General features: G+C 38.4%; 6 protein-coding genes and 2 pseudogenes across 18 annotated transcripts; 4 read left to right on the top strand and 4 right to left on the bottom strand.

The window, feature by feature from the left end:
• The first annotated feature begins 29,764 nt into the window (after positions 1-29,764).
• On the top strand, positions 29,765-34,224 carry ZBTB42 (zinc finger and BTB domain containing 42). 2 transcript variants are annotated; one of them, XM_012550005.3, is made up of 2 exons: positions 29,765-29,976; positions 31,295-34,224. In XM_012550005.3, exon 2 carries the CDS (start codon positions 31,309-31,311, stop codon positions 32,680-32,682), a length of 1,374 nt encoding a protein of 457 aa, XP_012405459.1. In that variant the 5' UTR covers positions 29,765-29,976; positions 31,295-31,308; the 3' UTR covers positions 32,683-34,224. The 2 variants fall into 2 exon arrangements, with proteins under 2 accessions (XP_012405459.1, XP_023359756.1); XM_023503988.2 differs by lacking the exon at positions 29,765-29,976 and adding an exon at positions 29,992-30,281.
• Positions 34,225-75,232: 41,008 nt separating this feature from the next.
• LOC111720919 lies at positions 75,233-76,367 on the bottom strand (annotated as a pseudogene).
• Positions 76,368-112,590: 36,223 nt separating this feature from the next.
• Positions 112,591-219,378, top strand: CEP170B (centrosomal protein 170B). Of its 5 annotated transcripts, none has more exons than XM_031953132.1 (20): positions 112,591-112,923; positions 118,857-118,943; positions 119,947-120,082; positions 153,597-153,686; positions 158,248-158,326; positions 166,175-166,233; positions 169,532-169,670; positions 176,916-177,029; positions 181,128-181,613; positions 184,849-185,609; positions 185,893-186,087; positions 188,308-188,443; positions 190,145-191,944; positions 194,780-195,023; positions 198,899-199,058; positions 201,121-201,264; positions 207,755-207,843; positions 210,011-210,104; positions 214,076-214,127; positions 215,500-219,378. In XM_031953132.1, the coding sequence occupies exons 3-20, from the start codon at positions 119,978-119,980 to the stop codon at positions 215,742-215,744; spliced, it is 4,992 nt and encodes a 1,663-aa protein (XP_031808992.1). In that variant the 5' UTR covers positions 112,591-112,923; positions 118,857-118,943; positions 119,947-119,977; the 3' UTR covers positions 215,745-219,378. The 5 variants fall into 5 exon arrangements, with proteins under 5 accessions (XP_031808992.1, XP_031808995.1, XP_031808991.1 ...); XM_031953134.1 differs by lacking the exon at positions 112,591-112,923 and adding an exon at positions 113,253-113,416; XM_031953135.1 differs by lacking the exon at positions 118,857-118,943 and having other exon boundaries at positions 194,885-195,023.
• Positions 219,379-221,781: 2,403 nt separating this feature from the next.
• Positions 221,782-269,190, top strand: PLD4 (phospholipase D family member 4). 2 transcript variants are annotated; one of them, XM_031953130.1, is made up of 10 exons: positions 221,782-222,012; positions 250,425-250,657; positions 251,848-252,031; positions 253,523-253,643; positions 255,155-255,282; positions 256,491-256,691; positions 259,652-259,791; positions 263,031-263,196; positions 265,446-265,542; positions 268,800-269,190. In XM_031953130.1, the coding sequence occupies exons 2-10, from the start codon at positions 250,449-250,451 to the stop codon at positions 269,000-269,002; spliced, it is 1,449 nt and encodes a 482-aa protein (XP_031808990.1). In that variant the 5' UTR covers positions 221,782-222,012; positions 250,425-250,448; the 3' UTR covers positions 269,003-269,190. The 2 variants fall into 2 exon arrangements, with proteins under 2 accessions (XP_031808990.1, XP_012405475.1); XM_012550021.3 differs by lacking the exon at positions 221,782-222,012 and adding an exon at positions 238,279-238,577.
• Positions 269,191-278,981: 9,791 nt separating this feature from the next.
• Positions 278,982-398,757, bottom strand: AHNAK2 (AHNAK nucleoprotein 2). Of its 6 annotated transcripts, XM_031953125.1 has the most exons (10): positions 398,560-398,757; positions 315,245-315,303; positions 314,710-314,808; positions 313,204-313,305; positions 310,771-310,912; positions 308,476-308,660; positions 299,768-303,014; positions 291,317-292,017; positions 289,918-290,634; positions 278,982-289,038 (listed from the first exon to the last, which is right to left on the bottom strand). In XM_031953125.1, the coding sequence occupies exons 1-10, from the start codon at positions 398,612-398,614 to the stop codon at positions 279,244-279,246; spliced, it is 15,102 nt and encodes a 5,033-aa protein (XP_031808985.1). In that variant the 5' UTR covers positions 398,615-398,757; the 3' UTR covers positions 278,982-279,243. The 6 variants fall into 6 exon arrangements, with proteins under 6 accessions (XP_031808985.1, XP_031808984.1, XP_031808988.1 ...); XM_031953124.1 differs by having other exon boundaries at positions 278,982-290,634; XM_031953128.1 differs by lacking the exons at positions 299,768-303,014; positions 308,476-308,660; positions 310,771-310,912; ... (2 more) ...; positions 315,245-315,303; positions 398,560-398,757 and adding exons at positions 292,774-293,292; positions 296,829-298,132; positions 298,969-298,979 and having other exon boundaries at positions 278,982-290,634; positions 291,317-291,904.
• LOC116421616 lies at positions 319,277-322,316 on the bottom strand (annotated as a pseudogene).
• Positions 398,758-452,389: 53,632 nt separating the features above from the next.
• Positions 452,390-468,275, top strand: CLBA1 (clathrin binding box of aftiphilin containing 1). Of its 2 annotated transcripts, XM_031953123.1 has the most exons (7): positions 452,390-452,680; positions 453,090-453,772; positions 455,190-455,338; positions 457,068-457,197; positions 460,107-460,223; positions 463,636-463,672; positions 466,967-467,050. In XM_031953123.1, the coding sequence occupies exons 2-6, from the start codon at positions 453,311-453,313 to the stop codon at positions 463,648-463,650; spliced, it is 873 nt and encodes a 290-aa protein (XP_031808983.1). In that variant the 5' UTR covers positions 452,390-452,680; positions 453,090-453,310; the 3' UTR covers positions 463,651-463,672; positions 466,967-467,050. The 2 variants fall into 2 exon arrangements, with proteins under 2 accessions (XP_031808983.1, XP_031808982.1); XM_031953122.1 differs by lacking the exon at positions 463,636-463,672 and having other exon boundaries at positions 452,392-452,680; positions 466,967-468,275.
• Positions 468,276-490,639: 22,364 nt separating this feature from the next.
• On the bottom strand, positions 490,640-528,335 carry HSPA4 (heat shock protein family A (Hsp70) member 4). Its single transcript, XM_023503952.2, has 19 exons — positions 527,971-528,335; positions 519,110-519,167; positions 518,430-518,570; positions 516,100-516,222; positions 515,314-515,413; positions 512,946-513,079; positions 508,080-508,324; positions 506,960-507,036; positions 505,272-505,423; positions 504,465-504,571; positions 503,952-504,085; positions 502,570-502,751; positions 499,536-499,625; positions 498,269-498,421; positions 497,470-497,595; positions 494,890-494,997; positions 493,707-493,826; positions 492,492-492,653; positions 490,640-492,129 (listed from the first exon to the last, which is right to left on the bottom strand). Exons 1-19 carry the CDS (start codon positions 528,075-528,077, stop codon positions 491,926-491,928), a joined length of 2,523 nt encoding a protein of 840 aa, XP_023359720.1. The 5' UTR covers positions 528,078-528,335; the 3' UTR covers positions 490,640-491,925.
• Between the last annotated feature and the right edge of the window lie 11,489 nt (positions 528,336-539,824).

The following is a 539,824-nucleotide window of genomic DNA, read 5'->3' as shown; positions in this document are numbered from 1 at the left end:
TATTCTATTACGTTCATGTATCATAATTTATTCAGCCATTTCCCAATAGGTGGGCATCCACTCCATTTTCAATTCCTTGCCACTACAAAAAAAAAGCTGTTACATTTTTTGTACATGTGGGTCCTTTCCCTCTTTTATGATTTCTTTGAGATACAGATCCCATAGTAGCACTGCTGAATCAAAGGGTATGCACAGTTTTATAGCTCTTTGGGCATAGTTCCAAATCAAGCAGGGTTTCTTATCCTGAGGTGCATAAACTTGTTTGATTTTTTTGTTTTTTGTTTTTTTTCTGTAACTAAATAATCATGACTTTAAAAGAAGGAAGAGGGAGAGACTCATCATGAAAGAAAACAATGCATGATAATTTCTAACTGGGTGGTACTAACTAAAAGCAATGAAAAATCTGACAAGGACCAATCAAATGGGAGGAGAACCAGGAAAGAGTTTTCTTATGAAAACCTAGAGAGGGGAGAGTATCTAGGAGAAGAGAGTAAAAGACAGTGTCAAAGGCTTGACAAGTCAAGAAGGATGAAGGTTGTTACATTTGTCAGGTAAGAGATCATTGGTAACTTTGGAGAAAGGCATTTTGGTTGAATGATAAGGTTGAAATTGAAGAAGAGGAGGAGAAGGAGGAGGAAAGGAAATGAAGACATCAATTGTAGAGAACTTTCTCAAGAAGGTTAACCAGGAAAGAGAAGAGCACAATAGAAAATGATTACTAATTTGTAGGGATGGACAATATGAGAGTTTTTTTGAGAATGGAGGAGAGATGGGTGTGTTTGTAGGCATTAGGAAATTGTTAAAGATTGAACATTAGATAAGAGTGTGGATTATAGAGGGGAAAATCTGTTGAAGAAGAAAGAATAGGATGGAAAGGGAGAAAAAGCCACTTCTTCATGTGTGACAGAGGTAAAAAAAAGAGAGAGAGAGAGAGAGAGAGAGAGAGAGAGAGAGAGAGAGAGAGAGAGAGAGAGAGAGTGAGTTGGGGAAGAAGTCTGGAGAAATAGCTCTTGATGAATGGTTCATTTCTTATCTTATTTAACCAAAGTATAACCTTGCAATGAATCAAATGCTGGGCCTGGAGTCAGGCAAACACTATGTGATCCTGGGAAAGTCACTTTATTTCTGTTTGCCTCAGTTTCCTCAGGATTGTTGTATGGATCAAATGAAATGACAATTGTAAATTACTCACCACAGTGCCTGGTATATAATCAATGTTGTATGAGTTCAATCAAGTCCAGCTCTTCATGACCTTGTTTGAGATTTTCTTGTTAAAGATACTAGAATAATTTTTTTTTCCAGTTTATTTCACCGATAAGGAAACTGAAGCAAACCAGGTGAAGTGACTTGCCCTGTGTCATACTGCTAGTAAGTGTCTAAAGTCAGATTGAACTCGGGAAGAGAAGTCTTCCTAACTTATCTATTGGGACACTTAGCTGCCCAAGCATTATATAAATGTCAGTTTATTATTATTATTTCATTATCCCTGGAATGCAGTCCTACTTCATCTCTTATAATCCTTAACTTCCTTTGAAGTTCAGGTCATGTGGCACCTCTTACATGAGACCTTTCCTATAACCCCAGCTGCTATTTTGTATTTACTTGAATGTTTACATGCTATTTTCCCAATAGACTATAAATTCCATGAGAATAATGACTGTTGCCTTTTCTACTATATGTCCCTGCACTTGATACACAGTAAGTTTCTGATATATGCTTCATTTACTGTAATCAGTAGACACAGAATATGTTTGTTGAATCTATACATTCTTAATAGATGGAGTATGAACTGAATTGCTTTAAATGGAAATCTATTTTCTCACTGATCTACAGGATTCTCCCAATAAACAATGGTTTCTTAGTTTTAGGTTTTTCCACCAATTTTCCACCTCAAATGATACTTTCTCTATGAAGTCTTTTTTGATGCCTCCAGACAAAAGTAATATCATTCTCCATTAAAACCTTAGAGTCAAATGGTTATAGTGCTCTTATGAGAAAGCATCACTTATAGTTTGAAGGAAGACCTTTCACCTCTGAATGTCAGTGTCCTTATCTGTAAAATCTTTGAATGAAGGTTGAACAATAGTAACAAAAAAGGTATGATACTGGTATAACCTATTTCACAAGTAGGTGGTAAGGAAAATGCTTTGTAAACATTGAAGCACTATAAAAACATGTCATTAAGAAAAACTCATACTATTTTAATATTTGTATTTTTATAATTATTTTTAAAACTTTGAGTTCCAGATTCTCTCTCTTCCTCCCCACCCCCAATCCCTTTAAAAAGCACATATGAAGTTATGTAAAACATTTCCATAAAAGTCATGTTGTGGGAAAAAAAAACATAGATCTATACTCCCCCCCCCCAAAAAAAAACTCTCAAGAAAAATAAAGCTTAAAAAAAGAGTATGCTTCAATCTGTATTCAAATAAAATCATCTTTCTCTGGGTATGGATAGCATTTTTCATCATAAGTCTTTCAGAGTAGTCTTGGATCACTGTATTACTGAGAATAACAAAGTCATTCATAAATGATCATCCCATAATATTGCTATTATTTTGTATGTAGTACATTTCATTTTGCTTGAGTTCATGGAGGACTTTCCAGGTTTGTCTGAGAGCATCCTGCTCATCGTTTCCCACAACAATAATATTCCATCATAATCATGTACCATAATTTATTCAACCATTCCCCAACTGATAGGCATCTTTCAATTTTCGGTTCTTTGCACTGAGAAGAGAACTGCTATAAATATTTTTGTATATATAGGTCCTTTTTCTTTTAAAAAAAAAATCTCTTTTGGGATTCATGCCTAGTAGTGGTATTGTTATAGCAAAGAATAAGCATGATTTTATAGTCCTTTGGGCATACATACATCATATCTTCTGATCATTTATCAACTGGGAAATGGCTTTTTTTTTAATATAAATTTGACTCAGTTCAAACTGGAAATTAAAGGAATGCCCACAAATTGGAGAATGACTAAATAAATTGTGGTATATGAATGTTATAGAATATTATTGTTCTATAAGAAATGACCAGCAAGATGAATACAGAGAGGTTTGGAGAGACATACATGAACTGATGCTAAGTGAAATGAACAGAACCAGGAGATCATTATACATTTCAACAACAATACTACATGATGATCAATTCTGATGGATGTGGCTCTCTTCAACAATGAGAGGATCCAAATCAGTTCCAGTTGTAATGAACAGAACCACCTACACCCAGAGAAAGAAAACTGAGAAATGAGTATGGACCACAACATAACATTTCCACTCTTTCTGTTATTGTTTTGCTTGTATTTTTGTTTTTTCTTCTCAGGTAATTTTTACCTTCTTTCTAAATCTGATCTTTCTTGTGCAACAAGATAACTGTATAAATATGTATACATATATTGTATTTATCATATACTTTAATATATTTAACATGTATTGGTCAACCTGCCAACTAGGGGAGGGGGTGAAGGGAAGGAGGGGAAAAGTTGAAATAGAAGTTTTTGCAAGAGTCAGTGCTGAAAAATTACCCATGCATATGTTTTGTATATAAAAAGCTATAATAAAATAAATTTGACTCAGTTCCCCCAAGTTCTCATTTGAGAAATGAGCCTTTCATCAAAGAAACTTATTCAAAATTCTATTCCCAATTACTATTGCTAACTGTATTTTCCCTCTATTCACTCTATTCTCTCTCTTCACCCTGACCCTCCTCAAAAGTGTTTTGCTACTGACCACTCCTAACATGCCCTCTATTCTATCACCTTCCCTCCTTCCAATATCTCCTTTCTCTCCTACTTTTCTGCAGGGTAAGATAGATTTCAAGTCTGAAGAGAGTTAGGTTCACTAACTCTCCCTCTCTTCCCCTCTTCTCCACTGTAAAAGCTTTTTCTTTTTCTGCCTTTTTATGGCAGATAATTTTTGCCATTTCACCTCTCCTTTTCCCATTACCCTAGCACATTCCCCTCTCATCCCTTAATTTTATTTTTTTAGATATTATCCCTTCATATTCAACTCACACCTTTGTCCTCTGGCTATATATACTCATTCTCACTGCCATAATAGTGAGAAAGTTCTTATGAGTTACTAGTATCATCCTCCCATGCATGAATGTAAATAGATAAATCTTACTAAGTCCCTTATGATATTCCTTTCCTACTTATCTCCTTATGCTTCTCCTGAATGCTGTATTTTGAAATCAAATTTTCTACTCTGCTCAACTCTTCATCAATAATGCTTGAAAGTGCTTTATTTTATTGAATGTTCATCTTTTCTCCTTAAAGATTATATTCAGTTTTGCTAGGTAGATGATTCTTGGTTGTAAGCCTAGCTCCAGTTCTCTCTAGAATATAATATTCCAAATCTTCTGGTCCTTTAATGTAGAAGCTACTAAATCTTCTGTTATCCTTACTGTGGCTCCACTATACTTGGGTTGTTTTTTTCTGGATGTTTGCAACATTTTCTCCTTGACCTGGGAGTTCCAGAATTTGGCTACAATATTCCTTGGAGTTTTCCTTTTGGGGTTTCTTTCAGGAGGTCATCAGTAGATTCTTTCAATTTCTATTTTACCCTCTGGTTCTAAAATATCAGGACAGTCTTCCTTGAAAATTTCTTGGAAGATGATGTCTAATTTTTTTTTTGATCATGGTTTTCAGGTAGATCAATACTTTAAAAATTATCTCTCTCATCTATTTTCCAATGAGGTATTTCACATTGTTTTTCCAATGAGATATTTTCATATTTTCATTCTTTTGGTTTTGTTTTATTATTTCTTGATTTTCAAAAAGTCATTAACTTGCATTTGCTCAATTCTAATTTTCAAGGAATAATTTTCCTCAGTGAGTTTTTGTACCGCCTTTTCCATTTGATCAATTTTACTTTTTATGGCATTCTTTTCCTCATCAGTTTTTTGCATTTCCTTTTGTACCACTCTCAATTCTCTTCCTAATTTTTCCTTTATCTCTGTTATTTGATTTTCAAAATCCTTTTGAGCTTTTCTATGGCTCAAGACCAATTCTTATTTTTCTTGGAGGCTTTGGATGTAAGATCATTGACTCTATTATCTTCTGAGTATGTGGTTTGATCTTCCTTGTCATCACAATTACTTTCTATGGTCAAAATCTTTTTCTGTTGTTTGTTCATATTCCCAGCCTATGACACTTGACTTTTAGTTCTTCGTTAAAATCAGGCTCAGTTTCCAAGGTGGGAGTGCAGGGGGAAGGAGATGCACAGTCCCAAGTTTCAGGAATTTTGTACAGCTATATTCAAAAATCCTTCTAGGGACCTGACCACAAGCATTTTGTGAACAATTTTACCATTCCACTGTGTCAGTAAGTTCTAGTGTGCTAAAGTAATAAAATTCAGTGCTAGTAAAGAGACCTCCTGTGAGCTGAGGCCTCCAGAAGCTGCTGCTGCTATTACCACCCATAACTACTGATTTGCTAATTTCTCAAGGCCCTTTCACTCTACTGACAAACCTTTCCTGCTGACCTTCCAAGTCATCTTTGGTGTCTCTGAGCTGAAAGTTCTAGAATTGCCAATATGTTCCTGATTCAGAGACCCCAAGGCCTGTCTCTCCCTTGATAGCAGCCTGCCTGGGCTGGGATGCTGGGGCCAATGGCTGGACTCCCACCAGGGTGCCATAGACCTTACCTACTAACCTAAGTTGTCCTTGGCTAGAAAATTATTCTACTCTGTCTTTCTGTGTGATCTGATGCTCTAAAATTTGTTTAGTCACTATTTAAAGAAATTTGGAGGGGCTTGGGAAAGAATTTGACTAGTCCCTTTACTCTGTCATCTTGGCTCCACCTCCTCATGTTATCATTTTATATGGCTCTACTCAGAATCGGCCTTGGTTTGAAGTTATAGTGCTCAGATCCTACCCATCCTTCTAAATTGTTAGTTCCTGAGGGCAAATTTTATTTATCTCTGCCTCTGCACCCATTGTGAGCTTCCTGAGAGCAGAGCCAGATTTTGCCCTTCTTCTTAACTTCCTAGTAAGCAGAATACAGGGATGAGAACATAAGGAATTGGACAAGAGAGATTCAGTTGATGTTTGTTGAACACATGAAAGAAGCAAGCTTTAATGGGATAGCAGGTAGATGGGAAAAATATTTTAGAGCAAGTAGGTAAGGATAGGGTTAGGGGTCAGTAGTCCCCCCAAATACTCTAATAGACCAGAACTTTCCACATACTCATAGACCTATTAGACAGGGACCTTAAGCTATAGATTCTTAGAGCTGGAAGGGTCCTTAAACTAAAGAAATGCAATACTGAGTAGATTACAATAATATAAAATAGTAGCTGAAAAAGATACTTAGTTAAATCCCATTATTTTTCAAATGGGGAAACCCAGAGAGGGACAGTGACATGATGGAGACCACACTGTGATTTAAGGACAAAGTCAGGACTAAAATCCCAGTTTCCTGGTCAATATTTCTACTTTACTTCCTGAATTGATACATTCCCTTTTCTAATCCTGAGGATGCCAAACACAGCAATGAGGTGGGAGTTGGGGAGAATGGGAGGGTGTGTGAAGTTGCATTTGCCAAGAATTACAGGAAAAATTCAAAAGCAGTTTTGGCAAGAATGATACTTAGACTGGTATCCTTCACCATACAGCCATTCCAAGCCTAAAGTCCTGAGAGATTAGCGTGCATTTTTGAGAATGAAATTGACAACTTGCCACTTCCTTCTTGTTTCTTTCAGTCTGATTTGAGTTGTCTAAAATAATACCTTACACCAATATCTGGCGACCCCTCCCAGCTGGACCCTGATACTTGAGGCCCAAACCTGACTTATACCTTTGTTCAGGATATGTGACTATCAACCTTCCTGAGTAAACAATCAGCCAATAGCTTCCCACAGCCCCACACCAAAGACAGGACAGAGTCGAGGCCTTGACCATGGTGGGGGGATAGGGAGGTGGGGACAATACTTGGGAAAACTCTGTTTCTGGGACCCAGAAGGAATTTGTGAACATCTTGAGTTCTAACAAAATTAATTTTTTTTAATTACCTCCAATCCCCATAAAAAGAAATAAACAAGATAAAATGTATTTGTAATTCAGTAGCTATACTTGGATGAAGTCCAACAATTAAACACTAGAAATCAAATAGTGACAGTCATAAGTTACAGGATTTAAAGCTGGAAAGAACTGTAGAGACAAACTCCTCATTTTACAGATGGGGAAATAGATTTGGAGAAGCCCATGGATTTGCCCAAAGTCACACTAGTTTCCAAATCTAGCACTTCCCATAACATATTTTTATATATCACCATCTCTTTTAAGCTTCCCAATAATCTTGTAAGGTAGATCAGACTACAGATCCTGTTTTATAGAGGAAGAAATTGAGATCCAGAGAGATTTACTCAAGTTCACAAAAAGACAAGAACTGGGATTAGAATCCAGCCTCTGACTTCAAATCCAATAATATTTCCATATCTCCACAATCCCTGTAGCCTTCTTTCCTGTAAATAGAGGTTCAGAATGGACTTTGGGCATATTGAGCCAGGTTGCCTGAAGGAGTTGGCTCTTTTTACCCCACTCCTCTGCAAATCCCACAGTCCACCCAGTCTTTCTTTCCACTGCTCACTCGACAGTACATAATCCCCTCACTCTCTCTGATTGGTCAGATATGCATGTGGGCTCCTTCCCACACAATTAAAGGCAGAAGGAAAGGGCCATGCTAATTATACCACCTCCTCCTTTTTGTTTGTTATTGTTAGGGTCTTCACATCCCCATTTGGAGTTTTCTTGGAAGAGATCCTGGAGTGGTTTGCCTTTTCCAGCTAATTTGACAAAGGAGGAAAGTTAGATAAATATGGTTAAGTGACTTGCCCAGGGTCAACCCGCTAGTTCTGAGGTCAGATTTGAACTCAGGAAGATGAGTTTTCCTGACTGCAAGCTTAGCACTCTTATCTACTGCATCACTTAGCTACCCTCACCTCCTCGTACAATAAGCCATTGGGGATCTCTCTATTGTGATAGTGTTCTGTCTCTCTTCAAATTATGTCCTATTTACTTAACCTATTTGCAGATTATAGCCTTCAGTAGAATGTAAACTCCTTTAAGGGGATAGTGTTCACTATTTTTTGTTCTATACATCCTCATCAACAACCTTTCCCATAGTAGGGATTAGTCAGTGTTTACTGAATTAAGTTTGGCCACTGGACCTAAATGACTCCAGAGGAGAAAGTAAGGATGGTAATCTTGTACAGCCCTCTCTTACTCAAATCTAATCTACTTGCATGTCATGGTATCCACCTCCCTGATGTCATGATTGTCTTTCAGAATGAAGGGCAAAGTATAAGAGATGATGGTGAATTTCAGGTCCTTTAACAGTAATAGAAGAGAAATTTTCTAATGCTGAAATCTTCCCTGTGTCCCTCACAGCCTTTTCCTTAGACAATATCATGCTAATAAGGCAAGCACCATAAACCAATAAATGAAATCCAACTATTTCTAGGAGTATATCCCTGAATCAATTCATCAGTCCTTCACTTGCAGCAAGAGTTAAAAACTCAATTCTTAGGTTCCACATTGGAGACTTGTAGAATTCAATCCATCAATACCACTACTTAATCTATTTCCAAAGATAATTAGGGAAAAAGGAAAAGAACCTATATATTCTAGAATGTTTATAAGAGCTTTCTTTGGGGTGGCAAGAACTGAAAAGTATAAGGATGCCCCACTAGGCAACTGGGGAATGGCTGAACAAATTGTGTTAAATATTTATGATAAAATATTATGCTGCTATAAGAAATGATGAATTCAGTGATTTTAGAAAAACATGGAAAAACATAGAATAATGAACAGCAAAACAAACAGAACCAAGAAAACATTGTATACAGCAACAGCAATATTGTTTTAAGAATGACTTTGAATGCTGATAGCATCCAGAGAGACAACTATGGAGTCTGAATGTTAATCAAAGCATAGTATTTTCACTTTTTTTGTTTGCTTGATTTTTTTTTTCCTTCTCATGTTTTTTTTTCCCTTTTGGTCTGATTTTTCTTGTACAACATGACAAATATAGAAATATGTTTAAAAGTATTGCACATATTTAACCTTTATTAGATTGCTTGCTGTTTTGGGGAAGGGGAAAGTAAGGGGATAAAGGAGAAAAATTTAGAATTCAAAAAAATGAATGTTAAAAAGTATTTTTACATGTATCTGGGAAAATAAAATACTATTGGGGGAAAATATTATAAAACAGAAGTTATGCTAACAAAAAAAGAACAACTTTGACAAATTATTTTGACTAAGTACCTAAAGTACATATGAAGAAAGAAGGTATCTGCATGCAGAGAAAGAATTTATAAATAGAAGAATGCATGGAATAATTTTATATACATTTATATTTGTGTCTAATGTTTGCCATCTCTAAGGTGGAATGGGGAAGGAATTTACATGAAAAATTGTGGTGTTTTCTTCTTTTTCTAAAATATATGATGGGTTCTCTGTGGAGCAGGTTTCTTGGGGAGGTTTTCTGGAGGCAGCCTTAGTTTCAGTTAAAAGTAATAATCACTTCAAATGCAGCCAGCTGATAAAATCCAAACATTTATTTTCTCCTTCCAAGTCTTATCTCTTTCCTTGGGCCTGGTTAGCTTTCTTAGAGACCTCTCTCCCTCCTTGGTTCCAAGAGCTCTTGCAGCTTGTTTTTTAGCTCTTCCAGCTTCTGCCTCTAGCTCAACTCCAACTCATAGCTTCTCAATCTCCAACTGATGCTCCCCTCTCAATCTTTTCAACTGAACTCTCCTGACTGAGCTCAGATATTTTTATGCTCCTTTAGAGGTGTAAACTTAAAGGTTGACTCCTCCTCTGAGAGTGTGGGATTATGGGTTTCTGACTTGAGAATTTCCCGAACTTGTGAACTCCAATGTGTGAGCTAATTGTGAACTCTCAAAGGTGTTAATTTAAGCATTGTTTCTATCAATGTTAGTCACTTAACACCTTGTAAGGATTTGCTCTAATGTGTGAACCAATAAGCATTGTATCAATTCCATTGAGTTAACACTAGGATTCTAACAAAAAAACTTTGTTGTATATTTGAAAGAATAGCAAGTTGCACATAGTAGATTTACAATTTCATATGCAATCATCTTTTTATTATACTGTGTTATAAAGATGCTTGTTTTATTCCATAGATTTAAAAAATCAAATAAATTCAATACAGGAAAACATTTATTATCTTTTTAAAAACAGTATTTTATTTTTCCAAATACATGTAAAGATAGTTTTCAACATTCACCTTTGCAAAACTTTGTGCTTCAAATAACATATATTAAGTATCTCTTGCGTGTGAGGCACTGCACAATCGTGCAATCTTGGGACTTGGATGGCATCCATGCTGCTGTCCCTTGGGGAGATTGTCCCACTTAGTTCACTGATTGAAACAATGCTCAGTTGCTTGACGCGGCTCAGTTCAATTCCTTTTGGCTCAAGTCAGCAAGTATTTATTTTTTTAAAGTTATTTATTTATTTTATAATAATAGCTTTATATTTTTCAAAATACATTCAAAGATAATTTTCAGCATTCACCCTTGAAAAATCTTCTGTTCCAAATTTGTCTCCTTACATCCACATCTCCCTCCTTCTCTAGACAGTAATCCAACCTAGGTTAAACGTGCAATTCTTCCAAACATATTTCCACATTTAACATACTGCACAAGAAAAATCAGATCAAAATGGGGGGAAATAAAAAAAGCAAGCAAACAACAACAACAAAAATGGTAAAGATACTGTGTTGTGATCCACATTCAGTCTCCATAATCCTCTCTCTGGATGCAGATATCTCTGTCCATCATAAATCTATTAGAATTGGCCTGAATCACCTCATTGTTGAAAAGAGCCACTTCCATCAGAGTTGATCATCACATAATCTTGATATCACCAAGCATTTATTAAGTACCTCCTGCATGCTAGAAACCATGCTAGGCATTGGGATTATAAAACATACTAAGAAACAAAAAACTTGTGAATAGTCCCTGCTCTCAGGGAGTTTACATTTTACCAGGTAAAGGAAACAAATGTACATGAATAAGTAAATACAAACTATATACAGAGTAAATAGAAAGCAATTTCCAGGGAGAAACACAATTACAGGATAGGTCTCATGGAGGAGATGGCACTTGGACTGAACCTTGAAGGGATATAAGGATTCCAAAATGAGGAGGGAGGACATTCCACATAAACATAACAGTCAGAATAGCGAGTAGACTCAGTTTGGCAAAAAAGTAGAGTGTGGAAATAAGTAATAAGAATTTCTGGAAAGAAAATTGAGTCAGATTAGCACTGCAATTTAGCACTGCACTAAGACTTTTGGATACCCTCTATTTTTTTTTTATCCCAGAGACAATAGAGAGTCTCTGAATCTTCTTAAGCAGGTAAGTTACAAGGTCAAAATTATTGACTTTTTTTATTGCACTTGCAGAACATGAGCACTATATCTATGGTCCACTTTCCCTTTTATCTCTCAAATTCTAGCCCTCTTGAGTAAGAAAAGCTTACAAACATATATAAAATGATGATACAAAAAGTGGCTTTCAAATACAAGACAAATCTAGAAATCAGGGAGAAAACTCCCTGTCAGCTCCTTAACTTAACTCAGTAGTTGTCCCTGTCTATGAAAGCACTATTCTTCCTAGAGAATAATAGAAGAGTAGAAAAGTCTTGGACATGAAGTCAGAAGACCTAGATTTGAATTAAAGCTTTACCCTATACCATTTATGTGACTCTAATCAGGTTGTTTCCCCTTCTAAACCTCAATTTTCTCATTTATAAAATAGGGTTAATAATACTTGCCCTCCTTCCTTTACCAGGCCTTTCTAAGGACCAAATAAGATACTATCCATAAAATCTTTTGTAAATCTTATTATATAAGCCAAATAAATGTAAGCTATTCTGAGCCTAAGAGAGTCCCCATTTTACAAAAGAGGAAACTTAATTTGGTCTTTTCTTTTTTTTCAACCTGTGTTAATTATCCGAAGTTACACAGGACCTCCTGACTGCAGGGCCGGTACTCTACGGTGACACTACGTCACCTATCGGCCACAAACTAATTTAATCTCAGAAGACTAAGAAAGTTTTAGTTTGAGCTCCATTTGGTATTCAGACCTGGTGACTCAAACAAAACAATGTAGGCAAGATTAGAAGAAAAGCAGAAAGCTGGGGGAAAATTATATCACCAGAATTTCTGATAAATGGCTCATTTCTAAAATATATAGAGAACTGAGTCAAATTTATAAGAATACAAGTCATTCCCCAATTGATAAATGGTCAAAGGACATGAAGAGACAATTTTCAGATAAAGAAATTAAAGCCAACTATAGTCATGAGAAATAATGCTCGAATCACTATTGACCAGAGATTAAAACAAATTAAAACAACTCTGAGATACTACCTCACATCTATCAGATTGGCTAAGATGACAGGAAAAAATAATAATAAATATTGGAGGGGATGTGAGGAAATTGCAACACTAATGCATTGCTGGTGGAGTTGTGTAAGCTGATCCAGCCATTCTGGAGGGTAACTTAGAACTATTCCCAAAAGATTATCAAACTGTGCATATGCTTTGTTATGCACACTATGGTGTATGCCATTCAATAGTGTCCCTACTGGTTTTGTACCCCAAAGAGATCATAAAAGAGGGAAAAGAACCTACATGTGCAAAAATGTCTGTAGCAGTTCTTTTTGTGGTGGTAAGATATTGGAAACTGAGTGGATGCCCATCATTTGGGTAATGGCTGAAAAAGTTGTATGTGAATGTATTGGAATATTATTGTTCTGTAAGAAATGATGAGCAACTACTGGGTCTGTATCCCAAAGAGATCATGGAAAGGGAAAAGGATCCACATATGCAAAAATGTTTGTAGCCCTTTTATTGTTTTATAAGAAATGATCAGCAGGATGATTTCAGAAAGACCTGGAGAGACTTATATGAACTGATGTTAAGTGAAATGAGTAGAACCAAGAGAACATTGTACACAGCAACAATAAGATTATACAATGATCAACTCAGATGAACTTAGCTCTTTTCAACAGTGAGGTGATTCGGGCCAATTCCAACAGACTTGTAACAGAGAGAGCCATCTGCATGCAGAAAGAGGACAGGAGACTGAATGTGGATCACAACATAGTACTTTCACCTTTTTTACTGTTGTTTGATTGTTTTTTCTCTCTCTCTTTTCTTTTTGATCTGATTTTTCTTGTGCAATATGATAAATGTGGAAATATGTTTAGAAGAATTGCACTGTTTAACTTATATTGGATTGCTTGCTGTTTAAAGAAGGGGAGAGGGGGATGGAGGGAGAAAATTTTGAATTAAAAGGTTTGGCAAGGGTGAGTATTGAAAACTATCTTTTCATGTATTTGGAAAATAAACGTCTGTTATTAAAAAAAAAAAAAAAGAAAAAGAAAACAGGAGATGATGAGCAGGCTGATTTCAGAAAAGCCTGGAGAGAGTTGCATGGACTGATGCTGAATAAGGTGAGTAGAACCAAGAGAACACTGTGCAAAGTAACGGCAAGATTATGTGATGATCAACCATGGAGGACTTGGCTCTTCTCAACAATGCTTTGATCCAAGACAATTCCAATAGAATTGGGATGGAAAATGCCATTCTCATCTAGAGGGAAAACGATGTAGACTGCAGATGGAGGCATACTATTTTCATCTTTCTTTCTTTCTTTCTTTCTTTTTTCTTTCTTCCTTCCTTCCCGCCTTTCTTCCTTCCCTCTCTCCATACTATTTTCATCTTTCCTTCCTTCCTTCTTTCTTTCCTTCTTTCTTTCTTTCTTCCTTCCTTCCTTCCTTTCCTTCTTCCTTCCTTCCTTCCTTCCCTCCTTCCTTCCTTCCTTCCTTCCTTCCTTCCTTCCTTCCTTCCTTCCTTCCTTCCTTTCTTTCTTTCTTTCTTTCTTTCTTTCTTTCTTTCTTTCTTTCTTTCTTTCTTTCTTTCTTTCTTTCTTGTTTTTCCCCTCATGTTTTTTCCCCTTTGTTCTGATTTTTCTTTCACAACTCAACTAATTTGGAAATATGTTTAGAATAATTGTACATGCTTAATCTATATTGGTTTGCTTGCTGTTTTGGGGGGGAGCAAGGAAGTAAGGAAGAAAAAAATTGGGGACTCAAAATCTTACAGAAATGAATGCTGAGGGCTATCTTTGTATATATCTTTGAGGTTGGAAAAACAAAATACTATTGAAATTATTTAAAAAAATATTCCTGGTATTCATGAAATCAGGATGTTATCTTTAACTGAAAGAGATGCCCCACAGGTTTCTTTCTTTCTTTAACTTATGCTTGCCTCCTTCCTCTTGAGCTCTACCCACCTTTAGGTTTGTCTAACCTAGATCAGTGTAAGACCTCAATCATATTAGAAATTAGAATTACAATTCAGTAGAGGCAACTGGATCAGGGAATCCCCTGAAAAATTTTATGAGTTCCTTCAATATACCTGATAAGATTACAGAATGTGGGCTTTTTTTAGATGCATCCAAGGGGACCTTCCCCTTGGAATGATGTCATGCCCTATGGCATTTGTTCAGAATACACAAGGAACTACTGATGATGGGATGACTGGAACTCAGGGGAAGAGATTCTTATCAGAGGTCTCATCCTCTTCTTCCATGGTAAGACCAATTCAAAATTTTTTTTCTCTCTGTTGGACTTAAGTTTTCTCCTTCCAAAGACAGATTGACATAGAAGATATCTGTCAGTGTGGCACAGACACACTGTGTCAATGCACATTTTTTTTCTCCCCAGGAAAAGTCAATGGTAGCTTGCAGTAAAAGTACATGGCAGAAATGGACATGTGCTTGCATGGGATCTAAGAGGATAACTCATGGACAGTAATCCAGAAGTCTCATCTCTTGTGTAGAAAAGAGGCAATTTTGAATTTCCTGGCAGCATGTTTCCAGAATCTAGTCTTCTAACTAAAGAAATGAGATTTCCTGGAGAGTGTCAGCTTTAGGGTTTACTTCATAGGTTATTCCAAATTGAAAAGTTTCCAAGTTTTAGAGTTCAGGGAATGGAACTTATAGAGAAAGAGGGAGTTTCCTGTTGTAGCTTGCTCCTTGTAAATAGATTGAGTGGGGTAGTCCACATAATTCCTACTCAGTTTCTTTTAAGCAAAACTATTGATTTACTTGTATAGTATAAGTCCAGTGGGAAGGAGATTCCTTATTTAACAACCCTGAAAGTCTGCTCACCATCCAGGGGAATTAAATAAGAGTGATAATACTCATTTTCTTTTCTTTTTTTGCATCTTTATCTTCTTATAATAGTTTTTTATTTACAAGAAATATGCATGGATAATTTTTCAGCATTGACAATTGCAAAATCTTTTGTTCCAACTTTTCCCCTCCTTCCCAACTCTTCCCCGCAATGGCAGATTAACCAATACATGTTAAATATGTTAAAGTATAAGTTAAATACAATATATGTACATATGTCCATACAATTATTTTGCTGCACAAGAAGAATCGGACTTTGAAATAGTCTACAATTAGCCTATGAAGGAAATAAAAAATGCAGGCGGACAAAAATAGAGGGATTGGGAATTCTATGTAGTGGTTCATAGTCATCTCCCAGAGTTCTTTTGCTGGGTGAAGCTGGTTTATTACTGCTCTATTGGAAATGATTTGGTTCATCTCATTGCTGGAGATGGCCACGTCCATCAGAATTGATCATCAGATAGTATTGTTGTTGAAGTATACAATGATCTCCTGGTCCTGCTCATTTCACTCAGCATCAGCTCATGTAAGTCTCTCCAGGCCATTCTGAAATCATCCTGCTGGTCATTTCTTACAGAGCAATAATATTCCATAATATTAAAATACCACAATTTATTCAGCCATTCTCCAATTGATAGGCATCCACTCAGTTTCCAGTTTCTTGCCACTACAAAGAGGGCTGCCACAAACATTTTTCCACATGTGGGTCCCTTTCCCTTCTTTAAAATCTCTTTGGGATATAAGCCCAGTAGTAACACTGCTGGATCAAAGGGTATACACAGTTTGATAACTTTTTGAGCATAGTTCCAAACTGCATTCCAGAATGGCTGGATGCATTCACAATTCCACCAACAATGTATCAGTGTCCCAGTTTTCCCACATCCCTTCAAACATTCTGCATTATCTTTCCCTGTCATTCTAGCCAATCTGACAGGTATGTAGTGGTATCTCAGAGTTGTCTTAATTTGCATTTCTCTGATTAATAGTGACTTGGAGCATCTTTTCATATGGCTAGAAATAGCTTCAATTTCTTTGTCTGAGAATTGTTTGTTCATATCCTTTGACCATTTATCAATTGGAGAATGGCTTGATTTCTTATAAATTAGAGTCAATTCTCTATATATTTTGGAAATGAGTCCTCTATCAGAACCTTTGACTGTAAAAATGTTTTCCCACTTTATTGCTTCCCTTCTAATCTTGTTTGCCGATAATACTCATTTTCAATGGAACTGTGGGAAAAAATTCACTATAATGTCAAAGGCTTGCTCTCCTGTATTATACTACCTTCAGGTTCAATTCTCTTCTAAAAGGAACTAATGGATTATATGAATGCCTTAATATTTTATCCTCATTTGAATCCTGCAAAAACCTGCTGCAAATCTCTTCCCACTCCAATCAATTCTCCAATAAGCCACCAAAATGATTTTCCTAAACTATGAGGCCAACCCAGTCATTCTCTCCCTGTACGCAATTAACTCTAGTGGCTCCCTTTTGCTTTCAAGGTCAAATACAATATCTTCTTTTGGACATTCAAGGCCCTTCATAACCTAGCTCCCTCCTATCTTTTTAGTCTACTTATACTTTACGTTTCAATCTAATTACACTGGCTTCCTTGCTGTTCCCAGACAATATATTCCATCTCTCAGCTCTTAAGCATTTTCTTTGGCTGTACTCTACACTTAAAACATTCTCACTTCTCATTGGCACCTGAAGATTTCCCTGGCTTGCTTCAAGTCCCAACTAACATCCTCTACAAGAAGTCCTTTCCCAACTCCTCTTATTCTTAGCACCTTCCTTTGTCTTTCCTATTTGTAGAGGGCCAGTATTGAACAAGTCCATGTATAGAAAGAATCTGGTCCATGTATTACTTGAGACCTGATCTTCCTATACATGAACTTATTTGATAATGCTCCTCTATACCTATTTAGAAATTTCCTATTTATTCGGTGTATAATTTGTATATATTTATTTGTTTGCTATCTCTCATATTAGATTTTTAAGTTCCTTTCTTTCTTTCTTTTCTTAATAGTATTTTATTTTTCAAAATACATGCAAAGATAGTTTTCAACATTCACTTTTGTAAAACCTTGTGTTTCAAACTTTTCTCCCTTTCTCTCCTCTGCCCCGTCCTCAAGCTAACAAACAATCAGATATAGCTTAAACATGGTGGCAAACCTTTTTTCAAGGCCTCTCATCCATCTTTGGAGTCCACCTTTCATCCAGCTGTCACCTGTAACTCCAATGCTGCATGAATAGCAGCGTCATCGTAATAAAACAGCAGACAGTCTAGATCAGATTGAAAGTAACTAGATGATCTCAAACCTATCTGTGTCCCAAGCATTTGAAGACTCCCCCCTACAAAATGGATAGATGAGATCAACTTACTCCAGTGTCCATGAAGGCAATTGAAGCTGGCACTGTGGAGCACTTAGAGCTTGGTCCAACCTCAAAGATACTGTCATCCACCGCATCCTTAACATTTGTCCTGCCACAGGACTTACAGTAACACTGGAAGTGAGCCTGATGAATTTATGCAACTCTGCCTTAATCTAATTTAAGTCAAAACATCATCTCATGATGTCATTGGTCCTCTTCTAAAATGAAGGATAAACAACAATCTTGTAATTATTATTGTTTTTGCATTGCAGGTATCTGTTTGGGCACTTATTATTATTATTAATATACCATTGGGCTCTTATTATTATTATAAATATACCATTATCTAATGAGACTTATTATCTCAATTTTATACCAGCCCCAGCCCCAAGCATACATAGTGCTTTGAATACAGCAGGCAATTCCTATTTATTATTTATTAATTATATTTATTAAATAAATCAATGAAGAAATGAATAAATTAATGGAAAATGGCTGCTCCTCCCCATAAAATCACTTTAACCATAATTCTATCACTGCAACCTGCCCCCAGCATCCACCAGGAAGATGTCACAAAGGCATGCTTATCCCATAACATTTTTTTTGTTTTCGTTTTAAAATTTTTAATGGTATTTTATTTTTTCAAATAAATGTAAAGATAGTTTTCAAACATTCATTTTTGTAAGGTTTTAAGTTCCAATTTTTTGTCCCTCCCTTTCTTACCTCCTCCCTTCCCAAGACAGCAAACAATCTGATACAGGTTAAATATGTCTTGCTTATTCTTATAGATGAGGTTCATTAACAAATCTCCCTACAGTGTGCAAAAGAGACCTACTTTCTTTATACACCCTTTAGGGTATGCTAGAATCCTGAGTCAAGCTTCACTGATTTGGTCATCTTTCAGAATACCAGTTTTCTCTCAGATCAATTCTGGGGCCTTTGCCTTCATTTTCCAGCCCTTTCACCTTTCATCTCTTAGTAAACTTGTTTGATCCCTGAAGCTTAGCTCAAAATTCCAAGCCTTCTAACCTCTGAGCCTACTTGGCACCTAGGACTTAGAGAGAGGTTGCATGTAACAGTGGAAAGATAGCTAGGTTTGAAATGTGAAGCTCTAGGTTAAAGTTCTGCTTCTGACACTGTTTATGTAATCTTAAGCTAGTCTGTCCCCCTCTCTGGACCTTGATTTCTTTCTCTGAAAATATTAATATTGAAGTAGATAGACATTTAGGTTCCTCCCATCTATGACATACTATTATGGATATTATGATTTATTGTAAAATTTGGGTTAAGTATTTGGTCAAAGGCTCTCTGTCATCCTGCTGGTCTTTGCTTGTCATCTTTGGCTTTCATAAAATTCCCAGAAATTCCCATTTAATTTATGCCAATCCATGATATATGGAAACTGAGATGGGAGAAAGTCTTGATGTGGTAGGGATAACTGTATTCTTCCAATCTTAGATTCACTATTGACCAATGAATAGTCAAAAGAATACTAGATTTGGTACCACAAGGTCTGTCTTGAAATCTTGGTTCTCCTTTTTATTACATATGTAAACTTGGGCAATCACTGCAGTACTAATATCCTTCTGCATATCTTCATGTGGATATCCTGTAGACTTTTCAACTTCAACATGGTCACGATAGAATTAATTATATTGTCTCCCAAATCTATCCTTCCTCCAAACTTGCCTCTTTCCATTGAGTATACTACCATTCTTCCAGTGGTACATGTTTGCAATATTGAAACCAAACTTAACTCTTCCTTCTCCCTTCATCCTGTTGCATCTCCATATTTAATCAGTTGCCAAGTCTTGCCAATTTTAATCCCAATAGAATTCCATTCTCTCCACTAATCTAGACACTACTCTGAAGCCTTCATCATCTCTGATCTGTAGTACTACGATATCCAAATTAGTCTCCCTACTTCCAATTTCTCCTCCATTTCATTCATCAAGAAAAGATGCAAGAGCCTTAGAAATGGCAGTACGACCACCCCACCCCTGACTATCAGCCCTACCTCTAGTCTGATGGCTATCATCTGGAAAAGCATTTCCTGTGAAGAAGGGGCCAGTCATCTTGACCAACCAACAGACTAAGCTGAAGCAGGAAGACCCTTTCAGAAAGACTTGAAGCAATATATATACCAGGCAAGTCAAACCATCCCTATAATCTTGGACACAATCTTCCTTCAGATCTTGATGGAAAAATCCTTAAACTCTGAACCCAAGAGCCTTTAGAATAGAAAGGCTTTCAGCCCAGTGCCTTCAGACATCACCTGAGAACATATGGCCTGACCATTTTCCTACAGGTATTGCAGTCACAGTTACCAAAGATTAGAAAGAGAAGTTCTTGCCACCAAAGTTCATGGCACTGTCAAATGGTTCAACATTAGAAACATATGATTTATTAGTGGAAATGCCCAACAGGAAGAATTAACATCTGCTTTGTGACTGCATCCTGAGGACTAAAAAACTTTTCTATGTTGTTGAAATCTGTCTCCTTTACTGGAATGGAAGCTTCTTGAGAATAGGGATTACTTTGCTTCTCTATTTGTAATATCATTACTTTACACAATATTTTGCATATGGCAAGTGCTTTATTCATTTACATAAATCCTCAATGGAGCTGTGATCTCATTGGTGATATTTGGTTCAGAAAAGTATCAAAAGCAAAGCAAATTGTTAAATTTTTTTGGGACATGGCTAATACAGGAATTTGTTTTACTTGACTGTTATTTGTAAAATAGGGGATTTGTTTTTCTTTTTTCTTTTTCTCAGTGGGGGTAGCTGGTATAAAGAGAGGTAAAAGGAAGAGAAGGCAGATTTTTCATTGATTGAAAAAATGAAGTTAAAAAAAAAAACCCAAGGAAGCAAAGTTCTCTAGGAATACACAGTCATGTGGGTAGTTCCTTGAGATGTACAGATCACAACTCATGAATTACTGCCAGTCCTATGTGAATCTTGTCCAGGTAGGTCCTCTTATCTAGTTGACAGTAAGGATACAGCCAATATCCAGGGAGCCTTCTTTACTTTGTCTTCACATTGAGAGTACAGTTTACTAGAGAACATAGTATAGTGTCCATCAGTCAGTTCTTACTAATTGCAGATACGACCATGCTATCTTTGGTTTCTTTTCATACATTTTTTATGTCATTGTTCACATTGCTTCTCTCTTCTTTATATTGAAGTTAGCTCTTGTTCACCATGTACTCTTCCAATACCCTTTGGGTTAATAGTAACTTCCGGTCCTCCCAGAGTATAATGTTTCATGCCTCACAGTTAGACAACATTAACATTACTATTTAAATGATAAGCCTTTGACCTGATTTGTGCTATAGAGTGTTTTAATAATAATCTATAGCTATACTGTTTTCTTCTCTTAAGAACACATAATCATCTCTTTTATTTTTTCATTACAAGGGACGACAGACTGATAGAAGGTAAGAAAGGTATAGCTTTTGGGGAAAATAACATAAAATTTTAAATATTAATAATAATTTAAAGTATAAAAACAACACAGAAAAAGTTAGGTCTTTATCTCGGGTGGCTATTTTGCTGATTAAAAGAAATACAATTTCCCAAAGTTAACCTAACCCACATTCCTATTCTTATCTAATTTTGGGACTATCTTACTACATCTTTCTAAGTGTCTCCTCAAGATGCCTACATATATACACACTAAATATATTAGCATATATATGGTACACATATACATATACACATATAGATACATACAAGTTACTTGGCTCTATCTGCGTGTACACATGCACACATATATACAAGATACACAAACACAGATAGATACATAATGGTTACTTGGCTATTTAGCTATGTGGAGTCTTGATAATAAGCATTTCTCCACACTGTTGTCAAATTGATATTTTTAAAACAAAGATCTGGCCATGTCACACCCCTATTCAAAAATCTTCAGAGGATTCCTAATGCCTCTAAAATAAAACACAAAATTCTCAGTTGGCATTTAAAGCTCTCTAAAACACTGCATAAACTATGAGAGTCAGGTGATATGTTGGTCAATATAATGAGAGTCCCATTCATGGTCACTAGTTCTCCAAGTGGGAGGATGTTAGGGAGCTGCTTCTGGGAGAGCAGTGATCACATGTAAGGGAAATGCCTTGGAGAAACTAGAAGGTGCGTGGATTTGGTTTTCATTTTTTTCAGGTAACAAGTACTTTTTTTTTCTCAACAGAGAGAATGAAGATACCAACATGAGAAGAAGAGATATCTATAATATGACTACCACTTACCTTTCCAATTTGTTTGTTTACATTACTCCCTATCATTTATTCTACAGTCCAGTCAAACTAATCTGGTAGCTCTTCCCAGGGCACAATCTTCCATCTCCTCACTCCTGCATGTGTCTTTGCAAAAGTATTCCCCTATGCCAAGAAACCCCTTCCTCCTCACTTCCAGTTCTATGTGGATCTTGTCCAGGTCCTCTTATCCAGTTGACAGTAAGGGTACATCCAATATCCCGGGAGCCTTCTTTACTTTGTCTTCACATTGAAAGTACAGTTTACAAGAGAACATATTGTAGTGTCCATCAGTCAGTCCTCACTAATTGCAGATACGGCCAGGCTATCTGATTTCTTTTCATACATTTTAGCATCCTTAGCTTGCTTTAAGGCACAACTTAGATACCATCTCCAATACAAGGACTCTTCAAATTCCTCCAGCTATTCATATTTACTCTTTCCCTCCCTCTCTCTCATTCTTCCTTTTCTATTTCCTCCTTTTCCTTCTCTTTCTCTTTTTTTCTGTCTCTTTTTTTGTCTTTGTCTTTATATTTCTCTTTCTCCGTTTCTCTCTCTCTCTCTTTCTTCCTTTTCTATTTCCTCCTTTTCCTTCTCTTTCTCTTTTTTTCTGTCTCTTTTTTTGTCTTTGTCTTTATATTTCCCTTTCTCCGTTTCTCTCTCTCTCTCATTTTTCCTTTTCTATTTCCTCCTTTTCCTTCTCTTTCTCTTTTTTTCTGTCTCTTTTTTTGTCTTTGTCTTTATATTTCCCTTTCTCTGTCTCTCTCTCTCTCTCTCTCTCTCTCTCTCTCTCTCTCTTTCTTTCTGTCTCTCTCTCTTCCTCTGCTTCTCTTTTTTTGTCTTTTTGTCTCTGTGTCTCTGTCTCTGTCTTTATATCTCTCTTTTTGTCTTTGTCTCTGTCTTTATATCTCTCTTTTTGTCTTTAGGTCTCTCTGTGTAGACACACACTCTTTTTCTCTAGCTCTCTGAGTCTTTCCCTGTCTCTCTATGTCTCTCCTTTGTGCTGGGGTCTGTTTCTCCCTTTTTTCTCTGCCTCTGTCTCTTTCTCTCTGTCCCTTTCCCTCTGTCTCTCTCTCTCTCCCCTTCTCTCTCCATCTCAATATCTCTGTGTCTCTGCCTGTCTCTCTTTCTCACTCTTCCCCTTCCCCCCAGCTGTATATACTTAACATTGGCATATTTGAATACATTTTGTGTTCTCCCCTACCATGTAAGTTCCATAAAGCCAGGGACTATTCTGTTTTTCTTTACGTGGCAAGTATAGAGTTACATTTGAAATCCCAGAGCTTAGCACAGGTGTTTGATAAATGTTTGTTGAACTGTTCTGTGAATCTTAGTTTTCTGGTCTGTAAAATGAGGACTTCTGAGCAGATGATCTCCAAAACCTGTTGGAGATCTAAATCCTAGGATTGGCATTTGTGTTTATATAGGATTTAGGGATGGATACAAAGGACTTCTTGGCAATAAACCTGGAAGATAGGAAGACACTGAGGTTTCAGAGGATCAAATGGCTTTTCTTAAAGTCACATGGCTAATAAGAGTTCCAGAGCCAGCATGAAGTAGTGAACAGAGCAGGGGGCTGGGAATCAAGAGAAGCTGGGTCTGAATCCTGCCTCAGACACTTACTAGTTGTGTAACCCTAGTCAAGTCCCTTGACCCTTCAGAACTCTGTTACTTTATCTCTAAAATGAAAGGGGTGGACTCCATGACCTCTACAATCTCTTTCAGCTAAGCCTATGATCCCATAATCCTACCTCTAAAGCCAGAGTTCTTTGCACTATGCTAATTTGTTTCTCCAAGATGACCAGACCACCTCCCTGAAGTGGAATTCTGTTCTTAGCAATTCCCTGGTCATGCAGTATATAAGTAGAAGGCAGTCTTCTGATTCTAAATTCAGAATTTTTTCCTACTAATCTATTTTGTCTATTAGGCCAGCTAGGGGGCAAAAGATAGAGTGTACTAGGTCTAGAGGCAGAAGACTCATCTTTCTGAGTTCAAATCTGGCCCGAGATACTTACTAGATGTGTAACTTGGGCAAGTCGCTTGACCCTGTTTGCTTCAGTTCCCTCATCTGTAAAATAAGCTGGAGGAGGAAATAAATTATTCTAGTATCTTTGCCAAGAAAACCCTAAATGGGGTCATGATGAGTCTGGGGAACTGAAAATGACTAAACAACAAAAATGTTGTTTATCATCCTTACCTCCTTATCTTTGATTACACTCTTCCCCCTTCTTAGCATCCTTTCCTTCTCTCTTCCCCTCTTTTCGGCCTGTCTAAATTCCTACTTGTAGATACTACTCAATCTTATTATGATATAGAGGAGTTAGGTATATTTGGGTTCAAATTTCATTTCAGACTCTTACTAGCTGTATAAGCAAAGCTTTGTCATCAGTAAAATGAGGGGGTTGGATTCTATGACCTTCCATGTCCCTTCTAGTTCTAAATCTATGAGCTGGGATCCCTCCAGAAGCCTTCCCAGCCTTCTGAGAACCCCTTGATTTCTCAGTGCACTAATTGCAAAAAGTTCATCTGTTGGACCAACTACTGCTCTTTCTGCCTTATATTCTTTTTCCAAATACATGCAAAGATAGTTTTCAACATTCACCTTTACAGAACTTTGTGTGCCAAATTTCCCCCCTCTTACTTCCCCTACCCAAGACAGAAAGCAATCCAACATAGATTAAATGTGTAATTCTTCTAAACATATTTCCATATTTGTCCTGCTGCAGAAAAAAAAAATCAGATCAAAAGAAAAAAAAAAAAAACATGAGAAAGAAAAACAAACAGCAACAACAAAAAAGCAAAAATACTATGCTTTGATCCACATTCAGTTTCCATAGTTCTTTCTCTGGATGCAGATAGCATTTTCTGTCCCAAGTCTATTGGAATTTCCTTGAATCATCTCATTGTTGCAAAGAGCCAAGTCCATCACAGTTGATCATCATATAATCTTGTTATTGTGTATCATGTTCTCTTGGTTCTGCTCACTTCAATCAGCATCAGTTCATGTAAGACTTTCCAGGTTTTTCTGAATTCAGCCTACTTGTCATTTCTTATAGAACATTAATATTCCATAACATTCATATACCATAACTTATTCAGCCATTCTGATGGGCTTTTCATCACTTTCCAGTTCCTTGCCAGTACAAAAAGGACTACTACAAATATTTTTATACATGTGGGTTCTTTTCCCTCTCTTTTATGATCTCTTTGGGTTACAGAGCCAGTAGAGACACTGCTTCTGTCTTATCTCCCGAACTTAAATGCTTGTTGATCTATCGATTTTTGGTTCCCCTTCACCAAATCATGATCTCTCAGGGGCTGGATCCTAAATTTACTCCTCCTTCCCCTTATTGTTCAGTCATTTTTCGGTCATGTCTGACTCCTTATCAGAAAACTGAATTTAGAGTTTTCTTGGAAAAAAAAATACTGGAGTGGTTTGTCCTTTTCCAGCTCATTTGACAGATGAGGAAACTGAGGTAAACAGAATGAAGTGACTTATCTAGGATCACACAGCTAGTAAGAGTCTGAGGCCAGATTTGAATGCAGGCAGATGAGTCTTCCTGATGCCAGGTTGGGGAGGTGAGAATGGAGTGGGAGTAATGCTATCTATTGCACTGAGTAGCTGCCCTCCTATTCCCACTGAGTTTAATGAGACAGGAGCCGGGAGAGGGGGGGGGGGGGGGGGGGGGGGGGGGAAGAAGAGGTTCTATGGAAAGGTATGAATTGAATGGAATTAGGACATCTCATTTATGTTTCTTCTTTCATTTCTCTGATTGCCCTCTGGGGAAGAGGAAATAAGGGAAATTCAGCATTGACTTCAAGAGGTAGGAAAGGGGAGGGGAGGATAACAGACAAGGGGGATCATCATCAGTCCCAGGGTAAATTACTGGCGCTGAAGAATCACAGGAACTACTGTAGAGCTAAAAGTAAACACAGAGATCATCTTTCACAAATGACTTGCCCAAGGTGACCTAGGCAGTGAGAAATAGAGGAAGGATTCATTGCCTAGCACTTGTCTAGAGCCAGAGAGGCTGGGTTCAAATCTTGGATGATGCTTACTGCTCGAGGGACTTGAAATAAGTTATTTCACTTCTACAGCCCTGTTTCCCCCTTCTCCCCCCCCTTTTCTATTTTTTTTTTTAATGGCAACCAGGATTAAGTGAATTGCCCAGGATTACACGGCCAGTAAGTGTCTGAAGTCACATTTGAATTCCTGACTCTAGGGGTCGTGCTCTAATCACTGCACCATCTTATTGTCCTCTCAGTTTCCTTTTCTGTAAAATGAGGGGGTTGGAATGTCCTTTGAAGTCCATTCCAGCTCTAAATTTATGATTTGTTCCATAAGTGGTCTTTCTATTTGAACTAAGAAATCTCTTGGCCCCTGCTACTTCCTGAAGTGCCAGCTATCTAGGAGTCCACTAAAATGCTGCCTAGGCTTTGCTGGGAATCTATTTTTCCTCTGGCTGCAACTGAATCTCACTATTCTCCCCTCCTCTTTTCCCCCATTACCCAACAAATATTCCCAGCTGAAACTGAGAGACAATGTAAGTGAGGCAGTGGGAATGGGACCCAATCTCTTCTTTTTCTATCCTTGCCCTTGAGTCCCTTGTAAGTCTGCAGCTGTTGACTATCATTATCCTAGCCAGGAGGTCCTGGGACCTGGCAGCCCTTAGGGGCTGCAATGAATTCTCTGCAGCATCTGTGGGATGGACATGGACTCATCTGGAGCAGCAGTCCCTGGTCATATTGCCATTCCAAATGTGGGCCACAGACAGGTGAGAGAGGAGGGGTGAACAAATAAAGAGAATGCTCTGGTCAGGCAGAAGGGGTAAGAGGAGGATAGACACAGGAGATGCTCTGGCAGGTCAAAGGAGAGAGAGAGAGAAATAGACACATAGGGGAAACTCTGGGCAAGCTAGGAAGAGGGGAGATGTAGCTACAGTAGAAAAAGATGTTACATTGGAAACAAAGTTACAGTGGAAAGATGGGCTTGCTGTGGGGCCTGAGAAAAAAAGGCATTATTATTATGCTTCAAAATGAAGAGACTTGAAAAATCTTGCCTGGGATAATTCACAAAATAGAGAACAGAAAAAGGACAATTTCATTAAATTTGGGGACATCGCATATGTGTATATCTTATTTCTATAGTGTCTTAACTATACAAATCATGTTTCTCTTTGGAAGGCAGGAAATACAACCATTATTGCTCCCATTTTATAGATAGGGAAAATAAGGACAAAAAAATTATGTGATTTGCCACTAAGTGGCCAAGGCAGGACCAAAAAACACTGGCCCTTCAATCCCTAGATCCAGGGATCTTTTCATTAATTCCTTTCCTTTGTCATGATTTTTTTAATCCCATCATTCAAAAATAAAGCCTGGCCTTGAGCTTCCTGAAAACAGTCTTTAAAGACAGTACGCAGAATAGTTTAGTGTGAGAGGGCCCCATGTATAAAATAGGAAAAAGGTGATGGGAACCAGAAGTCCAGAGTCTGAGTACTGGTTCAGGCACTGTGTGTGACCTTGAACAAGTTTGCCTCAGTTTCTCTGTCTCTGTGAATCTCTATATCTCCATTGCCCGATCTCTCTCCCTCAGTTTCTCTTTCTGTAAAATGAGATTGAACTGGGTAGCTCCTTCCTACCACTGTTAATTTATGGACTGGTTTATGTACATCTCTGATGTGGTGTGAATATGAATGTAAAGGTGCCAAATAATAATTACCTGCATTTACATATTTATGTTCACAATCATTTAGTGAAGTAGGGGCCATTATTATTCCCATTTCACTGATGAGAAAACCGAGGCAGAGAGCAACTGAGTGTCTAATCTGAGATCACACAAATAGTAAAGTGTCTAAGATTGGATTTGAATTCAACTCATTGTATGGGATTTGAGTTGGAAGTATTGTGTACGACAACACTCTTGGATGAGTATTTCAGGGAATATGTGACCAAGCTGAGTATAAATGAGTATATCTGATAAAGTGTATGCCGGTTTTGGAGACGAGGGCTTCTGTGAGTGGTGCCTGATATGTAAATATGCAGAGGTAAGTCTGTGTATGGAAGAGATTAACTGTGAGTCTGAGTTATGTCTGGGGAAAGTCTGAGTGTGAATCTCTGAATGTGAAGAAAGAGAAACAGGAACAAGATTTTGTGATCATGCTTGGGAGGAATGTGTCTGAGGGAGTGTGAGTGTGGATCTGTGCCTATTCCTGAGTGAATCAAAGGTTAAGCTTTTCCCATGGGTGGAAACGCAGCTAATTAAAATGTTAAATCCAATCTTTGCAGTTGGCACACAGTAGGGACTTAGCAAATGTTTCTTGATTCACAAAAGGAGAGAAATTGAACCTCAGGAAAGGATCTCCAGCTTGAAGGGCTCGGAAACGGGGAAGGTAGTTCAGACTTCCAAATCACTTCGGGTTAAATGCCTTTATTAAGGATCCGCTATGTGTGAGGAAGGCGTGTGAGCGGCTCTTGGGAGGAAGGGAGCAGACTCTCAATAAACGCCTACGAAGTGCCCACACACAGGGCTAAGCCCTTCCATGAGCTTGCACTTTCTAATGTTGCAGTATGGGTAGGGTGTAAATACGAAAAGGGCACGGTGAGTGGGAGAGACATGGGCCGGTGAGGGCAGAGGCTTTCCAAGAGCAGGTGACGCCCGTTCTGCTTCTAGAGGCAAACGTCAAATGATCACCAAAAGACCTCAGAGACTCCGTAGTAAAACGCCCTAATTTTACAGATCAGGAAACTGGGGACCAGGAAAGTTTAAGTGAACAGTCCAGATTCTTGCAGGTGGTGGGAGTCAGGGGTGAGACTTGAACCCAGATCCTCGGACTTCGGGGGCGGGTGGGCTGCCGACTCAGAACACCTAGTGACATCCTCCCACGCCCTGTTTTACGGTTCCTCGCTTCGTGAGGCTGTTATATTTAGAAGGGATATCAGGGATCATCTAGTGCAATCCCGTTTCACGGACGGGGAGACCGAGGCTCGGGATGCAGAGGGGACTTGTGACGTCACAGGGGCCAAGCTCCAAGCCCACGGCGCTTTCTCTCTCTCCTGGGGCGCCCCCAGTCTCGGGGGCACCAGGTCAGGGAAGCCCCGAATCAGACTCGGCGGTGTTTCCCAGCCCCGACCCGCGAGCGCAGGGCTCTTCCCCGCTCCCGCACCCCGAAGCCCACCCAGGGCAGGAGAGGAGCGCAGGAGCGCCGTCGCGCCCCGGGCTGGGTCCGCAGGGCCTCGGCGAGCTGGGGGAGGGGGCGCTCGGGCTCGACACGACAGCCGGCCCCCCGGGAGGGGGGGGGCGGTGGCCGGAGTGGGAGAAGTATCGCGAGAGCGGCCGGTCACCAACCTGCTCGGCGCGCGCACACATCCCTATGAAAGCTCACTCCCAGACGGGGGCCGAGCCCCGCGGGGCGGGGGGGGGGGAGGGGGGGGGCGGGCGCCGCAGCTGGCGGGGCGCGCGGGGGGGGGGGGGGGGGCGCGCGCCGCTGGAGCCGCGGAACCTCCCACTTGTCCGTCCGTCCCTCCTCCCTCTCTCTCCCCCTTACCCCGCCTTCCAGGGGCCGCCCGGGGCCGGGACAGCCCGCCCCAGGCGGAGGTGGAGAAGGGGGTGTGTGAGGTGACCTCATTCCTGCCCCGCTCCTGGAAGTCCCCGGCATCTCCGCCCCTCGGTGCGCCCCTCCCTCCCTCAGTCCCTGGGTCCGTCCCGCCCTCCCTCCCGGCTCCGAAGTTTGGCTCCCGGCTGCGGTGCCGCAGCCCTGGGTGCGGCTTGCCTCCCCTGGGCGCCCTGCAGCTCCCGAGCCCCTGCGGGCGGGCCGCCGCGACGCGCACTTCCTGAAACTTTTTCTCGTTCTTTTTTGCGTCGGGGCCTGGGACTGGCGCGGGGGAGAAAGGGAGCAGGAAACTTCGGGACCGCGGCTCGGGCCGGCCGGACCGGGGCCCGGGGCCCGGCGGCTCGGGCAGGGCAGGGAGCGCCGGGGCCGCCGCCGCGCGGCTCCCAACGGGGCTGGAGAAACTTTAAAAGGCGGCCCCGCTGTGGTTGGCTGGTAGCGAGATTCCGAGCAACATATGGCATTAAAAGGAGCGCAGCTGGAGGTAACATTTCTATCGCTGGGAAGTCGGAGCAGCTGACTCTCCAGCTTGCCTTGTAATTAGCAAACCGAGCACTCCTCTCCCCGCCCCCCTCGCTCCCTCTCCCCCTCGCAGCAGCCTTCCCTCCCTCCCTCGCTCCCTCCCTCGCTCCTTCTTGCACACTCTCACACCCTCACTCTCCTTCTCCCTGGCCCGGCAGCGGCGGCTGCTCCCGGCCCCGGGTGCTGGCGCCCGCCCAGGCGGAGGGTGGGAAGGAGGCGGGAGGGGGGTCCATGCTCGGCTTGTCGCCCGGGGGGCACCCGGGGAAGGTAAGGGGGCTCTGGGGAACTTGGGAGCTGAAAAGACCTCCCTCCTCCTCCTTCTCCTGGCTGTCCTCCCCACGCCAGCCTTGGGTCTGGTTCTGGCCCCGGCTCTGGATCTGGTTCTGGCTTGGGCTGTGGCTGTGAATCTGGCTCTGAGATCTGCCTCTGGCTGGGTCAGGGAGTCCAGGGTTTCGATGTAGCAAAGAAAAGTGAAGTTCATTCTCGGGGCGGGGGAAGTTTGGCTCCCATGGAGCTGGAGGAGGGGGAGGGAGGGAATAAAGGAGGGGGGGATCTGGGGGGCTCTGCAAGGGCCTGGGAAGGGGTGGGGGAGGAGGAGGAGGGCAGCTTCTGTGACCACAGTAACTTGTACTTGTGGGATTTATCTCTTCTGAGTGAGACAGACAAAGGTTAGACTGCTTCTCTTCTTCTCTTCATTTTTCTCTTTTTCCTTCTCTTTCCTCCTCTGGATTTCTGTGTCTTTCCCTTTCTATGTCTCTCATCTTCTCGTCTCTGACTCTTCCCAACTCGGTGTCTCTTTCTTTTCTCCTATCTCTTTCTCCCTCCTCACCTCCCTCTTCCTGTCTCCCCTTCTCACCCAAGCTCTGGATTATTCTTCTATGTCTCACCCTTTCTTATCCTCACCCCTCTCCTCTTTCTCTTTCTCCCTCTATCCTAGGTCTTTTTTTCCTTCGGGTCTCTTGCCGGTTATCTTCCCCCCCACTGTGTTTCTGAAGCTAGCTCTTGTTTACTTATGATCAAGTTTTTCCTGCTCTCTAGCAGGTGCCGAGGGATGGGAGAGTTAGTTTAATACAAACCAAACTCCAGCGAACAATTATTCCTGACTGGCCCTTTGCTACCTAGGCAGGGAGAGGGAGGGAGGCAGGCAGGCAGACAGGCAGGCGAGCAAGGAGGGAGGGAGAGCGAGCCAGCTAGCGAAGAGAAGAGCCGACTTGTTTGGTTACAGCTGCTAGGAGGTTTGAGTTTCCAGGCGCATTCAAGTTTTTCCTGTTTGTGCCCAGGTTATGAAGGCAGAATGGAGTTCCCGGACCACAGCCGGCAGCTGCTGCAGTGCCTGAGTCAGCAGAGACACCAAGGATTCCTGTGCGACTCCACTGTGCTCGTCGGGGAAGCTCGGTTCCAGGCTCATAGAGCTGTGCTCGCTTCCTGCAGCATGTACTTCTACCTCTTCTACAGGGACCAGTTAGACAAAAGGGAGATTGTGCATCTGAACAGTGACATTGTCACGGCCCCAGCCTTCAGCCTGCTGCTTGAATTCATGTATGAGGGCAAGCTGGAGTTGAGCAGCCTGCCTATTGAGGACATCCTAGCTGCTGCCAGCTACCTCCACATGTATGACATTGTCAAAGTCTGCAAGGGTAAACTAAAGGAAAAAGAACTAGTGATTGAGGAAGAGAAGGACAGACCTTTCCTGGGCCCTAGCATATCCCTGGACCATGAGTTAGAATTGCCTGGCCAGCCAAGATTCAGTCCCCTTGAGTACGATCGGTCTGGGGCTCACCCCACCTGGTCCAACAACCTCTTGGGGCCTGCCTCGTTGTCCAAAAAAGCAGAGCTTAGTCCAGGTCCTGGGAAGGCCAAACCCTTGGATAATGGTGTGGGGGTCTCTCTGTCTCAGAGGACTGAGCTCCCAATACCCACTCCGGCTCCTGGTGACTCAGAGTGTGCTCTGGATCTGTCTCTGAAGCCCATTTCAGGGAGGGATGCCCTCCATACCTCCTACGTCTTCAGACAGCTGGCTTCTGATCATCGGCAGCAGGAAGCAGAGCTGATGGTGAAAGATGAGCAGGACTCGTTGTCAGACCAGGAGGATGGCAAGGCAAGGAGTCCAGAGGGCCAACCATTTGGGCCTGTGGCTAAAAGCCTGGTCACAGGCCTGGGTCACATGTTTCATGGCCAAGAAGATGAGCTAGATCCGGAGCGGGATGAGAGTGAAGATGACCTGGATGCATCAGATCTCTCTGCTTCAGAGGTTCTGGGGCCCCCCGGCCACATCTGCATCTGCCCCCTCTGCAGCAAGGTATTCCCCAATCCCCACGTCCTGCAGCTGCACCTGAGTTCTCACTTTCGGGACAAAGACGGTGGCTCCAGGGCTCGATTGTCACCAGAGGGGTCAGTCCCCACCTGCACTCTCTGTGGAAAGACCTTCTCGTGCATGTACACCCTTAAGAGGCATGAGCGGACCCACTCAGGCGAGAAGCCGTACACTTGTGTGCAGTGTGGCAAGAGCTTCCAGTACTCGCACAATCTTAGCCGGCACGCGGTGGTGCACACTCGGGAAAAGCCTCATGCCTGCAAGTGGTGTGAGCGCCGTTTTACACAGTCTGGGGATTTGTACCGGCACATCCGAAAGTTCCACTGTGGCCTTGTCAAGTCCCTGGTGGTGTGAAGGGTGCTGAAGGAGTTGGGGTTGAGCTGAAGTGTGTGCATGTGTATGTGTGCGTGCGTGTGTGTGTGTGTGTGATTTGGAGAATGGTTGTAGCTGCGGCACCCAGCCCGAGGGGCTTTGGGGTGTAAAGCTGGGCGGTCCTACTGCAGGACAGGGACATGCAGAAACCGTTGTGGAGAGGTGGTCTTGCATCACCACTCCCTGGAATGCCTGATCTAACCTCTGAGTTGAATTCTGAAGCTGCCTCTAGAAAAGCCTTTTTTCCAGGGATATGATTAGAGGCCGAGAGGACCTGTCTTTTGAAGTTCTTACCTCGTGATGTTTTTTTTTCCCTTATTTGTTTTTTTTCTTAGCTCAGAAAGAAGAGAATGTGCTTCTTAGAAACTAAAATGCTTTCTATGCTGACTTCCCTATTTCTGCCAACTGGGCTCTGCGCAGCAAGCATTCGGAGACAGAGAGATAGAGAGACCCCTTTAAGTTCCACTTAACATTCTCTTCTTGATCGTTTCTCAGGAGGTTTTACGTAGTTGTTTCTCATTTCCACTATTCACTTTCTAGATTTCCTTTGAGTAAATGTCATTTTCAAGACTTCTTTTATTGATCTTATGGATTGTTTGTCTTCCTTCCCTGGGCCTTTTGGAATGTAAAGGGAATAATTATAGGACTTGCCTTTTTCCTTTTGCCCTTTCCCAATGAAGAACATGTATGTCATGCAGAATGATGTCTTTGGGAATTAGTGAGTTCTATTAGAGGCTTGGGATCAGGATAGAAATGGAAGCTCTTTGATATACTGGGAATAGTGGGGGCAGAATTTGGTGTTGGATGAGCCACAGAACAAACAAGACATTCCAAGTTCCTGGTTCTGAGTTGGAAAGATTGGGACTGGAGGGCTGGGGAATGGTAGCCATGGGAGAAGACCAGGAAAGTGACAAGTAGAGTAATAGGTATGCCCTTGGAAAGGTAGGAACAGTTGTTATTCAAGTATGTATATTGAGGCAAGTAGTGGAAAGAACATTTGAGGTCCCCATATTCTGTCAAATGTAGGATTTAAGGCAGGAAGATCCAGTAGTTCAAAACTGTTTTAAAGACAGATTTAACATGGGATCAGAAATAAATGGGTCCTTTGGAGTTATTAAAGAATCTGAGAGTTCACCCAAGTTGGAGCTACCTTCTCTATGCAAAGTCTCAAGTGAATGGCCAGCCTCTCTTTAGGGCATGGGAATTGAATGTACCTCTTAGAAGGCTTGCTGGTGGAGTCTGAGAAGGAGGTCAGATTTAACTTTGTCAATTATTTTTCCTCTTTGAGTCTGAGTCCCTGAGTGTGTCTGAGCAAATGATGTTGGGTGTGTTTGTGGATCTGAGTGTTGCTCAGCTGGCTGGTCTCCTAACTGAGGTGGGGCTGAGAGGGATTGACCACTGACCACTGCTTCCTCATCATCCACTCCCCCACTAACCTGGAATTTCCATAAGGTTGCTTGTTATTAATAGCACTGAGCTTACTTTCTGAAACACTTCAGATTTTTCTAGGGGGGGTGGGGTGGGATGAGGATTTCTTTTCTTTCTTTTTTTTTTTTTTTTTTTTTTTTTTTTTTTTTTTTTTTGCACATTTGTCTGTTTGCCCTCCCTGATCATGAGCACTGACTGTGGCAAGGAGATGTATGGTTTCAGGAGGGCCATATGGGAGTTGTTTAGCTGCAACCTGTGGGAAGGCTCAGTTTCTTTGAGGAACTTTGGCTTGTTCTCCTCCTTCCCCACCTACCCTAGCACCAGCCCCTTTTGAACTCTGAATGTAATGTGAAAATTCATTTTATTTATGGCATGTGTCTCATTTCATTACCTGACTGTATCTATTTCTGCTGAAACTGTTACATGGCTTTGGAAAATGTGGTGACCTGCATTGTCGTCCTGTGGACGTGTGACTCCGTATCGTGGTCTTAGCCTACTGAATAATATATCAATACATACTTTACGCATATAGATAGGCGTACATATATATATATATTTTGCTGTGATTGGAAATAGCACTGAGGACGAAGTCTACTAAAATTAAGTTATTTTCCTTTTCTCCTGATGAAACTTGATGTAGTATTTATTAGAAGTTTTAATTTGAAGTGATACTGTAACTGCTAGAAACCTTTTTTTTTTTTTTTTTTTTTAAAATGATGAGTTTATCTCCACTGTAATGCTTCCCAAAGTTTCTTTGTTTGGTAAAGGAACGAGTAACTAATATATATTAGTATTGATGAGAAGGGTAGCTGAAGTTTTTCTAAGTTTTTATTTTTTTACTTTAAAATTTTGCATAATGTTTTTTGTGATCTCTGTGAATAAAAGCAAATTGCAGACTCACATATTCCATACCAAGCCCAGTCCATACCCAAGTAGTAGTGAGACAGGAGACTGCAGGTAGGGCCATCTATAACTGAAGCTTCCCTTCAGTGGATGCCCTTCAAGCAGAGGGCTGATTACCACTCACTGGTGATCACAGGGTCTGGAGCCAAAAAAGACTTTACAAGTCATGTCTAATTCCCTCCTTTTACAAATGGGGAAACAGGCTCAAGGGGAGAAAGGACTTGTCTAAATTTATCTAGAGAATCATCAGCAAAGCCAGATTTGGAACCTACATCCCCAGCCTTGACATGACAAAGGTACCCGAGACCACAGAAAAGCTTTTTGCCTTTGTGCAGATTGGACCTAGATGATCCTTAAAGTTCTTTCCAACTTTGTGATGCTGTGAGCTTAGGTCTTTTAGTTTAGAAAAACCTACAGATCTAGCTAGGGAAGACAAGTGGGTGTCAGGGGCTCCAAGGTGTGGTAATTGTGGGGAAAAATAAGAAAATACTTGAACTCTCGCTGTAGAGATGTTGTCTTCCTGGCTTCTGCCATTGGACAGCTCTAACAAGGACTTTTGCACTTGTGTCTGTATTCTGCTGAAGTGTGTGCCTGTGTGTGATGTGTGTGATTATGTGTGATTGTGTATATATGTGTGTGAGTGTTTGAAGACCATAGGTCTGAGCACAGCTCTTCCCACAGTGGGTCACTTCCTGGTGGAACAGTTGGGAGATGCTGCTGCACACTCTCTCCCATGTGGGTGATTCCAGTCCTGGAGAGTTTATTTTCTTGGAGAGCGGTCCTGCCTTGACTCGTTAACACTGGGTTTGTCGTCATCTGCAAACAAATACTGTGAAGTTAATGTAAAAAAAAATCATCAATTTTTAATTTTTTAATCAATGCAGTTCAGATTAAATATGTATATTTAAAAACTAATTTTTGTGGGAGAGTTTTATAGCAAACAAACTTACAGCCTGTAGTAAAGCTAATCGAATGAAATCTATTTTATCAAATGGTTCAATCCCTCTTTTCTAGTGAATTTCTTTCCTTCTGTAAATGGTGATTGGTTAGTCCAAAGGAGACGATCACAGAGCCTGTAGGCCTTTTTGGGGAAAGTGATGATTTTCAAGATGGTCATCTTCATCTGCAGCTGTATCCATGTGTGCTGTCAAACTGTGACAATCTTGACTGGAAATTGCTGTCTCTCCATTTTTTGCAAAAATAATAAAAACAACCCACCCTCCTCCTAGTATTTACTGTTGGAGTCATCCTTGAAGCTGGGCCTTGCTTCTGGGAGATGTGGAGGCTAGGGTTGTTGGCCTTATTGGCCCAAAGAATAGTCCTTGGGATGAGAAATTGAGGGTATAGGGCTCAAAGTTTTTGGACAAAGCTGTTCTTTGTGTGGGGGGGGGGGTGTTAATTAGATTCCAATTAAAGAAATTAGCCAAAGTTGATTATTCTAGGGTGAGTGAGCAGAGTGTTGCTGGAATGGATGCATTAATAGGAGCTTTCCATTCTTCCTTTTGGGAAGAAAATGGCTCATTCTAATCTTGCAAATTAAATTGAAAATTCTACCAGCTCATGTTGACTCTTCCCCTAATTTGCACTCCTCCCCCAATACCCATTGTTTTAAGCACTTTGACAATTTTCTCATTTGATCCTCACAACAACCCTGGACATAAGTGCTATTATCCCCCATTTTACAGTTGACAGACAGAGACAAATAGGTTAAGTGACTTTGCCAGAGTGGTACAACTAGTAAGTGCCTGTAAGTAAAAGAGCCAAGACTTAGTTCTCTATCGACTTTGCCACCTACCTGGACCATATCATGTTTTGATCAAAAATACAGGGTACCACTCCTGACTTGAACTATCTGTGTGACATTGGGCAAGTCATACTCCCATTTGGTCCTCAGTTGTTACCTAGACCTAGAGTAGAAATGTCTGCCTTGCTGACCTCGCTGAGCCATTATAAAGATTTCTATAGGTAATAATTATGAAGCTCTCAATCAAGACATCAGTTTTTGTTCTGCAGACCCCTAAGGTGCTTTGAGGGGACAGAGACTGGTCCATCTCTAAAACCTAGAGATGGCATCCTGGTTGGTCCTGCTGAGGAGGGTTAAAGGGCCTGGGATCAGATACAGAAGGGAGAGATTTTGTCACAAGTGGAATCTCAACAAAGGGAACTTGAGTGGTTGAAGGACTTGGACTGGGGCCTTCTGAAGTCCCTTGCAGTTCTGAGAAGCTAGGGATATGGAAGATTTTGCTTATGGGCTGTTATTTTGAAGTACTGATTGGATTCTATGATTCCAAGAATCCTTTTTGCCAATAACATTGTCAAGCACCTAATGTGCTAGAGGCTGGTGGTGAAGTATATAGACATCAGGAAGACTGGAATTCATATCTTACCTTCAACAGTAGCATAGTCACCCTATGTAAGACACTTAATCTGTTTGCCTCAGTTTCCTTATCAGTTACATGGGGATAAAAACAGCACCTACCTCCCAAAGTTGTTGTGAAGATCAAAAGAGAATTATAAAGTGTTTAGCACAATACCTGGTACATAGTATTGTTTGTTATTTGGTCAATAAGTAATTGTCCAACTTTTGAGTTTTCTTGGTAAAGATACTGGAATGGGTTGCCATTTCCTTCTCCAGTGGTTAAACAAACTGAGGTTAAATTACTTGCTTTAGAGTCACACAACTAGTAAATTTTTGAGGTCCCAATTAAACTGTTCTTCTTGATTCTAGACCCAATACTCTATACACCAAACTACCTAGCTACCCTAGCACTTAGTAGGTACTATAAAAGTGCATATTCTCTTGCCCTGGTACAACTTCACGCTTATGAAACACCATGTGTGAAACTGAATCTAGGATTCCAGCTCTTTATTTTCTTTTAAATATATTCCATTGATTTCTTTTGTCTTTACTCATTACAGCATTTCCCCACTTCCCCTCCAGATTGAACCCTTCCTTGTGACAAAGAAAAACATTTAAGCAAAAACACACACTAGAAGTTACAATTGAAATATATTCATTATATTGCTATAAAGTTACCCATACATATAACCTGTAAATAAAAGGCTATTAAAAAAAATAATAATAAATAATAAAAAAAAAAAGAAATATATTCATTATTAACCTCTGGTTGTCCCCCACCTCCCGGCCCCGAGGGAGAAAGTATTGTTGCATTATCTTTATCCAGGGATCTTCCTTGGTCCAGTTGGTTCTAATGATATGGAAGCCACACTGATGAACCATGGTCTTCCTCCTCCACTCCTGTTCTGTTGCTGCCTTGTGTCGTCTAGGCCATCTTTCTCTCTCCTTCAAATCCCAAAACAAACGTCACTGCCTTAAGGGCTTCCCAGATTACACAATTTGTTTGTATTAGGACCTCTCTCAACACTTAAAGGCTTGTTTCTTTTTTTTCAATTTTATTTTCAGTTCCAAATTCCCTCCCCTTCCCCTACCCACTGAGAAGGCAAGAAAAACAAAGCCTATTGCAAATATCTCATGCAAAACAAATTCCTACTTTAGTGGGAATTTGGAGGAAGAATAAAAGAAATTAAGAAGGAATAAACAAGTTGAATTGGTACTCTGAGGCTAGTCCTTCTCTTTCTGGAGATGGATGGAGGGTTTCATGATGAATCCTTTGGAATGGTGGTTGGTCATTGTGTTGATCTGAGTTACCACAGCTTTCAAAGTTAAATCATCTCTACAGTATTGTCATTGCATACATTATTCTGGTTCTATACTCACTTCATGTTGCATCTCTTCATACAGACCTTTCTGAAATCATAGATATGTGTGAACATCTTTTTTTTGCTTGTCTAGTTTTTGTCTAGCCCTCTTAAGCTACTGCTTGGTGATTTATCATTACAACCAACTTGTATCATATTCCATAGGACCACTGAAAAGGTACTTTAGGAATTATCAATATTTGTTTTGGAGGCAACTGGAGCTAAAGTGACTTGCCCAGAGTCACACAGCAAGTAGGTATCTGAGGCCAAGTCCAACTGACTCCAGGGCTGGTGATCTAACCACTGCCGGACCTGGCTGCCCCTCACAAATTATCTAATACAATAATGTCAGATTCATGTAGAAATGAGACCACTTTACCATATATAAGGAAACTTTCTGTACATATTGACTTAGAAAACAAATCTATGTTTAGTTTATATGTTGTATTTTTTGTTAAATATTTCCAAATTATATTTATATTAATATATATTTAATATATAAATATATTTATATTATACATAATATAAATATATTTGTATTTTAGATTTTTATTATATGTTAAATTATATATGTTGTGTTTTTGTATCTGACTTGATATTATTCAGCCTCCACCAAGTAAAGAAATCCTCTTTCCCACCTCTGACTATTTAATTGAGGTTTGGCCACATCTTCTAGCCATAGTTTTTCATGAATGGGTGATGTGATCAGAAATTCCTGTGTGTGGGCCCCATGAATTTAATTATATAATTAATTACATTCAGCTTCAATTACAATTACTAATTGATCTAAGCCTGCTAACATGACACCTGGCAGCAGGCAGTTATAGTGGGGAAGTGGCAGGCAGGTGGGCAAGCCTTACTAGCCAGTTCTCTCATAAATGCTAATTAATTAGTTTAAATATCTCTATTAAAAAAAACAAAAACAAAAAAAAATCATGATAAGCCTTCACCCAGAATTGGAAAGATTGTATGTTGTATGTGCAGGTAAGAGAATGTTATTCTGGGAGAATCTTATCTGTCACCTCTATAACACCGTATGGTGAGATTATATAAATCAACAGCTGGAAGCATCCTCAAGAATTTAGTACCAACCCCTGATTTTACTGAAGATGAACCTGGGACCCCGAGCGTAAATGACTTGCATAAGGGAGTAGACTGAGAATAGGTATTAAGAATCTTTTCGTTGAACCATACTACTTTATAGATGGAGAAATAACCGAAAGAGAAGATGAGACTTACCTCCTTTCTTTCCAGTCTCATATCTACTCAGCCCCTCATATTCTCTCACCCTGTGATACTGGCCTGTCAGAATGAGATCCTTTGTCTCCAGACTCAGGCATTTTTATTCGCTGGAATTTTGTCCTTCATCTCCCTTGCCTGACTTTTTTTGAAATCCCATTTGATTCTGAAAGCCTTTCCCGATGCCCCTTAATTTTAATATTGTCTCTCCGTAAGTTCTCTCCACTTGATCCTGGCTTGTACATAGTTGTTTGCATGCTGTCTCTTATCAAAGAAGTCTTCTCCCACACTTTGCTTCCTCAGAGTTCTTGTTCCTGGCACACACTACACAGTTATTGAATGCTTATTGACAGCTTGATGGGCATCACACAAATCAGTAACAGACTCAGGACTAAGCCACAGGTCACATGACTTCCAGGCCAAAGTCATCTAATATATCTCCTTATAATAGCGAATAATGGTTAGCACTTCTGTAGCTCTTTAGGATTAGTCTTTTTTTTAATTAAAGCTTTTTATTTTCAAAACATATGCATGGATAATTTTTCAACATTGATCCTTGCAAAACTTTGTACTCCAAATTTCCCCTCTTCCTCCCATCCTCCCCTAAATGGAAAGTAATCCAATATATGTTAAACATGTGCAATTCTTCTACACACATTTCTACAATTATACTTCACAAGAAAAATCAGATCAAAAAGGAAAAAAAAATGAGAAAGAAAACAAAATGTGAGCAAACAACAACAATAAATGAAAATCTACATTCAGTTTTACAGTCCTCTCTCTGGGTGTAGATGGTTCTCTTCATTACAAGACCATTGGAACTGAACTGAATCATCTCATTATTGAAAAGAGCCATGTCCATCAGAATAATGGAATAATAATATTCCATAACATTCATATACCACAATTTATTCAGCCATTCTCCAACTGATAGGCATCCACTCAGTTTTCAGTTTCTTGCCACTACAAAAAGGGCTGCCACAAATAGGGTCAGGGTTAAATCAAAATATATCTGTTAAAACTCAGTTAATCCTCACAACATCTCTGAAGATAAGAATTATTATTCCATTTTACACATGAAGAAATTGAAACACAAAATTTAAGTCATTTAATAAATGGCTGAAGTGGAATTTAAAGGAAGGTCTTTCTGATTTTAGGTACTGTTCTTGTATCGACTGCATCAAATGATTATGATGAATATTATATTCATGTTATAAGGAATGTTTAGAGCTATATGGGGACACATCTGTACCTTAATTGTAAGTCTTCAAGGGGCGACTAGTTAATAACTTAATGGGGAGGTTGCAAATACTGTGTGTTTGTATATAGGTTGGAGTGAATGACCTCTGGTTTTCTGGACAATCTTTCAGGCTTGTTCAGAAATGGATGTGAATAGATGAGACTAATGTTCTGGCCAGCCAGCTAAGTGGTGCAATGAATAGAGCAACAGTCCAGGAGTCATCTCTCCCAGTTCAAAGTTGGCCTAGGATACATAATAGCTGGGCAAATCACTTAATCCTATTTGCCTTAGTTTCCTCATCTGTAAAATAAACTGGAGAAGGAAATAGCAAACCACTCCAGTATCTTTGCCAAGAAGACTCTAATGAGGTCACTAAGAATTGAATGCAACTAAAAAAAATGACTGACCAACAAGTGAACAATGTTCTATCTAGGACTGCCAAAGGCCAAACCCTTACCCAACCTGCATCTATTCTCTTTTTTTTTTTTTTTTTTAATTTAATAGCCTTTCATTTACAGGATATATACATGGGTAACTTTACAGCATTAACAATTGCCAAACCTCTTGTTCCAATTTTTCACCTCTTACCCCATCCCCACCCCCTCCCCTAGATGGCAGGATGACCAGTAGATGTTAAATATATTAAAATATAAATTAGATACACAATAAGTATACCTGACCAAAACGTTATTTTGCTGTACAAAAAGAATCAGACTCTGAAATATTGTACAATTAGCTTGTGAAGGAAATCAAAAATTGCAGGTGTGCATAAATATAGGGATTGGGAATTCAATGTAATGGTTTTTAGTCATCTCCCAGAGTTCTTTTTCTGGGCATAGCTAGTTCAGTTCATTACTGCTCCATTAGAAATGATTTGGTTGATCTCGTTGCTGAGGATGGCCTGGTCCATCAGAACTGGTCATCATATAGTATTGTTGTTGAAGTATATAATGATCTCCTGGTCCTGCTCATTTCACTCAGCATCAGTTCGTGTAAGTCTCTCCAGGCCTTTCTGAAATTATCCTGTTGGTCATTTCTTACAGAACAGTAATATTCCATAATTTTCATATACCACAATTTATTCAGCCATTCTCCAACTGATGGACATCCATTCAGTTTCCAGTTTCTAGCCACTACAAAAAGGGCTGCCACAAACATTTGTGCACATACAGGTCCCTTTCCCTTCTTTATAATCTCTTTGGGATATAATCCCAGTAGTAACACTGCTGGATCAAAGGGTATGCACAGTTTGATAACTTTTTGAGCATAGTTCCAAACTACTCTCCAAAATGCCAACCTGCATCTATTCTCAATCCCTTAGTCCTACCTCTGACTTTCTATGCATCTTTGAAGATCTTCTGCCCTCTTCATTTGATGAAATCTAACATCTCATTTAAAGCTCAACTTTCTGAACCCCTTCTGCCCCTGGAAGACTGGACTCATGTAATATTGTTTATTATTAATATTTCTAAAAATAGTGATAGCTAACAGTTATGTGGTATGCGAAGTGTTCTTCATATATTATGTCATTTGGCTAAATGCTATAGTTATTTGCGTCTAATTAGACTGTGAGCTCCAAGATAAGGCATGGAATGGCAGGAAATCTGGAATTTGTAGTTAGCATTTGTAGGTTTAGATATTTGTTGGCTTATTACCTGAAGGACCCTGATCAGAATTATGTATTTCTCTGATTCTCAGTTTCCCATGACTGTAGGATAAAGGGATTGAACTAGATAAAATCTCAATTTCTTTCCAGTTCCAAATTCTATGGATTAAAAATTCACTAGGGTAGAAACTCTTGTCTTCCTTAGTTCCTCCAGCATCAAGTAGATGTTATACTCTGTAGGAACTTAATGAATATTTGTCCAATTAGATTAAATTAATCAATCTCCATTCACATAAGAGAAAACAGAGGTCCTAAGAAATGTCATGTTGGTGTGGGATTACCTGAGCCAAGTTCAAATCACAGCTCTGCTAATTGGTATCTATTATCTTGAATAAGTCATTACTCAACATTTCCTTTTATAATAGATTATACTTCAGCTGGACTACAGAAGAGGACCAGTAGGTGGCAGCAATGGGAATAGCCCAGTTATGAGAAGCCAAATAAAAGCTATTGGCTATGCAGGGGTCCTCAAACTTTTCAAATAGGGGGCCCCTCAGACTGTTGGAGGGCTGGACTATAGTAAAAACAAAAACTTTGTTTTGTTGGCCTTTAAATAAAGAAACTTCATAGCCCTGGGTGAGGGGGATAAACGTCCTCAGCTGCTGCATCTGGCCCATGGGCCGTAGTTTGAGGACCCCTGCAAGGCTTTGGGGAACAAGTGGGGTTGGGGAGGTGGTGGGAAGAAGGGAAGGCGAGGGCATTTAAGAACATTATGAGGATATCACCTGCAGATAGCAGTGGCCCTGATGCCTTGGAAATATGAGTGAAAGGATGAGTTGCTCTTCCCTCTGCATGTGGACTGTACTAACATGATCCTTACATATATGGCCTGTGATCTCTATGAATATCCATTCTTCTTAATGATGACTAAGGGGAAAGTTCTACTGTCACTTTTCTTATGATAGTTCATTAAAAACTTTTATTTTGAAGTAATGGTTTCTTCTGGTTGACTAGTAAAAGAGGGGTTTGTTACAAGTTTGCTTCTAAGTGGCCCTGAAGGTAGCTTTTTTAAGGGCTCCAGGTATGTGATTCTCTGAACTTCTGATCTGAGTCTTCTAACTCCAAATCAACCCTGCTTTACTCTCTGCCTGGTGTTTGTCTTCTCAGGATCTGCCTGGGGTTGTGTCTGCCTTGGCGCATTTCCTTTACTCCACAATTTCTGCCCACTCTGCCCTTCCTGCCTCTCAGTTGAATGGAGATACTTTCCCCTTTGCATCTTCCTCTAACCTAATCAAGTGTTTTATTTATAATTTTTACATACAAGATTTTTAAAACTGGGTAATTGAGACAGAAATGAACAAAACAAAATAAGACAAGACTTAGAAGTAACAACCTGGTAAGATCTCTTTCTGGACCATCAAACCTCTAGAAAACTATAATTTAGTTGTGGACTGGGTGGGACAGAGAAGCCCATTCTCTGGTCTCTGTTGCTGACTCACTTTAGTCAAGTCCCTTTTCCTCCTGGGCCTCAGTTTTCCAACTATAAAATGAAGAGTTAGACTGGACAGTATCAAAGGATTCAGAAAAAGAATAGTTGGGATACAATAGTTTAATATTTTGATGAGAACTTTGGCCCAAGAGGATCGAGAAGCAATCAACCATGGAATTCTGAAGACCCATGAAAAAATGAATATAATGAGAAAAAAAAGAAAAGCTGCCCAAAGAGACCGGTATGTATGCACAGGGTCTTATTAACAAACTCTGATTATAAAAGGATATGTATAGAAGATGTAACCAAGAAAAAGTAATTAAGTATGAATAAGAAAAAGCAGTATGGCTGTATGGGAATAGTTAACATTATGAGAATTGTGTGGAATCTTAAAACCCAGAACAAACTGAGATTGGCAACAAATGATAAAGACAATGAAAGTTATGAGTGTGTGTGTGTGTGTGTGTTTTAAAGTGGCATCAAGGGTGACAGATAATGAATATTGGCAAGAAGGCTCATACTACTTAAATCTTATTTTGTTTCTGTTTTATTTCCCAGGGAAAAAAAGATTGTTTAGCAGGTACAAAAAAACCTTAAATAAGTGATATTTATTAGCAATTAACTATCCTCAATGAATTCAAAAAGAGATCTCATCTGGTCTGTGGAACTGAGATTTTGCTCCAGGACACTGAAATTAAGAAGGCCTTCCCAATTTAAAAAGAATAATCTGTAAAGAAGATAATGTTGAAAATAGTTACATTTACATTTTGAGAGTGCTCATTCTTTTTCCATAGCATGGAAAAATTTTGAGCCTACCATCTCATTAACAAGAGTAGTTAAAATAGGAAGTTACTGTGGGCCAATGATTGTGCTCCATCCACATGGCTGAGTTGTACCCCAGTAAGCCATTCCTTGACCCAGTCCCTCTCTCCTATGTTACCTCTGTAAATAATGGCCTTCATTTGTTCCCTTCTACTCAGTTGAATCTGTTCCACTTGCTTCTTGTATTATTTTAACTTTATAAATTGTAAAACTGATTTGAAGGGATGTCCTAGAATGTCTAGGGCACTCGAACTGCTATTTATGGTTCTGAATCCAAGTCATCATTTTGGAATGGAGAGATTACATTATAGGTTGCTGGTAAAATATGATTGCTGAGTTACTGTTGATCTTTAAAAAGATTTTAGAGAATTAGGGATAGCTAGATAGCACAGTAAATAGAGTGCTAGACAAATCCATTCTCAATACTTATTATCTTTGTGATCATAGACAGGTCACTTATCCTGTTTGCTCAGTTTCCTCAATTATAAAATGGAAATGATAATAACATCTACCTCTTAGGGTTTGAGATAATTATTCCAAGAGTACCTGACACATAGTAAGAACTATATAAATGTTAATTATTATTATTATTCATTAGGAAAGATACCACAAGTTTGGAAAAGAGCAAATTTTCCAATTTAAAAAAAGGGGGGGGGGGAAGAGTTTTCAAACTATAGACTAGTAAACTTGTTCCTGGCAAAATTCTAGGTCATTTTGTAGGGGGAAGTTTTTTCAAAATTTAGTAAAGGGCATTGGAATCCCTAAGAGCTTCATGAAGAACAAATTGTGCCAAGCTAATGTCCTCTCTTTCTTGACCAGAGGAATGTTGTTGAAATAGTATAATTAGATTAAACTAAAGCATTTGCAAAGCCTTCTGTGTACAGAGCCTTCATACAAAGCTTTGCTTGTGTATGAGATGGAAAGATACTGGTAGGTGATAATGCAGTTGGATAGATTATATCTAGCTGAATGACTGTCCCCAAAGAGTTGTCATTAATAGGTTGATGTCAGCTTGGAGGGTGGTCTCTAGTATAATGCTCCTAGGATGCATTACTGAGCTTCTTTGGCACAACATTTTTTATCAGTGACTTGAATGAAGGCAAACTTGTCAAATTTATGGGTGACACAAAGTTTAAAGGAATAGTTAATGTGTTGGATGACAGAGTTCAAAAAGATCTCTCTGAGCCATGACTGATGGGTCAGATAGAATATGATGGAAGTTAATAGAGTTAAATATAAAGTCCTCCATTTCAGATAGAATATGATGGAAGTTAATAGAGTTAAATATGAAGTCCTCCATTTGGATTCCATATACATAAATGACTACACAACAGTTCCTGTGAAAAAGGCCATCACAACAGTTAATACTATCTTATAAACTTCATTGAAAGGCATAGTGTCTAAAACAAAGGAAGTAATGTTCCCATTATACTCTGCTCTAGTCAGACAACTTTTAGAGTAGTTTGTGCCTTAGGAAAGATATTAAGCTAGAGATCATCCAGAGGAAACTGACCAAGATGGTGAAGGGCTTTGGGATGGTAGCATGTAAGAATCTTTTAGAAACATAACTAGCAATTCTTGTACTAAGAGCAATTTCAGTTAAGGGAGGAGGAGAGGAGCAGTGCTTTGTAAACTATGTGGTAGTATCCCCCCACCCCAATTTCTTAGTCAACACATTAGTATGTTTTCCACTCTTTTCATAAAACAATTTATACAAAAAATTTTTTTCTTAGTTGATATTCTTTTTTCAACCAGGCGTGTAATTTCATTGGTGTAGGGAACTTCCAACGAGGAAACTCTTTCTATTGTTACTTATTGCAGCCTTAGTCATAGAGGATTGTCTGAACCAGTAAAAAGGTAAGTAATTTGCTCATATCACATAGCCAGAATGTGTCAAAGACAAGATCCTCTGAGTAAGACTTGAACTGGTCCAATGGTTTTAGATTTTGGAGTCGAATTAAATGAGACAATTGTAGACTAAATAATCCGCAATACAAGGAAGTTTTACTGAACAATAACATAGAAGGGATAGTCATTAAAGATAATAGTGTTGATTCAGTTCAGCACAGCTCATTTCATTTCTGCATTTGCCATGATGGTATACTTATTTAGACAGATGACTTTGCTAGCTGTTAAACTAGCAGTGGAACTTTAAAAAATATATATTTTATTAACTTGATTAAATATTTTGCAGTTACATGTAAAAAACTATTTTAACTTTCATTTAAAAAAAATTCTCTTCCTTGGGCAAACAAGGAGATAAAGCCATATAAAATATATTTCCAAATTAGCCATGTAGCAAAAGAAAAGAGACAAAAAAACTTCAAGAAAAATAAGAAAGTAAAAAAGTATACTTCAGTCAATCACTGGGATTTTCATCCAAACCTCAGAAGTGCCAACTTCTCACAACCCAGAATTTTATACCTGTGATGTCCAAGATGTTGCACCAATGAGTTTGAGCAGTTGGGTTTTAAGAATGTTTTCATTGCCTAAAAACATTTTTTTAACTTTAATTGTTTTGTTTTGTTCTACAACTGGTTGGTATAGTGGATAGAGTACCAGCCCTGAAGTCAGGAGGACCTGAGTTCAAATCTGCCCTAGACATGTCTGTGTGATCCTGGAAACTGGGGAAAGACATATGGTAGTGTTATAAGGTGTCATGAAGAGTATAAAATTGTTATTGCTCTGATGAATCAGAGAACTCTTTATTTACCTGTAGGCAAAATATATAATTCAGATTTTCAGGTTCAAATTCTTGTTTCAGCAAACTATCACAAGCCAAATTTATTAACCATACTAATTCAAGGCAAAGCAATTCCAAATGTTTTATATTTGTCCATGACCAATGGGATCCTTTTCCATTCATATTTTTGTAAAAGATTTTGATAACTGCCTAGCATTTAGATATTAATTCAGAAGGATAGACATTCCATTTTAGTCCTAATCTCAATTTGGATTATTATAATCTTTTAGCCAAAAGGTAGATTTGAGTCATGAATGTTGGGGAGTTTGGAAAAAGATGCTATACAGAAAAGAAAAAAGACTGAAAGAAAGGAGCTGGGAATGCTTGAGCTGAGCATTAGTGACAATGTGGGAGATATTATCCTCAGTCTTTGCTGGGATTTATTTGAGCTGAGCTAGAGAGAAGCATTATATAAAGGAGCAATGAAGAGGAATAGGGGTCGAGAAAGGAAGGAGTTGAGAGAAGAGAGTGGGCTAGAGGGAGGGGGGAAATAAGAGAGATATCTAGGTGGACCATTAGACTTTGAACTTGAAAACAAGGATTATTTTTCTTTCCTTCCCCTTCCCCCCCCCTTTTTTTTTGGTTGGCTAACCACCAAATCCCAAAATGGAATAATAATTTGGACCAAAACTTCTGCTTATAAACACCTCTTCATGGAGGAGGAGTTCCCAAACTGCTTTCTACAAGTTCTCTTCCCCGTGCCATTATAAATTCTTCTTGCTTCTTTTATTTAAGCATTTCCTGTTTCCTGATTTTACTTTATAGATGAAGAAACATGGATTTAGTTCTGAAGACTTGTATTATATATTTAGTCTAAGCTGAAAGAGAGAAATACAGGGGCAAGCTCAAAATACACAAAAATAAATTAAGGCAGTGAACTGATGGGTCTTTGAATATTAGGAATTTTTATTAACTATGGGCTCTGAGCTATTGTAATTGTATTAGTAACTTTTATGTATATAAACTTCATAAAATAAAGGATCATATGAACCTAAGCAATTGCATTGCTCCAATACTATCAAGAGCTAATTGTTGTAACTGGGTATTGCAGATTAAATCAATAGGAAGGAGAAGGGAGAGAGAAAGAAGAGGGAAATAAAGAAGAAAAGATCACACCATAAATCACCTCCCAGGGGGAAGATAGACAAGGCCAGGAAAGGATTTAGCTTTTTTTATTCCAAAAGGGAAGAGGGAATAGAAAGAATTGAGTACCAGCCTGCCAACTTCACCATCCACAGCAACACCCACCAGAGTTATATTTAGAAATAGCTAGATTTTTAAAATGATAATTGCTTCTGTAGCTCAGGGAGATGATAATCTAATGGGTTATAACTTGTATACAAGTATACTACAAGAGAGAATTTGATTTATTTATTTGAATACATGTATCCCCCTATTAGGAATGGATAAAGGCCAGTACAATAGAGATCATATGAAGAGTAAGGGTGAAGAGTAAGGGTGAAGGGGATGAGGAAATATCTGACCTGGAGCACAGTTCAGTGATATGGATGGAAAGTCTCTTGAAGATGGGGGCTATTTTCTTGTTTTTCTCTGCATCTTTCACTTCTTAAATAATTGAATTAAAATTTAAAATCCAGACAAAGTATTCCAAGAAAAATTAAGTGAAGAATCACTTTTAGGTTGGAGGTGACCTGAGGAATTAAGGAAGACCACAAGGAGAAAGGATTACCTGAGTTGAGCCTTGAAGGCAGAGAAAGATTTCAACAAGATAACTTCTTTGCTCGGCAAATCATTATTTATTCATTCAAGTCAGCCCCCTAAGGACATTTCTTGGCAAGATTTAGTTTGCCTAGTGCCAGTTACTGTAGATACTTGAAAGCAACAGGACTTTGGTTCTTTTATGCTGCTTATCCCCAGAAAGCAGTGGATGGAAGTTATAAAAAGGCAGACTTCAGCTAGCCATAAGGAAAAACTTATTAATGATGGATGTCCCAAAGCAGAATGGGTTAACCAAGTCAGCACTGAGTTTCCCATCTTGGGAAATCTTCAGGCAAAGAGATCTCACTTTTTTGAGCTGTTCTATTGATGACTGAACCATATACATATACAATTTCAATACGTTTCAATTACATACATTGGACTAAAGGACTCCTTCCTAACTGATACTCTTCGAGCAGGAGTCTTTTCACTTTCCTTCTTCCCCATGACAGAGGAACACATGTCTGGGCACTTAGGCAATTAGAAAAGAGGTGCTGAATTGATAAATTGATCTTCTGAGGGACTTTAATTATCCAACAATATTTATTAAATGCCTACTGTCTAGAGAGCTCTGTGATTTGCATTAGGAAAAAGAGTTCAGATTACATAGTCTCTGTTTTCATGACATTTACAGGGGAATGTATCAACAGATGACTAAAATCCAAAAATGATACATGATAACTACACAAGAGAAGTTCAGCCAAGTGGCTTGAAGATTCAGAGGGGGGAGAATTCATATCTATTTAGGGAGAGCAGGGAAGGGTTCATGGAGGAAGTGGTACCTGGCATGGGTCCTGAAGGAAAAAGGAATAAACGGTGATAGATAGTAAAGGATATTCTAGGAACAGGAAACAATGTGAGCAAAAGGCATTGGGAGCACACAAGGAATAGATCATAGATTTATATCTAGAAAGCACCTTAGAGATGACATAGAGGTCATCTAGTAAAGTTTTTTCTTTTTACAGACAAGGAAACAGACCCAGAGAAATTAGGTGATTTGCCCGGTCACACAGTAGTGAGTAGCAGAAGCCTTCTGATTGCAAGACTAGTGGACATCCTGATGGGCAACATCTGAGGAGCAGGGCTGGGGCCAAGAGAAAGCCAGAATCCCAGACGGGATCGGTCTGGTGGGGGTGGGGAGGGGAGGGAGGAGTTAGCTCAGAAAGGGCGAGTGAACAAAGACTCTGGGATGCCTGGGAGGCAGGGAATTAGAATCACAAACAGCAGCGGGCTCAGCAAACCTCGACGGGCTCGGAAAACGGCTAAAGCAGCTGCCAATTTGTGCTAATAATTTGTGACTGGGAGAAGAGGGAGCAGGGGAAAGAGGCCAAGGTCAAACCCATTTCAGTCTCAGTTCCACCACAGAGTTCTGTCCTTGGAGGCCTTCATATTCCCTAGTTCCCCATTAGGTCTCCCTCCCCCTAAACCCATTTTGGGCAGCAGCTGTTATTTCAGGAAGACCCTGGGAGCCAGGAGAAAGGGCTGTAAGATCAATGGACACAAGACCAACAGAGAAAGAGAGATACAGGGACAGAAAGAAAGACAGAGGAGAGAGGGAGAGACAGAACAGAGACAGAGAGAGAAAGACAGACACACACAGAGAAAAAAGAAACAGGGGGAAAGAAATAAAGGGAGAGAGAGAAAGGGGAAAGAGAGAGAGACAGAGAGACAGAAAGAGAGACAGAGAGAGAGAAAAAGACAGAGGCAGAGGGAGAGAAAGATATAGAAAGGGGGAAACACATGGGAGACAGAAAGAGAATCACAAAGAGAGAGAGAAGAGAGCTAGAGAGAGAAAGAAACAGACAGAGAAAAAAGAAACAGGGAAAGAAAGAAAGGGAGAGAGAAAGACAGATATAGAGAAAAAGGCAGAGACAGAGGGAGAGAAAGAAAGAGAGACAAAAAGAGGGAAACAGGGAGACAGAAAGAGAGAATCACAAAGAGAGAAAGAGAGACAAAGACAAAATAGAGTGATAGAGAGAGAAATATGCAAGAACATAGAAATAGACTGAAACTGAGACAGAAACTGAGAGAAAATAGATTCATAGATAAAAGAAAAATCTAAAATAAGATAGGTACACAGTCAGAAAAGTACAGAGAGGGCCAGCATGAGAAAAAAAAAAAAGCAAGCAAGAGTCAGGGGCAGAGAAGGCTGGACAGTCAAAGCAAAACCGCCATGAGACCAAGCAGACAGACACAGACAGGTGCAGGGACAGAGAAAGAGAAGTCTGGACAAAATGAATCAGGGAGAGCCGAGTTGGTGGCTTATTCCTAAATGACTTCAGTGTGACCTTTGGCCCCACTGACCTCTCCAAGGCCTCTGGGGTTGGGGGCAGGGGAAAGGCATCTGAAGGAGGCTATGAGTGCGCCTTCCAGGTCCTCAGGTCCCGGGCTTGTGAAGCAAGAGTTGTGGCCGTCTCATGTCTGTGAAGCTGGGGGAGGGGTGGACAATTCCCTCATTGTGCTGGGGGGTCAGTCATGTGGAAGTGAGTGAGCGTGAGCTTCTCCTAGGGCCAGCTGCTAGTTCCTGGCAGGCCGGTTAGCTGTCTTCCCCATCCCAGGGGTCTGTGCCAGCCCAGCTCCTAGCACAGCAGGGCGGGGATGCCTCTGGGCTCAGCCCTCTGGCAGCCCCCAGGGCCTGGGCGAGGGGTGGTAATCCTACCCTTAGGGAGCACCCGCAGGTGGGTTCTGGTCGCCCCAGCAGGAATGGTCCCCTCAGCTTCACAGGGAGCACAGGATGGATTTGTCTCAAGAGAGAGGATAGAACTTTTCTGTAACTCTTAGGACCTACTCACAGGGTAGGAAAGTCTTCCACAAGAATTCATTTCCAAGGATGCTCAGGGACCAATCCCTTTTTTATACAGCCTCCAGGCGCAGGGAGCAATCAGGAGCTCCATCAGCTCAGCCAAGGGTAGCACCAACAAAAAGCCAAAGAGCAGGCTTTTGGAGCCAGGGAACCCATTCCACAGAATCATCCCTAATCCAAAATCAGTCACAGAACTTCAGAGCTGCAAAAGGCCCGCTCAGTCTTCAGTCCAACACAATATCCCTGATAAAGCCATCCTTCAGAATGTGGGAAGGTCCCTCCCGAATAGAGAAAACCCTCCTTTCTTGCAGGTAACACTGTCAGGAGTCCTAATCAATAGGAAGTTTTATCTTACATAGAGCTGAAATGTGAACCTTCTTAACTTCATTCAATGCTTACTCTCAGGGGCCCAGCAAAGCAAAGAGTAATATGAAGTATGTGTAAATTTTTGAAGTTACATTTTAAGGATATTATTAGGAAAAAAAATCTCTTCTTCCTTAAAGGTTTATTGCTTGACTTAGGCCTATGTATTGGTAGTTTATATTTGATATTGCAACAAATAACACACTGTAGATTATTCAATAGTTAACAAAAGAAGGTACTTCACCATAGCCCCCAAAGAGGCTAAGCATTGATATTCTGAGTTGATTGAGCTAGGCAAAGCTCCCTTTCCTAAATTTCCCACCGTTTTCCACCAGTTAAGCATCAGAGGAGGTGCCGGGAATTCTTTGTGGCTATTTGGAACTCAGTGAATGAGGAAGTGATATCATCAGTGTGAGCTTTTGGTTCCCTGAACCAGCAAAGTCTTGGAGACAGTTTTAATACCTTTTAAGGAAAAACCAACCTAACTTGCATGAGGGATCCCCATCCCTCTGATATTGCTCCTACCACATTGATAAAATTAGATAAATTCATAACAAAATTCACATGGAAAAATAAATGGGCACGTATATTCAGAACTATTTATCTCATCTGATTTGGGGGACCTTCTCACAAGCTCCAGAAGTCCAGTTTTTCCCCCTTCATTTCCCCTGAAATGCCAAAAAGATAAAAAGGAATGGATTCATTAAGTTATTGGAAAGGACAACTGTCAAGGTCATGGCACATCATAAACTGTAGAGGAATCTTCAATGGATCACCCAGCATTTTCCCTTGCTGGCTCATTCTCATTCCACAGAGAGGAACACTAAATGTCAGGTATTCAGAGGTCAGATGTGACAATGTTGTGTCCTGTTATGACTTTGAAAGCCTTGCTAGTAGAGAAAGATATGCCAGAAACTGTGGAAGGAGATGTAAGCTGCTTCAGAACTATATTTTAGCTTAAGAATGGTCCTCAAACTACGGCCTGCAGGCCAGATGCAGCAGCTGAGGACATTTATCCCCCTCACCCAGGGCTATGAAGTTTCTTTATTTAAAGGTCCACAAAACAAAGTTTTTGTTTTTACTATAGTCCAGCCCTCCAACAGTCTGAGGGACAGTGAACTGGCCCCCTATTTAAAAAGTTTGAGGACCCCTGAATGATTAGCAGTAGAGAAAACACTATAGATCAGAAGGAAAGAGCCTGATTTATTGGCCAGAGCAGAATGCCAGTGAGATAATCTCCACCTCTTTCAATGAGACTTTATGGGCTGGATAAAAAGTTATCCAGATGAGAAAACCAAGCACAAAAGATGAGATACCTTTTATAAGCAGGAGTGTCTGAGTCACTGGAAAGTTTTAAATCTGTACCTTTCGTTTTTTATTTTACTCAGTGAATATTTTTTTCTAATCTACACATCCTTGAGTAATTCTTTTGGATAATAGTGGAAAAGGAGATTCAAATTTCAACAGGACTGGGGTGAACATAACCCTAATAAATTATGAGCATTTGAAGGAGATTTATTCATAATCTTAGATTTGGCTTAAACTAAGCTAATCCCATCCATATATGCACAGAATTGTAAAGGTCCTGGGTCGGCAAGGTCCTGCTCAAGCCTCTGCAGAGCAAGGAAGTTGGAAAAACTTGAGCTTGGAATATCATCTGGTATTTTAAACAGAGATTGTACCCTGAGTACAATTCCAAGCCCTATCCCCACTTCTAATGTGAAAAAAGTGGCCTTGTTGATGGGAGCACCCTCCTTTTAAGTATGAAAAAGAAAACCAGCAGAAGGGAAATAGCTATCAAATATTAAAATATGCCATAGAGTAACAATTTTAAAGTAAAACTCATAAAATAAAACAAAGAACTAGATCGATAGAACAAATTTTAAAATTCAATGAATATAGATGAATATTTGATAATTTGAACTTAAAAACTGGTAGAGAATGGAATTGCTATTCCATTAAAAACTGCTGAAAAAAATGGATTGGTGTATGTCCCCTCAAAAAAATATTTAGAACTACATCTCACAATATATATCACAATAAATCCTTACTCAATCAGTAATCAAAATATTTTTAAAATAATAGAAAAGGAATAAAACATTTGTTTTTACTATGGAGAAGGGCATTATTATTATCAATCAAACAAATAAACTCATTGAAAGCAAAATAAATTTAATTACATAAGGATAAAACCATTTTTCCCAACAAAATGTGTTTGAAATTAAATATGAAAATATTTAATTTGAAAATGTTTGAAATTAAAATAAAAAATAGTTGGAGAAAATATCTGTAGAACTTAATAGTGCCTTCTTTTGTATTTGGGCCTCCTGGAAAGGCTACTGGATCTTGATTCAGCCCAAATTATAGCTCACAAATAATATTAATAGCTACATATAAATATATAAATATAAATAGCTCTTTAAGGTTTACAAAGCACTTTACATATTTTTTTATTTGATCCTCAAAACAACCCTGGTCAAGTAGGTACTATTATTATCATCATTTTACAGATAAGGAAACTGAGGAAGAAAGAAATCAAGTAATTTTCCCAGAGTCACACAGCTAATAAATATTTTTAAAAGAATATGAATTCAGGTCTGACTCTCTGCTGCTCTAATATTTGATCCCAGCTGCCTCCCCAGTAAGCCCTTATCAATGTGTTTATTATTTTTAATAATAGCTTTTCATTTTCAAAACATATACAAATATGGTTTTCAACATTCATCCTTGTAAAACCTTGTATTCCAAATTTTTCTCCCTACCTTTCCCTCAGACAGCAAGTGTTAACATGTGCAATTTTTCTATACATATTTCTACATTTATCATGCTGCACAAGAAAAATCAGATTACAAAGGAAAAAAGATGAGAAAGAAAACAAAAAACAAACAACAAAAAAGGTGAAAATACTATATTGTGATTTATACTCAGTCCCACAGTCATCATTCTGGATACAGATGGCTCTCTCCATCACAAGTCTATTGGAAGTGGCCTGAATCACTTCATTGTTGAAAAGAGCCACATCTAACAGAATTGATCAATATGTTTACTTTTACTAGTCAATCAGAAGACACAATTATTTCAAAGCAAAGACTTTTAATAAACTAGCATATTAAGAAGAGAAATTATAGAATATTTCTCCATAAAACTGAGACATACCCTTCCAAAAATAGATAGATCATATATACGAAAAGAGACCATTCACAAGGTAAAAAATTTGTCTGGACAGGCTACATGTGTGAAAGGGCAAACTCCTGTCCCTGATGTTTCAAGCTTACCAAAATCACCTGGTTTCTATGGGGAACCATAGAACTGGAACTGGTGTCTTTAAAATTTCTTAGTCTAGAATCTTGTCTTTACTGTTCCCACCTCTACTACTATCATCTTAGAGCCCAGAGTCTGAACCTCAGCCCTTTTTAGAAAAGCAGAGCCCTCACATACCCAATCATCATCAGACAAGTGAAAAGCAGTCTTCTCTTAAGAAGGCAGATGTCTATCAGTTCCCATAGTCTTCCCTCCAGAGACCAACCTCTTTTGAAATATAGACTAGCCAGTTAGCTAATTAGATTCTATATACATTTAATCTGTTTTTTGAATACCTTCTTCCTGCCAACATCACCCATGTCTTGCCCCTAATATCTATTTTACTTGAGTTAAAAAGTCTCTTTTCACTTACAGTAATTCTTGATTGCTAATTTCTACTCCTCCCCTCCCCTCTGCCCCAACAAAGTAGGTCTCTGCCAAAAAACAAGGAAGAGTGATTGTGTGGATCTGAGATATTGCAAGTTCCTTCAGTACCTTAGTATCTTTCAGATCACTGGAGTCTTGAGAGTTAGATAAATGACTTTGAGAAAGCAATAATTAAAAAGGATTGATGGGGCAATTGTGAAATTACTGCTTTACACCTCTGGCTTTCACATAAAGGTGATTGGAAATAAACCTCCCAGGCTTTGAGTTGCCCTATGTATCTCACATCCAAAATATATAAAGAATTTATGCACATTTATAAAGTTAATAATATATACTCTTCAGTGAATCAAGGGTCAAAAGACATGAAAAGACAATTTGCAAAGAAAGAAATGCAAAACCATGAAAAGATGTTCAAAGTTCACTAGTAAGATGAATATAAATCAAGCCAACATTAGGATGTCACTTTACACCCAGTAGAATGACAACAAATATTTTTCAAAAGTTTAAGTCTAGGGTTGATAGAACTGTGGGAAAATAGGCACTCTAATACATTATTGTTGTTACTGCATATTAATTTAATGGCAATGTGTAAAAAGAGTAAAAACTGATCATACTTTTTGACATAATAGCATTGTTAGGAGTCATTCTCAAAAAAAAAATCACAAAAAGGAAGAAAGGAACTACTTCTACAAAGATATTCTTAGTAGCTCTATTTATAATAGCAACAAAATTGTAATCAAAAATTGGAGAATAACTGAATAAATTATAGGCAGTCGAAAATTGTGATGTCATGATACTAAAATATGAAACATATCAGAAAATGTGAAAGGATGCAGAGTAAAACCAACAGAACCAGAATTGCATTTATGTAGTAAGTAAAAGAAGATATGGAACTATCTCCTGCCCCTCCCTCTACCTCTCTATGGAATGGCTTGTTCCTAATCTGTATACTTGTTGGCAGTTCTGAGGAGTTTTTTTTTAAGAAGGGATCTTGGCCAGGTAACTATGTTGCTATAACTAAACTCTGAAGATCCTGAAGATAACCCTTTTTTTTGAGAAAATACACATATACATTCATAATTGTAGCTCTTGAGTCCTCCCCAATGTGTTTCCAATTTGTATATATCAGTCATAATAACACTATTGATTTTTTTTTTGATGAGGCATTTGAGGTTAAATGACTTGCCCATGCTTACAGAGCTAGGAAGTTAAATGTCTGAGAACAGATTTGAACTCAGGCTATCCTGTTTTCAGAACTGGTGCTCTATCAAGTGCAGCATCTAGCTGCCCCAATACCACTGATTCTTAAAAATGAAACATTTACTCAATGAGAAGGCAAAGACAAGAAAAATCATAACATAAATATAGTTAGTAGCAGGTAAAAGAAAAGTAATCAAAATATAAATATCTACCCAGAAATCCAAGTCACACTATTCTACCAATGCGCACAATGTCAAAGGTGGAAGATAATAGGTATAAACTTATAGAAACTTAACAACGAAGCACACAAACAGGAACTCATGTTTCTAGAGCAACTTATGATTCTGAACTACAGACCTTGAGGCTGTTGGACTCTTTATGAGACAATCTGTACCATATATCATCTATTAAATAAGACCTTTTTTGGATCTCTCCAATATTCTGTTGAGCAAAGCTGTTTCTTTGCTTGGACCATTGAAGTTATATTAAGCTCTATAAAGGCAGAAATATTATATATATCTTAAAATAATAAGTAATTACCTGGAATCTTTAGGGCAATACAGGTCTATTTTCTGGGCTTTAAATGTTTTCATCTCTAACCAAAGAGTTCGATAGAGGGCAATGCAGTCAAAGAGTCTCCTCCTTCAAGGTATAGATAATGCTAAAAAGCAAACCTCAAAGAATTCTACTTTTATTCATTAACCAGGATCTTTCAAGAAAATTAGTTTATAGAACAGTTAGAGTTTATCTTCATTCAGTTCTCAAACTCTATAGATGGTGCTAAAGAGCAAGGCAGACCAGATTCAACAGTTTTTTAAATAGAAATAAATGATTTCTCCAATCATCTCCCTACATCAGATGTTTCCTTTAGTCAGCTCCTAGCAGCAACAGCTGTCTTTCCCACTCTCAGCTTATAGAGGAATTGGGAGAAGTGTGTATGTGTGTGTTTATGTGTGTGAGGGTGCTGTTTAGTCTTCCACATCCCTGTCTCAGTTTTTGCCCACTTATTTGGGCTTATGTGTGTGTGTGTGTGTGTGTGTTTTTTTTTTTTTTGCATGTGATTTTTATCCTCAGCTGATTGCTACTGACTTAATGCTTCACAGAAGTGCTGAATTATGTAATAATGAGAAGAAATCCATATTTCTATTAAGTATGACATGAATGGTTATTATACAAAGTTCCCAACAGTTCTTTTATGTAGAGTCTCCAAAGAGTAAATTCCAAATTCTTGAAAATAATTATATTCAAATCATTCTGGGAAAGAATGTACTTCAGTCATCTTTATGTTCTGTCAATACTTTTGCTTTTGAATTAGCAAAGTACTTCTTAGTACTTTTATCTGAGACATTCCCCACCCCCAACCTGTTCAGAACTATTTGTATTTCTTCAAATTGCTTTTCTCTGTTTCACACAAAATGTCTTTTTCTGACCCTTTAATAAATAAAATGTCCACACGAGGAAGGGAAAGTAACTTACTTTTTTTTTTTTAAAGAAGGAAATCAAAACCAAAAGTGGTGTTTTAGGAAGATCTGGAGAACCAAGATTCAGAGAGAGCTGGAGGCTGAAGCTAGCAGACAAGCTGCAAAAGTTCTTGGAACCAAGGAGAGAGATAGGCCGCTAAGAAAACTAACTGGGCTATTTTGAAGGAGACAATAGAGGATTTAAACTTTTAACACCTGGCTGCATTTGAGGTGATTATTGATCTGAACTGAAACTAAGGCTGCCTCCAGAAGCTCCCCAGGAAACCTGCTCCCAGAGAACCATCATATTTTAGAAAAGAAGAACATTTCATATTCAAAAGATTTTTCCTTGTTGTTTGTTAATTCATTTGGGTTCTGACTTTTAAAAGTTATGGATTTAAGTTAATCATTTGTTCTTCGTTTGGATATTCATTTGATGAATTTTTGCTGAGAGTTATTAAGATTTGAGGTTTTTTGTGTTTTGTTTTTGGCAGACCTAGAGTTATCATTTGGGAGTTCCTATTTTAGAAATTTCTACCATCAATGTTGAACAATTACTCAGTAACATAAGACTCCTATAATTATCTGAGACACCAACACCTTTTAATAACTTGCTACAGCTAGAAGGCAGGTTGATTGATTGATAGGAAATTTTTCCTTATATTGAGCTGACATTGTCTCTGTAACTTTGATATATTCCATCCAGTTCTGGTACACAGGGCCATTTGCAACTAATCTTTTTCACATTATTCTGATGTTTCCATGATTATCTGTGGGTACTGGAAGATCCAAAGAGAAATTGTTCATCTGATTGTATACTTTATTATTATACTATAATTGTATAATTTAAGACAATAAGTATTCTGTCTGCTTATTTTTCCTGAGTAAGATAGATTGTATTCTTTTGAATGATTATGAATTTAATCTAGGATTTTCTGCATTGGTCTAGAACTTAAAGCAATCAGAATTATGTTATCTCCAAATAGGAGCATAAAGGACTCACTATCTGTAGGGAATTTCTCTTTGATTTTAACTCTCTATAAGGAATCCTCCTTGACAAATATCCTTATTGATCATACTTCTGCCCGTGCTACACCCACAGTTTTTGAAAATCCCCCTGAAAAAAAGTTTTCACCAAAGTCCTTGGCATTGTCAAATGATTCAACATCAGAAACTAATATTGTTTTAATGGTGGAAATGACACTAAAGAAGAAGTAATACCATATGCTTCCATCTGATTTGCTGGGAAAATATTCCATATATATTGTCTCCCCAATAGAATATAAGCTTCTCGAGAACAGAGACTGTCTAACTCTTCTCTTATCTCCCCAGCACACTGTTTTTCACATGGTAAATGTGTTATCCATTAATCTAGCCACTCATGCATGCATTTCTCTTTTTTATCTGGCTGATTAGGTATTTATAATCAGAGGATCATCTAACTAAGTTATCATCTTTTAAGGACTCTTGTATGACATACCAGAGACATCTTTTTGGAGGAGATCCTGCTAAGTTCTGTTTTTCTCTAGTAAATCAAATGCTTCTTTATATCAATCAATCAGTCAATAAGTTTTTATTAAGCAACTAAAATGTATAGGTATTGAAATAAGAATAGTGGGATCTGATATTTTGTTTATCTTTCAGGCAATAATACTATGGCCTACAGCTGGTAAAGCCCACTGGTTCTCTTTTTATATCTTCATTAAGGATGCCTTCAAATTTGTATGTATATATTTCTCATGAAAGTTTTTTTGTGTAGATGAGAAATTGATCACTTGCACTGGTGGTTATTTATACTTTTTTAGTTACTTTTTTATATTAAAAGGCTTCTCTCTGCCCCCACTTTGTCTTAGTATTTTGGTATTTTCCTCTCCTTCAGATACCTTTGGAATCAACCCCTCAATGTCTTCAGAATTATATTGCTTATATCACAGACATTGGGTGTATATTCACGTTTTAGCCTAGCTGTTCCCCATCCAGTGCCATATCCATTTTCTCACATAGCACATTTGGCATTGTGATGGTAGAGTCAGAAGTGGCAACTACATTGTCCTGATGTAAAGAGTTTATTAAAATCTTTATAGATTTTTTCTTTTCTTTTTCATATTTTTGCTATTCTTCTACTCTCATCATTAAATGACTTTGGCATGATTTTGCTTAGTTGGCTCTTTTATCAACTTTTCTTTAAACTTGTTTGTGTTTCCATTGCACCTTGCTATTTTAGTAGGGATTCTACATGTAGTGTTTTGTCATATTCCTACAGAGGTTTTTTTAAAAATGAGCTTAAATTCTATACTGATGATGGCTGTTATATCTTTGTGCTTGGCAAGAAGATTAAATGTTGGCTTGTTGAAATAATTTCTAGGCACTTTAGGGCTATTCATTGGGGGCAACTGATTTATATCAATTAAACATCTTTAGGAAATTATTATGATCTATGTTGAAGGTTATTCTTTCCATTTTTTGGCATCAATGACTTGTTTCATAGAGTTGTTCTGGCAGGAGTTGTTTTTATTGAATATCCAATCTTTTTAGCCCATTTTAATTTTTTCTTCTAGTTTTTCTATTGGTTTTGATTTTTCATTTAACAAGTCAATGATCTAACATAGACAGCTGATTTGAGAATTACATCAGTAATAAGTTATAGGGTCTATCTGTTGAAATATCAATTTCATTTCTTTTTCATGAGGTTCAATGTTTGTGTCATTTTCACTGTGTCCATTTTTTTGGAGAATATAATTATAGCATATCAACATAAAGTTTCTTTGGGGTTTCTAAGACTTTGAGCTTTTTCCCCCATTACTCCTGAATAACACTTTCCAATATGTTTTCTGCAATCATCCCTTAACCTACCTTTGCAGTGTAGTTATCAAATATCAGAGTACACATTGATTCAATTTATAGGGTATTATTAAATTATTCATGGAATTTCTCTATTTCCACATCCTCTGTAACAGATGTGGACACAGAAGATGCAATTTTCCATTATGATATCTTTGCTAATGTTTATTATGAGCACTGCAATAAGAGATGACAAAATGACCCATGGAATGATGTTTCTTATTTTCTTAGTCACACCATAAAACCAATTACCTCAATTTACTCCTTTATTTTCCCTCAAAGGAAAATCTGTGAGCTATTTTTTCCATTTAGCAACAACTTCCTTCATTCTTCTGGATCTATTTATAACAAGAATGTCAAGATGAATACAATCTGACTCCTCCAGCATTTATACATCTGTCTACTTGTTGACTGTGGTTGACAAGGAATTCTCATTTAGAGTAACAACAGTTAAGTTGATGCTTAGAGTTGGTCTGCATGATCCTTAGTACTCTCTGTGTCCTTTTCTACCACAGTGCACAAGTGCAAGGGACTCCATTGGTATGGAGGGTATTTTGCATTTTTATTTGTTTCCTGTGTTCCCATGAAAAAAAGAATACTTAGCAAGAGGTGAACCTATTGTGAATGATCCTCTCTATACTACTTCTAGTTTTGTTCTAAGAGAGATGATTTGTTTATTCCCTGGACTCTACTCAAAGCCTTTCCTGCAGGATTATTTAAACTGGGCCTTGAAGGAAAAGAAAGATTTCAATAGAAAGAAATGAACCTTAAATTTATATATATATATATAAATTTAAGGTTCATTCATATATATAACTTTGTGGTTTCAATTAATGGCATTTCTATCTTCCTAGGTACTTAACAAAATCCTCCCTCACCTAATACACTTTCCTTGCTCTAATTTCACATAGCCAATCAATTGCTAGCTTAATTCCTACTGATTCTATTCACAACTTCTTCCAAATCCATTTACTATTCTCTATTTATACTATCACCACTTTAGTTCAAAGACAGTTATCCCTTCCATATCTCAGAGGTTAGGGGCATGGCACCCTCATGATCTGGAAAATTTGGGGGTCCTTCCTTTGTACCAGAGAAGTCTGAATAATTATGGTATTTTTTAATAGATAAAATATGTTGATATTACATAAAACTATACATATATTTTATGCATTTCTGAGTTTTTAAATTTTTTCTGTGTTGTCTACTGGCCTTTCTCATATTGTTTATGGCTTCTGCAAAACTCTCAAAAAATTCCCACTTAATATTTTTATGCTGATCCATGATATGTCAAAATCTTGATGGGGAAAATCACTCTGTGGAAGGGATAACTGTACTTTGATTATCTCATTTCAGTTATTCTGGTAATAGCCCGCCTAATTGGTCTCCCTGATTTCATTCTTTCTCCCCTCTCTAACTTATCCCTCACAGGGCTGCCACAATAATCTCCCTAAGGTGCAACTTTTTAGCAGTGTCATTTCCCTGCTCATCCCCCCAAAAAAAGAAAACCCTCCAAAACTTTAGTGACTCCCTATGCCAAATAGAAACTTCTTAGTCTGCATTTAAATTTCTATATAATCTGGCTTGAATCTACCTTTCCAGTCTTATATTTAACATTAACTGCACTTGACAAACAACGTTCCAGTTAAATTGGATCTACTTGTTCCCTTAACTGACTATACATCCATAGAGATTGTCCAGGTTGTCCTCCATGCTTAGACTACCCTTCCTCTTCACATCCTTATTTTCCTATAAAGCTCCACTTGGTCGCTATTTCCTCTGTGGAGATCTTCCTGATCCACTGCTTGAAAATATTCTCTCTCACATCAGTTTTGCTAATGTTCTTTTTTATCTGGCATCAGATTAAACCATGATACAGATTTAGAATTCAATGAAAGTCAAAATTCTACATACTAAAATTTCTTTGTGATCTTTAAAAGCAACCTCAAAAATTACTTTTTGTAGAGGGCTAAAATTCTGGAGAAGTATACTTAAAACAAGGTGTTAACTCAGTGGAATTGATGAGATGATGGTTCTCTAGTTTACATATATACTTAGTACTTAGTATGGTGATGTAATGGTTCTCTAGTTCACACATACATAGTATACTGTAATGATGTAATTATAATAGGGTATATATGAGCTAAGAAGGATTGGAAGACAGATATTCCATTGTTGACCAGCCTTGTGGTGGCTGTCCTGACTTCATCACTTCTCTACTAAGACCAAGGACTTGGGTCCTTGGATCCTGAGGTCCTCCAGAAAGCTAGTCTGAGCATTACAACTTTTGGTTTATAATTACAAAAAACTTTCCAAATATTTGAAGGAAAACTAGTCTGCCTTTTATAGAGAGTCAGCTAAGTTGTACAGTGGATAGATTTGAACCTGGAGTCAGGAAAACCTGAGTTCAGATCCAGCTTAAGATACTTCTTAGCTATGAAATCATGGGCAAATTTGGAATTACATCCAAAGATTTATAAAACTGTGCATACCCTTTGATTCAGCAGTGTCACTACTGCATCTATATTTCAAAGAGATCATAAAAGAAGAGAAAAAAACAAAAGATGTTTATAGTAGCTCTTTTTGTAGAGGCAAGGAAAAGAAAACTGAGTGGATGCCCATCAATTGGGGAATGGCTGAATAAGTTATGGTATACGAATATAATGGAATACTATTATTCTATAAGAAATAATGAGCAAGTTGCTTTCAGAAAAGCCTGGAAAGACCTATATGAACTGATGCTTAGTGAAGTGAGCAGAACCCAGAGAACATTGTACACAGCAACAGCAAGATAATGTGATCATCAGCTGTGATGGATTTGATTCTTCTCAGCAATGCAGTGATTTAAGACAATTCCAATAGACTTGGGATATCATCCACAGGAGAGAACTATGGAGACTGAATGTTGATTGAAACATACTGTTTTCATCTTTCTTTGTTTTTCTTTCTCATGGTTTTCCTTTCTTATTCTGATTTTTCTTTCATAACATGACAAATATGGAAATATTTTTTAAATGATTGTACATGTTTAATATGTTTAAATTATTTGCTGTCATGGGAAAGGGGAGTAAAGAAGGGAAAAAATTTAGAACTCAAAATCTTACAAAAATGAATGTTGAAAATATCTTTACATGTATTTGGAAAAACAAAATGAGAAAAAAAAGAAATCATAGGCGAATGGTTTAACCCTTGTCTACCTCAGTTTCTTCATCTGTTACATGGAGATAATAGCACCTACCCCTAGAATTGTTGAGAGGATAAAATAAAATAATAGCTTTGTAAAGAGCTTTGTAAACCTTAAAACATTATCTAAAATGCTAGTTATTAGAGGCAGAAATCTTGTTATAGCCCATATGGTATTATTATAATAAAAATTCTCTTTAAAAGAAGAGATTCATTGTCTATTTTTCCCATTTAAAAATTTTATTGCCTTGTTTTTAAACATCACAATTAGTTCCTGTCATATTCCCCTTCTCTAACAATGAACTAGGGAAGCTAGATGGCACAATGAATAGAGCGCTAAGCCTAGAGCAAGGAAGACTCATTTTCCTGAGTTCAAATCGGGCCTTGGACAAAAATAGCTGTGTGACCTTAGGCAAGTCACTTAACCCAGTTTGCCTCAGCTTCCTCATCTGTAAAACGAGCTGGAGAAAGAAATGGCAAATCACTTCAGTATCTTTGCCAAGAAAATCTAAAATGGGATCACAAAGAGATGGACAAAACTGAAAAATGACTGCACAACCACAAAAATATTGAATCATCCTTCACAATTAAAAAAAAAGACTTGAGGATAACTGGCAGATAAAAAAAAAAACCCAAGTCTGACAATGGATTCAAGACAAAGATCTTTCCTTTGCCCCCATAACACCCTACCTGATGATATGTTTATCTGTTTATATCCTAGTAAGGGGCAGAGTCAAGATGGTAGAAAGTAGACAGTTGTTGCCTGAGCTCTCCCCAGCTTCCCTCAAAATCAACACTACTAGATCAAGCTTATGAATAGATTTTGAAATGACAGAACCTACAAATATTTGGAGTAAAATAATTCTCCATCTTAAGATATCTTGGAAGGAGTTCAGAACTCTGGGCAGGGGGGAACGCTGTCTAACACAGGTGCTACACAGTGCAGGAAGGCTTGCAGGGGAATCTCATGGGAGGCTCTTAGCCAAAATACAGCAGCATTGTCTACTTTGTTCTGGTTCAGAATGCCAGAGGATCAGTATACCAGCTGTGAGAACTTTAACACAACTACAGAAGGCAAATTGCTAGCCTCTGAACCTTATCATATTTTGACAGAACATGCCAGACTCCACCCAACCAATGTGAAAGCCTGAAGCACCACTGATCCCAGCAGTGAGAAATCCCTGAACCCCTGCAGAGGAATCTCAAGAAAATCTTCCCTGTGCCCAAGGAGCCGAACTCAACCTATAAAAATAAGCAAAAAAGCAGAAAGAGCTCTGACCATAGAGAGCTACTATGGAGACAGGAAAGATCAGAACACAAACACAGAAGAGGACAGCAAAGGCAAAATGCCTTCAGATGAAGTCTCAAAGGATATGAACTGATCTCCATATCAAAAGACTCTCTTGGAGAAGTTCAAAAGGGATTTAAAAAGAGAGACAGAAGAAAACTGGGGAAAAGAAATGAGAGCTTTGCAGGAGAGTTATGAAAATGGATAAAAAAAGTCAATGCCTTGGAAAAGGAAGCATAGAAATTGATTGAAGAAAACAACTCCTTAAAAACTAAATTTTACAAAATGGAAAAATATATATATTGAAGAAAACTTCTTAAAAAATAAATTTGACAAAATGTTTATACCTTAGTAGACCATAAGCTCCTTGAGGACAGGAATTATAGCATTAAAAAACAATTTATACCATCAGACCTATGATAGGGCACTGCACATAGCCAATGCTTAGAGAGGGTTTATTGTTATTTGTATTAGATGATCCCTAGGGGAAACAGACAGCTAGACTTGGAAACCAAAGATCTATACTCAAATCTTTTTTACCCTGAAGGAAGAGAAAATGAATAGAAAGAGGCCCAAACTTAAGGCAAATGTGACAATGGAAGTTTTCAGTGTCTGAACCTTTTGCTTGGGTTATAAAGTTGCCCTTGGAGTTGATCGATCATATGAAGCACCAAATATGTTTTTATTTTAACACTGGAATCATAGACTTGAAACTGGAAGGAATTTCAGAAGGCATTCCATTCAAATTTTACCTCTTAGATCCCTATCCCCTCCCCCCCATTTTATCTTTTTCCCACTGCCCTGTGCAGAGGGGCAATATGCATAATGGGAAGAATCTAGATCTCGACCCCAGAACTCCTGGATCTAGATTTTTGGGGGGGTGAGGGGAAAGGAGAGGCAATCAGAGTTAAGTGACTCACAGGGACACATAGCTCAGTCACTATCAAGTGTTTAAAGTCAGATTTGAACTTGACTCACCTTTACTCCAGACCTAGTGCTCTAACCACTTCACCACTTAGCTGAACCCAAGTCTTAGATGTATCAACATTCTGTTCCTTGGATAAGACATTTCCCCTCTCTGCATCTTTTTTTCCCCTCATGCATAAAATGAGTGGTTAGTTTAGATGCTGTTTAAAGACCTTCACATTCTAACTCCTTTGATATCCATGACTCCTCTCTGATATCCCCACATTTGAAAGACAGTCATGTGAAATAAAGATCAGACTCTCTATTTGGCCCCTGAGGGCAGAAGTAGCTCCAATCAGCAGAAGCCATAAAAAGACAAATTTTAGTTTACTCTAAGAAAGAGCTTCCCAACAATTCAAATTATCTATTCCACAGGGATATGGGCTGCCTTGGGAGAAAATGAACTCCCAGTTTCTGGAAGTGTTTGAATTCACCCTCAGGACTCAAGATGCTCCAATTTGAGAGTACCCAGTACTGTTTCTGAAGTCCTTTTGTTCATTTCTCACAGTAGTCTAGTCTTGAAAGTTAAATGTTGTCCTTGCCATTTTCCTCTCCCTTACCCCAAAACTTGGTTCCTATCTTATCATCTCTTTGTGGGGGACCTTCATTGCTGAATATTTTTAAAGGAGGTAATTGGGATTAAGTGACTTGTTCAGGATCACACAGCTAGTAAATATTTGAAGCTTTATTTCATAACTGATATTCTATCCATGGTGCCACTCAGCTGCCCCAATTCCTGACTAAATTTTTGAATATGTTAGTGAACACTTAGGAAAGAAAACAGTAATGACAAAGGCTTTATCAAGAATTGGATGTGCAATGTTTCAAGACAGTGCTGAAAGACTGACAATGAAAAGAACTGTCTGATAAATAGAAATATGATAAATAGAATAATTTTCCATATATATAACTATTTGTATCTAATGGTGGCCATCTCTAGAGTGGGGTAGAAAAAGAGAAGAAATAAAAGAAGTTTGCATAGCTTTGTTGTATATTTTAAAGAAATAACAAATTATACATAGTAGATTTGCCGTTTTATGTACAATCATGTTTTTTCATTATACTGTTATGTTAGTTTGTTTTATTCCATAAATTAAAAATAAAATGAATTTTAAAAAATGAATCAGTCATGAAAGACTATCCTTAAATACTTCTGTGACAGGGGTACCAGACTTTTAGACCAAGGAATAATAATTTGCCTATGTGTTAGAAAAACATTTTACAAAGTCTTTCATGTTATTCTTGTGAGTAAGTTGGAGATTTTTGATAGTATATTTAGGATTTAAGACCGGTTGAATGATAGACCTCAAGGAATAATCAACAATTGTTCAATATTATCTTGAAAGGAGATCTCTAATACAGTAACTGAGGAAGCTGTGCTTAACTTAGTGCTGGGTAACATTTTAAATAAATGTTAAAATGATGTAAAATAAAAGTATAGAAAAATAAATGTTAAAGAAAATATAGGAAATAGCTTATAAAAATTATAGATGAGAAAAAGCTAGGAGGAAGAATTGGATGACAAATATTTTTATAAGCTGGAAGTTTGTATTGAATCTAAAAAAATAAATTAGCAGGTACAAATATTAAATTATTTAATAGACTAATTGCTAAATATTACTAATTATTCTAACTAGTATTTATGTGATACTGAAGGATTCCAAAATACTTTATGAATATTATCTCATTTCATTTTCACAACAGTTCTGGGAAGTAGGTACCCCATTTTACAGATGAGGAAACAGATTTTAAAACTTGCCCATAGTAAATGCCTGACGTGGGATTTCAGTTCAGATCTTCTTGCCTCCAATTTCAGGGATCTATCCACTGTACCATTTGCCTGACTAATGAGGGCCAACAATAAAATGAAGAAGAAAAGATATGACAAGTATTTTCAAGTAATTGAAAAGCAGTATTAAGGGGAAGGAATTTATTTTGTTTAGCCCCAAAGGACAGAACCAATAGCAAAAAGTGGAAATCTGCAAAGAGGCGGGTTTAGATTTGATGTCAGGAAAAGTTTTCTAACCACCAAAGCTTTCAGAAGTACAGCAAGTGGCAGGGAAAGTCGTCATTTTCTCATTGGAAGTCTTTAACAACTAATGATGAAGGAAGGAGGAAAGAAAAAGAGAGGAAGAGGGAGAGGAGGAAAGGAAGGCGCCGCCTACCGCCCATTCCCCATCTCTCCCTAGCTCCCTGGCTTAGAGTGCGGTCAGCCAGACGCGATCGCAGTGATGCAGGCCTTCTCGCTATAGCTGGTATATGACTGCCCTCCTCTGGCTTTTGGCGACCTTATAGCACTCCCCGCTGCCAGCAGCACCAAGTGGACACCTCCACTCTGGGACTCTGTTGCTGTTTCTGGCTCAGGCTCTTGTTTTATAAAATGTTCTGACGATATTTGTCTGCAGGATTTGGAAGTGGGGTATGATAAACGGATAGACAGAGGAATAGATTGATACAGAGATGAACATAGGAAAAGACACAGAGAGATAATGACAGTGGTAGGGACTGATAGAGGGATAGATAGGAACAATAACAGAGAAGAATAAGGACAGAGACAGATGGAAGGATGGAGAAAAGCAGAGGGAGGTAAGGAGGAAAAATGAGGAGTGTATGTGTGGGGAAAGATACATACACTGATGGAAGGACAAATGCAGGGAAAAAAGCATAGGGAGGCATCCAGGGAAACAGACTAAGACTATTCAGGGACAGATTGTAATTTCTGAGGTTCTTTCCTGCTCAGTTTTGGAGATGGGGCTAAGCCAAAGGATTTATGGATAGAGTTAGGGGACAGAATTCCAAAGTTAAAAGGCACAGGAGATACCAATTGGTTGGGATGACTTCCCATGAGCCTCCCTTTGCTCCACAACAAGCCAAACAATCAATCAGCATACACTCAGTTTGCCCTTAATGCCTAGGAAGAGTGGACCAAGTCCAGCCCAGAGTAGGCTAAAGTAGCCGTTTGCGGCTGTCGGTAGAAGGCGCTGTGGAATCACTGAAGACTGTGTAAATGTCTCTTTCCTAAATCCTACATAAAGGAGAGAGGGTGTGGAGGACCATGTTGCCAATGTTCAAGTATTTGAAAAATTATGGAGCTATTATGGGGAAGTGGGAGCAGATTGTTGCTTAGCCTCAGAAGGTGGAACTAGGAACCAGATGTATAGTTAGGTGGCTTTGGAAGTGGTTGAATGTCAGAACCCAACAAGTAGTCAATAATTGTTCAATATCAACTTGAAAATAAGTCTTTAATACAGGATAATAACTCAGGAAGCTGTGCTAAGTAACGCTTTAATAAATGATCTGGATAGAGGCAGAGAGGAAGCTGACAAGAAACATTAAAATTAATAATAATAATAGCATTGATATGGTTCTTTTAAGGTTTGCAAAGCATTTCAAAAACATACCATTTGATTCTTGCAAAAGCCCTGCAAGGTATGTGCTCTTATTATCATCCTCATTTTACAGATGAGGAAACTGAGGCAGACAAAAATTAAATAACTTATCCAGAGTCACTAGTATGAGGCTGAATTTGAATTCAGGTATTACTGGCTCAAGGTCCTGTGCTCTACTCACTGAGGCAGCTAAATGTTTACAAAGAAATAAACTTCCTGGGGCAGCTAGGTGGCATAGTGGATAGAGCACCAGCCCTGAAGTTAGGAGGACCTGAGTTCAAATTTGACCTCAGACCCCTAGCTGTGTGAGCCTGAGCAAGTCACTTAATTCTAATTGCCTCAGGGAAAAAAAATAAAAAACTTCCTATAGAGTTATTAAAAGATGAAATCCATCATTCTATACAAATAAGACTGACTGGGCTTGTTTTCTGATAACTGGGACAATGAACTCAGTTAAAATATCTGTCTTGCTCAATCTTTTTCTTTTCCCCTTCCCTTCCTCCAGTTCTCCCATCCTCCCAAATATTTTTTATTCCCTGATCTGTTTGTGATCTGATTTGGGGAAAGGGACACAATCAATTCTTTGGGGTTTGTCCTGTATTTGTTTCTTTTGAATATTTCATATCCCTTTAGTAGAATGTAAACTCACAGAGGGCAGGATCTGTCTCACTTTCACACTTGTATTAACAACACCAAGTATGGTTCCTGACCCATAATCTTTAATAAATGCATACTAATTTTTTAAAAAGGTGAAATTAACTAAATTAAACAATGTTAAGTAATAACAACAACAATAAAGGTAATAATTGACATTTTGTATAGAACTTTAAGGTTTGTAATGCACCTTATATACTGTCATCTGATTTTCACAGCAACTCTGTGAGGTAGGTGGTATGTAAATAATAATGCATAGGACCACAGAACTAGAACTGGAAAAGACCTCAGAAGTCATCTAGTCCAACTCTTCATTTTACAAATGAGGAAACTGAGACCCAGAGATTTGTCCAATGCCATATAGGTAACAAGTGATAGAGTCAAGATTCAAACTCAGATCCCTTCTAAATGAAGGAAATAAAATGCTATAGGAGTGCTATGAGTAGACTCTTAGGGTAATGAACTCTCTGTCACTGAAATGTTCAAGCAGAAGTTGAGTAATAGTGGTGTTGAGGTCAGGAACCAAATGTTGAGGTGTAGACCATGTGTTGAGGTCTACATTTGGGGTACCTAAATGAAATTAGGGTTTAGTTAAGGTCTAGTGGCAGGTTTGGGGTACAGGGAGTCAAACAGAGTTCCCCTGCAACCCCCTTGGATTCGGCGCAAGGATACGGCGGTATATGAGGTCTAGTAGAGGCGCGGATTCCCAATAAAAGCATTTATTGGCCCAGAGAGCTAGATTAATAAAAGAGGTTTATTACTGAGTTTAGAAGTAGGAGATAGGTGAAGGTAGAGATAAGGAGGGCACTGGACAGAGGGTCCAGTAGACAGAGGGTCCTCACATGGCGACCATGTTTGGAATCTCTGCAAAGAGGGGTTCCCAGTGTGGTCCTTTTAAGTCGGAGACTTAGCTCGAGGGGCTTTGGGGTGTAGCCCCAAAGTTGGCTCAGATCCGGGTGGGGCTGGGACAGGTCGGGACCTTCTATTGGAATTCAAAGGGACCAGGATTTGTGAGTCAAAGGGTAATTTACATTAGCTAGGGGGTTTGGGAATCAAAGATTGGAATCTTTCCCGCATCATTGGGGAATATATAGGTGTGATTTGTGAGCTTAAATTAGAGGAGGGGATGGTATAAAGGAAACTGGATTCATAAAATTCCTTTCAGATCTGCAAGTCTGAAATCTCTGTCCCAAGGACGTCTCTTTCTTTCCCTCCTTTCTTCCTTGCTCACCATATTGGTTCCATATTGGTACCTGTAGCCTTAATGAAATTACATTGTAAGAGATTACTGGAATTTTTAGAGGGTATATTTTCTGAGGAAGCATCCTACTAAAGGGACAGAAATAGCAATGGCAAGACATGTCACCCCAAAATGGGAGGACTGCTACTTTTTTCTCTCTCTACTCTGGTCCTAAGTCCTAGGCCTATATTCAGGGGAGGCTTCTGTCCCTCCAAACAGTTGGAAAGGGAGTATCACATTCCTCCTCCACTCTAACCTGTCCCTCCTCTAGGTCATGGGGCAGGGAGGCATTCTTAAATTTGCTCTTGATCTCCTCCTAAGGAAACTATGGCTCTTGATTTCGTGCTAAGTTTCACAACCTGTGCCTCTGGCCCTTCCTGAATCACTCATTCCCCACTTTCTGGGTCCCTTTGGTCTTCTGATCTGAATGAAGATGAAAGACCATCTGTGATCCTATGATCTTTCTTCCCTGACTTCCCCTGAGACTGTCAAGTTTTTTTTTTTCTTTCAAAGTAAAAGGTTTTATTTATTTCAGTTTAAGTGAAATGAGGAAGTGAGGAAAAAACGGGATAAACACAAATGTTTAGTGTGTCTAGCATGGTAAAAATGTAGTCTTTTATTTTTTTTATTTATTATAATAACTTTTTATTGACAGAAGCCATGTCAGGGTAATTTTTTTACAACATTATCCCTTGCACTCACTTCTGTTCCGATTTTTCCCCTCCCTCCCTCCACCCCTCCCCTAGATGGCCTCAGTCCTATATATGTTGAATATGTCACAGTATATCCTAGATACAATATATGTGTGCAGAACCAAACAGTTTTCTTGTTGCACAGGGAGAATTGGATTCAGAAGGTAAAAATAACCCGGGAAGAAAAACAAAAATGCAAACAGTTTACATTCATTTCCCAGTGTTTTTTCTTTGGGTGTAGGTGCTTCTGTCCATCATTGATCAATTGAAACTGGATTAGGTCTCTTTGTCAAAGAAATCCACTTCAATCAGAATACATCTTCATACAGTATCGTTGTTGACATATAGTCTTTTAAAAGAAGTTGTTCAAATAGACCAGGAAAATTTGAATGTTCACAGGATTCTGGTGAACTAAATATAAGCATCTTTGAAAGATTTTGAAAAAAATTGTTCTCTTTCCACTTATAGTTATTAAAATAGAGGCTTCCTCGTGATAAAATGTAGGCAAATGAACAAGTATTGGTTCATTATGTAGCAGGGTAAAGGAAATAGCCAAATCAGGGCAAGTCTAGCCCATTGACATAGGCCCTAAGCAGAGGATTGCTCATTTAAGTTTTAGGGAAAGGAAGTAGGGTAGAGGTAGGACAAGTGAAATGAAGGATTTTTTTTTTCTGAATCGAGTTGTTTTTAACATTGCAAGAGAAAATTTGAGCTTAGTGCATCGCCTCCTGAAGAGTCCGAATTGTTACCTTTCTGACTTTCTATGTTAAAACATTTATTCACGAAAACCATTCATAGGGCTCAAGGAAATCTTCACCAAGAGGCTATTCCAACCTATGCAAGCTGATCCAGGGAGTTCTTTGTGACCATTTGAGACCACATGTCCACAAAGTTATTTTGGACATGCTCCTGATGCTTTTAATTTGGACAAGATCCACCTGTTCAAAATACAAATTACTCTTTAGGGGAATCCAGAAGTTTTTGGATTTCATGACAATCCACCAAGCCTCACCAAGCTTTGGGGTAGGAAAGGTGATGCATACTAATTTTTTTTAATAATAACCTTTTATTTTCAAAATACAAGCAAAGATAGTTTTCAACATTCACCTTTGCAAAACTTTGAGTTTCAAAATTTTCTCCCTCCTCTCCCCTCCTCCCCTAGACAGCAAGTAATCCAATACATGTTAAACATGTGCAATTCTTCTATAGGTATTTCCACATTTATCATGCTGCACGCAAAAAAAAATCAGATTAAAAAGGAAAAAAGTGAGAAAAAAAAGCAAGCAAGCAAAAATTAAAAAGGTGAAAATACTATGCTGTGATCCACATTCAGTCCCCATATATCCTCTTTCTGGATGCAGATGGCTCTCTCCATCAGAAGTCTATTGGAATTAGCCTGAATCACTTCATTGTTGAAAAGAGCCACGTCCATCAGAGTTGATCATCACATAATTTTATTGTAGCTGATGTATGCTGGTCTTTATCAGAGACCTCACTAGCTAAAAGTTACAGAGAGAATATATGAAACAGTTTGATGTGCTTAAGCTGATTCCCAGCACATGAATATGTCTCTATCCTCCCATTCTTACTGAACTGGGAACATGAACTCAAATCACAGGAACCATCATGAGATCCAGGACCTTCTTCCAGTAACTATTCTGAATACTCACAGATAAGCCCTGCTACTTGATGAGACTCCTAAACCTGCTCCCCTAGACCAGGGCTTCTTAAACTTTTTCCATTTGTGAATCCTTTACACCCAAGAAATTTTTATGTGACCCAGGTATATAGGTATATAAAATAAGCATAAAAATAAAAGATTTACTGATATTAAATCATAATTTTGCAACCCCTACATTCAGTTTACCTACTTTTATATGGGGGATTTAAGAAGCTGGGCCCTAAAAGGTGCTGATGGAGGTGGTAAGAAATCTTCCAACAGAAATTCCCAATCTAACAATGAAGAAATGAGATAGCAGCTGGGATGAAAGAAAAACCTTCCAAAATTCAGAACAGCACATGCCTCCCTTTTTTGTGATACTTGTGTTTCTCATGCTGAGGGTAGCTGAATGTTAAATTTTTTTTTAATCCTTCAGGGGTTATTTTTGGGGCTTCCTTGACCAGCCCCAGATTGAAAGACTGTTTTCTTCAAGATGCTTTTCATTTCTTTCTGTTTTCTTTCCCCACTCTATTATCTGCTTTAGATTGCAAGCTGTTCTTTTCTCCAGTGCTCTGAATATCTATTTCAGAAGTTCTTTTAATATCTTGGGGTATCTGTGAACTAAGCAGGGCTATCACAGTGTGAACTCTTGGAGCTGCTCCATCCAGGCTCAAGATCTTTTCCCTAGTGCCATTACAGATCATGAATGAAGCTAGCAGGCTTGTTGCCATTGCTTGTACTGTTGGAGTGTAGCTCCTCTTAAGATCCTGGCAGGTTCTCCTTGGGTGGTGGCAATGGCAGTAGCCAGCTCTGAATCAGGGGCCTGGACAGCTGATTCTTGGAGAGGGAGGAGGAGTCTACCTTGGTCTGGCTATAAAAGGCAAGGGCTAGAGGTTGATGGGGACTACCAGGCCCCTGTTGAATAGCACTCCCTTCCTGCATTCTTCATTCCAGCCAAACTGGCTTCCTCTGTTTCTCACATACAAATACTTCATCTTCTGCCTCTGTGTTTTTTCACTGGTTGCTTCCCAAAGCCTGGTATATATCAACTCCAGAGTCCCTTTGTTTCTTTATGATGCACCATCTTCTTCATAAACTTCTAATCCACTCCTCGACTGCCAGAGCTCTCTTTCTCAAACTACCTTGTTTTAAACTACTTTACAACAGACACACCTGTAGGTATTATGGATAGAATACTGGGCCTGGAGAAAGAAAGACCTGAGTTTAAGTTTAGCCTCAGACACTAGCTAGATAACTTTGGGTATATAATTAAATGTTTGTTTGTCTTGGTTTCTTTATCTGTAAAATGGGAATAATAGTAGCACCTACCTCATAGAACTATTGTGAGGAACAAATGAAATAATATTTGTAAAGCGCTTAGCACAGTTCTTAGTGCATAATACAGTAAAAATGATAGGGAGGGAGGAAAGAAGGAAGGGAAGAAAAAAGGAAGGGGAAAGGAAGAATATAGGATATGATTTGGGAAAAGAGGGGAACACATTCCAGGCTAAGAAACAGCAGCATAGTCATCTGTGAAACAAAGCCAATTATATATACTTCAGAGACACATCACAGAAAATGACAGGAAGAATAATGATGATGTTTTTGATGGGGTAGCAAATCCTCTGTTACATACCTTCTAAATTAATCTTATGTCACCATCCAAACAATTGTAATAATACTTTGTATTCATTTGTAACCTTTTATCTTCAATCCTTAAAATACTTTCTAGACCCTGCTCCCTCAGTACCATGCCTGAGTCCAAGCAATGTACTATTATCCCATTCTAGAGGAAGAGTAATTGAGGTCCATTAAGGTTAAATGACTGGGTTGAAATCTCACAGTGATTCAGCCGAGGAGCCAAGAATAGGTGCAAGACATTCTCCTCTTTTTGTCATTGCCAATGTCACCTAGAAGAGTGTGTGTGTGTGTGTGTGTGTGTGTGTGTGTGTGTGTGTGAAGCCACAGGAGTCCTTAGTTTGGAGCCATGGAAGGGCTGAGAGCTTATCCTTCCTGATCTGAGGGTCAGAGAAGCTAGTGGAGGGAGGGGGAAAGGGAAGGGAGAAATCCTTATAAAAAATGTGGAGTTTCATCTAAGGAGAGTATTAGGGTACTCCACAGGTGACTATGCTTCTGTTCCTTAGCCTGAAATGTTCTTTCCCCAGATCCATCTTATATTCTTTATCTCTTCTTCCCTCTCTCCCTCCCAGCTTTCTTCAACCTCCCAACCTCCTTCATCTCCCTCCTTCTTTCCCTCCTTTTCTTTGCTTCTTCTTCTCCTTCCTTCCTTCCTTCCTTTCTTCCTCAACCTTGGTCAGACTACATCTATAATATTATTTTCAATGCTGTGTACAATGTTTTAAGTAAGACATTGACAACTTGAAGCACATTCAGAACCACTAGGGTGATCCTAGGACTCTAGGGAGCTCTGCCACTTACTTGGTTTTGGATAAGTCACTTTCCTTGTCTTGGGCTTAGTGGAAACTGAAATGGAAAGTTCCTACCTTGGACATTAGCTATGGCTGTGTGCTTCTGAGTGAGAAGAAAACAGTTTTGTTTTTACTATAAATTTTTATCTTAGTTTCCATTGACAAGTATAGCTATTCAAATAGACAAACAAGAAGGTAAAAATAGAAAATCAGATGTAAGGGGTGTGTTTTCACTCTATTCGCTTAGGCTCAAGTTGCTACATCTTCCCCTCAGCTTGTAGAGGTATCTCTTCTCTATCATTAACTAAAGCCCTCACCAGACATATTCTCCTAATTTGATGGGCCAGTAGCTATCACTCCCAATTTCATTAACTCTCATTTAACACTAGATGGCTTTTACAGAGGAATATTTCCTTCACATACAAATATTTCTTCTGATACTTTGAAGCTTTACTCTATCCTATACCAGTCTTTAAGGGAATAGGTTATAAACAGCATTAATCTCATCTAGTTCATGTCCAAAGATAGTATCACTGACAAATAAAATGTTTAATTGGGCCTAAAGAGGTCCTGAAGATTATTCCCAAAGATTGTTCCTTGTTCCTTGAGTTACCATTGCTGAACTGACAGAAACATCTGGCTAGCATTCTGATTCCCACATTCCTATGACTCATCTTTTTAAAAAAATCTTTTAATTTAATAATGATGGGAATTAATGAAAAGTGATTTTGTGATTATCAAAAAGTCCTAACTTTGAGTGTAAGTAAAGAATCATATATAAAGTGACTTCGATGTGCCAGGTACTATGCTAAATACTTTACAAATATCTCCCTGAATCACAGCATCCCTGAGTGGTAGTTGCTATCATTATCCTCATTTTATAGTTGAGGAAGCTGAAGCAAGATGGAGGTTAAGTGACTTGCTTAGGGTTATACAACTAAAAAGTATCTGAGGCAAGATTTAAACTCAGGTCTTCCTTACTCTAGGCCCTTCCATGGCTATGGATCATCATTTTTTTAAAAATAGCATTTTATTTTTCCAAATACATGCAAGGATAGTTTTCAACATTCACCTTTGCAAAACCCTGTGTTCCAAAATTTTCTCCCTCCTTCCTCTCCCCAAGATAGCAAGCAATCCACTATAGGTTAAACATGTGCAATTCTTCTAAATATATTTCTATATTTGTCATGCTGGGCAAGAAAAATCAGATCAAAAAGAAAAAAAACCATGAGAAAGAAAAAAAACACTCAGCAAACAAACAACAGTAATAAAAAGGTGAAAATATTATGAATACACATTCAGTCTCCAAATTCTGTCTCTGGATGGGGATGGCTCTTTCCATCACAATCTATTGGAATTGCCTTGAATCACCTCATTGTTGAAAAGATACAAGTCCATCACAGTTGAGCATCACATAATCTTGTTGTTGCTGCGTATAATATTTTCTTGGTTCTACTCACTTCATTTAGTATCAATTCATGTAAGTCTTTCCATCTTTTCTGACATCAGCCTGCTCATCATTTCTTATAGAACAATAATATTCTGTTACATTCATACACCACAAGTTATTCAGCCATTCCCCAACTAATGGATATATACTCAGTTTCCAGTTCCTTGCCACTACAAAAAGGATTGCTACAAACTTTTTTGCATATGTGGGTCCTTTTTCCCCTTTCATGATCTCTTTGAGACACAGACCCAGTAGACACTCTAATGGATCAAAGGATGTGCAGTTTTATAGTTCTTTGAGTATAGTTTCAAATTTCTCTCTAGAATGGTTGGTTCAGTTCACTACTCCACCAACAATGCATTAGTGTCCTAATTTTTCTGTATCCCCTCCAACACTTATCATTCTCTTCCCATCATCTTAGCCAATGATTCAGAACATTTTTTTTCAGATGACTAGAAACAGCTGTAATTTCTTTATTTGAAAATTGTTTATATCCTTTGACCATTTACCAATTAGGGAATGGCTTGCATTCTTATAAATTTAAGTCAATTCTCTTTATATTTTAGAAATGAGGCCTTTATCAGAAACACAGGCTGTAAAAAATGTTTCCCAGTTTTCTGCTAATCTTGGCTGCAGTGGTTTTGTTTGTGCAAAACCTTTAAAATTTAACATAATCAATATTATCCATAAGCATTTTATAATGATCTCTAGTTCTTTTGGCCACAAATTCCTTCCTTTTCCATAGATCCTCTGGAGAGTTGGATTATCACTTGTTCTCCTAGTTTGCTAATAGTAACACTCTTTATGTCTAAATCATGAACCCATTTTGACCTTATCTTGGCATAGGGTGTTAGATGCTGGTCAGTGTCAACTTTCTGCTATACTATTTTCCAGTTTTTCCAGAAATTTTTATTAAATAATAAGTTCACATCCCAGAAGCTGAGATCTTTGAGTTTGTCAAACAATAGATTATTATAGTCATTAACTGTTGCTTTTTGTGAATTTAACTCATTTCACTGATCCACTACTTTATTTCTTAGCCAAGTATCAAATGGTTTTGATGCTTTATTATATAGTTTTTAGGTTGGGTACAGTGAGGTGTGACTCATCTTGACCAATGTAAAAGGCTCCACACTCCTTTTACTCAGAACAGAGAAACAAAAAACAAAAAGGTCAAAGAAGAGATCAAATACTTATCTGTGTACTATGTGTCAGACAGTATGCTATCTTAACAGATATTATTTTATTTTCTCCTGACCATAAGCTTGTGAGACAGGTACTATTATTATCCCTATTTAAAACTGAGGAATCTGAACTTGCTTAGGGTCACACAGCTAAGTGTTTGAGACTTCATTTGAATTGAAGTTTTTTCTGACTCAACTCTCTAGTTGCTTGTGTGTGGAAAGATCAGGATTTGGAGTCAGAACACAAAGATTTGAGTCCTGGTTCTGCCACTTACTTGATTTTGTGACCTTGGACAAATAATTTACCTGAAAGAGGAAATAAGGTCCTAAGGATTTTGAAGATACCAATAATTCCAACTATGCAGAACAATGGAAAAAAGCTAGCTAATGAACCAGTTACAGTGTCCACACATGCTACTTCCATACTACTTCTCATTCTTGTAGAAATAGCTTCCCAGCACTTTTCAGTTCGCAGAGATTTACCATTTGTACAGGTACACACCACCATTTCAAACAAAAATGAATGTTCAAAAATGAAACAAACCAAAAGCTTCCAAAAGTTCGTAAATAGATACATATGTATAGCATTCTTTTTGAAACTCTGGAGTTCTCATGAATTCAATACAATGTTGCTACTACATTGTACTACAGTACAATGTTCCCCTGGCTCTGCTCACTTCACTTTGCTTCAATTCCTATGTCTTTCCAGGGTTTTCTGAAACCATTCTAATCGTCATTCCCAGAAGTCTCTTTAATCAGGGACAGAACCTTTTCACTCAATCTCCCTGAATCTAGGCACATATTTCTCTGACTCTGATGGGGGGAAGCAAGGAGAGAAGATAAAATCTTTGGGATTAGGAAGTGTAGGTGGATAGATACGTCCCAAATGCACATCTGTAAATTTCCAGTATTTACTGAATGTTAATACCACCCTAAATGATATATATATTAACTTTTACATAGTAATATCCACATCATCCATGTAATCTCTTTTCATCTTTATATATATATATATATATATAAAGTTAATTTTATTACTAGCATCGATATCTTTAACTCTATAATTGTGTTCAATGTGAATATTATTTTCATTTTGATTTCTTTATCCTCTCTTCCTTCTTGAATTCATCATATTCATATAGAATTTCTATATTCTAATTTGGCAATTTCCCAATAAATAGATCTTGTTGATTTCTGGGAAGATTTTTTTTTGTTATTATTGTGCCTAGGAATATATTTGTACAGTTAGGTCTCTTTTCTTGTCAATTGCATCTTTTGAGTATAGGCTCAGAAGTGACATCTTTTGACTAGGTCAAAAGAAAGGCACATTTTTAACTCATAAAATTCCACATGGCCAAAAATATTGGATCATGCTACAATTTTACCAACAGTGGAATATAGTATATTTTTACATGGGAATATAGTATATTTTTTAAAAAATATTTATTTTTAATATACATTGCTTTATGAATCATGTTGGGAGAGGAAAATCAGAGCAAAAGGGAAAAAACCATGGGAGAGATTAAAAAAAACCCAGAAAAACAAAGTGAACATAGCATGTGTGGATTTACATTCAGTCTCCATAGTTCTTTTTCTGGATGCAGATGGCATTTTCTGTCTAAAGTCTATTGGGATTGCTTTGAATCACTGAACTACTGGGGAAAAAAAAAACAAGTCTTGATCATTGAACATCCTTGATGTTATTGTATACAATATATTCCTGATTCTGCTGTTTTGCTAGGCATTAGTTTGTGTAAATCTTTCCAGGCCTTTGTAACATCAGCCTGTTCTTCATTTCTGATAGAACAATAATATTCCATTACTATTATATATCACAACTTGTCCAGCTGTTGCCCAATTGATAAACATCTTCTCATTTTCCAGTTCCTTGCCACCACAAAAAGAGCTGCTACAAACATTCCTGCACATGTGGGTCCCTTTCCCTTCTCTATGATTTCCTTGGGATACAGATCCAATAATGGCACTGCTAGTTAAAGGGTATACGCAGTTTTATAGCTCTTTGGGCCTAGTTTCAAATTGCTCTCCAGAATGGTTGGATCTAGTGTGTTTATTTTATCAGAGTTGTCACTAGACCATATTTTGTCTTCTTTTTATTTGTTCTTAACAATTTCTTGGGGTTAAATGCGGGAATGGAGAGGGATTGCTTTTATTTGCTTTTCTCTGGTTTTGAGAAAATTTGAACATTTTTTCCCATATGAATATTGACTATCAATTTTTCTTCTTTTAAGAAATATCTTTTAAAAAAATTAACTTTTAATCACTTATCTATTGGAGAATGGAGCTTAGTTTTAGTTTGTCTTGGTATCATATAAATTTTGGATGTCTGAGTTATATCAGAAATGTTTCACACAAAGATTTCCTCCTCCCCTAAACTATTTTGTTCCTTTTAATTCTGTATTCTAACTGTACAGTTTATTTTATTTTTGTAAGGGGGAAGATTTGATTGAGGATGCCTCCATGATTAATCTTGAACTTCTATCTCCTTGAAGACTAGTCCTAGTTAAGGGGCAAAAACAAAGGACTAGCATGGCCACAGATAAGGGAACTGAAAGTTATAAGGAAAAGATGATATTGAGAAGTCAGATTTCTAATATGATACTACAAGAAAAAGCTAGGAACTCCATGCTGCTTCTGCAGTGAGAAGCCAGCCATTAAGAGCCAGTGTGGCAGAAGTGATCATATAGACTAGAACAGGGTGGTACGAAGACAGAGGTAGCAGCTGAAGCCAGTCTGCTGGGATATTCCCTAGCACTTTCCACTAGTGACTAATATACTTACTGTTTTGAAAGACCAAGGGTTTAATATGAGCAAAACTATTGTTCTATGAGAGACAGATTTAGAGGAATATACGACAGTTATTTGTGAATCGCTACTAGAGAATTAATATTTAATTTAATTCCATATTATTGCCCATTCAGTTTCATTAAATATTTTAATTTTGAATTTATAGTCATCTGGTTTGGCTTAAAAAAGAAACACCAATGGGGGTTCATAAAATTACTGTATTCACTAGTATTAGGATCTGATAGGCATTTGGGAAAGGAAAGGAATAATTAAGAGGGATCATAAAACTTTTTCTTAATATAATGAAAATTATAAATTTTGTCTTTTTTCTAAACCAAGATTTGTTAGGAATTTATTTCTTTTCATTCATGATGAAACATATTATCTGCCTCTCATTTAGAGAAGTAAACTCAGATTGAAACATACATTTATTTTTTGACATGATTAATTGTAGGAATTTGGTTTGCTTGATGATAAGTATTCGTAATGTGTTTTGTTGTCTTGATTTCTCAATGAGTAAGGTAGGAGGAGATAGAAAGGAGAAAATTTGGGACTGAAAATAAAATTAAGTAGAAAAAAACATATAAGTACATATACATATATATTATTCCATTTCTACAAGTGAGAAATAGATAATAATCCCTTGTCCTTTAAATTTTATGGTTTAAAAAATATTGTGATCATAAATTCATTTGTGTTCATTTTGAGATCTGGAGTTGTTTCCATTTTTCATCAAATGGTAATCTTTTTTCCACAGCAATTTTTGTAGGATAAATAATTTCCCTAATGTTTTGTGATTCCAGGTTTATATAACAGACTACAATAAGCAACTTGTTATAGCTTGTTATGATTAATCTATTCCACTGGCCCATTTTTCTGTATTTTTCTATAGCCAGGTAGTTTTGATTCTTATTTCTTTGTTGTATAATTTAAAGAAGAAGGAGGGAATAAGCATTTATACAGCACTAACATGTATTAGACATTGTGCTAAGAGCTTTTTACAAATTTGCCTCATTTAATCTTTATAACAACACTGTGAGGTAGGTGCTATCACCCCCCATTTTGCAATTGAAAAAAATCCTGAGGTAAACAGGTTAAGTGATTTATCCAGGATCACACAGTTAGTAAGTCTAGAATTAGATTTGAACTCATCTTTCTGATTCCAGGTCCAGCACTCTATCCCTGTGCCATCAGATGCCTCATATTTGAGAGCTAAAAGTTCAAGCCTCCTTTTTTCCTTTTCCTTTTAAAAAAATTTCCTTTGGTATTCCTGACCTTTTATTTGTCTCTATGAATTCTATACTTATTTTGTCTAATTATTATACAATGTGATATTAGTATTTTGATCAGCATAGCTTTAAATGTATAAATTCATTCGGAAATTATTATTACTCATTTATCCTAATTATGAACACTGAACATCTTTTCAAATATTCAGTTCTTTATTTCTATAAAAATTGTTTCATACATGATTAAAGCAAGTAACTCCATTATAACTATATATATATGTATATATATATATATATATATATATATATATAAAGAAGAACCACTATATATAAGGTTATATATGTATATAACCATTATATATATTAGATCTTATAAATACTATGATATACTATTTAAAGAATCCTAAAGATTCAATAAAAAATGAATTGAAACAATAACTTCAGCAAAGTTGCAGATATTAAAATAAACCTATATTAATTATTAGTTTTTCTGTAAACTGCCAACAAAATTCAGTAGGAAGAGATAGAGAAATTGCATTCAAAATAATGACCATATAGAAAACAATATTTTGGAGTCCATTTAGCAATATACATAAAAGAACTATATGAATATAATATCAAAATAAAGACATACCTAAATAATTGGAGGAAAATTATTTTTCATGATTAGACTGCACCAGTGTAATAAAATGACAACACTATTTAATTAGCTTACTTAGCCAGTTCTAAACCAATCAAATTTTCATGGGATTGTTTTATAGAACTAGAAAAAACTTTTCTTTTGGAGGAACAAAAGGTTAAGAATCTCAAAGAAGAGGAGGAAAAACAGATGAGGAAGAAGTGTTGAGAGATGGGGCAGCTAGTACAGATAGCCTTAAACTATACAACAAAGGAATAATCATCGAATCTATTAGGTACAGTTTAAAAAAATTGAAAAGTTGATCAGAGCAATATATGAGTATGACAGTCTACAGAAACAGATTAACATAATGGCATAGCTTGCTCAACAGACTGGGACTACTTTGTTGTACTAATATTTCAATCCCCACAATTAACCTCTATTGATTAGAGAAATGCAAATTAAAACAACACTAAGATACCATCTCACACATCAGATTGGCTAAGATGACAGGAAAAGATAATGAAAAATGTTGGAGAAAGTATGGAAAAACTAGGACACTAATGCAGTGTTGGAGGAGTTGTGAACTGATCTATTTTGGATCATTTTGGAAATTATTTTTGGAACTATACTCTCTAATCCAGCAGTCTCACTACTGGGTCTGTGTCCCAAAGAGATCATCAAATAGGGGAACGGATCTACATGTACAAAAATGTTTTTAGCAGTTCTTTTTGTAGTGGCAAGGAATTAGAAATTGAGAGGATTCCCATCATTTGGGGAATGGTTGAATAAGTTATGGTTTATGAATGTAATGGAATATTATTGTTCTATAAGAAATGATGAGCAGGCTGTTTTCAGAAAAGCCTTGAAAATTTACATGAACTGATGCTGTGAAGGGAGCAGGACCAGAAAAACAGTGTACACAGAAAGATTGTGTGATAATCAACTATGAAATTCTTACCTCTTCTTAGCAAGGCAGTGATCCAAGACAATTTCAAAAGACTTGGGTTGGAAAATGCCATTTGAATCCAGAGAGAAAACTATGGAAACTAAATGTGGATTGAAGCATACTATTTTCACCTTTATTTATTTGTTTGCTTATTTCTTCTTTCTTGTGTTTCTTACCTTTTGTTCAGATTTTTTTTCATAACATGACAAATATGGAAATGAGTTTAAAATGATTAACATGTATAACATATCAGATTGCTTGCTATCTTGGGGAGGGGAAAGGTGGGAGAAAGAGGGAGAGAAAATTTGCAACTTGAAATCTTGCAAAAAGGAATGTTGCAAATTATCTTTACATGTAATTGGAAAAATAAAAATTGGGGAAAAGGATAAGATAGTCCTAATACTAAAGAGTTTGAGAATACCTGGTATAAATATTCAGGAATCATCTTCCTTTAAAAGACCTTATGTGTTACTACACTTTTGGGGGCAATGACTCTGAAATATTTAATTTATAGCACATTTTAGTGTTGGGAGTTGTTGGGACAGACTGAAGCCCATTGAAGTTGCAGATTCTGAAAAGTTCAATGCTTGAATACCTGCAGCTCCATTTGCTTGTTGCAGGTACAACCAGGAAAGTCTTTATGGTACTCTCTATGACAGCAATGAGTTAAATATATATATCAAAGCTTTATTTTTTTCCTGAGAGGTGGAAAATTTAGCAACAAGTACTTTCCCAAGACTCAGACTGTGGATGAAGATGCTGGTTGGCGGTGGTGGAGAAATAGATATCAACTTTAACAGGATTTTTCCCCTTACTTGGGATGGAATTTTAGATTGAACAAGTCTCAGTATATGATACTTGCTATTATTTCTTTGGTATTAATATACTTATACTTATGTTCCCACTTTGTTAAAGTGTTGTTGTTGTTGTTGTTTAGTAATGATCTTAGGAAAGAATCCCGGAAAGATGGCAGAGTAGATCAGAAAACTCTATTCTCCAATTTTTTTTCACAGAAAAACACAGAAATTGCCTAAGAGTCAATGAAGAACAGTAAAAGTAAACAAAAATAAGGGTGAAGCAATTCTTCTCTTATGACAACCTAAGAAATCCCCAGGAAAGACCTAACCTTCATCAGGGCAGAGGTTCACCTGAGTAAAATGCAAATACCTCTAGGCTAAAAACACTTCTGCAGAATCAATAAATAAGTCTGGGTGCATTTGAAGGTGGGAGGCAGCCTCAGCCTTAGAAACTTTCTTTTTCCACAGTTTGGGGTCTGACCTCTGAGTAGAAAAAGAAGGATCTTCCATTGTTGAAGGATGCCTGGCATAGCATAGACATGTTTCAGGCTGAGCTGATGCTATGGGGGGAAAGGCACACACACCTATTGAGTAGCAGAAGGATAGAGACCCTGCTCGCAGTTGCAAGAAAAGCAGAATGCCTAGTTTTAGTTTAGGGCAGAAAGGACAGCTATAATTTGCAGCCACCAAAATTACAAAGGGAGTAAGATTATTGTGGAACAGCAGAGGGAAGAGGAAGGATGGTACTCTAGCCTTGGCTTAGAAGTGAAGAGGAAGGCCCAAAATTGAGCCCTAGAACAGACCTCAGAAAATAACAATAAGGACTCAAGCCTTGGATCATCATTCCCCATACCTTAGAACTAGAACTTGATCACACTGACGGCAAGTTCTGTTAACTTGCCTGAAAGGGTTCACTAATTAGGTTAGGTTAGAAGGTAAGTATGTTACCTTCTAAAATATATCAGGTAATTTGTTAACATTGTAAAAGTTATGCTTTAAATCCAGCTTTGCTGGACATGTGGGTTTTATGGAATCATTTAGCTATCCACTGTATTGTGAATCTTAATAGTTTTGAAGGCGATTTAGGAGAGACAAGAAGGAAAATTTGCATGTGGAAAAAGGTTGGGTGAGGTAGGGAGAAACGGGATATTTTGTCTTCAAAGGTGAAGATTAAATTCACCTTCTTCTCCCCCCCTTCTTTCTGCTATTTTAGCAACGGAACATGTTTAAGGCATGTAGATGAGGGAAAGAGAAGAGCTAGATTGGAAAAGAAAGAAGAAAAGTTTTTAATGGAAAGATTTCTGTGTGGGAAAATTGAGTGGGGAACATGAGGGAATATTTTATTCAGGGGTGCAGTTTAGCTGACCTTCCCTCCCCCCTGCCTCATTGTAGGTAGAGTGGGGAGAAGGATGGCCACGTGGAATCCTCTCTCCCCTCTCACCCTACCACCACTAAGTGTGTTCCAGCTGTTCTTTTTTTTTTATCAAGTTATAACTACCTGGAAGAGTAAACTGTTGATTTAAGTCAATTGAATATTTGTTTCTTTTGATGCATAATGGTTTCCTTGGTTAAGGAATATAGTCATAAATGTGATCCATACTTTGGTAGGATTATTTCTAAAAGCTTAATATTTTTAAGAACTTCTTGGATTCTTTTATGTGGTATTAGGATATTCTGTATAGGATATTCTATCTAAGTTTTAAATGATTGTATTGGGTCATCCTGAGGTCATTTAAAGGGCCTCTGAAAATAATAGTTTTTTTCTTCGTCCTTTTGAAAATGTTTCTGTTAAGGACAATATGCAATTTGGAATATTTGTCTATGTATTGGGTATTTTAAAAGCAAAATGATTTGTATGTATAATGTTCACTTGTGAAACTGTCTACTTAGATATGAAAGAAGTGAACTTACTGAGACAAATTCTTATTGTTATAAATATAAGGTTATGGTAAATATCTGTTTAGGATTTATCTGAAATTTTGCTTAATGGGATTTGTTATTGGAAGTAAAATTTCTTGGGCTTATAAGTTAATGCTTTTTGGGAGTTTTAAAGTGGGACAATTAACTGGAGTAAAAATGAATTGAAGCTATTTTATCCTGTATGTCCTGGAGGTTGAGTTTTAACTGCTTATGTTATGTTATAATTATATCCCTGCATTTTTTCCTCCTGTGACTGATTTCTATGATCTAGCAATGGTCAACAGAAACTGTTAATACAATTCAATTATGTCATACCTTGCTGTTTCCAATCTGGTTATCTGTAATCATTATACCCTAAATACTTAGGCAAATGAGTATTTAGCCTGGTCATCTATCTATTACTGGATATCGTGTCTGGATATTCAAGTTTTTTTAAGGTTTCTAAATGATAAGAGGACAATTAACAGTGATCTGTGAAAACTAACTGCTATTGGGACTATCGCTGACAGGCTTTTGCCTGTCCTGTGAAGAAAATCTGTTAAGCTGCTGGCCAATCTATTTTGGCCTTTCCACATCTGGTCCTTGGGGACCAGTCTTTCTATCTCAGACTGTTCTAACCTTTATTTGCTAGATTTGTAGGTTTTTTTTTAAGATTTTGGTCAAATTACAGATATTAACTTGCTTCTGGGACATGGATCGGCCCACCTGAAGCTTTGGTAGCTGTCAGCACACCATACCCACCCTCTGCATGGACTAAGAGCCTCTGCCTGTGCTCAGCCTGAAGCAGTTTTGAATGAGGCTTTGAATGGACTGATATGGGGAAATTTGGGAACCTGATTGAGTCATCTATTACTGTATGTTTAAGATTTGGGATGGAATTTGTTAAAACTGTACTAGTCTGTTATATATAGGAATTTTGATTAACTCTTGGGATTTATATGTGAAATGGTTATTTGATAATTCCTTCCCATGAGAAAAAAAAGGGGGAGGAAGAAATAGGAAACTGGGGAAACTGGTGTATTTTTCTCAAAATACTTGAAAGAATGGGAATCCTATTCACTTTGCTTTAGGCACTCCTGCCCCTAGGTAGTGACCTATCTCACTAGTTCAGATTGAGTTGGAAATCCTTTAAACAGTCCTTTTCGTTTTTACTCCTTGCTTAAATTTACTGAACTATGATTTGTTAGTTATGCTTTAACTTTGAAATCCCTTATTCTGCTGGAATTGCCCTGACAGATTGTTTTGGGGACTATTTTTCAGAAACAATCAGAAATCAGATACTTGTCTTGGCACTGGCAGTCTCTCTGATCTGTTTCTCCATTCCTGTAACCCCAGTTCCTTAATTAGTAATTCAGCATTCTCAAAGGACCTTGCAGTTTGGTATCAGGCCTCTAAAAGTTCGGGGATACCTGCCTTGGTCTAACTGTGCATAATCTGCTCAGAAATCGGAATCCTAGTAACAGCTCCTGTTCTATTGAGAGGGGACAGGTGGAGCTACTCCAAGCCTCACCCTTCTCCCCAGGAGAGGGTTGCCCCTCTGAAATGAGCCTTGAGCCCTTGAATCCTGCTGCTCTACAAGCAGAAGCTGAGCTAAGTGCACAAACGACTGCAGACCACTTAAGTCACAGTGAACTGTCCATCTCAAACTGGATTCTCTGGTTGAGATGCTCTGGAACAGCAGAGGACCTGACATGCTTGCAACAGGGAGTTTTTGTATTGCTGATTAATTCTGGGGTTATCAGGAAGGGACTTGTCCTTGCCATAAGTCCTTGCATTTTTCTAGTTTTATTTTGGTTTACTTGCTTTACATAGGGTTGGTTGAAATTATGGTGCAAGACCTTCCAGGTACCTAGAGGAAAGTAATTCAAAGATTTGAACATTCAAAAGAAAGATAGTATGGAATGTTGTGGCACAGTTCTCTTTTATTATCCTGACTCAGTTTCCCTAATTGTCCTGCCTCAATTCCTAATTATTCTGGTCAATCCTGCAACACCATCCCTTCCTCCTAATCATGATGATCCAGATAAGGAGAAAGATCTTCTATCTTAGGCATCATCAGACCATTGAGTGCCTCTCCCCATTCTGTAGTCCCAGAATGTTTGGTGCCTCCCCCTACCCTGTCAGAGTCCTGTTCCCAATCTCAGCATTCTGACTCCGCCCCTGCCTTGGTCTACCCCCTGTATCTGAGCCACGTGTATATATGTCATTGAGAACTCACATTGTTGGCTGGATTCATGGAAATGATAGTCTCATTCAGCCCTGGGACCAAACCATGGATCCATTTGGTTCCAGTAAATCTCTCCCTTTCAAATAAAATAATAAAAACTCTCTAATCTCTATCTTGCCTCAGTTTCTCTGGCATTACACAATAACCTAAAATAATTCCAAAAAACCTGTTATGAGCCAGAACTTGAAACAAGGTGTTAAGTCACTAGAAATGATAGAAACAATGCTTAAGTTTACACCTTTGAGAGTTCACACATTAGCTCACACATTAGAGTTCACAAGAGTTCAGGAGATTCACAAGTCAGAAGCCCACAATCCTACTCTCTCAGAGGAGGAGTTAACCTTTGGGTTCACATCTTTAAGAGATCATATATAAGGAGCTCCTGGAATCAGAAGTAAGAGACTTGAAGAGATTGAGAAGTGAGTCACTCAGTTGAGGGGATTGAAAAACCAGGAGTCGGAGTTGAGCTAGAGGCAAAAGCTGGCAGAGGCAAAAGACTAGCAACGAGAGCTCTCAGAACCAAAGAAAGCTAACTGGGCTATTTTGGAAGAGACAATAAAGAACTCCTTTAATAGCTGGCTGCATTTGAGGTGATTATTACTTTGAACTGAAACTAAGGCTGCCTCCAGAAACCTCCCCAAGAAACCTCCTCCCAGAAAGAACCATTATAATTTTGAAAAGAAGAGAACACCACAAAAACCCATGCTGGAAAATGCTACTATATACATCCGGAAAATGTCTGAATGTAGATCAAAGCATACTATTTTAATTTTTTGGTTATTTTTTCTTTCTTGAAGTTTATTTTATTCTGAACCTTTTTTTTTTTTACAACGTGACTCATATGGAAATATGGTTAATATTATTGTGTGTGTAATCTATAGCAGACTGATTGCCATCTTGGAGGGGGGGAGGGAAGGATAGAAGGAAAAATGGAAACCAAAATCTTATAAAGTATATGTCAAAAACTAATAAATAACTTTTAAAGGAAAAATTAATGAGGTTGTAAAACACAAAGAAATAATAAAACAAAATCAAAAGAATGAAAAAATAGAAAAGTGAAGCATCTCATAAGAAAAATAACTGATCTGGAGAACAAATCAAGGAAAAATAATATAAGAATTGTCAGGTTGCTGACAATTATGATTTTTAAAAAAAGAATCTTGATTCAAAAGTATGAGAAATTATCCCTGAAATTGCCCTGAAGTTCTAGAACAAGAAGGCAAAGCAGTAATAGAAAAAACGCATAAATGGCCACCTGAAACAGATTCCAGGAGGAAATTTTACAGGATTTTCACAGCCAAGTTTCAAAGCTCTCAATTAAGGAGAAAACATTGGGAATTACAAGAAAAAAATTTAAATATCATGGAAGTACAAGAAGGATTACACAGGATCTAGCAGCCATTACTTTGAAGCAATGTAAGTCTTGGAATAGTATATTTTGTAGAGCAAAAGAGTGGGGGTTATGATCAGGGATAACTTACCTAGCCAAGTTAAGTAAAATTCTGAATGAAAAAAAAAAAAAAAAAAAAGACACAATGAATCAAAAGACTTTCAGATGTATGTGACAAAAACAGCACAAATTAAAGGAAAATTCTGCATACACCAAGTAGGAGGAATATAAAGGAAACATGAAGGACCAATGCAAAGAAATAAAATCATTTTTTTACATATGGAAAATGTCAGTTCCTTTATGACTGTCATTTTCATTTGCATAGTTTGAAAGAAAAGTTTGGGTTGAACTGAGTATAAGATTCTTAAAAAAAAACTAAGGAGAGATAAAAAGGAGCAATTATCTAATATAAATGGGGCAAACCAGGAAAAACTGATAAGAGAGAAAGTTAATAGGGGAGAGGGCAGTAGTGTGGAATCTCTACTCTCAGTGGGAATAAGTTAAAGGGGGAATAACACATATGTCTAAAAATTTGTCTTCTAAATTCAGAAAGGAATAAGAGGGCAAAGGGATAAGGTGAAGGGAGAGGCTGAAGGAAGAATTATTGGAAAATTGGGTAAATTAAGGAATAAGAAAGCAAAATAGTAGATAGAAGTAAAGTAGAGAAATAGGAATAGTATGAAGATAGTAAGGAAAAACAGAAGGAAAATAAACAAACAAGTATAGTTTAGAATGTGAATGAGATGAATTTATGGGTAGCAATTAAAAGTTTGAATTCAACAATATGTTTGCTGCTTTAAGAAAATGCTATGAAAATGAGTGATATACACAAACATAAAATAAAGGTCAGGAGTAGAATTTATTATGTAAAAGAAACAGTGGTAGTAATCGTGATCCCAGCCAAAGTTAAAGCTGAAATATATTTAATTAAAAGAGAAAAATAGGGAAACTACTTATGTTTCAACAATACTATTCAATATTGTTTCAGACCATTTAAAATAACTAGGCAGTATAAAATACTGGAGAGGATATGTGCCAAAACACAGGAACTATGCAAATATAAACATTTTTATTAAAAAATTAGATTTAAATAATTAAAATAATTTATTGTTCATGATTAGATAAAGTGAATATAGTTTAAAAATGATAATTTTACCTAACATATTTATATAATGCTATCCCAATTAAATTAATAAAATTTTATTTTTACTGTTAGGAAAAAATAACAAAGTTCATTTGGAAGAACAAAAGAACGAGGGCAAAAGAGATAAGAAAACAAATTCAGTAGTGTCAGACCTTAAACCATTATAATTTAAGAGCATTGTTGAGGTATAAAATGGCTAATTTTGATTATTTTAAGTTAAACTTAAAATGTATAAATAAAAGTGTGTATAAGTAAAAGTATGTATATTTATGCAGACAAGAAAAGAAGGAATAAAGAAAATGGCTTTACATTGAATCTTTTCTCAAGTTCTGTTGTGATATGGCACTTTTTTTCTCTCATTTTGTATTTGTTTAAAATAAAATTTAAAAACTTAAAGAATTCAAGCATTTAAAGAATTTAAATTTTATTAGTAATCTTTTGTAACAACTATAATAAATATAGTAACATCTTAAAAATAATGTTCTTGGTAGAAATGATTCAATGAGGCACAGCTTGAAGGTAGGAGTGGGGCAAAGTTAGTAAGTGGGGACCACTAGCCAGGTGATTTGATTATTAGAGACACAAACACATCCCTAAATCAAGAATTTGTACAGTACCACTCATAAGGGGACAGAGCTATAGAGTGTCATTGGCTACTAGCTTTCCTGAGCTCTTGAAGGCAGTTGATTAATATAGTATCTTTTGGTGCTAGGTATATCTATTACAAATACAATATCTTCTAAAACTGGCAGGAAGTGAAGTAAAATTTATTAACCTATAGTTTGCAGAATATATCCTCTTAATTTTTTGACAACTTTTTTCAGTCTTGTTGCACCTCTTCTACTCTTTATCAGTCTTTCCAGTAAGACTGAGAGTGGCTCACTAAAGACATTTGCCAGCTCTTTCAGGACTCTGAGATTTTGTTCACCAGGGCTTGGGTAACAAGGAACTTTTTCTTGGACAGCTAGATGCTTTCTTATCTCCTTATTTAAGTATTAGATTTTTCAACTATTTCAGACACATTTGATTAAAAGATTTCCCTCCCCCCTCCCCATTATTAGCTTCTTTACTTGTTCTATCTACATTGATCTTATTCATACAACCCCTTTTTGATTTTAGAATTAAAGCTACCTTTTATGATTCCCTTTATCCCTTGTTTGTCTATACTTAAATATAGGCCTGAAACATACTTTCTTCCATTAAAAACAATTTTTTTACGATGGTATTCTTTTATATTTGGGTTGCTTATTTACTTTTGCCTTACATGGTATAAGATAGTACTGTGGCTCTCAATATCTTTATGCTATTAAAAATTATTGAGGCTCTGTCCAAAAAATATTTGTTTATGTGGGTTATATTTACAGATATTTACTATGTTAGAAATAAAAACTCATTTTGAATTTTTAGACGCTCTAAAAGGGTTTCAAAAACCCCCAAGATTTAAACTTTAGAGTCTAAAGCAAATTTCTGCTAAGCTACCTTTCCATTTTTCCAACAGCTCTTGTCTAACAGAGAGTCCTTCCCTCAGTATTTTGTGTTCTTTCATTTATCAAACATTGGGCTACTGTTTTTGAATGCTTCTGGGTCTTGCTTATCTAATCTGTTCCACTGATCTGCTTTTCTATTTTTAACTAGAACCAAGTAGCATTGATAATTACTGCTTTGAAATGAGTTTGAGATCTGGTAATACTAGACCTCCTTACTTCCTACTTCCTTCATAATTCTTAGTCTCTTATTCCTCTGAATGAATTTTATTATTATTTTCATTAATTTTATAAAGTAACTCCTTGGTAGTTCTATTTATATAGCACTAAATTTTTAAATTAATTTAAATAGTATGATTATTTTTATTAATTCAGCCTAGACATGGACAATGATCTTTATTTTACTAACTTATGTGTTATGTGGCTATGTGTTATGGCTATATTTATATGTCTTGATCATATTTTAGTAGGTTAATGCCCAGATATGTTATGCATTTTAGTTTGAATGAATCTTTCCAAGTTTTGTAGAAAATTTGGATTCATGTTTTGGCAAAATATTATATATTCTGTTAGTTTCCTGAAGTCATTAATTTTTTAAATTGAATTTTTCATTGATTCTCTGGGCTTCTCTTAAGTAAGTTATCATAGTGTCTGAAAATAAAAATAATTTTGCCTATTCTCAATTTTTTTTGTTTTAGTGTCATGAGGAAAATATACCTTAAAATGATATTTAAGTTGAGTAATTACCATTATTATGATTTAGTCCAACCCCAATCAGATACATGTATTCCCTATCATATGGGAATTGTGTTAGTACAGTGAATTATTAGGGGATACTTTCCCCATTTTAGGATGGACTCAGTCTGGAATTTTTCCTTTCTACACAATAACTCTTAGGTTACTTATCTTGTGTCCATAACTTTATGGGACCCCTTACGTATTATTTTTTAAAATTAAATTAAATTTTAAAAAAGAAAGTTAAGGATAAAATGTTAATAATATAGATTAAATTTTAGAGTATGTCATGCATATACATTTTCCCACAAAGCTGACTGTTAAAACCTTTAATATCACCAATAGACATTCATCCCTTCTTCCTATCAACAATGATAAAGAGTTCATTTCCTTCCCAGGCAACTCATTTAATTATGGAATCACTGTAAATATTAGGACATTCTTTCTTATATGAAACTGAAATCTGTCTCCTTGTGATTTCTGCTGCCCTCAGGGGAAAGTAGAATAAGTCTTACTATTTAGTTTAGTATATGTAGTTTAATGGGTGTGTGTGTGTATGTGATACACATATATGTAACAATATATATCTATACATACATATTTAATGTTTCTACTAATTTATATGCCAGTCCTTCAAAGCTATAGTATTTAAAGCTATCCAATACTCTCTGTTTTACCAATTAAAAAATACTGGATCCAGCAAAGGGACAAAACTTGCCCAAGATTATAAATATTGTTAATGAAATATCTAAGAGTAGATCAGAGCTTTTTACAATACCATACTGCCTCTCAGTTCATAGAGCAAGACTGGTTGGGAAGAACTCTGAAGGTATACTCACCTCTAAGAAAACAGAATTCTGTGGATAAAAAGAAAATAGTTTTGGTGTATCCTGAGATGAACCATCAATTCCTAGGAAAATTCAATGACTAAAGCAAGTGTTTTTACTATATTAGATTGGCCTAAGGCTGGACCCACTTGACTTACTTTCTAACCTCCTGCCTCTTGAGTAAAGCAATCAGGACTCAGTGTTCCCATGAGTCTACTTTGAGCTTCCTCTGCCCAAAGACACCTATGGCAGACAGCAGGATGTTTCTGGGCCAGCTAGGTGCTGCTGGGCTGTGAGTCAGGAAGAACAGATCTAAATTAAAATCTGAAATACTTAGTAGCTGTATGATTCTGGACCAGTCAATTAATCTGCCTGCATTAGTTTTCTCAACTGTAAAATGGGGATAGGGTAGCCAGGTGGTATAGAGGTTGGAATACTGGACTTGTAGTCATCAAGACTCATTTTCCTGAGTTTAAATCTGACCTCAGACACTAGCTGTGTGACTCGAAGTAAATCACTTAATCCTGTTTACCTCAATTACTCATCTGTAAAACAACTTGAGAAGCAAATGGGAAATCACTCTAATATCTTTGCCAATAAAATCCCATATGAGGTTATGAAGAGTCAGACATGACTAAACAACAACAACAGAATGGATTTAATAATAGCATCTCTCTCCTAGGGTTGTTGTAAGGATGAGATAATATTTGCGATATTTACAAAAAGCTTAGCACTGTGCCTGGCATATAGAAGGTGGTCAGTAAATGCTGTTTTGTTTTTCTCCTTTCTTCTATCCCATAGCATCATAGGATATTAAAGCTGAAAAGATCTTGCATAACAACACTGGCTCCCTGGCTCCCTAACACACTGAAACTCACTCAATAATTGCTGAGACCAGCTACCCCTAAAGTCTACCCCAACATTGGTCTGGCCCTCTGGGTATGATATTCTACTTGAATTGAGTCTTCTTCTCTTTATCCCAATGATTCTGCACCTTAGGCTGTCATTGTATAAACCTCATCCCATTTCCCCAGCTCAAGCTTTATGGGCTACAGCAAGGAGTGGGACCAGTTCATACCAATGTGGACCAAACCACAAGGAAGGCATGTCCTCAGACTAAATATAGGGAGTTTTAATTGCATTCCCAGCAAACTAGTCAAATTGGGAAGTTCTAGCATGTTTGGGTGTGGCTTTACTTAAAGCAAACATTCATTGTTCTATAGGCAGGAAAGTCCAGGGATGAACCACCTCCACATACAATCTCCACATACGACCTATGGCTACTCAACTCCCAGAATTTATAACCCCATTTGAGATTTTCTAGGTAAAAACACTGGAGTGATTTACTATTTCCTTCTCATGTTCATTTTACAGAAGAAAAAACTGAGGCAAACAGGGTTAAATAACATACCTAAGGTCATATATCTAGTGTCTGAGGACAGAGATGAGCCTGGCATCGGGCCTGGCACTTTCTCTACTTCCTTGCCTAGTTGCCCTTGTTTGGGATATAAAGAAAGGCCCATTACAATTAGCATATTTAAAATACACATTTAAGGGAAATTTATATTATAGAAAGAATTTACTTCACCTTTATTATTATCATTGAGAAAAAATGTCAATGTTTTCTTTTTGCATATACACCTTTTGAAATACATTGGCACTAGAAAGTAAACGTGTTTTGAAATTACATAGGCATGCCCTTTGCCTTGTTTCCATATTATCACATAATTTGGAATGTTTTAAAAAGATACTTACTCTTATAGATTTTAAAATCTATATGCAGGGGCAGCTAGTTGGTGTAATGGATAGAGCACCAGCTCTGGCCTCAGTTCAAATCTGGCCTCAGATACTTAACACTTCTTGGCTATGTGACTCTGGGCAAATCACTTAACCCCAATTGCCTCAGCAATCCCCCCCACAAAAAAAACAAAAAAAACCCACTATATGCAGCTCTTCACTCATATTTTCTTAGTGTAAATGATAAATTACATTATTTCTATTTCAGTTAACTAACATTTATTGTCTAAAGGTACTTGAATATATTATTAATATCAAACCATAACAAAAGAAAATTTTAATAATTATTTCTTAAGTTCACTTGGCACAAGAAAAAAAAAATTTCCCCAAGCAACAGATACATGCAAAACCTTCACAGAGCAGATACAAGGTAAGTTTGGGAAGAAGACACTCATGGTCAGGATAAATTCCTCACATGAAAGTGATGCTTATGCTGAGTCTTGGAAATTAGGGATTTCAAGGACAGCTAGGTGCAATCAATAGAGTACCTGGCTTGGAATCAAAAAGATTCATCTTCCTGAGTTCAAATCTGGCCTCAGACACATACTAGCTGTGTGACCCCGGACTAGCTACTTAACTCTGCTTTAGTTTCCTCAGCTGTAAAATGAGCTGGAGAGGGAAATGGTAAACCACTCCACTATCTTTGCCAAGAAAATCCTAAATGAGGTTACAAAGAATCAGGTACAACTGAACAACAATAGGGATTTCAAGGTATGGAGATGAGAAAGGAGTGCATTCTAGGTGTGGAGTTCTGCCAATATATGGAGATAGAGTTAGAGATGAAGTGTCCTGTCTGAGAATCAACAAGAAGGCTAGTTTTGATGTGCTGCAGAATGCACCGAGGGGAATAATGTATGGTAAGGCTGTGGTTGATAAATAGGATTGGGTCAGGTTGTGAAGGACTTAAAATACCAGAGTTGATATTTGATCCTGAACTTACAGAGAGACATTGAAGTTTATTTTGAATCTGTGGGAAAAGGCAAATTTATTTCAATTGTTCAGGCAAGATAGACTTAAGTATTATATAATAGGGGAGGCATTAAATTAGGATTAGATGAGGAAAGATTTATACAATCTGATGCACATTGAAGTAGATTGAGCCAAGAAGACAATGTACAACAATATAAATGAAAAGAACAAACACAAAACAATAAAAGTTGAATTATTTTGTTGTTCAATCATGTCAAATATTTTTTCAGACTGTGACCTCATTTGAAAACTTACGGTGGATGTGGAGTGAGTAAGCATAAGAGGTAGAGAATGATACCAAATTTATGGGTTTGAGTGACTGGAAGGATGATGATGGTCTTTAAAAAAAAATTATTTCTCTCCAACCCATTTCCTTTCATTACTGAAAAATAAAAGGAAAACAAAATTGTTGTAAGATATGCATTATCAAACAAAAGAATTCCCACAAGGGCCATAATCATAAATATGTGTCTTAAATTGCATTTTAAGTCTATTAACTCTCTGAAGATGATGCCTTTGACAGAAAAAAGGAAGTCTGGAAGAATAGATTTTGAGGAAAGAAAACATGTTCTGTTTTGGACTTGTTGATTTTGATATGCCTACACATCACACACACACGCACACAGCAGCATAGACATTTTATGGTTTCCTATCTACTGGTTAATTTGTTTGAAATGTCTAGTAGGCATTTAATGATGTGAGATGGGAACTTGGGAGAAGACTATACCAAATATTTAGATCTGGGAGTTACCTGCAAAAGAATGAAAATTGAACCCAAGAAAATTGATATGGTCATAAAGTGAAAGAGTGTAGCCAAAAAAAATTTTTTTTTAAAGAGAGAAGAGGGCCCAAAATTCTTTAAGGAACACCCATGGGGACATGCTATGGAGAACATTCAGCAAAAAAGACAGAAATAGTGAGACAGGCAATGGAAAATCAAATGAGAGTTATGAAAACCCAAAGAGAATATCCAGGAGATGATGACAAATAGTATTAAATGTGACAAAGAAATCTATAAGGATGAATAATAATCAAAGGCTATGGCATATACATAATTGCCATATATACATATGGCAATTAAGAGATCATAGATAACTCATTTGAATGCTAATTCAGAAGCCAGATTGAGAAGAGTTTAGAAAAGAGTGAGAATCAGCCAACAGAGATGTCCTGAACTCAGAGTATAGTATAAGTAAGACATGATTTTTGGACATGACAAGTGCAGGAATTTATTTTTCTTGATTATTCTTGTTTGCATTAAGGATTTTGTTGTACTTATTCTCTCAATGGTGGAAGGTGAAGTGGGGGTGGAAGATGAAGAGAAGGGAAAGGAAGCAGATCTTTGACAAAAATTAAAGAAAAGAGAGTGAGAAGTTAGGACAATGAGCATAGACAATTTTTTTTCAAAGAGCTTAACTGAGAAAGAGAGAAAAGATATAGGTGGCCAGGCAGCATGTTGTTGTAGAAAGAACACTAGTTCTGGAATCAGAGGAGAATTTGGGTTCAAATCCAAACTCTGAGATTTACTACCTATATGAGCTCAGGAAAGCAATCCTTAGGTCTCAGTTTCCTTATCTGTAAAATGATGGGGTTGGATTAGATGGTTGATGAGATCCTTTCCAGCTGTAAATATATACTCATCATTAAGTGAAGGTTTTGTTTTATTTTTTAAAGGATGCAGGAGACCTGCCTATTTATAGGCAGCAGGGAAGAAATTAGTAGGTAGGAAAATAAGAAATTATTAAGTGTGTGTGTGTGTGTGTGTGTGTGTGTGTGTGTGTGTGTGTGTGTGTGTGTGTGTGTGTGTGTGTGTGTGTGTGTGTGTGTGTGTGTGTTGTGTGGGATGACCGCATTAATTGAGAAGGGGGGGAGAGGGAGGGAGAGGAGAAAGGGAAAGGAGAGAGGGGGAGGGGGAGAAGGGGAGATGATGATGATGATGATGAGAATTGGCTGGAGAAAACTGAGGGGTTGGGGGATGGGACCATTTGTTCTTAAGTTAGAAGGCACACCTCCTCATCACAAAAATAGTTTAAAACACCTGCTGTGATGAGTGACACAGAAAATCAATTAGGGAAAAGTAAAAGGACTGATTGCCTTGCTTCAATGAGATCCCCATTGAGATTAGATTATATGACATAAATTTGCACTAGATCCAGTGAACATGGTCATATCACTTCCTTCACTTCCATTAAGAGGTGAATGATGGAAGTAATCTAGGGGGAAGATATGATTTATGATAAGAAAAAGAAGCATGAAACTGAAGAGCAGAAGATAATATAAAATTAAACTAACTAAATGTTTGAGATTAGGACAGGAAGAAAGTGAAACCAAAGCATTTAAAGATGAAAATAGCATAATGTGGGGAAATTGCATTGGACTGTGTAATGATAAATACCATAATAAAACATAGGTCTATAAACACTGGTTGCCACCATGAAGTGCCTTCTCTTTTGAAGTTAACTTTTCTAAATTTATCACTCTACACAGAAGCAGTTGACTATAATAAACCAGTCTCCAGAATATGTTTTTGGTTTTTTTTTTTTTTTGGTGAATGAGTTCAAGTCCTAACTCAAAATCTCCTCCACCCAAACTTGTACCCTCATATTAAAGGATGTCCTCATTAATGCTGATAATCCTTCAAACACCCTAAACCACACACTCTCAATTTCTCTATCTACTCAAACTCCCATCACTTACTTTTATATTCCATCTCAGCTGTACACAAGGGTCATTGGACTATTACTCATAATCAATTTCTATGACCAAGAACTCGTTTATCTGATCACAATCTCCTATCATTTCATATATCCCTATTCTTAGCCATCATATATCTTATTCAATTATATTGAAATTTTCTCTTTCTGTAGTATTGCTATCAAGAGGTTTATAAAATAATTTATCTTTGCTACCATTAGTTTCAATAACATATTGTACATGTGTAATCAAATGAATGTCTTTAACTATATCTGTTGCTTCGACCACTTTAAAAAAAATCCAAAATAGGAAGATTTTAGTTCCTCAAATAATCGGTTAGAAATATCTTTAAGCATATGGTCAATTTTCATTTCCCCAGAATATTGCAAATGAAACCACTGAAGTTACTTTGCATATGATTTGCATCATTTCTAACATATTTATAGCTACAAGGAATATCAAAGTTTCTCTTATCCAATGACAGATTTTACATTGAATGATTCTGTAAGCAACTTATGATGTAAACAATCTTTTGATGTCAATGTTTTTTGTTAAAAAGTTTTTTCTTCTTATTAAGACACCTAATTTTCTCAGGAAAAAGTCAACATATGCTACAATACATTTTTTTTTCTTTTTTGATGAGGCAATTGGGGGTAAGTGATTTGCCCAGGGTAACACACATAGGCAATGTTAAGTATTTGAGACCAAATTTGAACTCAGGTCCTCCTGACTTCAGGGCTGGTGCTCTGCCTACTTTGCCACCTAGCTGCTCCTACACTTTAAGATGTCATTTTAATTTATTAGATTTCAAAATATCTTAAATTTAAGCACTCATAATCTGAAGTTAAAGCACAGTAATAATAATGATAAATATGGTGAATTATATTTCTGGATTTGTTTTTTTAAATTTTGTATTCCTGTATTTCTATTATCTAAACTGTCAGAGTTGCTTATATTAGCTTCAGCTGATCCAATTGATTTTTCTCTTTAAACCAGTTACATTTTATCCATTACCAAAGAATAGTATTTCAATTTAAATTAGAAACAAAAATTTATTTATTAAATTTAATTACTGAAAATTTCAAATTCTCTATAACTCATTCTCAATTGCATTTTGTAAAACTCATTACATTTTGTGGAAACTGTAAGTTTTTTTAAATGATTTATTATTTATTATACGTACTAAAACAAAAAGTATTGAGGAATATAACAAATATTATAGTACTTTTAACTTGTACAGGAAAATCATTTATTAATTGCCCACTCTTCCAGGCCCTGTGCAAGGTGCTGAGGAATACAAAGAAAAATAAAAGATTATTCTTGCCCTCAAACACCTCATAGTCTAATGAGAGAGATAATATACAAGCAGCTATGTACAAACAAGTTATATACAAATTAAATTGAAAATAATCAACAAAGAGAGGAGCTGGAATTAATACGGTATACCTTAAGAGTTTACACATATCACATTTAAATGCTGTGAATAGCACAAGGCAACTTAATTTGCCTCAGACAGAATGAAGTGTTTTTTCAAGACCTGAAGAAATGCTTTAAAATAAAAATAAAGAAGAAAAAGGATCTAAAAAGAAAAAAAGGAGTCTTAAACTCTGTCAAAAGACTGAAGAATGGGAGGAGACAAAGAGAAGATTTTTGAACACTTAGATTTTTCTACAGATTGTTGGAGACATTAGTGTGATCAGCCCAGAAAGGATCATGGAAATCTGAAAAGCACTTTTTTTTTTAACCACCAGGTGGCACTGACATCTATTATCCTAATTCTATTCAACAGAAAGGATCTAAAGTTGTGTGGTCCCCTCACTGGGCTGAGTCCCTGAGGAATTCCTGAGCTCTTTGTTATTCTCAGAGTAGATGACTTCTATCTCTCAGCTTCATCTTTTTCGGTGCAGTCATGCTATTCCATATGCATAGGTTTTGGATTATTGTGGATTTACCCAATCAGAATTTGCTTTTGAATGTCTCCACCCGGCAAACCCCATTCTTCCCTGTATTTGCTGTTTCACAGAGTTCCAGACTTGTAACTACAACTCATATGAATAGACAAAATATTCTGTAACTGTTTGATTGCTGGGATGCCATCTTGAGAATGCTGCCACAGGGAAAAGAAATTCTGCAGATGTTGAGTGGAGTCTGTCCAAGGAGACACTAATTTGATATCTTTTTTAAAAGATACTTTTTACACCAGTAAAATAAAAGTATCTATTTTTTTTTAATCACCAGAATTTCTCTTCCTATCTTTCCTACTTCCCCCTCCCTAATAATTATCCCACATAACAAATAATATTTTTAAAAGAAGAGGAGAAATAGTATAACCAATGAATACACAATCTGAAGTTACACAAAAAGTGCTAAGTGCATGGAGCGCTATCATTTCAAAGAAGTGAAGTGCAGGAACCTCTTATATCTCTTCTTTGAAGCCTTGCTTGGTTTTTATAATTTTGTATCATTCATTTTTAAGGGCAGCTAGATGGTGCAGTGAACAGGAGGCAAGGCCTGGAACCAAGAAATTCTTCCCAAGTTCAAATCTGGCCTTAGAACCTTACTGACCATGTGACTCTGAGCAAGTCATTTAATCCTATCGATTACTCACCTGTAAAAAGAGCTGAAGAAGGAAATGTCAAACCACTCTAGTATCTTTGACAAGAAAACCCCAAATGGGGTTTTCATGAAGAATCTGACACAACTGAAGAACAAAATAAATCAATTTTTATTGTTTTGTGTTTGTTCTTTCCATCTACATTGTTGTATGTTGTTTTTTTATTGGCTCAGTTTACTTCAATTTGGATCAGACTGCATAAATCTTTCCACATTTCTCTATATTCATCTTATTCATTATTTCTTACAGCATAGTAATATTCCATTACATTCATGTAATAATTTGTTTAGTCATTTTCCAATCAATAGGTGTCAATTTCACTTCCCTTTCCTTCCTATCACAAAAATTGCTGTTATAAATATTTTAGTGTATATGGGCACTTTCTTCTTATCAGCGACTTTCTTGAAGTAAAAATAAGTCTAGTAGTGGAACCCCATAGACAAATATAAACTACAATTGGGCTATAGTCAGAAAATAAATAATGTGAGTCCTCTGGTTGCTTTTTGCTAGAAATCATGAAGGACATACCTTGGTCTCTCCTGCTGTCTCTTCCTTCTCTGACTGATTCTTCAATCATGATAGGATTGATGAGGAACAACCTGTTAGTTCTAAGGACCACCACTAACCTGTAGTCAAAGCCTACTAGAGTCTTGGAGGAATCATGAGGGATGGGGTTGGGAGCAGGGGAAGGTGAAAGCTGGTGGGTGGGAAACAAAAATGCAGCTTGACTCTACCTGCTGAACTCGAATAAACAAGAAAAACAATTTTGATGTTTCTTACCCACAAGACTTCAAAAACCACTTGATAAAGACATCACCAAACTGGTAAACTCTGGGACAGAATCCATGTACTATTTCTGGAGTCTGTCTCTGTGGCAATGTTCTCTAGGTGGTAACCTGGAAGCCAAGGGTTTATATTCCTTAGCTGCATTTTACTTTTGGGCATAGAGTCAGTAAAATCAAATAAATTATCTGTAACAAAGAATAATAAAACATCTTCTAATCAGCCTTGTACCACTGTCTAAAACTTTCTGTGTTACCAGACTGTAACTCAGACTAAGGAACTCAAAGAAACACATTGTTTGAGTTTGTGCTCCTGTTATAAGTGGACAAGAGAGTCCCAAAGCAACCCAGCACAATTCTCAACTGATGCTCAATTTACATATTTATCAAGAAGAGTTAGATTTCAGTTAAGAACTCTCCCAGATACCTCTCTCCTCATAGCCTGGGATCTGATGTGAAGAAGGAGTCCTGAAGGCTAGTGATTCCTCAATCAACATTCTATCTCAAGAATCTGTGATTCCCCTGTGGCTAGTTCATTGAGATTCAAGTGAGTGGGCCTAAGGGTTGGCCCCACTAAAGAAGTCTGCTCCCACCAGGCATCTCTCTGACCACATAATTTTACTTAAGGAACCTCTCTCGAAGTCACATCATTTTCTGAGATACTCCCTCTCACACACTCCCCAATCCACTAAGGCAGCCCTAGTGAGAAAATTGCTACACATTAAAAGGTGTCCCTTTAGTCAACTGACCTCAATTCACAAGGCTTAAAGTGGAGTGGTGGTGATGATGAAACCTGGATATTTCACAGGTCCCAATTTATCTTTTATTAGAATGAAATAAGCACTTAATAAGTTCCTACTATGTGACAAAACACTGTGCTAAGTACTTTACAAGTCTTATTTCATTTAATCCCCACAAAACACCTCTAGATAGGGACTATGATTATCTGCATTTTACAGTTGAAGAAACTGAGGCAGAAAGCAGTTAAGTGGCTTACTCAGAGTTATACGGTAGATAAATGTCTGAGCCTGGATTTAACTTAAGTATTCCTGATTTTAGATTCAGTGCTTTATCTATTGCATCATCTAGATCCCTTGATTTTAAACTACTCCCCAAAAAGATTCTTTTCCTTTAATTAGGCTGATATTCTTATGGCATATAGTAGGTTCCTATATAGTTTATAGTATATAGCTTTAGCTCCTTTGAACAGTCTCACTGGGATATTCTCCTAGCTTGCTTCCTTCTTTCAAAATGCTATTATTTTTTATTATAATAATTTTTTTTATTTTCAAAATGTGTACAAAGATAGTTTTCAACATTCAAGCTTGCAAAACCTTGTGTTACACATTTGTCTCTCTTCTTTCTCCCCACCTCCTCCCTTAGACAGCAAGTAATCCAATATATGTTAAACATATGCAATTCTTCTATACATATTTCCATATTTATCACGTTGCAGAAGAAAAATCAGATCAAAAAGAGAAAAAAGAAAGAAAACAAAAAGCAAGAAAACAACAACAAAAAAATGTGAAAATACTATCTTGTAATTCACATTCAGTTCTCTTAGACATTATCTAATAAAAACTTCCCTTTTGATAGATGAAGGAAATGATACCCAGATAGAAGGATCTTGCCTTGCTTCCATCTAGATAATAATTGGCAGACCTGAGAGTTGAACCCAGATCACGTGGGACAACTAAATGACACAGTGAATAGAATCAGACCAGGCCTGAAATCAGGAAGACACCTTCCTGAATTTGAATCTGGCCTCAGATACTTACGAGCTATGTGACTGGGCAAAATCACTTAACTCTATCCCAGTTCCTCATATGTAAAATGAGCTGGAGAAGAAAATAGCAAAGCATTTCAGTATCTTAATCAAGAAAGCCCCAAAATGGGTCAAAAAGGGTTAAGCATGACTGGAAAACAATTGAATAATAACCTCTGACTTTAAATTTATTACTCTTTCTACTAGGACCCAGATTGGCATCTGTTTTGTTTTCCCTGGTGCTTCGCCTCTCATATGACTAAGCACAAGACTGGCCACTTAGGGGACCTAAGGAAAAATGAGCTTGAATGAAAAGCAGGCAAGATCCATGAAGACTACACAAGCATAAATTAAGAAACTTGGGTATCAGGGTAGCATTTGCTCATTCTTGTATAGAAACAAATCCTCGGGTCCCTATCCCTTTAAAAATCAGAGATGCAAATATTAATCTGGGTAGCACAGAATTAGCTCCCTCATCTTTCTCCTGGGGTAGCCCCAGGCCTTTGATGTGGCTGCTCTCGGTCCTGTCCCTGGGAATGAAGCCTCTCCTCCCCAGAGGTCCTTTTAAGATGCTGATCAGGTCTTGGAACAATGCCTCATCTGGGATAAATAATTAAAGATCTCAAAGCTGGGTCTGGGCAGACTAGTTTTTCCAAGTAAGAATAACCCTACAGTGTTCTATAGATTGCCTTCTTTTCTCCCCCTAAAAATGAGGTAGTCATACTATTGTGGTAAGAATTTGAAGTTGTAGGAATCCTCTATTAGGGACTGGAGGTGACCTTAGTGATCTGCTCAGAGAACCTGAGTTCAAGTCTTAACTCTGCTTGGCACTTTGTGTCACTTCCTCATCTGTAAAAGAGGTGATATCTAAGGCTCCTTCCAGCTCTAAACCCTGCGATCCTGGGCGGAGATGCATCAAGGGCATCATGATACAAAATAAAGAGCCTTGGAGGTGGAGCCAAGAGTCTTCTTTCTTGTCCTGGCTCCAGCACTGACTAGTTCTATGATGTGGGCAAGTGACATCATCTCTCAAAGACGCAGTTACCTCTTCTCTAAAATGCTACTTAACACAAAGGCTTGTTGGATGGGAAGTATTTTGTGAACCTTAATGTGCTCTAGAAATGAGAGGTATTATTATAATTCAGCCAGCAAAACAAATCTAACCCAATCAAGAACAAGGGTCCAGGCTTTTTAAAAAATATTTTTTTTTTTTAGGCAATTACACACTAATAAGTGTCTGAGGCCAGCTTTGAACTCAGGTCCTCTTGATTCCAGGGGCTGTGTTCGATCCTGCACTGTGTTCTATCACTGTACCACCTAGCTGTCCTAGTCCTATCCTCTTCTTGCAAAATGAAAATAAATTTAGATATAAAATTTTAATGTTTACTTTCCTACAGATTGAGTTTTCAGGTGTTCTTGGTGATTTCAGACTTGCATGGAGAGAAGTAGAACAATAAATTATTCTTTCCTTTTCCCAACGGTCACAGCATGATAGAGGACTGGGTTTCAAATCCTGCCTGTGACAGGTGGTCTTGACCAAATACCTTAATTTTTCTGGTCTGCATTTTCTTCATTTGAAAAATGAGATGTTGGGGAAGAAATGGACTAAATGCATAACCTTTGAGGTTCCAGAGTTACAATGCTATGACCCTGATCTCACTTGGTCAGAATTGCTGCCATTCTTAGATGCCATTCTCCTTCTGAGGATGTCAGCATTGAAATGGTTGGTTTGGAAATGTGAAAGGAACTAATAAGAATACAGTAGAAAAAACTAGAAGGTTCAGAACTTGTTCCCTAGTTTTAGTCCCAGTTTCTGTCCCTGCACTGATATAATTTGTGGAAGAAGGCCAGGTCTTGAATTCTAAGCCAAGGATAGAAAACTCGTAGACCATTTGGACAGAAATCAAAGGCATCTGGCCCTTTGAATCTGTTCACCATTTTTGCTGGCCAGACAATAAAATCAGGAGTAAATTCAACAAATACCTATCAATCAATTAATAAGCATTTATAATGAACTTATATGTCAGAAGCTAGGTTTATAAACATCAAAGTTAAAATGGTCCCTTCTCTTAAGGAACTTATATTCTATTGGAGGAGACATCTCATGCATGGTAATTTTTTAGGAGAAGGCAAAGGTGAACTTTGAAGGAAATTAGGGATTCTTGAGAGGTTGAGAGATGAGGAGAATATATATATATATATATATATATATATATATATATATATATATATATATATATATATATTCTCAGAAAGAGGGACTTATGTGTAGGGTCCTATGTTAAGCCTGATAGAAACAATTGGATAAGCATAGATGGGGAACTTTGAGTGTCAGGGCTCATAGACATTGTGATATGGTGGAAAGACTTCTAAACCCCCAAAACGGTAGCCTTGTATTGTCATTTGGGGTTTGCCCTATTTAACTGTGTGATGATTTTAGGAAAATTTTTTTCACACTTTAAATCTGTTTCTCATCTTCAAAATGAGGTGTTTGGATTAGATAATCTGCAGTTTTAAATATTCTGGAATTCAATTCTATTGGACAACATTTCTTCCTATATTAAATTTCTTATCTATTTTTATTGCTTTTTTCTTTTATTAATTTAAAATTTCCCCCCAGTGATTCAAAGCAATTCCAATAGACTTGGAGTTCATCCATATTCAGAGAGAGAACCATGGAGACTGAATATAGATCAAAACATAGTATTTTCATCTCTTTTTTGTTGGTGGTGGTATTTGTTTGCTTGTTGCTGTTTTGTTTTTTTCTCATGTTTTCCCCCTTTTAATCTGATTTTTCTTATATAATGTGATAATATGGAAATATGTTTAGAAAATATATTTCTTCTAAATATGGATTGCACATATTTAAATCTTTATCAAATTGCTTGCTGTCTTGGGGAGGGGAGAGGCAAGGGAGGAAGGCAGAAAAATTTGAAACAAAGTTTTACAAAAATGAATGTTGAAAATTATCTTTACATATATTTGGGGAAATAAAATACTATTGGAAAATTTCCCCCCAATTAACAAGCAATTATTTTATCTCCCTCTGACCTTTTCCCACTGAGAAAAAAAAAAGAAAAAGAAAACTTTTGCACAAAAATCCCCATTGTCTACGTGGGGAGAAAGAACATTTCTCATCCTGCATCTGAAATCCATTACTTTTACATTTTAATATATAGAACATTGATTGAAGCTTTAGCTTTACCCCAACTGCCTTGCTCAAACAACATATATGTATATGTTATACATATTTATCATTTTGTTCAGTATTTGAAGCTTTGACTAAATAAAACTTTACATTACATATATGTGTTTTCTGAGTGGCAAAGAAAAATAATTTGTTTACTTGACAGAAAATCCATGATAACTATGTTATCTGGTGTTCAAGTAGGAGGTAGTGCAAAAGACCTTTAGATTATAATAATAATTATGAGATAATGGTGATAATTCACCTTTCTATACTATTCTAAGCTTTCCAAAGTGCTTTTCCCACAAGACCCCTCTGAAATAGAAAGTATTTTTAAATCTTAATTTACAAACGAAGAAGTTAAACCTGAGAGAGTTTAAATGACTGGATTATGATCATAGTCTAGAGCTGGAAGGGGATTTAGAAGATATCTAATCCATGCTTTCCCCTTCTCACCATAGATTTTTTGCAGATTAAAAAAAGAAGGCTAGGGAACCCACGCTCTTAAGAGAGACCCAATAAGTGCTAGGGCCAGGACAAAACGAAACACAGAATTTGGAGTTTGTGCTTCTGAGTCATTAATTTACTGTGTGATCTTTGGTAAATAATTTCTCCCTGGGCCTCAGTTTTCTTATTTATAAATTGGGTTTATTCTAGATGACTTCTAAAGTCCTCTCCAGCTCCAAATTCTGTGACTCTAAGCTTTCCACTATCTTGCCATCTCTCTCTCTCTCTCTTTTTTTTTTTTTAATCAATGATTTATTTCAGATTTCAAATTTAAACTCATGATCACCTGATGGGAATTCATTGTTTGATGATAATATATGTGGGTTATGTGTTTATGGGTTATTTTCTCTGATTGTGGGACTTTTCCCTTGTCCCACTTCAATAAATGATTCAGGACTGCTGAGAATAAAGCCAAATCAGTCAGTTTAGGATTGTTGAGAAAGGGAAATGTGTTATAACTTGTCCTGTCACCTCTTTCTTGAAGTCCTCTCTGACTACTCCAGCTAAGTCTCCTTTCAACTCCTCTGATACTTAAGAATATGAATTATACAGTTTAGCACTGATTCCATTTAGTCTGACTATTCTCGGACTATTCTGTGAGTCAGATTTATCAGTCATTTGAGAGCAGAGCCTGTATTTTATACACATCTTGTCTCCCTCCAGGGCCTGCCAACCAGCCAAGTACCCAACTCACTGAAGGGACTCAGTGTAAATACCTGCTTGATGATTGATCATCCTTTTCTAGTCATTTCCTCCAGGAGCTCAAAGAACATCAATATGGGAAAGACTACACTGTCTTTCAAAGCCCTGCTGGGTCCTGGCCTAGCCAGGAGAGTTTTTTAGGAGGTGTCATAATGGGTGTGTTAGGTCTTTCTGGGTCCTAGCAAGATTAGAAATAAAGGAGGGGCGGGGCTTTGGGCTCTGCCACTCTTAAGAAATGGCTAGGTTTGCAGCCAGTTATGGACCTACTTTGAGCAGAGTCCAGAGAGCAAATAGAGTTAATAATAACCAGTCAGAGCTGGCCCCACAGAAGTCTCCAACGTCAGAGCTGGCAGGGTCCCTCGGAGATGATCTAGTCTAATCCCTTCATTTTATAAGTGGGAAAAACGTGAATCTAAAATCTGTGAGAAATGAGGACACTTGTCCAAGGTCACACAGAGCTTCAGAGCTAGGGTTCAACCCAAGGTTTTCCGAGTTCAAATTCAACATTCCTTGTTCTCTGCCACACTGGCTCTGCCCCATGTTTTGTGCCTTCCTCCATTAGGAGACTGGGAGTGGAGAGAAGGGAAGGGCCAAATGCCTCAGGACACCTCTGCATTGAGCAGAACACAGCTGGCACCTCGCCAGGCCCTGGGCCAAAGCTGGGGCTGAAGTATTGGGTGGAGGGGCCTGGTTAAGCATTAACCTCCTTCCATTGGACAGGAGCCAGGGATACATCTGAGCCCTATTTTAAATGGGGAGCCCTAACTGAACCTCCGTTCTGAGCCTACTGAGAGGGTTCATAGAGGGAGTGCACTGCCCTCTCCCGGAGAAGGTGAGGCAGAGATGGGGCGACCGGTTATCCAATCTCTACTCCGTTCCATCTCGTTCCCTTTGAGACTTACTAGGATTCCCGGAGTTAGCGCAGGTCCTCTTTCTTGGAAAGAGAGTTGGGCTGTGGAGGGAGCGGGCTGTCGTGAGATCTCATTTCACCTCTGCCACGGGTCCTAGGTTCCTCACTGTGTCCCTTTAACCCTCTGCATTCCAGATTTGTGCGTTTGAGATGACTAGCATTCGGAGGTGGGTCTGGGTTGCAGACTGCGGAATAGAAAAAGGGGGCAGCTCCGGCCTTCATCTGACGGTCCTGAGTCAGAGCCCAGACTTTCCCCATCCTCATCCCTATCCTCATTCTTAGTCTCATTCCCGATCTCATCCCCTTGGGCGCGCAGCGCACACCTGGTTCCCAGTTCCCTCGGCTCTAACCTGGATTTCCTGCTGGGGAAGAGGCGGGGGCGGAGAGAGGGAGGGGGGAGGAGGGGCTGGAGAGGGAGCCTGGAAGGGGCCGGGCCGCAGACAGAGGGAGGGGCGGGCCGGGCCGGAGCCTCCCGCAGACGTCAGTAACCTGCTTGGCTAGGGCCGCCAGCGGCGCTGCTGCTGCTGCTCCCCTGGCCGCTGAGGTTGAGCCAGGGCCGGGGCCGGGGCGGGCTGGCGAGCCGGCCTCGCTCAGCCGGGGCCATGTCCTAGCCTCCGAGCCGCGCCTCCGCGCCGCGCCGCGCCGAGCCGGGCGGGCCGGGCCGGGCCCGGGCTGCGCGGCTGCCGCGCCCGGAGGACAGGGAGGAGGAGGTGGCGGCTGAGCTGCTGGCAGGAGCCCGGGCCCTGGACTGGGGGACCCGAGGCCGGAGCAGGTGAGTGAGCAACTCCCATACCCCAACCCCCGCGTCGGTTCTCCTTCTCCCGCTGCGGGCCCTGGCCCGCCCCGCCCCTCACCTGCGTGGGCACCGGAGAGAACCTGGACTAGGGAAGCCGCTCTCTGCGGGGGGGGGGGGGGCCGGTCCACCTGGGCGCGCGCTCCACCCTCTCCCTAGCCAGACAAAGGCGCGCGTCCCTGGTGTCCCCAGGTGCGGGGCCCGGGCCAGACTCCTCCACCCCACCCCCCCACTTGGACTGTCAGCGCAGCGCGGGCGCGGCGGAGCGGGGGGAGGGGAGTGTGTCATCCTGTCGCACTATCCCACTGTCCCACTTTCAGGCTTGGCCTGGGGTGGGGAGGCCATGTCCCCGAGGATTGAAAAGAGGGACTGGGGTTGATGGCTGGGGGGGAGTGAGTGTCTCTGGCTGTCGCCTCTGATTATCTGCGGGGCGGAGATGGCTCCTAAGGCCGCAGCCATTGCTGCGAGAGGGGTGAGAGCTGATTCAGGATAAGGCCTCTTTTCCTCCCCTCCTCCCTCCTTCCCGGTCCCTGCCTCTTCCTTCTTTTTTCCTCCTTCCCCGTTCCTGTTCTCCTCCATTCTTTTTTTCTCCCTGCTTCTCTCTTTTCCCATGCTCTTCCCTTCTTTCTTCTCTACCTCCTCCTTTCACTGTTTCTCTTCTTTTCTCCCTATCTTTTCCTTTCTTGTTCTTGGTCTCATCCCTTCTTTCTTCCCTGCTTCTCTCTTTCCCTATCCCTGTTCTCTTCTCTTCTTTTCTCCCTGCCTCTCCCTTTTCCTTTGCTTGTTTTTTTGCCTTCTTTCCTCCCTGCCCCCCTTCTTATTTTCCTATTCTCTCTTTCCTTCCTGCCTCCTCCTTTCCCTTTCCCTATGTTCTCTCCTTCTTTCCTCCCTGCCTCTCTCTATCCCTATCTCTATTTTCTTCCCTTTCTTCCCTGACTCCTCCTTTCGCCGTCCCTTTTCTTTTCCCTTCTTTTCTCCTTGTCTCTTCCCTTCTTTCCTCCCTGCTTTTCTCTTTCCTTGTCCCTATTCTCTTCCCTTCTTTCCTTCCCTTTCTCGTTATTTTCCTTTCATGTCCTCTTTTTTTCTTTTCCCTTTTTCCCTATTCTTCTTTCTCTTCTCTATCTTTTTCTTCAGCACTTGTCTCTGTCTTCCTCATTCTGTTCCTGTCTCTGCTTCCCACCCTTCTGTTTCTCTGACTCTTCAGCTCCTTATCTCTCTCCATCCCTCTCTCCTGGCTGTGTCTGTCTCTCTTTTCTCCCCTCTGTCTGCCTTCCCCTTCTTTTTTTCTCTCTCTTCCTTCCCTATTGTCTCTATCTTCCTCTTTCTTATCTATTTCCTCTGTCTCTCTTTCCTTTTCTCTTTCCCTTCCCAATCCCTCTTTCCTTGCCTCTATCAATTCTTGAATTTAGGGTTTCTGTAGTTTCTTTCATTGGAGGCTCAGTTTTCTTTGAGGGGAGGAATTCATAATGTGGATTACTTTTCCTTCTACTAGCCAATGCCAGTAAAGATTTGAAACCACAAGTGGGTGGGATGGGACTGGACAGGACAGGATTGCCTGCTGGGTAGTGAAAAGTAGTTCCAGGCTTTGGGTCAGGATTTATGTGTGTTGGGATAGGGAACACTCCTTCATCCTTTCCCCTCTCGAGCACCCCTGTCATCTCAGGAGTTTGGCATTAGATTTATCATCTTGGGCAAATCACTTTATTTTTCTCAACTTTAGTGTCCTTAGCTATATGGGAATAATAACACTCAGATTACTTACCTCACTGGATTGTTGTGTGGAATGTTCTTTAAAGTTTAAAAAGTTTTACAGGAATATAAATTAGTATAATTATCTAAATTTTATTTGAATACTTTCAGGAACAGGGTGCTCACTACCTTATAAGGCAGTCCATTCTGTTTTTCTGCTGATTGTTAGGAAATTCTTCTTTATTTTAAGCTAATGTTTTTCAGCAATTTGTCTGAGGGATTCTAGTTCTTTTTTGTTTTCCATTGTCTGAATTCTTTTTTTAAAACCAGATTTGATGTGTCTGAGAAGACTCCAATCACAGGAGCAGTAATGCTTGAAAAGACCTTCCTGTTCAGGAAGAGCTCTTGGGTTAGACATTTCTATACCTTTGCATTCCAGATTCTCAATGTGAAGGTAATAAGAGAAAGGAAATAAAGTCCTGAATGAAAGGCAGAATCCAGAACAAAACTGGAAGGGATCTTAGGAATCATCTCCTCTAGTAGTTTTATTTGACAGATTTAACTTTCGCTCCCAGAAAGAAGGGATTTGTCCAAGACCACAAAATAAATTGGTATCAGGTCAAGTTTTTTTTTTTTCCTCCTACACCTCACTGGAAGAATTAAATGGAAGAATGTCCCCAGAGGAATAGGTCTGTCTATGCAATATGCAAACATATTTTAAGGAGCTACCTGAGAGTAAGAGCCTTTGAAAGAGGTATGTGAAGAGGATAAGGAGGAGATCCACATATTTTCCCCTGGTTTTCCAGATATCCAGAGGACAGCACCAGGGTCATCTAGAAAAATCCTTCCTCTAACACTCATGTGAACAATGAAAGTTTGGACTAGGTATCCTCTAAAGTCCTTTTAGCATTAAGCTTCAGAAACTAAATTACAGGAAAGTGTAGAAGGAATAAATCTCCTAACCATGAAAACAGCACAAGAGTAGAAAGATTGCCTCATGAATTTTTGAGAAAGATCCTAGATGATTTTATGGAGTGAAGAAGAGATTCCTGCTCAAAGAAGAGGTGTAGAGTAAGGCTGGCCATTTTGAAATGCTATGCTTCAATGGCCTCCATACCCCTATCATGTGAATAGATCCATGCTGAGCAGTATAATAAAATCTGAGTATTATTGTTAAGCACCTAAATGTGTATTAGATACTGGGTATAGCAAGACAAAAACAAAACAGTCTTGCCTACTTTCCAAGAGATTACATGCTGGAGTGGGATGCTTAAGATGCCTTTAATCATATATATGCTTTGCAACAGTACTAACAACTAAATAGGAATTCAGTTATTTTTCAGCTGTGACCTCATTTGGTGTTTTCTTGGCAAAAATATTTGAGGGGTTTGAAATTCTCATTTTACAGATGAGAAAACTGAGGGAAAGCTAAGCGACTTGCTCAGGATCACACAGCTGGGGAATGTCTGAGGCTGCATTTGAATTCAAGTCTTCCTGATTGCAAGCCTGGCTTGCTATCCACTGTTCTTCCCCTCCCCCTCTCAGCTGCCCCTTCCTATAAGAGGTAAAAAATAAATTGATCCTTGAAGTCAGTACTAAAAAGTAGAAACAAAGCCTGGGGTACTTGCCTGGGTTATAGCAAGAGAATAGCAAATTGGCCAGTTTGTCTGGAACATGCAGTGTATAAAGGGATGGAATATGTAAGAATGTATTACAAAGGTAGCCTAGAGACATATTGTAAAGGAAAAGGAAACCCAAGCTATGTCTTCTGAAAATTCGCAGTCCAGAGGGAATGGAAAAACCTGGGCTTTCTCTGAGACCACTGGTCTGATTAAGGCCCAATCTGAGTCTCCCTCTGATTAGACTGAAATTTCAAAGACACTTTGTAAATCTAGCCTTTAAGCTAACATGCTTAGATTTACTAAATCTGTCACATGGTATATTTTCCCATGGAGCATAATGCTTGGCATTTCTGCAATGCAATGTAAATCACAAAGAATCTAGCTTCACAGTGAAGCCTCATGGAATAGTGAATATCGATTCAATCAAGTCTGTAAGCATTTATTAAGCATCCACTGTGGCCAGGTACTGTATTTAGTATTGGGGATACAAAAAAAGGCAAAAGATGGTCCCTTCTTCCAAGAAGGGCACAAACAAGCTATAACAAGAATGAATAGGAAATAATTAACAGAGGAAGGCACTTAGAATTAAGAGGCTTCTTGTAGGAGGTAGGATTTCAGAAAATTGGAGCAAAAATGTGAGAGTAAGGAGGAAGAGCATTGAATTCTTGGGGGAGAACCAGAGAAAATGCTGGGAGATGGAGTGTCTTTGTTTTTGTTTGGCTGAATAGCCAAGTTCCACTTCAGACACATAGTTACTATATGACTCTGGACAATTCACTGAGGACACACTCTAAGACTGAATTTGAAAGCTGGTGCTTCATAGTAGAGGGTATTTCCTCACTAAGGTCAATGGAATTATAAATTCAATCCTTCTTTATAAATTTTTATAAATCATAAAGAGCTGTAAAAGTATCAGTAATTCTCATGATATAGTCAAGTGATCTCTGAGTTCTAGTTGGACTGGAGTCAGGGATCAGGAAGCAGTCATGTTAATTTAAGCCAGATTCATTGTCCTAATGATAGAAGAGCAGCATTGCACTCAGGACCAGGGTATTCGCCCCTAAGAAGCTTGGAGTAGAGTGGGAATTTTCTTGGTCCTCAGGTGATCAGGCAGCTGAATTGGCAAGCATCACAAGTCTGTGGTGATAACTTCAGTGCTTGCTACTGTGTCTCTCCTGCCCTTTCCTGGAGTGAATTATCAGATGGTATTAGTACAGGACCGCTCATGTTTAATAGGGATGCTTGTATTCAATGAAGCTGTATTCTTGATAACCTCCCCCTCTCCTGGACAACAGGCCTGACCACGCTTATCAGCTGATGTTCTGTGGCAGGAGCTAGTGTTACCCCAGCCGTTGGCTGGCTCATGATGCTGGGTATCTCTGAGGCTTGAGGCCTTTGCCCAGGGTGTGTGGAGGGGAGAACCAAGTGATTCAGGGACCTTGGGAAGTAACACACCCCTCCTCAGTGCAGGAGAGCAGAATTAGAAGTAGATGATTCCTTTGGCCAAAAGGAAGATAAGAGTTCTACCTGAGGCTAATGAAAGAGTGGTATTTGGTTTTAAGCAAGATTTTAAGACAACTCTTTTCCTACTGATCACTTAAAAAAAGTTTTTATTGATTTTTGTTTGTTTCTTACACTACTGTATATTGTGTATCTTGCTGAATCATTTTTTAATATGCCTGAGTGAGAGAGAAGAAAGGGAAAAGCCATGACCCATAATCCAGTCTGGTGTGTTGAGGTCCAGATTGAACCTGGAGTCAAGGCTAATGATCTTATAAATAGCAGAGTAGGAGAAAAACCCTGGGTTTGAATCTCTCTCTGCTATTTCCTGTGTGACCTAGGGCAATTATTCTTCTACTTGGACCTCAATTTACCTACATAGTAAAGGAGGGGGAAAGCAAGAAATTATGGAAAAAATACTAAATTTTGGACTATTCTGGACCTTTGTTTCCTCATCTGTAAAATTAGGAAGTGGATAAGCAAATTACAATCCAAAGGAACTTTATTTAAAAATGTTAAAAAAAAAAAAAAAAACCCAAAAAACATTCTAAGCTTAAGTGCTATATAACAACAAATAGTGAAATATGACCTGTTGATTGTAGCTTACTCATCCCTATTCTAGATGGCTTTAAAAGTCTCTCCCAGTTCTAAATCCTATGATTAGTTAATTTCTAAGGCCCTTTCCAGCTTTAAATTCCCGCTATGTATGATCCTATTACTGAATTAAGATTGCTTGGTTTCTTTACAATCCTCAAAATTAGGGGGCCTTTCCTACCATCATTCAAGTCATACACTGGGCTAGAAATGTGGTTTTCTCTGCCTCCAAATGCTGACCTTCCTTCAAATGGCTTGTCTCATTTCCTTTCAGAATCATCCCCTGCTTATCCCTAGCCTCAATGAGCTTTCCTCTAACCTTCCTTACAGTTAGACTTACAAGGCATACTTGCTGCTCTCCTCTTATCATTAATTGGGGTGTTTCCTGAGAGCAAAATGTGAGTCCTTCCCCTACTGGGACCACACTCTCCAAGGGCAGAGTTTGTCTTATGCTTTTTCTCCCCCTCCTCCCCCCAAATTCTGAATTCTCTTCTTCTCTCATTGCAGACTAGAGAACAGGGTAAAACATGTCTGAGGGTCCTTGGCTTCTACTCTTTGGTCTCATTTGGGGACTGGCAGTCCCTGAAACAGTAGGTAAGCCCCAGACAGTAGTTCTACATGAGTTTGTCTTGGCCATCTAGAACAGTGAGCTACAACAAAAAGGCCATATCCTATCATTTATTATTGTATAGCACTTATGGTAAGAATGTTACTAGTGATTCTCATCTTTCCTGCTACCCTCAAGTATAAATCTTCTATCTATGAGCAGAAATCCCACTCATTTCTGTCTCTATACTGGCCCTATTCCCTTCCTAGCAGGAAGCCTTCCTGGATTATAGGAATCATATAAGATCACTATAAAACATTTATCATGTAAGATTGTGTATTGTAGTAATCAGGGTTTGTTCTTTATGTCCTTACTGGATGGTGAGCTCTGTGAGGAAGGGAGCCTTCCTTATTTAAACATTCAACAAGAAGGATACAGTTTTATATACAATAAGTACTTGCTAAATATTTATTGAATGAATGAATTATAAGGTTTTGAATTGGAGGGAACTTTAGCCATCATTTAGGCTAAAGATGTCAAATATAGGGACCTTTCAGGACTGCCAAATAGCCCAATCTTCAGCAACCAGATGAAAATGTAATTGTGAATTTAAAAAATAAATAAATAAAAATATGATATGTTATTGCTGTTATGCCTGACTCTTTGTGTCCCCTTCTGGTGTTTTCTTAGCTTATTGGAATGGTTTTGCCATTTCCTTGTCAAGATCCAGATGAGTAAACTGAGGCAGATAATACTAAATGACTTGCCCAGGTTCAAACAGTATCATATTTGAACTCATGAAGAAGAATCTTCCTAACTCCAGGCCCAGCACTTTATCTACTTTGCCATCTAGCTAATGTTATTTGTGTTTTTCTACTTCAGTATGCAGTCTGCAAGGATCCATTTCTATTTGAGGCTAATCTCATTTTGCAGATGAGAAAACTGAGACTCAGGATAAGTGATTTTTCACATGCTTTCAGATATTAAATGAAACAACCAGGATTTGAACCTATGTCTTAAGGTCTAATAACTCTCTTTTTTTTCTCCCAGGAAACTCGAAGAGGAAGTGACAGCTAACAAGATGAGTGTGACATCATGGTTTCTGGTGAGCAGCAGTGGCACCCGCCACCGGCTGCCAAGAGAAATGATATTTGTTGGCCGAGATGATTGTGAATTGATGCTTCAGGTGAGTGTGATTTGAGGAAAGAGCTGGTTTCCTTGACTGGAATAGATATTTCATTGAAACTTCAACCTTCAGATAGATGCCTCTTGTATCAGCTGCCCCTTGAAAGTACTGATCAATGGGTTCCCATGTCTAAGAGTAGAGTAGAGTGCTTCAGAAAATGGAGATTTCCTCATCACTTGGAGGACTTTATGCATAAGGTTTAAATCCATTTATCTAGTATGTCATGGTGGGAATTTTTGATGTAATGTTAGTTTGGAGTTAAATCTCTGAGAATCCCTTCCTAGCCTGAGATTTTATGATTTGGTATTTGTTGATGAGTCAAAGTGAGCAGTTACATACTGGCAATGGGGACAACTGTAATTGACCACACAGAATAGGATGCAGATACATTTTCTGGAGAGAACTGGGTTAGAGACTAGGGCAAGAGAGATACTGAATAATTTCCTTATTATCTCATTCCTATTAGATTATGAGGCTCAATGAGAATGGGTTCTATAAGGGACCATCCTTCTAGTTCCTTTAAAGACAATCAAGCTCAATTCCCTCATTTTATAGAGGAGGGAGGGGGTCAAAATGTCAGCTCAAAAAGATCTTGGAACAAAGATCATGGAATATTAAAATTGGAAGGATCTTTAGAAAATATAGGATACATATATAATATATTGGATTTATATATAATATATATAGGATATGTGTAACATATCCACACACTGAATATATATGGAGAGAGAGAGAGGAGAGAGAGAGAATGAATATGAATATATAGGATATCGAAAGTGGGAAGGCCCTAAAAATGTAAAAAAAAATGTCAGAGCTAGAAGAAAATTTAGATCTCACAACCTAGACTTTTAAGGTTATAATAAACTTAGAATGCAGAATGTTGATGGTGGAAAGGATGTTTAGAACACAGAAGGTTGAATATTAAAATAAAGAAGGACCTTAAAAACATTTGGTGTATGCAGCCTGACCCCTTCATTTATAGATGTAGGAATTGTCATACAGAGGTAGTGGCAGATATGAGATTAGAACACTGAATATGAGGCAGAATCAATTAGAACTTGATTCCCAAACACTCTCTTTTCACCTAATTTCTGCCAGTCCCTGACTTTGGGCCTGGGTTAGATTTGCACAGTATTGACACAGCTCATGATTTCCCATCATGTTTTACCTTGGCAGGTCATCCTTGTTTGGGGTTGGGAGTCTGTGTTTGTGTTTTTCATAATGAGTCATGCCATGGTACTGGCCTGCCCAGCCTAGCTCAGTCTGCCTGGGGAATGGGTGAAACTCAGTGTGCTGTTGCTGATGGTTGAGACTTGGGCATCAGTTCAGTTCTGTTCAAAACAATGAATATTTATTAATTGCATATTATGTGCAGGGAATACAAATATGGAAAAAAAAAAAAGTACAAACTTACATTCCCTGCCTTCAGGAAGCTTATAATCTCCTGGGAAAAGAGGAGTGATACAGTGATACAAAAGAGAATAAAGACAGTGGTGAGATCCAAGCAAAAGGTTCTGAGAAATTTTGAGAAGGATGAGCTCATTTTTGGCACTTGAACTGGGCCTTGAAGGAAGAAAAGAATTTTGAAAAGATTGCATTCTAGATAGTGGGGAGGGGGTGACATAAACAAATGCATGGAGGTGGGGAAAGGTAGGCTGAATTAAGAGTGGTGAGTAGGCTAGTTTGTCCAGAACGTAGGGTGTGTGTAGGTGAGGAATGTGATAGAAAGCTGGAAAGGTATGTTGGAGTCAGATGTAGAGGACCTTGAATAGCAGGCTTAAGAAGTTTTTCTTTAGTTCTGGAGGTAATAGGGAGCCACTGAAAGTTGGCTTTAGTTTTTTTCTTAAATTTTTTATAGGAGAATGATATGATTAGTGCAGGGGGTTAGGAAGATTGTTTTGTCAGCTATGTGAATAATATCCAGGAGAGGGGAGAGACTAGAGGCAGGGAAACCAAGTAGGAAGTGATGATAATGATAATAATACAAGTCTGAACGAGAATGAGTTCAAATGATCTGTTATCCTATAGAATGTGTTCATTTAAAGATGTTTTAAGTGCCTGTGGTTTGCTCATTGTCACTGACAGGAAATCCAGTCCCCTGTCCCCATGGATGCAATCATAGTCATAGATTGAGACTAGAAGGGACTCCTGATTTTATAGATAAGACTTAATTACAGTCACATAACCAAAATCTTCATTTATAGGGTGATGATCCAAACTTGGGTTCTTTGATGTCAAGTTCGGTTCTTTCTCTATCATGAGATAGGCAATATGCATATAGCATAAGAAGATCTGAGTTCAGACTCCACTTTGGATACTTATTAGCTAGGGTGATAGTAGATAAGTCACTTTATTTTTGTGAAACCTAAGTTTTTCTTCAATTGCAGAATGGGGATAATAATAGCACCTATCTCCCATGATTGTTGTGAAAATCAAATGAGATACTGCAAGCAAACACGAAATCAAATAGCATTTGCTAATTTCCAAGATTTCAGTGTTTCCAGTAAAAATGTAATGAGCTAGTCACAGTCTCCCCTTGAATAAGGGATGATCAAACATAGATGTGACACACATGTGCATGAGTGTTTTAAATGCCATTGAGATCAGAGGAGGGAGATGTCAAGTCTCACTGGTTAGGATGAGTTCTTACCATTCTGTGTGGCCTGAGAATGGAAGGAGTCACCATTTTTTCATAAAACATTTAGGTCCTGTCTGAGGAGATGGCCTAACACACATAACAGGACACGCCAGGTATACAGTGTAGGACACAAACACAGGTACACAGCATGTCTTCTAGTATTTTGGAATAAAGAACCCCAGAACTGGAAAAGACCTCAGGGGATTCAACCCCTACTTTGTTACAACATCCTTCACAGTGATGGGAAAATCACCCTTCTGAGTCAGCCCATTCCACAGTTGGTTATCTCTAGTTGTAAGGAGATTTTTCTTATATTTAGCTGACACCATCTCCTTGTAAGTTCTCCCCTCCCACATGCAACATTATTTCTAGTTGTGCCTTGTGAAGCCCAACCTAGCAAGTCTAACCCTTCTCTGATACTGTAGCCCTTCCTGTGCTAGAAAACAGATATTTTGTCTAAGATTGAATACCAAATGTCCCTAGTTTCTTTAATTGATCCTCATTTGGGATAGTCTTCAGGTCTCTGCTATCCTTTTGTGGATGCAATATAAATGTCATTCATTTAGCTTTCAGTTTACATTTATCAAGCATTTGAGGCAGCAGACAATGCACTAGGTCTAGAGTCAGAAAGATCCAAATTCAAATATCAACTCAGACACTTTTAACAGCTGTGTGAGCCTGGGCAAATCATTGACATTATTTTTCCTCATTTTCTTCATCTGTAAAATGGGGAACAGTAACATGTTCTTTTAGACAAGGTCGTTGTGAGGACCAAATGAGATAATAATTGCTTAAGTGCTTAGTGCACTATATAAATGTTAGTTGTTATTATTTTTATTTTTAAAAATGCTGCCTCTCTAGGTAGATGAGATAGTCATAATAGGTAACCACAGATGAAGATAATAAAAGGATCTATAGTTTCATTGACATAGGGAATTCTCAGATAAGGAAGCTCCCTCTGCTCCTGAGGGTCCTCTTCTCTGTCTCATTGTAGTTTTAGGGAATTGCTTAGAGCATTGCAAGGTTAAATGATCTTTCTGGATTTGAGGCCAGCTCTATTGTTTCTGTTCTTTGTGTAAAGGAAAATGACTTTTCTTTGGAAAAGACAGAACAGAAATGTGCAATAAGGAATTGAAATCTTCAAAGAATAGGAAAATAGCTGTTTGCTAAGTTCCAAAAATCAGACTCTAAAGGAGAACCCCAGAAATCTGTCCTTAGCCCAGTAGTGTTTGACACTTTTATCTGTGACTTTAGGTAAAGGGAATATAGTAGAATATAAGATCCTGGAGGTCAGAGACTGATTAGATTTTGTCTTTGTAGCATTACAATCTAGCTTGGTGCCTCACGTAGCATAAGCACTTAATGAATATTTGTTGAATTAAATTGGATCACATTTGCAGATGACATAAGCAAGGAGAGTTTAGCTAACATGCTAGATTATAGGGTACAAAAAGAGCTCAACAGGATGGAACACTGGACTGAGTCCAGTAAAATGAAATTTAAAGGGAAATAAAGGTAAAGGCATATTTAGAATAAAAACATCCAAGTTATAGTTACAAGCTGGGGAGGTGAAATAATACATGCATGTAAGAATGTACAAAATTTATGAAAAAACAAATATAAGATGATTTGTGGGGATACTATTAGCTTACTTGAGAATTAAGAAAAGCTTCATGATGAAGATGCTGCTTGAGCTGAACTTTTAAAGAAAGCTCACAGCAATAATAATAATTAATATTTTAGACTTCTTTGCATATATTATTTCACTATATCCTCACAATAACCCTGTGAAGTGGTATTTTTGTCCCCATACTACAAATGAAGAAATTGAGGCTGAGAGATATTAAATGAGGGTCACACAACTGGTTAGTGTCCTATTTAATCTCAGATCTTCTATACTCCATATGCCTTTTACAAATATTATCTCATTTAATCCTCACAAGATCCCCCATTTTACAATTGAGGAAACTGAGGCAGGCAGAAATGACTAGCCCATGATCACCTAACAAATAAATGTCCAAGGGAGGATTTGAATTTAGGACTTCCTGACTTTAGGTCCAGGACTCTAGTCACTTTACCAGGTAAATGCAGCTGTTCTCAAGAAGTTTGGTGCTTTGTGCTTCAAATAACTAGATTTAAGTTTGGGGATCACTTCTAGTGTCTGGCAGGTTCCCAGTTGGTTTTAGGCAAATCCTCTTCTGAGATCTGGCTGAGGTTTTGTTTCAGGATAACCTGACATAGTAGGACAAGGACTGTCCCCCAAGATACTCATAGCAACAAAATATCAGTACTAGAAGGACAGTCAGAGCTCATCAAATATTGGTCAAGGCCACATTTTGAATTAGTGGCAGATCCTAGCCAAAGGCCCAAGGCTTCTGACTTCTGGTTCTGGGCTCTGCCCACTGTCCCTCTTTGAACTTCTACTTCTTCTGGATAGGACTGTTAATCCCTGTTAAGTAATCAAAGCATCTATTTGTTCTCTCAGGTGTGCCTTATAATAGGTCAGAAGCCTCTCTAGATATCTCTCCCCTTTTGATAAAAAGCCAAAACAAAACCCAAACTCAACAAACTCAAATTGATTATTAATTCAAAATAGGCATGACTAAAAAAAGCATTCCATTCCTAACTTAATCTTGATGTTCAAAGGATGGTAATTGTTTAATATTGGTGTCACATATGAGAGGCCATATATTAAGCATGACTGGGTGGCACAAATATCAATGAACCCTCCAATATTCTCTTTTTCTAGAAATGTAAAATATGTGCCATTTTCCAGATAAAACAATAAAAAAAAAGGAAATACATAATTTTCTATTTATTTAGATCTAAAATATTTAGATCTAAAATTTAGAGGATATTTAGATCTAAAATATCTTTTATAGAGGAGAGGATCAAAATCCCTTGCTTCCCCACCTTGACAAAAATGGCTAGTAAAAATGTATGGTAGTATAGTCTGTTCCTTAAAAGTGACCCAAATCTCAATGTTATCACTAGTGCCACTACTGATAATATAAGATAATACATAGTGTGGGAGACATTTCCTGGGATAGTTTTAAGGAAGCATGGGAATGATATTGTGGATATTCTGAAGCTTCCTCTGAAGGGCTGTATACTTTGGTGAAGGAGAGCTGTGTTGACTTTGGCTGGTGTGGATTTGCTTCTCCATAGAGAATCCAACTTGTGGGGACCACTGATTCTTCATGGAAAACTCACAGCTCAGGCCAAAGCCACTAGCAAGGCTGGGTTTGGGAAAAGGCCTTAGGCTTCCCAGGTGAGGCTTGAAGGAGTTGGCAGGAACAGGAGGAAGGGGTGCTACAGGGTTTGGGGAATTCACACCCCATCATAAGAAGAGCCAGTATTTCTTGTTTCATGGTGAATTTGTGGTGGGGGAGACCGAAGGAGCCAACATGTTGGCTCCAGTGGTGGGCGAGATCTCCTCCTCTTTTTCCACACCCTTTAAGAGAACAGAACGACTATTTTCATCACAGACACAAACACAGTCAGCCTAATGGAAAAATCTCCTTTGTTCATTCTTTTACTTGGCAATCATTTATTAAGCACCTACTGTGTGGTATTATGGATTGGGAATTTAGGATAATAGTTTTGTCACTGTGAGAAACCTCAGCGATTATGCAGCACCAGCCTCTCATTTTACAAATGAGAAAATTGAGACCCAGATTTAAATGACTTTCTCAGGATCACACAGATAAGTAAGTGGCAGTCAGGATTTGAACTAAAGCCTAATGAGGAAACAAAGATTTAAGTCCTCAGATATCTACTAGGGATAACCAGACTTGTCTACAGATTTGATCCACCTGGAGGTCAGGAAGGGATTGTCATTTAGAGGAAGGATCAAATACTCCAGGCTTAAAGGATCAGGTTTCTTTGAGGGTCTTGTTTGCACTAAGTGGGAAAGGAAGAGGAGAAATTGAATAGGAGAAATTCAAAGAAGGGAGGCAGAACTTTCCCAGGAAGGTGAATTATGAAGTTGGGAAAGCACAATGTGTAGATAGAGGTTCAGGATATCCATTTGGCTGGAGTTAGAATTTGGAGGGGCAATAGTAAGAAAAAATTGGGAAGTTCAGTGAGACCCAGAATCTTGAAATGGAGCCTTGATTGTCAATTCATTTGGACCTTATATTAATAATACTAACAATAATAATAATAATTTAAATTTCTACAATTTTCCAATGCTTTCTTCACCACAGGCCTGTTAAATGTATGGTATAAATATTGCTATCCCCATTTTGCAAATGAGGAAGATGAGACTTAGTAAAAGTTTCCCACAGGCAGTAACTTTTAGAGCTGGAAATTGAGAGCAAGCCTTCTAATCTCCAAAGTCGGGGCTTTTCTCTTGCCTTAACCTTGTAGCTTCTGTATACAGGCAATAGAGAACAGATCTTTGCCTAGAGGAATGACTGCATCAGCATTGCATGTGATATATTGAAGATGCTGGAAAGCATGCTGGGTCTAGAATCAGAAGATTTAGTTTTCAAACTTGCCAGAATATGATTTCATAAAATGCTATCAGGTTTAGCCTTGTGAAGTAGAGGGCTACTTGCCTCACCTTCCAAACCAGGAAGACAGCTCTGCATTTCTGCCTTGCAATTGTTCATTGATCTTTAAAGAATATGGTTGTTCAGTGGGAGCTATGTCCTGGCTCCTTGGTCTGCCAATGAGCAGACCTCCGGTGGATTGGGGGCGAGGGGCACTGCCCCTCCTGTCCTCTTGGGCATGAGAGAGTTGCCTGGGTGGTGGTATTCATTCTTTCTCTATGAGACCATCCCTGTTGTCAGCCATCTGGCTGGCTGAGAAGTAGCCTCTGCCAAAGTGCATGCTGAGGGGTGTAATTTAATCTGCCCGGAAATCCTCAACATCTCTTTAGGAGATTAGCCACAGTGAAGGAGCTTAGGTGCTTCCTAAACAGGAGAAAGAGGTGCTGTTTCCACCAAGGCTCATGGGTCAACTGTTTATCACAGCACACAAATACAAAAGGCCTGGACAAAGAGCTCTCAGTCTATGCTTATAGTATAGAATCCTAGAGATCATGGAACATAGACTGTGAAAACCAGAAGATACCCTAGGATGCAGCATGGCAGAGCCACGTGGGACCTTAAGGAACTACAGAAACCACCTCATTTTACAGACAAGGAAACTGAGACCCCGAGAGGCTAAGATTTGGCCAACGTCACACAACTAGAAGTATCAGAGTTAGGATTTGAAACCAGGTCCTCTGACTTCAAATTCAGATCCCATTCTATTGAACCATCCTACTTCTAATATAGACTATCAGAGCAAAAAGTAACTTTAGAGTTTGTTTCAACTTCTTTATTTTACAGAAGGGAAAAGAAATAAAATAAAGAAGGCACAAAAACTTTAAGTACTATAGAAATGAGAAGTTTTTCTTAATGAATAGTTTGTGCTTATTTATTATCCTTAATTTAAAAAAGCATCTATGTGTCAAAGTGGATAGAAAGCCTACCTTGAAGTCAGGAGGACCCAAGTTCAAATCTGGCCAGAGACACTTATTAGCTGTGTGACCTTGGGCAAGTCACTTACGCCTCTTTGCCTCAATTTCTTCATCTGTAAAATGAACTAGAGAAGAAAATGTATTTTTGCCAAGAAAACCTCAAAACAGGTCAGAATCAGATACAATTGGAAAATGACAACTTGGGCAAATTCCTTCTCTCTAGGCCTTAGGTTATCATTTTGCCAAATGAGAGAGTTGGACTAAAGGGTCTCTAAGCTCTGTTACACTCATGTTTCTCCATTCAGCATCAAAATGATCTATGTTTCTAAAGTCTAGGTCTGACCATCTCATTCCCGTACTTGATAAAATTCAGTGATTCCCTATCATATCCAGGATCAAATACAAAATCCTCTGGACAGCATTCAAATCCTTCATAACCTAGTCTCTATTGTCTTTCTGGTGGTCTTACATTTTATACCTTCCCTCTTCCTCCATTGTATTGTGTGATTAAATGACACTGTCCTCCTTTCTGTTTGTTCCTTACACACAACATGCCATGTCCTGACTCTGGGCATTTTCTCTGGTTGTGCCCCTTGCCTGGTTTGGTGTCAAGTGCCTCTCTGTCCTCATCCCTTCCTCCCTTTTCTCTAAGTCCCAGCTAAAATTCTACCTTGTGTAGGTAGTGGGCTTCCTCTATTGAATACCTCCACTCTATCCTGTTGGTAGCTTGTTTGTACATAGTAGTTTATATGTTGTTTCCCCCCATTAAAGTGTAAGCTCCTTGGGAGTACGGATTGTCAGTGAGGTAATCAAAGAAAACCAAATTTATAGATGCTAGCTCTACTCATCTCTAAGTGATTAGAGCTAATAACAGTTCACATGAAAAAGATCTGAGGGTTTTAATAATAATACAGACATGGGCCTATGCTTTCAGTGGTATAAGGACTCCCAGGTGAAGATACTCTTCTGCCAAGGCAGGTATGTACCTTTGTAATTTATAATCCTAGAAAGTTAGCCAGGGAGGAAAGGTAAGGAATATTCATTTTTTAGTGGCTATACTGTGCCAGGAATGGAACCAACCACTTTATAACACAACAACCTTGAGATATAAGGGCTATTATTATCCCCATTTTGTAGTTAAGGAAACTAAGGCAGGCAGGTATCAAATGACTTCTCCAGGGTCTGTCAGGTAGTATCTAAGACTGCATTTGAACTCATCTTTCTAGCACTATCCACCTGTGCAACACTTACCTGTTTCACGAAAGCTTCAGCTTCTTTTAGCCAGAAGTAGAGAGGCCAGGAGGAGAAAAGAAAAAAATCCTCCTACCTTCTATCCTAGTGGAAATCATGAATTAAGAATGGTCAATGAGATACTACTCCCAGAGAAAATGAGAGAGATTCATGGAAGGAACTAAGGTTGTTGATTTTGAAGAAGATATGAAGGGACACGATTGCCATTTTCAGGGTTTTGAAGGACTGTCAGGAGAGGGATTCGAATTCTGTTTGCTCCCAGAAAGGCAAATTAAGAGCAATGGAGAGAGTTGGGAGGAGAAAGATTTCAGTTCATCTAAGGCAAAAAAGCCTCCTTGAAGCTGTCCAACCCTGAAATGAGCTGTTTGAGGAGGCGTATGATCTAATACCACTGGGGGACTTCAGGCATAATAGGATAGCCTCTTTGGGTGAATATTGTTGAGGAAATTTCTGATCTTCTTCACATTAAATGAATGCTCTCTCACATTTAGCCAACACAGTGAGATTTGGTGGTTCTGTGAGTATTCTTAGTCTCAGTGAGGCTTAGGTGTGATGATCATGTTCTTGGTCTGCATCTTCCTTACAGGGAGGATGGAAATGGGTGGGTGTTCATACCAGACTGTTTCTACAGACAATTACAGCATAATCATGTAGCCTCACAGTTAGAAGAATCTCATCTAGGCCATCTGTTCTCAAAGAACAATAGCAACTATAGCAATAATAATAATAGCTCACATTTATATACCACTTTAAGGTTTGAAAAAGTGCTTTATATATATTATCTTTTTGTCTTCTCATACCCATACTTTGAGGTAAGTGCTATTACCAGCCTTTTTTTTTTAAACAGATGGGGACAACTCAGAGATGCTAAGTAACTTAACTGGGTCACATAATAAATATCCAAGATGGAATTTGAACCTAGTTCATACACATTCCAAGTCCAGTGTTCTCTGCACTCTTTTTTTTTATTGTTTCTAGGTTTCTTTAAATCTTTCTCATGGGTTTGCTTCCTATGAATAAGAAGGACATGTGAACCAGAATCCTTTGGCCATGGATCCACTCACCTGTTAGCATCTTTGGGATTGTGATTTCCTGACTCTCTTTTGATTGGGCTCCCTTGAGTGTGGCAGTGGCTGATCTAAAAGATCTTGTTAGAGTTTCCAGTAACTGGGTGGTGATGGCAGCTTTGGTTGTTCCAGACCCTGGGGCATCCTTGGTGATTGTGGAAATACCTGCTTGTTTTGTCTCCTGCCCTGCAAGATAGGCAAAGGGACCCTATGAGGGACAAGGCAGAACTAGTGGCAAGTGAGTTATGTTGTGGGAAGAGAATAATGGAAATCTAGGGGTGTGCTCCTGCTTTCTTATGATTTAAGTTTAGTTTTCTCCATATCTGCCTTAGACCTTCGGCCTTCAAGGTAAATGCTGCCACTCCAACACACTTTCTCTTTCTGTCTCTCTCACTCTCTGACTCTCCCTTTCCCTCTCCCTTATCTTTCCTCCTCTCCCTTCTCTTCCTTCTCTCCCTACTTCCCCTTCTTCTTTTCTTTTCCTTTCTTTTCTTGCCTCCTTCCCTTCCCTATTTACTCCCTCTTTTCTGCAACTTATACTCACACCCACCTCCTAAACATACACATGAAATGGGAGAGACATTCACTCAAAGCCTTTGGGATATCTAATATGTTTGTTTTTCTGAGTAATACTGGATCCCTTTTAAATAGAGTAGTTAGATGGAAAACTTCCTGAATTGAGTTCTCTGTGGACAGAGTTTTGATGTAGGCTAAGTTGATTTAAAAATTGTTCTTTCATTATGTTCTAGGAGAATAAAGAAGAGGATATAATATTTTTCAACTTAGAGAGATCCTGGTCTGAGGTGGAGCCAATTTTCTGCCATAACAATAATAATAATAAATAATGATAATGATAACTGATGTTAGCATTTATATAGATTAAGATTTGCAAAGTGCTCTACAAATAGTTTTTTCATATGATTCTTAACAACACCCTTGCTAGGAAGCCTCATTTTACAGATGTGGCAGACAGAGGTTTAAATGACTTGTCCAGAGTCATACAACAAGTAAGTGAACTTGGATCTTCTTGTCTCCAGTCCCAGCACTCTGTTCACTGAGCCACAGTGCCCAGTGTACTAGGAAAAGCCAGAATATGGATAATATAAAATATACTGGAAGCATGCCATCAAACATAAAGCATACAAACATATATAATATACATATATGCATATGTCTGTGTGTAGGAGCATAGATTTAGATAGAAGGGATCTCAGAAGCCGCCTAGTCCAGCCCTTTCCTTTCAGAGATGAGAAAACTGAAGCCCCGGTAGGTCAAATGATTCTTGATGACATAGATACACATCAAAGCAGGACTCTGATCTCAAGACCTCTGAGGCTTTTTTCTGCTGTAGCTCAGTATATGCTATTGGTGTGTATTGTGTGTATGTGTGCGTGAGAACATCTACCTGTACATGTATTCATTGCTACTCAGTGATCTGTGATACCGTTGGTGTGATGCTTTTTCCACCAACCCAGTTTACACCCTCTCTGTCGTTGGAGAAGTGGGCTTTGAGATGTTCTGTGACTAATCTGCCACTCTGAGAATGACCCAGCCTGGTAAGGAGCCACTTCATACAGGCACACAATCCTCAAGACCTGCCTAGCTAGGTCAGACTGCTGAACGCTGGTTTTTTGTTTTTTTGTTTTTTATTGAAGCAATTGGGGTTAAGTGACTTGCCCCGGGTCACACAGCCAGAAAGTGTTAAGTGTCTGAGACCAGATTTAAATTCAGGACCTCCTGACTTCAGGGCTGGTGCTCTATCCACTGCACCATCTAGCTGCCCCTACGCTAGATGAGCCCTGTTTGTGTCTTCAATGAGCCTTTGAAAATCCAGGCTATGGTGGGTGTCAGTACATACATACATATGCATGCATGGGTATACAGAGATGTATGAGTGGATAAGTGCATAGAAGTAAAGACACTTACAGAATATAGTGAGATAAAGGAGCCTGGGCTCTAGAGCCAGAGGCATGAGATCAGATCAGCTCTTTGATGCATTCCTACTGATCTGATAGAGGATAAATATTTTCCATATAACAATACATGTATATGCATATATGCATATTACACACAAATAAATATTTTATATATAACAATACATGGATATGTATGTGTGCATATTATACACACATGCACATGTATGTGTGTGTAATTAATTCGTTTTCAGTCAGGTGTGAATCTTTATGATCTCATTTGAGATTTTCTTGGCAGAGATACTGCAGTGTTTGCCATTTTCTTCTCCAATTCATTTTACAGATGAAGAAACTGAGGCAAAGAGTGGCTTTGCTCAGGGTCATACAGCTAATAAGTGTCTGAGACCAGATTTGAATTTAGGAAGGTGAGTTTTCCTGACTCCAGAGCTGTCACTCTATTTACCATTTCAGTTAGCTGTATACATGTGCACACACACACACACACACACACACATACACACACACACACGTACATGAAAGAGACCAGACTGATGATTCCCTTCTTGTCTGAGGAGCCCAGTTCTCTTCACTGAAGAAGAAAAAGACTGAGCTCACATCCGTCCTGCAAATCTTCCAAATCCCAGTTTCTCTCTTTGCCTCCCAAACCCTAGCTAGTGACTTCGCTCTGAGATGACCTCTCATTACACTGTATGTCTTTCCCCTTGGTCTGTGAACTTCTCAAGGGCAGGGACTGTGTTTCTGCCTTTCTTTGTATCTTTGGTTCTTACTAAAGAGTCTGGATGCATAATATACACTTAATAAATGCTGACTGACTGACTGTAAAGGTTTGAAAGACACCATGAGGAATGAGAGGGATGGTAGGATTACATATTGCACAATATGGAGAACCTAGTTAATGTCTTCTATGATAAATTTATAGTAAGTGAAATTGGTGTGGTCCTGGGACATTTTGTAATGAGCCTCAGCTTCCCTGGAACAGGATCTGGAAGGTTATGATGCAGAGATGAGACTTCTGAGATCAGGAATAAAAGAAGAGGGATGGAGTTTGGAAAGGAATTCTAGAATAATACCTAGGGATTCATTGGGATAAGGTTGAATATAGAGAGAAGCTGTGTTGGGGAAGCTAGATTATTTATGTTATTTAGTTTTTTGAGTTGTGGCTGACTTTATGTGATCTCATTTGGGGTTTTCTTGGCAAATATACTGGAATGGTTTTCCATTTCCTTTTCCAGCTCATTTTGCAGATGAGAAAACTGAGGCCAACAGAATTAAGTGACTTGCCTAGGACTACATAACTAATAAGTGTCTGAGGCCAGATTTGAGCTCAGGAAGTAATTCCTTCTGATTCCAAGCTTAGTGCTTTATAAAGGCAAACAGTAGGTTTACTATGAGGGAGTAAAAGAGGTAGTATGGGACATTGGAATGAATGCTAGATTTGGAATCATGGATTCAAATCCTACCTTTGTCATTTACTATCATTTGGTTGAGGTACTTAAGCTCTGTTGATCTCAGTTTTCTCATATGTAAAATGAGGGCTAGAGTTAGTTCTCTTCCAGCTCTGGCTCTTTAATCCTATGATGAGAGGTGATTGAAGACTAGAAAGTAGTGGTCAGAGATAATTTCAAAAGTTTGAGACCTTGGAGGTAGTGTAGTTCTGCTGCTCAAACAACTGCATATGTGTACGTGTATAATATATAGCTATATATCTATGTAGATATATATGTATAGACATATATTTGTACCTATATTTATGTGTGTGTATATGTTTGTGTAACTTACCCACCTCTATATATCAGGATAAGTACTTGTATTTATCTCTCTTATATGTATGCATAGATATATGCCAGGTGGAAGGATGGGGGTTAAACCAGAAAAGCCTCCTTAAAGGAGGTAAGTTAGAAGTTTGAAAGGTGGATAGAGAGATCTTTTGGCAGGGAAAAACAGAGAAGACATTTCTGTTTGGGTCCTATATGAGAGAAGTGGAAACTGAAGTTAGGACTATGTATAATGGAGAGAGTTGGTCAAAACAACAAATTGTCCATATTGGGATTTATGAGAAAAGATGTTTAGATGGAGGAAGTGAATCTTTCCTAGCTATGAACTCCAAAAGGGCAATCACTGGGTCTTATTTATCTCTGATTTTCCTGCAGCATACTCCAGAACAGGTCCTGTATATGCATAGAATTTATATGCATAGTAGGATTGTAGTGGGGAAAAAAGAGTATTGTTAGACTTTGGATCATAGGATTTAAAGCTGTTAAATAATCCAGTTCAACCCCTTATTTCACAGAGGAAGTAATTGAAGCTTTGGGAAGTTAAATAACTTACCTAAAGACATGCTACACATTAGTGGCAGAACTGGAATTAGTAATCAGGTCTTTAGTTCTAAGTCCTTTTCACTATACTATGCTATTTGTTTATCCATCTTCATCTGGTCTACCAGGGGATTTTGAGAGGGCCCTGTGGGGAAACAAGGCTGTACATGGATATGTGATGATAGTGTCTTTAAGGCAAACTGGACTTTGAGAATATAGAGATTTGTGAAAGGAAAGATGAGGACTTGTGATTAAAGAAATTTAAAGAACACACAAAATTAGAGAACTCTTATTTTTGAATAGGGAGATACCTATTTAAATGGAAATGATTGAACCTATATAGATTTATCTGGAGAATAAATTATTTGCTGAGGTTTATTTAGTTACTGGAGGAGTTGAATTTGTCTAGTGACTGGATTATTTTGGAGGTATATGGTTGTGTTGGTGTGTAATTTAGACTTTTATACAGTATATTTCACTACAGAGGAACGATTTGACCTTACTATAGAGGTTATCTTTCATGGTCAACTCTTATTTTTGACCATCAAAAATGAACAAATGATAAAGTATTTATTCAGCACTTGCCATGTCCCAGGTACTGTGTTAAGCACAAATACAAACAAGCCATTTACTCCCCTCAAGTAGCTTATAATCTAATGTGGAGGACCACACATAAAGGGAACCTGGAAAGAGATGGGGGTATTGTGTAAGATCATGGTGTGAAAAGGATAAGGAAATGACATAGAAGTCTGCTTCTGGGCCAGATAAGGCCAAAGTTTGCCTTTCAGAGTCCAGCATCCCAAGGGCAGAGTTCACAGTTTCAGTGGAAAGGGAATGAAGAAGATCCAGAATTGAGAGAATCTCACTTTCAACAATTATGGAAGGTGAAGGGAGTTCTAGTGACCTGTAGAAAGTATGATCTTTTTGTGTTTCTGCCAAGGAATTGGGTATCCAAGAGCATTTTTGTTTCTCTACTAGAGAAGAAGTTAAAAGGATTGCAGAATTGCATCTCTATTCTCCCATTTTTTAGGAAAGTTCAATTATAATTTCAAATAATAGAAGGTTAAAAACAAAAAAGAAAGGGGAACTAAGGAAGCTCTAGGGAATCTTGACCCATGTCAGGAGGTTAGGGGATGGAAAAAATGTGACATGGAAAAGTAAAGAATAAGTACCTATTAGTCACCTACTATTTGCCAGGTACTATGCTAAGCATTTTATGAATGTTACCTCATTTGGTACTCGTAACTACCCTGAGGAGGTAGGTGGTGTTATCCCCATTTTATGAGTAAGGAACTGTGACATCTTAAACTCAATATGTTGAAAATAGAATTCATTATCTTTCTTTCTAAACTCTTCCTGCCTCCTATCTTCCCTATTACTATAGATGATCATAACATTTTCAGTCCTTCAGGCTCACAACTAAGGAGTGATCCTGGATTCCTCACTATCTCTCAACCTACTCTTCCCCCCATAGTCAAGCTGGTACCAAGGTCAATTGCAGTGGTTCTCAAACTTTTGTTTTCAGTATCTTTGTCCTATTAAAAATTATTGAAGATCTCTCCAAAGCGTTTTTGTTTATCTGGGTTATATTTATAGACATTGACCATATTGGAAATAAAAACTATTTTTGAATTTGTAGACCCTCTAAAAGGGTTTCAGAGATCCCCAAGATTCTCTAGACCATACTTTGAGAACCACTGGTCTATTGATTTCACTTTTTTAGTATCTCTCAAATATACTCCCCATTCTTTCCTCTGATGTTGCTACCACTCTAATGCAGCCCTTCATCACCTCAAACCCTGATTATTACAATAGCCTGATGGTGGATCTGTCTGTCTCCAGTTTCTCCCCACTATAATCCATCTTTCATTCAGCCACTAAAATGATTTTCTTAAAATACTGGTTTATCATGTCACCCACTTCCTGTCATCTTCAAGATCAAATAAAAATGTGCTATATTGGGCCTTCAGAGCCCTTAACTTAGCCCCTTCCTACCTTCCTAGTTTTTCAATACCTTATTCCCCAAGATGTATTCCTAGATCCTGAGATCCATTTTTGAAACAGTCTCTTTTCCTTTCTGACTACTGACCTTTTTGGCTTCTTTTAAAGTCCCAACTAAAATACCACCTTCTAAAGGAAGTGTTCCTCAACTCCTCTTAATTCCAGTGTCTTCTCTGTGTTGTTTATTTCCTATTTATAGCTTGCTATCTCTTTGCATATTTGTATATGTAATTTATATGTGTAGGTTTGCATGCTTGTATATTTGTTTGCGTCCCCCATTAGATTGTAAGCTCCTTAAGGCAGGGATTGTTTTTTACCTAGACTATCTTTTGCCTAGCACTTACCACAGTGCCTGACACATAGTAGTGCTTAATAAATGTTTATTGATTGTTTGAGGTAGAGATTAAGTGACTTGCCCAGGGTCACATAGCTAGTACATATCTGAGCCCAAGTTTGAACCCGAGTTTTTCTGACTCCAGGTTCCTCTTAACAGATTTGAAGAAAAACATTGCTTCTATATCGTCCATCCCCACAGATAATTGTGAGAGTAAGGACCATGAAATTTACTAACAAAGAAAATGGGTTGTCTGAAGCTAAAAGACCCTTTTGTCACTTCAGCTGCTTTCCTCAATAGTTGTCCTGGACAGGATTACCAAACACTCATTTCCTCTTCATCCCCAGCCACGTCCTCTTAATTAGTAATATAGTCTGATGAATTGATATTTCTCTTCCTCTGCCTTTTTTCCAGTCTCTGAGAAAGGGGTGGTCCTCTGCTTTCCCAAGGCTAACATGCTATTTGTGCTTGGTTACATCTTGAGGCAATAACTTCTTGTGCTCTAGGAGGTGCATCCTTATGTAGTGGAAAGTGTCTTGGCTTTGGAATCAGAAGGCTTTCAAACCAAGCTTTAAGTACTTATTGTGTGACCATGGAAAAACAACTTCATTCTTCTGGGCTTCAGTTTTTTCATTTTTAAAAAGAGGGTTGGATTAGAATCTCTATGAGATCCCTTTCATTTCTCTATATCCAGATATATGATCCTGTTCTCTTACTATGAATAATCATATTATAATATTATATTATAATATAATATAATAAGTATTAGGAGATATTAAGAGATGAGGAGTGATGGTTGATTTCTGGCTTCCTGCAAAGCATACTGATGTCATTGTTTGTCAACTTGATGCTAATATTGAAGAGCCTTATATATCTAGACTATGAGAGGGAGTCTCTCAAGAACTGAAAAATTGGACAAATATCACCCACTTTTGGTGATGTATTTGAGACCAAACAATAATAGCAAAATAACATGAAAATCATCACTAGGAATGATAAAATTCTGAGCAATAAATTGAAGAGCTTAAGAATCCAAGTGATAACTTGGATCTTTGTTTCCAATTGAAAGTGGGGGCTTTAGAAGAGTGATTAAGGTCTTGGAAGCAAAGAGCTGGTTAAGAAGATATTGTCTATGAATGATGAAACCTATATTGAGGTCAAGAGGAAGATTACAGACAAAAGATTGCTGCTTGGGATAGAGACATGGTTGACTAGTGGATGTCAGAGAAAACAGAATTACTCAGCTTAATGGGGAAAAAAATGCCTAGTAGTTGAAACTCAAGAGTTATAAGAAAATTGTAAGAAAGCTTTCAGCAATTTAGTTTTCAAGCACATACATTACAGCTTACTGAAAAAATGAACAAATAAACTGGCAAATGTGATTGTTAAGAGACTGCTGGTGATTTTGGAAAGATTAAGAAGAATGGAGGAGTTGAAGAAATGGACAAAGTCCAAATTTTCAAAAAACTAAAAAGTCAACTAGTGAGCTTGACTTTTTTTTCTGACACAATTCTATTACATTGTAAAGAGAATTTGAGTACATCTAGAAAGGGAATCAATCATCATTAAGAGCTAATATGACTTCATTTCCTTTTTTTGGGGGGGGAATAGGGTTGCTAGATGAATATATCAGAAAAAAAGGTGGTAGAAATTACTTATGTTTTAAAAAGCCTTGACAAAGTTTTTTTGTGCCATTTTTGTATCAAAGTGGAGAAATGTAGACTAAGATAGTTTCCATAGGAGATTTGGAAGCAGTTGAAGGATCAGATCCAAAGAAGAATCATTAATAATTCACTGTTAACTTGGAGAGAGGGCACCAGTGAAGTATCTATCCTTAGCCTTATGCTATTTAACATTCTTATAAGTCACTTGATTAAAGTGCAGGTTGTATACATATATTTCTAGACAGTATGATGTTGGAAGGAAAAGCTAATCTATATCTCCTAAAAGATATTGATGGACTAAAGCAATGGGTCAAATCTAATAAGATAAAATTTATTAGCAGTTGTGGTAGGAGCAATATCTCTGCAGGTGTTAGGCTAGTTTGTCCTTAAAATGTATTAGAACATACCTGGAGATTTGGTTGGGTCAAGCGTCTAAGAGCTCATATTCTTGATGTCGCTTCATAGTCTAAATATAAAGCAGCTCTGAGGATTTGAGGTGGGGGCTGGGGAGTGTCTCAGAATGTTTTTCCTGGTTGGTGGATGTAGATAAAGCAAACCAGGAAGTTTCAGCTGAATATACTGGAGATGTCCTCAATGCCTTTCCTCATTGCATATTCTCCAGCCTTGACTAAGAAAATCTTTTTTTTTTTTTTTTTTTTTTTTTTTTGTTAACTGATCTATAAGTGTCTCATTTTGTTCCAGGATTGTACATATAAACTGTGAGGAATCTGGCCAGAGTCAAGTTCAGTACAGGATAATTGGCATAGTCTTGCTAGATTGGAATATGAGGAGGAAATTTTCTTGGAAAATAATGTTTAGGCTTTTTCTGATTATGACTTTCATGTAGTCCAATAATTTTTAAATTATTTCTTCTGGATCCTATGTCAGTTGTTTTTCCAATGAAATGTTTCATATTGTCTTCTTTTTTTTTTTTCATTCTTGTGGTTTTGTTTTATTGTTCCTTGATTTCTCATAGTTATTAGCTTTTCTTTAGAGAACTTTTGTATCTCTTTTCCATCTGGCCAATTGTATTTTTAGTAATGTCTAACAACTGTGCTCACAAGAGTGTTAGAGTTTTGTCCATTGTGCTTTTAAAATCTGGAATTTGAGAGATTGACCATAATTTAGCCACAAGGGGTTGTGATTCTTTGGTGCAAGCCATCAAGGGTTGACAGGACAATGCTAAATTCTCTCCAGGAGCCCAGAGACATTTATATGGTATGGACATTTGTACCCCATTAATTAGCTGCAGATGAGCAGGGGTTCTTCATCAGTTGAAGAATGTGCATTCTCATCACTAAGCTGTCAACTGTGAAGTTCAAATTCTAATTCTTTTTCAGGAACTTTCAATTAGGGGTCCTTCAAGAGCAGAGAACTTAGATCCCAGGTGCATTTCCCTAACCCCAACATAAAGAACTGCAGTTTCCACTTGGGTACTGGCCTGGAGGAAGCTGTGACTTTTTGCTTTTTGTACCATGTTGTATCAATCCCCCAGTATAGGAGGACAATCAGGTGCCACTAGTACTAGCACCTAAGCCCCTGCTAAATATGAGAGGGCAATAGCAGTCATGGCCTGAAACAACAGAACTGCCATAGTGGGGCAGAGTTAGAAGGGCCATCCAGCAGGGGCAGGGCAATGGTGCTCAGGCCCATAACAACCCCCTGTCTCAGACAAGGCTGAAGAGATCAGGTCTCAGTAGTAGCAGTTGTCCTTTTCTGGAGCTGGGAGTAGCAGTTGACAGAGCTAGTGGTAGAGACATGGGTCCTGGGACACTGACTGAGGCCAGGGGACAATGGGCACTATCTGCAGTGGCTATCAGATCAGCTCTCAGAAAGCAGGGGTAACCAGAGTGCTTACTGGAATATATAGAAAAAACAAAAGACAAGCCCTTTGATTATTATAATGTAAAACTGATGAGCTCTACATTTCTGTTAGTACAATACTCAATGATATCTTAAGATTATTACCTAGGATAGGCTTAAAGGTGACCAAAGGTTGGGAGGGAGATGGTTTCATGGCATCAAGAGAGAAGAAAGGGCAATCACTTTTTAGAAGTCTCTCATGGGACAAAGATTTAATATTTTTAACTTCTAGGGAAGGGGGGGTGGGTCACCTAGTGGTCCAGGGAACACTAAGTGGTTAGTGATATGTTTGTTAACTAACTCACTGATTGGTACAGGACAATTGTCCTTGACCTTCAAAAAGGATTGATGACTGCAGGAAAGGTCATCTTTCCTGTAGGTGCTACTCCTGTTTTTAGTCACTTTTTAAAAATCCATATTTTTTGAGAGACCCCCTTTGAACTGCAAAGATTTAGTATCACTCACCATGTGGATCTGCTCATTTAGATCTAGGACTCAGTCCTTCCGGAGACTTTCATATTCAATTACTCTTTCAGGGAATTCTTATATTATTTCATTAGTTTGAATAAGCATTTATTTGATAAGCAAGTACTACTTGAATGTACTGTGTTAAGTTTTGAGGATATCAAGAAAAGCAAAACAAAACAAAATGACTCCAAAACCCAGTTCCTAGTTTTAAGGAGTTCACAGTCTAGTAGGAGAGGTAGTAAGCAAATAAAACTTTTACAAACAAGATAGAGACAGAATATAAATTGGAAATAAACATTGTGGAAGGCACTTAGGAGGATCAGAAAAGGCTCCTTGAAGAAGGTGAGATTATAGCTGAGAGTTGAAGGAAGCAGGGAAGGCAAGAGGTGGAGATGAGGTAATAAGAGTATTCCAGAAATGAGGAATGGCAAAGTCTGGAGATATAGGGTATCTTGTATAAGAGAAAGAGCAGAGTCCACTATCTCTGGATCATAAACTATGTGTCCGTAAGTAAGGTGCAGGAAGATTGGAAGAGGAAGGAGCAGCCAGGATTTTATATCTGGACCTGAGGATAACAGGGAGGCACTGAAGTTTATTAAATAGGGAGATAACATGGTCAAAGCTGCACTTTAGGAAGATTGTTTTGACTGGAATAGAGTGGGGAGAGACTGGAGCCAGAGAGACCAACCAGATCACCACACTTAACAATCTAATTACCAGAGCCTGGACTGAAGTGATGGCAGTTAACAAGGGAAAGAAAGCTTTAAAAAAAAAAAAAAAAAAAGGCAAACTAGAGAAGTTCTGAAGATAAGTCAGGACCTGACAACTGATGAGATTTGGGAGTCAGAGATGTCAATGTCGAAGATGACATCTAGATTAAGACAGCTTATATGACAGAGAGGGTTTGGGGGAAAGATGAGTTTTCCTCCAGATCGGGGTCTTCTAGCTTACCTCCGTCTTTTACCTCTCTTTTGTGTGTCATCCTTCCATTAGACTATAAACTCCTTGTGGACCCAGACTATCTTACTTTTTCTTTGCATTCCTACTTCATGTGTTTAGCATCCTGCCTAGCACTTGGTAAGTACTTGATAAATTCTTGTTTCCTTCCTTTACAATCTTAGTTGCCTGAGATTGAATTGAGAAATACTTACATTATACCTATCAGAGATAGGATTTGAACTCTTCTTCCTGACCTCAGGGCTTCTACTGTTTGTAATATGTCATACTGCCTATAATTATAGTTATTCTAGAGTACAATGGACTGTTTTGGAAACTAGTGCTCTTTCAAGAGAAAGATAGATAGTTACAGGGTTTCCTGATTCACCCAAAGGGCTTTTGAAGTGCCTTTACTTTTAGGATTGTATGCTACTTTACAAAACTCTAGACCATTGGAAACTTATCCCACCTAGCTTTGTGTAAGACATCCCTTTAGTGCTCCCTTTGGTGCAATGGGGATTGTAGGCCAGGAAAGGCCAGAGATTCACAGTTCCTGTGAAAACCAGCTTAGAATTAGATTTCAGCCTTGGGCCTAGGCTCTTTCTGAATCAATCAATTAGTCATCATTGCGCATTACTGAAAGCCTGGGCTGTGCTACCCTCTAGGGATAGAAAAAGAAGCCCTCAAGGAGCTTATTCTGTGGACATAGGGATGGACTTGGTAATCTCTTCTATACCTTCTACTTTTAATATTCCATGAAGTTTATGAGTAGTAGCCTTATTATGGAAACTGGATGTAGTGATAAGAGACCTGGTCTGAGAGTTCAGATATTGGATTTGGATCCTGCCACATATGTGATCTTGGACAAATCGTTTCTCTCCTTTGTAAAATAAAAGAATCAAGCTAATTGACCTTTGAGGACATATGATGCTCTAAATCTATGATTTTGTGATTTATATTTATGCAGGTTCATAGAATTGTAGATTTAGGACCGGAAGACATCCAAGTTACAAAACTGAGGTTCAAACCTAAGGCCTCTCTATCACAAATTCATCCCTATTTCACTATTAGAAATGATGATTTCCTCTTGATTTATCAATTGCCCTATTGGGGAAAATACAAGGGAAAAAATGTGTCATTAATTTATTCAGCTTGTCTTTCCTAAACTCCCATGTACATTGACCCCTATTCTTAGCTTTGGTCTGGGTAAAATTGTGAAGGAACAGATGAGGTCCAGTCTTCAATGAGCACAGATTTTGGGGAGGCAAAAGGAATGGAACAAATGAGACCTATGCTCTTGGAGCTCATCTGGGAGCTGGGAAGATGGGAGGGAACACACTCACAATATAGAAAAAGAAGAGAGGTATCAGACCCTGAATCTGCTTGTCCTTAGGAGCTCATTGGGAACCTCTTTGGGAAATTGGAAGGAGAATAGATCCCAGCCCTGACCTCAGGGACCTTATATTACCTACATTAGACACAGACAAGGAATTCAGTATATGATACAAATAAAAAAGTGGAAACTAAAGTGATGATAAGGATTCAGAGGATTGGTACCAATTATGCTCAAGGAGGGCTTCTGGAAGAAGATGAATTTGTAGCAGGATTTCCAAATATGTTCATAATGGTATGGAAAATTCAGGGTATCTGAACTATATGTTCTAATTTTGTAGCAAAGGACTGGACTCTGAGTTTGCCACATCCTCTTATTTCCTGTTTCCCTGATTGTAGTAGAGTAGAAAGCCTTGAATTTGCATTCTGAGGACCAGTTTGAATTCTGTGATCTATGGCACATTTCTTAGCTTTACAAGCCACTGGGTTCTCATCTATAAAAATAGGTTGAACTAGATGATCCTTTCCAGAATTGAATCCCATAACATAATTCTCATTTATATATAGCACTTTAAAGTTTATAAAATGCTTTTCTTGAAAGTTCAAAGAAATAATAGTGGAAGTATTATTATCCCCATTATATGGATGAAGTTGAAGCTTGTGAAAGAAAATGATTTGCCAGTGGTTATATAACATGGAAATGGAAGAGTCAGAATTTCTGTGTTCTTGAAATTTTGGACTTGCTTTCCCTAAAGCTCACCAGCTGTAGAGTACAAATGAGTTACAATCAGTAACAAGATGTGCATGCAGATTCTTTTACTAAATTGTACCCGTGGCATCAATGTTTGCTGGAATTTACAATGTGGCTCTTTATACTGTGGTATGATAAGCGGCTTTGCTTATCGGGAATGGGTCATGTGAACTCAACTTATCACACCATGGTTGAAGACTCAGAAATTTCAAATAGTGCAAGTAGATTTTCTTTTCTTTTTTTTAAAATGTCTTTTTTAAAAATAATAGCTTTTTATTTCCAAAATACATGCAAAGGTAGTTTTTAACATTCACCCTTGCAAAAGCTTGTGTTCCAAATTTTTCTCCTTTCCTTCCCCCCACCCTCTTCCCTTAGACAGCAAATAAAGATGTTAAAGATGTGCAATTTTTCTATACATATTTCCACATTTATAATGGTATATAAGAAAAATCAGATCAAAAAGGGGAAAAAAATGAGAGAAAAAAATCAAGCAAATATCAACAAAAAAGGTGAAAATAGTGTATTGTGATCCACATTCAGTACCCACAGTCCTCTTTCTGGATGCAGATGGCTCTCTCTATCACAAGTCTATTTGAATTGGCCATGTAGTAGATCTTCAAGGGTTGGAATAATAAGAACCTCAGAAGCATAAATTCAGAACTGAACAGAACAGAGCTTGGACCAAGAAGTCAGAAGATCTGAATTCCAGTTCTAGTTCTGCCATTTATTCCCGTTATGATGTTATTAAGGCACTCCCCTTCTCTGGGTCTTAAATTAACCCCTTAAAAGGTGAGTGGAGAAAGAGGGAGGAAGACTAGATCTGATGGTCCATAGGGGACTCCTTAGCACTCACATTCTATGAGTCTGTGAACAGTGAGTCAAGATTGTTAGTAACTCAGGGGTACATCATTCAACAATAATAATAGCTAATATTCATTCACTTACTATGTGTCAAGCATTGTGCTAAGCTCTTTACAGATAACTCATTCGATCTTTACATCAATCCTTCATAGTAGGTGTTGTTATTATCCCCATTTTACAGATGCAAACAACCTGCCCAGAGTCACAAGTAAATGAGACTGAACTTGAACTCAGGTCTTCCTGTTATAGGCTCAGAACCACATTTATCTTTCCCCTACCACGAGTGTGTATATTAAATGTTTGTTCCCTGGCTTAAACTATAGTTGCCCATTTTCATTTAAAGTAAATGTGTGCCACATTTTAGGAAGGACAGAAACAAACTACATATATCTGTAATAAATAACCACATTTATTTTGTAAAATCTGGACAAAATGGGATATATCCCTATTGTAGGAGCAATCTTGCCACTGTAGAGTTTAGGGGGCTTCCTTATGTAGACATTCTATACAGTATCATAGAACCATAGCATTTTAGAGCTGGAAGGGAGCTTGTAGGTCTCTTGTTCAAACACATACCCACCCCCTCCCTTGCTTCCCTATTATACTCCACTCTACCTCCCTCGGCATACTCAGTAAAGCTTATTCAGCTGCTGAAAGATTCCCACCTCTGAGATAGCCACAGGTCTGACCCTGTTCCTCCATTTTTCCCCATTCAGTAAACTCCAGTGGCCCCCTATTAATTTCAGAGTCAAATATAAAATTCTCTCATTTGCATTATAGCCCTTCATAATCAGTTCTTCCCAACCTTTCCTATCAGATCATAAATTTTTCCTGATGTTGAGTTCCATCCAAAATGGTTGCCTGGCTGACTGCAAATGTACATAAGTATATATACAAATGCTCATATAGCAGATAGCTGAGCCTGGAATCAGGAAAATCTGAGTTCAAATCTGGCCTTAGACATTTACTAAACTTCCTGTGTAACCCTCAGCAAGTCACTTTATGCCTCAGTTTCCTCATCTGCAAAATGATCTAGAGAAGGCAATGTCAAACCACTCTAATATCTTTGTCCAAAAAGCTCCAAGATGGGTCACAAAGAGTCATGGCTGAAAAACAACTAAACAACAAAACAAATGCAATGAGAAAAAGAGCAGGAGATTTGGAATCGGAAGATCTGGTTCACATCCTGACTTGTTTCTTCCTTTCCTTCCTTTCCTTTTCTTCCTTCCTTTCCTTCCTTCCTTTCCTTCCTTTCTTTCCTTCCTTCCTTTCCTTCCTTCCTTTCCTTCCTTTCCTTCCTTCCATTTTTATTTACAAGTTATATGCATGGGTAATTTTACAGCATTAACAATTGCCAAACCTTTTGTTTCAATTTTTCCCCTCCTTCCCCTCCTCCCCTCCCCCAGATGGCAGGTTGACCAATATATGTTAAATATGTTAAAGTATAAATTAAATACAATATATGTATATATGTCCAAACAGTTATTTTGCTATACAAAAAGAATCGGACTTTGAAATAGTATACTATTAGCCTGTGAAGGAAATCAAAAATGCAGGCAGACAAAAATATAGGTTTCAGTTTTCTGATACAAAAATATGAGGGTCCAGATCAGGTGAACTCTGAGGCAGTGAATCTGTGCTCTTATGGGGAAAATAACAACAATAACAGAATCATTTTTATTTTTATCTGTGCCAAGTCCTGGATGGGCCTTTTTAAGTGGAACTTATTAACAAGTTTCTGGGCTCCTTCCTCTAACTAGTCTTTTCTGACAAGGCAGATTCCTTTGATGACCAGTCAAAACAAACAGAATTAGAAGAGAGTGGCTAGAACCAACAAGCCAGCGAGCTTTTTAAAATTCAAACAGTCCTACCTTTAAGAGGGTAACCATTGTTTAGCTTTACCTGTTACCTGGGTGAGGAAACCCAAACTGTGGTTGGAGAAGACAGTTTATATAATAAAGACCTTGGGTGAATAAATAGCCCAATATGAGTCAACAGTGTTGACATGGCAACCAAGTAAACTGATGTGATTTTGATTGAATTCAATTTGCTTGGAGCACCTATTAATCTTGCAGAGCAGTCACTGATCTGTACTGAAGCCTCCTATACTGATGAAACCACTGGTCTGGTCTGAAAAACAAGATGTCTTGCCATGATGCAAAATATAATAGTAGATACAGATAGAGGGCCTGCCTCAATCAGAAAAATCACTGGCTGTTTGACTTTCAAACCCCTTTTTTCTCTGAGGGTGTGAAGCAGTTGCTAATCTTGAGTTGGTAGTAGGGATTTTTTTACTGAGATTTCTTCCTCTTAATGAAATCACAGTTTAGCCTCTGCATCTACTTGTCTTCCAAGCAGGAAGGTGGAGCAGTGTATAGAACATTGGGAGCAGGCCCTGAGTTCAAAGCCAGCATCAGACACTAACTGTGTGAACCTGAACAGGTCATTCAATCTGTTTAATTCAGTTTCCTCAATTGTGAAATGGACATAATAATAGCATCTATTTATATGAATGTTATGGAATATTATTGTTCTATAAGAAATGATCATCAGGATGATGTCAGAAAGGCCTGGAGAGACTTACAGAAACTGATGCTGAGTGAAATGAGCAGAACCAAGAGATCTTTATACATGGCAACAAGAAGATTATACAATGATCAATTCTAATGGACCAAGGAGTGACCAAAGGTTGAACTGATATCATCTTAGTTGTACTTTAGGAAGATGATTTTGGTAGGTCTTTGGAGGCTAGATTGGAGAAGGAAGAGGCTGGAAACTGGGAGTCCAATTAGGGAAATTGTTGCAAGAAACATGTGATGAGAATCTGGACTAGGTCTGGCCTCAAGTAGACCATGTAAGTGGAATGAAAGGAACCAATATGTCGTGACAGTTTTAGACTTAAAAGAGATCTTAGAGGCCAATTAGTCCAACTATCTTATTTTACAGATAGTGAAACAGAGTCCCAGAAAGGGTGACCTATCAAAGATCATATGTGTAATAAGTGACAGAACCCAGGACTGAATCTGGATCTTTTGCCACAGTCAGTACTTTTCTCATGGTACTATGTTGCTGAAAGAGACAGATTAGACAAAACATGGCCATCGATTGGATATTGAGAAGTGGGAGTGAGAGAAGAGGAAGAATAGAAGAAATCAAAATTACAAGCCTAATGTTGGAAACTTGGGTCAAAGATGGTTGTTCCCAAAACAGAATTAGGGAAATTTGGAGAAGGGGTAGTTGAAGGGAGAGAAAATTAAACAGGAGTATCACTTTTTCCATTTTATAGACTTGTTTTCTCAATGGAACTTAGGTAATTTCAGATCATATGAAGAGAATGAATTCTATTTTAGAGAATGATGTTCCTATAAACATTTATGTAATTGGAGATGTACAGCAGGTAATTGGTGATGTGAGACTGGAATTTAGATAGAGATTAGGGCTAGATAGAAATATTTTTGAGTCAACTGCATAGATAATAATTAGACCCTTAGAAACTGAGGACATGAAAAAGGAGCCTAGGACAGAAGGTTGGGGAACATTTAACAGTTAGTAGAATGGAAGACAGATGATGATTCAACAAAGCGAGAGAGCACTCAGATAGGAAGAGGGCCAGGAAAAAAATGTTACAAAAAGCAAGGGAAGAGAGAATATCTTGGTGGAGGGGCTATTCAACAGTGTTAAAAACTTCAGAGAGATCAGGAAGGAGAAGGACTAATTTGGGAATCATCACTGATAGAGTGATAGAGTGATTTCAGTCAAGAGGTGGAGTTGGAAGCAAAAATTTCAAGAGATTGAGAAATGAGTAGGATATGATGAAATATAATGTCATCTGGCTTTGTCCCAGGAGTTAGGCTGTAGACAAAAGAAGAGATATGAGGAGATCTTGAGGGGATGAAGTTGAAGAGAGTCAAATGAAACTTTTGAAAATAGCAGTGACTGGGTTGTGGTTTTATGGTATGGGAATCAGAAAAGAAGTAGCAGAAAAGGAGAGCTCTAATAGTCACTTTCTTATATTCAAAGGGACAGACTTCTCGTGGGAGACTGAGGGGAATACAAGAATATGAGTTGGATTGGCAAGAAGAATAATCCTCTTTCTGATAACTAGAGCAAATGTGGGGAGATTGAGTGATAATGTTCTGAAGAGTATAAAATAATCTTAAAAATAAGAAGGGAAAGGGTTTTAAGGACTCCATCTTTGAGCATCCTTGTGAGTCTCCTGTCTTCATCACTCCTCTACTAAGATCTAGGACTTGGGCTAGTCCTGAGGTCCTCCAGAGAGCTAGTCTGGATGGTATATTTTAATCACCCCAGTGTGGGGGCTCTAGAAAGCAATGGTAAGTTTTATCACCCCAACTTGGGGGCTCTATAAAGCACACTACATTTTGGCACCTAAATAGAGGATTCTCCTCATCAAAATAGCTGACATTTACAAAGGGCTTTAAGATTTGCAAAGTGCTATACATATAAATACACACAAATATACATATGTATCTGTATTATATATATATATATATATATATATATATATATATATATATATACACACACACACACACATAGACATGTATATGAATAATTACACACACAAATGCAAGTTGATTCTTACAATAACTTTGAGAAGCACAATTTTATTATTATCCTTATTTTATAGAAGAGGAAACTGAGGCTGGCAGTGACTTGCCTAGGATCACACAACTAGTAAATATCTGAAACAAGATTCAAATTCACCATACTGACCCCAAGCCCAACACTATCTACCAAGCCACCTAGCCTCTACTTTTTTTCCTTTAAAAAAAAAAGTCAATAGTATTGTATTTTTCTAAATGCATGTTGAAAGATAGTTTTCAACATTCTTTTTGTAAGACTTTGTGTTCTGAATTTTTCTCCCTCCTTCACTTATCCTCCCTAAGACAGCAAGTAATCTGATATAGTCTTTTATTTCTTTTCTTTTTTGTTTTTTTTATATAAAGCTTTATTTTCAAAACACATGCATACATAGTTTTCAACATTCACCCTTGCAAAACCTTATGTTCCAATTTTTTTTCTCCCTTCTTTTCTCTCACGCCCTCTCCTAGATGGCAAGTAATCCAACATATGTTAAACATGTGATTCTTCTACACATATTTCCACAGTTATCTTGTTGCATAAGAAAAATCAGATCAAAAAGGGAAAAAAATGAGAAAGAAAACAAAATGCAAGCAAACAATAACAATAAAAAGTGAAAGTACTATGTTGTGACTCACATTCAGTCCCCATAATCCTCTCTCTGGGTCCAGATGGCTCTCTTCATCAGAAAACCATTGCTACTGACCCGAGTCACCTCACTGTTGAAAAGTAGCTTTTTATTTTTCAAAACACATGCAAAGATAGTTTTCAACATTCACTCCTGTAAAACCTTGTGTTCCAAATTTTTCTCCCTCCCTCCCCATCTGCCTCCTCTTCTATATAGCAAGTAATCCAATATAGATTAAACATGTGCAGTTCTTCTAAATATATTTCCATATTTGTCATGTTGTACAAAAAAATCTGAACAAAAGTGGAAAAAACCATGAAAAAGAAAAAACAAACCAACAACAATCACAAAAAGTGATCCATATACAGTCTATATAGTTCTCTGATTGGATACAGATGGCATTTTCCATAATAAGTCTACTGAAAATTGTAGCCTCTTCTTTCTCAGTAAAGTGAGAATTAAGACTATGCTAAGAAGGAAGGGGAAATGTAGGAAGCTTGAGAAGAAATTTGGAACAGTCACCACTAGGAAGGGTGTAATAGAGAATCAGTCATTGAACAATGAAAACTACGGGGCAACAGTGAAGACCTATATCAGTCTATAGTGGACCCAGTCAGCAAAGTCGTGTGACTTTCTCTAACAGCCTTCAAAAGCTATAGACTAGGAGCAGAGAAGATAGGTTGGTGGAGGTAACCATTACTGGCACTTAGCAAGCCCTGAGTAGTGATAGGACAAGGGGAAAAGGAGTAGAGGAGATTGTATAATAGGATTGGTCAATTATAGAGTCTGGATGGCAAAGGGAAGGAAGTGAAGTTCAAGCAGAATGGCATGTACTGGGAGGAGTTGAATACCTGAAAGTGGCAAAGGAGACTCCATTGACTTAGAAAGTGTTGATAGAGAGAGATGGACAGATAGAAGGCAGTCAATTCCAAAGAGGAATTTCAGATTTTTGACTCACAGAGATAGAATTGTTTATAAATGATGGTGAGATGAAAGTGTATGCTTGAGCTGCAGTGAAGTTGTAGGACAAGAAACTGAGGAGGAGTAGGAACTGGGTGTGTAGGGAAATCTTCAAGGTGGGGACAGGATAGAGAGCAAGACTGTGTGTAAATAAGGCACTGAATTCCAGGAGAGGCAGCATGGTGTGTCAGAGCACCGCCAAGTACCTGATATATACAAACACTTTAAAATATTTATTGATGGTTCAAATTCTGCTTTGGGTATTTACTAGCTATATGACAAGTCATTTGACCTCTGAACACCACCTTTTTCAGCTTTAAAACTGGAAATAATAGCATCTATACTATGGAAGCAGTTGGCTGGCACAGTGATTAATGTGCTGGTCCTGGAGTCAGGAAGACCTGAATTCAAATCTGACCTCAGGTGTTTATTATCTATGTAAACCCTGGGCAAATCACTTAACCCTGTTTGACTTAATCTACTATTGAAGGAAAGGGCAAAGCACTCCAGTAGCTTTGCTGTGGACAATATTAGTGTGCTATGGGCCATAGAGTCGCAAAGAGTCAGATTAATTGAATGACTGAAGCATCTATCTTATAGGGTTGTTGTGAAAATAATTGAGATTGTATGTAAAGTGCTTTTTTTGACCTTAAGTAGTTATATAAATATAAGCTAATCTTATTGAGACATGAGGAAGATCTGAATAGGATGATCCATAGGAGTGAACTTCAGAGGAAAAGAAGGATCTGAATAGTGGTGGCAAATGGATGGATGGTCTGGAAATGGCAGTGAGGAACAAGGAATATATATGCCCTGACCTATTATTTTGGGCTTCTGAGAGAAGTTATACCTAATGCTAAAATGGGTGACTAGGGATATAGGAGAGAAACTGCACAAATTCCAGGGAGAAACCAAGTTTCCAGAATGGGGAAGGTGATACTCCAGCTCTCTTTTGATCTTGTCACCAATTTTGAACCTACATATTGAGAATGAAGGATTTCGGTCACCCTAGGGACACAGCCAAAAGATGGTTGCCAGGACATTGAGAGGACTAGAGGCTATGTGTTATGAAGAGCAGGTGAAGTAATGCTTTCTGTAGGGAGGAAGAGACCCCCTAGGCTGATACCCAAATTAGAGAGGTCTGGAGTGGGAAAAGATGGTGGATTATAGCCATATCTGGCTGGCCAGCATAGAGGGTTGATGATGGAGCTGTTCTGAAATGCTTTTTCTTAGCTCAAACTTGGAGGTTCCTCACTCAGCCTTGGTTTAAGGTCCCTCTGTGCAATCAGCCCAGGGAAAGTATTTTGGATTGAGTCTGATTTAGAGTAAGGGGGAAACACTAGGAAATAAATGGTTTTGAGCATGGCCAGATTGGGAGCAAGGTTTCTGCTGCAGATTTTAAAATCTCCCTTAGCAGGAGTAGCATTTTATCTTCTATGGGAATTTATAGGGCAAACACCACCTAGCCCCGCCTGAGGCTTAGACCTCCTGGAAACTCTGAGGTTTATCAGGCAAAGGGGCAGAGCTTTGAGAGGCTTCAAGCAGATATTGGTGTGACCTCAATTTATACAGCTACACAGTTATCTGTGGTTTAGTGGATAGAGCCAGTTTTGCAATCAGTTTGGCTTGAATTCAAGTTCTGTGGGGGACTTGGAGAAATCAATTCTCCTTTCACAGTCCTAGGCAAATCTCCAAGATCCTGCATTGCTGAGCAGTTGATGATCCAAATTCCTAATAGTAGCCAGCATTTATAGAGCACTTTAAAGTTTGCACAGTGTTTTCCAAATATTAGTCCATTTGTTCCTTGCAACCACCTTCTGAGGTAGGTGGTATTATCATTCCTATTTTACAGGTGAGGAAACTGAGGCTGAGATAAGTTAAGAGACTTGGCCAGGGTTACACAGATAGTGTCTGAGGCTGGCATCTTCCTAAATCCAATTCAGCACTATTGAGCTCCACTGTATCACCAGCTGTGTCACCTCATGGAGCTGGAGTTTCCTCTCAGGAAGTTCATCATGCCAGTGAAATTACAGGAGTGATTGAGGGGAGAAAACACCTAAATATCTGTGAAAAGAGTTCCGGTCTGGAGGTAGAACACATGGGTTTTAGTTCTGTTTCTTCTACCAGAATGATGTGTGATGTTAAGTAAATCACTTGTCCTGTCCTGTCTGTGCCTCAGTTTCTTCCTGTATAAATTGAAGAATTCTTGGTCATGTTGACACTTTAGCTCCCTCTGCACCATTTTTAGAGATGATGGAGAAAGAATGCTGCAGGGTTTTTGGTGTAATGTATTAAGAGCAATTTTCAGAGCAGAAAGGCAGGGCTACTCAGTCGTTTCAGGCAAGTTGGGAGGCAGAATGGGAAGGGTCTTGAATTGGGGAAATAAATAGGGGAATAAATGGGTCTGACTCTCTCTTTTCCTCCCTCCTTCCTCAGTCTCGAAGTGTGGACAAGCAGCATGCAGTCATCAACTATAACCAGGACAAGGATGAACACTGGGTGAAGGATCTTGGCAGCTTAAATGGGGTGAGTTGGCCTCTGGGGTCTCCACCTTCCCTGAGGACTGAAGTCAGTTTTATCTCCTTTGCCTCCAGGCCCTTGTTACCCATTGCTGAAGATGGGGGGAAGGGATATTTTTTCAAATAGTTCTATCTTCAGGCAAGACTAATTCTATGAAGAAAATGGGCTTATTCTTTTTCCTCTCTCCCCCTCCTTCCCTTCTTCTCTCCCTTCTTCCCTTCCTTCTTCCTCCCTCCCTCCCTCCCTCCTTTCTTTCTTTTTAAAATTAAGAGGCAAAGATTTTATTATGTTGCTAAGGTCAGGTACAATCTATAAGGTTTTTACAAAGGAAAGGTGGGTTTTTGTTGTGGTGGTGGCTGTTTGTTTGTTTTTATCAATTAATAAGGGTCTTCATTTAAGGGGGGAGCCTCCATTAAGGCAGGACAAATGGGAGATTAAGCCATTGACTGGAAGTTAACCCTAAAAGGAATTTAGCACCCTAATAAGAGTTGGGGGGTGTCTATGAGCAGGTCTTTTATAAAGGAAATATCACCTCAGAGGTGATATTACAAGTTGGCTTTTTGATTGGATACAGTAACTGTAGGGTTATGATGATTTTGTCAATGTAAAGAATTCAGCTAAGAATTCTATTAGAGACCTCCACTTGGAGTGGAGCTGTAATAAAAGTCCACTTTAACAAAAAGGTAAAGGGAAATTTCTTGAGGGCATATCATTAGGCCAAGGAATCAGTCAATAGAAAGAGCTCTGGGACTACAAGCCTTTAAAGAGTGACCTGTGATTCCTTTTGAGTTGAGATGGGAAAAGGGTGTTCCACTATTCTACAGGTAGCAGAGGAAAAGGTGTTTAATCTGAAGCAGGAACTATTTGGGCTAGATTTAAGAACTTTTGTCCATAGATGAGATTGAAATGGGGAGAATGAGAAGGTGGATTATAAGTGACTTTTTCCTTCTCTTGCCTGGGAGTTTTCTGGATCTATGTCCCTCTCAGACTTTCCCTAATAGTTTATCAGTGACTTGAATGAAAATGAATTAGATTTGCAGATGACACTAAACTGAGAGGAATAACTAACCAGTACACTAGATGATAAGAAGTCTGTATTCAAAAGGATTAGACCACATGGTTAAATCTCTGAACTGGATCTAATAAAATGAAATTCAATAGGAATAAATATAAAAATCTTGCACCTGGGTACAAAAAAACCTCATTTTGCAAATAGAAGATAGACAGGAGCTGTTTTGAAAAAATATCTGATTTTTTTAGAGACCTGCAAGCCCAACATGAGTCTGCATGAGACCACCAAAATGGCATTTGGAGCCTGCACTAGGGAAGCCTTCCTAGACTTACTGAGAGAGCTTATGCTCCCACTGTACTCTGCCCTCCTGAGACCTCACCTGGTCTACCATGCTCACTTCTGGGTGTTATTGTTTAAGAAAAACATTGACAAGCTGGAGAATATCAAAGCAACAAAGATAAAAAAGTCCATTATATGTCTTTCTTTTTCTTTTTTTTATTAAAGTCTTTTTATTTTCAAAATGTATGCATAATTTGCATATTTGAGTCCATTGTATATGAGGATTGGTTCAAGAAACTGGGTGTGTTTAACATGATGGCAATAAGATTCAGGAAGAATTTGGTAGCTACCTTCAAATATTGAGAGGGCTGTTATATGAAAGAGGTGACTCTTCAAATACTATCCTTATTTCAGAGATGAGGAAACTGAGGCAAAGGAAAAAGAAAGTGACTTGCACACAATTATATTTCAATAAATGTCAAAGCTTTACCTTTTTAATGCTTTTCTTGAACCTTAAATAAAAATAAATGTCAAAGTCACTTGCCCCCTATTTTATGGGAGCAACCTGCTAGTGGCTGCTGGATGTTATGGGAACCACCTGCAAGTGGCTTCGGGGATCCAACTCAGACCAGCAGAATGGATCCCTTCATGTGAGAGGATGATAATGATACAAGGAGACTGAGAAGCAGTTGCCTTGTCTGACCTCTCTCCTCTTCCCTCTTGCCTCCAATTTATTTTATTCCCAAGCACAAGCAACATCTGTGTCAGTAAAGGCTGATTTGCAAATCCTTCAAGTGTGTTATGATTCACAGCTATGGGGGCTTTTGGAGAATCAACCTACCCTTTCACACTTAAATGTGAATGAAAACTTCACACTTGTCCTTAACAGCCCTCATCTTCCTACCATCCCAGTTTCTTTTCTAAAGATTATGAACAAATACATATAATATCCCCTAGCCAGGGCAGCAAGTGGTACAGTGGACTGAATGCTGGGTCTGGAAATAGGAAGACCTGAGTTCAAACACTAGCTGTGTAACTCTGGGCAAGTCATATAACCGTTGCCTCAGTTTCCTAATCTGGAGGAGCTGCTAGGTGGTGCAGTGGATAGAGCACCAGCCCTGAAGTCAGGAGTACAAATCTGGTCTCAGACACTTAACATTTCCTAGCTGTGTGACCTTGAGCAAGTCACTTAACCTCAATTGCCTCAGGGGGGAAAAAGAGCTAGAGAAGGAAATGGCAAACTATTCTAGTACCTTTGCCAAGAAAACCCCAAATAGGATCATGAAAAGTCAGACATGACTAAACGATAACCACAATAACTAGATCAGGGGTAATTGAATGAATATCTTGTAGCCTTTAACTTATTATTTCTGAATTTTTACAGAATCAGAATATGTTCAAGGAAGTAGTGGAGTATAGAGAAAAGGATGCCAGAGTCAGAAGACCCAAGTTCCAGATCGGGTTCTGTGACAATGTGGATCTCACTATGCATTATACAGGATGTCCCCAAAATCTTAGTGACTTGTAAAGCTTGAATAGCTTAGTTGTATTGTATATAAGCTCAAAGTTGGAAGGTTGCTTCCTTTATGGTTTATCTAGTCCAAGGATTTTTCATCTTTTTGTGTGTTATAGACATCTCTCACAGCCTGGTAAAGTCTATGGATGGACTCCTTTCTCACAAAAATGCTTTTAAATGTATAAAATAAAATACTTAGGATTATAAAGGAAACCAAGTCTACTGAAAAATAATTATCTGAATGTTAAGAAAGCAAATGTGGTTAAGAACCTCTCATCTAGACCAAACCACTTATTTTACAGATGAATTTACAGATACAGTTAAGTGACTTGTCCAATATCATACCGATAGTAAGAGAATTGCAACTTGAATCCAGGTTCTTAAACTCTAAAGCCAATTTTCTTTTCCCTGTACCTCATCTTTAAAAGGGATGGTATTAACAATTATATTCAACTTGCTGGGTAGTTATGAGGATGAAGAGCTAAATATATGTGAATTTTAAAAAGGATGATAAAATATATACCTATAATTTTATGCCTATAAATTTATGTCTGTAATTTCTGAGGAGGCTGAGCCTGGTACATCCTTTGAGTTTAGGAGCTCTTAGTTTCAGTAGGCTAAGTTGAAATAGTGTCTAAGCTGAGTTAGGCATCAGTATGAGTCTGCAAAATGGGGACAGGCCTCTCAGCTATCCAAGAAAGGGCAAACTGCAGGGGTTGGAAACAGAGAAGATCAAAGCTCCCATGCTGATAGCTAGTAAAATCTGAGTAATCATGGTACTTCCTGCCTGCTTGAGATATAAATTCTAAATGAGTTATCATTTTTCCCCCCAAAGAGAGACAATCCATCTGTCTGGGGCCATTTGGTGCAGGGACAAGCAGGAACAAATCTCAGTCACCTCAGAAAGCATCACTGTGTCCTTCTCTGAGTTTAATGCTTTACACAAAGCTAAGTGCCCTTCCTCATAATAGTCCCTTGTCACCATTTTTATATATGGAGACCCTGAGGCTCAGAGAGAGGAAGTGACATTTCAAAGATAATAGTTGTTTTATATTTTTATTGATGACCTCATGTCAATAAGGAAAAAAATTAGACATTGTCCAGTGACCTTTCTTTAAGGTTGTCAGGGACATGTAAGGTATATTTTTGAAAGTTTTTCGTTCTGAGTAATTTAAAATAATTTTAAATGTCTTGTTGCTTAGAAAGAATAGTCTTCAGACTGGGAAATTTTCACTGTGGCTCATAGCCCAAGGTTTCTGGAGATCCTAGAGTGTTACTGTATAAATTTTTGGCAACAATTCTTTATGTGGAATTTTCCAAAAGAATTCTGAGGCCAATCTGAATTTGAATTAGCAAAGACCTGGGTTTGATTTCTGATTGGCATATTTAAAACCTATATATCCTTGGGCAAATCACAAATCACTTTCTGTCTTTGGGCTTCAGTTTTCTCATCATTTAAACGGGGCCCCTTATACTTTGTTCTGTCATTCAGGACCATTGTGAAAAAGCACTTTGTAAACCTCTAGTTACTGGAGAATTCCAGTCATTATTCACACAATTTCTCCTGTTTGCTGTGAGCTTGCCAACCAGCTTTGACATGTTTTTATTCCAGGAGATCAGGAATGATAAGGAGAGAGAGGTGGAAAGAAAGTTCAGCATGGTCTTGAGAGGCATTATCTGCCTACAATTGAACATTAGCCTACCTGGGATAATTCTTTATGGGGTAAAAGTCTAATCCTATATCTCCTTTCTCCACACAGACATTTGTGAATGATGTGCGCATTCCTGACCAGAAATATGTCACTCTGAAACTCAACGATGTTATCCGCTTTGGCTACGATATCCTTTTTTTGGTGTGGTTTGGGTCTTCCTGGGGTTTCCCTATTTTTTCCCACCCCGTCTGTTTCTTCCTGTCTCTCATTTCCCTGAGAGCCAGACTTTTTCTGGTTTTGCAGAGTTGCACTTGGAAGTCTGTCAGGTGACATCCACTGATGTAGCAGTGTGATGGTGTGCTTATAACTCATTCTATAGAGGGAAGTGATAATTAGGCCAAGGTCATGTGTTCTTCTCTACCCAGACCACTCAGTCTCCAAGAGAGAAGACCTATTTCTGGGTTCCTGACATCTAAATAAACATCTTTCATTGACTGTTGGTCCCAAGAGGGACAAGGTGAAGAAAGTATAAGTGGTTTAGTGTATATACCCCTCGGGCTAGAAACTGTGGTTGATAAGTGGAAAGTCAGGAAGATCATCACTATGTGAAGGTGCTATCTAACTACTTTTCTGTCCTTTAGGAGGAGGAGTATTTTGTTTGCATTGGGATCACAGCTAGATTTTTTTCCACCCATCATTTCTCTCAATGTCCTTATTGTATCAATTTATTTACATAAATAGTGAATACATTAACAATTTATTGATTCTCATTCAGCCTTGTGTTTGGTAGTTACTCTGTGGGAGAGTCAGGTGAGGAGATTGAGGTCTTGCCTTCGTCATCTGGGAGATTAATAGAAGAGGAGCAGACCAAAACCTGGGAGTGGGGGGAGTAAAGCATTGGAGATGTGAAATAGCTCAAATTTAATAAAGTTAAATGTTTTCTTCTATAGGTCTAGGGTCCTCAATGTAGTCTCCCCAGCAGATGCAGATCACAACCAACCCATGTTCCTCATCCTTTGTGAATTTTGTCAGTATTGTCTCATAGTTGTTGAATGAATGGATGAATAAAAAAGCACTTATTTAAGTATTATGATATGTAAAACCCCATGTGAAGCAATGAACATACACAAAGAAAGGTAAGTCAGGCTAGAAGTAAGGCTAATGGCAGTGAGAAGGATTTGGGAGGATTCCAGTGGGGCAGATGGAAAGATTTCTAATGCTTGAGGATAGTGGATGGGGGGGGGGGGGTGATGATGGGTTTCATCTATATAAGCATGACTCCCCTTTATGATAGCTGTGGGAAAGATTGAAGGGAAAGGGAAAGGGGGAAGCAAAGGATGAGATGGATAAATAGTGTCATGGAAACCATGAACAATTTTGAGAAACAGTGGAAGATAGAAGAATCTAGCGTGCTATGGAATCATGAAGAGTTGAATGTGACTGAATTACTGAACAGCAACAATAACAAATGGTAGCTATGGCTGACAGCAAGGTTAGTAATCTGGAGGACACTGTAGTTCTCAAGGCATTTGAACGCAGGGGAGGATCATCAGAGTTCCAGGGAAGGGAGAGGTTGAGGTGCTGGTGATGATGGGAGCTGCCTGGTACATGCCTCCTCTTGTCTTACTCTCACGGTTCCTTGCTGCCATAATGACACTGGCCTACCAGCCCTAAAAGTGGAAGTTATTTGATAACTGGTCTTGATAGTGGCCAGGTGTCAGGTCCCCTCTTCACAGGGGTTGCTGCTTCCCTCCATCTCTTCTGCAGAAAAAATTGACATGCTTGGAAGACTTTCTTTAAGTCTGCTTGCTCACCTTTGTGGTTCTTGGGCTACCCCTTGTTCTCATGACCTGGCCAGCACACCTCCTGGGATCCATATACCTAGGGAGCCTACCTCAATCTTCTGAAGAAAGCATTTCACATTATTAGATTTGGCCCATTATTTTAACCTTTTAAGTTTTTCATGGCAAATTGAACATTATGCAATAAATTAACTATCTTTTGATTCACATCTCTGCCACCTCCCTACTCTCAGGCTATGAGCTCTCTGAAAACGAGGTCATGGTATGTTCCTTGGGAACTTTTTTGAGATCACCAATTATACTTCCTCAGTTGTATGTGGTTGGGGCAGCCAGATGGCACAGTGGGTGGCACTCTGGCCCTGAATTCAGGAGGACCTGAGTGCAGACACTTAAATGCTTCCTAGCTGTGTGACCCCGGGCAAGTCACTTAACCCCAACTGCCTCAAAAACAAACACAAACTACTTGCATGTGATTACCATTAGAAATATGCAGAATCCTACTTGAACTAATCATGTGTTTCTTCATTGCCATCTGGGGCACTGGTAGCTTTGATTATTTAGAAATAAGAGATTTTTGAAGATTTGTAGCCATGCAGCATTTCTAGAAATAAAAATTTGAGTTAAAAAGTTAGGGATTTATGCCATAGAACACTTTGGGATTGCCTTCCAAAACTACTCAATTTTTCAAACGCAGTCTGGGGTCATGGAACAGAGACACCTTTGTGATGATATTTATCAAACAAGAAATTTTGTTTGATTATAGATCCTGAAGTGAAAGGGACTATTGAGGCCGTCTAGTCCAACTCCCTAATTTTATATGTAAGGAAACTGAAGTCCAGGGAGGTTGTGAAGCTCAGGCATACCAGATAGTAAAGGCTAGATTTAAATCCATGACCTCTGACTCCAGAACCAATGTTTTTCCCCTAACATATTCTGATCTTAATTGGAGGAGAATTTTTAATGTGATGTTTTATATTACCTAGTCAAATGCTTTTTTGGCAATCAGCAATTAATAAAGACAATGGAATCTTGTATTCTTTGCACCTTTTAGTCAATGAACACATGATCTTTAGGACAAAACAGTCTTCCTAATTTCATTCTTATATTTTTATCTGCTTTGATCAAAATGAGAAAAGGGTTGGTAGTTATTGATATTTTCTCAATCGCATTTTTGGGATAATAAAATCATGGGCTAATAATAATATTTGGCTTATTCCTGTGCCACCATTTTTTGGTTATCTTCTCCTTCCTAGTCTGTCTATAAAATGCTTCTTCCATGCTTTCAGAATTGTGTTAACATGAACACATATATTCTCTTGGTTTGTACTTGCTGGGGCCTACCCATTGTTTCAGACTTTGTCCTCAAAGGTCATTTCGACTTCCCAAGATAACATATCAGGGACTGAAATTTCAGGGTCCAAATGTAGTGTTTCCTCTGTCATTCATGATGAAAATAGAAACATTGGCAAATTGGTTTCCTTTCTATCTTTCTATTCTGCCGATTTCAGCTAAGCAGGCTCATGGGATGATGTGCATCAGTTATGTTTCAAACTAAGTTCCATTTCTCTTTTATTTTATGAGGTGAGAGTGCCCAAAACCTTTCCATGTCTTTTTGTGGTTTTTTTTTAATTAAAAATTTTTGTGTTATTTTGCAGATGAGTTTATATTTTATATATTTTAAACTGATGGTGCCATTGGCTACTACATCACTCAGATGAAGTGGTGTCTAGGTATTGTAGGTCTACTTATTCTGAAGATTGCTTTATATTATTTAAAACTTTTCCAGATAATAGTGATAATTAAAGGTGACACCTTTGCCTTTTTTCATTTAGCATTTTTTCTAGCATCAGTGGCTTCTTTTAAATAGGTCATGTTGAAATTATCACATTTATCTTCAGCATTTCCTTGTCTTTGTCTTTCTAATTTGATGCTGACTTTGATTTTTGTTTTAACTAGTCAATGGTCTGACATGATTCTCATAGAAGATCATAGATTGGAGTCATTCTTATGAACAAATGGTAGCATAAGATCATAGGTTTCATTTTTTTTTTTTTGGGAGGAGGGGTTGCTGATCTTTGTTGCTTACTATATCCTGAACTTTCTAGTCCTTTTTTAGATCATCTATAAATTTTTGACCTCTTCATTCTCAAATCTGAACCATGTTTTTCAGCATACTGTTCACATTTCTTCCTTGTGCTTCCTGCCACATTGAAATCATGAATATCAAAATATCTGCAAACTTGATATGTGTCAGATGTTTAAAGATTTTCTGTACCTCTTCAGCCACTACAACAGATGCTATCACATCAGCTTCAGCTATCTTTAGTGGCGGTCTTTTTGTTTGTATTCATTACAAGCACAATAAGACAAGTTGACCAAATGTTCCAGGGGACTATGATTCTTGACTTTGGGCAGACAGCAGAACCCCTTCAGTCAATTATTTTGTTTTCCTTTTCAAGGAAAACCTGTTAGTCATCATTCCTTGTAGCTGAAATTTCCTTCTGACTTTTGCTTTGTTTTATTTCTGAGACTATGGATGTTGAGGTAATTTGAGTTTTCTGATCATATGTCAATCTGTTGATCTTTGGATAAAGATCTTGCATTTAGAGGACCAACAGTTTTTTTTTTAATAAGCAGTTTAAAAACTGGGGTTCTTAGGATCTTCTGCCTTTCTTTTTTCATTACTTTACCTCTGCAGAAAGGGGCTATATAAAACTGAGGGCTTGAGCAAGTCAGTTGATCTCCATTTTGCCTGAATTTCTTCATTTGTAAAATGGGGATAATGATAGTATCTACTTCCCAAGGTTGTTGTGATGAAGAAATGAGATAATAAATTATAAAGTATTTGAGTGCCTGACACATAGTAAATTCTATATAAATGTTAACTATAATTATTATTATTATTTTGTATTTTTCTTTTTGTCATGAATTGCCATTGCCAAATAATTTATTAATCAGAAGCTAACTTCCTTGTCAGGAGGTTCTTGAATAAAAGATAAACTTTTTTGCTGAGACTATATTCAAAATCTTTTCAGTCTGGTTAGAACATCACAGAACATAAATCCTGCTGACATAGCCCCAAAGGGTCTGGTATCACCTTCATGCTATGGTGAGGTTTCACAGGAAGATTTGGTAGAGGAAGATGAAATGTAATTAGAATAAATATAAAGTCTTTCACTTGGGTTCAAACAATAAACTTTACAGATATAGGATGAGGGAAGAATATTTAGGCAAATTTGTGACAAGAAGATCTTCTAAATGGAAAGCAAATGAGTCTATATGACATATTATCTAAGAAAGACAATTCTTTCCTTGATTCTATAAAAAAGGCATTATAGATAGCATGAGAAAAGTGTCCTTTAAAGTTATTGAAGTAGGATGTTCAGTTCTGGGTACCATGTTTTAGGAAGGGCTTTACCAATTTTTAACATGTCTAAAGGACACTGTTCTGAATATTGAGGAGACTAAAGAATATGTAATATAAATATCTATTAAAGGAACTGGGAGTGTTTCAGTATTTGAAGGGGTGTGATGGAGGAGGAGGAATTAATTTTGTTCTTTTTGGCTCTAAGGAGCAAAGCCTGGAGCTAGGAAAAAAGCAAAAAATTCAGAGAGTTTGATGTAAAGGAAAAATTCTTGATTGTAACTGTCCACAAGTAGAATGGGCTGCCTGAGGAAGTGAGGCTCCTCTGCTTCTGGAAATTTTCAACTGTAGAATGGATCACTACTTGTTTGTTAAAGATTTTGAGAGGAGATTCTCCATGCTTTAAATGTTCTCCCTTCTCATTATTCCTCTTAAAGCCCTTTGTTTCATTTAGCACTCACCCAAGATGCTCCCTCCTGTGAGAAGCTTTTTCTGATTCTCTATTTGCCCCTCCAAAAAAATTTTTCACCTTTTGTATTTATTTCAATATGTTTTTGCATATATTGCTTCTGCCTATGGAACATAAGCTCCTTGAGATAGCTTTGAGCTGAGATGCCTGGAATACACTAGAAGCTTATTAAACATTTCATTTTTTCAGGAATGGTGTAAACTAATGGACTTGTGAAGTCCCTTCCAAATCTGAGAGTCTGATTCTATGGGAAGGGAGAAAGAGTAGACTCAGTCTTTGCATTGCTTATAGTCTGGAAGAAGAAGGACTCATGATTAAGATATAGGTTGGGAACTATTAAGTACTACCTGGACTCTAGGTCCAGAAAGTGAGAAGATAAGGGAAAAATATCAACATGGGTGATGGGGCTAGAGTGGTGTAAAAATGCTTGGGAACCATCCCCATCGAACTAAGTTCCTTCCCTTCACCTCTTCTCCTCAGCCTCAGTCTTGCTTTGGTCAGTCAGAAACTGAGAAAGCAGTGGCTACAGAAATAAGACTCTGCATATAGGGCCTTTAAAGTAGCAGGATGAAATCTCAAAGGTCATAGATTTAGGGTTCAAAGTGACCTATAAGTCCACTAAGTCCAGCTGACCCAGGAAACTGTGCTCCATTGAGTTAAGTGACTTGCCCAGAATCATAGCTAACAATAATTAACTCATGTTGTGAGATGTAGTGGAATATTATTATTCTATAAGAAATGATAAGAAGGCTGATTTTAGAGAAGACAGGAAAGACTTATATGAACTAATGTTAAATGAAATGAGCAGAACCAAGAGAACATAATGCACAGTGACAACAAGATTATGTGATAATAACTGTGATGGACATGGTTCCTATCAACAATGTGATGATTCAAGGCAATTTTAATAAATTTGGGATGCAAAATACCATCTGCATCCAGAGATAGAACTATGGAGACTGAATATGGATTGAAGCATAGTATCTTCACCTTTTTTTTTTTTTTTTCATGTTCTTTTCCCTTTTGGTCTGATTTTTCATGCCCAAAATGACAAATATAAAAATATGTTTAAAAGAATTGTATATATTTAATCTATATCAGATTATTTTACAGTTTTGGGGAGGGAAGAAGTAGGGGGGAGAGAGAAAAAAATTGTGATGCAGTTTTACAAAAACGAATGTTGAAAACTGTCTTTACATGTATTTGGAAAAATAAATATAAAAAAATAAAAATAAAATACTATAGAAAATTTTTAAAAATTTTCTAATTTTAAGGGTAGGGGGCAATAGGATGACCCCTAAGGTCTACTCGGTTTCCTCTTTTCCAGCTTTGGGGAATTGGTTTTAGAGAAAAATCCCTCTTGAGCTCCCAACATCTGAGCAGAAGTTGAGGTATTGGCTTCTATTTGTATGCATCTCTAGTTAAGTTCAGTTAACTAGAATTTGTAAAAGGAAGGATTTGGACTAGACTCTTTCTGAAGTCTCCTAGCTTTAGATCTATTATTCTGCCACCTAACAATTCAATTTAAAAACATGTTAAGTACTATTATTTGGCAAAACTCTATGCTTCCTTCAGGGATCCAAATATGAAAAATACCAAAATACCTATCTCACTCCTCTAGGATCTTACTGTTGAATAGAGGACTGGGGAAGTGAATATAATGTAAAGAGAAATCCAGAGATATGCTCTTGGAAAATTTGAGAAAGAGAAAGTTGTTTTTACTAGGTAGAGAATGGAGGGAGAAACAGGGAAGGCTTCAGAGATGAAATGGCATCTGAGCTGAGCTTTAAAGGTGATGATTCCAGGAAATGGGGATGGATTTGATTGAATGGAAGTAGGAGAGGTCAAGATGAGACTGAGAAATGGAGGCGAGTATTTGGCTGAATCAGAATCTGTGAGAATTTGTATGAAATAATGCTGGAAATGGGGGTTAAAGTCAGGTTTGGAAAACCTTGAAAGGCAAACTAAGGAATATGTATTTTATTTTGTTGGTAATAGGAAATTACTGCTGTGAGGAGATGGGTGAGGACTATTGGGTCTGAGTTGTTTACCCCAATAAGACCCCGAGCTAATGCTGCTTTTTTTTGATAAAAGAGTTTATTGGCAGATTTGGTGAGGTAATAGAACTCAGTCCTGGTTGTGTGACTGTGTGGTTTTGGGCAGACTCTCTGAGTCCGTAAAAACAAGAAACAACAATTTGTGCTCTTTACTTCCTAGGATAGCTAGGATGTGAAGAACGTACTTTGCAAACCTTGATGGTTCCATAAATCTAATTTGTCTTTTTTCCTTTGCACCCTCAGGGTGAATAAAATCCAGTCCTCCAGGTGCTTTGGCTTTGTGTTTGTAGGTCTTCCCCTGGACAGGCCCCCTCACTGTACTTTCCTTAATGCTTTTGTCTACATTCTAACCTGTACGTGTTAGAACACGTCCAACACAAGGTCCCTGAAGAGGCTCTGAAGGTAAGTCACCTTCTGGAGGGATGGACAGTGCCTTGTGGCACAGGACCAACATTCACCTTTCTTTTAGTCCTTCACAAGGCAATCAGCAAAGTCTATCTTCTCAGACATAGAGTTCTTGTTTCTGCCACTGACTCACTCTTGACCTCGGGCAAATTTCTCTTTGTAAATGGGTCTGTCTCTCCATCTGTAAAATAAGGATAATAATTCCTGTCCTGTTTTTCTCCCAGGCTTGTAAGCCTCTGTTGAGACTAGAGGTAAGGAAGATAGTGTAGGCTGTAAAGCCCTTTCCTCATGCTCCATTTATTTTAATATATAGGATTTAGATTTGAAAGGAACCTTAGCAATCATGTAATCCAATCCCCTTATTAATGGGTACATAATTGAGTTGGAAAAGGGATTTTCCCAAGCTCCTCCTTCTAGTAAGTGGCTACAAACATTTGTATAAGATAATGGGATTTTGAGCTGAAAGAAATTTCAGAGATCATCTAGTTCAACCCCTTTTTGCCCCATTATACAGAGTAGGAAACCAAAACTGAGATGGGGAATGTGACTTGTCCAAAGTCATAAGAGTAGTTTACAACTGAGATCCAGAGCTGACTTCAAATCCAATGGTCTTTCTCCTACACTGGCAGGAAGGTATTTATTCTGGACCTCAGTTTCACTAGCTGTAAAATGGAGATTGGACCAGATGGTTTCTTCTAATTTCTAAATTCTAATTTCCTTGGAAATTCCTGGCTCTCTTGCCCCTCCTCTTTCTGGAGTCAGATTCTAAAATGTGACTTTTTGAATGAATGATGATGCATCTTTGAATTCTAAACTCTCCTCTCACCAATAACTATATGGTATGTTTTCACTTCTGTTATTTTAATCCTGACAAAATGCCAAGTGTTATAGTAGGGGAAATAATTCCCCCTTCAATGATTATAGGATTGAGATTTGGAAAGGGACTTTAGATATCATATATAAAATTTCCTAATTTTATGAAGGAAGAAATTTAGGTAGAATGAGAGGGAATAAGCTTGCTTAAGGCCACACATCTGATAAATAGCATTTCCTCTCTCAAGTATCAGGCTGCATGTATTGATAGATTATAAAACTGAGAAATGCTTTTTTTCTTCTTTTTTCTTTCTCATTTTTTTCCTTTTTGATTTGATTTTTTTTTTTTGCACAGCATGATAAATATGGAAATATGTTTAAAAGAATTGCACGTTTAATTATATTGGATGGCTTGCTGTCTAGAGGGGTAGGGAGAAGGAAGGATAAAAATTTGGAACACAAACATTTACAAGAATGAATGTTGAAAACTATATTTGCATTTATTTTGAAAATAAAAAGCTTTTATAAAAAAACCAAAAATGCTATTATTAAAAATTAATATCTTGTTTCTAAAGCATAAATAAACATAAGAAAGCAGCAGTGTGTTGTAGTTGAAAATGTACTAAATGGGGTGTGGCTTTACACACCTTGACCCCATTTTACAGAAAGAGAAGCTGCTTTTCCTCCTCTGAACCTAGCTTCCCCCTCTGTAAAAATGAGGTCAAGGTGGGATTTGGACTAGACAGTTGCTAAGGTCTCTGCCAGCTCTTCATTAATTGATTGGCTAAGTGATTGACTAAAAATCACTCATCCATTCTTCATTCACTCCAGTTATAAAACAGCCTATTTCTCCTGTGCTCCCTGCCCCTCTGTTTGACAAAGGGCTCAGGACAAGATTTAAAGGCTGGCCTTCCAGGAGATCATTATATACTTCAACAACAGTACTATATGATCAATTCTGATGGACCTGGCCCTCTCCAGCAATGAGATGAACCAAATCAGTTCCAATAGAGCAGTAATGAATTAAACCAGCTACACCCAGCTAAAGAACTCTGAGAAATGAGTATGAACCACTACATAGAATTCCCAATCCCTCTATTTATGTCCACCTGCATTTTTGATTTCCTTCACAGATTAATTGTACCTTATTTCGAAGTCAGATTTTTCTTGTGCAGCAAAATCACTGTATGGACATGTATACATATATTGTATTTAACATGTATTGGTCTACCTGCCTTCTGGAGGAGGGGGTAGGGGGAAGGAGGGGAAAAATTGGACCAAAAAGTTTTGCAGTTGTCACTGCTGAATTGCCCATGCATATAGGGCAGGATACTTAAGGCTCAGCATGATTGATTTAAACAAGGTGTCTCAGTGGAATTAATAATATAATGGTTATCTAGTTTAGCATGTGATTTCTCTAGTTCAGTATGACTTCCCTAGTGATATAATGATTGGTTTATACTCAGTATAAGGTAATGAGCATATAAACTAGGACAAACTCAGCCAAGTGGAGGACTAGAACAAACTGGGAGAAGTCAGGATTGGCGGCTAGAGCTCAAGATCTCGAACAGAGACATTCCATCTTCATCAGCCTCGTGGTGGCTAGCCTGTCCTCCTGCTTCCCCCACTGAGACCAAGGAAGGTCTGAAGGGCCTCCAGAAAGCTAACTGGGCCCCAGGCAAGGAGACCGACTGTGAAGGAGACAATAGAGAATTTGGACTTTATCCCTGGCTATTCTCTGGTGATTACTCAGCAGAAATAAAAGCTGGTCCCAAGACCTCCAGAAAGCAAAGCAGAACATTACACTCTGCTGATTGCTATCGGTACTGACTGACAAGTCATATTACCACTATGGTCCTTGGTTTTCTCAAAACTGGAAGAGCCCTGCAATTAGGAGATCAGCTTCTGCCATTTATTGTTGTGTGGACTTAGACAAGCCTCTTTCTGAGTCTCAATTGCCTCATCTGTAAAATGGGGATAAGGATTTTTGCCCTTTTGACACTAGGATTGTGGTCAGAAAAGGGCTTTATTCTTTTGAGGGAAGTGCTTTGTAAAATTTAAAGCATTAGAGTGGGAATGCTTAAACCACAGGGGTCCTCAAACTACGGCCCTCGGGCCAGATGCAGCAGCTGAGGACGATTATCCCCCTCACCCAGGGATATGAAATTTCTTTATTTAAAGGCCCACAAAACAAAGTTTTTGTTTTTACTATAGTTAAAGTCCCGGCCCTCCAACAGTCTGAGGGACAGTGAACTGGCCCCCTATTTAAAAAGTTTGAGGACTCCTGGTTAAGATGTTGGTGTTTCCTCCTCTCCCCTTCTCCACTGCCCCTAGCATTTCATAAATCGCAAAATCCTAAATATAAAATTAATATTTATTAATAAGTAATAAAATTAATATTTAATAATTAATATTTTTCATCATATCGGGGTGAACTGAAGCTCATTTTCCTAACTTTTGCTTTCTGACCTTTGCCTTTCAGCATGAGAAATACACCAGCCAGCTCCAGATGAATTTTAAGGGCACAACCGTGAAGCGAGGGGATCCCCCACCAGACCTTGGTTCTTATTCTGAATCTCCACAGGCCAAACCAGAGAAGGGAGACCGGAGACCCATCACAGGTAAAATACTCGGGGATGTGGCATGAGGCAGAGCAGGGAGGAGCACACATCTCAGACATAGACACATTTTTATCCAGAAGCATGCTTTGCTCAGAGACACATACAAGGCTGTTTCTGCCCACATGGATTTGTATCCGAGTCAGGTTTGTGAAAGATCCTTGGTATGGTCTCTAATGTGGCTCTGGAGGGAATGGGGTGAATGAGAGAGAAGAGGGTCTCTCCCCTATATATCTCCTCCTTTCTCTTGAGGGGAGTTGAGCTAGCCTGGGACAAGGATCAACTAGTAAATATTACTTAAGCATCAGCCACTGTGCTAGGCTAGAGGTACAGACAAAAATGAAATTGGAATTTATATTCTCTAGGGGAAGACAATATGTACACATAGCAACATGTATAAAATATATACTAGTAACTACTAGGTAATCTTTTGGATGGGAGAGACATTAGCAATTGAAGGGGGATCAAAACAGGCTTTATGGGAAGTACTCAGCTTGAACTGAGCTTGGAAGAAAGTTAGGAATTCTAAGAGGTAGAGGGGAAGAGGGAGCATATTGGAAATATGAGAAATAGGTCTTATGCCTCTGCAAAAGCTTAGAGATGAGAGATGGAAAGTCAATGTGAGGGAAAGCATGAAGACTCTAACATACTTTACAGAATAGGTGAAGGGCAATGCTGAATGATAACCTCAGAAAGGTAGGTAAGAGTGAAGTGATAAAGGGCTTTACATGTCAAGCAAAGGAATTTGTGTTTGATCCTAGAAATAATAGAAATAATAATCTTGAACCAGAAAGTGAATGGAAAAGTTGGAATGGAATGAAACAGTTGAATCTGATACAACTGCAATTCCACAAATATTTATTAAATCACCTACTTGGTGTAGGGGTCCTGTTCTTGGTGTTGCAGTAGGTCATAAAATGAGTAAAGTATGCTTGGTTTACAGGGTTTTTAGTCTAGAAGAGGCAGAGGAGGAGAAGATCCAAATCCTGCCCTTCTAGTAGTTCATAGACTTGTAGAAACTTGTTACAAAGAACCACATACCAGCAAAAAGTTTATAAAAACTAAAATAACATTAATATCTAAAATTTATATAACTCTTTAAATTTTAACCTCTCAGTTTCTCCAAGAAAGTAAAAGCCATTCAGCTCCTAGCCCCTGCTCCTTAGTTCAGTTGTGTTGTCTGATTGCAGGCTTCTGGGTAGCTTACTAGAACAGTTAGCGGCATTAAATTACAAGTTATGGGCCCCATTGTGTGTTATTCATCACTTAACCTCAATCTCCTCATCTGTAAGAAAAAGATTATAATGCTTCTGGTACCTATTGTGAGAACTGTGCTTTGTAAATCTGTTAATTTCCACTAGAAGCTGTTAGACTGTTGTGTCAGCTTTGGAGGGTGACAAGAATATATTCTTTGAAAACATTTATTAAGTACCTACCAAGAATACCAAGCTAAATTCCAGGGATACAAAAATGCAGAAGATAGTCCTTGTCCTCATGGAACTTGCCTGGGAGATAGTGTTATTATTATCCCCATTTTACAGATGAGAAAACAAGGCAAATTGGTTAAATGACACCCAAGGTTGCAGAGCAAATAAGTATTTAAGGTGTTGCATTCAGGGCTTCCTTATCTCTAGAGTTAATGTTCTATACATGGTCCCATCTCAGTGCCATAATTAATAGCTTTTATTTCTATAGTGGAGAACTTTTGTTGTTGTTTAGTTTTGGTTGTTTAATTGTTTTCAATCATGTCCAATCTTTGTGACCTCATTTGTGACTCATTCTAAGTAAATTCCTTTCCCAACTCATTTTCCAGATGAGGAAACTGAGGCAAGCAGGATTAAGTAATTTGCTCAGAGTCACACAACTAGTTAATGTCTGAAGCCAGATTTGAACTCGGGAAGAGTGTTCCTGTTTCCAGGCCTGGAACTTTATCCTTGGCTGTCCCTAAGATTTGGGGCCAGATGAAGTCTTGAAGATAATCTACTTCACTTTCCCCTTATTTTACTTTTTTGACATTACATGTATTTTGTATATTTCCCCCCATTTTTTTCAATTAACAAGTACTTATTTTTTCCCTTACATTCTTCCATCCACACTTGAAAAGAAAATAAAAAAAAACAATTCTTGTAACAAATACACATAATCAAGATAGAAATTTTCCCCAATTGACCACATCTAAAAATGACTGTTTTATTCTGTATTTTGAGTCCATCACCTATCTGTCAGGAGGTGGGTAGCTTCATTATTGGTCCTCTGGCATTGTGGTTGGTCACTGTGTTGATCAGAGTTCTTAAATTGTTCAGAGTTCTTAAATTTAAGTTGTTTGACTTTAGTGTTGTTGTTTTATAAATTGCTCTCTTGGTTTTGCTCACTTCACTCTGTATCGGTTTATACAAATTTTCTCAGGTTTCTCTGGGAAGATTTTCTCCTCTTCATCATTTCATCAGTTTGGTACAATAGTATTCGATTACGTTTATGTAACAAAATTTTTCAGCCATTCTTCTATTGATGGTCTCCGGTCCTTTGCTTCACAAAAAGCTGCTATAAATATTTTTGCACATATGGCTTCCCTTTATTTTGTAGATGGGGAAGCTGAAGTTAGCTAGTAAGTAGCAAAGTCAAAATTTTTCTGATTGCCGATAAATTACTTGTTCTTTTCACTATCTCTTTCTGTTCATGGTTTTCCACTTCCAAGGCTCTATTCAGTATCTTGAGTATTGGACCTTCTTATAATCCCTGTGGTAGCTTTTTCCTTTTCTAGTTTTTCTCAGAAATATTTTGGGTTTGAGGTGAAACTGAGCCTAGCCTTGGCTCTGACACATGTTCCTGCAGCCTGGTCATTTGAGGATGCCTGAGGAGGATAGTAGAGAAGGCAAGCTAGGTTTGTGGTTCTCCTGCCTCTACTTTTTTTTGGTAGTACTTTTTTCTAGTTATATGTAAAAATAATTTTCAGCATTCATTTGTCCCTTGCCTCTTCCCTCCCCAAGATAGCAAGCAATTGTATATAGGTTAAATATGTGCAGTTCTTTTAAATGTATTTCCTTATTTGTCATGTTGTACAAGAAAAATCAGACCAAAAAGGGAAAAAACATGGGAAAGAGAGCAAACAAACATCAATAAAAGTGAAAATACCATGCTTCAATCAGCATTCAGTCTCCATAGTTCTCTCTCTGGATGTGATGGCATTTTCCATCCCAAGTCTATTGGAATTGCCTTGAATCACTGTAGTGGTGAGAAGAACCAAGGCCATCACAGTTGATCATCATATAATCTTGTTGTTGCTATGTACAATGTTCTCTTGGTTCTGTTCACTTCACTCGGCATCAGTCATGTAAGTTTGTCTCCACTTTTGTGCCTGATTTCCCTGATAGCCTCAAATTTCTTTGACCCTATGGACTGGGTCCAACCTAAGGGAAAGGAGAGACCTGGGAAAAAGCCTTCTTGTTCACTGTGTATAAACTGACATAGGATTCTTTTCTAAGGAATTACTGTTTAAAGAGGGAGATACTGAAGTTCCTTCTCATTGCAAGAAAATGTTTCTAGCTGGAGAGACAAATATTCCCAAGAACCGTTACCATCTATGAAGAACAGTTGATATATTATAGAATCCTTTACATCATTATAGGTATTCAAAAATGTTGTTGAATATGATCTTGGGCTAGTCCGTCTCCTGTTCTCTCTGGGTCTCCATTTCTTCTATTGAAAATGAGTGGGTTGGACTTATGTGGATTCTTGGGACCCTTCTGATACTGATCTTCTGTGTTTTTTTCTTTTTGTCCCAAATCATGATTTCATTGATGAAGGGATTGGCTAGGAATCTATAATGTAGTCCTAGAGAACTTATGGAACTAAAATATTTTAGATAAAGTCTACCACAGTTCAGCTTGGCTGGCTTTCATGTGGCAGGGTATGTGTTCCCTCAGCTTAAGGATTATAAAATACGAATAATTGCTAGCTAGCATTTATATAGTCCTTTAAGGTTTGCAAAAGGACTTTACAAATATTGTATTTGATACTAACAACTCTGGGAAATAGATGCTATTATTATTCCCATTTTACAGGTGAGGAAAGAAAGGCAGACAGAAGTTAAATGATGTACACAATATCACACAGCTTATAAATTTCTGACTTTTTGAGCTCACTTATTACTGATTTCGTATTTAAGTGCTGTATCCACTGTACCACATAGCTGCCAAAATTAATGATGAGTACCTCCAATTTCTGTAGTATTTAAACCTGAAAAACTCTTTTTCTCACAATAACCTTATGAGTTAATACAAATAATATTGACTCCATTTTACAGGTAAGAAAAGCTGAGGCAGGTAAAGAAAGTAACTTTGACTTACCCATAGTCAGTAGACTTGAATTCATGGCTTGTGCCTCTAAGCCCAGTTCTCTTATTACTGCACCTGATTTTGCCAGTCTACATGTGTTCATGAGCAGAATGTAAACCGGTATTTCAGTGTTGAAGTGTGGTGATTTGGGGAGTGACTTATTAGGGGGTGATGGATAAGGGAGGATGTTATGGTAGAGTAGAAAAAGGACAAGATTAGGAGTCCACTGAAATCCCAGCTCTGACACTAATTATTTATGTGACTTTTGAATAAATCACTTTTTAGATCTCTATTTCCTCTTTTGTGAAATGAGTGAGTTCAGCTATATCCTCTCTAAGATTCCTCTCTAGCTGTTAAATCCTATGAACCCTGTAAGTGCGTCCAGGTTTCTGGGTCAGTTTTAAGGTAGATATTGAAAGGCAGGGCATGAATTTGTTACCTTAATATATGGGTTCACAGTGCCCTCTAGTGGAGAATATAAGCGCATCTAAGTACATCTGAAAGGCAGCTCATTCATTTATTTTATCACCAATTTAATTTTCTACTTTAAATAAACATTGTTATGAGATCATCTGAGGCAATAAAACCAGTCAGCAGAAAGTGGTTGAATGATTTTCAACTGATTTTTACCAGATACATCTTTAAAATACTCAATATTTATTGAAATTAAAATACACAAATTTATTCTGAATTTAGCAAATAGAAAATAAAATAGGAATTTCTATATACATACTAGTACGGGGAAAGAGGAATATGCATGAAACTTCTAATATCTATTATATGCAGCTTGGTTTTGTCTTTTATGAGAAAAGTTAAAGCTTTCAAAGCCATCCTATTCCTTTTGGCCAAGAAAGTGCTATTTTTAGATGCTGCTGTGGCTTTCTCTCGCTCTCTTACTCTCTCTGTATGTGTTGATGTGAGTCTGTTGGTCTGTCTCTCTCTTTTTTTTCTTTCCATATTTCCTTCCTTCTTTTATTTTCTCCTTCCCTTCCTTCTTTTAATTTTCTTTTTTCAATTTTCAATTTCTTCAATTTCCTTTTTTCTTTCTTCTCCTTTCCTCCATTCTCTTTCCTCTTTTCCTTTCTTCCTTTCTTTTGTCTTCCTTCCTTTCATTTTCTCTTCCTTCCCTTCCTCCCTCTTTTCCTCTCTCCCTTCCTTTCTTTTCTTTATTCCTTTTCTCTTTTCCTTCTCTTCCTCACTTTCTCCCTTCCCTATCTTAATTCTTTTCTCTCACCCCATTAAAATGTTTTAATTTTTATTTGTGGAATGCTTCTGGTCATTGATTTCCACTAGTGTGTTACAGCATATATCAACTTTTAAATAATCAGATATTTAAAGATCACATGAAATAGGTGGCAGGAGACAGATTAGTACAGTAGAAAGATCACTGCATCAGAAAATCTTAGTTTGAGATGAGTTTTCAGTATTTTTTAGCTATATTGGGGTTCATTCCACCTCTCAGCATTTATCTATTCCTACAAGATGAGAGGATAGAGAACCAGCTTTGAAATCAGGCTGACATGAGGTCAAATCCCTCCTCTGTCATAGGTCATGGGACCTTGTGAAAGTCTCAGTGCCCCAAGGAAATTCTGTAGGACCAGAGGGCTCAGAGAGTATTGCTGATTTGCTTTAATATAAAAAGAGTGTCCTCACTAGGTATATCTAAACCAATGAAATCAGGTTCAAACGCCCCAAAAAGTGCAGAAGAAATAAGGGTTATAGAAGGAAGGAAGGAAGCAAGTATTTATTAAGTGCCTATCATCCACTGTGTCACCCTTGGAAAAATACTACATTTAGAAAGGTTTAATAATGGGATGATAAAAGAGGAATGAGCTTGGACTTGGAGGTGATAAGTCTGAATCCTAACTGCTACTTACTATGTAAACTTGGGCAGTCTATAAATGAGGGATTTGGGATAGATGGGTCTCTTCCAGCTTTAGATGTATAGTCCTAATTTGGTTTATAGTAGTCAGGAGGACTTCATGGAGGAGGTGAGAATCCCATTTATCTGGGAGATTTTCTGGTATGAAAGTGCACTGGAAAATCTGGTATTTTGGTTAAAAGACAATGATCTAATCCCTGGGTTTAATTAATGTTCACAGAATGAGAATGAAATGAAATATAATGCACCATCATGGAAAGAGAGCCTTGAACTTGCAGTAGGAAAGACCAGAATTTAGAATCTTAAGTGTGTGTATCTGGGGAAATGTTTTAACCTATTGGAGCCTCTGTAAAATGGGGAAAATGATACTACTTATTTCTTAATGCACAGATTTGTTATGTTCAAAGTACTTGGCAAATTTTCAAGTGCTCTAATTTTTTGTAGTTTTATTTTTAATTGGTATCAACGCTAAGACCTTGCAGTTGACATTATCACTGCCCTTGGATTGGGGTGGAGGTGGGGGTTCCTTGTATAATTTACAGAGCTCTGGGTTTCCCAATATGGACTTTAGGGCTCAAGCAACTATGTTGTAAGGGAGAAGGTACCAGGATTTGGAGTCAGAAAATTGGGGTTACCTTCCTGGTTTGTTATTCCCTATATAACTTTAAGAAGTTTTTGTCATTTCTCTGGGGTTCCACTTCCTTTAATTGTAAGATTAATGGGTTGAACTAAATTACTTTTTTTCCCCCTGAGGCAATTGGGGTTAAGTGACTTGCCCAGGGTCACACAGCTAGGACATGTTAAGTGTCTCAGACCAGATTTGAACTCCTGACTTCAGGGTTAGTGCTTTACCCACTGCACCTAGCTGCCCCAGAGCTAAATGACTTCTAAAGTCCCTTTTGAATATATATATCCAGGATTCATGAATAGGATTTCTTTCAGGAAATGTCATTGTCCATATTGGGGAGGATGTTGACCTTTCTTTTGGAACTCAGCTATTAATGTGATGGAAATTTCTTTTTCTCTTTCCAGACCCATTGACCTACCGCACGCCACTATATGGGCAGCCTTCGTGGTGGGGGGAAGATGATGGCAGCAACAAATTGGACAGGCCAGATGACCAGAACCAGGAGGACCATTATCCAGGTAAAAGTCTAGACCAGGAACCAGTGCCTAGGACTGGCCTCATGTCCCCAGGTCTGAGGCCAGCTCTAGACCAAGTCAACAGAACTGATGCTGGGGCACCAAGCACCCTTGGCTCTATGTTTGATTCTGCTTATATGGGAAGACAGACCCCTGACCTCAGGAATCTCAAAAGTCTGAAATAGGCATAAGAAGAAACAAATTTCCTATTCTTAACAAACTCATAGACTCAGACACAAAAGAGGAGAAATGACATGTGATACAAAAATTGAAGATAATTTAAAATTCTTGAAACTGAGCCACACATCTCAGCCTTTGTTAATAGAGCCTTAGTGTTCAGGACGAGTGAGGTGATAGTCCCACTGTTCTCTGTCCGGCTCAGACCCAGCTGGGGTATTGTATTTAGTTCGGGGACCATATTTAGGGCAAATATTTTCAGGCTGGAGTGCATCCAGGACACAGGAGAATTGTTTAAATAACTGAGCCTTTTGTACAGAGCATAGGAGACATGGCAGGGAGGTGGGTGTGATAGCTGTCTTCAAGAATTTGGCTATCCCATGAAGAGAGTTTGGATTTGGTGCTGTTTTGTTCTATAGATTCTAAGATTATCACATGAAAGTGTCACTCATAATAATATGGAAATATGTTAAAAATGATTATTCATGTTCATGTCAGATTGCTTGCACTTTTGGGGTAGGGGGAAGAAAAAGAGGAAGGGGGGGAAAATTTTGGAACTCCAGATCTTGTAAGAATAAATATTGTAAACTATACATGTAATTAGATAATAAAATACTATTGAAAAGAAAAATATAAGAAAGTAAAAGTCATACCCACTGATAGAGGGTTCACGAAAGAGAAAGCCTTCTGACTATTAGAGCTGTCTAGCAGCAAAGTGAGCTGTCTTGATAGAGTGGAGACAGGTGGCGATTTCCCTGTTTCTGAAGCCGAAAAGCAGAGGCTATAGGAGCACTCATTGAGGACAATGTAGATAGGATTCCTGCCAAGATTTAGGCTGGATTAGGTTGCTACTAAGGTCCCTTTCCAAGCCTGAAATTCTGTGGTTCTTATTAGGTGGTGTGATGGATAGAGCTTGGAAGATCCAAGTTTGAATCTTGCTGTAGATTCTTAGTAGCTTTGTAATCCCTAAATAGCCTCTTAAAGCCTCAGGTTCTTCATCTTTAAAATGATGGGAATGGATGCTAATTTGACTAATAGCAATAACAAAAATAATAGTCCCCATTTCTTAAACATAGAAAACTTATAAAGCACATAGAAATCAGGTTGTGAATGTCCTTGGATGCCAAGCAGAAGAGGTTGAAGTTGATGCATTCTGCTAGATAAGAATGGTAACACATGATTGTAGATAATTTAAAATTCTTGAAATTGCACCACATATCTCAGCCTATGTTAATAGAGTCTTATAGTTCAGGACTAGTTCACAACACCCCCATGAAGTGCTGTCAAATGTTAAGCCCATTTTACAAATGAGGAAACTGAGGGCTAGACAAAATTATTTGTTCAGGGTCATAGAGCTAGTAACTGGCTGGGCCAGAAATCAAACTCTGGAATTTTACTGCAGTACTAGTATTCTTTTTACTATACTGCTATGAAAAGACCATTTAGTTTTAAGGTTCATTGGATGATTTTTGGGGGGGAGATGGCATTTACTTTCAGGGTTATGTTTGACTCATACTCTTGCTTAAAGTAATTTACTTTGCCCTAATGAACACCTACTGACTGGTGAATTGGATAGGAGAATTGGATAGATGTCCCAGAGTTGAAAGGCATGTCCCAAAGGAAATACACCCAGGAAGAAAAATTTATTGCGGATGACATGCACTTGGGCAGCAGAGACAAGACTGCTTGTGATAAATGGGCTTCAGAGATGGATTCCATTCTAGTTCTGTGGCTTTGTGTGATTTTGAGGACATTCATATTCTTTAAGCCTCAGTTTCTTTTTCTGGAAAAGAAGGGGGCTTTGTTATGTGCTCGGCCTTTTTCACAGAATCCTTCTCAGAATCTGTCATGAGACTTAAATGAGGGGTTGTTATTAAAACTGCTTTCAAAGCTATAAAATGGCATACAAATTTGAAGGTAGAATATCTGGTGGGAAAATGGATGGATACAGATGATTCCAAACACTCACTAGGGCTAGTGCTGACTGGGAACTGAGAATGATTGCAGTATGAGAGGTTCAGCAAAGCTGTGTGGTATCGAGCTAGTCCTTGCTAGTATGAGTACTAGATGAATGATTCTGGGTAAGTAACTTTATTTATTTGACCTTTAGTTTATTGATCTGTAAAGTAGAGATAATAGTCACATTACTTACTTAACATCTACTTTTCTTTCTTTAATATCTAATCATCGTATGGAGATGACTCTGGATGTGCAAAGACTATACCATGGGGAGCATAAGTGTCAGCTAGCTGTCTTACCAAATCAGAAAAGCTTTGGGTACTGGCCTGTTTCCCTGTAAACCGAAGACCAACTTAGCTAAATTAGGAGAAAGCCATTCCCAGTTTGGTCTGAAAGGTAGTGAGTTTTTCAGATCCCAACAGATTCTAGAGACTATTTGCTGTATTCCAGAAATCTGTGCTGAACCTACTTATCTACTTGCTTCATTGTCTTAGTAAACCCTCAACATCATTTATCCAATAATTTTCCTTCTAAACAGAAAACCTTCATGTTCTAGGACCTACAGAAGGTGTCAGCAAACAATAGCCTATGGGTAAAATCCTGGTTTTTGTACAGTCTACAAAAACATTTTTTAAAACTTTGCAAAATTGTGTTTCAAATTTTTCTCCCCCACCCAAGACAGCAAGCAATTTGATATAGGTTAAATATGTACAATTCTTTTAAACATTTTTCCATATTCCTCATTCTGCACAAGAAAAACCACTACTACAAAAAGGTGAAAATACTATGCTTGGATACACCTTTCGTCTCCATAATTCTCTCTCTGGATGATCTCTTTCTATCACAAGTCTTTTGGAATTGCCTTGAATCACTTCACTGATGAAAAAAGCCAAGTCCATCACAGTTAATCATCACATCTTGTTGCTATGTACGATGTTCCCTTTTGGTTATGCTCACTTCACTTGGTATCAATTCATTTAATCAAGTCTTTCCAAGCTTTTCTGAAACTAACCTGCTCATCATTTCTTAGAACATTCATTACATTCATATACCATAAGTTATTCAGCCATTTCCCAACTGATGGACAGCCATTCAATTTCTAGTTTCTTACTGCTACAAACATTTTTGCACATGTGAGTCCTTTCCCCTCTTTTATCATGATCTTTTTGGGATACAGACCCAGTAGTACAGACCCAGTGCTGAATCAAAGGGTATATACAGTTTCAAATTGCTATCCAGAATGTCACCTTACAATTTAAAAACCCAAAGTAGTATTTTTAAATAAGATTTTGAGTTTCAAATTTTCTCCCTTCCCTCTATCCTTCCCTTCCCCCTTGCCCAATACAGCAAACAATATTGATATAGATTGTACATGTGCAATTATTTAAACATTTCCACATTAGTCATGTTGTGAAAGAAGAAATAGAAGAAAAAGGAAAACACACACACACACACACACACGCACGCACACACACCCCAAACCCACAATCCAAAGAAAGTAAAACTAGTATACTTTGATCTGCATTCAGATTCCGTAGTGGATGTGGATAGCAGTTTTCATCATGAACCTTTTTTTGAATTGTCTTAGATCATTTGTAGACTTCACAATTTCTTTCTTTCTTATTTTTCTTTCCAGTAAAGAATAGATATTTATTTCCTAAACACAGAGGCTTGATTTAGTGTTTCTGAAGGAATCGGGAGAACTTGGGGAACTTGGATTTTCTCTGCCATCTTAGGCCTTTCAATTTCTAAAGTACTGTACACATAATTCCTCACCAGGGCCTCAGATTAGAATCTGACTCTCATTGAGTAAAAAATAGGTCCTCAAAATATGGAAGTAGGTTCCTACCTCACAAAGTTGTTGTGAACCTTAATTCTGGGTAGACATGAAAGTTGCTGTTATCTTTATTATTACCACTATTATTACTGTTATCACTATAACAGTCCTTTTTTTTTTTCTCCAAGAGAGGACCAAGGAGATTCCCCAGCATGAGGAGGTCAATGGGAATATACCAAACTACCGGGATGGCCAAGAATCATCAGCATTCACCTTCCGGAGGGAGCCGAGCTATTTTGAGATACCCACAAAAGAGTTTCAGCCCATCTCCAAGTCCGTGGAGGAACAGGTTCATGAAGTCCCCACAAAGGATGTGGAGCCAGGAGGAGGGGGTGGGGCTCCCCCAGTGGTACAAAGCCATGCCTCCTTCACCATTGAATTTGATGACTGTAGCCCTGGCAAGGTGAAGATCAAAGATCATGTCACCAAATTCTCCATGAGACCTCGGCGGCCTCTTGTGAAGGACCCAACACCTACTGATATGGTGTCAGCCCAGAGCAAGGTAGTGAATTGGTTGGTACAGAATGATCCTAGCCTGATACGAAGGCCAGGACCTGGGGAAGATGGATACAGCACCAAGAGTGACCTGCCTGTCCACGTACGGACGCTAAAGGGTGAGTAGGACAAACAAGACAGTGTGATTTTGGGGAAGGGAAAGGGAAGGTTTACGTGACTATATAGGACTCTCTGTGAGACTGTCAGTCCCCATGACTGCAGAAACAGGACACCAGGGTAGGACTGACACTGACCCTTTTAGTTTACTTATGATCCTGAACTTGTCTTTCCCTTATGTGCCACTTTTCATGCTTGACCCTCAGAGCTTTGGGGGTCAACCCCCTCCCAGAGCTGGAAGGGATCTCAGATGGCATTGTCCAAGCTATACTTAAAAGTCCAGAGAAGTCAGCCAGCCTGAGCCCTCCAGTAATGAGAAACTCACTGTTCCTTGAGGTAAGACAGTAACTTTTGATGAGATGCAATGGATAGAATGTTTCTCTTAAGTAAAACGGAAACCAACTTTGTGATTCCACCTCAGTGCTCCTAGTCCTAGCTCTTCCAGATCAAGAAGAACAAATTCTATCCAATCTTTGTCCCATAAGAGCGTTTCGCAGACTTGAAGGTAGCCATGATGTCCTTTCTAAGTGTTCTTTGCCTAAGCAAATGTCTTTACCAACTTAGTCACCCTTCTCTGGACATCCTTGAGCTTGTCAATCGTCTTTCTGAAATATGACCTCTAGAACTGAGCACTACTTTATATGTGGTCTGGGCGGAGAAAGGACACTGCTCTTCTTCATTGCGTGCAGCCTAAGACTCCATATGGAGTGGTGGTGGACAGCCCATGTGAGATTGGTAAAGACTTCCTGGATGAAGAAATAGCATTTTGGCAGAATCAAACTTTTGACTGATGTTGAGACTGCAATTTGGTAAAATCTCTAGATTTTCACTATATAAACTCTTATTTTGCTCACTAATCCCATCCTATACTTTAAAATAATAATTATTTTTATTTTCTTAATTAGTTAATTTCTTTTTCTCCATCCTATACTTGTACAGATGGTTTCTGAGCCTAATTATGTTAAGAATTTTATATTTAACCCTGTTTTCATCATGATATAGTTTTTCTCAAAAGAGTTTTTACTAGAATTTGAAAGAAGGATCTTAAAATATAAACTTACAGAGTGTGAAATTCTCAGGATGGAACAAAAGAATTTTGTTCCAAAATCCTAAGATTTATAATCCAATCTTTGACCAGTCAGATTGTCTTCTATTCAATAGCCTCCTTTCCCTTTGATCTAGTGATTGGCCTGACTGCCATATTGACCCTTGAGAGAAGGTCCTTCCCAGTGCCACCAACTTCTGCTTCCTCTTCTCATTCAGAGCTGGTGTTCTTTCCACTCACATCACGGCCATTTCATCCTTGCTACTATCAACCAATCACATTAATAAAGTTCTGTCCAGATTGATTAAATCACAGCATCTCAGAGCTAGAAGGGATCCAAGAAATCTCTAACCTTGACATCTCTGACAAATAAATATTCAGCTTATACCTGAAGACATTTACTAACAGGAAACTCACTACCTGCCAAGTCAGTCCATTCAGTTATTGAACAGGTCTAAAATATTGTTTTTCCCAGTATTGCCTGTAGGAACATATAGTCATCTAATTTCCACCAACATTCTTTTGAGATAGGATATGTGGTAAGACTCTGTGGTTATGTGTGTGTATGACTGTATGAGTGTCTGAGTATGTGTGAATTCCTCCTTTCTCTTCTCTATTCTCATTGGAATGCTGAGGGCTATAATCCAGAAAAAAATTTCAAATTCAGTAAACATTTCCTCAGTAACTACCATATGAAAAGGCCTGTGCTAGGTGATGGGGAAAACAAAAATATTTATATATGATGTGGGTTTTCCTACCCACTAGTACCCACTAGTAGGAGAATGAGAAACAAGATAGACAATTAAAATACAAAATATGATGAGGTTTAAGGTGGTGGTGGGCAGTAGGAGTGTAGTTGTCAAAGATTTGCTGGAGGAAGTAGCATATGTTTTGGGCTTTAAAAAGGTACATAAGAATTCAAATGGTGAAGAGGAGAAACAACATGAATAAAGACAATAGGAAAAGCACAGAGGGTATTTGGGAACAATGAGATATCTAGAGCGACTGTAGTGCAGAATATATGGGAGAGAGTGGTAGGAAATAAGGCTGGAAAGGCAGAGAGGCACCAGATTGTAGAGAGCTTTGAATGCCAAGTATAAGAATTTGATTTTTAGTAACTACTAAAGATTTTTGTCCAGAGCACTGCCATAACCAGATCTTTTCTTTGGGGATCCATAGTATTAATTCTCTGATTTTATAGAGTAAAAAAAAGATTTAGGGAGGTAGGATGATTTGCCCATGTTACAGATAACATGTATCAATCATGGTTTAACTCAGTCCCCCTTTAGGCTTTTTGGTTTCTCTTGAACTATAATGCACCCTTAATTAGGAAGATTAGTTAGGTAACTATATAAAGAATAGAATAGATAGAGGGCCATGGGGAAAGTGAGGAGAGCGGAGGTGGGAAGAATTGTTAGAAGTCTATGATAAAAAGTCCTGGAGGGCTGGGACAGTGCCATACATGAAACAAAAATATAATCCCACCAGCGTCCTGCATCTAAGGTTATATGATTTCAGTTCTGCCGGTTGTATTTCTCCCCAAGTGCAGAGTTCTATACTGGGGACAAAACTTCTCCACTCTTTTTGTTTTCTCCACTGAGAAAGACAGGGAAAATAATGCATGCCAAGCCTTTCTTCCCAGAACTCGGACTCTTGGAGTTTTTAGGTAGGAAAGGTAGGTAAGAAAAACTAAAGAAACATTAACAAGTATCCAAATAATGATGCAAATCTATCTCCAGATCGATTGGAATAATCTATGCAAGATATTTTAAGCAAGAAAGGGTAGATGAGGGTAAACTCTAAAAGTTTTGACAGGATCCAGGGTTTGGGACAAAAGAAATGATGTCCAGAAGCTGTAGGAATAGGAAAGCAATATAGAATTGCTTGGATTTGAAATTAGAGACCAGGAGTTGGGATTAAATCCCAGCTCGACATCTATTATCTGTGTTCTGTAGTCAGTATTCCAGGTCCTCAGTTTTTCCTTCTGTAAAGTGAGGAAATTGGACTAAATCATCCAAGTACTCTTGCAGCTCTAAATTTTATGACCTTTTGCTTAACACAATGCTTGGCACATGGTATGCAATCAGTGAGTTCTTACCAGCTGATTGATTGATCCTATGAGTCAGCTTCTGATTGGGTGAGACTTTTTTGGTGACGGGGCTGTTCTCACTGCCCACTTCCCTAACTCTTAGGCCACCGACATGAGGATGGTACACAGAGTGACACAGAGGATCCAGCAGTAGCATCTTCTCTAAAGGCAGAAAAAGAGACTGCTCCAGTACCAGTGGCAGAACCCCCCACTGGGGAACAGGTCCGGTTACAGCGGCAGATCAAGCGGGACCCCCAGGAAATGCTACACAACCAACAGGCCTTTGTCATTGAATTCTTTGATGATGATACACCCCGTAAAAAACGTTCCCAGTCCTTCACCCATGTGCCAGCTGACCCCAAAGCAGACAAGCGCAGAGTGCCAGGACCCCCTGGTGTTTGTGGTGGAATGGCTGCTGTCCCAGGTCCTGCTTCAGGCCGAGCATCTGGAAGCACTTCAGGCCCCCAGAGGGCCAGTTCGCTCAAGCGAGAGAAGACGGAGGATCGTATAGCTTCATCTTCAACAGCTGCCCGCCCAACACATCGACTCTATGGCAGTGTGGGGCGCAGGTCCCGGATGGCTCAGGATTTTGCTGCTGAATACCTGCGGGAGAGCACTACAGCAGGGCGGCCTGGCCCAGAAAAACAGCCACCGGGCTTGCCCACACCCTTAGCTCCCCGTGTGGTCATCTCAGCAGCTCCCCCAGCTCCCCCATCCTCCCCAGCCCCAGTGTCTGCTGACCCTCAGCTGACCAAGTCTCGGAAACAGGAGGAGGATGATAGTTTAAGTGATGCTGGCACCTACACCATTGAGACAGAAACACAAGACAAGGAAGTTGAGGAGGCACGGAAAATGATTGACCAGGTAGGGACCAGGTAGGGGAGATGGTATGCTGTGATGGAAGGACTTGGAATAAGGAGCCTGAGAAGACATGTTTTAGTCCTGACTCTACCACTTACCAGTTGTGTGAGTCTGAGTCAGTTACTTCCCCTTTGAGGGATGGTGGATATGTCACTGGAAGGTCTGGGGCAGGGGGCAGGGGGGTGAAATAGGAGTAAAAGGTCCTTGTCATTATCAACAGTTGTTCTAGGTGGGGTGTGGGGTTAATAGGGAATCCCTCTTAAATCTGTTTCTATCTCCCTTCCAGGTTTTTGGGGTGTTTGAGTCCCCTGAATTTTCTAAGATGACCTCCACTACCTTCCGCCCCATTATCCGTGGAGAGAAGGATGAAGCAAGCTCCTCCCCACCCCCTGTGGCAGAGGCAGGGGTGGCTCAGCGGCTGGCTCTGCTGCAAGAATTTGCTTCCAGGACCTCAGGCCTGTCTCCTCCAGGCGAGAGCCAGGTACAGTACAGTGTCCGAGGGAGGAGGACAGGAGTAGGTGCACATATGCTCCTCTCCACTGCCCCCTGCCCCATGTCTGTCTGTCCCTCTTTTCTCTCTTTCTCTCTCTGTCTTTCTTTGTCTGCTGTTTTTTTTTTTCCTCTCTCTCCCCTTTCCCAAGTGGCAAGTCAGGATCCCAGGCCTAGAGGAATAGGGCACTATAGTCAGGAATGGGAACTTGATAGGAGAGGACTCCAGTGTGGCAGAGGGGTCAGAACTAGATCAATAGTGAAATCATATGATTTAGAAGTGGAAGACATTTAGCTGATCATCTTATCCACTTATTTCATTTTTTCAGATTAAAAAGAAATGAGGACCAGAGAAAGGAAGTAACTTGTTGAGGATCACCCAAGAGGTAGAAAGTCTCCATTTTGAGATTTGAACTTGGATCCTCTGATACTTTTAGGTTTTATGATTTTATCTTTGTGGGTACTTTTCTGCACACACACCCCACCCCTTCTTGGTTGTCTCTTTGAATGTAAATTCATCAAGAGCAAAGGTGATTTTTTTTTTTCTTTTGGCTTTGGATCCCTAATATCCAGTATAAGCCTTGTATTTGTTGTTCAGCCATTTCAATCATGTCTGACTCTTTGTGACTGTGGATCTCTGTCCAAAGGCTTTTTTTTGCGGCAAAAATAGTGGAATGAGTAGTTTACTATTCCTTTTTCCAGTGACAAGCAGAGATTAAGTGACTTGCTTAAGGTCACATAGGTAGGAAGATTCTGAAGCTGAATTTGAATTTGGGTCTTCCTGGCTCCAAGCCTAATGCTATGTCCACTGAGCCACCTAACTGCTTAAGTGTCTTGCTCTTATTAAATTCTTAATAAAATTTTCTAGAATTGAACACTAGATCTCAGCCTTTCTCTTCCTCAGTAGGTAACCTTGAATAAATGAATGAGTAAGGAGTTAAAAAAATTGATCTCTCTATGGCCAAATTGAGCCTCTGAGCTTAGAAAGACTGGACTGATTCTTGTAAAACAGATATATCAGTTGTCATGTACTGCTAGAAGTTAAAGGACAAAGCATTTCAAGCTTGGGTTTCCAAACTCATGCTCCATTTGCATAGTATTCTGAGACTCCAGGACCACTTCCAAGACAAAATGAGTCATTAGAGTGGGACTTGAGTAGAGGAAATGAAATAATGATAGTAATTTTAATGCTATTAGCAATAGGGACTAACCCTTTGGTTTCATTAGCATAGGAGCTTCCCAGATGAGGAAACTATTTTACCAATACAAAAACTTAAATAAAAGTCTTAAATTGAAATCTTAAATTCTGTCTTAAATTCTGTTTGTTTGTTTTTTTAACCTGCAGCAAAAATTCCAAATTCTTTAGCTTGGCATTCAAGGCCCTCCACAATTCAGCCCTATCTCAGCTCTCCAACATTTTCCTTCCTTTCTCCCAAACATGCTTTTTCCCCTCGCTCTCTATCCAAAAGTAGGTCAGTTTCCTAGGCATCCAGGCAGGATCACCCAGGCAAGATTTGAACTCAGGTCTTACTGGCTCCAAAGCCAATTTTCCATTCACTAGACTATAATGCTTTTCAATAATATTGCTATTATTAATAATGATAATGGCAATTCTGTAGCACTTAAAGTTCACAAAACCCTTTCCTCACAACAACCCTGTGATGTGTCAGATAGCACACAAGTTGTTACCTTCCAGCATTGCTCCTCACTCCCCCTACATCCCAGAGTTAGTCCCTTTCCTTTGCCAAGTTTTAGACTTCACGTATATACAACGATGAGGTTGAGTAGATGTCCTATAAGGAGCCTTCTTGCTTTCTATTTATGATTCTGTGAGCTACAAAATGAGGGAGTTAGGCTGAGAGGCACAAAATTCTCTTCCAGCTCTAAATCCTGTGATCATGAGATCACTTTTACAGATGAGAAAACTGAGGTTCATACTTATAGTCATACAGCTAGTAAGTCTCCTAACTCCAAATCAATTGTTCTTTCTAAGTCAGGGATGGGTGGTAAATGATCTAGATGATTTTAGAGGGAGGCAGGAACACAAGGAACTGAGAGACCATTGTGTTTAGGGGCCTGTTGGGTATATAGATTTCATTTGCCCAAATGATTGAATACAATGAGTTAACCAGTGTCCCTACCCCTCAGTGGTCTCCATCTACAGTCACACCAAAGGTCACCTTGGCTCACAAATGGGCATTTCTCTTTGCAGGTCCTGCCAGTGTCAGGCTCTCCAGGGAGTCAGAAATGGGTATCCCGTTGGGCCAGTCTGGCTGATAGCTACTTGGATCCGGGACCAGGGACTTTGCTCTCTGAGTCAACCCCCTCTGGCCTGGACTCTGAGACTGGTAAGTCTCTATTTGACTGGAGACTGAGATAACAATTATAGCTGATATTTCTGTATTGATTTAAAGTTTACAAAGTCCTTCATCACAACAACCTTGTGAGGTAAGTATTGAATTATGGCCATTTTCCAGATGAACAACTGAGGCTGAGAAAGCAAAGAACTTGGCTACAGCCACATACTTAGAAAGCTACCTAGAACCTCTGACAGCAAATTCAACTCTTTCTCCAAAACCATGCTACCTTAACCCTTTAATTTTGTGCTAGGGCCAAGTGGATCTTAGGTCTAGAGGAATTATCAGACCCAGATTAGGTGGTCAGGTTTTGGGGAGATGCCAGATGTTTAGAAATGCAGATATTGTCTCCTCCAGTGTTGATCGGTTCAACTCAGTTCAGTTCAGCATGCACTTATTAAGTGCCTAGATGTTTACTAAGTGTTGGATGTTGAGCTTCCAAAGATAAAGTTAAATCAGGTGCTGCCTCCAGGAAGCTTACATTCTAATAGAGGATGAGGGTGAGAAAATGGCTTCTGGTTCCCTTTTCTAGCCTTGCATTTTCCTCAGATTCACAACCCTCAGCAGCTCTACTGCTAAAACTTTTCCTCTTTCCATCCTCCCAAGGAAGTCCCATGCAAAAGGGAGTGGAGACAGAGAAGTTTCAGGCTATTATTAGAACATCTTGGTTTCTCTGTGGCATATGACAACATTTTCACATTTTTATATCTTAGATCATAAAATCCTGAATAACCAAGTAGACAATTGTAGGGGCAGCATTCAGTAATCCCTTTACCAGAACTTCAGCCTGGGGAAGCGGCTGGTTCTCATGGTCTTACCTAAGTTCAGTCTTACTGTGGTTTGTAGAGCTCACCTTCATTGCCCTTTGACTCTGACAAATGGAGTGGAGGGTTAAAAAAGGAACTTTATCCATTTAAAGCAAGGAAGTAAAAGAAAACTTAACAGCATCAAATGGTCCTGTCATATGGCAAGAAGTCTTATTCTTAATGTCCCTTACTTGTCCATAGACAATAGAAGATTCAGGCACTAGTGTCAGAGAGCTCAAAGCCTGGAAGAGAGCTTGGCATTCTATCCTAGAGGTTCCTGGTCAGACTGTGGGAAGATTTGAAGTGAGACAGAGCACAACATAGGACCATTTGTGACCTTGCGTTAAAGTATAGAGGCTGGTTTCTCAGGGAATTAATGCAGGCTGGAATAGTCAGAGAGAACTTTCTAGAGGAGGTAGGTTTTGAGCTTGAAGGATAGATAAGGTTTTGATAATAGAGCAGTTAAGAGGAGAGAGATTGGTGAAGAGGCAACTTGCCTGAGATGGAAAGAGAAAGAAAAAAAGAACATGTTTGGGAGGAGTGAAGAAAAGTTTAGAGTGTTGAAGGTAGATGTTGAAGAAGAAGATGCAGGAGAAGATGCAGCAGAGAATTAAGATCTTCTTTGGGGTCTTCAAACTGGTCCCTAATTTAGGAAATGAACCCTGTGTGGTTCATTAATTTATGAGTGGCTATTAATTTATCCTCAGACATAGGAGAAGGCTCTACTAGAGAATTGCTTTTGGGGGAGGAAAAGTTGGTGTTTTAGTGGGGGCATGATAAAACCCTGCAGTATTGCCATAATTTGGTGTGTTCCTGGTGGGAAGGGAGGCAGGAGGTAAATAGGGCAAATTTTCCTTTAATGGATCTGTTATTTTTGCCCTCACAGATGTCACCAACCATAAAGTTGGGGAGTTGGAGCCAACCTTGCCTTCTAGAACACGGAGACTACTCCCCCAACTACCCCCAAGTGACAAAGCAGAAAGTCCTGTGCTGACTGGATTAATGGGGACAGAACCCTACCCTGAAGTCACCAAGAGAAATGCAGCCAAGCCACCAGCCCCAGAGTCTTATGAGAACCCGGTAGACCACTTGTTCATCCAAGAAGATCTAGACCCAGACAGTCTCAGTGATGGAAGCCAATCAGATGACGGTCTTGGGTCTGGGCAGAGAAAGAACGATCGTTCCCAGAGGTCAGAGTGGCCTCGGGGCCAGCAGCATTCCCCAGGGGCAGAGCTTCAGCATTCCAACCCCAAGACAGCAGGGGAGCCAGTCCCCTTGTCCTTCTATATTGGGGATGAGAACAAAGAGCCCAGCTTTCCCTCCAAACTCTCCCCGAGTCCCCCATCATCCCGAGCCAACAAGGAACCTATGGATCGGGAGTCATCGCCCTTGCGGCCAATCAGCAGCTCCCCTTCCTTGAGATCCAGAGCCAAGGAGGAGAATGGCACATACATCAGCATGACAGGAAAGATGACCATTTCCCTGCAGTCCAACCCGTCCCCAGAACAAGATAGTTCAGCAGCAGTGCCAAAGGAAGCCCTATCCTTTGTCCGACAAGAGAGCTTTACCAAAGAGCGGGCAAGCAGCGGCATTGCCCCCAACAGGCTCCCCCACATATCCAGCCATCCCCTTCTGAAGGACTTGGAGGCTACTCGGGCCACCCGCATGGACTACCACGCTCAGGACACGCACTTAATCCTGAAGGAGACAGAGACGGCTCTTGCAGCTTTGGAAGCCAAGATCCTTGCCAAGTCTCCCGAGGATGCCAGGAACGCCCCCACGCAGCCAGAGGATTCCTTATCGGGTGACTCTGATGTGGACACATCGAGCACGGTTAGCCTTCTCAGTGGGAAGAATGGGTCCAGTCAGACTCAGAAGGGCAAGGTGGTGGTGGGCAATGGCCCCCAGAAAGAGCGGCCGTCATCGGCTCCTTCAATCCAGGATTCCAGCAATGGCGGTCTCATGCCCAGTGCCCGCGAGCGGCTCTCAGAGAAGCAGCGTCGCCCAGGACCAGCTCCAGAAGGAACTCGGCGCTTCCAGGTTAAGCGCAACAATGGGACCCGGGCATCTCTGGACTTTACGGATGATGAGCGGGGCTCCGGTCACCCCTGCACACCCGGTCCGGATGCTGTCACTTCAGAACCTGAACATCAGCCAGCAGCAACAGTCAGACCCACAGCCCGGAGGAAGCCCTCGGCCCCACCTCCTTCCCCTTCAGCCGCCAAGGAGGAACACAGCCGGGTTTCTGCCAACGTGCAGAAGGTACAACAGATTCTCACCAGGTCTAACAGCCTGTCCACCCCAAGACCTACTCGGGCCTCCAGGCTTAGGCGGGCCCGGCTTGGGGATACCTCGGACAATGAGGGTGCTGACAGCGAAAGGGCCACTGCTTCCAATCCCGAGGCCACAACCAAGCAGGCCACAGAGGTCAAGAAGCTGTCCCGCTTGGATATTCTCGCCATGCCCCGGAAAAGGGCTGGTTCATTTACAGTGCCCAGTGATGCGGAGTCCGCTCCAACCCGGACAGGCTTCTCTGGAAGGAGCGTCGAGTCCTACTACTCGAGCCGAAAGCCAACCATGTCAGAAGCGCGAGCAGCAGCCAGGAAGACGGCAGCAGCAGTGGCTGCCACAAAGCAGCCTTTCAACAGGGCTCGCTCGGGCAGTGCTCGCTATTCTTCCTCCTCTAGTAAGTCTTTGGCTCTGGTGGGCCAACAGTGTCCCATTCTTCTGCAGACACCAAATCAAGAGGGTGGACATTAGGAAAGAAGGGTTGGGGTGCATTTAGGGGCTCCCTAGATCAAGGTTTCTTAATGTGGGGTCCGTGAACTTATTTTTAAATATTTTGATAAATGTGTTTAAATATAATGGACTTCCATTGTAAATATAATGTATTTTATGTATGAAAAAACATTATTCTAAGAGTGAGTTCATGGGCTTTGCCAGACTGTCAGAAAAACCCATGATACAAAAATGGGTTCTAGAAGTAATGGTGGTGATGTTACCTACTAGGGGCTTAGGGCTTGGCAGAGGAAGGGAGAAGAAGTGTGAGGGGTGGCCATATTCTTCGAGAGCTCAGCTGTGAGGAAGATGTGGTCTTGCCTTCAAAGCTCCTTGTCTGATCAAAGTGGGAGAAACACAAGTTATAGGGATATGTATATACTGATATACAAAAATAAAGGCAATGGCTTTTATAATGGGATCCACAAAATACTGGAGTCTCCTGGGGGTTGGAAGGAAGGAAGATTCCAGGTACTTGGAGTCAGTTGTCTTATTCTGGTTCCTTTGAGATGAGCAATATCTCTCATTTGTGCGGGCCTCATCTTGGTTTGGTTGGTTCCTCCCATAGCACATACAATCTTTGATTCAGGGCTGTGTTTCTTTTATGACTCACTGGAGGACAAACGGGTATTTTTTTTCCTTGAGGGTGTCCTAAAAATCAGAGGGGCTTCTTAGATGGAGAGAGGGAAGGAACATAAGAAATGGGTATGGGTTCCAAGCACAGAAGGAAAGAAGAGGGAGCAGTATCAGAGGTGGTGTGGGGAGGGGAATCAGAAATGGTCCAGTGCCCTGGTTGTGTGTCTGTTCTCCTGCATCACTTTTGCTGTTTTATTTGTGAAAAAAGGCCATGTGTTTGCCACGTTACAATCCTCCTTTGAAGATGCTAAGTATTATAAATTCCATGGGGCTGCCTTCACCCTCCCTAAAGGGAAAATCTAGGGTGCCCTCGAAGGCAGACACCCCTTGCTTTTATTTTTAAATTGTTAATGAAGTTGGTCACTACTAATGACATATAGAGGCCACCCCTGGGATATCCAAGCTCAAAACATGTTTCTGACTCTTAATGATAGCTAGGGCTCAATTTCAGATCACTCTTTAAACTCTAGAGAAGAGCTAGAGCTTCAATCTTATTCTAAATGAATTGGTTTTTGGTTTATAAAACCTATAAGAGGCTTCAGGCAAGAATTTTTGTTTTTTTTATCTTTTCTCTTTTCCCTTCCCTACCAGCTGTTGGCAGCTCCTTGCTAACCAAACTCTCCTTCCTCCTAACAGTCAGCTTTTACTAACTACCTTCTCTGGTTGTGTCCATGCTGAATTGGCTTGGGACTTTCCCCTCTCCCTTCTCTGCACTTCCCTGAAGAAGATGGCCTTGCTTGGGGCGGGTGTTTTTAATCATATTCCAGCTGGAGGTTCTAACTAGAGAGAAAGGTTGCCAAAGTGCAGAAACTCGGACACTGGCTGGGCCAGGTTTGTCGTTACTTTGTGGGATAATTTCCTGTTTCAGTAGGAAAATTGTTCTTCAGGAGTTGCACGAGGGGCAGCTTCTCAGAGAGGAGAAGTGGCAGTAGGTGAGGCAGGCTGACTTTCTTGGGGGAAGGAGAGACCAAATGAGAAGAGTGCCTTCCCCCTCCTGGACTTCTGGGTGAGCACAGCCTCTCCTGTTGCTGCCATTACTGTTGGAATTAAAGTCTTTAAGAAATAGACAGTGCATGGAACCTTAGAGTCATAGAACTGATGCAACCTTAGTGACTGTCTAGTCTAGTTATTTGCAGAAGAGAAAATCTGAGCCTTGTCCTTTGTTGCACAGTATTTGGACATGAACAGGAAATAATTATCTAACGGTACAAAATGAAGCATTTTTCAACATACAGAGCCCTTCTAACTTGGATGGTTCCTCTATCTTCTTCTTGGCCCATTTTCAGTAGTCATATACTTGCCTTGTCCCACATGGAGTTAGTTCCTTCTACTGGATGGTCAGTAGACCAGGGCAGCAGCTTGGATGGGTTGGCCTGGCAGGGTCCAGCAGGTGGACCATAGGCAGCTCATACCTTCCTGCATGCAGCATGGGGGAGAATGTCACTTGTCCCTCCTTGGGAAGCCTAACTTTCTTCTATCTCTCCCAGGAAGGCCAACTTTCCCTCCCTGTCTGGATGGCGTGTGTCTAATTTCCTGGGCCTGGTTTGGTGTCCTTGGAACTTCCCTGGGAAGTTCCTACTGTAGACAAAAAGCTCCCTTACCTGATGACAATGACTTTGAGAATGTCTGAGGAGCTCCAATAGTAGCTTTGATGCTGCAAGTATTTCTGTAAAGAAGGACTGAAAAGGCAGAGTTCATAGTGTCCATCTCATAGGACTTTACCAGTCAGCTCTGCTTCCATTATATATATAATTTAGTTAATTGGTATGGGCAGATCATAGAATATTTTGGTTGAAAAGGACCTTCAATTTCAGTCTCCTCATTTCATTTCTGGAGAAATTGCAGAAGGCCACAAAGCTAATAAGCTGCATTTGAAGGGTATACTAACTCTGTGCCCATTCATTGCTATATCTACTCGGTCCAGAAAATTCATGACACTCAAACCTTTTTCTTTTTAGGACTCCTAAGAGGTTCTAAGGGGCTCCCTCCCCCACTTTGTTTTGCCCTGTTTGGTTTATTCCAGTTTGGTTTGATCTTGGCTGCCTGGGCTCTGAATTCCTTTCTGTTTTTGTTCTCCTTGTGTCTGAAACCAATTCATTTGTCTAAGACTCCCGGCGAAGGCAGCAGGGTTCAGATTGCACATCCACCTCGGAGGAGGAATACGGCTCCACCCACAGTTCTCCCAAACACAAACGCTCCCATGCCTCAACAGCCACTCAGACCCTGAGGGCCACTGGCCAGGGCCGGCCCAGACCCTATAATGGGCGAGACACAGATGAGGATGATGAGGATGAGGAACCTGAGCACTACAACTACATCGTACAGACGGCAGAGATCGCCGAGATTGCCAGGTGAGTATGAGAACTCTGGGAAAGTCTTGGAATCCTAGAATCTCAGAATTAAAATAAATCTCAGAAGAAATCTAGTTCAACTTACAATAAAGCAAAAAGTGTTTCCAAAGTAATCCTGATCATTGGATTTAAATCCCTCCTCTGCCACTTATTTGCTGTTATTATAGGCAAGTCACTGAACCTATGTGGTTAGAATTTTCTCCTCTCTAAACATAGTAGATGGCTAGATTACTTCTCAGGTCCTTTTCAGCTCGATTACATGTTCTTCTAATTTGTGCTTATAAGCTTGAATTGACAGGAAACTTAAACCCATATGAAAGGGGAAAATTTGAAGGGTTTGGGGGAGGGATCCTTTATTTAATGTTTTGTCAGAATTTGATGTGTTCATCTCCCCTCATTTCTCCATTTCTGCATGTGGAGTTTTACTCACTTAGTTAACTTCTACCAGTGGTGCTTCCTAGAAAATTTTCCCTTGCTCCTTAGACAGACCCAGATCTTTTCTCTTATATTTCATGTGATTCCTATGCATAGAGACTTATTACAACCACAGAGTAATGAATAGTCAGAGAGAGGTTGTCTTCCCCCCCCCATAATTTCCCTCCTCTTGTCGACTTCTAATAGTCGACCTTAAAAGACCTTAAATTTTGGATTCTTTGCCTAGATAATGTAAAGTTACATTGAGAACATATCTGAGCTTTCATGGAAAGTCAGGATAGGATTTATGTGGTGGAAAAACCTCTTGGTTTAGAGTTGAGACCTTACACTGCCCACTTCACTTCTATGAACCTCAGTTTCCTCATCTATAGAAAGAAGAGAATAATTCACCTACTCTTGATACTTTTACATAGTGCTTTGTAAAACTCTAATGCTATTGCTGTGTTTAATAATAAGCAGACATAGTGGAGAGGAGGTAGTCCAGAAATAGGAAACTGTAAAACATGTTTATGGAAGCAAAGAAAGTGAGTTATCCAAACTGATCAGTGTTTAAACACGTGCAAAGAAGTGGAATTCAGGTTTTCCTCATTCCAAATTCTGATTATTTTCATTACACCAAGAATCAGAGTCTCATCAATGCAGTGTTTCTCTTCACCAATGCAGATCACACTCCCTCTTTTGCTTAGGATATGGGTTTCAAGAATTATGGAGGGGGGGCAAAGTTCATCAAAGCCAGCTCTGAAACCAAGCCTACATTTTCCTTCATGGCAGAACCATCCAATGACATTGTGACTCCAGTGACATAGCTTTCAAGAACCAAAGCTCTCCACCAAATAGCAGTGAGACACTGCAGTTCATGTTTCATATAAGGCAAAATGGCATTTATTCTTTGGTAGAAGAAGGGAGAAAGGAGGATAGATTTTTTTAGTGTAGGGAATTTTCTGCTTTTTCCACTTATGCACATTGATCTGTAGCAATTAGTCACTGAAAGCTGCTGGATCCCACAGAGGTTATGACTTGCCTATGGTCATACAGCTAGTTAGGTGTCAGAGATGGGATATAATACCCTTGGTATTCCTCACTTGCTTCCTTTCTTCTCGTGATAGTCATGTAGACTCTCCAGTGGAGAACTGTTCTTGATTTAACTTTAATTATTTTAAATTAACAATAATCTATTTTTCTCTCTCACCACTCTCCCCTTTTCATTTAAGCAAAACAAATTACTGCATTGGCCATTTTCAAAAAATATGTGTCAATCTGCACCCCAATTCATCACCTCTGTGTCAAGAGGTAGGTAACACATTTCATCATCTGGAATCATTGGAGAGCTGTTCTTGTTTTAAATTTATAAGACTATCTTTGCTTGTGGCATCATAGAAAGAATTAAGTGGAAGGGACCTAACCCATTCATTTTACAAGTGAGGAAATTGAGACCTAAAAATGTTAAGTAACTTGTCTGAAATCACAAATGATAGTAAGAACAACTGGATGTAAGGCCTTCCTACTCCCAAACCAGAGGCCTTTCTATACATCATCACTGTTATTTCTTCTGTTCTTTAGATGGAAAATTGGAATTCAGATTTCCTCTTTGGACATCTTAATTATTGGCAAACTTGGGAAAACAAAACAAAACATTTAAGGAAGCATTTATTAAAAGTTTAATACTGGAGTCCTGAGCATGGAGACAATAAGATGGGAGACAACATTTAGATATAGAAATGGCATAAATAAAGAAACTACATCGTTATTAGGAAAGGCCCTGGCAATTTGAAGTGGGGGCTGAGGGAAATTGGGAAAGACCTCATATGAAAAGTGACAGTTAAACTGAACTTTTCAACTAGGAAGCTAACAATAAAGGAATTGAAACTAAAACTAGGCATTCTAAAAGGTGGATGAAAAAAGGGATCAGAATCCAGATATAAGAGACAACCTATTCAAAAACACAGAAATGAAAGATTGGAAAGGGTCAGTTTGCCTAGATCAAAAAGTGTGTAAAGAGAAATAATGAATGATAATCTTGGAAAAGGAGGTTGAAACCTGCTTGTGAAGATCTTTAGATGCTACCTCCCTCTCATATACAATCAGTCAAGGCCAATTGTAGAAGGCCTTGAATCTCATACATTGGATTAGATAAAATAAAGAGAGGTATTAGGAAGCTCCTGAACTTTATTGGGCAAAGAGTGATACAGTAAGACATGTGCCTCGGCAGTCTCACTCTGGCAACTATAGGGAGGATGGATTACAGAGGGTACAAGGAAGGGAGATAAATGAAGCTATTGCAATAGTCCAGATAAGGAGGTGATGGCTCTGGGATGGGAATAATGAATAGGTAGGAGAGATGTTATTGGACTAGAAATGACAACACTAGGGAAATTTATTGGAGTTGAGGATGACTTTGAGTTTGTGAATCTGGGTGACTGGAAAGACTGGAAAGAAATTGGGAAGTTCAGAAAATAGGGTGAGTTTTTGACATGTTAGACATTTTGAAACTGAGTAAAGGTTTGGAGCTCCAAAAGAAAACTGGGGTTGGATCTGTAGCTTGGCGAATCATCTATCTAGATAGTAATTGAACCATAGAAGTTGTTGAGATTATCGAAAGGGGAGTGTAAAGAAGAGAAGAAGATCTAGGATAGATAGGACCTTGAAGTACATTCAGTTAGAAGGTGGATGACAATACAGGAAAAGAGAATGGTGGTATGTTGATGTGTTGATGGAGAATCAAAATAAAGTGTGTCATAAAACCTAAAGAAAAAGAACTTCCAGGATGATAAAATGGTTAGCAGTATTAACTGCCCCAGAGAGATCAAAAAAAGGCTAAGGAATGAGAAAAGACTATCAGAGATAACTGATGTCAAGACAACAGTTCAGTTGATTGATATGGTCGGAAGCCAGATTACAAGGGGTTAAAAAATGAGTAAGGGGAGAGGAAGTGGTGACAAAAAGCATAAATAGTTTGAAGGTATGTTAGGATCACATGAAGATTTTTTAAGGAAGAGGAATATCCAGACATGTCTGTTTGTAGCAAGGAATCAGGTGGGTCTGTTTCAGAGACTGGTGTGCTGTGAATAGAAAAAAATTATCTCCTAGAGATTTGCCTTATGTAGAGAAGCATTGAACCCAAGTTTGAGATTGTGGCACATTAGGTCCAATAATAATACGTCTAGCTGGCACCTCTCAAATAGCCCACTTATTCTGTGAATAAGGTAAATAAGGAATAGTTCAAGCTGGTCCTGGTACCTGGTCAGGCCTTTGCTATGACTGTCCTTTCTACTAGCTCCTCCATACTCCCCACTGGAGGACAAACAGGGCAGTTTCTTTCCTGGTCAGGATTCTTTTCTAATGGAACCTGTCCTGTCCCCCTAAGTTGAATTGGGCTACTTTGGTTTTCTGGGAACTTGGGGATATTCTGAACTGGTTTTGTCTATCTTTTTTGGCTACAGGTTAAGCCAGACTCTGGTGAAAGATGTTGCCATCTTGGCAAGAGAGATCCAGGATGTGGCTGGGGATGGAGACTCCCAGAGCTCCTCAGGAACTGGCCGTGGTACCTCACTCAGTTCTGTCCCCACCACTCCAGCCTCCACTATCTCTGCCAGAGAGGAGGTGAGTTTCTTCAGTGGAAGTGGCTACCATTAATTAACAGAACTTCATATAATAGGAACTAACCTTGTCTGATAGGGAGGCCATGACCTGAAGTCCCTTTGTGCTTCTTGAGATTTCTGTGTACCTTTGGTTTAACAAAAGGTGTGAGTAGGGAAGTGGCTCAGTAGATTAATCTCTAGAGAAGACATGTTTCAATATTAGCGTAACTTAGCACTGACTTGCTATGTGATTTTAAACAAGTTCCTTCCTTTCTCTGGATCTAAGTTTTTCTAGACATAAAATGAGGCTGTTGAAAGATAAAATCTTTCATGTCCTATCCAGTTCTCAAAAGAACAAAATTCTATGATGCTATGCTAGTTTGTGCAAGCCACATTGAGCTCCAATCAGCTCATCCATAAAATGGGAGTAGCAATTAAATAGGCATTTCTATTTCAAAAAAAAAAAAATCTATTGTTATCTTTTTTAAAAATATCTCTTCCATTTCCAAATAAAATCCTCCTTATTCAGCTATCTAGCCATTCATCCATTGTAAGATAGAATAAAAAGCAATTCATCAAAAACAGTCAACACAACTATGTCCAATGACATGTGCAGTTCTCCATCTCCCACCTCTAAAAAGGGGATGGTTCTGTGACTGAGGGATGTTTGCTGTCTCAAAACCATTAATCTGGAGCCTGGGAGTAGATCCAGAGAAGGATAGCTTGTCCTTGAGGATTAGAGATTAGCTGTACAACTTTAATTTTATTTTTCTGGGCTACTCTGCTTCCTGGACTATTTTCATCTTCACTCTGGAAGAATGAAAGAACTAAGGTTCAGAGTCTGTTTTTCAGTTGTTTCAGTCATATCCGACTTTTCATGATTCCATTTGGAGTTTTCTTGGCAAAGATACTGGAGTGATTTGCCATTTCCTTCTCCAGTTCATTTTATAGATAAGAAAACTAAGGCAAACAGGTTTAAATGATTTTGCCCAGAGTCACACAGCTGTCTCTTTCTTTCTCAAATTTTTCTCTCCTCCTTCCTCCTCCCCCCTCCAAATCCACAGACATTTCCAGTTTCTGACATTTGTAGCACTTTTCAGGTTTTCCAATCAGAAAAGGTAGATTTGAACTCGGGTTTTTCTGATTCAAGATCTGGCACTTTATCCAGCGTGCTAACTTGCTGCTCTGGCACATACTAAGTGATCATTAAATACTCATTGATTGATCATTTGGATGGAAACTTTGCCCCACTTTCTTGGAAATGCAAAGCTTCCTCCTTCCGTGAGCCTCAAACCAATCGCAACATCTCTGGGGTGGGCTGTGGATGGAAATAGAATAAAACTCTGTTGTATGAATCTGTTATTTGTCTCTAGACATGTTCTAGCTTCTCAGTGTCTTTCTAAAGTATAGTACCTGAACTAGACATAACAGAGCCATAAAAAAGGTCTCTCTAGACCAGAATATGGCAGGACATCATCTTCCTTATTTTGAACTCTTTTTTCTCTCCTCTTCTTCATATGACCTAAGATAGCAATAGGGGTTTTTTGCCTCCCCAACTTTTTCATACAAAATGTAAAGTCATAGGATTATAGGATTTAAAGATTACAAGGGACCTGTAAGATCATCATTTTAGACCCATCATTTTATAAATAAGGAAACAGACTTTGAGAAAGGGAAGTGATTTTTCCCAAGGTCACATAAATAATAGCTAAGAGGACTGGGATTTGAATGCAGTCCAATTATCTTTTCGTTATTCCTCATGTCATTTAATCTCTCTGTATTTCTTTACTCATCTTCCTAATAGAAATAGTAATAGCAGCTCTGCCTGCCTCAGAGGGTGTTGGAGATGAGTGAGGCAATGTCTGGAAAGTTATTTTGGAAAACCTGAAGAGTGCTACAAATGTCAGAAATTGGAAATGTCTGTGGATTTGGAGAAGGGGGGGGAGAGAAAGAGGGAGGGGAGGCGGGGAGAGAGAGAGAAAGAGAGAGAAGGCTGTAAGTTCAGTGTTGTCAGGACAGGGTGTGGGCTGTTACTCATTTTTCTTGGCTTCCAGAGAACTTCTTTCTGCCCTTTCTATTTGCAGCTAGTACAGCACATCCCAGAAGCCAGCCTCAACTTCCAAAAGGTTCCACCTGGGGCCATGGGTTTGAAGGACTTTGATCAGAACATGAATGACAATCGGGATGACAATTATGCTTGGAGGACACGGCCCAGGAACCGAGAAGAGGCATGTTTCTTGATTTTTTAAAAAGTTTATTTAAATCTTTCCCATTTACATGTAAAATTTTCTTTAACATTTTGAGATCCTGTTTCTCTCTCCATCTCATTCCTCCTCCCACCTTGAAAAGGCAAGCAATTTTATATTTTTATACATGTAATCTCTTATAAAATATATTTCCGTATTAGCCATGTTGCAAAAGAAAACATAGCCAAAGAAATAGAAAGAAACAGAAAGTTTAAAAAGTTTTATCAGTTCTCCCCTCTAGAAGCAGATAGCTTTTTTCTTTTCTTTTTAACATGAATTCTTTGGAATTGTTTTGGATTGTTGAATTCATTTGAGTGACTAAGTCTTTCACAGTTGATCATCCTTGCAATATTGCTTTAACGATATACAATGTTCTCTTTGTTCTTCTCATTTCGTTTTGTATGAGCTCATATAAATTTTCCCAAGTTTTCCTGAAACCATTTTACTTATTTCTTATAGCAAAATAATATTGCATCATAAACTTACCATAACTTGTTCAGCTGTTCCCCAAATAATGAGTATCCCCTTGATGTCCAATTCTTTGCCATCAGAAAAAGAGTTGTTATGAATATTTTTGTACAATAGCTCCTTTTCCCTTTTTTTGAATCTATTTGGGATACAGATCATAGTATTGGTGGATCAAAGGGTATGTATAGTTTTGTAACTCTTTGGTCATAGTTTCAAATTTTTCTCCAAAATGGTTAGATCAATTCATAATTCCAAAATAGGGCATATGCCCTAATTTTTCCAGTGATCTATCACTCCATTTCTTAGCTAATACCAAAAACTGTTTTGATGATTACCATTAGCAATAGAGTTTGAAATGTGGTCCTGTTAGACACATTCCTTCAATATCGTTTTCCATTGATCCCCTTGATATTCTTGAGATTTTTTCTTCCAGATGAATTTTGTCATTATTTTTTCTAGTTCTATAAAATAATATTTTGATAATTTGATTGGTGTGGCTCTGAATATGTAAATTAACTTGCATAGAATTGTCATTTTTTATTACATTGGTATTAATCATTCCTTAAGAGTTTGGTAAAATTTTCTTGTAAATTCATCTGGTTATGGGGACTTTTTCTTAGGGAGCTCATTTATGAGTTATTTAATTTCTTTTTCTAAAATTGAGTTATTTAAATATACTGTTTCCTCTTCTGTCAATAAGGGCAGTTTCATATTTTTGTAATATTCATCCATTTCATTTAGATCATCAGTTTTACTGTCATGTAATTAGGTAAAATAAGTTATTTGATTCATTTTGATGCTTGATTTTCATCTTGTCACCCTTTTCATTTTTGATGCTGGTAATTTATTTTCTGCTTTCATTTTATTTTAAATCAAATTAACCAATGGTTTGTCTATTTTTTCCCATAAAACTAATTCCTAGTTTTATTTATTAGTTCAATTTTTTTATTTTTAATTTTATTATTTTCTCCTTTGATTTTCAGAATTTTCATTTTGATGTTTAATTTGAAAATTTTAATTTGTTGTTTTTTTGGGGGGGGGTTGCTTTTGTTGATCTGTTCTTTTTCCTTTTATTGATGTATGCATTTAAAGATATAAATTTTCCTCCAAACACCGGTTTGATTGCATCCCACAAATTTTGGAATATTGCTTCATTTTTGTCATTGTCTTTAATGAAATTATTTGTTATTTCTGTGATTTGTTCTTTGATCTACTTGTTCCTTAGGATTAGATTACTTAATTTATAATTAATATTTAATCTTTCACAATCCTTTATTGGATATAATTTTAATTGAATAATGGTCTTAAAAGGATACAGTTTTCTGTCAATAAAAAGTTACTATAATTAAAAAAAAAGGATACAATTAATATTTGTACTTGTCTGTATTTGGTTGTGAGGTGTTTGTCCTAATACATGATCAGTTTTTGTGTAGTTACCATGTACAAGTATATTCCTTTTTATTCCTATTCAGTTTTCTACAAAGATCTATTATATTAACTTTTATAAGATTCTATTCTCCTTAACTTCTTTTTTATTTTTGATTAGATTTGTCTGTCTTTGAGAGAGGAAAGTTGAAGTCCCCCCCACTACTATAGTTTTATTGTCCTGTAACTCATTTAACTTTTCTTTTAAGAATTCAGATGCTTACCATTTGGTTTAGTATTGATATTACTTCACTATCTATGATGCCTTTTAGCAAAATGTAGTTTCTCTTTTAATTGGGTCTATTTTTGTTTTTGCTTTGTCATGATTACTGGCCCTGTCTTTTTTTTTTTTTTTAACTTTAGCTGAAGCATAACAGATTCTGCTCTAAACCTCCCCCTTCCCTTTTTAAAACATTTTGTGTGTGTCTCAAGTTTCAAGTTGTTTCTTGTAAACAACATATTGTTGGATTCCATTTTCTAATCCATTCTGTCTGCTTCCATTTTATGGGTGAATTTATCCCATTCATATTCACAGTTATGATTATTAACTGTAAATTACTTCCATCTTATTTTCTTTATCTTCTCTGTCTTTTTGTCCTGTCCCTCCTATAAAGTCTCTTTTGTTTCTGATCACTGCCTAACCACCTTTATCATCCCCATCCCTTTTGTTTCTCTTATTCTCTTCTTCTTCTACTTCCCTCTTGGGTAAGATATATTTCTGTAATCATTTGAGTGTATATATGTATATTTTTTTCACCTCTTTGAACCAATTTAAATGTAAGATTCAGGTCCTGTCCACCCTCACTCCCATTTTCCCCATTCACTGGAAAAGCTCATCCTTGCATGCCTCTTTTATGTGAGATAATTTTTCCCATTTTTACTCTCCCTTTACTCTTGTCTCAGGGCATCCCTCTTTCTTACTTATCCTTTTTTTAGTTTTGCAAGGTAGGTGATTCTTGATTGTGTTCCCAGCTCTTTTGCCTACCAGAATATCATATTCCAAGTCTCTGCTTCTTTAATGTTTTAGCTACTACATCTCATGTAATCTTTACTAGGACTCTACAGTGTTTGAACAGTTTCTTTCTGGCTGCTTGAAACATTTTCTCTTTGATTTGGGGACTTTGGAATTGTACTTTGATATTCATTTTGAGATCTCTAGTCAGGTGATGATCAGTAGATTCTTTCAATTTCTATTTTATCCTCTGGTTCTAGGACATTGAAGTAGTTTTCCTTAATAAATTTCTCAACATGTGATGTCTAACCTTTTTTTTAATCATAGCTTTCTGGTAATAAAATGATTCCGAAATTATCTTTCCTATATGTTCCTGGTTGGTTGTTTTTCCAATGAGATAATTCACATTTTCTTTTTTTTCTTTTGAGTTTGTTTTCTTGTTTCTTGACGGTTCATGAAGTCATTAGCTTCTACTTGCCCAATTCTGATTTTTAAGGTATTCTTTTCTTCAGTGAGCTTGCTTTTTCCAGTTCTATTTTTCAAGTAGTTATTTTCATAAGTGAATTTTTGTGTCTCTTTTACCATTAGGCCAATTATTTGATTCTCACAACAATCGTAGGGAGAAGGTGCAATTATTAGCTTCATTTATAATTGAGGAAACTGAGGCAGACAGAGGTTCAGTGACTTGCCCAGTTTCACACAGCTAGTAAGTGTGTAAGGCAGAATTTGAACTCAGATTTTCTTGCCTCCAGGCAAGAATCTAATCACTGAGAAACTTAGCTCTTTCTGGAAATAAAAAAATCAGTAAACATTTATTAATCCCATATTCTGTGTCAGGAACTGTACTAACTTGTATTGTGACTATAAAGAAAGTCCTCCAGGAGTTCACAATCTAATTGGGAAAATAATATACACGCAACTATGTTCAAACAAAATATAAACAAGAAAAATTGGACATGATCTCAGAGGGAAGGCTAGTATTAAGGGTTAAATATTAAGGATGAATAAGAAATGCTTTTTGCAAAATATGGGATTTGAATTGAGATTTAAAGGAAGGTGAGAGAGGTAGAGATGAGGAGAGAGAACATTCCATTCCAGACATTGGCGGTAGAGGGAAACAGTTAGTGAAAATGCAGCATTGGGAGGGAGAGTATCATGTGCAGGAACAGCAAGGCAACCAGCGACACTGGATCATAGAATATAGAGATGGAAGGGAATAAAATGTAAGAAGGCTGGAAAAGTAGGAGGGGTCAGTTTATGAAGAACTTAAAAGCCAAACTAAGGATTTTATATTTGATCTTAAAGGTGATAGTGCAGTTAATTAATTGAATGGGGGTGGAGGGTCAGATCTGTGTTTTAGAAAGGTCACTTTGATAACTGAGTGTAAGATGGACTTGAGACAAGAAGACCAAAAGGTTATTGCAGTAGTCCAAGTGTGAGATGAGTTAGTCATAGCAGTTTCAGAGAAAAGAAAGGGGCATGTAGGAGAGATTTTAGAAAAGTAGAATGAATAGGACTTGGCAATTGATTGAATATAGAGGGATGAGAGGTAGTGAGGAATCAAGGATAACACCTAGATTGCAAGCCTAGTGGTACTTAAGACAATAAAATGGAAGTTAGGAAGAGAGGAGGGTTTGGGAAGGAAGATAATGAGCTAGAAATGAATAATTATTGAAAGTGGGGGATAATGCCCAAAGAGATCATAAAAAAAGAGAAAGGACCCATGTATGCAAAAATGTTTGTAGCAGCCCTTTTTGTAATAATAGCAAGGAACTGGAAATTGCCCATCAGTTAGGGAATGCTGAATAAATTATATTATATGAATGTAGTGGAATATTATTGTTCATGAGCAGACTGATTTCAGAAAAACTTACATGACAGAAACACTTACATGAGTTAATGCTGAATTAAGTGAGAAGAACCAGGAGAACATTGTACATAATAACAGCAATATTAGCATGATCAGTTATGATAAATATAACTTCTCAGCAATACAATGTTCCAAGACAATTCCAATAGACTTGGAGTACAAAATGCCATCCGCATTCAGAGAGAAAATATAGAGATTGAATGGATCAAAACATACTATTTTCACCTTTTTTGTTACTTGCTTTTTCTTTCTCATTTTCCCCATTTTTCTGATTTTTCTTTTATGATGTGATAAATATGGAAATATGTTAAAAAATGATTATACATATATAAGCTATATGACATTGCTTGCTGTCTTAAGATGGGGAGGTAAGGAACTCAATCTCACAAAAATGAATCCTGAAAACTATCTTTATGTGTAATTGGAAAAATGTGGGTAATTGAGGAAAAAAAGAAAGAAAGAAAAAAACTGCTGTGGTAAGTGGGGCATTAAATTGATTAAGGAGGTGTAAAAAAATTACTTTGTTACAATGAGGGAATCAATTGAGATTGACATAAAATTTAGTGGATCCCGTCAACATAGTTGCATGATTTCCCCCCTTCCTCATTTTTGTTCAGTAGTATGGCAACAAGCAAAAGCAGCAGTTGGTAGGTATAATTCAAGGGTGTGGTTTGGTAGGGCAAGATCAGAATAGAAAATAATATAAGCTATTGGTTGAATTGGTTCACCAAGAGGTCAGGATGGAGTAGGATAAGGAAGCCAAAGTAAAGGCAATGGCTTGGGAAAGGACTGAGGGATAGAGAGAATGGAAGGCACAGTTAAGTCAAAGAATAACATAGGGGATTAGATTAAAAAAAGATAGAATCATCACAGGTTAGGAGGAAATGAAGGATTTTCAGTTTATGGAAGTGGAACAGTTGTAGGTGATGGCAAGGTCGCAAGGTCAAGGATATGACCATGCTGATGTGCGATAAGGTGGAGGAAATAAGTAAATTGAGGAACTAGAAAATTAGGGTTTTTGAACTTAGTTTTTATCTCCCAAACCAAAATGTACCTTCTTTTAATTTTAGGAATATGGGCTTTATTATATACAGTAGTTACCTAATAGTTAATCAATAATTAATATACATTTGTTGACTGAATCTCAATATGGCAGCACCCCTCTAGTTTGAGGAGGGAGGGAAATGGGCCAAGGACAGGAAGGTTTTGTGGATGCAATACTACAGGAAGACCTGACTTTGAATCTTGCTTTGGTCATTTACTAGTTCTATGGCTTTGGGCAAATTATTTAACCTTTCTTAGTTTCAGTTCTCTCATGTATAAAGTGGGTATAATAAAATAATAGAATCCACCTGATAAGATTTTTGTAAGGAGCAAATGGGATAATATATGTAACTTAAGGCACTATGTAAATTCTAGTTATTATTTTTGTTATTGTTAGCAGTAGCAAACATTGTGTCTTATGAATACAAAGCATTGTGTTAGGTGCTGGGCCACGTGGGAGAAGGCAAAGACAAATGTACATCACATCCTTCTTATTACCTGGTAAGCTCTGTGAAGGCAAGTCTTTACCAAATTTCACCTTGATAGCATCTGGCATAGAGCCCTCTCTATAGTAAGTACTTAATAAATGTCTCTTGAATTACACTGCGGGGAGGGGGAATCACAGTCTATTCTGTAGGCTGATATAGACAGTTGGGCTAGAAGTTCACTACTTCTTTTTCATATTGATCATGTTCATGCTAACTTTCTTGCAGGTGATCTTTGATAACCTGATGCTGAATCCTGTTTCCCAGTTATCACACACCATCCGGGAGAACACAGAAAACCTTGCAGAGAAAATGAAGTGAGTTTTATGCTGTATACCCCCTGGGGGAGGGTCTGTTCTCACTTTTGTTTCACTTTTGGATGGGGGTAGGCAGACTAAAGAAGGAGAAGGGCATCTGGAGGTCAGGGTAGGGAGCAGTGTTCCAGATAGTTGAGTTTCTTATCCAGCAGAATGAGGGCTTTTCTTTGTGTCAGGAAGTGCAGTCTACTTTCCTTATGATAGGAAACTCTCAGTTCTGTGCTTTGGGATTATGGGTGGCCCTTGGAGATCAAACTTTTTGATTCTAAAACCATTTTATTTTCTTAAAAGTTTTTGAGGCCCCCAAGGAGCTTTTGGTTTATGCAGATTTTATTAATATTTACAGTATTAGAAATTAAAACATAAAATTTAAAATATTTATTAATTTAAAAATAATTCCATGATATTTTAATATAAATAATATATTTTATTGATGATACTATTTTCTAAAACAAATAAAATTAGTTAGAAGAGTGGCATTGTTTTATATATTTTTGCAAATCTCTTTACTGTCTGGCTTAATAAAAGATAGTTGTATTCTCCTATCTGCTTCTGCATTCAATCTGTAATGATCTTTTGTTTTGGTCAAAGCATATGAAGGAAATCTGGCTCATGAAAGATATATAATTGGAAGGTGGAGTATTTTAATAGGCAAATAACAAATTAGAATGACTATGAAAAGTAATTCTGACCTTATAGGTCGTCCAAAAGGATCTTGGGGACTCCTAAGAATCTGTAGATCATGCTTAAAGAACTGCTGATTGATTTAGTTTGATCCCTTCATTTTATGGAGGGGGAAGCTCAAACTTGGAGGTTGTGATTTGCCCAGGATTAAAGTTGGGGATTCAAACTCAGAACTCACGACTCTAAAACCCAGTACTTCTCTAAGAGCCCTTCTCAAGAATATACTAGAGCCATTGTAAATGAACTCAAAAGAACAAATTGTTAAATTTTCAGTGTGAGCATTTACTTCTTGGAAATAGACACTTCCAGTCAGGATTTACCTTGATTGATTGGCTATACTTAACAAAGTGGAGAAAGAAAGAAAGAAATGTTAATAATATAGATTAAATTTAAAAGTCTGTCATGCATACTTTGGTCTTTTTTTTCCTTGGAGAGCCAGTTGTTAAAGAGAACTGATTATTAAACATTTAGTAGCATACCCCTTGCTCTTCTCAGGAGAGGGAAGAAAATGTCAGGGTCTGGAGTCTCTGGGTCTTCACTTCAGATAAGACCTGCCGACATCCTTCTGGCCACTGCTAGGGCAATGAGAAGCTAAGGAGCTCATGGAAGTAGAAGCAACCTTAGTGATTATCTAATTTATCTCCTTCATTTTACAGAGGAGGAAAGAGAGAGAGATATCCCAAATTATCACAGGCAGAGCCAGGATTTAAACTCATATCTTCTGACATTCTTTCTGGGAACTTAGAACTTAAGGGTCTTAAGGCAATAAAAGGTGGGCTAAGAAGAGTTGGGAATTGTCTGGGGGTCCTGTAGGGCTGGATCTTGGAACTTTGGGACTCTGACTTAGTCTTCCACCCCATGTCTTTAACATGACACTGCAATATCTATGTGAATGTCCACTCATACACAAGTTCACAAGTTCTCTTACACATGTGCTCATAGATGCATACCCACAAACATCATATAATCACAAAGTCACACTTAGCTGCTACTTTTTATCATTTCAAAGCTTCATGAGGCAATGAAAGCAAATATGGCCCACATTGTACAGAGAAGGGAGGTCAGATTTGATAGAGATAGACTGACTTGTCTGGGGTTACACAACCATTTCAGGTCTGCTTCTAGATCCAGCACTTAAGTAGCCTCTAAAATATTTAAGCTTGTAGATTTTACACATCTCGTTGAGTGTCCCAGTCCGTGAGGGCTTTGTTGCCTTCAGTATAAGAAGGTTAAGTGTTGCCCAAGGAGACACAGCTAGGATATAATGAAGTCACGTCTTAAAGCCAGACCTTCTGTCTCCAAAGCCAGTAGGCGCTTATACTACCCTCCTAGGCATACATGCCGATAAAGCTCAGACCCAAGCTCATTTCTTGGTGTTCCACAATTGGAACATACCACAAAAAAGCAAAGCGGGGAGGGTTGTAGTGTGGGTTTTAGACCAGCCTTTGCCTTTTCTTAGAGCTAAGCAGCAATGTGTCCACAGGATTCTCTTCCAAAACACAGAGAGGACTTGGGAAGACATGGAGGCTAAGATCAACTCAGAAAATGAAGTGCCCATCCTGAAGACATCCAATAAGGTGAGTACCTGGGGCCTCCAATAGCGAAAGGAAAGGGGACAAACATTTATTAAGCATCTATTATGTGTTAGGCACTTTATAAAAACTGTCTCATTTGATCCTCATAACAAAGTCCCCATTTATCCCATTTTACAGTTGAGAAAATCAGAGATTAAGTGAGTTAGTATCACTCAACTAGTGAGTACCTGAGACTAGATTTGAACTTAGATCTTTCTATAGTAATAGAATCCAGTATTGCTGGTTTAGATTGTGATTTTTTTAAACTGAAAATTAATTTTAATAAGTAATTTAATAATTTAAATAATAACTTATTTTTGTAAAAAAAAATTATGGATACAATATTTTTCTACCAGTGAGGGAAAAAATTTACAAATACTGGTCTGATTTCACCATTCAGATAAAGTATTATATGACAAGATCTAGAAGCTATAGATACAAGAAAATCAGAAAAATCAGCAAATACATGTTTCTTTAATCAGAATTCTCATTGGCATTAGGAGGACTAATGACTTAGAAGTTATATATGTAAATTTAAAAAAATAGCTGTGATAGTAGAAACAACACATAATCAAAATATGGTGGAGTGAGAAGGAGCAATAGAATCTAGCCCTTTCTTAACAAAATCTAGAAAATGCACCAGATTGAATTTTAATCAAGAAAGTCAATAAGTCACAGTGATTCATTTTCTGGCCAGGGGTGGCTTAGGCAGACAGACATTTTATTATTATTTGACAACAAAGAGCTATTATAAAAGAGCTTAGGATATAAATACAGAAGACAATGCCTTGAAAACTACAAGAAAAAACCTTGAAGAAAAATGTAGAAGAGCTAAAACAAAAGTTAAAGGAGCTAAATAATGATTCAGAAAAACAATGGAAAGAAGTAAATAAAAAGAAGAGTCAAAAACTGGGGAAGAAATAGCTTTAAAAAGGAATGTGAAATATCTCAGGAAAAACAGTTGATCTGAAGAATACATCAGAGAGAGAATTTAAAAATCATTGGACTGTTTAAAAGCCAACAACAATACAATAAAGAATCTAAATGTCATAGTTCAAGAAACTGTAAAACTGCTGCTATCTTGGAACCTAAGGGCAAAATAGAAATCAAAAGGATCTATCATTCACCTTCTGAAAGAAAGTGTTATCACCTTCTGAAAGAAACCCCAAAATGAAAATTCTCAGAAATTGTATAACCAAAATCCAGAGCTCCCAGATCAAGGAAAAAATACTCCAAGTATCCAGAAAGAAATAATTTAAATACCAAGTATCCACAATCAGGATCACATAAGATTTAGCAGGCACCACTCTAAGGGACTAAAGGGCTTGGAGTATGATTTTTCCAGAAGGTAACTGATCTGGGTTTACAATCAGGAATAAAATAAAATAAAACAATATACTCCTACATAGGGAAATGGTTCCTTAACTATTAGAGTACTTCCAAGACATCCTCATGAAAAGACCAGAGCTGAAGTGCAAATCTGACATATAAATATAGGAATAAAAATAGGCATAAAAAGGTAAACATGAGTGAGACTCATAATAGGGGACTAAACAAAATTTACATTCTTATTTGGGGAGATGATACATGACCTTTCTCATCACTAAAGATCATGGGGGGGGAGTCTAATTAAATAGAGGGCCTAGGTGTAATTCTGCTGTGTTTTAATGATCTCAGTAATGGAAGGGGAGGTGCATTGGGACGAAAAAGGGACAAAAACAATGGGGAAAATTATTGTCCTATAAATGACATTTTTTTGTGTGGAGAAAAAAGTTTTTATAACAAGGAGGAGACTCGTGTGTATGTGAAGGGGAGTGTATTTGTGAGGGGCTAGAGCTATGAGTTTGCTTCAGCTAAAGTGAAAAGACAAGGGTAGTAATTTGATTATGATGTAGTAAGACAAGGGTAGTAATCTGACAAAACAAAGACAAAAATAGACTATTGAATGGATATAGGAAGAAATATCTGTGTCTCACCTGTACATGGCACCTTCACAAAAAATTTATTTTGTATTAGAGCACATAAATATCTTACAAATAGACATAATTCACAAAAACTTATTTTGTATTAGAGCACATAAATATCTTACAAATAGACATAAAAATGCAGAAATATTAAACGTATCTTTTACTGATCATAATGCAATAAAAATTACATTCAACGAAAGGCTTTTGAAATGTTAAAAATTAATTGGAAATGGAATAACAATTCTAAAGAATGTACGGTGTGAAAGAACAAATTATAGAAACAATTAGTATTATTTTATGAAAGATAATAATAGTGAGCTAACATACCAAAATTTCCCAGTTTAATAGAATAGAAAATAAAATATTAAAATAACCCTGACTTAGAAAAAGAAATCGAACAAGCCATAAATTAACTACCAAAGGAAAAAGCCCAGGACCAGATGGATTTATAAATGATTCCACCAAATAATCCCAAACAATCCCAGTGCTATAGAAAGTGTTTGAAAAATCAGGTAAAAGTAGAAAGTAGTCTGGTGGAAACAAGGCACAGATTAGCATCTCATATTGTAAACCAAAGATGTGGTAAAAGTACTATCATAAGTAAAAGGGGGGGAGCATGGAAGAGTTCATATCCAAACAAAAGATAAACATTCACAGGAGATAAAATGAAAAATTTTGATTATGAAATTAACTTTTTACATAAACAAATCCAATGTAGCTAAAATTAGAAGAGAAGCAGGAAACTGGGGGCAGGGGGGAGGAGTCTTCTTTCCTGGCAAATGAGATAAAGGTCTCATTTCTAAGGTGAGTTAAACTGAATTAAATTTACATTAGTAAGAATCATTCCCCAATTGATAACTGTCCAAGAGATATGAATAGACAGTTTATAGAGGAAGAAATCCAAGCTATTAATAGTCATATAAACATTCTCTAAATCACTAATTAGAAAAAAGGTAAATTAAAACAACTCATGAGAAACTGGAGAAAGGTGGAGTTACCACCTCATGCCCATCAGTTTCACTAAGATGATAAAAAAGAAAAGTGAGAGATGTCACAGAGAATATGGGAAAATAGCTAGGCACTATTGTTGGAGCTATGAACTATTGCAGTCATTTTGGAAAGCAATTTGAAACTATACCCTGAAAAAGTATACCCTGAGTATACTTTTTACCTATACCCTGAAAAGGATATACCTATACCCTGAAAACTTTGACCCAGTAATAACAAGATGTCTGTTCCTCTAAAGAGGTCAAAGACAAGAGAAGGATTCACATATACAAAAATTATTTGTAGCATCTTTCTCTGGAGACAAAGAATTAGAAACTTAGAAGATGCCTAGCAACTAGAGAATGAGCAAACAAATTATGATATAAGAATGTGATGGAATATTATTGTATTATAAGAAATGTAAGAAAAAGGGGATGGTTTCAGAAAAACCTGAGAAGATACATATGAATTTTTTCAAAATAAAGTTAGCAGAACCAATAGAACAATTTATGTAATAATGATAATTGCTGAGATAATAAAATTTGAAATACTTAGTAATACTGATCAACACAATGACCAACCACAGTCTGAAATTACTCATTAAAAAAAAAAATAGTGTGTGTGTATATATATATATATATAAAAAATAGTGTGTGTGTATATATATATATATATATATATATATATATATATATATATATATATACACACACTATCTACCTCCAAATAGAGAACTGATGGACTCAGAGAGCAAATTGAAACAATCTTTTTTCTTTCTTTTTACATATATGTATGTATACACATTGTATTTGATTAATGTGGGAATTTGTTTGGTATGACTACACATATTGTAAAGAGGTTTGCTTTTCTTGCTTTCCCCATGGGTGGAAGAAGAGGTACAGAACTTAGAGCTGAAATAAAATTGTACTAAAAAATCTTAGAAATAAAATAGATGAATTGTACTTGACCTTTGAGAGCTTTTCAACTTTAATATTCCTGACTTGTCTTTCTCTTTCCTAGGAGATCACCTCCATTCTGAAAGAATTAAGGAGAGTCCAGAAACAGTTAGAAGGTTAGTGACTTCAGATATTCTGCTCATGCAGATTGAGGGTTGGGAATCCTACCTAGGCTAATATGGACTGCATAGCTACTCACAACTCACCTGCAGTGGAATGGAATTTAGTGTAGTGAAAAAAGGATCTGTGGTTACAATTTTTTTTAATACTCTGAAAATTGCTTCTATCAGCAATATCAGTATTGTTCCTAGAGTTTATATAAAAAGAGGGCTTATTAAGAGAATCATTGATTTAAGAAATAGGGAGGTGATAGTCCTATTGGACCCTGCTTTGCCTAGTCCAAAAAATTCAATACAAAAAAGTATTGCATTTAGTTCTGTATTGGGAGTTGAAAAAGGACAGTGAGAGGGTTCAGAAGAAGACAGTGAGGATGTGAAGAGCCTTGAACCCATACTGTATGAGGATAAGTAGAAGAAAATGAGAGTGTGTAGAAGAGAAGACTTAGGAGAGACAAGATGGTGGTCTTCCCGTCTTCCTGTTACTTGGAAGAGGTCTAGATTTTTTTCTGGATCATCTCAGTAGCATTGACTAGAAGCTACAAAGAGGCAAACTGAGGCTTGAAATCAGGAAACACTTTCTGAAAATTAGAGCTGTCCGAAAGTGGAATGGGCTGCCTTTGAGAGGTAATGGACTCACCATCATTAGAGGTCTTCAAGCAGAGGCTAGATGACCACTTATAGCAAGGATTCCTTTTGGTTGCAAGTTGGGCTGGTTCACTGCTAAAATCCTTTGAAAGTCTCAAATTTTGCAATTTTTAAACTCTTCTGTTTAATTATAGAAATATCCCTTTAAGGTCCAATTTTTAACCTATCTGGTCTAACCTCTGCTATGAGGAAGACAGAAAGGGAAAGATATAGTAGCAGTAGACTAAGATCTGTATTCTTTTGAGAAGATGTGAAAAGATGGGACTCATATTTGGGAAGTAACTAATTAACCAATAGATGGTAAGCATTCAATGAGAGTTTTACAGAGGGCTAGAGGAATTCAAAGATGACAAAGATCAGAATACTCTGGGTTCTAGAAGTCTGATGTGCAGAACCTAGAAGGTTTAGATTAGATAGCAATATGATATCCTATTAAATATTGGATTGTTAACCTTGGCATTTAAACAATTAACACTATTTACTAAGCATTAATATGATTCCAGGCACTAGGAACACAGAGACAAGTATGAAGTAGTTCCTACTTACATGCTAATGGAATTCAGAATTTTGGCTTCTCGGGTAAGGAGGGCTAGGGCTGGAAACAGGAGGCTCGAGGAGATGACCTGTGAGGATGGGGTGAGCAGAAGATCCACTCTCTTGTGATTTATGAGTTCACCATTTCTGTCTGCATTTAATATCCCCTGTTTTCTGGTTCCCCTTTCAGTTATCAATGCAATCATTGATCCCACTGGGAACTTGGACATCATGACTGGCAACAGGCTGTCGTCAGCATCAACACTAAGGCTAACCAATAAGGCCAGGACTGCTCTTAGCCCTGCCCCTCCTACTGAGGAAGGAGTGAGCCCCCTGACACCATCCATGAAAAACCACCCCCAGAACTCCACCTGCAGCTCAGCCCGACTCCAGGATGCCACCTTCCTCCCTGAGGCAGAGAAGTTTGTGATATGAAGCTGTGTCCTGCGTCATTGCTGCTGGCCACTGGCCACCTGTGATTCCAGTGGTGTGGTAGTGTTGTGTGTGTGTGTGTATGTGTGGTTGTGGGCTGTCGTGTCAGTCACTGGCACTTTGTACAGAGAAATTGAGCCTACTGGGCCTAAGGCAGTTGTTAGACAACTAGCCACGTCAGATATCCCACATGTGCCAAAACTATTGCCCAGCTGTGCACCCCTTCTGGGCTCTTCTGCCCTGCCCTAGTCTAGTAATTACACCCTCTCTTTCACTCATCATCCATGGCTCTAAGGTCTTGGTCTTGATGGTGTGTTCTGTCCCTGCTGTGGACACCCTCTGATGTTGGGTCTGCATGGAGTGGGTCATGAACTTGTGGATCAGATCCAGTGGCTGGGGATGGGTGTCCCAATCTCTTGATAGACGTACCCAATATCTTGGCATTAGCACCAGGCTCTGAACTTCTTCCCAAAGCAGATACCAGATAAGCCTAGGTGGCTTTAAGGCTCTTAGACCTGTCTTTGGACTGACCTTGGCATTAGTTAAGGTCACTCTCTGGCCAAATAATTGTCTTTTTAGCCCGATTTGAGTCTTGTCTTGTCCATAGGTATTCATTCTTTAGCTTGTACAAAGAAGGGTGAAAGTTTGCTCTTAGGAAACCAGTGTCCCTTAGGGGCAGAGAGCCATCTGCAGGTGTTTTTTCAGGGAACAGGTGCTCTTCTCACAGGCTTCTGACAGATTACCCCAGGAATGAGCCCTCCTGGATCTAGCCTTTAGTAACTTAAAGGATACCAGCGCAATTGGTCAGTCAGTAGCTATTCAGTGAATTCCTACTCGGTGTGCCATGCCCTTTGCTCATGCTGACAAGGGAAAGACAGTAAAGGGAGACTCCTTTCACTCAAGAAACTTAGTCTGAAGGGAAACAGGAGATAGGAGTCCAGGCCTTGGGCTAAAGGAGTTTGATCTGTGGGAAAGACTGATGTGGGGGACCATTAGGAATTGCCCAGGATGGAGGTGGAATGCTGTCAGTAAGTGTGGGAGCTGTTCAATGAACGGAGAGATTTGGGAAGTGGGGGGTTGTCATGGAGCTCAGCCTCCTGGGAGATGTATACACACGGACACATGTGATCCTGCATTGTTTGGCCGCTAAAAACGGGTACTGCCCCCCACCCAGTCTCCCCCTAACAATCCTGTCTGGTAAGGGAGACCAGGCTAAGCAAGGGCTGTAAACATCATTCTCCTCTACAGCGCCCATGCTGGTCAAACAGGATTGATGCCTCCCCTGTGGGACCGGAGACCGGTCAGTTCCAGCACTAACAGATCAGGAGACTGGTGGCCATTCACCCTGCCACATGGCCAGGCTTTCAGAAGAGACCTAGTACCCCTTGCTCTGCACACTCCTTAGAGAGGCTTCTGGCAACTCTAAGATGAGCAAACAAGGTGACAAATAGCTACTTGTACAGAATACAGTCATGTGCACACCCAGGCATGCATATGTACTCACAAGGGCACAATGCACTTACATACAAGATATACAGCATGCACAAGTTTCCTGCACATGTGAGCACAGACGTGTGCATGTGTACGTACAAATGTGTACTTGTAGACACACACATCTGGTTTCTCCGAGTTCACTCCTCTCCAGTCTCTGCAGTGCTGGTTCTGCCTGGTTCCTCTGCCCTTGGTAAGAATGCTGGCAGGCAGACTGAGTATCTTGTTTGACCTGGGAAGAAAGGTCTCCACTGGAAGCCAAAGTGAGCCACTTTCCCAAGTTGAAGCTTCAATGGGAGTGTCAGACCCTGATTTTTGAGGCCAGAGCTGTAGCTTATCCCTGTAGTCTCCTGTACCCTAGGGAAAACAAAGCTGCCTGCTCCACTTATTTGCTGGCCACAGACAACCCTTTCCCTATAAGCTTGCCCCTAGAGTCTCTGACTGACATTGGGGAAATACCAACATTGGCCAAGAAGCATTATGGTCAGCCAAGGTCAGTCAGGACTCTCCATCTCTGGGGCTGAGGCATCTCTCAGTCAGGAGAGGATGAAGTGGAGGAGTTTTTTTAAATTATTATTGTTTTCATCTCTTCTCCCCTTGCCCTTCTCCATCCTCAAACAGCTTTCTTCCAATCCCCCCAGAGGGGCACAATGAGAGTCCTGTCCTGCCCCATCCTCTGCTGCTTTCTGAATTTTCAGGAATTATATACTGTCACTGCTGCCAAAACAACGATGGCATGGAAGTTTCAGTAGAGAGGACGGGAGGGTAGATTGTGTACCACCATCTTATTCTATGATTTCGGGCAGATTGCTTCAGGTCTCTGGGTTTGGATTGGATTCTGCACCTGTAGCATGGGAAGAATGACTCCTTCCCCTCCATTCACCCTCACAGCAGTCCTAGGAAGATGAACTACATATATGGGAGTGCTTGGGAAATCTCTATAAATGTGGAATGGGCCATTTAAATCTGAGCCCAAAAACTTTGAGTTTGGAGACATTTTTACAGCATGAATATTTCTATCATTTTTCCAGACTATTTCTGGATTCTTTGCCAACAGGGCACATGCTAACTTAACTGAGTCTGTTACATACCTCCTCTCCTTCAGTTTCCCAACCCAATAAGCCAAAGAGCTAGCTCAGACACATATTCTTTCTTAGCTTTCTTGCCCCCATCCAGACCCAGGTGAGACCAAGACCCTGAACTCCTGGGTAAGGGATTCCCCTCCTACATTCACCAGGCATCCTGAAGGTCAGTTTGCCAACAGAATCTTGGCCAGATGGTGTTAGATGGCCCCCTTCTCCGTCTTCTTCGCTCTTCTAGTCTAGGAAGGTTGGTTGTATTGATGAGTGCTTGAGGACAAAGTCCTCTTCATGGTGCAAATACTCTGAGAAGGTCCAAGTGGCCTGGTAGGGTGTGAGTCTGATGGTTGATTGGAGGGCTCTTGGACTTGTGGCCAGCTCAGGAGTGTGTCTATGTTTACATGCAGCTGTTTAAGAGCTCTGTTTTTAAGCTTTTTTTTAAAAAAAGGCTAAAAACAGAAGAAAGTGTAGACAGATAAGTGTATGGCTTCTCTTGGTTCCTTTCTCTGCTTCCTAATTCATCCTTGGTGGCATCCCTGGAGTATGCTTGCCTAAACTCATATTCCTCTGTGGTCCTCTGCAGGACTGGCTAGACTGAAGCATGTCTGTGGGAGGGAGGAGTCACGCTCTCTGCTGCCTGGTGCTTCCTCATTGCTGACCCAGCCATTGGGTGTATATATAATGAGAGATGGCTATACCCTCTGTCTTGGGCCAGCCATATGCATGAGTGTGTCCGTGTACCTTATAAATGATCAATGTCCATCTCTCCTCACTCATTGACTTGCTCTGCCACTGACTGATTCTCCGGTTTTCCACCCCACTCCTCCTCCATGATAGTTGTATAATTTTTTTTTTGGAGGGGAAGAATTCACAAGCTCACACCTTTCCTTACAGTTTGGTTTTTTCCCCTTTCCCTTTCCCACTGAGTGGTAATTTATTTTGTCTGGATTGGAGGCAGTATCTGTACATTTGATTCCCAGGTGATACTGTAGATGTCTTTAAGAAAATGGGTTATTTTATATAATTTTATCATAGATTGTTCAAATAAATCATTCTTTTGTCACATATCTATGTGTTGCCTCCTTGCTTTGTTAAAGGGTTGTATCTCGAAGCAGCCTGGGTCCTTCCAAGTTTGCGAAACTCGGTTCAATAAATATGGATATTTGCAAGTGATGGAAGAGACTCAGCATTTGAATGACTTCTGTCCTCATAGCTAGTCTAATAGGGAGTTATGACCCAAGGGAAGAACTGCTTTCTCAGGTAGTGATTACCTTAAGGCAGTGCTTATATGACTACTCGGTGGGAATATTAGTGGGAGGATTCCTGGAAAGCTGTGAATTGAACCAGAAGCCTGGTTCAATTGCTTTAACTTCATAAGGCCAAGATAAAAGAAGTACACAGATAACTAAAATCAAAATGTACATAAAATAACATTTGTGAGAGGCAGTGTTTAGTCATAGAGAGAGGGATGGCAGGGAAGTTGTTACAATATTGGTTCAAGTCTCACCCATTCTAGCCGAGGGTCCTTGAATAGCATTCATTTTCCAAATGCCCCAGGAGAAACTCTTCCTATGGGAATAAAACCACAGGTGAAATGAAATGAAATCATATATCCCTAGGTATATTTAAATGCTTGAGTTGCAAAGTATTCTGTGAAGTCTTGGGGAGAGTAAACATTGAATTTTGGTTATTATTGGATAATAATTACACTAGGATAGTGTGAAGTGAGACTCTGACAACACTTAGCAGAAGTAGTATTCTAGAATCAAAAGTGTGAAAAGTTATAGCCTAGCCCAATCTAGATCAGGTTTTCTTATGACACTGAACTTTGGATCTTCCCTAAATTTGGGGTTTGTAGAACAAACTTTCCAGTAATGGTTGTGCCTGAACTTGATCTTGGAATTGTGACAATCACTTGGCAAAGGGAAAGATAAAAGTTATTGAATAGGATCCTAGGAACATGACAGCAGGAGAAAGTCTTGCACTTTCACTGGATCTGAGTCCACTGATTGGCCAATACAGTCTTTATTGTATATTTAGTTTTTCTGATTTTTTAAAGGTTACAATTCTCTAGTTGCCATATGCACACGGAGAACAAAGACCATTCTCAGCATTTCTCTTAGGGGCCAAATGGGTTATTCTGAAACATCCAAGTAGAACCCTGCGAAAAGGTTTAAAATCATATCAGTATTGAAGTCAATATTAAATACATCAAAGTTTCTATTAGAGAGAAGCAAAAAAAGTTCCAGGTGGTCAAGTATTGTGGGGAAAGAGGGGATCCATATCAGTTTGTATACTGTGAATTATGACCAGACCTGATCTAAGGTGTTATCCCAGCATTTTAGTATAAGATAAAAGTTCTAAATTTATGAAATTCTCTATCACACTTAAGTTTTCAAAAGAACAGCTCCAGGGACTTCTGGTTAAGATAATGACATGAAAGGTCAGAAAGGAGTCCAGCTCACACACATTTACTGCTGCAAAGATCTAGTAAATCGTAAACTCCCAAAAGGTGAAAGTAACTTCAAGACCACACTAATTACAAGTCCAATGCCCAGAATGAGGAAATTAGGCATTCTAAGGAGGATGCTAAAAAAAATACATTGTATCCAGAAGTTAGACCAGTATTATGAAAGGACCAGAGACCATGTCACAAAAGGACTAACATAAAAATTGAGAATGATAAATTTGCACATGAAAAGATGGGTAGAGTTGTCTTCAAATATTTGAAGTTTTTGCTGTCCTATGAGTTAACAATTAAACATAGTCTGCTTTACCATATAACAACTAGAAGCATTGGATGCAAGTCTCAGGTAGGTATATTTCAGGTCAATATAAATTTTCCTGACAATCTGAGATGTCCCAAAGTGGGCAAAGGAGTTTGCCAGATGATTTCCAAGGTCTCTTCCAACACTGAACTAGACTGTGGTCTGATAAAGTTCTGATTGGGACACACTGCTGTCAGCTGCTCAGAGTGCCTCAGTAACAGAGTACAAATTGGCTGGCTGCCATTAAGAAAATGAAAGAGTTGCAGGGAGAGGTCAGGAAAGGAAGGAAGGAGTAGAGAGAAGAGAAAAGATGGGAAGAGAGGAAAAGAGGGGGAGGGAAAGAAGAAAAGAGAAGCAAAGGGAAAAGAAGAGGAGGAAAAAAGGAGGGGAGTGAGAAAAGGAAAAAAAAACAGAAGAAAGAAGAGAAAAGGAAGGGAGTAGGAGAGGGAGAGGACAAACAAGAGAAGGGAAGAGGAGCAAAAAAAAAAAAAAAAAGCAGAGGGTAATGAGAGAAGAGAAAGGCAGAAAGACACTCAAACAGAGACAGAGAAAAAGGAGGAAAAGGAGAAAGTAAAGAGTGAGACTTTCTTTAAAAAAAAAAAAAAAAAAAAACTGAAAGAACATTAACAGACACTGAGTAACCATTACTGTGACTAATCTTACTTTTCTCTGCCTGATTAGACTAGTGTTGTGCTCAGGACACTGATTGGAAAGCATTCTGAGAAGGCCAGCCAGGATAGCAAAGTGCTTGGAAACTATGCCATATTAAGATTGGTGGAAGGAACTGGGGCTATTTATCCTGGGGGAAAATAGATCTGAAACATGATCACCATCTTCAAGTATTTAAAGGGTTGTCATGAAGAAGAGGGATTAGAATTATTCTGCTTGACCCAGAGGCTGGAACTGAAAGCAATGAATAGAAGTTAAAAAGAGGTAAGTTTGAGGTATGGATAAACTTCCTAACTATCAGAAATATTCAAAAGTGGAATGCTTTGCCTAAGGCATTGGGCTTTCTCTTATTAGAAGGTATCAAGCAAAGACTAGGTGATTATTTTCAGGTATATTTGTTATGTATAAGAAAATTCTTGATCTAAAAATATGAAATTGCAGAATCTGAATCTAACCTTTTAATAATGCATAAAAACCAAGGTTTTAAAATAGACATGGGTATAGTTTTACAGCTTTCTCTCTATACTTTAATGATCTTTTTAAATGGATTTTTAATCAATCTTTTGCTTTTACCTCACCTATATTTTCCTCTGTATCTCTCTTCCTCCCCAGCCTCAGAGAGATAGTTTCCTTAGCACAAAGAATTTGGTTTAAAAGGAGAGGAAAGAGAAAGTCATAAAATTTAATCAAATGAAAAGAACGTTGTCATTAAGTCTACTGTTCCACACCCATTTAAGATGATTTTTAAAAAATTATCAAGGACTTCTCCTCTAGGAAAAAAAAAGAAAGCACTTACGATGAATAAACATAGTCAAAAGATTCCCATATCAGCTATATTCTACATATTTTGTCTCATCTTTTTCAGGAGGTGGGTACCATGCTTTATTACTGATTCTATAGGACCTTTGCTTTTGATCACTGTATTCATCAACATTCTTAAGTCTTTAAAAATTTTTCTTTTACAAGTAACAATGATTATTAATCACTAGGAGTAAAAATTCAATCTCTTTGCTTCCTTTTCAGGAAGTTATCTAAGAATCTGTAGTTTTAGCTACAAATTGAACCAATAGCCATTTAATTCCTTTGTGATTTTGGTTAAGCCATTTAGATTCCTTGAACCTCACTTCCATCAGTAGAACAAAGAACTAAATTAGATTATCTCCAAATTCTCTTCCAGATGTAAATAATGTGGTGTTGTCTGCTCACCCATTCTCTCAAGAAGTGGAAATACTAGTTATAGAAAGGAAAACATGAAGATTTTAGTGGACCAAAGCTGTGCCTTTCCCTAGAATATCATTGAAATCTCATCATCCAGGATATTGATGCTCAACACCTCAGAACCATCTCCCTTTATAAAGAGATCAGATTTTCCCAAGTAATTTAATTTCTCATCAACTGCTCCATTTGGTTTTCATCAGGCAGCAGAAACCCTCTGGAGCCCCTCTCCTTCACTTTTTAAAATATGATATCTTCTTCCATTAGATTGTAAGTTTCTTGAGGACAGGTACTGTCTTTTTCTTATTTGTATACCCAGTGTAAGCATTGTCTGTCCCAGTGCCTCTCACAGAAAAGTCTTCTTGTGGAAGAAAAGACAGATTTATTCTGCTTGGTCCCAGAGGGACCAAGGAACTGTGAAACATTGCAGGAAGACAGATTTAAGCTTTTAATAGAAGGGCAACTTCCTAGTAATTTTCTTCCTTGATGCAGATTGCAACTTGTTTAAAGTAGTCCAATAAAAGTTTGTGGACCACACTATCGGTTTTCTGTAGTTTGTCATTTCCTTTTCCAGTGAATTACGGCAAATGAGAGAGAAATGTCATTTACAATAGGGACTCAGTACAAATTTAAAGAATTGAATTGAAGATTTGGACTCGATCTAAGAAAAAACTTTTAATAAACAGAGTTGTCCAACAAATTAGCCCTCAAATTAGCAACTGTCCATCATGAGATGAATCTGTTAGATAAAAATAAAATATTATCAATAAAATATCATTAAGTTAAAAATCATTGAGCTTGATAGTTTGCCCTACTTGGGGACAATAGTAAGGTTTTCTGATGTCTAATGATATGTTGGCTCCCCAGGGCCTGATATAGAAATGACTAAATGAAAGGTCAGTGTTGGTAGCCAAAATGCTAGATAGGTTTAGACCATTCTGATTTTTTCTTCCATTTTAGATTCCTTTGAACTGGTTAAGGGGGGAAGCATATCAACTATATCATACTAGGCATAAAAGAGTATGCTTGTCAAAGACATTCACACTGTCTTTTTTTCTCCTCAAAATTAGTTTATTTTTCCAAATACACATAAAGATAGTTTTCAACATTCATTTTTGTAAGACTTTGTGTTCCAAATTTTTTTCTCATCATCCCTTACCTTTCCTCTCCCTAAAACAGCTAGCAAGCTGATATAGGATAAAGGTGTGCAATTTTTAAAAACATCTTTCCATATTTGTCATCTTTTACAAGAAAAAATGAAACCAAAAGAGAAAAAACCATGAGAGGGAAAAAAAGCAAACAAACAAAAAGGGTGAAAATATTATGCTTTGATCACATTCAGTCTTTACCGTACTCTCTCTGGATGTGGATGGCATTTTCTATCCCAAATCCACTTCCATCACAATTGATCATCACATAATTTTGCTGTTACTATGTACAATTTTCTCCTGATTCTGCTCACTTCACTCAATTCATATTTCTCCAGAATTTTCTGAAATCAGGCTGCTCATCATTTCTTATAGAATAATATTATTCTATTAGATTCATATACCATAATTTATTCAGCCAATCCCCCAACTGATGGGCATCCACTCAATTTCCTTGTTCCTAGTTCCTTGCCACTACAAAAAAATGCTGCTACAAACCTATTTACAAATGTAGGTCCTTTTCCCTCTTTTATGATCTCTTTGGGTTATATAGATCCAGAACTAAGACTGCTGGATCGAGGGTATGCACAATTTTATAGCTCTTTGAGCATAGTTCCAAATTGTTCTACAGAGACATTCACCACTGTCATGGAAGCCGTCCTATACAAGGCTCAGAGGAAATGTACCTCATGATATTTACAGGAAATACAAAATAGATGAAAAATGCATATTGTTGATCAAATCACATCTATTATGTGCTAGGCATTGTGCCAAGTGCTGGAGATATAAAGACAAAAATGAAAAGACACACACACACACACACACACACACTGCACTTTCAGGCATAAGCAAAATAGTTTTGGCAAAGGAACTAGTCCCTGGAGGGTCATGATCCTTATGTAGAAATGGATACTTGAACTGAGACTTGAAAAGGAGAAAGAATTCTTAGGGATAGAGATAAGGCATGAGATTTGGAGAAAAAGTGCCATATGAGGAATATCAAGAAATCAATTTAACTGATGATATTAATAGATTCTTTTCAAAAGAGGAAACACAACTAATAATTACTTTAAGTTTAGTCAAAGCAATACAAATTAAAATCAAGGTGGCAAAAAATAATTATAAAAAACAAAATTCTCTGTTGGCAAGCTTATGATAAACAGGTACCCTTATTCCTTGTTAGCAAAATTGAAAACCTGGAAAGCAATGGGGCAGAATGCAATAAAGTTTATACGTTCAAGTCCTTTGGCCCTATAGTTCCTTTACTAGAAAAATGTCTCTACACATGTAATTTTAAAAAGCAATCTATTAAGATATTTTCCTAATATCTGGCAAAGTAGAGTACCAGGCCTGGAGTCAGGAAAACTCTTCTTCCTAAGTTCAAATCTGGTCTCAGATATTTACTAGCTGTGTGATCCTGGAAAAGTAACTTAATCTTGTTTGACTCAGTTTCCTCATCTGTAAAATGAACTGGAGAAGAAAGGTAAATCACTCTAGTATCTCTGCTCAATTAGAGTCACAAAGAGTGACTGAAAAAAACTGAACCACAACATCGTGGGAATGGTTAAATGATTTATAGTTCATCAATGTAATTGAACATTATAAAATAATAAAAATGGACAATTGAGATTACAAGAAACTCTATGAATAATTTCACTAAATAATGCAGAGTAAAAAACAAAACAAAACTAGGAGAATGAAGTGAGCCTAATTATAATAATAGAGGGAAAGTGAATGAGAATGAATTGATAACTAATCTGATGTGGATTTAAAAGGAGAAAGCAAAAAGCTGTTATGATACTTAATTAAAATATAGTCATTGTGCAAGTATAATTGTCCCATTTCTATTTAGTGTTAAGTTTCTAATAAGACATTTAATTTTAAAAAGGAAAAAAAAAACCTCTATTTGACCCAGATTAAGACCTATCTATAGCAGCATGAGTTGTACTGAGTCCATTCAATACATACATCAAAGAAAAGCACCAAAGATAGATAATGAATTGAGTCCATAATTTTAGAGGAGGAACAGAGAAGTTGAGATCACATTTGGGAAATTACACAGTTTCTTCCAAGGGGCTCTCTAGATCCTCCAAACCCATCTTTTAATACATTTTCCCAGTGATTTTGAGATTGCATATTTTAGAACACCACAATCTTCAAAGAAACAAAATGTTAGGTAATCCCAAAGCAATGAAGTCTGTATACTATTCCTCTACTAATGCAACCTTAGACTATATTTGGTTTTTTGGCTGCCATATCACATTTGCCTCACATTCATCTTATGGCTCACCAAGACCTTCAGGTTATTTTCTCACCAACTATTAATAATGCCCCCTCTCACTTATTTTCAATTTCTTCCCGTCTACTGTTTGCTTTTCTGCTGCCTACATATATGCTCATGTCTCCCCCATTCTCAAAAAAACCCTGATTTGATCCATCTGTCTCCACTACTCTTGTCCCATGTCTCCTCGTTTTTGTGGCTAAATTCTTTGAGAAGGATATCTCTAATCATTACCTCTAAATCTTCTTTTCTCATTTTTTAAAACTCCATAGTCTGGCTTTTGAACTCATCATGCAGCTGAAAACTGCTCTCTTCAAAATTATTAATGATCTCTAATTGTTAAATCTAGTGACCATTTCTCAACCTTCAGCCTTCTTTGCAACCACTGACACTGTCAATCATCCTCTTCTTGATCCTACTTTCTCTCTAGGTTTTCCTAGTTCTTCCCCAATTTATCTGATATCTTCTTTTCAGTTTCCCTTGCTGGATAGTGATCTAGATCATATCCAATGATAAGGATATTCTCTAGTGATCTGTTGTTGGTCCTCCTTTCTTCTGTCTTGCATTTTCAGTTCCCTATGGAAACACTATAAACTGGATTCCTATAGCCATTTCACATTTTAACATGCCCCAAGCTGAACTCATTATTTCTTCCCCCATTTTTAAGTCCTTCCCCCTTCTTAATTTTCCTATCACTATCAAGGGTATCTCAAAGTAATCCTGACTTGCAAACTAAATGTCATCCTCAACTCTTTTTTTTTTTAACTTCCCAGATCCAATCTGTTGCTGAGTTCTATCTTTATAACATCTATACCCCACTTTTCTCTCTTCTGACACTGCATGCATCATTGGTACAGACCTTCACGAGCTTTTTTGCCTAATATCTCCTTAATCTAGTCCACCTTTCACTTAGCTATCAAAGTAATCTTCCTAGAAAAAAGGTCTGACTTTGTCACCCTCTATTCCCTCAACTCTGGTGGCTATTATCCAGGGTCAAATATAACATCCTATTTAGCCCATCATAACCCTCCTACATGTCCAGTTCTCTTAATCCTCACACCTCTCCATTCCATTTCTTTCTTTTTAAAGCATTTCTTTTTTTTATTAAAGCTTTTTATTTACAAAGCATATGCATGAGTAATTTTTCCAAATTGACCCTTGTATAACCTTTTGTTCCAAATTTTCCCCTTCTTCCCCTCATGTCTTCCCCTAGCTGACAGGTAGTCCAATACATGTTAAATATGTTGAAATACATGTTTGATATGTATACATATTTATACAGTTATCTTGTTGTACAAGAAAAATCAGATCAAGAAGGAAGAAAAACAAAAACTGAGAAAGAAAATAAAAATGCAAGCAAATAACAACAGAGAGAGTGAAAATGCTATGTTGTGTTCCATACTCTGTTCCCACGGTTCTCTCTCTGGGTGTAGACTCTTCATCACTGAACAAGTGGAACTGATTTGAATCATCCCAATGTTGAAGAGAGCCACGTCCATCAGAACTGATCATTGTATAGTCTTCTTGTTGCCATGTATCTCCTAGTTCTGCTCATTTCACTTAGCATCAGTTCATGTAGGCCTCTCCAAGCCTCTCTGAAATAATCCTGCTGGTTGTTTCTTATAGAACAATTCCATAGCATTCATATACCATAATTTATTCAGCTATTCTCCAATTGATGGGCATCCACTCAGTTTCCAGTTTCTTGCCATTATAAAAAGGGCTGCCACAAACATTTTTGCACATGTGGGTCCCTTTCCCTCCTTTAAGATCTCTTTGGGATATAATCCTAATAGAAACACTGCTGGATCAATGGGTATGCACAGTTTGATAACTTTTTGAGCATAGATCCAAAGTGTTCTCTAGAATGGTTGAATCCATTCACAATTGCACCAACAATGTATCAGTGTCCCAGTTTTCCCACATCTCCTCCAATATTGTCATTATCTTTTCCTGTCATCTTAGCCAATCTGAGAGGTGTGTAGTGATATCTCAGAGTCGTCTTAACATGCATTTTTCTGATCAATAGTGATTTGAACACCTGTTCATGTGGATACAAATAGTTTCAATTTCTTCAACTGAAAATTGTCTCTCCTTTCAATTGGAGAATGGCTTGAACTATTATAAATTTAGTCATTTCTCTATATATTTTAGAAATGAGGCCTTTATCAGATTCTTTGGATATAAAACTGTTTTTCCAGTTTATTGCTTCCCTTCTAATCTTGTCTTCATTAGTTTTGTTTGTGCAAAAACTTTTTAACTCAATATAATCAAAATTATCTATTTTGTGATCAATAATGATCTCTAGTTCTTCTTTGGACAAATCTGAGAGGTAAACTATCCTATGTTCTTCTAATTTGTTTATAATATAATTCTTTTTTCTTCTTTTTTATTATAACTTTTTATTTACAAGATATATGCATGGGTAATTTTTCAGCATTAACAATTGCAAAACCTTTTGTTCCAACTTTTCCCCTCCTTCCCCTCACCCATTCCCCCACATGGCAGGTTGACCAATACATGTTAAATATGTTAGAGTGTAAGTTAAATACAATATATGTGTACATGTCTATACAGTTATTTTGCTGTACAAAAAGAATCAGACTTATAATACAATTCTTTATGTCTAGATCACGAACCTATTTCGACCTTATCTTGTTATATGGTGTTAGGTATGGGTCAATGCCTACTTCTGCTCTACTAGTTTCCATTTTTCCCAGCAGTTTTTTGTCAAATAGTGAATTCTTATCCCAAAAACTGGGGCCTTTGGGTTTGTCAAATACTAGATTGTTATAGTCATTGGCTATTTTGTTCTGTGAACCTAACCTATTCCATTGATCAACTTCTCTATTTCTTAACCAGTACCAAATAGTTTTGATGACCACTGCTTTATAATATAGTTTTGGATCTGGTACGGCTAAGCCACCTTCATTTGCTTTTCTCTTCATTAATTCCTTTGAAATTCTTAACTTTTTGTTCTTCCAGATGAATTTTGTTATTTTTTTTCCTAATTCAGTAAAATAGTTTCTTGGGAGTTTGATTGTTATAGCATTAAATAAATAATTAGTTTAGGGAGTATTGTCATCTTTATTATATTCACTCAGCCTATCTACATGCACTTGATATTTTTCCAATTGCTTAGATATGACTTTATTTGTGTGGAAAGTGATTTGTAGTTTTGCTTATATAGTTCCTGACTTTCCCTTGGCCAATAAATTCTCAAATATTTTATAGTATCAACAGTTATTTTAAATGGGATTTCTATGTGTATCTCTTGCTGTTGGATTTTGTTAGTGATGTATAAGAATGCTGATGATTTATGTGGATTTATTTTGTATCCTGCAACTTTGCTGAAGTTGTGGATTGCTTGTAATAGATTTTTAGTTGATTTTTTAGGGTTCTCTATATATACCATCATATCATCTGCAAAGAGTGATAATTTGGTTTCCTCATTACCTACTCTAATCCCTTTAATCTCCTTTTCTTTTCTTATTGCCAAGGCTAGCATTTCTACATATGATGCTTGCTGATGGTTTTAAGAAGATGCTACCTGACTACTTTAAGGAAAAGTCCATTTATTCCTATACTCTCTAGTGTTTTTTTTTTAATAGGAATGGGTGTTGGATTTTATCAAATGCTTTTTCTACATTTATTGAGATAATTATGTGGTTTTTGTTAAAATGGTTATTGATATAGTCATTTATGCTAATAGTTTTCCTAATATTGAACCAGCCCTGCATTCCTGGTATAAATTCCACTTGGTCATGGTGTATTATCCGGGGGATGATTATCTATAATCTCTTTGCTAATATTTTATTTAAGATTTTTGCATCAATATTCATTAAGGAGATTGGTCTATAATTTTCTTTCTCTGTTTTCATCCTACCTAGTTTAGATATCAGTACCATGTTTGTGTCATAAAAGGAATTTGGTAGAAATTCTTTATTCCCCATTTTTTTCAAAGAGTTTTTATAGTATTTGAGTTAATTGTTCTTTAAATGTTTGGTAGAATTCACATGTAAATCCATCTGGTCCTGGGGATGTTTTCTTTTCTTTTCTTTTCTTTTTTTAATAACTTTTTATTGCTAGAACCCATGCCAGGGTAATTTTTTACAACATTATCCCTTGCACTCACTTCTGTTCTGATTTTTCCCCTCCCTCCCTCCACCCCCTCCCCCAGATGGCAAGCAGTCCTATATATGTTAAAGAGGTTACAGTATATCTTAGATACAATATATGTGTGCAGAACCGAACAGTTCTCTTGTTGCTTAGGGAGAATTGGATTCAGAAGATATAAATAACCCAGGAGGAAAAACAAAAATGCAAGCAGTTTACATTCATTTCCCAGTGTTCTTTCTTTGGGTGTTGCTGCTTCTAGCCATCCTTGATCAATAGAAACTGAATTAGATCTTCTCTTTGTCAAAGAAATCCACTTCCATCAGAATACATCCTCATACAGTATCGTTGTTGAGGTATATGATGATCTCCTGGTTCTGCTCATTTCACTTAGCATCAGTTCATGTAAGTCTCGCCAATCCTCTCTGTATTCATTCTGCTGGTCATTTCTTACAGAACAATAATATTTCATAACATTCATATACCACAATTTACTCAACCATTCTCCAATTGATGGACATCCATTTATTTTCCAGCTTCTAGCCACTACAAATAGGGCTGCCACAAACATTTTGGGACATACAGGTCCCTTTCCCTTCTTTAGTATCTCTTTGGGGTATAAGCCCAGTAGAAACACTGCTGGATCAAAGGGATGCACAGTTTGATAACTTTTGGGGCATAGTTCCAAATTGCTCTCCAGAATGGCTGGATGTGTTCACAATTCCACCAACAATGTATCAGTGTCCCTGTTTTCCCATATCTGAGGATGTTTTCTTAGGGAGTTGATTAATAGCTTATTCTATTTCTTTTTCTAAAATGGGACTATTTAAGTAATTTATTTCCTCTTTTGTTAATCTGGGCAGTCTATATTTTTGTAGGTATTCCTTCATTTCACTTAGGTTGTCAAATTTATTGGCATAAAGTTGGGCAAAGTAACTCCTGATAATTGCTCTAGTTTCCTCTTTATTGGTGGATAGTTCTCCCTTTTAATTTTTGACACTAACAATTTGATTTTCCTCTTTCCTTTTTCTAATCAAATTAAATTAATTATCTATTTTGTTGTTTTTTTTTCATAAAACCAACTCTTAGTTTCATTTATTAATTCAATAGGTTTTAAGTTTCAATTTTATTGATCTCTCATTTTATTTTTAGAATTTCAAGTTTGGTATTTCATTGGGGATTTTTAATTTGTTCTTTTTCTAGCTTTTTTAGTTGAAAGCCTAATTTATTGATCTTCTCTTTATTTTATGCAAGTAAGCATCTAGAGATATAAAATTTCCCCTTATTACCACTTTGGCTGCATCCCACAAATTTTGGTATGTTGTCTCATTGTCATTCTTTTGGATGAAATTATTGATTATATCTATGATTTGATGTTTCATGTATTCATTCTTTAGGATGAGATTATTTAGTTTCCAATTTCTTTTTGATCTATTTTTCTCTGGACTTTTATTGAATGTAATTTTTATTGCATCATGAGCTGAAAAAATGCATTTACTATTTATGCCTTTCTGCATTTTGATTTTGAGGACTTTTATGTCCAATATATGGTTAATTTTTGTATAGGTTCTATGAACTGCTGAGAAGAAAATGTACTCCTTTCTCCATTCTAATTTCTCTAAAGATCTACCATATCTAGTTTTTCTAGTATTCTATTTACCTCTTTAACTTCTTTTTTATTTATTTTGTGGTTTGATTTATCTAGTTCTGAGAGTGCAAGGTTGAGATCTCCTACTATTATAGTTTTGATGTCTATTTCTTCTTGCAACTCTCAAAGGAGAAGTCCTTTAGGAATTCAGATGCTATACCACTTGGTGCATATATGTTTAATATTGATATTGCTTCATTATCTATGGAAACCTTTAGCAAGATATAGTTTCCTTTCTTATCTCTTTTAATTAGATTAATTTTTGCTTTTGCTTGATTTGAGATTAGGATGACTATCTCTCAAGTAAAAAAAAATTCCATAGAACAAAACAATTCATTTACTTTGCCTGAAGCATAATAGATTCTGCTCTAGTCTTTTACCTTTACTCTTTAAATGTGTTTCTCATAAACAACATATTGTAGGATTCTGGCTTTTAATCCAGTCTGCTATCCACTTGCATTTTATGGGAGAGTTCTCATTTACAGTTAAAAGTACTAATTCTGTATATCCTGCCATCTTATTAACCCCAAATTATATTTTTCTCTTTCCTTTTCCCCTTTTCTTCTTCCCCGATATTTTACTCATGAGCACTACTTGCCTCAAGCAGTCCTCCCCTATTATTTCTCTTTTCTCTTCTATTTAGCCTACTCCTTCCTTTTTTCCCTTTCCCCTCCCACTTTTCTATAAGATGAAAGGTGTTTCTTGGTGAAACCAAATATATCTAAGAGGCTTTCTTTGGACCAAATCTGATGAGAGTAAGATTCATACAATATTCATCACCCTCTCTTCTTTCCCACAATTATACTATCTTTTCTTTGCCTCTTCCTGAGATGTAATTTCCTTCATTTTACCTCCACTTTGCCCTTTTTTTCTGTTACAAACATCTCTAGTTTCCATCTCTAGTTTCTTTTTTTATATTATAACAGTAAAATTGGATTATACATGTACTCTCAATGTATACCCATAACAGAAAATTAGTTCTCAAGAGTTTTTTTTTTCTTTTTACCTTTTTATGCTTCTCTTGAGTTCTGTATTTGGAGGTCAATTTTTTGTTTAGCTCTAGTCTTTTCATAAAAAAATAAAGGGAATTCACCAGTTTTATTGAATGTCCATCTTCTTCCCTGAAAGAACATGCTCAGGTTAGCAGGGTAATTTATTCTTGGCTGTATTCCAAGTTTTTTCACCTTTTGAAATATCAGATTCCAGGCCCTTAGTTCCTTTAAAGTGGAAGCTGCTAGTTCATAAGTAATCCTTATTGTGGCTCCTCGGTATTGGAATTGTTTCTTTCTGGCTGCTTGTAATATTTTTTCCTTGGTCCGATTGTTCTCAAATTTAGCCATGATATTCTTTACAGTTTTAATTTTGGGGGTTTCTTTCAGGAGGCATTCAGTAAATTATTTCAATGGTCATTTTATCTCCTGATTCTATGATATCCAGCAGTTCTCTTTGATGATTTCCTGAAAGATAATTTCTAGGCTCTTTTTTTCATCATATATTTCAGGGAGTCCAATAATCCTTAGATTGTCTCTCCTAGATCTATTTTCCAGGTCAGTTGTTTTCCCAGTTAGTCATTTGACATTTTTTTCCTTTTTTTTTTTTTGTTTTGCTTGACTGATTCTTGTCTCATTGAGTCATTCATTTCCATTTGTTCAATTCTGAATTTTAGTGAATTATTTTATTCATTTACTTTTTAAACTTCTTTTTGTATTTGTTCAATTTAATTTTTAAATGAGTTGTTTTGTTCTATGGAATTTTTTTTCCATTTCACAAATTCTGTTTTTAAGGAGTTATTTTCTTTTTCTGTTTCACAATTCTGTTTTTCTGGGAGTTGCTTTCTTTTTCCATTTTATCAAATTTATCTTTTAATGAGTTATATGCTTTTTCCATTTCACTAAGTCTATTTTGTAGTGAATTTTCTTCAGATAGTTTCTGTTGCCTTTTCCAAACCCTCTTGCAAATTTTTCATTTCCTTTTTCCATTTTTCTTCTAGCTCTCTTTTAAGATCCTTTTAAATTTCTTCTAGGAGAGCCTTGTGTGGTAGGGACCAGATTATATTGCCTTTTGGGGCTTCATCTGGAGACAATGTGCCTTTAATCTCCTCAGGGTTTGAAATTTGTTCTTCTCTTTCATCCCATAGAAGCTATCTATTGTCAGAGTCCTCTTTACTTTTTTTACTCATTTTTTAAAAAAGTTAAGGTCTGCCTTTAGGATAGGGGAGATGCTGCAGCTGAGCTGGGTCAGTGCTGATTCACTCCTAGTGCTGGGTGGGCGTGGCCAGGTCCCGTGAGATTCTGGTGCTTTGGGGTTCACTCTTTACCTTTTGGGTTTGTATTGGATGTTTTATAACTTCTCTGCTGATCTACTGGGTTGCAAACAGGGCAGAGTGGCCAACATTGCTGTAGATTCCTGTTGATTCCTCCCCTTGGAGATTCTCTGCCACATGGAGCTTGTACTGCCTGGCAGAGCCCACACTGTCCAGCAGAGTCCACGCCATCTGTGGAGTCTGCACTACCCAGTGGAGTCTGCATTGCCCTGGGACTCTGTGCTGTCTGTGCTGGCATTTGTACTCAGATGCTTTTGCTTCACTACCTCCCTCCCGTTCTCGATTGAAAGAGACCTTTCTGGTGATCTTTGAAATTATCTTCTGCTGATAATTTGTTGCACTCCCAATATTTGTGGGTTCTGCTGGTCCAGAGCTAATTCAGAGGCTGCATTTCATAATTAGTACGAGGGCTCTTGTACTAGAGAAGGTCAAAGAGAAATGTGTGTCATCTCTGCCATCTTGGCCCCACTCTCAGAAGTCCCCTTCCATTTCTTTAAGATCTAGTAATACTTATCTCTTTCCTGTTCCAAGACACTGTCTCCCATAGCATCTTGTAGCATGGGAGTCTGGCTGTATTCATACTTGGAATAATCTTCCTCCTCATTTCTTTTCTCATGTCTTATCTAAAATCTCACCTTCTACAGGAAACCTTTCTTATCTCTCTCAACTCTACAGCCTGTCCTCTGTGGATTATTTATACTTTATCTTGTATCTTGCTCATTTGTATATAACTATTTGTATGTTATGTCTCCTCTGTTAGAATGTGAACTCCTTGACAGCTCAAAAAACATAATCCCTCACTGATACATTTTTGGTGAAATTGTGAATTCATCCAGCCATTCTGGAGAAAAAATTGGAACTATGCCCAAAAAGTTATCAAATTGTGCATACCCTTTGATCCAGCAGTGTTTCTAATGGGCTTATACCCCAAAGAGATACTAAAGAAGGGAAAGGGACCTGTATGTGCCAAAATGTTTGTGACAGCCATGTTTGTAGTGGCTAGAAACTGGAAAATGAATGGATGCCCATCAATTGGAGAATGGTTGAGTAAACTGTGGTATATGAATGTTATGGAATATTATTGTTCTGTAAGAAATGACCAGCAGGATGAATACAGAAAGGATTGGCGAGACTTACATGAACTGATGCTGATTGAAATGAGGTCATTATACCAGGAGAACCAGGAGATCATTATATACTTCAACAACGATACTGTATGAGGATGTATTCTGATGGAAGTGGATTTCTTCAACAAAGAGATCTAACTCAGTTTCAATTGATCAAGGATGGACAGAAGCAGCTACACCCAAAGAAAGAACACTGGGAAATGAATGTAAACTGCTTGCATTTTTATTTTTCTTCCCAGGTTATTTTTACCTTCTGAATCCAATTCTTCCTGTGCAACAAGAGAACTGTTCGGTCCTGCACACATATATTGTATCTGGGATACACAGTGACATATTTAACTTGCATAGGACTATTTTGCCATCTGGGGGAGGGGGTGGAGGGAGGGAAGGGAAAAGTCAGAACAGAAGTGAGTGCAAGGGATAATGTTGTAAAAAAAATTACCCAGGTATGGGCTCTGTCAATAAAAAGTTATTAAAAAAAAACAAAAACAACATAATTCCTGTGTATCTTTGCATCCCCAGTTTTTAGCACACTCCTTGGCACATAGTAGTTATTGTTATAAATGCTTATTAAAGGGCAGCTAGATGGTGGCCCTAAAGTCAGAAGAAACAGAGTTCAAATTTGGCCTCAGATACTTAATATTTCCTAGCTGTGTGACCCTGGCAAATTACTTAACTCCAATTGCCTCAGCAAAAACAAAAAAAGTTTATCAAGTATTCTCAACTTCTCCCATCCTGGACTTGTGTGACTTTTTTTTTAACAAATGGAAGATTTTACATTTTTCCTTACTGTATTTGGCCTATTGTTTTACTCAGCCAGGATTTTTTGGACCCTAGCTCTGTCCTCCAATGTAACTGTTGGTCCATGCTTTGTGTCATCTATAAATTTAGCAAGAGTGCCATCTACTCCATAAAAGCCATTGTTAAAAAAAAAAAAAAACCAAAATAAAACATTGAACAGTGTAAGTCAAGGACTGATGCCTGGAGGACTCCTTAAAGACCACTCTTTGGGTTGTGACCCATGTAAAGAGTACAGTTTTTCCTTCTACATCATGGCAATTGGGACAAGGTGTCTCCCTACCCTCATCCATAGTCTGAAAAATTCACATAAAATTATTCAGCCCTTCCTTTATGACCAGAGAAGAAATCTGAATTATTATAATAATAAAAGATAAAATATGTTAATATCCTATAACTTTATACATATATTTTATGTATTTCTGACTTTTTAAACCTTTTCTGTGTCATCTGGTCTTAATGTATCATCTGTGATTCTGTAAAACTCCCCCCAGATTCCCATTTAACTTTTTATGGCATTTCACAATATATCTAAACTGCAAATGGGGAAAGTTGTGGTATAGAAGAGATAACTGTAGTTCCAAATTCAAATAATTGTGCTATCATGCAGTCCAGGTTTTCCATGTTCTATATACTATAACCCTCTATCATATTAATTAGATTGTTTTAAGCCTCCTCAATGGATACTTGGGAATTTATTTTGGACAAAAATTGTTATTTCAATTAACTTACAGTGTGAAAGGGAAGACACATAAAAGTAAGCTGAAAAGTTGGCAGAGGGGATATCCATTGGGGGCATGGTAGAGAATGTCTGGAGAGTCAGGAGTCTAGTCTGAGCAGGAATGAAGACCTGGACAGTTTTCCTGAAAATAAGTTCTCAGAGAATAATCCATAGCATCAGGAGTGCAGTATGGAGAGGAAATTACAATCACTTAAGCCTCCTAGGTAAACACTAAGTTATTCCAAGGAAAGTTTTTAACATTTAGGCAGAGGTTGGAGTTTCTATCTTAATTTACATCTCTAGTTATTGACATATAATTTACATCTCTAGCCTCTGGACTTCTTGTGGTTAAGACAAAATTCAGGTTTATGGGATGTTTAGGTAAAGAAATAAGAGTATATTATATATAATGTCTATATAGTGTCCGGCCCTAGAAGAGGAAGTTGGGAAAAAATGGGACCTTTTCTAGGGATTTCATTCAGTCTTTGAGGACACCTGTGCATGGATTGTTTGTTCCAAGATGGCTGTAACCCTATCACTGAGAAATCCTTCCTCTTCTTCTCCCACTTTCTTGTGGCTGGTTCTATCTGGCTTAGCACTCTATGTCTCAGCTCCTTCTCTGTTTAAGACCCTCAGAATTGCTAGATGGTTCTGAGACAACTTCTCCCTTTTCTACAAACTCTTCAGGGCCTGAGCAAGTGAAGCAAGTGTAGATTGATTTAAGGAACTGTATAAATCCTGTTTACAATCACCTCTGATTGATTAAGTCAAGCAATTTTCTTAATTAAGAAAGATGATTGCAGTTGGTGGGGGTGGGAATGGTCATGGATTGGAGATAATGGACATTCACTTCTGCAAGGAATTTGTGACTTTACTAGGGATACATTTTTAGAGGAGGCTGATTTGGAGCTATATTTTGAAGGCCAAGGTGTTGGAACTCCCTTCCCCTTCTCCATCCCATCTCTTCACTTTGAAGTTTTCCTGAAGTAGGCAGAGGTATCTGAGAGGAAGCTGCTTCTGAGACAGAAGGACTCTGGAACATTTTTTTAGGCTCCTGAGAAATATTGACCCTTTCCTCATTATCTGAAGCTGGAGCCCCAGATGGCCCCATGGGACTAGAAGCTAAGAGGAAACAACTGAAAAGAGGAAGTAATATGTGACTGAGTAAATAGGAGGAAGACTCTGAGTTGGAGCTGAGGCTGTAAATTGGCCACTCTGCAGTCCTGGCATAACAAGGTTCAAAGACGAAAGGACCCTTGGAGACCATCTGATCTAACCTTTTCATCCTATAAAAAAGGAAACAAAAGCTCTGATTTTTCCAAGTCACACAGCCAGGAAGGAGAAGAATTTGATTCACATCATCATCTTTTGAATTCGATTCCAGTGATCTTTCTTTCACACTTAAGCTGTGACTAAATGGGGACAAAAAAGACCATGCAGGTGACCTCAAAGGTAAGTAGCTACCGGAGATAAGAGTTAGGAAGTGCCTTAATCTCCTGAAGACAGTAGGGGAAAATTCCTAAACTGTGACCTCTCTAAGGAAGAGGCTGACCCATGGATAGTGGGACAGGGAACCCACCTAAGACTTGGTATTTCAGTGTTCTCAGAGATCCTGGTCCTGAGACAAGGAGGGTGTTAAAAGTCATATAGCACAAGCCCCATAGTTGACATTCTCATTATCCTCTGGTTCCAGGAAATCTGTGGTCAAAACAGGGATCTGAAAAAAATTCTAGAAACAAAAAATTATTATTTCTAAGCTGATAGTTTTAAATTTTATATATCCTGTTTCAATCTCTCTGCTGACCTCCAATCTTACATCTCTAACTTTCTTTTAAATATCTTGACATGGATGTGCAGTAGACATCCAAAACTTAATTATGTCCAAAGCAAAATTCATTATCTTTCCCTCCCCCTGACTTCTACCTTCAATATTCCATTACATTACCCTCCTGATTGCTCAGTCTAGAAACTAGTCTAGGATTCATGCTTGATTCCCTATTACCTCTCACATCCCACATCCAATCTGTTGCTAAGACCTTCTGATTCTACCTTTGCACCATTTCGTGTATAGATCCTTCTCAACTATTATCTACACTATTGGAATAGTCTTCTGGTGGATTTGCCTGCCTTTAGTCTCTCCCCACTTCAATCCAACCTCCATCTTGCCACTAAAGTGATTTTTCTAAAAGGCAGGTCCAGTAATATCACCCATACCCTCCAACACCCCACTCAGTCAACTCCAGCGATAATCCCTCAGACTCAAATAAAATCTGCTCTGTTTGGCATTCAAAGAAGCCCTTCATAACTTGGCCTCCTCCTATCTTTCAAGACTTCTTACAACTTATACACTACACCACATTCTCTTAGATCCAGGAACACCGGCCTCCTGGCTGTTCTGTGAACAATACTCTCCATCTCAGATGCGGGTATTTTTTCTGGATGTTCTTCCTGCCTGGATGTTCTCCCTCCTCTACTCTGCCTACTGATCTCTCTTGCTTGGAATTGTATTGTAATTGCTTGGACTTAAAGGAGTCCCGATTACAATTCCATCTTTTACTGAAAATCTATCCTGTCCCTTCTTAATTCTAATGTCTTCCCTCTGTTAACTATTTCCCATTTATCTTGTATATAGCTTTACTTTGTCTCTCCCATTGGATTGTAAGTTTCTTGAGGATAGGAATTGTCTTTTACCCTCCCTTTTTTTTTTTTGTATCCCTAATCCCTGCTACTTAATAAATGCTAAAGCATAATAACTTTAAAGATAACAGAATCATAGAACATAAAATGTTAAGTCTGAAAAATAACTTAGAACATAAAATATGATATCAAAACTGGAAGAGACATTAGAAGGATCACAGATTTAGAGATAGAGGGGATTTTAGTGGCTCAACACTCTCATTTTATAGATGAGGAAACTGAGATAATTAGCACTTATATAGCACTTTAAGGTTTAGAAAACTTCTTTTGGCTTTTGGCTCTCTTAGCCAATTTAATCTCATATGATCAATGCCTCAGAAAAGATAATACAGTGCTCCTCTCTAGAAAAATTTTTGCATTCTGAGACAAGGAGGTACTGGTTGAGGGCGGGGCTGAAAATATCTCAGAGAAAGTTGGCTGAGATGTGTAGCTGGGATGGTCAGAAGACAACCTCTAAGATCACAGTCCTGAAGACCACTGGCATCCTGATTCCCCATCTGCCACTTAGAGAAAAGTCAGGTGTTGGGGTAGAGGAGAGGAACAGGCTCCAGATGTTCTTGAGCTCTGGAAGAAGCAATCAATCATCAAGCATTTATTAAGTATCTCCTATGTGGTAGAGAGCTAAGAATACAAATATCAAGTGTGAAAAATCCCTTCTACATTTTAGTGAGGAAACCTCATAATGGGCAATAAAACTGTCTGAAGGGGGCCCAGAATCCTAAACTGGAGGGAATCTGAGGAACAGATTACGGGAAGAGCCAGGCTGCCTTAGAGTCCTGCAAGCTCCCCTTCCTCTAGGGGTCACAGAGAGGGAGGCTGATCCAAGGTGACACAGTCTGCATTTGAACCAGACCGAAACTTTCCAGCTCCTACACCAGAACTTGTCTCTTACAACCTTTGCTCTTATCTAGACAGATAATGGGATTGGGTTCTGCTTTTTTTCCCTTTTTCTAATGGGGCATAAGAATTGATTCCTGTTTTAAAGGGCGATGCTCTGAGAAGAGGGAACAAGGGTAAACTGTGAATCAGGGCTAATGGTCTGGAAGGCTCCATTTTCTTTGACTTTGGGGATATTGTACATACAATTTGTCAGTCTCTGTCTCCCCCTCACCCCCACCCCGTCTGTCTCTCCTTTATTTCTCTGTATCTCTGTCTCTCTGCATCTCTGAGTCTTCTCTTTCTCTGCTTCTCTATCTCTATCTCTGTCTCTTTCCTCTTTCTGTTTCTATCTCTCTGTCTTTGTCTTTCTCTGTTTCTCTCTGTTTCTGTCTCAATCTGTCTCTCTCTCTCTCTCTCTCTCTCTCTCTCTCTCTCTCTCTCTCTCTCTCTCTCTCTCTCTCTCTGTCAATCTCTATCTCTCTGCTCCCTGTCTGTTTGTGTCTTTATCTCTCTGTCTCTGTGTCTGTCTCTCTCTTCTGCTTTTCCCCCTTTCAAATGTTCCCAGGCCTAGAGTTACTCACAGTTCCCCCTCCTGTTTGGAAGGAACTGAGGGTGGCCCCATGGTAGAACTAAGCTCAGACAGTCACAACAAAACTGCAAGTGATTTTAAAAATAAAATGAGGAATCAAAAACTGGAAATGGTCCTTTTCAGGCCTATGGTATGGTGACAACTTAAAAACAACTGAAACACAGAGAGCATACTGCTAGTGACAGATATGAACAGGGTACAGTGTCACAGAAAGGTCCTGTTAGGCACAGAGAATCTCAGAATCAGAGAGCTGCAGTCCCATCTCTCTACCCAGGATTCATGTCCACAATAATCTCACTGATTGTGCTGAACTTGCTACATCTGAATGATTCAATTATGAGACATACCTGATGGTGATGCAGGTAAACTCTGTAAAAAACTGTCCCCTTTTGGTTTGTAAAATAAACACTCTGAAATTGTGTCCCCTTTGATCTGTAAAGAAGGGAGATTGGAGCTCAGGCCCTCCTGAGAAACATATCTTCCCAGACAAGTTAAGTGGTATCATCCGACTGGGCCTTTTTAAGGCAAATCACTCTCTCCCTCTTACCCCTCCCCCCAAATTGATAGCCGGATTCCCATTCAAATTCTCTTGGGAGATCTGGGCCTGATATTGAGTGACTGAAACTCCAAGATGAGTATCTAGGCCTGAGGGGGCATTGGCTTTCTTTTCAACCTGAAACCTGAGCCTCAGATTTCTATAAAGGATATTTCTAAACTCCTGATCCTTGCAGAAGTCTGGAGTAGGGCATAGCTGCCTGCCATGATTCCTGTCTTCTGTGAAGACATTCTCTTCTCAGTGAAAAACCTTTTGTTATTTCTCTGCCACTGAGGAAGTCGGTCTCCTAGCAAAGATGACATCTCATCCTACAATAAACGTCCCTTTTTGTCATTTAAACCTTATTCACAATGGACCTGCGCTGACCAGAAGGGGATTCTCACCACTCTAAACTGACACTAACTTCATCAATGGGGTCTGAAGACAACATCTAGCCAGATATGAGCAACGTCAGAGAATCACAGTATCTAGGAGACATCGACATCAATCTGCTCCAACACATGGACCAAAGAACTTCCCCTAGGTCCCCTACCACATACCAGATCAGGTTCTTTTTTTATTTTTCAATTAGGTTTAAATGACTTAACCATGGTCACATGGCTAGTAAGTGGAAGTCATATTTGAACTCAGGGCCTCCTCACTTCAGAGCCAGTGCTGCACCACCTAGCTGCCACATTTGGATCGTTCTTGAAGTCTTGCAGGAAGGGAGGATTCTACCTCCTGTCAAGATGACCTGGTCCACATTTGGACACTTTTGGATTGTTAGGAAGTTTTTCTTGACATTAAACCAAAATTAGCTTCTTAGAAATTTATATTTCTGTCCTTTGGAACCAGATGGAACAAATATAAATCCTTTTCCCCACAAGAGTCCCTCAAATAATTTTGATACAACTTAGATTGCTGTCCTAATTGTCTCTTGTTCAGGCTAATCATTGCCCACCCCCATATGATGCAGATCCAAAGCTTTTGCACCACTTTGGCTGCCCTTCTTTGAGCTCTTGCCAGCTTATTAATGTCTTTCTTGAGATATGGTTCCCAGAATCTTTGAAGTTTGCTGAGTTCCATAAGAACTCACTCCCCTATTCTGGAAAGTGGTACTTATTCTAACACAGCTTTAGGTTGCATTGTCATTATTATTTTTTTATCATTGTATCACATTTCTGACTTTCATTGAGTTTGTAGTCCGCTAAGAGTTTTTCAGACAAACTGCTGTCTAACATTGCATATAGTTGTGAAGCTGATTTTTTTGTACTTAAGTTTAAAATTTTATATTTATCCCTATTAAATTTTATCTTATTAGACTCTGGCCAATCAAGATCCCTTTGGATCCTGTCATCTAGTGTGTTCCAGTTTTGTATCCTCTGCAAATTGGATAAGCATGCTCTCTAGGCCTTTATGCAAATAATTTTTTTCAGGTGATCCCTATTTTATTATTTACCCATAAAATAAAATATCCAAGATACACAATCATAAATGAAGACATTTAAAACTTTCTCTCCTGACTCTCAATGATTATGAAATGCTACAGGCAAACAAATTAACGCCTTCATATCATTAACAATCAAATATGTCTTTCACTTTTCTACTTTCCCAGAAGAAAAAAAAATATATATATAGTAAATTTTTATATGTCTTTTTATAAGTTAAGAGAAAAAAAATTGAATCCATTATGATCATTAGTCCCTCTAGCAAAGTTTCCAATTTTTTACTTGAGAAACATTTTCAAATGATTTCATATAGTCATTTTGAATATGACCTGTAGTTAAAGACTCACATTCATAATGTGGAAAAATTATATAAAATTCTATTGTAGTTCAAATATTATGCAAATAATTTATAAAACTGTTATAAACACAAAGCCCAGAATAGATCTCTGCAGTACTTCAGAGAAGACTTCCTGTCATATTGACATTGAACCTTTAACAACTTCTCTGAGTCCAGCCATTCAATCATTTTTAAAATAAATGATTATATTAATGAACAATCCATTTCTCTATGAGAACAGTATGAAACACTTAATTGTAGGTTTTGCTAAAATCTAGGTAAATTACATAGGCAACATTTTCCTTACCTACTAGTTTAGTAATCCTGTCAAGAAAGGAAAAATGAGGTTAGTGTGGCCTGTGCTATGCTCGGTGAAGCCAAAGTTTAGCTCTTTGTGATTGTGGTTAACTCTTTCTAAATGTTCTGCCCATCTCTTTAATGATCTGTTCTGGAATTTCCCAGGAATTGAAGCCAAGTTCACTGGCCTATAGTTTGTAGATTCTGTTTCCTTCCCTACCTCCCCACCTTTTTTGAAAACCTGGACATTTGCCATTTTCTAATATTATAATACCTTTCTCATTTCCCATGCATGGTCTTTCAAATATCATTGAATTCAGGAAGGAAAGGGTTAACCTTGATCATAAGGGAAATCAGTGACTATCTCCCAGATATGACACGATAGCATAATAATGTACAAATTATAAAGTATATGTAAAACGTTTTGTAACCTTAAAGCCATGCATAAATATCAGTAATGAAGATGAAAGGCAACAGGAGTGTCCTTTGGACAGCCTGCACCAAGGCCTGGTACCAATAGTCAAGGCTCCCTGGATTCACTGGAAACTGAGATCTCCCTAATAACAAGAGTCTCAGTCCTATAGTCTGAGAATGGAGCTTATGAATCAAATGATCCCAACTGTAGGAAAGAGAAGAGTGTGGGCTGTTCTTGATCCTTACAATTTTGAAAGTGGCAGGTGAGAGTTTGAGCCCATCTGTCCTTCTGGGAAGCCTGGGGCATCTCTCTTTTTTGAGGGGGAGGGCAATCTCTTTCTATAAGAAATCTTTGCCTTAGAGTTCAGATCAGACTTCATCTGCCAAATAGAAGATAAGGAAGATGCTATGATTCCTATGATTTTTTTTTTTTTTTTGAAGCCAGATTTGTGCATGACTCAGTGGGACTGCCCAAAAAGTACATCCATATAGGATAGAGGCCTGCAGTTCTTGGGAGAGGGAAATGTGAATGCTAGCCAAGCTGGATAGCCTTACCTTCTGCTGGAGACTTATAGAGTATCCCTATGTTCATGTCTTGCCTTAAGGAAAGGGCTAAGAAGCAGGGAATCCTGGCTGAATTCTTAAAGGATTTCAAAGGGAAGAGAGGGAGCATTGATTGATCTGAGTTAGAATGATAGAATCCAAAAACATAGGATGACAGAACTAGAAGGGAGCTTTGGTTATAGGATTTAGAGTTAGGATGGCCTTTAGAGATTATCCAGCCCATCCCTCTCATTTTACAGATGAGGAAACTGAGGCCCAGGGAGCATAATGCCCCTGGTTACTTAATAAACTCATGGTAGAGCCAAACCTGAAACTCAGACATCATTTGGAAACATCCCCACTGATCAAGAATTAGATGAGGAAAAAAAGGTTGAGGTTTATCCACAGTTCCCTTATAGCTTCCTCATTTCCTCAGTTCTCCTTTTCTAGCTAGCCATCACAACTTGCTTATCATAAGTTATAATAAAATTATACTTTTTTTTTGTCTTTGTAAACGTAGTAGCTAGCCATCACAACTTGCTTATCATAAGTTATAATAAAATTATACTATTCTTTTTTTTGTCTTTGTAAACATAGAGCAGTGCCTTGAATGTAGCAAATAATAATTATTAATATTAAACATCTAGGAAATACTTAATAATTATTAATATTAAATAAAGCTTGTTGAATTTCTAACTGGAAAGAACTTTGAACAAGTCATACCTTGTCACTTTACATGTGAGAAAATTGAGGCTTACCTTATTTGCCTGCTGAGGTCTTCTCCAGACTATACAGTACAAAGTCTGCCCCCTTTTTATAAGCTTTTGGGTCTTCTCTTGGACCCTGGACCTTGGACCTTATCTTCACTTGGTCATCCCTCAGGAAATCTGCCTAACCCTGTTTCAGTGACTCAGGTCTCCTGCCATCCATGCTTCCTTTACAGAAAGACACCTGGTCTGGAAGATGCATTTCCCATTCAACACACAAATCAAGGTGGGACTCTTAAAGAGATGGTAGATAAAGACCTTTAGATGGTAGAAACAGACAAAATGTGGATGAATAAACAAACATAGAACACTTTCCTTACAATGTCAACTATGAGACAGAGGATGCCAATGTATTCTCCATTTAAAAGATCAGAAAACTAGAAAGTGACTCATCCAGGGTATAATAGCTAGTAATTTTCAGAGCTAATATTTGAATGTGACTCTAAATCCAGGATTCTTTCCCAAGGATGAGAGTTTTCCCCCATCAAACTGGAGTTGGCAACCCAAGACAAAACCACTTCCCTCTCCCTTCTCTTCCCTATTCTGAGTTTCAAAAGACCACCTAGGCTAAGGATCTTGTTCATCTCAGCAGCTCACCCTTGAATTCAACATTCAGGCCCCAATGCTTGGTATAAACTATGGAAAAATATTTGCAATATGTCCCCTCAAGACAGTCCTTGCTATGTTCTAAGAAGGACAGAAGAGTACATATGCAGCAAGGTAAAATGTCATAAGGACCAAGGAGAGATCCAGCAAAGTGATAGGAGAAATTTGAAGGAAAGATCAGTTACGGGGAAGTGAGGATTGAGAAAGCATTTTGTGAGTGTGTGTAAGGGCCTATCAGGGCCTATGGGAAAATACACTGTATATAAGTGGTTTCTTTCTTTTTTTTTTTCAATCAGATCTTATTCTAGTCACAATTTTCATTTATCATCCATCGTAACAAAGATTTAAAGAAGAATCAATTACATCTATCATGTTGGATAACGTATAAAATATTCCATAGCAACAATTCCTCACTTCTGTAAAGAGAAGAAAGGAGGTGCATTTTTTCACTTCTCTGGGGACTGAGCTTGGTCATAATCATGTGTGTGTGTGTGTGTGTGGGTGGGTGGGTGTGTATGTATGTGTCCTAAAGTTTGTCGTTGTTTTTGACACTGAGGAAAAAGCCCAATTCTTTTGAGTCCTTACCAATTAACCTCTTCATCTTTTGATGTCTTCAAGTCATTGTCCTGACACCTGAATGGTCCCTGCTGTACTCGGCCTGGAACATTTTTGGGAACAAGGATTTCCCTTGCAAACATCAAGTTCAAAGCTGAGGGGGTTCCCCATGGGTGGAGGGAAGAAAAGAAACACAACTGGGTGTGGTTGTAAAGGGCTAAGCTGGTGGTTGTCAAGCCCGAACTAGCTATGTTTTCTCAGCTGAATTAACTGTTACCCCACCCTTGCTCCAATAGCTCAATCCTGCCTCAGGTTTCCACCTCTTACAAAAGCCTGGGGTATAAGGCAGGAAGGTTTCCCAGGTAGCCAGAAAGCAGAGAAGTTTAGTGAAGAATTGGGGGAAAATAGATCAAAGTCAAATTGCTGTGGGATTTAAATACCAGATTAATTCCACTAATGTTTAGGCACTGGAGAGTCCCTAACAATTTTTGAGCTAGAAGAATGATTCAATTATTACAATTTAGGGAAGGTGGATTAGCAAGCCCCTTCCTCTGGGGAGTATTCAGGTCTCCTATCCATCACTTCCCTCTAATCCTCTGCCTCAAGCAGGATTCTTCTGAGCAGGGAGAGTGAAATATTGTCATCTCAGACCCCAAGGAGAGCAACTTTTCAAGACCCTGGCCCTTGGTCTTACAGTATTTGGCTGCTCAAATGAGCCTCTTCCTTAGCCAGGAGAGACTTCAGCCTCCTGGGAACTGGGAATGGGGAGCATGTTTGAGGCCTAGTTATGCCTTTTTTTTTTAGCTTTTAGCTTTTAGCAACCATATTTACTAAAATCATATAGTAAGAACAGTACTTATAAAAACATTTCCTGCCTCCCAAGTAATTTGATTGGACTCTCCTACTAATACATACAGATGAGAAATAGAAATCATGAAGGAACCAAGACAACTCATAATTCCACAACTGCCATCTCTTGAAATCCATTTTCTACTTCTTCATGCAGTCTTCTCTTCAGCTCAGGTCTTGAATACTAAGCCTAGATCTTTCTTGAATCTTATCTTCTTCTCTTCCTCCTCCTCCTCTTCTTCCTCTTCCCCTCCTTCTCCTGTCCTCTTCCTTTTCCTCCTCCTCTCCTTTTTCCTCCTCCTTCCCTGCAATTGGGATTAAATGACTTGCCTAAAGTCACACACCTAGTAAGTATTCCTTGTCTGAGACTGAATTTGAATTCAGGTCCTGCCTATGTCACTATCAAATATCAATAATATTCACCCAGCAATAACACTATTTGGTATATTTCCAAAGATAATTAGGGGAAAAGGCAAAGAATTTCTATGTTTCAAAATGTTTAAAGCAGCTTACTTGTGGTGGCAAAAACCTAGATATTTCAGGGATGCCCATTAATTGGAGAATGGCTAAACAAGTTGTGAAATATGATTGTAATGGAATACTACTGTGCTATAAGAAAGGATGAACTCAATGATGTTAAAAAATTGGAAAGATTTGCATGAAACATGAAGAGCAAAATGAACAGAACTGAAAGAACATCGTATACAGTAACAGCAATATTGTTTTAAGGGTGACTTTAAACTAATGTTCTTTTGACTATTATAAATAGCCAAATTAATTATTATAAAGGTCTATTTGCACTATCTGCAACCAGAGAAAGAACTGATAAGTAGAAATAGGTATAGAAAAAATTACATATACATAATATATTATATATATATATACACATATATATTATGCACCTAATTGTGTTTAATGGTAGATATCTTTGGAAGGGAAGGGAAGAATAAAAAGAAATTTACATAATAATTTTGTTGTGTATTTGAAAGGAATAGCTATCAGTTTATAATTTCATGTGCAATTCGCTTTTTAATTGTACTATGCTACAGAAATGCTTGTTTTATTTCATAAATTAGAAATAAAAATAATATAATCACAATGATTGTTACAGCAGAAATTTTTCTTTCTCAATCAGAACAAGGAGCCAAGTCAAGGATCCATTTTGCAGAAGACATTGAGGATCAGTTGGGAAGTGGCTTATCCACTATCCCAGGACCATTCACTTCAAAACCCATGTTATTCCCACAATTCACCATAGCACCAGTGGAGAGTAGTGAGTGGTAGTTTTAGGAGTATGGAACTATGAAGTATCTTGAATATGGTGGTATCTACCCCCTTGACAACCTAATCTAGGAGTTTGAGTTGGGGAGTGAATCAGATGGGGCCCTACATAAGTATGTGCAAAAGAAATGTAAATTCTAGAAGGGGAAAGACTTACATTTGGGGATATTGGGAAAGGTAGGAGGCTTTCTTCCAGCTTTGAAGGAAACTAGGAATTCTAAGAGGCAGGAGTAAGGAGTGGCTTCTACAAACAGTGGACAGTCTATGCACAGGATCAGTGAGGAGGTATCATGTTGTATGTGATGGACTGTGCAGTATATGAAAGGGAGAACTAGAAACAAGTAACTTTACCCTTACCTAGACTGAGCTTTGGATGTCAGACAAATAATTCATCAGCAAGCCTCAGATCTTTTCTAACCTGATAGGACATGAAATCAAGGAAAAAAATCCCTAGCTGGGATGCTGATATTAGAAGGACCTTAAAGGGCATTTGCACAACTGTACCTGAGCAGGGATGTCTCTTACAGTCATGTGATATAGTAGGGCTTAAAGTTAGAAGTCCTGCATTCAAATCTTGATGGTTCTATTTACTACCTTTGTGACCTTTGGCAAACCTACATTACCCTCAATTGCTTCATCTGTAATAAGAGAGTTCTGTGTCTGCTGAGATGGCCATAGGATGGGTCTCCCCTAAGACAGTACTCAGGTATTAGTATTTTCCAACCTTAGTTAGAGAACAGAAGGAAAAGGGACTTTTTTCTATACTTGTATGCTCTTGCCATCTTCAGCCCCATCCACTGGCTCTTAGATACTGGTCCAAGAATGGAGAGAAGAAGGTCAGGGGAGGGGGTAGAGGAGCAGGATGTAGAAAGAAATAGGAGGAGAATTTTTTTATGCTTAAACCTTTAAGCCTTGCATTACTGTGGAAAGAGTTCTGGATTAGGAGTCAAAATATCAAAATTCAAATTCCAGCTCTTTCACCTACTATCTTTTTTACCTTGGGCAAGCCAATTCTTTCTTCAGGGATAGAGTTTCCTTATCTGTAAAATAAAAGTTGAGCTTCTTAAACTGTGATTCACAATTCCATATGGGGTCTTGTATATGAAGGTGAGGGTTGTGAAATTATGATTTATTATCAGTAAATGTTTGATATGTATGTCTATTTTATAGACCTATACACTCAGAGTCACATAAAAATTTCTCAGGCAAATAGGGGTTGCTACTGAAAAAAGTTTAAGAAGTCCTGAACTAGATGATCTAGAGTTAGACTGTATGACCTCAAAAATTCCATAATCTAGGGTCCTCTAAATTCTATCCATAAAACCTCAGAAGTTTCTGTTCCTTCAGGGGGAAATCAAGGAACATTTTAAACTATTACCAAATATTGATATCTCAGCATCAAGGATTTATCAGATCATTCACTAACTTCTGGTTTCTCTATTATTTTCTTTGTATCTTCCCTTTCCTTCTTATCCCCTCCTCATTTTTAAATTTTTATCTAGTTCCATATTATTGGGACAATATCTATGATTTGGCTCCTGGCTGTAGCTTTCATGCTCTTCCTAAGGCCTGTCATTCTCCCTCCAGTCCTGAATTTGGGGTTAGAAAAGGAAGAGGTTGTAATATATGGACCATGGGATAATGAGAGGTTTGCTGAGGAGGGCCAGCCAAATGAAGGAGAGCTGGAAGAGGAAGCGGTAAAAGAAGAGGCCTGGAGCTACAATGACTCATGCAAGTAAGTGGTAATAGCTGACATTTATATAACAACTTAATGTTTACAAAGATCTTTACTACTTTACCTCTAACACTGACTCATTTGATCTTCACAACAAGCCTGTGAATTATTTGCTTCACATTATTATCCCCACTGTATAGGTACTAGGAAGTTAAAAAACTTGCCCAATATCAGGGGCAGAATTTGAATCCAAATCTCTGCTGATTCTAAGCCCAACATATTTTTCCATTATACCCTTCCACTACCCCAAGAACAGGAAAACTTAAAAAAAAATTGGCTCCACACTTCTCCCAGTCACCACAATGGAAACCAGAGAATGAGCTAGATTTCTGATTTGATATGGGAGGAGTTAGGAAGATCCATGTCCATACCTCTTGGTCTTAAAGAGCTGCTTCCCCATCTTCCTCAGTACTTAAAACACCACCTTTGTACCCCTTGGAGTCTGTTCCTCCTTTTCAGGTGATCATCCTAGAATATCAGAATCTGGAAGCCTAATGGGACCTTGGCAGTCTCAAGTTTTCAAAGGTCTATGGGTTTTAGAATCATACAAAACTTTAAACCTCATCAATTCCTGCCTCCTAATTTTCAGACTTGTCAAAGAAATCATAAGAAGCAGAGCTGAGACTGGATCTCCCTTTGACTCCACTTTATTATAAGGTTTCCCTAAGCAGCCTCTTCTATTTAGGAACACCTCTAATTGTTAGGATGTCTTTTTTACATAAATTTAAAATCTATTTTCTTGTAACTTTCTCTTAGTTTTACTCAAATAGAAATCTAATTTCATTTTCTTCATGATGGGCCTTCAAAAACTTGAAGATAATGACCATGTCTCCTCCTAAGTCTTCTCTTGCCCAGGGTTAGACATCCACAGTTTCTTCAATCACAGTTGAAGTCTCTAGTCTTCTTCCCATGTTGATACCCCTTCTCTGGTGGGCAACTAGTCAGTGTCTCTTCTAAAATTTGCTTAATTGTACATTCTACTTTATATGGTGTCTGATGAGGAAAGAAGTGGTCCCATCATCTTCTTCATTCATGATACTGTGGCTCTCATGTCTCCCTAGTGATTCTGGGCTCGGAAGAGAATAAAGATGTAGCTTCATAGTTCTATGAGGTCCTCCTGTGTGTCCTGGAATAAAACTTGGGGATGTGGGATTGAGGGTTTAATTTAACTTGGGCTGTTTCTGTTGCAGGTTTAACCTTGTGGAGAGCATTCCTCAGGATCTGCCTTACATATCTGTCCGCTCAGCAGCCCAGCCCCTGATTCAGTCCTGGATGGAGCTTCTGGATTCTGCACAGGAGAGTGTACATATCGCATCTTACTACTGGTCTCTCACGGGATCTGACATTGGGACCAACGATTCTTCTTCCCAGCCGGTATGTGCACTAGGCAGACTGAGTGGGTCAGAAATTGAAAGAAAGAATACATTCACTTCTGGGATCCTTCCCTCGAATCCACTTCCTAAATCCAGAAAAAGGCAAAGCTGGATGAGAGAGGAGGTTGTGGAATTATAATAATAGTTGTCATTTATATCTCTTTAGATTGGCAAAATTCTTTTGTATACATTGTCTCATTTGTCCTTTACCTATGAGGTAGATACAGACATTTTTAGTCTAGTTTATAGAAGTGAGGAAAATGAGGGTTAACAAGATAATGTAACATGGTCACAAAACTAGCATATATTAGAGGTGGGATGGGAACCCAACCCTTCCCCATTTTGAGGCCATTGTTAAGAATTAGAATCAAGAGCTGTCAGTGACTAAGAGGCAATTATGGCTACTGGGATGTTGAATGCACCCATTGTACATGGTTCCTGTTTTCTTGAGCACTCTGTAATCTGCCTCATCCCATCCTTCAGCCTTTCAACTTCATTCAAAGTCAGTTCAGTTTATACCAAATTCCCATGTAGCTGCTCTACTGTTGTAATACACAGTATGGACAAATCTAGGAGTTCCTACTCTGGGGGAGACAAAGAAGGAACAGAAGCAGGCCCTGCTTTTAGGGGCTTTGCAGACTGACTTTTGAACATGAGATTTACATGGCAGAATATCTCTCAGCTGAGGCTATTTTATATACAAGAATATATATTGATATATATTGACATATTATATATGAGTATATATTGCTTAATTGGCAATCTGATTAGTTGGGGGCATAATGTCCATCTGAACAAAGGAACAGAATGGAGGCACAATTGTACTGCTAAACCCGGAAACATTTATTGGGTGAATACAACATACACACACACACACACACACACACACACACACGAGAAACAGCAGAACCTTGTCTGATGTTTCAAAAGGCAGGGGAATAAGAAGAATACAGAGTACCCTTAACCAGGATGTTTGTGCAAGCTCCATCCATTTGGGGCTATTGTGAACTAGTTTGAGCTGACCCTGTGGTTGCTGGCACAGCAGAGAGATATTCTGGGTTAACCCAGTGAACAATGCAAAGGATTGCTGGTGTGTCAAACTTGAGCAGTACTCATTCTGCCTCCTGCTTGGTTGATTGTGATTTTCAGGACATTTCAGCCTCTCTTGGATAATAAGGGAACTCAAGCAAATCAAGGCGATTAGTAAAACTCATCATTTATTCCATTTCTACAATAAAAAAAAGTGCTTGGTTAATTATAACCTAGTGACTAAAAGCATGACTCATATGAGTTCCCTGAGGGAAACTTTTGTTGCTTATCAAGGGCTCTGAGACCCTAGAAGTTTAACAAGGGAAGAAGGAAGTAGAAGGCATTTTGAGCTCTGATTTTGGGTGGTCTAAGACTGCCTCACCGGCTTGCACCTGCAGAACTATCCTAGATTTGAAAGTAAGTCATTACTCCCACCTGCTTACACGTTGGTTCTGCTCTTCAGGGGGAAGAACTGTTGGCAAAATTGGAGACTCTGTTGGCCCGGAATGTCTCTTTGACTGTTGCAACAAGCGACCCAACACTGGCCGTGAATTCTACTGACTTGGAGGTTCTCATGAGCAAAGGTAGAGGTTCAAGGTGCCTTCCTCAGCCCCCAGCAACTTCCCTGAGTTAGAATTTTGTCTTAGTCCAGGCTTTACTATTAACTAATTGGGTGGTCCTGAGATGTCTTGTGTTTTCCAAAATGAAAAATGAGGGGTTTGGACTCAATAGTCTCTAAAGTTCCTTCCCAACATCTTGGTTCTGGTGTGATTTTTCACATTTTTACAAGGCATCATCACATGGTTTGTGTTAGGGTCAAGAATCTTATCAAAATTCTGGAAGGGACAAAAGCATTTTCTTACATTTTCATGATCCTGCTTTTTGTCAGCCTTAGACTTCATTGAAGACCAAAAACAGTTACTGCTTTGGATGTCACATCTCTCATTTCTCCTTTTTCAGACTAAGTCAAAAGTCCTATTAGAACCAAAGTCCAGCCCACCAGCTCACAGCTTGTTTACAGTCTGAGTCTTTCTTAGGATAAAGAGAAAATGCTGTTTCTCTGAACTGTAATTCCCAAATTTATTTAGACTTAGATTTAAATTCAGGTTTTAGATGTATTTATTTCTACTTCTGAATACTCAGTTACATTAATTTTGGGGGAGTGCCTTCATCTTTTTTTATATTGTTAAGTGCTATTTATTTATTTTTTAATTATTTTTAAAAACACATTCAAAGATAGTTTTCAGCACTCACCTTTGCAAAACCTTGGGTTCAAAATTTTTCTGCCTCCCTTTCACTGACAACAAGTAATCTTATATAGATAAAACATGTGCAGTTCTTGTAAACGTATTTCCATATTCATATCAAAAGGGAAAAATGAGGAAGAAAAAACAAGCAAACAAACTACAACAAAAAGGTGAAAATACTATATTTTGAACCACATTCAGTCTCTATAGTTTTCTCTCTGCATATGGAAGGCACTTTCCATAACAAGTCTATTTGAATTGCTTTGTATCACCTCATTATTGAGAAGAACCAAGTCCATCACAGTTGGTCATCACATAATCTTGTTACTGTTGTACCATGTTCTCCTGATTCTGTTCATTTCATTCAGCATCAATTTATGTAAGTCTTTTCTGAAATTAGTCTGCTGATCATTTCTTATAATAATATTCCATTACATTCATATGCTATAACTTATTCATAACCAACAAGTGATGGGCATCAGTTTCTAGTTCCTTGCCATTACAAAAAGGGCTGCTACAAATCTCTTTGCACATATGGGTCCTTTTCCTTCTTTTATCATCTCCTTAGGATACAGATGTAGTAGTAACACTGCTGGATCAAAGGGTATGCACAGTTTGATAACTTTTTGAGCATAGTTCCAAATTACTCTCCAGAATGGTTGGATCCGTTCACAACTCCACCAACAATGTATCAGTGTCCCAATGTCCCACATCCCCTCCAACATTCGTCATTATCTTTTCCTGTCATCTTAGCCAGTCTGAGAGGTGTGACATGAGTACTTCCATTTTAAGGGAGGAATTTGAGTGTGTTGGGGATCCTCAACCATGCCCCCTACATTCTTTAATAGGAGCACAAGTGAGGAAGATCCCAATGAAGTACTTGACCCATGGTGTCCTGCACTCCAAGTTCTGGATTGTGGACATGAAGCATGTGTACCTGGGCAGTGCCAACATGGACTGGCGGTCCCTGACTCAGGTGATTGGTTATCCACTGCAAACTTTATTAAGAATTAGAAGGAAAAGAAAAGAGGGTGGGGAACTGGGGTTCAGGTAGGGCCTTCCTCACACCCATAATAGATGGGGCATGTTCAATAGGTGTGTCCTGGAAAGCTTTTATGTGAGTTAGATTTAAAAGCAACTTTAGAAACAAAATAGCCCAATAGCTCATTTTATAGCTACTGAAATTTGTGAAAGGAGAGTGATTTGGAGTCAGAAGACCTGTAGCAGAATCCTGGATATACCATTTATTATATAATATATACTAGAATAATTATATTAATAATTGTGTAACAAATTTATTAATAATATTTTAATATTAGTATATGACAATAGAATATAAAATAATGTATTAATGTGTTATATATTATATAATAATTTTAATAATATAATAAATGGCATATCCAGAACTCTGCTATAGGTCTTCTGACTCCAAATCTAGTCTCTTTCTACTATGAAATTGTGGTCAAATTTTTGCCACTTGAATCTGATTTTAAATGAGATGGAAAGCTTATTCTTACAAGGAGCTCTGCAATGAAAGACAATTTGAAAGAGTCCATCATCTTCATCCTTATCCTCATTAAAAGCTAGATTTGTACTTAGAAGACCCAGATAAAGATGATATTCCTGTAACCACATAAACTTCTGTGCATCTTCTATAAAATGGGAAAAATAATTTTTTGCATTACTTATGAGGGTGGCTAGGTGGTGTAGTGAATAGAATGCTGCACTGCAGTCAGGAAGACAGTTCAAATCTGACCTCAGACATTTCCTAGCTGTGGGCAAGTCACTTAACATTTTGCTTCAGCTTCCTCAACTGTAAAATGAGCTGGAGAAAGAAATAGCAAATCTCTGCCAAGAAAACCTCAAATGGAGTAACAAAGAATCCAGCCTTGCTGGATTCATCCTGTGAGCCCAGATCTTTTCCCAGACAAGATGACCACAGTGATTCCCTATTCTGGGTCAGAAAGAGAATCTTGACCTAGAGGATCCAGAGCTAAGATTCAAGCACTTAAGGTTCTGAGCAATCTGAAAGAGAGAAAGGTTTCCAGGGGAGGTAGGACTGTTGTTGGGCCTTGAAGACTTGGCAGGGTTTCTGCATAGAACCAGATATTATCCTGGATCAGAAGCTCCAGACTCTCTAGATGTTCCCTACATCTCTTTCTGTCTATCTCTTGCTTTCTACAGGTGAAAGAACTTGGCGTTGTCATCTATAACTGCAGCTCCCTTGCATACGACCTTGAGAAGACATTTCAGACATATTGGGTCCTGGGGATCCCTGGGGCCACCATCCCAAAACCCTGGCCCCAGAACTACTCCACAAACATCAATTGGCATCATCCCCTACAGGAAACATTTGATAAGATGGTCACTACTGCCTATTTCTCTGTAAGTAGAAAGCTACAGGATTCAGTTGGAAGAAGGTGATTTCCCCTTAGACATTTTCCTTCTTTACTTGCTATCTGATTGCCCTGCACAAGGCCCAGCTGAGCAGGTATGGCAGGCAGAGTTTTGGGCTGGCACGGCAATGATCATCGAACCATTACGTGAGAGGAAAGGATCTCATCTATCCTCCAGTCATTTTCAGAGGAGAAATCTGAGGGCCAAAGAGGTTAAGACCACAGACTCTCAAAGTTGAAAGGAATCTCAGAAACTATACGGGGCAACCCTCATCAGACTGAGAATCTCCCCGACAGCATTGCCAACAAGTGATTATTCAGTCTTGGACTTGACCTTGGAGGTTAACAGTGAGGGGAATCCTTTATCTCTCAAGGCACTGAGAGTGTATACGTGTATGTGTGTAGATAGACAGATAGAGATTTATAAATATATATCTATTCAGGAAGTAAATATGTTTATATGTAAATATATAATGGGAAGTAAACAGTGTATACATACATATATACAAATATATATCAGGAAATAAATATATTTTTATATAAATATGTAAATATATAATGGGAAATAAACAGTGTATACATATATATACATACATATATATTTATATCAGGAAGTAAATAAGAGCAGGAAGGCACTAGAATGAGGAGGGATTAGGAAAGGCTTCCTGTAGAAAAAGAGATTTTTGTTGGGACTTAAAGGAAGCCAGGAAAGTCAGTAGGCAGATATGAATAAAGAGAACATTTCAGGTATAAAGGACAGACAGAGAAAATAACTAAAGTCAAAGGATGGAATGTCTTATGATATAGACATGCATTACTCAATCATGACCAATCATAGATATTTCATGTAATTCCACTATTGGATCCAATAATTAGTCAATATCATTTATTCAGTACTTACTGTGTGCTTATTATAAGCCTCTCTTTTTGCTTTGTTGTAATTGCATCCATTATTCCCATTTTAACCTCTGGGACCGCAATGAATAAGCCTAGTTTCTCTTCCATCTGACATCTTTGAAAAGGACTATAATACTCTTGGGTTGTCTTTCCTCACTGTTAGCCTCCAAGGTCAAGTTCAAGGCTGGATAATCACTTGTTGGCAATGCTGAAGGGGAGATTCTCAGTCAAATGAGGGTTACCCCATGTAGTTTCTGAGATTCCTTTCAACTTTTCTCCCATCTCTTTCAGAGATAACATATTCTCATAACACATTCTCTGGAGATCCACCACTATCTTGGTCACTTTCTCCTGGACATTTGCTAGTTTATGAATAACTTTCCTAAAATGTGACATCCAGAATTGAATGTGACACACCACATGTGGTTTGACTAAAGCAGTGTAGAAAAAGACTCTCCCCTTCCTAATACTGGATACTAGACTATCTTAATGGCACTTACGGTCTCATTAACTTTTGGGGACCACCCTTGACTCAAATTTAAAGTTTTCAGGCTGCTCAAACTTACTCATGAATTGATTTTTTTGAATCCAGCTTTACATTACTTTACATTGAAAATCTTTTTAAAAAACGAACCTTTATTATTATGATCCCTATTAAATTTCACTAGCCCAATTGAGATCCTAGATTATATCATTTAGAGTGTCAGCTTTGTCCCTTAAGCTTGGTTTCATATAAAAATCTGATGAGCACACCATCTGTGCTTTTATCTGTCACTGTCAAAATTGTTAAACGGCATGGGACCAAGCACAGATCCTTGCATGTGCCATTAGACATCTACTTCTAAAAAATCATTGACCTCTCTTTGCTTCATTTTAATTCTCTCCATTATTCCTACTTTAATGATAACTCTTTGGATCTGGTCAAGCAGTGAAGTGGCCTTCTCAAATTTCCACAGGGAGTGAGAGGCAGAACTGGGATGCTCACGTAGGTCCTCTCATTCCAAATTAATTGCCCACCACTAGAATAGAATATTTCAGTTCCTCTCTTTATGAATCACAATCTAATCGTGGAGCTCAAGTACACCCATCAAGGATTATAGAGTTAAGAGAAAGGATAGAAGCCATTTCTTTCTGAGGGATCGGAGAGGACTTGTTGGTAAGGCAACATTGGAGTTTGGCCTTTAAAGGGAAAATTTGCAATTCCCCAGAAATGGGGAAGGGAATGGACAACTTTCAAGAAATGAAAAACTATGCAAAGAATGGTGAGGAATCAGAAAAATGAAAAGTGTCTGTGACCAAATGTGTCTTCCAGTTTGACAAGTAGATGTAGATATAGATGAGAAACAGCTGTGGAATACTAGTCTAGAAGGTAATCTAGAAGGTCCAGCTAAAACTGTATCATGAAAGGTCTTGACTGACAAACTGCTTACCTATCAAATTTTGGTCCTGGTGTACCATATGTAAACTAGGGCTTGGATAGGGATTGCACAAAATGATTTCCAAGGATCAGTTCTAAATTTTTTAATTCTTTTTGATAAAAACAAATTTTGATGGAAATCTTTTGATGGCCATAGGAAGCCATGAAAGGTTTCTGAGGAGGGGAGAAGTATGATAAGACATGGGATTTGAGATCCCATGCAACATTTGGGAAGATTAATCTGGAACTTTCTAGCTGTAGAGCCCTGCGACTGACCAATCACCACCAGAAGATCTCTGTCCACATACTCAAGTCTATGCCAGGCAGTTATTACTGCCTATGACTAGAGCAAGAAATCTTAATTCAGGGGTCTGGGAATTTGGTTGGGGGGAAACTCTGTCTTACATCTTTATTTCATCTTTATATGTGCATTTTTATTATCTTTATACTCAGCTTCATTTGTAATTCTGTCTTTTATGCATTTAAAAGTATTATTCTGAGTAGTGTTTCATGGGCTTCACTAAACTGACATAAGTAAAGATTAAGCATTCCTATACCAGAGACCCTTGGGATTTGAATGTATCACTGGGTTCTAAGAGGGTGGGAGGCTCTCACATATTCTCTCTGTTATTCAGGCTTCACCACCTATACTCTGCCCTAGAGGCCGGACCAAGGACCTAGAGGCTCTGCTAAGTGTGATTTGGGGTGCTGAGAAGTTCCTTTATGTTTCAGTAATGGAATATTTCCCCACCAGTCGCTTCGAACACCCAGTCAAGTACGGATGGTCATCTTTTCAGAGTTATTTTAAGTGATGGGGGAAGGAGAATGAAACAGTCTTGAGATGGCAGAGTTGCAACTCTACAAGAGGATTGACTTGAGAAAGATTCTGTTCTGTATGAAGACTGAGGAGGAGAAGGATAGTTTTTGCCTTTGAAGAAATCATGATCTGGTTGGCAGGACCAGACTTGCCCACTTAAAGTCAGTAATACCAGGCATTGGGCATTCACATACCATTTGAGTAAATACTAATACTAATAGCTAGCATTTACAAAGCTCTTTTGGCAAAACACTTTAAGAATATCATGTTATTTGATTCTCACATCAACTTGGAAAGTAGGTGCTGTTATTATTCCCATTTTTCAAATGGGGAGGTTGAATGATCTGCCCAGTATGACACAACTAGCAAGTGTCAGAAACAGAATTTGATTCCAAGTTTGATTCTCTATACTGTGTCACTTAGTTGCCCAGACTTGCTGGAGGAAGTCAGAGACAGGAGAGCTTGATGTGAGTTGGGTAGATCAAGGGCGACTTCCTGGAGGAGAAGGGATTAGAATTCAGTTTAAGAAGACAGGTAGGATTTACATAAGTGAGAAAAAATGGATATCACAGGGATTTAGAATAGTAGAAGCAGAGGAACAGAGGCAACAAAATATAACGAATGATTTGGAGATAGTGAAAACTTCCTGACTGCAGTTTAAGGTTTGTTGTTATTCTGTCCTGTCTGACTCTGTGATTTCATTTGGGGTTTTCTTGGCAAGAATACTAGAGTGGTTTGCCATTTCCTTCTCCAGCTCATTTTTTACAGATAGGAAACTGAGGCAAAGAGGGTTTAAGTGACTTGCCCAGGATCACACAACTATTACGTATCTGAGGCCAGATTTGAACTCAAAAAGATGAACCTTCCTGTCTCCATGGCCAGTACTCTATCTACGAAACAACTTAGATAGTTGTAGGTTAGGGCATATCAGTGCTAATGTTGGAAAGGGTATTTGGGATTAGAGGTGGATTGTCTCGGGTGCCAGATTGAGGGATATGGATTTAGTTCTATAGGATTCTTAAATATAAAAAATGAGTTGAGGGAAATAATGCTTTTTTGATTTTGTCTGAACACATTTATGGTTTGGAACTCTGAAGCTATACATCTCCCAGCCAATTTGAGAGCACCAATCACCATCAGCCCCTTTCCTATTATCTTTAGGAGCACTCTTTCACACCTGTATACCTCAGTTTCCTCATTTGCAAAAGAGAGAGTTATATTGGATTACTTGATGTCTGGAGTGAGGAGGGGAGGGAGAAAAATTTGGAGCACAAGGTTTTGAAAAGGTGAATGTTGAAAACTATCTTTGCATGTATTCATAAAAATACAATACTACTAAAAAGACAAAATGATCTCTATGGTCCTTTCTTGGACCATCCATCTCATAAAGAAAGATACTATGGATACCAAACAGCCTTGCCTTCCTTCATCCATAAGTTCAGGGGGATCCATATGTTGATGGGATGGTTTTCTTTAAAGGGCCTCTGGCTGTTTATAAATCTTTTAGTGCGAATGACCAACAACCCATCATCCGCAGTTTCTATCCTGAGATCTGCAAGGCCCAAAAAGCAGAGCTTCTGCTATCACTGGAGTAGCTTCCCATGTTCTCCAGTAAAGGCGTCTACCCCAGCAGGCTGAGTAGGGTAAGATTGGGGTGGATGTACACTGATGCTTGGCCATTTTGACAAGAAGGCAGATGTAGACTATGAAGGAATCATTAACTCATAGTAACATAGAATTAGAATTAGTAGGGACTTTGAAGGTCATCTAATCCAATCTCCTCATTTTATAGATGAAGAAACGAATATTTGAGCTCAGGTCTTCTGACTTAAGTCAGTACTCTTTACACTGGTGCTCTTTACACTGTGTTATACTATCTCAGATTCTGTCCTTAATAACTCGACAAAATTTTCTCAGGCACTTATTCACTCATAGTATCACAGACTGAGAGTTGCAAGGTACTTTGAAGACTATCTAATCCAATCTTCTCATTTTGTAGATGAAGAAACTGAAATCTAAAGTGAGAGATGTAATATTTGAGCTCAGGTATTTTGACTAAAGTCAGTGCTCTTTGCATTGTATTATATCATCTCAAACTCCATTCTTAATAACTAAACAAATTTTTATCAGGAAACCTATTATGTGAAAGGTCCTTTGTTGTGTTCAGAGGATACTATTTTGAAAAATGATAGCACCTGTAAGTCTTATAAGAGCTTTTAATCTACCAGAGGCAATAAAGCATGTACACAGATAACTGAAACAAGGAAGAATGTGATAAAATCTGGGAAAATTGCTGTGAGAAATTTGAGCAGGGAAAGATTTTTTCCCCTAGTATGTTTAGATGAGAGGGTCTTGTGTAAGTGAAGGCTTCTTGGAGGACATGGCACCTGAGCTGGACCCTGAACAAATGAGAGATTTCAATAGATAAAGACAAAGAATGAGGGAGCCCAGTTTTGTCTGAGGATTTGTCTCACACAGAAAGGCATGAAGACAAGAGGGAGAAGGATAAGAATGAAGAATGGAACTTCAGATTAGCTGTTGAATGAAGAGAGTGTGTGTGTGTACATATATATATAGTGCAGCTAGGTGGCACCATAGCGTACAGAGCACCAGATCTGGAGTCAGGAAACCTGAGTGCAAATCCAACCTCAGATACTAGCTGAGGGAACCCTGGGCATGTCACTTCACCCATTTTGCCTCAGTTTCCTTATCTGTGAAATGAGCTTGAGAAGGAAATGGCAAACCGCTTCAGTATTTCTGCCAAAAAAAAAAAAAACAAAACCAAAACAACCTAACAAAATAGGGTCAAGAAGAATTTTGCATATGACTGAAACATCCAAACAACAACAATAATAAAGTATATGGAGAGTAGTATGAGATAAGAACTAGAAAAATGGGTTGAGACTAGACGGCATATCCATATCAGGATTTATACTTTATTTGGTAGGAAGTGGGGAGCCACTGAAGGTTTATGAGTGGAAGCATGAACAGATCCTTGTGGTGCCTTTAGGAAGGTAGCTGGGTTAGTGTGAGCAGGAAGGATTGGAAAGAAGAGGAGCAAATCAGGGGTCCAGTTAAGAGGATATTACAGTTGTTGAGGTGAGTCTGAGACCAAAGACCTGAGTCTTAGGGAGCAAAGAAAAGGGAATAAATGTGAGAGATGCCTCAGAATCGTGATTTCTCTTCTTCTCCCCCAGATATTGGCCAGTCATCGACAATGCTCTGAGGGAGGCAGCCTTCAACCGGCATGTGCTAATCCATCTTCTCATCAGCTGTGGGAAGAACTCGGACCCCTCCATGTTCCCATACCTGAAGTCACTACAGGCTCTCACTAACCCCCAGACCAATATTACTATAGAAGTGGTGAGTGAGGAATTGCTCCTAGGAGACTCATATTGACCCAGACCTAAGATTAGGTAGAGTCTTGTAGACTAGCTAATCCAATCTCCTCATTTTACACAGCCCTGAGGCCATCTGGGTAGAAAGTCAATGTGCTGGAGGGAAAAGTTTGATAGAACTTTAGTTGAATCCTGGCTGTGATATTTATTAATTGTGTGAGCTTAGTTAAAACACTACATCTGTCTGAGACTCAGTTCCTTCATTTGTAAACTGGGGATAATCAAATTTAAATGACTCAATTCACTGGGTTTTTGTAAGGAAAGTGGTTTGTAAACCTTTAGGTGTATTAGGATTGTAAATTGTCATTATGAAATTACATGCTTAGGGAGCTGAGATCACATCTTCAAGCCTAAGATCTTTAGAATAAATTAGCTGTTATTGAGGGTCTGTTGTGCTGTGCTGTTGCTCAACCCTTGAGGAGATAACAAATTTAGCTAAGCAATGGGTCTTGTCCTCATAGTGATTTATCCTTCTGTTACTCTGTGAGCCCTATGCCACTAATATTAAATTATTAATGTATCAGTTACAAAACAATAATATTGATAAAATTCAATAAAGTTGGACAGTACTTGATAGAGTACTGGGCCTTCAGTCAGGAAGACTTCATTCAAATTTGGTTTCAGCCATTTAATAGATGGATGACTCATTTAATCTCTGTTTGCCTGAATTGCCTTATCTATAAAATAGGGATTATAACAGCAGCTACCTCCCAGGGGTATTGTGAGGATCAAATAAGATAATATTTATAAAACTTATAAAGATTTATAAAACCAGGAGGCCGATTTATAAAATATCAAATAAGATAATATTATAAAACTTAGCACAGTACCTGGCACATATTACTATGTGTACTATAATAAATATTAGCTAGTAGTAGTAATAATAGTAATGGCTATAGTAATAATAGTAGTGGTGACAGGAGTAGTACTAATAACAGAAATGGTGTTTGTGATTATACTAGTAGTAGTGGTAGTAGAAGTAATGGTATGGCAGTGATGGTAGGGGTGAGAGTAGTAGTTTCAGTGGTGATAGTAGTATTACTAGTAGGAGTGGTAGTAAGCAATAGTAGTGATAATAGTGGTAACAGTGGTAATAGTAGCAGTAATGGATAGTAGTGTGGTGGTGGCAGTAATAGTAATAATAGTAGTAGTAATAATAGCAGTGATGGTGGTAGTAATAGTGGTGATGTCAATAGTACTAGTGATAATAGTAGTAACAGAAATAGTAATAGTGGTGGTAATGATGGTGTAGTAGTGGTAGTAATAGTAGTAATAGTAATAGTGGTAGTAGTGGTGCTGGTAGTGGTGGTAATAGTGGTAGTAGTAATAATAAGAGCAATAAGAATAATAGTGATGGTGGCAGTGGTGGTAATGGTGGTAATAGGAATAATAGGGATAGTAGGAGTGGTAGTAGTAATAAGAGCAATAATAATAGTAGTGGTGGCAGTGGTGGTAATGATGGTAATAGGAATAATAGTGATATAAGAGCAGTAGTAGTAATAAGAGCAATAATAATAATAGTGGTGGCAGTAGTGTTAGGAGTAATAGTGGTGGTGATGGTGTTATTGGTGGTAAAAGGAGTAAATAGTAGTAGCAGTAACAATAGTAGTAGTGTTACAGTAGGAATGGTAGTAACAGTAGTGACAGTGGTAGTAGTAGTAATAGGGGTGGTGGTGGTGGTGGTAGTGATAGTAGTAATAATAAAATGTTATAATCTATGTAGTACTTTTCCATGTATTCTCATTCAATCCAGGGAGGGAAGCAAGGCAGATATAGTTATATCCATTTTACAGATAGGGAAACTGAGGTCTAAAGAAGGGGAATTGTCTCATAGCCAGAAAATGGCAGAACTGAGATTCAAATCCTAGATCTCCTTCCTCTAAGCCCAGACCTCTTTTCATAGTCTCACGATGCTACTAAGATGCTAGCGGGTGTGTTGGTAGGTGTTTTAAAGAAACTAGCAACTTCCATTTTAGATTGCTGCAGTGGGGAAAGAACACCAGACTCAGAAAATAAATGCCAGCATTGCCACTTAATCACCCAATATAATCACCCAATCTATCTGGGCTTTGGTATCCTCCTCTATACAATGATGAAGTTGGACCTGACAATTTCTATGGTCCTTTGGGGTTCTATAATTGCCATTAATGAGCCCCTGCACCTGAGATTACTACCCAGCTCTGTGACAGCCTATTTATCTCTATTTCCTTAAAGAAAATATTCATCATCCCTGTGGGAAATCACTCCAACATCCCCTACAGCAGAGTGAGTCACAGCAAGTATGCAGTTACAGAGAAGAAGGCCTACCTGGGTAAGAGCACTCCAATTGGGAGAGGGTGATGAAGGAGGAAGGGAAGGAATCTTGGTGGGTCTGAGCTATCTGCCCAGGGTGGACTTATTTAGATGGTCCTGAGAACACAAGGAGTGACAAAGCTGCTGAGAGCCATGACAGTATCACCCTAACTCAAGATACTCTGAAATACCCAGGCCATAGTCAGGACTGACTGTCCTGCCCTTGGGCAGAAAGTGGTGTTAGTGGTGGTAATAGAAGTAATAATAATGGTAGTAGTACTGGTAGTGGTGGGGATATGCTCTCTACCATCCCAGACAAGGGGACATACAGTATCCAGTGATAACTGTTTACTTATTCCATTTTTAGACAGCTGACAATTTGTACGTTTTTTCTTTTTTCTTTATACTGACTTGAAGTCAGTTTTTCTTTCCAATTCCCCTTCAACATGAAAACTCTCCAGTCAGCTGTTCCCAAGTCTCCCTTTATCCAGACTAAACAATCCCAATTCCTTCAACCAGTCTTTCTCTGGCAGAGACACAAATTGGGATTTTAAAACTTGGGACAAATTCGGGTGAGTTGAGGGGAAAGGGAAGGTGGAGATATGGTCACTCTTGTGCCTGGCTGAGACAAGACTGGAAAACGAGGTCCTGGGAAATGAGGAGGGAGGAGAGTCACCTGGACATCCATACGAGGAGAGCAACCAAGATCTAAGGAAGAGGAAATGAACTTTAAAGAAAAATGGCAGAAGAGAAACAGAATCTGAAATTTGCAGTTGGGGGAGCAAGGTGGAAATTGAGTCTAAACCTGATCCAGGTACTCATTAGACCCTGGTTAACTAGTTATGTGTCTCTGGGCAAGTAATTTTATCTCTCAGGGTTTCAGTTTCTTTGTCTAGAAAATGGGGATGACAAAATTCCCACCTGATTCTTGAGATTGTTATGAGGAAGGCATCATAAGGTGTTAGAGAAATAGGATCATGGATCTAGGGCTGAAAGTCCAATCCTTTCATTTTGACAGATAAGAAAACTGAGGCATAAGATGTTTAGGTGAGATTATATGGGTATTAAGAATCAGAGGTAGGATCTGAATCTAAGTCCTTTGATGCCAGAGCCAGTGTTTGTGCACTCTACTATGCAGTTTTGTTATTATGGTCATAGGGATTGTGATAATGCCTGTTGAAAATAATGTCATTTATGTGACCTTCTAAAGCAGGGGTCCTCAAACTTTTTAAATAGGGGGCTAGTTCACTGTCCCTCAGATTGTTGGGGAGGCCGGACTATAGTAAAAACAAAAACTTTGTTTTGTGGGCCTTTAAATAAAGAAACTTCATAGCCCTGGGTGAGGGGGATAAACGTCCTCAGCTGCTGCATCTGGCCCATGGGCTGTAGTTTGAGGACCCCTGTTAAAGTTTGCAAAGCATGTTCCTCAAAACAATCCTGTGATATAAGAATTACTATCCCATTTTACAGAAAACTGAGGCATGGGAGAAGGGGAATGATTCGTTCATGATTGCCCAACTAAGTTTCAGAAATTCAAACACTGGTTTAATGTAGAAGCAGGAGGCAGCTAGGTAATGAGCCTGGACTTAGGAAGAACTGGATTCTTCCTAGCTGTGTGACCCTGGACAAAGTGTTTAATGAATTTTTGCCTTAGTTTCCTCACTTATAAAATGGAGAATAATAAAAACACCTATCTCTTAGGGTTGTAAAGATCAAATGAGGTCATATTTACAAAGCACCTAATAAATGGTTGTTTATTAGTAGTAGTAATAGTAGTATCAGTGGCCCAGTGGAAATGCCTAACTTTGGGCCCAACTCCAATTGTAACAAGGAAGAGGTCCCTTGTCAGCCCTTCCCAACCTCCACTGGGAATTTCCATTCTAAATGGAAAGACTGAATGTTTCTTGTGTTCCAGAGGGCCAGGATACCAATCGACACTTATCACATACCTCCTGTGTCATCTGCATTATCTGTTTGAGATTTATTCAATTTAATACTTGTGAAGGGCCAGCTGTGTGCAAAATCCCTTCCTGGGCAAAAAGAATACAAAAATGAAAAAGAACATAGTGCCTGTCCTCAAGAAGCTTACATTCAAATGGGAAGGGAAGGGTATGTCATCATAATAATAGCTAACATCTATATAATGCTTACTGTGCTGAGCACTTTAAAATCATTTTCTCATTTGATCTTCCCAACAACCCAGGGAAATAAGTGTTATTATGATCCCCATTTTACAGATTAAGTGACTTTTCCAGAGTCACACATAGCTAGTAAGTAGCTGAGGTCATATTTGAATTCAGGTCCTTCTGATACCAGAGATGGTCTATCCACAGCACTACCTAGCTGCCCTACACCAAGCTAATTAGCTGCCACAGATAAACTATGACACAAGTTAGAATGTGATAGGAAAAAAGTGATACAGGCAGTGTGCTTTAGGAAAATTTAAACAGAAAGAAATCTCAAAAAAGAAAGAAAGAAAGAAAAATCTCTTTTAGATGAGGCAGGGAGGTCAGAGAAAGCTTCATGCAAAGGATGCACCCTGAGTTGGGGCTTGAAGGGAAAAAAGAGTCAGATGATGGAGAAGGAAATATGCCTGTAAGAATTCTCAGAGGTGAGATAGGGCAGCATGAGCTCAATTAGAAAATACTAAAGTATAGCTGATACCAAAAAAAAAAAAAAAAAAAAAAAAGTCAGAGGAAGGGAGTAGAGTGAATAAGTCTGGAAATGGAGTATGGACTTAGATGGTGGAGGGCCTTCAATGGCAATGAAAGGAACCTGCATTCTATTCTAGAAGTAATAGAAAACCCTTGAAAATTGAGAAGTGATGGTCAGAAGTGTGCATTAAGAAGATTATTTTGTTAGCTTGTGAAGGGAGAAAACCAGGCAGAAGGAACAGCTAGTGTCCAGACTAGATGAGATGAGATTCAAAACTGCCCATGGGGAGAAGGACAAATACAAGCCATGTTCTGGTCCCATACACAATAGGACTTGATATCTGATTGGATGAAGGAAGAAGGGGAAAGGAAACGGCCAAGGAGGATTCTGAAGTTTCAAAGCTGGAGTAGTGATGCTTTTTGTAGAAATCAGGAAACTGAGAAAAGCAGTGGGATTGGGGGGAAAGATGATGAGTCTGTTTCAATACTTGTTGAATTTTAGGTGCCAATGGAACACCAATCTACCATAGTCATTGTTATGCTGGACCATTAGTGATTGATGGAGAACTAATCATATTTTTGAGTACTATAATAATAATGATAGGTTCTCTTCCTCCTATAGGAACATCTAATTGGTCTAAGGATTATTTCACCAACACAGCTGGTGTAGGACTGGTCATCAACCAAAGTTCCTCTGATCCCCAGCACTCAGTTCCCACCATTCAAGACAACCTGAAAAGTATCTTTGAGCGGGATTGGCAGTCCCCATATGCTGTCAGTCTGGAAGAACTTCCTGGCCAACAGGACTGTGTCTGGCATGCCTGAAACTAGAGTCTCCAGTCTCCCTCCTCTCTTCCCTTTTCTCTTTTCCTCTTTGTTTTCTCCCCTCCCTTCTGCCTCTCTAGGACTCAGGTTTCTAATTAATAAAATGAGATGATTGAATTAGATTATTTTAGGACCCTTCTAACTCTGAATTTTGTGATCATTCTCTCTTTCTTTTCTCCCTTTCCCTCTCCATGCACACCTCTTCCTCATTTCATTTTATTCATCCCCTTTCCCTTTATGCTTTCTTTTCTCACCTCTTTCCTTCCTCTCTCTCTTTCACCTCCTTTTTTCCTCTTTTTACCTTCTCCCTTTTCTCTCCTTTTTAATTAGACAGGGCAGCACAGGTGTGTATTCCTAATGCCCTTGTGTTCTGAAAACAATTCTTTCTACATGGGTCCAACTGTGTTTTTTCCTCATTACATGGGGAAAGAAATGTTTTGATAAATGTTTAGCTCCCAGCTCTTGGGCAGGGGGAGGCCCATGACATACATGTAAATTTAAATTACATTATCAATCTGAATTATTACTTAAATTTGCATTTTCTCTTTACTTTCTTAAGTTTAATCTACTGGTCATCTTGCCATCTGGGGGAGGGGGTGGCGGGAAGGAGGGGGGAAATTGGAACAAGAGGTTTGGCAGTTGTCAATGTTGTAAAGTTACCCATACATATAACCTGTAAATAAAAGGCTATAAAATTTTTTTAAAAAACTTTCTTAAGTTTAGACAATCAACAAAACAATAAATCAAGCCCAGATTGGAAGCCCTTGTGGATTTCTAGGATGTTTGTAATGAGGTAGCAATCTGACATTATTTAATCTCTTTGATTGCTTAAGCCAACCAAGTCTGGAAGATAGTCTTTTTAAAAGATGTTCTTTTTAAAGAGAAGAGCTATTAAGGACAAACTAGCCTGACATGCCTGGGAACAGGAGTTAGGATATCGCTCCTAACTAGATGACACTGAAAATTGAACAATTAGCTTTTAAGAGCTGCTTCTGCATGGAGAGCCTGAGCAATTCAGATCTGTTCCTTCCCAGATCATTTCTTCCCTCTGAACATTAAAAAAAAAAGTATTCTTTTCTTTTACTTCATTGAATCTTTCCCATTCTTTAAAGTCCAGCCTTACTCCCTTTATGAAGATAATTACAGGTCTGGATCATTCTATATCCTAAAACAACAACCAATTTAAAAAATATTTTTAAAAAGATGCAAGAAAATACTCAGCAAGGGAAGATCATTGGAAGTTGATATACAAGATGTCTTATCACAGTTTTGAAGGTTAAGAGAAATCTACCAAGGTAATAAAGTTTTCATCTTTTATTTGGGTTACTAATATACCCATCTTTATTCTCTATCAATCAAAGCCTCTAGCTCTCTCCCATGGCTCAGCTGACACACCAAACGCAATCATGTATGTACAGCTTTTGTGACCCACTGACCTAGGCAATTCAGCCCAGAGGGTTTATGTGATCACTAACCTAATTCCAGCAAAGAAAAACAAGGAAGTATAAACAGATATTCCCATCACCTCCAAATGATCACATCTGATTCTACTTCTTTAGAATAGGTGATAAACTTGGATCTTAAAGGTCTAGATCCAAATTCTGCCTAAGACCACTTACTAGTTGTGTGTCTGTGAAAGCTGTCATTTCACCACCCTGACTCGATTTCCTTATTTATCAGATAATACTGTTTATCTCAGTAACAAGTGCTTGATAATCTCTGAAGCCTTCTGGAACAGAGAAAAATTGTTAGAGACCCTCCAAATTGACAGAATTGAATTCCTTATATCCTCAGCTATGTTTGGGGGATATGGGAAATAATCAGGAAAATGGAGCAAATGCCAACACCCTCCATCCAGGTGGTGCTGTTATATTGTCCCTTTCTCAGATCAAGGGCCCAGGCCTACTCAGAGATTATCTCATTCCTCTCAGGGACAGGAAAAAGGGATTTTAAAATCTAATCCACTATGAAGTGCAAATGGTTGAAGTTTTTCCTAAAAATCTCCTCTTGGGTTTGGTCCTAGTGTCTAGCATTTCCTCCCTAGAAATCCTGCTTTTTCTTCTTTAAATTCCTCTTTTCATGTGCAAGTTTGTGACTCCCTAGCTATCCGGGGCAATCCAGGCCACTTCATTTCTCTAAGTTCCAATTTCCTTATCTATAAAATGGGGACTAATTCACTTCACTTCACAGTGTTCTTGTCAGTAACTGTTATTGCAAAGAAGCAGAGTGATGATTGACTCACTAGAGTCAAAAGATTTGGGTTAACAGACCTGTGATTAAAGACAAAGTGAGTTCTATAAGAAAGGAGGAGAGCAAAACTGAATTCATAGAAAAGAGATGTAAATGGACTTTCAGGAGCAAATAAAAAAGTGCAAAGGACTTTTGAACTGAAGACCTTTTCATTCATTCTTCTTGGACTGTTATGTATGTAGATCCTTCTCCTCATCATCAAATGAATATCTATTGAGACCTCCCTGTGTATACGTCATGGGCAGCTAAGTGGCCCAGTGAACAAAGTGCCAGTCTTGGAGTCAGGAAGAATTCAAATTTGGCCTCAGACACTTACTAACTGTATGAATCTGGGTGGGCAAGTCACTTAACCCTGTTTGCCTCAGTTTCCCATCTGTAAAGTGAGTTGGAGAAGAAAATGCCAAACCATTCCAGTATCTGCCAAGAAAACTCCAAATGGGATCATGAAGAGTTGGACATGACTAAAAATGGCTGAACAAGCAAACATTGTTTATTGGGCACTAAACTTGGCAGGAAGATGACAGGGAAACTCAAATGTTTGAGGGACTCCATCATGATCTCCCTGGCCTGAAGTAAGCCTGCTGTATGAGTAGTAACTTTACTGTAGGTTAGCACAGCAGAAGCTTAGGGGGCAAACTGTGACTATGGGGACCTGTTTCTGTAGGAATAATAGACTTGAGGATTAGGGGAAATGGAATGGGAAAGACAGAGACATAAGGTCTGGGAGATAGCACAGCCGAGTGGAAGCCTTGCAATCAAGTCAGAGCTGACATCTCTGACATTTATCAGCTGAGGTACAGAAGGTCCTTTTGTGCCTCCCAATTAAATTGCCTTAAAAGAGGCAATAACATTTTCACTTCCTATCTTACTGGGTGGTGTTAGCAAGTTATTCCTATTGGGCAGCATGATACATAGTAGAAAGAGTCTTGTTCTCCAAATCAGAAACCTTGAGTTCAAACCCTGATGCCATATTTGCAAAGTGTGTGACCATGGGGTAGTATAGAAGCAATAAGCTAATCCCTGCCTAAATGTGTGTTGAACTAGTTTCTCCTTAAGAAGTAGTGATGGGGGAGTTAAGTGGTGCAGTAGATAGAGCACTGGCCCTAGAGTCAGGAACACTGAGTTCAAATCCTGTCTTAGACCCTTACTAGCTATGTGACCCTGGGCAAGTCACTTAGCTCTGATTGCCTCCCCCACCCAAAAATAGTGACCATAAACTCCTGAATTGATCAACTTAGGTAACTAAAGAGGACCAAAGGTCATTTTCTGGTCACCTAAGTACTAAATAACTTCAGGGTCCATCTCAATAACAGGAAAGGGATCTTCATTCACCTGAATCATGTTTAATGCCTATGCTTGTTAAATATCTTTCTTCTTTGGCTAAGTAAATTCCTTGTTATTTATCTTTGGGGGAAAATTTGGCTTCAGATTAAATTTGTCTTTTTCTAGGGGATGGGAAATACTGTGTTATTTCCTAACACAGTCCCCTTTCCTGTCCCCTGGAATAAAGGTTGTGGGGAGAAAAAGGACTCTCTCAATAAAATAAGAAGTTGGTGAAACAAGAAAAAAAAGACTTATTTCCTAATGGCTGTGGGAATCTAGAATAAGAGAAGGGACAAATAAGCTTTGTCCAGATCCCAGATCTGGATCTATCCCAGAAGAAAGAAATTATTCCAATTTGGGATCACATAGGATAGTTCTGTTCTTAGGCTCTAGGGGGAAATTTTTTTAAAAGTTTGAATGCTACCTATTTGTACTGGGTAGGAAGTAGCAATAGCAATAGAAGTGGGTAACAGCAGCAGTAGTAGCAGCAGCCGCAGTAATAGTAGCAATAATAGTAGTGTCAGTAGTAGAAGAAACAGCAATAATAATAGTAGTAGTTAACAGCAGCAGCAGCAGCAGCAGCAGTAATAATAGTAACAGTACCAGCAATAATAACAGTAGTGGTAACAGAAGTAGCAGCAGTAATGATGGAAGAAGGAGAAGGAGGAGTAATAGTGGTAAATATAACTTTTCCTCTTTCTGTCATGTTTTGTTTTTTCATAGCTATCTGTAAGTTAGGTAGTATACAGATATCCTTAAACCCTTTTCATAAAGAAGTTTTACTGCAGCTCAGAGTAGGCAGTACGGCACACAGCTAATTAGAGTTGGAACACAAACTCAGGTTTTGTTATTTCAAGTACAATATTCTGTTTACTATACTTCATATTTCCTAATGATTTTAACTTTGTTTTATTTCTGAATTTATGTTCTTGGCTCCTTTGAATGGCGTCATTGGAAAAAAAAAACCCACCAAGAATCCTGATAGTTTTCCAGGCAGACTAGCAGATTTCTGAGCCCAGGACTGCCATCTGATTCAGTGGAGGACTGGAGGCATGGTGAAGTTCATGAATCAGGAATGGTTTAGATAGTTGGGAAAGCTAAAAGCCCTGAAGCTGGAGGTGGTCCAGCAAGTCCTAAAGCCCCTGCACACTCTGTCACTTATTGTATGATTCTGGACATAAGGTTCTCCTTCTCAGGGCCTCTCTGTGAAATAGGAAGAATCATTCCTCTCCAGCCTCCTTCCCAGGAGCTGTGGTGAAGATCAAATGAAAAAGTTCTTTGTAAATTGAGGCACCCCTTGGAAGTGATGAGTTATGATGATGATGATAATGATCATGGCACTTTCTAGAGATAGCATCTTTATATAGTACTTTAAGGTTTACAAAATGCTCTATATGTTATTTGCAATTTATCCTACATTGTTTGCATATAATGGTTTGCATGTTATGTCATCCATTAGATTGTGAACTCCTTAAGAGTAAGGGCTGTGTTTGCTTTTCTTTGCATTCCTGGCGCTTAGCACAGTGTCAGGTATATAGTGGGCACTTAATAAATGTGTGTTGATCTCACCCATCCTATCTGATCTTCACAACTCTGTGTGTTATTATTCCCGATGGATTAATGAGGAAACTTGAGGCAGATGTGAAGACTTGCTCAGTCACACAACAAATAAATGACTGAAGCAGAATCTAAATTCATGTCTTTCTGATTCAAATGATATAGAGGGAATGGAGGGTCCTTCTCAGACTCCTGTGAGGCAAATGTAGTGAGGATGTGACATGGATTGTGGTTAAAGACTGTAAGATCCTTCCTAAAATGGCATTTAGACTGGCAATGTCTGGGAGAGGCCTAGCAGGGCTAGGAAGTCAGACAACCAAGCTTTTAGTCTCAGCTTTTCAAAGTACACCAAACTCAGAAGGATCCATAGTGGAGAAGTCTGAGATGAAAAAAAAACCTATGGTGCTAGGGTGCACATACCCAAGAACGCTGCCTTACAACAAAGCTTAAAAGAAGGATGTGCAATGGGGAGAGGTCAAAAGAGCAATGGTTCTGAGTTCAAATCTCCCTTGTGATGATTTCTAAGGTCAAGGTCTCCTACAGCATCCAAGGCCATCTCCAGCCATCTTGATTTATATCTGGCAATTTGGGATCCAGTTGGCTCTGAAGGAGACTAGTACTGAGTTCTGAAGATACTTGTCTGAATTTGTTTCACCAAGAAAATGTCTATCTCCTTGGGCTTGCCTATGAAACACAAGGAAGATCAGTCAAAATGTTTCTTAATTTAAATCTTCTGCCCATACTATCTTCCTGAGTATTCATGGAGTCCTACACATTAGAGATAGGTCTTGCTAAATGCAACAGCTCCTCCAAGAAGCTCTATCCTTTTTACATACCATAACTTATGCAGCCATTCCCCAATTGATGTGCATCTACTCATTTTCCAATTCTTCGGCACCTCAGAAAAAGCTGCTGCAAACATTTTTGCATGTGTTAGTCCTTTTCCCTCCTTTATGATTTCTTTGAGATACAGACCCAGTAGTAGCTCTCTACGTTCTGACTCAGCCCATGAGACACCTGTTGGCTTCCCTCCCAGCTTCCCGTCCTGCTTGTTGCCATGGCTATTCTTCTCCCATGTTCCTTTTCACAGAGAGCCATATTTCCTGCTTCTTCCTCAGACAGATGTGTGACTTCTGGCTTTATCCCTTCCACTCTGAAGTGTTTTTCCCTATCTGGGAAGAGGGAATGATAAAGGAAAGAATACTGGCTTGAGAGGATGAACATCAAGGCTCTAATTCCAATTCCGTCACCAACTCACTGTATGATGTTTTTCACTGAGCCTCATCTTTTGCACCACTAAAGGGACAATGTCTAAGTTGTCTTCCATCTCTGTCGTTTTTTTTTAGGTTATCCATGTACAATCAATTTTTAATATATTTCCATATGAATTATGTTGGAAAAGAAAAATCAGGAAAAAAGAACAAAATCAAACACAAGAAAAAATAACAGTAAAAATAAAACAATAACACCCCCCAAAAAATTAGCATTTTCACCTTTTTTGGTTTACTTTTCTTCTTTTTCATGATTTTTTCCTTTTTGGTCTGATTTTTATTGCACAACATGATACATATGGAAATAAATTTTTAAAAATTGCACTTATTTAACCTACATCAGATTACTTGCTGCTTTGAGGAGGGAGGGAAATAAGGGAAGGAGGGAGAAAAATTTGGGACACATTCTTACAAAAATGAATGTCAAAAACATTCTTTACATACATTTGGAGAAATAAAATACTATTGAAAATTTAAAAAAAAGAAAATACTATGCTTCAATTCATATTTGCTCTCCATAGTTCTCTCTGGATAAGGATGGCTTTTTCCAGTCCAAGTCTATTGGAATTTCCTTAAATCACTGAATTGTTGAGATGAGCCAAGTCCATTCCAGTTGATCATCACATAATCTTGTTTTCTCATGTGTACAATGTTCTCTTGCTTCTGCTCACTTCACTTAGCATCAATTCATGTAAATCTTTCCAGGCCTTTCTGAAATAAGCCTGCTCATCAATTCTTCTAGCACAAAAGTATTCTATTCATTCATATACTATAACTGATTTAGCCATTCCCCAACTGAGGGGCATCCACACAAGTTCCAGTTCCTTGCCACCACAAAAAGCAGCTCTATCATTCTATAAGCTAAGATCCCTTTCAGGATCCAACATCCTCAATTTAGAGATTAGGAAATTGAGACCAACAGAAATTAAGTACCTTGTCTACAATCCCACAAATGGGATTTGAACTCATATCCTCTGACTCTATAGTCAATGCTTTTTTCCCCCCTGAATAATGCTGACTCCATATATTTTATAGCCTCTCCTCTAATGTCTCTGACACCCTGTTCTCTAAGATTCCTTCCAGCTCAGGATTTCTATGATTTCTGTTTTAAGATTCCTCTCAGCTCTAATCCTCTAATTCTAAATCCCACACCCTTTCAAGAATAAAGTTCCCAAAGAGTGTGTGAAGGCCCTTTAGGGGACACTTAGCCCTTGATCTCACCTCACTCTGACTCAGGAAAGAATCTGTGCTAGATTTGTACTGGTCATTAGCAGTTTCATGTTTGCAAATCCAAAATAAATGCTGCCATCCATTCGAGGGTGTGCCTACAATGCTGGGTGAATGCCAGGTACCAGCCTCATGGTCTGCAAACCTTTCCATCACCATTGGATACTGGGGACCCTTCTTTATGGTATGGCTTCACAAGAAGCATGGAACACAGAAGATCAACCTTGGAAAGGTTCTTTGAAACCATTAAGACCAACACTCTCATTTTACATGAATTGACTTCCATAAGATTTTCCTTCTGAGAATTTAAATGTACATTTTTTGTACCCATTTCTTTTTGTGGCATTGTTTCAGAGGAAACAATGACAAAGAAAATTCTCTTGAAAGTATATTTGACAAAACAATATTCTATATTTAGCAAGTAGGTGGCAGTGGATAGCATGTGAGATACTTAAGTTTGGATCCTGCCTCAGACACTTTCTAGCTGTGTGACTCTGGGTAAACTACTTAACATGTTTGCTTCAATTTCCTCAAATGTAAAAAAAACAACAACAAACAGAAATAATAATTGCAACTATCAGATGGGATTGTTGTGAGGGTCAAATGAATTAAAAATGTAAAGTGCTCTGCAAACTTTAAGTGCTATGCAAATGTTAGATGTTATCATAACCAAGCTTGACTTGGAAGATTTAATATATCTCCCTCCACTCTTTGTAAAAGTAAGGATCTGTGAGTCTTGTGAGTGCAAATGCTAGATGTTATCATAATCAAGCTTGACCTGGAAGATTTAATATATCTCTCTCCACTCTTTGTAAAAGTAAGGACCTGTGAGTACAGAATATTGCCTATGTTGTCAAACTCAATTGATGTGTCAGTTCTTTTGGTCTAAACTTCTACTTGTTCTTTTAAAAATTATAAGGGGTAAATAACTGGGTAGAAAAAAAGGCATACTTTGGAGAAATCAAAGTATATATAAACTATGCCTTTTAAAAATGTGTTTAGATTGTACACAGTAATAAGATTATGTGATAATCAACTGTGATGGACTTGGTTCTTCTCAACAATGTAATGATTCAAGGATCAATGATCAATGGATTTGGGATAGAAAATGCTAACTACATCCAGAGAGTGTGCTATGGAGACTGAATGTGGATCAAAGCATAATATTTTCAATTTTGTTTTCTTTTTCATGTTTCTTTTTCCCTTTTGGTTTGACTTTTCTTGCAGCCATGATAAATATGGAATGTGATAAATATGGAAATATGGTTAAAAGGATTATATGTATATAACTTTCATCACAGTGGGATAGGAAGAAGAGGGGAAAGAAAAAAATTTAGAACACAGTCTTACAAAAATGTATGTTGAAAACTATCTTTACTTGTATTTACCTGTATTTAGAAAAATTAAATATTGGGGGAAAATGTGTTTGAGTTGGACTCAAGTATACGGTGGCAAGGTAAAGAATAAGTACTTTGCATCCAAAGTTAAGTATAAACAGGACTTTGGGGAAAGGGATGATCACAACCGAACTCTGTGAAACCTATTGCTGACTTTTCAAAGGTTTGTTGTCCATCTCTTATCCAGAAAAAGCAGAGAGGAATGGGGAAGGGGATTGGAAGACTAGAAGAATGGGGATTTCAGTCTACCCGGCCCTCCCACCCGCTGAAACAGAAACAATCAGCAATTCCAATAATGGTGTTATAGCATTTATTTCTCTTGCAGAGGTTCTCATTCAGTGCCTCATACATGTTACAAGTAGCAAGAGTGTGAACCACAGTAATGGCCTGTGAAGATGAGATACAGCCAAAGGACCTTTCTAACTTGTCATCTGGATCAATTCCCAGATGTTTTAATATCCTCTCACCTGCCTCTTCTGCCCCCTAAAAGCCACTTAATGCTACATTCCACCCACATTGGTACCTGGCTTGATCCCTTCCCCTCCCTTTCATCACTGATATATATATATAGATATATATATATATATATATATATATATATATATATATATATATATATATATATATATATATATATATATCTTAGCCCTCTCAGTTTCCTGAAGCTTGACATAGAAAAGACTTCTAACAGAGAGAAAGGAGCTTTGTCCTGCAGGAAAGGTGATCCCATGGAATACATTTGGCTCTATCTAAAAGAAGGATAATAGATTTTCCACCATAAAGCAGTAGCAGCAGCAGGATAGAAACAAAACCAACAACTGGCCCTACCTATTCCCGAGTGACCATGACAGCCCTTTGCACAAAGAAGCTGTAACTTAATTTTTATTGGTAAGTTTCTGAGGACTGTACTTCACCAAGATCTTAGTGCTTCTCTATCCCTTTTTCAGGCACAACAAACACTGCTCAGGAAGGTGTTCAGAACAGCTGAAGGCCTTCCCTCCCTCAAGAATGTGAGATTTGCCTCTGGAAAAAGACACTCAAAAAAGACACTGTCATGTTCAGCAAAGGGATCCCCATATAAGCTTCTTATTGATTTCCACATTCAGTTTTCTGAGCTGATGTAGAAGGAAGTGTGGTCAGGATAGGTCTTTTTATTGGCTTAGCTTTTTGATTTGGTTTGTTATTCTCTTTGGATGGCTAAGAAAACCCTTGCCCTTCATTTGGCCACATGCCCAGAACCTGTTTTTCCTGCAGTTTTTCCTTCCTCCTCCAGTAAGATTAATTCAGTTCTTGCAGAAGATGTAACTAGGGCACCAGGTTCTTGAGCATCATCATTGGTGGTGCTAGTGATGCTCTCACCACCTTCTCTCTCCTCTGGAGATAACGTTTCCTGTGCATCAAAGAAAATTACTGTCTGCTCGGCTTCCTCCTGTGATCCTGATTTGGTGGGCTCTGTCACACTCTCTTCAGTACTCTTACTCTTCTTGGCTGGGGAAGAGGAGAACCCCAATTTGGGAAATCGAAACCAGCCTGTTTTCTCGGGTTTCTTAGGTTCAATATCTGACATGGCTTCTGGCTGGGTTTGTATTGGAACTGACTTTGATAGTTCAGTTTTGGAGTCGGAATTTGCCTCATCAACAGAAGAAGAAAACCCAATGCTTGGAAGCCAAAATCGAAATAGACCAGAAGACTTCTTACTTTCTGATTGAACTTTCTGCTCCTTTTCTTCATCTGGTGATATTTGGTCATGACTGTCTTCAGGGGGGAATTCCAGGATTTCTGCAGGTTCCTCATCAGAGTAGCTATCAACATATTGATGGGAAGAGTGAACTTCAAATGTAAATGTTTTCAGTTTTGGCAAACTGGCACTAGAAGAAATTATTTCATATGGTTCTCCTGTTTCAGGCTGGAGTTCACCCTCCAGTGATAGATCTGTGTCTACTCCCAATTCATCTTTTCTCAAACTCTCTTCTGAGATGTCTTGTGTCTCGAGTGTAGAACTTGTATACCCCAGGGTTTCTTGTTCCTTGCCTGTCACATCCAGATTAACATGTGACTCTGGGATTTTCACCTTCAGCAGGGAAAACCCGTAAGAAGGTGTCTGAATATCAGATGGAGGGATCTCAGAGCCTTTCACAATCTGAGTAGAAAAGGTCTCTCTTCTTGGGAGCTCACCATGTTCACAAGTCACTCGGCTTTCTATGGTGACCTCTTGGCTTTCTATGTGGGCACCCTGAATATGGACTTTGACCTTGGAAATAGGAGAGGCTACTGAAGAGAGGGCAAGATCCTTTGGAGGCCTTATTGGATCAGGGCTTGGCTGAGGGGGAATCTCAGAGACTGCTTTGAGGACTTTAGCACTCCATTCATCTGGGCTTTCCTTATGGATTGCTATCTCAATATCTGTCTCAGGGCACATTACTTCTCTCACTTTGGGGATGAAAATGTCAGCCTCTGTGTTGGGAGCTTGGAAGGTAAATTTAGGTATTTGTAATTTGGGAAATTTAACAGTCAATACAGAGCCTTCCCAGACTCGGCTTGTTTCAATCATGGAAACTTGAGATGGTATTTCAGTACTTGAGGTCTTGAGTTTAATGGGCCCTTCTGTTGGGAGAAGATACATTTCTGACTCAGGTAAACCTACATCTTTTTCACCTTTGGCAATGGCTTGTGGTCTAGGCATAGACATGTCATGTTGGGGAAGCACTGTCTCACCTGTTTCTTGTCTGGGATCTTTGATTTCACTAGTAGAAAACCCCAGGCTGGGCATCAGGAGGGACACTGTGTTTTCTCCAGAAGGGACACTGACTTCAGATATGGAAATTGTTGAATCCAACATCCCAGCTGTAGTCTGGCACAATTTTAAGCTTTTATCATCGATATTGCGTTTTAGCACATCTGCATATGTTTCTGTTTCCAGGGTTACTGTCTCTATATCTACTGTAGGAGATGGTTGGGACATATCTGTCTCCAGTTTGGGTACAGAAATATGGATGCTGTGACTCTTGACTTGGGAAACAGAAGAGCCAAGTTTGGGCACTTGAACAACTGGAAGGAAAAGTTGCTCTTTGCCACTCTCTTTATCACCTGATGGCTCCTGAGTAGTTGTCTTCCCTGGGGCAAGACCTTCAGTGACTTGTAATTCAGTCTGTCTAATGACAGTAGGGGCTACAATTTGAAATACTTTAGTATCAAGCACCGTTTTTTTACTAGATGTATCTATAACCTTCTTAGAGCCCTCCTCTATATGGGCATCATCAGAATGGGTGAGTTCTTCAGCTTCCTTCTGCAGGCCAATCCCTGCCTTAGAGCCCTTGGCTTTGGGAAGCCCAATCTTTGGCATCATAAAATGGGGCTTCTTAATCTTTTCTTTGGGGCTCTCTTTCTCAGTGGGCACATCCATGTCTGTTTCTACACTTGTGGTGTGAATTTCCGTATCAGCAGCTACTTGTTCTTTGTCTAAAATATCACTTGGCTTAGAACCTGGAGCTCCTTTTGAAGCTGCTTCTTTTTTAGGAGACCAACTAAATGAGGGAAGCTTGAACTTGGGCATTTTGAAGAAGCCTTCTTTCCCTTCTGATTCTGTACATTCAGGCTTGACTTCTTCTGCCTTCCCCGTCTGAGGAGCTATGTTTGAATCCTGGATGTCACTTACTGCCATTTGGTCAGAGCCCTCCAGAGAAGTCTGGACAGAGCTCAAATGCATGAATGATTTAACAGTCTCAGATGACATCATAAATTCTTTCTTGGGGAAAAGGATTGGTTCTTCCTGGGCTGTCATTTCTGCTGCCACATTGGGAGGTTCTTGAGGGTGAGAGATCTCTAATGGCTTGGAAACAGAAACTCCAAACTTTGGTTTGTAAAACTTGGGAAATTTAATCATTCCATCTGGGTCATAAGAAAGAGGCTCTACTCTTTCATCCCATGTGCCAGCAGAGATTTGTGACTCTTCTTCCTCTGACTTCAGATGAATAGAATGTCTGTCCAAAATAGGGATGGTATCAGAGTGAGGGAGGGAAGGAATATCATGGGATTTTGACATAGGAAGAGTGACTTCATACTTTGTGAGGGTGATGTCCTCTTTCACTCTGGTTTTACCAAATTCAGTGTGGGGACCACTGATATTAACCTTAGTAAAATTCAAACCTGGAAGCGAAACCCCAGAAAACTGTGAATATCCATCACGGGAATCAGATAAATGAGAGGATGCAATATCAACATGAAGTTCACCTTCCGGAAGCTCACCTTCACAAAGATTGACTGCACACTCAGATCTCTTTGAGGATATTTTCAAATCGGTTGGCTTAAGAGTCCCATCAAATTGGTGCCCTGGAAAGGCAATTTTAGGCAACTGGACTTTGAAGTCATATTTCTTTGTATCAGTTTCTGGGACAGGAATATCAGAACTGAAAATGTCACCAGAGGTACCACCGACTGTTGCAGGAAGATTGGGAAGAGATGTGTCAACAGAAGACATAATAGTCTCTCCTGAAGAACAAGTAACAGTTGCACTAGTCTTGGAAACTTTGCTGTCATCCTTAGAAAATCCAGTACTAGGAATATTCATTTTAGGCATGTGGAGTTTCATTCTGCTTCCTTCAACTTTTAAATTGGAATCACAAAGAAGAGGGTCATCCTGCAGAACTGAAGAGAATTCAGGTTCCTTATGTACAAAAGCAGGAGAAGACTTAGAAACATCTAGAGGTTCATGACAGGAAGGAGTATCAACTGATGATTTATGGAGCCTGCGATGAGAGGAACCAAAGGAAGGCATCTTAAATTTGGGCATCTTGAACTTGCTGTCCTTTATCTCCACCTCCTTCTCTCCTAGTTTAATGTCCCCTTCCACCTTGACTGCCTCCATGTCAACCTGAGGGCCCTGGATGTCAACTGTGCCCTTGGGCAGGGACACGTCCAGACTAGGCATGGTGATGTCCACTTTGGGCCCCTTAATGTCTGCTTTGGGCATTTGGGGCATTTTCATGCTGGGCATGTGGACTTTGGGTAAGTGACCTTTGAGACCTACACTACCACTCTGCTCCTTCCGGTCACCAACCTGGGCTTCTCCCTTTGGCAAGTGGCCCTCAATGTCTAGGCCTTTGACGTCCACATCCACTGAGGGCACTTCCACACTCAGGTCGCCAGGTTTGACCTCGACCTCGACAGAAGGAAGGGTGACATCCACTTCTGCCTGCGGCAGGGACACGTCCACTGAGACTTTCCTTTCTTTTCCTGGAGCAGACATTCCAAAGGATGGCATCTTAAATTTGGGCATCTTGAACTTGCTGTCCTTCACCTCCACCTCCTTATCTCCCAGTTTAATGTCCCCTTCGACCTCGATTTCGGGGCTCTTGATGTCGCCTTTGCCCTTGGGCAGGGACACGTCCAGATGGGGCATGGTGATATCGACTTGAGGAGCCTTAATGTCTGCTTTAGGCATTTGGGGCATTTTCATGCTGGGCATGTGGACTTTAGGCAAGTGATCTTTGAAATCTACACTGCCACTCTTCCCCTTCAGGTCACCAAGCTGAACTTCTTCCTCTGGCAACTTGGTCTCAATGTCTAGCCCTTTTACTTCCACATCCACTGAGGGCACCTCCACACTCAGGTCTCCGGCCTGGACAGAAGGAAGAGTCACATCCACCTCTGCCTTTGGCAAAGACATGTCGACTGAGACTGCCCCCTCTTTACCTCCACCAAAGGATGGCATCTTAAATTTGGGCATCTTAAACTTGCTGTCCTTTGCCTCGACCTCCTTGTCTCCCAGTTTAATGTCCCCTTCCACTTTGACTACCTCTACTTGCACTTCAGAGCTCTTGACATCACCTTTGCCCTTGGGCAGGGACACGTCCAGACTGGGCAGGGTGATGTCCACTTTGGGGCCCTTAATGTCTGCTTTGGGCATTTGGGGCATTTTCACACTGGGCATGTGGACTTTGGGCAAGTCACTTTTGAGACCTACACTCCCAGTCTTCCCCTTCAGGTCACCAAGCTGGACTTCTCCCTCTGGCAATTTGGTCTCAATGTCTAGTCCTTTCACATCCACATCCACTGAGGGCACCTCCACACTCAGGTCACCGGACTGGACAGAAGGAAGGGGGACATCCACCTCTGCCTTTGGCAGGGACACGTCCATGGAGGCTTTCCCTTCTTTGCTTGGGACAGATACTCCAAACGATGGCATCTTAAATTTGGGCATCTTGAATTTGCTGTCCTTCACCTCCACCTCCTTGTCTCCCAGTTTAATGTCCCCTTCCACCTCAACTTCTGGGCTCTTGATGTCGCCTTTGCCCTTGGGCAGGGACACGTCCAAACTGGGCATGGTGATGTCTACTTTGGGCCCCTTGAGGTCTGCTTTGGGCATTTGGGGCATTTTCATGCTGGGCATGTGGACTTTGGGCAAGTGACCTTTCAGATCTACAATGCCACTCTTCCCCTTCAGGTCACCAAGCTGAACTTCTTCCTCTAGCAACTTGGTCTCAATGTCTAGCCCTTTTACTTCCACATCCACTGAGGGCACCTCCACACTCAGGTCGCCGGACTGGACAGAAGGAAGGGTGACATCCACCTCTGCCTTTGGCAAAGACACGTTGACTGAGACTGCCCCCTCTTTGCCTCCACCAAAGGATGGCATCTTAAATTTGGGCATCTTAAACTTGCTGTCCTTTGCCTCTACCTCCTTGTCTCCCAGTTTAATTTCCCCTTCCACTTTGACTGCCTGTACTTGCACTTCGGGGCTCTTGACATCACCTTTGCCCTTGGGCAGGGACACGTCCAGATTGGGCAGGGTGATGTCCATTTTGGGGCCCTTAATGTCTGCTTTGGGCATTTGGGGCATTTTCACACTGGGCATGTGGACTTTGGGCAAGTGACCTTTGAGACCTACACTCCCAGTCTTCCCCTTCAGGTCACCAAGCTGAACTTCTCCCTCTGGCAACTTGGTCTCAATGTCTAGTCCTTTTACTTCCACATCCACTGAGGGCACCTCCACACTCAGGTCACCGGACTGGACAGAAGGAAGGAGGACATCCACCTCTGCCTTTGGCAGGGATGCGTCCACTGCGGCTTTTCCTTCTTTGCCTGGGGCAGATACTCCAAAGGATGGCATCTTAAATTTGGGCATCTTGAATTTGCTGTCCTTCACCTCCATCTCCTTATCTCCCAGTTTAATGTCCCCTTCCACCTCAACTTCTGGGCTCTTGATGTCGCCTTTGCCCTTGGGCAGGGACACGTCCAAACTGGGCATGGTGATGTCTACTTTGGACCCCTTGATGTCTACTTTGGGCATTTGGGGCATTTTCACGCTGGGCATGTGGACTTTGGGCAAGTGACCTTTGAGACTCACACTGCCACTCTTCCCCTTCAAGTCACCAAGCTGGACCTGTCCCTCTTGCAACTTGGTCTCAATGTCTAGTCCCTTGACTTCCACATCCAATGAGGGCACCTCAACATTCAGGTCGCCGGGCTTGACGTCGACCTCGACAGAAGCAAGGGTCACATCCCCGTCGGCCTGTGGCAGGGACACGTCCACTGAGACTTTCCCTTCTTTATCTGGAGCAGAAATTCCAAAGGATGGCATCTTAAATTTGGGTATCTTGAACTTGCTGTCCTTCGCCTCCACCTCCTTGTCTCCCAGTTTAATGTCCCCTTCCACCTCGACTTCTGGGCTCTTGATGTCGCCTTTGGCCTTGGGGAGGGACACGTCCAGACTAGGCATGGTGATGTCCACTTTGGGTGGCTTAATGTCTGCTTTGGGCATTTGGGGCATTTTCATGCTGGGCATGTGGACTTTGGGTAAGTGACCTTTAAGACTTATACCCTCAGTCTTTCCCTTCTGGTCACCAAGCTGAACTTCTCCCTCTGGCAACGTGGTCTCAATGTCCAGTCCTTTGACATCCACTGAGGACACCTCCACACTCAGGTCGCTGGGCTTGACCTCGACCTCGACAGAAGGAAGGGTGACATCCATCTCTGTCTTTGGCAGGGACACGTCCACCGAGGCCTCCCCCTTTTTGCCTGGAGCAGACGCTCCAAAGGCTGGCATCTTAAATTTGGGCATCTTGAACTTGCTGCTCTTCACCTCTACCTCCTTGTCTCCCAGTTTAATGTCCCCTTCCACCTCGACTTCGGGGCTCTTGATGTCGCCTTTGGCCTTGGGGAGGGACACGTCCAGACTAGGCATGGTGATGTCCACTTTGGGCCCTTTGATGTCTGCTTTGGGCATTTGGGGCATTTTCATGCTGGGCATGTGGACTTTGGGTAAGTGACCTTTAAGACTTATACCCTCAGTCTTTCCCTTCTGGTCACCAAGCTGAACTTCTCCCTCTGGCAACGTGGTCTCAATGTCCAGTCCTTTGACATCCACTGAGGACACCTCCACACTCAGGTCGCTGGGCTTGACCTCGACCTCGACAGAAGGAAGAGTGACATCCATCTCTGTCTTTGGCAGGGACACGTCCACTGAGGCCTCCCCCTTTTTGCCTGGAGCAGACACTCCAAAGGCTGGCATCTTAAATTTGGGCATCTTGAACTTGCTGCTCTTCACCTCTACCTCCTTGTCTCCCAGTTTAATGTCCCCTTCCACCTCGACTTCGGGGCTCTTGATGTCGCCTTTGGCCTTGGGGAGGGACACATCCAGACTAGGCATGGTGATGTCCACTTTGGGCCCCTTGATGTCTGCTTTGGGCATTTGGGGCATTTTCACACTGGGCATGTGGACTTTGGGTAAATGACCTTTGAGACTTATACCCTCGGTCTTTCCCTTCTGGTCACCAAGCTGAACTTCTCCCTCTGGCAACTTGGTCTCAATGTCCAGTCCTTTAACTTCCACATCCCCTGAGGGCACCTCCACACTCAGGTCACCGGACTGGACTGAATGAAGGGTCACATCCACCTCTGCCTTTGGCAGGGACACGTCCATACTGGGCATGGTGATGTCCACTTTGGGAGTCTTGATCTCTGCTTTGGGGATTTGGGGCATTTTCACGCTGGGCATGTGGACTTTGGGTAAGTGACCTTTGAGACTTATACCCTCAGTCTTTCCCTTCCGGTCACCAAGCTGAACTTCTCCCTCTGGCAAATAGGTCTGAATGTCCAGTCCTTTGACATCCACTGAAGGCACCTCCATACTCAGGTCGTCGGGCTTGACCTCAACCTCGACAGAAGGAAGGGTGACATCCACCTCTGTCTCTGGCAGGGACACGTCCACCAAGGACTCCCCCTTTTTGCCTGGAGCAGATACTCCAAAGGCTGACATCTTAAATTTGGGCATCTTGAACTTGCTGCCCTTCACCTCCACCTCCTTGTCTCCCAGTTTAATGTCCCCTTCCACCTGGACTTCGGGGCTCTTGATTTCGCCTTTGCCCTTGGGGAGGGACACGTCCAGACTGGGTATGTTGATGTCCATTTTGGGCCCCTTAATGTCTGCTTTGGGCATTTGGGGCATTTTCACACTGTGCATGTGGACTGTGGGCAAGTGACCTTTGAGACCTACACTCCCACTCTTCCCCTTCAGGTCACCAAACTGAACTTCTCCCTCTGGCGCCTGGCCCTCAATGTCTAGGCCTTTGACTTCCACATCCACTGAGGGTACCTCTACACTCAGGTCACCGGACTGGACAGAAGGAAGGGTCACATCTACCTCTGCCTTTGGCACAGACACATCCACTGCGGCTTTCCCTTCTTTGCCTGGGGCAAACACTCCAAAGGAGGGCATCTTAAATTTGGGCATCTTGAACTTGCTGTCCTTTGCCTCCACCTCTTTGTCTCCCAGTTTAATGTCCCCTTCCATCTCAACTTCAGGGCTCTTGATGTCACCTTTGCCCTTGGGAAGGGACACGTCCAGACTGGGCATAGTGATGTCCACTTTGGGTCCCTTAATGTCTGCTTTGGGCATTTGGGGCATTTTCATGCTGGGCATGTGGACTGTGGGCAAGTGACCTTTGAGACCTACACTCCCACTCTTCCCCTTCAGGTCACCAAGCTGAACTCCTTCTGGCAACTGGCCCTCAATGTCTAGGCCTTTGACTTCCACATCCACTGAGGGCATCTCCACACTCAGGTCGCTGGACTGGACAGAAGGAAGGGTCACATCCACCTCTGTTTTTGGCAGGGACACATCCACTGAAGCTGCTCCCTCTTTGCCTCCACCAAAGGATGGCATCTTAAATTTGGGCATCTTGAACTTGCTGTCTTTCACCTCCACCTCCTTGTCTCCAAGTTTAATGTCCCCTTCCACCTCGACTTTGGGGCTCTTGATGTTGCCTTTACCTGTGGGCAGGGACACCTCCAGACTGGGCATGGTAATGTCCACTTTGGGAGCCTTGATGTCTGCTTTGGGCATTTGGGGCATTTTCATGCTGGGCATGTGGACTGTGGGCAAGTGACCTTTGAGACTTATATCCCCATTCTTCACCTTCAGGTCACCAAGCTGAACTTCTCCCTCTGGCATTTTGGTCTCAATGTCCAGTCCTTTGACATCCACATCCACTGAGGGCACCTCCACACTCACTTCTCCAGGCTTGACCTTGACCTCGACAGAAGGAAGGGTGACATCCACTTCTGCCTTTGGCAGGGACACGTCCACTGCGGCTTTCCCTTCTTTGCCTGGCGCAGACACTCCAAAGGACGGCATCTTAAATTTGGGCATCTTGAACTTGCTGTCCTTTGCTTCCACCTCCTTGTCTCCCACTTTAATGTCCCCTTCTACCTCAACTTTGGGGCTCTTAATGTCGCCTTTGCCCTTGGGCAGGGACATGTCCAGACTGGGCATGGTGATATCTACTTTGGGCCCCTTGATGTCTGCTTTAGGCATTTGGGGAATTTTCACGCTGGGCAAGTGTCCTTTCAGGCCTACACCACCAGCCTTCCCCTTCAGGTCACCAAGCTGGACCTCTGGCAATTGGGCCTCAATGTCTAGCCCTTTGATGTCCACTTCTGCTGATGGAACTTCTACACTCAATTCGCCGGCCTGGACAGAAGGAAGGGTAACATCCACCTCTGCTTTTGGCAGAGACATGTCCAGACTGGGCATGGTGATGTCCACTTGTGGAGCCTTGATGTCTGTTTTGGGCATTTGGGGCAATTTCATGCTGGACATGTGGACTTTGGGCAAGTGACCTTTGAGACCTACACTCTCAGTCTTTCCCTTCAGGTCACCAAGCTGAACTTCTCCCTCTGGCAACTTGGTCTCAATGTCTAGCCCTTTGATTTCCACATCTACTGCAGGCACCTCTACACTCAGGTCACCGGACTGGACAGAAGGAAGGGTCACATCCACCTCTGCCTTTGGCAGGGACACATCCACTGAAGCTGCCCCCTCTTTTCCTCCACCAAAGGACGGCATCTTAAATTTGGGCATCTTGAACTTACTGTCCTTTACCTCCACCTCCTTCTCTCCCAGTTTAATGTCCCCTTCAACCTCGACTTTGGGGCTCCTGATGTCGCCTTTGCCTTTGGGCAAGGATATGTCCAGACTGGGCATGGTGACGTCCACTTTAGGAGCCTTGATATCTGCTTTGGGCATTTGGGGCATTTTCACGCTGGGCAAGTGTCCTTTCAGGCCTACACCACTAGTCTTCCCCTTCAGGTCACCAAGCTGGACCTCTGGCAACTGGGTCTCAATGTCTAGCCCTTTGATGTCCACTTCTGCTGATGGAACTTCTACACTCAATTCGCCGGCCTGGACAGAAGGAAGGGTAACATCCACCTCGGCCTTTGGCAGGGACACATCCACTGAATCTGCTAGCTCTTTGCCTCCACCAAAAGATGGCATCTTAAATTTGGGCATCTTGAACTTGCTGTCCTTTGCCTCCACTTCCTTGTCTCCCAGTTTAATGTCCCCTTCCACCTCGATTTCGGGGCTCTTGATATCACCTTCGCCCTTGGGCAGGGACACGTCCAGACTGGGCATGGTGATGTCCACTTTGGGGCCCTTAATGTCTGCTTTGGCCATTTGGGGCATTTTCATGCTGGCCATGTTGACTTTGGGCAAGTCACTTTTGAGAACTACACTCTCAATCTTTCCCTTCAGGTCACCAAGCTGGACTTCTCCCTCTGGCAACTTGGTCTCAGTGTCCAGTCCTTTGACTTCCACATCCACTGAGGGCACCTCCACACTCAGGTCACCAGACTGCACTGAAGGAAGGGTCACATCCACCTCTGCCTTTGGCAGGGACACATCCACTGAAGCTGCTAGCTCTTTGCCTCCACCAAAAGATGGCATCTTAAATTTGGGCATCTTGAACTTGCTGTCCTTTGCCTCCACCTCCTTGTCTCCCAGTTTAATGTCCCCTTCCACCTCGACTTCAGGGCTCTTGATATCACCTTCGCCCTTGGGCAGGGACACGTCCAGACTGGGCCTGGTGATGTCCACTTGGGGAGCCTTGATGTCTGCTTTGGGCATTTGGGGCAATTTCATGCTGGGCATGTGGACTTTGGGCAAGTGACCTTTGAGACTTATATCCCCACTCTTCCCCTTCAGGTCACCAAGCTGAACTTCTCCCTCTGGCAACTTGGTCTCAATGTCTAGCCCTTTGATTTCCACATCCACTGCGGGCACCTCTACACTCAGGTCACCGGACTGGACAGAAGGAAGGGTCACATCCACCTCTGCCTTTGGCAGGGACACATCCACTGAAGCTGCCCCCTCTTTTCCTCCACCAAAGGACGGCATCTTAAATTTGGGCATCTTGAACTTGCTGTCCTTTGCTTCCACCTCCTTGTCTCCCAGTTTAATGTCCCCTTCAACCTCAGCTTTGAGGCTTTTTTTGTCACCTTTGCCCTTGGGCAGAGACATGTCCAGACTGGGCATGGTGATGTCTACTTTGGGAGCCTTGATATCTGCTTTCGGCATTTGGGGCATTTTCGCGCTGGGCAAGTGTCCTTTCAGGCCTACACCACCAGTCTTCCCCTTCAGGTCACCAAGCTGGACCTCTGGCAACTGGGTCTCAATGTCTAGCCCTTTGATGTCCACTTCTGCTGATGGAACTTCTACACTCAATTCGCCGGCCTGGACAGAAGGAAGGGTAACATCCACCTCTGCTTTTGGCAGGGACACGTCAACTGGGCATGGTGATGTCCTTTGGGGTTAGTGTTGCTTTGGGCATTTGGGACATTTTCATGCTGGGCATTGGACTTTGGGCAAGTGACCTTTGGATCTACACTCCAGTCTTTCCCTTCAGGTTCCAAGCTAATTGCCCTCGCAACTTTCTCAATGTCCAGTCCTTTGACTTCCCTCCTGGGGCACCTCCACCTCAGGTGGGGTGGACAGAAGGAAGGGTCACATCCACCTCTGCCTTTGGCAGGGACCCATCCACTGCGGCTTGCCCTTCTTTGCCTGGGGCAGACACTCCAAAGGAGGGCATCTTAAATTTGGGCATCTTAAACTTGCTTTCCTTCACCTCCCCCTCCTTGTCTCCCAGTTTAATGTCCCCTTCCATCTTGACTTCGGGGCTCTTGATGTCGCCTTTGCCCTTGGGCAGGGACACGTCCAGACTGGGCATGGTGATGTCCACTTGGGGAGCCTTGATGTCTGCTTTGGGCATTTGGGGCATTTTCATGCTGGGCATGTGGACTTTGGGCAATTGACCTTTGAGACTTAAACCCTCAGTCTTTCCCTTCAGGTCACCAAGCTGAACTTCTCCCTCTGGCAATTTGGTCTCATTGTCTAGGCCTTTGACGTCCACATCCACTGAAGGCACCTCAACAGTCAGGTCTCTGGGCTTGACCTCGACCTCAACAGAAGGAAGGGTGACATCCACTTCTGCCTTTGGCAGGGATGCATCCACTGCAGCTGTCCCTTCTTTGCCTGGGGCAGACACTCCAAAGGATGGCATCTTAAATTTGGGCATCTTCAACTTGCTGTCCTTCACCTCCACCTCCTTCTCTCCCAGTTTAATGTCCCCTTCCATCTGGACTGCGGGGCTCTTGATGTCGCCTTTGCCCTTGGGCAGGGACACGTCCATAGTGGGCATGGTGATGTCCACTTTGGGTCCCTTAATGTCTGCTTTGGGCATTTGGGGCATTTTCACGCTGGGCATGTGGACTGTGGGCAAATGACCTTTGAGACTTATACCCCCACTCTTCCCCTTCAGGTCACCAAGCTGAACTTCTCCCTCTGGCAACTGGGCCTCAATGTCCAGTCCTTTGACTTCCACATCCACTGAGGGCACCTCCACACTCGGGTCACCGGACTGGACAGAAGGAAGGGTCACATCCACCTCTGCCTTTGGCAGGGACACATCTACTGAAGCTGCTCCCTCTTTGCCTCCACCAAAGGACGGCATCTTAAATTTTGGGCATCTTGAACTTGCTGTCCTTCACCTCAACCTCTTTGTCTCCCAGTTTAATGTCCCCTTCCACCTCGACTTCGGGGCTCTTGATTTCACCTTTTCCCTTGGGCAGGGATACGTCCAGACTGGGCATAGTGATGTCCACTTGGGGGCCCTTAATGTCTGCTTTGGGCATTTGGGGCATTTTCATGCTGGGCATGTGGACTTTGGGCAATTGACCTTTGAGACTTAAACCCCTCAGTCTTTCCTTCGGTCCCACAAGCTGAACTTCTCCCTCCTGAATTTGGTCTCAATCGCCTTTTGACTTCCCATCCACTCGGGCACCCTCCACTCCGGCACGGCTTGTACTGAAGGAGGCATCCACCTCTGCCTTTGGCAGAACCTCATAAACTGCCCGTCTTTTCCTCCACCAGATGACATCTTAATTTGGGCATCTTGAACTTCGTCCTGCCCACCTCCTTGTCTCCCAGTTTAATGTCCCCTTCAACCTCGACTTTGGGGCTCTTGATGTCACCTTTGCCCTTGGGCAGGGACACGTCCAGACTGGGCATGGTGATGTCCACTTGGGGAGCCTTGATGTCTGCTTTGGGCATTTGGGGCATTTTCACGCTGGGCAAGTGTCCTTTCAGGCCTATACCACCAGTCTTCCCCTTCAGGTCACCAAGCTGGACCTCTGGCAACTGGGCCTCAATGTCTGGCCCTTTGATGTCCACTTCTGCTGATGGAACTTCTACACTCAATTCGCCGGCCTGGACAGAAGGAAGGGTAACATCAACCTCTGCTTTTGGCAGGGACATGTCCAGACTGGGCATGGTGATGTCCATTTTGGGGCCCTTAATATCTGCTTTGGGCATTTGGGGCATTTTCATGCTGGGCATGTGGACTTTGGGCAAGTGACCTTTGAGACATACACTCTCAGTCTTTCCCTTCAGGTCACCAAGCTGGACTTCTCCCTCTGGCAACTTGGTCTCAATGTCAGTCCTTTGACTTCCACATCCACGGGACCTCACACTCAGGTCCGGGAATGGATAGGGAGGAAGGGTCCATCCACCTCTGCCTTTGGCAGGGACCCATCCACTGACTTTCCCTTCTTTGCCTGGGCGCTCCAAGGAGGGCATCTTAAATTTGGGCATCTTGAACTTCTGTCTGCCTCCACCTCCTTGTCTCCAGTTTAATACCCCTTCCACCTTGACTTTGGGGCTCAGTTCATCTTTGCCTTTTGGCAGGGACACTCCAGACTGGGCATGGTGATGTCCCTTGGGCCTTATGTCTGCTTTTGGTATTTGGGGATTTTCACGCTGGGCATGTGGACTGTGGGCAGATGACCTTTGAGACTTATTCCCATCTTCCCTTAGGTCACTAGCTGAACTTCCCTCGGCATTGGTCCTCAATATCTAGGCTTGATGTCCACATCCACTGAAGGCACCTCAACACTCAGGTCGCTGGGCTTGACCTCGACCTCGACACGGAAGGGTGACATCCACTTCTGCCTGGCAGGGGATGTGTCCACTGCGGCTTTCCTTCTTTGCCTGGGTAGATCTCCAAGGATGGCATCTTAAATTTGGGCATCTTGTTTGTGTCCCACCTCCACCTCCTTGTCTCCATTTAATGTCCCCTTCCATCTCTACTTCAGGGCTCTTGGGGCGTTGCCTTTGGCAGGACCGTCAGACTGGCATGGTGATTCCATTTTGGGTCCTAATGTCGCTTTGGCATTTGTGGGCATTTCACCTGGGCAGTGGACTGTGGGCAAGGTTTGGAGATACCTCTCCTTCAGGTCACCAAACTGACTTCTCCCTCGGCAACTGGGCCTCAATATCCAGTCCTTTGCTTCCACATCTACTAGGGAACTCCCCACTCAGGTCCCGGACTGGACTTAGGAAGGGGTCACTCCACTTGCCTTTGGCAGACACATCTACTGAAGCTGCTCCTCTTTGCCTCCACCAGGACGGCCTTAAATTTAGGGCATCTTGAACTTGCTCCTTCACCTCCACTCTTTGTCTCCCAGTTTAATGTCCCTTCCACTTTCGACTTCGGGCTCGATTTCACCTTTTCCTTGGGCAGGGACACGTCAGACTGGGCATGGTGATGTCCACAGGGGCCCTAATGTTCTTTGGGCATTTGGGGCATTTTCATGCTGGGCATGTGGACTTTGGGCAATTGACCTTTGAGGACTAACCCTCAGTCTTTCCTTCAGGTCCAGCTGGAACTTCTCCCTCTGGCCAACGTCTCAGTGTCAGCCTTTTGGTTCCCATCCACTGGGCACCTCCACACTCAGGTCACCGGCTTGTACTGAAGGAAGGGTAACATCCACCTCTGCCTTTGGCAGGGAAACCTCCACTAAAGCTGCCCCATCTTTTCCTCCACCAAAGGACGGCATCTTAAATTTGGGCATCTTGAACTTACTATCCTTTGCTTCCACCTCCTTGTCTCCCAGTTTTGTCCTTCAACTTCGACTTTGGGAACTCTTGATGTCCCTTTTGTTGGGCAGGGGACACGTCAGACTGGGCATGGTGATGTCACTTTGGGATATGATTCTGCTTTGGGCATTTGGGGCTTTTCACGCTGGAGCCATGTCCTTTCAGGCCTTACCACCAGTCTTCCCCTTGGGTCACCAAAGCTGGACCTCTGGCACTGGGCCTCAATGTGGCCAACCTTTGGTGTCACTTCTGCTGATGGAACTCCACTCAGTTCGAGCCTGGACAGAGGAGACATCAATCTCTTTGGCAGAGACATGTCCAGACTGGGCATGGTGATGTCTACTTTGGGAGCCTTGATATCTGCTTTCGGCATTTGGGGCATTTTCTATGGGCATGTGGACTTGGGCAAGTGACCTTTGAGGGACATACACCTCTCAGTCTTCCTTCAGGTCACCAAGCTGGACTTCTCCCTCTGGCAACTGGTCTCAATGTCCAGTCCTTTGACTTCCACATCCACTGAGGGCACCTCCACACTCAGGTCACCAGACTGCACTGAAGGAAGGGTCACATCCTCTGCTTGCAGGGACACATCCCTGGCTTTCCCTTCTGCCTGGGCGACCCCAAGGGGGCATCTTAAATTTGGGCATCTTGAACTTGCTGTCCTTTGCCTCCACCTCCTTGTCTCCAAGTTTAATGTCCCCTTCCACCTTGACTTCGGGACTCTTGATGTCATCTTTGCCTTTTGGCAGGGACACGTCCAGACTGGGCATAGTGATGTCCACTTGGGGGCCCTTAATGTCTGCTTTGGGCATTTGGGGCATTTTCATGCTGGGCATGTGGACTTTGGGCAATTGACCTTTGAGACTTAAACCCTCAGTCTTTCCCTTCAGGTCACCAAGCTGAAATTCTCCCTCTGGCAACTGGGCCTCAATGTCCAGTCCTTTGACTTCCACATCCACTGAGGGCACCTCCACACTCAGGTCACCAGACTGCACTGAAGGAAGGGTCACATCCACCTCTGCCTTTGGCAGGGACACATCCACTGAAGCTGCTCCCTCTTTGCCTCCACCAAAGGACGGCATCTTAAATTTGGGCATCTTGAACTTGCTGTCCTTCACCTCCACCTCCTTGTCTCCCAGTTTAATATCCCCTTCCACCTCGACTTCGGGGCTCTTGATTTCACCTTTTCCTTTGGGCAGGGACACGTCCAGACTGGGCATAGTAATGTCCACTTGGGGGCCCTTAATGTCTGCTTTGGGCATTTGGGGCATTTTCATGCTGGGCATGTGGACTTTGGGCAATTGACCTTTGAGACTTAAACCCTCAGTCTTTCCCTTCAGGTCACCAAGCTGAACTTCTCCCTCTGGCAACTTGGTCTCAGTGTCTAGCCTTTTGACTTCCACATCCACTGCGGGCACCTCCACACTCAGGTCACCGGCTTGTACTGAAGGAAGGGTAACATCCACCTCTGCCTTTGGCAGGGAAACCTCCACTAAAGCTGCCCCGTCTTTTCCTCCACCAAAGGACGGCATCTTAAATTTGGGCATCTTGAACTTGCTGTCCTTTGCTTCCACCTCCTTGTCTCCCAGTTTAATGTCCCCTTCAACCTCGACTTTTGGGCTCTTGATGTCACCTTTGCCCTTGGGCAGGGACACGTCCAGACTAGGCATGGTGATGTCCACTTTAGGAGCCTTGATATCTGCTCTGGGCATTTGGGGCATTTTCACGCTGGGCAAGTGTCCTTTCAGGCCTACACCACTAGTCTTCCCCTTCAGGTCACCAAGCTGGACCTCTGGCAACTGGGTCTCAATGTCTAGCCCTTTGATGTCCACTTCTGCTGATGGAACTTCTACACTCAATTCGCCGGCCTGGACACAAGGAAGGGTAACATCAACCTCTGCTTTTGGCAGGGACATGTCCAGACTGGGCATGGTGATGTCCACTTGGGGAGCTTTGATGTCTGCTTTGGGTATTTGGGGCATTTTCATGCTGGGCATGTGGACTTTGGGCAAGTGACCTTTGAGACCTACACTCTCAGTCTTTCCCTTCAGGTCACCAAGCTGGACTTCTCCCTCTGGCAACTTGGTCTCAATGTCCAGTCCTTTGACTTCCACATCCACTGAGGGCACCTCCACACTCAGGTTGCCGGAATGGATAGAAGGAAGGGTCACATCCACCTCTGCCTTTGGCAGGGACCCATCCACTGCGGCTTTCCCTTCTTTGCCTGGGGCAGACACTCCAAAGGAGGGCATCTTAAATTTGGGCATCTTGAACTTGCTGTCCTTTGCCTCCACCTCCTTGTCTCCGAGTTTAATGTCCCCTTCCACCTTGACTTTGGGGCTCTTGATGTCATCTTTGCCTTTTGGCAGGGACACATCCAGACTGGGCATGGTGATGTCCACTTTGGGAGCCTTGATGTCTGCTTTTGGTATTTGGGGTATTTTCACGCTGGGCATGTGGACTGTGGGCAAGTGACCTTTGAGACTTATATCCCCACTCTTCCCCTTCAGGTCACCAAGCTGAACTTCTCCCTCTGGCAATTTGGTCTCAATATCTAGGCCTTTGATGTCCACATCCACTGAAGGCACCTCAACACTCAGGTCGCTGGGCTTGACCTCGACCTCGACACAAGGAAGGGTGACATCCACTTCTGCCTTTGGCAGGGATGCGTCCACTGCGGCTTTTCCTTCTTTGCCTGGGGCAGATACTCCAAAGGATGGCATCTTAAATTTGGGCATCTTGAATTTGCTGTCCTTCACCTCCACCTCCTTGTCTCCCAGTTTAATGTCCCCTTCCATCTCTACTTCGGGGCTCTTGAGGTCGTCTTTGCCCTTTGGCAGGGACACGTCCAGACTGGGCATGGTGATGTCCATTTTGGGTCCCTTAATGTCTGCTTTGGGCATTTGTGGCATTTTCACGCTAGGCATGTGGACTGTGGGCAAATGACCTTTGAGACGTATACCCCTACTCTTCCCCTTCAGGTCACCAAGCTGAACTTCTCCCTCTGGCAACTGGGCCTCAATATCCAGTCCTTTGACTTCCACATCTACTGAGGGCACCTCCACACTCAGGTCGCCGGACTGGACAGAAGGAAGGGTCACATCCACCTCTGCCTTTGGCAGGGACACATCTACTGAAGCTGCTCCCTCTTTGCCTCCACCAAAGGACGGCATCTTAAATTTGGGCATCTTGAACTTGCTGTCCTTCACCTCCACCTCTTTGTCTCCCAGTTTAATGTCCCCTTCCACCTCGACTTCGGGGCTCTTGATTTCACCTTTGCCCTTGGGCAGGGACACGTCCAGACTGGGCATGGTGATGTCCACTTTGGGAGCCTTGATGTCTGCTTTGGGCATTTGGGGCATTTTCATGCTGGGCATGTGGACTTTGGGCAAGTGACCTTTGAGACTTATATCCCCACTCTTCCCCTTTAGGTCACCAAGCTGAACTTCTCCCTCTGGCAATTTGGTCTCAATGTCCAGTTCTTTGATGTCCACATCCACTGAAGGTGCCTCCACACTCAGGTCGCTGGGCTTGACCTCGACCTCGACACAAGGAAGGGTGACATCCACTTCTGCCTTTGGCAGGGATGCCTCCACTGTGGCTTTCCCTTCTTTGCCTGGGGCAGACACTCCAAAAGATGGCATCTTAAATTTGGGCATCTTGAACTTGCTGTCCTTCACCTCCACCTCTTTGTCTCCCAGTTTAATGTCCCCTTCCATCTCGACTGCGGGGCTCTTGATGTCGTCTTTGCCCTTGGGCAGGGACACGTCCAGACTGGGCATAGTGATGTCCAATTTGGGTCCCTTAATATCTGCTTTGGGCATTTTTGGCATTTTCACGCTGGGCATATGGACTGTGGGCAAATGACCTTTGACTATACCCCACCTCTTCAGTCCAAGCTGACTTCTCCCTCTGCATTGGGCCTCAATGTCAGTCCTTGACTTCCACATCCTGGGGCCCTCCCTCAATCGGGACTCGACAGAAGGAAGGGTCACATCCACCTCTGCCTTTGGCAGGGACACATCTACAGAAGGTGCTCCCTCTTTGCCTCCACCAAAGGACGGCATCTTAAATTTGGGCATCTTGAACTTGCTGACCTTCACCTCCACCTCCTTGTCTCCCAGTTTAATGTCCCCTTCAACCTGACTTGGGCTCAGGGCCTCCCTTTAGACTGGGCATTGTGTCACTTGGGCTGAGCTGCCACCTTTTACACTTGGACTTTGGGCAATTGACCTTTGAGACTTAAACCTCAGTCTTCCCTTCAGGTCTGTGACTTCTCCTCTGGCACTTGGTCTGTGTCTGCCCTTTGCTTCCAATCCACTCGGGCCCTCTCACTCAGGTCTGCCTGGACTGAAGGAAGGGTAACATCCACCTCTGCTTTTGGCAGGGACACATCTACTGAAGCTGCCCCGTCTTTTCCTCCACCAAAGGATGGCATCTTAAATTTGGGCATCTTAAACTTGCTGTCCTTTGCTTCTACCTCCTTGTCTCCCAATTTAATGTCCCCTTCTACCTCGACTTTGGGGCTCTTAATGTCGCCTTTTCCTTTGGGCAGGGACACGTCCAGACTGGGCATGGTGATGTCCATTTGGGGAGCCTTGATGTCTGCTTTGGGCATTTGGGGCATTTTCATGCTGGGCATGTGGACTTTGGGCAATTGACCTTTGAGACTTAAACCCTCAGTCTTTCCCTTCAGGTCACCAAGCTGAACTTCTCCCTCTGGCAATTTGGTCTCAGTGTCTAGCCCTTTGACTTCCACATCCACTGCAGGCACTGCCACACTCAGGTCACCGGCCTGGACTGAAGGAAGGGTAACCTCCACCTCTGCTTTTGTTAGGGACACATCCACTGAAGCTGCCCCCTCTTTTCCTCCACCAAAGGTTGGCATCTTAAATTTGGGCATCTTGAACTTGCTGTCCTTTGCTTCCACCTCCTTGTCTCCCACTTTAATGTCCCCTTCTACCTCGACTTTGGGGCTCTTAATGTCGCCTTTTCCCTTGGGCAGGGACATGTCCAGACTGGGCATGGTGATGCCCCTTGATATCTGCTTTGGGCATTTGGGGCATTTTCACACTGGGCAAGTGTCCTTTCAGGCCTACACCACCAGTCTTCCCCTTCAGGTCACCAAGCTGGACCTCTGGCAACTGGGCCTCAATGTCTAGCCCTTTGATGTCCACTTCTGCTGATGAAACTTCTACACTCAATTCGCCGGCCTGGACAGAAGGAAGAGTCACATCCACGTCTGTCTTTGGCAGGGACATATCCACTGAGGCTGCCTTCTCTTTGCCTCCACCAAAGGATGGCATTTTAAATTTAGGCATCTTAAACTTGCTGTCCTTCCCCTCAACTTCCTTGTCTCCCAGTTTAATGTTCCCTTCCACCATGACTGCCTCTTCCTCGACTTTGGGGCTCTTGATGTCAGCTTTGCCCTTGGGCAGGGACACTTCCATACTGGGCATGGTGATATCCACTTTGGTGCCCTTAATGTCTGCTTTGGGAATTTGTGGCATTTTCACGCTGGGCATGTGGACTGTGGGTAAGTGACCTTTGAGACCTACACTCCCCGTCTTCCCCTTCAGGTCACCAAACTGAATTTCTCCCTCTGGCAACTGGCCCTCAGTGTCTAGACCTTTGATGTTCACATCCACTGTGGGCACCTCCACACTCAGGTCACCGGCCTGAACTGAAGGAAGGGTAACATCCACCTCTGCCTTTGGCAGGGACACCTCCACCGAAGCTGCTCCCTCTTTGCCTCCACCAAAGGACGGCATCTTAAATTTGGGCATCTTGAACTTGCTGTCCTTCACCTCCACCTCCTTGTCTCCTATTTTCATGTCGTCTTCCATTTTGACTCTTTCAACTTGGACTTCAGTGGTTATGCCATTATCTTTTGCTTTTGGTATGGTTACATCTATATCAGGCATTGTTATGTTTACTTTTGGTCCTTTAATATCCCCTTTGGCTGTTTTTATACTGTATTTTGTCATGTGTTCTTTTACACCCTCTCTTTTAGTTTTTTCTTTCATTTCTTCAATTTCTACTTCTAACTCTGATATCTGAATTTCCTTTTCTATACCTTTTATTGTTGTCTTTTCTTTCTGCGAGATTTCTGCAATGCCCTCAATTTTTCCTTTCAGGTTTCTGTCTATACTTTCCACATCTTGCTTTTTTCCTTCTACATCTCGTTCTATCATCATCTTTTCTTCACTATCTGCTTTTTTGAGCACCTTTATACTTGGTATCTTTCCTGTCTTTGACTCTGTTTTGACTTTCTCACCTCCAGCAATCTGCACATTTACATCAAAACTTGGAACTTTTTTGTCTTTTGAGACCAGACCCGGTTCTTTGTCCATACTGTGTGATGGGATAGTTGTCTTGGGCTCTTTAATGTTGGTTTCTATATCCACTGATGATCCAATTTCCTTACCACTTCCCCAACTAAAACCTGGCATGGAGAATTTTGGAATTCTAAACTTACTTTCTTTGTGATCAATTTCCTTTTCTTTCAGTCTTACATCTCCTTTAACATCTCTTTCCACTTCTGCTTCAACATTTTCCTTATTTAATGTGACCTTGGGCACAGACACATCTACCCTAGGTATGATGATATCTATTTTTGTTTTTTCAATGTCTGCTTTAGATGTTTGTAGTATTTGGATATTTTCCATCTGATCTTTGGATTCTTTGAATCTCATTTCCTCCTTCTCTTTATGATCTTTTACAGTGGCTTCTCCCTTTTGTGATTTCATACTCAGATCTATACCCCTAATAGGAGTTTCTGCCGATATGAGTGATACAGTCAGATCTCCACCTTTGTCATCTCTCTTTAGTGAAGCTTTTGAGATGTCCACCTCTTCTTTTGGTAGAGACACCTCTCCTGATCCCTTTTTTTCTTTGCTTGGAGACCATCCAAATGATGGAATCTTAAATTTGGGCATTTTGAACTTGCTGTCCTTCCCCTCAATGTCCTTGTCCCCCATTTTGATTTCTCCCTCCATTTTCAATCCATCTTTTCCTATTTCTGGACCGTGGGTTTCAACCTTGGGCTGGGACACATCTGCACTAGAAATAACAATATCCATCTTGGGGCTGCTAACATCTGCTTTGGGCATTTGGGTCATTTTCTTGCTTGATATCTGGGCCTTCCCATCTGATATCACTGCACCTTTCTCAGGTATGTTAGGGACGGTGTGATCTAAGTCGGGAGTCTCTACAGAAATCTTTCCAACGGCTCCAGTCACATCTAGTGGAGGAACATTTCTTTCAGGTATGTGTTCCATAAGCATCTCCCCCCAATTCACTGTAACCTTCCCCAGAGATTGTTCCCTTTCATGCTCAGAGACATTTATTTTAGCCTCTGACACTTTTCCTTTGGAAAACCCAAACTTGGGTGTTTGTAAAGTTGGTATTTTCACTCTAATCTCTGGTGTTTCATAGCCTTTCTCCAAGTCTTCCTGTGATTCCTGAAGTGTTAACTTGGCAATTCCAATTTCCAGCCCTCGAACACCAAAAGAAGTATCATCTAATTTTTCTCTTGTTTCTTTTCCAGCCTGTAACCCATGTTTACTTCCACTAACTGTGTCTGTCACATCATCTGATTTTTTCCTCCTGCCTCTTACTGACACATGAGACCCAGTGAGTGTTCCAGAAACAGAAGCTGGGATCCCCATCACAGCCCCACTCATAGATTTAGCTTCTGATGTCAATTGTTCCTCTTTCTTTGTTCCAGGATCAACTTGGAGTTGTAGCTTCAATCTGTTTTCTTCATTTTCCAAGTGCTCTGGGATTATAGTTGCACTTTGAGATTCCAGCCTGCCTGATTCCATTTCTGGTTTCTGTAGATCCAAGGAGATCCTTTCGCCATCTTTTGCTGTTCCAGTTCTTGCTTCTGCTGTTGTCATGCCTGACTTTGATGTCTTGTCATCTATTTCGAACTTCCGGTGCATCCTAAATCCAATATTCAGGAATTTGCTCTTCCTCTCACTGCCTTTCTTCTCTCTCAGATGTGTCTCCTCTTTGGGGAAATGTAATTCAGTATCTGTGCTTGTTGGGGAGAGGTCAGGTGCTCTGCCCTCACAGGCATCCGACGTGCTATGTGATCGACGATGGCTCACAACCTTCTTGGTTTTCTTTGCCTGGAATTTGGGCCATGACAATCTCTCTTTCTTTGGCCGCTGGCTCCTCCCTGTCCTTGATTTGACTATTAACTTTTCTTTGTCTTCTTCCTCTTCAAGCATCTTTTCCATAGTCTCCATTGTTCCATCTGTCAGATCTTCCCCCTGAATGAGAAAAGATCACCTGGTTAGTTTATCACCTTCATTTCCTGGATGGACCTTTTATCTAATACTCTAAAGCTAAGATGATGTAGAGAATATTCCATCTCCATGATAAGGCCCATCATGGCATGTCATAAAAAGGATGGCATGTAATAGAAGGGGCTCAAGATTTAGAATAAAAAATTCTAGGTTTCAATTTTGCCTCAGGTGTTTAATACCTGTGGCACCATTAGCTCTCTGGGCTTCTGCAAAATGAGGAAATCATACTAGATGATCCCTAAAGCTTCTTCTGACTCCAACAAATCTTAATAATATCACATATAATGTAATAATACATATATAATAACATATAACATTATAATAATACATCATGTCATATATATGTTATATATAAACAAACCCTAATAATAACATTATTTATTACATAATACATATGTAATATATAATAACATCATATATATGTGTAATATATTATACATAAACAAATCCTAGTAACATTATATATTACATATATAAAATTATATATAGCATAATATGGGTATAATATATACATAAACAAATCCCAATATTATATATTACATAATACACATATAATACATAATATTATATATCATGCCCTAAAGTTTCCTAAGTACTTTGAACTTCATGGTAAAACTTACACCTGCTTCCCACACACTAAGTCCAACCATTACTTCTATTTCCTCTCTCTCTCTGTAGGTAGGCTCAGTGACATTGCAAATTTTCATGGTGATCTGGATGGAGACAACCTTTGAGGTTGGATTTTCTGAAAGTATTGAAAATGTCAAAGCTAAGATACAAGATAAGGGAGGTATTACTCCTGATCAACAGAGAATTATTTTTGCAGGCAAGCAACAGGAAGATGAATAATTTTGTCTGATTATAATATTAAGAAAGAATTCTCCCTTTCTCTTGTGCTGAGGATTCAAAGTGGTGCCAAGAAGGGAAAAAATAAATTTTACACCACACCCTGTAGCCTGAGCAAAAGAAAGATAAGTTTCCTTTTTGAACTACTACAGGGATAATGAAGATGGTGAGATTAGTCTCTTGCAAAACGAGACTTCACCATATTGACTAATATAATGCTGAAGTCTTTAATGACTACCCATTATGACAGATATTATTGTAGCAAGTGTTGTCTAACCCCCAGCTTCTTAAATGCTGGGTTGCAACTCATATGGGGTTTTGTAACTGAATGTGAGGATCATGCGATTATGTTTTATTATCAGTAAATGTTTGATTTTATATCTATTATATTTCTGAAACAGGGTCACAAGTGGAAAAAGTTGAAGCAGCTCTGGACACTAAGTGACTACATCAGCAAGCCAAAAGGGAAATAAACTTATATGTGTTACCTTTAAAAAAAAATTTAACTATTTGACTTGTGATAGAAAGAGCTATCCATATCCAGAGGAACTGTGGAGATTGTATGTTAATCAAAGCATAGTATTTTTACCTTTTTGCTGTTGGTATTGTTTGTTTTTTCTTTCTTGTGATTTTTTTTCCCTTTTGATCTGATTTTTTTGCATAGCATGATGAATATATAAATATGTTTAGAAGAACTGTATGTGTTTAACTTTTATTGGATTGCTTGGTGTCTAGGGAAGTGGGGGATAGAGGGAGAAAAATTTGGAACACAAGGTTTTGCAAAGGTGAATGTTGAAATCAACACCCCCATTTTATGAGTAAACTTTATGAGGTTCAAAGAGGTTAAATGACTCTGGATCATAAGATATGATTTTAAAAAGAGACATTTGAAATCATCTGGTCCAACTTGTCATCATATAGAGGAGAATGGGCTCCTCTTTCACATAAAGTCTCAATGGTCATTTGTCAAGTACATTATAGTTAGGGTTTCTTTTAGGTACAGTTTAAATTAGATGCAAAGATCCCTTCTGATCTTCAAATTTTGTGATTTTGGGAAACTAAGAGTTAGAAAAATTAAGTGGCTTGAGCAAAGTGATACAGGAAATGAACTAGAATTCAAACCCATCTCATTTAGATTCTGGTATACTTTTCATCTATTGGTTGGATTAGAGGCTGCTCTAAGGTTCTTCTGATTCTGAGACTGTTATGGGATTTAATACTAGAAGGTTATCTAATTAAACCCTTAAGTTACTGAGCAGGAGACTGAAGCACAGAGGTCAAAAGGGTCTTGGCTAAGGCCTCACAGCTAATAAGTAACAGAATCAGGATAATTAGGATCTGAAACCAGATTCTCTCAGTTCACGGCTGGTGATCTTTTGATTCCTCCTAATGTCAAATCAGCAGGGCCAGTTTGCATTCCAGCTGCGCGCATTTTTCAGGCTGAAATGGGCCTTAATCTTCTTTATTTTGTTTTTTTTTTAAATAATATTATTCTAACAACATTAATAATTTGTATTTAAATAATATTTTGGGTTGTTTTTTTTTTTTCCTGAGGCAATTGGGGTTTAGTGACTTGCCGAGGGTCACACAGTTAGGAAGTATGAAGTGTCTGAGGCCAGATTTGTACTCAGGTCCTCCTGACTTCATATTTATTTTCTCCCACTTACATGCAAAGACAAATTTGAAGGGGTGGGGATAGTGGTGAAGCAATCGGAGTTAATTGACTTGCCTAGGGTCACACAGGTAGTAAGTGGCTGAGGTTGGATTTGAACTCAAGCCCTTCTGACTGCTCTACACTGCCCTTAACATTCATTTTTTCCCTTCAATGGCATTTTATTTCTCCAAATACACACAGATAGTTTTCAACATTCATTTTTGTAAGATTATAAGTTCCAATTTTTTCTCCTTCCTTCCTCCATCTCCCCCATTCCTAAGACAGCAAGCAATCTGATATAGTTTAACATGAACATTCATTTTTCTAAAAAAAATTTTATATTCCAAATTCTCTCTCTCCCTCCTCTCACCACTCCCTGCCCTGAGGCAGTAGCAATTTGATATAGGAAAATACATGATCAATTTCATCTTCTTCAAGATTTTGGAATTCTCCCCCTCTTTCTGAACATCTCAGCACTTGTCCAAACCCCTTACTCTTCTATCTAAACTACTGAAGAGTCCAATCATTACTGAAATCTCATATGAAATTTCCCTGGCATATAAGTGCTATTCCCATTCTCAAACTGTGAGCTCCTAATGGGGAGGAAGAAGGAATGGAACTCAATAGTAACAGATCCCATGTTTGTATTTTTTAAAATTTTACTGAGTACTTCCTCTTCCCCACCTCAGCCTTACATGGTCCTGTCAAGTAGTGGAAAGAGTGCTACGTTTGGAATCAGAAGGGATGGGTTCAAATTTTGATTTTGCTATTTACTACATTCAGGACTTGGGACACTTAACATTTTGGGGTATCATGGCCCCTCCCTATAAAATGAGGACACTTGGCTACATATTCTCCCAATGTCAGTTTAGTCTTAAGGTGTGTTATCCTAAGGTAAGAATAAATGCCAGCCTATTCATTCCTCAGAAGAAGGATAGGAGTCCACCTTGGACCTATGATTTCATAGGTATAAGCATTTTAACTTTGGAATTGCCTAGAAAACTGAGAAGTAAAGTGATTTACTTAGAGTTACATAATATGTATTCCGAATTAGGATCTGAATCTATTAGTGGATAGAGGAGAGATCAGTTGGCTCAATAAGCAGCTGGATTCACAGTGGAGAGAGCACTGGACCCAAAGTCAAAAACCCCTGAGTTCAAATTTGACTTCAGACTAGCTGTGTAGTCTGCAGCAAACCACTAAACTTCAAATTGCCTCGGTTTCCTTATTTGTAAAATGAAGATCATAATAGCTTCTACTTCCAAGTGTTATTATGAGGATTAAATTATATTATAATTGTAAAATACAGTGCCTGATACATAGTAGATACTATATAAATGTTAACTATTGTTACTACTACTAATAATAATAATTCTCAGTTCCCTAAGAAGCTCTCTAAGACTCTAAGTCTCAGAGAAGGTACTGATCCTCATTCCAGATAGAATTTTATGACCTAGGAGATTCCAGGGACAGTGAAATCACCATCCCCATTCCCTCACAGAGGAGGAAAACAGGACTCTATGACCTCACAGCACTGAAGGATTTAGAGCTAGGGGAAGTTTGTAGATCGTAAGATCATAGTTTTAAAGCAGGAAAAGCACCCCTGTTATCCTTTTGTCCAACCTCCCCATCTCCTTGTTCAAGGAAAATTTAGGAGAAATTATTTGTTGGAAGTTATTCATTTAGTAAATGCAGGCCCAGTCTCAAACTGAAGTCTTTTGAGTGGTCCCCATATACACTTTGTTATTGCTGGGATTTGGACAAGTTCTGAGAAGTCCAGAAAGAGGAGAGTCCCAAAATCTTTCCACAAAGAAGATGAAATTGAACATGTATAACTTTTTATTGCTATGGAATAGATTTCACACACTCAGTCTGGAAGTGAACAGTTCTCTGGCAGGCATGTCAGATCTAATTCAACCAATGAAAGAAGGAAATTAAAGATGTTCAGGGGAAGGACACAGTTCTGGAGTAAGGTCAAGGATCCTCAATAAGTTCTTAATGAATTGAACTGGATAATTAAGCTAATTCTTTCTGACCTGGTTTGCTCAGGCAAAAATCAATTCTGAGCCACAATTAGGGCAGGATAACTGAGCCTTTTGACCCAGGATGATGAAATTTAAGAGATTGTGATAGTTCCTGCAGTGCTTCAGAAGGGCAGAAATACATGAGCCTAGATGGCAGATAATAGGATATAATAGGAATAAATAGTTTAACCAGGAAGTTGCCAGTTGTTGTGAGCCCTTCCATTCTCACCCTCTCTCTGTCTCTGTCTCTATCTTTCTCTTTCTCTCTCTCTCCCTCTCTCTTCCTCTCTTCCCTCTGTCTCTGTCTTTCCTCCACCCAGATCTGAGTTCTTCCCTAGCTTGTCTGCTTCCCTCTACTCCTGCCTTTCTACTCCTTAGATGGTTGATTCCATAGTAACAGCCTCACAGTATTCCAACCATGCCCAGAAACCAAATCATCTATTGTTACTTCAGTTGTGTTCAACTCCCTGTAATTCCATTTGTATTTTTTTTTTTTTTTTGGCAAAGATACTGGAGTGACTTCCCATTTCCTTCTCCAGCTCATTTTACAGATGAAGAACTGAGGCAAAGAGGGTTATGTGTCTTGTCTAGAGTTACACAGCTAGTAAGTATCTAAGACTGGATTTGAATTCATAAATATGAATTTTCCTGATTCCAAACTCAGTGCTCTATCCACTGCACCACCTAACAGCCCTTAACCTCATCTACCCTCAGTTTTAAGGACATTAAGGACCAATTGCTTGCCCTAGGCACAAAAATTGCTAGTTATAGCATTGTGAGTCATTAGGGGCCTCCAAGGGTCTCTTTCTTCCATCTTCCACTCCAATGCTGCCCGTATCAGATATCCTTGAATAGAGCAGCACATCTAGTGCCACAGTGGGAGAAGCATATGAGATTTTACCTGCTGGTCTGTTTCTCTAATGTCACTTGTGGCTGGATGATGAACTTTTTCTGTATCGTCTTTTGATGCTAGTTTTCGTTTGAGATTGAACTGCACCTTATATGGTTCAGAGTACTGTAGGATCTTGAGGGCATCCTCATATTTAATATTGTCAAAATAGATAGTTGCACTCAGCAACTGGTCACCTGCAGAAAAAGAAAAGGCATTGTAACACTGAGACTTCAACTTCCTGCTCAGTCTCTTGCTAAGGTTGGGAAGAGTGCAGACGTATCACAAATTATCTCCCTTTTATAGATGGAGAAGTCAAGATTCTGAGAGGAAAGGGGTAAAAAAACATGCATTTATTAAATACCACTATGTACCAAGCACTTGACATATATTTGATACTTGAGGTAAGCTTCCTGTCCCCTGCTCACAAGAGGCAAGTATCTTTAGACCTGCCAACTCTTAGGATCAGAGATTTTAAACTGGAAAGGAACTTGAAGAATTCCTGTAGCTCAATCCCTTTATATTACATATTAGAAAACTGAGGCACAGAGAAGGTAAGTGATTTGTCCAAGATCACACAAGTTCTAAGTGGCAGAGCCACCATTTGAATTCAAGTCCAAGGACTTTAAGTTCAAGTTTCTTTCTAATGCACCATGATACAAATAATGGTAGTTTTCATGTCTACAATCCTTTAATGTTTACAAAGCACTTAATGGAACCAAACTATTGTAGCTAGAATGGACTTTAGATATTATCTAGTTCAATTCCATCTTCTAGAAGAGGAAATAGAAATAAGTGATTTGACAGAGAACACTTGGAATTTAAGTGACAGAACTAGGATTGACTCCAGGTTCTCTAAGTCCAAATTTAGCCCCCAGACTTTCCTCACCATTCCCCTGAAATATAGAGAATATAAGGATTATTATCTTCATTTTACAAATGAGAAAAACAGGTCCCAGAGGATTGAAATGACAAATAACTATCAACAGTCAGAACTGGAATCCAAACTCAGATCTCTCCAAATTCCAAATTAGGATAGTCAGAGACTTTCTGCTACCTCCCATTGCTTCTGGCTATGATCCAGGATTGTGTGTGTGTGTGTGTGTGTGTGTGTGTGTGTGTTATAGTTTATATTTTAGAGGGGGGGGATTTTTTTAACCCCCTGCCCTTGTAGACAGAGGAAATGGAGACATATAATTTGCTGAACTATCATGTAGTAATATGATAGTAATATGAGTAGAATATCTCCAAACTTACATGCCATTAGAAAACTTCCTGATTGGCTGAGAGGCTACTTGGAATTGTAGAATGAACCAATGAGCTCAATTCCAAGTGTGCAGGTAAATAAATCCTAGACTATTATTAAGCTGGTCTTTCAAGAAAAATGTCATTCCAATCATGGGCATGAAAATTCACATATTCATTTCACGATTAGGAAGGGTAATGATTAGCTGATTTAGGTCTGGAGACTTTTAGCTTCATAGAATAACTTAGAAAGTAGGTAAATACCATCCAGTCTGGGTAGGGCTAGGTAGCTTTCTTTTATATACATTTTCCTCTTCTAGTGTATTATTTCTCAATCAGCATTGTTTTCCCCCATGTGAAAAACCAATAAAATGAAAAGTTTTATCTGGCAATGTACGATAAGGGACCAGAACAACAGATGCCAGGTCAGGGCAATGGTAAGGAGCAAGGCCCAAGTTGACCAGAGAATGGGGAAGAGGCAGATCCTTGAGCCCGGAAAGGCAAAGCAGGTTCAGAGGTCAGGTCATGAAACATATCTAAGACTGGAATTCAGAGATCAGAGAAAGTTGAGAAAATAAAGAGAGGAAGCCCTGCAGTCAACGCAACAAATCTGTATTCCTTTGAAAAACTCAAAAGGCTCTAGAATGAGGCTAGGTTTTAAGACCCAGGGCTGTCATAAGTAGGGAATCTATACGAGAAAAAGTGTCCTATAGATCATGCCAGAACCAGGACCCAATTCAAATCCTTTGACACCCAAATTCAACGTTCAAATTTTCACCGTATTATACTGGGTAAGTTGGGCTAAGGACATGGGTCAGGGGAAATAGAGAGGCAGAATTATTTAGGTGGAAATGGTTATACTGGACCTAGGCAGGAGGAAATGTAAGTCTGGAGTGTAAGGACAGAGATCAGGGATGAAGATGGCTACTTTTAAGGAGATTTTTTCTCTCTCCTCCCACCACCACCCCCTCCTCCCCCTCCCCCTCCCCCCCCCCCCCCCCCCCCCCCCCCCCCCCCCCCCCCCCCCCCCCCCCCCCCCCTGACCATAACACAGGATGGTACCTTCTCTCATGCTGAACAGCTTGGCGGCTGAAGAGTCCTTCAGTACTTGCTTGACAAAAATTCCCTCCTTCCCACCACCAGTGACACTGTAGCCACTGGCTCCAGCCTCCACATCTGTCTGCAGAGTGACCTCCATTGGTTCCTGCACAGCCAAGACAGAAGCAGACAGAGTTCTGAGAAAGAGCAGAGTAACCCTAGTTAACACGTGACATTGACAGAGACTGAATTATTAAACTGAGGAGAGCCACAGTGTCAGAGTTTCAGGCTGGATTCTGTTTTAAACTGAACCACCCTTTCATGTGGCAACATGAGTTGTCAGAGATCCAGAATAACCTTGACTTTTCTCAGGGTTCTGTAAGCATAGTTTCCCCACATCTCAGAATCCGAATTGAAAGGTCATCCTCAAAGTAATTCTCCAGCCTCCACTTGAAGAAGCCAGCACAGTTCACTGCCTTGAGAAGCAGCTCGTTCTATTTTTGGCCATGAGCTCTCTCTGCCTGGAAGTCTTCAAGTAGAGGCTGGGATGACTGCTTATGGAGGGGTAGGAGAGTAGGGCATGTGGGGATTATTCTTATTCCTGTTGGACCAGAGCCATCTGCAGTTCCTTCCAAATTGGAGATTCTGTGATTCTGTGAAATCAGGTCGACAACTGCAAAAGGCATTAAACTTCAAAGAATATTTTGATGTAAACAAAATAATGCTGTATAGATTTCAAACTTTTAGCTGCATTGCAAAGGACATTAGATTTAGAATAAGACAATCTCTTCCAGCTTTGAAATTCTATAAGCCATATTCTAAGATTTCTTTAAACTCTTCTTTAATTCCATGCCTTAGGGAGAAAACATACAGTTTCTCATCTTTCTCTCCTTAATACCTGGCACTCTGGGAATCAGGGAGGAATGTCTCTGATTTCCTAAGTGTAAAGAACTTCCTCCATCAGAAACCTTTAACTTTTCACTTGTACATTATAGTTTTTTACTTGTCTGTTTATATAAAGATGTTGAGACTTGCACATCGTAGCCATGTAGCTAGTGTTAGAAGCACAATTTGGGGGTCGGAAACACCCCCAAACTCCCTATATATCCACTCTCTTCTGCAGCCTATCACCCAGCTTAGACTCAGATACCTAAAGGGCTCTGTGAGCTCATCAATTTGGAGGTTCTTTACAGCCCTCATTCTTGCCTAAACATTTCCCAACCACATTTTAATCTGGCTCAGACCACACAAAGAGTTTGACATGGTGAATCTAGAATACTTGTCATTTTTTATTTCTATGGTCATTTTATACATTGGTGTTATCTATCCAAAGTATATGTGTTTATGTAGATATACATAATATGTCTGCACACATAGGTGCAAATTGATTGTGTATACTGGTAGTATGCATATATATATATAATATATGTATTGTGTATATATACATATACCTACATATGTATGTGTACATATACATGCACTATATGGTGCAGTGCCATTCCTGGAGTCAGAAAGATTCATTTTTCTGAATTCAAATATGGTCTCAGACATTTTCAAACTATGTGACCCCAGGCAAGTCATTTAACCCCATTTGCCTCAGTTACCTTATCTGTAAAATGAGCTGGAGAAGGAAATGGTAAATTGCTCCAGCACCTTCCCAAGAAAATTTCAAATAGGGTCACAAAGAGTCAAACATGTGTAGTGAACAATGATAACATCAAGGTACATGGTGATTTGACTTACAGGAAATTATCAAGTTGAAGACAAAAGTCTCTCTTTTCATGCTCTGCAGCAGGTATTGGCATGAATGTGGCAGTTATTTTCAAAATGTGAAAAAACCAGGATCATTTCCTTAATATGATGATTAATAGAGTTGGACTTGGTGTATTGTTCAATAATGGAACTCTGCTTTCTCAGGTGCTTCCATGCTCTGACATTCTGTGGTCTATGTTCTAATGTCTTGTTCAATTCACTTCAACAAGTATTTATTAAGTGCTTACTATGTACAAGTCAATAGGAAAGAGATAAAGAGCTCTTTTTGCAGTCATGAAGACCTGGTTTCAAATCTCAGCTCAGACAATCTTGACTGCAATTCTGGCCAAGTCACTTAACCTGTCATTGGGCCTAGACATCTGTCTGAAAACATAAATTGCATAAAGTTCTTAACCTGGAATTTTCTATACTAATAAGAAAGAAAATATATTCAAGGTACTACATGAAGGACTGGAAATACAATAACAAAAATGGAAGATAGCTCCTGCCCTCAAGGAAATTATATTTTCCTGGAGAGTTTATAGTCATCATTCTAAATCCTATAATCCTAAGAACAAATAAGAGTTCACTGAAGTCATTTGGACAAGAATGGTGTTTGCAGAAAGCCTTTTGTGCTAGGCTTGTGGGATCTAGTGATAGGTTTATACCTATCAATGAGTTCCCTAGTTTCTTTCTGGAACATACCTCAGATTGACTCCTCCCAGAAAAGCTTTGGGATTCACCTGAGTCACGTTTCCACCTGGATTTCCGTCTTCCTAAGGAAAATCGCCCAGTTTGGGTATCTTCCTACAAAGAGAGAAGTAATTAAAGTTGCCTATTGATCTCAAAGAATAAGGAAAGGTTCCCATGGAGCAAGGCTGAGCAAGACTCAGCCTCTATCTAAGGCTTCCATAACCTTTTAAATGAGATGATATGAGTTTTTTTTCTTTTTAAAAATATTTTTATATTTTTTCATTTGCAAAAAAATGCCTTTTCCCTCAATTGAGAATGAAAGAAAAACAAAATCCCTATTACAAACATGTATGGTGAAGATAAACAAATGTCTGCAGCGATCATATCCAAAAATATGTCTTATTCTACCCTCTGAATGTTTCACTTCTCTATGAAGAGGTGAGTAAAATGTTTTGTCATTAGTCCTCTGTAATTGTAGTTAGTAATTACACTGATCAAAGTTTCTAATTCTTCCAAAATAATTTATCCTACAATATTGTTGTCATTGTATAAATTGTTCATCTGGTACTGCTCATTTGACTCTATATCTATTCATATAAGTTTCCCCAGGTTTCTCTGATGCTAACTCCTCCATTATCTCTCATAGTAAAAGAGTATTTAATCCTCCAATTTACCAGCACTCCCTCAGATTTCCTGGGGCAATAAAATAGCATAAGAGATCACTAGGTGTAGTAGATAAAGTACTCAGTTTGGGGTGAGGAAGATTTAGGTTGAGACTCAGGCTAGATATTTCTAAACCAATCACTTAACCTCTCTGAAATTCAGTTTTCTCATCTGTAAAATGAGAGAATTAGACTCAATGGTCTCTAAATATATGATCCTATAATTAAAAAGGTGGATACTGTCTACCTATGTAAAACAATCAATAATTTATTTGTAATTACATGAGGAGCCTGAAGCTCAGATTAGGCAAGGGTTTGCCTAAGGTTACACGGTAAGGCAGTAAAAGAGACAAGATTACATGAGAACAAGGAGTGGAAGGCATTCCTGCTCAGGGATGGGGAGTAGGGTTGGATAAAGTGCTCTCTCCAGGGCAAAGGTCATATGATTTCAAAAATAAATGAACCTCACTTTCCTAACTCGTAGGAGTATATAATCTTTCCACATCTTTCCACTCCATTCTCTCCACTCTCCTAAAATGATTTTCTGCCATGGAGAAATTCATTTAGTCAGAAACCCCTATTAATCGACAGAACTTGTCACACACTGTGTATTCTGTTCTATATCTAGGGAGATAATTGGCATAAAGTACCTCCTCAGTGGAGGTAAAGGGTAGTGGAGTATCACTCCACAGGACTCACATTATCTATGGATTGTATCCCCCAGTAAAGTAAAAGTTCCTTGAGGAGTAAGACTGTTTCATTATTGTCTTCATATCTCCAGGACTTAGCACAGTGCCTGGCACATAGTCAGGTGGTTAATAAAAAGTTCATTAAATTGAATGTAGACAAAACTTACCCCTTTAATGAAGTGTTCTTGATCGATGGAGTACTCATAAACTGGGGAGGAGCCCTGAGGTCTAGGACGGATGATTTCATCAATAGGTACTTCATTCACCTGCAAGAAGAGAAAAAACTGGGTGATGGCTTGGGCCTCCCTCCCCCTAAGCAGAATACTTCCTAAAGAGGAAGTTTCAAAGGGCTACTTTCTAAAGCATGTTAAAATTTATAAAGTACTTTTCTCAGCACAGTTCTGTGAGCATTTTACATTTTACAGAGAAGGAAATAGGAAGAAAGGTATTTACCCAGAATCTGAAAGAAAGTGAGTGGACTAGGTCCCCCAAAACCCAGTTCAGAGTTCTTTTTCTACCACCCCCCATTTCTTTGGACTGGTTGCTTCCCTCCTACTGCCCCCACATCTAAGTCAGAGGCCTATGGAACTACCCTTCTCCTCTGGTGGGGACTCTAGGGGGTGGGAGTGGGGGCACAACATCAGGGATCTAGGGCCATCAGTGGATTTCTAGGGATTGCAATGCTACCCAAACTTTACTTACAGAGTTGTCTTCTTCTGTTTCTGCATCAGGATCATCTGGCCTCAGCTGCCTGCCAGAAACTGCAACCAGAGAAGAGAGTTGGTGATAATGAGTTGGTCAGTCACCCAGGGAGTACTCAGCCTTGGGCTAGGAGCCAGGGCCAGATGTTCATTCACTTGTTCATTCATTCAACCATTCAGCAAACATTTATTAAGTGTGATCAAATGAGATAATATGTGTAAAGTGATTTGCAAGCCTTTATATCTCAAAGTGTATATAAATGAGGGATTTGAAAACCAACATGGTTATTGTTGTGGTGGTGGTGGTTGTTGTTCTCGTTGTTCTGGTGAGCTTACGAGTCCCAACATACTTGGACCCCAGTCTCAAGGAGCTGCCTGTCTGATTCTCAAGGATATGTGGAGGTAAGACAAGGAGGGTGGGGTGAGGGAATAATAATAGCTAACATTTATATAATGTCTATTTATACATACATATTATTTCATTTGATCCTCACAACAACTTATAAAGTAGATGCTACTATTTCAATTTTGCAGCTATAAGGTAGATGTTATTATTATCTCCATTTTTATAGATGATGTAACTGAGGCTGAACAAAGATAAATGACTTGCCCACAATCACTCAGTTATTAAGTATCTCAGGTAAGATTTCAGTTCAGATCTTCCTCACTCTAGCACTCAAACTCACACTCTAGCCATACCACCTAGCTACTTTTAAAGCCAGTCCCTTTTAAGGGATCCAGAGAAAGAGAAACAATAACTAGCCTTTTTCTACTGAATGAGTATTGTCTCAAACAAACTGAGACCTGGGAAAGACTTCAGCTTAAAAAGGCCAGTGTGTCCCACTGAATCTGGAGTCATTGCCAGCCATCCTGTGTCTTGCCACTGGACTTTGTTGACTCTGGAGGAGAGAATGAATAATTCTGCAAAGCCTTATCTCACTTAAATCCAATTCACTTGCAAGTCAAGACATCATCTTCATGATGTCATTGGTCCTCTTTGTGAATGAAAGATGAACAATAACAATGATCCTAGGGAGCTTTCTCAAATCCTTTCCTCTGTTTCTAAGGTCTAGACTTCTCTTATTGAAGAGTTAATACATAGAATCAGTTCTATAACTGCTCTGTTGTCAAGTTCATATAGAAACACTGAGCCAGGGAGGAGACATAATCTTTTGGCAACCAGTATTTATCCTTAAATCCCCCAAGTACCTCACCTAAAAGAAACCCAACAGCCACCCAGACCACCCTCCAAGAATTCCCTCCACAACCCAAGGTAAGCAACCTCCAGCTTTGCTAAGTTGGCAGAATATAATAGGACAAATAGTTTTCAAAAAGAAAGCTTTTTCAGAAAACATTTCACTCTGTTGTTACAAGGAAAAGATTTATGTTACAGCTTTTAAGACATCTGAACATGATATCCACATTCTCTCTCTTTGCTCATGGGAGAATGTGTTCCATGATGAAAATATTTACACAGGAAGGTGAGCATGGTGGAGAGAGGTACCACCCACTGAAGCCAAATTTGGGCAGACTCCCACAAACAGTGTAGAAAGCATAAGCCTTCACTAAAAGTCTGTTTGTAGTGCTATTGTGAATGACCATTATTTATTAGCTTTATTTAAATTGTTAACTTTACTAGTACAGTGTTAAAATCCCTTCATTATGGGTGGGCCCTTGTGAGGAATTTTAAAACCTCTGCTAGGTTTATACACTACCACTGACCCCTTTCCTCTTCCCACATAAAGGCAACTCCAAGTTTATGTCCTAATGCTCTAAAATGTATGCAGATACTACTACTATTGGACATGGCTACAGGAACACTCTCTTCTTCCTCACAGCAGCTAGATGGCTCAGTGGATAGAGCACCGGACCTAGAGTCATGATGACCAAAATTCAAATTTGGCTTTAAACATTTATGAGCTCTGTGATCCTGGACAAGTCATTTAACTTCTCTAAAAAAAGAGAGGTTGTTATAAGGATCATCACAAGGTTGTTGTAAGGATCAAATCAGACAACATTTATAAAGCTTGATACATTGTAGGCAATTTATAAATATTTATTGATTGATATAGTATGTGTTCAAGAAATACTTATTCCCCCCTAAGTTCTTCCCCCAGTGATAAAGTGGGTATAATAATAAAAGCTAGCTCCCAGCACTGTTGGAAGGTTAAAATGAGGTAATATTTCTAAAGTACTTAGCACAATGCCTGGCACATAATTAGCAGTACATTAATACTAATTACTATTATTATTATTTATTATTACCTTTGCAAACCAGGGCCCGCAAACCCCCAGCCGTAAACCTCATCATGGAATCATAAGATTCTATCTCTCATCTCCATGCCTTTGCACAGGCAGTTTCCCATGTCTAGGACACACTCCATCCTTTTCTCCACTTTGTCCGAGTTCCCATTGCCTTTAAAACAGTCACAGGTGCCACCTTCCACATAAAACTTTCCTTGATCTCTCCAGTTATGACTAGCCTTTCCCTCTTAAAATTATTTTTGTTATTTTGTACATTGTATTTATTTTGCTCATATAAATATTGTATCATGTGCATGAAGTAACATATGTTACTCAAGCAACAAGCATTCACTAAAGCCTACTTTGTGCCAGGCTACACAGTTCCTTGAGAAAAGAAACTTGTTTCTCTTTTGTCTCTAAAACTTACTACAAAGCCTGACTCCCTTTAAGTCCCAAATAAAATCCCACCTTCTGCAAGCAGCTTTTCTCAGTCCTTAATTTCAGTGTCCTCCCCTGGTTGTCCCTAATTTATCCTGTTTGTAACTTGTATGTACATGATTGTTTCTATATTGGATTCTCCATTAGACTATAAGCTCCTTGAAGGCAGGGGCTATGTTTTTGCCTTTTTCTATATCTCCAGCACTGAGAGAAGTTTTGGCATATAAATGCTAGTTGACTAACTAATAAACACTTGTTTAATTGAACCAAATTTAGATCTAGACTATAAGAGATCACTTAAGCCAACTATGTGGAGGTCTTAGGTTAACACCCATCTTACTGTATTCAATTAGAGAGCCAACTTATGATGTCAGTTTTCCCTATAAATCTGCCCAAGGCCTATGCTACCTTTGCTGTATCCCTTTGGAGGTACATTCTCTCTCATGGTGTCTTTCCTCTCCCTCCCTTCCCCATGCCTCATGTGTCTTTCTCCTTCTTATAGTTAAGTAACTTGTTTAGAGTGAAATCCTCTATGGATTTAGTCTACCACTTAATGGCATACTCCCATTTCATGGTATTCCCCTTCTCCTGGTTAATTGTGAGTTTCACTATTTGTCTTTTCCTTTGTTAATTGTTAAGACCCTTTCCTTGCTAACTATATGCTCTCCCCATACTTTTTCATATTTATTACTTCTGGTGTCTATTTTAACCTCTTCATTTTGTCTGTAACCTCTTCTCATAAATAAAAGCATTTTTGGCAAAGAGAAAGCCTTTGTGAATTCTCCACATGTGCCTTTTGTATTACATTTCATATTTGAACTAGGAACTGCTACTGAGCCCCAAAATTTGGTGCCAGATCTCAACCAGATCTCCTAGTTCCAATTTAGTGACTCACCCAAGTGCTGCTCAGGGAATCTCCTACAGCCTTGTTTTTCTACCACATGTATTCTCTCCATCTCTGTGATCTTGAGCATATCTCCCCTCCCTCCACCCAATGCACCAGGCTTTGTTCTGGGGCTTTTCTTCTCCCTTTATCTTTTGGAAGAGTACATTTTACTGACTGATGAAAAACTAAAGTGATGAGCAAGGGCAGCAAACAGTAATGATTCACTGAGTTTTTCTACTTTCCTACTTTTCACTTTAAACCAACAGAAAAATCAAATAGTTTTTAGTTGGTTAATCAATTAGTCATTTTAGGTTTCTTTTTCCCAACAAAAACTGCATAGTTCAGCAGTTGTAGAGTATTAAACATATACATTTTTTCCAAAACCCTGAAAAGTTTGTGTGTGTGTGTTATATATGTGTATAAGTAGTGTGTGTGTGTGTGTGTGTGTGTGTGTGTGAGAGAGAGAGAGAGAGAGAGAGAGAGAGAGAGAGAGAGAGAGAGAGAGTTTTTATGATCTCAATGGCTAATGCAATCACCTACACTGGTCAGACTCAGAGTTTCTTTTCCCTTTTCTGCCACCCTGATATTTTGTTAATTCTGTTTGTAATGCCTTCACTTTTGGTCTTTCTTTCTGGAAAGATCAAATGCAACATGAAGCAAAGTCACCTGTAAGGTTAGCTCATTTTTGATACTTTGTGACTCATCAACTTGAAGAAGTATTCCAGCTTTATCTTTCATTTTACCTTCTTGTAACATTTTCAATAACTGAGCATTTTTTGCTTTTACTTCTTTATATTTTGCCTCCCACTGAGTGATGTTATTTTTCAATTTCTGAATTTCATCATCTTTCCTTTCAAGTTCCAACTTTACTTTTTCAGTTCTTCCACCTTTCAAGTATATCTCCTGGCTGTGTTCATGGGCTGTACAATTATCTCTTCCAAATCTGTTTGCTGTTCTCTTCTCTCTTCTCTAATAAGAATTTTATGACCATCATCTTCCAGTCTATTGAAGAATCCTCCATCATGTGATAAATCTGGGAAGAACTCAATTCCTGAGTTTTTTTTACTAAGGTGATCTATATTTGCTTCCAACTGAAAGTCTTTCAGTGACACTGTAAGTGGTTTGCCTTTCCCTTGATGATTCTTTTCTTCTTTTTTATTCATACCTTTTGATTGAGGTGAAGCATTTTCAACATTTTCATATTCCTGTTCATCTCTTTGTCTCCACTCCTGCCAATTTTCTTCTTGAAAGTCTTTCTGTACTGGGTTTGGCAATGAAAGCTCACATTGAGAGCTACAAACTACTTGGGAGGATTTCTGGGAAATCTTAAAAGTAATATTCCTAAGCTCATTTGCCTCGTTCTGCTGCTGTTCCTTTTTTTTTTTTTTCTTTCTTCTTTTCATTTGTGGTTGGTTTATTTAGTAAACCTCATCAGCTTCCATAGGTCTAAATATTATCTCAGATGATTCCCAGATCTATATATCCAGCCCTAACCTTTTTCTCCTGAGCTATAATTTAGAATCACTAACTGGCTTTTTGACATCTCACACTAGATGCTAGACACTTCAGAGTCAACATCTCCAAAACAGTATCTTTCTTCTTAAATGCTCCTGTTTTCTAAATTGCATTTTATTCTCAAGGAAAGTGCCATCCTTTTAGTGAGCAGGCTTGCAACTATGATATCAACCTGAGTTCCTTTCAGACTCCTTCCATATAACCAATCTGTTGCCAAGTAATATTATGTCTACCTTTATAACATCTCATACATACCTTTCTCTCTACTCACAATCACCATCTTGGTGCAAGCTCTCATTACCTCATACTTGGACTATTGCAATAGACATCTATTCCTCCTTGCCTTGATTCATTCTCTTCATCAATCCATCTTCTACTCAGCTGCCAAAGTGATTTTCCTAAAGTGCAGATCTGCCATGTCACTAGGTCACCCTCTCCCTATTTCCATAAATGTCAATGAATCCTTATTCTCCTTGGAATCAAATATAAAATCTTTTGATTGGCATTTAAAGTCAACTTGTCCTCTTAAATGTTATTCCCAATCATTTACTATACAATCTAATCCCCCTGAGTTTTTGTTTATTTTGAGGGGTTTATTTTACTGTTCCTTAACTACAATCTTCTATTTTCTAATTCCATGTCTTTTCACTGACTGTCTCCATACTTGGAATGCTCTGTATCAGTATTTATTGGGGATGTTATAGAAGAGATTGTTGTATAATACTGGTCTCTGAAGTCTCTGAGATTCTGCAACTTTCCACTCCCCTTCCAAGGAACATGCATGTAAAAAGGGGAGCCCAGAGAGGATAAATGCTAATCCCGAAAGGGATGACTGTCTAATGGTAGGAAATTCTGCTCTTTTATGGAATGGGCCTTCATAATCCAGTTAAGATCCTGGAACTCCAGCCATAGTTCTCATCAGGGCTGAGAATATTTTTTTTGGTTCTCTATGTCTTTAAAGGAAAAAAAACTTTCCAGCAGAAAATGAGACAAACATTTCCTCAGAAAGATTGGGGCAAGATAAGGTTCGGGTGCGGCCCTTCTCTAGCTAAAGAAATAGTCTTGGGGTGGAAGTGTTATAACTATTGTTCCATACTCAGTCCCTTGACTATGGCTGAAAAGAGAAAAATATCTTAAATTGAGTCAGAAGATGTAGGTTTGTATCCTAAGCCTTACCAGATTGTGTGACCCCTGGAAAGACTTCCCCACCCTCAGCCTCAGTTTCTTCAGGGGATATAAGTACTTATATACTTTACCTCACAAGGTTATTATAAAGAAATTACTTGATAAATCTTAAGGCACTAGGGAAATGGGAATTGTTACTGTTGTTAACATGCAAATCTGGCCACATCACTATGACGCCCTTCACTCTTTTCAATAAATTTCAGTGGCTCCCTATTATTCCTATTTGGAATCAACTACATTATCTTTTAATTGACTAGCAGATCCAACCAAAACCCAATTCTGAGCAAGGGGCTACTCCTTCTGATTGGATGGCCCTTCTCTTTAAAGTATACAGAAGACTTCAGGAAGTCAAGACTTTTGTAGTTCCAGATACAAAGCCAGGACCCTGCAGCCGTAGGTAGGCTGTTTTCCATGGCAGGAAGTCCCTTCCTCTTTGGTAAGCTTACCCTCACTTTGGCTCTTCCTCACACACTCACCCATTGCCAAGGGAGAGTAGTTCAGCCATTGAGGCCATCCTGTCTGCCATTCATTAACTACAGAGTTGTATACATAGTGCATGTATGCTCTCTGAAAGATGGAGAGAGAACAGGGAAAAGGCAACAACAACATTATCAAGGACGGAGAAGGCATGCACTGGCAAGAAAATCTCTCAGAAAACAAAGAAGCCAAGCCATGAGGCAAGGGCAAATGCCCAGAGAGGCTAGTCCACTGAGGGGAAATGGTAGAGGCAGAAATGGCACCACTTCCAAGAGCTCCCATTTGGCAGTGAATAATTTATAAAATACTTTCTAATATATAATATATAACATATATATATATCATATATGTAATAATAATAATAATAATCTTATTCTTATTTTGTGGATGAGAAATGTTCCAGAGGGATTAAGTGATTTCCCCAGTATTACACAGCCAGTAAATCTGGCTCTTCTAACCTCAAATCCAAAACTTTTTCTTCTACTTCATAGTGTTTCAGGTCCCATTTATTACACTGGGCAAGTCTCTGCATTCCTGGGTCTCAGTTTGTTCATCCTTAAAATGAGTGCATTGGAATAAGCAAAGAGTCCTTTCCAGCTTTGATGTTTGTCAACTCAACTTCAGCTCACATGAGGAGTCAGTGAGCAGTTCCATGAAATGCCACTGATGTCCTCATCTCTGTGATCCCCTCAGGGACCAATGACAGGGACCAGCAAGAATAAGTATGCTCCAGGCTCTTTCTATATGCCTATGTGACCTTTGCTAGCCAGGTGATACTTCCCTAGGGTGTGTTTAGACTTTCCTGTATTCCTTCCCCTTCCCTAAATGCAGCATGAAGTTTCCCTGACTTCACGGAGGTCTGCAGCCAGCAGCACAGCCACAGAACTGGGCAGCGCCTAAAGTCACTGCTTTGAGGATGACTTGATCAGGCCTTATGGGAACACTCATCAGAATTTGCCTTGACAGACAGGACAGTGATGTCTTAGATCAGTAAAGAAAGCCCTTCATCCAAGAGTTAAGAGTTTTAGCAACTAGTCTATGAATATATAATCCTAATATGTTTTTTTTTCCCCTTTACCAACTTCCTTCTCCAGCTACCCCCAAAGCCTCAGTTTTCTCATTTGAAAAATGAATGGATTGAATTAGATAATTTCTAAGATTTCTTTTGCCTCTGATTTTCTATATTCTACCTTTGCAAGGAGAGGCCCCAGAGCCAAAGCTATTAATTTATAACTTGGAAGAAGGAGAGTTTGTGAGAGGAAGGACTGTTTGCCCTTCTCTGTAACAAGCAAACAGCCAAGAACTGACAGGACTCCAGATGGTGTGCAGGTGTGCCCTCAAATCCCTCCTGTTCTGGTCCCCATCCCTGGCTTGAAATCTTTTGCTAAACACCAGTAGCCCCTTAGAATCTCATATGTTTTCTGTTATTCAGTCATTCAACCAACATTTTCTTGGCACTATAGACAGGACCACTATGGCTGATTCCCTGGATTCAAAGGACTCACAGGCAAGTGAAAAAAGGTAAAACTTCACTACAGTTAACATAAGAGGATATGGGCCATAAAAGAAGTTGAGACCTTGGTTTCTATAGAGCATACAGATATTATTAATATGAGGAGAAAAGCAATTTTCATTGTGGGGATAAGAGAATATTGTCTGGAAGAAATGGCATTATAGCTAGTCTTTGAAGGATGAAGAGGATTTCATCAGATGAAATCATGTGAATGAGTCAGTAGAGGGGAAGAAAAGAAAGAATGTGTCCATAACATCTGCAATGTACCTGCCCATTTGCTCCTTTAATTTCCCATCTGAAAGAGGATCCCTGATATTACATCTGCCGTCACAACTCAGATTGTCTTGAAAGCCAACAACAACAACAAAAGAAGTATTGCTGTTATTTAAGGTCATGAACTGGTTTTTTGTACATCCACTGCCTGTGTATCCAGTGCTTCCTCTCTAATACTCTGCATCCCTTAGCTCATCTTAATTTCCTTGAATGTCATGCTACACTAATAAGACTCCCCATGTCTATGACATCTTAAGGTTTACAAGGCATTTTCCTTACAACAGCCCTCAGAGGTAAGTAATAATAAGATTATATTATTATATACCATTCCCATTTTAGAGAGTCATCGAGGCACAGGGTCTAGAGAGACAGCCTCAGAATCATGCTGTCGGTGTACACTCTGCACAAGTCACTGATCTTCAAAAGTCCACAATAAACTTGGGATAGTTTTATTTAAAACACAGAGCAGTACCTGGTCACCTGGAGACAGAGAATTCCCCCTTCCCCTCCCCTTCCACATGGGAAGTGTTTTATACCAATGAAATCACAAGTTTGGTTCAAAAATAAATCCCTATTCTACATGAGGAACCTGAAATCAAGAGAGAAGTGACTCTTCTCAGGTCACCAAGGAAAGATGTGTTCAATTGGGAATGAAATCAAGATTCTCAAACTATACTATTCTACATAACCTCTAAGAAAAGTAACTAAGTTCTGTTCCCTCTTTTCCTTCTGGTTTTTTCTGGGGCTAGATGGGATTTTTCAAATATAAACTCAGGGCCAAGTTTTCTTTCCCTTCCACAACTAACCAATCTATATATCTTGCTTCCCAACTACTTTCCACTGGCTCATTTACAGGTTACACACTCCCTGCAGAAAGTCTGTGGTATTGGGTGTAATTCCAGGTTACTTCAACTTGGATTCATGTTGTGGCTTGTAGAATCAGTCTCATTGCTTTGGAATTGGTCCCTATATTCCTTCCCCACCCCTTCATCTCCTGTTACCAGAGAACAGAATTCCAGGTTTTGAAAGGTCATGTTTTCCAGTCCCCTTTCTCCAAGAGGCAATATATAGTCAGTATATCAGCATATAGACCAGGAAGGATCACTCTAGGACCCGTGAAGCTGCAAGCTAAGAAGCCTGGGTTATTTATTATCCACAATGCTATGCTATCCTGCCAATCATTAGCTGCACAGTTGCATACATAGCATATGTATGCTCTCTGAAATAGGGAGAGGAAACAGAGAAAAACAAAGAGCCACTTTATTTTACTTGATCTACCAGCTCTGCTTTAGTTAATGAGTCTTATTTTTTGAGGCAATAGCACCATACAGTGAGAAAGGTCCAAGACGAGATGCTGGGTCATCTTAACAATTCCTTGCTTTAATCTGCAATTCCTGTCCCCTTTCCAGCTTCAGCTGCCTCATATGTAAAATGAAGATATTTGACTATATTGTCTCAAAGGTCCTTTCCTATGTTCTAAGGTCTCTTTTAACTCTGGGAATTTTAGAAAGAGCTTTAAAAGAAAGCCTAACCTAAAGTCCTATTCACTTTAGGGTTTAGTAAATGTTTGTTGTTATTATTATTATGGTAGATTTCAGATCTGATATTTTAAGGCACACCCCAAACAACCCTATAAAGTAGTTATGGTAAATATTATTTATCATTTTTTATGGAAAAGAATGCATTCCTCTGAACTTCTCATCATACCCTGTATCAGATACCTCCTCCCTCCACCCCTTCATCACCTTTCCACTTTCTTTGTATGTATTGTCATTCCTACTTGAATATAAATTCCTATATGTTTAAAAGAGTTGCACATATTTAATCTATATCAGATTGCTTGGTATCTTGGGGAGGGAGGATGAAAAACTTGGAATACAAAGTCTTACAAAAATGAATGTTGAAAATTATCTTTACTTGTATTTGGAAAAATAAAATACTATTGAGAAAAAAAAAAAGAATATCATTTCCTTGAGGTCAGGGACTGTCTTTCTTTTTGCCTATATTTATATTCCCAGTACCTAGCACAAGGCCCGGCACATAGAAACTGCTCAAGAAATGCTTGTTCAGTTGACTTAACTTTCTTCAAATTTAATATTGAGGTAAAACTTTGCTCTAAAAATGGTCGGACTGCATCTGGACAACTGATCTGTAAATGATACTCACATCCTGTCAGCTAAAATATATAATAAAGGGTTTTTTTTTTCCCTTTTCTCTTTTGCATTTTCATTCAGTGCCTGCTATATCCATCTACTTTTGGCTCATTTCTGGAAGAAAGTATGGATGCTATGCGGGAAATAAAGCTATTGTCTATTGTACTTTTGTCTAAGCTTCTATCCTGCTTTTTCATCATCATTTCCTCCATCCATCTGGGTCTTTTTCTCACAAAGTGCTAAGGTAAATGTTAAGTTGGTTTGGAGGAGCTTATCACATTTTTCAAAGAATGTTTCTATTTCTTTTATCTCCTACAACAGAAAATAGCACATAAATTGCCATTAACTTATCCATGATCTTTTTGTTCATGCTTGTCATGAGCACTGCAAGAGAAGATTCTTACATATCTTGTTCTGAATGTATACATACATACATACATATATGTCTTTCCCATTAGAATGTGAGCTTCTTGGGAACAGATTGGTTTTGTCTTTTCTTTGCATCCAAAGTACTTAGCACCATTCCTGGCATATAAAATGTGCTTAATTAAGGTCTGATGATTGACTGATTGATTTTTGTTGCTTCTCCAAGAAATATTCTGTGAGTCACCCTCCCTTTAAACTACAATTTCTGGTGTCTTCTAGTTTCATTGATTGTGACAGTGTCAATATTGATGTGTTTCAGTTCCTCCTGCAGGGTATCAATTACTTTGTCCTGGGACAAAGATCTCACAGAATAACAACATCAGAATCAACGTTTAAAGACCATCCACAAATTGTGTGGATTCTTGGCATCCTCTACCCACATTTCCACAGATCACATAGGACCAATGACCATCTGGTATTTTACTTTGTTTCATGGTCTGCCACAGGCAGAGAATCTTATCATCTATTGGATGAATGTTTAATAAACACATTGACTGCTGTGAATTGAAAGTTCAGGAGAGAGCATAGAGCTAGATCCATAGGTACACATGGAGAATAAATTGGCAAACCTGATCCATGAATATTAAATCCTATGCCTAGATTTGGTTATTATCTAAGAGATAAATTAACCTGTCAAGGATTAATCAGTGAAGGCTAATCAGCTTGATGAAGTAAAAACACTCTTCAAGGAACTCAATGATTCATTCACATCTCACTGAGGATGGGCCCTTAAATCTTGACATCCAAGGATGGTTTTAATAGGCTTAGGCTACTGTGGATCAGGTCTATAAAAAATAACTGAGACCTGCCTGATTTACAATAGAAGCAGCAAATATATAGTCCCCACCCCAGCAATCAGATAAGGAGCAGAAGCAAAGGGGCTTGTTCTGCATATGCCCTCAATTTTATAGCTTGTGAGAGGCAGTAGCCCCACAAGAGGGTGGAGACATTTGATCCAACCCCTTGGATATAAGAAGGGAAGGAAGACAAGGTTCCTGGACAATGCTGAGCTCCAAGGTTTGACCTTTTTAGGGAGAAGAGCTTCCGAGGCCTCTTAGAAAAAGATCCTGAAACCCAGCTTCCTACTGAAGGACAAGAGAATCCCCAAAGTTATATATATATATAAAGTATATATATATATATACAAAATATATATATACAAAGTATATATATCTATATATATATGGGGGAGGTGGGTAAGTGTATATACACACACATATGAGGACATTATAAAAACAAAAAACAAAACCAAAGGGGTTGAATTAAATGGCTTCTGGAGTTCCTTCTGACTCCAGTATACTTTGGGTTTGGGATTGCCTCTTCTATATCTTCTGCCAAGTTCTGGCTCCAGGATCTCATTGACCTTACTGAGCTAGACAATCTGCAACCCACTAGATTTCATCAACATTACACATCTGGTTGGTTCCAACTTCCCCATCTCTTCAGTGTGCCAGGGAAAGGTCAGAGATTTATCACTATTAGAACTGGAGAAAACTTTAACAACTATTTCAACCAGTCCTTCCATTTTACAGAAAGGGAAGCTAAAGTCCAGTGAGGGGAAGGGCTGTCCAGTAATGAATTAGGCTGCCTTAGGGGGTTTCCAAGTAAAGAGTGGATATCTACTTCTCAGTGACATTATAGATGGGAATGCCTGTTTAGGGATGGATGTCCTCTGAGGCCTCTTCCAGTTCTGAGATTTGACTGTCTTTGTCTTTTGCCTATGGATAAGGTTAGCCCTGATCAGGGGCACTAAGAAATTAAACCCTTTGTTGTCTTGGGAACTCTTTTGTTTTGTTTTGTTTTGGGATGACATTTTTTATTCAAAGTTTATTGAGATTAACTTGGAACACTAAACTACAGAGAAAAATCAAGTTTATCATAGTTAATTATTGCACAATCCTACTGTTGCTTTCCTGGTTTTGCTTGCATCATTCAGCATCAGTTCATGTAAGTCTTTCCAGGCCTTTCTAAAATCAGCCCATTCATCATTTTTTATAGAACAAAAATATTCCATTATTCAGTCATCCCCTAACTGATGGGCATCTATTCATTTTCCACTTCCTTGCCACCATAAAAAGAGCTGCTACAAACATTTTTGCATATGTGAGTCTTTTCTCCTCTTTTGAGAGGTATTTCTCATCTTAGCTAGAGAATCCTAGTCTCCCTCCCCCCTCCATTCTAACTTTCCTCCCCCTCTGAAGTCCCTTCCTATTCAAATTCTTAAAGAATCTATTTAGGAAAAGTGGGTATCTATGAAGGTGGAGAAAGGTTCTAGTATTGACTCTGCTACTTATCTGATGGTTAACCTTGTGTCCCTTTCCTTTTCTGGGACAAAATTTTCTTGTCTAAAAATTGAGAAATTTGGACTACAAGCTTCCTTTTATTTCTAAATTCCACAATCCTAAAATAAGGACACTCAATCACCTCATTCTCTTCCAAGATTTCTTCTCTTTTGACTGCTCCTTTTCAGTCTCCATTGCTGGAGTGTCCATCTCACCCTCTAACTGTGGATGATGACCAAAGCTATCGCTTTTTCTTTTTTGCTGTCCTCTATTTACAAAAATCTCTCAATTTGGGGTTCACAGACTCTTGAAGTGTCCAAATAGATTTCAAGAGAGATCTGTGAACTTGGGTGGGAAAAATACATATTTATTTTCACTAATTTCTTATTAGTGATTGACCATTTCCTTCAATTATGAATGTTGACTTAGGCTTCACTTCCAAGAGAGGTTTGTGACATAAAAAAGAGTTAAGAACCCTCTCTCTCTCTGGCTGATCTCCTCTGTTCCCATGGGTTTGTAGAGGGACTAAGGGAACTGTGATTTACTGATTCATAAGAAAAAGCTTTAAACTAGAATGTTGGTATTAAGAGACAATGGTTATGACAGGTAGTTCAGGAGAGGATGAAGTCACATGATATGGCCTGCTGGAAGGGGCAGGGGGACAAATTTTCTGGACATTGATGAGTTTCTGAAAAACTCTAGGACTGGTTCCTCTAATGCAAACCTCTTGCTTACAGTACTACCCTAAAGGTTTAGGTTCACTTTGGTGGTCAGAGAAACTTGGGAATGAAATGGTTGCTACAGTTTCCTCCAATTCTAATAGTGATAAATCTCTGATCTCTCCCTGGCACATTGAAGAGATGGGGAAGTTGGAGCCAACCAGATGTGTAATGTTAATGAGATCTAGTGGGTAGCAGATTGTCTAGCTCAGTAAGGTCAATGAGATCCTAGAGCCAGAACTTGGCAGGAGATAATAGAAGAGGCAATCCCAAACCCAAAGTATACTGGAGTCATAAGGAACTCCAGAAGCCATTTAATTCAACCCCTTTGATTTTTTGTTTTTATAAATGTCCTCGTGTGTGTGTGTGTGTGTGTGTATACACTCACCCACACCCACCCACACCTATACACACACACACACACACACACACACACACACACACATACACACATATATATATATATATATATATACACTAACATGTAAAGAAGTATACTAGTCATATGAGCAGCAAGTGGCAAAGCCAGAATACTAAACCAGATCTTCTAGGAAAGGAAAAGACAATCAGGCAACCTGTACCACTATCTAAGGCCAAATAAAGCAATCGTCAAGATCACAGTTTTGTAACAAAACCAACAACAATAATGATTGTATCCTCAAAAAACTTTTGGCAAAATATAGCACCCATTCCTATTAAAAACAATAGGAAGCATAGAAATAAAAGGAGTATCTATCTAAAACCATCAGTAAGCATTATTTGTAATAAGGATAAGCCTTCCCCAAAAAATCAGGGGTGAAGCAAGGATAACCATTATCACCACCATTACTCAATATAATACTAGAAATGTTAGCTATAACAATGAGAGAAGAAAAACAAATAGAATTAGAATAGGCAATGAAGAAACAAAAATATCACTCTTTGAGGATGATATGATGATATACTTAGAGAACCCTGGAGAATCAACTAAAAAAATACTTGAAATAACTTTAGTAAAGTTGTAGGATATAAGAAAAAACACATAAATTATCAGCATTTCTTTGTATGATCAACAAAGCCTAGCAGCAAAATATAGAAGGAGAAATTCCATTTACCAAAACTGTAAAAAACATAAAATACTTGTGAGTCTATCTGCCAAGACAAACCCAGGAACTATATAAATACAATTATAAAACACTTTTTATTCAAATAAACTCAGATCTAAACAACTGGAAAAATATCAATTGCTCATGAGAGGTTGAGCCAATATAATAAAAATAACAATGCTGCCTAAACTAATTAACTTATTCAATGACAAACTAATCAAACTACCAAAAAATTATTTGATAGAGCTAGAAATATAATAATAAATAATAATAATAAAATAACGAAAAAAATCATCTTGCAAAACAAAAGGTCAAGAATATCAAGAGAATTAATAGGGGAAAAAATACAAAGGAAGGTGGCCTAGCAACACCAGATCTTAAATATTATAAAACAGTAATCCCCAAAACTATCTAGATAGTACCAGGTACAATCTAGAATGAGGTATCAATAGAATAGATTGGATATGTAAGATACAGCAGTCAATAACCCATAGTAATCCAGTATTTAATAAATCTCAAAGACCTTTGAAGTAAGAACTTACTGTTTGACTAAGACTGCTAGGAAAATTAGGAAAAAAAATCAGATAGAAACTAGGTATAAACCAGTATTTTACATCATATACCAAGGTAAGCTCAAAATTGGTGCATGATTTAGACATCAAGGGTCTTTTTGTCTAAATAAGCAAATAAGAGCAAGGAGTAGTCTACTGTCAAATCAGGGGGAAGGAAGAATTCACAAACAAACAAGAGATGGAGAGTACTACAAAAATGTAAGATAATCTTGATTATATTAAAATAAAAACTTTTTACAAAACAAAACCAGTGCAATCAAGATTAGAAGGAAAGCAGAAAGTTGGGAAACTTTTTTAACAAGTGTCTCTGACAAAGATTTCATTTCTCAAATATGTAGAGAACTGAGTCATACTTATAAGAACACAAGCCATTCCCCAATTGATAAATGGTCAAAAGATTTGAACAGGAAGATTTCAGATGAGAAATCAAAGCTATCTGTGTTCATATGAAGAAGTATTCTATCTGCTATTGATTAGAGAAATGCAAAAACAACTTTAAAGTACTACCTTATACCTATCAGATTGACTAATATGACAAAAAAAAAAAAAGGAAAATTATAAATGTTGTAGAGTTATGAGGAAATTGGGATAATAATGTACTGGTGGTGAAACTGTGAACTAATCAAACCATTTTGGAGAGCTATGCCCAAAGGGCAAACAAAATAAAAAGGGCAAACCATATCTTTTGATCAAGCAATATCAATGGTCTGTATCCCAAAGAGATCATTCTAAAAAAAAAAAAAAGAAAAGGACTTATGTGGGCAAAAACATTTATAGCATCCCTTTTTATGGCAGCAAAATATTGCCAATTGAAGGGATACCCATCAATTGGGAAATGGCTGAACAAGCTGTGATATATAAATATAATCGAATACTATTGTGCATTAAGAACAGATGATCCATCAGATTTCAGAAAAAAATGAGAAAAACTTGTATGAACTGATACAAAATGAAATGAAGAGAATCAGGTGAACCAATGTTCACAGTATCAGCAGCGTGTGATGATTAACTATGAATGACAGCTCTTCTCAGCTCACAGAGATCTAAGACAAGGACAAGGACAAAAAGCTCATGAAGAAAAATGCTATCTACATCAAGATAAAGAGAACTGATGAGCTATGAATGCAGAATGAAGCATTTTTTTTTCCACTTTATCCTTTTTTTTTCTTTTGATCTGTTCTTCTTTCATAACTGTGACTAATATGAAAATGTTTTACTATATCAAACTACCTTTTGCCTACCAATTTTAGAAGAAGGAAGGGGAGGAAAAAAGGAAGAAAAATTTGAAACAAAATTTTGTAAAAAAAAATTTCATGCTAAAAATTGATTGACATATTATTGGGGGGGAATAAAATATTATTTTTTTTAAAAGAATGCTTAAAATTGTTTGACATGTGATTGGAGGGAATAAATACTATTTTAAACTAACAACAACCAAAAAAAAACAAAACCTGGAGAATCCAAGCTGGTCTTTCTTTTTTATTGCCAAAAAAAAAAAAAAAAGAAGAAAAGAAAAGAAAAATGGTTTTGTGATTCATCTCTTCTGGACTCCATGTCTCATTTTAAACTTGGTGTAATGGAAAGAACATTAAACTTGGGCTCAAACCCAAGCTCTGCTACCTACATGACCTTGAATACGCTATTTGCCCTCTATTGAGCTATAAAATGAGGAGGTTGGACTAATGACTTAGATCTGTAACAATTTGGACAAGCTGCTTGGAACCACTGGGCTAGTTGCTGTCCCATAGCTCCAAATTGGGGTGCACTAAAGAGAACTGTAGCATTCTGCCATTTTGGTCAAGTCTCTTAATCTTGTCAGGCCTCAGTTTTCTGATCTATGAAATGAAGAAGTTGGCAATTCTTTCCAGCTCTGACTCAGAGCATATCTCTAAGACTGGGTATAGAGCAGAAGTCCCTTGCCTTCATGGGATACTTCTTTGTACCTGTAGTTCTCCACCAGAAAGCTGGACTAGGGGTGAAGTAGTAGAAGGTACTGGAGAATAGAAAATGCAAAGGCTCATAAATCCTCTGATTTCAATAGTTTAAGAATTTGTAATCTCTTCTGTGTTTTCTGTATAGAAATGTGGCTTCCAGGGGAGAATTTGGAACAAAAGGTTTTGCAAGGGTCAATGTTGGAAAAATTACCCATGTATATGTTTTGTAAATAAAAAGCTTTAATTAAAAAATAAAAAAAAAATTGGATTCAAATACCATAACTAGATGGTACAGTGGAGCAAGCAATGGGATCTGGGGTCTAGTTCAAATCTCCTCATCTAGGAGAAAACAGCAGTATCTATCTCCCATAGTTGTTGTGAGAAACAAATGAGAAAATATTTGTAAAGTACTTAATACAGCACTTGGTATATAGTAGGTGCTTAATAAATATTTGTTTCCAGTTAGTATTACCATCACCTTATCCTCATCTTTTATGATGGAGTTCAGATCTCCTACACCCAGTTGTGACCCTGATAGTTATTGTTTACATTTAATATTCTACAGACTTTTGCACAGAAAGATACAATGACTTGGGTTTGGGGTTATTTTTGTTTTAATTGCGTGTTATTAAAGTATGTAAGAACATCATCTGTAGGTTTACTAACAACATTTCAGGGGCAAATCTATAAGGAGACAAGATAATGGGAAATAAATGTACCTCAGCCTTTTCTCACATGATTTGCCCATCTCTTTTGCTAGGTCTCTTTTTTTGAAAGCTTTTTATTCCTTCCTAAGTTGGAGAATATTTGGTTTGAGGCCCCTATCAAAAATGTTGGAACTTAAATTTATTTAAAATTTAAATTTGTTTTATTTTTAATTTAATTAAAATTTATTTAATATTAAGTAAAGTTTAAACTTATTTATCATTTTATGGAGCGATTGTGGGCAACACTTCTGTATTTGATTGTGGTGTGGTCCTAATACCCTTTATAATGGGAATTCTCAGGGATGTTTTGAGGTCTGCATCTGTAGTAAAAAATATGTTTGTCATCTATTAATTTATGAGTCAGTAAGCCTCTGGCACCTAATTCTCAGAGTTTGCTTGAATCTTGCTGGGTATTATGTAGATTCTAAATTTTTCCAGCCTGCAGTGACAGGGTTGCACCTCTCCACCAATTCTTTGTATACTCTGAACCAATCACTGAGTCTGAGCTCCTTAAAGCAGAAGTTTGTTATTTTTGGTGGTAAAGACCCAATCCTGAATTCCCATCACAAACTTCTCTTTTTTAGATAAATCTTCATGAGCCAACCATTTGTTTCATCATTATGATTACAAAATCTTTGACCACAAGCAAGTTTCTTCTAAATTTAGACAATGCCTCAGTTTCCACATCTGCCAAATAAGACAGGGTATTCCTTATTTTGATTTGCTTTCAAAGGTTGTCCTAAGGGTCAAATAAAAGAATGGCTAAAAAATCGCTTTATAATTCCTAAAACAATCTAGAAATATCAGATATTGTTTCGATTATGGCATATAGACAGAAATAGGATTAGGGCTAATGCCCTAGGTTGGCAAAAGACAGTTCTGGGCATGAAGAAGTCATCGCAGTTCTGCCCAAAAAAGCCAATAGCTACCGAGGAGTAGGAATTAGTCTGGACGAGGAAGACTGCACGTCTGCCCTTGTTGGTTGAGAATTCAGGTCAAGCTGGGATGACATCATCCCCTCGGGGCTTGTATGATAGCCAGAGCAGTGGGTTTACATGAATTGCCATTGGAGCAGTAGCCTCACACTGGGGTGTAATAAACTCTCTTCCCTGCAGAGGATACCACCAGTTGCTAGCATCAGGTGATGGTCCCTCATTGGCTCTCCAGCCTCGGGGCTTCAGCCTAGAGTGGGGCAGAGGGGAGCATCTCTAGGACAAGAAGATTTCAAGGGCAGGAAGAGACTTAATGGATCATTCTAAGTAGTGTCTGAGGCAGTAGAAAACAAGATGGAGACCTGACTAGACATCTGATTATAACAGAATCTCAAGGCTAGAAGGGACCTCAAAGATTTCTATTTCTTTTTTTTTTAGGTGTTAAAATATATGTTAACTCCAATATGTATATATAAACATATTTATACAATTATCTTCCTGCATAAGAAAAATCAGATCAAAAAAGAAAGAAAATGAGTAAGAAAACAAAATGCAAGCGAACAATAACAAAAAAAGAGTGAGAATTTTATGTTGTGATCCACACTCAGTTCCCATAATCTTCTCTCTGGGTGTAGTTGCCTCTCTTCATCACAGGAAAAGATCTCTATTTTTATTTCTAATTTTTCTAAAGGGCAATAAATCTTAATGCTCTTTCCTCTCAGCAACTCTTTAGGGCAGTTAATTCCAATGCCATTATCCTCATGTTACAAAAGAGGCAGACAAATGGCATACCCAAGGCCACACAATAAGTGGCAGTACCTAAATAGAAAGTACAAACATTTTTTTTCCATTTTCCCCATTAGTTTAGGAAGCTAAAAAGGAAATTATCCAGGGACCCACAAAATTCAGTTCTAACTCCAAATTTGTCACCCTTTCACTTTCCATAGATTCTCTTTTATAGGACAATTTTTACTTAAGACATAGACCTCACAACCTACCTTGATATCCTTTTCCATTAATCTGATGATTAAACAATTTTTCTTTTCTTCCAGTTGAAATGTGTTTGAAAGGGATGTGTATTTGTTCTAATTCCTCCCTCTGAGCCCATACAGACCAAATTTCCTTCCTCTTCCACACAACAGCCCTTTGGATATTTGAAGATGTCCCTTCTCTTTTCCGATATCAATTCCATCTGCAGTTCAGGCATTACTGTGCCTATCTGACAGATGATAAACTGTAGCTAAGTAAATATGAAAGCTAAGATTTGAGTCCAGATCTCCTAATTCCAAGTTTCCTGTTTTTCTACCATACAAAGAATGACTAACTGAACTTCATAGCATCTACTTGAGTGGTCCAACTACCCAGTTTTATTCTAGCCCTAAAAGAAAGGCCAGGATTCATTTCCATGTTCAGGAATAGTGATATGAAGGAAAATGAATCCAGCTCTTTTCCATATACATTTGAATAAGCAAACAAAGCCAGTCATTTGTTTATCCTCTATCCATAGGCAGCAACATCAGAAATTAGCAATGCTTTGGTAAAAAATTTCCCTGGCTGACTTCCTCACAAGTAAAGCCCTACCAAGTTCTGACCTTGAGACCTAAATGAAGGCCCTACATCTACCCCAGAACAGATGTCTGCTTGGCTAACCAATCCAAGACCTCCAGAGGAATGAATTTCTTTCACTCACAGGTCTTCCCCAGCACAGTCCTGTTTCACAAAGTCTATTTCACAAAGAAAGAAAGATACTTGCTCAGAACCACATATAGCAGGTACTAGAATCTAGATTAGCTAAGTAAACCTGCTGGTATGCTGTGGGTAGAATATTGAGGAGAGTACCATTGTAGGAGATCAAAGTTAAGAAAAGACAGGGGGATCAGACCAGAGAACTTTAACACACAGGATTTATGATTACATGATAAGTGTATTTTACTGTTTTTCAGTCATTTTCTATCATGTCCAACTTTTTGTGACACCATTTGGAGTTTTCTTGGCAAAGATACTGGAGAGATTTGCCATTTTCTTCTCCTGCTCATTTTACAGATAAGAAAATTGAGGCAAATGGGGATAAGTGACTTGTCTAGGGTCACACTGCTACTAAGTGTCTTCAATTTGGACTTGAACTCAGATCTTCTAGACTCCAGGCCTAGCACTTTATCCACTGAGCAAACTAGTTGCCCTGATAAGTGCATTAGGGAGGTACAAATAAGGTATCATGTGATATGACTTACATAATTGATTTAATGAAAGCTCTTTAAGGTCAGGAACCAGTTCATTTTTATATTGGTACACCCAGCACTTGAGGATTCAGTCTTAAGGGACAGGCTGAAAAATAAAGTGACCTTTGATTTGGGCTTTAAAGGTTAGATGGGCCTATCTATTAAACGTAAATCCTCTCTCTACTGAGATAAGGATATTAAGACAAAGAAGGGACTAAAGCAAGATTGCAGTCCTTGAGTATACTCTGAGCTTTGAATGGCTTCAGAGAATCATATCAGCTCCCGAAATTCCTCCAAGCAAGAACTAACTATATAACCTCCAGTAAGTTTATGCCCCTCTCTTCCCCTCCCATTTGTTTCCCCATCTCTAAAATGAGAGCATTCTACTAGCTGGTCCTTTTAACTCTAAAGACACAAGATTCACAGACCAAAGCTGTGTGACAGAGAAGCTGAAATGGGAGCAACTGCTTCCCATGAGAGTTAAAAACAGCTAACTCATCCCATACACAGAAAGAGAGCTTGGTTTGGAGCAGGAAAATCTGAGTATGGGTTCCAAGCCCAACCCTGCTGAGGTACCTAACTTTGGACAAGTCCCTTCTCTCCTTGAACTAAACTTATCTCTCTTACCTAAATCAAATGGAATTGATAACATATGCATAACTTAATTCCCAAGGCTGTTTGTGAGAAAAATTCACTGTTAGCCTGAAAGTACTATATCAGTGGGAGTTATTAGTTAGTCAGCAAGCATTTGTTAAGTGCCTACTATCACATCAGGCTCTGTGCTAATAAAGTGGCTACAAATAAAGGTAAAAGATAGTCTCTGTTCTGAAGTTCACAGTCTAATTTTTTATTCTCTTTATTACTTGCCTGGCAAAGTTTGTCTCCTATCCCCCCTCCAATGAATCCTTCTGAGGGAAATGAATCTATTGGAGATAGGGTTGGGTAGGAGATTAGAGTCTTAAGTGTAGAGAATGTGGAAGAGATCATTAGGGAAGAGGATTTCCAGAGGTACAAAGCCTTAACTGAAATAAGCATATATAATAATATATAAACATACTAATATAGAAATATATTTACTTTAAATAGTTATATACAAATAATAACTAATGATTGTGGTTAGATTTTTTTCTCCCCAGGGTAGAACAATTCATCCTTCTTCTATGTAGATCTGATGCTTTCTCCTCCAAATCTTCAGTGAATTCCAGTTGTCTCTTGAATAAGGCTCAAACTCCCCGACCTAGCATCTAACTTCATTCATATCTTATTTTGTACAAAGTGGTTTACATGTTTCCTCCATCAGACTGTGAGCTCTTTGAAGCCAAGACAGTGATTCTGCCTTTCTTTGTATCCCAAAGTTTAGAATAATTTGGGACACATGCTTAATAAATGACTTCTGATATGTTTAGAAGAATTGCACATCTTTAATCTATATAGAATTGCTTGATGTCTTGGGGAGGAGGGAAGAGAGAAAAGAGGAAGAGAAATTTGGAACACAAGCTTTTGCAAAGATGAATGTTGAAAAATGTATTTGCATGTATTTGTAAAGATAAAATACCATTAAAAATTTTAAATGACTTTTGGCTATCTGATGCCATCCTATTACTCTTCAGCCTCTAGACTTACTCTCTGCCTTTTCTTCTTTGTGTCTTTATCTATGTTATTTCCAATAACCACAATGTCTCTCCTCCCTGTCCTCTTATTTAATTGCCAACCATCTTTTAAAGGCTGATTCAGAAACTATATCTTATGCAAAGTCTTCCCTGATGCCCTTACTCTAGAAGGACTTCTTCCCACACACATACTATCCATAACACTTTGTCTTATACCCCTATAATGCACTTAATATTGTGTATTATGGTCATCTGTATTTGTACTTTATTGTACACCAGAATGTAAGTTGCATGAAGAAAAGAATAGTGTCTTATATGAACTTGTATCCCTCTCATTGCCAAGCACTTTTTTTTTCACATCATAGGAACTTAATAAATGTTTATTGAATAAATCTTTTTCTAGAACTTCCAGACATCTGACAAGCACTTGGCCTTTGGGTTATTGAGCATTTTTTATTTATCTAAAGCATAGCATTATATATCTGTTTCCAAAGGACTTTCCAAACCATTCTCTCATTTGAACCTCCCATTGGTACTAAGAGATGCAGAACAGAGATTACTGTCCCCATTTTGCAGAGAATTGAAAGCAATGCCTACAGAAGTAAAACTTAGCCAAAGCAGCCCTTTTTGTAGTGGCTAAAAACTGGAAACTGAATGGATGTCCATCAGTTGGAGAATGGCTGAATAAATTGTGGTATATGAATATTATGGAATATTACTGTTCTGTAAGAAATGACCAACAGGATGATTTCAGAAAGGCCTGGAGAGACTTACACGAACTGATGCTGAGTGAAATGAGCAGGACCAGGAGATCATTATATACTTCAACAACAATACTATATGATGACCAGTTCTGATGGACCTGGCCATTCTCAGCAATGAGATCAACCAAATCATTTCTAATGGAGCAGTAATGAACTGAACCAGCTATGCCCAGAAAAAGAACTCTGGGAGATGACTAAAAACCATTACATTGAATTCCCAATCCCTATATTTATGCACACCTGCATTTTTGATTTCCATCACAAGCTAATTGTACAATATTTCAGAATCTGATTCTTTTTGTACAGCAAAATAACGTTTTGGTCATGTATACTTATTGTGTATCTAATTTATATTTTAATATATTTAACATCTACTGGTCATCCTGCCATCTAGGGGAGGGGCTGGGGGGGTAAGAGGTGAAAAATTGGAACAAGAGGTTTGGCAATTGTTAATGCTGTAAAGTTACCCATGCATATATCCTGTAAATAAAAGGCTATTAAATTTAAAAAAAAAAAACAAAAAACTTAGCCAAAGTCCTAAGTCCTTGACAGAATCAAAACTAGAACCTGGGTCTCTAGACTCACAGAGCAAAGCTTTTTCCAAACTGGATTCCTCACCTACGTATGAGTGGCCAATTGATAGCGTTGGCCCCTTGTTCTGTTGAGCAAAGACTTAATATTGTGACCAAAAGAAAACTTTTGAATAATTTAAGACACTTTCAATAGACTTGTGATGGAAAGAGCCATCCATATCCACAGAGAACTATGGAGTTAAATATGGATCAAAGCATAATATTTTCACCTTTTTTGTTGTGGTGGTTGTTTGCTTTTTTTTTTTCCCCTCTCTCATGGTTTTTTCTCTTTTAGTCTGATTTTTCTTGTGCAGCATGATGAATATAGAAATACATTTAGAAGAATTGTACATGTTTAACCTATATCAGATTGCTTGCTGTCTCGGGGGGGGGGAAAAGAAGGAGAAAAATTGGGAACACAAGGTTTTGTAAAGGTAAATGTTGAAGCTATCTTTGCATGTATTTGGAAAATAAAATACTATTTTTAAAAGATTAAAAAAGAAACATCTATATATCTGATATGTTAATAATAAAAAGGAAAAAGGAAGGAAGGAAGGAAGGAAGGAAGGAAGGAAGGAAGGAAGGAAGGAAGGAAGGAAGGAAGGAAGGGAAGGAAGGAAGGAAGGAAGGAAGGAAGGAAGGAAGGAAGGAAGGAAGGAAGGAAGGAAGGAAAGAAGGAAGGAAAACTTTGGGCAAAACCTGACTAGAGAAGACAGTATCCCAAGTGTAATGCTCAGGAATAGTTATAACTGATTTTTATCTATCCAAAATTGTCTCATTTTAGCATCGCAACAATCATGTGAGATAAATACTTATGGGTTTCATAATTCCCATTTTGGGAATTGAGACTCAGAAGGATTAAGTGGCTTGCCCACAATCACACATCTTGTAAGAATTAGAGACAGCATTCAAACCCAGACCTCTCTGGATTCACAAACATTCTGTCTGCTATATATAATTCCTTCTCAGGGGTTGAGGACAGGTCTCTGTCAGGACAGTCCACATACAGCCAGGATATCCATGTTGTGCAGTCCAGAAGAGGAGGAAGAGGAAAAAGAGGAGGAGGAGGAGGAGGAGGAGGAGGACGAAGAGGAGGAGGAGGAGGAGGAGGAGGAGGAAGATCTATTTACAAGCTTCTTGCCAATTCTTGACTCACTTCTGTATTTGTTGCTATTGGGAACCTAGAGATTATTCATGACTCACCTTGGTTTTTTGGGATCTAAGAGGAAAATAAGCCAAAAATAACAGAAGTTTTCTCCTGAGGAAATGTTGGCTGGCAGTAAGTCCCGGGAACATCAGGGAATGAAAATTTTATGAGTAAAAATGGGAGGCATTTGAAGTTGTTGGAAGTAGAAAGGGAAAAGGGAGGAGGCAATTCCTGTGAGAATAACCTCTCTGCAGAGAGAGACTTTTCTTGGGAGGCAGGCAAGAAAACAGGAGGAGTGGGGCCTGCAGTATAGAAGGAAAGCCTACTTGGAATCAGGAGATATAAATTCTAGTACTGACTACCACTAATTTCTTTTTTTTTTCCCTTTTACACAATTTTATTTATTTTTTAATAATAGCTTTTTATTTTCAAAATACATACAAAGTAATTTTTAACATTCACCCTTGCAAAACCTAGTGTTCCAAATTTTTCTCCCTTTCTTCCTCCCTTCCACCCTCCTAGACAGCAAGTAATCCAATATAGGTTAAACATGTTGCCACTAATTTCTTATGTGACATTAAGCAAGTTGTTTCCCCTTTCTTGAATTACAGTTTTTGCTTCTGTAAAATGAAAATAATAACCCTTGCCTGTCTTCCTTATGGGATTGCTGGGAAATTTAAATGAGAGAATATGTGAGGAACTTCAGACAGTCAACAAGGGCCCCCTGGCCAGGCGGTAGGGGGATAGCAGATGCCCTGGGAGTCAGATCAGTTAGGAGTCCTTATTATATCCCTGACACCAATTTTAGGCATTGATGGAGGCTAATACTAATCACTATATTTCATGTTATTCTCTTCCCTGCATTTCCATCCTGCTCAAAGTGGGCTCCCAGCCCCATTGAGACTACTTCACTCCCACCCCCCTCATAGATTCACATGGATATGAGATGAGCCCCATCTTCATCTCTTCCTAGCTTCCTTCAAAGTCCCATTCAGGTACCAGCTCTTCCATGGCTTCCCCCACCATCTCTAACATTCTCTCTTTTGAAATCATTTTGCATATGGTCAATAAATTAGAAAATATCACATTCTTTTATCTAGTAGAATGTAAGCTGTTTTAGGGCAGGGATGATTTTATTTTTTCTTTTGTCAGTGTCTAACACAAGGCCTTAATGTGTAATAAATGTTGAACTGAGTTGATTTGAATTATGTCCTCTCCTCATGTCTTAATGCCTCAAATCTTCCCAGTAGAGCAGTAGTGAAGTGTGTGAGAATCATGGTCTCATAATTAACATCAAGCCTACAAGCAAGGGACCTCAGCTATCTTTTAGCCCTCCCCCACTTATTTAATTGGGGAAACTGAGACCCTACAAGGGATATTTTGCTGAGACTTAGGGACAGAGTGGGAAACAAGGCTTGAGAATTTAATTGAGTTAAACAAAAAATTAATGGTAGCACCAGGCCCCTTAAGCCATAGCACCATTATTCTATACAAAACATATATACATGTATCTTACTATGAACTTCAGAGCTGGAAGTGTTCTTAGAAATCACTGAAGGTCATAATATGCTCTTTCCCTTCACATACAAGTTGATGACCCTTTTTCAGGAATGTTGAGTCCCCTTCCATTTCTGAGATTTCTGATTATATGTCCCATTGCAGTCTCCATGTCCTCCCATCCCATTATATAGAGAGATTCAGAGGAGTTTAAGGAATTGTATAATATTGAAATACAAGTCAGCTTACATTTCAAGAACAGAATACTATATGAACCTATTTCAGGGATTCATACCATAAAATGAATCATATCATTACTAGGGAAGAAGGGGATTCAGGGAGAACAAGGGACTTGAATCACATCATCTAACAATTTAATTTTCATTTTTACTGTCTTGAGTTTTTGACAGAATATTGCTCAGAATCTTATTGGTTCTGTCAGCTATGGCATAGCAGAGATAGCTCAGGGTTTGGAGACCTAAGCGTGAATCTTTGCTCTTCTCCTTATTTATTTATTTATTTTGGTGAGGTAATTGGGGTTAAGTGACTTGCCTATGGTCACATAGCTAGCAAATGTTAAATGTCTGAGATTTGAACTCAGGTCCTCCTGACTTCAGAGCCAGTGCTCTATCTACTGTGCCAACTAGCTGCTGCTCCTTTCTTCTTATTCTTTGACTTAAGCACATCACTTTTTTCTCTCAGGGCTTTTAAGATTCCTCCTCTATAAAATGAGCAAGTTGGACAAGGCTTCTTCTGGCTTTAAATCCTATGCCCATCAAAGCTAGAACAAGTTACTCGGAGCTGGCCTTGGGCCCCTCAGATTCATCCTTGTTTACATGGAGCAGACATTCTCAACCTACTGGGATCACTAATGCTTAGAGACCTTTTATGGGCAAAATTCCCATATAGAGAGGGCTGCCTGAATTCTCACCAGGGAGGGAACCCTGCTTTTTCTTGCCCAGACCAGTAGAAATGGGCACACTAGCATTAACCAAAGGCTCAGAAACAAATTGCTCCAGCAAAAGAAATTTTCACAGTTTTCACTCCTTCAAAGGATCCTGAGAAGACCTTTAGAAATGTAAAGTGACAAGGCTAGAAAGAACCTTAGAGCATAACTAAGAATATCAAGCTTTACAATTCCAATAGACTTGTGATGGAAAGCGCCAGCCAGAGTGAGCTATGGAGACTGAATGTGAATCAAAACACAGTATTTTCACCTTTTTTAGTTGCAGCTATTTGTTTGCTTTTTTTTTCTTTTTCACTTTTGATCTGATTTTCATTGCATAGTATGATGAATATGGAAATAAATTTAGAAGAACTGTACATATTGAACCTATATCAGATTACTTGTTATCTTGGGGGGGACGGAATTTAGAACACAAGGTTTTGCGAAAGTGACTGTTGAAAACTATTTTTATGTGTATTTAGAAAAATAAAATACTATTTAAAAAAAAAAGAATTGTCCACAAATAGTTTAGGATTATAGGATAGTCAGACTCTGAGCTAGGGCAGCCAGATACAGTGGATAGAGTGCTAGTCTTGGAGTCAAAGAAAACTGGGAGGTCAAATTCGGCTTCAGACACTTACCAGCTATGTGATCCCAGACAAGGTACTTAATTAACCCTGTTTGTCTCAATTTCTCATCTATAAAATGAGCTGGAGAAGGAAATGGCAAACTGCTCCCAGTATCTTTGCCAAGACACAAAGAGTCAGACACAATTAAACAACAGCAACAGAATTAGAGCAGGAAGGGACCTGAGATCAAAATGTCCAACCTGTTTATTTTACAGATAAAGTGAAGCCCAGAGGGATTAAGAAACTAAGGAGCTTTAAACTTTGCTGAGCACTTTTACAAGTATTCATTTTACTCCATCCTCACAACTACTGCAGGAGTTACATGTGATTATTATCTCCATTCTACATTTGAGGAAATTGAGGCAGACTACGGGATTTGCCCAAGGTCACACAGCTAGTAAGTGCTTGAGCTGGATTTGAATTTAGATCTTCCTGGCTCCAGATCCCAGCATCATAAAGCTGTCTCTTTCTGGAACATATCTGGAACAGGATTAAAATACAAGTCTTTTTATTTCCACTTCAATGTTGTCTCAACTTTGAAGCTCTTTCTCCATTTCACTCTCTCCACTCTACCATCCTAATTCAGTCCTTAATAATATTTCAATAAAAAAGAATATACATTGTCTTGTCAGTTTTCTCTGTTCCATACTTGTGAGTCTTGACCCCTGTGTACTGTCAGCTTCTTGAGGATTTTGGCCAGGGTCTACTCTTAGCATCTTCCCAGCTCCTGCAGAGGGGAACACAGGCTTCCATTGACAGTAAATATTTGTAGGATTTATTCAATGAATGAGTTTTCATTCATCATTACCAAACATCTTAGGTGTCTTTAGTGTACTGGTCACAGGCATTCTCTGTCTGAAGAATTTAAAGAAGGAGGCGGTTCCAAGGCTTCCTAGAGGAACCACAAAAGATAGCAAGACAAAGTAATATAGAGAGTCACTGAGCTGGAGAGGTAGAAGATATCTAATCCAACCTGCACCTGAGCAGGCATCTTCCCTACAATATTTCTGACAAGCAGGGATGAATTGAAAAATATTTAACAAGACTCTCCAAAAATACAGGACACACTTTTAAGTTTTATCTGTATTATTATTAACATTTTCTCCATCACTTGCTTAAGTCTAGATAATTAACAAAACAATGAATTAAGTCCTAATTTAAGGGTTTGTTAATTTCCAAGGTGTACATACTCATACTAAAATTTAACAATTTGACAACCCAGAGTTGGTTTGAGCTGGCTCCAGCTCACCCCTGCCATAAGCCAAGAGCCTCTACTTGAACACCTCCAGTTACAGAGAACTTACTATTTAATGAACTTACTTTTGGATTCCTAATTGTTAAAAAGTTTTCAATCAAAAATCAAATCAAAAAGTAGTATTTCTTCCCACAATGTCCTAATTCTCTGGGGCCAAGCAGAATAATTTACTTCCTCATTCACCTGAAAGTAAAAGTCTTTTCAATACTTGAAAACACTGATGACTTATCCCAAAAATTTTCTCTTCTCCAGGCTAAACATCCCTAGTCCTTTAAACCCTTCATGCCAAACTTCCCCTCCCACCTCGTAAGGCATAATTTCCAATCCTTCCAGCTCTATGACTGCCCTGACTTTGAGAGTCCTAGAAAGTGATGGTACCAGGAGGCCTGAGCTATGCCATTTACTTTCTAGACGTGCTTGGCTTGAACAAGTCATTTCTAATCCCTAAAACTCAGTTTCTTTATAAATGAAAAAAAATTATTAAGTTCCTTCCTCCTCTGGAGGAAATGGTCAGTAGCAAAACACTTTGGAGGAGGGACAGAGTGAAAACAGAGAAAGAATAGAATAAATTGGGGTGAAATACAGTTTAGCTATAGTATTTGTGAAAAGAATTTTGAAGCAAATTCTCACTCTTTACAAAGGATTATACCAAGTGCTGAAGATACTGGTAAAAAAATCAGTCTCTGTTCTTGAGGAGCTCACATTCTAATGGTGGATACAACACACAAAGACAGAAGATGCCTAAGGATATAGCAGCAAAGCTGATGGCGATACATCTTCTTCAATGTCACGTAAAACCATATCTCTTTCTGAGATTGAGCCACATGACAATGTCAAGGTCTTCGGTAATGAGAGCTTTCTTTGCTGAGTCTTGAGTAGATATGGCTATTGAGAAGGGAATGGGGCAAGTGGGAATTTGCAGCATCTGACCAAGCAGTTGCCAAGCAACAAAGGTTGCTAGTCAGGATTATGGCTTTGGGGGCCTGACAGAAAACAGGACCAGTGAGCTGGACTGGTGCACAAAGTGTGTTCTGTTCAAGGGCTCTTGGGTTTATCTCACCTATCTGTGACAGTTGAACATAGGTTGGTGTTGATGGAGGTAACAATAAGGGATCTTTACTTAGATCAGGGCTTCTTAATCTTTTTCCACTAATGACCTTTTTTTTGCCCAAGAAATTTTTACATGATCCCACTAGATAAATAAAACAAGTATATAAATCAACTACTCACTGATGACAAATTGTAATTTCATGACTCCCACATTCAGTTATGATGTAGTTACAAAATGGGATTGCAAGCTACAATTTAAGAACCCTAGGTGATGGTGGGCACCAGAGCCAATGGTGTGGAGGACATAGCCATTGCCAGAGTTCTTGGGCTCAATGTTCTGAGCTGTCTCCATCAGAATGGGAGCAGAGGTGGTAGTCAAAGGCACTGGAGCTACTGGCACATGCTGCCTCCTGTCTCTCCCTTGCGGGGGCCCTATTTCCCAGCCAGGCCAACTTGCCTACTCTGTTACTGGCATGTGAGCATGCTAATACCTGCACTACCCAGCTCACAGGGAGGTTATGAGGAAAGCATTTTGTAAGCCTTAATGTTCTGTAGAAATCTAAAAATGTGTATAGGATTTGAATAGAAGGCAGTTCTCTTCCCTCACAGTTTAAGGACATACCCTAAATGTGCCCACCTAATTTAGTTAATCCCAGTCAGGCCAGATAATATGCTTGTTCTATGGCTTATGTTTAGCTAGCTAGAACCTCCATAGACTCCCTACAAGGCACATTTGGGTGGTCTTTTCCCAGATCTCCAGCATTAGAGAAAGGTTCCTAAGACATAGTATTTATCTGAGAAGGATCAGATCAATCTGTGGCCAAGAGCCTCTTTGAGGTCTCATTCAGAAATCAGATTGTCCCAGTGCCCCTATCAAATATTTTTCCCTTCACATCCTCTCCTCCATGTCAGACAGTCATGGTGTTTCACAAGCTACTGCAAAAATACACAACGTTCCCTGGAAGAGGAAGCAATGGCCAAAGTGTCTGGTCCTCTCCCCCAAAAAAATCCTGGCTAAGATGCATTTAAATTCAATTTCACAGGCATTTATCAAGTGTTATTAATGTGTCAGGCCCTGGGCTGGGAGCTGGAGGATCAAAAAGAAAAATGAAACCATTATTTCTCATCTGTCATTTCTGAAAATACAAAGTTAGTCAAGAAGGGATGGACACCAAGATGTATTAATAGAGAAAGCATTTAGTAAGCACTTACTAAATACTAAATCTGAAACTTAAATACTACGACCATATAATAAGATGAGACTCACTGGAAAAGATCCCAAAGTTGAGAAAGATTAAAGGCAAAAAGAAAAAGGACAAAAGAGGATGAGATATAGAGTTGGTGTCATGGAAGCAACATAAGCTTGGACAGCAGATAGATAATGGAGGATAGAAGGACCTGTGTCCATGGGGTCATAAAGGATCAAATATGAATGACTGTACAATTAAAAAAAAAATCATGGTAGGCAGTTTGCTAAGCCATGGTGGTACAAATATAAGTAAGGAAAATGGGCCCTCCTCTGAGAAGACAATAAATATAGAGGAGCTGGAATGGAAGGTTTTCATCAGGTTTGGTATGGAAACTACCTGGTTCCTTAGCCAGATAAGGTGAGTTATCATAGTCCAGGGGACCAAGAGGCAGAAACCAAGTGTAAGTTTAGGAGAGAAGAGGAAAAGAATAATCAGAGTGTAAGCAGTATGGAAAGATGGCCAGGAAGATTTGACTTGATCATAATGGGGGTAGAAGATCTGTTTATCATAGTGAGATCTGGGGTAGCACAGTGGAGTTAACTTTCCAACATTGTAGTCAGTCTCACTGTTAATGAGACTCTGGTCACTTTCATTTCAATTTTCTCCTTTGTAAGATAAACCACTTCATCTTTAAGGTTCCTTCCAAATCTACATCCTACTGTCTTAAGATTCGTTAAAAGATATAAATGCAGATTGAAAGATAATTTTTTCCCTTCCTTAATTTTACTTGTTTGGGTTTTTTGTAACATGGCTAATACGGAAATATGTTTTTCATGATTTCACATGTATAATTGATAACATATTTTTTGTCTTCACAATAAGTTAGAGGAAGGGTGGGAGGGAAGAAGAGAATTTGGAACTTGAATTTTTTAAAATGAATGCTAAAAAATAAATAACATTTTTAAAAAGATTCTATAGGGAATTGGGCACCCTGGAAGATGGGAGATGAATAAAGGAAGGAGACTTCCCAAGCAGGAGACAAGACTTCTTGGAACTGATAACATTCTATTCAAAGATTCAAGATTTCTTGTTCACCATCGGATCATAAAGTTAATGCTGAAAAGGTCATCAGAGATCATCCAGTCCAACCTCCCATTATATAGATGAAGAAACGGAGGTTTAGAAAGAAGTAATTTGCTCCCAAGATCATACAGATGACAAGAAGCAGGGATGAGATATCAACATGAAAGTTTGCTCTGGGGTACCAAGAGGCATATGACCTATGGAACAGATCCTAACCAGGGAACAATGCTTCTGCTAAAAGCCAAAATGCCTTCCAAAGAGGCTGAAAACAGGAAGTGGAAATTCAGGGAAATGATTCTGTAAAATCCTGCCTATTCCAGAGGGGGCAAGTAGATCAGAGACTGAAAAATATCCCCACAAAGAACCAGAACCAAAGGTGGGGGTGGGATGGGGTAGAAGAGCTCTGAATTGGCAAGACTAGGCTTTGAGTTAATACTAAGGGGTTCCAAACCCCTCAACATCCTTCTGCAAAGACAGAACCCCAACAAGTAACCCACTCTGTTTGTGCCCAGAATATCCTTAAGCTTCCACAGAGTTAGCACTCTTATTTCTCCCTTTCTGGGACTCCTTCTGAGAGAAATTATTATTTTTTTAAATTAATAGCCAATTATTATTAAGAGGTTCCACTTTTCCAAAGGTATTTAAGTCAGATGTTTGGTTATCAAGATAAACCACTAACAATTTATTGATTATTTACTAGCTTAATTAGTAAATTAACGATTAATTACCCAGAAACCCTTTTCATTTATCACACTTCCATGTCACTGTCAGTGGTGGCTATACTGAAGTTATGAGCACCTCACTAAAGGATCTTGTTTTCTATCTCATGTGCTAGTCTGTCTTCCCGGATTGTAAGCTTTTTGAGGGCACGTTCTGCTTTTTCTCACCTGAAAAATGAGTTGGGGGAATAGATAGAAAAGACAATCCCTAAGGTCTTTCTCCAGCTCTAAATACTAAAAATACAAAGAATTGAGCACAGGAAAGCTCGACCTTGCACCCCATTTAGCTGCCCTGCCCAATGGAACAAATTAGATAATAACCACATGTTCTTGAGTCCTCTGGCACTCCCCCACATAGCCAACTAATAACCAAGTTTTGAAATTTCTATTATTCACAATATTCTTCTTCTCTCCATTCACAAAGCTAGCCCCAGCTCTCATCACCTCTCATCTGGACTATTATAAGAGCCTTCTAAAGGGTCTCCCTATTTAAAGACCCTTCCCATGTCACTCAGCTTTCCACTCCTATGCCAGGCCGATTTTCCAAAAGAAGGTCTGCACACCTACTCACTAAACTACAGAAGCAACCTATTACCTCCAAAATCCAATGTAAAGCCCTTTACAAGTTGATTCCTTCTTAATTTCCAGTCTTCTTTACATTCTACTCCCTTCCATAAGCTCTGCCATTCCACTACAATGCTGTTATAGTTCTTCATACTGGACTCTCTCTCTCTCTCTGATCTTTATGCCTTTGCATTGGCTGAACCCTATGTCTAGAATTCTCTGCCCCCTCACCTTTACCTCTTAGCTTCTCAGTTTTCCTTCAAGATTTAACTCATATCTCACCTTTTGAAGGTGTCCTTTCCCAGTCCTTTCAGCTCCTATGGATGTCTCCTTTAAGATGATATTACTCTGTGTGTGTATATTCAATATATTCTCATTCTCTCTCCCTTTCCCTCTCTCTATTTTATCATAAATATGATATCCAATATATATAATGTCCATAACTACCTAGTTGTCTACACACTGTCTCCCCCAGTAGACTATATGCCCCTTAGGGACAAGGATTGTTTTCAGAAGTTTTTGCCTTTCTTTGTATCCCCAACACTCAGTACACTTAGTGGTTGCCACATAGCTAAATGCTTAATAAATGCTTGTCAGTTGATATTTTTTGGTGATGATGCATAGGACCCTGCCCACTGCCCAGTGCTTCCTCTAACTCCCTTTCGCTCACAACCATCATCTCCCTGAGACAACCCACAACATAAGAACATTTAAATCACAGACTCTCACAGACAGAAGGGAACTTCAAGGATCACCTTGTCTAACCCACTGATTTTACTATATTCCTGACAATAAATGGTCATCTCACTTTTATTTGAAGACCTCTAGAGATAGAAAAAAGTTTCCTGAAGAAGATGTTTTTGGACATCTCTAAATATTAGGAATGTTTTTCTCTTATCACTCCAGTTCTGCCCATTAGGATAAAGTCCAGGCGATCTAATCATTCTTTCACATGATAGTCCTCCAGATACTTAAAAACAACTCTCAGAACCCCAAAACACAAGTTGTTTTGTCTCAGACCTTCCCCAAGCATTCTCTTCTCTGGATTGAATATTTCTAATTCCTTCAAGTCTCCAGTCAATTCTGAGCCCAGACTAGAAGCTCCAGAGCAGAAAAGCAATACACTGCCTAGTCTAGCCTAAAAGAGCCCAAAGTTGGGGGATGGATTTTGCTTAAACAAACTCAGAGTTTGCATTTTGAGGCAGTCACCAAACCCAACCTCAGTCCCAGCCCCACCCAGTACTCCGGACCAAGACTCAGATTTAAAGAATGCATTTGCATATTAATAGGTGATGCCGTAAGTCCCCCGGTCAACACACAAACACACACACTGTGCTTACACTGTCATAGACCATACCGTGTGCAGCTCCTGTTAACACTGCGATGATGCAGCCAATATGCTTTGCGAGTGTGTTTATCTGTCTCCTGAGATATTATTCATATGTGAGGAAGCTCCCTGAGATTGAGGGCCTGAGGTCTGAGGTCTCTGCCCAGCCTACGGGCACAGCCTGGACTAGACCTGAGTCTCCTGCCCCCAGACAGGGTTCCTTCCTAGTCAGCACCGAATAGAATACTTCACTGGGAGTTGACAGCTTGGTGAGCGTACCAAGTCATATTAGACTGAAAGAAGAAGTGAACTAAGCTGGTCTTGGACAAAAAGTCCAGGTCTCATCACTGGGTCTGACTGGTCCTGAAAGCTGGGGTCCTATTGTTGCCTCCATCTTCATTTCTTGATTGAAGACATGAGGATAGTCTCTTCCTGCTCTCTCAATTCAATTTAACAAATATCATTCTATTACATACCTACTATATTCAATGAGAGAAACAATGTGGCAGAATGAATCCGAGTTAGGAAGACTGAATCTGAATCAGAAGACTGCGTAGTTATGATTAGACAATCAACAAAACAACAAACCAAGCCCTCATTTGTAGTGTTTGTGGAATTCTGAGGTATAAATGATTACACCAAAAATTTTTAAATCAGTAATTGGCTCCAGTGCTACTGAACAAACATAACCCTTCCCTCCCCAACCCCCCCCCCACACACACACACACAAAAAAAAAAACTCTTCCCCTTGCCTTTGAGATGCTTACATTCTGCCAGAAGGAACATGTACCCAAGTAAATAGAAGATAATTTGTAAAGGAAGATAATACCAATACCTAAGGGGATCCAGAAAAGCTTTCCCAAGGAGGGAAGCACCTGAGTTGAGCCCTAAAATAAACTAAGAATTTTCAAAGGGAGTATACCCCAGACACGGGTAAATGAATTTGCAAATGAAGTGAGAAACAGAATGCCAAGTTTGGGCAAGAGAAAGTATTTGAGTTAGCTTTGGCTAGAATACCTTGGCCATGGTATGTAAAGAGAAGAACTGTGAAATAAATCTGGAAAGATGAGCTGAAGCCAGACTAGGAAGAGCTTTAAATGTCAAGCTAAAAAGTTTATATTTTCTCTTAGAGAGTCAAGGAGATTCTTAAGGGAGGGGCATTATCAAATGTGTGTTTAGGAAGATTATTTTCGCAGCTTTCTGGAAGATGGCTTAGGCAATCAAAGAGAGGAAGCTGTGAGCCCAGGTGGGAGCTATTGCAGTAGTTTGGGCAGGAGGTGTTGGGGTCATGCATTCCCTCCAATCCTTGGTGCAACTCTTTGGTACCATACCCTTGCCCAGTGGGGGAGTGTTAGGTTGCTGTAGCCTTCTCCAGATCTGTAAAGACGGACCCAAGGATCTGTTTCCATATGATTAAGAGCCTGTAGGGGAAGAACGGACTCTCGAGAGACTACATAGTTTGAACTCATCAGTAGGGAATATTTGAAAAAGCTCTGGATTTGAGGTCAAAAGATTTGGTTTTGAATCCTGCCTTTGCCACTTAGTGGCTCCAGGACCTCGGTTAATTTGATTTTCTCTATAAAATGAGAAGGTTGTAGTGGATAGTTCATCAGGTACTCTCCAAGTCTGACAATAGATGATTTTAAAACTGAGACTGTTCTCTGTGTGTACGTGAGGGGGGGTGTGGTTATTGTTACATTGCATTCTCTTCTCTAACCCTCTTACCTCCCACCCTTGTTTGTGAGCTTACCAAAAGAGGGCCTAATTTCTTCTCCACTTCTTCACTGGGCAACTGATGCTCCAATGGAGTCAGGAAGAGCTGAGTTCACTTACCACCTCAGATACTAACTAGCTGTTTGAACTTCGTTAAGTCACTTAATTTCTGTCTACCTCAGTTTTCCTCAACTATAAAACGGGGAGGATAATAGCACCTACTCCTTTGCAGGACTCTTGTGAAGGTCAACTGAAATATAGTATTTGTGAAAAGCACTTAGCACAGTGCCTAGCATATGATACACACTATACAAACGCTTATTTTCTTTTCCTAGTAAGAGAGATGGGCAGAGGGCAGGTACCTATAGGAAGACCAGTCAGTACCAAACTGAATTGAGAAATAGAAGACAGGCCTTCTGTGCAAAGTTCAGCAAAGTTCTCATGCATGCCCAGTGAAGCGCTATACTCATTCCTTCCCACTAGGAGAGGACTGAGGCAGTCACCTTGATTTCCATAACCTCATCCCTCACTACAGCATCCTATTTGTTATTACCTACCTTCCAATACCCTATTCCTAACAACAACCCCCTCCTCATACCCCTAATTGCCTATCTAAATCCTAATGAGTCTTCAAGGCTCAGCTCAAATTCTACCTTTCTCAGAAAATCCTTCCAGAATATCCCCTGCTTCAATCCCAGCTTTGTGTCTCATAAGATATGTGACCAAGGGCTCCACCTCATTTTCTGCAAAATGGGAAGATAGGAGCTGAGAAAGAGAGAAGGAGATAAACATTTATACAAACTTGGTCCTAGGTACTTTTTACAAATATCATTTGATCCTCACAATAACCCCAAAAGGTAAGTGCTATCATGATTCCCATTTTACAGTTGAGAAAACTGAGATAAACAGAGTTAAGTGACTTGTTCAGGGTCATACAACTAGTAAGTATCTGAGGTCTTCCTAATTCCAGGCCCAGTGCTCTACTCATCACTCTAGACAGCTGTCTAGAGATCAGAAACACTGGCTTCCTCAGTCAGCCTAATAGTTTCAAAGTAAAAGATCCTGTGGCCAGATCCCGGGACCACAAAATCACACATCACAGAATGCCAGACAGAATTCAAAAGGATATCAGAGCACCTGTGTCCAACTGTGAGCAAGACTGCCCTCAACTACCTCTTTGACAAGATCCCCAATCTCTACTTGCAAACCTCCAGGGATGGGAAACTCAACCTCCTAAAGCAGATGCATTCATTTTGGGGGAAGTTCTTCTTCTGAGGAAATCTAATCTCCCTTATTAAGCGGTTCTAGACCTGTCATCAGGTCGGCAGGGAGAAGCAAGCAGTCAGTTGCTCCAAATGGCTCTCTTGGTAGCTTTCTGGGTTTGTTCTCTCCTTCTCAAGGCTGAAGTCTCTTCCTCCAGAAAACTAATTTAGGGGGAAAATGGCCAACAGGGTGCCCAAACCCTGCTGGCTACCCCAAGGAACTGCTGTTCAGGGGGAACCGAGTCAGAGAGCTCCTCGCCTTGGCTTGCTGACCAGCAGGATACACCCTCAGTTAGTCAGATTCCTTAACTAAGAATAAAGATAGATAAAGAAAAGGGTACTAAGGACCAAGAAGAATTGATGAGGCAGAAGTAGGTCTTCTCTGTTAGGGGAGTCATCCCTTCTTGGCTCAGAGCAAGAGACAGCCACCCAAATATTAAAGTGCTAATAAAGAAAAGAAAAGAAAAGAAAAAATGTACTGTTAATGTTAAGCCACGAAATCCAGTGGTGGGCACCACTCCACCTATGGGAAGAACCGGGCCTGGTTGGGCACTGTCTCTCACTCTATTGATACCCGCCCACCAGCACCCACACACACACTCTCACCCCACCCTGGGAATCCACAAGAAAGCAACCCATCCCCCAGCTGGCAAATCACAAGACTTTCAAAAGTCACACAGAGCAGCAAATAATATCTCATGATTAATAAAATCTCTTATTTCTAAAATGCCTAATGGTTTAGAAGGGCTCTCTTCACAACCCTTGCTATCTCCTGCAGGAGTGGTTTAGTTAGTTAATTTTTATCTTTGAATCCTCTGCATTGAATACAATACCAAGCAACATGATAGGTGTTTAATGCCTTCATGCATTGAGGTGATCCTCATTTTATATATGAGGAAACAATGGGATTTGCCCTGAGTCATACAACCAATAAATATCAGATCTGGGATTCAAACCATGGGTTCCTTTTTTCATATCCAGCCCTTTCTTCTCCATTATTTTTACTGAGTTGCTAATTGTTAGTGGAAAAGGATAGATCATAGGGCCAGGAGTCAAATTCAGTCTCAGACATGTATTAACTGTGTGATCTGGCAAGTCACTTAACCCCTGCTGGCCTTAATTCCTCATCTGTAAAGTGGGTACACACTGAAGAAGTAAATGGCAAATTCCTATAGTATTTCTGTCAAGAAAATCGTATAAACTATGGGGTCACAGACAGGGCCAACACAACTTAACAACAACAACAAAAGTTATCTAGAAGGAAACAAAACTGGGTATCTAACGATGGCTCTCTCTGCACTCCCAAAATGGGCCCCAAACTTTGAGGTGCTCTTTCCCAAATTCTAGGAATCAGGGAGGAGCCCAGTCTTAACTTGGATTTAGTCTTGCTTGATACATTAAACAGTTATAGCGAACTCCAACTCAGCTGGATCCACAATGATCCTCTAAACCCATGTTTTTGCTGGGACCAGCCCATCCCTCAAGATGGGAGCAGTGGTAACAAAGGGACTCTGCCCAAGCCAAAGGCATTTGTTGCTTCTGCAGCAGCATCAGGGGCTAGAGGACTTCTTTGGTGAAGGGCCTTAGTCCTGAAATGCCCCAGCCCAATGCACTCCCCCCCACCATACCCAACCCCATTTGACAAAAAGTTGGCTAGATAAAAGATATGGGAAGGGGAGGGAGGTTGTGTCCTCGACCAGACGTTCCCCAAAAGAGCGACCATTCCATATGGGACTCAGAGCCACCAACTCCATAAGGGTGCTGTCCTGTACTCCGGGCCCCCATTCGAGGACCCGGACACTTGAACGGACACTTGAACAGATGCTTCGGGGAAAGACACACTAGAACACAGCTTCGGCGGTTCCTTTAATGCTGGTCCATTAGGGGCCTGAGCTCAGGGGTCCCCTGCAAGTTATGGGGCGTCCTCACTTCCAAACCCCTCCCCCCACTCCAGCTCCTGTCTAGTGCATACACTAGGAAAAAGCCTCCTGCCCCTACCAAGAGTACTGAAAGCTTCTTCTGTTCTCTGGATCATCTCAGGACCTCCCCCCTCCCATATGCCCAGAACCCCAAGTCTATCTACGCTCGTCTATAGAAGGTACTGTCTTCCCTCTCCACAGCAGACAGGAAAGAGGTATCAGAAGGAGACAGGGAAAAGAGTACAAACTTACCCAGATAATCGCGATTCTCAAAACTTGCCCAGAAGTTGCAATAGCCCAGAACAGCAGTCCAGAAGCTGCCTCCCTCCCTCTACCCTTCCACGCCCCTCAGAGGAGCCCGAGCTGCGCAGGGAGTGTATCAGCCCAGCCCTTCCCTCCTCCTCCTCCTCCTCCTCCTCCTCCTCCTCCCCTTCCTTCAGAGCCCGAGCTGACGAAGTGTGGGGTGGGGTTGGGGTGGGGGGGTGTCCCGTTACAACAGGGGGGCCAAACTGGGCTGGGCTCAAGTCCCCTTCCTCCCTGAAGGGGAGTTGGAGGGATCGCGGAGGCCTGAGAAATCCACGCCCCTACCCCCACCCCACCCCCTAGACAATATAGATTCACATACCCAGCACAACAGCTGTAAGGCCTGACCATCCCAGCTGCAGCCAGAGCCTGATCTGAGTCACTCCGGGACTGAGGGTACGCCTGCGTGCGTGTGTCTGTCTGTGTGTCAAACAGCACAGGTTGAGTCTGGTTCTATAGAAAAGCGAAGTCTACACTGCGAACGCCTAGAGAGCAGGGAGTTTCCCAGGAGATTCGATGCCCAAGAACCCAAGAGAATCTTTCATTGAGAAGGGTCCTTCTCATCCAACCTCTATTATAGCAGGAAAACCTCTAGAATGTCCCAGCTTTTGCTTCCAGACCTCCAGGGATCTGGATCTTCTTCCCTCCCTCCCACCCTCCAGAGATAGCCCATTCCATAGTTTGGGGCTTTTTTCTTTTCTTTTTTCTTGCATCTTGCCAAAATTTGTCTCCTTATAACTTCCATCCTCTGAGTTCTGCTTACTGGGACCAGACAAAAGAAATCTCGTGCTTCTCACACATGACAATCTTGAAAAAATGATTTGTACTTCCTGAGTCTTTTCTTCTCTCCAGGGCTTTTATTTAAACTACTCTTTAACCTAAACTGTCCCGTCCTGTTCTGTCAGGACTACCATACCAAGTTCCTTCAATTTAATTCAATCAATATTTATTTAGTACCTACTTAGACAAAAAAGAGTCCCATGGTATAGTTAATAGAGATCCAGTTTAAGATCCAGAAAGACTTGAGTTCAAGTTCTGCTTCTGCAAATACCAGCTGTGCAAATATTGGCACAAACTTTATTCTTTAAAATGTCTATAAAATGCAACTCAGCCCCTACCTTCAGTTTGAAGATTTTGATTTCCTCAATTGTTAGTCCCCTCCCTACAAAATTATCATGTATTTATTTGTTATTTATTCTTTTTGTTTATTCTACATATACTTATATAGATATTTGTTGCCCACTCCCACCCCTCATATACTCATTGAAAGTAGGAAATATTTTTGTTCTTTGTTTTTGTATCTCTAGGCCATGACACAGTGCCTGGCATACAGAAGGGGATTAATAAATGCTTGCTGAATGATCTCAAGAAAGAACTAAAGGGTATAATGGATATAGCAACTGGCCCTGGAGTCAGAAGGACCTGAGTTCAAGTCACTTAACCCCAATTGCCTCAGGAAAGAAACAGCTGAATGTATTGCTAGAGTGAGTGGATTGGGGCTAAGGATCATAGAAACGGAGAATTCAAGGTGGGAGGCATTTTATAGGTGAGGCAGGTCAAGCACAAAGAAATCAAGGGATTTGTCTAAGATCAAATGGTTAGTTAAGGGTCTGAACCGGGATCTTCCTTCTAAAGTCAGCCCTTTTTCAAAAGACTAAGAGGAAACTGAGGAAGAACAGCATGCTTTTATCAGGACATCAGGGAAAACTTCATGGAAAAGGTGGCATCTAAGTTAAACCTAAAAGGAAGAAAAGGACATCAATTTTTGTCTAATGAAGCCCCAGCCTCCATAGTTCTAAAACTGGCTATCCCTGATCAGTAAGGCACCATCCTGGGACCTTTAGAATTCTTCAGTTCCTTCTGTCCCCTGAGCCCCTCTTGTTCCCTTGCAGAGCTGATTCCTGGGAACCAGCTAGGCTTAAACAGGACTTTCAACTAGCAGAGGAAGAGAATGAGGAAGGCAAAATATTCTTATCCTTTCTACATAGGGAGGGGAGGGGGAAGGTAGAAGGTGTGTTAGGGGGCTCCGGTGTTCCTCTCTCCCATCAGTGATCTGGAAATTTACATAAAAATTTTGGTCCTTCCTTCATACCAGAGAAGTCTGAATTTTTTCTTTTTTTTTTTTTTTTTACAATACATAAAATTGGGGTACAATGCCATACATGTATTTTATCCATTTCTGAGATTCTAAAATTTCTGTGTCATCTGTTGGCCTTCAAACATTGTCTGTGGCTTTGTAAAACTCTTCAAAAATTGCCAAAGAGAGTTATTTGACACTAAATGTTCCCATATTCTTTCTTAAAGGATAACCAAGAATATCCCCAAATATCCTGACAATCCAATGCACTAAGAAGGCCATAGGGCTTCATAAGAATTTGAAACCAAAGCTACAGTCTTTAATGAACTATTTTCTCATTAGAATTTCCAGACCTTCTAGGATGCTGAGGTACTAAAGCAGATTTCCAATGGATTTTTGTACACTAATGTTGAATTCATACTTACCTGGAATCATAGACTCTAAGAGTATCCCAGATGAAAAGAACTTACAGGTCACATGATTCAAACCCTTCCTATTACGATAGGAAAAATGAAGCCCAGCAAGAAACAGGATATGTCCAGTGGAAGTCAATGACAGAAATAAGATTAGAACTAAGGATTTCTGACTCCTAGTATGAAGTTTTTCCTGCTACCTCTCTGGAAACAGACATTTCTTTTTTTTACCAATAGTATTTTATTTTTCAAATACATGCAAAGATAATTTTTAACATTCATCTTTGCAAAATCTTGTGTTCTAAATTTTTCTCCTTCCTTTCTCCCATCCCAAAACAGCAAGCAATTTGATACAGGTTAAACATCTACAATTCTTCTCACATATTTTCATGTTCATCATGCTGTGCAAGAAAAATCAGATAAAAAGGAATAAACCATGAGAAAGAAAAAAAAAAAAAACAAGCAAACAAAAACAAAAAGGTGAAAATTCTGTGCTTTGATCTGTATTCTGTCTCCATAGTTCTCTTTCTGGATGTGAATGGCACTTTCCATCCTAAGTCTATCAGAATGTAGCAGACTTTTCTTTAGGCTTAAGGAAACCCTTCATGGCCACAAGAGAGTGAGCTGTACCAAAAGTGTCAAATACATGGCATTGACATCACTGAAAACACTCCCAAATCTGGACCGGAAGCAGATTAAAATGTGATTGTGAAATATTTAACAAAATAAATAAAAATACAATAGAATATAAATGTTAATGTATAGTTTTCTAAGTTAATGTTTCCAGCAGATATTCTTATATAAAATTTGGTTTTATACAGTCATTTTTCAGTTGTATTTGACTCGTGATGACTCTATCTAGCATTTTTAATAGTTTTATTTTTTCTAGTTACATGTAAAGATGGCTTTCTATATTCATTTTTATAATATTTTTGAGTTGTAAATTTTTCTCCTCCATCTCTCCCCTCCTCTTTCCCCCAGACACAAGCAGTCTGATATAGGTTATACATATGCAATCATGTTAAACATATTTCCATATTAGTCATATGGTGAAGGAAGAATCAGAACAAAAGGGAAAAACAATGAGAAAGAAAAACAAAAACAAAAAACTTTTATGTTTTACTATTTTTATATAGTATGTTTTTATCTTCATTCAACCTCCTTGGTTCTTTTTCTGGACATTGATAGCATTTTCATCGTGAGTCTTGGAAATGTCTTAGATCACTGTATTTCTGAGAAGAGCTAAGTCAATCATATTTGATCATCGCACAATGTTGTTGTTAGTATATACAATGTTCTCCTGGTTCTACTCCCTTCACTCAGCATCAGTTCATGAAAGTCTAAGTTTTACTGAAATCATTCATTATTTCTTATAACATAATAGTATTCCATCATATTCATATACCACAACTTGTTCAGTCATTCCCCAGTTGATGGGCATTCACATAATTTCCAATTTTTTGCCACTACAAAAGGAGCTGCTATAAATACTTTTGTACATGTAGGTCCTTTTCCTTTTCTTATGATCTCTTTGAGATACAAACTTTGTAGCAATATTGCTGAATCAAAGGGAATAAACAGTTTTATAGCCCTTTGGGCACAGTTCCAAATTGCTCTCTCCAGAACAGTTGGATTAGTTCACAACTCCACCAAAAATACATTAATTAATGTTCCAGTTTTCCCACAATTTCTCCAACATTTATCATTTCCCTTTTCTGTCACATTATCCAATATGAAAGATATGAGATAGTACCTCAGAATTTTTGTAATTTCTCTAATCAATAGCTTTAATTTCTTCATCTGAAAAAATATTTGTTGATATCCATTTATCAATTGGGGAATGACTTGATTCCTATAAATTTGATTCAATTCTCTACATTTTTGAGAAATGAATCCTTTATCAGATATATTTGCTGTAAAAAATTGTTTCTTGGCTTTCTTCTTTCCTTTTAATCTTAGTTGCATTGGTTTTATTTGTGGAAAAACTTTTTAATTTAATGTGGTGAAAATTACCCATTTTGCCTTTCATAATGTCCTCTATCTATTAGATATTGGTCTATTTATTGGTCATAAATTCTTCCCTTCTTTATAGATCTGATAGATAAACTATTTCTTGCTTTCCTAATTTACTTATAGTATTACTCTTTATGTCTAAATCGTGTATCCATTTCGACCTTATCTTGGCATGGTAACCTGTTTTGGTTTTTTTTTTATTTGTTTTGTTGGTTTTTTGTTTGTTTTTTTGGCAAAGACACTGCAGGGGTTTACTATTTCCTTCTCCAATTCATGATACAGATGAGAAAACTGAGGCAAATAGTGACTTGCCCAGGATTGCACTGCTAGTGAGTGCCTAAAGCTGGATTTGAATTCAGGTCCTCCTGAATCCAGTCCTATCCACTGTGTCATTCTGCCTCTATATACAGTTTAGTGACCCTCATTTCCATTTGAGTTTGACACCACTGGGCTACATGACCTCAAGCCTCCAGGATCAAGAATTCACAGGAAAAGAATTGAAAAAATGTAGCTCCCTCTCTTGTTTACAGCAAAGTGAAGCTACAGGTGTAGAATGTTGTCCAACTCCTTCAATGTGTTGTTTTATTTTGTTAAATTGTTTTCTTTTTCCTCGTTTACTTTTTATTTTTATTAAAAGGGAAAGGCTCATCTACATCTAAAAAGAGAACTCTGGGGACTGAATGTGGATTACAGCATAGTATTTTCACCTTTTTTGTTGTTTCTTAACTTTTTTTTCCTTTCTCATTTTTTTCCCTTTTTGATTTAATTTTTCTTGTGCAATATGAAAAATGTGGAAATATATTTAGAAGAATTGCACATGTTTAACCTGTATTGGATTATTTGCTATCTAAGGAAAGGAGAAGGAAGGGAGAAAAATTTGGAATACAAGGTTTTGCAAAGGTGAATACTGAAAACTATTTTTGCATGTATTTTGAAAATAAAAAGCTATTATCAAAATAAAAGGGAGCGGCTTGATAGACAGAGGAGAAGGATATATTTGATAATGAAAGAGACAGTGAGGTGACAGAATGGAGTCTTCACTTCCAGCAGCATTGTGATAAACACTCTTGCTTGTAGAATAGTCAGTTCTGAAAGCCACATGGGGCACAGGGATGAGGTCCCTTAAGCCCCTGAATTCCCTGACTCCTCAAGATCCCCACACTCTACCTCTCCTTCAGTACCTGGAACATGCCGAGACATAACCAGCCTTTTGGGGCTCTGCTATCACCAACTATCTGCAACATCCCAGCTGAGCTCAGCCAGTTGGTCACACCCTGCTGGGGATGGGCAGGGAAGTCCCATGGAGAATAGAATATGTAAAATCTAATGGGTTGGAGCATGTTTCCCTGAACAAATCCCTCCCCAGGGAATGAAGAAGCCAAGAGTTTCCAGAAGGGTCCTAGAAAGCCTGTGCCCCTGCTCAACACCACCAAGCACCCCAAACCAGAGATCACAGCCAAGCTAGGAAACCTTCTCATCTGTCCTGGACCCACCACTAACCTATGCAGAATGGCTGTAGGACACCCTTCCAGGGAAGCCAGACAGGGGCAGACCTCAATCGAGACTTAGAGTTAACACCAGAATGTAAACTGCCCTCTGTCCAAAAGGAACTACATCTAGAGTAGTGTATTGAAGTCTAGGAAATTAATTTTACTTTCCATTCTTAAAAATAATGTTTTGGAGGGCAGCTAGATGACACAGTGGATGGAATAATGGCTCTGGAGTCAGAAGGACCTGAGTTCAAATCCAACCTCAGACACTTGACACTTATTAGTTGTATGAAACTGAATAACCCCAATCACCTTGCCAAAAATAGTAATAATTTTTAAATTCTTATTCTAGTGATCTTTTAGTATAACATTCATTTTCAAATATATCCTCCCTACCTCCACTAGCCAGGAAACCATTCCTTGTAATAGAGCTTTTGAAAAGAAAGGGGATTTGGAGACTAAGTCAAATTTTAAAAATACTATCAAGTCTGATAGAATATATAATTTTTCACATCCATAGCACCCCATCTTTACAATGAAGAGAGAAAGATATATTTTCTCAACTCTTCTGCTGTAGGCAAAAAAATTTAGGAATAATATTAACATTTGGGGCATTTGGATGTCCCAAAACAGAAACCAGGAAAATGCTGGAAGATCAACAGAGATTGAGAGAATTGAGAGAATTAGGGATGTTTACTCAGCCTGATGATCTGATTGTGTTATTCTTCTTACCTGGTAACATCAGTCACTCCCTATCACCCTTAGAATGGTAAACTCTTCTGGAATTTAAAGCCCTTCATAATTTGGCTCCAATTTTTTTTCCAGACTTATTTCATAATTCTCTTTTTTACACATTTACACATTTGAGTAAAACTATCCTACTTGCTATTTGATTTGCCATTTCCTTCTTTAGTCCGTTTTACAGATGAGAAAACTGAGGCAAACAGGGTTAAATGACTTGCTCAGAGTCACACAGCTAGTAAGTGTCTGAGACTGGATTTGAATTCAGGTCTTCCTGCCTCCAGATCAGGTGCTATTCATTGTACCAGTGTAGCCTCCAAAATGAGGCTTTTTCTGATCTCCTAATCATTAGTATTCCCCCTACTACCCTGAAACGATTATCATTCTTATTAGTTTTGTTTGTTGTTCAGTCATGGCCAACTCTTCATGACCCTATGGGCCATAGCACACCAAACCCATCTATCCTCCACTCTCTAGTCTAGCCAAGCACATGTTCATTGCTTCCATGACACTATGTGTCTATCTTATCCTCTGCCTTTCCTTTTTCTTTTCGCCTTCCATCTTTCCCAACATCAGGATCTTTTTCAGTGAGACCCATCTTCTCGTTATGTGGCCAAAGTTTTTAAACTTTAGCTTCAGTATTTGACCCTCCGATGAATAGCCTAAATTAATTTCTTTAATATTAACTGATCTCCTTGCTGTCAAGGGATTTTCAAAAGTCCTTTCCAGCACCACAGTTAAAAAGTAATGATTTTGAGGTACTAGTCAGCATTTATATGGCACTTTTAAGATTTTCAAAGTGTTTTACAAATATTTTGTGCAGATATTATTATTATTATTATCCCCATTTTACAGATGAGGAAACTGAGGAAGAAAAAGGCAAAGTGACCTGCCTAGAGTCATACAGCTAGTAAGTATCTGAAGCTGAATTTGAACCCAAATCTTCCTGATTCTAGGTCACAGAAACTATTTGCTCTGTCCAAAATTACTTTGTAATCACTTCATAAGTAATTTGTATATATTTTTATGTATACACCTTGTTTCCACACTATAGGATATAAGGTCCTTCAGGATAAAAGGAATTTCAATTTTGTCTTTGTATTCCATTGCTTAGCACATGGTTGGTTGGTTGTTATCCTTCATTTTCAAAGAGGGCCAAAATGACATCATTGTATCAGACACACTAACTTAGCACATAGTAGGCCCTTAATAAGAGTTACATTGAAGACATCTTCAAGTAGAACCCGATGGCCATTTTGGGGGGATCCTATAGATTTGATTCTTCCTCAGATACCAGTTGGACTACTTACACTCTGGGATCCCTTTTACATCTGAAATTCTGAGAACTCAAAACTTCTAGGTAATAGTCATAAAGCCTGAGAGCAAGAGGATCAAGCCCTAGGGAGGAATACAGTATTGGGCAAGGTCACCCAAGCTGGGGTCAGCTGCAGCATGGGAAAAATTACCAGATTAAGAGGCAGAATATCTGAGCTCAAGACCAACCCTTGCCAGTAATTTATTCTTAGCAAAATGTCTCCAGAGCTTATCACAGTGCCTGGCCTGGCACATAGTAGATGCTTAATAAATACTTGTTGAAGATTACGTGATAACCAACTGTAATGGATTTGGTTCTTTTCAACAATGAGGTGATTCAAGGCAATTCCAATAGGCTTTTGATGGAAGGTGCCATCCACATCCATAGAGTTCTCTCTGTAGACTAAATGTGGATCAAAGAATAGTATTTTTGCTTTTTTGTTGTTGCTGTTTGTCTGCTTGTTAATTTTTTTTCTTGGGGGGGGGGTTGGCTTTTAATCTGATTTTTCTCGTGTTTAGAAGAATTGCACATTTAACCTATACAGGATTGCTTGCTGTCTTGGGGTGGGGGAGAGAGAGAGAAAAATTTGGAACACAAGGTAAATATTGAAAACTATCTTTTAAGTTATTTGGAAAAATAAAATACTACTAAAAAGAAAAAAGAGAAAACAAAAATACATAAATAAATAAATGCTCATTAACTGGACTTAAATGTGAACCTATTCAAGTGATTTCTTTTCACAGTTCTACTTTTGTCAAGGGTTCAGACTTCATGCCTGGCACACAGTAGACTCTTAATAAATGTTTCAATCTAGACTTTACTTCCCTCATCTGTAAAAATGAGATTAGACAACATAGTCTTTAAAGTCTCATATCTTTATAGATATATAAAGGGTCTTCTGGACCCTGTCTCCCTCTCAGTCTTGAACTCATTTGAACAAACATTTTATTAAACATATACTTTGTACAAGAGAGAAGTGTTGGTCTTGGTGTCATAGAGACCTGGATTCAAGACTTTGCATTTGACACAAGCTGGTTCTGTGATTCGTAAGCAAGGCATTTTCCCTTACTGCCTCAAGGTACAAAAATGAATTGATAGCAAGGTACACACAGTTCCACTCTCAGAGCTCCCTGCATGAGTGAAATTAAAGCTTCAAAATTAAAAAAAATAAATAAATAAAAGGGAAGAGGATTAAAGTTAGAGAAGCACAAATTGGCCTAGTAGAGAGAAGGCAAGATTGACATCTGCGTTCAAATCCTACTTCTTCTATTTAGCAGCTAAGCAAGTTGATTGACTTCTATGAGCTTCAGGCCATTTCTCTAGGATTTATCTGCTAAATCAAAGATTTAGTCATCCGAGTTAGTGGAACAAGTTTCTCATATGAGCAAATCACAAAAAATAATCCAAGAAACAGTCTGTCCCCAAAGAGCTGTACAATACTACGAGGGGGGATGGGAGTGGGATGGAGGTAAGGCTAACTAACCTAAGGGAGTGGAGAACATTAGCCACTTGAGGATCAGGGAATGTTTCATGAGAAAGTGACTCCTGCACTGAGTTTTGAAAGCTTCAGGAGATAAAATTCAGGGGAGAGTGTGTTCCAGGCATGCAGGGAAATGCACAGCGTGGGAGGAAAGAGATGGTATGCTGAGAATGTACAAAGTCTAAAGAGGAATAATATAAGATAGAGAATAATATAAAAGAGTAATATATAATAGAAAAATTAATGTGCAGCCAAATTATGGAGAACCTTAAAGATCAGGCTGAATTTTTTATCTTATCCTGGAAGCAACAGAAGACCAGTGCCTCAATAGCAGAAATCTAGATGAATTAAAAAGGGAGAAACTAGAAGCAAGAGATAATGAGGGCCTGAACTAAAGCATGGTTCTGTCAGTGAAGAGACTAGAGACATCACAGTAGCTCACATTCCTACAGCATTTTAAATTTGCCAATAACTTACAGCAAACTTGTAAGTATAACAAATATCATTCACATTTTGTAGATCAGCAAACTGACATACTTTTTTTTAGGCCATTAGGGTTAAATGACTTGCCCAGGAACATACAGCTATTAAGTATCTGAAGCAAGATTTGAACTCAGTTCCTCCTAAGCCTAAGATTGGTGTTTTATCCACTGTGCCAAATAGCTACCCCTGGAAAGTGACATTCTGAGAGGTAAAGAATGGTTTGTCCAAGATCACATAGCTAGTATCTCTGATACCAGTCAAACCTAGATCTCTTAGCTCTAAATCCGGCTCCATGGTCCTACACTACTAGCAAGATGGTAGATACATCAGATTTTGGCAACTGATGGGATATGGAGGCGGGGTGAGGAAAAGTAGAGATTACTTTCTGAATGTGAATGACTAGGAGAGTAAGGGTGACTAACAGAAATAAGGACAGCTAAGTGGCTTAGTGGCTAGAACACTAGGCCTGCAGTCAGGAAGATGAAAAAGGAAATGGAAAATAACTCTAATATCTTTGCCAAGAAGATTCCTTGGATAGTATGGTCCATGGAGACACGAAGAGTCAGAAATGATTGAAAATAAAAGAAATAGGAAGAGTTTGGAGGAAAGATGGATTTGGAGGGGGAGGGAATAATGAATTCCCTTTAGGACATGTTGAGCTTAATATCATGTTCTTCTTATGTTCAGCAAACAGCTGTTGATTTGGGGTTGTAGTTTAGAAGAATAGAGATAAATCACATATTTTAGCACTATAAGGAACCATAGAGATCATCTCATATAGTCCTATAATCTTACAGATAAGGAAACTGAGGCCCAGAGAAAGAAAGTATATACTCAAAGTCACAAATGTATTAAGTGGTAGAAACATTATTTGTTTTTTAATAGTATTTTATTTTTCCAATTTCATGTAAAGATGCTTTTAACATTCATTTTTGGAAAATTTTGAGGTTCAAATTGTCTCTCTGGATGTGGATGGCATTTTCTATCCCAAGACTATTGGAATTGTCTTGGATCACTGTATTGCTGAAAAGAGCTAAATTTATCATAGTTGATCATCACATAATCTTGCTGTTACTCTATAAAATGTTACTACATTATTTGACTACATCTTCTGACTCTACATCTATCACTATGGTCATTTGGACTTGTAAGAAATCAGTTCTGATCCCTGAGGTCAACAACCTCAGTGCTTTCTTAACTCACCTAAAGCAGAGGAGGGCATAGAGAATAATAGCCTCTGTGTGTCTTATGGGTCCAATTCACTCTCTTATATATCTGGCCTTGTGTGAAGATACACTGAAGAGAGGGAGGGAAGAAGCACAGCTGAGCCCAGTGCTCAGGGATCACGTGGTATGAGGGCAATAGAAAAGGACAAGAACAGACTGGGCAAGGTCAGTCTTAGAGAGCTCAAAGAGACCCAGAAGTCACCTTTAATCCAGGGTGACAGAAGATGCCCTCAAAAGAGAAGCCTACAAAGTCAGATCTCAATGGGAACAAAAACTACATAAACTCTCATGTTGACTAAGGCCCAGAGTGGGAGGGAAGACTTATCCAAGATCACACAGAAGTTAGAAGAAAATAGACAACAAGATGATTCAATACAAAGGAGGCTTTAAATCAGTAATTCTGAACCTGTGAACATTTTTAAAAACTATTTTCATAACTATATTTTGACATAATTGGTTTTCTTTGTAAGCCAATGCATTGTTTCGTTCATTTAAAAATACTATTATATGTAATGAAATATTATTGATCTATAAGAAATGAGGAGCAGGCTGACTTCAGAAAAGCCTAAAAAGACTTGAATGAACTGATGCCGAGTGAAGTGAGTAGAACCCAAGAGAACATTGTACACAGTAACAAGAGTATGTGATGATCAACTCTGATGGACTCAGCTTTGAATTTTCAACAATTCCAATAGACTTGGTATGGAAAATGTCACCTGCATCCCAAGAGAGATCTATAGAAACTGAATGGGGATTAAAGCATAGTATTTTCACTTTTGTAGTTGTTTGTTTGCTTGGGTTTGCTTTCTCATTTTTCTCTTTTGATCTGATTTTTTCTTGTGCAGCATGATAAATGTTTAGAAGAATTGTACATTTAATCTATATTGGATTATTTTCTGTCTAGGAAGGGGGTGGAGGGAAAGGAGGGAGAAAATTTTGGAAATGTACAATACAAATCAATCTCCATTCTCCATGCCTCTATCTAGACTGTCCACCATGTCTGGGATACTTTCTACCCTCCCCTTTCCTAGCTCCCTCGAGGCTCAGTTCAAGTGCTGAGACCTTTCCTGATTTTTCCAGTTGTCAGTGCCTCCACCCAAATCACTGTGTTAAATTCAAGTGCCCAAGGTCAAATTTAAACCTTCCTTTAGGGCCGGTATTCTATCCACTGTGCCATCTAGCTGCCCCCACAACCCCTGATTTAAGGACTATAGGAACTCAGAGAAGAAAGGAAGCAGGGTGCTCTGGGATTGTCAGGGAAGGCTTCCCTGTGGAGGTGCTATCAGAGCCATATTAGCAAATATCCACTTTCAGAATCCCCCAAAAGGAAATGGTTTAAATTACTGGTATAAAGGAATAAAAAAGGCTATCATGAGAGACAAAACAAAATATGGGATGGCTTTGGCTTATGCTGGGCTTCCTATTTTCTAAGCAGGTAGAAGATGGGAGGTGTCCTAGCCTATGTCCTGCTCACCCTGTTAAGCAGGACTTGGGGCTCTAGTCTGAGAAGGGGAGGGCAGGGGAAGAGACAGGTTGCACCTTCTCTTGTCAATTAGCAAATCTCTTTGAGTGGGGACCATCAGTCCTATCTAGTGACATAGCATGGGACTGCCTGCACAGTCTGTTTTGAGACCGAGGAACAGCTCCCAGCAGGTGGGGACCAATGCACTGTGGGACTTATTTTAGCTCTTAAGTAAGATTCAGATTAAGAGAAAAGTCCTTCCCTGGTAGTCTGCTTCTGGTTCTGCCTCCAATTTGCTGTGTGACCTTATTCACTTCCTTTTTCTGGGCCTCAGTTCCCTCGATTGTTAAATGGGTTGAAGAATATATCTACTATTTTCCTGCAAGGGTTATTGTGGGAATCAAATGAGAAAATCGCTGTAAAATACATTATAAATCTTAAAGAGACATATACAGGTGAGACATTATTATTACAATTAGTTTTTTTCAGAGAAGCCCTACCCTAGCTTAAAACAACATTTGCTGAAGTTGCGCACTGAAAGGAATGGGGTGGGAGGTCCCTCAATTGTTAAATGGGTTGAAGAATATGTCTACTATTTTCCTGCAAGGGTTATTGTGGTAATCAAATGAGAAAATCGCTGTAAAATACATTATAAATCTTAAAGAGACATATACAGGTGAGACATTATTATTACAATTAGTTTTTTCAGAGAAGCCCTACCCTAGCTTAAAACAACATTTGCTGAAGTTGCAGCACTGAAAGGAATGGGGTGGGAGGTCCCATAAATCTAAAAGCAGCCTCTAACTGTGAGCTGTCACAATTATTGTTATTATGATCTTTGTTGTTCAAATTGAAAATATGACCGTATCACTACTTTGTTCAAGGATCTTCAATGGCTCACCATGATGTTTAATAATTTGAATTTCTAATTAAGCTCTTAGAATTTATATTATTTCTCTATTAGGAATTTTAAATCTTTCATTAAAGTTTCTAGCTTATCCTTCTAGGTTGATTACACTCTAATGTACTATACAAAACATCCAATCTCCATCCTCCATGCCTCTGCCTAGAATGCCTACCATGTCTGAAATATTTTCTACCCTCATCTTTTCTAGCTCCCACAAGGCTCATTTCAAAGGTCAAGAGACCTTTCATGATTTTCCCAATTGTCAATACCTTTACCCAAATCACTGTGTATTTATTTAGAATTCTTCCTATATTTGCTTCTATGTGCAAATCACACACATATTATTGAGCATTTCATATCAATAACTGAAGTAAAATATAAGCTTCTTGAAGGCAAGATCTTTTAACAGTACTTTAGTGTTTGCCTTTTCAGGCCCAATACAGTGCCTACAGAGTTTGTGCTTAATAAATGCTTATTGATTATTTAATTTAGTCACATTATCTTAGACTAAGAAAGACCCTCAGAGTTTTCCTAGTACAAACGGCACCTCTCTGTAGAACATGTGACAAACAGGCATCCAGCCTTGCATAAATACACCCAGTGAGAGGAAAACCCACTATCCTCCAAAGCAACCCTTTCATTCCTCCTCAGTTATTCAAAGCTCAAATTATTAGGAAGCATTTATATGCTGAGTTGAAATCTGCCTCCCTTGTGACTTCCAGACTCTGGATCCAAACAGAGCAAATCTTACCCTTCTTCTATATGCAGTCTTTCAAATACAAAAAGACTACAACCATGTCCAGCCCAAATCTCATCTCTTCACTCCTCTCCTCTCCCTTCTCCTTTCCTCTCCCTTCTTCTCACCTCCTCCTCTTTCTCCTCCTCTTCTCTCTTCTCCTCTTCTCTCCATTCCTCTCCTCTCCTCTCTTTCCCAGGCTAAACTTTCCTTGGTTTTTCCAGATAAACCTTTATGGCATTGTCTTTGTTTTCCTTACTACTCTCTACCTTGTGAAAGACATTTCCAAAACATGGTGCCTGCAACTGAACACAGCATTATAAGTTGATCAGACAATAGTGGGGCTTTTATGCTCTTTGTTCTGGGCACTGTGTTCAATACAGCCCTATTGTTATAACAGCTTCCTTGGCTGCCATGTCAAACTGATGACTCACATGGTGTTTGTAGTTTAATAAAACCTGAGATCTTTTTCATATGCTATATAGAAAGGCGTTCCTCATTTTGTACTTATAAAATTAATTTTATATATTGAAATTTATATATATTGAATCCCAGTGTAGGGTTCCATGTATCTTGATTAAATTCTGCCTAATTAAATGTAGCCTATCATCCCAGCCTGTTGGGATATTTTTATTCTGTCATCCAATGTGTTAACTATACTTCCCAGCTTCATACCACCTCTAAATCTGATAAAGAAAGCATAAAAATGCATTCATCCGAGTCATTGTTAAACATGTTAAATAACACAGAACCAAGGACGGATCACTGAAGCAGTCTGCCATAGACCTTCCAAGTAGACGCTATTCTTTTGGCCCAAAGTTTTCAAATTCTATTGGCTCTGCCTCCATGGCATCTTCATCACTTCTTATGTGAGCAACTGACGTAGCTCAGGGGTGGGAACTTTTTTTCTGTCAAGGGCCATTGGGGATAATGTATAACATCATTCATGGGCCATACAAAATTATCAATTTATACAATTCAAGCAGTGAGAGGTTGTACCCAACTTTCAGCTCACATTTCAGCTCGCAGCACTTTGTGAGTGCCTTAGCAAAGGATTTTATAGGTCTTATTCAGCCGACCCCTGGCCTAGCTGGTCCCTCTGCCTCCATTCTCCCTCTCTAACTCATCCTGCTCACCAAAATCAACCTCCTAATGCCCATCTGTGACCACACCCTTCTGACTCCCTTGTTCAAATACTTTTCTCAGCTCCACCCTGCCCACAAGGAAAAATCTCACCTCTTCAACCTCTAGTCCCTCGGAGGTGTCAGGTCTCCCCTGTGGCTGCTGACTAGCATCTTCTGCTAAGAGTATCCTCTCTCTGGTGTCTCCCATCCTTTACCTATTCCACCCATTGGCACACAAGGCCCAGGAAACAGAAAAGCTAGCCTTCCATTAACCACAGGACTCTGAGGGAAGGACTTTTTAGATTTACATTTCAACAATTACCCTAATTATGGATGCTTTTGAGTGTCTGTGGGGTCCTGCTTTGGTCCTGGCCTCTCCAAGGCAATGACAATGTACAGGCTCCAGTGGTTTCCACCAAGCAGAAAAAGCTGCAAGTCCCATCAGGGGATAGACCTTTTGTCTGCTGTATGACGATTACTCTTGCTAAGTACAGATCGTCTTATCACAAGTTGAGCCTAAATCGATGAACCAAGAAATATTTATTAAGCACCTACTATGTGCCAAGCACTGTGTTAAATGCTGAAGATAGAAAAATAGACAAAAAGGGGCAGTTAGGTGACCAAGTGGATAGAGTACCAGCCCTGACGTCAGGAGGACCTGAGTTCAAATTTGGCTTCAAACACTTAATACTTCCTAGCTGTGTGACCTGGGCAAGTCACTTAACCCTAATTGAGAAAGAAAGAGAGAAAAAGAGAGAGAGAGAGAGAGAGAGAGAGAGAGAGAGAGAGAGAGAGAGAGAAAGGAAGGAAGGGAGATGTGACGCTGGAAGTCAACAGAGAAACTGGGGCAGGATAGGTGACAGAAAAGGAAAATGGCAAATATGGGAGATAAGTAGAAAAATTCGAACATTAATACACTGTTGGTGGAATTGTAAACAACTCCAACTATTCTTGGGAACAGTTTGGAACTATACCCAAAGGGATATAAAATTATACATAGCCATCAACACAGCAATACCACTACTAGGTCAGTCTCTCAAAGAGATCTAAGAAAAAAGAAAAGGACCTATTTGTATAAAAATTATCATTGCAATTATTTTTGTAATGGCAAAGAATTAGAAATTGTGGGGGATGGCTGAACAAGTTGTGCACATGATTGTGATGTAATACTATTGTGATATAAGAATCATTAGCACAGAAATGGTCATTAAATCTATTGGGAGATGACGAGATCACCAAGTGAAGCAGCAGAGTGAAACAGGAGAGCAAAAGGTCCAGTTCAGAACTCTCTGGGTCATCTATGATCATAGAATGTGATCTGGATGAGGATCTAACAAAGGAGACAGAAGAAAAGGCTGGAAAGGTGAGAGTATCAAAAAAGGTCAAGGCTGCAGAGGGGTGAAGGAGAAAGAGGATTGATAAAAGCCTATTGTATTTGGCAAATAAGAGATCACAAGTAACTTTGGAGAGAGTTATTTGGAAGGAATGATGAGGTCAGAAAGCAGACTATAGGGGGTTAAGAAAACAGTAAGAGAAGAAAAAGAGGAGGCACCTATGGTGCTTTTCAATGAGCTTAGCTACAAAAGGCAGAAGAGATAGAGGAAGAAAGTTATCTGGGATGGAAAGATCAAAGTAGCAGCTGGAGGGTTTTAGGAGAAGAGAGATACAGATTGCCTGATGTTGGTCAAGGCAACTCTCAGTGTGTAAGAGATTCTAAACTCTGTATTAGTGGAGGAAGGTCCCCACCAGTGAAATCACAGATCCTTGAAGTTCTGAAGTCTCATTATGATAATCACCATCTCTTATCTTTTGCACATAACTCTCTCTTTTTCTCTCTGTCTTTCTGTCTCTCTCTCTCTCTCTGTCTCTGTCTCTGTGTGTGTGTGTGTCTGTGTGTGTATCTCTGTTTCTCTCTGTGTGTCTGTCTGTCTCTCTCTGTCTCTCTATCTCTCTATCTATCTGTCTCTCTCTCTGTGTCTCTCTGTCTCTGTCTCTGTCTCTCTCTCTGTCTCTGTCTCTGTGTGTGTCTCTGTGTGTATGTCTCTGTCTCTGTCTCTCTCTGTCTCTGTTTGTGTGTGTCTCTGTGTGTGTATTTCTGTTTCTCTGTCTCTGTCTCTCTTTGTCTCTGTGTCTATCTGTCTCTCTGTGTATTTCTCTGTTTCTCTGTGTGTGTGTGTGTGTGTGTGTGTGTGTGTGTGTCTGTCTGTCTGTCTCTATCTCTTTGTGTGTATCTGCCTCTGTTTCTCTGTCTCTGTCTCTCTGTGTATCTCTGCCTGTCTCTCTCTCTCCCCTTTCTCATCTACTGCACTACCTAACTGCCCTAGCTCTTGCTCATAAAATCATCAAAAGGCAAGAGAAATGACCCCTACCCAAGACTTCAGATATCACTCAAACCCCTGACCCAGTAGCCTACAAGGAGCCACACACAGGCTCAACATCTCTGTGCACTGGCTGAGTGCAGGCTTCTGGCCAGTGATGATAAAAGGAACATAGGATTCAAAAACTGAGAGGCCCTTGGAGATCATCTATTCTAACCTCTTCATGCTACAGATGAGAAAACTGAGGCCAAGGAAAGGTAAGTCTTGCCCAAAGTCACACCAGTTCATTAAGGAGCAAATGAGAAATATGCAGTATCTGAAGCAGAATTTGAACTCAGGTCTTCTTAACTCCATATCTAGAATTATTTCTGCAATGACAGCTATGATAATCCTCCTAAAGATACCTATTCTATATGTCTTTTTTTCAAACCAGACCTGTGATTTGTTTAATGTAAAGCATTCCCACATATGAACTACATTTATAGTTTGGGGTACAGTGACTTGGGCAGGGTCACACACCAATGTGTCAAAGATTAGGCTTGAACTGGGGTCTTCATGACTCTTACTACACTTCTCTACATATTCAGCCTATATTCAGACACAATAAGTTTTTTCTCTTGGAATGGAAAGGATTTTTTTCACTTTAAGTCCTTCAGAGTAGTCTTGAATCATTGTATTGCTGAGAACAGTAAAATCATTCACAGCTGATCATCTCACAATTTTACTATTACTATATAAACAGTACTTTGCTTGAGCTCATAGAGGACTTTCCAGATTTTTTCTGAAATCACCCTGCTCATCATTTCTTTTTTTTTAATAGCTTTTTATTTACAAGTTATATGCATGGGTAATTTTTCTCATCATTTCTTATAGAACAATAATGTTCCTTCATAATTCCATGCAATGCCCTCATTGTAGTGGCCAGAAACTGGAAAATGAATGAATGCCCATCAATTGGAGAATAATTGGGTAAATTGTGGGTATATGAATGTTATGGAACATTATTGTTCTATAAGAAATGACCAGCAGGATGAATACAGAGAAGCTTGGAGAGATTTACATGAACTGATGCTGAGTAAAATGAGCAGAACCAGGAGATCATTATACATTTCAACAATACTGTATGAGGATGTATTCTGATGGAAGTGGATTTCTTCGACAAAAAGAAGATCCAATTCAGTTCCAATTGATCAGTGATGGACAGAAGCAGCTACATCCAGAGAAGGAACACTGGGAAATGAATGTGGACTACTTGCATTTTTGTTTTTCTTCCCAGGTTATTTTTACCTTCTGAATCCAATTCTCCCTGTGCAACAAGAGAACTGTTCGGTTCTGCACACATATATTGTATCTAGGATATACTACAACATATTTAACATGTACAAAACTGTCTGCCACCTAGGGGAGGGGGTTGAGGGAGGGGAGGAAAAAGTCGGAACAGAAGTGAGTGCAAGGGATAATGTTGAAAAATTACCCATACATATGTTCTGTTGATAAAAAGCTATAATAAAAAATAAAAAATAAAACGATGTTATTATGTTCTAAAAAAATAATAATTCCATGCAACAATTTATTCACCATTTCCCAATTGATGGGCATCTCCTCAATTTCCAATTTTTTGCCCTGAGAAAAGAGCTGCTATAATATCTTTATACATATAGGTTATTTTTTTGATATTCACATCTAATAATGGTATTGTTAGATCAAAGAATATGAATGATTTTGTAACTTTTGGGGCATAGATCTTTTTTTTTTACTGACTCAATTGGGATTAAGTGACTTGCCTAGGGTCACACAGCTAGGAAGTGTTAAATGTCTGAGACCACATTTGAACTCAGGTCCTCCTGACTTCAGGGCTAGTGCTATAGATCATATTTTTTGATCATTTATCCACAGAATGGCTCTTATTTTTTTTTTTTTATAAATTTGACTCAATTCCTTATACATTTGAAAAATGAGGCAAGGAAGACACTTTTAAAGAACAATTAAGGTATTTTCTCATCTGTTAATGGATCGACATTTGGAATTGAAGTCAAGAAGACCTGGATTCAGATCCTACTTCAGATCTTACTAGCTATCTTATGTTGGGCAAATCTTTTAACCTCTATCAGCTTCAGTTTTCATACCCATCAAATGAAGATAACAAGAGCACTTCCCTTAGGGAACTGTGGTGAGAATCAAATAAGATAATATCTGGAAAGTGATTTGGAAATTCGAAAATGTCATCTAGAGAGAAATGATTATTGTAATGATGATGCTGGTTCGCAACGGTCCTGAGAGGGATGCAAGACAAGGATAATGAGAACAATCAGACTAAATCTAATGATAATCACAACCCCTATTTCTCCAGTTCTTTTAGGACTAGAGAGTGCTTTTCTTACAACTATTTAAATGCCAAAAGATATTCTTAATTATCTCCATTTTACAGATGAGAAAAGTATAGTTAAAAGAAAGGAAGGGACTTTTCCAAAATCAAACATCAAGTCAGAAATAGATCCAAGACTTGAAAGAAGTCTTTCGATGATTTCCCTTAACCCCACAGAGATCATCACAATGGAAAATTTAAAATTCTGATTAAATCTGTCCTCTTGTATCTTCTATTACATCATCCCACCTTCCCCTACCTTCTCTTCCTCCCACCTTCTATTCTTCTGTAGGCAAAGTTTTCAGAAAAGAAAAGGAACATTTTATACCACATTCTGAAGTAGACTCTATCAACTTATCTGAAGGGTAGCTTGCACAGTAAACAGCACACTGAACCTAGAACCAGAAAAACTCATCTTCCTAAGTTCAAATCTAGTTTCAAACATTTACTAGCTATATGCTCCTGCATAACTCATTTCACCTTGTTTGCCTCAATATTTTCATCTATAAAATGAGCTGGAGAAAGAAATGGCAAAACCACTCCAATATCTTTGCCAAGAAAATCCTCAAATAGAATCAGACATAATTAAACAACAATAACAATTTATTTAAGGGGGTATCCTGGGAGGGTTAGACTTCTCATTAGTCCTAGAGCTTAGCCTCCAGAGTAGTGAGTAGAATTACAGTTTGCAGATTTCTATTCAACATAAAGGAAGAATTTTTTAATAGTCAGAGTCATCTGGCAATATTGATACCATCTCCTCAACACTGGAGATATCCAAGGGGAGACTAGATGTCTGGAGTAGAGGGGATTCCTGATTTGGAAGGGGATGTGAGTGGACCAGTGTGGTACCTTCATGCTTTAATGGGATGATAAAAATGACCATTATCAAGTAATATTTAAAGGTTTGCATAGCACTTTATAGCTTTGAACTTATGTGATCCTCACAAGAACACTGTGAAGAACAAACTATTGTTGCCATTTTATAATTGAAGAAACTACAGGAATGAGATAAAATATTGTTGTACTAAAAGCAGGGATATGCTGGTAAATGCTTAACACCTGGCCCTATGGGGAAAAAAAATGACTGTAGTTCAAAAATACAGAATACCAAAGCCTGAAGGAATTTTAGACCACAGAGTTTAACTTATTCCTTTTATTAAAGAGGAAACTGTTCCCAGAAAGAGAAAAGGGCTTGCCTAAATTTACATAGAAAATCGGGGGACTCAAACTTGGGTGTCCTTGACTCCAACTCATTTATACTTGAAGGGAATTTAGCACTCATAAAATCTGACCCTTCTATTTTGCAAATGGAGAAACCATGACCAAAAAAAAAGAAGTTACTTGCTAAAGGTCTAATGTGAAGTCAGGATTCAAATATAGTTCTTCTGACTCAGTCAATTATAGAAGGAAGTGACATTAACAATTACTTAATCCAACCTCTTCATTTTGAGTCTTTTTGAGTCCCTAAAAATAACTGAGTTGAAGGGTCCCTTGATCATGGGCTTAAGACTAAACTAAGCAGACTAATACATCCTAGCTTTTCTTAGTAGTTCTTATGCTTGACAGTGAGAACACCACCCTCAATGGTTGATTCATATTGAATTTTCAGTCCACTAAAACCATATCTATTTTTTAAATTTCTTTTTTTATTCATTCTTATTTTCCACTTAATGGTATTCTATCTTTTCCAATTAGACATATAGTTTTTAACATTCATTTATAATAAGATTTTTTTTCTCCCTCCCTCTCTCCTCTTCCTCCTTCCCAAGACAATAATCTAAATTGTATACATATACATATACAATCATATTAAGCATTTTTCTACATTAGTCATGTTGTGAACGAAGAATCAGAACAAAACAGAAAAACCATGAGAAAGAAAAAAAATGTGAAAATCATAGCTCTGATCTGCATTCAGACTCCATAGCTCTTTCTCTGTATGTGGATAGTCTTCCATTATGGGTCTTTTCAAACTGTCTTAGATCATAACATTGCTGAGAAGAGCTGTCTATCAAAATTGATCATTCCACAATGTTGCTGTTACTGCCTACATCTATTTTTTTAGAAGAGATTTCATTTTAAGGATGAGGAAATGAGACCCCCAAAAGGGAAGTTTTGCCAAGATTAGATAGGTAGAGTTCCAATTGTTCAGTAACGAAGAGAGTCATCATTCCCAGAGAGAGGACTGTGGGAACTGAGTATAGACCACAACATAGCATTCTCACTCTTTCTGTTGTTGTATGCTTGCATTTTGTTTTCTTTCTCAGTTTTTTTCCCTTCTTGATACGATTTTTCTTGTGTAGCAAAATAACTGTGTAAATATGTATACATATATTGGACTTAATATATATTTTAATATATTTTACATGTATTGGATTACCTGCCATCTAAGGGAATGGGGGGGGGAAGGAGGAGAAAATTTGGAACAAAAGGTTTTGCAAGGGTCCATGTTGAAAAATTACCCATGCATATGTTTTGTAAATAGTTTTAATTTTAAAAAAGGACAGGTAGCAAATAGCTAAGCTAGAATTCATAGGATCCTAGATTTCAAACAGGAAAGGACCACATAGACCATCTAGTCCCACCTTTTTGCTTTATAATTGGCAAGACTAAAGCCCAGAGAGATGAAATTACTTTCCTAAGGTCACAGAAATAGTACGTAAAAGGTAACATTCAAACCTTCTAACTTCAAAATCAATGCTTTTTTCATTATTTCACCATGTCTACAATATCAGGACCGCTAGATCATAGAATGTCAGAACCAGAAGGCAATACAAAACATAAAATTTCAGAAAGGAACTTAGAATAAAATCTTTTCCAATTTTTTTTCATTGCACAAATAGGTAAATAAATACAGAGAAGGAATGGACTTGCCCAAGATCACATTGATCACTTGCCAAGAACCAGAAATATTGTCCCCATAACAAGAGAAAGAAGCTGGTATAATTGAGTGGGTGCACTACACAGCTCAGAGAACAGCCCAGAGATAAAAGACAAAGGATGAATTATTTGGGAAAAGTAGAGAGCTCTGATTCATAGGGAGTCATGCAATGAGTGGTATGAATGTGACCTCCCATCATGCTTAATACCACATGCTTCCTCCCACAATTGTTAGCCAATTGACCTAGGCAGAGATGAGTTCAATACTTTCTAAAGCCCTTGCACAACATGATTCTCCCTTCCCCCAACTTCCAAGAAAACTTTAAAATCTTGTATGGTCTAGTGAAAAGAATAGTTGGCAACAAGTTGGGAGACTTGGTATTTCCTTGACCTGAATCTGGGGGGAAACAAATTCCTGTTTCCCTTAATATGAGCAAGACAGAGGTTGGTTTTCCAAAGTGTAGGAGCAATGTGATACAATAGAAAGAACACTAAATTTAAAGCCAGAAAATCTGGGATCAATGCCCTTTCTACCACTTTCTCTCTCTATGCCCTTCACTTCCTTTTTCTGGGATTCAGTTTCTTCTTAAGTACTTTGCCAGGAGATGGACTACATCAGAGTCTCTAATAGTTACACAGAATAGTGCCCTATGAGAGATATGTAAGGAGTTCCAAAAATGAAAAACAAGATAATCCCTGCCCTCAAACAGTTCATAATCTTGTAGAGCACCAACTCGCATAAGCCTAATGTAGAATGATCAAGGTAGAATGAGATAAGGGCAGATAAGAGATCTAAGCAAAATGCTCTAGGGAAATTTGAGATGAGATGGAAATTATTTTAGGCTTGAGAACAAGGAGCAACATTTGAAAATTGTAGAAAGACAAAGACAGGCTCAATGAGAAAGAAAGAAGAAGAGAGAGAGAGAAAGAAGAGAGAAAAAGAAAGAAAGAAAGAAGAAAGAGAAAAGAAAGAAAGAAAGAGAGGGAGGGAGGAAGAAAGAGAGGGAAGGAGGAAGAAAGGAAGAGAGGAAGGGAGGAAGAAAGGAAGAAAGAAAACATCTTAATACTTAGAGCTGTACAAAAGAATTTGCTTCAGGAGATGGATGGGCTCTCCATAACTTTTTGTTTGTTATTATTATTTAATCATTTCAGTCATGTCCAACTCTTAGTGACTCCATTTGGGGTTTCTTGGCAGAGATAATGGACTGATTTGTCATTTCATTCTCCAGATCATTTTACAGATGGGGAAACTGAGGCCCAAAGTCACAGTTAATAAGAGTCTGAGGTGAGAGTGGATGGCCACTTAAAAAGGAGTGTGTAAAGGGGCTCATGGTCAGCTATGGGTTGGTCTGAATGCCCCCATAGGTCTCTTCAAGCTCTGAGACTCAGTGATCCTGTGAATAAAGGTAGGACATAGGTAGGTAAATTAAATGAGACAAAATGCAAGATCACAGAGTAAGGCATCTGTTCCCTGAAGTCATTGCTGTTTGCCCACAGATAAACCGGCTCATCTCAGAGGTCCATAATTACCTAAGTCCTTGGACAACTTGATTGCCTCTATTTCTCTCTGTATAACAAGGAAGATTAGACTGAACAGTGCTGCCACTAGAAAGACCTACATTTGAATCCTATTTCAAACATTTAGCTGTGTGACTGAGCAAATCGCTGAACTTCTTTGTGTCTCAATTTCCTCTTCCACAAAAGGAGTACCTACCTCCTAGGATGGTTCTTGTCAGAGCTTTGCTCTTTAACTCACTCTGTGACTGAACAAGTATATCTCCTCCTCTCTAGTGCTCAGTTTTCCTCCCCCTAAAATGAAGGGCTTGGATTGGACAATGCCTAAAGTCCTACTCAGTTCTAACAGTCCTTAGTATTCTAAGGTTCCTTCTAGCTCTGAGATTGTGTTCTGTGTCCTAGCTTCCCAGCTAGGTTATTCTTCCAGTCAAACAATTCATCAATCATCAATAAACACTTGTTAAGCACTATCATATACAATTGTTCAGCCTCTAATTCTCTAGCATCAAGTTCCCTGGAGCTCAGGGAGTGATCATGCTTTTCCTGACTCAGGCCCCCTAGTTCCACTCCCTCCCCCAGGTTCTTATTTGAAGAACTTTTGTCTCAGATCACCTTCCCTCTCCATTCTGCAAGGTGTAACTTTCCATAACCCCTTTTCCACGGCCTCACACACCTTTTAGACCAATAGGAATAAAGCAGGCAATCTCCACACCCAGTAAGCTTGTCCCATGAGGGAGTCCCTGGGAAGGCCCTGTCCTGAGTGCTAAGGGCAGGAGGAGCCAGTGATCCCAGGGAAGTGTACTAGACAAAGTACTTGTGGAGAGTAGGGGGAAGATAAAATTGATGAAAAGAGGGGAGGGAGAGAGGAAAAGGATGGGAGAGAGAGGGAGAGAAGGGAAGAATGTGTTCCCTTGGAAATCTTCCTGAGCAGGTGTTCAGAGCCCCACCTACACCCAGCTTAAGGTTTGAGCAGCCTCCCTAAACAGGGGAAGGGAGGACAATCATCCAGCATCTGCTTGGAGAAGGAAACAAACGTTTATTTATTGTGTCTTCTATAGGCTAGGCACTGTACTAGAATTTTCCTACTTTATAAGTGCCTTGTAAAGGAGGCAGTTAGAAGAATTATCTCATTGTTCTTGCAACAGCCCTGGAAATCAGGTGCTGCTATTATCCCTGTTTTGTGGTAATTGTTGTTCAATCATTTCAGTCTCATCCAATTCTTCATGACCCCATTTGAAATTTTCTTAGCAAAGATGATTTATCATTTTCTCCTCCATTTTAAAGATGAGGAAACTGAGGCAAACAGGATTAAGTGACTTGCCCAATTAGTAGATAGCTAGTAACTATCTTTAAAGTTAGGTTTTCCTCACTCCAGGTCTGATAATCTATCTACTGAGCCACCTCGATGCCCATCCCTGATTTACAGCTAAGGAAATTGAGGCAGAGTTGCACAGGTAGGAAGTATTCTAAAATTGGATTGAACTCAGGTCTATCCTCACCCTGGGACCAGCTCTCTATTCACTGCACCACCTTGCTAGATACCATCAGTTAATGATCAAGGGCTTATTACCTCCCAGATGTCCACTCACATGGTTCAGAAATTCCCTTTAACAGCATCTCTGATGAAAGACTAGCTCTGTAGCCATGGTTCAAACACTCCTAGTGAGAGGGAGACTGTTGCCAGATCAGCCAGAATAGTTATTAGCAAAGTCTTATAGTGGTTCTTTGGGATCGGGAATACCCTTCAGGTTGGAAAGGTGATTCACTTGAAGGGTAAGATTACAGATTAAAATCCTTTCTGCACTGAACCCATCATTAACTTCAGAAGCAGACTCACAGCTCCTACTCTTGCCCAGGGACACAACATGGTAATGTGATACTATGGGATGGCAGGACCTCAGCAAAGATTCCATCTGGCTACTTACTCCCTGGCTGTCCTTAGGCAAGGCCATTCCCCTCCCTGAGTCTCGGCTTCCTCATCTGTAAAACAGAGGGGTTGAACCAAATGAATGAACCAGCTCTAAATCTTATGACACTATAAACATTAATGCAGCCTTGCCCACACAGCAGGGTCAATGGCGCAGAACCAGGTGCTTGATATAAAGATTCCCAGGAACAAAGATTTGCAGCTCCTTCCTGCTGATCATTAGAGAGCCATGGCCCAAATGCTTTGGATTTGCTACTTATTATAAGGTTGGGCAATTTCCTTCTTCCCTGTTTCCTCACCTCTAGAATGAGAGTTTGGATCAGATAATCTTTAAGGTCTCTCTCAATTCTTAGTCCGATGAGAGAAATCCCAAAGGGAGAGCAGAACATGGAGCAAAAACTGGTCTTAGCCATCAGCCCTTCTCCTCCTAGCCCAGCCTCTTCCAGATGCCAAGGAATAGAAGACCTGGCTGAAGATCCCAGCCTCAAATCCTTGCTTGCCCAGTTCCCATTTTCCATTTCTGAAAATGCTGGTACCTATTAAATATTTATCCCTGGCACTAAACCTCAACCCCTCTTCCAGGCCTGCGGGTTCTCAAAGAAGAAAAACAAAAAGAAATATTCTGGGAACACAGAGAGTACTCCCAAGAAGAGAAGGAACTTAGCTGCTGTTTTCCCAGGAGGAGTGAGCTCTCAAAAGAACAAACTTAAAAACCCTTCCATGTCAACTGCACTTTCCCCACAAAAACTCTGAAACTTAAGTAGTGCCTCCTATTATCATCCCCATTTTATAGATAAGGAAATTGGGACTCTGGGGAATTAGCCTGCTCAGGATAACAACATAGCTAGAAAGAACTAGAACCCAGGGCTCCAGACTCCAAATCTAATCTTCTTTCCATATGATAACGCTAAGCCCTATTTGAGTATCTCTGTCTCCTTTCATAAACAGAAGAATTCCTCCTCCATAGCTTACTCCATCTTCCTGTCCAGGGTCTCCAGACCCCACTTTCCAGGGGCTGGAGGAAAAGCTGATATGGCTGGAATTGGCCATATGCTCCCAAAAGTTCCCCTTTGACTCATTGAGAGCCTGGATCCCAAGACTGGGAGCAATTTAACCTGTCGGTTCAACACTGACCCCTGGTCCAACCAGGCCCACCCTACACTTCTCTAACTTCCACATCAGCCTCATTCCTCCCTTCTATCCCCCCAGACTGTCGAGTTTATTATAATTGACATAGTGACCTTTAGAGATCTTATAGACTCTTGTAGGAGGAGGATGTTAAAACTCAGAAAAGGGGAATGATTCATCAGAAGTCACCAAAAAAAAAATAGTAGCAATATGATTTGAATCCAGTTTCTAAGACTGAAAAACAGTATTCTTTTCATGCGGACTAGAAAAAGAAAATGGTCTTAGGCAAGTTGGAAAGAGGTGGGTTTGAGTGGCAGATCTGTGTGACTCTGGGCAGGCCCCTTCCCTTCAGAGGCTTCCCCTTGCAGAAAACAAGGGCGCTGGACTTGGTAATCCCCAATATCCCTAAACCCCATTTGAGCAGGGCTGGCTGCCAAACCAGACCTAGTGGGGTGGGGTGTGCAGAGGGAGGAGCAGGGGTGTTAGGGTTTGGCCCTAACCCCAAGGTGTGAGCCAACCTCATCACTAGCCCCACCCAGGCCCAAGGGAATTACTGTTTACCAAGTAGGGTAACTAAGAAAAGGCTGGGGAGGGGGGAAAGAATGTAACCTAGTCTGTGGGCCAAGGGGTGGGGCCTAGGGAGGGAGCAGTTCCCCTCTCCCCCCACCATTTGCCCCAAGGCTTTTTTGTATACAGACTTGACCAGCTGGGACTGAGCTGGACCCCTCCCTGGCTAAGAGTGTCCTTCCTTGACCGTGTGACTCAACCAAGTCCTGGTTGTCCAGAGCTGCCAGGTTAATCATAGTGGCCACCCCTCAGAGCTGGCTCCTGATTGGGGCAAGAATGGGGAGCCCAGGACTGCCCCTTACCTCCATCTCTCTGGTTCCAAGGACAGTCAGAGCCAGAGACTGCCAGCTCCCAAAAAATCATAGCCACCAAGTTAAAGAGTCATCTCCTCTAACCCATAACTGAGTGAAAAATCCCTTCTCAACACTGCCACAAGCTTCAGTTCCAAAGCCCTCCAATAATGGTCTTCACCACCACTGCCTCCTCTTTCACTTTGAGACAGATCTAGGTTAGGTTCACAAGACAGAACTATAGCAATCTAGTGTTTGACAAACCCAAAGATCCTAACTTTTGGGATAAGAATTCATTATTTGATAAAAACTCCTGGGAGACAGGTCTAATTCTTTAAACTATTTTCCTTCTATTGAACTGAAATCTGAAATTTGTTCCCACTGCTCCTAGTTCTGCCCTCTAGGGCCAAACTGAATGAGAAACTGGGATGCTTTCGAAACAAGGAGACTTTTTCTAGATCAGGGAATGGATTATTAGATAATTATAATTGCCATTATTCATAATTTTATTATTAATTTCACCATGTAATCTTCAAACAAGAACTTAACATCCATCTATATTTTAATAAATATGTATTCTTATTGACACAGCATTTTCTCCAATGATCCAGCACACATCTATGCCAAGCTTGTGTGATTTCTTTTTCCTCTCAAATCCATTCCAATGCTGGAGGTCTTCACTGTCTTTAGATGTCTTGAGGTTTCATGTATGTCAATAGGGTCAATGGGCTCCCCATCATTTATCCCTCTGTCCATGACCAGCCCACCAGCTTTTCAGACCGTTCTTTGGTGAAACCGTAATACCATTCTTTTTTATCAGTAAAATGTTACAGACCATTCATGGTCATTATCTGCCTCTCTGTTGCATATTATTATTAACACTTTGAGGTTTTAATAATGATAATTTAATAGGGGGAACTAGACTTATGCTTTCAATGGTTTAAGGAACTCTCAAAAAGAGGCAGAATATAGAGAGGTGGATAGAACTGGTTTTGATGTCACAAAAACCACACCTGTGTTGTGTCTGAAACCAGATTTCCTCCTGACTTCAGGGCTGGTCCTCTATCCACTGTGCCATCTAGCTGCCCCCTCATATTTGTTTTAATAGAAAAAGGTCAATTCTGAAGTCCTTATATGAAAAGTACTACCTATCTCCAGAGAAATGACTGATGGATCCTGAATGCAGATCAAAGATATTTTTCTTTATTTTCCTTTGAATGTATTTTCTTTCATGTTTTGCATATCTACACATTTACAATTTGCCTTTTTATTTTTATTTTTAGGGTACTTTTTCATATATAATCTATGTCAAATTGCTAGCCTTCTCAATGAGGAGGAGAGGAGAAGAAGGGAGAGAGAATTTAGAACTCTGAATTTGAAAGAAAAATATTTAAAATTGTTTATACAGGTAATTGGGGAAATAAAATATTAAATTAAAAAAATAAAGATCTCCATCAGGATCTCTCTCATCCAATTAAATCATAGGTCTGGTTCTCTCATTCCTCTCCAAAATAGGGAACTCATATTATCACAGATTTAAAATTAACAGAGACCTTGGAGGTCATAGAATCCAATCCCTTCATTTTACAGATAAGGACACTAAAGTTAAGTGATTTTTCTAGGTTGTATACACTTAGGAAGTATCTGAGGTAGGATTTAAATCCATGCCTTCTTAATTCTACATCCAGCATCCATCTACTGTTCCACAATGCCTCTTCCTAATTAAGACAATCTTCTACCAGTCTAGGCCAGTACTTGCTTGGCAATTTATAATCTTTGAGAGTGACTCCCTAATTTAATTATTGTTATATGCAATATTTGGATTCCTATAATATCGAAACTTCCTTATGATCATCTTGAGAGGCTCATAATACAAGTTCAATCATCTCCATTTTAATAGTTTCTACAAACTTAAGGCCATAAATGATCAGAGACTCAAGCCCTGGTTCCCTCCTCCCCTCAGCATACTCTGTCTTTATATTTTGTATTACCGTAGACCAGATAATCATAGGCCTATAAATAATTGGGGGGAAGTACTGGATTTGGAGTCAGAAGATGCCCAATTCTAACTAGTGACCTTGAGCAAGAAAATTCCAGCCATTTATAAAATAAGAGACTGTGCTATTGAATATGTATGGCTCAAGGAGGTCAAGGTCAGAAAAAAACCCACATAGACCAAAAGACTCACAACATTTTTGATGGCACTAAAGAACTGGAAACTGAAAGGATTCCTACTGATTGAAAAAGAGCCAAAGAAATAATGGTGTATAAATGTAATGGAATATTATTGTGCAATAAGAAATTACGGGCAGCTAGGTGGCACCATAGTGCAGAGTATCAGATCTAGATCCTCGAGTTTAAATTTCACCTCAGACATTTACTAGCCAAGTCATCCTGGGCAAGTCACTTAACCATTTACCTATTTTCTCATTTGTAAAATGAGCTGGAGAAGAAAATGGAAAATCATTCTAGTGTCTTTGCCAAGAAAATTCCAAAAAGGGACCACAGAGTTGGACACGACTGAAAACAACTAAATAACAAGAATAACAAGAAATGATGACTATGAAGAATTCAGAGAAATTGGAAAGATTTGCCTGAACTAATGCCAAATGAAATAAGTAGACCACGAGGACAAGATACGCAATGACTACAATAAAGTAAATTAAAAGAATTTGCAATATTCAGAAATATTGGTCAGAAACCAAAATCTACCCCCTTCTTGCTAGGAATGCAACAGGCAAAAAGGCTATGAAGTCATCTGATAGAATTACTTTATTTTTTTGTTTTTGTTTTTTACTTCACTGCTCTTGTGCAGTGCGTTCTTCCTCCTACTGTTTTCCTTCTTTCACACCCTCCTCATGGCCCAGGCTGAGCCAGAAGCCATCAGGAAGGTGAGGCAATGGGAAGACTCACCCTATTAAATGGGAGTATCTCCTCCAGCTGTCCTCTGCTACTATCTGGGGTGTCTGATTGCTTACCATACTCGGATGAAAAGGAAATCAAAAATATTCCAGGGCCACTGGGTGGCTCAGTGGATAGAGCGCTAGCCCTGGAATCAGGTCCCGAGTTAAAATTTAGCCTCAGATGTTTGACATTTACTAGCTGTGTGATCTTCAAATCTTTAACTCCAACTGTCTTGAGAGCAGGGAGCATTCCTTCTAATGAAATGGCAGATCACCAGATCTTATCAAAATCTGTCCTATCACTAACTCCTAAGGTGCTCTGGACTTTATCATGCCTCTATTCTCTACAATTCCCCAGCACTGTTCTCTGACCTATTTAACCTATGGACTTCTTGGCCTTGCCCCCTACTCCAAAGATGGACAATTAGAATTTCTGGGCCTTTCCAGCAGTCCTGAAACTGAAGTTTTTAAAAAATATTTTTCTTAGTATCTTATTTTTCCAATTACATATAAAGATAGTTTTCAACATTCATTTTTTTAAGATTTTGTGTTCCAAGTTTTTTCTTCCTCTCCCCCCACCCTAAGACAGCAAGCAAACCGATATAGGTTAAATATGTGCAGTTCTCCTAAACATATTTCCATATTTGTCATGCTGAACAAAAAAGAAATCAAGTCAAAAGGGGGAAAAATGAGAAAAAAAAAAAAAAACCAAGCAAACAAACAAACAAAAAACCAACAGAAATGGTGAAAATTCTATACTTTGATTCACATTCAGTCATCATATTATCTTCTTATTGCTGTGTACAATGTTTTCTTAGTTCTGCTTATTTCACTCAGCATCAGTTCATGTAAGCCTTTCCAGGCTTTTCTGAAATCATCTTGCTCATCATTTCTTATAAAACAATATTATTCCATGACATTGAATTCCCTTCTTACTCACTTTGTACCACATTGCATTCCAGAGGTTCAGCACTCAACTCTGATTGTCTTTCTTACATTGTCATTAAGCTTTAGGTGAGAATTGGGAGATTAGGTTTTTGCTTTAAATAGTTCAACCTGGGACCTAAGGCTTTTTGTTTATTTATTTGTTTATTTTTGAGGCAATGGGATTCATTGATTTACCGAGAGTCACACAGCTAGCTACTAAGTGCCTGGGGTCACATTTGAACTCGGTACCTACAAACTCCAGGATCAGTGCTTTATCTACTATAACTTGTATTTGCCTGAATTGGGTCACTACTTGAGACTGATAAAAGCAGATCTGTATTTGATATAAATTAGTAAGTTGGTTTATGTTTTTTAATAGCTTTTTTTTTTATTTTTCCAAATACAAGCAAAGATAGTTTCCAACATTCATCTTTGCAAAACCTTATGTTCCAAATTTTTCTCCCTCCCCCACTCCTCCCTCCCATAGACAGCAAACAATCCGATATAGGTTAAACATAAACAATTAAAGAAAAACATTTTTCACAGAGCTATCCAAAAGTGTAATCAACCTCAGAAAATAATGAGCTCCCCATTCCTGAAACTCTTCAAGGAGAGATGGATGACAGATTGTTGTTGAATTGATTTAGACAGGATTCCTCTTCAAGTATAAGATCTAAAGCCACTGAGGTCTGGCAGACCCTTCCAGAGCTGTAATTCTGTTACCAAGGTCAGAGACTCAATCCTGACTCTTACTACCCTTATAACCTTGAGCAAATAATAAACAATGGGGGATTGAAATAATGATCTCTTAAATTTCCTCCCAGCCCCATATTCTGCAATCCAGAATTACTCCCTAAACACCCATTCTGACTAGTTTCCAGGGACCCTTCTCACCAGAGAGCACATCTATGAAAAGAAGCTGGACCTAGCCCTGAAAGTCAGCCTCAGGAAGGAGGAAGGTACATTTTGTCCCCTGCCCGACAAGTAGAAGCTTTGTTATGTGGAAGGGAGTTTGGAGAGCTGGGTTTAGGTGCTGGCCCCATCACTGGTTTTTTCTGTGACCTTGATTTGTTCTCTTGGGAACTCAGGTTTTCCTCCCTCCCTTGGCTGCAAGATAGATTTATTGTCAGTCAGTCATTTCTGACTCTTTCTGATAGGGTAGTCTGGAGTGGTTTGTCATTTCCTTCTCCTGTTCATTTTACAGATAAGAAAACAAGTCACTTAACCTGTGACTTGCCCAGAGTCACACTGCTAACAAGTGTCTGAGGGTAAATTTGAACTCAGGTCTTTTTGTCTCCAGATCTTGTCATTTAGCTGCCTCATTTAAATACAATTCACTTGCAAGTCAAGACATCACCTCCAGATATCTTTGCTCCTCTTTGAGAAGGAAGGATGAACAACAGTAGGTACTCCTAAGGGGATAGATAGGAAAGGAAATTCTTGGGATTTAGAGCTGGGAGAGATTTTAGAGATCTAATCCACAACCCTCATGTTCTAGAAATTAAGAGCTAAAAAAGGGGAAAGTACTTTCCTGGGTTTTATGCAATGGGAATTTTGACACCTACTCAAATACTTTTTCCACTGTGTTTTCAAAAGCATTCAATCTTGTGCAGTTGTGCTGGGAGTATTATCGTTGCTACCTTTCCCCATTCCATTTATAACCTACACAGTCTAGTCCAGCTCCTGTGGCACAGTGGCAGGGGCTGGGGAGAATCAGTGGGAGGCAGGTATATTCCTCAGGTCTCTACAGTATGTGCAGCAATACAGGTATGCAAAGGAAATGAGTTCAAGTTCTGAGATGGTGGTCAAATCACCTCCTGACTTAGCTCCTCACCAGCACTTTGCAAAACAGGAATAGTCCCTGCCCCAACTCCCTGTTTCTCCAGATTGTGATGAGGATAAGTTGGGCCATGGATAAAAAAAGGATGGTGTTTTGGGTCCTTTTTGTTCTTGCTGAGGACCATAACATCAGGGAGGTGATACCATGACATGCAAGTGAATTGGATTTGAGTAAGGGAGAGCTATGCAAGGTCATCTGCCTCACTTTCCCCTCCAGAGACAAAGGTCCAGTGACAAGATATAGACCAGGACAACTGGAGATGGCCCTGGATGCAGTGGTAGACTTGTCTTTTTAAACTAAGATCTTCAATAAGGCTTACTTAGTTTGACTGGAGCCACATCTAGATATCTGTTGCTATTATGATGACGATTATATCATGAAGGGAAGAAGATAAACAGTTTGACATAGTTGTTTAGAGAGTTAAGTCTCAATACCAGGAAGACTTAGATATATATCCTGTTTAATACAGATATTGGCTGTGTGACTGAGCAAATTACTCACTCTCTCATGCTCTGGGAAACTCAAGGGAAATATAAATTGCAAAGAAGGTGTCAATCTGCATTAGTGTGGAATTTCCTCACCTGGAAGTTCCCTAAATAAATAAAACCATAATTGTACATGTTTAACTTACATTGGATTGCCTGCTGTCTTGGAAAGGGGAGGGGAGGAAGAAGGGAGAAAAAAAATGGAGCACAAAATCTTGCAGAAATGAATGTTGAAAACTATCTTTACATGCATTTGGAAAAATAAAATATATTGAAAAAAAAAAACAATAACAACAAAAATGAAATCTTAGATCCAATCTCCAATCTGAGGATCCATAGCTGCCTCTGTCTTTTAGTCTTGACCTTTGAATTTTTTTTATTTTTTTTAATGGAATTGATTTTTGAAACATTTTATTGATATTTTTTGTTTTTATATCACCTTCATATCCAAAGATATACTTCCACCCTCCCTTCTCCCAGAAAGCCATCTCTCCTAACAAAGAATTAAAAAAAGAAGAAAAAGCCAACTCAGCAAAACAATCAATACATCAACCAAGTCTGGCAGTATTGAGCAGCAGCTTCTCAGAAGTAGTCCTGGAAAGTGCCTTCTCAGCCAGAGCTTCACTGAGCAGAAGAGGGTGAAGAAGGGGGAGACAAAGGGAAGGCAGCTGTCCTCAAGACTAAAATTCCTTCCAAAGCAGCAGCTTCCCTCAGGATGACTAGTGCCCCATCCTTGTCCTCTTAGGGAGGCTGCCAAGCTCACTAATTTCCAGCATCCCAGCCTCTGGTCTTCTCTCTTCAGAGGATGTCTTCATACAACTACTCTCATTCCCACCCCCAATCAGTGGGATTTGAGAGTCTCTTCCTGCCCAGCCTGACTCTGAGCTATTTCTCCCACATTCATAACTTCCCTTATCTAGGTACAGAGCACTTTCCCATTGCCAAAGGACATCAAGGTCATGGGGGAAAAAAATACCATCAAATGCTGTCAACTCTCAATTACCCACAGTGAATGACTCTCTGCCACTGTGCCCAGAGAACTAAGCTTAACTGATCACATGCAAGAAGGATACTTAACTTTGCTAGTTTTCCCTAACCAGAACCTCCCAGGGATACAAGACTAGAAATCTCTGGGGTCCCAGCCTGCTCTAAGAGTGTGATTCAATGACTACCCAGAGAGAGATAAGTAGAGCTAAAGAGTGGGAAAAGTTATAGTCACTATTCTTTAGTAGACACTGTGCAGGAGATTTAAAAACAAAAAAACCCAAACAGTCCCTTATAATGAGGACTAACTTTCTAAATATTCTAGTTATATTCATTTACATTCTAATTATATTACATTCTAATGAATTGTGCTACCTTTTGTCTTTCTAGAGCTTCTTGTGGATCAGGTGAGGTAATTGATGAGGAAGCACTTTGGAAATACATAAAAGGGTTGTTGGGTTTGGTTTTTTGTTTTTGTTTTTGTTTTTAATAACTTTCCAAACAAGTCTCAGTCAGCAGAAATGGGAATGACAGAATGAGCCAGAAGTAGAGTTCTGTACATCCAGGCTCTTTCATCATCTGGAAAGACATTTCTGGGAAAGAGGAAATCTGAATGGAGTTCCAGTGTTCTCCTGGGGAATAGGAAGCAGGACCCCAAGAGGGGGTCCCGAGGACAGAGGATGTTGGGTCTTAATCGATCAAATGCTTAAGCAGGGGAATAACATAGTGAAAGGAGTGAAATACAAAAAATTACTTGGGGAAAAGGGGCTTTCAAATAATGAACTGGAAACAGGAGATGTGGAACAGAAGAATGAGTCTGGTAGATTTACAGCAGTCTAGACAAGAGGTGAAAAGAATCTAAAAGGGTCTAAATTAGAACCGTGCAAAATGGTGAAGAGAAAGCTTATGTTACACAGTACCTGGCTATTGTTTGGATATGGGATTAGGATGGGGAGAGAACAAGGGAGAGGAAAGAAGCAAGGATAAATTTGAGGTTTTGAGGCTGGGGGATACAGTACCATCAAAAGAACTAGGGAGAGGGGCAGATTTCTGGGGGAAGAGAGGAAGAATACAAATTCAATATGAGACATATTGAACTTGAGGGACCATCAAATATCAGGTTGCTACCAATAAGTGTTTTAAAGATGCAGAGTTCAAGAGACATAAGATTGGAGACATAGAGTTGAAAATAACCTTCAAAATCTTCTAGTCCAAACTTCTCTCAGATGAGGAAACTGAGGCACAGAAAGTTAAATAACTCAATCAAGATCACACAAGCAAAAGAGACAAAGCCAGAGTTAAGACATAAGTCTTCTTGGGGCAATTAGATGGTGCAGTTAGATAGAGCACAGCCCTGAAATCAGAAGGCCTTGAGTTCAAAAACATTTTCAGACACAACACTTATTAGCTGTGTGAAGCTGGGCAAGTCATTTAACCTCCAACTGCCTCGCAAAAAAAAAAAAAAAAATTTTTTTAAAGACATGTCTTCTGACTCCAAACCTAGAATTTCTCTCCACCAAACCTCATCTTTCCAGTAAAGAAATGAAGTTGTGGGTATATGGTCAGTAAAGTGGAAAGAACACTACTAAACTTGAGAGCAGAAGATCTGGGGACTACAAAGTTTCCTTTTCTGTATATTAAGGGTGATGGACTTCATGATTCTAAAGGGGCTCCCTGGCTCCAATGTTCTCTGGCTTTTGAGCAAATACTTTTACCAAAGTTAAGAGTGTGGGGAGAGAAAAGGACCAAAGACAACCTTGGGAGATACTTGGATTTAGCAAGTGGGAAGTCATCAAAAGAAGACCAGACAGATAAAAAGAAAACTTGGACAAAGTAGTCAGTGTCACAGAAGGCAATAGAAGTGAAGGATTCAGAAGAAAAAGATGGCCAGTAAAGTCAAGTGCTGCAGAAAATAAAAAGTGAGAAAAGATTATTCAATGGATTTAGTGATTAGGGAGTCACTGGTTTCAGTTAGAACACCTATCTGAAGGCATATTGTAAGGGAAGGGGAGGAAGTTGAGGATAAGGAAAAAAGGCTGAGAATACAGACAAAAGACAGAAACCAAGAGGAGACATAGAGTTGAAAATAACCTTCAAAATCTTCTAGTCCAAACTTCTCTCAGATGAGGAAACTGAGGCACAGAAAGTTAAATAACTCAATCAAGATCACACAGGCAAAAGAGACAAAGCCCTGTAGCATGGGTTCCAGAAGGACTTGAGAGTGGATTTATAACTATGCCAAAAGGTACATAACTGCTTCCCAACTGTGTGGAGGAAGAGAGAGAATAGAACAGGTTAAAACTTCAGCTGGGACCTTCTGGGGCTAATCCTCAAGAGATCTCTGAAGAAAGGTTACAGTTACAAAAGTGGGTTAAGACATCTCTCTAAGAGGGCTGTTTCAGATGTCAGCTTTCAGTCTGGAGGCTAGAGGATGTGCAAAATGACCTCAGGAAGAGCTCTCAGTAACCGTCTCTCAAGGAAAGGCAGTGGAAGAATTTGGAAAACAGAAATCTTAGGATAAATCCTCAAATCTCATTTTCACTAAATCTCAAACTGCCTACCAACCCTTTGTCTAGTGTCTCTCTCCATCAGAGAAGTAAGAACTTCCTAATTTCTCTAGATTGTATGGGAAGGCAAAAAGTACAGCAAGTTTGAAGCCAGAGGATCTGGAGTTGGATTCCCATACTTACTTGATCTTGACAATCCATTTTCCTTCAGTCACTTCATCCAAAAAATGAGAATGTTGGTCCAGATAATCTCTAAATTCCCTTCCAACTCTTGATTGTTTCTCCTCCATGAGCAGGAAAATGACCCAAATTATTACCCAGAAAAGACTCCCACACCCCAAAGAATGGAGGGTTGGCTGTGTATTATAGTTCAGAAGGGAGACCTTTGTAGTTTCGGTTTGTATGTATGTATGTGTAGGAGCAGGGGAAGATGGAAGAAAGGTCCCCCTAGTCTTGGCTTTGGAAAGATGGAAGGGGTCAGTATGTTATAATGGAGTGAACATTGATTCTGGAGTCAGAAGATATGTAGTTATATACTACCCCTAATACTTATCTGTGTAACCCTAACAATCAATAGATGCCCCAGGGCCTTAGTTTAAAGGAGGGCTTTAAACTAAATAGCTTCTGCATCTAAAACCTAAATTTTTATTTATATCTGTGATCTAAATAAAAATAGGGAAAGAAAAAAAACTAAAATCTTGATCTAGAGATTCAAGCAAGATGCAGAGACTGGAGAAGGAGGAAAGGGTCCTTAGGAAAACTGACTCCTGTTCTGACAAACGATAAGCTGCCCTCTAGTGGCTCCAGGCTCATTTACAACCACTTCCCTCCTTTTCTTTCCAAAAATAGATTTCTTTTTAATCTCACCCTACTCCCTGGAGAGAATTGACCCACTCTTTGTGCCTGAAAGCTCATCTCACTCTTTTTTCCAATCCAGCTAAGTTAGGAAACTGCCACTGTCCCTGTTAGCACGTGTGCATCTGCATCTTCCTCTTTGTCTAGGGATCAGAATGGTGTCTATTTATTTGTTGCTGTATCCACCTGGTATATCTGGGAGAGAAGCAGGTAGGCAGTAGGAGAGGTAGTCCTGCTATTATACAGGAAAATGAGGCTGGGAACATATCCCACCTGCATTGCAGGAGAGTTTGGGTAGGAAAACACAAAGACTCTGCTTCCTGAGCAGCCTGGTCTATCCCAAGGCAAGAGAGGGAGGAAAGCTTGGGAACATCACTTGACTTAAAATGCAGCAATGGACAAAGGCAGGGCTGGAAGTAAGAAAGGTGAACTAGGTTTTAACCTAGTGGATGTGGTCCTTGAGGGAATGAGTCTTTCCCTTCTCTGGGCTTCAAGTTTTCTCAAAAATGGGAATAATAACTCAGGTTGGTGAAAGAAATTGATGGCATCTACCTACGAAAAGACAGCATGAACGACTAGACTTTCATCTAAAACACCAGAATTTGAATCTTCCAACTGTGCCTTTGGACCATTTCCTCAGCTATAAAATGAGGTTACTCATATTTGGTTGTGAGGGAAGTATTTTGTAAACCTTAGAAGTGTTATACAAATGATTAGTTCTGTCGTGTCCAATTCTTTGTGACCCCATTGAGGGTTTTCCGAGCAAAAATACTGGAGTGCTTTACCATTTCTTTCTCTAGCTCATTTTACAGATGAGGAAACTGGGGCAAACTGGGGTAAGAGATTTGTCCAGTTTAGTAAGTATATGAAGTCAGATTTGAACTCAGGAAGACAAATCTTCCTAACTTCAGGTCCACTGTGCCACTTAGCCATTCTATGGAAATAGGATATTATTTTAATTTTCTTTGAAATAAACAAAGTGAAAAGAGCTGCAATGGGTAAATAAAGTATTTTGGGGACTTTGGATAAATCGTGGGTCTCAGTTTCCTCCTCTATAAAATGGGGAGAAAAAACCTTGCCCCATCACGCCTTCTTAGGGCTCTTTAGAGAGTCTGCAAATAAAAACATTTTGGAAATCATAAGTAACAATAAAGGAATCATAAATATAATACAATAATGGAATCATAAATTAAATTCACATTTATTAAGCACCTACTATGTGCTTACCAGACACTGCTTTAAGTATCATTAACATTATTATTTTATAAAAGGAATCAGATCAGGTCCCGCAGCAAACATCACCCCAGACCCCTCCTTTCCTTCTTCTGTCCTTGGGTCTGTCCCTGGCCCAGAGCCCAGTAGACAGGTCTGTTCTATTGCATCAGTGGGATGAGAAATTAGCTCAAAGGGTGGGGGTGGGGTGGGGGTGGGGAAAAGGGGAATAAAGAAGCATTTGCTGTTAGCTTTTGCCAAAGAACCTAGGACGCACATGAGTGTTGGCATCCTGGGCCCCATTGGGACAAAAACAAGGAACAAAGCCTTAGTTTCAGTTAAAACTGGGAACAAGAATGACTTTATTTATTTATGTATTTTTTAAAAATTGGTTAATTCAGCAATCCCTGCAGCCCTGCCCTGTTGCTCTACTGCCAGCCCCATCTCTGGAAAGATGCCTAATTTTATCCAGGGCGTGGCAGATGCATGCAGGCAGTCAATCCAGGTAAGGAAACAACCTGCACGGGGGTCATTTCTTGGACAGAAGTCAGGGCCCTAACTCTTCCAAGATGGTTCTTCCAGACCTTATTCATTTCTCTAGCCCCAAGAGTATCTGGGAGGAGAAAGAAGAATGCCTTCTGCCCTCATCTGTACCCCAAGATCTTAGAAGAAACTACAGCAACAGCTTCAGATCCTAACAGGCTCAATCTGCAGTGAACTAGATCTAAGAAAGAAATGGTGACTCATTCTCCCCGACTATCCTGAAAACTTCCCCCAAATCGAGACTTCTTCCAACTCTCCTCCTCTACACCCTCTCTCCCCTCCCCCAAATAAGCTTCTGTGAGCTGGGAAAGTCAGCACCTGTGGAACCACTGAACTCGGTGCCCAAATTGGGGTGGAAGCTGGGTCAGAAAAGAGTCCCAAAGGGAGACAGTAGCTCTAGAACTAAATTGTGCTTAAGTGAAAATGAAGTTCGTTCATTCATTCACCCCCGATTTATTAAGCCCTACTGTATTCCTCGTGCTGGGTCCTATGAGAAAAGATTAGAAAAGTTTTCAGACCTCCCGTGGTTATCACTGCCCCAACCTCGGCAAGGGTCGGCACTTTGAGTCATTCCCCCAGAACCCCCTTCTCACAGCAGAACCACAGACCCAAACCAGAACACAGATGCGAAACAGAGCGCCAAGCAGAGTTATCAGACTTAGAGCCCTCTCCCGACCCTACTGGGCCAGAGATGGTGTACGTTGCCCGAGTTCCCTTCCAAAAACAGTCACACAGACAAAAATGGCCCCCGTTCCGCAGCCCAGGCAAGGATCTTTCTCTGCTGGAAATGAGGAAACTGAGGCACAAAAATGGAAGGGAGACCCGAGACCTCCAGAGCCTCGCCTGGGTGTGGCTGGAGTCCCAGCTCTGAGGACCGCGCCTTGCGGCACCTGGGCCACGCCCTAAGATGCTGCCACCGCGCCGTGGGGGGGGAGGCGGAATCCCGCTTTCCGATGGGACTCCGGGTAGCATCCACACTGCAACGAACACACCCAGCCATGCACACGTATTGAGGGCCAACCCAAGGACCCACAGCCCGAGAGTTCACGTTTCTAAAGCACTTTAAGGTTTGGCAAAAGCTTCCTTATGGCACTGTGTATGGGGTAGTGACTAGTCTCACCTCCGCTTCTCGGAGAGCACTGAGACTTAGAGTAGTTAGTCACTTGACCACAGGCACACGACTAAGTGTCACAGCCGGAACATTTATCAGTCTCCAAACTCTCTTTTCACTACATCAGATCCATTCACACACATTGCGGATCAATCACACACACTAAGTCATGCACATGGAAAAAGACATTAAATCACACATTTCCTCGCCCCCTGCTCCCCAGGCACATTCGGAAGCGTGGGCTCAGGCGCACACCCCAAATCACACATGGACACACAAAGGTACATACAGACAATTCGGACGTACAAGCACCCCACCCCTCGGTCCCCCCGCGGCGGGTCCCCCAAAGGAAAGCAAAGCTAGGAAAGAGAAAGCGCACCACTGGCAGGGGATCCGGGCCAGTTGGGAAGCACCAGGTGGAAGCAGTCGCACATCTTGGCGGATGGCTGCGGGCCCCGATCGGCTCCGCTCTGGTGTGCCCTGGCAGGGTCCGCGGGCGGGCGGACGGCGGCCTGCCCCGCACTGACTGCAGAGCTCTGGCAGCCCGCTCCCTAGCCCGGCCCCCGATGCCCACCCCTCGGCTCCCTAGGCCCGCCTGGGCGGGGCGGGGCCAGACCAGAGTAGCCCCGCCCGGGCCACTGCGGAGCAGGGTGGGACAGACTGGGGGGCGCCGGGTGGTGCGGAGGGCCGAGGTGTGGGCCCTGCTCGGACTCATTCACCCCATTGGTCCTCGCGAGTGTGTGACCCGCCCACAGGGAGGGGGATGATGCATGCGGAGTGGGCGGGACCCCAAGTGTCCGAGCCTGGTGGACTCAGCTTTGGGGTGGGGGCTGCCTTCCTCCTGAATTCCAGACTGAGCCTGCTGGAAGATGAAAAGGAGGAGGTCTGAACAAGGACCATATTAACTGGTGCCCCGTCTGTACCAACCACATGCACAACATTGAAGGGACATCACATAGGGTGTACAGGACATGGAGGCTAATCAAGGACTGCGCTCTCTACCAAGACCTTACCCAGAGTGTACTTCAATTCTAGACTCTCAAGACTGTCCATAGCAATTTTAAAGACTCTGAACTTCCATTTCCCACCCTTGAAGATGCGATGACCTCTAAATCCCTTCCAATTGCATTCTATTAAATAACTAAGTATTAAGGAAGTGTTGAGATAGAAAGAACCAAGACCCTGATTTCAAGGAGCTCATGATGGAAGAGGAAAAAAGGAGAATGAGATAAGGGCAAAAGTGAAATAAATTTAAGGAGAAAATATCCCTTTATCCAGTGGCCAAAAAACATTCATTAAAACGCCCACTGAGGATACAAAGAAAGGCCAAACAATCCCTTCTTTCAAAGAGTTACTGGGGAAGAGAACATGCAAATAACTATGGAGAAACAAGCTAGATATAGTATAAATTGAAGTTAATCAATAGGAGGAAGGCTAGAATTAACTAGAATTAAGAGGGATCAGGGAAAGTTTCTTGTAGAAGACAGGATTAAAGTTGGAACTTGAAGGAAGGGAAGTAGAAGATAGAGATGTATTCCAGATAGGAGACAGAGAAAATTGCCAGAGTCTGAAGGTGAAACGCTCTCTAGAAAAACCAAGCTCTGAAATATGAGTTGGGCCCTAAAAGACAAAGCCATACCTCAACAGATTATTAGAATCAATTTCAGGAGCTAGGAACCACTAACAAAGGCACAGAGTGGGATAAAAATGAGAATAGAGGGTCCTGTTTATAAAGAATATAAAGTACCCAGAGGGAATAACTGTGAGAGAAAGGAGGAAAGGTAAACCAGAGCTAGCTTGTTCAAGCAAATCTTGAATTCCAGTCAGCATTTTATATTTTATTTAATAGACACTGGTAAACACTTGGCCTTGGCCTCTCTCTCTCTCTCTCTCTCTCTCTCTCTCTCTCTCTCTCTCTCTCTCTCTCTCTCTCCAGAAAGCACTAAATATGGCCCAAATTTTTCACCAATTCATGGTGCCCCAGAGTCTAACGGAGGTTGGTCTCTAGAGCTACCCTCACATTTTGCCTATAATCTAACTACCCAGATGACTGGTTGAAAAGTGAAAGATGAAAATCCAGTGTTTCAACTAAATTCAGTCCATCCAGGAGTGTAGCATTATTTACAATCTACAATCATTTGACCATTTGACCATGTCAAGTTACAAGGTACTTGACATCTATTGACAGAACAATGCATGTTCTAGAATTGTTATTTCAGGGGACAGGGGACCCTGGGATACCCTTGGAATAAAGGAAGGTGGAGAGATTTGGGATCAAAATAGAGGCTGTCACATAGCAATTGAACAATTGTTCAGATATAAGAAAGTGATGAATTTTTAAATGAAAATAAGCTACTACACAATATAACCAATGGATGTCTTACCCTCCAACTGAAAACTTTCTGAAGCCAGGAACCTCCAGTATCAAGGAAAATTCTCTCTTCATTATAAGTACTTAGTAAATGCTTGTTGAATGAATGGATATAAGCTAATTTTCATTAAAAAATTCACATGAGCTTTATATTTTTGATATATATGTAATTGCAGCAGGCAGTGTATTTGCTATTGTGGAGAGTGGTTTAAATCCTTGCTCCAATACTGGATTAACTGTATGACTGGGCAAGTCATTTAATTCCTCTCAGTGTCTTTTTTCTTATCTTATCCCCTTATAATTGGGGAAAGGATGGGAGTGGGGGTGGGGAGGGAACGGCGAACTATATAAATTGAAATAAGCCTGAGATAATTAGATAAACCTGAGAGAGGCTCATTACAGCTCTCAATTTGTGATTTTGGAAGAAAAAGCAAGAGTAGACTCAGAATCATTTGACAGAAATGATCTTGAAGATGTCTTCCAGCTATGAATCCTAAATTTTAATCTGTATTATTGGCTCTCCATTACTTTCTTATATCTGAACAATCAACAAAACAACAAATCAAGCCATGATTTGAAGCATTTCCTTTTTTGTGAGATGTAAATGTGCTCACATTGAATATTTCCTCTGCTATGACACTCTAGCAGTGATACCAGCAAGAGGATGTGGCTTTAACCTTCCAATACCTCTTTACATAAGATATATAGTGGGAAGGTCATCTGGGTCATTTGAACAATCTCACTCGACTACCCCAAAGGAAAGTCCTAGGAACAATTTGCAAAAAATACTGAGGTATTTTGTTAAGTTTCTATACCCATGGAGAGACATACCACCTGAGTGCCTGGGGAGAAAAGGATAATGATACTTGGCTGATGCTTCAATACCTAACTGAAAAGGAGCAACAGATAAGGGATGGAGACCTACCGAGAAACTTGAAGATCTAGGATGTGCTGGATGCCCTACTAAGTGCATCACTGTATGTGGTAGAAGCCATGCAGATCTCTGGGGAAGGTCTGCTCATGGTCAGGCATCATTATTTTCCAGGAACTCTGTGGGGAGTTCAATTTGGTTTCCCAGCCAACAAATAAAATTGTTCTTCTTTGAGATTTTTGAACTGCGGGTCTGTAATAGTACACTTGCTAACATCATGTAGTTATATTTCCAAATTATCTTGTGAGGTCAATAAGCCAAAAAATGAGAAATCTCTTCAACTGAATACAGTTAGATCATATAAGAACCTCTGCCACAAGGATTACATCAGTATAGTTATAGGGATATGTTGGAGATTGTTTGAAGTAGCTCAAGCAAGCCAATTTTCAGTTTTTAGTGTGATCATTTATATTTCAGAAATCAGCAAATGTTACAAATCAGGTCTTGATTTATTCCCTTGTTAATTGTCTAGAATTAAGAAAGTGATAAAGAAAATTTAAAAGTTAATTAACTATAAAAGCCACATATATTTTTTTGGGGGGAGAGCTGGTTATTAAATATTTACCAACACACTTCTACATAGTTTCCAAACATAGCTAATCATTGAATTTAATTCAACCAACATTAATTTCTCTTGTCAGTGATGTCATATAGAGGTTTCATCAACAAGGTGGAGAACTGCATTGAATGTGACCTCTGAGGTTTTTCTCAGCTCTGAAGCTCTTTGACATGCTATATGCATTTAGACATGACCCAATTCAATGTGTCAGTTGAATGTGACTTTCTCTGCCCTACATGCCTCCATTCACTAGTGCCTCAAATATTTATTGAATATTTCTGTGGAAGAGGCTTTAGTATCTCCCTGTGGCCCTTTGCTGCCAGGCTCTTTACCCATTTCCTTTTCCTGATTGATCTCTCTACTTCGCCCTGTTCTCTGAAAGATTTCTCTGGATCCCTATAAAGCAACACCCCCAAAATAAGAAGAATGGACCAATAGATTTCCTCCCAATAGTTTCCTACTACTCCTAGATCAGTGAGCATTGTGTAGAATTGTGGGGAGGGGTCTCACTGACATAACTATAGTAATAATAGCTGACAATTATTTATTTTACAGGTTGTATATATTAAAGGCAGTAAAGAATAGTGGATGGGCATCTAGATAGTTTAGTGGATGGAATGCTGGGCCCCAGAATCAGGATAACTCATCTTCCTAAGTTCAAATCTGACCTCAGATATTTACTAGCTATCTGACCCTGAGCAAGTCACATAACCCTGTTTGCCTCAGTTTCCTCAAAGAAAATGGCAAATCATTCCAGTACTTTATCAAGAAAATCCCAAATGGGGGCATGAAAAGTCAGACACACAACAAGAAAGGGTAATGGATAAGACCCAAGGTTGGAAGCAGAACTATCCAGATTTAATTCCAGCTTTTAAAATCTTAATTACCTATGTGATCATGGACTTAATCTCTGTGTGCCTCAGATAATTCCCTATTTTTTTTTATTAAATCATACGTTTGCATTAGTAAGAGAATTCTTATGCTGTTGATGAAATTGCATATCACATATTTGCAAATTACTTCATTTCAATCCTCTGTTGTTATCACTATCATTCTTATTTTATAAGGTAAGGGAAAAGAGGCATAGAGAAAAATGGAATAACTTGCCAGAATCACACAACTTATGGGTATTAGAGATGGAATTAAAACTCAGATCTCTCATAATTCCAAGTCACATATTTTTCCACTTTATCATACTGACTCCCTTTCTTAGTGTTTTATTTAGATAAATGACATAAAATAATAATGTAAAGCGAAAAGACCTACTAAATACACTGAGAAAAATAGAGGGAGAAATAGGAACAAATAAGATGCTACTGTAATTAAAATTGACATACATATTTTTTCCTTAAAAAACTATAAATAGTCTTTGGTTTTATCATTTCATTTTAAATTATGTTTGATTAATTGAGTGGTTAGTCTATATCCCTCTTTTTGACTCCCTCTGGCCTTCAAAAACATGCCTCTACTGCATCTCATCCTAGAGCTTCCCTCAGATATTAGGTCCTTCTCATTCTGGAATATCCTACTAAACTCCTGCTCATCCTGGAATATCCATCCAAACACCTCCCTAGCTCCCATCTCCCACTGGTGAGTTCCAACTTCAGTGTCCATTTTGTGAAGGGACCCACATTGGCCTGCTTTTTTCTCTTATAAAAGACATAAGAAGAAAGATGTTATCTGCATCCAGTGAAAGAACTAATGAATAGAAGAATAAATAGAATAATTATATATAATTTTATTAAATATAAGTATATGTAAATACATATATAATGTATATATGTATATATTTGTGTATGTATATATACATATGCACACCTATTGGAATCTACTGATAGCCATCTCTAGGGAGAGGGAGAGAGAAGAAAAAGGGAAAAAAGAAATTTAAATCACATATATTGAAAAGGAATAGCAAGTTGTACAACATAGCAGTTTCATGGGCAATTATCTTTTTATTATGCTATGTTGTAGAAATTCTTGTTTCATTCCATAAATTAAAAATATTTTGTTTTTTAAAAAGTAAAATAGAAAGCCAGTCCCCTTAATTCCAAAAGGATGAACTGAATGAAGTCTCTTCATGGAGCTAAATAGTTGATGCTTTTTAGTCACCAGGGGGCACTGATAAGAAGCACCTGATTCTATTCAATAGTATGGATCAAGTGCTATCAATCAGATGTTCACTCCCCAGTTGCCATGCCTACTATCCAACATCAATTATTCCAACACTCTGGGGTTATTGCCAAATCCTTTCTGCTTTTTAGATATCTGGTTGCCTCTTTCCCCAGCTCCACCATTTTGTGGATTAAACCACTTTTTTCTTTAGTCTAAATCAGTGGCTTCCATGTTTTATGAACAATTACATTTCCTTTTTTAATAAAAAAAAAAGTATGATGTTCCCCACTTAAAAAAATAAACATTTTTTTGAAAATTTAATGTTGAAAATCAATACAAGTAGCTATATTTATTTAGTAATCATTTACAGTTAAATTAATTTTGATGAATAAACTATCAAGACTTTTTGCCTATGCCTATTATTACATATCAATCTATTTTCCTTCCCCCCAGTGGAAGAACTCCCTCATAACAAATAAATATCATTGGGCAAAACAAATCAACTCATTAGCCATGTCATAAAATGCATGCCTGATTATGTACCTCTAGTTTATCATCTCTTTGCCAAGAAATAGCTTCCTCATTCTTTGAAATCCTGATTAGTCCCTACTTTGGTCAGAATTCAAAGTTGTTTTTCTCATATTATTGTTGTAGTTTTCCCACAAATTGTTCTTTTGATGCTTCTAACTGCACTTTTCATCAGTTTATACAAGTCTTCATGTTTTCTGGAATCTTTCATATGCCTCATTTCTTATAGTGAAATAAAATTACATTATACTTATATACTATTTCTCTGTTAAGTGACACTTATTTTATGTGTGGTTCTTTGTTGCAACAAAATGTGCTGCTATGTAAATATTCTTATGTATGTGATTCTTCTCCAACTTTTTAGGGCTTCTAGGTAGCAAAGTGGATTGAGTGTTAGTCCTGAAATCAGGAAGACTTATTTTCATAAGTTCTTTGTCTATCTACCTCTCTGTCTTTCCATCAATTTACCTTATCTGTCTGTTTGTCCATCTGTCTAGCTATCTATCTATCTGTTCTTCTATCTACCTATATCTCTTTATCTGTCAGTCTATCTCCTTCTATCAGTCTTTCTGTCCATCTATCTATCTATCTACCTATCTGCCTGTCTGAATCTATCTACCTCTTTATTTGGCAATCTGCTATCTTTTTGTCTATCAATCTGTCTATATCTGTCTGTTCACTTACCTGTCTACTTATCTATTTGTTTATCTATCTGTCTTCTACCTGCCGCTAGTTGTAGCAAATCCATAGTCTTTCCTCTGCTTGTTTTTTACTGAAAAAAATAAATGCATTTATATAGGAGTTGTACTCAAAAATAATAATTGATTTTGGCCAGTGCTTCTAACTTCCCCTGAAAAGGTATCATGTCCCAGGAACTATACCTCACAACTTAGAAGACTCTGATCTAAGGCATTTGTGAATGTATTAACCCATCAGATCTTGGCTCAGTCTCAATCCTTTTAGAAAAACTCTTCCCCTTCATTATATCACTGAATGTGTGCTTCATTGGACATTGAAGGGGAAAAAAAAAGTAGATGTAAGAGAAAAAAGAAGTGTCAGTGATATTCCTCTTCAATTAGTTCTTCAGATAGCAGAACATTCAGCTGGAAGAAAATAGGAAAAAGCCCAAGATCCAAATCATCATCTCGTTCTAGAGAGCAGCCTTGTTTATATTCTTTCTGGAAGAGGTGCACTTTGGCTTACTTATCCAGAGCCAGGCAGACAACATCTCCCTGACAGGAGTTCAGGATGTTCCTTCTCCAAATTGCCTGGCTCAAACCTCCACTAGCTATGTTCCCTTTAGGTACCAACAACTAGCTAGCACTCCAATTCCATCTAAGCATTTAACATCGATTAGCTTTTACAAAGCAGCAAGATGGTACAAGGGGTAGAGCACCATGCTACAAAGTAGAAAGCTAGCTTCCTAAGGCCAAATCCAGCTGTAGACACTTAATAGCTGTGTTATATTGAGCAAGTTACTTAACTGTTTATCTCAGTTTCCTCATCTATATATAAAATGACCTGGAGAAGGAAATGGCAGAATCTTTGCCAAGAAAATCCCAAATGGGGTCACAAAGAGACAGAGATGACTAAATGTTTTTTTAAAAAAGACTAAAATCAACAACATTTACTTCAAAGATTTTAGCAAGAACAGAAGTTAAAACATTTCTGTCACCATCTTGGGGGCCCATTCTCTCTTATTCCATGTAGGCAGAATGAAGAGAAGGGAGAAAAGAAAAGGGACAAAAAAAAAAAAAAAAGGAAAAAGAATCAGATGGTCCCCAGTGCAAAATATTAGCCTGTCTCCCTTCTCAGAGAGGAGTGGGTGAAAATTTAGCAAAGTTCCTACTTAACAATGGTCTCACCAGATTCATGTTTAAATGTGGCGTTGTTTACACAGATCTTGTCTCTATTTTGGGGTCCAGAAAGTCACAACAAATAGCACTGCTTGCTATTTGGGCGCTGAGGATGAGAGCTACAAAGCCTAAGCACAGGGACACCACTCTCCTTTCACCTAAAATGGAAAAGATTAAAGTTGAAAGAAGAACCCAGAGCCATGAGAACTGGTAGGGGAGAAGATTCAAGGCTCACTCCTCACAGTATTCCTTGCATTGGACTCTGTAAGTGAAGGAGTCGGGTTAAAAGGAGAGGAGGCTATAGTTGAGATCTGACCCAGGCTGACTTGGACTTTTCGAAGATGCTCCTTGCACTGGCTAGACAGACAATTCAAAAAGGTTCCTTCTAACCTTGTGTTTAGCAGAGGAGAACCAGGAACAAGAAAGCTACACCTTAGCCACAATCTCTCCAAGGCACTTCCGTTCTATAGGATCATCACTCTCCCTGGAGCAGGATTCTCAGCCTTTACAGATGCCATCCAAGGGACTTTGCACATGTGCCAGCCCCTTCTTGCATACAGTAGGATAAAAGATGCTGGCACAATTCTAGTACTAAGACTTCTTGTGAACCTAGAAGAAAACAAATTAAAATTAATCAAGGAGAAAATCCTATGGGTCATCTGAGACCAAAAAGTAGAACAAGAAAGTCAAAATCAAGACTTCACCCACATTCCTATAGTCAGAGTAATAAAAGATCTGGCCAAAGAAGGCAGAATTCCTATGAAGGAGACTGCCAGAAAGAAGAGAAGGGAGAAAAGAAAAGGGACAAAATAGGAAAAAGGATTGGATAGTTCCCAATGCAAAATACTAGCCTTTCTCCCTTCTCAGACCCTTGGACCTAGCTACACCCATATCTGGAATGTATTGCTTCATCATCACCTCACAGAATGCCAGCCCCTTGTCAAGTACCATCTTCTTCACTCAACCTCCGTAGCTCTCTTCAACTACTCTGCTTTTGACTACTTTGTCTTTCATATGTGCTCTCTATATTCTAACTTATTTTAATAAATTATTCTATATTCTACTATTCTAATATGTATTCTATTCTAAATATTCTGTTTATTCTAATATTATCTCTTCTCTTTTTTGTCTCCCCCACTAGATTATAAATGCCTTGAGACAAAGAACTGTTTCATTAACTGTATTTGTAGCCTGGTACCTAATACAGTGACTGGCACAATGTTTGTTGATTGAGCAATTGATTTACCTTTAACTAAAGGACTTGTTTGTATAAATTTTCAAGTTAGACATTAGAAATGACTGAAGTCAATAGCACCAACACACCCAGGAAACATGTTAAATCTGGTTGTCCAGCAAGTCTTCCAGCTGCTTGATCTTCTGCAGACTGAGCAGCAACCTTAAACACAAGTCCAAAATACCTGAAAGCTCTGTTTCCCCCAAAGCTGCTCCAATAAAGAGCTGGTTTAACCTGGGGCTTTTCCACTTGTGGAGAAATTCCTCAATGAATCAATATTGTATTCAACCTATTATGGTACAGGACCTCAGCACTTTTGCTGGTTTCTTCCAGGAAGCATGAGCTCCGTAGGTAGACTACATTTTGTACTGAGGTCTTTTCTAGATCTTGGTCTTAATGCATTGGTTCCAACTTTGAGGTGGGCTCCTGAGAGAACAGTGGTGCTGTCTGTTGCATATACAGAAACATAATTTCTGATTCTCTGAAATACCTCAGAGTCTGCTATAGAAAGAATACCTTTCTTTGGATTTAGGGAAACTTTCAAAGTAGAGATGGAGCAGGAAAAATTAGGACAAGAGAGAAGGAAATCTTTTGAATGATAGATTATACATCTCCTTAGAATCAGAGACATATAGAGAAGTGAAATTATAGCAACATCCTTAGCTAATAGTGCCCACAATCCTAAGCATGGACTTACCCTGGTGAACTAGTTCTCTGTTTGAATGAGAACTCTTGTATATTCTTTTGCCAATGCCAATCCATATTAATTTCAATTTCTTACCTTATAAAGAGGTTTATTGGATATTCACGATTATCTTCCGTGTAACCAGCATTTGGTGGGAGGACGCTAAGTTGGCAAGAATAATGAAAAGCATCTTTTATCCTGAACCTCAGAAGAATCATAATTCTAGCTCCCAGCTTCTTAAATTCTGGGTCACAGTCTCATATGGGGTCTCATAAATGAATGTGGGAGTTGTGAAATTATTATTTATTATTAATAAATGTGTGATTTATATACCTATTGCTTATATACCAAAATTTCTCAGGTGAAAGGGGTTACAACTAGAAAAAAGTTTAAGAAGCCCTATCTATTCTAGACTACAGATATTTGATATATCATAGACAGATTTAAATCTAACCCAATGATGGAAGAGTAAAGGAGACATTTGCTACATCCTGTCACCCCTCCTCTGCTAGACCACTAGTTACAACCAAGACTCACCCCCCTCCTAATCTACACAAAGATGTAAATCAGAGTTTCCCTTATATAATTATCCCTTCCACATTGTAGGGGTTGGGGACATAGGTTCTCTGGGATCTGGAAAATCTGCATAAAATTTTTGACCACACTTTTTATCAGAGAACAAGTCTGAATTATTATGGTATTCAAAAATAAAATATGTTGATAGTATATAATACTATCCATGTATTTTATGCATTTTTGAGTTTCTAAATTTTTTCTGTTGTCTTCTGGTCTTCATATATCATCTGTAGCTTCTGCAAAACTCCTCCAAATTCCCATTTAATTCCTCATGCCAATCCACAATATATCAAAACAATGATGGGGAAAATCACAATGTAGAAGTACATATGAGCATAGCTTTCTAGATCATAGAACACATCTCTATATCCATTCCTTACATAGACCAGCTGTATGTATATTAGATAGCACATGCTCATATTATATGTAATTTGATTTGATTCAACATTTATTAAATGCCCAAGCTCCTAATGACAGAGCTGAGGACACAGATATAAATACATACAGACTTTGTCTTTGTCTATAGCTTGGAGTCTGATTATGTGTGATTTTTTTAACAAATAACTGTGATGTTACTGGAACTAAAGTCAAAAAATATTAAACAAAAAGAAAAAAGACCCATTTATAGAGAAATATTCATAGTAGCCCTTCACTGCAGTAGCATAGAATTGGAAATTAGAGGGGAGAAACAGACTGAAGGAGACAAATATATAAACATGTTGCAATCAGGGGATAAAATAAAAGGTTAGAGAGTTTTAATTTTAATGATCTTACTATCTTTTATTCCCATTTCCCATTAGCACAGACTAATGGCTTTACCTCAGTTTCCTCATTTGAACAAATTTAAAATGCTTTGGGCAAATCCTAAAGTTCCGTTGACATAAATTCATGAACCTATAGGACAGAGAATTAATAATTGGCATCAGCTAGTCGATCCCTGGGGAATGAACCATGGACCCAAAGCTTTCACATGCAACTATTTTCTGAATTCTCTGATCACTTTTCCCTACTTGAGGCCTCAACTCCCTGGGATCTTCCTGACCCCTGAGTTGATCAGATTGCCTAGACTCAATGGCCTGCTATATTCAATAATTGTCTCCTTTTTCCTATTGTCTTCATATATCCTGAACACACTTTCTTCTTCCTCTTACCCACTACTTTCACATGCTTAAGTTCACAAGAACTAAGAACTCTAAAGTTTATTCACAAAGGATGAGGCATTAACATCAGATTTTTGGGATTAGAAGGTAATTCTGGATTCTCAAAATCTATGCAAATGAGTTCAAGCTTTTGTGGATTTCACCAACCTAGAAAGATTTCAGGTTCTTTCCTTATGTCTCCTAATTAAAGATCTGGGAAGGAAAAATAGGAACCACAATCATTTCTTGACATCTTGATGGACTAATGATGTAGAAATCCCTCAACCACTTGACAACCTAATAGTAGAAAATCCTTAGCCCCAATTGAAGAAGAAATAAAATATAACAAAGTTTGAAAGAACATGGTAAAGAAGATGGTATCATCCACTGTTAGAATAATCATGTGTTGTACTTAGATAAGATACCATTCACTTTTTTTTAAATAACTTTTTATTAACAGAACCCATGCCAGGGTAATTTTTTACAACATTATCCCTTGCACTCACTTCTGTTCCGATTTTTCCCCTCCCTCCCTCCACCCCCTCCCCCAGATGGCAAGCAGTCCTATATATGTTAAATAGGTTACAGTATATCTTAGATACAATATATATGTGCAGAACTGAACAGTTCTCTTGTTGCTCAGGGAGAATTGGATTCAGAAGGTATAAATAACCCGGAAAGAAAAACAAAAATGCAAACAGTTTACATTCATTTCCTAGTGTTCTTTCTTTGGGTGTAGCTGCTTCTGTCCATCACTGATCAATTGAAACTGAGTTAGATCTTCACTTTGTCAAAGAACTCCACTTCCATCAGAATACATCCTTATACAGTATCGTTGTTGAGGATATCATTCACTTTTGTCTAAAACAACCTCTTTCATAATTGTAAAAATATTTGGCCATTTCCCTTTATGTTCTGCCCTTGAACAAGGAAATTTTTTTATCATGATAATAAATCCTCCAGTTGCATTCCAAATATTCCCCTCTCTCCTTTAGAAAATCCCCATTTTTCTGTTCCTCTCCTGTGAAATGCTTTACATTTTTATCTGAAGTTGCCACAGAAAGAATGCTACTGTAGCATACTCTAAGCAGGCCTGTACGGCTATAAAAACCAATTCTGTACAATAGGAAGCTGAAACTGCTGTTCAGTGAAAGTAGCCTTCCTTAGAATGCTAATAAAGTTTTGTGCTTTCAGTTTGGCCCCCTACCTTTGACTCACAGTCAGTGGACCCCCACTGACAAATTAGTCTCTTCCCAAAATTTCCATTCCTTTAGGTCAAGAGAATTCCCTGACCACAACCTATTATCACCAAAGGCTAGCATGAAGTGATGCATTCTTTGGCCATCATGACTTTCTCCAAAGCTTCAATACTGTGCTTCTTCAAGGGATCTCATCAATGTATATACAATTCCTTAATTTAGTGCCTTCCCACTGCTGTTATTTCAAGAGAACAGGGTCGGCCTTTTGCCTTGCTTTATATTCCTAGCACTTAGCACAGGGCCTGATACATAGTAGGTGCTTAAATATTTATTAAGGCCAACCACAACTCATCCACATGTTCTCATCCTGGATGATTACTGTCCATGCTTTCCTATAAATCAGCCAGAGTAAATTTCCCTATCACTCCTGAAGCTTTCCTCTAGGTTCTTAACATTTCCTGAACAGCAGGAAAGCACTCAGGTTATTTATGTGTTGGGCTTCATACCTGGCACGTAACATCCCAGTTCTTTTTCTAACTGTGTATTTCTTGTATAAGATCGGTTTTCCCCCTTCTTGTCCTGAAATCATCATGGATGACATACCAAAGTCAGCTTAAGTCCATGTATCATCCTATTGTCTTTTTGAAGACTCAAAAATTCAGGTTCTTTGAAGACGATGTTGTCCCAAAATTTGTAGACAGATGCTTACCCTCCCTGGTGAGAATATGGGTATTAAGAAAAAAGATGGAGATCTCTGTCAGAATGCTGCAAAGGAATCACTGAAAGTATTACAGAGTTTACCAAATACAGTCCTAGTCTACCCAAGATTTATGTTCTGTTGGACTAATTCAGTGAGCCACTCATCCAACAGAATGGCTTACATCAGAAAAAAAAAAAAAAAGACATTCTTCGTACCTTTTAAGATTTTTCTTTTTTTGAAAATTTAACTGTCAGCTCTTCAAGGTCAGAACTACTTCATTTTCACTTACTTTGATCCTGGTAGTAAATAGGACAAATTTATATAGTTGAGAAAACTAAGACTCAAAATAGATAATTAGTGATAGGAGGCCAATCTCAGCATCTTCTCCTTCAATCTTCCTTCACCCCATCCAGTCCCACCCACCCTGCCATCCCCACTTCCAGATTTATTTCTGTTATCTCTTTCTTTCCAAATAGTTTAACACTCTTGTCTGGTCTCCAGAGTCCAGGCTACATCCAGGGTCTTCTCATACCCTAAATGGATGAGTTAAATTCTATGTACTGATGGCTATGAGCCAGAGGCAAGAAATGACTCTTGCAAATCCTGTTATCTAGAAGGCTTTTTCCCAGAAGTGCCTTGGCAGAGTAAACTTCTCTGCAGGGCCTGTGAGCTGGCAGCCCAGATCTTTTCGGCTCAAGAACTGGTCTCAGTATGGCTGAAATTTGGTGTAAAGTGGGGAATGTTTCCCCAGGACAGGGTCATGTCCAAAAAAGGCAGAAGTTGCCCACATACGTCCAAAGGCTTTAGAAAGTATAAAGGGCTATTGGAATGTAAGAGATTTTTTTTTTAATATTTACATTCTCAGTTATTATTTTCTGTATTTCTCCTGTCCAGAGGCGGGAGAGAGGGACCTTTATGGGAAATGTTTGCATGTATTTATTCTTGATATTCTGTAATAAGTACTAGTCACTGCCAGGAAACAGAGATAAGATAAAGTCAATCAATCAAAATACTTTTATTAAATGCTTACTATAGACCAGGCACTGTGCTAAGCAATGAAAGAGACAAAGATAGTCTCTCCTTCAAGAAGCTCATAATCTAATGGGGGAGGCAATGTGCAAACATTACATATGCACAAGCTATAGATAGGATAAAATGGAGATAATACAGAAGAATTACACATACTGATAAGATAATTAATAGATGGAAGGTGCTAGAATTAAGAGGAGTTTAGGGGAAGCTTCCTATAGAAAGTAGAATTTTGGCCAAAATGTAAAGTAAGCTGGGGAAGTCAGTAGGCAGAAATGAGGAGGGAGAACATAGGGAAAGACAGAAAAGAAGTTTAGTGAAGCATCTTATTCAAACACACACACACACACACACACACACACACACGGAAAAGGACAGAAGGAAGGCCAGAAATATCATAGATAAAGATTGTTTTGAATGATACATATTGAATTTCTCATGTGTATTTTTTTTTAAGAAAATCAAGCTGCACTTTATTTTCTTTCTCATTTTTTTCCTTTTTGATCAGATTTTCCTGTGCAGCAAGATAATTGTATAAAATATATGCATATATTGGATTTAACATATATTTTTACATATTGGATTGTTTGCCATCTGGGGGATGGGTGGGAGAAAGAGAGAGAAAAATTGGAACACAAGGTTTTGCAAGGGTTAATGTTGAAAAATTGTTCATGCATATGTTTTGAAAATAAAAAGCTTTAATTTAAAAAAGCAAGCTATTAGTAAGGGAGGTCTGTGGTTTTACAAACTATCCTTTTTTTGTTAATCATATGCATAGAGAAATGCTCATTTCATTTAATGTTAAGTGAGTTTGGGAAAAATAAAATGAAGTAAGACAAAAAGGGAAGCATAATAATAATTAAAAAGATCATGGAGACATATTGCTCCGAAGAGAGAAAGCCAAAGTTGTCCCAGTTTTCAAAAATGTTAAATATGGAGTCTGTTAACTACAAACCAATCAATTTGACTTTGATTTCTGGCAAGTTCCTGAAACATATTATTAAAACCATGATTTGTCAGCAATTAGAAAAAAGGAGTGGTGTTTACTAAGAGCCTATATGTCTTCATCAAGAACAGGTTATGCCAGACTAACTTCATTTCCTTTTTTTTTTTTTAACAGGGTTACTAGATTGGTATACTATTACTTAGACATCAGCTAAGTATCTGACAGAATCTAATGCTATTCTTCTAGGTGAGATGGAAGCCAGATGACAGTATATTTAGGTAGAATATGAACCAGTTGAATGATCAGATCCAAAGAAGGGAAGGGAAAGAATAAACATTTCTGTAATACCTACTATGTGTCAAGTCATAGGCCAAACACTTTACAAATATTATCTCACTTGATTTTAACAACTTTTTAAGGTTAATATCCCCATTTTACAAATGAGGAAATTGAGGAAAATAGCGATTAAGTGACTTCCCAGGATAAGTGGGATTTGAACTCAGATCTTTTTAGCCTAGGTCCAACATTCTATCCACTGTGCCACCTAATTTCCAAATAAACAAATTTTTACATACATGAACTGGTGCTAAGTGAAGTGAGTAGAACCAAGAGAACATTGTACACGGCAGCAAGAGAATTATATGATGATCAATTTTGATGGCTGTGGCTCTTTTCAACAGTGAGGTGATTCATGCCAGTTCCAATGATCTTGTGATGGAGAGAGCCATCTGTACCCAGAGAGACTGTGGGAACTGAGTGTGGATCACAACACAGTATTTTCACCTTTTTTGTTATTGTTTGCTTGAATTTTGTTTTCTCTCATTTTTTTCCTTTTTGATCTGATTTTTCTTGCGCAGCATAATTGTGGAAATATGTATAGAAGAATTGTACATGTTTGCCTTATGTTGGATTACTTGCCATCTAGGGGAGGGGGTGAGGGAAAGGAAGGGAGAAAAAAATTTAGAATACAAAGTTTGCAAGGGTGAATGTTGAAAACTATACATGTGCTTTGAAAATAAAAAGCTTTTATTTTAAAAAGCAATCTTTGATGGTTTAAAGTCAGGAAGGAAAGAAATCTATGGTTGAGTATTGCAGGGAACTATACAGGATTCCAATTTTTATCAGTTTCTTGCATAAAAGCATAGATGTCATTCATCAAATTTATAAGAGGCATAAAGCTTGTCATATTGTAAGAAAACTTGGAAAGGGTTAATACTGCTATCCTTTACCCTGGCAAAGTCACATATACATATACACACATATATATTTTTCAGTTCTGGGTGCCACATTTTAGAAAGAACACTGAAAAATTAGAGAGCTTTCAGAGGAGGTTATCAAAGAGAATTTTGAGAATATGTCAATTAAAGATTGGTGGAAGAGACTGAGGATGTTTAGTCTGGAGAAGAAAAGACTAGAGAGTGTCACAACAGCTGTCTTCACACACTTAAAAAGTTACCGTATGAAAAAAATGACTATTTCTAATTCTTATCCCCCCCACCTCAAGCCTCCAAGGCAGAAGTGGAAACAATGAGTAAAAATTACAGAGAAGCAGGTATATGTAGGCTTGATATTTAGGAAAAGTGCTTAACGGAGCTATCAAAAAATGACATGTACTTGTGTGCAACAGAAAGTAATAGGTTCTCCCTCATTGTAAGTCTGGGCTTCAATGAGAGCCTGCACAAATACCTGTTAGGGGTTTTTTAATAGGAAATCTTGATCAGGAACAGGGTAAACAAGCTGGTTCCTGATATCCCTTCTAATTTAGACATCCTATGACCCAGTAAAGTCAAACTTTATGACTATATCCAGTCATAGTCTTTTTTTTTTTTTTTTTTTTTTTGGCAGGGAGATGTTTGTTTTTTTCATTTTGGTTTTGTTTTGTTTTTGGTTGAGTTTTTACAAATCTTTACACCAAAATAAACATCTTATCTTCCAAGGAATCAGAAAGGAGAGAGAAGAGCTTATGGTCAGGGTTAAATCCCTGAGATGGGAGCCCCATAAAGAAAGATGCTTCCCAGACCCTCAGGTGTTGACAATGGATATGACAGTGAAAATTAAAAAGTTTGGGGAGTTTAATTACAGATCAAGTGCTTAGAATAGAGTCTGAACACAGTAAGTACTTAATAAATGTTTACTGACTGATTGACCTTCCACATCTTACTCTCTTTACTGGGAATAGGATACTTTTTCTGCCTGATTTAGGCAGTAAGATTATCTAATCTCTCTGGAAGAAACATGAATCATCTTTATCCCATAGAAATAAGGCCATCCAGGCTGGTCTCTGTTTGAGCCTGCCAGAGGGTTGATTTAAATGACCCTCAAAAAGAGATGGCTCCTCTCCAGTCCTGGAACCTGCATGACTCATAGTCAGCATTCCCTAGGTTCCCAGCCACATTTCCACCTCAGTCTCTGGGAAGTGCTGATTCATAACCCCTTTGCTTGCCCTCCGTTTTTCTCATAGTCCCCCTTCCCAGAGACTGTCTTGGCCAAATGGTAACATCCAGCAGGGTTACTATTCTATGATGCCTCTTCTCAAACCTGCATCCACCCTAGCATTAATCCCAATTATCGGATCCCTTCATTTCCTCTGCATTATTAAGGGCAAATATGATTCTCTTAGCAAGAGGATTGATGGTAACAGGAATAGAAGTGTGCCTACTGGTAAATGTTTAACAACTGATTCTCCAGAAGAAAAAAAATTATATATATACATATATATATATGTATATATACATATATATATAGTATGTGAATGTGTGTATTCATGATACATTTAATTTACATTATTAATACCTTCTCAATCATTTTATGTCCAGAAAAAAACACAATAATAAAATTTGTAGCAATTTGTCAATTTCTGAGATATAAATGCATACCCCAAAAATTTAACAATTAGCTTTCCAGAGATTATGTAAACTGGCTCCAGAGCACTGGTGAGTCTACAATGAACACTGAAAGAATCCCCAATGAGGGAATTTCAGAATTCCAAGCTCTAAGGGTGGGAAGAGGAAAAGGGAAGAAAATCATAGACTCTTTGCTATCACAAAATTTTAAAATCTCATAATGTATCTATAACAACTTGTAATTGAATAAGAATTCTCTCAATAGTATCCCAAACAAGTGGTCATCAATATCCACTAAAAATCCAGTGACAGATATCTTTCTAAATCACAGGTCTAACCACATCACCCCTACACACTCAATAACCTCCAGGAGACAGGGGAGAGGTGGCAGAATAATTTCAAATATTTGAACACTTTTTATGGAATAAAGGAAAAAATCTCTCCATACATACAGGTGAAAGCTCTTACACAGATTCCTATGTAACTAGTGGAAAAGGGAACACATCAACAAGACAATCAACAAGCACTATTAAATGCCTATTATATGTCAGGCCTTGTGCTAGGTATTGGAACATGAATAGCCTGGGCAATTCATAGTTCTAGAGCTGCATCCCAGTGAAACTTCTTTTCCAGTTAGGAGGCTTAGTGGATCAAGTGATAGATAGGTCTGGAGTTAGAAAGATCTATGTTTAAATCTGGCCTCCAATATTTACTAGCTGTGTGACCCTATATGCCTCAGTTTCCTCAAAAGTAAAATGAGGTTTAATAGGCACCTACTTCCCAAGGGTCTTGTGAGGATCAAATGAGATAATCATTGTAAAATGCTTAACATGGTTCCTGAAATATAATAAGATGTACATAAAGGTTGGCTATTACTATTACAAAGCTATGGCTGCTAATGTTATCTTCTGGGCTATTTTTCTCTACCAAGCTACCATCTTCTGATTCTCCACTGAATTACAGCCACTTCTTTTCCAGGGAGGGATCCTAGTTGTTTATACATCTAACCTGAGGGCTAATCCAGCTATTTTATGAGTCAGAACCATAACTGTATCAGGCCAATCAATCAAATCAGTCTTTCAAAGTTCTTTATTTTTGTTTCAGATAATTCTTTTCCAGATTTTTCTAGTGTTTCAGTTGTGGATGAGAAAATTCCTTTCTAAGCCCATCATCACTTCAGCACCTGGAGCCAGGATCATACAAATTATCCTGGAGTGTCACTTAGTAAGACCAAAGGGATGAAGAAGAACTGGTAACTTCTTATATTTCTGATGGCACTAAATGGATCCTTCCCCTACACAACCATGATTTTGTCTCCTATTAAATATACACTATTAAATCCTATTAAACAGATAGCATAGAAGGGCAGAGATAGGCAAAGCAGGCTATAGCCCTAGAAATGCTTGCTAGGATCCTGTGGTGGGAGCATTATTCCACTATCCCCTTTGTGAGTAAGGCTGGTTTCTTCTCAAAAGTTATTGAAACCATCCTAAACACATAATTAGATCAGGAAACTAACTATTTTTAAAGGAAAAAGTAGAGAAAAATCAGAAAAATTGCTCAAAACATTAAAAAGTCTAGAAATATATACCACAATGTACTGCAACTGGGAGTCTCATGCCTCTGTAATGTACAGAGTGAAGGTATCTTCTCATATAACTTCTTTTGACACACTTTTGTTCATTGTCACCTTATTGCAATAGACTTCTTATTGGTCTCTTTGACTCTAGTTTCCCTCCACTATAATCCATCCTCCATAAAGTTGTCAAAGAGATTTTCTTGAAGAACAGATCTGTCCATACCATGTGCATACACACACACACACACACACACACACACACACACACACCAATTTTATAAGCTCCAGAAGATCCTCCAGATATTTATAAGTGGTATGACCTTGAGCAAGCCACTTAACTTCTTTGTGCCTCAGTTTCCTTATCTGTAAAATAGGGATAATAATAGCATCTAGTTTATAAATTGTTGTGAGGATCAAATGACTTAATAGATGTAAAGTATTTTGCAAACCCTAAAAGCATGATATAAATGCTAACTACTATTATACTCATCAGGGTAAAATATAAATTAATTTGTCATATTCATCTTGGCCTCTTTTTTCCTTTCCAACCTTCATCTCCCCTCTCTATGTATGTCTTTTCACTGGCTGCACCACCACCCCCAATACCAAGAAATGGCTTACATTGTTTTCCTCTACCTGCAGAAATTCCAGGCTTTCTTCAAGACTCAGCTCAAATGTCACCTTCTGGAGGAGGCCTCTTCCAACTGCCCTCCCCCTAATGTTTTCTTCTATACAGTGATTGTCCATCTACTCTGTATATATCTTAAAAGTACCTATTTGTTGTCTCCTCATTTCAAGTGTGAGCTCCTTGTAGTCAGGTACTGTTTATGCCCTAGCATTTAGCACAATACCTAAGCTTTTGTTGACTACCTGCCTTGCAAACCAGGCAGCCACAAATGGAGAAACAGAAGAGAAAAGGGGCAATTTTGCAGTTTGATTAAAGTCACACAAATGCTCTGAAAGAGCATCTGGGGCATCATTGTTCTCTCTCTCTTGCATTGATTCTCCCATTCCAATAGATGCTTGCATTGGAAATTCTCAGTTATCAACTTTTATAGTTAACTCCCTCTCATCTATCTCTAGCCAGCCCATAAGAATGCCTCCTTTTCAATTCAAATGCCAATTCCTCGATGAAACCTTTCCTCTCCTCTCCTCACCTCCTTGATGACCTTGGTCTCAAGGACTTCACATAACATCTAGGACATCTTTCATGCACGGTTTATGTACTATCTTTGTCTTTATGTATTAATGTATCCAGTACCTATATATTATTGTATTCATCTTTGTTTTTATTTTTTTCTCTCTCCTCCCTTTCCCTCATCCTCATTAGTCTAATGGCTTCATGAAGGCAGAAACAGTGCTTTATCTGAACTTTGTATCTTCTTCAGTATTCAAAAGTGAGGTCTAAATGCAGTAGAATAAATGAGTGGAAAATTTGAATTATTGTGGCATTGGCCAAAACAAAATAAACCTAGTTAAGAAGTTGAGTCTGATGTAAAAAATAAATAAAGTCTGCCAAAGCAAAAAGATTTAACAACTTGGATTATCTACTGTTTTATATGATCCATACCAGAGTTCCTCTTCCATTTATACAAATCATCGAGAGACAATCATATCCTAAATAAACTAAGATTGAGAAAGAACTAAGATTTGGGTGTATGGTCCAATTTTATCATAACTCTACAGATCCTTCCCAAAGCAATTTTCCTCTTTTTTCCATTATACTCTCCTATAATTTTGCAAGGGAAGCAAAAAGAAATGTTTTTTCATTCCCATTATATAGATGAAGAAACTGAGTCCTGAAGAAACTCATCAGTTTGGCCAAGGCATCAACAAGGTTCAGTTTACCATAGGCATCATAAGCAACGGCCTACACAGTATGATGTGAGGTGTGCTTGTAAGTCTTCTGACTCTATATTGTTGAGAGAAGAAGCAGCAGAACAAAAGGGTCTTCACAGATTCCACCCAAGTTTAATCAAAACTGTTAAAGGAAATTATTGTTTTGCTATTTGTGACAAATTATTAAATTAAGATTAAGGCTTCTTCTCCTTTATTTACTCATTTAGGGACCAGCTTCTGTAGGTCAGTCAGCCAGGTTCTGAAGAATATGCTTGATAGATGTGATTGCCCTAATTCTTGGGAACCTGCCTCTAGAGCCTCGCCCAACTAGGAGATTTTACTCCTGTTTAGGGTGTAAACAGAATCTAATCTAGATGATTTTCTTACCCACATCAATGAGCCAGTGTCTGTACTCTTCCATTGGAGTTTAGGGTGACTAAAAGTTCAAAAAGGAGAAAAGCAGCCAGAGTGATCTGAATGGGAATGGATTCCTCTGTCCAGATTGCTGGAAGCAGCTGAGTCTCATGATCAGCCATATTCTCAGCAAGACATCAAGTCCTCATTAAAATGTCTATCAGGGTTGATTTTTACTTGTCAGGGCCTTCAATTTTCCAAAACTGATATTAAGCCTCTCCATGATTTTGTCTTTGGTTACTGATAAAAACCACTGACCATCAATTTATTGATTATTACCTAGCTAGCCTAATTAATAAAATGTTTCTAGAGGGTTTTTCATTTCTTGCACTGTGGCCCTAATGTCATTTCCCCCTGATTCCCCAATTACCTGGACCCTTAGATAGTGTGCTTCAGAAAATCCCAGATTTCTCACAAACAAATACATCTATATATACATATACTTGATGGGTTATGCCTAAAAAAAAAAAAAAAAAAAAAAAAGTAACAAACCTTAACCATTAGGCTACTGTATCTAAGGAGAAAAGGAAGGATAAGAATAACACTGTTAAGCTAATATGAAAGGAGAGGAGAAAGAAAGAAGAGAACAGGAGAAAGAGAGGAGGAGATATCAGGAGGAAGAGAGAAGAGGAGGAGAAAGAAGAGAAGAAGAGAGGAGGAGGAGGAGAGAATAAAAGAGGAGGGGAGAAGAGGGAGAAGAGAAAGAAGAGAGGAGGAGGAGGAGAGGGGAGAGGAGGAGAAGAGGGGAGAAAGGAGGAAGAGAGAAGAAAGAGAAAGGAAAGGAAGAGAGAAGGAGAAGAGAAAGAAGAAAGGAGGAAGAAGAGAAGAGGGGAAAGGAGGAGGAGGAGAGGAAGGAGAGAAAGGAGAGGAGGAGAGGTGAAATCCACCAGCCTGGGCAATCAGAAATAAGCACCTCATTACTGGAAGAGTGAATGTGACCTGGAAAGCCAAATGCTAATGACCAGCACAGCACAGTCCCAGGCAGATAGTCCCTGGCAGACAATCCCTGGGCAGGGCTCTAGCAGAGAGAGGCCTAACACCCTACTTTGTTCAGAAAAGGTCCACCCCGTATTGAGCTCTGATCCCCGACCAAACCTCTCTCATCTAGTCCCAGACAGACTCAGATTCAGGTCTTAGATTAAACCCTGATTCCTTCCCCAAACTGAGTCCCAACAATAGCCCTAGGATGATCCTGCTGCCACTTTGCCTCTTATAATCAGTATAATCTTTTCTAAGCCTCAGTCTGCTCATCTGTAAAATGACTGAGTATTCATGGCTTCTGAGCCCCTTTCTAGATCTGTATTTGGGACCTTCTGCCCCAATTAGGCTGAGGGATGCTCCTCTTCTCTCCCCTGTCCCCCAGCACACACTAAAGCATTTGGTGAAGGAGGGTAGGAGACCTGTACATCTGCATAGCCTGATCCAGTTTGGGCTGCAGCTCCCCTCCCTCTACAGCGGGGATTCTCAATCCATCTATCATTAATGTCTCCCTTGGCTCAGCCTCTAAAGCAAAAATAACTCTGATGCAGCAGCCCCAGCCCCAGCCTCCCCTTTCTCCTCCCTCCCTCCCTCCTCCTGGTCCAGTCTTTGTTCCTTTCTGAGAAGGAATTGGGGATGGGGGCAGGGGCAGGAGGTAGGGGCAGAGAAGAAAGGATTGATGAAAACTACTTCTTGTGTGAGACCTTCCCACTCACCTTCTCCTACCCCATCCCCACACCAATCGCAGCTTCTTTGCTGTAGTTATGGCTGCCAATACCCATCGATCCTCCTCCTAAGATGCTTCCTGTCTGCCTGTTCTGCTTGCTGCTCACCCCGGGGACTTCTCAGAAAAAGCACACAAACTGCAGTGCACAAGGCCTGAGAGACTCAAGAACTCAGCCAAACAAACCCAGAGAGCCTGGCTGGGGGAGGAAGCCCCGAGTGTGTCCCTCCAAGACTGTGCACCCCAGCTCGGCCAGCCCACCTATATATACATAGTATATAGCCTCTGCCTATTGAGAGAGAAAGCCTCTCCAACCCCTCTTCCAAGAGTACTCTTGCCCTGATTCCCTGATCAAGTAAACACAGAAAGCTTCCCCAGTTTCCCCAGATCCCTCTTAGTGACCACTTTCTCTGACTTTTTACGCTTCTCATGTTTTTCTGTTCTCTGAGGGGGATCATTTTTGCATCCTTCAATGTCCCCAGAAAAAGGGTTCTATGCACAGCAGATCCTCACTTAGTAAGAGTTTGGATGAATGAATGATTAGGGAATCTCTATTCCTTAAGCTGTCCAAAGCCTGGAGAGGGGAAGGCAGGAGGTGAGACCTGCAATGCAGTGGGATGGGACCACAGTGCAAGGGGGAGGGGCCAGGGACCAGCCCAGAAATCAAATGGGGAATGTTTCACCAGCAGCCATATAGAACTGCAGTGGAAATTCAGAAATTCATGAATTTTTAAAATTATGATTCATCTGCTTAAGACTGAACAAAAGGCAACAGGCCCGAACTAAAGCGGGAGAAATTGTGCACAGAGTGCACAATGCTCATCATTCACTCCACAAACACATCTATACATAAGCTGGGAGATGATGGTTCCTGCTCAGAGTCTAGAGGGGAATAAGACACCAGTATGGATAACTTACATGATTAGTGCATGAGAGAAGGACAAAACAAAGTGAACTAATAAAGTCCGAAGCCATCAGGGGTGAAGGCAGAGGGGGAGTTCAAGGAAGACTTCCTGGAGGGCACATTTGAATTGATATTAAAAGAATAGGTAGAAATGCAAGAAGAGATAGGGAGAAAATCGTTAACATGGTGGGGTTATCCATCCACTGACTAGATGACAGAGAAAAGGCTATGAGTCACCAGAAACAGTAGGAAGATAAGACACTAGACCACAAGTTTCAGTTGATTTAGATATTTACTCAGGGTCCAGGGACTGGAACTGATGATGTGTTCTTGGGCTACCTTCTGACACCCTATGAACTTACACGAAGCACTGATCCCCATAAGCTCTAGATATTTTTTTTCTTTCAGTCAAGTTTCCAGGAGTTTGCCTTTACAGAGATGATCTATATCACATTCTGGTCTGTCCTGGCTGGATCCCATTTGGAATATTTTGTCCATTTCTGGACTCCTAAGAAGATACAAATTAATTTGAATGAGGGAAAGAGAGATGGATATCAGTAGGTGTTTCTTTCCCTCTTTGAATGAGTTAGGAGGCACCAGCTCTCTTCCCCATGTAAGATGGAGGATCAAAATATTTTACCCCCTGCCCTGATGTATGTTCTTCAGACAGACCTCACTCAGCATTATCATCTAAACTACTGGTACAAACTAAGGACCACCAGACCTTCTAATCCATCTCCATTAACATGTGTCTGCTCTGTGGCTAAACTGTCTTTTATGTGTTGTTTCCCCCAAATAGAATGTTTTTAAATTATCTTTTTTTGTTGGTTATTTTATTTGGGTTTTTTTTTTTGGTTGGTTAAGTGATTTGCCAAGGATCACACAGCTAGTAAGTGCCTAAGGTAGTATTTGAACTCAGGTCTTCCTGATTTCAGAGCTAATTTTCTACCACTTGCACTACCTAGTTGCCCCTCCTATATTACCTTTTCTATTTGTAGTTCTAGTGCTTAGGACAGTGTTTGGTACAGAGTAAACAATAAATGTTCTTTTGTTCATTCATTCAAAATCCCACAGAGGGAAAAATGCTGAAATTCCCATATTCTATCAACGCAATGGCCCATGAAGCAACTCATTGTCACTTCCAGGCCTCCTCCCTGCTATGGATAGTCAACATTGTTCTTTTGAGGTTTATTCCATTTACCTGTATCGCCTTGTCTAATATTTATTATCACCTTCCAGTTTTCCCTCTGTTCTCAAGAAATTCACCATCTTCACTTCAGTCCTTGCCCCTATACTCAGGAACTTCAGTCTACAGGTCGAAATACTCTCAAATGCCCTGGCTTCCTAATTCATCAACTTCTTCTAGTCTACTCTTTATCTTTACTCAAAAAGGTAGCCATACCTTAGCAGTCACCATGACGCACAATTGCTATTTTCATGATCCTGAATTCTGAAATTTCTCTCTAATCATAAAATATAATCCCTTCCCCATCTTTATTCCTACCTCTTCCCCCTTGCTCTGATCTCATTTTCCTCTACTCAGTCTCTACTATATCTAGTCCTCTTGAAACCCTTGCTCTCTTACACCATTCACTGGTCATATCTGACCAAACCTCAGTATTCACTTTCTCTGCTCCCATTTGTACACTGCTGAACACCAATGAAGGAAATGACAAAATTATGATGATTGGGAACACTATAAATTTATGCTATCTGATCTTATCTGGGACTTTATTGTTATAATCTCTAAGCAATCTCTGAAGAAGGGGTATCCCTTCTCACAAACTGACCCCCCTTTCTTGAGTACAAGTTTTCCTTACCTTCATTTAAAAGGCTCAGCTTTCTTCACAAGACTGCTGATATTGCTACTCAGATTGCCACATAGTAAAAACCTTTGATTCTCTTTCCCTCTACAAATTACCTTATGCTCTCTTATCTCTGTACATGTTGTCTTTCTCATTAGAAATTAAGCTGCTTAAGTGGAAGAATACTTTGAGTTTAGTATCCCGAGCACTTAGCTTACTCTAGCATTCTTTACACACTTTAGGTGCTTAATAACTATTTGTTGAGTTGAGTCAATTAGTAATTCTGATCACTGGCATGCTTTTGATATCTAACCTGCAGGTTATGCTTATGTGCTTATATTGCCATTTGACTAATCAATCATTTAATTAAAAAGCATTTGTAAAGCACCTTTGTGACTAGCACTATGCTAGGTGTGGGTTAACTACTACTCTCTAGGCAATTGGTATAGATAACCCTAAGGAGTCTGTTTTCAAGCACAAGCCCCCCACTGGTATATTCCTCATTAATAATTCATCAGCCAGATTTCATTATCTTTTAGAAAAGGATTTTACTGGGAATATATATCAAGAACAGTTGATACAAAGCATTTCCCACAGATCTGGTCACATATTCCATTATGAAGTTTATGGGAAAAATTGGTTTAAACTTTAAGTACAAAGGTAGCAAGAAAACAAGTCAAGTGATAAAGAGGTAGCTTACAGTTCCTGATGTAGAGAATCTTTTTCTCTCTTCGGAGAACTTTATTCTCACCAAATTTTCCTTAGATATAGCTCTCTGCTGGGAAAGAAACCCAGCTAGGCTCTATGTGTCTTTGTCACTACAGGGTTCAAAGCTGGCATTTCTCCAGGGCTCATGACAGTTATATCCTGAAACTATTGTGTTTATTATACTTGTCATTGTTATATCTCTCTCTGCTCTTGAAGCAGCCTCTTCTGTCATTACTACTTCAATACATGACTCAGTCCTCAGTCAGACTTTTCACTAGGGTTTCAAGGGAGGAGGACTAAATATAGCAGAAACTGAATAGAGGAAAATGAGATCAGAATTACTACTCACTGGACCTTTCAGAGATTATAAGATTGCTACTCAGACAATTCCATTTTGGATACTCAATTGGCTAAAATCAGAAAGGAATATAATATTATATTATATTACATATAATATGATATATACTATATATATAAAACTATATATAATAAGGAATATAAATATAAGCGAAATGGAGGTAGTCCTATGTTTACAGACTACAGCAAGATGGAGGAAGGAAGATGCACTCTTCCTCCCTCCCCCCTACAAACTTAAGAGACATCCTCACACTTTGAAACTGGAAGGAAGGGAAAGGCCAAGAGGCAGATTCACCCTTTAACATATCCACAAAATCCTGGCTTAGCAGAATGGTGGCGCTCGATTCAGCTCAAAGTCATACATAGGTAGAAGCCTGCCTCCCAGAACTTCCATATGATATACTGGAGGGAAGCAATGAATATATGCACATATTCAGGTTTGTGGTGATAGTAGGTAGCAAGTGCCACTGTGGAGAAATAATTCAAGCAAACATCCTGTTTAGCCCCAAAGCCAGTCACCAGTTTCTCACAATAGATTGAGCTAGATCTGGGGTTCCTAACTTGGAGTACATGAATTTAAAAAAAAAAACAATTTTTAATCACATTTCAATATAATTACTTTCCATTAAGCATATGGTGCCCCCTTTTGGTTAGAAATGTGATTGCTTCAGATTCAAAAGCCTATCGAGGATTATGAGTAATTTTAGAGATGAATGAGACAGTTTTTGTTCCCTACCTGTCCATTTCAGGGATGAGGATATGAGGTGATAAAGAATCATGGACACACACAATTCAAATCCACATCTGCCTTATTTCAAGTCCAGTGGTATATTATGTTTAGAAAAACAGTTGTTCAACAAGACTATGTGATGATCAACTCGATGGACTTGACTTTTTTCAACAGTGAGGTAATTCAGGCCAATTCCAATAGACTTGTGATGGGGAGAGCCATCTGCATCTGGAGAAAGGACTATGGGGACGGATTGTGGATCACAACATAGCATTTTCACCTTTTTTGTTGTTTGCTTGCTTTTGTTTTCTTTCTCATTTTTTTCTTTTTTGATCTGATTTTTCTTGTGCTGCATGAATGTAGCAATATATTTAGAGGAATTGTACATGTTTAACCTATACTGAATTAATTGCTGTCTAGGGGAAGGAATGAGTAGAAAGGAGGGAGGAAAATTTGGAACATAACAAGGTTTTCCAAAAGTGAATCTTGAAAACTATCTTTGCGTGTATTTTGAAAATAAAAAGCTACTAAAAATAAATAATGAAAAATACAAATAGCCCTTGAAATAAAAAGAAAAAAAAAGTTGTTGTTGGATGAAGTCTTTTCTCCATTAAAATAACCTCTTCCCTCCCCATCAAAGATTTATATTAAGGAAATATAAGATTTGTTTTGTTGTTGTTGTTGTTATTGTTTATTTGTGTCCGACTCTTTGTGAAACCATTTGGGACTTTTAGACAAAGATACTGAATTGGCTTCTTTCTCCATTTCTTTCTTCAGCTCATTTTTAGAAATGAAGAAACTAAGGCAGACAGTAAGTGACTGCCCAGGATAACACAACTAGTAAAAATCTGAGGTCAGATTTGAACTCAGGAAAATGAATCTTTCTTACTCTAGGCCTGGCATTTTATCCACTGTGCCACTTAGCTGCATGCAACAAAAATAATATCAAATTTAGACAAAATAAAAAATAAGTCATAAGTCATACATATGATTCTGTCTCCAAGGATATCTTCCACTAATATCTTGTGAGATGGGGGGGGGGGTAATTCTGTGCACTTAAAGACTGTGCTCTACACAAGTTGGTAAATAAATGTGTTAATATTATATTGTTGTGTGCCAGTGAAGCACAAGCTCTTACAGGTCCTACTAAGTTGGAAAGATTTCAAACAATCCCTAAAACCCAACTCAGCTAAATGCAAAAAACCCATCTCTAGAGTCATGGCTAATAATTAAAGCATTTTTTTTTAAAATTCCAACAATTTGTCTGCTAGATGTTGGAATTGTCATGAATGAAGAAAATATCCAGCTTGATGAAATTAAAGAAGTAATAAGAAAAAGATTTAAAATTTACTAAATATTTGTATGCATATTGCTTCATTTGATCCTCATAACTGTCCAGTGAAGAAGATGCTATTTATTATTTCTACTTTACTGAGGTAAGCAGCATAATTTGTCCAAGGTCACAGAGCAGTATCTAAGAGAGAAATATGAACTCGGGTCTTCCTGATTCTAAGTCCAACATTTTATCCACTTGTATCTTGCTCTGTCTCTAGCTGCCAGGATAAATGTAGCAAGTGGTTGACTTTCTACCTCTAGGATACAATCACAGGTACTTGCAATGATTACCACAAATCACAAGGTCTATACTCTTCATTTCCAAAGAAATACTCAGAATAATGTGTGGAATAAAACCCATTTATCCTGAAGAAAAATGGAAGATGGAAGGACAAATGGAAAGAGAACACAAATACCTTTGTAAATCCCCAAAGATTTAGTAGAGTAGGTTGACACGAGATAGAAATCACATTGTCCATAAAAGAGAGGTAAACTGCTTCAGACTCAGGGTCACCCAGAATAGAAAAGAAAACAAAAATCTACTGTAAAAATCACAGAATTTAAAAGAGGTCAGAGTCACACTTGGAAGAAAAGATCTGTTCAGTTAAGTCTTCCATGGGCCATTTGTTTTGTTTTTAAGTTATATTGGGTCAAGTCTAACCTGGTCTTTGCCTTTTCATAGCAGTTATGAATAGGTGGGCAAAACTTTGGACACAGGAGAGGAGGGAAAATAAAAGGGAGTTTCTATCCTTTCATTCCATTCTTTTTATCCCTTTTCTGCAACTCCTTGTTCCTGCTCAGAGGAGAACCATCCCACTGTCTTTCAATTTGAGCATATAAGGTTGGGGTTAGTGGACCAAGGCTGAAATCCCTGCTCTTCTGCCTAAAACAAAACAGGCAGAAGTTGTCTCTCCTGAATAAAAGGCAGATAGAACTGCTACATATGAGAGGGGCACAGCGGGAGCCCATCAGAAGCCCAGGACTGAAAGCTTTCAAAATCCTTTTGAACTTGGGTCCAAGGAAGGCCATGCAAGAAGAAAATATATATGCAAAAATATTTTTAGTATCTCTTTTTTGTGATAGCCAAAAATTAGAAACCAAAGGGTCTTCCTCCTATCGGTTAATGGTTAAACAAATTGGGGAATTTGAACACAATGAAATATTACTATGCCATATGAAATTATGACAGTTTCATAGGAAATTGCTAAAAGTTTTATGAAGTGGGGGCAATTAGGTGGCACAGTATTAGAGCACCAGATCTGAAGTTAGGAGGACCTGAGTTCAAATCTGACCTCAGATACTTAACATGTCCTAGCTATGTGTCCCTGGGCAAGTCACTTAATCCCAATTGCCTCAGGGAGAAAAAAAGCTTTATGAAGTGTTACAAAGGGAAATGAATAGAAATAGAACAATGTATACAATGATAAGAACTTTAAAAACAAGGTTTAAATCAATGATTTTAAAAGATTTTAGAACTCTGATCTATGAAATATTAAACCATGAGTCCAAAAGAATATAGATAAAACATACTCATCTCCTGACAGAGAAGTGATAGAAATATATACTTCTATACATTGCAAATGTAGGAATTTGCTTTGCTAAACTATGCAACTATGTCTTGTGGATTTGGTTTTTGTTTTTGTTTTGTTTTGTTTTTGCTCTATTGGTGTAACAACAGTAATGGAAGGGATAGATTTAAAAAATGCTTGTTAATTGAAAAAAATAATAAACCTTTTTTAAAAAGGAGGGCTGTTTAGAGCACTAAGACTCAGTGACTTACCATATTTCATATTTTTGTCTTCTCCATTAACAGTCATCACCACCCTTGGCTAGTTTTTTTTTCAGCAATTTCCTATCTGGATTTCTGCTATCAATCTGTCCCCATTATAGTTTATTTTCCATACAATGGCCAAAATGATCTTCTCTAATTTATTCTCCATGTAGAGGTTAAAAGAATTTTCCTAAAGTACAAGTCTGACCAAGTCAGTTCCCTGCTTAGGAACATTCTGGGGATCCCTTTTTACCCTTGGTAAAAAGCTTAAGTTTTTAACCCTTTATAATGTCACCACCCTGCTTTTCTTGGGTTATTTCACATTATTTCTCTTTGTGCACTAACTCTAATTCCAACCTACTTGTGCCACCTCCTTCTTAATGCCCTTTGTCATAAGTAAACTCTTCCTCTCTTCAAATAATCTAGCATATTCTTATCTGTTTACATGATATATTCCCTCAATAGGACATAAAATGTGTGAAATCTTTTGTTGTTTTTGTTTTGTCTTTGGTTTCCTAGTGTTCAATACAATGTCTGGCATATGTTTGTTAAGTTGGGGTAACATTATCTTGGTCCCAAACTCCAGGCATTAACCTGTAGATCAGTGCACAGAAAATTATTAGGGATGTTCCTCACTTTCTCCTCCACTAAGAGTTTTATCCTGACTTTGAAGATAAAGTGGGAACAAGAAGGAAAAGAGGGACAGGGCAGGATCTAGCAGAAGCAGTTCACTGCCATGAGGAAAAGCAGAGACAAGAGACTTTGCAAAACCAGATAGCTGAGCTCTCCAAGGGCTACAGCACCCTCTGGCTGGAATTAGGAGTCCTGCTGAGCAGGCTGTGATTCAGGGCTCAGGATTACTCAGAAAGTGCTAATCCTGTCATCTCTAAGAGGACCCAGTGCTTGCTGGGTGAGACTAGCATTGAATGAAATTAAGTGAAATATTTATTAAGTGTTTATTATGTGTGCTAACATTGAGATACAGATTTTTAAAAAGTAACACTGTACTTGTTCTCAAGGTGCTCATAATCTAATGGGGAAGACAAAATCTATGAAGCTACAAGTCAGATGATTGTTAGGATACAGTATTTTATCTAATGTTCATTGGTAAAATCGTATCCGTTTCTGGTGCTGAGCCATTTGACAATGCCAAGGACTTTGATGACAAGACCTTTCTTTCCTGGGTTCTCAGTAGATGAAACTGTCTTTAGTACCTTCAGGACCAGTTTTGAGATACTTCTAAGGATGAAGGCTTAGAGCACTGCGAGCAAAGCTTTGATATTCCAAAGTTTCCTGGGGTCAGTCCTGGGTTCTTCCGTTTAATATCTTAGGAGAGATGGTGGTAGTGGGAGCTTGATTTGCCCGGCTTATCCAGTCTCTCCCTGAGGAGGCTTTGCTGCCCCAGCAAAAATGGCTGGCCCCTTCTCCAAAGGAGCCGCTTCCCAAGCTGATGGCCATGAGATCTGAGCTGGAAGCAGATCTGTGTTCTGCAGGATGCTGTCTCTCCCAGGGCTTCTCTCCTTGTGTGGCTGTCGATGGCAGTTGGTAGGCAATCTTTGTTAGTGAAGACAGTTTCTTTTTTAGGACCTTTCTCTTTCCAAGGGACTTCTCTTTGTTCTAGCTAATCAATTATATCTGGTTTGGAAATAACAGGTCCAAGGCAAACCAGGTTGTTGAAATGAAAGTTTTCTCTTTTTTAGGACAGATATCCTCTTCCCTCACTTATCTGGCCTAATCTATTCTTTGACTTTGTTGCCCACATAAATTCTTAAGGATTATTATCCTAATTTCTTCTCTCACCGATGAGTCTTAGGTGCTGAAACAAGGCTGTATTTCTACCTCAAGATTTTAGAGGGAGGTAACTGACTGAGGAGTGATCAGATTCTCTGATGCCATCAGTTTGAGATGGTGTGGACTCCCTCAAGATCATTAGTTAACATTCATATTAGTCAGTCAGCCTTAAATAGCTTCTAGAAAGTTTTGCTTATGAAAATAGTACAGTAAGAAAAGTTGTACAACAGTTGAAGATAGTGCAAAAAACCAAAGCATTTCCCTCAAAATCCCTGATATACTCTCCCATCAGTACATACACATTTGCACACATTGAAAAAGAGGTAACCACACAACTCCTTGTTCTCCCTTTCAAGCTCAAGAAGTTCCCTTTATTTTTGATATAATTTCTTTGATAGAAATTCCTGATGGAATTAATCCATATCCAGTAGTTCTTTGTTCTAAATGCAGGCACTGCTGTGAGCTGATCCAAAGAAGCGGAAGGATGGGAAGTCCAACTTCCTCTGGAACCTTGCAAGGTCCTGCTCTAGCCAATGGGTGAAGGAGAAAAGGAGACCCAAGTATAAAGCCAAAGCCTTTCCCCCTGGGCTATTCCTTCTCAGGATTTCTACTGGAATACTGCACTTACTTCGATTTCTAAATGACTCTTTTTCTAACTAGTATGATAATTTATAGATGGTTCCTAGGAGATAACTAAATTCCCTTGGCGTAAGTGAACATGATTTTTATGCAAATTGACCATAGTTTGATGTACTTTTCCAGCCTATGATTGATTAGACTATTTACTTTAAATAGGACAACTGGGTTCAGTAAATATCAGCCAGCCCTGCCCTTTTTTTTTTTTTTTTTTTTTTTTTTGCACAGTATGAATGAATATGGAAATATGTTTAGAAGAATTGTACATGTTTAATCTATACAGGATTGCTGTCTTGGTGAAGGGCTGGAGGGAGGAGAGGAAGAAAAGCTTGGAATACAAGGTTTTTGCAAAGGTAAACATTGAAAACTATTTTTGCAAGTATTTGGAAAAATAAAATATCATTAAAATGTTTAAAAAAGGAAAAAAAAAAAAAAAAAGCTAGGTGGCACAATGAATAGAGCACCAGCCCTGAAGTTCACCAGGACCTGAGTTCAAATCTAACCTCAGACACTTAACACTTCCTAGCTGTGTGACCCTGGGCAAGTCACTTAACCCCAATTGCCTAGGGGAGGGGAGATTTTATTTTGGAAAGAAAAAAAAAGAACAAACGACAAACAATAATGGCTGACTTAAATACATGGGATTTTTCTGTCTTTGACTTCACCTCCCTTGCCACTCTAAAATTCTGTGAGAATAGCTAGAACTATTCCAGCATAGAATTAGTGACTGTTTTTAAGGGAAAGAATGGGGATTGTGATTTTGGGTTAAAAATCAGATGAGATTATTTTCTAAATTTTCAGCTCTTAACCTTCAGTGATTCTTTTATATGCAACCTACTCTCTTCCTATCCAATTCTGGGGTATCTGTCCAAGATACTACTTGGGACCTTAACTTGATTGCCTCCTATTCTAGTTTTGAAATATTAGTGGCTGAATACTAGGAATAGGACAGAGAATGCTAAAAATCATACCTATCCTACGTCATCTATAATTAATTTTACCAGTTAATTTTGGGTCTTGAAATTAATGATTAATAAGTGCTTAATTATAAGAAAGAAAGAAAGAAAGAAAGAAAGAAAGAAAGAAAGAAAGAAAGAAAGAAAGAAAGAAAGAAAGAAAGAAAGAAAGAAAGCGTTAGTATTAAAAGAGAGTAGCTGCAAGGAAAGCTTTATATGAAACTGAGAGAGCAAATTGACCTAATACATTCAGGTCATCTGGTTCAGGGAATGATGGACAGCTTAGTCTACTTTGCTTGTCAGAGACATCTAGTAAGTAGATAAAGATATGTTTTGTATCTCTTTACCTTAGTTATGTCTTGTCACCTTTCCCCTGCCTTCTCCATAGAATCATCCCCTATAACAACACATACAAAAAAAAGATAAAATAGTGTAAGGCTTTTGATGCAATTAGACTTTAACCAAGTTATAAGGGGGAAAAACAAAGACCTATTATTGATATCTTTGTTTTTAAATTACCAAATTTCTCCCAGGGTCTTTCCCCTTCCCCTCTCCCAGAGAAATATCTCATATAACAAACATTTTTAAGGAAATATGGGTTAAGTGACTTGTCCATAATCACACAGTTAGTGTGTGACTGAGACCATATTTGAATTCAGGCACTTTTGACTCCAAGTTTAGTGTTTTAACTAGTGTATCACTCAGTATTCCAACATATAATTTCCCCCCATTTATTTGTTTATTTTAAACTTAAATACAAAACAGTAAAAGAGAAAAATTGTCATGTGCACAGCAGAACATAAGAGGATTCAAAATATAAAGCAATAAATTTCCATTTCAAGAAAGCCTACACATTGTGTTCAGAACTGTCCATTTTTGCTTCGTTATAGGTTTTCTTTTGTTATAAGCTTTGCCCTCTTTTTTTATTCTTTTTTCCCTTTCCTCTCCAACCCTTACCACAAGAAGACTACAATTAAGCATCTGCGTATATATATGTATATATGTATTTGTAAATAGAGAGACAGAACTCAGATTATATATATATATATATGTATACATATACATATATATGCATATACACACAAACATTTATACATATATGTACATATATAATGCTATTTTTAAAGAAAAAAGGAAGGGGAGAAAAATAGCAAAACTATTAGTCAATAGATATTTGTTAAGTATGTTCCAATTACCATGCTAAGCTTTGAGAATACAAAAAGAAACAAAAGACAGTTTCTATCCTCAAGGACCTCACAATCTAACAAGAAAGATAAAAAATTAACTTATATGAACAAACAAGCTATATAGAGGAAAAATAAAAAATAATTAATAGAGGGGAGGTGCTAGAATTAAGAGGGGTTAAAAAAAACTTCTGTGGATGTGGATTACAAAATAAGAAAAGAAAAAAAAAGCATTGCCAAGTATACAGTAGTACATAGGATAAAGTTCAATTTAAAATAATAAATTTCTATTTCAAAAAAACCCGTATAATAAATACTACACATTGTTTTCAAAGTTGCTCAATTTTCTTTGCTGATTTTCTTTTGCTCTTTGCTATCTACTTTTTATCCCATTTTCCCCATCCTTCCCCCCCATATCTATCTACATATTCATATATATACATAAGCCCTCATACATATATGTTAAGACTGTATTATGTTTATTTTCTCCTATCATGTTTCTCTCAAGATGGATAACAACTTCCTTCATAAATCCAAGTCTTTCCATGTTTTTCTAAGTCAACTAGCTTATCATTTTCTACATCACACCACAGCAATATCCCAACCTAATCACATCCCAACTGAGAAATTGTCTATGAAAGTTTTTTCCCAAATTTTTTGTATTCCTTCTGTTCTTGGCTACATAGGTTTTATTTATACAAGAAAATTTCAATTTAAAATAATTGAAATTATCCTTTTTATTCTACAATAATGCTCTCATTTTATAATATAGTTTAAGGTCTGATACTTTTGAATCTACTTCCATTATAACTTTTTCCCCTGGTTTCTTTGAAATTCCTGTCCTCTTGTTCTTCCAAATGTACTTTCTCTCTATTTTTTAACTCAGTAAAATAAACTTTAGTAATTTAATTGAGATAACATTGAATAAATAGATTAGTTAGGTAAAATTGTGATTTTTAAAAATTATATTGGCTTTACTTATCCATAAACAATAATGATTACTTCAATTATTTAGATCTGAATTTATTTATATTAAAAATATTTTATATTTATGTTCATATAGTTCCTGTGTCTGTTTTGGGAAATATATGTTCAGGTATTTTAAACTGATTTAGTCTAAATAATTAATAGAATAACAGCTTGGTCCCATAAACTGTTACTTCAATACCCAATCATTCTCGTATCATTTTGAAATATTGAAGGACCTCATCTTATACACAAATATATAAACATAAGTAGGCAGATGACAAGGCCAAATACTCATTAACTTGGTTGTTTAAGATAAGGGATTGCAACAACTAGATTCATCACAAAATGACAGTTCAACTTGCCCTCATCAGAGAGATTTTCTTTGAAAGGAAGCAGGTTAGAACCACTACAGCAGCATCAATACTGATTCTCCACGCTAAAGCTCAAGAGCAGAGAATGACTCAAAATATGTATAACAGGATAAAGCATCCTTAGTTCCAATTGCTTTCAGGTGAGAATAGAATAAACAGCTAAGCATATGACAGGATACACCAACCTGGGTCAGAATTAGCCAGGTAGAAAGATTTCTTATATGAGAAACTGAGTCAAGAGGGCCTTACCTTAGCCTTCCCAAAGTCATCTTCCCAACCAGTTTCCTAGAAACAGTTATCCACTGGTCTTAGATCTCAGACCTCACCCTCATTGAGCTGCTGGCATTTTTCTTGAAGTGGTGAAACATTAGCTGAAGGACATAACAAACCTGAAAATTAAGCTCACAAAGAAAATTCAGGATCCCAAAACATTTTACCTCAAACAGCAGTCATAGGCAACTAGATGGAGCAATGGATAGAGCACCAGCCCTGAAGTTAGGAGGATTTGAGTTCAAATATGACCTCAGACACTTAACACTTCCTAGCTCTATAACCCTGGGCAAGTCACTTAATCCCAATTGCCTCAGGGAAAAAATATATATAGCAAAGTCACTAATTAGAATAGGGCTGGACATAATTATTATCAATATTCTCAATTTATTGCAATAAATTAGCTAGCAAATAAAAACTCATCAGACCATAAAAAAAAATCACACAATATTCTACATAATTTTCTTTTCTTTTAATATTTCTGTTAATTGAATAATGCTTAAAATTTATTGTGATGTAAAAAGCAATCATTAGAATTTAAGAGATTGCACATTAATCCTTTTGAAATAAGAATAAAATTTTGAGTTTTAAGATGGAATTTTTGTTGTAACATAAAGGAAGTGAGGGAAGGCAATAGGCAGAGATGAGGAAAGAGAGCATGATGGGGAAAGGAGACAGCCAGAAAAAAAAAAAAAAGTCCACAGATGAAATAGTGTTTTGTTCAAGAACAATAAGGAAGCCAGTGTCACTGCATCAGAGTAAGTGGCAGGGAATAATAAGGTGTAAACATCAAAAAGAAGAATTTGTGTTTGATCTTAGAGGTGAGCCATTGGAGTTTATCAAGGAGTGTCATGCATTTTAGGAAAATCCCTTTAGTTCCTGAATGGAAGATGGATTAGTCAGGCAGAGCACCAGCAGGATATTGAAGTAGTTCAGATATAATAAGATGAGAACTTGCACCAGGATGGTGGCAGAGTCAGAGGAGAGCAAGGAGACATATTTGTTTTGTTTTGTTTTAATAATAACTTTTTATTGACAGAACCCATGCCAGGGTAATTTTTTACATTATCAGAACTTCTGTTCTGATTTTTCCCCTCTCTCCCTCCACCCCCTCCCCTAGATGGCAAGCAGTCCTATATATGTTGAATATGTTGCAGTATATCCTAGATACAATATATGTGTGCAGAACCGAACAGTTCTCTTGTTGCACAGGGATAATTGGATTCAGAAGGTAAAAATAACCTGGGAGGAAAAACAAAAATGCAAGCAGTTTACATTCATTTCCCAGTGTTCTTTCTTTGGGTGTAGCTGCTTCTGTCCATCATTGATCAATTGAAACTGAGTTAGGTCAAGGAGACATATTTGAAAGATGCTACAAAGATGAAATTGACAGGCTTCTGAGGGATGGAGGGAAGTCTAAAGGGAAAGAGAAACAATTCTTTTTAGAATAAGTTGAGTATACAAGAAGTCTACTTTGTTATTTAGCACAAGATCTTTGAAAAGTAGAGATGTGAAATTGGAGGTAAACAGTTTGGTTAGAGCTGGTTGTGTAGATTTGAGAACCATCAGCATAGAGATGGTAATAAATTCATGGCAGTTGACAAAATTACCAAGGGAAGAAAAGAAGAAGGTCCAGAAAGGAGATAGATAAGGAGCAGTCAGATAGGAAAACCAGGAGAGACTGGTGTGCCAAAAACCTAAAGAGAATATCAAGAAGGAAAGGATGATTAACAGTGTCAAAGGTGGCAGAGAAGTCAAGCAGAATAAGGAATGAGATTTTGGATTTAGCAACTAAAATATCACTGGTAACTCTGGAAAGAATAGTTTCTATGGTATAATGAGGTTAAAAAACCAGATTGTAAGAGATGAAGAAAAGAATGAAGAGAAAAAAAGTGGAAGCACCTTTTGTAGATGGTCTTTTCAAGCAGTTCAGGCACCAAAAGTAAAGGAAATATGGAAGCATCAGGGATGGATCAGTGAAAGTTTTTGAGGCATTGGGAGAGATATGATGGGTAAATCTTTTTTTTTAATTGAAGTTTTTTATTTTCAAAACATATGCAAGGATAATTTTTTCAACATTGACCCTTAAAAAACCTTGTGTTCCAGTCTCCTCCCCCCTTATCCCCTCCCATAGAGGGCATATAATCCAATATATGTTAAACATGGTAGAAATATATGTTAAATCCAAAATAGGCATACATATTTATATAATTATCTTGCTGCACAAGAAAAATCAGATCAAAAAGGGAAAAAAATGAGAAAGAAAACAAAATTCAAATAAACCCTAACAAAAAGAGTGAAATGCTACATTATAATTTACCCTCAGGTCCCACAGTTCTCTCTCTGGGTGTAGATGGCTCTCATCATCACAAAATCATTGGAAGAGGCCTGAATTATCTCATTGTTGAAAAGATCCACTTCACATCTCTCAGCTAGGATGCTAGGATGACAGGAAAAGATAATGATGAATGTTGGAGGGGATGTGGGAAAACTGGGACACTAATACAATGTTGGTAGAATTGTGAATACATCCAAGCCATTCTGGAGAGCGATTTGGAACTATGCTCAAAAAGTTATTAAACTGTGCATACCCTTTGATCCAGGAGTGTTTTCACTGGGCTTATAATCCAAAGAGATCTTAAAGAAGGGAAAGGGACCCACATGTGCAAAAATGTTTGTGGCAGCCCCTTTTGTAGGGGCAAGAAACTGGAAACTGAGTATATGCCCATCAGTTGGAGAACGGCTAAATAAATTGTGGTATATGAATGTTATGGAATATTATTGTTCTGCAAGAAATGACCAGCAGGAAGATTTCAGAAAGGCCTGGAGAGACTTACATGAACTGATGCTGAGTGAAATGAGCAGGATCAGGAGATCATTATATACAACAACAATACTACACGATGATCGATTCTAATGGACGTGACTCTCTTCGACAATGAAATGAACCAAATCAGTTCCATTTGTTCAGTAATGAATAGAACCCTTTTGGCCCTGTTTTTTCATATCAGCCCAGATCAATGAGTATGGTAGCAATGTGCTGGCCTAGTTGTAAACTTGCTAGTGGTTTTAATCGATGGAAGATATGTGTAAAATATCCTAGTATGTTCGAGAAGTCGTGTGTATGGATCAGGGGTTTGATTGGTATTTTGTTTGTCAGTGTGTTAAGTTCTGTTGCGATTAGGATGCCCATGATGGTTACAATTAGGGTTGAGAGTTTTGTTAAGGTGGGCAGCTACACCCAGCGAAAGAACTCTGGGAAATGAATGTGAACCACCACATAGCATTTCCAGTCCCTCTGTTTTTGTCCCCTTGCATTTTTGATTTCCTTCTCAGGTTAATTTTACATTATTTCAAAGTCTGATTCTTCTTGTGCAACAAAATAACTGTATAGATATGTATATACATAGTATTTAAAATATACTTTAACATATTTAATATGTATTGGTCTACCTGCCATCTGGGGGAGGGGTGGGGGGAAGGAGGGGAAAAATTGGAACAAAAGGTTTTGCAATTGTCAGTGCTGAAAAGTTACCCATGCATATATCTTGTAAATAAAAAGCTATTTTTAAAAAATCAACTACCCAGCCAAAAAAAAAAAAAGATCCACTTCCATCAGAATTGATCATCATATAATCTTGTTGCTATGTACAATAATCTCCTGATTCTGTTCATTTCACTTAGCATCAGTTCATGTAAATCTCTCCAGGACACTCTGCAATCATTCTGCTGATTGTAGAACAATAATGTTCTATAACATTCAGATACCATAACTTATTCAGCCATTCTCTAACTGATGAGCATCCATTCAGTTTCTAGTTTCTTGCCACTACAAAAAGGGCTACCACAAACATTTTTGCACATGTGAGTCCCTTTTATGGTGAGTAAATCTATAGGCAGTAGGGAAGAAGTCTGTAAAGAGGGAGAGATCAACTATAAGTGACACAGTGGGGATAACAGAGGAGGAGACTTGATAGAGGAATTCGGGAGGAATGGTAGTAATTGAGCAGGGAGAGGGATTAGCCTTGATAAGGGGTAAAATCAGCTCTTCATATGAAACAGGGGTGAAGGAAATAGTGGCAGAAGGCATATATTAGTTATAGGAGATTGTTATTGTTTGTCCTTTCTTCTCAAAGAGGATCAGGACATCAGGCAGGTGATGCCATGATATGCAAGTAAATTAGATTTAAGTGAGGGAGGGCTGTGCAGGGTAACCTGCTTTACTTTCCCCTACAGAACCACCTGGGTCTAGTGCCAAGATTTTTTTTGAACTAGGTGAAAGAGGAGATTCTTTGCCTCAGTTGCTACCTAATGTTAATCACTGAATGGGCAAGGTTAAACTGAGACCTCTTGAAGACCTTAGCTTAAAAAGGTCAGGATTCCCATTGCATCCAGGGCCATCTCCACTTGTCCTGATCTATAGAGGATAGAGAAGGGAGAAGAAGGAGCTTGAGGTAAATGGCTTCAATTTTCTCTGTAAAAGACAAGAAAAGGTTCTCAGCTGAGATATTATGGGGAAAGAAAGCTGTAGGAGAATTGTGGGGAATCAACTGAAATTATGTAATATAATCATAATAGTTACATGATTTTCTCCACTTTCATTCATCAGTAGGTCTGAGGAGGGAAAGCAGTAGTTGGGAGTAATCCAATGCTAAGGTTAAGAAACTGAGTAGTTGGGGTATTTTAGGAAGATTTAATAAATTTTCCTGGTATGAAAGCAAGAATTGGGAAGAAGAGAGAAATGGTGAGTCATGGATCAAATTTGTTGAGGAAGGAATGAAAGTGACCTGGAAGTCTGAAGACAATAGCTAATGGGTATTATTGGGTATTCTATTGGGTATTCTATTATTGGGTATTCTATGGGTATTATTAATGGGTATTCTAATAAAGAGGGAGGGGAGGTTTTGCAGAACTGAAAAGCAGGGAAACTGAGGCAGGACTGAGTCAGGATAATTAGGGAAACTGAGTCAGGACAATAAAAGAACTGTGGCATAACAGGATGAAGGGAATTTGTTGCGGGATGAGGTATTTGATTAGAACTTGGGGTAGGAAGGTTGAGGGGGATGGGAATAAGGATTTGGGTGATGGGCAATAGGGGATGAGATTTGGATAATAATCTACAAGGGTTCAAAAATCACTGGATTATGTAGAGTATGGCTAGATGCGAGAATGATCATCACTGAATGGAAGCCACTACTCTTCCCAAAGAAATCTGAAAATCGAATTGGAGACAAGTAGAGCATTAAATGAATCTGCTAAAAGAAATCTGGATTTGGATCTCACTCTGTTCAATGTTATAGGCCAGAACTCCATACTTGAAACAAGGATTCTTACAAGGTGCTAAATGGAATTGATAATACAATAGTTATCTAGTTTAGCATGGTGATTTGTGGTGGTTTTCCTGGAGACAACCTTAGTCTCAGTTGAAATAAATAATTACTCCAAAATCACAGCCAGCTGGTAAAAGTGCAAACATTTATTTCTCCTTACAAATTAGCCCCTTTAGTTGAGGTCTATCTCTCTGCCTGGCTCCAAGAGATCTTGCAGCTTTGTCCTTGGCTTCTGCCTCTGCTTTCTTCAGCCTCCAGCCAGCTCCGAATCGTGGCTTCTCATTCTCCAGTCTGTCCCAAGCTCCAAGAGCTCCCTCTATTTATGTGATCTCCCAAAGGTTAACTCCGCCTTCTGGAGGGAGAGGGATTCTGGGTTATCTCCCAGAGTGCTCTCTGGTTCTAAGGGAGGTGTGAATTCAGATCTCATACTAGCCCTGAACTCTCCCAAAGGTGTGAACTCCATTGAGTACTTAGATACTTATGAGCTCTCTAAGGGTGTGAACACAAGCATTGTTCAATCAGTTCCACTTAGTACCTAGTTCAAGTTCTGGCCCAAAACTCTTTCTAAGATTAAATTAACTCCAATGTCTTAACACTTTGTAAAGATTCCAACAATCACCCTTGAATTTTCACCTTGTTTCAAGTTGAGTTGACACTAGGATTCCAACAGTGATTAATAGTTCTCTAGTTTAGTACAGGTACTTGGTACTTAATATAGTTCCACAAGATTCACAGTTATGATAATGTAATTGTAATAGAGCATATAAACTGGGACAAATTCAGCCAGACAGATTCACTCCATCTCACACCAGTGTGGTGGCTGACCTGTCCTCCTGCATTTCCTCCACTTAAAACCATTTGGATTTTATCCCTGGCTATTCTTGTGGTGATTACTCTGCTGAAACAAAGGCTGGTCCAGAGACCTCCAGAAAACCAACCTGAACACTACAATTCAATAATACTAATTTAAGAAAGGTAAAAGGATTTTATTAAGCATACTAAAGCAGTTGGCAGTTGGGTGTGGCTGACCTCCAAATTTAAAAATGCATGCTATTTTTATGGACAGAAATAAACAACTTCCATATAAGAACAAGATAATCCTGTTTGCTACACTGTAATATGAGAAGGTGGGATAAGTGCCACCTCAGTTCTTTCCCAATTACAGTAGCAGGGAGACAGAATTAATGCACCTGCAGACTATAATCTCCTTTAAGCTGGCTGTGCGCATACCCAAAGTATAAATGAAAATTATACATGGAGTTATTCAGGCTGAACTTCACACAGATCAATATCTCAAAAAGGTCGGAAAACATAGATAATATTCCACATCAGTAATTCTCCCACCCCTGCAAAGGAGTAAGGTAAGAGTATCTTTTCATATCTCTTCTTTGGATACATGATTGTTATTTTTTAGCATTTATTTTTTATTGCTTCCTGTTCTTTTTTACATTTACATTGTTATAATCGTTGTGTATATTATTTCCTTGGCTCTGCTTATTTCACTATATTAGTTCATGTAAGTCTTTCTGGGCTTCTCTCTTGCTTTCCATAATAGTTGTACTAATTCACAACTCCATGAAGATTGTATTAAAATCTCTATTATCCCACAACACCTCCAACATTGACTATTCTCATTTTTTGTTGTCTGGACCAATTTTAAGTATATGAGGTAAAACCTCAGGATTGTTTTGTTTATAAAAAATTGATTACAAAAAAGAGAAATATAATTTATCTGATCATTGTTGATTTTGAGCATTCTTTCTTATAGTTATTGTTTATCCTTTACAGAATTTTTTATTCATATTCTTTGACTAGTTGGCTATTAGGAATAGTGCATATATTTAACATCTACTGATTATTCTGCCATCGGGGGGAGGGAATAGGGGGAAGGAGGGGAAAAATTGGAACAAGAGGTTTGGCAATTGTCAATGCTATAAAGTTACCCATATATATAACCTGTAAATAAAAGGCTATTAAAATTTTAAAAAAAAGGAATAGTGCATATAGATATAGATGTGTATATATTCATGTGTATACACACAGGTATGAATATGTGTATATGTATGTGTATGTATATATATATTTCTTGGATACCAAATTCTGAGGAAATTTGATACAAAGATTTTAGGAGTGGGGAAGGATGGAAGTAATTTATACTCTACATCAAGTTTATGGTGTTGATGACATTTTGATAAAATACTTGACATATTCAAACTTCGGACTTTTTACATGATGCAGTATATTTCTTTTGCATCTGAAAATGTTTCAATGACTTCAAGCCAGGTGCAATTCTACACATCAGATACTATCCAACCCCAGTTTACTTTATTCTTTTATTCTCAGAGTACTATAATCCTAGGCAACAATACTTCAACTTTTCTATTCCTGCTGTTCAGGAAAAGAAGGATGCAGATAATCAAGTTGCCCCAGAATGGTGAGATGATGACAGGGGCAAAGTATGTTGGCAGAAATTTTAGATGCAATAAAGGAAATGTTGCGTAGATCCCAGTGTAAGAGGTCCACAATCTATAATGCCTTCTTCTACTGAAATGTAGGAAAGGGTGAAGGAAGAGATGCTGTGGGAGTGAGTTAGGGATTGGTCTTCGTGTTATTTGATGATATTCTCTCTTCCTTAAGGTTATTATTTTGTTATAGATAAATGCAATTACTCTACCTATTGAGTACATTTATTATTATTTGGGGCAATTTTGAAAGGATATGAGGATCTGAAAAAATGTCTGTCCATCTTTCTGGTCACATGACTTGGAAATCCAAACGCTTTCTCCTATAGCACAAATATGACCAAGTCAGACACACCCACCGTCTGACCCCCCTTTCCCACTGATGTGAACTCTTAATCAGTTCATCCAGCTTCCATATTTAGTAACTCTAATCCTGCCTTCAACCTCTGAGACCATCTTGATAAGCATATCTTTAGACAAGTCTGGGACCTGGTCAGTGACATGGCCTCTACCTGGCTCCTCCTTGACACCTCCTTGACCTGTCCCTGATTCCTCCCCTTTCTCCCTGCCCTTGCTCCTCCTATTCCCTGAGACTTTAAAGGTTCCTGCAACCAGAACATTACTCAATCATCTATGATTCTGCCTTGCTTAGTCATATTCGGTGAATCTGTGAGCTATTTCATGTAATAAATGGCAAATCTTTGTTCCGTGATAAATGCTCATGATTTCTTCATGAGAACCATTATGTTCTCCCACAGTCTAAAACTATGCTCAATCTCCTTTACCACTTCACCACCATCCAAAGAATTCCAATGGCTCTATTGCTTCTACAATCAAATCTAAACAACCCCCTTTGGCATATAAAACTCTTCATAACCTGACCCACTCTATCTTTCTTGATTTATTAAGCACATCACTTCCCTTCAGACATTCCTACTTTCATACTGTTACACAAAACACAATATCTCCTTTCTCCATGACTTTGCACAGACTGCCTCATTTCCTCCTCCTTCCCATATCTGGAATTATGCAGTCAACTAGTTGTACTGAATCAGTACGAGGGACTCCATTTTGAAATTTGTTTACTAAGTGTGCAGCTAGCCACAAGATGGGAGTTTCCTGATAACTTCTATGATATTCATACCCATATGAATTCAGTTTCAAAAGTCTGGAATAAGTTCCAGAAGGATGGGAAGAAAATCTAGTTTCCATGACAATGGCTATTCTCTTGGCTCCCAAATATCTCATAACTAATGTATCTATAGGAGGTTTCTCTCTTATGTATCCTCATAGAAATTATGCGTTGCTTGTGTTTCCAATGCCTCTCTTGGTGCAAAAAACTGATTCCGAAGTCAACTCCTAAATTATAACAGCAGAGAACAAGATGATGCAATTGAGGATATATATCTAATTTATTATGAGTATTATTAGTACTATTATACTACATTGTGAGTATGATTACTACCAACATGGAGGAAATGCCTTGCAAAGTCAGCTATTTGTGCTGTTAATGAGTGACTCCATTTTTAATCTTGTAGGAAATGGAGGTGGAAAGTATGTATCCTATCTCCCTATGATACTATAATGAAGAATTAATTGAGGTGGCATTAATCCTATTTCTTCATAGGATTTCTTCATAATTATTATACTAATTAAAATGTTTAACTTTATATTGAAATTGTTTATTCCTGTCTACCAAAGGCAGCACTGCATTTTGAATGCTTGCTGTCTTTGTGTGCTAATAAACTCCTTTGTCTTCTTTCCTGAGTTTTGATCAGGATAAGACCCAAACCAACATTTCTTTTAACTGAATGAACTCTCTTCTCACCTTGTCTCTTAGAATTCTTAATTTCTTTCAAGACTCAGTTTTTCTTCTCCTACCCCCAAGCTAGTAATTTCTCCCTTCATCCTTTACCTCGTATTTGTTTTGCATGAGGTCTTTATATGTACAAGTTTTGCAATGTGTCCAAAACTGAACTCTTTTTCCTCACAAAACCTCCTCTTTTCACACTAATTTCTTTCTTACACCACCATTATCCCAGTTACCCAGGCTTACAACCTAGACACCTTCCTTAACTCCTCATTCTCTATTACACCTCATCCCCATATCCAATATATTGTCAAAGTCTATCAATTTTACCTTCACATTTGGATTATTTCAATAGTCTGCTAATTGGTCTACCTTCCTTAGTTCTCTTCTCATTCAAGTCCATACTCCATTTATTGCATTTAGCTCTTAAAGTGATCTTTCTAAATCAAAGGTCTAAATATATCAGCTCCCTGATCAATAAACTCCAATAGCTCCTTGCCACCTCTAAGACCAAATTGAAAAGCATCTGATGTTCATAATCCAGCTATAACACACAGTGAAAATAATGAGGAAATACAGAAGTTACTAAATGAAAAAATGGGAACTCTATAGAATCTATTAACAGGATATAAAAAGGCAGCATTTAATTCCATCAAAAATAAAGGGTAAGCAAAGTTTAGAGAGATGTAGGATTTTGGCTCAGTAAGAAGACAGATGAAACTCAGTTTTACACTGACAATCCAACATTCAAAAGTGTTTCTATAATGCCCTGAAGACTAATATGGTTCATATTAACTAGTGCTACATATTAACTACTCAGCACTGGTAGCTGGTTATTTCATAACCAAGTATTGAGGAGATCCAGGATTTTTTCCCTCTCTTCTTTGGAGATTAGGACTTAGTCCTCTGAAATCAAGGGAGGATGATGAGATGAAATCTTAAAATTGTTAACCCACCCAACTAGAGAACCATACAAAGAATTTGTCACAGGTGTATTTTGAATTAGGAATTGCTACTCTGACAAGGAAAGGAGGGAAGAAAGGAAGAAGGGAGGGAGGGAGGGAGGAAGGAAGGAAAGAAGAAGAATCCTGACAAATACAGTACAAAATGGAGTTAAATTATGTCAAATTGTAATAAATCACTCCGCTCTTTTAAAAAATCCTCTTTCTAAAACACCTACAAGAAACTTCCCCAGATGCTCTTTAATTATAATTGCTCCCGTCAGTTGATTATTTCCAACTTATCTTGAATATTTTGTTTATATATAGTTGTTTGCATGTTGACTCCCCTCTTAGACTGTTAAATCTTTGAGAATAGGAACTGTCTTACTTTTCTTTATGTCCCCAGAGCTCAGCAGAATCTTCACACATAATAGACAATTGGAACTCCCCTTTAGAATTAGAAATTCCTTGAGGACAGGAACTGTCTCAATTTGTTCTGATAGCTAGCATAGTATCTGGTGATGGGGTGAATATGTTGTATGGAGAAAAACATTGAGTGAGACTTGATAAAATTTCAGGTGGAGTTTATTTGCCGGTGGCTGCAAGGGACATAGCAAGACCCAAATTAAGCAGCCCCAAACAGCTGAAGGCCAGGGTTTATAAAGGCTAAAACTACATGCTGGAGGGTATTAATTGCATAAGCACGAAGATACAGAAGCACACATCAGAGCAGGGGAGTACCAAGAACAGGAGTATAGGATGGGGTGCTTTAACCAGAGCACAAGGACATTGCATTCTGCTTAATCAAAATGGCCTCTGGTTTCTTCCAGAATCCCACACAGAGACTAAGTCCAGCCCAGCAAGAATTTACCATCATATCTCTATTTCAGCTACAGTGGAGAAACTGGTTTGAAACCCTTCAGAGTTGAGTTTTCTGTTCTGTTTGGGTGCTAGCACATTGGGTCCCCAAATATAGTTGGGCTGACAAGCCATACAACTCTGAGAAGTACCAGTGGTAGGCCACGTGGCACTACTTGGTTCTCGGTGACTTTGGGCACAAATCTGGGTGCTTTTTAAGTACAACTTGGTTTGGGTGACATTGGACAAAAATCTGGGTACCTGTTAGCACAAATCTGGATGCCATTAGGCACGATTTGGTTCTGGATATTTTCTTGTAGAAAATGTAGAAAAATACATGTGGGCACTCTCTGTGAATGCAAGGAATGCACCTGGTCTGATCCCTCCAGTTCTACACTGGAGTTTGGAAACCTAGTTAATCTTTGAAAAGGCTCAGTTTGGGTTTCTGGGAGGGAGAGATTGCCAACCTGAAAACTCCCCTTACAGCACTCCTGAGATATCAGGAATTTGCCCCTAGTTTGTAATTTGTTAAAGGTTGTGTCTATGCAATCTGTTTTTGTGACTTGTCTGTTGTTATGTTGATTTAAGGAGTTCTCTTAAATTTTAAGAACAACGATTGAGGAATTTGGCAATTGGTCATTTTGAGATTGCAAAGGTGCTTAGCATAAAACAAATGCTTTATGAGTATTAATTTCTTTATTGAACTTTATTGTAATCTGTTGGCACTATTTTGGGAGGAGGGAGAATAGAGAAAGCTTGGCTGCTTTTAAAATCTGGCAGAAAAGCAGTCTTTTTGAAAACCTGTTAGCAGAAAAAAAAAAAGCCAATATCTGATTGATTATCTGAATCAGATTGCACCTCTGAATGGGGGGAGGTAAAAGAGAGAACAAAAGAAGCTGATGTCAATTGCTTTAAAGAAAAAACTCTGGCAAAGGAATAGCCTCCTTATCTAGTCAAACTTCCGAGCCTGCTCAGACTTCTAAGAACCAGTTTTAAAAGAGAGAGAAAGAAAAAAATAACCAAATAGTAATTCAGTTTGTCTGCATCATTTAATTGGAATTTAGGGAAACTTACTTAAGTGGGAAAAAAAGGTCTATTGGTCTATTGAATTTGAGGGAGGCTTAGTTTTTATTTATCTGATTATCTGATTCTGTTTGAAAACCCTAATAAGCTATAAAAGTTCCCTGCTTCAGTGGCTCTGGGCCGAATGATTTTTGGACATGAGTTCTGTTTAGTTGGCTAACCTAAACTCTTCACATTAAAAGAGTAAAAACCAATCTCTGTTTTGGCTCAGTTTTTCTGGTATTATACTATGTACCTGATTGTAACCTAGTATCTAAGTGGGCCCCAATGAGGAACAAGCGACTCTGTAGAATTATCTTGCACAGACAGAGCAATATTGTACTGACAGGCACTGTTACCTTATATAATTTGAGGTTTAATTACAGATGTCAATTCCTGAGCCTATTTTGAAAAAACAGGATGGCCAAGACCAGCAGTTGATTTACTGATTTATACAATTACATAGTTAGCATACCTTTTTTAGGATCTTTTTCCATAAAAAGGTACCACCTTTCCCTTTGATAGTTAGGAACTTTGCCCTCTGTCTAAGCATCACAGTACAGCTTTGCCCCTTGATCTGGAGATGGTTTGAGCCTGTGAATTCATTTGAGTTGATTTCCCACCTTTGTGACTTCTTGTACCTCATCATCTAGTACTCAGCAGAGATTTAATATTTCCTAATTGATTTCTCAGGCTATTAGTTCTATCTCTGATTCCTACATACACATCCCCTCCCAATAATTTTGTACTTAGTTAACATGTGAGAACTCGATGAGGATTTACTTTCCACAGAGTAATGAAAATTAAATTAGAGAAATAAAGAGAAATGAAACTTAAATTAAGACAGTAAAATTGAAAGGTAAGAAATGAAGGCTAGGATATGGAACAAGGAAACAAAAAGGAAAATGTAATCAAGGGTGATGATCTCAGACTTTCAGATATTGTAAAATGAAATCAGAGGTAGGGATTTAAATAAGAATACACATTATAAAACATAATTAGAGGTGGAGATTTAGATCAGAGGAGGAGAATTAAACTCTTTAGATAACAGGGAATCAGCCAATAGGGAATAAGGGGAAGGACTAAATTTCAAACAAAGTGAATGATAAGGAAGTAATGCTGTAACCAGGGATAGAAATTCATACTTATGTGTGGGGTGGGGAGGGAGGGATTATTTCCAGATTGGTTGTGGCTTCTGAAGTACTCAGGAAATAGGATTATCAGGGGTGGGACTTGTTTTCCAGATATTAAAAAACACAAGTATTGATTGCAGAGGTTTCTATTCTATAGGTTATCCACTTCTGCAGTTGTGTAATTAAATATTTATTAACTTCACTTGCCCCAGGTCCAATGGAGTTATTTCTCACAAACATGAATTTATTAAATATACATAGGAGGCACTGTGCTAAGTGCTGAGGATACAAAGAAAGACAAAAACAGTCCCTGCCTTCAAGAAGCTAACATTCTAAAGGAGACAACATACAGACAACTGTGTCCATACAAATTATATACAGAGTAAATGGGAGGTAATCTTAGGAGGAAAGCATTAGCCACGGCAGGGACCAGACTAATAGCAAAAGGTAGGACATGAGCTTAGTCTTTGTCAAACTCTCAAAATAAATGACCAGAGTCACAAGGTGATGACCCAACTGTTAATTCTGAAAAATAAATAAATAAAACCAAAGAGATAACAGTAGTTGTAATCAAAAAGCTTTCTTTAATACTTTGGGGCAGGGAACAGTGAGGTAAGGTTGCCTAGAGACAAAAATTCTATTTGCAGCCGGGCTTCATGACTGGGCTGACGAGAAAAATCACTTCTGTGATTTAGTTGCAGCAGAGTTCATCGGGAGTATGAGTGCAAAGGATTGTTGTTATGCCAAGCACAGTTTTCTTGTTGGGCCATAGGAAAACAAGGTGACTAATAGTAAAAAGAGAGGATGAAAAAGAAAAGAGTGATCTTGGCATAGAAATCTTGGTACTTTAAAAGAAACCAGAAAGTGGAATTTAGGAGAAAGAACACTATGTCTACTAACAAGGGAAGCTAGTATTGTGGGGCACTGTACAGTAAAATACAAGCCTCAATTTATTTTTTTGTCCAGAACCGTTTTCATTTATGATTTCTTGAAATATGGTTCTGAAAAAAAAATAGTCTTTAAAAAAGTCCATCATATTTCAAATGGAATTACTTGACTACCTTTGAAACTTAAATCACTCTGGTTTTCACTGAATGGCCAATAATAGCCCCCAATCCAAGCCTTTGTGGCTCATTGTCTAGATTTTGATTCTTAGAATAAGTGTAAATAGCAATTTTTTCTGTTCTGGGTTGAAATTCTATGGGTTTTCCTTTCCCAGATTAATAATCTTATGATTGTAAATAGGGCCATCTTTTGTCTCAATTCTTATCTCACCCTTAATCTTTGAATGGGCATTGCCTCAGACAAACTGAGACCTGGAAAAGACCTTAATGTGTAAATTTATAAAACTAAGGTCACTCACTAAGGCTATCATTAGTCATTTTGACTTCTGTGATTCTGGAAATTATGAATGACTTTGCAAAGCTTTGCCTCACTTAAATCCAATTCACAAGGAAATCAAGATACTTGTGATACCATTGGTCCTCTTCTAGAATGAAGAACAGGAAACCTGTTTTCAGACCACCATTGGAGAAAACATGAGAAAGACTATAGTGCTGGAAGCCTGAAAAGTTAAGATAGGTTCAGGTTTTAAAGTGCTTGAAAAGCCAGAGGATTTTGTATTTATTCCTAGAGATGATAATTTAAGTTTATGATTAAGGGGATGAAATGATTAGCCCTGAGCTTTTTTAGGAAGACCAATATGACAGTGGAAAAAATGCACTGATGAAGACAGATTTGAGGCAGAGAGACCAAACCATAGTTATATTTACAAGCATTACAAGCAAATTTACAAGCATAAAGTGATGCAGGCCTGCATCAGGGTAGTGACTGTGTGAAAAGAAAAAAGGAGATTTATACAAGAAATATTAAGGAGAAATCAACCGAACTTTGCAACAAATTGTATAGTAGGAAGTCATCTGGGGTTGAGGGCACAGTGGTCTCCTCTACCCTATCAGAGATGTTAGGAAGAGGAAAGATAATAATTTCAGGTCTGGACACGTTAAATTTAAAATATTTATTGGACGTCCAATTCCAGACGATCAATAAACAATGTATACATATATTTATTTGTATGCATATGTATATATAATATTTACACATATCTATACATACACATTAATATATATGTGTTTATAGATGACATAGTTTCTCCAGATGGATTATAAACTCCTGGGAGTAGGAAATTTTTATTTTTGTCAATGAGTGCCTGTTGGATAGTTAACCGCGTTGTTCACAGATTCCCTCCGTAGCAGAAAAGCTATAAGGAAACCCGAGTTCGAATCTTACTGCAGAATTTTAATAGTTGTGCGACCCCCGGCATATCACTTAGCCTTTCACCATGTTCCTTCTTTAGGAAAATAGTACCTTCCTCACAAGGTTATTGTGAAGATCAAATGAATTTAATATATGCCCTTATAAAGTGCTAACCAAATACTGCTTCGCTGCTCAAAGTGAGAGCTCCCTAGAGCCTATAACGTGAGAAAAGGAAAAAAGAGAAGCTGCCCAGAGACGAAAACGTGAAAGACGTAACACACTCGCAGGCGCAGTCTCCTTTCTCCCCCTCCCTCCCAATACCCTCGCCCTCCGGTGGACCCGCTGACGTAAGCACCCTGTCGGTGAGGGCGGGGTGGCGGCGTGACGTCACCCGGAGCTGGGACCGCGCCTGTCACCGCCAGCCGGCCGGGCCGGGGAGTCCGCGGGGCGGCCGCGCTCCATCTCCGGGGCAGCGGGCGCGGGGGCCGGCCAGCGAGCATCCATTCCAGCCAGCCCCGGCCCGGCCCGGCCCGGCCCTCCCCGGCCCGGCTCTCCCCGGCCCGGCTCTCTCCTTGGCAGGGCTGCTGGCGGACCCGGAGCGACGGCGCAACCGGCGACGGTTAGTAACGGCCGTTGGGGACCGTTGACGCGGGGGCGCGGGACCCAGGAGGCTCAGCGCCTAGGGGGTCGTGCGGGGTCCCTTTCTCCTTCCTCTCCCCAGCGCCTCCCCGCCGGCAGCCCCCTTGTTTTACCGTGGGGGAAACTGAGGCCCTGGGGCGAGGAAAGGACTTGCCCAAGGGCACACAGGCAGTCCCCGAAAAAAGATTCGAATTCTGGGCTCTGGAGTGGTTAAGATCTAAATCTAAAAGAAAGGGCTCCTCTCTCCAGCATCCCGCTCCCATTTGTCTTCCCCTCCCCCTCCCCCTCCCCAGGGTTGCCCCCACTGCCCGGCAGCCCCCCACCCACCCACCCAGCCCCGCCGTGGCCGTGTACGCCCTGTCTCACTCGGCGTTCGCTTCCTTTGCCAGCTTTGTGCCCAGCTTGGACGCGCACCCCCGGACAGGTCCCTGAATGGAAAGGCCGAGTTCCCCGAGGTGGGCAGCAACCTTGCCGCGCCAGCGGCGTCTCCTTCCTTCGAGGCAAAGGAAGAAGTGAATGGCCCCTCGGCCCGGGCACCTCTCTCGGTTCTTTGACACGAGTCGGTGTTTTTTGTTGTTTTAATTTCCCCTGAAAAATCTCCCTGCTGAAAATGCAGGATCAGCGCCCCGAGACCAAAAATTCCCGAGGACTGGAGAAGGCCAGTGGGGCCTCCCTTGGTGACCTCGTGGAGGCGGTGGAAAGAGCTTCAGGCAGCGAGCCCCTCAAAGACAACGAGGGGAATTATGTCCCCGGGAGCAGGGACTGGGACGGGGGCGCTCCGCGGTTGGAAAGCCAAGCCAGAAATGCTGCCTTCGGGGCTGCCTGGCAACCCGAAGGGTCTGACGGTTGCAGCTTGGGCCCCGTGGAACACAACAACTCCTGGGGGGACTTCGAGGGCTTCAGCGAGACTTCGGACAAGTCGGACACTTTCAACACTCTGGACATTCTAGAGCGATGGGCAGCCCCCGGGACGCGAGAAAGCGACCCAGACTTGAATGGATGTGCCGCAAGCTCTTGTGGCAGTCTGCAGTTTGATAGTAGGAGGGAAACTGCTGCTGTTTCACCTAGTAAGGTATCGGTTTCCAACTTTGTTCATTATTACGAAAGGCTGCGTGCTGCAAATCGGAACTACTCGAGCAGAAATTGGGCGACTTTTGCTTGGGATGCTGCGGAGGAGACTCTGATTCTCCGAGGGAGGTCAAAATCACCTTCTGCTCTGAGCTTTTGTGTTGTTTTTTTAAAGCTACCGGCTTCTGCCGGATAAATAGTTGTTGAATCTCTTAAGTTCCCTCTTTTCATTGATAACTTTGAAAATCTCTGTAGAAAAAAGCACTGATATTAGGAATTTTTAATAGTCCTTCTGTTAGCCAAGGTAAAATTGAATTTAATGATAAAGACAATGATGAACTATTTAAAAAAAAAAAGCCAAAATATTTTCACATGTGAACTACCCACTTTTTTTGATGTCCAACTTATCCTTTCTTTCTTCTTTTCTTTCTTCTTTTTTTTCTTTTTTTGCTATTCTTTTTTGGTTTTTATTTAATTTTTTATTTCATATTTATTTTCCCCAGTTACGTGTAAAACAATTTTTGACATTTGTTTTTATAACTTAAAGCTTCAGATTCTCTTCCTTCCATCCCTATCTATCTCATTGAAAAGGCACATGTGAATTTATTTAAAACATTTCCATAAAAGTCATTGTGAAAAAAATTAATTTCCTGCCCCCAAAAAACCCTCAAGAAAAATAAAATTTAAAAAAGTATACTTCAATCCATATGTAAACATACTCAGTTCTTTCTCTGTGTATGGATATTTTTCATTCTAACTCCTTCAGAGTCGTCTTAAATATTGTATTGCTGAGAATAGCAAAGTCATTCCTAGCTTATCATCTTACAAGGTTGCTGTTACTTTGTACACAGTACATTTCACTTTGCATGAGCTCATGGAAGTCATTCCTTAACTGATATTTCTTTACCTTTACCTTTGAAAACCTCTTGCCTTTTTGTTCCTAAATTAAATTTTGCTCCTTAATCCTTCTCCTTTTCTTTTCTTTACTCTTTTTAATCTTGACTATACCTGATCTTTGCTTTCTATATACCCTCCACTGACTTTAATTTCTCCTTTTTTCTCTTTCTCTTCTCTACCAATCATTTCTTCACTTTCTAATGAAAGAAGGGGAAAGTGTAAGATACAGCTTTTTTTTTAAGTGAGAAAGGAAACCTATTCTGTTCTCTCCTTGGTGTAGAGTTCTGTGAAGTGAACTGGGTTCTCTGAGTTTGCTGATAAAATACTTTTAACTTGGATTTTGATACTTAAAATGCTTAATAGTAATTTTATGTGAATACATAAAATTTTAAACCAAAATTTTACAATTTAGGAGAATAATTAGTAGCAGAAATAATGTGTTTATATCTTGGCATGCTTTTGGGTTGGTTTTTTTTTTTTTCCCTTAAAAAGACTCTGGTTTGATTTTTGAATTTTTTTTTCAGGCCAATCTCAGCTATGAGGATATTTTTAAGCTTGTCTTTCAAGAAGTACCAGTACAACAAATGACTGAGGATATTTGCACCTTACACCATTTTCTAGAAAAATGTAATGAAGAAAATACTAGCAGCAAACCTGTAAAGAAGCATTTTTGGTAATTTAAAATTAAACATTTAACTTAACTTATACAATGTATTTTTAGCAAGAAAAGTAGAAAAAATGAAATTTATAAAAAGTTTGAAAATTATTTTGAAGCTTTTTCTATTCCTTACTCCATTCAGAGAGTCAGGTGATTCTTTCCTTCCATTTAAGTATAGCTGGTGCCAGGGATAGAGTAGAAAATGTAAATCTATAACTTATTTCAGTTCTAAGAAATTTATTAAGCAAAGATTATCTGTAATCTATAACAGCTCCTGCTGTCCAGTAGTCTCCAATGTACAACCCTACTATCTAGTAAGTTAATAGGGAATAAAAATTTTCTTAGAAGATCTGGGGGGAAGATTTTTAGCAATAAAGAAAAGGAGGCCACAAACTCTTAGTTAAACCACAAGATGTCTAGTTAATGACCTCACTTGTACAGAATAGGCATTTGACAAATACTTGTTGATTTCATTCTTATTTGTATCTAAATATTGAATCTAAATAAATAATATATTTACTATATAATATAAAAGAGCTATCTTTTCTGTAGGCAAAAGAGAGCTAAAAAATGCTTTTTAGCTTACCAGAATGACTTTTGTCAACCTTGTCTGCCTTTGGAGAGTTTTTTTTTTGTTTGTTTTGCATCTAAACTGCAGGTATTGCATCTGATGCATAAAATCCTATTAATGCTAAGTCACGTTGGTGAACTCTCAAAGTTTGTAGGTAGTTTATTCCTATGCATATTAGCATTTGGTAAGACAAACTTTATAGATTTCACTAGGATGGATTTGATTATATAATAGCAATAAAGTTGGATCAAGTAGTCTCAGGACCAGTTCAGGTCAAAGCAGGTTAATTTAGCTTTTTCACCTTTCTTTGGTCTGCTAGAACAGATTTCCCATAATCTTGTTGAAAAGCTAGATCAAAATCTTAAAGCTATTTACCAGATGTCTTAAGGCGCTTTAAATCTGATACCATTTAAGGTCAGATCCAGTCCTGACCAGAGTAACAGCAACTACTGCTAAATCCCAGGCCCAGTATGTCCTGGAGGTAGGAAGGGATAAGAATGGGGGAGGGGGAGGTTGAGATGAATGCAAATAGTTGCAATGGCTTTGAAGTACCTTGGTAGTGGCATTATCAGGTATTTTATAACCATTACGTTATTCATTGTACACAGATGGGCAGAACTCAAATAGGCGTGTATTAAATCCTGAGCTATTTCTAAAAAGACACTTCCAGCAAATACTAGATGATTTGGGGAGATAATGGTGAAAGAATTTTCAGGATTAACATTGAAGGGAAAGTAGAGGCTGATTCTTTTGTCAGATAGTGATAAAGTAGAATAAATATGGAAAATTACAATAGTATGAAACATTAGGTACAAGCTCAGGTGGTTTCTATTTTTTTTTAATGCTAGCTGACTCCTAGAAGTTTTAGCAGACCACCCACTGGTTGAATAGAGCTATGCAAATGACCAGTTTAGAACTTGGTATAGTGGAAAGATGCTGAATTTGGAGTCATAAGCCTTGGAGTTCACATCCTGCTACAACTGCTCCTTAACAATTTGTGACACCTTAGACAAACTCTGGGCCTCAATTGTGCCGTTTGTAAAATGCAGGGTTTGGACTTTGTGATTTCAAAGGTCTCTTCTAACAAAGAAAATCTGTTTCTTTATTGGGTATTCAGGGATTTAGTCTGAAGGCTTTCTGGATTACATTTGAGTGATTACATTTGTTTTCCAGTTCTGAGTCCCGAAAACTCTGGAGGATTCTCCAAGATGAAGATGGCACATCTACTTCAAAATGCCTCTGGAGTAAATCTCATTGCCAAGACAATTTCTTACTTGTTCTTGGAATAGATGCTGCTCAAAAAGTAAAGTATTTAATACACTTTTAACTAACATGAAGTCACTGACCCACCATCAAAACTTTGTATTGTTTTTCCGAGTGAGGAGAATGGGGTTATAGTCGGCATACTTTGCTCTAGTTATCATTGCCACTTGTGACACACATTGGTCAAAATTTTGGTGAGGGATTAGAGGTGCAATCTGTTGCCAAGAGGCAGAGTTTCTTTCTCTATGTAAAGTTAATTGGTCTGTAAGGAATCAGATCTCCCATTTTTAGCCTCATTACTACCTATTAGCCACCTGTTCAGATTGGCTCAAACTCAGCTGTACTGTTTTAAATATAGAGATTTTAGGTACAAGCATTGAATTAGGAAGAAACAAAACTATTTCTAAAACAATTTGTTTTTACAAACCTTCTATATATAGTATTCCTGAGAAATTGTCTATTAGTTCAGTAAATTTATTAAGGGCCTACAATATGTACTAAGTGCTGGGGATTTGTTCAATCATTGTCATGTCCAACTCTTACATGACCCCCATGGACTTTGTCCATAGGCTTTTCTTGGCAAAGATATTGGAGTGTGTTCCCATTTTACAAATGAGGAACCTGTCAAGTTAAGTGACTTGCCTATTCACAACTACTAAGTGTCTAAAGCAGTCATTCTGATATTCTAGGGGGCAACTTCTCTATGTAGAATTTAATCAGACATTAATTTTCATAGTCTTGGGGAGCTCATTAATTAAGCCTTATAATGGACACTTTCATAAAAAGCAGTCTCTTAGGCAAGGGTCCTCAAGCTACGGCCCAAGGGCCAGATGCAGCAGCTAAGGACGTTTATCCCCCTCACCCAGGGCTATGAAGTTTCTTTATTTAAAGGCCCACAAAACAAAGTTTTTGTTTTTACTATAGTCCGGCCCTTCCAACAGTCTGAGGGACAGTGAACTGACCCCCTATTTAAAAAGTTTGAGGACCCCTGCAGGAGTGAGATAGCAACCCAGCCCTTGCCCACCCCCCTACCTCCTTCCAAGTTTAATGAAATTAAAATATTCTAATGAAAGGAACTGTGATCTGGGAGTCAGGACACTCAGTTTCTAGTCAAGCCCTGGCTTTCCATTTGACCATGTCCAAATTATTGAATTTGTCTGTATCTTAGTTTTCTCATCTGTCACTAAGAATAACACTTGTCCTACCTACAATAAACCTTATTGATACTTAAATGAAATAGTAGATTTGAAAACATTTTTTAAAAGTTCAAAGTACCATAAAATGAAATCAGTCTAGCAAGTATAGATTTTCATGTTTTCTTATAGACTTATATTTTCTCTGGTATCATTGTAGATTACCTGAAAGAGAATATAAGAATTTCTAATTGATAACAGATGAATTATATTTTATTAAATAGACTAGAAAATGCCAGTATAGAAAAGTCTAACTTCTAAAATTATTTTGTATAACCTTGGTTGTTACAATTTCTCTGAGCCTCAGTTTCTTCATCTATAAAAGGAAGATAATACAAGCAGCTGTTTTACAGGGTTCTTAATAAGGATCAAAGAACACTCAGTTCTGCTATAATAAGATATGAGTTCCCAATCCAAAAAGCTCTGCACTATGCAAATAGCTCAATATATGCAAAGAATATATATATAGCTCACTGTGCAAAGATGCACAAATTCTCAGAAACCTTGTCAGTGACCCTTTAAAAAAAAAAAAAAAAAAGATAATCAAATAAAAATCGATAGCCAAGTTGTATACATGTAATAGTTAAGAAATAAACGAATATTAGAGTAAATGGAGGTTACAAATGTGGCCTCAAGCTGCTACCAGACACATATTGTTCAGGTTGAAATTTCAGGGTTGGAAGAGGTGGCAGTAGTGTGAACCAGCTCTCCTCCACCTAGAGTTCCCTCTGCACCAAGAAATACAAAATAATTACAGCATTTTGATTTGACAAAAGCCTAAAATTTGCAAATGGCAGAAAAGTTGTAATTTGATGGTTATTGTCAAAGAGTACAATTTTCTAAATTCTCACTCTCCAGGAAGAAATTGAAAAGAAGCAAGCTTGAAATTTGAATTATGTTCAAAATGTTTCCTAATATATCAGTTGAGTTAGAACAAATTTGTTTTTAAAATACTCACCATAACAAAACTAAATAAATGTATATTTTTTGCAGTATCTTAAAGCACTATGTAAATGGCAAACTATTGTAATTTGCTACAGATTAAAATGGCATAAATTAAGGGCCACTTTTAAATACTACCATCCATTTTAACCTCCTTAAAATATAATTTTGGGTCCTCAGGCACGTTTAGTACCTAACTGTAGTTCTCAGAATGTTATAAAATGTACAGATTTTCACATGCATAATTATTACCACCACTAGTTTATTTTTGCTTTAATTTTTTTCAACTCTGTAAAGAAGACATATCACACAGTAAATGTGCATTAAATGATTGCTTGAATATTTATGATCCTCAACAAGAATTAACCTTTAGAACAGAAGGGAAATTGGTCCATTTCTCAATGCCCCAGAACTTAGCCCAGTGCCTGGCACATAGAATTTACTTAATTAATAAGTGTTGTTGATTGGGTGATAAGAATTGTAGATAGAATAGTTAACTGGAAATAATGAGTGACCAAGAACTGGTCCTGGTTCCAAGAAAGACCTGGTTCAAATCTCACCTTGAATACTTATTGTGTGACTCTGTGAAAGTCACTTAAGCTTTCTGAATGTTTCCTTTTCTCTAAAATGGGATTGTTAATAAATGAATTGTGATGTTCAAGTGAGATAATGACTATAAAGCACTTTGTAACCTTAAAGTGTTCCATGAATATATACTATTTAATTTTAATATTTAATAAATTCTAATTTAATTAATAAAGCAAACATACAATTCAAGTTACTGATTAGCTATTTGATGATTTTATTTTCTCAGGATCTTTCCGGAAGTAGTAATCATGTTCTGGAAGATTCTAATCTGAAAGAGACCGAAGAGTTAACAGAAGTAAATGGCTTTAGTCTTAATAATTGCAAGGCACTAATTCAAACCAAGGTAAGAGTCAATAGAAGTATTAAATCTCAGAGATGAAAGTGACCTTAATGGTCATTTATTCCAACATGAAGCAAAAATTCCTGCTACAATATCTTCAACTAGTAGTTATCCAGCCTCTGTATAAACTTTCAGGACCTTGAAATTCATCATCTGCAGACCATTCCACTGTTGGATAGTTTTGATTTTTTAGGAGAGTCTCCCAGAACAGTGATTTCCTCACTATGAATATTTCTTTGACACAGATCACGCTCTTCCTTCCATGTGCTTTCATCCTGTGCAATTCTTGTCCATGTTATCTCATGTTCTTCATTATCTCTTTATGTGGCATACTCTCCTTTTATTATTTTTAGATTTCCAAGGACAGAACCCATATAACTAGGATGTGATGGAATAATCAAGGCTTTGACCCCACGGCCTCAAAATGGAATAGGAGGCTCTTTCCTACTTACTATTTCCAGTGCCTTGATATTCACTGTAGGCTGTGTAGCGCCATCTTTTTGCTAGAGCCTGCCTTCTTTCATGATGAACCTCTCCTACTGCCATGCTTTCAACCTGCTACCCTCCTCCCTAGGGGTACCTGTTGCAAGTACACAAAAAAAGTGAATCAGAACCCCTGAACCAGAAATTACTATCCTAAAAACAATCTTGCTTTTCCCATTAATTTGTGATTGCTGCTTCCTCCCAGGAATTGTCCAGCAGCTACATCCAGCTAGAGTGTACTGTTTTCTATACATCCCTCTGTCATCACCAAGACAGTTCTCTCTTCTTCCTTGCCAGGAAGAATTGCCCTGTGAAGTTCTACCCTTCTCCTTACCCTCATGTGCCCCTTCCCTGGTTCATTTTTTCCCTTGTACTTTCTTTCTCTCTCTGTCTCTCCCTCCTCTCCCTAATCTGTCTCTTTTCCTCTCTCCATCCCTCCTCCCCCTCTCCCTCTTTGTCTCTCTCTCTATCTGCCCTTTCCCAAGAATTGACCAGTATGAATGTAGAATTTCACCATGGGCTTTCTTCTCCCCTTTCCACTTCACTGCACTCAACCAGAGCGGCCTGTCCATTGCAACTTTTCTATCACCCCTAATCTAAGCTGAATTTACTTTGAACACTTTTAATTATTAATTATGATTCTGCTCTGGAGATATAAGCATGCCATTCAAGCTGCCCATCAATTCTTCCAGGTGATCCACCACCTTTTCTAGTCACTGGTATTCTCAATAGTGTCTTTTACACAATTATCTCACATGGAAACCATTCTGGGAATTCACTCTCTTTACAGTCAGTACATCAATTGGTTACAAAATGGAAAAAGTGAAAAACCAAATTTGAAGAAAGGATCGATGTGAGAAGATACTGTCAATAATCCTATTTATGATTAGCAGCTCTAACCCAGCCTGTTTATACAAACCATTAACTTGGTAAATGGACAAAATTAAAGATTTTGTCACAGCTTTCAGAGAGTTAAGCCAGTGCAAAACACTCACCACAGTGAGGAGGCAAAAAGAGCCTCATATTACCTTTGGCTCTTTCTAAATAGAGACACATGGTGGTTAAGGGCAGGCAATAAGTTTTTTCCTTGAGCTGATATCTGTCTTCTGATAACTTCTTAGCCATTATTCTGGGATGGGGGTGAGGAGCACAAGGAACAAACTTCTTCTTTCTTCCCCATGATAACATGTGATGTGTATAAGGATTTAAACCTCTATTTTAAACCTCATTGATGCTCAATTAGCTTCCTAGATTGCCAGCTTTTCTTGGAACCTAGTATAGGGGACCTACTTGTCTCAAAGCTTTCACTATTTACTAAACCTCTACTTACTAAACCTTCCCTGAATATTGAATTCCAACCTTTTATCTTCCTGAGACACAAGGATTCTCCAAGAATACTTGGTTTCATAGATCTTCCCCAGAGCCTCTTCCACCGCTACCACTATATTCAGGTAGTTTTTCCTGGCACTCAAACTTCCCTTTGCCTTTCATCCTCTATTTATACTAGACTGTAACCATGTATTATCAAGGAGGAAGATAAATAAATATTCAAATAACATATCAAACTGAGGTAATTAAGTGTATTTAAGCTAAATGCTCATTTCCCTAATCAGAATTGCCTTCACAGAATTAAGAAACCTAGAAAGGAGGTTATGTGCTGTAGCCCTTTGCATTTAGAAAAATGAATGTTCAACTATTCAAGACAGATTACTGCCCGCTTAAAGGTATATAAGCCTAGGAAATACTCTGTTCCATTGTTCAATCAACTGAATATTAAAGATATACAGTTAAAAAAATGTTTACTCCCAGATTGAATGACACATTTTTAAAAAATTAACCTTTAATTAGGGTTCCTAAGACCTATCTTCATGATGGATACCTTAATGTCTACTTCCCTAAATAAGAGCAAATTTGCATCCCGTACTCTCTATAGGTAGAGTTTGTTGGTCTTAATTTCTGAACTTCTGACCTCAATTTTACTCTTAAGACAATCAAAGAAGTCTCTGATTTGGAGGGACTTGTATCAGTACAACTAGGTTACTTAAACAACATAAACTAAAATCCTCAAATAACTTCCATTTCTCTACTCTTCCCTCACCCTCAGGAAAAAACGGGGAGGGGAGGGGAGGGGAGGGGAAGTATAGGTTCTCATTACCTTGAAAAGATCAGAATTATTCAGCCTAACTTAGTCATTCCTAGAATCAAAGACACCACCCTAGGGAATTACAATATTTATCTACATTTATATGATATTCATTTATTTAGTGTTTGGGTACTTGACAATTTTTTTTAATCATTGTGAAGTTCTGAGAGATGGTCCATTTTAGTCTTAAAAACAAAAGAAAATATAAAACAGACCCTTGGTAGAACCTTAGACAAATCCTCAGAGTTTATATTTATCATGCCAAGGTCTGGTCCATTATACATTCCTTTCCATAAGACTTATTTTAGTGAATTCTCTGAAACTGGCAAGTTTGAATAGATACAGTATTTGAATAGATTTGAATAGATAACAGTAATAATAATAATATTAATAACTCATACTCTTAAGGTTTACAAGCATTTTCCTCATAGCAATCCTAGAAATAGGTGTTGGAAGATGAGGAAACAAGAGGCCCAGGAACAGTGGCTTGCCCAAAATCACATGACTAATAAATTTTGAAGCTGATAGTTTAACTCATATATCCAGATTCCAAACCTCTTTTCAACAAGCCAAATTTCTTACCACTCAAAGGAACCTGAGTATAGAATCAGGTGCCCTAGAGTCAAACCTCACTTTGTAACTGGAACAAGCTAATTGCCTTCTCAAGGACTTCTTTTCTTGATCTACAAATTGAGGGTGATGCATTCTCTGATGATACTTTCCAAATCTAATTCCTGTGATACTGATGCTTTATTTGCTCCATTTTGCCCTTTTGTCTGTGTTTCATAGAAGAGTGAACCCTGAGCATTTACACCCACTACACACCGTAAGTTTTTGCAATTCTATTCATGGTAACAGTCTGCATTGCTTGGCTACAAAAATGTAATAAAAGGAATCTGCTTTACCTTTAGCTTTAAATTGGCTGCACCTTATTGACCACGAATGAGCCTTTATTGATTACTGACAGGTGTAGGTGATGTTATACGTTCCTTTTATGCTAGCTGGATTGCCAGTGATCACCAAAGTTCCCCTGTGTCCTTTCTCCACCTGCTAAGCTCATAGCTCCAATCTTTTATACATTACTTTTTCTCTCATGGTAGCATGGCCTTAAAATCCACCTGAATTGCCTAAGTTTTGCTTCATTATGCTCTGCCAGACTTAGCTCAACCTCCTCCTTCATATAACTGTTACTTTTCACTAATGCCTATCCTTTCCCTAAACCCCTGATATCAGCCATAGAAAACAGATTGTGCTTAGAAAATATACTATAAGGGAAGCTTATAAATCCCTTCTTTCTGGCACTAAAGGATAAAAAGTGGAGGAGTAAGGAAGGAGGAAAGATTTTTGCCTCAATATAAAGACAAATGTTCTAACAGCTAGCTATCTGACAGAAGAGTTGGCTAATTTGTGAAATAGTGAGTTTCCTGTCACCAAAAGTATTCATGCATAAAATGGATGACCAATTGTGAGAATCTTGGCATTGGGCAGGAAATCAGTGTCTATGTTCTGTACTGTCTCAAATCTCATACTACCTTAATCAAGTGCTATTCCAAACTTTCTCTTTTCTTCAACCATTGCACCTACTCTCTTACTCCACCCACCATCCCACAAATACACACATACACACTATATTCTTTAAGAAACTTTGAGCAAAAGACTTGACTCCTACTTTGAGAAAAATCAAGGCAATCTTCGTGAACAATTCCTACTCTCTCCTCCTGTGCTTCAATATTTAAAGTGATTCTTCTTACCAAAGCCAATCCCTTTATTTATGCCCTTGATCCTATTTCTCCAGGCACTTGCACTTTTTGATCTTTCCCTTTTCCTCTTATCCTCAGTCAGTCTTGATATGTTAGGTTTTTCTGCTCTACCCCCTATAAACCTGTCTAGGTCTTCCCCAATCTTAAAAAAAAAAAAAAAAATCTTTCATTAAACCCTACCATTATCTTCAATCTATCATCCTCTTTCTCTTTTCTCTTTTACAGGTAAATTTCTTTAAAAAAAAAAAACAAAACAAAACAAAACAAAAGAAAAAAACTTGGTAACCTTCACTTGCTCACCTTCCAATCGCTCAACACCTTGGAAACCAGGCTTCTGACCCAGTCACTTGAGTAAATTTGCTCTCTCCAATATTATCAACAATAATCTATTAACTTTTAGAAATTATAGTCTTTTCTAATTCTTTATCTTACTTGGCCTCCCTTCAGTTTTTCTCACTGACATTTTCCCCTCCCTTTGCTTGGCTTTGCTTGGCTCCCTTTGCTCTAGTGACACTGTCTTCTTGTGACTCCTCTTTTGGTGGATCATCTAAGCAGATGTGTTAACATTATATTCGAGGTCCTCTTTCTTCTTGATGACTTTATACTCTCATGATTTCATTTATCACCTTAAACAGAATGACTCTCAAATCTAAACATCCCATCTTTATGTATCTTAAACTGTCAATTCCATGCTAGACATTTTGTAACTGGAAGTTTTGTCATCTCAGATTCACCAGGTCTAAAGAACACTCACACCCTTCCTGCAAGCTTCCCTCTTTCTATCAAGTACAGCATTCTTCAAGTCATTCAGGTTCACAGTCTCAGTCATCCCTTTCCACTCTTTCCTCTTCACCATTCTTCCATATCTAATCACTTGCCTTGTTAATTCTTGCAAATTCCTATCTTTCTCAGAATTAAAAAAAAAAATTTTTATAATCTTTTTCACCTACATGGTCAGTACCCTAGTTTGAGGGTTTTGCCTAGGACTGTTATAGTTAGCTTTTACTGTGTTTTCTGCTTCCAGTTACTCCCCTATGCAATCCATCTTCTATACAGCTGACAAAAATAATTGTTGGAAAGCACCTGCCTGCAGGATGCAATACAAACTCCTCTGCCTTGCATTTAAAGTGTTCCAAACTCTTAACTCTGGTCTTTTCTCACATCTCATCTGGTCACACATCCTATTCCAGCCAAACTGTCCTATGGCTGTTGCTTAAATCCAGCATTCTCTTTCCCCTATCTTGCCCTTGAGATAAACTGTTGCCCATACCTGAAATGCATGGCATCTGATTCAAAAGCAGGTAAGTCACTTGGCATGGAAGAACGATGAATATCAACCACAGACTCTATACAAATCACTATTTGTTTTCTATATTTTCAAGAAGTCATATTATCAATACTTTCTGGATTTCTGGCTGACGTCTTTTATTGCAGCTGCCTGGGGAGGTCTTCAGAATTATTAACTCTCCTCTTCTTAACATTATGACAGACCCACTCATCTACTTTAACTTACCAACTTCCCTTTCCATCTCCTCTCTTCCTTCTCCTTGAGTCTTTGCTTTCCTTTTCTTATAGATCAAATCCTCCTCCAGTTTAAATCATTTTCTTTTTCCTTCTTATTCAGCTAGAGTCCTTTAGCTTAGATTCTTATTAGTCTCCATTCCTCTCAGATTTTAATCTTTGGAATTCTTTATTATTCTTTCTCTTCAACTTCTTTTCCTTCTCTTTCCCTTTACTTCTAAGCTAAATGAAATTTAACAAGGAATTAAAAATGGGGAAAAGGCAAGACTGACAGTACCATTCACAAATTTCCTCAGCAGAGTGGCTCACCTTGAAAAACTTCAGAGGAAAGTAGAGACTTAGAACAGTTCTTTCCAGCTCAAATAATAGACTGGTAAATATATATATATAAATTTTCTACTGTGTACTTCTGCCTTCCACAGCCTTAGCCTAGCAGTGAGTAATGATATCAAACCTGGAGTCCAGGTGACAAAAATAGGATATAGGGAAAAGGATTCAATCTTTTAATTTGTAGGTTTTTAAGAAAATACTTTTGGTTAATTATGTTGTCACTGATTGTAAAATGCTACTTTTTTAAAAAAGGTCATCTAATACAACCTCTCCCTTTTTCTTCCTTTCTCTTCTCTCCCCCTTTCCCCACTTCCTGCCAGTTTTCAAGAAGGAAATCTATAGCTAAAGTAAAATAGGAGTTTAGCACCATCAGAAAAAAGCTAACTTCAGGACTCAGTAGACATACCCTGCATGATGTTAATTTGACAAATGTTGATCAGTACTATAATTTTGAATCCTTCTTTTACTTTGCTTTGAAATTTACTATTCTACCTTTCCTCCATTTTTAGCTCTCTGGATCCTCAGCTCCTCGACACAACAGCCTGTTTATGTACAACTTGTTTTTGAAGAAGACTCCTTCCAGTGGAAATATGCAATACATAACAATTCCAAGAAAGAAAAAACTTTTTACTGCCCGGAATCTAAAAATGAAATTTTTTAATAGTGATGTTTGCTAAAGAAAAATACTTTTTATCTTTGAGGAAAATATTACATTTTGCTACTGATTTGGTACTGGAAACTGGAAATCATAGACATCTTTGAGATGATAAACTAGAAATTCTTAGCTGTATTTTCCTATGGCTACCAGTTTGCATATGAATTAGTCAAGGATAAAAATCAGGACTTTTCTTTGAAGAGCTTGCTCTTCATTTTTAAATATTATTTTCTGGCCACCCCCAATTTGCCACTAGCAAAAAAGAACTTATACAAATTTTGCTTTAGTTTTCTAGTCAACAAATACCCAGACAAAATCTTGAAAAGGAATGCACTGCCAATTTTAAAAAAAGCTTAGGGATGTCATATATTTCTTTAACAAAGTTGCTAGATCCCTACTCCTAGGTAGCTATTGGAAATTCAGGCTTTGATAGCCTGCTTCTGGGCCTCATTTCATGGTAGCAGCATGAGATTAAAGATCACAGATAGCTGAGGGACAAAACCAGCTCTTCCAATAGCTCCCCAATGTTCTGACTCATTTGATGATCTTTTGTTGATGACTAGTAGAACTGAACATTCTTAGGAAAGGTTCAAACTGTGACTAGATGTCCCAAAATGTGAATATTTCAGTGTCAGCCTATTTTGCATAGTTATTTTCTTTATTTTCAGGTGACATACATTGGCCAAGCCAGGATAATGTCCCTGTGGAGATGTCTGCTTAAATGCTATGATGCTTGTTTGAAATGTTAAAATATTGTACATAATAGGTTTAAAATATGTTCTAACTAAAAGATTTTTGAAAACTTAAAGGTATCTCACTGAAGTATCTTAATCATAACTTAAGCTGTTTTTCCCTAAAATATTTGTTTTAAGGGTCGTTCTGGAGACACCTCAATCTTCTGTTTGGACATAAAAACTCAGTGCTGCGTGTTATGCACTAAACCTGGGATAACTTGACATTTTCCTATGTAGTAACTGCTGACCTTGACAAAGCAGCACTCGTGGACAACAGTTTTATTCCATTTTACACTTTGTTTTATGGAACATCCAAATGAAAACTTTCTCCGTGTCTCCATTGAAAAATCAACCCTATTAAAAATGAACTAACAAATCCACACTGACTTTTGTAACATTTTATCAAATAAAGTTCCCTGAATAAACTTTCTTGATTGTTCTTTTGTTCTCTTTCATGAGAGATGAAGTGTGCAGTAAGGAAAAAAACCTCTATTCTTATTTGAATTTTGTTTTTAAGACAGCTGGGTCATGGGGCAAGGGAGTATTAAGAATTGAGGGGATTGGTCTGGGGAATATTGTAATGGACTTGAAGTCAGAAAACATCTTACATCCTTTGCCTATTAAAGAGTCATACTTTAATAAAAGATAAAAGGAGACCATAGAGATCATATTTATAGCTCTGACATTTGGCAATTTACTTCTGGAATTGGGACCTCTTTATATAAGGGAAATCATAGAGCTGAAAAATCTTAGTGATCATCTAATCCAATCTCATTTTACAAGTGAGCAAACTTGAGGCCCAGGGTTTACATGTAACACAGGTAACAGATTTCAATTATATTCATGACTGTTTTGCAAATGCCCATCATGAGTATTGTGATAAAAGATAGTATCCCATGAAATGTTTCTTGTGGCCTTTGCATGCATGATGAAATCAATACTTGCTCTTCAATTTGGAGAAACTGTAAACACTTCTAGTTAGACTCAACTTTTGTCATCTGATTTCATTTATAAAATTTCAGTTCTAATTTTTCCAACAGTATGTCAACTCTTTGGTCATTGGGCCAGTCTCATATTTACCATCACATATTTAGAATATCAACATGTAACATTTATTTGCCTGGAACTTTAGGATTTGCAAGTGGAATCTTATTTGAATCTTGGAAAACACCTTATGAACTAAGAATTACAAGTATTAATAGCCCCATTTAACAGATAAGCTCAAAGGGATAAAGTAATCACAGTCAGAAGATAAATGCCAGTCCTTTTTGTAGTGGCAAGAAACTGGAAATTGAGAGGATGCCCATCAGTTGGAGGATGGCTGAATAAGTTATAATATATGAATGTTATGGAATATTATTGTTCTATAAGAAATGATCAGCAGGAGGACTTCAGAGAGACTTGGAGAGATAAGACCTGATGCTAAGTCAAATGAGCAGACCCAGGAGATCATCATATACAGCAACTAGAAGATTATACTATAACTTTGATAGATGTGGCTCTCTTCAACAATGAGATGATTCAAACTAGTTCCAGTGATCTTGTGATGAAGAGAACTATCTATACCCCAGAGAAAGGACTATGGGAATAACAGCATTTCACTCCTTTTTAATTGTTTGCTTGCATTTTATTTTCTTACATTTGTTTCCAGTTTGATTTTTCTTGTGCAGCAAGATAATTGTATAAATATGTATGCATATATTGGATTTAACATATTTTTATACCATGTTTAACATATATTGGATTATTTGCTATCTAGGGAAGAAGGTGGAGAGAAGAGGGGAAAAAATTGGAACACAAGGTTTTGCAAGGGTTAATATTGAAAAATTATCCATGCATATCTTTTGAAAATGAAAAAGCTTTTTTTGGTTTTTCCTATTTATTTTTTTTTATTATTATTACAGCTTTTTATTTACAAATATATGCATAGATAATTTTTCAGCATTGACAGTTCCAAATCCTTTTGTTCCAACTTTTTCCCTCCTTCCCCTCATCTCTTCCCCTAGATGGCAGGTTGGCCAATACATGTTAAATATGTTAAAGTATAAGTTAAATACAATATATATATACATGTCCAAACAGTTTGGACTTTGAAATAGTGTACAATTAGCCTGTGAAGGAAATAAAAAATGCAAGCAGACAAAAATAAAGGGATTGGGAATTCTATGTGGTGGTTCATAGTCATCTCCCAGAATTCTTTCCCTGGGTGTAGCTGGTTCAGTTCATTCCTGCTCTATTGGAATTGATTTGGTTCATCTCATTGTTGAAGTGGGCCACATCCATCAGAATTGATCATCATAGAGTATTGCTGAAGTAAATAATGATCTTCTGGTCCTGCTCATTTCACTCAACATCAGTTCGTGTAAGTCTCTCCAGACCTTTCTGAAATCATTCTGTTGGTCATTTCTTAGAGAACAGTAATATTCCATAATCTTCATATACCACAATTTATTCAGCCATTCTTCAATTGATAGGCATCCACTCAGTTTCCAGTTTCTGGCCACTACAAAGAGGGCTGCCACAAACATTCTTGCACATACAGGTCCCTTTCCCTTCTTTAAAATCTCTTTGGGCACTTTCCACACAAATTAAGTCTGATCTAACCAACTGGAAAAATATTAAATGCCCTTGGATTGGGCAAGCAAATATAATAAAGATGACAATACTCCCTAAATTAATCTATTCATTTAGCGCTATACCAATCAGACTCCCCAAAAACTATTTTAATGACCTAGAAAAAAATAACAACAAAGTTCATATGGAAAAACAAAAGGTCAAGAATTTCAAGGGAATTAATGAAAAAAAAAAATCAAATGAAGGTGGCCTAGCTGTACCAGATCTAAAATTATATTATAAAGCAGCAGTTGCCAAAACCATCTGGTATTGGCTAAGAAATAGATTAGTTGTTCAATGGAATAAGTTAGGTTCAAAGGACAAAACAGCCAATAACTTTAATAATCTAATGTTTGACAAATCCAAAGACCCCAGTTTTTGGGATAAGAACTCATTATTTGACAAAAATTGCTGGGAAAATTGGAAATTAGTATGGCAGAAACTAGGCATTGACCCACACTTAACACCATACACCAAGATAAGGTCAAAATTGGTTCATGACCTAGGCATAAAGAATGAGATTATAAATAAATTAGAAGAATATAGGATAGTTTACCACTCAGACCTGTGGAAGAGAAAGGAATTTATGGCCAAAGAAGAACTAGAGATCATTATTGATCACAAAATAGAAAATTTTGTGTATATCAAATTGAAAAGTTTTTGCACGAACAAAACTAATGCAGACAAGATTAAAAGGGAAGCAATAAACTGGAAAAACATTTTTACAGTCAAAGGTTCTGATAAAGGCCTCATTTCCAAAATATATAGAGAATTGACTCTAATTTATAAGAATTCAAGCCATTCTCCAATTGATAAATGGTCAAAGGATATGAACAGACAATTCTCAGACAAAGAAATTGAAACTTTCTAGCCATATGAAAAGATGCTCCAAGTCATTATTAATCAGAGAAATGCAAATTAAGACGACTCTGAGATACCACCACCCACTTGGCTAAAATGACAGGGAAAGATAATGCAGAATGTTGGAGGGGATGTGGGAAAACAGGGACACTGATACATTGTTGGTGGAATTGTGAATACATCCAGCCATTTTGGAGAGCAATTTGGAACTATGCTCAAAAAGTTATCAAATTGTGAATACCCTTTGATCCAGCAGTTTCTACTGGGCTTATATCCCAAAGAGATACTAAAGAAGGGAAAGGGACCCACATGTGCAAAAATGTTTGTGGTAGCCCTGTTTATAGTGGCTAGAAACTGGAAAATGAATGGATGCCCATCAATTGGAGAACGGTTGGGTAAACTGTGGTATATGAATGTTATGGAATATTATTGTTCTGTAAGAACAATAGCAAGAAGGGAAGAATGAATACAGAGAGGCTTGGAGAGACTTATATGAACTGATGCTAAGTGAAATGAGCAGAACCAGGAGATCATTATATATTTCAACAACAATACTGTATGAAGATGTATTCTGATGAAAGTGGATTTCTTCAACAAAGAGAAGATCTAACTCAGTTTCAATTGATCAATGATGGACAGAAGCAGCTCCACCCAAAGAAAGAACACTGGGAAATGAATGTAAACTCTTTGCATTTTTGTTTTTCTTCCCAGGTTAGTTTTTACCTTCTGAATCCAATTCTTCCTGTGCAACAAGAGAACATGATGTGAAATTGTACCAAGGACAACTTTTTTTTTTTTATTTCTCTTTTATAACATGGGAAAAAGGTACTTCTTGCTGAGCATGGCCCATAACCCTTTCTGTTCTAAATATCATTGTGACTATTTAATTTCTCCTCTCCTCTAATTTAATAACTAATGGTTCTGCTGGTTATCTTTATTGGCTGAATCTGTATTCCAAAACTAGACTCATAGTATTAAATCACACATATCAATGAGGCAGGGAAAAGAGAAAAATATACATAAGATTCATGATAGAAAGGAAATACACACAGAAAGAAAACAGATTATTAGAAATAGGTATGGAAGACACAACTTATAGTTGAATACACCTTCAGAAAGACAGAAGAGAGTAACAGAGCTTTCTCAAGAGTTTTATTGGGCTATGCTTACTGGAGTGCTCCCCAGCAAGTATTTCTGGAGCTTTCGTGACTTAGCTCAAGAGTGCAGAATGTGTACAAAGAACTAAACTATCCTTATTTTAATAGTTCATGGTAGAGTGCATCCAGAAGCATACCCAAAAAGAAAAAAAAAATCAGTTCCATGTACATGGGAACGTTATACATATTTTGGCATAAAAAATTGAAAGAGGTAAAGGTACTCACCCTTCTCTGTTCTGCATTTAATTATAGTTTGGGCCAGGTCCAGTCCTGGGGAAGTCTTATTTAATTAACAGTCAGACTCCCCATTCTCAAATCATTTGGCTCTTTAAACTCCTCATCATACATTACCAAGGGCAAATTTTGTGTCTTTTGTTTAGGACCTCCTCAAAAAGGGACAATAGGAAAAAAAAAAAAAAAAGGTAACCATTGCACAATATCAATCAGTTATGTGACAGGTAGTTTATTTCTGTCCAAAAAGATATGGTAAATATAAAATCACAGCATGCATTAATAGAACGATTTAAAGAAAATCCAGTAATAATTTACAAATAGATTTGATTAAATGTCATCAGTACATAAAGCAGCTTAAAAGGCTACTCATTAGCTAGTTTACATTTTGCTTAAGCTTGACACTATCCAGTCAACTTTGGTGAAATAATAACTAAGCTGGGCTAACAATCTTCCCCTTTGGTTGCCATTTCTAATACATAAGCTTCCCTTGTTACTGGTTTTTTCTCCTGCCACTGCCTGTGTCCATAACCACAATTAACTGCTCCAGTGGATAGTGGAGTTCTATACTTTCAGGCCTTCCGGGACCTTTGAACCTTTTGAAGCTCACAAGGCAAAAGCTAGTCCTGAACATGTCCATGATATTCCTTTGCCCTTAAGATCAGGTACAAAGAACCACATGCTCAAAGTGCTGTGGAGGAGAGGAAAGAAGAGGAAAAAAAAAAAAAAGAAAAGGGAAAGAGTGAGGGAGAGGGGAAAAAGAAAGAGAAATACAGAGACAAATTATAGTATGTAGTATAGTATATATTATATACTATTGGGGTGAGGGAGCACCCTCATAATTTTGGGGTACCAGACCGATGTTGCAAGGTGTCTCAAAAGAATTTTTTGGTTCAAACCCATCTCCAAATCAAGGGGTACAGTTTATTATAACTGTAATGTCAATTAAAACAGGCTAAATTCCAAAACAGGAAGATATTAAAGAGCAAGGAGCAAGCAGGTAAAAAAAGTGAGAGAAACCAGGTGCTTCATGTCACTGATAAGTTAATTTTATGGTTTGCAGGTGGAGAGGAGAAATAGTCCGGTTCTTACTTTGTGCACAGGTGCCCTACACAGAGGCAAAATTCATAATGGGGGGAGGGTCAGAGGGAAGAGCTCTTTCCAAAGTATCAAGGGAGTTTGGAGATGAATGTTTCCTGGTATATGGACTCTCAGAGATTTCATATATTCTGTAGTTACTTTGAATGGGCTTTTATATTTCTGTTTCTGCTGGGTTTTCTTACAAGAGGAAATTTTCTCACTGAGTTCATGTGATAGGCAATTGCTGCCAAGTAATATTATCACACTGCAGAGATTCCAAAAAAATTAAAATCTAGGTTTTATAATGCTTATAATGCTAGCTTAGAACTCAGAAAAATAATCCTGAGCTCTGATTAGAGGTCTAACAAAGTTTTCTTAGAGTAAAATTATCTTAGAGACAGAGAAATGTTTTGAAATACAGCAATCATACATTCTCTTATTTTGTAAAAGTCACATATAGACATCAAACAGAATTATAATCTCATACATCCTCTAAGAAAACAGATCCAGCCAAACAAACTCAGTTATACATTAAAAGTTAAGATTCAGATTTACAATGAACTATTTAAAAGGAGAGATTTTCACATTACAAGAATAACCAAATATTTGGAGCCAGTAGGATCCTTCCACAAATAAAGCAAGTTAAATTACTTTGGGAAACCCTGACTCTTCCTTTTGGCTTCTTTTCTCAGGAATGTAACCAGTTTCAGCCCAGGTTCAAACAACCTCTTAATCAGGAGAAATGACTCTAAGTCCAAAATAATGACGATTCATAAAAAGAAATAAAAAATTCTCTTATCAGTAATATACAAAAAGACTGATGGTTTTTCTTAATTTTTAAGACTTTACTAAAAGTTATTGATTCAGTACTCTTTAGTCAAATCTTAGAATTCATTAAGTAAACCATACATCCTATCAAATGCAAATAAAAATGTTTCTTTAGTGCATACACCTTATTCCATCAGTTTCTTTCCTTGTTTTGTTTCTAAAAAAAAAAAACATATGTAGCCACGTCTGGGACACAGACCTCTGCAAGCAAAGGACATTGTAATGTAATAATTGCATGAGTTTCTAGGAAACCAAACTTAATGCTGTTTCTTCCTATTTGGGGAGGGACTGAGCCATGAGCTCTGAGCTAAACCTGAACAGAGAGGATGGTCAGTAGGGAAAAGAGACAGAGATGCTAAACCTGCTGTGAGATTCAAAGAGAAATTAAAGAATGGGGGACTCCAGAAGACCTTTTGTGATGCAAATCTAGAGTGGGTCTCCGGCTGCCCTTAGGGCCAGAGTCTCAGTCCCAGATGATGCAATTAACCTTCATTTTCAGTTATGCCACTGGACAGTTGGAGGCAAAAAGGACAAGATATCTGGCCTATTAATGGGCAGTTATATGGGAAAGTGGATTGAGTGATGCACCTGGAGTCAGGAAAATCATCTTCCTGAGTTCAAATCATCCTCAGATACTATTTAGCTTTCTGACCCTGAGCATGTCACTTAACCTTGTTTGCTTCAATTCCCTTATCTATAAAAATGAGCTGGAGAAAGAAATGGCAAATTACTGCAGTATCTTTATCAATAAAACCCTACACATGAACTCAAGAAAATGAGTTTCCTGACCCTAAGCCTAGCACCTAGTGCTACTGAAGCGGAATGTGGTCCCTTTAAGAAACTATTCCTTTCAGATTGATTTATTCCTTTCTAATTCCCAACCCCTCTTGACTGATGCATTATCAATCCAGGATGCCAGGACCTTTGATTCACAGATCCTGGTCAAAAGCACCCCTTTGAATTCTAATAGGAGATCTGGGCTTGTCCCAGTCCCCATCAGATCTGAGCCAACTTGGGCGGTCCCAACCCCCATTCTAATGATCTGCTCGGGTATCCCAACCCCTACCAAGACAAACAATATAAAGAGCTTCCATTAATCAAGACTTTTGCAGATGGACCTTGGCAGTGCCCTTTACAACCAGAATCTCTCTGCCCACTGGAATACTGTTTCCAGTGCTATCTTCTCTTTACCCTTACCTATTTCCTTAACCAGACTTTAACCTTACTTCTAATCCCCATTGTTGGAATCTTTACCAACTCTTAAGCCATTAGAGTTGATAGAGACAATAATTATCTAATTTGGCATGGTTCAATATGATTGATTTGATCTTAGAAGGAGATATTTGGGGCCAGAACTTGAAAGAAGGTACTAAGTACAACTGATAGAAACGATGCTTGTGTTCACACCTTTACAGAGCTCATAAGTATCTAAGTACTCAATGGAGTTCACATGTTTGGGAGATTTCAGGCTTAGTATGAGATATCCAAATTCACATCTCCTTTAGGGCCAGAGAGCACTCTGGGAGATAACCCAGAATCCCTCTCTCTCCAGAAGGAGGAGTTAGCCTTCAGGAGATCATATATATATAGGAAGCTCTTAGAGCTGAAGACAGTTTTTCTTGGGAACATTGACTGGGGTCAGAGGAGCACTCTGGGAGGAAGCCCACAAGCCCTATCTTCGAGGCAAGAGATTCACTGCATATTCCAACTTGGTGCTGGCTGGAGGCTGAAGAAAGCAGAGGCAGAAGCCAAGAACAAAGCTGCAAGATCTCTTGGAACCAAGCAGAGAGATAGGCCTGAGCTAACCGGGTTATATTGAAGGACACAATAAAAGATCTGAACTTTTATCACCTAGCTATGTTTTGGAAAAAGAACACCAACACCCCATAATAAGCCTCTTTTATCAATCTAGGTTTTTGGATCTGTAAATTCCTTTACAGAGAACTTATGCTTGTGCTGAATCCAAAGGGGCAGAGGAGACAAACCCCTTCATTTGATTCCCTGAACCCCAAACCCACTATTAGACCTCATTTAACTCTCTGACCACCAGAAACACTAATTTCATTTGGGTACCCCAAATTTAAACCTCATCACTACCTAACTGCCCTAGTTAATACAATGTTCTTTAGTAACAGATACTTGTGGATCAATAAAAATACTATAACTTTATGAATATTGATACAGGATTACTGATAGTTGCAGTGCATATTGTTATTACAAATGAAGATATTGTCTGTGTCTTAAAGAATGCAACACTATGGAAATCTTCTGGGGATTATGCCTGAAATGCCTGAAAAAATCCAGACAGGTTAAAATAGTACCTGAAAATTGGTTTACTTCCTCAGAAGTGATGTGGGAAAGATTCCTTTCTTTGTGATTTCCAACTCTCTCCCCACCCCCACCCCAGTTAATGTAATTACCCTTTAACTCACAAATCCTGGTCCCTTTGTATTCCAATAGAAGATCCAGACCTGTCCCAGTCCCCAGCTGGATCTGAGCCAACTTTGGGGCTACACCCAAAAACCCCTCTAGCCAAATTTCCCCTTATAAAAGGGACATGGTGGGACCCCCTCTTTGCAGAGGTCCCAAACATGCTAGCCATGTCAGGACTATCTGTCCACTGGACCCTCTGTCTGGTGCCCTCCTTATCTCTACCTTCGCCTATAATAAACCTCTTTTATCAATCTAGCTTTCGGGCCAATAAATGCCTTTATTGGGGACACTAGACCTCATTTACCCCAAATCTAGACCTCAACAAGAAGCAGAGGAATGCAAACAATTATATCTAAAGACTATTATAAAGATAGTATATAAAAGTATATATGTGTGTGTATACATGTGAATATATGTATAGCTAGATAGGTGTATAGTTATATAAAACCAAGTTTACAAGATTTTAAGATTAGTCTAGATCCCTTTAAAGTGTGGTTTGTGACTCAATATGGAGTCTCATAATTGAGTGTGGGGGTCATGAAATTATGATTTATTATCAGGAAATGTTCGATTTGTATAGCTATTTTATATACCTATATACATAGGGTTGCATGAAAATTTCTCAGTGAAAAGGGGTTGCAAGAAAAAGTTTAAAAAGCCCTATGTTGAGAAGTTCTAAAATTCAGTTCACAAAACAGAAAGTTGTAGTTCACTTATATACCAAACAAGCACTAGATTACCTGGATTCAGTGGTGTGTTGGAATCAATTCCTCTTGGTTCTTGAGAGCTGGTATATTCATTTTCCAATTCTTTGCTACCACAAAAAGAGGTGCTAAAAACATTTTTGTACATGTGGGTTCTTTTCCCTCCTTTATGATTTCCTCTTGAGACAGACCCAGAAATGGCATTGCTGGGTCAAAGGATATGCACAGTTTTATAGCCCTTTGGGCATAATTCCAGATTGCTCTCCAGAATGTGGATCATTTTACAACTCCACCAACAATGCATTAGTGTCCCAGTTTCTCCACAACCCCTTCAACATTTATCATCTTTTCATGTTATGTTAGCCAATCTGAGAGGTATGAGGTGGTACCTCAGAATTGTTTTAATTTGTATTTCTCTAATCAATAGTGATTTAGAGCATTTTTTCATATAACTATAAATGGCTTTTATTTCATCTGAAAATTGTCATTTATATCCTTTGACAATTTATCAATTGGGGAATGACTTGTATTCTTACAAATTTAACACAGTTCTTTATATATTTTAGAAATGAAACCTTTATCAAGAAATACTCTATAAAAAATCTTTACAGATTTTGTAAATCTAAAAAGATTTTTCCCAGCTTTGTACCTCCCTTTTAATTTTACTTTTGTTGGTTTTGTTAGTGCAACAAACATTTTTAATTTAATGTAGTCATTTTGCCTTTCATAATCTTCTCTAGTTCTTCTTTGGTCATAAATTTCTCCCTTCTCCAAAGATTTGATAGGAAAATTATCCCCTTTTCACCTAATTTGTTTATGGTATCATCCTTTATGCCCAAATCATGTATCCATTTTGACCTTATTTTGGTATGAGGTGTGAGATGTAAGTCTATGCCAAATTCTGACATATTATTTTCCAGTTTTCTCAGCAATTTTTGTCAAATAGTAAGTTCTTATTCCAGAAGAGGAATTTGGGGGTTTATCAAATACTAGATTGTTATAGGCCTTAATTATTGTGTCATGTGTATCTAATCTATTCCACTGATCCACCACTCTACTTTTTAGTCACTACCAAAATGATTTTGATTACTGCTGCTTTATAATATAGTTTTAGGTTTGGTACTGCTAAGCCTCCATTCTTTGTATTATTTTTCATTAATTCCCTTGATATTCTTGATCTTTTGTTCTTCCAGATGAATTTTGTTATTATTTTGTCTAGTTCAATAAAATAATGTTTTGGCAGTTTAATTGGTAGGGCACTGAATAAGTAGACCAATTTAGGCAGAATTGTCATTTTTATTATATCAGCTCAGCCTAGCAACGAACAATTGATATTTTTCTAGTTGTTTAGAACTGATTTTATTTGTGTGAGAAGTGTTTTATAATTCTGTTCATATAGTTCTTGGGTTTGTCTTGGAAGGCAGACGCCCAAGTAGTTTATTTTGTCTACAGTAATTTTAAATGGAATTTCTCTATCTCTTGCTGATGAGCTTTGTCAGTAATATATAGAAATGCTGATGATTTATGTAGGCTTATTTTATATTCTGCAACTTTGCTAAAGCTGTGAATTGTTTCCAGTAAGTTTTTGGATTATTTTCTAGGATTCTCTAAGTCTATGATCATATCATCTGCAAAGAATGATAGTTTTATTTCCTCACTGCCTATTCTAATTCCTTTAATTTCTTTTTCAATTCTTATTGCTAAAGCCAACATTTCTAGTACAATATTGAATAATAGTGGTGATAATGGGCATCTTTGCTTCATCCCTTAATCTTATTGGGAATGTGTCCAGTTTCTCTCCATTACAAATAGTCCTTGCTGTAGGTTTTAGATAGATGCTGTTTATTATTATTATTTTCCCTTTATCCCTATGCATTCTAGTGTTCTTAATAAAAATGAGTGCCATATTTTGGCAAAAGCTTTTTCTGCATCTATTGAGATTATCATATGATTTCTGTTAGTTTTGTTATTGATATGGTCGATTATGGTAACAGTCCTGCATTCCTTGGTCATAATGTATTAGCCTGCTGATAAATTGCTGTAATATCTTTGCCAATATTTTATTTTAAATTTTTGCATCAATATTTATTGGGGAGATTGGTGTGTAATTTTCTTTCTTTGTTTTGGCCCTTCCTGGTTTAGATATCAGTGTCATAAAAGGAATTTGGCAGTACTCCTTCTTTTCCTATTTTTCCAAATAGTTTACATAGTATTGGAATTGATTGTTCTTAAAATGTTTGGTAGAATTAATTTATGAATCCATCCGGCGCTGAATATTTTTTCTTAGGGAGTTTATTAATGACTTGTTCAATTAATTTCTTTTTCTAAAATGGGACTATTTAATTATTTTATTTCCTCTTCTGTTAACCTGGCAATTTATATTTTTGTAAAGACTCATCCATTTCAGTTAGGTTGTCAGATTTGCTGTCATCAAGTTGCGCAAAATAGCTCCTAATTATTGTTTTAATTTCTTTTTCATTGGTGGTAAGTTTACCCCTTCCATTTTTGATGCTAGTAATTTGGGGTTTTTTTCTTTCCTCTTTCTGATCAAATTAACCAAACTTTTATCTATTTTGTTAGTTTTTTTTTTTTTTTCATTTTAACCTACTCAATTTTGTTTATTAGTTCAATAGTTTTCTTAGTTTCTATTTTATTCATCTATCCTTTGAGTTTCAAAATTTCTAATTTGGTATTTAATTAAGGGTTTTTAATTTGTTCCTTTTTCTAGCTTTTTTAGTTGCATGCCTAATTCATTGATCTCTTTCTCTATTTTATTTATATAGATATTTAGAGATATAAAATTTCCCCTAAGAACTCCTTTGGCTGCATCTCATAGGTTTTGGTATGTTATCTCATGTAAAGGGCAGGAACTTTGGAGAAATATACTTAAGGCTCAGTATGATTTATTTAATTCTACACCAAGATGTTAACTCAGTAGAATTAATATAACAATTTTCTAGTTTATATGTACTTAGTACTTAGTATAGTTTTACAAGTTAACACCTATATTACAAGATTGACCCCTATGATGATGTACTTGTAAAAGAGTATTTAAACTGAGGACAAAGTCAGCCACAGACATTCTATCTTTGATCACCCTCGAGATGGCTCTCCTGCTTCCTGCACTTTGAAAGAGAAGACTTGACCAGCCTCTGGTGGCTCTCCTGCCTCCTGCATTCCTACACTGAAACCAAGACCCATTCCTGAAGACCTCCAGAAAGCTAGCCTGGCCTTCGGTGAAGAAGACAGACTGTGTAGGAGATAATAACAGACTGTGAAGGAGATAATAAAGACTTCAGACTCTATTCCTGACCATTGTTGTGGTTATTATTCCGTTGAGACCTAACCAGAACATTACAATCTCATTATTGTCATTTTTTTTTGGATGAAATTATGGATTGTTTCAGTGATTTGTTTTACATATATATATATATATATATATTCTTTTGCTGTCCCATTTTAAAGAAATCCAGAAGTTTTTAATGCTAGCTTCTCTGGTAATTCCTTTTTATCTCTCTGTATTCATTCAAAACTAAGAGATATTGCATCTCATCTTTGAGATCAGTATGTTTTACTTGGTGAGTATATATTTTTTGAATGTTATTGTTTTTTGCTTATCTTCTTTTAGATTGTCCTTCACTTGTATATATTCTCTTTTCTTTAATATTTGCTATCACAAATATCTGCTATCACAGATTCCAATTTTTCTATTCTGCCCATTATTTTTCCTGTGCAGGACATAAATTCTGCTCTCTTAATTCTCATTTCTCTTTTATACTACTCAGGAACAGCATGTTGTGGTTTCGTGTTCTCAAATTCCAGAGGGTCTTCTGTCTGATTAAGTGTTGAATCATGTTCCTTGGTTTTGCAATATTTATTCATAGTTATCTAAATTTGTTTAATATATCTGGAGGCCATATTTCCTTCTGTCATTAATACTTTCCCTGTTGATTTATCTGTTTATGTTCAAGATCTTTGAATTTTCTTCCTGAGGTCTTTGGTAATTTCAATCTCTCCCCCTCCCCCCATTTTCTTTTAATTTACTTTCAGACTTCTGAGGGTTTCCTTGGAGTCTGAATTTCAAAATGTCTCAGCCTCCTCTCATATTGGACAATGCCTAGTTTACCAACTTAGGTATGTGCCCCAAGAACTTCTGGGTAATCAAAACTGGCCCTAGCTGGATTGTTGTGTTCATTCCCTCAAGGTTTAGTGGAATACTGAACAGCTTTTAGTTCTCTGGCAAGACAGCAGCAGTTCAGAGAAGCCATACTGGTGCCATGGAGTTGTCTGCCCCAGCATTGGAAGTTCAGAGCTTTGAAAGTAAACTTCTGCAGCCTGGAATCTGGCTCTCTATAGCACTGGAAAGAGAGAGGGATGAGAATAGCCTGTCCCATATCCTAAACCATGTATAAAATCCTTGGGTGGGGCTAGTAAGGCTCATTGTAGACAGTAATTGGGAGAGGTGTGGTAAGTGAGCTCAGGATCAGTGAATTCATAGTTTTTTAGATTTTTTGTTTTTTGGTTTTTTAAACTTCATTTGTATTGCAGGTATCCTAGACCAGGGTTTCTTAAACTTTTTCCACTTGTGATCCCTTTTCATCCAAGAAATTTTTATGTGACTAGGAGTATATAGGTACATAAAAATAGATACACAAATAAAAATATATATTTACTGATAATAAATCATGATTTCATGAACTCTACATTCAGTTACGAGACACCACATGGAATTGCAGTTTAAGAAGCTGGTTCCTAGCCCATGGAGACAGCTGAAGTCACTTTCTCCTGTACATATTTTCTGTTATTGCAGAGCTTGAGAGATCATGGGGAGCAAAGAAATACCTAGTCTTCCATCTATCTCGTTGCTCACATGACCTAGTTATAACCTAATTGTTAATATTTTGATTTTTTTGGCATCCATGTTCATCAGAGATATTAGTCCAGAGTTTTCTTTCGCTGTTTTGTATCTCTCTGCTTTAGGTATCACAAGCACATTTATATCATAGATTGGAAGGGTGCTTTATTCTAATTATTACATTTATGTAGTATATAATGGAATTTATTGTTTAGTGGATTTAGATCCACTTAGTCCTTAGAGTTTTTTTCCTTAGGAATCCATTGCGGCTTATTGGATTTCTTTTTCTGATATTGGATTATTTAAACTGTTTTCTTTAAAGCTGGGCATTTTAATTTTTTTTTAAGTCAGAAATATTATGCTTTAATCCACATTCAGGGCATGTTCTCTCATGTGGATGTCACAAGTCTATTGGAATTGCCTCGAGTGTCCTTATTGTTGAAAAGATCCAAGATCCTCAAAGTTAATCATTACACAATCTAGTTGTTACCATTTATAATGTTCTCTTGGTTTCAGCATCAGTTCATGTAATTCTTTCCAGGTCTTTCTGAAATCACCCTGCTCATTATTTTTTTTCTTTTTTATTATTATAGCTTTTTATTTACAAGATATATGCATGATATTACAAGATATAATTTTTCAGCACTGACAATTGCAAAACCTTTTGTTCCAACTTTTCCCCTCCTTCCCCCCACCCCTAAGATGGCAGGTAGACCAATATATGTTAAAGTATATGTTAAATACAATATATATATATCCATAATTATTTTGCTGCACAAGAAGAATCGGACTTTGAAATAATGTACACTTAACCTGTGATGGAAATAAAAAATGCAGGTGGACAAAAATAGAGGAATTGGAAATGCTATGTAGTAGTTCACACTCATTTCCCAGAATTCTTTCACTGGGTGTAGCTGGTTCTATTCATTACTGAACAAATGGAACTAATTTGGTTCATCTCATTGTCAAAGAAAGTCGCATCCATCAGAATTGACATCATGTAGTATTGTTGCCGGGTATAATGATCTCCTGGTTCTGCTCATTTCAGTCAACATCAGTTCATGTAAGTCTCTCCAGGCCTTTTTGAAATCTTCCTGCTGGTCATTTCTTACCGAACAAAAATATTTCATAACATTGACATACCACAATTTATTCAGCCATTCTCCAATTGATGGGCATCCACTCAGTTTCCAGTTTTGGGCCACTACAAAGAGGGCTGCCACAAACATTCTTGCACATACAGGTACCTTTCCCTTCTTTGGGATATAAGCCCAGTAGCAACAATGCTGGATCAAAGGGTATGCACAGTTTGATAACTTTTTGAACATAGTTCCAAATCGCTCTCCAGAATGGCTGGATGTATTCACAGTTCCACCAACAATGCATCAGTATCCCAGTTTTCCTACATCCTCTCCAACATTCATCATTATCTTTCCCTGTCATCCTAGACAATCTGTCCTAGACAGGTGTGTAGTGGTATCTCAGAGTTGTCTTAATTTGCATTTCTCTGATTAATAATGATTTGGAGTGTCTTTTCATGTGGCTACAAATAGTTTCAATGTCATCTGAAAATTGTCTGTTCATATCCTTTGACCATTTATCAATTGGAGAATGGCTTGATTTCTTATAACTGAGTCAATTCTCTATACATTTTGGTGGACATTTTAATTTTAAAAAAATATCTATTTCCTAACCAGGAAACATTACCCATACATATGTTTTGTATATAAAAAGCTATAATAAAAATGTAAAAAAAATCTATTTCCTTTAAGTTAACAGTTTTGTTAGACATTATGGCATTGGTTCCCATTAGGCAAATGGTCCCATAATTTCCTTTATTTCTTCTTTAACTATTAGAAGTTTTTTTCATATGAACAATTTTATTTTTCTCTTTTTAAAAAAAGATGTTCGCTAAATATTTATTCATCTTATTTTTCTTTCTCAAAAACAACTCCTAGTTTTATTTTTCTTTGTTATTAGGAATGTCAAAAATGTATTCATATAAGCGAAACAATTATAGTTATTGCTAACATCCAGAGTTTGGCCATTTCTATGTATGGCTGATACATAGCATCTGAGGATACTGAGAAACTGGGAAATTAAGGTATTTGAGGGTATACCAGCATGTTCATGAAGTGTTCTGCTGTGAGGACAGGAATTGGGGTAGGTATAAGGTAGGTACTGAATTCTTTGAAGGAGAAAGAATGACTGTATTATATGAGATAAACGTATGTTACAAATTATGATATAATTTTGTTAAGAGTAAAGTTCAAAGGAATGGTTGTTGATTGTTGATAACAAAGTGAGAGTCTGGAAATGGCAAAGGGAAATAAATATTATAGCTTCCCCTCCTGAGAGAAGATAGTTCTAGAGATAGTTTTATCTAGGTAAATCCAGGTGAGAATATGAGCAAGAAAACAATGATAAAGTTGAAGATGAGGAAAAACTTGTTACTTATGGAACAGGAATTTCAGGGGGTACAATGGAAGGAAAAGGTAAGAATTGGATTGGGATAAAGAATAGATAGGATTAAGGAGAATGGGAATCAGAGAATGAGGGATGAAGTTGAGGAGGGAATTATTTCTCTTTTTAAGTATATGTAATCAACGCCTCAAAGCTTATATGGATGGGACTCTCCTGTTAGTGATTATTAAATGCTCCTGCATGGACATTGGTAAGAATTTGATAGTAAGATGTGGTCTTCTGGACTTTAGCTTCAAGAAGGAAGACACATTTCATAGTCTCTTTTTTATGTCTTTCAAAGGAGAAGACCCTGGGAAGAAGCTAATATGTAGAAGAGCTGGCACCTTGATCATTTCCTTATCTCCAGTTAACGATTTTAGGGAATTTTCTTTTGGATAAGACCTAAGACTAGGATTAAATGAGTTTGCCATTTACTACATGTGTAATAGCTTGGGGTATACCTTTCCCACTAAAGGATAACAATGAGGAATTCAACTTTAAGCTAAAAAATCTTTTCCCCAGACTAACAATATTTAAGGGAAAACACAGATATGATTCTACCTGGTTAGCTCATTTCTCTGAGGGCATAATAAAGAGCCTCTGACCTCAAACTCCTCTTTCTCTTCATGGGAAAAACTAATACCTCCTTTGGAAAGAGATGGGGCTAAACAAGACCAGAAATATTTGTTCATACCTCCCGGAAAAGCACATTTAGCCACCCATAACCTACCCAGGCAGCATAATACATTCCTTACATACATAACAATTTCAACTTGTAGATTTTTCAAAGTTGTCCTGCTTACTTGTGCTTTTAAAATGTTTCCTTTTGTACCTTTTTTTGCATTTTTAAGATAACTCATTGCCCACTTTCTTGGGTTAGATTATCTTTAGGCAGCTGATGGCTAACTTGGAATTGGAAAAAACTGGAAGTAGCAGGTTGTGGTGGGAGTTTGCTAACCTAGCTGGGAGTAGCAGGGGGTAGGAGCAGCTCCAATGAAAGGGACTGGTCATCATTTTCTCTCTCTCTTTGGTTGTTTCAGTAGCTGTTTGATATCAACCAGGGATTTGTGCACCTAGAGAAGTGAGCAGCAGTGGAACTCCTTGGGTTGGACAGGACTATACATGTGTTGTCTGAGCATTCAATCTTCTGTACCAGTCTAAATGTGCTAAGCAGGGTCATATGCAAAGATTCCTAACACCCTTCTCAGTTTTAAGATTAAACATTAGGAGACAGTTAAATATGTTCTCCCACAGCTATCTCCCCCCTCCACCCACCCAATGCAAATTGTTGGATCAAATCACAAGCTGGAAGCATCTTTGACTTGACCTGCTACCATTATGGTTCCATTCTTATGATTGCCACAATTTAAAAGGTTTTTGGAGATAATTTTCCTAAGTTTAATTGAGAAGTGATAGTTCTTCCAAAGGCAAATCTATAAGCTTTTGAGAATCTATTGCCATTCTTCCTCCCCCTTACCCAATCAAACTTATCAACTATCCAAAGGAATTCTTGGAATCATGATGAGTTATGTCCATTGAATAAAGTTGTTGGTGAAGAATTGTCATTGACCTCAGGGACTGGACAGAAGTCCCTTGTTTATTTTTTTTAAATAAATTCTTACTAGTATCTCATTACATTGCATAGATGTATCCTCCCCCCTCCCCCAACATAAACATTTCCATATATAAGGAACAATATATGAAATCGTGAATCTCTATTATATACAACTTGTTTTTTCAAGTATTTCGCAAATTCATCACATTCCGAACATTTATTTTACTAACTCAACACATTAATTCCCCATTGCACCACCAGAAAAGAAAAACAAAATCCTTGTTAACAAATATGCCCACGCAAATAAAAGAAAGTCTTGCTTTGATCATGTCCAATAAATGTGTATCTCAATCTGCACTCCGAGTCCATCATCTCTAGGAGATGGGTAGCATGTTTCACCGTGGGTTGTCTGAAATCATGATTGATCATTGTACTGATCTGTACTACTAAATTTGCCTGTTGCAATGTTATTCAATGCTATTCCTATATAGTTTTGGTTGTTTTCAGATGCATCAGTTCATACAGGTCTTCATGGGTTTCTCTGAAACCATTACTTTCATCTTTTCTAACAGAATAGTCTCCATTATATTCATTATAATTTGTTCAGCGATTACTCATACTTCCTTAGTTTTCAACTGTTCTTTGTCACTCAAAGAAAAAGCTCCTAAAGTTAAAGTTTTTAGATACATAGATTTTCTTTAGATTCCTTGGAACATAAATCTGTAAGTGGTATCATTGGGTCTAAGTGTATGCAGCTTACTAAATTTGGAGTTACAGTTCCAAATTGTCTTCCAAGCATGGGAGGAGCAGTTGATGTAGTTCAATGTACCTTTTTTGAACTGCCTGTCCAATAATCATTTCATTATGTCAACTCTGCTAATTTGACAGGCATAAAGTAGAACTTCAGAGTTGCTTTAATTTACAGTTCTCTAATCATTAAGTAATTTGGAACTTCTCCTCCCAACTACCTGTTCCTATTTCTTTGATTATTTGGTGAAGACTTTTGTTCTTATAAATTTCAATCAGTGCCCTACAATTCTGAAATATTTATCAAAGATTTTTTTCTGCATTGGCTTTATTTGTGCAAAATTTTTTAAATTTCATATAATCAAAACTGTTTAGTCATTCTCTATCCTTTGGTCTTGGATTTTTTCTCTTATTATTTGAAAAGTAATTTTTTTGATATCACTAAGTTATGTACCCATTTGGAACTTAGCTCAGAACATAGTGTGAGATGTTTCTGCCAACCTGCTTTTCACTTTTTCCAGAAGTTATGAGTTTTCATTATAACAACTGGGATCTTTGGATTTATCAAATACTATGCTACTGTGCCAATTTCTTTCTGAATATTGTATGCTTAATCTGTTCCAATGGTCTTCCTTTCTTTAAGCCATTTTTAAAAAATGTAGTCTAGTTGAGGTTTAGTACTACTTCTAGATTTCATCCCCAGTTCTCCCCACCCATTATTTCACTTGAGATTCTTGACCTTTTGGTTTTCTAGATGACTAATTTTTTTTTCTAATTCTACAAAGGCCTACTTTGATAGCTTGCTACAACATTTGGTAGTAATATAGGCTTAGCCTACACGTGCAGAACAATATTTCTGCATGTTTTAATTTTTGTAAAGAATGTTTTATTTGTATACTTCCTGTCTCTCAGCATATTCCCAAGTATTTTAAATATTAATAAATTATTTTCAGTAGTTTCTCTCTGCTGGGTTTTGTTGGTATAACATAAAAATGGTTTGAGAGTTTATTCTCTATCTTGCAATTTTGCCAATTAACTATTTTAAAAATTTGCTTTCTCTGGTTTGCTAAACTCTCAAATAATTTCCAAAATATTTTTCTTGTCTTTTGTCTATACATTTCTACATAATATTACTTATATTAAGGAAAAATCCATTTGTTCCTATCATTTCTAATTTTTAACATTAAGTGATTTTATCAGAAGCCCCAAGCCCTTTCAGTTATATCTATGTAAAAATCCAATCTGATCATAGTGTACAATCCTCATATGTTGAAATTCCTTAAATTAAAAAAAAAAAAAAAATTGACCACTGGGGATTTTGTTCTATGGCTTTCTTTGCTCATCTCTCTCTCTGGTCTATCAAAACACATTTTTATGATTTTCCTATTAGTCCAAACAGTTAGTTTTTCTTCAAATATCTGATATCATTTTCTAGCAAATCCATCTGGGGCCCAGGGTTTCATTTATGGCTTGTTCCATTTTAGAAGGATTAAGTCCTCTATTTTCTGTTAAATCTGAACTTTTTACATTTTAAAAATTATTGATCAATTCACTTAGGTTGTCAGTCTTATTGGCATATAGCAGGCTAAATTTCTACAAATTAACTGTTTTATAATGGCTTGAGAAGAAGTTCTCCAAGTTTTTCACTATTATAGCTTGAATACACACATACACACAAATACATATATAAAGGATTAATAGTCCCTTTCAGCATGTTGTTTCATGCAGGACTGATTTTGCCTAAGACCACAACTGCTATTCTTGCATCTTTTATTTCAACTGGAGCAAAATGCATTTTGATCAAGACTCAAATTTTAATTCTATGTCCATCATTAAGTTTTAAATGTTTTTTTTTTTAAATGAATCAGTGGATTCTGCTTTCTAATTCACTTGTCTTCTTCCATTTAATACAAGTGAGTTAATCCCATTCAATTACAATTGTTAATTGTGTATTTCCCTCTGTCCTATTTTCCCATGCTTTTCAAGATACCTCTTATCTGAAGTTGTGACCCTGTGTCTCTCCTTTGTGAGCTAAAAAACCCTTACCACTAAGGCATTTATTTGTCTTTAATACCTGTATTCAAATCAGATCAACTCTTCTCTTAGGCAGTATAGGTGACATAGTGGATATAGATATAGATTGGAGTCAAGAAAATCTGAGTTCAAAATCAAGCCCCAGATTCTTACTAGTTGGATGACCCTGGACAAGAAACAACTTGTTCCTGTTTCTTCAACTGTAAAATGAGATTAATAGCACCTGTCTCAGAGTTAATATGATGATCAAATGAAATATTTGCAAAATGCTTAGCATAATGCCTCAGATATAGTAGGCATTTAATAAATGCCTATTTTCTGCCCTCCTTGCACAATGGCCCTTAAGACAAGGTCTTGAGCCATTTCTAACCACCTAAAATAGTTTCCACTAACCCATTTTAAATTCATCTCACAAAATTCTTCCAAGATTCCTATCAATTCGGCCCCCAAACTGAGCAGAATCAACAAATACCTTCCAAATTTGTTAGAATACTTGATTAATAAAGTCTCTTCATGCTTTAGATCTGTGATCCTATGAATTAAGCTTAGGTTGAACAAGGAATATAGAGGAACCAATGTTCTATTTCTTCAGAATGGTAATGGACAAATACACGATATAAAGACGATGGGATTCGAACACAGAAGGCTTAAATTCTAAAAACATGTTATATCACTTGCTACCTGTATAACCCAATATATCTTTAAGATCATATCCTCATTTTTTAAAAAGAGGAAATCAGATCAGATGTTTTGAGGCTCCTAATGCGACATTCTGTGGTGATTCCACTTTCCCATTATGCGATAGATAATTGCCATCTCTCTCCACTCCTCCATCCAATTATTTGCAATGTATGTGAATTAAGGTTTGCCTTATAAATCTATTATGTGACATTACTAACAAGTCACTTAGAGGGATGTTAGTTTTACCACACACACACACAAAAAAGTCGTTAACAGTTTCTATAGATTCTCAAACACTAAACACAACACACTACTCTTTCTCACTAGATACATACAAAGGTAACAAAGAATACTTTTTTAGCAAGCACCCAATCTATGGGCCAGACCTGTAAAGTTACTGTAAGGTGCACATCTCACTAAACAGCCTAAAGCAATAACAATACTATCTGTAGGGCAAATGTCTTACATGTATATGTATTACTGATTTGTAAATACATCCAGCTACAGTTGTGAAAAAAAATATGAATTCAATTAAGTCACTGAATTCAAAGTAGTTTTAAGCTTGTTTTTTCATTCCACGATATAAGTTGGGGTGCAAATGGGGCAGAAGTGCATGAGATTTTTTTTATGGCGTTACATAATATAAAAGTTGGAAATCACTGCTTTAGTGCAAAATTCTGAAGTCCAACACCAAGAAAATATCCAAGGTTTCCTTTATATCTATTCTTTATCAATTTAATACCCATGCAGAATAATCCAGTGTATTTATTTGTTAACTTTTTGTATCGTTTTGCATCTATCCGATTCAAAACACACATGAGTTATATGCAGGTTCATCATAGATACTCTATGGTAATAGCCAGTGTGTATATGAGTTTAAGAAATTTGCATCTCTCACTAGGAAATTATTCCCTCAATCCTTCAAGGTTAATTAGCACCTTATAATATAGACAAAGCACTCCTGTTAAGAGTAACCATCTTAAAGAGTACAACTCAATCTGAATAGAGACCAAAATGTACATATCTTCAGTGTGTTTATCTTGATATACCTTACTTCATATCTACTAAATTTAGGAAAACATATATATTCATTAAAGATCTGCTAAACTTTGGCGACTGGGATATACAACACAGCTTAAGAAGCATCTTTCAGTTCTAAACACCTGATTAAAATGTCCCCACTCATTTAATTTATATTTCAAACAAAGTTAACATATATGGCATTTGCTATGAGGGAATCTGTTCATTTAAGGAGTGTCTTAATATACAAGCAAAAAAAAAAAAAAAAAAAAAAAAGAGAGAGAGAGAGAGAGAGAGAATCAGGGAATCATCATTATTTTCTGTACTACAGAAAAACCCCAGAAAGTCATGCCATTCTAGTTTCTCTCCTTCCCACCCCCCAAAAAGTTCAAAACAGAGTTACGCCTGAAAGTTTCTAGTCACAGAGTATCCTTAAAAAGCTTGATCTCCAGCTAATTACAGTTCTCTGGTCTAGATCTTCATAATAAATTTCTTCCTTAATCTGATCAAACATGGGGGGTAGGGGGGTGGGGAGAGAGGAGAGAAGAAGAGGGAAGAAATAACTACTGCTTTAGGAAATTCAAAAGGAATGAGTACAACATAAGAACTATGAGGAAAACAGACAACATATTGGATGGTGTATTGATGCATTTTGCAGTTTTCATATTCAATACATGGATTTCCCTTCAAGAGAAAAAAGCTATAAAATGAACTCTAAATAACTTGCAATATTAATCTGTTCTCTTTGCTATTTAGAACAAAGTTGACAACTTAAAGCTTTATGGTAAGTGGGCTTTAATATAAACAAGTACTGGAATTAGTCAATGTCCATTTCAGGAAGTTTCTTCTCAGAATCTGGGGAGGCGCTTGGATCTACATTCTGTTCAGTGGCCTGAACCCCTCCATGGCTATCACCTTGTCCTTCTAGTGGTCCATTCTGTTCCACATGCTCATCATCTTTTGGAAGCTCCACTTTAGGTCTAGGCTTTGTAACTATAGGGTTACAAATGCTTGTAAGCTCCTAAAACAGAAACAAAAGCATTGGGATTTTTGGGGGGTAAATGGACAAGAAATAATTTACTTCCTATTTTAATCCCACCTCTGATGCTTACTACCCGTGGGGCCTAGGCAAATTACTTAGTTTTTCTGGAATTCAGTTTACTCATCTGTAAAGTAAAATGAGGGAGTCCAGACTAAATGACCTCTACTGGCTCACTGAGCTCTGGATGAACAGTGTTGGAAGAAGTGACAATTGGTCACATTTTATCACAAATTCTGTATGGTAAAGTGACTTACATGTTACTCTCAAAATTATGCTCAAAGACTATGTTGAATCATGTAATTAAGCTAACTAAATGGAAATGAGATCAGATAGTGAATTACTTTAATTTTTGCTTCAATCTCCTTTGTCTTTATGATTGGATCCACAGTAAGACTCTGTCTGTTTTGAAGATTTAGCTTGTTGTTCATCCATTCCATTGCTTCATTAGTGCTCTTCTCAACTTTCAACATATCTGCTGCATCCAAATGGTCATACTGTTCGTCCTATAACAGGATGAAAAACTAATCAATATTTCAAGCCAGCCTGCCTTGAGATAGTCACCTCCTAAAATACAGACAAAATATTATCTTATGCCAAAATAGAAGTCAGACTACACTCAGAAAAACATATAACAAGGTGCTTTCAAATGTCTTTAAAGAAGAAATAATTCATTGATGTTTTATGAAGACAGAACTTTTAAATGCCAAGAGCATCTGAAGAGAGTATTAATTGAAAAGGCTTCATTAATATTTAAATCACTTTCCACATTTTAAAAAAAGGTGCTAGCATAAGGAGTTGAAGAAAAATAAATGTTTATCCTTATAAAAGTCTTTCACTAGGTAGAATTAAAAAGATTAGTTTTATTATATAAGCATTAGAAAATATATTCAGCTGTTAAATTAAGGGTTTGCAATCCAGTTTTTAGAAAGAAGTTAAGTAGGACAGTTCGGCCTTGACTCATCTGAGTTCAAATCCAACTTCAAACACTTATTAGCTGTGTAACTTTAGGCAAGGTGCTTAACCTTGGTCTGTTTCAATTTCTTCCAATTATAAGATGTTGGTAATATCTTTCAGAGATGTTGTGAAGCTCAAATGGAATATCTGTAAAATGCCTGGCATGTAGTAGTTGTTATAAAATTCTAACTATTTTTTAATTAATATATTGTATGGCCTGCAAGAGGAGATAAGAGGGAACACTAAAACATCCAGTAATTAGATGATACACAGGGTAGTAAGTAGAAAGAACAATGAAATTAAACATCAGATCGGTTCCAGAAGATTGTGGCTGGAGTCCAGGTCTTTGACATGGATTAGCTCATGTAACTAGCTTCATCATAAATTAGATGAAATCAATCTATCTGTGCCTCCTCCTCACATATAAAAACAGTAGTGATAATTCCTTGAGTAGTCTAAGAAATGCCTTAAAAAAAAATTACAACACTGATCAGAAACCTGGATTTTTTTTTTTTTTAAAGAACAGAACACTATAATTTAAAGGGAATTTCTAAGGAAAAAAACCTACATGTGCTCCAAAACAAACTCTGCAAAATAGATACCTTGTTTCTGAAAGAATCAATTATTTTCATAAACATTTGGATCTGTTTCCCCAGTTCTTCAAATGCTTTTGGTCTTTCTTCAGATTCCTGGAATCGATTTTTAATGGGCTGACCTAGATTCTTGGTGAAAAAGAAAGACACAATGCATTGTTAAGGTAGTTTCAGGATAAATGAAATTGCTTTTTCTTTGTTATATAGAACACTGAGATGTAGAAATTATATATTTGAAACAAGTATATTCAATTCCCATGTATGACATGGGGATAATCAATTCCAAGTCTAAGTAATAAATCAGCTTCTAAGCTCCACTCAATCACCTTAGCATTGCTTCTCCTCTCTGTGGCCACCTCTACTAAGCACAGCAGTCAAACTGAGGAATACCCAAGTCAAATGCCACAACATTTATTCTTGCCAGAAAGGAGAAAGGCAAGAAACTAAGCTACAGGTCAGGGAGAAGTGCTTTACTCCTCAGTAAAGCACAAAGCCTTTCACGCAGAAAATGCTTTCTTTATTAAGTATTTATTGACTTGACATAGTTTTTTCCTTATTGCATGTTGTGTTAAAATTCTATTCTCCTCAGTGCATGAAATGCTAATTTAAAATGTTAACCCCAATAACATTAAAAGCCCAATCCTTTCAGCATCAAATTAGAACATCTTTTCCATCACTCACTTATGAAAAAAGTTTTCAGAACTACACTTGCTGATAACAAATATGTATTTACACTGAAATTCCCAATGCTATAACTATTACAAATGAGATTGTGTATATCAGAACAGTAATAATTTGAAATAAAAAAAAATAATTAGTCCACCATATTGCATTTCCTGATTAAAAAAATAGCAAAATGAATAGTTCAAAAATACCTTACATACTCCCTGGTCAGTTGTTTCTAGAAAAGTCACATGATGATCTGCCTCAATTTCTGTAAAAGCCTTTCCATCCTGCCTTACAGGGTTGTTGCATAATATTTGCAAATCACTTTGCAAACCTCAAAAAACAATGCTAGCTATAATTTTTATTGCTCATTATTATACCTATATTTTAGGAAGCCCTAAAACCTCCAGGAATGAGGTTCCAAGATAGATTTGACTTCTTCTAAATTTATTGGCATTAATAGTTTCAGGAAATTTTAGGTTAAAGTTTATTGCAGTTTCATTATGTCACAATAAAACAATATTACCTTCAACTCTGTTAATTTATCAATATAAACATGTTTGGGCTGATCTTCTCCATCTTCATACAACCAATTTTCAGTATCTTCTAGTTTCAAAGTAAAACTGTTACGATCCTAAAAGCATAAAAATATTTAATACATGTAATCTAGAAAGAAAAATAATTAGGTTCATAAAGTATGTTCAGGCAATCATCTTATTTCTCTCCTCCTTTCAACCATTAAAAATTCCCAGAAAATGTCTACACTGCCTCTATTTACTACTCTCCTTTCTTACCCAGTTTTTAACATAATCTGCAATCTGGATTCCCAGATCATCATTAATATGAAACTGCTGCCTCTAACGGGCCAAATAAGATCCTATGGTCTCCTAAGAGTCCTCATTCTTTTTAACTCAACACAGCAGATGACACTACTATTTAATGTATGCTGACTTCCGTCCTCATCCCACTTTTCTCTTCTCTGGACTTTGGTGATACTGCTCTTGCCTGGTTTTGTATGGCCACTCTTCAGCCTCCTTCACTTACCATGAATATCCCCAAACCTTCTTTTCTTTTTCAATAATCTTATCAGCTCTCACGGATTCACTTATTTCCATGCAAATGATTCCTATATCCAGATATTCAATCCTAATTTCCTTCCCAAACTGTAGTCTCACAATCCAAGTGGATGTCCTGGAAGCACCTTAAACTCAACATGTTCAAAATAAAACTAATTTTTTCCCCTCCAAACCCATCCCTTCTTATAGCTTTTTTCTCTCTGTTGATACCACCACATTCCTTCTAGTTAACATCTTTACCAACTTTGAAATAATTCAGTAAAAGCCTTGCTTTCCTTTTTCTATTTATAGAGCCACAAGCCTTTCCACTACCTAATTTCTCTTCTCCTATCTATCCAAACCTAGGTTCAACAATAGTCAAAGCCTTGTTCAAGAAGCTTGTGGAATTCTATTGATTACAGAAATGCAAATTAAAACAGCTCTGAGGTATCACCTCACACCTCTCAGATTGGCTAAAATGACAGGAAAAGATAATGATGAATGTTGGAGGGAATGTGGGAAAACTGGGACAATAATGCATCATTGGCTGACTTGTGAAATGATCCAACCATTCTGGAGAGCAATTTGGAACTATGCCCAAAGGGCTATCAAACTATATATATCCTTTGACCCAGTGTCATTTACTGGGCTAATAATGACCCAAAGAAATCAAAGCAAGGAAAGAAACATGCAAAAATATTTATAGAAGCTCCGTTTGTGGTAGTAAGGAACTGGAAAGTGAGTAGATGACCATCCACTGGGGAATGGCTGGATAAATTTTGATACATGTAGGTAATGGAATATTATTGTTCTATAAAAAATGATGAATAAGCTGATTTTAAAAAGGCCTGAAAAGATTTTCATGAATGGATGCTGAGTGAAACAATGAGAACCAGGAATACATCATACACAATTAACAGCAACAATGTGTGATGATCAACTCAAATTCTTGGTTCTTTGCAGTGGTTCAGCGATCTAAAGCAATCAATAGACTTTGGACAGAAAATGCCAACTGCATCCAGAAAAAGAACTAGAGATTGAAGGTAAATCAAAACATGCCATATTCACTTCTTTTTCCTGTTGCCTTTCCCTCACCCTTCCCATGCTCTGATTTTTCTCTGCCAACATGATTCATAAAGTAATGTATATTGAAAATAATTTTTTTTAAATTAAAAAACAAAACAAAACCTAAAGAAACTTATCAACTGCTACTGCCTCCAGGATTAAACACAAACTGCACTATTAGGCATTTTGTATCCTTTGCAACATGACTGCAGCCTATCTTTATAGATGGACTTTACACATTTTCCTTCACACATGCTCTGTTCCAGTCAAACAGGCTAAAGTATTGTACCTATTCTCCTATCTTCCTGCTTCTGCACAGAAAATTGTCACCCCCACATTCCAATGCCTAGAATAAACTCCAGAGATAAGTGGTGGTGCAATGGATAGCTGGGCTTGGAATCAGGAAGGCTTAAGTTCAACTTGGCCTCAGATAACTTACTGTGTGACTATCTTGCATCACTTGACTGCTTTCTGCCTCAGTTTCATCATCTGTAAAATGGGTACAATAAGAGAATCTACCTTAAAGGTTGTGAGAATCAATGAGATATTTAAAACATGCTTAGCATGGTGACTGGCACATGGGCAATATTACATAAATGTTAGCGACTATTATTCTAACTATGCAAGGCTCAGCTCAAGTACCATTGTCTACAAGATTCCCTCCTGATACCTAGTCACTAGTATCCTTCTCTCCATGTTTCAGATTATTTTATGTTTACCTCATATAATTTTGAATTAACTTATCTATATACATGTTATGTTTACTCCCTCAACTCCCATGCCCTATTTGAATATAAATTCCTTAGTATACTAACTCTAAACAATAAAAGCTTGTCAAATCCATGAAATTCAAGATTCTGATCAATTTCAATCACTATTCTCTATAGATTCAAATAATCATGTTCATTCTGAACTAATTCTATTATCTTGCAAAACATTCAAGGATCTTCAAAGAGCAAATTTTTAATTTCCCAACCAATACTTACATCCTCACTAACAAATTTCTCATACAGGCCATTTAATTTATCTCTCATTTCATAAACATATTCTTCCACTGCATTCTTGGCATCATTTCTTTCCTTTTCCAGCTTATCCTGCATGATCATCTTACCCTGAGAAGGAATAAACTAAATTAGTAAGATTTTGGCTAAAAATGCAAAATTATGAATGTTAGAATCCAGGAGGAAAACAAATAAACTTTCCCACAATTCTCAACCAAGCTCTCCCAACAAGAGAATGACTTTGTTAAGGAAGAAAGAACACATTTTCAGTACTGAATTAAAAAAAAAAATTTCAAAGAAGATTTTATCAAATGGTATTTCAGTACTAGTGGGAAGAGAATATATCTTGGAGAACTAGGAATAAACAATATTCTTATACTTTATTAAGAAATTTGAAAATGTAGGGATTAATTGGTAACGTGTGCTAAATAAAACTCCATAAAACATATTGCTTAATACATTTAACAACAATAATGGAATGTAATACAATCTGGGATAATTCAGAATAAATTCTCCCTCTGGCTGACAAGTTATGTCACTCTGACCAAAGTATGTTATGCACCTGTTAATGTACTATTTGTATTGGAAAAAAGCTCAAGAACTCAAAAACAGTACATACACTTCAATAAATCTCTGAATTCTACAAATTATTGCTTAGAACAGGACAATTTGTAATGATCCAGAAGATTAACAAAGATATCTCAAGTTAAAATCTATTTAATCCACCAAACTCAAATGTCTCTGTGTTGCAGAGTTTTGTAACCGAGAAGACATTAATAATTACCTCATTTTCAATGTATAAATTCAACATTTCTCTTCCTATCTGCCATAACAACTGATTTTCAATAGGGAGATCCACAGTGGTAGTTTTAACTTTTGCTTTCTTAGCTTGAGGTGGTTGATCCATTTTTTTATCTTTGGACCCAGTTTGAGAAGTCTACAAAACAGAAAATAATGACAACCAAATATGTAAGGACAGACTGTTTTCAACTTTCATTTGGATGTTGAAAAAATTTGATGTAAGTCAGTTTGATACTGGAATGCATTTCCTCCCTAGAAATAATGTAATGAATTAGTGGTAGTTAGTTTCCAAATTAAGTCTGTAAAAGTCTTTTAATCCCACATTGCAGTAAATTGTAAAAAAAAGATTTCTGCTTTATGTAAGCTTTCAAACTAGATGATCCTTATGGTCCCTTGGAACTCAGTCTATGAATTAGAATATTACTCTATTACACACACAAAGTATATATTTACTATACACTTTAGTATTTATGGAAGAATTTCTGAGAAATTGTTAAGTGTGCAAAAAACCAGAGCCTTTAAAAAAGATTTTCTTTACTTGCTAATTAAAAAATAGAAATAGTTGCCTAAATACCTGGCATATTGGAAAAGGAGGGACTAACAACTAAGCAGATGTGGCAAACATTTACCTTCCTTGTTGCTGCTTGCTCAATTGTTCACATATAAACTAGGTGGTCATGTGAGGTATCTGGACAAAGACCAAATTATCCCTTACAAGTTCTTTCACTAACACAATTTAGATGAAAATTGACTTACATAGCTGAAGAAATTTATTCATCAAAATTGGTCATTATCTTATTAAACTGGATGACAAACAATACTTTCTTTCAAAAGATTTTCAGATACAATCAAAATTAAATGTAAAGCTATACCACATAGATTAAATTTAAACTAATCAGTTAAGCTGGTATTTATAAGCTATACTTATAAAAATCTAAAATAATGCAAAATTTAAAAAACAAAATATTAAAAACTCCAAAATTTAGGTTTTTATTGAAAAATCAGTTAACACAAATACAGTGTCTGTGGAATACTTTAATTACTAAAAGCATCCTAACCAGTCAATTGGATTATTTATTAATTAATCCAAATTTAATGCTGACATTTCCTGATGGCTTGTATTCTAGCCAAATGCTAACTAATCACAATTAATGTAAATGATAAAACTCATAAAAATTCTTCAGCACTAAAACAAACACAAAAGAATGCCTAATACGGCTTATTTTGAAGATTCAAATGCAATCTTATACCTCCATTTCTTCAGATTCTGTCTTATTTTCCCCTTGTATCTGATGTTGGTTTTCCTCAGTTTTCTGTTCTTCTTGATCTATTTGCATTTTCTGTGAAAAGATGAGATTAGATTTTAATATAGTCAAGCCAGAAATGTACACATTTTAAATAAAAGTGCAATTAGAAAATGTTTAATAAAATGAGACAACACAAATATGGAAGCATGATTAAAGATCACAGAATAAAAAAATCAGAAGAAAAGCATATCATTTACCTTTCACATATATGGTAAGTGATATATCCTTTTCCCAAACAAGGGAAAATGGCTATTACAAAAGATAAAATAAACTGATTATAAAGAAAAGGAAAAGCTGCTCTCATTCCCCAATAATATAAGTAATGGCTAATAATAAATATAGCATTATTATAGCACTTCATATTATCCTCAATTTACAGATTATCTGAGGCAGAAGTTAAATGACTTGATCAAAGTCACAAAACTAAAATATGCAAAGATGACAAAATATAGCAACAGTCAATGTAGGAGTGGTTATGAATAGATTTTCAATCAGAACCACACTACACAATACCACTGTATGATGAGGGTCCTTGTCTTGCATATACACAAGGTATACCCAGAGACTTGTCTTAGTAGAGGCAAAAGAAATGTATTGCTTTCTCATGAGAAAGGATACATCCAGTATTGAACGAAAAAAAACCATGAATAAAGGTGAACAATTTTCAGCAACTAAGCAGAATATCTACCCCAGCCCCAAGCTCTTCAGAGCTTACTTGAAAATTGCCCATAGCCTTAAAAAAAAAAAAAAAAAAAAAAAAAAAAGATATTTCCTCAACTGGGAGAGATTTAGAATTTTGTCTTTCCTCCACAAAGGGAAATTTGGTACAAGAATTAATGCCCCAAGGAGGCTTCAACAGTGCAAAACTAAAGGTAAAAAGCAAAAAGGTGCCTTTTTAATCTCAGGCCACATTCCAATTAATAAAGTCAGTCTCTGTCTCCAAGCTTACATTCTAGAAGGGGGATAACAAACCCCACCCTTGATTATTCTGATATCCTTGTGTGTTTATTTTCTAATTTGTTTCACTTCTCCAATTTAATTTTCATAACCAAACAAATGTTTATCTCTCCCCCACAATACAAATTTGATTTAAGTATTTTAGATTAATGCCTTCACTTTCTTGGTTTTTTTTTTTTTTTTTTTTTTTTTTTGGCTGAGGCAACTGGAGTTAAGTGACTTGCCCAGCATCACACAGTCAAGAAATGTTAAGTATTTGAGACCACATTTGAACTCAGGTGGTCCTGACTTCAGGGTTAGTGCTTTGTCCACTGCAGTCACCTCGCTGCCCCAATGCCTTCACTTTCTAGTAGTACTAATGGGTCGATGAGGAAATAATAATTGCCTTAGCTATCAATTCAAACATTTTTTGATATATCTGTTACATGCAAAATTCTCAGAGTCAAGTAATAATCATTCAAGTTTGGCTTTTTTGTCTGGAGGCTGGGCCTGGAGAAATAAATAACAGCAAAGCAGAACAACAATGATATAAAAAAGTTGAAAGATGGTGTCTGCACTATACACACACACATACTAATCAACCAATTAGCACCATTAAAGCACCTACTATGTGCCAAGCACTAGGGGAGACACAAAAGTAAAGAATGTAAACGTTCCTATTTAAGTTTATATTTCAATGGAAAAAAAAATCTATCCTCTCTCACTTTTCTCTTTCTCTTCCTCCTAGTTTAGGGAAGGCACTATTAGTGAGAAATAACACATAACTATGATGAAAAGGTAAGCTAGAGTGGGACATGAAGGGCATGGAATATCAAACAAGATGAGTTTACACATGAACTCAACTTCAAGAGGGAATCATGGGGGGGTTTACCGAGTAAGGAAATGACAGGAGTCAGACTTGAGTAAAGGGAGAAATTATCTCATCTGGGTTCATATAATACATGAACTGCTTATAGTTCTACTATAGTTTTACTAAAATGCAGAAATTAGAATGATAAAATCTAGGTTTTATTATGCTTAAGCATAGATTCAGAGGCATAGAAAAATAACCCTTAAATAAAAATTAGGATTCTAGGAAGGCTCCTTATAGACAAAATAATGTCAAAGTAGCAAAGAAATAATTCCGTTAAAATCATTAACTTGAAGGCTACAGAAGTTAAAAAATGACAGATTATAATTCCATACTTCATTATCACAAAAGGTGAATAAATTTAGTTAAATTCAGTAATATTCCCACATATCCTCTAAGTAAACAAACCTAACTAAACAGATCATATTATAAATTAAGTCAAATTACAGATGAAACTAGTTAGAGGGTTCTTAATAGGATGATACAAAAAGATTTACAAAATTAGGATCAACAGAATCTCTTTCTCAAGTCAAATTATTTGGAAAGCCTTGATTCCCTTTTTGATTTATCTGATTAAAGTCTGAAGCCTTAAGTAAAATGACATCCCTTGTGACAGCCCTAGCAACCTCTCCCCCTCCAAAATAATAAAATTAATAATAAAAAAGTAAATAAATAAAAAGTAAATAAAAATAATAAAATTAATAAAAAGTTTTTAAAATCACAATTTTTCTATAAAATCTACAAATAAGTTTCCATAAGACATAATTCACTTTATTATAAAGAAAATAAGCAGAATTCATCCACTCAAAATCTTTTAAAACTTTTAGATACTACAACAAAACTAAAAGACAACAAACTACCCATGAGAATCATTTAACTTCTCTGTCAACAAATGTATTTATTTACTTATTTTTGGAAGGGGGTGGTTGAAGGAAGAAAGGTAATTGGGGTTAAGTGACTTGCCCAGGGCCACACAGCTATTAGGTATCCAGGGTTGACGTTGTATCCCACTACCTAGCTGCCCCCACCCAACTAGATTTAACATTTAAAAAGTGCTACACGATATACAATCCTAGACAAGGACAGTAATCTGTCAAATATTAACCATCCAGCCAGTTTACTGTTTTTGTAGTGGCTTAAAGAACGCAAGCTTTCAGGGCCCAAGATTACCTCTTCCTCTTTTGCATGCTGATCTGTCTCCATAGGCTCTTCACATTCATCAGACTTGTGTACCTCCACAAGGGAAGCACTAGACACACTAAAAATACCATGTACGTTGACTCGAACTTTTACTTTAACTTTTGAACTGGATCCATCAGTCTGCGGAGTCACCTTCTGAACCAAAAACTGGGCTAAACATATCAAGGACAAAGGAGAACAATAATTAATAAAAAGAATTTAACTGTAAAACAAGCAAAAAAGAAACAATGAGACTAAAAAGCTACTAATGGAGATTCTGATTAAAAATCAAATTAATACAATTAGTATCTCAAACACCTGGAAAAAATTTTCAAAGATCACTTTAAGTAATATAAAACTTAGGGGTACAACTCAAAATTATAGTCAGTCATATTTAATTCTTTCTTTTTATACCTAGATACAAATTAATTCTTGCTTCTACAGCACTCTAACCTTCTTCATTCCTGCCATCCTAATCTAGGTCTGCCAATCTGTGCCTAAATTAATGTAAGAGCATCTGTAATGATCAAAGTAACTCTACTGTCTCTTAATACTTCAAATGCCACCTTTCATGTCATTGTCAAAATTGTCTTACTACACAACTTAAAGTCACTGCAGTGGTCATTCACATTTACACCCACCTTAATAATTTCCAGTTACTTGCTACAGCTAAAATTTAAATTTCTAGCTTTCAGGCATTCTACAACCGATCTCCAATATATGTGCTACTTCTAAATAAGAACCTATTGCTCCATTCAATCTGGCTTAATTTTTTTTTTTTGTGTCATTCAAACATATACCTGTGCTTGGGCTATCCTCCCAGTATGAGGTAGGTGCTTTCTCATCTCTTACCTCCAATACAAATCCATCCATTATTCTCTAACAAAGTCTTTCCCAACCAGAATAGCCTATCAATGATTTTTTTATTCTCTAAAAATCAAACAACCTCGTCATTCCTTTAGCATTTAATATAAGCCGACTGTAATTTCATGTATTATCTACTCATATCAAATAAATGAATGTCAGGATAACAACATATTATGTCAAAAATTAAGGTCAAAACCATGTATTTATTCTATTTCTTTTTGATCAATTATTGCAAATATCAACGTATACATCTTAGGCACTAAGTATTCTAATATCATTAGTTCTGAAGCTTAGTAGGATCAGGGTTGGAAGGGCTACTTGAGAAGTCATTTTGTTAAACCTCCCCTATTTTATGATGAGTAAAGACCAGACAAGTTAAGTGAACTCATGTACTAACACTCAGAGTTTTGCATTTCTTCCACTGTAACCAAATTTTTGAAATTGTCCTGATTCATCTATTTTCCAAATACACAAGAACATTTCTGAGAATAACCCCTTTAAAATACCTATGGCAGGATCTGGGTAAGGTAAATCCTTAGGAGAACTGTAATAGGCCTCAAGATTAAATGGTTCCTTTCTATAAAATGTGAGAACTTTAGAGAAAGGAGCTGCATGATTCTTCGGGAAGACTTCACAATCACTAAAAAGAAGGGGAAAAAAGAAACATTTAAAATAATCACAATATTTTAACCCATGAATTTTTAAAGTACATTCTAATTTTAATCTATTGTTGGTTTTTAACCATTCCAAGTTTTCTCTAGAAAACTTTTACTAATCTATTAAAGAAAAAAAGATACAATTGACTATAAATTCAGAAGAGGCAAACACTGTCATCTAACATTTTATACTTCAACTCCCCTAAGCATGATGCCAAACAATACATACAAAAATATTAGTCAGATAGCTTTTCTGATAAACATGTCTTATTTTAATCTATGCTATATATAATTCGTTGTAAGTGTTAAAGTTACTACAAAGAACATGGATAAAAGTATTAAATATCTGGGAGATCTTATTACCTTATTCCTTCTTCTGCTGGGGAATTCCATCGAAGAGATATTGGATATGGCACTACATCAGTGATAGAAAATTCTCGTACTTTGAAAGCAGGAGACAATATCGCACACTAAAGTAACAAATTATTCAAGTAAAAATAATAATGTAACAGTAACAATGTAATCCATGATCAACACAATATCTATAATTTATTAATTTCTGAAAAATCTTATTGGGCTACCTTTAAAAAATGCATATATTTGAATTCACATGCTTATTTTACTGTATTAGAATTAGCATTTGCTGGTTAAGTCTTACAAACTTGTCTACCTTCTGAAAAATCACCTATTTATATGCATGGCATGGTTCATACAGAGTTTGCCAAACTAACAAAAGATAATTAGTGACAAAGGAATATGCGACATCTATAACATTATCCAATCTTAGTTCCTTCCCCCTTTTTGCCAATCAGCACAACATAATTTGTCAAAATTCTGGTAATCATCTAGTTTTAAAGTGAATATATATTGCTACATTAGCTTAACATGTGTGATTGAGTACAATTTTTTTATTTCACGGAAATTACTTTCTATTTTAAGAAGTTAAGTTATATTTCAAAATCATAAACTTGAATATTAATAATGAAACCAAAATTAATTTGATGTAAATTAATTAAAATATTAAGGAATATTGCTTATAATCTGACATCAAATGGTAATTATTTAATTGAAAGAACAAACCATTGCCATATTATGTCCAACAAAACAATCTACCTATGGCTTTGAGTGAAATCAACTGAAATCTGCTATTAGGTAATGAAATTAACCCACCTGCAATGCACACCCTCGTGTGACTGCTTCATCTGCATTCAATGTTGTACTAAGTTCTTTACCAAAGAATTTGCTAATCTTCTCTTTCACTGCAGGGATTCTAGTGGCACCACCAACTATCTCCACTGCATAAATATCCTCTTTCTTTAACTCTATTTAAAAGAATAAGAAATATTTAACATTGCTAAAATCTGAGTTATTAGCTTGTAATGAAATATAAAGGCACTGATTTCAATACATTTAAAAATTCATTCCCAAGTTTTTTTTTCATTCCACATGAATAGACAATGAAGGTCCAGAATAAAGTAAAAAAAATGTAATTTGAGTCAGAAAGAATTATATAAATGACAATAGAAATACATCTAGTATATACATAACTGAATATGTGATTTTGTTTTAACTAATGTTACCCCAAGGGTTATCTTGTTAGAGACAATGTTCTGATTGGTTTTTAGAGTCCCCCATTCTGAATCTGTATATTGGCATTTGGATCATATAAATAAAATTTCCTATGAGACAGGGACATTCCAGGTTACAAAGTTTGATGGTACTATCGATCTGACAATGAAAAAAATAGACTGTTTTGGCAAAGAAAATTTTTTCAGCCAAGATGACAGGAATGGATGTTGTCAAGGCATCCAAGTAAAGGAAGCCTGTTCTGGTATCAGTCCATCTCCCAAGTTTCACATGAGTCTATTATAGCATCTTAACCATTCCTTCAAGATAACTTTTGTTTCTATTCATTAATTCAACAATCATTTATTGCTTTTATCTCTATTGCCTATTATGTATAAAGCAATCATTTCTATGTCTAACCTCAACTCCTCTCTCTGCAACTGAATCCATTTTCGCTTGTTCTGGCCTTCCTGGTGATAACGGTTGATCACCATCTTCCATAGAAAAGCCTTTCGTATGTATACCTAAGGACAATTATTAGGGTACACTCAGCTTCTCTTCTCCAACCTAAATATAACTTATATAACTATGATGAGTATTAAGACTTACTCTTTTAGGGTTTTATCTACAAAACTGGGATCTAGTCAGCACATAGAAAACATCACAATTTATATATATATTTTAAAAGACCAGCATAATCAAAGTTAGTATTACATTATTAAACTTAAAAGACATTCTTTCTGTAAAAATAAATAAATGGATAAACCCATTTCCCCCCCCAGAAAATGCAATTTTGCAAGAGCATTTGTTGGGAAAAGCTAGCCTATTTCAAAACAAAATGTCAACATTTTTAATCATAATTTTTTTGGGAAGTCAGTGATATTTAGAAATCACTTGTCCAACAAAATATTCAACGCTAACGAAACATCAAAAATTATTATCATTTAAAAAATAAAAAGCAAATCTCTAACTCAGAATATCAATAACATTTTAATTTTTTTTTCTAAAAAGGGAAACAACATTTTATTTTAAAAGATATAAATTAGTTATTAAGGCTATAATCTGGATTCTCTACTGTTGAATTTTCCTAAATATTACAACAGGAAAAGGTGGGAAGAGTGGGGAAGGGATAAAAAATCATCCCAAGTAAAAAAACCAGTCAGTTCATATTATGGAACTTTTACAGGCAGTTGTGGGAAATAGTAATTAATTAAGATGTCTAAATTCCCAGTACTTATATATTTGGCTTTGAGACATATTAACTACTTATTTTCTAATAATAAAGAACTTACTGGCTTGTTCCAAAACACTTCGAAGTGGTGGTTCCACTCTAGCTAAGAGATCATCACACATCTCCAGAAATTTGCTCCTATTTTAAGAAATGATAAGTTAAATTACATTCTCCTTTGAACAAACTAGGATTTAAAAACAAAAACAAATACCTATTTGCCCCCTTAACATCCTAAAACTTCCAAATAAACTGTGGTGCTTTAAAGAGATTCTTCACCACCCAACAATAAGTGCTAATTAGCAGCCTCAATAAAAACTGTAGCATCTTTAAGTAATATCTTTAATCTTTTTTTTTAATTTAATAGCCTTTTATTTACATATCTTTAATCTTAATAAGTAGCATCTTTCTTTCTCCAGTATTTTCAAGTATTTATTAAATATCTACTAAGTAGTAGGGAGTCTACTTGCTAGTCACTGAAGTTGTAATACAAAGAATGAAACAATTGTCTATTTTATCAAACAGATTCCTAGTCAAGTGACAACTAGGCCAAATAAACAAACTGTCAGAGTCTATATAGCAAACTAGAAAGGCCTAGAGACAGATTATTTGTTGTCAAGAACTTACTTATATGAATTTGAAGAAGGCCAACAGGTAATTGTGAAAGCATGAATAGAAGATTTGCACATTATATGTGTGTGTGTGTGTGTGTGTGTGTGTGAGATGGCCAATAGGCTGTCTAGAGGAGGAAGTAGGGGGAAAAAATTCAAGCAAAAGGTTTTGCAAGAGTGAATGTTGAAAACTATCTATGCATGTGTTTTGAAAATAAAAAGCTTTATTAAAAAAAAAGTCAGAGATCATCAGGGAATGGTACATTCTGAAGATTAAATAAGCAAGTCTCTTAAATTTGAACTATTTGTTCATTATTATTATTAATGGAATGATGACCTAACAAATACTAATCAAAACTTGTGAATGAATGGTGGCTTGTTTTATTAGAAATTTATTTCTTAGCCATAGTAAAAACTGTGGTTTCAGTTTTGATCCTCATAGACATTAGCTTATTAATCATCTCAAACAAGAATCACTTATTGCATTCCTATTTCAGGTTTATGGCTAAGAATAATACAGCAGAATCTGTAAGTTTAAAAAAAATTTTTTTATCTTGAAATCCCAAGAGATACCTGTTCATAATTCCAGATACATCAACATCATTCATGAAACATTCTATGTTCATAGGGAGGTCTGAAGCATTTGCACTCATTAATTTCTTGAGTTTTTCACACTCCTGAGAAAGTCGCAACAATGCACGAATTTTGGACTTGATGTCTAGTTTGTATTTCTTCCCAAATTCTTCACAGAAGTGATTTACTAACATCTCATCAAATTTTCTACCTCCTAGTGTTGGATCAAATGCAGTGGCAAGAACCTAAGGAAGAATGTGATTAAATTATTCCATTTAGTCATCAACTGAAAAAATGTATTAATTTTAATAAACATCAATTCTTTATATCGACAATGCTTTAATATTGGCAAAGCACCTTTTTTTTTTTTTTTTTTACAACAACCTTCTGAAGGGAGATTATCTATAAAATTACTCAATGAGGATAAAAACAAACAAAAATTAAAAAAAAAAACCAACTATAACTAACTTATAATATAACTAACTTACAAAAGGCAGGTACAATGAAAATAAGCTTAGTCCTTTTAAAAAATGAACACATTAAGAATAACAGTACTGTTCTAATAATCCTTGGAAACTTACAACCCCAACTTCCAATCTCCACTAATGGATAAAGGACTAAAATATTCTTTCACACAGGTGATTCTAGAAGCCTTTCAATTTTTCAGTATTCCCTCTGAAAAGGTTATTACTTGAAAAATCACCATGAAATGGAATTAAATGTATTTTGATGACTATTTACATTTGAGTACATTAATTTCATCATACAAAAATGTACTGATACATATGAAATTTACTTGTCATTTAATGAGTCATCATTTTTGTCCATTTGTTACTGTATGTCCACATATACATTCCCCCCCCTTTATAAAGTTGCTAATATGTAAGCTATTCTTACCTTTCTGCTTTTTTCCTCATATTTTTGAATAGAACTTTCTATAAACACATGTATCCCCAATTTAAATTTCACAATTTAAAGGAAATAGAATCCACCGAGTCTAACAGCACTAAAAGACAATTCCTTCTAAATAAAACAACAAATGCCACACAGCCTCTTCTTAGAACAATTTATTTATTTCTTTACTCTGCTGGGTTGATTGGGGTCAAGCGACTTGCCCAGGGTCACACAGCTAGGAGTATTAAGTATCTGAGGCCAGATTTGAACTCAGGTCCTCCTGACTTCAGGGTTGGTGCTCTATCCACTGTACCACCTAGCTGCCCCCACGTAGCCCACCCATTCAAGTATCACAGAATTAACTGAAAGGACCTCATTTTAGAGAGCTAAGAAAGGTAATAAGATTCAGAAATAATATTTGAATGAAGGTCTTTCAATTCTCCAGCTGTCCTATCTTATCAACCATAAAACTACACTGAACTCCTACAATACAATCATGGAAAGGCTGTTACTGCTTGAATCAAGCTTAAATATAACCTTTGCAATATCTACCTCAAATCTTTGGATCTGGCCATTTAACCAGTTTGAAATTCACTTAAAAGTACAATTCTAGCCCCACATCAAATGCTATGCCAAAAACTAGGTAAATTATGTAGCATTCTTGTAATAGACCAGTTTTATAATCTTGTTTCTAAAAAAAGGAAATCAAGTTAGACTGGCACAACTTGTTCTTGCTTAAGTCAAGGTTTCTTTCTGGTTATCTTCCCCCCCCCCCCCCCCCCCCCCCCCCAATGTTAGCCATCCATCCATCTTTATAATGGAACATTTTAGAATTTTGACAGGAATTGGAAGTCAGACTCACTGTAATCTGCAGACTCCTCCACACTCCTTATTTTCTAAAAATTATTAACACTGGACTTTTTTTTTTTTTTTAATTATTTGGAAGCTCTATTCTATGAAGAAAGCAATGAGGTGAGGAGTCAAGATTGATGTTTTCAAAGATGACCAATGACATCACAAGGTGATGTCTTGATTCGCCTGTGTGTGAATTGTATTTAAGTTCGGCAGAATTGCATAGTCATCAGTCTCCCTCTTTTTGAATCAAAGTCCAGCGACAAGACAAAAGTTAAGAGAAAGCTCGTGATGGCCAGGGATGCAATGGAAAAGAACTCTTGCATCTTCAATATCTGAATAAGTTCTATGAGCTCCACATAGCCTGCTTTCAGTCACCTTCATAATGAAAGGATGGGGGTCTTCACATTTCTCTAACTCACTGTCAGGTTTGTGGTCCCCCTCAAGTTACTTTCAACATTAGCTTCAATATTTAGCAGGATGTGGCTGCTGCACATGCTACAGTTTCTTAAAGCCACAGGTGAGATTTAGATTAAGGTGGACACCAAAAATGGACAAACAGACCTGAAAAAAGCTTGGCAATCCCTCACGAGAGATGCTAGTCTTCCTTGAACACTCCATATACCCCAGTGTCAAGTAGCTTCAATGCGAAAGAAAATGAGAGTCTACTGAGCAAGATCCAGGAGACCAATCCATAGATCTGAGGCATAATTTGCCATGGAGGATGGGGATGACTGATTCTGCAGGACCTACCCATAAATACTGTCTTTGCCAGGCCCTACTTATCAGCTATAGGATAAGAAAGACAAAAGAGTCACTAGCTGAGCAAAATCATTCATCAACCATTTCTTGCACCTTTTATGTAACTCCCTAGGGACCTCCAATTAGATTTTTTTCTTTTTCCCCCTTGTACTATTCAGATGCCATTGCTACTAAGTTAGTACTGAAATAAGCATTGCTACTTAACAGATATTCCCTACCCTCAAAATGCTCACAATCTAATGGAAGAGACAAAATGCAAACATATATGCAAATCAAGGTGTATACAGAATAAACAGGAAAACATAAAAAATACTGTTTGAAATTCATAACTTAGTCCTCTCCTATTGGACTTTATTCTTATATCTTCCCTCCAACACATATCCTTTCTCAATCCCAATAAGTTATTCCATCTCTTGACTGCAAGAATCTTTTCTTGCTGTCTTGAAACACTCCCCCCTCCCATACTCTTTAAATACTGACTTCCTTGACTTCTAAATAAAATCTCTCCTGTAGGAAACCTTCACCAACTTTTCTTTAATTCCAGTGTTTTAATTTTTTCCTATTTATCCTGTATGAACTTGATCTAAGCTCAACACTATGTCCAATGCATAGTTGACCTAAAACTCAATATGGTAAGGTTTTAGATGAGCATTATCTTCAGTGTGAAAATTGATCCCTTGAGAGATGATGAATTTACCAAGAGAGTGCAGGTAAAGAAATGGAATGTACAGAACAGTCTTGGAGTACATACGCAGTTGGGATAAAAGGTGGATGATGATCTAACAAAAAAGACTTCAAAGGAACAGACATGTGGGGAGAAGAATCAAGAAATAGCAGTAAGATGAAAATCTAAGGAGAGTGAATCATGCAGACTGTTAAAATGTAAAATCAAGAGTTCAGGAAGGGTAACGGAATACTACTATTCCATAAGAAACAATCTGGTCTATTTTCAGAAGGGCCTGGAGACTTTCATGAAATGATGCTAAGTAAAGTGAGTAGAACCAAGAAAACACTCTATACAGTAACAAGATTATATGATGATCAACTCTGATAGACTTGGCTCTTTTCAACAATGAGGTGATTCAGGCCAATTTTACTCAGTAAATTTCTGAAAGCCATCTGCATCCAGAGAGATTTTGGGGACTGCATGTGGATCACAACAGAATATTTTTACCTTTGTTGTCCTTTGCTTGCCTTTTTTTTTTTTTTTTACCCTTCCGTTTGATCTGATTTTTCTTTTGCAGCTATGATAAATGTGGAAATATGTTTAAAAGAACTGCACACATTTAACCTATATTGGATTACTTGCCGTTTAGGGGAGGAGGGAGAAAATTTTGAAACACAAGGTTTAGCAAGGGTGAATGTTGAAAACTTTGCATGTATTTTGAAAACCAAAAAAAGTTCAGGAAGATGAAGATCATTGCTAACTTTGAAGAGAACAGTTTGATTTGAATGACGGAAGTCAAAAGCCAGATTACAATAAGAAGAGCTGAGTAACGGTATGGTCAAGTGAGGATTTTGGTTGGTTTGTTTGTTTTTCTCCTAAAAATGGGGAAGACAATAATGCATATCTGTTGGAATAGAAACTGAGAAGAGGGGAAGATAAGACAAAGAGGAGAGAGACAGGATAAGACAAGAGAAAAATTGAAGATAAAAGAAGAAGGGAGAGATTCAAAATGAGAGAGGAAGGAGATGATTGAAGGGGTAAACTACAAGAGGAAAAAATAGGGAATGAGACAAGGAAAATAGAATGGGAGATAATGTAAAGAATTTTAAGATACAGAGAAGAAGCCTGTCACTAAGCAAAATAGCTAAGATTTACATGGTATATTAAAGTTTTCAAAGGACTTTACATATATATATTACCTCATTTGGCATTTTTATAAATCTATTAACTCTGTGAGGTGTTATCCCCATTTTACTAATGATAAAACTGAGACTCAAAGAAGTTAAGGAAAAATAAGTGGAGAGCAAAGGAATAAGCATTTATATAGTATCTACTATGTGTCAAGCACCATGCTAAGAGCTTTTACATAGATTATCTCACTTGATCCTCACAATTACTCCACTGTATTGTTAGGTGCCTCATGAATCCAGTCATAGGATTCATCAACATAGAAAGCAGAATTAGAACTCAGACATTCCTGATGACCAATACTCTATTCATATCAATATGCTTTTAGTCCTTATCTTAAAATTTAGAAGACTTATGATATTGTACTCTTTTTTAAGTATACAAATCATAAAAACCGGAGCCACTTTTCATCAGTGGGTACAAATAGTTCTAGAACTACCTCACAATCCATTCGCAATCCAAACACCACAATTACATTTCCTTAATAGAAAAGGCATATTTACTTTGAGTTTTCCTTTGTTGAATGCACACACAGACACCTGGTAGGCAGAATGTCCCATATCAACAAAGACAACATTTCTTGGTTTCTCTTCCAGGGCAGGCAGATCTTGTTTATAGATTCCATATGCAAGGGCAACTGGAGAAAAAAAGAAAATGTTCTATGTTTATAATGTATGCTATCATTCAATTGGCAAGCAATATTTTACAACAGTAAAATTAGAGGCATTAAAATAGATTTTCTACATTCACATTACACTTAAATGGGAATACTGTGAGATATAAATGAAAATTATAGCACTTACATTTTATGTAAGAGAAATACTTCCTTATGGTAGTTGCAGTTAAGAATTAAAAGAGGTAGTCTTCATTCTAACTAGTTATGGAACCAAATAACACATCAACCTTTTAGCTTCAGTTGCCTGATGTATAAAATGAAGATGCTTGTACTAAAAGTATTATAACAGGATTATCTTGATGAAAATGATGTAAATGCTTTGAGGCTGTTTATTTAATCCTGATTCCAAGCTGTCCCTGTTCCTTTTACCCTTTCCTCCATAACCCAAGTACCTGTTTAAAGTTTACCTGAGTCCCTCCCTCCATAGCTCCTCTACTGAGACTCCACAATTAAGGAGAAACAATTGCTTAACCAAAATAGTTTTTCACCAATATGTACTGTATGATATATTGTAATGATTTTTCAATTTAACTTTCTGAAATCAGAACAGTAAAAACTGTCACAATTTTTTTTTTTTTAATGTTTTAAGGATTTCAATCTGTTTAAAAATGAGGATCCAAGAATTCCACTTCTTAAATCAAGGCACTCATACCAAAGCTCTAAGAATCCATTCAAATCATCTACCAATCCAAGGGAATCAATTTCTCAGAAACCTTAAGTCTTAAAAAATTGTCCAAGCACCGAGAAAGTGGCAGAATTTTAACCCACGTCTTCTGGATTCCAAAACTACAAGTAAGCTAAATCACAAAAAGTAGTCTGACATTATTAAGAGAATCAGACTTAAAATTATGAGAGCTCTGTATCCACTGCAAGGCATTTAGTAGCATGTAACCAAAGGAAAGTTGTAACTTTCATTTTATAAAACCTCAATTTATTTATGAATAATAAAATGTAAATATTAGTGCTCACAGTATTGGCAACATATAAGGCTGCTGTAAGGAAAGCATTTTGTAAATCTTAAAACACCATATAAATGTAACTTATTACTTACTGCCTACATGTAGCTTACCTAAAACAAAAGTTACATATACTACTCAAGAATTATCAATCGGAATATTTCATATCTTAACTTGCTTTTATTGTTGCTAAATCTCCTTTCTTATATAGTTTTTTTTAAAAACCTCAGATGAAATTTATCCTGCCCTATTTTGTTACAGATAAACTGATTCAATCCATTATGAAGTAGCTAGAATACCAAAAAGCTTAGTCTTCCAAATACAATTTAATTAGTTTGTACAGTAAACTACTATGTAACTAAGTAACTGATGAGTGAATAAAAGCAAGAGAGAAAGAATGTAACTGAAAAAAAGGTAGCAACATGAAAAAAAACCAGGCTGACATCACTGATCCAGTTGAAAAGGCAATTTAAATGTTAGAACACATCCACCAGCCCATCTCCTATACCTACTGAACTGTGCAACTCGGATATTACTCCCAAAATCAAAACAAAAACAAAGCTAAGAATAAACTGACTTTTGCAAAAAAAAAAAAAAAAAAAAATCCAATCTGGCAAATCCTCAGCATTATAAAATCCTTACGAAGCCAAATTATGCTCAACATAGTCTATTTTTAAAGAGAAGAATGCAGACTAATATAAACAAATGCCAGAAATATCTGCATAGCATTCTTACCCAATTAAGCACAACACTCCTCCAATTAATAGGCCTTTACTATTACTCTAGTGCAGAAATTTATAATATAACAGAAGCCTTGAAAATGTGAACGATGCCACCTTTAATATTATACACAAATGCATCATCTTTATCACCATTCAAGTCATAGACATTTTTACCTTATTTAACAGGACCATCCCTGTGCGTTGTGTTATAAGATAAAAAACAAATACAAAAATAATTCCTCATCTCAAGGAGCGTAATTACAACTAAAGATAAGACAAATGCCAATTAATATGCAAGGACAGAAAATGCCAGAGTAAATAGTAAAAATAATTTTCAAAGAAGGACTTGATCATTAATGGCTGGAATATTCGTACTATATCTCCAAGGACCTGGAGGAGTTAAGATAAAAAAAGAGGAAAAGAAAGCATTTCAAATGCAGAGAACAGACAAAACAGTAGTTTTACCATCTGACGATTTTATTTACATTAGGTAATTAAGTCCCAGATTTCCTTTTACCTGCAGTAGTTTCATTCATCAGTCGTAGGCAATTGAGACCAGCAATTTGTGTGGCATCCAGCACAGATCTCCTCTCAGCATCTGTAAAGAAGCAGGGGACCTACAAAAAAATATTAAAATTATAATCAAAGAAATACTTGCTTAAATGAGATAAAGTACAGTGCTTTGTAATCTAAAAGCTATTATTATTGTTACTGGGTTCAAACTACAATGTCACTTCATGGAAGTAATCAGATGCTTTATAGCTGTTAATAGTTGAAATGACTTTTCATACAATCCATGCATTTTATTCCCCAGAAGTGGTTCTCTGAAAACATCAGCACAAAAAAGCCTGAAGCCCTCCCTAACCCCCTGACCTCATAAAGATGAGAGGGACAAAAAACAAATATCTGTCAACTGGGAAAAAAAGGAGAGAGAAAAATAACTACATTTGAGGTACTCATAAGACAGAATTAATAAAAATGTCTACAGATGGCTGATGGGTAAAACTGGAGATTAAGAGAATTTAAATTTATAAAATAAAAATTAGAGACAGTGCGGTATTAGGCATAAAGAGCTGGGTTTTAATTTCAGTTCTGTCATTTAGTTAACTATTAATCAAATCACTTCAACTCTCTGAACCTTAGTTTTCGCAACGAACAAAACAAGGCAGCTGAACTAATTTTAAGGCATCCTCTCCCAAGCTTTAACATCCCAGGGGAGGTGTGAGTATTCATGATTTAACTTCACTTGTAAGCATAAGCTTTCAAACAAATGCTTCTCCATAATGAGTCCTTGTTAACTTACTGAAACTACACAGTCAACAACCGGTTTCTTCAGGGCATTTTCTGCAGTTTCCTTTAGTTTGGACAAGAGCATTCCTGTGACCTGCTCAGTGCTGAAATTCCGCTCTTCCTCCATATATGTTACCTACAGGAAAATTCAGAAACCAAAACATCAAAGATAAGTGGCTACTCCAACTAAAAATTATTTAAACCAAATTTTTCATCTTATAGGTAAATCAAGTGCACGTTTATTGCATCTTTTATATAAATTTTGTATTTAGCACCTATGAACAATTGTACTAGGTTGGTGATTTTAATATTGTTAGCAAATAACTAAAATGGAGAAATTTTTGTCCTCAGAAAAGCCTTTGGAAATAAACAATTTCTGATTTGTCTTCAAAGATCCTTGCTTCTTTCCTGTTAATCCCAATGAGCATAGCATTAATAAGAATGTTGGAATCACTAAGAAAATTGCAACTTTAATAAATAGGAAAGACTGTGGGATTATTACTTACCACTCCACTTCAAAGGTTTAAAAATTAAAAAATAATGGAAGTGATAAAAATTTCAAGTATAAAGGTAACTAAGGTTTTAGACCAATAATTTTATGTCCACTGGCTTAAAAGTACAGAAAAAAATTTCAAGAAATTCTTTATATCATTTCTATATATAGAATTAAGCTTATATAGTTTTACATGTATAGAATATAGCTATTATTTCTTTGAAAAGCAAGCGTTCCTTAACACTGCTCCACAGATTTAGTCTTTGCTATATTTAAATTTCTCTCCTATAACACTATTTGCAAGTTGCTATTAAGATATAAATTATGTCATGCTGGATAGAAAAATCCTCTCTATTATGGTAATTTCTTAATTGCTTGTCTATATTAAAGAAATGAATTAATTGCAATCCTGCTTTACCAATACTCCCAAACATTTCTCTATTGATCAAAGGGGGGGAGGAGGGATCAAGAATTTCTAAAATAAACAAACAAAAAAAAATTCTTATTCCAATGACACATGAAAGTCAGCGTGGGTTCAAGAAGGCCATACAAGTAAAAGCAAACTGGAAAGTCTCTCCACATCCTTCTATTATTATCATCACCTTAGATAAATTTGGAAAAGCTCATCACCACAAGATTGATAAGTGTAAGAGTAGTGGATACAGAAAATCATAAAAGGTTCCAATAAAATATATAAAATGTATAACTTCTATCAATAGAAGCAGTATATTTGCTGGAAAATTATGCTTTTTGAAATACTGTACTTCCCTCCCATTAGTATTGCTAGGGGAGGCTCCACAAATTCTGAGAAGGTATAATCTGTATGGCCTAGAGTCAGAAATGGCATTTGCTTTTTCATCACAGCATTCCATAAAGGGAGGGCAATATATTTGTTTAACCCACCAGTGAAAATATTTCAGGACTATTGGACTGCCTATTTGGCTTATTTTCTTGTGTTTAACTTAACAAAACCCATCCACTATATCAACTTCTCAAAAGGTAGATATGGGTTGAAGCTAATGAAAAACTTTTTAACAAGTAGAGCTATTCAAAAGCAGAAAAGGTGTAGTGGCAATGAACCGGAAATTGAGTGGGTTCCCATCAGCTGGGGAATGGCTGAGTAAGTTATGGCATATGAATGTAATGGAACATTATCATTCTACAAGAAATGATGATCAGGTTGATTTCAGAAAAGCTTGGAAAGACTGACATGAACTCATGCTAAGTGAGCAGAATCAAGAAAAATTGTACCCAATTCTAGGATCTACTACTTTATCAAACAGAACAATCACGATATAATCCTTGTTAATGTATACAATGTACAATGCTTCAAAGAAAATTCTTATTAAATCCTGCTATTATCCCACCAACTTTTCTCTATCAAATTTAAATATTCAAGTTGAACATTCATCCTTCAAGAATTCTTCCTCATAAACAAAGACTTTATCTTCTATTTCTTTTGCATCACCAGAGCCCACACAAGTCTGACTACATATTGGATGAACACAGTGCTATGTCAATTATTCACTGAATACTGGTTAGCTATCAAAAAGGTATGCAGAAAATTGAGGGGATACAGTAGGAAGTCAAATAGCTTACTTTAATCTCCACTTATACCAGAAGTTACTTAATGTTACCATCCTCTATCCCTTATCAATTTTAAAATTTGATTCAATTTGCTTTAAACAAAAAGTCCTATAGAATACTTTTCCTGTCCTAGTTTTAATTTTAGGAATATGCACATACACACATATGCATATGTGAATTGTTCTTTATAAACAAATAAAGGCATATTGTTTGTATCTACACTGCATCCATAATTTTATCATAAAATTTTCTTCTACATTTACCTTGATGCCAGCTGAACCTGTTGGCAACTGCACAACTTCATAAGCAAGGTGTGACTTCTCTTCTTGAACAAATGGATCTGAGAATGCTCTGCCATGAAATCTCTTAAAACCTTGGACTGTGTTCTTTGCATTTGAAATAACCTAAAAGAAACAAATATAGAATTAAACAATGAAGACTAGATTCTAATAGATATGAAACAAAATGTAATTATATAACCTCACTTTCAATTATCTTTCCTTCTTAAAGCTTTAGTTTCTTCAAAGGCTCTATTGAAAATGACTTTAGAGGAGACTATCTTTAATTTTTCATTTTATAGGTAAAGAGTGAATCCTGTAGGATGACTAAGTTTCAATGCTACATCACAGTCCTGAAAAATTGTGGTCTAGCTTTTCCCCAATATTCTCCCATCATTCTCTAATTTTTTTTTCAATTCTACCTTCAAGCTTTATTAAACATGAACAAAATAAAGCTATATTTTGAAAAGGTTATACTTTTAAAAAGTCTTCTGACTACAAAATTAACTTCATACAACATTAGAAACTTGAGAGTTCTATTATGAGATATACAGTCTTCATTACCTCTACCAGGATAATCTTTCATGCTAACTTGGAAGGAAATAAGTGAATCCTTAAAGGGCTTATAATTGTCTATGGAAGGAGTAAAAGGGAAAAACTTCTACCTGGCTTTTAGCTGCAGCTCCAATTGAACGATTCTTGGGACCAAAAGAAACACAAGCTCTAGAATAAAAAATTTAGATATTTTTAGAAAAACTTTTGAAATTTACAAGTGTAATAAAAATCATAAAGGCTAAGTCTTATTGCAAAAAACATTACAATAGAAATGTTGGTAGAAAAGTATTCTAAAGCCTAAGCAAAAGTATTTCTTTCCTTCTATATTTGATAAAGGCAGAATTTTGGAATAAAATGATGGTGCACTATAATGGGATTTGCCATATATTTCTTCCAAAATAATAAAGGAGGGGGAGAAGTGTTTTTCAAAAGAACTAACTTGTAACTAATGTATAGTTCAGACAGTTTCCTGCAACTAAATTTTCCTGGCTACTATTAGCTTACTTGTTTTTCCAATGTCCTATATTCTTTAGATAGATAACTTCTCTATCACACCTCCTAGGTGTACCCAGCAAGGACTGAGGACAGCAGACAACTATGTTCATAGTTACCCATTTTCTTCATATCTCTCCCCCTTCAAAGCCTGAATGAAATTTTCTTGTAATCATGGATTTGTCATAGTTAGTGTGATAGAGAAGTTCTTTTCACTTCCCTCCCTCCAACCCCTCCCCTATATGGCAGGTAGTCTTATACATGTTAAAATATATCTTAAATACAATATATGTGTACAGAGCCGTACAGTTCTCTTGTTGCACAAGAAAAATCAGATTCAGAAGGTAAAAATAACCTGGGAAGAAAAACAAAAATGCAAGTAGTCCACATTCATTTCCCAGTGTTTGTATTTTTTATTTGAGTTTATTTGAGTAAAAAATACACTATATTTTTTAAATGAGTAAGAAATCCTGTGAGAAGTCAATCACATGCAGGTTGGAAGAGGAGGGGTAAGGAGAAGGAATCGAGGAAGTTTTCTTGGAAAAAGTGGTATTAGTATACATTCCCCATATACATCAAATATTCTGGTTGGTTTAAAACAATGTACAGAACACACAACTTTCTTTCTTTCTATTTACCATCAAACCAAACTTAAGCTCCTCTGCCAAGATTTTTAAAATTTCTCACTTTCTAAAATAAAGACAGCAAATATTTATATAGCATTTATGATATGCCAGAAATTGGGCTAATGAGAACTTTACAATTATTACTTCCAACAATTCTGGTAAGTAAGTATTATTATTATCCCCATTTTACAGATGGGTAAACTTAGGTAAACAGAAGTTACGTTTTATCCAGGGCGATAGTGTCTGAAACTGGATTTGAATTTAGACCTCCTGACTCCAGGACAGACATAATCTACTGTGCTACTTAAATTGTACTCCACTGAAGGAGAGAAAATACTAGTAATGGAAATGGCCATTGGGTACTTATGAGATGAATGTTGAAGAAAGGATTCTGGAAAGAGATGAGTTAAGAATACATTTCACACATAAGCAACAGCTTATGTGAATATCTATATAGAAGTGGGAGGTAAAATGTCCAATTTGGGGAACCACTGGTAATCAAATCTGGTTATAACATAAAATACATGAAGGAGGCTAATATTAAGTAAGACTAGGGAGGAAGTGTGGAACTATATTGTAGAGTTTTGTGTTTTTTCTTAGAAACAATAGGGAATCGTTAATATTTTTGTTTTTAATCAAAAAATGACTTATGAAGCTTATTTTGGGAGTGGTGCAGACACACAAAGAGGCAGAAATGAAAACCAGGAAAACTAATAGAATCAATAGTACTTGGCAACAGAGTAGGTAAGGAGAGAGGAATGGGGTGGGTGGGCGGGCGGGGGGAATAGGGGAGAGAGAAGAGGAAAAGGGGTAAAGAGAGAAAAACAAGAATGATTTATATATAACAGTGGAAAAGAAAAACTGGAGGGGGGGGGGGGGGAGCTGCTAGATGGAGCACAGGGTAGAGCACTTGTCCTGAAGTCAGTAGGACCCCAGTTAAAATCTGACTTCAGACACTTAACACTAACTAGCTGTGTGACCCTGTGCAAGTTCAGTAACTCCAACTGCCTCACTAAAAAAAGCTGGATTTGGAGCAAGAAGACACTGTTGATTTTTTATCGTGGCTCAGGCCATTGTTACCTATGAAACTCTTAGTACAAATCATTTAACAAAAGTCTCTAGGTCTCAGGTTTCTCATCTGTAAATGAGGTTTGATGATTAGATGACCTGGGGTACCTTCCAATTCTAGATCTATGATACTACAATTTCTAGGTTGTAAACAAAGGTGATGGGAGAAGGCAATACTCTCAAATCAATAGGAAATTAGTGGCTAAACCTGGGGAGATAATAATTATTTTGGGTTTGAGATGTTACAATATACAGTGGTGATTTTAAGAAGTACAAATGAGAAGATATATTCTAAACATAAATACAAGCCTGGGCAACAGCACAGAGGTAAAATATAGGGAACGGAGCATGAAATTTAGATTAACAGTCAAAAAACCAATTTTACTGGAATGAACAGGAAGGAAAATTCTGTTTACAAAATCAGTAACAATTTCGATAGGTAATACAGATGTACAGACTCATTCTGAAATGAGAAGTGGTGCTAACTAAACGTGGTAGAATATGCTAAAGTCTACCTTCCAGCCACAATCTCAGGATGTGAAAAAAATGGCCAGCTCTAGTAAAGAATGACAAGAATGAAGTATCTTTAAAAGACGGATTTTCATGAACATCAAAAGATGGAAAGAATTTGAGGAAGAAATTGAGAATGAAGTATACACTAACACAAAATGTAAAGAGGGCAAAAGAAGATAGTACTAGGAAGGGATCAAAGAACAAGTAGGTATAGGACAAAAAAGCTCATGGGATACAAAAACAAATCATGGGAAATGATTAGATAGCCAGAGGAAAAAAGTAAAATAAAATTAAAATTTAAAAAGTATGAAGCTTTTCTTTGTATATGGTAATTTTATTTGATGGTTAAGTTCAGAATAAAAACGAAATTTCAAAAAAGGAACATTAGCTTTCGCTAGCAAAAATTAAAAACTAAGACTAATGTGCTTTCATCTTATTTCAACGTCCCATGGTTACAAGTTTGATAAAAAGTGCATTTTAATCTGAACCATACTCTAGAATTTGGATAAGTGCTTGAAGGTGATGAAGATCATTTTCTTTATATTATACATCTACTGGCTTCCTTATGAAGTTAAAACATAACCGGAAGCATTTTTAAATGAGTCATCTTACTTTGAAATACATTCCATTTCCTAGTAGTTTACCATTTTATTGTTTTCAACCATGTATTTAAAACAAAACAAACCATTTTCTTTCTTTTCTTTTTTTTTTTTTTTGCTGAGGCAATTGGGGTTAAGTGACTTGCCCAGGGTCACACAGCTCGGAAGGATTAAGTGTCTGAGGGCACATTTGAACTCAGGTCTTCCTGACTTCAGGGCTGGTGCTCTGTCCACTACACCAACTAGCTGACCCCCCCCAAACCCCTTCATTTTCAAAGAACAGAGAACCTTTCTCAAATCTAAGAAATCTAACCCTTAATTTATCATCACTATCAGGAGAATCCTTTTAAACTCCAATTTCCAACAAAGAAATTAATTAACTGAATACAAATTAAGAAAAAAAGTAATTTTAAATCCCCACTTAAAAAAAAAAAAAGAGAGAAACTATCTCCGAGGTAACTTCCAGCTCTAAATCTTTAGAGTACTTTGAAGAAATCACATGGGAGAAGTAGGAGAGTTGGGATTCAAACCCAGATCCTTGGCTCCAAATCCAGTATTCTTTCCATTATATCATACTACTACCCCTCCATTAAAATACTGTAGTACCATGGCAATGATCCAATCAAATCCAGTAACAAGTTGGAAATATTTTAATTTGTTAAAGTCTTAACTAGACTTAGAAGGTTACCATCCTAAGTTTGGACACCAAATAATAATTTTTATTTTTGACCATAGCAATCTATCAAACTATTCTAAAGCAATGAAAGATGATATATATACACCAGTGGGAATATCCAATCCAATGAAGCATTTCCTTGTTAAAAATATTCTTTCTGAAGAACTAGTGGGCATAAATGCAAGCAACATTCTTAGATCATCAAAATTATGCCACAGTCCAAATCATTTACTAACCCCAACCAAAAGATGAATTACTTAAAAGAGTCATTTGTATGATATAGGGTCTATATCCTCTTGATACAATTGTACCTGTTCCACATTAACAAAAAGTTTCAACTTTGGATTTTGAATTTTGGGATTTGGTCATTTATAAATAATTATGACAAGATTTATGTTTAAGTGACTGTTTACCAGCAAAGTACTTTTTCCAATTCTTTTAAGTTTTCTTTCAAAATTTAAGTTCTGTTAATTCCAAGGAAAATCAGGGAGCTGTCAAAGCCCTACTTCATAGCCTTCCCAAAGTACTAAAGGTATATTAATGGTCCTGTAGCCTAGATAACCCTAGTTTAAAAGTTAAGGAAATGAATGATGATTCAGTCTTTCCCAGTCCAGCTTCTTTAGTGCAATTCTGTGTATATCAAGTCAAGAACAAAAAACTATTTTGCCTAGAGAACCCTCAGCTGGTAGATTTGTTGCTATTTCCCTAGGGTTCCTTTTCACTTATTAGTTTAATTTTTATTTTATTGAGGCAGCGTGACATAGCAGACAGATTGATGGATTTGGAAACCATCAGAAAAACCAATCTGAATACTGTCACTGATATTTACTAATTGTGTGACCATAAGCAAGTCACTTAATGTCTATGCACTAGTTATTCAGCTCATGACTATGATACCCAATTTCTAGGCTATTGTAAAAATTAAACAAGATAATGTATGTAAGATATTTTGTAAGCTACAAAGTATTATATAAATCAGTTATTACCACTTGTCTTTAAATTTATTTCTCCACTGCCTTGGGACATTGCACCCTTTCCTTCCAGATGCGCTTCTGGCAAAAGCAAAAAACCAAGGTGTGCTCAACTGTATGGCTGAATGATCTGGAGGATTAACTTTGCTTATATACACAAAAAGATGTTTGTCCTGATATTTTTAAAAATACTATTAAATTACAATATTGCACCATTCTAAAGTAGAAAGTTAAGTTTAGGAATTATCTGTCCATGTTATCTCTTCAATTCATAATCCAGACAATACTTAACTGATTTGATGGAAGAACCTTCTTTTTCTTTCTGGACAATTTTAAAAGTAGGAGCCATTTGTTTTAAATTTGGTAACCTGGAATAGCAACCAACTATTTGCTCTAAGAATTAGGGTGTAAGTTTATTTTAAAAATATAGTTACACTTTCTATTTTACCTAAGTTTCTCTAATTTTGTTGTAAATTTCAAACAAAAATTTTCTCCAAAACATAGAGACCTCCAGTAACTGCTCCTGCCAAACCTTTTCCAGTCAAGGTGTACTTGTCACTGAAACCCCAATTATACGATTTTATTGAGAACTGCAAATCCAGATATTAAGTGGCATCAGTCTTTAACAATCTATAGGCCATTTCTCACTTTCCTAATTTAGGAATATGCTGTAAGTAAGTAGTATGTGACTGCTGCCACTAGTAGTTCTTTGCCCTTTTTTTAAAACTATTTTTTTTCCTGGGGCAGCTAGGTGGCGCAGTGAATTAGAGCACCAGCCCTGAAGTCATGAGGGCCCGAGTTCAAATCTGATTTCAGACACTTCTTAGCTGTGTGACCCTGAGCAAGTCAATTAACCCCAATTGCCTCAGCAAAAAACAAAAACAAAAAACACCTAATTTTTCCTAACAGCAAGAAAACGTTCAGAACTATATTAAAAAATAGCACTACTATGCACCCCAAATTGTTTCATTCAAAGCCTCCCAAACAATTCATATTTTCTTTTTCATCTTTCAATTGTGTTTAAAATTTTCCACATTTGATAGTTGCTTCATTCTCAATATCTTTCATCTCTCATTTTCAAGCCACTGCTAAAGCCTGTTCACTTCATCTTTGAAACAATTCTCAAAATATGCCCTGTCTTTGATACTGCCAGAACTCCAGTGCCTGCCTTCTTCAACTCACACTTGGATTACTGCAATAGATTGCAGCTGGATCTGATTTCTCAACTTTGTTCCCACTCCAAACTATCCCTCATTCCAGCCACTAAAGTGATTTTTCCTATGGTGCAGGTCCTATCATGTCATCTCTCTACACTCAAACTTCAATGACACCTTATCTATAAGAGCAAATACAAAATGCTATCTTAGTATTCAAAACTCCTTTGTCTAGGCCTCCTACCTTTCCAGTATTCTTACATCTTATGCCCTGCCACTTACTCTGACAGTAACACTGGTCACGGGGCTGTTCCATTCCATCTCTTGGCCTTGGGCTCTTTCTGGTTTTTGCCTATGACTTGAACATTCTCCCCCTGGAGCTCTAACTCCCTAATTTCCTTTAACCCCCCAAATAAAACCCCATGTTCTACAAGTAGCCTCCACCAATCTCTTAATTCTAGTACTTTCTTTTAATTACTTCCTACTTATCCTCTCTATATAGCTTGCTTCGTATATATTTATATGTTGTGTCCCCCATTAGATTGTAAACTCTTTGATATCAGAGACTGTCTTTTGCCTCTTTTTGTATCCCCAGTTCTTAGTACAATGCCTGGCACATGGTAGTCGCTTAATGTTTACTGACTGATTGATAGATGGTTTATTTGTGATCTATTCAGTTTACATCTCCTAAACTTTCAAACTAAAAGGGGAAGTGTTTGAAGTGAGAGGATATGCCACTTCATCTTTCAAGATATAACACATCACATAAACTTAAAGGCAAGTGATAATAACTGATTTATATAATACTTTGTAGCTTACAAAATATCTTACATACATTATCTTGTTTAATTTTTACAATAGCCTAGGAATTGGGTATCTAAAGAGTTGGCACCACAGCAGAATGCTGTGCATTAATACATCTCCAATCTCCCCTCCCGCAACACAAGAAAACTCCTTCAATTTTATTACTGGAAATCACAGGAAAAATAAGTAGCAGTTGCTAGTCACCCTGCAATGCATCTATTCTGTGCACTTCCATCTATATTGCAGAGGTAATGGTATTTCAGATACTCAGAAAGTACAAGGAAAGGTTCATGCTACAGTGGAAAGAATCTGCCTGCCTCTGCTGGGTTGCTTTTGTGACCTTGGACAAGTTACAACCTCCTAGGCCTCAGTTTATTCATTTGTAAATTGAAGTTGGATTAGAACAAGGGTTTTAAACAATTTACTTTAATAAATATTTTGATAACTATATTTTAACTTAATTGGTTTTCTTTATACGCCTGTATTTTATGCATTTTAAAACACTGTTCTAAGAAGTTCACAGGTTTCACCAGACTACAAAAGGGTCCACAATGCAAAAAAGGATAATGCTAGATAATTTCTAATGTTGCTTCCAGCATTAGATGCTATGCTATGACCCTAGAATAGGTATGAGATACAGTGAATTGAGGAAGGGAGAGAGGGTGATTCCAGATTGGAAATCCAGTCATGCTACTGTCTCACCTTATGTCCCAGGGCAAGTCTCGCTGCTTTCTCAGTACCTCATTTTCCTCGGCTGTCAAATGAGGCCTGAATTAGATCTCAAAGTTGAAATAATTTCCAAGTTGTAAAATCTTATGACGTGAAAGGTAGCATTCTTTAATACAACATGAGCAGCTGCTCTTGTTAAAATTCATTAGGACCAGGCTTCCATAATTTACTTCAAAACTTGGAGTATTCTAATAAAGCTATTAATAAAAGCGAAGTAACACTCTTTTTAACACTGGGGGAAATAAGTCGGGAGAATCCATGACAAACTTGATAAAACACCTCCGGAAAGAGAAATGAGATTCAGGATGTAGACAAACTTTTTTGGACATAGCCAATGCAGATATATGTTTTGCATGACTAAACATGTTTGTTACAGTATTCTTTTTATCAAAGGGAAAAAGGAGGGGGGATTAAGTAAAGAAAAAAAAGTGGGGGAAATATACTTGATTATGTTCTAATTCGGTAGGAAAACTCAACAAATCAAGTGGTCTGCTCTAACCCTGCAGAAAGGTTAAAAGTGGGGACTGAAAAAAGTAATTATCAATTCCTTCTGATTATCAGAGACAGTGTCGGGAGTCAGGAGGATTCAGGTTCAAACCCAAGCTTTATCAGCTCCAACCAGTTTGACCTAGGGCAAATCACTTTCAAACTCTCTGGGGCGAAATGCTCATTTATAAAATAAGTTCGACTTGGGTGAATGTTAAAGTCCCTTTCAGTTCTTAATAGGCGGTACTAAGACCTCCGGGTGTCCATCCGTCACCTCCAAGGTGAAACGGTCTCCTTACCTACAGCCCCACCCAATCCAATGACTCTTCCCACTGTAGTTAAACCCAGTGGCTTTTAAAGTGGCGCCACTCCACTTCCCTCAGACCATCGCTCCTCAAAAGCCCTCTCCCCTCCCACACGAGCAATCCTGAGACTCTACTTTGCAGCCGAACCTGCTCTCCCTAGGTCCTGGGATTCTCTTCCTTGGGAGCTCGGTACTTAGTACGGGATGGGCGCTTAATAAATGTTATTTTAACACATTCAACCTCAGGACGGACACACACACACACACACAAAAACCTCCTAGTAGGCCAACCCCCAAATCCCTTGGCCTCCCTCGGCCTCCGTCCTCGTGGCGTGGGGGGGAGGGGAAAGGGTAGTAGGAAGAATCCCGAACTTTCGCCTGTTTGAGCCTCCGTTTCCTCATCTGTGCAATGGGTAGTATCTATCAAGTTGTCCGCAAAGCCTCAGAGGTCTATCAGCCACTCCGTCCCGCGCCCGGTCCGAGCCCACGAGGCGCGGGGCCACGACCCCGACCCGCTCACCGGCTCCCGCCACCCTCGCCCTCACTCACGGGGTGCAGCGGTCGCTGTATTCATTGGCGATGGTCTCTATGCCGCCGGCCCGGGCCACGGCAACGTAGCAGCTTTGGAAGCCCAGGTCTATGCCTATCACCGACATGGCTCCGACCTGGGACGCGAGCCCGGCGGCCCCGAACAGTACCGGGGGCGGGGGAGGAGCCGGAGGCAGAGAGGGGCGCACGCACGAGGCCCCGCGTGGCTCCCCACTAGCGCGCGCCACCCGCCGCCGGGCCTGAGAGCTGACGTACGGACAGACGGAGAGAGAAAGAGCGAGAGCGAGAAAGACGGAAGGGACGGAGGACGCGAAGTAGGAGGGCGCACGAGCTCCGAGCCGGCTCGGCTGCCGGGACACAGGCGGCCGAGAGGGCTGCGGGGGCGGGGGCAGGGGCGGGGGCGGGGGCAGGAAGGGGGGGGGGAAGAAGCTCTCGAAGGATCTCGTCGCTTCTGGAGGAGGGCGGGGTCAGGGAGAAGGGAGAAAAAAGCGGTTCTCGCGACGTTTCCCGACTTCTCTCCCCTCCTCTTTCCGAGGCTCCTCCTCTTACGCGATCTACGTCACACATTGGTCTGGAGCGAGGGAAGGGAAGGAAAGGCATGGAAAAAAAAAAATGGGGTTTCATTTTGTTTCAGCGCGCCTGCGCCGCCCAGGGTGTCGTCCTTTTCTGCAATTAACCGGAACAATGAATGAGGAAACGCCAAAGAAAAACTAACTCGTGGGCGTGTTCACATAGTTTAACACGCCGCCTTCATCCCCTCCGCCCACCCCACGTAAATTACGCTCGGCGAAAGAGCGCGAGATCTGAAGCTGATAACATCTGGCGCCCTGGGGCAAGTCCCCTAGCCTCTCAGACCTTTAAATTCCCGCTGGAGCGGATGACCTTCCAGTTTGCGAAGTATAAACGTTGCACAAAACAGAACTAATTAACCTGTAGATAGGGACTTGTGGTTTGGAGATACCTCGTTCTATCTTCAAAACAGTTTGTGCCGGGAAGTAGGGACTATCCCTATCTCCATTCTGCGGTTGAGCACGCAGGCTGAGAGAGGTTGCAAAGACTTATAAGGGCTGTTAAGTGTGTGTGGCAGGATCTGAAGCACTTAGCACGTATTTTATCCGTTTCCTTACGTTAACTCCTCCTCCGGAGACCTAGCGGATGACTACATCTCCCCGGCAGAAAGATGTGGATCATGCTAGCCTTAACAGTTGCCCTGTCCTTAGCACAAACCTGTTTTTTGGTGCATTCTTTCAGTTGTGTGGGATTCCTTACTGATGGACCGTATCATGCCAATATTGTCTGCATTTTCTTGGCAGATACTGGAATGCTTTGTCATTTCCTTCTCCGGTGAATTAAGGCAAACCAGGTAAAGTGACTTATTCAAGGTCACACAGCTAGCAGGTATCTGTGAGGCTGGATTTAAACTTAGGTCTTCTTGATAGTGAATAGAGCACTGGGTTTGGAGCTAGGAAGACCCGAGTTCAAAAATCCTTGCTACTGGTTGTAGGTTATTCCAATTCTATAGATGAGGAAATCCTATGAGAATGAAACAGCCTTATCAGCTTCTCAATTCATTTCAAGCTTTTTCTTCCTTCTCTTAATTTTTAATCCCCATTCACTTCATTTTTCATTCATTCAACTTCACATTCACTTCATTCAACTCTATAACTAATTATCCAGCCTTCTTCCTTCTCTTAATTTTTAATCCCCATTCACTTCATTTTTCATTCATTCAACTTCACATTCACTTCATTCAACTCTATAACTAATTATTCAGCCTTCTTCCTTCTCTTAATTTTTAATCCCCATTCACTTCATTTTTCATTCATTCAACTTCACATTCACTTCATTCAACTCTATAACTGATTATCCAGCCTTCTTCCTTCTCTTAATTTTTAATCCCCATTCACTTCATTTTTCATTCATTCAACTTCACATTCACTTCATTCAACTCTATAACTAATTATCCAGCCTTCTTCCTTCTCTTAATTTTTAATCCCCATTCACTTCATTTTTCATTCATTCAACTTCACATTCACTTCATTCAACTCTATAACTGATTATCCAGCCTTCTTCCTTCTCTTAATTTTTAATCCCCATTCACTTCATTTTTCATTCATTCAACTTCACATTCACTTCATTCAACTCTATAACTAATTATCCAGCCTTCTTCCTTCTCTTAATTTTTAATCCCCATTCACTTCATTTTTCATTCATTCAACTTCACATTCACTTCATTCAACTCTATAACTAATTATCCAGCCTTGGTTCACTGAGAAGAGTTTTATGTTTTGTCAACTTGCCTCCATTTCTCATAACTTTCAAGCATTATCACCTTCTCTGGTGAAAGAGAAGAAGTAATTTTCCTGTGATCTCATTCCCTCCTTCTTTCTGGATGTCTTTTGATTTTTACACTAGTCATTTCCAGGAACATCATAATAAAGGAAAATATTTCAGTGAAACCAACTGACACAAGAACAACGTCTAAGAGTAACCTGACATGCTATTTCCCTAGTTCCCCATCTCCCCACCAAATGAGATTTTTTTTTTTAACAGGTTACAAAGAGATTAATTAGGAAGTGGCAATACCTGACAACTTTTTCAAGAAATTTAGCCAAGAATGACTGCACATGTGTAATCTATATCAAATTGCTTGCCTTCTCAAGAAGGAGAGAGGGAAGAAGAAAAATTAGGACTCAAATTTAAAAAAAAAATCACAAATATTAAAAATGTTTATATGTGATTGAGGAAAAAAAATTAAAGTTATAAAAAATTTGGCTAGACAAGAGAACTTAAGATGGGACTGTAGAAAGGAAATAGATGGGATTGTAGAAAGGGACTGAGGAGACTAGAATGTGTGTAAGCAAATGAGAGCAGGTTGTAATTGAGAGATCTATAATACAGAGAAGAGAGAGAAAAAGCATAGACCCCACTCTTTGGTATAAATTCTAAGGATGTCAAAGATAGAATTTAAGGTTCCAAATATGACAAAATAATCATAGCAACACTTTGTAGTAGTAAAAACTAGAAACAGCTTGGAAGCACACTGACTAGCTAGAAACATATGGAGAAAATTGTTAAAAAAAATTTATACTATGCTTAAAAAAAACCTACAAAAAACCTCTACTAAAAATTCTATTACTCTAAAAAGAATAGATAGAAGTAATGAGTAGTTAAAGAAAAATTACCAATTAGGAGAAAATATTACAGGGTAAAAGAACACCAAAATACAAAAACTCCAGAAGAGAAAAATATTGAAATAATTAGAAGTAGAAACACAGAAAAGAAATCAGAAGTGTAAGACCACTAGAACTATTAAGGAAAAGTGAAGGAAGGAAATTAGAACTCAATAAAAAATTCAAAAGGAAAATCACCTGCTTAGAAGAGACATTCAGCAAGGCAGTGAATCTGGGGGAAAAAAAGAAAGAAACCAAACTCAAAATTTTCAAAGATGCAAGAATTATTAGAGGTAAATCAAAAGAGCAAATTTGAAAGTGTGTGTAACATAAGTATTGTTATGCCAAAGTTCCCTTTTAATGGGGTGACCAGTTCCTCCAATTGTCCTATTTGGTAATTCTGCCTTAGGTTATAACCATCCCCTCTTAATGTTTGAGATAAAGGTTTTATAGACATTCTTTAATGTTTGACAAGATAAAGGTTTATCCATTTCAGATGTCATTAGAATATCAGTAATGTCATTGTTCTTGTTATTCCATAAAAAGCTTGCTGCCCTGTTACTTGGTGCTAGACTCTTTGAGATGATAGTCTCGTCTAGCCCTGGGATCAACATGGATGCATTGGTCCCAGTATTTCTCTCTATTGAATAAATTATTGAATTGGTCTCTAATCTGTCTTGCTCAGTTTCTTTGGCATTACAGTATGATTTTTAAAATAAATATATTTAATTTTTTTAATGATATTTTCAGAAGAGAGAATCTAAGGATCATTGACCTTGTAGAAAAACATAATTGGGGGAAAAAAAAAACTGATTATCTGTTGTAATCTGGAAAAATCTCTCTGCTTTTTCTGGCCTAGTCTTTTTCTGTCCAACAGGATATATCTATTCCCTAGTCATGCTTCTTTCTCCTGTCTGGCACCCTTTCCTTTCTGCCCTTTTCTGTCCCAATAGTTTGGAACTGATAAAATTTCTAACTATAGCAATAAGAGGGAAAGTTGGTAGCAGCAGCAGCGATAGTATACTATACAAAGTACTTCTTAGATCTGTGGAGAAGTTAGGAATTTATGGCCAAAGAAGGATTAGAGAACATTATAAAGTGCAAAATAGTTCATTTTGATTATATTAAATGTAAAAGTTTTTGTACAAACACAGCCAATGCAGGCAATGTTAGAAGGGAAGCAGAAAATCAGGAAAAACTTTTATATCCAAGGGTCATGATAAAGGTCTCATTTCCAAAATATATGCAGGGGTCCTCAAACTTTTTAAATAGGGGGCCAGTTCACTGTCCCTCAGACTGTTGGGGCCGGACTATAGTAAAAACAAAAACTTTATTTTGTGGGCCTTTAAATAAACTTCATAGCCCTGGGTAAGGGGGATAATTGTCCTTAGTGCCACATCTGGCCCACGGGCCGTAGTTTGAGGACCTCTGGAATGTGTCCAGGCTTCATAAGCAAAGCTAGAAGCTCCAGAAGCCATGATAATCTTTCAGTGCTGTATAGAACACTGCAAACTTGTCCTAACAGCTGAGAGAAGGGAATACTCACTCAAGCACAAAAAAGCAGGAGCAAAGGAACAAGCTGATAGTGCCTCTATTTTCCCTCTTCTCTCTAGACTAACTCACACCTTCAGTATGGTCCTCAACTCCAATTACATTGTGAGGCCTTAAATCTGTAAGATTATTTTGCAGGGTCTGTGATTCAATTCATGGGAGGTTGAAGGAAGGAAAGAGGGAGGGGGATAGAGTGATACACACCAAAAGGTAGTCTATAACATCCCACTAGATTCTAATCAGGGCTGAGCTACTAACTCCTCAGTTCTTAATTTGCATTTTGTCATATTTATCTATTTTTCTAGACTTATGATTTCATTTATGTAGCAGGCTGCTAATTCCAACTGTTCTGCAATGTTATGATCTTAGATAGTTATCAAGTCAGAGACACATAACAGGTATCATAGGTAAGACTTAAATTCAAATCTTCCTGACTCAAGACCACCACACTTCACATTCTTACATATGTTTTTAATAAAACCTACTCTTCATACATTACTTTATTTGTATGATGTTTTCGAAGAGCTTAACAACCTGAGAGAAAAAAGTCAAATTCTGATTTCCAAAGTGTCCATAAAATGTCACAGAATCATTATTTGAAAACCATCAAAATTGATCTCAACCTATGTAAACCTAAAGATGTTTCTGCACTACTATCTTTCTATACTACATCCTTTCCTATTCACTTCAACTCATTCTTTCAAAAAGTTTCTCAATCTTATGCTTATATAAATTATTTCATTTAAAAATTTTTTTCTTAATTTATTATATTATTATTTTTTGCTGAGGCAATTAGGGTTAAGTGAATTGCCCAGGGTCACGCAGGTAGGAAGTGTTAAATGTTTGAGTTCAGATTTGAACTCAGGGCCTCCTGATTTCTGGACTGATGCTCTACCCACTGAGTCGGGGGTCCTCAAACTATAGCCCGCAGGCCAGATGCAGAAGCTGAGGGCGTTTATCCCCCTCACCCAGGGCTATGAAGTTTCTTTATTTAAAGGCCCACAAAACAAAGTTTTTGTTTTTACTATAGTCCAGCCCTCCAACAGTCTGAGGAACAGTGAACTGGCCCCCTATTTAAAAAGTTTGAGGACTCCTGCACTAAACTACCAAGCTGCTCCTAAACTTTATTTCAAAAGACTTTCCTACTGAGGTTATGGTTACTTTTACTATAACTTTAAGAGCCAAAAAGTATGTTCAGGATTTGGCCCTTAAGGCTGTCAGTGTTTGAAAAAAAAAAAAAAAAAAAAAAAAAGAAAGAAAAGAAAGTTAATAGAAATAGTTTGGAAAAAAAAAAACTATGGAGAAGACAAAGATGAGAAAAAAACTTTTTTCTTGGGCAAATTATCTTAGCTATTATTTTTAGGGAGAAATTTTAGGAAAAAATAATTTCATGATGAATGAGTTTTGAGAAAATTTTCATATGATTGCTTGAGAAAAGATGAATAACAAGAAAATTCCAATAGACTTGGGATGGAAAATGTCATCCACATCCAGAAAGATAACTGTGGACAGTAAATGTGAATCAAAGCATAGTATTTTTCCTTTTGTTTGTTTTTTCTTTTTTTTGTGGATTTTCCCTTTTCGTTTGATATTTTTCTTGTACAACATGACAAATATGGAAATATGTTTTAAAGGCTTACACCTGTTTAATCTCTATCAGATTGCTTGCTTTCTTGGGGAGAAGGAAAAACAAGTTAGAACACAAAGTCTTACAAAAATGAATGTTGAAAACTTTTTATATGTATTTAGAAAAATAAAATACTGAGGAAAGATTGAGGAAAAGATTAATTTTAAAAAGAAAGGCTTTTCCATTTTATTCCTCTGCCTTTTATGCCTCTATTCTAGCCATGACAGGAAATGTTTATTCATTTTATTATTAACATTCTTTTTAAATTTTAAGTTCCAGATTTTCTGTCTCTCCCATTCCTTACCCACCTAGTGAGAAGACAAATAGTATACCAATTGTGCAAGTGATAATCGTGTGAAATATATTTCCATATTAACTGTATCACACATACATAGAAAAAAAGCAAGAAAATTGTACTTCAGTTTGCATTCAAAGTTGATTGGTTTTCTTTCTAGAGTTAGCATTTTTTTCAACATGAATCTCCTTTGGAACTGTTTTGGATTACTGTATTGATTTATTGTATTTATTATGTATTGATTAGCCAAGTCTTTTCACAGTTTATAACATTGCTGTTACTGTGCACAATGATCTCCTGGTTCTTTTTGCTTAACTGTGCTTTATTTAGGTTTTTTTAGGTTTATTTAGGTCTTTCCATGGTTTTTTTTTTTTTTTTTTTTTTTCTGAAACCACCCTCCTCATCGTTTCTTATAGCACAATCATATTCATTCATATACAATTTATTCTATATGTATTTATATACAATATATACAAGTCGCATACAAATTGTTCAGCTGTTTCTCAATTAATGGACAACCCCTGAATTTCCAATTCTTTGCCACCACGAAAAGAGCTTCTGTAAATATTTTTGTACGTCAGTCTTTTTTTTTTTCCTTCAATCTCTTTAAGTTATAGAACTATTAGTGGTTTTGCTGGACCAAAGGGTATACACAGTTTTAATAGTCTTTGGGGCACAATTTCAGATTATTTTCCAAAATGAACCAGCTCACCAACAATTTATTAATGTAGTTATTTTTCCATATTCTTTCCAGCACTTGACATTTCTTATAGGTGTGAAGTGGTACTTCAAAGATGTTTAGTTTATATTTCTCTAATTTTTAGAACTTTTTTTTTCAGATGACTATATGTAGCTTTGCTTTCTTCTTCTGAAATCCCTTGACCATTGAGGAATGGTTATTTTGGTAAATTTGGCTTAATTCTCTATATATTTGAGAAGCAGGACCTTTGTCAAAAAAAAGTTGCCGTAAAATTCTTACTTCATTGTCTATGGTACCTTTTAATAAATTGTAGTTTTCCTGATTCTCTCAGTTAGGTTTAATTTTGCTTTTTTTTTTTTTTTGTCTGAGATCATGATTGCTACCCCTTCCCTCCTTACTTCAGCTTAAGTTTAATAGAATCTGCTTCAAAACTTTATTTCAAATCTGTATGTCTTTTTGGCCCAAGTATATCTCTTGTACATAACAGATTGGATTCTGGTTTCTAATCCATTCTGCTGTATAATTCCATTCTGTGGGTTAACTCATCCCATTAAAAAAAAAAATAGGATAACGAGAAATGAACAGTGATATATATATATAGGACTATATCATCACTGTTCATTTCTCGTTATCCTATTTTCCTCTGTTTATCCTTCTTTCTCTTTTTATCTTATGCCTCTTCAAAAGTCAGTTTTAGTTCCAAGAATGTATATGTACATGTGATAAGGGCATCAGGCAAAACATCATTAGAGCTGGGCTTTTAAGGATGGGTTTAAGATTTCAGGGGCAGAGTAGTTTTTGTTTTTTGTTTTGTTTGTTTTTTTATAAGCACAGGACAAAACAGTGTTCAGATCTTGAATTCATGAGAAATATTGTTTCTACTTCCCCTTGATTCGTGCTAGCTGTACAGAGTCAATCCCTTAACCTTCCTGAACTTCACAGTCACAAAAATCACTATTTATAATATGTTGCTATAACAAAGAGGACAGATTCCCTCAGACCCCACATAATTTTTGTATTTTTCTTATGAATCACAAAATTTAAGTTAGAAAGAACCTCAGTAGTCATCTTTATTTTGTCATTTTTCAGTTGCATTCAACTCTTCATGACCCCATTTGGTATTTTCTTGGCAAATATCTTTAAGTGGTTTATATTTCCTTCTCCAGTTCATTTTACAATGAGCAAACTGAAGGAAATGGGATTAAGTGATTTGTCCAGGGTCACACAGTTAGTATCTGAAGCAGTCAACTAATCCAACCCAAATCTGAAAAGAATTCCTACTATAATGTATCTGACAAATGGTCATTCAATCTCTGCTTGAACATATATAAATAAGGGGGTTCTCCATTATGATCAGTTATTACTTATAGTTATTTTATAATTATTTCATTTATGTGCATATTTTATATCATAAGATCACAGATTTAGAACTGGAAGGAAACAGATTATCAAATCCAAACCCTTCATTTTATACATTAGGAAGCTGATAAACAAAGAAGCTAACTTACCGAGTATTACACCATTAATGAATGATAGAGGTTCAATTTGACAGAGCTGGGTACAATGACTCCTTAATTCCCATGTAGAACACTGCATTTGTACAGAGAAGTTTTTGTCATTAATAGTTTTTATTTCCCCAGTGAACAGCACAGTGTTCTATACCTAGCAGTACCTTAATAAACAAATACCAGTGATTGTTGAGTGAATGACAGAATAAGCAAATAATATATATATGTATATATAGGGAATATATATGACATATATATAATATATATATTATATGACTATCTATTCAGGAATAATAAGCATCAGACATATACAGCATAATGTCATCAGTCCTAATGAGCAGTATCTCCTTTTCCTGTAGAATTTAACAATAAGAAGTCTGTCACTGACACAGCAAAAGTGAACATAGCAAACAGTTGTCTCAGTTTACTCAGCATAGGCCTTACACTCCTGATTTTCTTTGGCACAATACTCAGCAACCTAACCCATCATCCTCACTGAGATGTTCCCTTCTAAAAATAAACTGCAACCAACATCAGCTTCAAATCCGTTGTCCTGCTTTAAATAGTTCTCTGTATCATCAAACATATGGTTCATGAGGCTATTCTGGGATATTTGAGCATCAATGAATCAGATCAACAGCGTTCAGAACTATGATAAGTTTAAAGGATCATGTTTCCAGGAATTCTGTTGTAGATTAAACCATTTACAACATGGTTCTTAAAACATTCAGCTTGTTGGTGACATGAACAAATGTAATACTTTTGCCTTCAATAAAAGCTTTTTAGATATCATAGGGGCATGACATTGTTAAATTCTTTTCTCTGTTAAAATAATTAAATTTAGATCAAGTTTAGATCAAATTCATAAGTATTTATTGAGCACTTTACTAGGCTCTGCTGTAGAGTCGGAGATAAAGAGTCTGGAACATAGCAAAGAAATCATTAGTTGACACCTACAGTACTGCCTGGCTTTGTAGGATCCCATAGTTAGAGCTAAAAGACATCTTAGTGGTAAACTAATACAAGCCTGTCATTTTAAAAGTGAGAGAATTGAGATCTAGAAAATTTAAGAAAATCAAGGTCACATAAGAGGCAGAACTGGAATATGAATCCATATTTCTACCTCTAAGTCAACAGTTCTTTCTCCTATACATGGATTATAAAACCTCTAAATTCCCTTCTGTTGCTGGGATTCTCTAATTCTGACTGATACTCTATTCACATTGCCTTATATGGCATAGAGGATATCCTCATCCCAGAAAAGAGAATGAGCTAAAAAAGGTAAACACTTTAACTTTGTCATAATAGCAGAGCTTACAGTGGAAAAAATAGTATGTGCAAGGAAGGGAGGAGGAGGAGTTGGGGAATTTTAAGCCTGTGCCAGTATGCCTACTATTTCCTCAATATGCTACTTGTAAGTATGACATCCATACATCCTGAATTTTATATGACAATAAAAATAAGTATGCTTCTTTCCTTTATTGTAAGGTGAGGGACTATGAATTTGGAACATATTATAAATAAGTACTCAGATTCAATTGCTGTGTTAATTTTGTAACTGTTTTTTCTACTTTTTTTTATTCTTTTTTTATTTTTTGTGACAGGAATGATTTTCTAGAGGGGGGGAAAGGAAAGGATATGTGAAGGTAATATAAATGTAAAAGATTCTATTGAAAAATATTTTTTAAAAAATTAAATGTTTTCAAAGGGAAAAAGAAAAGAAAATATACTTTTAATAAAACTTTGCAAAATGATTTTTTTTTTTTGCCAGATAAAATTTTGATAATCCCCATGTTCATCCTGAGTAGGTAACATTCTGCTTACATACATCGTCCTGAAATGTTAAATCTGGAATGTTCTGCTTGGCTTCTAACAAGTCCTTTTCCTTAAATTTAGAGATTCCCTTGGCCCAGTAACCTGGATTAACGAAGGTGGCTGTTGGTACCAACTACCTTGTGTATCATAAGGGAAGACCTAAACCTTCAAAGATAGTGTCTTGCAGTAGAAAGAATCTGAAATTGGAATAATAAGACCTGAATCAAATTTTGTTCTGCTTCTTACCACCAGTATCACTTCCCCTACTGGCATTTCTTATAAATGGGAATCATAATATTTTCACCATGTCCTTCAGGAGGCTGTTGTGAAACAATTAATATGGAAACTGTAAAACCCCACATAAAAATAAGTTATAATTATTCTAATAACTTGAAAAGTTGATGTTGAATGTTTAATCCATAGAAATGAATCCAACCTACTCCATATAGATTGGGAGCATCCAAAGTCAGAACATCCTTTCCTTCTTCCGGGAAGATCAAAACATATCTTGTGAAATTCAATAAATGATAATTTACTGCAAACCATATATGGCTCATGATGAGAGTGATCAGGGAAAAATCCCAGATATCCTAAACTGGGGAATCTCTTATACAGTTGGACACATGTTGAGGCTTCATTCTAGGTTACATTGGCTTTGCTTGAATGACACAGCAATTCTCATTGGTTCTGGTCATGGGCTCTATTTGACTTAAGTTTAGATCTAGATCTCCTGGTCAGCAAAGATAGCTTTCATTAGTTTTTAGCCACAAGCCGTTTCTGGAGGTGCTGCCTTTTCTCCTTAGAGAAATATACTTTTATCACTCTCATTTCCATTTGGGCAGCCAGCATCTAAATCCAAAGGAACTCTTAAACTCACGAGGAAACCAATAGGACTGAAAAAATCCATTTCTCAATACTGCTTGTTGCCAAGGTGTGCTCCAAGAGCAAAAGGAGGTAGCTGAGGACTTGGAGCTCTTCCTTAGAACTGCAAAAGTAAGAATGGGTCTCTGTTCCCATGTGCTTTTATTGTAAAACATTCCTGGGAAAAGTTGGGAGGGAAGCGAAATCCTTTCCCTTTCTTGCTAGAATTCCAAAGAAGAGAAAGAATCAAAAGACTCCCCAAAGAGTACAGATGGGGCTGTTTCTACAGCTCTTATAATCTGGCAGTTTATTAAAATGAAAATT

The sequence above is a fragment of the Sarcophilus harrisii genome, chromosome 2, assembly GCF_902635505.1.
Source record: "Sarcophilus harrisii chromosome 2, mSarHar1.11, whole genome shotgun sequence".
NCBI lineage: Eukaryota > Metazoa > Chordata > Mammalia > Dasyuromorphia > Dasyuridae > Sarcophilus > Sarcophilus harrisii.
This window is presented reverse-complemented; position numbering and strand designations above follow the sequence as displayed.

What these genes read in the sequence shown, in the direction of transcription:
- ZBTB42 (XM_012550005.3), top strand. Translation starts at nt 31,309, where the DNA reads ATGGAGTTCCCGGACCACAGCCGGCAGCTGCTGCAGTGCCTGAGTCAG.
- CEP170B (XM_031953131.1), top strand. Translation starts at nt 119,978, where the DNA reads ATGAGTGTGACATCATGGTTTCTGGTGAGCAGCAGTGGCACCCGCCAC. An exon ending in AGACCGGAGACCCATCACAG is followed by an intron (nt 169,671 to 176,915) that starts GTAAAATACTCG and finishes TTCTCTTTCCAG; the next exon opens with ACCCATTGACCTACCGCACG. An exon ending in CTATCTCTGCCAGAGAGGAG is followed by an intron (nt 199,059 to 201,120) that starts GTGAGTTTCTTC and finishes TTCTATTTGCAG; the next exon opens with CTAGTACAGCACATCCCAGA.
- PLD4 (XM_012550021.3), top strand. Translation starts at nt 238,542, where the DNA reads ATGGGGACAAAAAAGACCATGCAGGTGACCTCAAAG. An exon ending in ACTGGCGGTCCCTGACTCAG is followed by an intron (nt 255,283 to 256,490) that starts GTGATTGGTTAT and finishes TGCTTTCTACAG; the next exon opens with GTGAAAGAACTTGGCGTTGT. An exon ending in AGAGAAGAAGGCCTACCTGG is followed by an intron (nt 265,543 to 268,799) that starts GTAAGAGCACTC and finishes TTCCTCCTATAG; the next exon opens with GAACATCTAATTGGTCTAAG.
- AHNAK2 (XM_031953124.1), bottom strand. Translation starts at nt 398,614, where the DNA reads ATGTGCGACTGCTTCCACCTGGTGCTTCCCAACTGGCCCGGATCCCCT. An exon ending in GCCCGGATCCCCTGCCAGTG is followed by an intron (nt 315,304 to 398,559) that starts GTGCGCTTTCTC and finishes CTCTGGTTGCAG; the next exon opens with TTTCTGGCAGGCAGCTGAGG. An exon ending in CTGGGAGGAGTCAATCTGAG is followed by an intron (nt 310,913 to 313,203) that starts GTATGTTCCAGA and finishes TTGGCTGTGCAG; the next exon opens with GAACCAATGGAGGTCACTCT.
- CLBA1 (XM_031953122.1), top strand. Translation starts at nt 453,311, where the DNA reads ATGCAGGATCAGCGCCCCGAGACCAAAAATTCCCGAGGACTGGAGAAG. An exon ending in CCTGTAAAGAAGCATTTTTG is followed by an intron (nt 455,339 to 457,067) that starts GTAATTTAAAAT and finishes TTTGTTTTCCAG; the next exon opens with TTCTGAGTCCCGAAAACTCT. An exon ending in AGGCACTAATTCAAACCAAG is followed by an intron (nt 460,224 to 466,966) that starts GTAAGAGTCAAT and finishes CTCCATTTTTAG; the next exon opens with CTCTCTGGATCCTCAGCTCC.
- HSPA4 (XM_023503952.2), bottom strand. Translation starts at nt 528,077, where the DNA reads ATGTCGGTGATAGGCATAGACCTGGGCTTCCAAAGCTGCTACGTTGCC. An exon ending in TACAGCGACCGCTGCACCCC is followed by an intron (nt 519,168 to 527,970) that starts GTGAGTGAGGGC and finishes TTTTTATTCTAG; the next exon opens with AGCTTGTGTTTCTTTTGGTC. An exon ending in TTGATTCTTTCAGAAACAAG is followed by an intron (nt 492,654 to 493,706) that starts GTATCTATTTTG and finishes ATCCTGTTATAG; the next exon opens with GACGAACAGTATGACCATTT.